General features: G+C 42.1%; 4 protein-coding genes, 1 long non-coding RNA gene and 1 other non-coding gene across 10 annotated transcripts; 4 read left to right on the top strand and 2 right to left on the bottom strand.

Annotated features, from left to right (window-relative positions):
* Positions 1-38851: 38851 nt before the first annotated feature.
* On the top strand, positions 38852-216708 carry COLEC12 (collectin subfamily member 12). The gene is made up of 10 exons (XM_040974023.1): positions 38852-39048; positions 59329-59379; positions 184935-185057; positions 192514-192612; positions 193334-194380; positions 201291-201779; positions 202572-202708; positions 203854-203963; positions 214128-214273; positions 215383-216708. The coding sequence occupies exons 1-10, from the start codon at positions 39042-39044 to the stop codon at positions 215400-215402; spliced, it is 2229 nt and encodes a 742-aa protein (XP_040829957.1). The 5' UTR covers positions 38852-39041; the 3' UTR covers positions 215403-216708.
* Positions 216709-332302: 115594 nt separating this feature from the next.
* LOC121152144 lies at positions 332303-332404 on the bottom strand. The gene has a single exon (XR_005883242.1). It is a non-coding gene; the product is annotated as a U6 spliceosomal RNA (small nuclear RNA).
* A 2209-nt stretch (positions 332405-334613) lies between these two features.
* ROCK1 (Rho associated coiled-coil containing protein kinase 1) lies at positions 334614-458087 on the top strand. The gene is made up of 33 exons (XM_040974022.1): positions 334614-335642; positions 368998-369079; positions 385110-385210; positions 385741-385878; positions 388470-388645; positions 389340-389424; positions 390649-390793; positions 391106-391244; positions 393351-393442; positions 402497-402656; positions 405642-405702; positions 409696-409784; positions 412468-412516; positions 415281-415416; positions 416624-416715; positions 416819-417065; positions 421383-421489; positions 423845-423995; positions 427281-427441; positions 430180-430364; positions 431696-431765; positions 433921-434015; positions 437259-437424; positions 440766-440859; positions 441092-441180; positions 441841-442029; positions 443232-443391; positions 449868-449938; positions 450113-450201; positions 453910-453988; positions 454148-454409; positions 454941-455148; positions 456571-458087. The coding sequence occupies exons 1-33, from the start codon at positions 335550-335552 to the stop codon at positions 456572-456574; spliced, it is 4065 nt and encodes a 1354-aa protein (XP_040829956.1). The 5' UTR covers positions 334614-335549; the 3' UTR covers positions 456575-458087.
* A 1291-nt stretch (positions 458088-459378) lies between these two features.
* On the top strand, positions 459379-511833 carry USP14 (ubiquitin specific peptidase 14). Of its 5 annotated transcripts, none has more exons than XM_040974018.1 (17): positions 469622-469793; positions 475178-475323; positions 480226-480258; positions 482759-482863; positions 485636-485739; positions 491623-491681; positions 495877-496007; positions 497614-497694; positions 498048-498133; positions 498806-498920; positions 500160-500225; positions 500372-500464; positions 502146-502274; positions 506941-506998; positions 507944-508051; positions 509051-509226; positions 510355-511833. In XM_040974018.1, exons 1-16 carry the CDS (start codon positions 469778-469780, stop codon positions 509200-509202), a joined length of 1482 nt encoding a protein of 493 aa, XP_040829952.1. In that variant the 5' UTR covers positions 469622-469777; the 3' UTR covers positions 509203-509226; positions 510355-511833. The 5 variants fall into 5 exon arrangements, with proteins under 5 accessions (XP_040829954.1, XP_040829952.1, XP_040829953.1 ...); XM_040974019.1 differs by having other exon boundaries at positions 510237-511833; XM_040974020.1 differs by lacking the exon at positions 469622-469793 and adding an exon at positions 459379-459677 and having other exon boundaries at positions 509051-511833.
* Positions 511720-560475, bottom strand: THOC1 (THO complex 1). Its single transcript, XM_040974016.1, has 21 exons — positions 560326-560475; positions 558089-558162; positions 557939-557999; positions 556016-556082; positions 552810-552928; positions 552353-552401; positions 551972-552067; positions 545579-545661; positions 543182-543255; positions 541546-541654; positions 539028-539159; positions 527005-527105; positions 524655-524721; positions 524406-524456; positions 524244-524314; positions 523814-523909; positions 522936-523001; positions 517551-517634; positions 514870-515017; positions 514105-514180; positions 511720-512130 (listed from the first exon to the last, which is right to left on the bottom strand). The coding sequence occupies exons 1-21, from the start codon at positions 560377-560379 to the stop codon at positions 511835-511837; spliced, it is 1974 nt and encodes a 657-aa protein (XP_040829950.1). The 5' UTR covers positions 560380-560475; the 3' UTR covers positions 511720-511834.
* Positions 560476-566593: 6118 nt separating this feature from the next.
* LOC121152127 lies at positions 566594-575819 on the top strand. The gene is made up of 4 exons (XR_005883241.1): positions 566594-566864; positions 567301-567421; positions 573772-573825; positions 575361-575819. It is a non-coding gene; the product is annotated as an uncharacterized LOC121152127 (long non-coding RNA).
* The last annotated feature ends 897 nt before the right edge of the window (positions 575820-576716 follow it).

Raw genomic sequence — 576716 nt, 5'->3', positions numbered from 1 at the left:
TTTCGTTGAATGGCTCATTTCACTGAATATAATGTCTTTAAGGTGCATTCATGTGTATTATGTTTAAGAATGTCCTTTGTTTTGAATTTAATTGTATGTTTGTACCACTTCTTATGTGTACATTCTTATCTCTGAATGATAACTGGATTGTTTCCACCTTTTGGCCAATATAAAAAAGCTGTTATGAATATAGGTGTACAGTATGCATTCAGGTCTCTATTTTAATTTCTTTTGAGTATAAATGGAAGTGAAACTATTAGAACACATAGTGGCTCAAAGTTTAATATTTAAGAGCCACCATATGATTTTCCATGGCAACTATACCATGTTATATTGTCATGAGCAATACACAAGAGTTCCAATTTCTCCACTCTCTTTGACAACACTTGTTATTTTCTGGTGTTATGTTTATAGTAGCCATCTTACTGGGTAGAAAGAATATCTCAGAGCACTTTTGATTTTTATTTCTCCAATGGTTAGTAATGTTGGACATCTTTTTGAAATGAGAATGGGATATATTAATTTCACTCCAGGCTCTTGTCTTGCAGTCAGGCAAAATGTTAAACGCCAACACATACAGGGAGCACACAGTGGCAGCATATTTCATTCCAAACGTGGGAACGTAGACATGTGTATGTCTAAGTATGATTCTCTCCACTCGGGGAAACAGCTCATGAGTGGGCAGGGGGGCCAGAAGATTGCCACAAAGGCAGAGTAAAGAGGGGTCAGAGTATACTTTCATGGCACCTCCACAAGTTTCATATGGAACTCAGTATCCATATTTTCATGATTTTCTCCTTAGGTCTTTGGTGAACCAGATGTATCCTGGGAAAGAGGCTATTCTGATTGAAAAGTAGGAGGACAGAGTTGGATGTGATGGTGCCAGAAGCTGTGGCTTGCAGGTATTTCCCGCTCAACAGACACATTATTACTGACATAATTTGTACATGTTTTAAACATGCTTAAACATGTTTAAACATGATAGCTGACTGAATATGTTATTTGAGAAATACCTATCACTTTCTTTGCCCATTTTTGCTTAGGTTATTTGTTTGTTGTTGTTGTTGTTGTTGTTGTTGAGCTGCAGGAATTTGTTGTGGAATCTGATTCCTTACAGACACACGATTTTATAAATGTTTTCTTCCATTCCATGACTTACCTTTTTACTCTGATAAAGTTCTTATGTGATAAAGTGTTGTTAACTTTAATGAGGTACCATTTATCTACTTTTTCTGATTGTTACCAAAATTTTGAAGTCATATTCACAAAGATTTATTGTTTTACTTGGAAAGTATTTATGGGGGAAAAGAACGAGAGGGAGGAAAAGGGAGGGGGAGAGAGAGAGCGAGGTAGGGAGGTTTTCCATCTGTTGGTTCATTCACCAAATGGCTGTAATTCCAGACCTGGACTAGGACAAGGCCAGGAGCGAGGAAGCTCATCTAGGTCTCCCCCTGGGCATAGGGGCTCAAGTACTTGGGCCATCTTTTGCTGCCTTCTCTCGGATGCATTAACATGGAGCTAGATCAGAAGTGGAGCAACTGGCACTCAAACTAGCACTCATATGGATATGGATATGCATGTAATGGCTTAATCTACTGTGCCACAAGACTGGCTCATCTTCTACTAGTTTCAGAGTATTACGTGCTACAGTTAGGTCTTTGATAGATTTTGAGTTAATTTTTCAATATGTTATTAGGTAAGGCTACAACTTGATTTTTTTAAAAAACAAAATGCACATTGGATAGCAAATTCCTTGTCATCACTATAAACTTGAATACATTTTGTAAAAGCAATGTACAACTCATGTTTACATTTGTTAGTTCTTTGAAATATTCTGTCCCAAGACAACCAAAGGTATAAAATATTTTCCCGATAATTACTTATCTCACCATATATACCTCAACAAGGACATTGTATAGCAGACATCTTTAAAAGCTTGAGATTCACTATAAGGCAACACAAAAATGAAGACACTGTTCTTTTCTCGGTAAAAAGAGTGGGTGAACCCAGAAAACTGTTGGGAAATGTGTATTCCAATGGCAGTGTACATCAACTATTAAGGAATCTTAATCTTTCCTTTTTAAAAAAGAATCTTAAGATGATCGGAAACCTCGCTGGCTTTCCTGCTCATCGTTCATGTGTGGCTGTAGCTGGCACAGGTGGGAGTCAGGATTGGAGGGTGGTCCTAAGTATTTGTTCGCCTGTTCTGCCTTCCAGCTTGCTAAGCTGTCAGTAGCTGCAATGGGAGGCGGTAAGTTGAATCTTAGAACTCCTTTCCCTGAGTGCCCTCTCCCTTGGCACCACCATCTGCTCCCATTAATCATTCAGATTCCATAAGCGTCTTCATAGCCGAGATCCTCAGCCCAAAACCACTTGCTTTGGGTTCATTTAATGCTATGGTTTGGATTTGTTTTCCCTCCCAAGGTTCCTGTGTTGGGAGCTCGGGACCCAGAGCGGTGATGTAAGGAGACAGAGGGTGCTCTTAAGTGTGGAAGGCAGTTAGGTCACCGAGAACCCTGCCTGGAACGGCTTTGCTGCTGTTTCAAGCAGTTCTTTGTGTCCCCTGCAAGGCTGCACCTTCTTTTCTTTTTTAAAAAGATTTATTTATTTTTATTACAAAGTCAGACATACAGAGAAGAGGAGAGACAGAGAGGAAAATCTTAGGTCCGATGATTCACTTGCCAAGTGAGCGCAATGGCCAGCACAGGAGCCGGGAACTTCCTCCAGACAGGACCCTCCACATGGGTGCAGGGTCCCAAGGTTTTGGGCTGTCCTCTATTGCTTTCCCAGGACACAATCAGGGTGCTGTGTGGGGAGTGGGGCTGCTGGGATTAGAACTGGAGACCATATGGGATCCCTGCGGATTCAAGGCAAGGACTTTAGGTGCTAGGCCACCACACTGGGCCCAAGACTGCACCTTCTAAGAGTAGCCATCACCCCTGGCTATCTCTGGCTTGCTCACTTCTGAGTTCTGTCACTGTAATGCCATCTGCCATCAGGCTCACCAGAGCTAGTGCCTTGCTGTTTGGATTTGCAAACTGTGAGCTGAAGGGACGTGTTTCCTTTACGAGTTAGCAAGCCTAGCACACCCCTGTCAGGAGTTACAATAGGAATTTGTTCAATGAAATTATGCCTGGGCTTCACGCCTTCTTCAGTGTTGAGAAACATTGCTTCTCAAATATTGCCAGAAGGTCTTGAGATTAATGGGTATAAGGTAGAAAAGCTTCTGTTGTTACCTAAATACAGGGCTTTGGCTGTCTATTCAAGTGGTGAAATAGTTACAAGCTGTTCTGACTGCCTTCTTATGGAACTCGTTAACAAACGCCTCGGAAGAAAACTGCACCGTCAGCAGGAAGCGCACTGCCCTGTGCACAGCCCTGGGTGTGCGTTCAACTGCAACTTCGTGTTATTCTGTTGTCATGCATCTAGGCCTACACTTGTTTCATTTGAAAAGACAACCAATTTTAGATCGTTGTATGCAAGCACAGTTACTTAAACTGTCACACAAACCATGTATTCATGCTGGATTTTCCTCGAACACTTGGTGTGTTTCTTGTGACAGAGTCTGGGGACACATATCAGCACCTTTTCCCCCCTAGATCAACGCTGACACTCTTCTGGCTGAAAAAGGAAAACAAAGAATTTTCTCATTTCAGCTTACTCATTTGGCAGAAACACCAAGTTTCCATGCCAGTTCAAACAGAAAAGAGAGAAGGGGGCACATGAAAAGGTGAGAGGGGGGAAGCTGTTTTCTAATTAATCAAGACATGCGTATCAGCACTTAATTTTTTTTACCCCTCAAATAGCACACAGTGCCCCATAAACTGACATTTGGGGCTGCAACTCTGAACAGAAGACTTTCAATATTATGAAAGAAAAGATGTTTAAGTGTAAGAAATTATAAAATAAGTTGGAATCTTAATTATTGTTCTCTGCTATGAATGTAACCCAGTGGATAACATGCTATACTGATTCCTAAAAAATACAAATCAAAACAGAAAAACAACTTTCTTGCCAAGAACGTTTCTCAATTATCAAGCAGAATCTTCAAAATTAGTATTTCCTATGTGGAGGTAATCTTCCCCCCTTTTCACCCATGATATTATACCCTAGGGGCCCAGTGCAATAGCCGAGTGGCTAAAGTCTTCATTTTACATCTGCCAGGATCCCATGTGTGTGCTGGTTCAGATCCCAATTGCTCTTCTTCCTTTCCTGCTTCCTGCTTGTGGCCTGGGAAAGCAGTCAAGGACGGCCCAAAGCTTTGGGACTCTGCACCCGTGTGAGAGACCTGGAGGAAGTTCCTGGTTCCTGGCTTCAGATTGGCTTAGCCCAGGCCATTACACCCACTAAGGGAGTGAATCAGTTGATGAAAGATCTTTTTCTCTGTTTCTCCTTCCCTCTGTATGTCTGCCTTTCCAATAATAATAATAATAAATACACTTCAGTGACACAGGGAGGCTACCACAAACATAAACCTACACTTAACATAGTTATACAACTCAGGCAAAGCACAATGGGACAGATCACATCGGGGATATACAGAATAGTTTGGGGAAGTAAAGGACACACGAGGTACAACATGAAAGAAAGCATGGTGATGGAGGGACATTCAAAGTGAAGAAATGGCTGGGCCATTGTATTGGGCAGCAGGTTGAGGAATGCTAAATACCAAGAGAACAAGACGTTCATGTCCAGTTGACCTGAATGTCGGACATGAGAAGGGCTGTTGAGACCACAGTCCCCTTAAGAGTAGGGCAGGTAATTTATGTTCCAACTGGTTGGTTGTACAGGCCCGTGGGGATTTTGAGAAGAGTGGATTTTCCTTTGTTTTTCTAGGAGATCCTTCTCTGATACTATGGCTCTTTTGAGCATTGAGGTGCAAGATCAGGCCAGTCCGACAGAAAGAACATGAGGACATTTTACATGAGTTTCACGGTGTCTAGTGGAGCAGAAGCAACATTCCAAGTTTAATTCTAGGGAGTGCATTTTTTCAGAGCACCCTATAGAATAGAGCCCCATCCTCAAATGGGACATTTTCAAGTCTCTTTATCTGTCTTCCTAGGAGTTGTGAAAGTCAGAAGGGCATTCTCAGAAGAGATAGGAGGAACAAGTCTGTCGGCAGGACCATTCTCCCAGAGGAAAGATGTTTGTCTGTGTGGGCATCAGCTAATAATGTTTAGTTCTTGGGCGCTTTTATTGTCTCACCCTATGAACACTACCGAGTCTAGTTTGGAACCAAGTATCTCCAACATCTTGACACCAAGACCACAGCTTGGGTCCACAGACATCTCACCCAAGTCCAGGCCAAGTAAGTCAGAACTCAACCAAAATCAGGTAAATCTGTCATACAAAAATAGAGAAATACTAAGGCAACAGCATTTCTAGGCAACATGAGATGTATTTCATCAACACGTGTCTGCCATTGCTAGTCCGGATACAGGCTAGGCTCTCAAAACCCATTTCCATTTTTGCTGCCATCTGAGTTTGAACTTAGATGTCAACTTCACCAAAATGCAGACGTTTACTCTTTAGGGAAAGGATCACATATTTGTATTGAGGAACTGGGTTTATGAGTCAGCGAGTCATGATCTCAGTTTCTGGCCACTATTCTTGTATAGGGACTATCACATGACCCTATTTTGAATATTGGGAAGTGAGGAAAAGTTTCCTGGGATCTTTAGAGAGTGCTTCTGGGAAAATTGACTTGTATTAACAAAAATGAGAAAACCAGGAGGAATCTGAATCTTGAAAAAAGGTAGTTTTGGATAAAATTACTGTTTACTGTTTTGTTTAATGAATGCTGTGTGTCTGCCATGTGTTGCTGAGTCCCATCTTCTTGTCCCCAGGAGAAAGCATAGGACACACTGAAATATGAATAGATAATAATAATGCAATGTGGTAAGGAAAATTTAGGATGATGTGCAATGCATATTGTGCAAGGATGCTAACAGAAAGACCAGGCAAGGTTCCTGTGTCATTTACTCCTAGGATGAATTTGAAAGCACATAGTACTCCATGGGCCCATGTTTAAGAAGTGCACTAGAGGGCCTGGCACAGTGGCCTAGCAAATAAAGTCCTCTCCTTGAATGCGCCGGGATCCTATATGGTCGCCGGTTCTAATCCCGGCAGCTCCACTTCCCATCCAGCTCCCTGCTTGTGGCCTGGGAAAGCAGTCAAGATGGCTCAAAACCTTAGGACCCTGCAGCCGCATAGGAGACCTGGAGGAGGTCCTTCTAGAGGAGGTTTCTGGCTCCTGGCTTCAGCACTGGCTGTTTCACTCACTTGGGGAGTGAACTATCAGACAGAAGATCTTCCTCTTCGTCTCTCCTCCTCTCTGTATATCTGACTTTGCAATTAAAAAAAAAAAGTCCATTGCAGCCAGGGGGAAGCTAAGCTAAGCCGTTTTTGTAAGTTCTTCCTTCATCTGCAAGCATCAAGTGACACAGGGTTAGCGGCCATCTTTGATAATGCCCAATGTGTCAGTGTTAGCAATTCAGAACTCCCTGCTCCTGAGAGGGAGGAATGCAGAGGTGAGGGAGAGGGATTGCCAGCATTTAATGGGTTCTTACTACAACATTATAGCACTATAATACTTCCTAAGAGTGTCAGGGATTGGTAGGTTGTCCATATTTTGTGGACATTTACTAATCATGACACTTCTCAGAAGAAAGGAGACACGTTTGAACTTGTGAATCTAGAATGCAGGCAGGCAGGCCACTCTACCCAGATCACTGTGGCTCCGAATCTCAGCGTTACACTTCATTTTGCTTATGTAGTGTTCAGCTTAGAACTTCAGTTGGAATGAAACCACTTGGTATTAATTAGAAGAAGGAGAAGTTGGCAAATGCTCCTTTAAATACTTTGAACCACTCTCTGGAGAGCACATTCAATACCCAAAAGCAAAGCAAAAATGTATATTCGTGAGATCACAGACATTGAAAAGGCAATTGTTTGCCATCAGTTCCAAAAAGAATGAAAGGAGGGGAGCTCAGTTTCCCTAATTTTTCCTGCCAAGTTCTCAGTCTCCAAGTTTCCTTCACTGCTCTTTCTTCACCTACTCTGCTTACACATTACACATTACAGCTTCATCCCGTAAGCGGTATTTATAGGAAATGCTGATCACTGCCAACAAGTGGTTACTCACATTAAACACGATTTAAACCAACCTTCCCTCCAGTTGTTTACAATAACCTCTTGGAAGTTTGAAATTAAAATCTGTATCCCATCCAGTCCTTTTTCCCGCCTTGTACATTGCACAAAGCCAAGAACTTGCCCTTGAATATACTTCAGCTCCCTGGCCCACCCCTCTGACATACTCTGCACCTAATTATCCCAATCCCTAAATATTAGTTCTTCCTCTTGCCGTCTTCGGTTTCCTGGACGTGATTCATCTTTCTCGAGCATTTCATTGTTTGTGCCAGTGAACCGACTCTTTGTCCAGACTCTTTCCTTACCGTATCTTCCCTCAACACCTTTTCGACCAAATGCACATGGAATGTCTCCTCCTTAACAGGAAGAGACCCCAGAGTGGAGATGGGCTGACCTGCTCTTGAAAAAGACAAAGGTGGCAGAGTCCCCCAGAGATTATACAGACCTAAACTGCACAGCTAGAAAGAAGCCAAGTCAAATGAAGAAAGGAAAATGCTTGGATCTAAACTCAGTGCCTTCTTCAACCGCCCTGAATCAACACCACTAACTGGGTATCAAATTTCATCTGCTTAAAGCAGGGGTATCCGCCACTCCCCCTCCCCCCCCAATTTTCCAAGTTATACTTGGTGATAAATCTGTCTTGTGGGGCTTTATCTTGTGACCTCATTGCACATGTCTTCATTATTCTACAGCAAGTTTTCTCTCCTTCCTTTCTCCCTTGGTTTCTTAATTTGAGAGGCAGAGAGTCCTGCCATTTACAAGCTCAGTCCCGTAATGCCCACAGCAATCAGGACTGAGCTGACCACAGCTGGGCAATGGAAGGTGGGAACCTGGTCCAGGTCTCCCACATGCATGGGAAGAACCCAAACTGGAGCTGCGGGCTAACTCAGGTACACCAGTGTGGGAGATGGCCATCCCACTAGGTCAAATACCAGAGCCTGCGATAAGGTTTCTAATTCAAAGTATTGTCCCCAAATCTTCTCTCCAAAGCTGTTCACTAATGTATGCATCTCGCCTCTGAGGATGTTTTCAAGGGAAAAAGTTTTAGCCTAAATATTTCAGAGAGAAAACTGTAAAGGCAAAGTGTGTGAGGGTGGGTGGGCTGGGTGGAACTTTTAATGCAGGGCTCAGAATTGCTAAACTATGCAAACATTTTGCTATGGATAATTTGAGAGGGATGTGACCAAAAGCATTTTGCTTTATTCCCATGGCCTTAAAGTTCTTTAAGACTATTGAAATCCAAATGAACACAGCAAGCCCCTTGGAGGAAGGAAGCACGAAAGCCAGACTTCTCTTCCTGCTGCTCCAGATCACTCATGTCCTGACACTTGCCTGCTATGGCCATAGTCCTCTATCGCCCTGCAGATGTCTGAAATCCTCGTTTGGAGGGAGAGGACAGTTGTCCACTATTGAGGCCTGGCTTCCTGGATAGGCAGCCTGTGCTGGGTTTACTGCTCCTGATGTCACTGTCTTAAAGTTCCAAATTTTTGAAAGTGGTCTCACGTGTCATTGCCCTAAGCTGCACAAATCTTGTAGCTTCTACCCTTCTCCCACTCCTTGAAGTTCCATATCTAATGCCTTCACCTAAGCTAAAGCAAAGGGACTATGGTTTCTTTGTTCTTGTTTCTCTTCTGTACTCAGCAGATTATGTATTGATCCATTGGACCAGAACTCCTTTTTATAAATATCTATTCACTTAAAAGGGGGGAGTTACAAAGACAGAGAGAGGCAGAGGCAAAGCAAGGGGGATATCTTGTATCTACTGTTTCATTCTTCAACTGGCTGCCACATCCAGAGCAGGGTCAGGCTGAAGCCAGGACCCAGGAGCTTCTTTTTGGTCTCCCACGTAGGTGTTGGGGTCCAAGTATTTGGACCATTTTCCATTGCTTTCCTAGGCAGGGAATTGTATTGGCAGTGGAACAGCCAGGATTCAAAAATCAGCACCCACATAGGATGCTGGTACTGCAGGCAGCAGCTTTACTTGCTATGCCACAGTGCGCACACCAGACCAAAATTTTTATTTTTTCCTTATCAGTACTCAGTTTTATTGGTACTCAAAAGTTATAAATAGGACCTGGAATGATAGCCTAGTGGATAAAGTCCTCATCTTGCATGTACCTGGGTCCCATATGTGCACCTGTTAGTATCCTGGCTACTCTGTTTCCCATCCAGCTCCCTGCTTGTGGTCTGGGAAAGCAGCAGAGGATGCCCCAAAGTCTTGGGACCCTGCAACTGCATGAGAGACCCAGAAGAAGCTCCTGGCTCCTGGCTTTGAATCTGCTCAGCTCTCACTTTTGTGACCACTTGGGGAATGAATCAGCAGATGGAAAATCTTTCTATTACTCCTCCTCTCTACATATCTAGTTTTCCAATAAAAATAAATAAATCTTTTTTAAAAAGTTATAAATACAAATGTCAAACATTGCAAATTATAAAAAAAAATTACAGACATAAGTCTATATGGGGGCTTGTATCTTATTTCTAAGTATATTCTAGCTCTAGGAATCTGATTATAATTTTCCTGTGGGGTAAATTTTAAAATAAAGTTAGTTTAATTTTAAAATAAGGTTATTTACAGAAACTTAGCAAAGTAATACACAGAGGGCTTAAAAGATTTCATTTTTTACTATAACTGAAAGTAAAAATGTCTTAAAAGATTTCTCCTGACTTTGTTTGAATAGGCTTTTGACACATACTCTCTCTCACTCTCTCTCTCTAACACACACACACACACACACACACACACACACACACACGTGCTGGTTCATTCCCCCAAATGCCCTTAGAGGAGCTAATAACTCAATCTAGACCCATTGCACATCTGGCTGGGACCAAACTACCTGAGCTGTCCCTGGTGTCTTCCAGTTGTACATTAGCAGGAGGCTAGAATTGGGAGCAGAGCTGAGATTTGAACCTGTGCATTTGGATATGGGATGTGGGTATCCTAACCCACTGTTGCAACCACTAGGTCAAACACTTGCTTCTAAGTACTTTTCCTGAAAGCTGACCAGGAAATCAGAGTCATTTATTTCAATTGTTCAATTATGGAAATTTTCTTCTGAGTGCATGGAAACTTTTAAAACTTTAGAAAAGGGGCTTAAAGAATAATGTACATTTTCCACGATCATTTTGAAGTTTTTAGGCAATCTTTACAAATCAAAGAAGGCTTTTGGAAGCAAGAATAAATAGGGCATCATATCTGATTACTACCTTAATTATTATTTATTATTCATTAAGCTTTTATTAGATATGATTTTAACAGTTGTTAGAAGAAACTGAGTAACTAGTAACTAATATCTAAGTTGATGAAACCTAAAACACAAATAATAAAAAGGTATAACATTGGGCAACATTGCAGCCCAGCAGGATAACCTGCCACCTGCAGTGTCAGTGTTCCATACTGAAGCACCAGCTCAAGTTCTGAGTACTCTTCCAATCCATCTTTCTGCTAATGTACCTGGGAAGACTGGATAACGGGGCCCAAGTGTTTGGATCCCTGCCATCCATGTAGGAGACTCATAAGAAGTTCTTGGTGCTCAGCTTTGGCCAAGACCTGATTGCTGTGGCCTTTTGGAAAGTGAACCAGCAGATAAAAGATCTCCGTGTCAGCCTCAGTGATACTCGACCTTTCAAATCAGCCTTAAAAAAACAAGCCAAGAAGTCAATAAGAAAGATGAAATGCTCTTGTATTATTCCCTGTAAGTCTGAAATTCGGTCTCTCTATAGCAGGAAGGAAACGAAGATCCATCACTCACATAACCCTGGGCCCCTTGCTCATTTTTCTAAAGTGCAGTAGTTCTAGTCGCTCACTTTAAGCTCTTGCCCTAACTATGGACTTCTGGCTGCCCCCAACTCTACACACAGAGCATTCAATTTAAGAGCAGGCTTTGAATGCGTGTGCTCAGATTGGTCGTGATGCTTAGGGCTGACTCTGAAAGCGTCAGCTGAGCAAATGGGCTCTTTTATGGCTCCAGTCTCTCACCAAAGAACTTACCACTGAAACCAGATCACTTCTGCAAATAAATCGAAGTTTGTGTGTGCATCTTTGACCCTGACACATAAGGAAGAAAGCGCAGAAGGCCGATGACCAAGGACTCTGAGAGTTGGAGCCCCACCTCTCAAGTGACCCAGTGAAACATGCTCACTTTTAAAAGTCTCATTGTTGTCTAAGTAATACGGACTATCAGCAGCCAGCTAGCCTCATCTGTGGGCTGAGTTTCATATGGACAAGTGCTTTGTGCTGGGCAGAACTTCATAGCTGGCGAAGGTGTCCCTGTCCGCACATGGTAGTTAAGAGTCTGGGAGTGGCGAGATGGTTTTTAATCCCTGCTCCTGTGGCAAACAGCTGGAGACCATCACTCCAGCCTCTCAGGTCAAAGGCAGAGGTTTGTCTAAGGGCTTTCCTGGGATACTTCTCACAGAGCCATTCTCTTCTATTAGAAAATAACCTTTGGTGTTTCGTTCTTGTCTTTTGGTTTTTCTCCTGTAATGAAAGACTGAGTTTTGAATTTGTCTTTTTGGGACTGTGTGTGAGAGGCAGTGTGCCCGAGAAGAGTTATGGGGGGGAGGGAAAGGACTGAGAAAAAGGAAAAGAGGAAATTGGAAAGGGGGAGAGGGATAAGATAACGTGGCAGGGCTGTTGGAAAAACAGCTCACCCCACATGGAGACCCTGATTACCTTTTGGAGAAAACAGGAACTCAGAGGGCTGGCGGATGTTGATGTTTGACAGCTCTGCTCTGATTGTGGGTAAATTCTCAGCCTGACCTCACTCCACACCCTGCCCTAACGGGAAGCTGCCCTGCCAGGCCAGGCGCTCCTTCAACGTGTTTTGGTGTGCTCTTTTGCTTTCTCAGTTCATTTCCCTGAGAAAAATGGCCTTCATCCATCTTGCAGACAATGACATAGGTGAGCAAAGAAGAATCCTATGGGAATAGCAACAGAGAGCTCCAAGTTGGCAATTCTCGACTGAAAAGGGGCTCTTTCTATTGTTCCCGGCTAAGAATTCTCCACTCTGGGACTTGGCTTCAAGGTTATTGTTTTCTCCTGTGGTTGTCAGAAATGCTGCGTCCTAACTACCTGGACACAAAAGGCCTGGCTACATCAGGCTAGGTCCTCACAGCCTCATGCCAGGGGACAATGGGCACTGTGCTGTGCCCTTCATAGAGACCCGACAGGGTGTTCAGGCAGAACCCAGAGAATAGTTTTTTTTTTTTTTTTTTTTTTTTAACAAGTCAGTCCTCTCTTTTAAAAACAGATTTATTTATATATTTAGTTGGAAGACAGAGAAAGAGAGATCTTCTATCTGTTGATTCACTCCAAAGAAATGGCCACAACAAGGAGGGTTGGGCCAGAGTTGGGCTGGGTGCTATGAACTGTATCCAGGTCTCCAATATAGGGGACTGGGACTCCAGTACGCAAACTATTGCCCACTGCCTCCCAGGCACTTTAGCAGGGCACCACAACATTGCCCCCTAGTTCTCTATTTCATCCTGCCTTCGTAACACATTACTGAGAAAGGACATAAAGTATCAAAGTTAAATTCACAAAAGGCGTTACTGAATTTAGGATGCAGAGCACTGAAGATCCTGGGAGGTGTTGGTGCTGGGGCCCAGCCTTCCTGCACAAACACCGATGGGGAAGCTCAGGGGGCTGAGTGAAATCCCAGTGGTGTCAGCTTGCTCTAGGCTTGCCAGTAATCTCCAGCATTTCTTATTCATTCTTTTGTTACTTGCCCTTTACTTTTTCTTATCTGGTAAAAGACACGTAAGGTAAAATTTATCTTCATCATTTTAAGTGTAGAACTGAGCAACATTGCATGAGTTCATAATGTTGTATAGCCATCGCTGCCAACCATTGCCTGAATTCCTCACCTTGTTAAACTGAAATTCTGGACCCGATGAAACACTAATGTGCCCTTCTCCCTCCCCTCAGCTCCTGGAAACCCTGCTTCTGCTCAGACTGCTCTTGGTGTCTCCTGCAGGCAGAACCACAACAGCATCTGTTCTGTGGCCAACTTATCTTGCTCAACGTTATTTCCTTCCTTTTCAAGATCGATACTATTCCATCACATATACAAAAGGTGTTTAAAAAGCTGATGGGAAAAGCGCATTATGAAAAAATTAAACAGATCCCAAATATTTGGGCAGTAAATAAACATCTTTTAATTTAGCTTTTTCAATGAGCTTTATGAAGTACCTCCTTACATTATATTTTGCTTATCCATTCACACAAAGAGGGGCAGTGAGGTTGTTTTTATGTTCTACCTTTCACGTAGTTCATTCATTCATTCATTCATTCTTTTTCTTGTCATCTAGAAATAACTAGATAGTGTAGACTCATACAAGCTAACCTAAAGTTAAGAGGAGATTACTATGAAACTACCAAGTGAGAGGTTTTTATTTTTATTTTCCCCAAAGGTAGAATGGTTGAGAGGAGGTTGAGAGAAGACATCTTCCACCCATTAGTTCACTCCTCAAATGCTTACAGTGGCTGGGGCCAAAGCCAGGAATCCAGAGCTCCACTCAGGTCTGCTACTTGGGCCATCTTCTGCTGCCCCAGGCGCATTGGCAGGGAACTGGATGGAAACAGAGCAGCTGGGGCTGGAACCAGCACTTGGATATGGGATGTGGGTATTCCAGGTGCTAATTTAATCCAATACACTACAACTTTTTAAAAAATATATACATGTCATCATTATATAGCTTTTGGATGTAAAAGCTAAGGAAATTAGCCTATTTTTCCTAGTTCTTTCCCATCTTAAGCGTTTGATAATTGTAATCTTTTGACACTCTCAGAGTTGTCCAGCCTCTCTTGGTATCATTTCACAATGCCTGTTGAGTTAAAATTGCTGAGGTTGAGGTCTGAAGACATTGGTGCAAAAAGAGATCTGAAGAATACCTGTGTCAGGACTAAGCCACTGGTTAAGACACCAGAATTCCATATTACAGTGTTCCACCCCTGATTTCAGCTTCCTGTTAACATACACCATGGGAGCTAGCTGTTGAGTCCTTGCCACACATAGGAGAGATATACATTGAGTTCTTGGCTCCCAGTTTCAGCCCGTCTCAGCCCTAGCCATTGCAAACTTCAGAGCAATAATCTAGTGGCATGGAGTTAGCTTTCTCTCTTCTCTCTCCAGGCTTCCTTTCCAGCCTCTCTCTGTCTTACAAATAAACAAATTTCAAAAATGCTCTATGAAAAGGGGCAAGAATTTTAAAAACAGAAATGAAATACCTGTTTCAAGAGAATCAAATCTCTAACAGCAGGCTTCTCAGGATGAGCATGAAAGGACATCTGCTGAAGAGACTGCAAGACTCAGTGGCAAAGAATGTGAGCCTGGGAATCAAACCAGTGGATTTCAATTCTTATCTGTCTTCCTGCCAGTGGGCAATTTACCTAATCCTTCAAGCCTCACTATCTATGTCAGAAGGTGACAAAAATGATAACATCCAGCTCAGCAGGCTGTTGTGGAAACTAAATATATGGGATGTGCTTAGTGCAGTGTTGACACCTTACAAATACTGAAGAGGCATTCACCATCCCTGTACTTCTAGTTACTGGTTTATATGGTGACAAAAATCATTCATTTTCATTAATAACTTTTGAATCTTTTAAACTTAAATTCTAAAGGTTTATTTATTTGTTTGAAAGAGTGACAGACAGAGGGAAAAATCATGGGATTTGTGGTCCAACCTCGTAATGCACGTATTGGGACTGGGCCTCCTCTATTGCTGATGCCTATGCAATGAACAGCATGCTCTGGTGCATAAGGGGGACATGACAGCCAGCTCAAATTGGGCCTGAAGAGGATGTTGAGTGCCTATGGCCTCTCAGGATCTGCATTAGCAGGAAGCTGGAGTGAGGAGCTGGAGCCTGATATCAAACTAGTGTTCTCTGACATGGAATGTGGACATCCCAGCTCTTGTTCTTAACCTCTAAACCAACGCCTGATGTGTTTCTATTTGTTGATTGATCTTCTGAGTCAAGAGTAAGCCACAAAAGAATAATTTGAAAAACCAAAGTCAGCAAGCATAAGAAGTGCAGACGATGGTTGAGTAACAGCGTGGTTCGTCCTTGGAAGTCCATGATAAGTGGGAAATAACCTGCATGTAAAACACATTGAATCCACGTAGCCTAAGGCGCATGCTCTCTGAGCTACGCAGTGCATGTGGAGTGCTGGCTGCTCCCTTCGTGTTGCAGAGCTGGTGGGAGCTGTGGATGACGCTTCAGTTGCCCAGTGCCATGAGAGAAGACTTTTCAACATATTGTGAGCCTGGGGCAAGATGTGAATTCAAAATCCCAAAGTATGGTTTACCGAGAGTCCATCAGCATGGTAAACCCAAAACATCTTCAAGTGGAGCCATCCTACGCTGGGGACGATTTGTGTTTATCCATATGAAAGAAAGGGAGGACCGGGAGAAGAGGAAAAGGCAGGCTTTTTTATTTTTTTAAAGATTTATTTTATTTTTATTGGAAAGGCGGATATACAGAGAGGAGAGACAGAGAGGAAGATCTTCCGTCTGATGATTCACTCCCCAAGTGAGCGCAATGGCCAATGCTATGCTGATCCGAAGCCAGGAGCCTCTTCCGGGTCTCCCACGTGGGTGCAGGGTCCCAAAGACTTGGGCCGTCCTCGACTGCTTTCCCAGGCCACAGGCGGGGAGCTGGATGGGAAGCAGGGCTGCTGGGATTAGAACCGGCACCCATATGGGATTCCAGGCGTGCAAGGCGAGGACCTTAACCACTGTGCCATCGCGCCGGGCCCAGGCTGTCTTTTGAAAGTGACATTTGGCTACAGAAACTGATTTCCTTTATTACAGGATCGTTTTTGGATCGTTGGTTCTTTTTGTTGCTGTTGTTACTTTGTGGGTTTTTTTTTTCTTTTTTTGTTTTGTTCTTGGATCTTTGGTTCTGTAAAGCTTTTTTCATAATTGGTAATCAGTTTCTTAAAGACAAGATCAAGAACTATATCAAGCTCTGGTTCTCATGGACTGTCTTCCCAAACCCTCAGGGCTCTGATGGAAGACAACCATAATTCACGTTCTGCCAAGAGGATGAACTTGCCTCTGAGTCATTATGGCCAAGTTCTGAAGTGTGGCTGTAACTCAGGTACATTCAAATGACCTGTGATCTGGAAGATAACATTTGATTAATTAAACACATGTCGCTGGAGAGCACAGGATGTGCTGGTGCTAGTTTTCCAGATATCACCAAGCCTTTGGTTCCAATGCCCCTGGAATGGAGAGTGCTAAAATTATTTACAGTCTAAACAGTTCTCTAAGCTTGGGAACTTTTGGGTGGCCCAGGAGAAGGAGTCTGCCTTTGGATAGAGAGAGAGATTTTGTGTTCTCTCCTTCCTCCACACCTCCCTGCTGCTGACAGGTCCCCCTTCCAGCTTGAATTGCCTTGAAACTATTAACAGCCTGTCTCTGACACTGAACTGTCCGATCTCATAGGTGCTCTGTAGCTCCTCTCAGTTTCCAGAACAATGTCTGCTTCACAGTGGATAGCCAAGAAAATGTGTTACTGTGTTGAATGAATGAATGACTCCAAACAGCTGTCCATTGTTGCTCCGTTGTGAGGTTTACCAGGCAGTTCTAATCCTATCTCCAACTTGATCCAACAGCAATAAATAAAATGATGACATCATTTGAGGCTTTGCTTAGGCATATTTTTTATCTGATATCCAAGATTTCAGACTGTCAGAATATAGCCAAATATTTAATAAAAATCATTGTGTATCATCTTTCTCCCTTATCCAACTCATATTGATGTGTCAAAATTTCTTTGACCCAGAAAGCCAGCATCAGTATTTCTAGTCTTGCATTCAGGAACTTCTTTTAACATGATTCACTTTTCTGGCTCTTCCATTTTAAGGTGAAGCCAACAGTGAGCATTTATACCACCAAGGTGCCCCCACTTCAACACTGGCAGTAGAACAGGGTGTTTTATGCCAGTTTGTGATAGTAAAGAACTCACACAAGAGTGTTGGGATATGATAAAATTTGGTCTGCATCTCTAAGCAGATTGGTGCAGAAGCAGTTAAGAGACTCTGATGGAGAAGCAGCCAGTCATATAAGTAGGTGGGGGATGGGCATCTGTCAGCCATTTAGACACCCATGTTCCACATCAGGGTGCTTGAGTTTGATAGCTATCTGAAGCTCTTGCTTACAGCCTCCTGCTAATGCAGGCCATGGGAAGCAGTGGAGATGGCTCCAGTGATTATGTTCTGGCCTCCCGTGCAGGAAACATGGGTTGAGTTCCTAGTTCCTGGCTTTGGCCTTAGCCCAGACCCAGATGTTCTGGGCACTGGATCACAGGGATTTGAGAAGTGAGCCAGCTGATGGGAACACACTCACTCTCTGTGTATATCTCTGTTTACCAAATACATCAAAATATAAAATATTTTTTTAAGTAGGTAGATCCCAGTTCTGAGTGCTGGAAGGGACTATAGCATCTACCCAATCATGCCCCCTCACTACCCTCCTAAGCTAGTGCCTGTGATGAGAGCTGGGAGTCCAAGTGGGAAGGACTGGTCCTTTACTAGGACCATGCTAGAAGCCCCAAGCATGCAGGTGGAGCTCTTAGCTTTGAAACAGACACTTGTCCCATCATTAGAATTGTTCACATACAGTAGAAACTAAGGACTTGGCCTGCCCTGGGCATTCAGGAATCAGGAAAGTGCCAGCCCCTGACTAAGATGTAAGTGTGGGTGGCAAAGAGCAGACCTGGCCAGTCTGCTATTCTCACATCCTCTGGGCTGGAGAGTGTGAGGACTTTGTTGAGAGAGACCAACACCATCGATAACCATAGCTCAGCTGGGACTGCAGAGTATTAGGGAGCCCACTCTGTTGGAAGAGAGCATACACCTTCAGCAAAGAGATTATTGAATTGGGCAGCATTAGACACAAGCAGTTCACAAAGATACAGGACTTTTAAAATCATCTGCAAGACTAATGATGGAGAACAATTGGCACTTACCTGCAGTCACTATGTTTTAAGCACTATCTAGAGAGCTTCTCATTTATCCCTTGCAGTTCTGTAAGGGATCTAACAATCACTGCCTGAGTGTTACACTTCGCAAATGTGAGATTCAGAGAGGTTGAAGACCTTGCCCAGTATCCTCAGCCAATAAATGGTATAAGTGAATTCAAATTCAGGGATGCGCGATCCCAACACCTACACCAGAGGATTCACAGGCTATGGGATAACTCATCCTAGAGTCCAAAAGTCCCTGGATCTGCACATTAGGGAAAAAAATCACATAAAGATTTCAAAATTCTAGAGCAAAACAAATTACATTCGAATTCACTTTTTCTCTGTAAACCTTTTAAAGTACTCTCATAGAAAAGAGTATATAAAGCCAGAGACATATTCTACTGTCAATTCAACATGAAAGAAAGACGTGTTTGAGAGTCACTTCCTGGAGCTACCGAAAGGCAGGGCAGCATAAGGAAAAGAAACAGATTTATTTAAATATGAACTTTGTTGGCAGACTGTTAGCATAATGGAGGAGCACACTGTAGTCAGTTCAAATCTGTATTTATCAGTGTGCAGCAAACACAAAAAGTTGAGGACCCCCCCCCCCCAGGCTGCGTGAACCAAAGAAACCAGGTCACTGTAACAGCTGTAGAAGTTGCACCCAGGGTTGCCAAGGGTGATTTCAACCAAATGAATTTCCATTCTTCAAAGGAGGCGAGGAAATAAGATTAGAAGTATCTACACATTCTTGAGATAATCCTGGCTTGGTGCATTTCTCTAAGATCCAGTGTAATTTTAATTTCTCAAAAAGCCTACATTTCTGTAGAAATACTGTTGGAGTGAGTGGGGAAAAATTTAAATGACTTTTAACAAATTTTACTAATTTGTTAAAATATGAACAGGGAAAGGAGACGAGAAGCGATTATTCTTGTGTTCAAAGAATTCAGACCAGGGGCAGCTGTTTGTGGCTGTAGCTAAAGTGCTGCTTGGGACATTCCTGTGTGGAGTGCCTGGGTTCAATTCCTAGCTCTGCTCCTGTCTCAGCTTTCTGAAAATGTGAACCCTGGAAGGCAGTGAATAGTGACCTAGTTGGTTATATGGAATACCTAGATGGAACTCTGAGCTACTTTTTTTAGGCCTGGTATAGCTTTGGCTGTTGTGGACTTTTGAGGAATGAATTGGCTAATAAGAGTTTCTCTCTGTGCGTGTATTTATACAATAAATAGGACTTTCTTAAAATTTGAAAAAATTAAATTTCACATTTATGAGCTAAAATTAGACATAATACATATTTAATTAGGGAAACTTATAGTAGCCTCCTTAAGCGTACAGTCTTATAAATGACATAGAACTAAAATTGCGTTCAGAGCGAATGATAAATACCATTTACATTTAAGTGTTTTTGTTAGAATCTGGTGCACATACACAGAGTCAAATAAAGTTCTCCTGGTGGACTCCGCAATAGTCACCATCATCCCCTTTTTCTTTTGAAAGAGAAAATCAGAGTCTTCGCCAAGAGGAATCCAGTGGGATCACAGCTACCTTTGAGAACAACAGAGAAAAACACTGAGCAGAGCAATGCGTCTTGGGGGACCACACCAGCATGCCCAAGCTCTCCGGTTCTCATCATGTCCTCTGCCACGCAAAGAAACCAGGACAGTCCTGTCTGTGGGCACTGCGCCTGCTGCGCACAGATCTACAAAGACCAACACTCTTGATGCCAGGCAGAGTAAGTTTGAATCCTGGTTCTGACCTAGATCACTTATGGGTTCTGGAACAAGTCACAGGACTCTCAGAGCCTTAGTTTCATCATGTGTGAGGTGGGGGTAGTAAGAGCAGCCTCCACAGTTAGCACGCAGCCAGCAAGTGGCTGTGGCGGTGTGCCGTCAGAACTGTCCTCTATGTTCCCAGGAGGTAAGTGCCTAGAAGGCTGCATGCTTGACACACCTTCTTCCTTTCTCAGGTTCCCAGAGAAGGAACCAATGAGGGTCTGCTCAAGGAACTCAGGTTCCGTCTTTAGCTTCCGGTGGTAACTATAGTCACAGTTTAGACTGGATCTGAAGACAGGAAGGAACGGGGTCTGGTGATGGCTGGTTTGTCCTCGTTTATGGACCCAGGTTTTTCCCATGGAAGACAGCTCATTGCTTCCATGAGATGGCCTTGCAGTTGCTCAGAAGTGTCTGACTGATGACTCATTCATCACAGACTCTAGGCACTGGAGCTTGTGTGTCCTTGGATCGAACCTCTCACCAGCTTTGATGGTCTACAAAGAATCAGCTGCGTAACTCCCCTCCTCTTTCCCTTTCAACTTCTGCTTGTCAAAGCATTTCTTATATCTCATTTCCTCAGTGAAATCCATATGATTTTGCCAAACATATAATTTCTATAACAACCAGAGTTCTAGTTTTGAGTAGAGAAGCAATATGGAGCTCAATGAACAGACATTTGAAAACAAAAATTAGCTCGTGTAAACTATTTTGAATTTTGCTTCCTTTTAAAAAGATATTTGTATATGAATAAGTTTATCAGATTGGGGGTAAGGGGTGGTACCCATACAGTGCAATGCCAAGGGGAGGTTGCCTGTACCAGAGTGACCAAGCAGCCAACCAGCACGCGTGAGAACCAGGAAGGGAGGGGCGGAGCCGGCAGGGGAATAAGGGGTGGTTCCTTTGCTGGATAGCTACTCCCACTGGAGAGCATGAGCTGGGATGGGGCAGACCAGACTAAGCAGGGCCACAACACCTATATGCCTCAGGTAGACTAGATCAGGGAAAAGCCAGGCTGGGCTGATTACTCCTACTGGTACAAACAAAATTAGACTGGGTGAGGGTTGTTTGGGCTTAGCCACAGCATCAGCTGGCAGAAACTGGCACTGGGGGCTAGTTCTGTCAAGTCAAACCACAGAATTACCTGGAGAGTGCACAATCCTGGAGTGGGAGAGGCCTGGGAGGGAAATAGTGGGCTCCTCCCTCTTGGATTACCACTTCCACAGGAGGGCATGAAAACCAGAACAGGAGCTGGGGTGGAATGGGGTGTGGGACAGACTGGACTACTGCTACACATACTGGCAAACCAGGATAGGGGGCGGGCCTGGTGGGGGTTAGTGTGGGTCGCTCCAACTAGGCTGCAGCTCCCACTGGTTTATGTGAGGGCCAAGAATGTGCTGGGCAGAACCAGGTTGGACTGCAACACCCATTGGTTCCAGTGGAAGTCGGGAATGAAAACAGAATCAACCCAGCAATTGCAACCACCAGCTGATCAGGGCCATGGACTGTGCTGGGCCCTGTACCTGCTAGTACATACAAGAATCTGGTCTGAGAACACCTCAGACAAAGTTTCTTTGGAGATTTCCCCAATCGAAATGCTGAACTCAGAACCCTAATCAAGAAAAGAGAGAAGACAGAACAGGTCAACCAACCATCTCAGCTATATGTTGGCAGTGAAATACGGGGCAAACGGAGACTCTATGATGGACTATGTCAATCAGTGGATTCTTCAAAGACCTCATTGTACTTGGAGTGGCAAGATTGGCAGCAATTTATAACTGGTGAACTATCAAAACCACTTGAGCAAGAACCTGGGAGCATACCCTACATCCGGGACCTGGGGAGGGGGGGAAATTGGGCGGGCCTTCTCCCTTATACCCTCCTTTAAACATGAAGGAAACAATCTGGAAAAAAATAATAATCGTACCCACTTTCCTATAGCCCTTAAACCTTTTTACCCCAATTAACTATGTAAAGATTGTCAAAAATGTAATAAAAAAAATTAAAAAAAAAAGAAACCTGCCCCAAGGAAAAGAATGTGCTAACCAGAAGTACAGTGATCAAGAGCAAAAGAAGAGACAAAGGCACAATGAATATTACTAAAGACTCCCCTGCAAAGGAACAAAAGCCTTTGTCAACCTCAGAGTTAACTTTGGAATACATTGAAAAAATGGGGGATATAGATTCAAAGTACTTGTTATAAAGCTTCTTATCAACAATGAGAAGCACGTAAAGTAGGCACTCAAGGAATTCAAGGAATATGTCACACTGGAAATGAATCAAATGAAACCTGATATATCAGAAATTAAGAATACAGTGGAGCAAGTTAAAAGTACAGTGGAGAGTCTCAAAAATAAAATGAAGGAGGCAGAAGAAAGAATCTCAGAATTAGAAGACATTTCCTGTCACTAGAGGGAAACAAACAAAAAGCTGGAAGCAGAGCTGGGTCAGGCCAAAAAAAGTATTCAGGAATTGAAAGACACTATTAAATGGCCAAATATAAGAGTTATGGGAGTCCCAGAAGGTACAGAAAGAGAATATGATATTAAAGGTGTATTTAATGGAATAATAAAGAAAATGTTCCCTGATCTAGAGAAAGAATTGGGAAACAACATCCAGGAGGGGCACAAACTTCCAACAGGCTTAACCAAAAGCAGTCTTCACCATGACACATGATCATCAAGCTCTCTTCAATCAAACATAAGGAAAAAGTCTAAATGTGCATGTGAAATAAAAATCAACTGACATATAAAGGAATGCCAATTAAGCTCACAGGAGTCCTCTCACAGGAAATTCTACTGTCCAGAAGAGAATGGAGCAACATATTCCAGATTCTAAAAGCAAACAAATTGTCATTCCAGAATAACACACCCAGCAAAGCTTTCCTTTGCATTTGAAAATGAAATAAAGTGCTTCCACAGTAAAGAAAAGTTGCAAGAATATGCCTCTTCCAAACCAGCCCTACAAATGATATGCAAAGATGTTCTTTTGATAGAGAAAAGAAATAGTACCCACCAAAACCAAAAAAAAAAAAAAAAAAAAGTGAGGACATCCTAGTAAAATAACAACAGAAGACTGAATCAATGAACAACCCATTGCTAAAATGACAGGACCAAATTACCACCTATTCATATTCACTCTGAATGTAAATGGCTTAAACTCATTGATCAAATGTCATAGATTAGTAGACTGAATTACAAAACAAAACCCATCTATTTGTTGCCTACAGGAGACACATCTCACCATCAAAGATCAGCAGAAACTGTATGTCATTCATTTAGATTTTTTTTGTTAGTTTCATCCCTTCAAAACACTTTCTTCTGATTAAATTCTTCAGTGACTCATAGATCATACAATAGCATCATTTTCTTCAAGAAGGTTCTTGATTTTCATTTCTTCAGCAACACATTAGTCATTCAATAGTGTGTCATTTAACTTCTTGGTGTTTTTGATTTTGTTTTTTTCTTCCTGTTGTTGACTTTCTTTTGTGACTTTTCATTTAAGAGGAAGTACAGTAACTGAGTAATGGAGATTATCATATCTAGCAGCATCTAATTTAACTTCATGGCATTGTAAATTTCTATTTTTTGTCCTGTTGTTGATTTTGTATTGTGACTTTTCATTTAAGGGGATATATAGTAACTGTGTAATGGAGACTATCAAATCCAGATGTGAGGATACAATGCAGTATGCATCTCTACTTCCAGACAAAGATGGACTCCCAATGAAACTGTGACTGTATCTTCACAATAGGGTGCTGGACTCTCTGTCATTGTCCATGCCTGCAATGCTGGACATATGATTGTGTTGAAGAACTATACTATAGTAATGATATAGGGGAACTCAGTGGTTGGGGGAGGGAATTGGGGAGAGGCGATAAGGAAAATCCCACAATCTATGGAACTGTATCATAAAGTGATAATAATAAAAGAAGTAAAAATTAAAAAAAAAGAATCACTGCTAGGAGCTCTACCTCTTTACCTCATATATAACATCAAATCTCAACCATACCTGGTGAGTAAGTTACTATTATTGTTTTAGAAATCTCAGTGCAAGGAAAGGTGGCATAACTTTCTTTTAAATAGATGCAAGAGGACTTCAGATTCCTTTGCTCTTCTGGTTTGCTCCCCAAATGGCCACATAGCCAGAGCTGAGCCAATCCAAAGTTAGGAACCAGGGACTTCTTCCAGGTATCCTACATTGGTGCAGGATTGCTAGGCATTGGGTCATCCTCCACTGCTCTCTTGGACCATAAGCAGGGAGCTGGATGGAAAGTGGAGTAGCCAGGAAATGAACTTGCATTGTAGATCTGGGCCTGTTTGAAGACAGAAGTAAAGAACTCTATCCATGTCTACCATGTGATGGCAGGAACTCAGGTCTGGAGTCATCATCTACTGCTTCCCAGCTGTGTCATCACACACCTGGATGGGAATGGAATAGCTGGGACTGGCACTCCAGTATGAGATGTGTATTTCTTAAGAGGCAGTTTAACACACTATACCAAAACGCCAACTCTAAATGGCAAATTGTAGATGGTAGTGAAGGACCTAAACCAAACTTTGGTTTTATTTAGATTTTATATCATTTACAAGTTGTTAAACTCTCCAACTTGAATTTGAAAAGTGTGGGGTAGGAAGAGCAGGCAAAAAGATTGAATTGAATCTGATTTCAGAAACATTTCAATTGTATTACATTAGGTAAAGTCTCCATTGAATAAGATTTTTAATCCTTAAAACAGCAATACCACAAAAACCAAAGAACTGCAAATAAGAGACTCCCGCTGGAATAAAACTGTAATGAAATACTTAAAACACAAATGTAAAGGCTATGTTAAATGTCAAAAGTAATTGTGTACAACGTAAGTGCAACAAAGTACCTTTAACCTGGAAGTATTCTTTTAGATTTTATTTTTAGCCTCAAACAACAAAAAACAAAACTCATCATACCCCAGAGCTGCTCATCAAAACAACCACCAATTGTACTGCCATAATATTTTGAGTCTTGAAACATCAAAGATGTGTTGATGTTCTCTATGAATACTAGTTTACAGAAATTAAAGTGAAATGTACATTCGAGGCATAACAGTGGCCGAATGGGAAGCCTGAAAAAACTCCTGTCTAAGCCCCTCATTTATTGAAAAGTCAACAGAAGGCCTTGTGGAAAAGACTTGCCAAGTTCCTCCAACCTAACAATGCAGCACTCATTCATTAGGTTTGTTCTTTGAGAGTACATCAAAATGTTGATATGGAAATGGAATTAAAAGGTGATTTTGTTTGGATTAACATAATTTTGAGGGGCCAGTGTTGGGGTGCATAGGTCAAGTTACTGTCCATGATGCCTGCATTCCAGATGAGTGGAGGTTTGAGTGCTGACTGCTCCACTTCCAATCCAGTTCCCTGCCAATGTGTAGCAGAAGATGGCCCAAGGGCAGGGGCCTCTAGCACTCTCATGGGAGACTGGCACGGAGTTGCAGACTCCTGAATTTAGCCTGGGCCAGAGTAACTCATAGGCTGGAAGAATTTCTCTCTTGTTACCTCTGTCAGTTTACCTTCCAAATAAATAATTAAACTTTTTAAAGTGAATGAATGAAAATTCTGGCTGAAACAAATGGATGAATGATGGTAATATAAACCAGAATAGATAATTCAGAGAATAGAAGCTGTTGAGGAAAGGGGTGGTTGAAACCTCATTTTTTTTTAAAGATTTATTTATTTTACTTGGAAAAGCAGAATTACAGAGAAAAGGAAAGTCAGAGAGAGGCACACACATGGAGAGATTTTCTATCCACTGGTTTACTCCACAAATGTCTGCAATGTCCAGAGCGGGGCCAGTCTGAACCTGGGAACCAGGAACTTCTTCCAGGTTTCCCACATGGAGCAGGGGACCAAGGACTTGGGCTATCCTCTGCTACTTCCCCAGCCTATAAATAGGGAGCTGGATTAGATGTGGAGCAACCAGGACATGAACCAGTGCCTGGATGGGATGCTAGTCCTAGCAGGCAGAGAATTGACTTAACATGCCACCATGCCAGCCTCCAGTATTGTTTTGAGTGTATGAAGTACAAGTGCTTGGTCAACATCTAAGTCAGAATCTCCATAATTCTGGTCATAACAATAATGGGTATCAAAACCCAGCGGCTTAAAACTGCCCCTAAGTTCTCAGGTACATGGGTCGCTAGCAGGTCGCTGCTGGGTGGGGCCGGTCAAGATTCCAAGTACCAGGTTCCAGGTTGGCTTCAATGTGGTCCTTCTGGGAGCAGATGTGACCTAAGGTACATGGTTGGCTTCATATCTCACATTGCAGGGCCAGGGCCAGAGGGACAGCAATGATCAGAGGGTGTATTCCTTTTTTTTTACATTTCTTTTTAACATTATCTACATAGTTGAGAAAATGCCCATGTGGGCATCTGATTAGGGTGGGGAGGGTCAGGTATGGAGGAAGGTGGGTGGGACAAATGTTTCAGTCCTTTTTTTTTCCTCCTGTGTCAGCAGGAGAGAAAAAGGAGAGGGCAGCTCCTTGCTATCAAATTACATTAGCACCGGGGGGGATGGGGGATGGGAGTGGGGGATGGTAATTTGATCATGCCTCAGAGACCCAATGTGGGGAAGAGTGTTCCGAGGGTGTTACTTAAGTAGTTTTAATAGTTCCAAGCCATTGTTGGTTTTGTTGAGAAAAATCTTTCCAAGCCAATGCAGGGTCAAGTTTGGTCTGTTACATGTACCAGCCAAAGCACATAGCGGTGGATGCAGTGCCTGGTCAGTTCTGCCTCTGCCCCATATCTCACATGAACCTCTGGTTGTTGAGGCCCAGATCAGTCAGCCTGCCGGACACAGAGCTGACTCTTAGGCATACCATCTGGTGCCATGGCCTAGTTGGGACAACCTCCAATAACCCCTACAAGGCCTACCCCAGCCCTGGTTTTCACATATACCAGCCTCTGCTGTGACTTAGCTCAGCATAACACAGTCCTCATCCTACCTGAAACTGGTACAGTGGCTTAGCTCAGCTGGACCTGTCCCCAGACCTGGTCCTTATAAATGCCAATAGGTATTACTTCCTTGTCCAGCCCGGCTCATCCCCAACCCTGGTTCTAGCACAAATGTATTTCAAGTGACTATTTTTAAATAGAGTCGCAATATAGAAGAAGTGCAAACTGTCCTCTACTTTCATACAATCACTCAACATTTCTGACAACAGATATGTGTGGGGTTATTTCCCATATACCAAAGTACAACAATTTCCAGTAGAGTCTCCAGTGGCCATTAGCAAGGTATTCTCTAACTTGATTGTTATTCTGGTAATATTTACCTATAGTGATCATCAGCTCCCAGAGGTTGAGGGATCAGACACAGGACTATCCCCAGCTTGAGCTGCCAATTGCAAGCCCTAGGTTATGACCTGACCTGTGTCTTTAATCAACAGACTATAAATCTGGGCGGCTTAATTTACTAGAGTGGTCAATGAAACTCATGGCAACACTTCACTTCCATTTGCCTGTTCATTGTAGTGAATATTACAGCAGATATGGATGAACAGCCAGATGGAGGGGATACATGAGGCCAAGCATCTGTGTCCTCCCTGGGTGTGTCACCTTCCAGGAACCTCCATGTGTTCAGCTATCTGGAAACTTAGGAACCCAATCTTTTTGGTTTTTTAATAGAAGCTCCATTATACAAAAGCATGGTTGATCCAATCCTTGACCACTGGTCATCAACTTCAATCCCACTTCCTTCCTCAGAGGTTAAGGGGTGGGGTTGACAGTCCCAACCCTCTAATCATGCTTTGGTCTCTTCTGGCAACCACAGCTGAATCTGAAGCTGCTACGCACACTTCCCTCCCCCCAGCCACTTCATTAACATATCGCAGACTAAAGGCACTCCTACTACTCCAGAAATTCCAAGGATTTGGGGAATTGTATGCAGGGGAAACAGTACAAAGACCAGAGATAGACTCCACAATATAAGAAAAGCAAGTGATAGAGCCATGCACAAAACCAAGAGGCAGAAAACTACTCCACCCATATGAGGCCAAGAGAAAGGTATAAACATGTAATTCTAGTACAAAAGAGTAAAGAATTTACACAGTTACCAGGAGTATCTTGGATAACAAGAACTCATTCCGATTGAAATTAAATCAACGGAGTGATCATCAGAAAATGATCTTAAGTAGCTTAGGATGCTCACCAAGATAAATGAAGGAATTATAAACTCATAAATATGAGCGATCATAAACAAAAACAGAGAAATGAAACAATGATAGGTGACTCCAGAAGAAATCTCAACAATGAACAAATATCCTCATTTACAAATATCTTCACTTTTTAAAAAGTTCAGTAGATGAGGTAAACTCTAGATGGGCTGAGTCAACTGAAGATAGCTGTGAGCAGTTCACCCGGAATGCGGTGAAATGAAAACATGAGCAATAGGGAAAAGTCCAGGAGGGCATGCACGCAGAGCAGACATCCCAACAGGAGTGTCAGAACTTTTGAGCAAGCAATATTCAAACAGTGAAAAGAGCATTTTCCAGAAGAAAAGTAAATTATAGCTTCTTATATTGAAAGTGTGTTCCTGGTACCAAGTAAGATAAATTTTAAAAAGCCAATACCTAAATATGTTCTAGTAGACACCACAAAGCCTCATAAGGAAAAAAAAAAACACATAAAATTACAGAGAACAAGCAGTAGTACGGATTCCAGTCTTCTCAGCAATAATCTACCACAAGGTCTCTTTGTTGACACTCAAAATCTATCTGGCTTAGGGGAGATGCTGGGTATTTGGTTTCAGTTCTTCTCCAATGGGAGGGAGTGTTTGATTCCTAGCAGGAATCATTTTTCCCCTTAGAGGGGGACTTAGATCCTGGGCACCCTAAAATACTAACAGGAATCTACCACAGTCCTTCATTCTATCAACTAAGAAAACTCTCTCAATTAAGAAAATGACAGATCAACTACCGTTTGAAAAGAAAGAAAAAGAAAAATAACAGAGTAAAACCAAAGAAAGGTAAAAGGAATAAAATAATAAATATTGGAGTGGATAAAATATAAATATAGACATGAACAATGCTAAGGCTACTTCTTTGAAATCACAAAGCTCTAGCAGATGATAAGATACTATGAGGATTGAGAAGGGATGGAAATAGAGAATATTTTTTATATTTTGTTTGAGAAGATTTTAAAAAAAATCATAAATGTCTCTATGAGAACTTTGTCTCAATAGATTTGAAAAACTAGATGAAAGGGGAAGCTTTGAAATTGTTATTAACCAATTAGATATCTGAGGGACTTAAGAAAGACCAGGTGGGAAAGAAGAAAGGGACATCTATTGAGTTTTAAGGGTGGAGCTGGTGGCAAGGATCCGTTGGAAGACCATTATTTTGATCAAGGGCAGCCAATAATGAAAACAAATGAAAAAATAGTCATAGGGGTGAGCATTTGAACTAGAGGTTGAGACTTCATTTGGAATACCTGTATCTCACACTGGCTGCCTGTGTTTGATCCCCAGTTCTGATCTCAGAGACTCCAACTTCTACCAATGCTCACCTTGATACGGGTGATGTCTCAAGTGGTTGGATTCCTGCCATGCACACAGAGATCTAGGTCGAGTTCTTGGTCCCTGACTTTGACCTGATATCCACTGCCCCAACTCTATATTGGGTATGACCCATATAAAAGAATGTTATCTGGTTTTGTCTTAAAGAAAAGGAAAAAAAAGAAAGAAAGAAGAAAAGAAAGAGAGAAAGAAAGAAGGAAAGGAAAGGAAAGGAAAGAAAAGAGGAGGGGAGGGGAGGAGAGGAGAGGAGAGGAGAGGAAAGGAAAGAAGGTTGGGCCCAGTGTGGTAGCCTAGTGGCTGAAGTCCTTGCCTTGCACGCTGCTCGCATCAGGATCCCGTACGGGCTCCAACTCTAATCCCAGTGGCCCTGCTTCCCATCAAGCTCCCTGTTTGCGGCCTGGGAAAGCAGTCAAGGGTGGCCCAAACTTTGGGACCCTGCACCCATGTGGGAAACCTGGAAGAAACTCCTGGCTCCTGGCTTTGGATTGGCTCAGCTCTGGCTGTTGCAGCCACTTGGGGAGGGAATGAACGAATAGAAGATCTTCCTCTCTGTCTCTTCTCCTCTCTGTATATCTGACTTTCCAATAAAAGTAAAATATATTTTTTAAATGGTCACAAGTTTAGAGGAAGGAGAGAAATGTGAAGACCCACTTAGGAGGAGAAGAGATGTTCAAGAAGTTGAGTGGGCAACAAGAAGGCAGTAAAAGACTCACGGGAGCTGTGAAAAGCACCGCTGGCTTACCTGTGACACACAACCTTGATAAGCAGGCAGTTCAGTGTCACCATGAGGCGGCAGCCATGTGGCTCAGGTGTGAAGTGCAGACTGCTTTCAGAGCTTGGCTCTGACTTTAGGAAAAAGGCTGCAGGAAGGCAAAGAGGAACCAACAGGGAGAAAGGATGAGAGGAAGACAGTATTAGATGGTGATGGATGGTGAGAGCAGAAGAACTGGGAGTTGGGGATACTACTGAGGGAGAGCCTTGAAGGGCAGATAAGCTGCTACTTCCTGCAAGTAAGCAAAGTAAGTGGGAATGGTAAGGTCAGGTGTTGAGAGAGCTGCTGATAGACAGAGGGGAGCAGGGCCAAAGTGCAGGAACTCAAGATCCCTGACAGGCAACTTCTGCTGTCTTATACAAAACACAGCATCACCTGTTGACAGCAGAAAGGTGAGGTCATACAGGGTCCTGAAAGGTCCTCGAGCATGCCCCAGGCAGTCCATTTTCCCAGCAACACCCCTGAACAGAAAGGCAGGGCTGTAGTTGACTCTTGAGGCTGCAGAACCAGCTCTGACCTGGGCTGGGCTGTCACCTCTAGGCACTTCCCTTACAATCCCAAATGCTAATGTTTTGTAAAGATTTTTTAGTAGCCAAACCCTTCTTCATCAGTGGCATTCAATAAAAAGATCAGCGGCACTAAATAAAAAGATCAAACGATTTTTCAGCCATCCATATTTCAATATTCTTATAACGTTGGAGATTCAGTTACAAAATTCATATTCTTTCTTTGTAGTCTCACGTTTTTTCATTCTGCTAAGCAGTGCAGAAAAGCTCAATTCTCAAAACATTATATCCATTTTGAAATGTGCATGTTTTAGGCACAGTCTTTAGGAATGTCGATGGAGCTGTATTCTCAGACTGCAGTGGGCTTCAGGAAGTTACGGGACCCTGCGAGCTTCCACTAGTGCTATGCGGAGTATGAAGTGGTCTTTATTGTGTGTGTGTCAGAAGTCCACAAGTGGGACCGCTCTAGTGCAAATGAGCCGAGTAGGCAATGTGAGAACTCCGCATAAGCATGATCACCAGTGAACACCTTTCAAGTGCGGCTAAAGGCCTCTGAAAATATTTTAGTCGATAAATTACCTGGTGGTCTTTATTTTTAGGCGACTATTTTAGAACATCTGTTCTTACACTCAAGGTAAAGAACAATTTAAGCTCAGAGTCTAATATATGATCTCAAGGAAAGATTAATAGCTGCTGCAGACATCGGATTTTGCCCTTGAATAAAAAAATGTCATGTAAGTTATTTATAGGTGTCAAAAACTCCAATGAAAACTGCTAGTTATTTATAAGAAGAAAGGAATAAAGTAAAATCCTGCCAGTCTTCAAAGACTGTAATATCAACAGACGATATGGCCTAGAAGGGAAACCACACCGAGGAACCTCACCAAGCCTGGTAGACTTATTTGGAATTTGTGACAATTTTGACAAAAGCTTAGCAAAAGTTTACCTTTTCACCATTATTAATCAAATTACAGGATAAACAATATTCATAAGGTTAATGTTTAAATAACGCTGGAGAACAGATTATGTTCAAATACCTTAACCATACCATACTTAGTAACAACATACATGTGAATTATAAACATTTTAATCTAGTCCTTAAAGTAGCTCTCTTCAGGGTCTCTACTATTTTTTACTTGTTTGGTCTTGAAATACAACTATTTTTAAAGAGATTCTCCATCATTCAGATTTTAAATTAATGAGGCTCTTCCAACCCAATAGTTATTTCATATAAAATCATTTTACCTTCATTTAAGGGTCTCCTATTGAATCTAGAAAAAGTGAAACAAAAGAAAAAAAAGTATGGTGGAAAAAAATAGTTGCCATCTGCAGAGCTTCCCTTAGTGACAGGCAATGTCTGGGGCACTTTAAAACAATTTTCCCCCAAATACTGCAGGGTAGATATGATCGCCCTTATTTCCCAGAAGAGAAAACTGATGCTCAAAGAAGTACTTTCCCTGATGTACCACGTAGTTTCCAAATCTGACAAATAAGGTAAATGGGTATAATCAGTAGTCTAGAGATTTGAGGTACATACATCCTCCATGTGCATATGTTATATGCAAACATCCTTGAACAGCCACAGATTTTGGCATTGGCAAGGGGTCCTGGAACCAATCCCTCTTGGATACTGAGCAATGATTTGTATGCATTTATATATACATACGCTATGTACATGTTCTCATGTATATATCTCCAAAATACATGTGGATTTCCAACTTCATATCTTCTGTATTTTTATACTTAAATGGTCATCATGTTTTTCATGTTAGAGGGTTTTAAAAAAGTGTTTACTTATTTGAGAGGCAGAGGGACAGCGAGAGAAAAACAGGCAGAACTTTCATCCACTGGGTTACTGCCCAAATAGCTGCAATACCTGAGCCTGAGCCAGGCCCAATCCAGGAGTCAGGAACTCCATCTGGGTCTCCCCCGTGTATGGGCGGGAACTCAACTTTTTGAGCCATCACATGCTGCCTCAGGAAGCTGGAATCAGGCATGGAGTTGGGACTTCAACGAGGCATTTTATATGGGATATGGGTGTCCCAAGAAGCCAAATGCTCTCCACATGTGAGACTTTCTGAGTGAACAAGGAGCCTGGAAATGGATCCCCAGCCTTGCATGATATAGATGAGAACACCGGTGTCTAGAGATGTGAGAGACATGCCCTATCTCAGGGAGGTGCTTCAGAACAGAACTGGACCCAGAGCCAAGTGCTACTGACCACCAGGCAGTAGCTGCATTCTCTTCAGCACCCTTCAGATCCATCAGGACAAAGGAAAGACAAAATCAGATGAAAGACAAAGCCAAGAGAAGTCCTTCTATGTTACTGCAAAAGACACACATTAAGAGCAGAAACAAACTCTGCAAATCTTGTTTATGTAATTCAGTACACTGAAATGTTCAAGCGTAATACTGCTGAAGCTCCATAGATAAACACTTCCTAAGCTTTTGGAATTCAAACAGACTTACTGGTCATCTCCCTGCACCGTCCTTGTCCTGGGAAGGACATTGTGGCCAAAGATGTTAAAGGATTAGTTCACTTTTAGGCGCTGAGACTTGGAACTTTCATTTCCATCGTCTGAGACACGTGCCTTTCTACCAACCCGAAAAGGGGCTCCTGTACCAACCCCAAGAATCATCACTGGGTTTGGTGGTCACAGGAACTACTTCAGACTCTTTCTCAGAACTGGGACACATAAATGGAACAAAATACAGTTGGCTCCCCACATCCACAAGGTATACATGCACGGATTTAGGCATGGTTAAGCAGTATTAAAACAACTTCAGAAAGTTTTCACAAAGCAAAGCCTGCACTAACTTTGCTTACAATACTATGCTGATCCACGCCAAGGTATTAGACAGTACAAGTAATTTACAGTTGATTTGAAGTTTATAGGGAGGTGGAGGCATTTGCCTGGCAGTTTAAATGTCAGTTAGGATGCCCTGTGTTCCGTATCGGGGTACTTGGGTTTGCTTCCTGGTTCCTGATACCAGTTTCCATTAGTGTAGGCCCTGGGAGGCAGCAGTGAGGGTTCAAGTCATCAGGTTCTTCCTGTGTTCGGGGGAGACCTGAATTGTGTACCTGTTCCCAGTTTCCACCAAGCTCAGGCCTGGCTGTTGCAGACAAATGGGAAATGAACACTGGATGATAACCCTGTCTCTTTCTTACTCTGTCTGTACACACACACACACACACACACACACACACACAAATGTACAAAAGAGGATTTGCAGGTCATGTGCAACTAAGAGGTCATTTTACTGAAAGGAATTTGGCACCTGTGGCATGCCCACAGGGGTCCTGGAACCCAGCCCTCAGCAATACCAGGGATCGTTGTTCCGACTTTGGGGACAAAAAGGGAAAGCAGCTCTCTATCAGATCCCTCTTTCAAAAATCTTAGCTTGTTTAGAAACCAAAGAAATAGAAACAATAACTGACAAAAATCCATAAGCTTTTAAAGACCTAAAAGCTACGTCTTGATCCAAAAAAATTTTTTTCACACAGTCCCCAAGCATAATCACATCTCGGAGGTTGGAGATACGGCACCTGGCGTCCATTATAACATCATTAGTCTCTTTACAGGATGTGTAACGTTTTAGTGAACTTGATTACACCATGGCTGCTCTGCCACACTGGCTTGTTTTGTCACGAATGGAAGAGAACGTGAAGAGACTCAGATGGCCAGACTCTAAAAGCCAGTATCTTTCGAAATAAAGCTCTCTCTCTCTTGCTATAATCAAGGTTTGATCTTCAGTGAGTGGTCTTTCCACCACTGGTGGCTAAAACAGTTAATAGAATTCCCGAAGGGGCTTTCCATACATTTTGCTTTTCTTGCGCTGCATTTTTTAGGCACTTCCCACCATTGTTAATGCCCTCCCCCATCTGTTCATTCTTTGGTTGAATGCTAATTGCTAGAAGCTGTTCTTACAAAGATGAAGACAGGGTCCTTCTCTTCTTTTTCTTTTTAAAGAAGTCTATTTGAAAGACAGAGTTACAAAGAGACACGGAGAAACAGAGATCCTCCATTCATTTGTTTCATTCTGGAGATAGCTGTGATTCAGAAGCTAGGGGTTTCTGCTGAGTCTCCCACATGGGAGCAGGGGCCCACCACTTGGACCATCTTCTGCTGCTTTCCCAGGCACATTAGCAGGGAGCTGGACTGGAAGGGAAACAGCCAGGTCTTGAGCACATATGAGACGTTGGTGTCTTAGGTAGTATTTTTTTTTTTTCCAATTTATATAGTTCATCAGGATGGGAAGGAGCAAGGGTTAGGGAAAAGTGGGTGTGATCGTTGTTTCCTAATTTTCTATTTCTGTTTCCTTTATCTAGGGGATTGGGGGACATAAGGGGAGAGGCCATACCACAGTCTCCAAACTGTCCCAATACCCAGTGATGGGGAATGGCCACCCAGTATCAATCCAGGGTCCCTGTAATGGCGCATACTCTGAGGGTTCTGCCCAAGTGGTTTCACTAGTATTGAAATGCTGTCAATATCGCCGATCCAAGGTGATGAACACTCTCCAATATTCATTGATTGGCACACCCCAGGGGTACAAGGATTTCCAGATCCTATTTCTCAACCCACTGGTTGGCAGGGGCAGCAAGCATTTCCCATCTTCATTTAGATCCAAACCATGCTTCAGGGCCCAGTCTCAAGGACACTTTGTAAGTCACCTCAGGTGAGCGTCATCATCTACATCTCTCTTGGGACATGCTGCCTGTCACTTTCCCTTTTCAAAATGTGTTTCAGTGCATATGTGTATGAGAGGGCGCCCACCTGTTGATTCACTCCCCAAATACCAACAGTAACAGCCTCCATCTGGGTTGAAGCCCAAGTCCAGCTGGGAACCCAGGAGGAATGCAGTCACTGAGCCATCACTGCTGCCTCTCATCGTCTGCATTAGCAGGAAGCTGGAATCAGAAATAAGCTGGGCATCAAGCCCAGGTACTCTGACCCAGCACACAGGCATCTCGACCCACGTGCCCAGTCTCCACTCCCTATTTTCTCCTATGGATCCTCTCTTGGAATGCCCTCCCCAAGCTAACTATACACTTCTATGTGGAAAAACTCTGCATTCTCTACATGAAACACAATGCCTACTAGGTGGTAATCGTATGTCACACTGACTGAGTGAAGGTGCGCTCTGAATGCGGTGCTGTGGATAATGGAGGAACGAGAGTGTTCTGGAGGTAGAAGATGAGACACGAAGCTGCACAGATGGGAGTGGGTCCTGGGTTTGCCTGGGTTTCTCTGTGGATCGAAATCTGTGCACTCTCAGGCAGGGAGCTGGGCAAAGTGCTGAGGGAGCTGATGTGTCTCCCATCTCACATCTGGTCTTTGTGGCTGCTGTGTGCTGAGGCTTGGGGTGGAGAAAGAGTCGCATTGGGCATAGGGAATTCACCTCGCAGACCGCCACCATGGTCTGGTTGGCCGAGGTGGTCCTGGCATGAGGGGTGGAGCTAAGACAGGTAGCAGTGGAAAATCTTGAGATGCATGTAGAAGGCAGAAGCAGTTGAGGATGTAAGGGTGAGGAAGCTTTCACATCAGTAAAAGGAGACACTGGCAGGAGGTTCGGGTGAGCAAACCTCCTGCAGCAGCTTTAAGTGCAGTGCCCATGAGCCTGAGCCTGCAGGGCTTGGCTGCTGATTCTGGGGCTGGGGGAAGCTTGCACACAACATGGAGCCCTGGAGTCCATCCTCTCAGCCACTCACAGCATCCTCAACTGGACCACTTAGTCCATCCCAAAGGCACCATGCTCCTAACCCTGCGTCCCTCCCTTTTTCCTCTTCCTCCCCTCTCTCAGTTCCAGCTCACTTCTTAACTCCTGTAGAGCTCTTGACTGGGGAAATCCTGCTCAGCTGGAATCCCCAGGGAACCACAAGCTTCAGCCTTCGCTCCATCCACCCCATCAGGATCATTTGTAGCCCGTTGTCTGCTCTGCAGGCCCGATGGATTTCATCACAAGCCACTCTGTATTCCTCCAGGCCATTGAATTCTACTCTGCATCATTTACTATTCCCCTAAAAACTGTCTAATCTTCTCATTCTCCCCCTCCCCTGGAGGAGAGGGGACATAGGCATTTCTGAATTATGTTGGACCAGTATGTGAGTTACACTTGTGTGACTGTCCCCGGGGCTGGGGTTGTTCCCTCCTGGTGTTAATAAATGTGGTTGCCTTTTTGCCATACTGAATCCACCTGTGCCCAGATTTATTCCAGTGACACTTCAAAGGGTGGAGAGGGATATTTTCCCTGCATTCCTATAAGGGACAAAGGGTTTGACTATGATAAAGTAGACCCATCTTTTTTGTTTTTCCCCTTGTGTTGACCATACTCCTGATGTCATTCATAATATAGATTTTAAACAATGACTTTTAAACATTCAAGTTCTGAAATCAGAACAAAGATTTGCATTGTAGAGTGGAGAAGCTACGGGACTCACACCATCCTAACAATGGTAACCAGAGGCTGGGCTGGGTCTGTTTCTTAGGTTCCTTCCAAGGCCTTCACTTACCCTACAAGATAAGGCTGGGATCCTGCAGTTTCACTAACACTTTACACAGCAACAACCACACACACACAAGTATCAGTTTCTTTTTCTTTGTTGGTCATGTCTAAATTTCCAGATTCCCCAAAGTTTATGGAATACTTGAGTAGGTATTCATTCATTTTGGGGCACTGCCTCTTTCTAGAGCAAAGAATCCCCTAGTTAAAATGAACGAATGAGGGAGGGAGGGGCAGCGTGATGGCTCAGTAGGCTAATCCTTTGCCTGCAGAATCTGGCATCCCATATGGCCATGTCTTAGCTGCTTGCGGTCTGGGAATGCAGCAGAGGATAACCTTGGAACCCTGCACCCATGTGGGAGACCCAGAGAAAGCTGGCGCCTGGCTTCGGATCGGCTCCAGATCCGTGCCAGTGTGGCCATTTGGGGAGTGAACGAGCAGATGGAATCTCTTTGTCTCTCCTTTTCTCTGTAAATCTGCCTTGCCAATAAAAGCAAGTAAATCTTGGTTTTTTTTTTAAATTTTTATTTTCCTGTAATACAATTCCTTAGGCTCAGAGATTTCCCCTTCCCCTCTGCCCTGCCTCCCCGCCCCCACCTTTTTCCTTATAACAATACTATAGTCCTTCAACAACAGTCACAACTTCACCATCCTTCTATATAAGTGTTTCATGACATTGCAGGTGTAGACAATGGTATAAAGTTCAGCACTCTATTGCCAAGGTATGAATGTTAAAAGAGTGAATGAATAGGTTGGCTACGTGCTACCAAGTGAGCAGCCGGAGCACACCAGGGGAGGTAATGTGCTGTGCGGCTACCCACCCAGGGCTCCACTCACCACTTTGTTTGAAAGCGACACAACCAACTAGAAAGGACAGACACAGGGCCGTCTTAATTAAGCAGACGGGTGGGCAGTTTGGACGACAATGAAAGGCATCTGACAAACTTCTCAACAGCCCAGCCTCCTTTGGTAATCACACAGGAGTTAATCTGACCTCGTGGAGGTCAGTGCAGACAGAAGGGTAATTCGTCCAGGCAAGGGAAAGTCGTGGGTGCCCCTGCCCTCCCTGCCAGCTCCCTCCTCGGTGGAATGTTCAAAAGTTGGAAAGTTGACCCTGATTGTTCATGGAGGTTGTGATTCGCTGGGTGACCCTGGCCAGGGTCTTTCGGGCGTCCCTAAACGCCTGCACCTGGCATTTCGGTACCCGAGGACGTTCAGGTTCTCTAATTTTCCCCACCTGGTGGGCTCTGGAAAGAGAGCAAACTTATTCGGCCGCCCCCTCCCCCCGCATGCCGCTGCTCCCCAACTCAAAACGTAATTTGGGGTCTAGGAACAACCCCAGTAGCGGTACCCTGAGTACAAATGGAAAGGACACCACGGATCGCCCTGTCCTCCGGAGTTGGGGCCGACGACGACGCTGTTCCAAGCGAAGAAAGAGAAAGAAAGGAGGAACGCGCCTGGGGAGCAGAGGCGAGGGAGGGCTGGGCAGGGGCGAGCGCCAGCCGAGGGCGGGGCGGGCGCGGGAGGGCGCACGAGGGGGCGTGGGCGCAGCCGCCCGCGCGCCCCGGCCGGGCCAGGGGGAGGGGCGCCGGCGGGCGCGGCGCCTCCCGCCCGACTCAACAGCCCGCGCGGCGGCCCCGCGGCGGCAGAGCGCGGAGCGCAGGGGAGCGCAGGGGAGCGCAGGCCGGGGAGTAGACGGGCAGCGCGTGGCGCGGCTGCCATGGACGTGCAGTGAGCCGCAGCTCAGGACGACTTCCTCGGCGGGCGGCGCGGCGCGCGGAGCTCCTTGGCTGGCGGTGCATTTCTTTGGTCACCATGAAAGGTGAGGACGGCGGCGGGGTTCGAGGGGCGGGCTGTGAGGACGCACGGGGCGAGGGGGGCGATGAGTTCCAGCCTGCACGAACGTTTCCTTGCCCTACTGTAGCCCGGTTTGGGAGCGCGGACTTAGGAGGCGCTCCCGGCTTTGCGCGCTGGGCACCGTTCGCTGGGCTCGGACAGGGTGCTGAAGCGCGCCAAGTATCCCCTCCCCGTCACGTCGTTGCAAAGTAGTTGGAAGCCCTAAATTGTTGTTTACGGAGTCCGGGGTCCAAGTTTTTAATTGAAAAAAGCTGTGGAGGAAGAGTCGGCGGCATCCTCACGCCTCGCCGTAGATTTTCCGCTCTGTGGGGTTCGCCAGCCTCGCCCTGATCCTCCTTTCTCCCACCTTGGCCGTGGCCCGGTCCAGCCGTCGCCGCGTGCGGCCGCCCGGCCGGCTGTTTTCTCCTGGACCGGGGATGGTCTGAGAGAGCCCTTCTCACATCTGGCAATGATTAGGTGCCCGCGAAGTTCAGCTGGCTCGGGAAGCGCGTTTGGCATCTTTCTCCATTCGATCTACAGACTGGAAAATAACTGCTCTGCGTTCCGCGTCCTCGCCGTGGCACACGCATGGTCCTGTTCCAGTCCCCCATCCCCCACCCCTAGGCGCGGCCGTCCTCCACGGGCGGGTTTATGGTGGGGGTGCGATGTTATCTACCTTGGAAAAGAAGTCCTGGGAGAGGGGTTTGGCTGGGTAGCCTCTGTTTTAGTGGAAGCACGAAGGTTTGTCGGCAGTCCTGATTTATATGGGAGATAAATAATGACAGCGGAGGCATCAAAGGGAGTTGTTTGGTGGGGGACTGGTGTGTGTTTACCCAAGACCCGGGTCCCCGGTTTGTGCTACAATAACGCCGCGTTTCTGGCCTTCCGCGGCCCTGAGGCTAGGGGCGAGATGCCGTCTGATCTGGCTGTGATTGCCTTGACTTGGCAGCCTCGTTGTTCCCCAGGGGAAGAGTCGGGGGGCACCTGGGAGACCCCCTGCACTGGGAAAGTCACTTTAGACTCTTCTCTGAAAGTAGGCAGGCGCTGAGCCCCCGTGGAGCGATCACGCCCTGAGTGTTCCATCGCCTTGGGAAGGGGGTCGGGAGACCCCTGGGAAGGAGGACGCTTGCTCGCAGGTGAAAACGGCCACGCAAGGCAACTGTGAGGCTTTCTGTCGAGAGAAATTTCCAGATGCGGTCTGCCCGCCTTCTTTCTCCTTCCTTTCTTTCCTGCCGCGTTTACCTGTTGGAAAACACGCGCATTCCTTAGCCATTCCTTAGCCTTAGCTCCCAGAATCGACAGTTTCACCGGGCTAAAGTTACTCCCGTGGCTCTCTGATCTCCATTCAGCCAGGCCGGGGACTTTGGAACTCCTGGATAAGATCATACACCTACTCTGCCAGCTCCCACGTGAGTTCCTAAAGCCTGAAACTTAAAAAAAAAAAGTTTTTCTTCTTGGGAGAATAGCAGAGGTTGAGAGGGTTGGCTGTTACTGCACTCCAAATTAACCTTTAGCGTTAATTCAAAATCTGCATCGGAAAACACACCCCCTGAAACGAATTTCTGGGGAGATGTTTGCTGCCTGGTCAACGCGGCAAATGGTTCTGGCTTCACCCTTGCGTCTGGTCACGGCGGGAAAGCCCCATCCACCTTCGGCGCTTTTTGGGGGGACTGGCGAGGGGGCAGGGAACACCCGCCTGCCCACCCCTTGACCAGGCACTTTGAAGGCCTTTTAAAAAAAATGTCAGATATTCACTAGGAGGTTTGCTTACCAACTGTTGGAATCCTTTTGGCTGGTGAGCCGCGGAAGGGAGGGGCGGTAATAATTATTTAGTACCCGCTAAGTGCCAGCCACCGTGCCTTTACAGATGCTGTAAAGTTAATCCTCTCTACCGCCTATGGCTGGATGTCTTAACCCTCACATTAAATAAAACTTATTCTTCATATTTTTTGTGAGATAGAGGAAAAGAATTCCCATTCTCAACTTCACTCCCCAAATGCCGGCCATGACTGGGAGACTCAAGTCAGGAACTCAGCCCGCGTCTCCCATGTGGGACCCAGGAACCCAGGTATTTGAGCCAGGATTGCGTCTCCCAGGAGACCCCTGCGTTGGCAGGCAGCTGGCGTCAGGAGCCGGAGCTGGGACTTAGCCCAGGTACTCAGATGAAGGACACGTCCTTACAGTGTACTGCCTGCTAAGCTGAATGCCAAGCCCCTTTCTCATGTTAAAGTTCAGCTTCTCAAAGAAACAGGAGCTGGCGAGCAGACAAGCCTGCTGCTTCCTTGCTTTGCAAGGAAGGCCCTAGGACTGCAGAGAGGGCGACCTCTAGTGTAGAGAAAAGTTAACTCTCAGACCATTAAGGCGGGCGGAGGGCGGAGCCAAGCCCTGGGACTGGAGCTGCCCGGCCCCATGGGGTGCATGGCTGGACAAGAGGAAAGCAGCCTTTGCCAAGTGGAGTTATTTTCACCTTTATGGTCGTAGGTAACCAACCCAAGATTCTTCTGGCTTCCTAATGATGTCACTTTATGCTTTGAAAAGTCAGTATTTCATGGGAATTTGATTTTCCTAAGCAATACAAGGTGGTGATCGGCATAATCATGCCTATTGGGTTACACGTGGTTCTCTGTGTCTGCAGATTCCGTGATGAAAAATAAAGAATTGCATTATACTCAATATATGTAGTCTGTTGTCATTTTTGCTTAAGCAATACAATATAACACGTATCTATATAGCATTTACATTGTATTAGATAGTTTAACTAAAGGGTATGAGAGAGGATTGGTATTTGAGACGCCTGTATCCCACACGTAAGTACCCTTTAGTCACGTAAGTACCCTTTCTGTCACTACGAATCCTGGGAGGCAAGAGTGATGGTTTAGTCATTGTGTCCCTGCCACGCACACTGAAGACCTGGACCTCGATCCTGGCTCCAGGCCCAGCTCACCCCCAGCTGGCCCCCAGCTGGCCCCCAGCTCACCCCCAGCCAGTGTGAGCGTTTGGTGAATGGACCGACTCACAAGAGCGCTCTTTCTTCCTTTAGTCTGTTTCTCTGTCTCTAAAATAAATGAATAAAATTAGAAAGTCTGGGAACATATGGGTAAGTAATCTGTACATACTCTGTGACTGATGACACTTGAGAATCTGCGGATTTGGGGATTCATGCCCGGAGAAGTGGAGTAAGGTCCTGGAACCAGTTCTCCTTGGCTGCCAGGGTTCAACTTCATTAACTCAGAAGATTGTTTGGCCAAAAAATGAAACCAATGGGTGCTACAGAGGTTAATTTTCCAAAACCCACTTAGCTCCTGTGCGAGTTAGATGCCTTTTCAAAACAACCGCTAGACTTTCTGCTTCCCATGTACACAGCTTCAATGCACTGGTATTTGAAGAACCCAGTGGGGAGTGTGGTCCTGGCTCTACCGAGAGCCACAGCGCCACCTATCGGTTGTGTTCCGCAACCATTGTCTCTGATCTAATCTGTGCATTCCTGGAGTCGTAGGTACCAAAATAATGACATCATTATATATATTGCCAGAAGAAAAAACTTGCCTCCTTGCTTCCATGCTTGAAATCTTCCAAGTTGGTTAAAACATGAAGCTTTGATTTACTTCCAATTTCATTTTCAATTAGCTGTGCCACACACACACACACACACACACCCACACCTCAGGGTTTTCTGACACATGTTCGCTTTCTTTAGGAAGGAGTCTGATGCCTCTAGACTTAGGTGTGCCATTTCTGAATCGCATTCTTGGGTCTGCAAGTCGGAGATGTGGCTGAGTTTCAGTGCAGCAGCCTTTGTTGCCTAAGAGACGACTGAAAACAACTACCACCGCTTGGGACCACAGAGATCCAAACCACTGTTCTAATTTAACACAGAGAGGAGGTTGGTGCCATCGAAACATGGTGTTCAACTGCTTATTTTTGTGCTTTTGTATATACACATTTCTGAAATACTGCTTGGCAATAACACTTGCAAAATGTGCTAGTCAGCAGCATGCATCGGCCACCCTTGCGTTTCTCGTGTTTTTGGGACTCTCAGTCTCCTGGCTTTGCCAGTGTCTTTTTTTTTTTAGATCCGTGTTGAGGATAAGCAAACAAGCATGTGTGTCTGGGGGACTGCATTTCACATTGCAAGAACCCTGCTTTTTAAAGGGAAATGAAAACAAAAGGAGACCTCGTTCCCTGTCCTGCTTGAGAATTGTCCTCCTTCCACAAGGCACATTTACGATGTAATTATACTTTTGAGTTGTCATTAGTTTGGGAGATGCTGGACATTCTGAATCTGAGGTTTGATTATTGCTAAGTATAGATCTTCTCTGTGGTCTCCTATACAAGTTCCCAATTGTTCCCATGCCGCCTCTGCTGCTTTGTCCTGTGGCTCTTCTGCTCCCAATGGTATGCCTAGGAAGAGCCAGCAGATGATAACTTCCAAGTTGTGTCATAACCGGGTGTCTGATTTCCCTCATAAATACTTATTCTCATTAAAATACTGTTTCAAAACAGCTGATGTGGCTGCTGCCAAAGTAAGTCAAATGGCCTTTGGAGTGTTAACTTTCAAAAGGGAAAACCGATATTTGAATGTGGTGATAGAGGAAGTGTGTTTTACCTTGGGTCAACTCAGCATGTGGATAGTCTGTTAGGGAGGCAGGTCTGCTACATGTATCCCTGGTGGGAAGAAGGCAGGGTTCCAGGAGAGGAGGGCCTCCCCGCCAGGCAGTAAGTGCATGTCCCTGAAGGTGTGGGCTGTCCTGGCTTCTAGAGATCTGTGACTATGAGATGGGGGCACCTGCTGCAGATAAATGCCAAGCCTGGAGTCTGCCTGCACTGTGATTTGAGCTTACAAACAACTTATTTGATATTATTGATGAACTGCTTAATACTTCAGTTATTATTTTAACATTTATTTGAAAGGCAGAATGACAGGGTGAGAAGGGCAGAGGGAAAGAGGAGAAAAGGAAGGGAGAGTAGGGAAGGGAGAGAAGGAGGGAGAGAGAGTGAGAGGGAGAGATGAAGGAGGGAGAGGCGTAGTGAGAGAGATTGATGAATCTTCCCTTTTTTTGGTTCATGTCCCTGATGCCTGTAAGAGACAGGGCTCTTGAAGTCAGGGACCAGGAGCTCCATCTGAGTTTCCCACATAGGTGTCAGGGGACCAACGCCTGCCTCTCCAGGCATATTAGCAAGGAGCTGGAATAAGAAGCAGAGCATCCAGGACTGCAACCAGCATTCTGGTAATGGGATGCTGGTGTTGCTAGTGGCAGCTTCATCCCAGTGTCACAATGCCCTTCCCCGTATCCATGTTTGTTAATGTTTCCCATAATAATAGTTAATATTATTTGGTTACCTGCAATGCAAGCATTCTTATTTTCTCTGTTTTACAGATAGCTTCAGAGAGTTGCTGGTGTTACCTGTTTACACCCACCTAGAGTGTGTGTGTGTGTGTGTGTGTGTGTGTGTGTGTGTGTGTGTGCATGCATGTGCATGCGTGCACAGGTGTGCATCTGTCGTGTTGTGTGTGGGGAGAATCAGTATCCAAACTCGGACTATGTGATTATTCCAGATTCCAGAACCCTCATGTTAAAATTTTAGCTTGGGCTTCCTTCTAGCCACCCCCTAACATCATTTGGTCATCAAGCAAACATCTCTTTGTTGGGTTCTACTGTGTGTTCTACTCTGTCAGACCCTGGAAAGAGCAAGGTAGACAAGACCCCACTCTCTGGTCTCAAAACGGTAACAACCTCGCATTGAAGGTCTGAGAAGTGGTGCCTGTTCAGGCAGCCACTGGAGGAGATGGTCCAGACACCAGCTCTTGCAAAGATAAAGCAGATTCCAGAGCTGCTGCCCTGTGCAGTTTATCTTCTGGGAGGTTTTGCTTCTGGCAGCTGAAAGAACACGGATGGTCCTCTGTCATTGCCCCTGAACGAGTATTGCTGACAGATCTGCCATGAGACAGTGAAACATGGTTCAAAATAGCATTTTCAAGAGTAGACTGTAAGCACTAGTAAGTAAAATTAGTAAAAATAATAGGATGTAAATACTTTAAACAATGAGTAAGGAGGTGTCAGTATTTTTTTTAAAGATTTATTCTATTTTTTATTGGAAAGGCGGATATACAGAGAGGAGGAGAGATGGAGAGGAAGATCTTCTATCCAGTGATTCACTCCCCAAGTGACCGCAACAGCCGGAGCTGAGCCAATCCAAAGCTAGGAGCCAGGAGGTCTTCTGGGTCTCCCACATGGGAGCAGGGTCCCAAGGCTTTGGGCTGTCCTCTACTGCTTTCCTAGGCTACAAGCAGGGAGCTGGATGGGAAGCGGAGCTGCTGGGATTAGAGCAGGCACCCATATGGGATCCTGGCGCATTTAAGATGAGAACTTCAGCTGTTAGGCCACCGTGCCAAGCCCGGTGTCAATATTCTTTATGGAAAATATTTTATTCTTTATTGTTGGCAATAGTAAAGATTAAAATATTACTGATTTAAGACGGAGTTAAAGTGCAAGAGAGATAGGTCTTGCATCAGCTCATTGAAACACTAAATGGATGCAATGGCCAGCGCTGATCCAGCAGGCAAGAGCTACTTTTGGGTCTGCCATGTGGGTTCAGGGGCACTTGCAAGGTGAGCATTTAGCCATTGAGTATCACACTGGGCCCCCCTCACTTTCTGAAAAGATTGATTTATTTTGAGAGAGAGATTGATGATTAATTGATGAATCAGTCTTGCATCCCCAGATGGCGGCTACACCTGGTGCGGGGGCTGTCAGAAGCTTGTCTGAATTTCCTATGTGGGGTGACAGATGCTAAATGCTTGGGTCATCTTCTAATGGTTTTCTTGGACTATTTTCAGGGAGATGGAGCGGAAGTGGAGCAGTTGGCCCATGAACCTGGGCCCATTTGGGATGCCATTGTCATAGGTGGTGGCCTTACCCACCACACCACAATACCAGCCCAACAGTTTCTCATCATACCACTACCCAAAGCTTGAGGGAGGCAACTGTTCAGTCATGCAGTGATTTCATTTCTGTTTAAATAAGTGACACTTGAAGAGCCCACATCAATATGTTACCTTGTCAAGGTCCTTTTGATTACTTAAGGACTTTCTGTAATTGTAAAACAGTGAAAGCCAGAGTAAACAGAATTTAGTAGATTCAAATTCCAAGGGGATCGTTGGAATGTGTCACTCTCGTTTTGAACATGAGAGGTAGAGAAAAACAGACAGGGCTCCCAACTTCTGGTTTATTTCCAAAATGCCCATGATATCTACAACTGGGCTGACCCAAAGCTGGAGCCAGGAATTCAGCTTAGAATGGGAGGAACCCAATCAGAAAACTGACATTGGGAACAGGAATAGGGACTCAAATCTGGGTGCTCTGATGTGGGACACTGGTGTCCTCACCAGTGACTTAAACTCTAGGGCCAACACCTCCTGAATTTATCATACATGGTCAATTAGTACTCTTAAAAATATAAAAGAAATGCAAAAGTGTGCTTTTGGCAGAGCGACCAAGGTGCTGCTTGTGATGCCAGCATTCAATATCAGGGTATCTGCACTGACTCCACTTTCAGTTCCAGCTTACGGCTTATTTGCATCCTTGGAGGCAGTAGGCGATGGCTGAGGAACAAGTCTGGCAGATGTGAGTTGAGGCCTTAGGCCCCTGGCTTTGGCCTGGCTCAGCTGCAGCTGTTGCAGGCATTTGAAGCAGTGGAAGAACGATTCCTGTTTCTAAACTCATCAATAGAAAGCTTAAAAGAAAAGTGTTTTTTTCAGTGTTGGGGAAGATTTATTGGAGTTGGATGTATTTAATCTGACTTCTCTGTAAGCTTGGCAATATAACAATATCAGGAGAGCTAGGTAGTGCTTACTATCCTGAGCAGTTGAGCGTTTGACATCTGTGTGAAAAATGAACTTGTTACCATCTCTGTGGAAGTAGCTGTACTCTTGGATCTTCAGTTGTTTCCTTAGGAGCTAGACAGGTTAGGGAACTAACTAGTGTTTATAAAACAATTTATTATCCCAAGGTAAAAGAGTCCAACTTCAAGGAGTAGACACTTTAAAGTGCCTCATAAAATGGAATTCTGCTTTGTGAACCCAGGGGTTGGATCTGATTGCTCTTGGGGGTGAGGAGTGTGGGCTGTGAAGCTGGAGAGCCTGGTGCTGGACAGGGGCCCTAGGTCATGATGGTCCGTGTGATGTGGGAAGCCCATGGCATCTTCCTGGTAAGAGTTGTTTTGAGTTATCTAGGTTATCCTACATCAGTTGCTTAGAATGATGGCCAACTCATAAGAGCTTAAGACATGTTAGTGACTTTGAGATACTCTAATGTGAATATACTTCAAAAAGTTTACCCAGAAATGAAATTGCAAGATAAAATGGATTTTGCTGCCAAGCAAAATTAAGAGATGAGCTTTTAGCCCAGTGGTTGAAAAGTTCCAGTCAGAATGCCTGGATTTCTTGGCCACACCCGGCTCCTGGCTCCAGGTTCCAGCTTTTTGTTGATGCGGATCCTGGAAGGTGGTGGTGATGACTCCATGGCTGAGTTTCTGCCACCCATGTGGGAGACTTGGATTGAGCTGCAGGTGCCTGCTTCTACTGTTTTCAACCTAGCTCTCCCAGGGATCAGGAGTGAGCCGAGGGTGGAAGCACTCCCTTGGCCTTGCAAACAAAACAATTTGAAACGAATAGCTTTTATATGATACATGTTTCTGTGAGCATTTGGAGACCCCCAGCGTGCATGAATTTCAGACTTTTATTTTTGCACTAACATATACCACTTATTCTTTACATTTTCCGTGAACTTCCATAGGTCCCCTTGCCCTCTGTGATTAGAACCCCTTGCTCCCTCCAGGCAATGAGTTAATTGCTATTTATGAACCATTTGTGTTCATTTGATTAAGATGCATAGTTAGCCCACGAAGGTAAGACTTCATCTTTGTAATGAAAGTCATCTTCAGATTATATCAATGTGTTAAAACTGGCCCCGGGAGTAGGAGTGAGTAGTGTTCTGATGGGAGCAGCATAAGCTTTGGCGGCTCTTCAGCTGGTTCACTCCTGTCACTGTCATCTTTGTGTGATTAGACAAAAACCAGTCCTATGCCAAATGCAGGCTCCATGTTTATAGTGGAGTTTATGGTTGTGTATAGGATTGTCCTATTTGTGATTATGCTAAAGCGTCAATAAATACATTGTTTAGATACCTCCTGATGATGATGTAATATTTTTAAAGGGCTTTGAAAAAAGATTTATTTATTTTTATTTGAAAGGGAGGTTTACAGAAAGGAGAGAGAGAGAGAGAGAGAGAGAGAGAGAGAGAGAGATATCGAGAGATCTTCCATTTGCTGGCTCACTCCCCTAATGGCTGCAACAGCCAGGGCCAGACCAGGCTGAAGCCAGGAGATAGGAACTCCCTTAGGGTATTCTATGAGGTGGTAGAGCCTTCCATTAACGGAATCTTATTGAAAGTAGAGTGTCCAGGACCTGAACAGGTTCTCTGATATGGGGTGCCAGGTTCTCTGATATGGGGTCCCCCATGCCACAGTTGCAGTCCATTAAAGTTCTATTGCTCAAATCTAATGTCCAGTTTTATCTAAGAATGGTATAACATCAAAGAATCACTACATGAAATAAACAACTTGTCTCTAAATAAGCCTTAGACAGATGTGTGGTGATATGTATATATACATATATATATAGTTAAGATTTAAGATTTATTAAATCTTAATATGAAACTATGAAACTGTCATATTTCTTAATAATTGGTCCACTCATCCCTAACTTTCTTGCATTTATTGTTTAAGCAAATATTTAGCATGTACTTTTTTTTTCTGCAAAACACCATAGAATCATCCAGTAAAGTACATGAAGTACTGCTTCTGTCCACAAAGAGTTTTGCGAGCTGTGGGCACGATGAGCCTTCGGCAGCAACGTGTGGCGCCCCAGGTAGAGGGCAGAAAGTATGCTGCTGCAGGGCCAGATGTCCTTGAGGAAGACAGGGACACTTTCATTCGAAAGATTTGAGCTGATTCATAATCTTGACTCATATTTCATGTTTCAATTGACATTACTCTGATGTGAAGGTAAATGTCATTAGAGAAAATGTCTCAGAAGCAAGCGGGGGCTTCATCAGAGCTTCCGTGAGACCTTTAGTGTAGTAACTCCTGTGGGGGAAAACCACATGCAGGGATTTCCAAACTTTGTCTCTTCAACTGCATTTTGCTTCATGGTTTGTGATTCGTGATTACAGAATGAATTGTACATAAGTATATTACTTGGACGTAATTGTTTAGATTATTTAAGCATAAAGTTAAGTGATTTTAAAATAAGCAGATACATTAAAAAAAAAAATAGAGACCACATTCTTGTGCTTGCAGAGAAGTGGATGACCTGGACTTTTCTTGCCTGACTGACCACCACCTGTTTGAAACTTCTCCAAGGCCCTTATACAATTTGAGGCAAGGATTCAAGTCTTTGTCCTGGGTCTCTCAGGATCGGCTTGTGTGCCGGCCCTAGATGCTCCAGGAAGGAGGATGCGGGTGCCAAGTTTTGAATATCATATTTGCTGCCCATTTTTTAGGTTGTTGAACTTGGTGATTGCTTCGGGGGAGATTCCCTGTGCCTAACAACATGGGGGTTGAAAGTAACTCAGTTTTAGTAGCTTAGAAAGTTTTAGGAACTTAAAAAGTAACTGGAACTGTAGGTTAAGAACAATTGCCTGCCACACCCAAATCCTATGGAAGTATGCTTACTTAAGTTCCTGCTCCTTTGCTTCCGATTCAGCTTCCTGCTAATGCAGCCTGGGAGGCATAGGATGAGGGTGTGGCACCTTTATGGGTAACACACATGGGGTTCCTAGCACCTAGCTCTGGTCTGGCCCACACCGGGCTCTTTTGACCACTTGAAGAGTGAATCAACAGATGGGAGCAGGTTTGCTTGTGTTCTGTTTCCCCCTAACTTACTAATAAATATTAAAAAAAAAAAAGGAGGGGTGGGGGGTTGGGGGGTAGGGTGGAAGAGAGTGCCCCTTTAAGTCCTGGCTGCCCTGCTTCTAGTTCATCTTGATGCTAAAGACCTGGGAAGGTAGCCTAAGTGCTTGCTTGCATCCCTGCACCTACATGGAGACCTAGAAGAAACTCCTGGCTCCTGGCTTTGGTCTGGCCCAACCCCAGCTGCCTTGGTCATTTGGGGAGTGAACCAGTGAATGGAAAAATCTATTTCTCTCTCCTCCTCTGCAAATCTACCTTTCAGATAAATCAAAGATAAACCTTTTAAAAATAAGTAATAAACTCCTTAATAAGGCTGGACTGTAAGGAAAGGAACAAGATGCCTTCTCTCTCTTCATCCTAAAATCAAATGTTTACTGTTTTTATATCCGAATTACAAGGTGTGTCAGAAATTAAAGTCGTTTTGTCTATAATTTTGACTTAGAAAATAACTGGGGACAGGCATTTAGCCTCCGAGGTAAGCCACAGGTCAGTGTAACTGCAATGGAGTGCCTGGGTCATCGCCCGCTTCTGGCTCCTGACCAGGGCTTCCTGCTGCTGTAGACAATGGGAGGCAGCACAAGGTTTCCTGCGAGTGTAGACACTGGGAGGCAGCAGTGATGGCTCCAAAAATTGGGTTCCCGTCTCTCCCAGCCTCTGATTGCCCTGCTGCTTTTGGCCATTTGGGGAAGTGAATGCTGATGGGATGTCAGTCTGTCTCCCTCCTCCTTTTGCTCCTCTCCTCTCTCTCTTCCTCCCCATCCTGTGTCTCTGTTAGCCTCTCAAAGGAGTCAAACAAAACGATTATACCATTGAATTATAAAGTGATCCTAATGTTACAAGACATGAAATTTACAAAGCGACTGGCTGATGGGCCTAAACTGCTGAATAGGGGCCTGATAAATGGCTCAACAGGCTAATCCTCTACCTATAAGTGCTAGCATCTCATATGGGCACCTGTTCATGTCCTTTCTACTCCACTTCCGATCCAGCTCCCTGCTTGTGGCCTGGGAAAGCAGCAGAGGATGGTTCAAGTCCTTGGGATCCTGCACCCACGTGGGAGACCTGGAAGAGGCTGCTGGCTTTGGATCTGCTCAGCTCTGATTTTTGTGGCCACATGGGGGATGGATCAGTGGGTGAAAGATATTTCTGTCTTTTCTGTATGGTAAATCTGCCATTCTAGTAAAAATAAATGAGTATTAAAAAACACTGTTGGGCAATCTATGCGTACTTAAGTTGCTGCAGATTCTTCAGCCTTTTTTAGTAGGGTGGATGGGAAGATCTGCAGCAACTGAACAGGAAGTAATCCTAATGACCTCAAAAATATCCCAAGCCTCAGATATTTATTTTATTAATTATGGCCCAGAATTGCCAATGGGCCAAAAAGGGGAAACTATTTAAGGAGTCCTGTAAAGTTTTTTTGCATTTGTAAACATATTAAATCATAACTAACGGAGTAATAATGCCCCCTTATCCTTGGGAGTTGGTTTCCAAGATCCTCAGTAGATGCTGGTAGTCACAGATAGTACTGATCCATTTTCAATATCATATTTTTCTCTCTCTATATATATATATACCGTTGGTCACAGAGATTGAAAATGAAAATTATTATAACGATATGCTATAATTGGTTTTGTACATGGTTTCTATCTCATGGGGCCCACTCATTGAAAAGCTTAGTGTAGAGGCTGTTTACCAGCTGGTTGGGTAGCAGCCATGTATTTCAGTAACTGACAGAATTACGCTGTTCTAATCCTGAAAGTAGTGACTGAAAAGCAAAGGCTGGGCACGTACTCAGGTATACGGAATGGGTTAACAAGTGCATGTGCGTGGATGGGAGATCCCTGTCCACAGCCTCTCCATCTGGCTCTTAAATGAAATCAAAACTGGCGATGTTGGTCAGGTAGGCCATTGTTGGAACCCACTTTGTGTTAGGAACTTAAGGCATCATGTGCAAACTTTTATTCAGTTGCTTTTCAAGTTGAACCCTTCCCCTCTGGCTCTTTGAGTACATTTTCTTCCAGCTAGCAGCATCTCCTGGACCTGGTGACTTCTCCTTTTGTCTCCTTGACTTTCATCTTCCATTCATATTCTCTTGCGTTGCTTGCTTTGCTTTATTTTAAATTTTGGTCTGAGTTAGAGATGCACATAGTCAATATCACCGATTCATTATGAAAAACAAGCTTTTTGTCCAGCCTGCCTTCGTCTCATCAGTTTCCATTCCTAAGGTAACCTCTTGGTGATTTTTTATAGCATTTTCTTTTGGCATTTCCTGCTATTTTTTCCCCCTGATGCTTAACAAGCCATTCCCAAATCCTGTAGCTTAAAACAGTAGCTGTTTGTTTGTTCTGCAGTGTAGACCAGGGAGGATGGGACAGCACAGCTCGGCTTCCTGGGTGGCCCAGCTGGAAGGGTGACTTCCCTGGAGTGTCTGACGAGTCCCCAGGGGTGCTTGAAATGGCTGAGAGCTGGTTGTCTGTCTCAGTTTCTTGTCCCCTCTGCAGAGTCCCTACTCCTCCAGGACTCACTCTTTGCTGCAACAGGGTGACTGCTGGCTGCAAAAGTTCGGAACACAGATACCGAAAGGCCTCTCAGGCTTGGGCCCCACAGTCACCCCCACCTGGTCTGACCAGATGTGAGGGAAGGAAGAAGATTTGCATACAGAGAGCAGGGAAGAATCTTGGTGACCCTTTATACTACCATCCATTCAAACCTCCAGGCCTCCATATTTCTAAGAGACGTCCTTATGATGCTCTTACATATATTTTTTCCTCGCTTTTGACCTTAGGTGTTGTGTACGAATCTGCCTTTACAGCAGACAGATGCAGTTCTCTCCCACCTTTGATCTCCATCTGACAACCCTTAAGGGCCGGTCTTGTTTCCTCTCCCTGTGAAATATTTCAGAATGTTCATGGAGAATGGAAGTAGAAAAGAAGTTTATTTTGGTACAACATTTCTGAAAAACATGCATTTAAGGACTCATCCAAAGACTGATTAAAAGCCTATTGTGGAAAATATATGAGTTACAAAAAAAAATTTATACATGCACCAAAATAAACTTATCTTTCCTTTCATCTTCTATGGACTGTTTGAAGTATGCTTGTTGTTTTAAAAGTATCTTGGTTCGACCCACAGTCATTGTTTCTGTTGTTATGTCAATGTCAGTGCTCTTCACAGCTGAATCATTTTTCTTTTCTTGAATAATTTTGGTTTCCCCGTTAGGTAATACTCTCATTTTCTCTCTCTCCCATATGCAAATATGTATATGTAATAACTCATCCTCAAGGTGTCTTCCACTCTCCCCAATCTCTCTGCAGTGTATTCAAGCATTGTAGTTTTTCCGTTTGTTTTACCTTGAGGAAATCTTTCGTGTAGCTTTGCTTTTTTTTGTTTGTTTGTTTAAAAATGTATTTCTTCCTTCCTTTCTTTCTCCCCCATCTTTTTCTTTCTTAACATTGATTATTTATTTGAAAATCAGAGGTTTGATAATCACACCCTCATTCATCTCCACTCTTCATGGAGTCCACTGGATATAAAACTTTCACATACTATGCAAGTGAATGATTTAAGGTATACAATTCAAAATGTTTTTGGTATATGCTCATGCATTTCACAAACATTGTTATGATCAATATCAGAGCATTTTGAACCGCCAGAAGAAGCCCATGTCCAGTAACTGTCACCCTTTGGTATTTCCCCTGCATTCCCTAGCCTTAGGAAAGTAGCCATCACTTTTCGACTGTAAAGATACCTAATGGAGACATTTCATGTAGATGAAGTTAACCAGTGTGTGGTTTGCTGTGACGAGCCTCTTTCACTTGCTTAATGTTTTCAAGGCTTCTCTATATTGTGGAACACTCCAGTATGTCATTTCCTTTCATTGCTGAGTAGCGTTCCATTGAATGGTTATGCCGCCTGTGGATATACCTATCCATTCATTACATGTTGAATATTTGAATTGCCCCCTTTGCTGTTATAAATAATATCACTATCAACATTCATGTACAAGTTTATTTGTAGACAGTCCTCTTGGATCTGTACCTGATAGTAGAATTTTTGGATCATACAGTAACTCTAAGTTTTGGGAGAACTGCTGGACTGTTTTCCATAGCAGTGTATAAAGGCTTTATTTTTGCATATCCCTGCCAACAAATATTACCTTTTTGATGATAGCTCCTTAATATTTGTTCAGCCAGTCCCCCTAGATTGGTCTCACCTTTATTCCTAGAGTTAGATGTGTCCCAAATTCTCAGTTCCTAGGATTCAGTGTAAACCATTGCATCTCAAACTTTCCTGCTGCAGGCACAGGGTTCAGTTCCTTGGATCAGGTACCATTTCCTTTGGTCAAATGAAGGTGGCTTTGCTGATTCTTGGTGTTTCCTTTGTCTAATAGATAAACACAACAGAATGTTAAGTACCTGGCATTCAGCTGGCATTGACTACAATGTATATATAGTTGAAGATGTATTTGAAGGAGAGAGGTATGAGCAGGGGGAGACCTTTCATTTGCTGGTTTACCCTCCAGATGGTCACAATGGCTAGAGTTGGGCCAGGCTGAAACCAGGATCCCAGAGCATCATCTAGGTCTCCCACGTAGGTAGCAGGGGTCCAAGCCCTGCTTTCCCAGTACATTAGCAGGGAGCTTGATTGGAGGTAGAGCAGTCAGGACTTGAACCAGCATTTCAATAGGGTATGCTGTGTTTTAGCAGGCAGCAGCTTAGGCTCCTGCACCACAACACCCCAATACTGAGTAATATTAATTCTTTTATTCCCCAAACCCAAAAGAAAGATTTAATCTCTTTCTTTAAGGAATTCATGAGCTTGAGGGAGAAGCAGGCATTCATGTAATTCTAGTTTGCTTCATTTTCTGAAACAGTTGAGTGCCTGTCACATGTCCTGAATGTCTAGCTGCAAAGGGTACAGTGTGACAAGTCTCAGGTTCCAAAGGGCTCTTCTTCTGGTGGAGTAGAAATTGAACTGAGGTTTCAGGCAGAGGGAGGTGAGTGCTGTCACACTGCTCCCAGGGGCTAGAGGGGAAAGAGAGGTAAATTCTAACTACAGTGCTGTTCCAAAAACTTGGCCCACAGATCGGCTGGAACATTTTAATGTGTATGACTTTCGACTCTCCAATCCAACTCTACTAAACTCAGCTTGAACTCACGGAGCTCTGAAATAGCCAGACTCAAAGAATAAATCAGCAACAGAATTCTGTTTTGCATTCTCAGTTGTGAAATCTCGGGCCCGTATGGCTCTGTGCCAGTTACCAAGGAAGGTTTTTTATTATTTTTTTTTAAATCACATTTCAAAATAGGCAGGCAAGCTCCAGTGTAGCCCATAGGTATTAAAATAAAAATGTTCAAGGATAGCTGTGGGAGCCAAGAAAATCTGTGCTCGCAGATGTAACTCTGGAGCATGTTTTGTTACTTGGTAGGCTAAGGTTGCTGTTAGAAACAGGGACGGAGGCCGGAGCAGAGTTTATATGGCTTCAGTCTTACCTAACTCCCTGCCTGGGGAGGAGTGTAGCAGTTCTGTGGCTTTGTCTGTCAAAGTCAGATTCTGTAAAGTGGCAAGTTGCTAAGCCAGATGGGTCTCAGAAGGGTATTTTTGAGGCCCTGATGTTGGAAGAGAACCTGAACACATTTAACTTGCCTCTACATAGTACGAGGAAAAGATTTGGTAACTGCGTCTAGTGTTGCCCGTAAGATGGGCAATTTGTCTTTTCCAAAGCTTGTTTGACGGCCATTGTGGGTCCTGTCGTGTCACCTGATGCTGTTTGGAATGTGCAGTCATTAGGAATACTGATTACCTATTCTCTCTGCTGCGCTGTGGCAGTTGATTTTAAGTTCTCTCCACAGTCATAAGCCCTGTCAGTTTTTTTCCTGTTCTTCACATTCCTCCACACCCAACCCTACCAGCCTACAGGGGAGGTTTTTCACCCAAGGAGCTGGGACGTTAGTGGGTTTTGGGGGACACCCACTCAAAGGCATTCCAAAGTTCATGAAAAATTGAGTTTAAAAATAACTATTTTGGTGCAGAATAATTTTTGAAATGCATTCATATCAGGATCTTCAAAAGGGTCATTAATATGCTTTTATGCAAAAACTATGCAGGAATTTAAAAACTGCAACAGAATCTTTTATTATTATTTTTTAATCTATTGATTTGAAAAGTACAGTACCAGAGAGGAAGAGACAGAGACCGAGACAGCGATCTTAGATGTGCTTGTTCACTCTGCAGTTGCCTGCGGCAGCCAGTGCCGAGCTGTGTAGGCAGGGCCCCGGACACCATCCATTTGCCCACATGGTGGCAGGGCCACTTAGTCCTTGGGCCCTCATTTGCTGCCTTCTGAGGTGCATGGGCTGGCAGCTGGATTGGAAATGGAGTAGCTAGGGCTTGAAGCAATGCTTCAGTATGAGATACACACATCCAAAGAAGTAACTTCACCAGCTTGGACACAAAACTTGGCCCAAAGTTACTTTTTGAAATTCCATTTTCCACAATCTTTTTGTGAATACCCTTGTTTACTAAGCTATATCTTCCCTCTACCCAACTTTGAAGAATTAAAAAAGGGAACTTAAGACTTAACTTTTGAAAAAAATCAAAACTAAAAAAAATTAAAAAAAATTTTATCTCCCTGAGTGCTTCCTGGAGTCTCTGATAGTTAAAACCATCATGAGAGACTAGCATTGTGGCATAGCAGGTGAAGTCGCTGCCTGTAAGGCCAGCAGCCTATGTGAATGTTTGTTTCTATCCTAGATGTTCCATGTCCTATCCAGCTTTCAGCTAATGGCCTGGGAAAGCGGTAGAGATGGCCCAAGTGCTTGGGCTCCTGTCACCCACATGGGAGGCCCAGATAAAGCTCCTAGCTCCTGGTATCAGCCTGGCCTAGCATGGCCACATGGCCATTCTGGGAGTGAACCAGGAATGGAAGCTCTGTCCATCAAATAAATATATTTTTAAACAAAAGCCCATTATGAATTTCCAAGCAAGGGATATAGGATGTGTTATTTCCTGATTGATCTTTTCCCTGATTTAAGATTCTTTTCTATGAGGACTTTCCTGGCCATCTCAATAGGAATTATTCTAGTGCTTTATTCCCTTCACATCTAATAAGAGTTTTTGTCCAGTTTTGAAGTTTGGTGAGATAGAAATCTTTTCATTTTTTCATAGTTTCATAAGCATTACTAAGCCTTTGGGATAAAGATTAAGATGAGGGCACACGTCCATCCCAGAGCCTCATTAGGAAGGTCAACTGGTAGGCCTTTGTTGTCTTGAACCCTTAATGAGTATGTTAATTTGGAGGTAGAAGCAGGGCCAGAATAGAATTGCTTTAGTAACAAAAATACAAGAAATTTAGAGTTCCCAGGAAATTTCAGGAAGGAAAGAGGAGTCAGTCAGACTAAATGGTGCATGGGAAAAAAGATCAGAGAGGAAAAAGAAAGCAAACAAACAAATGACTGCTGGCTTGCTGCAAAGAAGCTGTGCAGGAAAGCAGAGAGGTCCAATGGGGACTTTCACGCTGTTCCAGGCACATCATTCACACAGGCACACAGCAAGACCACGTGTGCAATGCCTGCAACAGAGTTGGCAGATGAGGCTGACATCTGGGTGGCACTGTGACTTATACTCATGTCTTGTCAGCTTTGTTAGGCTGTCCTCGCTATATGTATATGGATTCCACATGCTCAGATTCAGCCAAACTCAGATAAAAAATATTTGGGGGAAAAATTGCATCTGTACTAAACATGTAAAACTACTTTTTTTTTTCTTTTGCCCCAAACAATATGGTCTGTGTATGTAGCCTTTACTTCATATTAGATAAAGCATCTGCAAAGAAAGTCTACAGGAGAATGTACTATGTGCAAGTCCTGCACCATTTTACAGAAGGGGCTAGAGCATCCCAGCTGACTACATAGATACTGAGGGATAACTCTTCCCTGAGTAAGTGAATAAATACATCCATAAAGACACAAATGAATTTCTAAGCAGAAGCAGATTAGGGCAGCTAGTTACTGATGGATTACTAGGTGAAGTAGGCACAGGAGTTTGGTTTGTGTGTTTATCTGTCATGAGTCGACACCGAGAAATGTTCTGTCCTCGGTTCTAAGTGTGTTCTTCACACAGAAAGAACCTGAGCTTGAATCTCTGACCTATGTAGAAAGCCTGCATGGATTATAAATACCTTGACTTCTAAATTTCAAACCACTGTCCTTTCCCTGTTTGCAGAATTAGGAGACAATGACCAAATAAACAGTCTGAGCTCCCTGTGCCTCATGCATCCCTGGAGCCGTTGGCCCTGCACTCTGGCCCATCCTGAGTGCTCAGCACTTGCCTTTGAGAGGAACTGCACCACAAAAGAGAAAGCTGAGGGCTGGGGAAGCGACGCTCCCCAACTCTTAACTCCAGAATAACTTACAATGATTTGACTTAAGACTTGCCGACTTTGTGGTGATGCAAAACCAGTGTGTGTTCAGCGGATCTCAGACTTCTGGGGTGCAGTGTGATCGTCTCTTGGGGTGTTGGGGAGCGGCAGCCATAGCTGCCAGTCGGCCTTGACTGTGTAAGCTATGATGTGGCTGTGCTGAGACATTTGCAGGTAGGTATATTCGATGCCTTTTCAACCTGTCATCTTTAGAGATCATGATGGTTTTGTCAGGACGTAACTCCATCAGAACTCAGGAAGCATCCAAGGGACCCTTGGAAAGGGCTGGCCTTGCCATCTCTGTCTTCAAAGGTATCCTTGAACTGTATCATTAGTATGAAATTGCTTCTTCACCACGCTTGCACAAGTCATTTGTCAATGTGAGAAAGAATCATGTGACGTCTCTGTTAGGATGTTGCGTGTGCCCTGTGTGGCAGTGGGAGGTGGTGAGCCTCTTGTGTGGTCCTTAGGTGGTTGGGACACTTTGGAGAGCCTTATGCGGTTCTGATCTGCTGTCTGGCACCCTGCTTGGGGCATGTGGTCTCTCCCAGCCGCGTGTGCTCCAGTCTTTAAGCCCTCGCCAGAGTCCATGCCAGTGGTTCTGCCTCAGGTTGGGCTTTCAGCTTCCAAAGCTGTGAGCCCACCAGACCCTTTCTCTTTATAAAGTTAGCCTTCCTCAGGTATTTTGCTGCAGTTCGTTCTGAAGAATGAACTGATAGGCCTGGTGTCATTCAGGAACCGAAGACGAGCCTCCGGCGCAGGCTGGAGACCAGGGCCTGGTGGAGCAGCCTGCAGCTGGAACAGCTGCGTCCTGCAGCATCCCTGCACTGCTCTGTGCTTGCCGGGGTTAACCCTGTCTCTTTTCTTCTCCTGCAGACGACTTTGCAGAGGAGGAGGAGGTGCAGTCCTTCGGTTACAAGAGGTTTGGTAAGTCCCAGCAAAGCTCTGCCTTTTCTCCACCCTCATTCCGGCTCCACTCCCAGTCCTCAGAGGCTGTGATGACACTGTTGCCGCAGCCCTGACACACATGGATGTGGCTGGTGCCGGGTCTCGGTCTGGTTGGAAATTGAGTTTCTCTGTCTTGGGCCATGGATGGTGATTGCTAGTAATCCGAGAAGCCGTGGGCAGGAGCTGTGCTTACATGGAGGGGACGCGATGGGATGTTTCTGTGCCTGTTGTGTATGAAAGAGCTCCCTCACTAGGGAGCAAAATATGGCCAAAAAAGTAAATCTGAGATGAGACAAGATCAAAATTGGCACGATTTCTCTATTTTGGTATTTAGAGATCATCTTTCCCCCAGTGTTTCCTATAGCCTTTGGCTCATAACTTAGTCAACGAGAGGAAGCTGTTGTCGAGGGATCCAGCTAGCTACAACTTCTCTGTGGCAGGGTGGAGAGCAGCCCCAAAATATCAACATCTTGAGTCCCAGGATGTGAATGTCAAATCAAATGACAATAAATAAATAAATAAATAAATCAAGACTTGATAGTCATGATGAAGCTGAATCATTTGGGATGCAGAGAGCATTCTGGGTAACTCAGGTGTGGTTTGTGACAGAGCTGTGGCCACTGTCGTAGTAAGAGAGAAGCAAAGAGAAAGGAGACTTTAGGGATCTCAGGACCGATGGTGCCATGATGGAAGAATCTGACGTGGGACAGATGTGTTCTGAAGTAGAGGAAGGGCCCCAGGTTGAGAAAACAGATGGCCCTGAGAATAGAAAAGACAAGAAATCATATTCTTCCTCTGCAGCTTTCAGAGGAGAGCCCCTTTCAGTATCATTATTTCAGCCACCGGAAGCTGATATGGAGCCATCAGAACTGTAAAGGAAATCTGTGTGCTTTAAGCCACCCCATTGGGTGGAGCTTTGTTAGAGCAGCCACGGGGAGCGACCCTGAGCTCTCCGCTTCCTGGGCTGCTCACACGTGCCTGCTGTTGCCTTCACCGTGCCTCTCTCACTGTCTAATGTGGCTTTGAAACACTGGTGAGCCTTGTGGAGTTTCAGAGACAGTTCAAGGGAACTGAAAATTTTCCAACCGGCTTGTTTCCATGAGTCAGCCAGAAGAAGTGGGTAAGGAGGGAGAAGAAGCCTGTGCCTGCATGTATGCAAGGTGCAATGGGGTTGGGTGCAGGCGTAGAGTGGGTAAAAAAGAGAAAGAATATGAAAAAGAATTAATCTATTTCCTGTAGCTTAAAAAAAAAATCCTGGCTGGACTTTGATTAAAGTTAACAGCCCCCAGCTGGTCTGGCTCTTGTGTTGCTTTAGCATTTTTCCTTCTGGACATGCACTTCTGCATTTCTTGGAAAAACTAGAGCTTTAAATTGGGAATGCAGTGGCACCAGGCCCCTGGCTGCTGCTTCATGCCCTGGCAGAGAGGTCTGGTCCCAGGCATTTCTCTCGTGGTGTTCTCTGTCTGCATGGCTCCGTGGTTTGGATTCATATGCTCTGATTCCTCTGGGAATTCACTGCCAGTGGAAATGAAACTGGTTACAGAAGAATACAAACACACACACACACACACACACACATATGGAAAGGCAAGAACAAGGAGAAAAATCCATCAAAACAAGCAAAAGGGGGCCCCGGCGCGGTGGCGCAAGTGGTTAAGGTCCTTGCCTTGCACGCCCGGGATCCCATATGGGCGCCGGTTCTAATCCTGGCAGCCCCGCTTCCCTTCCAGCTCCCTGCCTGTGGCCTGGGAAAGCAGTCGAGGACGGCCCAAGTCTTTGGGACCCTGCTCCTGGCTTTGGATTGGCCATTGCGCTCACTTGGGGAGTGAATCATTGGACAGAAGATCTTCCTCTCTGTCTCTCCTCTCTGTATATCCGCCTTTCCAATAAAAATTAAAAAATCTTAAAAAACAAGCAAAAGAAATGTTCAATTTTTTTTTTAATTTATAAATCAGAGTTACAGAAGGAGAGAGTTTCTCATCCATTGGTGCACTTTCCAACTGCTCACAGCAGCTAGGGTTGGAACAGACCTAAGTCAGGGGTCTGGAACTCCATCTGGGTCTCCCACATGGGTGCTAGGGACCCAAGTACTTGTGCCATCTTTTGCTGCTTTTGCAGGTACATTTGAGAAGAGCTGGACTGGAAGCTGATCATCTGGGACTTGAATCAGTGCTCATATGGAATGCCAGTGATGCGGACAGCATCTTAATGTACTATACCACACCATCAGCTCCTAGAAGTGTGTGTATTTTGGAAATCAGTGCTCATATGACTAGCCAGGAGAAAAAGTCTCTATAAAAAGAGTGACCTTGGAGAATTAAAAAAATAATAATAAACTCCCCAGTCATTTAGCTGGCTAGATGGAAAGGGATTTGGTGAAGTCATGAAAAAGTTGTTTTGCTGCAGGGTTTGAGGTGAGCTCAACTTCCGAGTTCTGGAGGGTGACTCTGTGGTTCTAGAATGCTGAAGGGAGCTTAATGCCTGGTCCAGCTCCACAGGGAAGGCGTCACCCCCTTCCCAGGACCTAGGACTCTAGGCCTGGTTCTTTATAGAGTAAGGGGGGTTTTGCAAGGGCTGTTTGTAATCATTGAATCCAGCAAAACCTGAAAACCCTTTCCTGCAGGCATAGTTAAACTTTATCATTTAAGGAAAGCCAAATTCTCTCCCCGTGGCAGGTTGGTTAGTCAAGTAGTGGGTGGCAGGCATCCAGAGATGATGCAGCCTCTCCCAGGGGTGGGGAAACTTTTCACTGCCAAGGGACATTTGGATATTTATAACATCATTCGTGGGCCATACCAAATTATCAACATAAACATTAGCCTGCTGTAGATTTATTGAATGTTGAGCCCTGCCTGCAGTTGCCTTGGCAAGGTCAAACCAGATGATTTCACAGACTTTCTGCAGCCCTGCTCCCCACCCCGTGACCCTGCCCCTTGTTCTCCTTGCGACTTGAAACCAGTTACTTTAACTTGGAGACTGCAGAGGCTGTACCTGCGCAGCTAGCCGAATGACACCTGCTCCCACAGATGAGGCAACTCCATGGGGTTGTGGAGAGGGTAGGAGAGATACCAATGGACAGGTCCTTTGAGGGTATGCCCCTGTAGAAACCCAAGGCTGTATTGTCACTCTCTGGAGACTTGGTGCTGGACATTCTGGAACAGCTGCTGTAGCTGTAGGCTTTTAATTTTGCAAACACAGCCTGGATACCTTAGCTGTTGTCTAACTTTAAATGTGTCTTGTGTGTACAGATACCACAAACACAACCTGAATGTAGCCTCTAGCTGAACCAAGGAGTTGCTGTTTGCAGGACCAAGGAACTGTTTGATTTCACTAGACCACTACTGGGTGGGCTCGTTTCTGAAGTTACTCACATATTGTTACTAAACACACTTGCTACCTCCCAAGAATAAAGTTGTGTGTATAACACTGTAGTGTGCATTTTCAAATCAGCCGGGTATCATCTCCTGCAGCCATCCAGCATGGTTTTGTGTTCTTTTTAGCAGAGTTGTACTGTGATTATTCAAGGATTCATTCTTGAATCTTAGTCTCAACTAGGTCGTCTGTTTTCTTTCATCTTAAGTCAAACTTGTTAGCCCAGTCCCCAAGATTTTGGACCATTGTCTCAAGATGAGGTGAAGTTAAGTTTGATTTTTTTTTTTATTTGCTTCTCTGACAAAAGCATCAATGAGGACAAAGTTTGAAGGGTTAATTAAGTGAGCGTTTTCAAGCTTAATGGGGCTTTGCAGGTCAGCGTTTCTTGGCCTCAGTATGCAGAGCTAATTGGGACGTAACTATAGTTACAGTTTGGCAAAATTCTTTGCTGGGACAAGAGGTAATGATATGTTACAGGTTGAGTCTCCCCTGCCTGAAATGATTGGGATCAACAGTGTTTTGGATTTCAGATTTTTTTAATTTTTGGAATATTTGCCTATCTAGAGTGAGAGGTCTTGAGGTTGAGATCAAAGTCTAAATACAGAATTCTTTTGTGTATGTTTTATATATCTTGTGTTTGTAGCCTGCAGGTAAGTTTAAACAAAATTTTAACCTCCATGTGGGCTTAACCTGTCAAATGAAGTCAGGTGTGGAGTTTTCCACTCGTGGAGTCTGGCACTCAAAAGTTTCAGGTTTTGGAATGTTTCAGATTTAAATAAAAATAAAACAAGTTTTTTTTTTCTTCTAATTTAAAAGGTAAAGAGACAGAGTTCTTTTCAATGAGTACAATAGCTGGCACTGGGCTGGGCCAAAGCTAGGAACCCAGAGCTCAGTTGGAGTCTCGCACATGGATTGAGTCATCACCTCCTGCCACACTGGGTGCACAGCAGCAGAACCAGGACTCGAACCCAGCACTCCTGTGTGAGAGTCAAGCATCCCCCGTGATGTCTTTACCGCTTGCTGAATGCTCACCCCAGGTTGCAGGTTATGGATGTTCAACCTATGTTTTTTATTTTCTATTGGTAGAATATTGACATAGTACAGTCATGTCTTCCTACTACTTACTTCCTAATTATTGTTTTCTTCAAACATGCTGCACATGATTTAAGAATGCTTTGTTAGTATACCCAGCAAAAAAGGGGGCAGAAAATGAACACCACCTGCCCGTCCTTGGCTCTCCCTCTGCAGGCTGTGTTGCTCCCCCGTCCTTGCTGGGGCCACCAGACCAGCTTTGTTTCTTGGATTGTTAACAGTGGTTTTTTTTTTTTTTTTTTTGGTGTTATTTTTGGAATGTGATCTGGTAAAATAATAGATACCCAAAGTTGGGATAATGGAGGAGTGAGACAGCCTGGCTGTAAGGGTTACCGGAGCTACTGTGGGTGGTTGTATGTATTTACCAAACAAAACTTAGACAAAATTGCTTCCTGGAGGGTCAGAGATAGGGATCACTAATGGCTATGAGATTAAAAAGAACTACAAAATTGCCAATATGAGATAATAACCAAAAATACTAGGAGATATTCTCCTAGGGCAGGACTCAAATCTTTTGCAAAAATGAAGAGAAATAGTTGTAAAGGAACTACTGACAAATTATTCAGGCATTACAGTCATGGAATATATTCAAAGTGTGCCCTTGAATACCTTTGTTTATCCACAGTGTCACAGGCCAGTCAATAGGATGGTTTCAGACAAGCTGAACATTTTCCTTTCCTTGAAGATAATTCCAGATTGCCATGCATATTTCTAACAATTTAGTTCACACTGGGCTGGGTAGTGACTCCAAATAGCCTGAGGCAAACAAGGATATTTCAGAAGAGCTGTGGAAATGATAAGTTATCAGAGTGCTTGGGTTTGGGTTCTAGTTCTGTTCATTCCAGCTTCCTGGATGCATACTGGGAGGCAGGAAGTGATGGTCTCCCATAGGGGAGACTGAGCCTTTATTCTTTGGCTTCAGCCTGGCCCATTTTTGAAATTCTACTTTTCTAGTAATATACATTTTGCATGAAACCTTATTTTTGCAAATTAGAGCTCAGTTCTGTTCCTGAACGCCGCTACCACATAGCTTGCCTTTACGATCTCCTCAAGTACATGTCTTACAGGCCAGGGGGTGCTGGGGTTCACCCCCACCAGAACCCCTGGTGAGGTTTGGTCCTCACTTGGCAGTGTTAGAAAGTGGAGTCTGGTGGGCGGCATTCAGGTCCTAAGTGAATTCATGCCGTTCCCGTGGGAATGCATTAACCATCCCGGGAATCCTGGCCCCTTTCCTCTCCTCCATATGTGCCTGCTTTGTGCGTCTGCCTTTCAGCCACATGGGAGGCCGCAAGATGTCCTCACCGGATGCCAAGTAGAATCCAGGGCTGTGCCCTCGGGCTTTCCAGTCTCCTGAATTGTGAACCCAAATAAACCTCTTTCTTTTATAAACCACCCAGGCTCAGGTACTGTGTTACAGTCACAGAGGTCGGAGTAAGACATTTGCTCTGGTTAAATCCCTAAGCCATCTCTTGCGAAAGATCTCTTGAAAAGTCTACAGTCAGGGAGATCCTTCAAGTCTCTGAAAAAGCCCAGCTTGTACACTTAACCAGACAGCATATGAAGAGGTGCTTCCCGAGGCCAGTGGTGGTGTCAGCACAAAAGGCATTGGAGGACTTTGCCAGGAGGACACAGAAGTGCTCGAGGTGAACACACGCATACCTCCATTTGGGGTGGGTTGGGCTGCGAGCAGGCCAACTCTGTCTCCTCCTCTCCTGGAAGGTCTGTTTTTGAGAATGAGGGGAGCAGGCATGTTTGCAACCATCTCCCTGCCAACAAGGAGGGTGCAGCATTCCTTTCACCACAGCCTTTGGGAAGACTGACAGCAGCAGTTGCCTAGCCCTTGCAGAGAATGCCGGGAGTCTCCATCATTTCCTGGGAGGAATGTCCAAGGAAGCCTGGCATGGCAAGAGGCTTCTCTTCCAGCAGCACCTTTCCCCCAGGTAGAGGCCTGTGGAAGTGCAAGCGGAAGGGGTGCCACAGGAGGCCAGGAACTGAGTAGGGTGACAGAGCAGAGTGCTACTCGGTGCCCTTTGAGGGGTTCCTCTGAAATGTTCAATCCCATTTACATCATGTCATGGAACCCCTTTATTCGTGGCTTTAGCAAATCCTAACAGGGTTGGTGTTTCTGATGTTGTGAAAATTTGATGTTAAGCAGCAAGTGCAGAGTTCATTGCAAGGGCTTCCCAGGCAGAATGGACTAGAGAGAGGTTCACAGAATAGCCCAGCTGATCTCTGCCCCGTCACTTGAAGCAGGCAGCTGGGTTCCTGAAACTAGAAGAGGGAGTTTGCTCTGTCTCTTTTCAATAACCTGCGGAGACCTCCTCATTAACACTGTTGACCTAATGTTTGCAGCCTCCCTCGCCAGCAGTGAGCATCCAGGATTTCCTTCCTGTCCAGAGCTGTTAGGCCAGAGCTCCCTGTCTGGTTCTTCACACTCATTAATAAACACACACACACACAAACTGACATCATATGTTTTAAAGCTTTTTGTTGTTGTTGTTGTTATTTTCCTGCGAATGGGACCACTAAACATCCTTCCTTGAATACCTCCTGGGCTGTGCAGCTTCTCGCTCATTTGTTCATTTAACTCTCCCAGAAGGCCTTTGAGATGAGACTTGACTATGGTTTTAAATGTGCCATGGCATGGCCAACATTTGAGTTCAGTGGTTTTTTTCCATGCCTGTGTCTGTCCCCTTTGTGTCCAGACCCAAGAAGCACCCAGACATGTTCACCCTGAGAGCACCCTAAGGTTCAGATGAGAAAGTTTTATGCTCAAGGACAGATGGGGATGCAATAAGCACTGGCTCACCCATGCCGTTCTCTTGCACAGTTTCATATTATGCCTATTACTGAATATGTGAGCCCTGAATTTTGCAACTGTGTGAAGTCATGCTGCTAACCCCTTTCCCTGGTTTTCATTCACTCACGGATTGGGGTAAGGCAGCAGTGGGGAATGGAAGGGGGAGGGGCTGGAGAAGGGAGGAGAAGGGGAATAATTTGTTTTTCCAACAATTGGGTTGAAGCTAGATGCGGTTTGTTTTTTATTTTTGGAAAAATTAAAGAAAAAAAAGTCTGAATCATTATCCTGTGAAGAAAGCATGAAGACGTGGGTCTGTTTCCAGCGTTGGGTTGTTGGCGGTTGGGTGGGGGAAGAACTACTCCTTTTGGTAGCAGCTCTGAGCAACTTAAAACAGATGTGCTCTGAAATGTTCTTTAAAAGATCTAAATGGCTCTTTGGAGGCCCCAGGGTTGGGGAGGAAAGCTGCTGTGGGACTGTGCACTTGTGGGGAGACCATGGCCCTCTTTCTTCTGATGCTTGGCAGCCTGTCTGCAGGATGGTTGGTGGTCCTGCTGTCCATGCTGGCTTTGTTCCCTTCCTGGCAAGTCATCAGCTCTTCTTCAGCCTCGCTTTGCTCATCTGTGAAATGGGAATGGCAAGAATTTCTTCTTTTCAGGGTCCGTAGATGATAAAAGCCTGATCTTGGTATACTGGGCTCCAGGTGTTGGTCGGTCTGTGCTGCATTGTAAGCTACAGCTGAGGCGCTGACCACTGCAAACCTGTGGGCTCTTAGGGCCTTCCCTTTGCTTAGGCCCTGTATCCCTGCTTGGCATTGACATTCACCTGGGGAAGCCCGTTGATCTCGATGCAGTCTGGGGCTTCCAGTTTAGTGCCTTCTTCCTTGTATCAGGATTGGGGCTTATCCAGGGATTGTGTTGGACTGATGTGCAGATAGAATTGGGTAGAATGAATAGTGAGTAATTAAGCTGTCTGACCAGTTATTACTTACATTCTAATACTGTAGTACTAGATGCTTAGAGATAAACATTAACTTGTGCCTGGCGTGCTTGTCTAGTGGCTGAATCCTCATCCTGCACATACTGGGATCCAGTATGGGCACCAGTTCATGTCTCAGCTGCTCCACTTCTCATCCAGCTCCCTACTTGTGAAGAAAGCACTAGAGGACAGCCCAAAGCCTTGGGACCCTGCACCTGTGTGGGGGACCTAGAAGAAGCTCCTGGCTCCTGGCTTCAGATCAGCTCAGCTCTGCCATTGCAACCACGTGGGGAGTGGAAGATTTCTCTGTATCTCTCCTTCTCTCTTTAGATCTGCCTTTCCAATAAAAATAATAAATCGTAAAAAATTAAATATTAGCTTAATTATTAGATAACAGTATGTCATCACATTATTATTTATGATTTGTTTCCCTTATAAAAGTATATTTTATGTAACACTAAAAATTTAGTTGATTCATAGAATTTAAAATGTTCTTTAAAATTATTTGTAAATTTATTATAAATGGAATTGCATGATACTGATCATGCAACTTTTAACAGTTTATAAAAAGAGAAAACTTCAAAAGTAAGAGCAGTGAATTAATAAATGAATGGACGAAAATTCTCTAACTTTGCATCTCTGCAGTTTCTTCTGAAGCATTCTTGTTTTCCAAAGAGGAACTGAAAATAAAAAACAATGTCCCTCATTTCAGTGACTGTACCCCTTGCCACATGAAGTGTTGTGAAATTAGTCTCCTATTTTGAGTCAACTTTCTGCTGCTTCTGATATTTCATTTTTGTCCTGATAGTCCCACCCTCCACCCCCCCCCCTGTTTTAAAGCAGTATTTATTTTGTTTAGTTGAAAGGCAGAGTTAGAGAGGGCAGGAGAGAGAACTTCCTACACTGAGAGAACCTCCATCTGTTGGTTCACTCTTCAAAAGGACAAGGACAAAGGCAGGAGCCAGGAGGTTATTCTCAATCTCCCACGTGGGTGCAGCAGCCTAAGGACTTAGTCCATCCTCCACTGCTTTCCCAGGAGCATGAGCAGGGAGCTGGGTGGGAAGTGGAACAACCAGGGCTCAAACTGACCTCCGGATGGTGGCTTAACCCACATGCCACAATATTGATCCCCTTCCCCCATAGGTTTTTGAATACTGATATTTTGTCCTTAATTGACATCACTTCTCTTTTTCTACAGTCAGATAGCCTTGGTTTTGTTTTTTTCCTTGAGTGTGAATATTTCTATGCATGGATGAATTTCTCTCATGCTGCAGTAGATGAAGAAGTTCAGACCCACTAGGAAAGCAGAATTGAGCTCAGTCTACCGAGGGCCTGGCACACACCCAAGTTGTCTTCTTTGCTGTGCCTGAAGAGACTCTGCAGTCTGTAATATTTGAAGCAACCTTTCTAATCAGCTCTGCAAATTCGAATATTTGCAATAACCTCTTGTAATTCTTGACCAGTGTAACAGGGAAGTGTCTGAGTGATCCACTGCTGGTATTTCAGGGCATGGATCTTCCATGGAGGCTTACGAAGTCAGCAGTCATACACGAGAGAGAGATTCCTGTTCTTCCCCTCGTGCTTTACTTTACCCCGTGCCTGTAAGAGGAAGTCCTGGTAACATTTCTTATTTTGAACTTTGCTTGGGTCATCAGCTAAGAAGTATCAAGATGTAATTGTCTCCTATGCCACAAAGACATCTTCTTGTTAAGCTTGCCCTGACGGCCTTCCATGTGCTATGAATCAAGATGAAAAGATGAGAAAAGCAAAGTTCCCCCATCATTGACAGGTTTATTCACTGCCGCTACCATTAAGAATTCTTTCATTAGAGCCTTCCCTTTCTGAGGGACCCTCTGAAAGTTCATGGGAAATGCTTCTTATGAAGAAGCTATATGGGCCTGGTGCAGTGGCCTTGTGGCTAAAGTCCTCGCCGTGCACTTGCCAGGGTCCCATCTGGGTGCTGGTCCTAAGACCGGCAAACCTGGGTTTGGGTAAAAGCAAAATGCCAGCCAACCCTACACGTGGTTTTTTCTTCCCATCGAAATTCTAAAGGTGCAATAAGGACACCACGTGGCGGATGGAATGTGACTTTACCTCTGCAGTTGAGTTTTGACATTGACAAAGCCTTGATGGTTTCCTAAGAAGGTTGCAGTACTTCCTCGTTCCTGCCTTTCCCTGCGTTGCATGGGAAGTCCGTAGATAGGAGAACCTGTTGGAGGGAAAGCCATGAGGGAGTATTGAGCTGTATTTTCGGTCTTCCTGTGCTGTACATGCCAGCAGCAGCAGCAGCTGCTCACTTGCTGCCGTGGAAGCCTGCTGTGTGATTGGCAGCAGCTGTGTTCCTTGATGACACTGTTCACAAAGCAAGTGATGCACTCACTGGATTCTGTAGCCTTCCATATTGGGTTCGCATCTCATGGACCAAAATGTACCACCTATGAAAAGTGAAATGTGTGAACAAGGATCTCAGAGGGCCTGTATGACCTTAAACAAACAAACTTACACTGTTCAGGCTTAATTTTCTTATTATGGAATGAAGGGTAAGAGAACTACCTATGGCATAGGGGAGTTAAGAGGATTAATTAATGTCAACTAAAAAGGCATTCCAAAAATACTCACTACTAATCCCAAGAAAAAGGAGAAGGTAGCTTGATTAAAAAAAAAAAGTAGGGCTTCACTGCTATGTCTTTTCTCTGTCATATGTGATTCTGTGTATGCAGATGATATAGCACTGGATTTTTGAAAACTTGGGAATTAGAGGCATAGAGATCCTATTAATTCATGCTTATTTAAAAAAAATGATTATTTATTGGGTCCAGAGGGATGGTCCAGTGGTGAAATCCTCATTTTGCACATCCTGCATGTGCCAGGATCCCATGTGGGCGCTGGTTTGTGTCCTTGCTGCCCCACTTCCCATCCAGCTCCCTGCTTGTGGTCTGGGAAAGCAGTTGAGGATGGGCTAAAGCTTTGGGACACTGCATCTGCCTTGGACACCCTGAAAAAATTCCTGGCTTTGGATTGGCTCAGCTCTGGCTGCTGTGGTCACTTGGGGAGTGAACCAGCGGATGGAAGATCTTTCTATATCACATTCTAGCTCCTTCTCTCTATAAATCTGCCTATCCAATAAAAAATAAATCTTTAAAAAATGATACAAAGTTTATTTATTTATTTGAAAAGAGTTACAGAAAGGGAGAAAGATTGAGATGCTTTCCTTTGGCTGGTTCACTCCCCAGATGGCAACACAGCTAGGACTGGGCCAGGCTGAAGTCAGGGGCCTAGGATTCCAACTGGGGCCCAAGTACTTGGGCCAACTTCTGTTGTCTTCCCACGCCCACAGCTGAAGTAGAGCAACCAGGACGTGAAGCAATGTTCATATGCAATGCAGGCATTTACAGGGGCAGCTTTACACGATCTGCCACAATACTGATCCCCATTTTGTATGTATCTCCATTTGTATATAGCCCCAATTATGCATTTTACGCATTTTTATTTTTATGGATTTCACATTTTTTGTACCAAAATAGACTTATTTGTTAGACTTATCTGTTAATTCGATTTTGAGGGACTTAAGTTTTTTAAAATGTATTTCCATTTTATTTGTAAGGCAGAGAGAGAGAGGTATAGTTAGATCTTCCATCCACTGATTCACTCTCCAGTGCTCATGACTTCAAGCTGAGCCAAGCCAAAGTTGGGAGCACAGAGTCTGAGTCTCCTGGGCAGGTGTCAAGGACCCGAGTGCTTGAGCCATTGCTTATGCTGTCCCGGGAGGCGCATTAGCAGGAAACTGGGTCCAAAGCACAATATCCTGGCTCATCAAGCACTCGCAATGGAATGTAGGTATCACTGATGTACAATGCCTGCCCCTTTCACGAAGGCCTTTTAAAGTCTCCCTATCGTCTGTCTTTCCCGTTCCAGATTCATGTCAGTTAAATTGTACAAAATAAGGGTGCTGGGTATGATTTCAAAGGCTTCATTCGCTCACGCACATCTGGATTGTGATGCTAGGCTCAGTACTATTCCAACACTGCATTTGATTTTTAAAACATGAGTATTACTTTTTACCCTTGCATTTTCTTACTGTAGACTTCTAAATAATTATTTTGTACTCATATCTGACACATTCTCAGTTGTCTGATGTTAATTTGGCTGATAAAAATTTACAGTTAGGAAACTCCTGTTAGTAGTTTGGCTCAAAATCTTGGCGATCTCAATATTATTGGTTTCTCCATTTGTTTGTGTGGGCCTGCTTCAAAAAGTTTATGGAAAATTGAATTAGAGGACAAGTTTATTTTGGTGCAAAAAATGTATGCGCTTTTTCCCTAATCTATATTTTCCATGAACTACTTCAGAACCCCTCATCTATTCCTTTCATGTAACTTTAAGTGTTGAAGTGATTTCTAACCTTGAGTGTTCACACCAACTTTATTCTAGATTTCTGGACTCAAACTTGGCAGACTCTGTTCTCACCAAGCTGCATAAAATTGATAATTATTCAAACACAGGTGTCTGTAAATTTAATAGAAAGCACAACGTTTCCATTAGTACTCTCCAGAAACTTTGGCAACTTTCTCAATTCAGTAATTTGTTTATATTTATCATATTATGAAATGTTCTTTGTGTCCGTCATGTTAATATAAGACACATTGAATGTGTGTCTAGTACTTAGCAACAAAGGAGTGTCGCTCTGGGCATGCCCCAGCTTCCTGTCTCCCCTAAAAGTACAGAGTGCCAGGTGGTCCTCTGCTTTTGTATTATTTCCTTTCCTCTAAGATTGTAGTTCTGGAAAGTGGGAACACACATATTTGAAAAGCTTGTGAGCTAATGCTTTTCCCAGCTGTGTAATTATTAAGCCAGTTCTCTCCTCCTCTGCGTTTTTGTAAACAGTGAACCTCACTTTGAAAATTGAGTCAGCATTAGAGTGAAGGAAAGAAAATAGCAGGGAGAGAAGGAGGAAGGAAAGAAGGACAAGAATGAGGTTTTTCTTCTATCTGTCGCTGCCAACACCTACAAAGGGTGGATTCTGATACAGTTGTTCCCTGTATCTGCAGGGGATTTGACCCTGAACCCCTGCTGAATGTTTGAAACCACACACAGCACTGAACCATAATACAAGTTTTCTTCCATATATGTAGGCTTGTGATAAAATTTACTTCAAAAATTAGATGCCATCAGAGATTAATAACAATAACAAACAGCTCTGCAAATAATTTATATATTTTTTAGTCCAAACCTATTCCTGAGTCCGTAACCACTCTATTTGAAATAAATGGCTTGCAATTCTCGTTCCCAGGGAACTCTTGTTGCAGTCATCTTCTTGGACTCCCACAAGATAAGAGGGAGCCACTGTAGGTTGCAACTTTTTCTCCTCCCGTGCACCATCTTGGTGGGGACTTGGGCAGGTTTAGGAACACTCACGGTTGGGGAGAGGTGAAGGATTTGGAGTTCCTGAGGAACTAAAGGAGGGAAGGGGAAAGGAGAAAAGATAGGAAAGAGAAAGAAAAAGAGGAGCATGGCACCAGTTCCTGCCAGCTCCTTAGGGGTTGTGAGGCAATCTGGTGGAGTTGGACAGCACCAGCAAGCACCCTGGCATGCTTCCTGTAGCTTGCTTTCTGGAGTAGTGTGTTCTTCCTGCCAGCTCTTTGTTTCTCGCTGTACCTGGGACAGTTCCTCAGCGAGACATGTTGGTGAGGGGAAGTGTGTCTACAGCCTTGCACCAAACATCGTCCATCCTGTCGGCCTTCTCCTGCAAGGACCTGTCTCTGGGACAAGAATGTTTTCTGCAGATGAAGTCTGAGAACGAGGCAGCCTAGACTCAAAATGGAAGCCTGCTGCGGGGTAGAAGTCAGGAAGAAGAGTGTGAAATAAACATGTGGTCAGGTCTGATCCCGTCTCTTGTGGCTTCCCAGAACCAGGTGAAGACTGGGTCGTCGGGCCCGGCGCCATGGCCTAGCAGCTAAAGTCCTCTCCTTGAATGCACAGGGATTTCATATGGGCGCCAATTCTAATCCCGGCAGCTCCACTTCCCATCCAGCTCCCTGCTTGTGGCCTGGGAAAGCAGTCAAGGACGGCCCAAAGCCTTGGGACCCTGCGCCCCCGTTAGAGACTTAGAGGAAGTTCCTGGCTCCTGGTTTCGGATCGGCACAGCACCAGCTGTTGCGGCCACTTGGGAAGTGAATCATTTGATGGAGGATCTTCCTCTCTGTCTCTCCTCCTCTCTGTATATCTGACTTTACAATAGAAATAAATAAATCTTTTTAAAAAATTGGATCATCTTCAAAGAGTTGCAGAGAGAATATGAGCTTTGGAGATGCTCATATGAAACATTTTTGCACAAAAAAAGCTTAAGGGAAAACACCAAATCGTCAAATATTTGTATGCTTATTAGAGATTTAGTTAAAAATGATCCAGTTTTTTTAATGTACACAGAAAATTTTGTAAAATGTGCTCTCTGTTGTAACTTTTATCAGTAAAACTTTTTTTTTTTTTAATTTATTTTTAACTTAGTGGTTACATTGTATTATGGGATACAGTTCCATAGGTACTGGGATTCCCTCCCAATCCTCCCCCCATGGTGGAATCCTCCACCTTGTTGTGAGAGCTCAGTTCAAGATCAGTTGAGATACCTTTACCGCAAGCATATACCAAGCTTAGAGTCCAGCATCTTATTACCCAGATAAGTTCATCCACTTCTTGGGGAGACCTTCTCTGGTCGGGTTAGAAGCGGCCGGTCCCAGGGACCCCGGCCGCCACATGGCAGCCGTGGGACAAAGCCCCTGGTTATCAGTAAAACTTGATAATAGTTACTGTCAAAAAAATAAAGGAAGCAAAGGAGGGGCATGGCCAGTTCAGGGCGGGCCACTCAGGTCTCCAGGTTGTTGAGTGGGAGAAAGAGCCTCAGCAGAATAAAAATCAGACACTCCCTGATTTAGTGTGGATTGCATTGCAGTAAACTCACTGGCAACTGAAAACAGAGCAAGTGGCAAATGTTTTGAATGACCCCAACCTACCAAACATCCCAGCTGTGCAGTGCAGAATGTCTGGCATTTCCTCTGATGATGTTGTGGTGGCTGGGAGCCATGCTTACTGCCGCCGTACCACCACTGTCACACATCACTAGAATCCTATTGCACGAAGCCAGCTTGGAAAGACCCAGTTTTTGGATTGAAAACCCAGTTTCAAACATTGCCCTACAGTTTCTACTGATTGCATATGGCTTCCACCCCAGAAAAGCTTCAGTGAGACGGTTGTGATTTGGAGACTGTCTGTCCACAGCATCATGGCAAACCACCTGTCTTCAAGGGGGAAAATGGACTGGTGACTGAGGACAGCAAATGGATATCAGTCTGGGATTCCACATTAGATGCTGCATTTAGTAGGCACCCAATGTATGCTGACCGTGTGAAGAATTCAGACTAGTGAGTCATGATCCCTGTTCTCAATGGTGGTACAGCCAAGAGGATTAAAGTTGCTTACATGAAACAATAGCAAATCTCCCAAGTCAGTTTATCAGTGGAGATGTGTGGGTGTCGACAAGAATAAATAAGGAAAGGGAAGGAAGAGAATCATGGTAGCAGCCCTGGCTCTGGTTAAGTGCAGGTGGAGCGGCAGGATTGGCTTGGCTGCATGGGGTTGGGGAGAAGAGGCCTTAGATAGGCACCCTGGCCCGGCAGGGCTTGTGTAAGGCATTGGGCTGAGTCACGGAGTGGAACACAAAAGCAAATGACTGATCTGTGAAAGTGTCTGAAAGCGGCAGCCCGTCAGCAGCAGGCGTGTGCAGAGCTGCTGACGGGATGCTAACTCCACAGTGTGGTGCAGAATGAAGAGGAAGTGGGAGCTGGGGGTAGCAGAAGGGAGCTGAAGGCTGGCACTGGTGACTGGGCAGCGGGGATGAAGTGGGAGAGCAGAAAGCTGCAGAAGGCAGGCCAGTTTAAGCTGTGACTCCGAGGTGTGTGCCGACTCTCACTGTGTGACTGATAACCTCTGCCCTCGGAGGTCCTGAGGTCAGCCAGGGAGAGGGCAGTGCCTGAGCCCCTCCTTGGGGGACCCTGGAGCCCGCCGACTGTACATGTCACATACCACTGGCTTTCATGGCACTGAGCCAGTCGGGCAGCTCGTTATTTGAGCGCAAGTGGTTTTTTTCTTGATTTTACTAGATCTAGATCTTTTGACTTTATTTAGTATTGCCAAATGTCTTAAGGACAAACCCTTCTAAAGACTTCATTTATTGCAACATCAGAGACAAAGATACGCAGGAAGAGGTCTCCCAGAAGCCTTGGTATATGACACAGATGCCTGCCACAGCTAGAGCTGGGCCAGGCTGAAGCCATGGTTCTGAAGTCATGGTCTGCCACATGCATGGTAGGAACCCAGCTCTGTGTGCTGTCAGGGCTGCCCTTCGCATGAGACTGGAATTGGGAACAGCATTGGGACTCAAAACCAGGCACCCCATGTGTTATGGGATGTGGATGCCCCAATTGACAACTGCTTCACCAAACACCCAACCCCAAAGCAAAAGCCTATAGTCCAGGATGGATTAGAAATCATTTTTACTTAGCAGCTTCATTTATGATGTGCTGATGTAGTGTTAAAGATGTTTGTGATTGGAGGGTGCAGAGGCAAAATAACCACTACAAAGCAAGCCTAAAACAAAGCTTGACCAAAAACAAACAAACAAACAAAAGAAATGAAAAATTAGCAAGTTTGGTACTCTACCAAGGACAAGGAAATTGCTTTCTGGAAGCTAAAAGCCAGCTTTGAAGCTCGTTTTGGGGAGCAAGGAGGTGGGCGGTGGAAGCCAAGCTGACTGAGGCCAGAGGGCAGTGGAAACCACAGGGGTAAGTGGATCTTCTCAGTTGAGCCATGCTTGCTGTAGAATTTGTAGAACTTGCTTCTTCCCCTCCCCCACGGCACCCTGTCCCTCCAGGAGAACAGATATAAATCCTCCATTGTCATCGGAGAGCACATTAGATCTAAGACATTGCACTTTGCTTCTCCTCATCAACTCTGACCGGGGAGAAAGTAAACTGGGTGGCTCCACTTTATCTTTTTTCAAATAAAAGAATTGTATAAGCTTCCAAATTTCCACCATTGTTTGCTTTTGTTGGTAGAATGTTTATATAGCTGTATTCATGTGGTCCCGTGTTCAGCCTCCTGATAAAATGATGGAGCGGTTGAAATGCATGCAGTGTGGCGAGGCCTCAGATGTCAGGCAGCCGTCTTCCTCCACTATTTTTTTTTTTTTAGGGAAAGCTTGTTTATTTTGAGAGGTGGAGTGCTGAGGGGGAGAGGGAGAGAGAGAGGAAGGTGCGATAGTGTGCATAAGAGGGAGCATGCGCTTCCATTCACAGGCCCACTCTGCGAATGCTCACAGTGGATGGGATGGGGCTGAGCCAAAGCTAGGAACCAAAAACCCCCTCTGGATCTCCCACATGGATGACCGGGACCTGAGCCATCACCTGCGGTCTGCAGAGCGTTTAAGCAGGGACTGGATCCGAAGCAGGAGCAGTATTGGATCCCAGGCACTCTGATGGCGGATGGGCTTAATGTGCCTCAGCATTCACTTTCCCCACTGTAATGGTTTTCAAATAATAGCTGTATAGAGATGCAGTTTATCTACCCTATGACTCACTCCTAGAGAGTATCAATGGTTTTTAGTATATCCAAAGTTGTATAGTCACTACAGAAATTAATTTAGAATATTTTCATCACCCCGAGCAGGAAATTTGTACCCATTAGCAGTCATTCCCATTTCTTTTTAACTCTGTCTCACTTCTCAGACCTCTGCAACCACTAATCACTTTCTGATTCTATTTATTTGCCTGTTCTGGGCATTTCACATCATGGGGTCAAGCAATATTGTCTTTTGGGTCTGGTTTGTTTCACTTAATATCATCAACGTTTATCTGTGTTGTGGCATGTGTTGGCACTTCATTCCTTTAAAAAATTCATTGCATTTATTTGAAAAGCAGAGACAGGCAGATCTGCTGGTTTACTCCCCAAATACCTACAACATCCAGGGCTAGGCCAGGCCTAAACCAGGAGCCAGGAACTCGATTCCTGTTTGCCAAGTGGGTGGCAAGGACCCAAGTTTCTGAGCTATCACCTACTCCCTTCCAAGATACACAGTAATAGGAGGAAGAGAAAAAAGTATTTGAAATGTTCTTGAGGGTAAATTCAGATGCTTCTTGGTAAGTTTTTTTAATCACCAAAGAAAGATGAGGAATCCATTTGCTCTGTAAGTGGGAATGTGAGTCAGCTTTCAACAGGAAGGCCTTGAGTGACGCATCAACCAACCTTTGTTCAGAGCTAATTCACCTAGGACAGAGTTAACTAATACAAACGTGGCTACGAAGACAGTTAAGGAATATCCCATGATAACTGGTTCTACATATCATCTAACTATGGCTTTTGTGTAACCCAGGAGAGGAAGGCACATATGCTTGGATTTCATAGGCTCTGTGGCAAAAGGAGATTCATGTGACAAACTTGGGTAGAGCTGTGGAGGGCTAGTCACTGCAACATCTTTCAGTTAATGACTGAATGTCATTTAATCATAAATAGAGTTGGCTCTGGGCTTCTCACCTGCCTTTTGTTGTGAATCTAAACTCCAATTATCAGAAAAACTATGTGAAGGCTTAACATTGGCAACCATTGTTTATAAAAATGCACGTCATGAGCCAGTGTTTTTAATCTAAAATATCTGGACATGAGGTTACCACTAGAGGTTTCATGATTTGAAATAGAGAACAGACCTGGATCTTGGCAACATCCCCAGGTAACATAATTTAGCTTGACTCAAGTCCTTAAGACAGATACATTCCTGAATTCCACTCCTTTGGGAAGAAAACTTCTTCCCCTTGGCTGAGTTCTCACTGATGTGTAAATTGAAACTTGGGGTTGGGATGGAGGATTCAAAAGGTGAAGCAAACCTATAAAACCTTTGGCATTGGTAAATGAAGAATGCTGGCCTCTCTTGCGGCCCGTCCCAGGTGTCCATGTAGGAAAAAAGATTTTACTCCAGAGTTTACTCCTGGATGACAGCAGAGGCCTTATGTGTGTTTAAGTGACATCGCTTGTCAAAACCATCCTTCACTGTTTTACTGATGCTGTATACTTGACCTCTCACCTCAACCAAAATAGCCAAGTGTGTTTTCCTCTCCTTTCTCTTGATGAGTTCTTAAGTGAAGAATTTGGCAGCCTAATCAATCACCACTCATCACTTGCCCATCTTAAACGAAGAACCTCAGGGCAGTATACCCTTGGGAAGTCCTGAGAGGTCATTATAGTTTACTGAAAAACAGGATCATTAACACTGATAACCATCTTGATGAACTAGAAGGTGTTTTGAATGCCTGTGTTCTATTAGATTTCCAGATTGATTTCAGGGCCAAGCTGACATGCTCCTTTGTGAATCTCTTCTGCTTCCTTTCTCCCTACTCTGCTCCCTTACCTCATAGCTGAGAGGCATGGCGGAAGTCAGGATACCCTAAAGTGGCTCTGCCTGCATGGTGGAAGCTTCTGAAAGTGGAGAAGGGCCAGACAGGCATTCCAGCATAGAGAGGATACTTGATTCCCAGTGTGTGCAAAGGAACATGCTTGGGGTCTGCTAATGTGGACATGGACTTAGCCAAATTTTAAGGGAGAGAAAAATGGTCTGCAAGTCTCCAGGGTATCTCAACTTGAGGCACTTCACCCTTTGTGCCTCCCCCAGCATGTAGCCCTTTCACTCCTTTGGCTGATTAAGGATTTTATTTAGAAGTTCATTCCACACACATGTGTTAGCCACTGGTGTATGCCGGGCTTTCGTAGGCTTTGTGGTAGGCACTGCTGAACTCCAATGTATACACAACATGGGACTTTTCATTGACATTCTTCAAATGTGCAGAAGGGTGTTTCTCTGCCGATTCCTAGGAGCCATCCTGTTTCACATTGAGTCAAGCGTCTCGGTAGACACAGAGAGAGCAGGTAAAAATCACTGAGTGCTCACCGTGCAGGGTAAGCCCTCCAGCACCAGATGTGACGCTGAACTGCAGAGGAAGTGGAGACAAACCTCTTCACCTGGGAGAGGAACTCTGTGATCATAAATTCTTCAGGAATTTAGAGGGAAGAGGACCTTAAGTGGTCAGACAAGTTGTGCTGCACTGGAGGGTGTCAGGCTCCGGGGGGGGGGGGGCGGCAGGGGGGGAAGGGTCCTGAGCACTCATGGAAGTGGAGGCACACTCTAAAAAGACACTTCTGGCAGATGGAGAGGCCTGGGGTCAGAAATGAGGGCCAGCCTGGGTCCCCAGGGCATCTCTGGCTCCTCAGGCTATCCTCCTGTCCTCTTGTTGGTCGGAAAACTCAGCAGGCTCAGGTGGGGAAGAGAGAATGGCTCCATCATGACAGAAATCTGCGCCTTTATTCCATTGCAGGGACAATGAGCATTATTGCTTTAACACTGAAGCAGGAGACAGAAGCAGGTCTTCTATGAGATGGTGCAAGGGTAAGTTAAGAGAGGAGTGACCGAGCTTTTGGTCTGGTAAAGGTCTCTATGAGCATCCTCAAAAAGTATTCATGTTGCAGATAAAAACATAGGAGAGGGGAAAGAATGGTACAGGCGCAGGTCACAAGTGAGCTGAGTGTTTTTGTCTCTAGCTTCTGAGTCTGAGGATCATCTAAGGCTCCCGTTCCCCGCCCCCCCCTTCCTGAGCTCCTCTCTGGCAGGGTGCGGTGAGTTTCAGCGCCACAAAGCAAATGCGACGCCTCTGGCAAGCCACATCTTGACGCACTTCTAGACATGTTTATGTAATTCTGTCAGAAGAATTTAATATATAAATTTCTAGTTCTGCAAACTTACTGTAACTTTGGAAAAACTACCTCTATGCTGCCAGTAAGATATGCCATCCCCTTAATCCCAGACTGAACCTTCAACGATCCAGTTTGTGTTGGCAGTGGTACTTTAAAAAGACTGAATGAAGAAGGCTTACTCTCATCCACTCCACTTGGAAGTCAGGGCAGAAAGTGTCCAAAAGAAGGAAGCTGCCTCCCCCGCCTCCCGCCCCATGGAGCCCATAACGATGTCCAAGGGAGTGCCTAGTTAGCCTCATGACACCTTGTTATAAGTAAACAACTACCCGGTTTTCTGCACTGTGTGTGTTTCCCAACTGGTCAGCCAGCCCTAGCAGCATATTTTGTAGATTCTGAGCTTCCCCGAGTCCCTTGGTTTCGGAGATGGGGGAAGGCTCCCCCATGTGCTGACTGTGCGCCCTTGGCTGCACTGCCGTACTCGCCTCCACCAGCTCCAGCACGTGACTCAGCCGTTCTTCCAGGCAGGGTGAGCAGCAACTGCAGCCTGGAGATCGGCAGCACTCCCCGGGGAGGGTGCAAACCCAGAGTGTGCTGATCTGTTTCCTGTCTTTGTTATGATTTCTTCTCTGTAACTGAATATCCTTCGGCACTGCAGCGAGTGGGCACTCCCCTGCAGCTGTGTCAGCAGGCCAAGGACTGCAGGCTTGGGGGGGTGGGGGGCTCCTTGCCGTTTACATAGCTAACTTACATAATCCCAGGAAGGCCTATTCATGTGCAGGGTGAGCCAGCTGCACATTTGCAGGCCAGCAGGCCTCCCCATGTGGTACCTGTGGGTGTGGAGTCTACAGAAGACCAATGAAGAGGAAGAGAGGCTGCCTGGCACTACTGCTTGGCAACCAAACAGGAGGATGGGGTGGTACCGTGCAGCCACTGTGGGGCTGCATAGCAATTCCCTGCCACCTGTATTGTGTTTCAGTTCTTGGCATAGAAAGTGGACCTGGCCATCCCAAAAGAGTTTGATCCTCATGTGCGATCTCTGAACACTGGAAATCTGAGGGATTCCCGGTGCCCCCGTCCATGGCCTCGGCGGCACGTTCCGCTTGGCTGGAACAGAAAATACGCCTTTTGGAAATCTTGCAGATTATGTGGTTTATTCTCAAAACACAACTTCAGCCGCCAGTGAGTTTCCAGTAAGCTCCAAAGAGTATTTAATCCAAAGTGGGCTGTGACCTCTCAGTGTGGAGGTGTGAGAGGGCTCAGCTGCAGAGGGTGGAAAGCAGACCCTTGGTGATGCGGAAGTCGTCTCGCTGTTCCGGTGCTGGAGAGCCTGGCCAAGTGCATACTTATTTCTCCAGAGGTGTTTCTGGGCAGCTTTGCTGTGCTCCTGGGAAGCATTTTGTCTGTGTGGACCTTGCTTGTGAGCACAGGTTGCTGCCCGTGGATGACTGCTCCATGCTTCTCAGGGCTGGTGGGCGCTCCTAAGCCAGGCAGAGGTTTGACTTTAGCACGAAGGTCGTGGAACTCAGCAATGTGCAAGATGGCAACAACGATGTTTTATGTCACTTGGGCTTGCTGACAGCATCATGACTGCCAAAAACAGTTTGCAGTCTTCATGGAGAGTTCAAACTGTGTATAGCCACGGTGTGCCTGTTGCATTTGAAGACTGTCACGCCTACCGCTGTCAGGGTAAATGTGGAAGGCAGATGGTTTTTCTCAGCATGATACCTAAGTCTGGTGCAGAAAAGTAGTAACATACTCCATTGCCAGAGCCCTCTTAAACGAGCCAGGCTTCAGCCACGTGTTTTGCAACACCACCTGAGGGCTAGCATGTGGTGTCTTTCCACACCCTGCTTGAGCTGTGTCTGACATGCTTAAGTATTTTATTTCGAAATCCATTTTTTAATAGCACTATCCAACTGTGATAGCTTCCATTCCTATTCATCTACTGGTTTAACTAGACAGTGGCTATGGATTGGAACAGATTTTTTAACCTTGTTAACCTTTGGCTTAGGAGCCCCCCTATGAAAAATGACACGTGGTCTTTGATGACTAAAGGTGTCCCGGGAAGAGATGTGGTGAAATTGGAGCTTTGAGTCAGCTTCAACTATGAGTTCAGCCAACATGGGTCCTTTATCTCCTTGTAAATAAAGCTATAGGAAATCTTTTCTGTTCAACCCCATTGGCTCAGCCTTGATTATTCAGATGCTTTTTGAGGGTCTGTCACAGGCTCTGGGAATACAGGGGAGAATGAGATAGAAAGTTCCTGTTCTTGTGGCAGGTGAGAGACAGTTGATAAGCGAATAGGATGCAATTCAAATAGTGGCAGGTGCTATAGAGATAACCCAGGATGGTACCAGGGAGCAGTGCGGATTTGCTTATTTATCGCAATATTTTCTTTACTTGAGAGACAGATATTCTCTGGTTCATCCCTTGAATGTATGCAATAGCCAGGGCCGGCCTGGGGCTAGTGCCGGGAGTGTGGCATTCACCCCCATCAGGGGGGGTGATATGATCTTGAGCCATCACTTTTGCCTCCTAGAGGTTTTCGTGTCAGGAAACTGGAATTGGAAGCCAGAGTCAGGAGCTGAACCCCGTTTCCCTGATGTGGGACATGGGCATTTAACTGATAGGCTAAATGCCAACTCCAAGTGGCATTTATTTTATATAGGATGTTCAAGAAAGTCCTCTTAGAGGAGGTGACTTTCAAGCACATATAAGAATGTAGTAAGGAGTTCTGTGATTTGGAGGAAACAATTATGGACCCAAAGGGTGGTATCTAAAATGTCTGTGAGACTGAAATAGCCTGGATCAGTCTAAAAACGCAGTAAATCAAGATGCGGTTAGAAGAGAATGAGAAGGGAAAGATGAGATGGTGCTGTGGAGTAGGAGGGACTGGCGTAAGTTAAGATATAAGGGTCCCTGGGAAGGACTTGGGAGTCTGTGCAAGGCTTTTCTGGGTTCAGGCAGAGAAACACATTTTGTGATAGTAAGAAATCCTGGCCCCTCTGTGGCTAGTGATTATGGGATATGGAGAAGCAAGTATAGAAGCAGAGTCCTGTAGGAGATTGTATCCTAATGGTAGGTGAGGCTGTCTTTGCCTGGACCGGTAGTCCTGGAAATGATGAGAAAGAGTAGGGATTGAGTTGTATTTTAGAGGCTGGGCTGGCTGGGCTTGCGTGGTATTGGCATATAGGGGGAACTAAGGGTGCCTTTCAGGGTGCTTGACCCAAGTATCTTGGTAAACAGAGGTCCATTTGTTGACACTGGAAAGCCTAAGGGAAGAACAATTCTAGAATTTTTGTTTTAGGGGTAGGTGTTGTGGTATAGCAGGTAAAGCTGTTATTTGTGTGGTCACATCCTGTTATGGGAGTGCCAGTTTGAGTCTTGGCTACTCCACTTCCAATCTAATTTCCTACTAATGTACCTAGGAAGGCAGCAGAAGATGGGCGAAGTACTTGGGTTTCTGCCACCTGTGTGGGAGATCTGGATGGAGTTCCTGGCTGGGGGCTTGGGTTTGTCTCAGATCTGTCTATTGCAGACATGTAGAGAATGAACTAGTACATGGAAGATTGCGCATACCCCCTCTCTCTTTTTCTCCTTCTTCCTTTCAAATAAATAAAAATTCTGTTTTCAACATGTTCTGTTTGAGGTGCTTGTTATGCTTGCAATGGGATATAAAGGTGTGAGTCAAATTCCTGGGAGGAGAAACAGTACAATTGGGAATCCTGAGTGTAGCAGCTAGAGGGTGGATGAAACCCTGCAAGGACACAGTGAAGAGTGTGAAGATGAGTCAAAGTGCAAGACCATCACTTGAACTTTGAAAACAGGAGAGAGAAGTTCACATTCTTTTGTCCTGGAAGAGTCCCCACTGACAGACACTTCTGCCTGGGCCCTCACTGCCAACTAGCAGCTCCGTACTCTGCGTGTGTGTTGAATAGTGGAGAGATGGGGGCTGCTAATTCTTCATTTTCTCCTCAGCCTGCTTTCCCACTTCCTTTTCCTACTCCTTCATTCTCCCTCCTCTCCCCTTCCTCAGTGAATTCCAAAATTCCAGAGATTTGCAGCCTAAAGGAGAGTGACTGGTGACCTTATGTTTCCTTGCATGACCATTTCTTCCGTGATCTCCTGCAGAAGCGCAGTGACATTGACCGTGTGATGGCAACCCGCAATGCTTGCTTGCTGAATCCACTGTCACTTCTAAGTAGGGGAAGTTGGACTGGCAGGGGAGAAGGAGGAATAATAAACCGCTGAAGCCCCAGAGACCTCTCTTTGTTGTTCAGAAGTTCCCCTGTGAAGATGAATTTGGCAGAGTACAATAAAAAATGACTCCAGTTTCCTGCTGGTTTTTAGGATGATGTCGTCTGGTTACATTCTTTCAAATTGTAAACCATTAACTTCAAGTCCTTGTGGGCTAGGACTTGGCGTGTTGCTGCCCTGAGGGACGCTGTTGGATGGGGGCAAATTCAGGGCATCCTCATTGACCTGCCTGGCTGCTCCACAGTGCAGTGGGAAGTGCCTATTGCAGATTCTCTTAGATGCTTGTGTAGAGGGAAAAGCAGATGTGACAACCACAGGAAGAAAAACACAACACACACACACACACACACACGCACACATACACACACCCCATATTGGTGGACACAGTCAGAAAAATAAGTCCTTTGGGCCTGGCTTTAATTGGGAAGAGGTTAGTTATGTCAGGGGGAATTGCAGATGGTCCTCTGCACTCCCACAGACTCCCACCGGAGTCAATACCTGGAAGTGTAAAAACAAGGAGAGGGTTTCTGCCAGGGTTTTTGATTATTTTGATGGTGAGGAGGCAGAACATACTGCTGCTGCCAGACAGGAAGTTCCTAGAACCAGCAACTTGAGCCCTTTAAGGAATCAAAGATGATGATGATAGCCAGCCACCACTGACTACCATGTGCCAAGTACTGTGTTGTATGTTATGTGTCTTATCACAATTAATCTTTATTAAGAATTTTTTTTTGCTTAATGTAACTAAGAGCTTTGGCTTTAAAAATTAAATTATTTGAATGGCATGGTTTATTTGGATGAGGTGGGGAGAAAGGGCGGGAGGGAGGTGTGAAGAAAGGGGGTAGAGAGAGATAAAGAAATCTTTTATGAACTGATTCATTTTCTTCTCGTTTTTTTAATTTTAATAATCTTTGTTAGGGTACAAAGGGTCAAGGGCTACAGGGTGAAAGTGGGTAATATCATTGTTTCCACACTAATATAATCATTTGGCCCTGTATCTGGGGTTAGGGGAGTAACAAAGGGAAAAGCCCCACCCAGCCTCCCATGAACTGATTCATTTTTCAAATGACTGTAGTGACTAGGGTTGGGCCAGGAACCTGGAACTCCATTCAGATCTCCCACAAGGGCTGAGCCTGGGCCGCCTTCTGTTGCCTTTCTCAAGTCAGCAGCAGAGATCTGAAGTGGAAGTAGAATATTTGGGACTTGAATTAGCACCGATATGGGATGCCAGTATCACAGGCAGTGGTTTGACCTACGGGTACACCACAACACCAGGCCCTTAGTAACTTTTTAGGCTACTTGTATAGAGGAAGTACTAAATGAGAATATCCCATTTTATTAATGAGGGAAGCGAGGCTTAAACATCATATGAAATGTGCAAAGTTGTAGGCCAGCTAAGTGGTACAAATTGCAAACTAAATTTTTCTCCTTGTGTAACTCAAGTGCTTAATCACATAGTTTATGTTGAACAGGATAGCATACAAGACCAGTTTTACTTTTCTTAATTCTGTGTACATGAGTCATCATTGGTGCAGTGAAATGTATGCACTTGGAAATATCTGTGCTGCTTAACATGAGATCATGTGTAGTTGGGACAAAGGGAAGCAGCATCACTTTTTCTAAAATAATCTAGATGTGAGAACAGACATAAACAACTTGAGATAAATGTAAGGAAGTATGTATTGAAATGCCAAATTTTGGGGTATAGACAGATACTTGGGAAAGTAAGATAATTTGAGTTATTAGGGCTAAGGTCTCTTTAGTGGTATGTAAATACAGTACTATTTGAGGCATTCTTTCTTTCAGTATCAAACATTTGTTGCCAAAAATCTTATTCTGAGAAGTACAGCTACATTATTTGTTTCAAAAAGTGAGTCTATTTCTGGGTCCCAGAGATGACCCTAAATGGTATGTTTTTTTGCTTTTGTGTATTTAATGCAATGTGTTGAATGAGTTCAGCGAGCAACATTTTACTGATTTGAGATGGGGAGAGAGGAGAATGAAAATGGTTCCATCTGCTTGTTTGCTGTCCCAAATGCCCGCAACAACTAGGGTTGGGCGAGGCAGAGCTGGGAGCTGGCATTGTTATTCAGATCTGCCTTGTGTATAAGATCTGCTGGTGCATAAGAACCCAGTTGCATGAGTTGTTGTTGCCTCCCAGGGTGCCCATTAGCAGGAAGCCTGGATCAGGAGTCAAACCCAAGTATTCCAATCTGGGGAGGTATCCATTTTAGCTGGTATCTTAGCTGCTGGGTCAAATGCCTGTACCTGATCAATATTATCTGAGCATCTTCTATGCAGCCAGAACTACGTGAGCTGGGACACATAGTCCGTATTCTCAATAAGCTCAGGAGGTAGAGGGCAACTGTGAAGAAGTAAAGCTGGGCAGTAGGCCAACTAGTCCAGATTCCAGATGTTAAGGACCTCAATTCTTAACCTGTAGGTATTAGCTGGAAGAATGGAGAGGAGCTGAAAAAACAAGTAAATCTTTTTCTGGTTTTTAAGATTTAGTTATTTTCATTGGAAAGGCAGATTTATAGGGAGAAGAAGATACAAAGATCTTTTGTCCACTGGTTCACTCCCCAAGTGGCCACAATGGTAGGAGCTGAGCCCAAGTGAAATTAGGAGCCAGGAGCTTCTTCCACATCTCCCACAATGATGCATGGTCCCAAGAATTTGGGGCCACCTCTACTACTTTTTCAGGCCAAAGGTAGGGAACTGGATGGGAAGTAGAGCAGCTGGGATATGAACTAGTGCCCATATGGTATCCCGGTGCATAAAAGGTGAGGATTTAGCCAGGGAGCCATTATCCTGGGCCCCAAGCCAGTAAATCTTTAGGAGGTAAAATAAGTAAGATTGCATGTGTGTTTTGGAATAAAGCAAGGAGTCAAGGATAACTTGGAGAATCTTGTGTTGGTTGTTGGTGGTGTTGCTATCATTTCTCTGGTGGAATATAGCGAGAGAAACATGTTTAAAGGAAGCCAATTGTTCTATGCATACTGAATTGGAGATTAAGAGTTGAATTATGTCTCCCCAGAAGATGAAGTCATGACCTTCATTTGCAAATGGAATCTTTACAGATGGTCAGGTTAAGGTGAACCCGTTAGGATGGGCCCTGATCCACCATGACTGGGCATGTAAAGAAGGCAAATATGGACACAGAGGCTCTCACAGAAGAGATACCAGGAAAAGGTGAAGGCAGAACCTGCCCATGGAGTGGAAGCCAAGGAAGGCAGAGGCCCAGAGGAGCTGAAACAGTTGGGGAACAGACCCATCCTCCTCCTCTACCCCCAGCACTGTGTTCTTGGGCTTGATCCTCTAGAGCCATGAGAGACACAATTTCTGTTCAGGCACCTGGTTCATGGTATTTGGGGGTGCCATCTTGGGAAGTGACTCCAGTACTGGATCAGCTTCTCATGGCTCTTACTACAAATTGGTAAGGAAACAAAGGAAACAACAGTCTGAGAGTCCAAAAGTCAGTTTTGTTGGGCCAGCATGAAAGGGTTGGCTCCTCCCTGGGGTTCCGGGAAAGAATCCCTTCATTGCCTCTTGGAGCTCCTGGGGGCTGTTGGCACTCCCTGGCTCTGGCCATGTCACTCCTGTCTGTGCCTTTGTGGTCATTTGACATATTTCTCTGTGTCACATTCTCTCAACTCCAGTCTTCTAATGCATTTGTGATTGCATTCGAAAATCACCAAAATATTCTGGGATCATCTTCCCATGTTGGTGTCCTTTCCACCATCATCCATAGACTCCAACCAAGGTCATTTGTACCAGTGCCAGGGGTCAGGAGCCAGCCTTCTATAGGTACTGTGATGTTTGGATGGACGTGGTCAGTCATGAGTCAGAAATCCTCAGTAGGGAAAGATGGTTACAAAGCATGTAAGAGTGAAAAACCACAAAAAGTGACTACCTTGAGGGAGCAGGCAGGAAACCTGGGGCAGAGCCCTGGGGGGTGCCCACTTGAAAGAGGTGGGTAGGGGATGCAGGAAAGAGATGATCCTAGGGGTGAGAAACAAGCTGAGGGTTGTGATATCGTGAAAGCCGAGAGAGGAATTTATGAAGAGGAGGCTGTGCTGGGCTGTGCTGTGTTCTACTTTTTGGTGACTGTGCTGAATGCACAAGAGTCTTTTTATAAAAATAACCTTTCAGAAAGAAACTATAAAATTCCTCCTTACTTTACATTCAGAAGATTTAAGTACAGTGTAGGAATTTTTCAATCCCTGAACTCAGAGTGGTCTTGTTACCTATATAAGGGGAAAGAATCTGCTCCTAGAAATTTCTTTCCACAAATTCCTTTTGATCATCTTCATTTACTTAATTGCTCTAATTTATGCTTGTTTCTGTCTACTGACAACCTAATGGGCCTCACAGCCATTTCATTTGATTCAGAGTCCCCCAGTGTTTGGTTCTTCTGAATGCCCACTCCTTCCCCCTGCCACATACACTCCATTTGGATCTCTGCAGGAATTTAGGAGAGGAGTTGTGAAGTCTGTGGTTGGGGGGCAGGGGAAGAGGAATGGGAGTTGAGCTGTCCACATATTATGAAATGCATTAGAACAGAAAAAAAATGGCATTTCCATTAATTTTGGTTTTACTGAGTGGAGTCTGCGTCCAAGAATTTGTTCCCCACGCATCCGTAGAGGGCTTTGGGAGGTCAGGTCAGGGGTCCTGTTGTTGCCCAAGGTTTTCCAAACCCAGTTCCTTCACAGCAATGCTCCTGCCAACGCAAAGCTGGCAGCCTCAGGCCATGTTGGGACTGTTTAACCCAACCTCCCGGGTTCATTTTGAAAACTCTACTTTGTTTATCCCATGATGATGACAAAGTGGTTAGAAAAGATTACTACAAAGAGTGGTGTTTTTAAGAGAGACATGAAGAGACTAATACAGGACAAAGATTTCCAGAAACATAAACTTGGTAGCTACCATTTGGAGGCTGGAAAACACTAGAATTCTTATTTTTCAGTTGCAGGGGTGCTGCTCTTCCCATGAGATGTTTTGGAGATATGTTTTCTAGCACAGTATCTGATTTGCCCAAATTAGAATTTGCCTTCACCGCTGGCTGTTTTTGACCAATAGTTGTGAAAAATTCTACATTTGGAGAATCAAGCACGTGGTAATAATTAGGAAAGGGTATTGATACTTTACATTTGTATAGAGTTTTACCTAAACATTTTTCCATATTTTTGATGCACTGGGTTAGTCCAACACATGTTTCATTTATGCATCATAGATTTTATCAGCCCCATTATAGCTACATCTCAGATACCTGAGTTTTAGAAAGGTTAAGCTCTCATTGTTCCATATGACCCGGGAAGCACTGGCTTAGTTGAGCAAGACAGGTGACGATGCTATGCAGCTTGTGCAGTCAAGGACGGTTTTGCATTTTTATCTCCAAAGTTCATTTTCAGAGACTGTTTTCAAGAACACGCTTTGGAAAGCACTGGGCTTAAATCATTTAGTGTTCAATCATTTGGAATGGGCTCTTTATACTGCAGGGCACTGAGTATGTGTCAGCAAGCAAAGAAGCCACGGTCTTTCCTCTGTGCCTACATCAGATGAGATCATGGCAATGGATTACTGCCCCCTGCCCCGCCCCGCCTGCCACTAGTCCTCCTGACTCAGTTTTTCTTTCTTTTAAATTTATTTCTTGAGGCCAGCACCATGATTCAAGAGGCTAATCCTCTACCTTCAAGCACCAGCATTCCATGTGGGTGCCGGTTCTTGTGTCAGTTGCTCCACTTCCCAGCCAGTTGTTCACTTATGGTTGGAGAAAGCAGCAGAGGATGTCCCAAAGCCTTGGGATCCTGCACCCACGTGGGAGACCTGGAAGAAACTCCTGGCAGTTCTGGCCATTGCAGCCATTTGAGGGAATGAAACAGTAAATGGAAAATCTTTCTGTCTCTCCTTCTCTCTGTCAATCTGCTTTTCCAATAAAAATAAGTCTTTAAAAATGTATTTCTTACACACACACACACACACACACACACACACACACACACACACACACACACACACACACAGTGTGCAGTGGGAGTTTGTGGGGGAGCAACTCACTTATGTATGGGTTCACTTCCCAAATGTCCCCCAACAGTTGGGTCTGAGCCAGCAAGTTAGTAACTGAATCCAGCTCTCCCACGTAGATGGCAGCAAACCAAGTTTTTGAACAATCACCTGCTGCCTCCCAAGATATGTATTAGCAGAATGCTGGAATCAGAAGCAGGGCTGGGACCCAAACCCCAATACAGGATGCAGCTTCCTAACTAACACACTTCCTAACTGCTAAGCCAAACACCTCTCCCCAGTGTGCGCCTTTTTCACTTCATTTGATACACTGTAATTTAGAATGCTTCTAAAGCAGAACATGTACAGATTGAGTATCTATACACAACATGTTTAGGGCCAGAAGTGTTTCAGATTCTTTTTGCAATATTTCATATACAGTATGAGATATCTTAGGGTGTGCACCCCAGTGTAAACATGAAATTCATTTGTGTTTCACATACACCTGGAGAAATTGTATACATTTTTTGTGTGTCTACATTTTGACTATGACCTGTCAAATGTGGTCATGTGTGGGATTTTCCACTTGGCAGCATCATGATGGAACTCAAAAAGCTGTGGATTTTATGGAATTTGAGAATTTTTGGTTAGGTAGGTTCAACCTGGATTATGCCTTCCAGTTGGGGACAGGACCCAGACGTTCCAAACTCATTTTTCTCTTAACTTCTATAGCTCTACCAGGACAGAGTTCCTGGTAACATGGGTATGTGCATAAGCAGAAAGTCTCCAGGATCTGACAACCAAGACCTTGAACAAAACAACAACAACAACAACTGAACATGGCCAGGTAGAGTTGCTGGCAAGTTTCAGTCAGAAGGCCCATACCACGGATTAGCACCAACCCCATGCATGTAGCATGCATTTGGGGAATAAGCCAGAAAAGATTCATTCTCATTCATTCATTCATTCATTCATTCATTCATTCTCTCTCTCTCTCTCTCTTTCTCTCTTTCCCCCTTCTCTATTTTTTCTCTCCTTCTCTTTATTTCTCTCTCTCTCTCTGCCAGCCTGTTTTAAATAAACAAGCAAGTGTGTTGCAGTGCACTTTGGAGGCCTCATGAATAGTCTAGAATCCACAGCTGGAGCCTGGTCCAGCAACATGTTGTGGCCAGTGTAAAATGTTAAGAAACTGAAATCAAAACCAAACAGAATATACTAGTTCTGCCGTTAAAAAGTCATGCATATAAGAAAATATAAGGCTTGCTTACATTTCAGAGTAAAATCTGAGAAGCAGTTTTCATGAAGTTAACTTGAGCCATTATACTTCCATCAGTGGCTTCTAACATTGACATGTCACGCGTGCACGCGTGTGTGTGCGTGAGAGAGAGAGAATGTGTTTGTTTTGATGGATGGGTAAAATAAGGGGAGAGAAAGGTTTGGATTCAGGTATGAAAACAAAAAATGATCTGTTCAAAATGTGAAACTTTTATTTAGAGAGAGACAGAATCGTTTGATCTTTTTGGATTGCCTTACCATAGTTTAAAGTTATCAGAACTCTCAAATCCATGGCAGTTAACGTTTCTAAGAGGCGGGTGGGGCTGGCTAAAGTGTCCACACATGCCATGGTTTCTAAGCTCGCTACTTCCAGTTTGATTCCTTATGAACTTTGTTTTACCAGCTATATGTATCTTTGGGCATGGAGATACGCCTTTTCTATGTGTCCTTTTAATGGGGATAAGTCGGTTCTAATCACTATTGATTTGTTCCAGTTGAAAATGTCTTTCCCACATGACGTTTGATACTCTAGGTCGAACATATAATAATAACATATAATAAAGCACTAAAACTTGACCAGGGCCATGATTTTCATGGGAAGAGGAGTGTGAAATAAGTGCCAGAGAGTGCAGTAACATGTACATGTATTTCCAAAATGACACACAGCATGCAGCAGATCCCGCTTAGTTTAGGTCTCAGAGGCCCATGGAGAAAAAAATCAATCTCTCCCAGGATAGAGCTAGCATTTCTCAACCTTGCTCCCTGTCACTAGCAAATGTTACCTATTCAACCTAGGATCTCATGCATGTGTACTCCAACTATCCAGAATTATGAAATTCTGATGCAGGGAATCTGACATCCTTTTTTTTTAACATGACAGTTTTAATGAGGTATAATTCACATACCATACAACTCATTGATCTGAAGTGTAAATTTCAGTGGCATTTAATATAATTAGGCTATAGTAACTGTATTTAGTTAATATTAGTGCCATATCACCACAGGGAGAAATCCCACACAGATGAGTAGTTCCCCAACTCCCAGGTAATCACTAATCTTTCAGTCTCTACCGATACACCGAGTCTAAATACTTCCTGGAAATACAAGGACTCCATTTGTAGCCTTCTCCATCTGACTTCATTTGCTCAGCTTAATGCCTTTGAGATTCATGTTGCAACCTGTACTAGGACTTCCTCTTTATTCCAAGATACGCGGATGGACTGCATTTCACTTGCCATTCATCAGTTGATAGACATTTGGGTTGCTATCATTTTTCTGGTGATGATGAATAATCCTGCCGTGAACATCCATGTAGAGGTTTTCATGTGACTGTCTTTTCATGTCTCTTTTGTAAACATCTAGGAGTAGAATTCCTGGATCAGATAAAAACTCCATGTTCAATTTTGGGGAGGTACTAGACCATTCTGACATCTTTTCATATTTTCTATGTAAACTACTCTGAGAACAAACTCATGAAGTAAACAAAAACTCAAAGAGAAAGTTTGCTTTTTTTCTAAAGGAATTTCCAACATTCCAAAGGTTTAGCAACATTTGCATAAAATATTGACTTTACCAATTGCAAATTATTCTTTTTTACTAAGATAAGGTTCATTGAGTCTTAAGGTAGGCTGCACTATTTTGTCAGTCATCTATTTGTATAATTAAGACCCCTACAAACATCAAAAAGAGACTTTATTTACCTTTTTCAGTTGACGTCCCTGTAACCATCCTGATTTATTCCTCCCATTTTCCTTGGAACTCAAGGGTTCTGAGTTTTGAGCAATTATGCTTTCATCTCTTGAGAATTAACGTTGACAAATTAATACCATTTTAATAGTTATTTTTGGTCATTTGATTTTCATTTATCTACCTATTGAGACTGAGAGAGAAGGAAAGGGAGGCGAGGGGAGGGGTGGGGAAGGGAGGGAAGAGAAGGGAGAAGGTTCCCATGTTCTGTTTCACTTTCCAAATGCCCTTTGTGGCTGGAGTTGAGCCAGGACAAACCCAGGAGCTGGAAGCTCAATCAGGCCTCCCTCATGAATGGGACAGACCCAACTACTTGCATCATTATTACTTTGCAGAGTCTGCAGTGGCTGGAAGCTGGAACTGGGAGTTAAGCCAGACATTAGACTCTGACACTCTGATAAAGGATGCAGTCATTCTCCTTGTTACTTTACCCAGCAAACTAAACCAACTCTCTGGTCATTTTTGCTGCTTTATCGTTCTATGTTCAAAATGTTGTTTATGGGCTCATGACGCTGGAGGGAGCAGCTTCATTCTGGAATTGTCTTTCAATCAGGCCATCACATGTTACATCTCTTCCTATGTAGACTCTGCAACTGTGCAGATGACACATGCTCTCAGGAGCCCCTAGGTTTATAGGCTCTGGTAGAGCACAAACATGGTGAGGCCAGCAACCTAGCTGAGGCTCCGTCTGTAGTGCTAGCGTCCATATGGTACCAGTTCATGCCCTGATGTCTGTACTTCTGACTCAGCTACCAGCTTATAGCCTAGGAAAGCAGCAAAAAAGGGTTCAAGTCTTTGAGCCCCTATACCCACACAAGAGATCTGGAAGAGGATCCTGGATCCTGGCTTCAGATTGGACCAGCTCTGGTCAGTGCAGGAATTTGGGAAGTGAACCTTTGGGTAAAAGATTTTCTCTCTGTCTTTCATAGAAAAATAAATAATTAAAAAAAAAACCCAAAATAAGCATGTTACTTTCTAGTAACATGTTACTTTTCTAGTTTTTCTACCTGTAACTGGGAGCCAACGGGAGTGTAATCATCAAAGAGAAGTTGGTGTCAGTGGCAATGTCCCACCTCGCTCCTCAAAGCAGAACCGACTTCTTCAGAGGCAGTCAGACATCCCTTCTGGATCACTGGGCCAGCAGGGACCTGTTCTGCTTCTTTGCTTGCTGATACATACTTCATACTGGAGCATGAAGAACCCATTTCAAAGAAACACTGAAAGATTTAAGCTGAATGCTTTCCAAAGCGTGTTCTTGAAAACAGTCTCTGAAGATGAACTTCAGGGATAAAAACACAAAACCACCCTTGGTTGTATAAGCTGCATAGCATCGTCACCTGCCTTGCTCAGTTGAGCCAGTGGTTCTTATTCCAAAAACATGAATGCTATAGGGTGTGAGTTATAAGTAAATGAGTGAACTAAGAAAATGGAAAAAAAAAAATTCTATGCTCCTGGAGACTATGAAGGCTAGGAACTCTCTATTATTGTGGCTATTTAGTTGAGATATGATTGTAGTATAACATTCCTGACTTTCTGTTCATTCCTGGCCTAGATAGCTCCTTTCATTCATTTGCTTATTTATTTGTTCAACAAATAATAAGCATTGAAGAGGATGCACTGTGTTTGTTGGAATAGGTGTGTGGACTTTCACTATTCATAAAAGAGAATCTCTGAAGGAGATCATGGTCTTAGGAAAAAAGCAGACATGTAAATGTGTAATTTAAATAGAGGGGAATAGGCCATGGTGGAAGTTTGTACTACAAAGATGGGGATACAGTTAGCATCTCAGAGCAAGTGTGCAATTAGAGGAAAGCAGAGGGAGAAGTTTGTTTTAAAAACATTCCCCAGCTAGACAAAGCATGTTAAAGGAAGCCAGCTCCTATCCAAAATTTCTCCCTGATTGCTAATCTACAATGTCTGTTTCCTAGTTTTTGTTCATTTCCCCACTATCAGAGTCTTATTCCCCCAACTTCAGTGTTAATCTTTTTTCTGTGGCTGTTAGAGATCCAATGAACATTTATCTTTGTGGGATAATTGGGACTTGGTAGAATCAGAGTTTCTGATTTTTCATTGCATGTCTAATGTGACTTCTGTGTTCATAAAGAATAGCTAAGCTTGATGTGTAATTCTTCAGTAAAAGTAGAATTCAGATGTCCACTGAAGATTTTAATGTTAACAATAATAGTTGACAAAAGTGTAATGTAAATATTTAAATTAATTTTACCTCCATGATATAGTACCACTTTGTATTTGAACAAAGCTATTGTCTTGGAAGACCAAAATTGAGAAAAGTAATATTAATATATCTATCACCCAAGGTTTTAACAGTATAAAGTTTATGCTGGTTCTGACTCTACAGCATCTGAAATCATTCATCTCTGCTTTTATGCCTAATACTATCTATGTGACCAATTTTTTCTCTCTTCCCATATTATTTTATATTACAATAAAGCACACTTTTCATGGTACCCCATTTATATTTTTGAAAGGCTAAATTCAAAAATATATCCAAAAGTTTAGAACTGAATTTTACTTGATTATATACATATAAACATGTAGATGTAGAGTGTATATTTCTAAAAATATATTTTTAAAAGATGGTTTATTTGAAAGGCAGAATTACAGAAAGAGGAAGACAAAGAGATTTTCGATGGCTCTTCAAGTGGCCACAGTGACTGGGGCTGGGCCAGAGCACAGCCAGAAGCCTAGAACTCCATCTGGGGTTTCCATTTGGGTGCAGGGCCTGAACACTGAGCCATCTGCTACTGATTTCCTAGAAATATTAGCATGGAGCTAGGTCAGAAGTGGAGCAGTTGGGACCAAATTGGCACCCATATGGAATGCTGGCGTTGTAAGACAGTGGTTTAATCCAAGGCACCACAATGTTTGTGCTAGCAGAGATAAAAACATTAAGTTCTACTTTACTTAATCTGTTTTATTCATTGAGAACCATTAGGAAATTTTAACACTTCAATTTGTAGTCCCAGTATTAAATGAACTCATAGATGCAAAAGAGCTTCAAAAAATGGCTGTCCCTGATAAGTCCTCGATAAATCCAGACTGCTCTCATTATTATTCTATTGCCAAAGACTTTTCTGTTGATTCATCTACTGTCACTTGAAGTGTTACCATCTGGGTTGACACAAGCCCCTTACCCAAATTAGAATAAAAATTTTTGGTCCTGGAATTGTTTTCTGTCCTCAGTTGTGCTTAGGAATATACCTAAGAGAGAACTCAGCCAGGCATCATCTGATCAAATGACTGCAAGTTCCTCATTCCACGTGAGTGAGTATACCACCATCACACAAAAACCAGCTTCAGAGTTATGAGAGCAAAGAGACTATGGAAACAGACTTGGGGGGAAAAACATGTTGCGATTAAGTGGAGAGTCATGGGACAGGTCAAAGTGGGCAGGGGAAGGAATTTTAGAGAAATAAAAATGCTGTGCAGGTGGCCGCCCTGAAGCTAATTTAACTTGGGTCATCTGAGATCTCTTCCAGCTGTGGATATGTGTGTTGTGGCCCAAAGGCCCAGATGTTTCCCCCTGTCTTTATGTTACATGACCCATAAAATAAAAATAGGATTGGAATTGATTCTATGCCTTGATGGTCCTATCATCAATATTTAATGGAAGTATTCTCTGAAAATAAAGGGCCGTGCTAGGAGAAACCTTCCTAGGACCAAGATGGCCCACTATTCCCTGTAATTTCTCCACGGTGACCACTGGCTCCATCTTTATACTATCTTCATTACTCTCATCCCTGTTTATTTTTTTCCCTCTCCTCTGAGAATTGCTTATAGCCTCATGTAATTAATAAGCTCCAAGTTTATGTCATTATTTAGCTGTTTCTAGTTAGAGGCCAGAAACCTCTGAAAAACAGGAGTGTTGTCCTTTTATGACAAAATCAGTTATTTCTAGAACATGTGTTAAGTATTTCAGTGTTGGTGAGTCTGCCAGCCACATGGGGGACACAAATAAAATGTGAAAGATGGACCTAGGCCTCAAGAAGCTCATTGCCTGCTTGTGAGGAAGGTGACACTTGTCATCTGAGAGCAAATTGTCATTCATCTATAGCTACTTCAGGGAGAACTACAAATCTCTTTGGGATACACTTCTGGTTATGACTTTCGGTCCAGGTGACCCCCACATAGGCTGGAGGAAGCCCATAAGTCCCAGTTGAACACTGAGTGTTCTATGGAATGTCCAGACCAAATCTAGAGTACAACTCCAAATCTAAATTGCAGAAGGTCCTCTCTTTTTTCCTTTATTACTTACAAAATGAACGGTTCTCTAACTGAAAAAGAGAGAATTTTTCCCCTCCAGATAGTCACCCATCAGAGCAAGGCCTTGCTGAAGAGAATTTTAATCAGTAAAGAAGGGCTCTTTCATGGAGCCCAGTAACATCACCAAAACTTGATGTTATGACAAAGAGTTGATGGCTAACTAGAGGTCCCTTGTTTTGTAGCAATGATCTGGCTGACATACTATGCACATTAGTCATGGATTCTGACTTAAATTCTCTCCAGAGATAACACAGACACACAGAAGACAAGAGGGGAGAGGTGAACAGTTATTAAGAATATCTGACTGCCAGAAACACAATCACAGTCTTTTACAGACATTTGTCATGAGTAGGAAATAAAGAGTCTAGATTTTGATCCAAATTTCTGTTGTGTGTTTTCAGAAACAAGAGTGGGAAGTTCCAGGAAATTCTTCAGGCTGACCCATCAAAATAATAGGCATTATCTTTCAACGCCTTTCATATTCTGAAAGTAAATGAATGTTTCCAACTTATGCATAAGGCTACTTTCCTTAACATTCATATCCGTGTTCCGAACACTTAGGATGTTTTAGAAGTAGGGAAAATTCAGACACTTTATCTAACTCTGATACTCAGGGAAAGCCAGTGTATAAAGAGAGAGTTTGGACATGCATATGTATGCATAGATCTGTTTCAAAGAATTTAACTTTTCATTCTTGGTCTAATTTGAAGTTCAACTCAGTTACATTTTCATGAACATTAATAGGTATTCATTATGTGCAGCAGAGTGTGTTAGATGGTGCAATCTGCAAGGTAATCCTATCTAGAGAAGTGTAAGTGAATAAAATGATAATTTTGAGAGTACAGGCTAAATAAGCACCAAGAAGGTACCTTCAGAATTGGGGAAATTGTTGCAACAGTATTTAAGAATGAGAGCTGGATAGCCAGGATGAAAAAAAAAATGAGTCAGGGAAAAAATGGTTTAGGTTGAGGCTAAATTGTTGGGGATACAGTAGAATGATGTTTACTTTGATAGTCCATGTGGTGGAACCTATAAGATAGTCACTGTGTTTAGTTGGGGAGATTGAGCTTGAAATATATCCTTTGGGGAGATCATCTGGATTGCAGTATGCTCAGGGAAGCATCACTGGGGTAGAGAATGGCGATCAACGGTTCATTGCATCACATCAGACACCTGTCACCAGAAACAACAGCCCAGAGGGAGAAGAGACCCCCCACTGATTGCTCACAGTGTAGGGGTGAGGGAGATGTGGACTCCAGGACAGTTCACTGTTGACTATGGGAGAAAAATGTTAGTTCCAGTTCCAAAGAATTGTCTTGAAAATACTGTCAATTTCATGTATCTTTCTCGATAATCATCAGTCGGTATTGGTGTATATTTTTTTTTTAAAGATTTATTTTTATTATTTTTTTATTGGAAAGGCGGATATACAGAGAGGAGAGACAGAGAGGAAGATCTTCCGTCCGATGATTCACTCCCCAAGTGAGCCGCAACGGGCCGATACTATGCCGATCCGAAGCCAGGAGCCTCTTCCGGGTCTCCCACGCGGGTGCAGGGTCCCAAAGCTTTGGGCCGTCCTCGTCTGCTTTCCCAGGCCACAGGCAGGGAGCTGGAAGGGAAGTGGGGCTGCCGGGATTAGAACCGGCGCCCATATGGGATCCCGGGCGTGCAAGGCGAGGACTTAACCACTTGCGCCACCGCGCCGGGCCCGGTGTATATTTTTTAAAAGGAATAGCTGTTAGCTATAATGTAGGCTTCTTGCCATTTCAAATGATTCTTTGGGTCACTTTTGAATCATTGGCATATTCTTTCACTGTGTTATGCTATCAATATAAAGCATATATTCTAACAATTTCCTTTTATTTTTCCTAGCCAATGAGAATAACGTAATGATTTGTGGGTAGTATTTTAGATGTGTTATATTATTAATAATAACAATGGCCTCATATATTTGTGGAATGACTCGATCTTTTTAAGAAAAGTATGCTTTTTATTTTACAATTTTAGACATTTTGTGATATGCAAGCTTTTTTTTCTTGAAAATGATGATATAAAGGTCACAAAGTGAGGGATTGGTGACAATGATGATAATGTGGAGAAAGAAGAGTGTATGGTCCTTGACATGGTATGATTCAGGGAAGAAAAATTCATAGCCTTACAATTAAATAGTCAGTGATACCGCATTAACATTATTTTTGTACTCTCCATATTAACCTCCACAAAGAAAAGAAAATGTAATGTTTGTCTCTCTGGGTCTGGCTTATTTTGTGTTGCATATTGATCTCTAGTTACATTGATTTTGTTGCGTGTGTCAGGATTCCATTTTTGTGGCTGAGTAATATTTCATTGTGTATTTATATACTACATTTTCCTTAAAGAAGATTACACAATTTTGATATGAGTTCTATTTTTTTTTGTAAACTTTGTGCCAGGTGCTTTTCACTCCTCTCAATTATATTTAGAATATGCAAAATCGATAGGAAGAGCATGACCATTTTTAAGCTCATTTGTTCTTAGTCATGTTCTGCCTCCTACGTTAACAAAAGAAACAAGAATATAGTAAAAATATGGCCATAGTTTAACGCATGATAAAAGGTGAGGAAATACGAAAACATTAGACAATAAATTTGGCAGTTTACCTTGACGTATTTACTTGAGGCTGTGATCACTAGCAGAATTACAACTTGTGTGATTTTGTAAGGAGTGGAAGGAAGATTTCCTGCACTAATCAGCAAGTCACCAGATGTTGCTGGCTGTGAGTCACAATCTATGGTGAACTGAGGTGGATGGTACGTGCTTCAGGCAGTGTACACGTACGTAAACACACATTTTGTGTATTTTGTTGTGGCTCGGTTTAACCAGGTGAAGTTGCATATAATCACCTTGTGAATCTGGAAGAAATAAAACTAGCAGAAATGCGAAATTGTGCGGATGCTCACATTCATGTTAATTGGCTTGGAATTAATGCATATTTTTAATATTAAATGTTGTAGCAGAATTGGCTGCAGGGGCCAATGTTAGTACTACATCTGGTTATGCTGTTTGGGATGCTAACATCCCTGATCAGAGCAGTAGTTTGAGTCCTATCTGGGTTTTTTCCACTTTTTTTTTTACGTTTTTTTATTATTCATTTTATGATACCGTTCCATATTCCCTTATCAACGCCTCAATTCCCTCCCCCCCCTACTTCCTCTATATCATAACTAACGTATGGTTCTTCATACTCAGTCATGTGTTCATCATTGCAGGCATGGACAATGGCAGAGAGTCCAGAATCCTATGGTCAAGATATAGTAGACAGTTTCATTGTAAGTCCATCTTTGCCTGGAAGCAGAAATGCATACTACACTGCATCCTCACATCTGGATGTTAGTCTCCATTTCACAGCTACTGTACATCCCCTCAAACGATAAATCATGATACAAAATCAACAATAGAAAGAAAAATAGAAATTTACAATGCTATGAAGTTATATGACATGTTACTAGATACAACAGTCTCCATTACACAGCTACTGTACATCCCCTTAAATGAAGAGCCACAAAACAAAATCCACATCTGGGAGAAAAAAGAAATTAACAACACCAAGAAGTTAAATAACATGTTATTAAATGACTAACGTGTAGCTGAAGAAATGAAAATCAAGAACCTTCTTGAAGAAAATGATGCCACTGCATGATCTACGAGTCATTGAATGATTTAATCAGAAGAAAGTGTTTTGAAGAGATGAAACAGAAAACAACAAAACCCATGTGATGTAGTTTCCACTGATCTTTGTTGGAGTGTGTCTCCTCCCGACAATAAACAGATGGGTTTTGTTTTTTAATCCAGTCTACTAATCTATGACGTTTGATTGAGCTTAAACCATTTACATTCAGAGTTAAACATACATGGGTGGTACTTTGGTCATGTCATTTTAGGAATGGGTTGTTCATTGGTTTAGTCTTCTGTTGTCATTTTAGTGGGATGTTCTTCCCGTTTGCCTTTGATTTTGGCAGGTACTATTCCTCTTCTCTGTCAAGAGAACATTTTGAAGTATCATTTGTAGGGCAGGTTTGGAAGAGGCAAATTCTTTTAACTTTTCTTTACTGTGGAAGAATTTTATTTCATTTTCAAAAACAAAGGAAATCTTTGCTGTGTGCGTTATCCTGAGCAGACAATTTTTTGCTTTTAGAATCTGGAATGTGTCCTCCACTCCATTCTCTTCTTGCCTGTAGAGTTTCCTGTGAGAGATCTCCTGTGAGTTTAATTAGCGTTCCTTTATATGTCTATTGATTTTTTTCATGTGCACACCTAAGGATCTTTTCCTTATGTTCGATTGAAGAGAGCTTGATCATCATGTGTCTTGGTGAAGATCGCTTTGATCAAGCCTGTTGGGAGTTCTGTGCCCCTCCTGGATCTTGTTTCCCAATTCTTTCTCCAGATTAGGGAAATTTTCCTTGATTATTTCATTAAATACATTTGCAAACTCAGCTTCTCTTTCTGTACCTTCTGGGACTCCCATAACTCTTATATTTGGCCTCTTAATAGTGTCTTTCAATTCTTGAATACTTTTTTTTTGGCCTGATCCAGCTCTGCTTCCGGCTTTTTGTTTGCTTCCCCCTGGTGACAGGAAATATCTTCCAATTCTGAGATTCTTTCTTCTGCTTGCTTCATTCTATTTTGGAGACTCTCTACTGGACTTTTAATTTGCTCTTCTGTGTTTTTAATTTCTGATATATCAGCCTTGATTTCCTTTATTGCTTCCTTAAATTCTTTGAACTCTTGCATGAGCTTCTCATTTTTGGTTAGAAGCTTTAAGATGAGTTTTATGGATTCTGTGTGCCCCATTTTCTAGATGTCTTCCTCAGATAACTCTAAGGTTGGCATAGGGTTTTGTTCCTTTGCAGGGGAGTTTTCAGTAATATTCATTGTGCCTTTGTCTCTTCTTTTGCTCTTGATCATTGTACTTCTGGTTAGCAGAGTCTTCTCTTTGGGGCAGGTTTCTAAGTTGTGTCACCCACAGGTCTACAATGTGATTTTACTTAGTGCAGTTGGTACACAACTTTTTGCTTGCAGCCACTTGTGCCACAACCTCCAATGAGTTCCAGGTTTGAGTTCTTCTGTCAGATTTCCGCCATGGTCTCCACAGCCCCAGCTCTTGGCTCAGCACTTTCCTTCTCCTGTGATACCGTGCTGAGTCTGCACCGTTGTCTCTGCAATCTTTCTCCAATTTCCGATTGGAACAGCTCCCAGGATTAGAGAGACACCAGATGTCCTATCTAGTTAGGTTGTTGGTGGCGCTGATCTTGTCAGAACCTGTTGGATATTAGGTCTGGGTGCCACACGGACCTATTTGACTGGTACGATGCCACACTCGGTATTATTTTATTGTGGGACAAGTGCAGTCCAGTGATCTCAGCGAGTTGTCATGAGCTCAGCACATGCACAGTTCACTGTTGTCTCCTGCCATCCTAAAGCTATTGCCACAGTGTGCAAAATGGCACCTGATGTACCACCACTACTGTTCTTGATCTACTGGCTGTCAGATCCGAGGGCTATCCAGATCTGCCGTGGGTGGAACCTGTACAATACCACATTGATGCAGTTCACTGAGTCAGAAATGAGTTCACTCCCAGCTCAGCGCATGTTCCATCCTTTCCCTTGCTTTTGCCTCCTTACACAAAATGGCACCCAATTTAGCTGTAGGGGGCTGACTGGGCTATGAAATCCACCCATCTGAGATCTGCTGCTCTGTTTCTGCTCCTGGTCAGATCAAACAGACCAGCAGGATAGACAGTTCTTTGGGTTCACCTCCCAAGCTCCCAGTGAAAGTCCCTTCCCACCTGGTTGCTGGTGGAGTTCAGATTGCCTTTAGCTGAATGCTGCTGGAGTATCAGTCACTGCAACACCGCACCGTTGTATCTGCTGCTTTCCTGTGTCTGTCAGTCTTGAAGTACTCTTCTGCTGTCGTTCTGTCCTTTCCTTTTTCCTGAAATATGTCCTCTCTGCTTCATCCTGATTAAATGTTTTTCCATCTGTTTAAACGTGTCCTTATCCTATTTCGCCATCTTGATTCTCCGAGTCCCATCTGTTTTGCTTAAGTCTAATTTCCTGCTAACATCCCTAGGAGGGTAGCAAAAGGTGGCCCAGGTACTAGAGTTCCCTGTCACCTGTGTTGGAGACTCATGAAATTCCTTGTTCCTGGCCTCAACCTGTCCCAACCCTGGTTGTTGGAGACATTTGAAGAGTGATCCAATGGGTGCACAACTATCTCTGCCTCTTTCTCTGCTACTCTGTCAAATAAATAAATAACCCTTTAATAACAACAAAGAATCTATGGTAATCTTACCCCTTAATTTTAAACAAGGAGTTTGCAGAGCCAGCCAGACTCAAGGAGAGTTTGTAGACAAGGTAGCCAAGTTGAGTGTGGGTTCCTGGACCGCAGGCTCCTTTCGTAGTAGGAGAAATGACTGTATTTTATAAATCCATGGCGTTATTATAGGTATGGCTGCTGATAATTTTTTAAAGTACTTAATTGCTTAATGTAGATATCAGAAATAGGTCTGTATTGTGGATATGAGCATTTAATATTGTATCTTGAGTTCAGTATTTGTTAGTTAATGGTTGAAGTCAGTGAATGGACATCATAAAGTCCAGGTTCACCATAGACGCAGTTCCAGGTGACTAACAGTGTAGATAGAAATGTAGAGAATATGGATTAGCGACCTTCATGTCTTAGAATCCAGAACCCCTGAGCATATCCAGACTCAGATACTGAAGTTCCTTATGTGAACCAGTGTTCACCATATCCTCCTGTATGCTTTAAATCAAGTCTTATAACACCTAATGCAATATAAATGTCATGTAAGTAGTTGTTGTACTGAATTGTTTATGAGAATAATGACAAGAAAACATAGACTGTACAAAATCAATACAGGTCTAACTGTCCCACACACTCTCAAGACTTTCTGTTCATGGTTGGTGGAATCCCTGGTGCAGTACCCACAGATGAAGAGAGTTCATTGTGTTTAATTAAGGACGTCAGTACTCTTCCATAAGCTATACAGGTCCCCTTGGATTGGTTTGTACTTTAGTGAAATGGTCAAGCATATGTAATGGGCATTGTGATGGATGCAACAAGTTATTTCATGTCTCTCTGCCTTGGATGGATCTTGCAAAGAGAGGTGAGAGTATATGGGAGAGGGGAAGTTCTCCTAATAGTTCATGAAGAAGGCATAATATTTAAAAAAAATGCATGGATTTCAACATTGTTTGTCAAAATAAACCTACATTTTGATATGGTTTTTCTATGAACCTCTCATACTAGTATGCTGCATAGTGCTCGACAGATGGCAAGGATTCAAGAAATGTTGGTATTTATGACTCTGCTGGTGCCACCACTACTCTTGCTGCTTTTCCAATATGCTCCCCTGTGTGTGGAAGGGCCCCAAGGATTGGCACATAAGGAGGCAGATGCGCTGGCTCTTCTCTGTGTCTGGCCCATTTTTCCCAATGGGACATGTTCAGCCATCTGGGCAATAGGACTCTGCATGTGACATGTCCAAAACTGAGCTCATCGCTTTGGCCAATGTGACTCCTCCCCATGGATTCCTACTGTCACTTCATGTTCTACACATAAAGTTGATAGTACATACGATCATGGAGCATTCTATGTGTTTAAAATTTTGGCTGCTTGGATATGAGGAGTTAATCCAAGTTTTCATGTCTTTTGGATATATTCCTAGGAGTGGGATAGCTGGGTCATATGACAGGTTTGTTTGGAGTTCTCTAAGCACTCTCCATACTGATTTCCATAGTGGTTGTACTTGCCTACACTCCCACCAGCAGAGAAGGAGGGTACCTTTCTCCCCACATCCGTGCTAGCAGGTGTTGTTAGTAGAGTTCTGAATGTAGGCCAGCCTCACTGTAGTTAGGTGTAATCTCAGTATGGTTTTCATTTGTATCTCCCTGACTGTAAAGGAGCCTGAGCATCTTGTCATATATCTGTTGGCTACTTGAATTTGTTCTTTTGAAAAATCTCTGTTCATTTTTTTTGCCCATTTCTTTTTCTTTTTTATTGGAAAGGCAGATATACAGACAGGAGGAGAGACAGGAAAATCTTCTGTCCGATGATTCATTCCCCAAGTGAGCCTCAACGGCTGGAGCTGATCCAATCTGAAGCCAGGAGCCAGGAACTTCCTCCAGGTCTCCCATGTGGGTGTAGGGTCCCAAGACTTTAGGCTATCCTCGACTATATTCCTAGGCCACAAGCAGGGAGCTGGATGGGAAGTGAGGCTCTCAGGATTATAACTGGTGCCCATACGGGATCCCACCACATTCAAGGCGAGGACTTTAACCTGTACGGTATTGTGCCGGGCCCCCTTTGCCCATTTCTTTACAGGGTTATTGTATGTATGTATGTACTGTCACTGGGTTTATGAAGCTCTTTGTAAATCCTGGATATTAGTCCCCTATCAATTGTGTAGTGTACAATAACTTTCTCAAATTCTGTTGGTTCTTCACTTTATTGATCATCTCCTTTGCTATACAGAAACTTTTTAGTTTGATGTAGTCCTAGTTGTTTATTTTGGCTTTGACTACCTATGCTTTTTGGTGTCTTTTTCAAGAAGTCTTTCCCCATTCCTATATTTTGGAGAGTGCCTCTTATGTTTCCCTCTAATAATTTGGTGGCTTCTGGGTGAAGATTTAGGTCCTTGATCCATTTAGAACTGATTTTTGTATAAAGTGCTTCTTACCTCTGCAGGCTGCTATCCAGTTGTCCCAACAGCATGTGTTGAAGAGACCTGGATTTTTCCCTGGATTGTTTTCAGTTTTCTTTTCTTTTCTTTTTTCTTTTTTTTTTATTATTTTTTATTGGAAAGGCAGATATACAGAGAGGAGAGACAGGAAGATCTTCCGTCCGATGATTCACCCCCCAAGTGAGCGCAACAGCCCGATGCTATGCCGATCCGAAGCCAGGAGCCTCTTCCGGGTCTCCCACGCGGGTGCAGGGTCCCAAAGCCTTGGGCCGTCCTCGACTACTTTCCCAGGCCACAGGCAGGGAGCTGGAAGAGAAGCGGGGCTGCCGGGATTAGAACCGGCGCCCATATGGGATCCCGGGTGTGCTAGGCGGGGACCTTAACCACTGCGCCATCGCGCCGGGCCCTCAGTTTTCTTTTCAATGATTAGTTGGCTATACATGTTTGGCTTCCCTGCTGGAGTTTCTATTCTATTCTGTTGATCTTCTCTGTTTCTGTACTAGTACCAGACTGTTTTGATGACCACTGCTCTGTAATATGTTTTGAGGTCTGGAATTGTGACTCTCCCAGGTTGATTTTTTTATTCTTCAGGATAGTTTTGGCTGTTTGTGGTCTCTTTGTGTTTCCAGGTGAACTTTTGTATCTTTACTATTTCTGAGAAGAATGTTGTTGGGAGTTTGATTGGGATTGCATTGCGTCTGTGTATTAGTTTTGGTAATATGGACATTTTGATGTTGATCCTGCTGATCCAAGAACAAGATACGTTTCTTCAATTTTAATGTCTTCTTCTATTTCTTTCTTAATGTTTTATAGTTTTCATCATAGAGGTCTTGCACATATTTTGTTAGCTTAGTTCCTAGGCATTTAAGATTACTCTCCACTACTTTAAAGGGAGATTGCACTTACAATTTCTTTCTCAGCCATGGAGTTATTTGTGTATACTAACGCCATTGATTTGTATTCATTAATGTTATTTCCTGCTACCCTGCCAAAGTCCCTTATGAGTTCCGATAGTCTCTTGACTGAGTCTTTTGGTTCTCCTAATTAGGGATTAGGGATTGTTTGTTGCGTTGTCTGTGTGTGCATTCTGTTCTCTGTTCTTGCGGTGGGTGTTGAGTAAGCAACTTGTGTCCCCCAGCTCTGTGCTGGGAGCAGGGGATGTGGAGGTCAGTACAGATGGTACCCAGCTCCAGGGCAGCTTTCATTCTGTTTTGAGAGACAGAAGGAAAGGAATCAGCAATTAACCTGCCATGTCAGAAAATACTAAGAGCAATGAAAGAAAATAAGGGCCATAGAACAAGAGAGAGTAGATGTGCCAGTTTATTTGGGCAAGGTACCCAACTCTCTCTTGGGTTATAGCACCTTCACTGGTGTTGTGCTAATCCACACATCCTGGAAATAGACACTGAAATCCATGTATGTCACGTCTTTCTATCCTTGCACGCTGGTGCTCACAGTTGGCCAGCTTGTGCTGGTAATGAATTGCATGAGGAAATAGCTTGTATTGTTTACTATCAAGTCAGCCAAGTATAAAGATTGTCTAATGTTGTACACATTGTTCTGACAATAGTTTAAATACTTTGAAATCTGCATCACTGCCATGGGGGAACACAATGCTTTCCTTAAAAAAAAAATTACATAAACACAAGGCAGATGATTCACTGTATCTTGAAGTAAATTTCTGGTTTCAGGTTTTCAGTCTCGGCAAGATTTTCCTCCTTACTGGTCAGGAAAAAATCACTCCCCACTGCATTGTAAAGAATTAAAATCTCACTTGTATGTTAAGAATACGCACTTTGGCTATTAAAATTTATGATTACCAAAAAAGGGGAGTTTTTTTTTATGACCTTTTACATTTTAAAATAAAACCTTCCATCTGGTTAAAAAATACCTTTTTGAAAAGCTCCTTTACTGTGTGTGTGTTTCCTGTAAATGTTATATTCGTTCCTTAGAGCATTTGCTCTAGGGTCAGTTCATTTTGGTTTGATGTAATTTAATATAAAGGGAAAGGAACATTAAGTCAATAAAAATCTTAATGGAAAGGCATTTTATTTATGTATAGTTTGGTGTTAATTATTAGTCTCCAAAATTAGACTTACGTGTTTTTTCATTTAAGTAAACAGAACAATTTTTTGATGACCAGTAAATGCAGTATTGCCTCACTTGAGGCATAATACCTTATTTAAAATAATTTTATGATATTGGGCTTGTATGTGCCTGTGTGTCAATCGGATATAATTTCTAATTGGTTCCTTTTTTAAATTTTTTGGCCGAATAGTAACAGGTTGCCGAGCAGTATGTAGAGTGTGTTTTGGGTCATGGGATTCGGTTGCCAATGCCAGTGAGCAACTTGAAACAATTTAACAGCATTTTTAAGAAAAAGATCTTATTTTTTTCTGTTCTCTGAAGGTGAGAGAAAGAATCCTATATATATGAAGCAAACTTCTTTCTTGCCATTTAGCTTGGAATGTTCTAGTAAGATGTGGGTTTTTATTGCCAAGCTTATTTTAAATTTTTTTGTTTGCTTTTTAAATTTGAGACATGAGTTTTTATAATTTGAAAGTCTTATAATGTAAAATTTTAAAAAGACTGTTTATTTATTTGAAAAAGTTATACAGAGAGAGAGAGAGAGCGAGAGAAAGAGATCTTCCATTCACTGACTGGGTCACTCTCCAAATGACTGCAACCACTGGAGCTGTGTGAGGCTGAAGCCAGGAGCCCACGGGTTTCTGTAGGTCTTGCCTGTGGGTGCAGGGACCCAAGCACTCCAGCCGTCCTCCACTGTTTTCCCAGCCCATTAGCAGGGAGTTGGATGGGAAGTCAGCAGGCAGTACATGAACTGTTGTCCATATGGGAAGCTGGTGCTGCCGGAGGTAACTTAATGTGTTAAGCCACAACATTGGTCCCACGGCGTAAAGTTTTTAAAAATTTGTCTATGAAGGGATCTTGAAAATATTCATGGATGCGTGAATTTCTGCTGGTTCATTCCCCAGATGCACACAACAGCTGGAGCTGCATGAGGCTGAAGCTGGGAGCCAGGAACTCCGTTTGGGTGATAGGAACCCAGCTACTGAACTGTCGCTGTTCCTGCCTCTCGGGCTCTGCATCAGCATGCAGCTGGAGTCAGGAGTGGAGCCAGGATTGAATCTAAATACCCTGATTCTGGATGTTCCTGCTCCCCAGACTTCAAAAGAATTCTGCACCAAATTAAAGATCTTTTAATTCCATTTTACATGAACTTTTTGCATTACCTTCATAATTTCATTTTCTTCCACCACCACTAATACTCTTTCTCACCCCAAACTAAATAAAGTCTGAGTATTGCTAGATTCTTAGTGCATAGATAAAAATGGCTTTTATAAGAGCAGATAACAATGTGTGTAGAATTGCCTGTTACGGAATTTATATGTATTTGTTTTCATCTGCTTGGAGTGATGGAGAGAGAGAGCTGCTGGTTCATTTCTTAGGTGCTCACAACAACCAGGGTTGAGCCATGCCAAAGCCAGGAGCCTGGAACTTCATTCATGCTTCTCAGTTGGGTGGCAGTACCCCAAGTATTTGCTTTGTGGGATATATTAGGTGGTGTATCAAAAGCACAGTAGCTGGGACTCAAATCTAGGCACTCCAATATGCAGTGTGGGGATGCCACAAGACCCATGCAAGAATTGCCTGTTTTTGAAAGATAATAGTTAAACACCAGAGGCAACTTTGAAAGAGCATGAGAATAACCCCTCCCAATGTTGCCAAGAAGGAAGGTGAAATCGGTGACTGGTGAGCACCATGGCAGGGGCTCAGTGTCCCTTCCTCCTGCGTGATGCTGGGCCCGTCAGGTGTCCAGTAAATGCCGTCCGTGGACTTGTCTTTGTCCATGTGCATTTGAGGGCCAGTTATGTATTGCATAAGTCACTAGGGCAAGACAAAAAAGAGTAATCCAAGATTTTTCCCCTCAGGAGACTAAATAAAAAGATAATCCTCTTATCTTTTGGGTTCCAGCCAAAACTTCCCTTTTCTTCCCAGAGGGTTGCATTTCTGTGCCACTGCCCAGGGTGCAGGAGAACCCTCCAAATGACTGAGCCTGGAGCTGACACTCTGGCACAGTGGTTTAAGCCATCGCTTGTGACTCCAGCAGATCACATTGGAGCACTGGCTCGAATCCTAGCTGTTCTGCTTCCTATTCAGCTTCCCTGCTAATGCACATGAGAAAGTGATACAGGATGGCCCAAGTGCTTGGGCTGCTGCCACCTGAGCGAGAGCCTAGGCCGGAAGAATTCCTGGCTCCTGGCCCAGCCCTGCCTGAAGCAGACATTTGGAGAGTAAAACAGCAGATGGAAGATATTTATTCTTTTTTTCTCTCTCTCTCTAACCCACCTCTGCCTCCCTCCACCCCCGAGTGTGTGTGTGTGTGTGTGTGTGTGTGTGTGTGTGTGTGTGAGAGAGAGAGAGAGAGAGAGAGAGAGAGAGACTGACTCTGCCTTTTACATAAATAAAAATGTCTTAAAATGGAAGGGAGGCAGTTACACCTGAGATGTTGCCCAGAGCTGCACTGTGTACCAGAGGCGAGATAGGGACACTTCTCCTTTTACTCCAGTTTGCTCCTCTGCCAGCCTTCCTGGGAGGATTTTGCCCCTGAGGTCTAGGTTTAATAACTGAAGGGGGAGAGCCCCACATAGAATGTTCCCAGGTTCAGTAGCAGTCATCTTTATTTGCAATATGAACTTCTGCTTCAATGGATCTAGCTCGTATCACAGATGAAAACCAGAAGGATTAAGAGACTTTTCTGGGATCACACTGCTTGTCAGGGGAGCCTGGCTGAGCTGGGAGGTCTTCTGACCCTGAGGCCAGCACTGCTCCTGGACACAAGCTTCCTTCTCACTCTGCCACACCCAAGAGGCTGCCAGTGGCATTCTGGTCACCGAGAGACGTGAGGAAGACTGCACTCAGGGTTAGAACTGCAGGCTGCCCCCCATGACTGCTCAAGCAGGGTGCACATGTCTGCGTCCTGCAGGGAACTTTCTGCCCCAGGAAGCTTTTAATTCCAGATACCACAGCCAACAGAAATATTAACACTGATGGTCTCCGCAAGAAGGAAAGTGGGTGACCCCCTCCCTGGTCATGACTCATGCAGATACCAAAGACACATGTTTCAAGGATTATTTCAGCTCATTAATTAATAAAGAGTTGGTAAGATGTTACAGATCAGAAGAGAATCTGAGGGGCTGGTACAATAATGTCTCAATTGACCATTCTATCCACACGCACCAGCATCCCAAATGGGCGCCAGTTTGTGTCCTGGCTGCTCTACTTCCCTTCCCTTTCAGCTCTCTGGTTATGGCATGGGAAAGCCTTGGAACTCTGAACCCACATGGGAGACCCGGAAGAAGCTTTTAGCTCCCTTGTTTTGGACTGGCCCAGCCTTGGCTGTTGCAGCCACCTGAGGAGTGAAGCAGCAGATGGAAGATCTTTCTGTCTCCCCTCTCTGTAAATCTGCCTTTCCAATAAAAATAAGTGTATGAGAGAGAGAGAGAAAAAGAGAGAGAGAGAGAGAGAGAGAGAGAGAGAGAGAGAATCTGAGCAACAGGCACCTGTGGAGCAAGCAGGAATGGTGAGGTTGGTTTGCCCAAGAGGTGTAGCTTTTCCCACAGAGCAGAAGGGCGGGGGGGTGGTGGTGGTGAGCTACACTTCCATTGGACCAAAGGCACATGTTTGTGGGCAAGCATCACATGCACTGTGGGAATGACAGAGCTGTGACACCTCTCAAAGGTGACAAACATGGTGGGACCTCACAGAGTCAGAAAACCTGCAGGGGTGCCCAGGGCAATAGCCAGTTCGCCTCTAACAGCTTCCATTGCTCAGTCTAGTCCATTTCAGATTTTAAAAAAATTCTTAGGAAGTTTTGTTCTTGTTGGTTCCTTCTTTACATTCTATGAATGTTTGAGTGCTGTAGAACCTATGAAGTGTCTTGCAGATAATAATAGTGATGGTATAAAAGAAGGCGGTGATATAGACCAACCGGGTTTCTGTCTCTGATGCTTTCTTTAGGACCCTGAGCAGGTTGCTCTGTGCCTCTGACGTCTTAGCTGTGCAGCCAAGTGTAGCATACTTAAGATTTGTCGCTAAGGCCGCTGGGAGGATCAGATGAGGGAATATATGGGAAAGTGCTTCAGAAAATAAAAATTACCAAATCAAGATGAGATGTGATTGTGTTACCACTCTTGACTGAGGTTCGGTTCATTTTTCTTTCTGAAGAGGAGACTCTGCCATGAGAGATGGGGTGCTGAGTGCTTAAACTGACAAGGTCATTATTCCTGAGAGTTGTAAATCATATGGAGAAGTCTTTAACTCAGTAACAGTGATTTATGGTACCACTGTTAGCCCAACAGTACTTCTCCAGGATTCACCCCCATGGCCCCTGCTAGCCCCTAAGAGGTTAGCGATGCCAGGAATGGTCATGTTGAATGCCATCGGAGCCATGTGTGCCCTAATTAAACCTGTGAGCACAGTCCTATACTTTCCTCCACTGCTCCCCCAAGTGCTGCTTTCATTGTAGCATCTCTCCTGGTTATTATATAAAAGGAAGCTGCATATGAAGACTCTGAGGAGTTTGTAGGAACCAGAAAGGAAAAACCATGGTCCGACACACTCCTTTCCTGCTCTGAGTTTTGTTAGAGAAGGGACAAGGTGGATTGGGAATGAGCCTGGGTTTCTCTCCCCTACCCCCCGCCCCCAACCCCCAAACACTGAAAGGAAGTAAAGGAGGAGTCCCTAGGTGGAAGAGGCTGGTTACTAAGCTTGGCAAAGAGTAGGCTGAGCCATGGCTCAGGGTACCGAAAGAAAGGGTTCAGCCTTCCCTCTTGGTGGCACATCATCTCCCCCGCCCCCAGCCTGGGGCTTGAGCATAAAAATAGTTGATAAATTCTCTGGGCATGTTTCAGAAGGGGGCACTACAGTCTTCCTTGCAGATGTTCAAGAATAATAGGGCCCATTGAACCTGAAAGATTCCAGATCATGCTTTTCTTCCGTTTTCTCTCTCGCTCGCTCTCTTTTTTTAGATTTATTTATTTTTATTGGAAAGTCAGATATACAGAGAGGAGACACAGAGAGGAAGATCTTTTGTCCGATGATCCACTCCCCAAGTGACTGTAACGGCCAGAGCTGAATAAATCCAAAGCCAGGAGCCAGGAGCTTCTTCTGGGTCTCCCACGTGGGTGCAGGGTCCCAAGGCTTTGGGCCGTCCTCGACTGCCTTCCAAGCCAGAAGCAGGGAGCTGGATGGGAAGTGGAGCTGCCAGGATTAGAACTGGAGGCCATATGGGATCCTGGCACATTCAAGGTGAGGACTTTAGCTACTAGGCCACCATGCCAGGCCCCAGATTATGCTTTTCTTGAAGGAGGAAGAAGAAATGGAATGTAGGCAGCTATACCTCGACTTCCCACACCCCTCTTGTTTATTATAAGTAAAGTGGGAATAGGAGAACTGAGGCTTTAATTTAACTCTGGGCTGGAGAGCCAACCAGTCTGTTTAGCTGAGTCTTACTGCATTCTGACACATCCCACTAGTTTGTGACATAACATCGCCCACACTGCCTTCTGGTTCTTGGTTGGCTTACTGCCTCTGCTTACACTGTCATGGTCTGCACGCCCCCAGACCCTGGCACAGACCTGACACATAGCAGAACTTGACATGCTTGTGTTTGTTGAAAGAACATGGCGATGAATGAGTCCTTGACCAGTGGAGATCAGGTGAACAGAAACCTCAGTGCCTGAGACAGCAACAGCAATCCCATTGAAAAGCTGGTTTCGTGAGCCAACCTTGGGCTTGAGTTCTGTTGGACTCACTGTTCACCATAAAATAGTAAGGGAAGCCTGAGTCCAAATTTCCACGTTCGTAGGGAGACTATTTTCAGCTTTCTCAGAGACAGCATCTGTAAATAATCAGGCAGAAGCCTTTTATAAAACAACATAGGAAAAACCTCAAAGACTATTCTAAGGCTGCAACATTTAAACAAGATTTTTAACCCATGGGGATGCCAAGATCAACATGGAGCTTCCTGCACATAAAAGCCTGGAATTTCATAGCAGTGTGGGGGCAAAAGCTATGATTGCATTTCCCCCTTTCTAAATTATATACTGCATAGTGTTAATGTGAGCAGAGGGCTGTGTGGAGACGGGCCTGGGGCTTACGTAAGTTGCACTACAATCTTCATTCCTTCTGTAATACAGCATCCTGGTGAAGGGGGCTGTGGAAGTCACTAGGCGGGCTGGACTGATGTAAGGCGAAAAGGTCACTTCTAGGTCATGCCATGATTTCAGTCTCTGGTGTAATTTATATCTGGGCTTTCACATGATCAGGAACATTGGTTGTATAATGCATTTTCTCTTACTAGAAAATGCTGCTCTGATAACCAGGCTTAGTGGCAGCCATAAATGCTCCTCTCTAGTACATTCCAAACTCATTTTCTTTTTCTTCTTAACTGTAAGAAGGAGCGAAAGACCCCCTTGAGCTAAGATAAGTTACAGGTGGGATCAAGGCCAGATAATCAAATGAGCTTTTCAGCCTTCTCTTTCATCCTGGGGGAAAGGGGGATTGCCTCTGGAGGACAAGGATTTGACCCCTAGAGCACTTCTGCTCTCACCCTGGAGCAGGACCCACACATCCGCCTGGTTTTCCTGCATCAGTTGGGTGTCAGGACTATGAAAGACTGGAAAAGCAGAGCGCTCCAAAACTCTCCTTACCATCAGGCTCTTCCTGGGCATGTGGAAGCTATTCAGAGTCCAATGAGTGTCTTGCAAGCTTTCGCTTGCTGAGTCTTCAAGTTGTCTGAAATTTCCTTTAGGAAGAAGTATTTTTCACTGCTCTTCTGGGAAGACCCAGGTACTAATAAGAGAGCTAATAGTTCAAGTGCACCTGCTGGTTTGTACAATATGAAGAAATTATTTATGACCAAAGGAATTTTTAGCTTATTTTTGTTAAGTTTTTGAAAGTTTTCATTTTGTTATTTTTACTTATGTGAAAGGCACTGAGAGTCTTTCTCCAAATGCCTGAAACAACCAAGGATGGGGTTGGTAGAAGCCAGAAGCCGGGAACTCCATCCGAGTCTTGGACATGGGTGGGAGGAACCATAAGCTGTCACCTGCTGCCTCCCGAGGTCAATGTTAACAAGAAGCTGGACTCAGAAGTGGAGGCAGGATTTTAACCTAGATATTCTGATCTGGGATGTGGGCATCCTAAGCAACATCTCAACTGCTATTGTAAATGCCTACTACCTTCATTTGGGAAAATAGCACATGCTCATTTTAATCTGTGTTCTGAATTTAAGGAAAAGAGGATCTCCTGGTTAGCACAGTAGCTGGCATGTGAACTGGACCCAATGAAATACATGTATGCTCTGTGGAAAATGGGATTCAACAGTCATGCAAGCATTTCATGAACCTTCTAAAGCCTCCTCATTGTTTTGACTGAATATGTGGAAGGAGCATTACGAGGCCAGGAGACCAGAAGCCTTTAGCTGGCTACCTGTGGAGAGAGCGATGTCTTCTTATTGCAAGTTCTGAGAAGTTGATAGACACAAATATAAGAGCATTTAGTGTGATTTCCAACAATTTACATTCCATATGAATCCTAAATCTACAGTTATTCCTGATTACCAGTATCTCCCCACCATAATTCCATGTGTTCATGCCGAAAATGTCATATGTAGACTGTGGTTTGTAAAGCCATGGAAAACAATGATTGTTACCAGTAGTCTTCTCTGGGAGGCAAATACAATCAGAAAAGATAAAGGAACTTGTACTTTTCTACCTGACATCGTTTTGATTGTTTGAATTCTTCTAAAGAGTATGGAATAATATTTCTCTTATTCTGAGCATACAGCCTGAATTTAATGAATTTAATAAATTTTATTTTTTAAAAAGATTTATTTTATTATTTTTATTGGAAAGGCGGATATACAGAGAGGAGAGACAGAGAGGAAGATCTTCCGTCCAATGATTCACCCCCCAAGTGATACAACGGCCGATGCTATGCCAATCCAAAGCCAGGAGCTTCTTCCGGGTCTCCCACGTGGGTGCAGGGTCCCAAGGCTTTGGGCCGTCCTCGACTGCTTTCCCAGGCCACAAGCAGGGAGCTGGATGGGAAGCGGGGCTGCCGGGATTAGAACTGGCACCCATATGGGATCCTGGGCGTGCAAGGCGAGGACTTTAACCACTTTGCCACCGCGCCAGGCCCATGAACTTTATTTTTTAAAGGTTTGTTTATCTTTATTGAAAAGTCAAATATACACAGAGGAGGAGAAACAGAGGAAGATCTTCCGTTCTCTGATTCACTCCCCATTGGCCGCAATGGCTGGAGCTGAGCTTGAGCTGATCAGGAGCCAGGAGCTTCTTCCAGGTCTCCCATATGGGTACCAGGGTCTCAAGGCTTTGGGCCATTTTTGACTGCTTTCCCAGGCCACAGATGTTGCGCCCACGTGTCTTACCGCCCAGCAATAAGACGCAGACGCGAGTGAAGTCTTCTGCGGTAAAATTTATTGTGCACAGCAAGATGAGGAGGAAAAGGGCTCCAACCCCGGCAGGCTTTCTGCTCTTATGTGCTGTCTGGCCCCGCCTCCGCCGATGATAGGTCGGCGTCATGATTACGCAGGGTTCTGGGCGACTGGATTCGTCAGTCCCAGTGTTTACGTGCCTGCCGCGCCGCAGCTCACTGCGCATGTGCTAGGCGCCTACGCAGTACTGCGAAAGCTACGTGACTCTCCACCAAACACCAAGATGTGGCTTCTCTGGCCGGCGCCATTTTAGGTACGGCATGTGGCCAGTGCATACAGATGCGGCTGGCAACACACAGACAGGGAGCTGCGTGGGAAGCAGGGCCACTGGGATTAGAACCGGTGCCCATATGGGATCCCAGTGCATGCAAGGTGAGGATTTTAGCTGCTAGGCTATTGCGCTGGGCTCATTTAATAAACTTTCATCCCATGTAAAGGAAACAAGTAGGTCAACACAGTGGCATGAACGATACGTTCCAACATTTGACTCTAAAATGATTAATAAACTGAAGTGAGAATTTCAGAAAGGTTGGAATATTGGTCTATTACTACAAGAGGCCATCAGAGTCAAGGAAGGTATTTGAGTTGCCTTCACTAAATTAGGTAATTTCCACTCTTGAAATGGTTCAACTTGCCACCTAATTGCTGTTTACTTAATCTAGTCATAGGTTTATTTTTGAACAAAAGCCAGGAGCCTGGCAAGTAGGCCGCTTGCTAACCTAGATGCCGTGCTTGCTATAGGGCTGGCCAGGCACGGTGGTCAGAAAGCCCTTGTGCTCACACTGAGTGTAGGCTTTACCCGCTGGCTGGGCAACATGAAGTGCTCCTCAGGAGCTGCCCTGGAGTGGGACAATGATCCTGTGGTCCCGTCACCAGTAATTTGCCTCGGTCCCTAAAAAGGGCATTCCCTGTAAATGAATGTCCAAACGTCGATAGACTGAGTAAGAATGTTTAGCGCCCATCCAGCTGGCATGACTCAGATGCAGTGAAACCCTTTATTGGGCAGTGGATTAGAGACATTTAAATTTGCTTCAGTGGCAGCTTGGGGTGTTTGAAGATACGGGTGCCAGGATGCCCACAGCAGGCATGTCTCCGTGAGACTTCTGCTGGTGCTTGGTCTGGGATCATGGGGGCATTCTGTCTGAGTGAGATAAGTGCCACTTGGCTTCGGTCTGGGTGGCAAAGTCCTGTTGAGTTCAGTACAGACTTTCTGTGCGTTACTCATGCTGTGAAGTTGGTGATTGAAGCCATTGACTCTCCAAATTAAAGGCACACAAAGGCAGCCATGCAATTCTGATAATTACACGTTCAGGCCTCTCCTCTGTGTCTTGGACTCAGTCATGTTTACCTCCTGCTTTATCAGCCCACAGGCAGAAACCAGGCTTTGGTGAATGTGGTGGATCTGTGAGGAGTAAAAGACCTCAACTGCTTTGTTTTTACTGTAGCTTTCTCAGAAAAAATATAGCATCATGTTGGGAAATTTAGAAAAGCTGATGTCTGTTGGTCATAGAGAATGGTAAAGTGTTTCAAGATATCAGTGAGTCATACTGTTGTGTGTCATCTGCTCTCTACCAACATGAGCTATTAATGAAACGTATTTGGTTTCTATCACCATGCAGGAAGATTTCCTTTTGTCTTGTTTTTCTATTAAAGTATATACAGCGGAGCTGCTGTTGTGACAGTGGGTTAAGTCACTGCCTGGGGACAAGGGCATCATCTATTAGAGTGCTGGTTTGAGTGTTGGCTACCCTCCTGCTGATCTTGCTTCCTGCTGGCATGTCTGGGAAGGCAGGAGGCCGCTGCCACTCATTACTGGAGATGAGGATGGAGTTGCTGGCTGAGGCTTTGGCCTGGTCCAGGTCTGGCTGATGCAGTCATTTGGAGAAAGGCCTGCGTCTCTCTCCCTTTCTCCTTCCCTTCCCTACTCCCCTCTATTACTCTGCTTTTCAAAAGACTGGATGAATGAATAAATATTATACACACACACACATATACTTATAACCTTAATCTAGTTTTCATAACCCAGTAATAGAGACAGACTTATTTTTCAGAAGATGTGCAGTCCTAAACAATTTAAAACTGTGTGGTATAGACCAGCCCCTTAGTGGAGTTTCTATGGGAAAGGCAAGCAAGCCACAGTAAACCATTGAGGGTCAGCTTGTTTGAGGGACTTCAGTGAGCTGCAAACAGAGGATGCGGCCCCTTGCTGCCCGGGGCTGGAATGATTAGAGCAGCCCTGGCTGCTGCCAGGGCTCAGGGTTGCAGAAGGAAGGTTTTGCCACTGGCTAGGACTTTTGCTCTAAAGAAGATGGACTGGTCCTAGGAGGGAGAGATAACATCTCTACAGCTAGGAAGGCTTTTTAAGATGTCAGAACCTCTTAAAACTGAAAACTAGGAATATGCAAGATACATGTTTTTGAAATTAGTACCCCCCGCCCAACTTTTTTGGGAAAAAAAGGTTTGTTTGATTTTTATTTGGAAGACTTATGGGAGCAAGGGAGACAGATCTTCCATGCTCTGATTGAACTTACCAAACCATTTGTTCATGTTTGGGTGATTCTCTACTTGTCCATTGCTACCAAATGCTCAACTAGACCAGTCATAAGTTGGGAGCCAGGTATCAAAATAGGTTCAGAGGACCAAGCACTTGAGCAATCTGTTGATTTTGTCGGTGTGTTAGTGGGGAGGTAGATCTGAAGTGGAACAGCCACGACTTGAACCTGCTTTCATATGGGATGCTGGCACCACAGGACATGAAATCCACCATGCCACAGCATCAGGCTTTTTGCATCTTTTCTAAGTCATTTCTAATCTCATTGAGTGGCACAACCATTTACTAAATACTTGAGTACTTGAGGAGGTTTGTGGAAAATGTAATTAAGGCATAAATTTAGTTTGGTGCAAAACTATTTAGAAATTGACATGCAGATATTTTTTCATAATATATGCATTTTCTATGCATTTTCAAAGTTATCATAAAGAAGTCAAAACTAACTTATGAAGAGAAGAAATCCAGTATCTCCTTACTCTTATGCAAATATTTTTAAAATTATTTTTTATTATTAATATCATTTTATGATACAGTTCCATATGCCCTGGGATTTCCCTTATCCACTCCCCAACTCCCATTCCCGTCCTCCCGAGTTTCACTGTATTATTACTGTAGTATAGTTATTCATACACAGTCATTTGTTCATCATTGAAGGTATGGACAATGGCAGACAGTCCAGCATCCTATTGTCAAGATATGGTTGAAAGTTTCATTGTGTGTCCATCTTTGATATGGAAGTTGAGATGCATTCTGCATTGTATCCTCATATCCTCCATTACACAGTTACTATACATCCCCTAAAATGGAGGACCACAATAGAAAATCACCAACAGGAAGAAGAATAGAGATTTACAACACTATGAAGTTAAATAATAAGCATCTGGATATGATAGTCTCCATTACACAGTTACTATATATCCCCTTAAATGAAAAGTCAGAAAACAAAATCAACAGGAAGAAAAATAGAAACTTATAACACTATGACATTAAATAACATGGTTCTGGATGACTAATGTGTCATTGAAGAAAAAGAAAATCCAGAACCTTCTTGAAGAAAATGATGCTACTGCATGATCTATGAGTCATTGAAGAATTTAATCAGAAGAAAGTGTTTTGAAGAGATGAAACTAAAAAAAAAAATCAGAATCAATGAGATATAGTTTCCACTGTTCTTTGTTGGTGAGATATGTCTCCTGTAGGCAACAAATACATGGGTGTTGTGTTTTTAATCCAGTCTACTAATCTATGACATTTGATTGATGAGTTTAAACCATTTATATTCAGGGTTAATATGAATGGGTGCTAATTTGGTCCTATCATTTTAGTAAAGGGGTTATTCTTTGATTTAGCCTTCTGTTGTTTTTTACTGGGATGTTCTTTGCATTTACCTTTGGTTTTGGTGGGTGCTATTCCTCTTCTCTGTCAAGAGAACATCTTTAAGTATCATTTGTAGGGCAGGTTTGGAAGAGGCAAATTCTTTTAAATTTTCTTGACTGTGGAAGAATTTTATTTCATTTTTAAAAACAAAGGAAATCTTTGCTGTGTGAGTTATCCTGAGCAGACAATTTTTTGCTTTTAGAATCTGGAATATGTCCTCCACGCTCTTCTGTTTTACAGAGTTTCCTGTGAGAAGTCTCCTTTGAATTTAATTTTCATTCCTTTATGTATCAATTGATTTTTTTCATGTGCACACCTAAGTATCTTTTCCTCATGTTCGACTGAAGAGAGCTTGATGGTCATGTGTTCTGGTGAAGATCACTTTTGATCAACACTATTGAAAGTTCTGTGCCCCTCCTAGATCTTGTTTCCCAATTCTTTCTCTAGATTAGGGAAATTTTCCCTTATTATTTCATTGAATACATTTTTAAACCCAGCTTCTCTTTCTGAATCTCCAGGAACTCCCATAACTCTTATATTTGGCCTTTTAATAGTGTCTTTCAATTCTTGAATACTTTTTTTTTTTGGCCTGACCCAGCTCTGCTTCCAGGTTTTGTTTGTTTCCTCAGGTGACAGGAAATATCTTCAAAATCTGAGATTCTCTCTTCTGCTTCATTCATTCTACTTTGGAGACTCTCCACTGTACTTTTAGTTTGCTCTACTGTATTCTATTCTTCATTTCTAATGCATCAGCTTTCATTCGATTCATTTCCAGTGTGACATATTCCTTGAATTCCTTGAATGCCTGCTTATGTGCTTCCTGTTGTTGGTAAGAAGTTTTATAACAAGTGTTTTGAATTCTGTATCCCCCATTTTCTCGATGTCTTCTTCAGGGTTTTGCTCCTTTGCAGGGGAGTCATCAGTAATATCCATTGTGCCTTTGTCTCTTGTTCTTCATCATTGTACTTCTGGTTAGCAGATTATTCTCCTTGGGCAGGTTTCTAAGCTGTGCCACTCACAGGTCGACAATTCAGTTTTACTTTTTGTGGTTGATACATGGCTCTTTGTTTGCAGTCACTTGTGCCACTCCCTCCAGCGAGTTCCATTCCTGGGTTCTTATCTTAGACTTTGACCATGATCTCCATAGCCCCTGCTCCTGGCTCATGAATCTCTACCTCCTGTGATACCATGCTAAGGCTGCCCCATTGTCTGTACAACCTCTCTCCCATTGCTGGTTGGAGTAATTCCAAGGATTAGGGTGATACCAGAAGTTCTAAATAGCTAGGCTGTTGGTGGTGGTGGTCTTGCTGGAACCTGTTGGCCATTAGGTCTGAGAGCCCCGTGGACCTATTTTGACCCACATGATGCTGTATTTGGTATAATTTTCCCTGTAGGATCAGTGCAATGCACTGAGCTCAGTGAGTTTTCTCCCAGCTCAGCACATTACCAGCTCACTGTTGTCCTTGTGGTCTTAAAACTTTTTTCACACTGTACAAAGTAATGCCTGACGTGCCCCTACTGGAGTTCTTGATCTATTTGTCATCAGGTATGAGTGTTACCTAGACCTATCTTGGGTGGAACCTGCAGGATACCTCGCTGTTGTAGTTTACTGAGCCAGAAGTGAATTTACTCCCAGTTCAGTGCATGCACAGTCCTGTCCCATAGCCTTTATCTCCCTGCACAAAATGGCGCCCGATTCAGCTCTAGAGGCCAAACTGGGCTGTGAAATCCACCCTGTTGCTGCACTGCCTCTCTGGGACCTGCCACTCGCTTCTGACTCAGTTCAAATCAAACAGACCATTAGGAAGGGCAGTTCTTTTGCTTCACCTCCTGAGCTCCCATTGAACTCCCCTTCCTACATTGTTGCTGCTGGTACAAATCAGATCGCTGCTTGCTGAGTTTTGCTCGGTTGTTGGTTGCTGCATCACCACACCATTGCGTCTGCTGCTTTCCTGTGTCTGTCAGTCTCCAGGTGCCCCTCTGATGTTATTCTGTCCTCTCTACTTCACACTGGCTAATGTTTCTGTGTCTGTTTAAATGTGTCCTTACCCTTTTGCACCCTCTTGCTTTTCCCCCAAAATTGTTTTAGGGATCTTTTTTTAGAACTTGAGGTTTTTCTATCTCCTATTATATTTGTATGAAAAAAAATTAGCTTGTGTATATTTTGTTGCCTTTTAAAAACCAAATGATTCTTTTCTGCTTTTCAGAGTAGTGGACCATGCTGTAGTTTGTAGTCATCCCTCAAACACCAACTGGTAGGGGGCCACAGCATGTTTCTTATTCTAAGACTAAAGCAACTTGGGGCTGAAATTTCATTTGAGTGACACATTTGCTGACTGCCAGCAAACTTTTTATTATTTTATATTTGGATGATTTTCTCCTTGTCTGTTAATGTGAAACTCGGTGTTCAAGCTGCTGATTGGTATGATAGCACTACAGCAGCCCCACCCCTTCAATGCCAGCATGCCTCTCCACACCACCACCCTGGATAGCAGGTGGCATGGCAAGAATGGCTGAGAGTTGTAGTTGTTATGTGTTCCAGCAGTTCCCTCTGCTCATTTGCTGCCTCTAACTGACCAGTTTGGGGGTTCCTTGCTGAATAGCAGCCTGGCACATACCCTACAGGGCTCTAAGAACAAGTATACAGATGCCCACAATGGCTCAGCCAGGGTCAACGGCAGGGGCCTGGAACTCCACCCAGATTTCTACAGAGACTCAGCTATTTGAGCCGTTTGTGTTGACTCCCACTGTATACGCTGGCAGTATATTGGTGTCAGTGACACAAAATGACAATGGAATTTCAGTTTTCCAGTGTGAGATACAAGTGTCTCCACTGCCAAGCTGAACAACCATCTCATATATATTTTTAAAAATATTGATTTATTTTTATTGGAAAGACATATATACAGAGAGAAAAAGAGTTGGAGAAAGGTCTTAAATCTGCTAGTTCACTCCCCAAATGGCCACAATAGCCAAAGCTGAGCCCATCTGAAGCCAGGAACTTCTTCTGGGTCTCCCATGCAGGTGCAGGGGCCCAAGGCTTTGGGCTGTCCTTGTCTGCTTCCTCAGGACATAAACAGGGAGCTGGATGGGAAGTGGGGCAACCAGGATATGAAACAGCACCCATATGGGATCCTGGCATATGCAAGTTGAGGACTTTTGTCACTAGGCTACTGTGCTGGGCCCATCTCATTTTTATAGCAGATGTTTAAAATGTGGTATTATAGAGTACATATAAATATTACAGTGACTATACTTAGAATGCTAGTGGAACAACTCAACATTCTTCATGTAGTTGCTTTTTTTGTGAAAAGAGCATCTAATGTATACTTGTTTAATAAAAATAATAGTACATTTCTACTGTCATCCCTATGTTTTCAAAGACAAGAGGGAGCAAATGATGGTGTGGCTGTGCAAAAATGAAACCCCAGGATCCCATTGGTGGGAATGTACTTTGGCACTTTCATGGAAAACATTATGGAGGATCCTAAAGAAATTCTTAGAAATTAAATGCCATATGACTCAGCAATCCCTTTCAAGGGTATATACCCCAAAGGCGTTGAAATCAGCACTTTATAAAGGTATCTACACTCCCATGTTGACTGCAGCATCATTCGTCATAACCGAGATGAGCACAACCCACGTGTCTGTTAATGACTGAATCACACACACACACACACACACACACACACACACACACACACACGACTGTTACTCGACTTAGAAACAAAGACTAGACTTCACCTCACTGGGGGAGAACAGCAAAGAGTTTGCACTAACTCTCGGACCACCATTCATGAGAAACCAAGGATCCTTGGCATTTATGACTTCCTTATAAAAAGATTTGTTTTCTTATGCTCTGTACCTGCCTTCAAGAGGTAGATATCAGCTGCGATTTCTCTCAGAATTCTTTCTAGACTCAGATTATTAAGAGCAAACATTTGGTGGAAACTCAAATTCCAATACTGTTATTATGCAAAGAATGTGCACATATGGAGAAAGCTTGTTTGGATATTTTTTAGAGAAGTTTAAGATATGGTCTCTGTCACCCAACTCCCACCCCAGCTCTTGACAATTATTATCTTCATTTGTAGGTGAAGGAGTTGGAGGTTCTGAGTGGCTCATTCAGATCACATGACTGATTGCCATAGTGGCAGTGACAGGCTAGTGAAAGGCAGAGTGACGGCCTGGTGTGATGGCTCAGTGGTTAAATCTTTGCCTTGCACACGCCAAGGTCTGTGGTTCATGTCCTGGCTGCTCCACTGCCCTGCTTGAGGCCTAGGAAAGCAATAGAAGATGACCCAAAGCCTTGGGACCCTGCACTTTTGTGAGAGACCCGGAAGAAGCTTCTAGCTCCAGGCCAACAGATTCAGCTCCAGTCATTGCAACCGTTTGTGGAGTAAACTAGCAGATGGAAGATCTTTCTCTCTGTCCCTTTCTCTCCCTCTTTATATTTGCCTTTCCAATACAAAGAAAAATTAAAAAAAATTCAAAGGCACAGTGATAGAGAGGGACAGGCAGACAGAAAGAGTTTTTTGGTCTGCTGGTTCACTTGCCAGATCCTCACAAGACCAGGGGCTGGGCCAGGCTGAAGCCAGGAATCAGGGAACTGCATCCTGGTCTCCCACAGGAGTGTCAGGAATCCAAGTACTGGAAACACCATGTGTTCTCCAGCCACATTAGCAAGAAGCTGAGTTGCAAGTGGAGCTGCCAAAACAGGAATCAGGCACTTTGATATGGAAGTGCCCTAAGTGGCAGCTTCACCCATTGCCCACATAAGCCTCCCACCCTCCTCTAGATTCGTTAATGTAGGTTGCAGTGTGCTGAAGACCATGTTGTAGACTTTTTAGATATATCATCCTTTTGGGGGATGTATCTGCTGGCATGCAGCGAAGATGCCTGCCCTCAGGCAGATGCTCATTGGTGAGAGGACCTGTTCTGTCCACCTGCAGCTGCTAGTCCCACGATGGAGATATTGTTATCAACCCTATTTCTCAGATGAGGAAACAGGTTGGGCGGTCTGCTTGTGGGCCACACAGCTGACTGTCAGAGCTGGGACCCAAGCCCAGAACTTGAAATTCTGAGTCCTCCCTCCCTCTTCCTGGTGTCTTGGCCTCTGAGGGCTTAGAGCAGAGCACATATGGTCTATTGTGTGGGGTGGGACCACCCTCTCCAGGGACACAAGTGGCTGGCCTCAGCCAGTGTAGCTAGAGAGAGGCACTCCCAGCAGTATTAGAAGAGGAAATGGCAACATTGTTTATTACAGTAAATCCCAAGTGAGAACTATTGTCGTTAGGATTTCTCCTGATGCCTATGCAATGAGTTGCTACAGCAGTGACCACTATTGCTTGAAACTTGCTGACAGCAACTAGCCTTGAGAATGAGATGTTTCCTCTGTGAATCGTGTTTCTGATCTGGCTTCATCCTTACAGCTCTGTCCTGTGCCCACTTGCCAGCAGGGCCACTTCTTGGCCAGCGGAGGGCCTGGCAGGTCTCTGCTCCTCTCAGTGGATGGATATCTTAATGATAGCCATGGGAACTTGACCTGGCTGTGGTCACAGCAGGCAGGGTCTTTGTCAGTGTTGTTCACCAAAGTAGCTCTGAGAACCATTCTAGGCTCTTGTGCTTCACATGCTGACACCCGTGGATGGATGCATAGCTAGTCGTTGCAGTCCTTTAAGCTTGCAGATTTTTCTACACTGCCACCTGCATAGGTGGGAGCCTTTGCCCAGAATGCCCTTCCCTTCTTTTTCCGGTTCAGCTTCCCCCATAGTTCAGTTTATCAAACTTCATCTAGTACTGCCCAGAATGTAGGGCAAGGCAAGTTTTCTAACTTTAGTGGCTGTGTATGTATCTATATATTTCTTAAATGTGAAGTACAGTTACTATCAGTTCTTTATCTTCCCTAGAGTTGGTGCCTTCCCCCAATATCCCCAAAGAGGATCTGAGCAGTGTATGTGCTGTGATGGGAAGGTGTCCCAGAGTTTAGTAATAGGAATGGGAACCTGAAGCTATGTCCCTGCTCATTGAGGCTATGTCCCTACCTAACAGGAGGCGTGGAGGCCATTTCAGGGAGTCATGGGGTTCCTCAAGGACTAGGATATTGTAAGATGTATAAGCAACCTGTCGAAAAAGCAGCTGGCGACTCACACCTGGCAGACAGCATTGTGGTGACATTCCCATTATGTCTATTGTCCACCGTCTTTTTTCCTTCCTTTCCTCTATATCAGATATTCTCATAAAACCCAACTCTGATATTAGAGTCACCTACAGCAACCAGCCTGTGGTAAGTACTTCACTAGGCATTCCTTTGGCTAAGATTCACTGCTTTACTTTCACTTTTTTTTTTTGATAAGACAACCCCAAATTGTGTTTTCGGGGGATTCATCATGTGACAGTGTCAAATTTGCATTTTCACCTGTTAGCTGTTTGGGTTTCTCTAAGAAAGGAAGAGTATCAGAATCAGAGAATTCAAGAAGATTTGGAAGTCATCTTCTCATCTCAAATATTTTACCCGAACCTGCTAGCGTGATAACACATTTACGGGGAGTGAAAATCAGAAGCCTGACGAGAAGTTTGGGCTATTGACGATCATCTCTCAGTTTCTTTCTAGTCCAACTTCTTTAAAGCCCACATTCATCCCTGGGGTATTGAGTAGTTGAAGAAAGATAGATGCGAGTTACACTATAACTGAGTCCATATGTCACTGTGACAGGCAGTGGAATAAACCTCTACGTCATTTCACATTCATCCAGAAAAGCTAGGAAGCTATTTATTCCACTTGTCTTTGTTCCCAAAGGGCCAGTTCCTCTTCTTTGGCAACGCGTATCTGCTTGCCAATGCCTAATAGGAATTTTAAGCCTAAATGTGAAACTTTTTAAATTTTAATGATTTATTTATTTTTATTGGAAAGGTAGATCAGATTGATGGAGAGAAGATGAGACAGAGAGAAAGATCTTCCATCCACTGGGTCACTCCCCAAACAGCTGCAACAGCCAGAACTGAGCTGACCTGAAGCCAGGAACCAGGAACGTCTTCCAGGTCCTCCACGTGAGTGCAGGGTCACAAGGTTTTGGACCATTCTCTACTGTTTTTCCCAGGCCACAAATAGGGAGCTGGATAGGAAGTGGAGCAGCCAGTACACAAACTGGTACTGATTTGGGATCCTAGTGCATGCAAGGTGAGGATTTAGCCATTGAGTCTGTCAGACCCCGAACTTGTTAAGTTTTAGAGAAGTTACCAATTAAGGAGAGTTCAATGGAGGTAGGTGACAAGCGAGGCAAATTTTACAAAGAAATCAACTCAGTATTTTTTAAGATGATACAAAGATTAGTATACACAATGATTAGGTAATCACAATTTAGTAAATGGCAAAAATAAGAGCATCTCATGTGGTGGTAGTGAGGAGGTCTGGAATAGAGTGGTGGTAAGGAGCTGGTCCTACTTCTAAGTCCAGAGATTGAAATTCTTTGTAAAGACTTAATTGCTACCTCACCTTTAAGTCTAAGAGAAAAGATTGTCAAAGCAGTAGGAGGAAGGGGCAGCAATAGCTAAAAATAGAAGATCTAAGGAGGAGCCCTAGCTCTGCACCTTGCCCTTCTCTTGACCTAGGCTTGGTCATCAAGCCTCAGCTGCCTCATCTGTAAAAGGAAGAATACATTCATTGTTATGTCACACACAACTGTTTCTTATGATCAAATGAAATGTTAATAAGCTGTAACGCCTACTGCAGATACTTGACATAATCATGATACTACGAAATTCTAGATAATGGCATCAAAAAGAGATGGAGTAAGTTTGCACAAATAGAATTTGAATTCATCTTTTGAAAATCAGAGAGGCCCGGCACAGTAGCCTAGTGACTAAAGTCCTCCTCTTGCACATGCAGGGATCCCATATGAGTGGGATCCTGGCAGCCCCACTTCCCATCCAGCTCCCTGCTTGTGGCCTGGAAAGCAGTCAAGGACAGCCCAAATCCTTGGGACCCTGCACCCACATGGAAGACCCAGAAGAAGCTCTTGGCTTCAGATGGGCTCAGCACCAGCCATTGCAGCCACTTTGCGGGCGAATCAATGGACAGAAGATCTTCCCCTCTGTCTTTCCTCCTCTGTATATCTGCTTTTCAATAAAAGTAAAGAAATTTTTTTTTAAAAAAATTAGGCTACTCTTTTGCCTTTGGGAGAGTAGTTTTATTAGGTACAAAGAAGAGTGAGGTGTTCCGTGTGAAATATTCTGTATTCAGATAGGAAAAAGCTGTCATTACCCTGTCAAGCTATAGGGGTGATGTGTGCTTTAAAATAATACATGACATCTCTTGGTCATTTTGTTTTGTTTTTGTTTTATTCTTAATGTTTACATTTTGAGAAGGCTATATGCCCACATGGGCTACTGATTAGGGTGGGGAGAGTAGAAGCACAGAGAAAGGAGGGTGGGATAAATGTTTACAAGATGCAATGAAGCCAATGAGAATATCTTTCCAAGGTCTGTTGGCTGACCAAGTTCACCTTAGTGCATCCACAGATCCAGGAACAGGTTGCAAAGCTTGGCCAGGAGAATTGCCCATCCTGTTCTGCTTTTCATTCTCTGACAAGGCATTCAACAGTCTCTACTGGGCTAGATGAGTTGGCTGTTATATGCTTCATGTGCATCTGGACATACTGTCCACTGCACAGGTATCAGCAATTGAGGCGGCCCAGTCCTGACACATGCACTCCAAGATCGGACCACATATATTGTGATTTTCATCCATGACCAGAGATTGAGTACAGCGGACTAGTTGGGTTGTCCCCCAAGAAAACTCGCCTTGGGTGACCTCAGACTTGACTTCTGAGTGTGCCAGCCAGTGCAGGGTCAGGTTCAGTCTGTCACTCACCTGCACCAGCCAGTCCACATTACTGGTGGCTATAGGTACCCAGTAAGTTCTGCCTTAGTCCTATCTCTCACACGAACCCATGGGTATGCTGGCCCAGCCCAGCTTGTCCCAGGCCCTGTCTTCATTCACTCCAGGGTGCACCACTAGCTACTGCAGTCTGTACATTCATTCTGGCTCTTGCGAGTGCTGAAACCTAACCCAGTCTTACTCTTCCTCAAACCCAGCCCACACCATGCCAACAGATCTTGCCTAGCCCAACCTGCCCTCATCCCTGGCACTCATACACCAGTGGGAGCTGCAGCCTAGCATGGGAGTCTCCAAAGTTTCCCCCGCAAGACCTGTTCCCAGTCCTGGATCTTGCACATGTTATGATAGACCACCTGCATGTAGTCTCACTAGTAGGTGTTGTAGCCTAGCCCAGTAGGGCCCAGCCCACACCCTGTCATGCCAGCAAGTGCTGTGGTCTAACCCAGCCCAGTCTGCCCTGAGACCTACCTATACCAATGCTACAGCCCAGTCTGGCTTGGCCTACCCCTAGCCTTGGCTTTTGTGCTCCCCAGCTGAAGGTGTAGCCTAGCAAGGGAGTTCTCCAAGTTCCCTTACCTGGCCCCCTCCCAGTCCTGGATATCATGCATGCTGGTGGGTGTCGCAGGCCTGTTTGATATGGTCTGTCATCAGTCCTGGCCTTTGCACATGCTGGAGATGCTGCATCTTGATCCAGCCTGGCCCTCTCTAAGCCCCAGCTCCCACAGTGTCAGGCGAGTTCCAAGGTCCATCCTGGCTCAGTCCATCACCAACCCCCTAACTCCCTGCACAAACCAGCAGGTGCTGTAATCCCTCAGAGGCAAGGCCATAAGTCCTCTGAAGAAACTGCCTCCACATCCAGTTCTTTTGCAGTCTGCTGAGTTCTGTGCCCTAGCCTGACTTGGCCCATCCCGGCTCTGACACTCGTGGATGGTTACTGTGGCCTAACACAGCCAGGCATACCACCCCAGCCCTAGCTTTTGCAAGCGCCCTGCGAGCAGGGTGGACTGGGGATGAGAGGGGGCACTACTATTTAAGCCAGCCCAGATCTCCCACACGGGCAGGTGCCTTGGCCTGACCTAGACATGTATTTCAGTTTTCCCCTCCTAAACCACTCTGTCTCAGCTCCCTTTCCTATCTGCGAGTGCAGTGGCTTTGTCTGTTGAAGGTCCCAGAAATCATTCTTTCCCTGTCAAACATGCCCTCAGCACTCCCGTTTCCAGTATATTCCCAGATCTCCTGCCTTGGGCCAGGGTGACGTGTCCCTGCCTGGTGTTTCCCATCTTCCCCACATATCTTGAAAAAAAAAAGGAATAGGCAACTATACTGGCACACTAGTAAACACAAATTGGCATCAATTAGGCCCAGAATGCTGTTTTTCTCCCAACAATGTTACTCTTGTCTAGGTACAAGGCAACCTAGGCAGTTGCCTACAACTGGTGAACACTTTATCTTTTTTTTTTTTTTTAAGATTTGTTTATTTTTATTGGAAAGTTAGAGATATACAGAGAGGAGGAGAGATAGAGGAAGATCTTCCGCCATATGATTCACTCCCCAAGTGGCCGCAACAGCCGATGCTGTGCCAATCCGAAGCCAAGAGCCAGGAACCTCCTTTAGGTCTCCCACGTGGGTGCAGGGTCCCAAGCTTTGGGCCGTCCTCGACTGCCTTCCTGGGCTACAAGCAGGGAGCCGGATGGGAAGTGGAGGTGCCGGAATTAGAACCAGTGCCCATTGGGATCCCCGCGCATTCAAGGAGAGGACTTTAGCCACTAGGCCACCACGCCAGGCTCACACTTTATCTTTTTTTTTTTTTTTTAAGATTTATTTATTTTATTACAAAGTCAGATATACAGAGAGGAGGAGAGACAAAGAGGAAGAGCCTCCATCAATGATTCACTCCCCAAGTGGCCGCAACAGCCAATGCTGTGCTGATCCAAAGCAGGATCCAGGAACCTCTTCCAGGTCTCCCACGTGGGTGCAGGGTCCCAAAGCTTTGGGCCGTCCTTGACTGCTTTCTCAGGACACAAGCAGGGAACTGGATGGGAAGTGGAGCTGCCGGAATTAGAACCGGCATCCATATAGGATCCCGGTGCGTTCAAGGCAAGGACTTTAGCCACTAGGCCACACCGCCAGGCCTCCACACTTTATCTTTAAATTGATTTATTTAAACTGTTTTTATTTAATGGAATTATTATATGAGGACTTTTTGTTGTCTCTGCTTTTTGTATCTTTTTCTTGCCTTACCTGTACGTTGTTTTAGAATTTCATTTTGATTATCCCAGTGGTTTTTACTATATTCTTTTCCATATGTTTAGTAGTTATTTTAGGCACTGAATTATGTACTTATATAAATTATCAATGCCTGCTATTGTCACTTCTCTACTTGAAGTGAAATATATAAAACCCTACCTCCTCTTACCTTTCTTTATTTGACATATGATTGTCCTAAATATTTCATCTGTATACATTTGGAGCTAGATGAAGCAGTTTTGTAATTTTGTTTTCAACATCAAGCATAATTCAGAAAACTCAAGTAGCAGAGAAAAGCCTATTTGATTTATCTGTGCTTTTGCTGCGTCCTTCCTTCCTTCCTGATTTTCCAAGGTTTCTTCATTTTTTGAGAGGATTTCCTTTAAATTTTCAGTGCCAGGGACTGCTTAGTTTTCCTTCCTCTGAGAATGTTTTTCATTCTTGCTGGACGTGTTTTGCTGGATATAGCGTTCTGGGTTATCAATTCTAAGTCAGCAGTAAAGAGTGTGTTTCTGGTATCTTCTGGTTTCCACATTTCCAGGTGAGAGCCGCTGCTGTGTGAACTGTATTTGCCCTATAGATACGGTGTTATTTCTACCTTGCTGATTTCAAAGTGGGTTTTTTTTGGTCCTTTTTTAATTTGATTTTGTTATGTCTCAACATGGATTTCTTTGGCCATTCTGCTTAGGATTCGCTCATCTTATGAGGCTGTAGGCATATGGCTCTTGCCACATGTGGGAAGTTTTCATCCACCTTTTTCCTGTGAGTTCTTCCCTAGCCCCGCTCTCTCCTCTCCCTCCTCCAGGACTGCAATGACACGTATGATTGTTGTTGTAGTAGCTGTTCTTGTGACAGTTCCACAGGTCCTGGAGGCCTCATGTTTTAAATGTTTTCTCTCTGTTGCTCAGATTGATCATTCATACTCCCATGTTCCAATGTACCGGTTCTTTCCTTTCCTCTCCTTCCTGCTAATTCTTCCAGCAAGCTTTAAAAAGTTTTTTTTTGGTACTGTACTTTTTCATTTTAAATTTACATTGGAGTTTTCTTTAGGATATCTATTTCTTAAACTAATTTTCTTAAAAGTTATTTATTTGAGAGGGAGGGAGGGAGAGAAAGAGATTGTCTGTTCCAACTACTGGCCCACCTGCCAGATGCCAGCAAGAGCTGGGACTGCGCCAGAGCTGGGCACTCAGTCTCGGTCTTTCACATGGAAGAGGAACCCAGCAATGTGAGCCTTCACTGCTGGCTCCCAGGAACTGCGTTGGTAGTAGCTATAGTCAGGTGTCAAAGTCATGAAAGGGGTGAACATTTCAACCAGTGTTTCAATACTAGACCAAATGTTTCTTTCCTCTTTTCTGAGTTTTTTTTTTCTTTTCTGGGACTATTTTTTTAAAATTTGTTTTAAATATGTTCATAATTGCTCATGGAAGCATTTTATCGTGGCTGCTTTAAAATCTTGGTCGGATAATCCTAAAATCTCTGTCATCATGGTGTTGTTGTCTGTTGATTGTCATTTTTCATCAAGTTTGAGGTCTTCCTGTTTCTTGCTGTGACAAGTATTTTAATTGAAAACAGAATATTTTTGTATTACACTGTGAGACTGGAGACGGCATAGAAACCTGTTTCAGCTGGCTTCCTCTGATGTGGCCTCAGTAAGGGACCTTACTGCTCAGGTGGAGACGGAAGTCCAGGTGTCAATATCCCCCACTCCCATTATTGCTCACTGTTGAACATGATTTGTGAGCAGCAGTGGAAGTGTCAGCTTTCCTGGTCTCCTTTGACAGGGCAATGGGAGTGGCCTCATTCTCACTAGCAGTAGTCCAAGTCTTACCTCTCCCTGGGCATTCCCTCCTCCCTCCATCCCAGCCTCATGAAGGTGGAATCCTAGGCTCCTTCTTTGAAGCTTTGTTGGAAGCAAATCTTACTCTATAGAGTTGGGCTGGAAGCGAGTATTTATTTGAAAGTTGTATCTTGCTGGGTTACCCCTTTCCTAAAGAGAAGAGGCTTTTGTGGAGTTTTGGGTTTTGTTTTTGTTTTGTCCAGGCGCTTTGGTGTTTTCAAGTTGCTGGATTCTTCAGCTGTAGGTCTGAGGGCAGATGATGTAAAAACCACCACCACCAACAAAATCCACCCAGCAGTGTGTTGTTCTATGGCTGCTAAGATCCCAAGCCACCTGCCTTCCTCTGCCTCTGGTTCTTCATGTGCTTGCTTGTTTTCGAGCTAATGTCTAGAATTTGAGTTATTTTACTTAGTAGAAAAAAATGAGAGAGACAGTGTCCTTTCATTTTCCAGAAGTGGCTTTTTATAGCTTTCATTTTAATTGGCTTGGGGTTTTTGAAGCTCAGTGTTTTATGAACATGGTGCACTTCTTAACAGACTAGAAGCCTGCAAAACCACCTGCATGAAGCATTCATGTCTAAGGTTTATGTAAGAGGAATAGTGTCTGCCACATTCTTAGCATTGGCACTTCATGCGTAATTTCACTTAATCCTCAGTAGAATGCTACGGGGAAGATGTTATTAACCTTGGAGTACAAAGGTGAGAACTGGGGTTCAGAGAAATGAAGTAACTTGTTCCAGATCACACAGCTCATTGGTAGCAGAGCCAGGACTTGAAGCCAGTTTTGCCTACATTTTTCCCCACGCCACATGCCTCATCAGCTTGTTAGCTCACCAAGACCGAGGAATTCTCTTGTTTCTTCAGTATACTTACCTAGGAAATACAGGCAATTTCAGGCCAGCATTCTCATGGGTGAAACATATTCATATATGTTTGGTTATATGAATGAGGTTAGGTGTAATTACATAGTTACTATGGTGTTCATACAAAATAATACTGAGAGCAGAGTAAATACAGACTCTTGTAATACTTACATGTTCCAGTTGTGCTCATAATAGACTCTGTAAGAGAATAAATACCTGTAAAGTCACAAATGAAGAATTCACCGTTGTACTTAGTAAGAATGCTTGCTTTTGGCGGAAGAGAGATAAAGACATTAGCATCCTTAGAGGCCCAAACTATTTCACACAGAATAGCTAGATAATTTTCATTAGGGTGACTGCATTTAAGGTAAATAAGCTGTTAAGGATTGCAGTACACAACCATTTATTTCTGTGTCTGGCATTTCAACCTCTGCTTAAGTGTGAAATATGTTCTTGTGGTCAAATCATTTTCTAAGGAACCCTGTAGGCTATAATGAGTTTAGACCCTTTTTTGTCTCTGGAATTTGACTTGAATAATCAGAATTCTTGTTTCTGCTTGTATTTTTAAATTTTTCTCAATATCTAGAAATACTTGAGCTCCTTGGAGGGTTTCAATTTTGAAATAACTATGAATAATTCAAGTTCCAACTTATGTTCATCTGACTTTGGAAAAGTCAAACTCGAATGTCTCTTTCTTTAGGGGTTTAAATTTTTTTATTGCAAGATAGTGATTGAAAATAAACACTGTTTAAGATGATATAGCATGTGCTATTACTATTACAAACACACACACATTACGTTACATGTATGATGGCAACTGTTTCTATTTTGCAAATTTGAGGGATACTCCATGGCTGCTGAGTCTAGAAGAACAAAGTGACACTTAGAGGTTTCCTCTCAGAGGTCAGGTATTCTGTTGGCCTCTTAGGATGTTATCTGTGATGTCATCATAAGGATGAGTTTCCCTTATCTGAAATGCTTGGGAGCATAAGTGTTACAAATTTAGGTGTGTTTTAGACTCTGGAATATTTGCCTATAACTCTACTGGTGACACACATGCCTAATCTGAAATTGAAAGTGCTGCAAAGATCAGGTGTTAGCCTGGCAGTTCAGATGCTAGTTAGGACAGCCATTTCCTGCGTTTGGAATTTTCGTATGGAATATGCAGCTCCAGCTCTTGAATCCAGCTTTTGGCTTAACATAGGCCCTCAGCAGCAGATTTTTGCTCTTTGTTTTGTTTTTAAGATTTACTTATTTTTATTGGAAAGGCAGATTTATAGAGAGAAGGAGAGACAAAGATCTTTCATCTGCTGGTTTACCCCTTAAATGGCCATAATGGCTGGAGCTGATCCGAAGCCAGGAGCTTCTTCTGGGTCTAACACGGGTGCAATTTCCCAGGGCTTTGGCCCATCCTCTGCTGCTTTCCCAGACCACAAGCAGGGAGCTGAAAGGGAAATAAAGTAGCTGGGACACTATACACTGCTCATATGGTATCCTAGTGCTTGCAAGATGAGGATTTAGCCACTAAGCCATCATACCAGGCCCATAGTAGCAGTTGTAATGGCTTAAGTATTTGGATAACACCACTCACCTAAGGCGGAAAAGAAGCAAAAATCACATAATCAGGCCCCTCCTGGTCCTGTCATGTATCCATCTCCCAGAAAAACATGTATCCGTCTCCAGCTATTGGTTGTTCCATCCAGCTCTAAACCTGTCAGGTGCACCGGGTTTACACTTGATCCTAAAGACTCTGCTGCCCCCTGAGGGACTTCCCAACCCACATGCATGGCCAGAAACAACATGACTGATATGTGGCCTGATATAAAAAGTAGTAAGCACCACCAAGATTTTAATCATGTTGTGTGCCAAAGATGAAATCCTGCCAGCATAGAACTGGGTGCACACTGAAGCACCATCTGCCAAGGGGAGATGACCTCTCCTCCCCACCTGATAAAGATCCCTGACCTGCTCTCCTCATGGAGTCCATTGGTGCTCCAGTAAGCCTTGTGTGGGCTGCTTGTTGGACAACTTCTATGATAAGAGTTAGTATACCTTGAGTTGGTATCACTTGGGTCCCTTGGTTATTGTGAGCATTCGAGGAACAAAGTAAAGGATAGAATCTCGCTCACAAAAAAAGAAATCAATAAAAATTTTAAAAAGAAAAGAATTAAAATACAAGGCCAATGAATCTCATGACTTTCCAAGAACTTTAGGTTTTGGTGTTAAGAGTGCTCAACCTGTGCCACTCTTCCAAATAGGAAGTTAGGGTTCAGAGAAATAAAATAATGGTGTGAGAGAACTAGAGTTGAACATAAAGTTCTTGCTATTTCCCAGGCAATGTCCTCCACACCATGCCACAATCCAACGAAAGCTTAACTTCTTGCATTTTAAAAAGATGTATGGAAAATTTGTTTTCTAGCTTGGTACCAACTAAATTCCTTCTGTTCATTCATCCAGCTGAGATTTTGCAATTCTGACAATGTGTTAGAATCACCTTTTGGGCTTTTAAAAATATAAATGTCAGTACCACCACTTGCCAGTTCATGGAGTTGGGATGGGCCACAGGGTCTCTGCTGTACAGCACTGATCCCTGGCAGTCTCATTGTTTCCTGTAATTTATGTGTCTCTCTCAGGGTGGTTTACTTATATGTCAGTTGTATTGTGTCATGAGGTGCCCAGACACTTGGTCAAATATGATTGTGGATGTGGCCGTGAGAGTTTCTAGACAGGATTAGCACTTGCATCTGTAAATGAAGTAAAACAGCATGAATGAATCTCATTCTGTCTGTTGAAGACCCGAGTGGAGGGAAAGGAACTTCTCTTGCCAGACTGTCTTCAGTTGGGACATTGGTTATTTTCTTGCCTTTGGCTTCAGACTGAATCACTGCTTCTTTCTGGGTGCTGAGCCTGCTGGCAGACCAGAACTCACAGCACCAGATCTCCTCATCTTGCAGCATGTCCCATGTAAATTCTTGAGATTGCCAGTCTCTGTAATCCTTTCCAGTAAATCTCTTCATAGCTATATACTGCCTGTGGGTTCACTTCCTATTTTGGTAAGATTTCTAGGCATCTTTGCTGTCTCTGAGGTTTTTCTTTTAAGATTTATTTATTATTATTAAAAGGCAGATTTGCAGAAAGAGAGACAAAGTGAGAAAGATATTCTGCCCATTGGTTCATTTCCCAAATGGCTCCAAGGGCTAGAACTGAGCTGATCTGAAACCAGGAGTCAGGAGCTTCTTCTCGGTCTTCCACATGCTACAAAGTCACAAGGCTTTGGGCCATCCTCTACTGCTTTCCGAGGCCATAAACAGAGAGCTGGATGGGAAGTGGAGTAGCCAGTATGCAAATCAGCAACCATTTAGGGTGCTGGTGCTTGCAGGGGGAAGGGCTAGCCAGTTGAGCCATCACATGGGCCCCTAAAGTTTTCCTACTTTAAACTCTTAGAGACTTACTCGAGAAAACTCTTTAACAATGGGATTTGGATGGATGTCTCTCTCAGGTTCCAACTCAACAAACAGGGCTGGTGTAACCTAGCCTCAAGATACTCAGAACCTTGCCCAGTGTTTCCCTCAACTGACTTGGGCTGGGCGCTATCTCTGCCTGTGAGGTCAGGGAACACATGACCTTACTTCAAGCCACAGTCTTGCTGATATGGTGAAGCCACAAGAGCAGAGACACCCACTGCTGTCTCACACCATCCACGTGTCCCTCACGGTGTTGAGGCTCCATCGGCTAAAGGGTAATGCTGAACTTGGGGTCTAGAAGCCAGTGCTCAGGGAGGCGGTGATTCTCCAAAGAGATAAGATGAACCAAAGTAGGGTGCAGGAGAATCATAGCTGGGCCCGTGCCTGTTGCCCTGCAAGGGGCAAGCAGAGAGCCGGAGAAAGGCATTAAGGCCAAAGGCTCAGAAAGCAGGTAGATAAAATGGAAGAATAAGTCGTAATGTTCTGCAGCACACAGAATAAGGGTGAATAAAGTTTATGACAACTTACCATTGTCTCAAAATAGCTAGAAGAAGTGATGCCTAATGTTTCCAACACAAATAATTGAGGTGTTGGATTGAATTATCATAGTGTAGCCCAAAAATAAGTACAATATTATATGACAATTAAACATTAAAAACCTTAAAAATCGGGATCAGAGTCCAATAAAATTGGGTGAGGTGGAGCAGGACTGAGACGGGGAGACAGGTCACAGATGGTCACTCTCTGGGACTCATTTGTACTGACCATTAACTGTTGGCTGTGAGCAATGAGCCTTGGTCAAAGATTTGTGCTGGGTGGCTAATTTTTCACTTAATTTATTCATGCCTATTCTTAGTCTCACTTTATATTCATGTATGGCTCCATTCTATCTTCTGATTACTGTGTTTTATTTAGTAACACAATTTTACAATACCCTATGCTGTGCGGTACCATAAATTGCTATTGCACTGATATCTTCAAATATATGAATGAGCACTTTGGGATTTAATATTGCTCAACCAAATTGTAATTCATTTTGGTGTCTTTTCTGTAAATAACATGTTGGGGAATGGAGTGATATTTTTGCTTTATCATTTGCTTTTCTTAGGGCTACATTTTTTCCCCCAAATTTGTAAAACAATCGCTCATAAACAAACAAAGCCACAGGAATTATTTCAGTTGCAGAGAAAAACACAGATTTCAAGGGATCAAAAAGTCACCCATGTCCACTTGGCACTGTTTCCATCACTGTGTTTCACTGGCCCATTCACTCACAACATGTGTGAGAATAAAAGCTTCAGAGTTTCCATTTTGTGATTGCTTTTCTGCTAGTTTTTCTCATCTTCATTTTACCTATATAGATAAATAAGCAGAAAATCCAGGAATACATTTGGGAAAAAATGGAAAGTCCCCTTTCAAAGGGGAACTTGAAAAAGTTCATGGAAATGTGTATTAAGAAAACAACTATAATGGATTTCAGAAGTTTTTTTTGCCTCAAAAGAAACTTTGAGCCCCATTTTCTTACTGACTTTTATTTTTAATTTGAGAGCTAGAGAAAGCGAGAGCAAACACTGCTATGACTGGTTTATTCCCCAAACACCTCTGGTGGCCAAGGTTGGGCCAGCTGAAACCTGGAGCTGGGACTTGGAGCTATCACAGCTAGTGTCTGCATATCAAGAAGCTGGAATCAGGAGCTGGAACTGGGTATTGAAGCCATGAGCTTCCTAAGCAATATTTTAACCACTAGGGGCTAAATACCTGCTCCTTTTCATGAACTGGATGAACACATATGTTGGAGCGTTCTTCCAATTCCAGAACAACTTAAGAGAACCTCCCCAACCCTGTTCTGTTGTACCATCAGCACACGAGAACAAACGGAGGCATTCCCTTAGCCAGAGGTCCTTCTGTCATGATCTGGTATAACTTGATATGGTTTCTGTCTTCCTTCACAATGTCTAATAAACTGGTCATTCATGATCACTCATGTTACCATCTAGTCCCTAAGAGCTAAATACTGTAAAGGCCTCTCTGTGGGCTTGGCATCCTGTTGAGGACTGAGATCATGACTGGAGGGTTGGAAACCCCTGCTGAGGAACAGAGTGGCTGCTCATGGTCAGGGGCATGGACACAGTGACCCTTACTATGATCACCTGAGACCCACTCCCACAAGGATACCTCAAACTGTGACTATTGAAGTTCACTGGGACCATCTATATGAAGTCTCTGTGTATGTATGTGTGTGTGTGTATGCCTAACCCCACAAGATGCTCCCCCACACACATCTGAAGGCAAGGAGCTGCTGGGTTGAGATCACTGGACCAGCCATGGAGGGGACCCTAAATCAGCTACTTCTAAGACCCTTTCTTATGTGTAGGTTGAATACTTCACAAGACTTCTCCTGGTCTTTTGGATCTCAGCCAAATTGCCTAACCTTAACACAAGGGGAAAGGAAGTTACCCCCTGACCACACATCAGGCCATGTTAGAAGTTCTATCAGTAGTGCAAAGTTGTTCTACCATGATATATGGCATCATTCTGAGTAGAACAGTTACAGAATCACACAAATCAGACCTGGAAGAAATTTTGAAGGACACTGAATGTTCCCAGACGGACCTCTGATTTTTTAAAATGTTCTATTTGTTTATTTGAAAGGCAAAGCGACACAAAAATAGGGAGAGACCTTTAAAGAGTGGTCTTTCATCTTTGGTTCACTATCCAAGTGCCCACAACAGCCAAGACTGGATCAAGCCAAAGACATAAGTGAAGAATTCCATTCAAGTCTCCCACCAGGGTGTTAGGGACCCATGCACTTGAGCCAACTCCTGCTGCCTTTCAGGAGCCTTAGCAGAAAGCTGGTTGGGAAGCAGAGTAGCTAGAACTTGAACCAGACCCTCTGATGTGGTAGGTGGACATCTAAGGCATTGTCTTAATCTGCCGTACCACCATGTCGATCCCCCCATATTCTCATTTTACAAGTGAGAAAGCCGTAAACCATGCTAGTGCCACAGCTGGGTTCAGGTCCCATAAATGATGCCTTCTGGTGTGTTGTACATTTTTCTGCCATAGGATGGAAGCCATAGTTGGAGCCAAGTGCTAACTCCTCTGGAAGCCACATGGACATTTACGGTCCTCTTGAGATCTAGGTCACTAATAGTACAGCTGGTCCTCAGCTGTTCTGTCCTGCTGTCCTAGAAAAGAGCACTTGAAGCCTCGTGTAATACAAAGTGGCCAAACCTAGGCTCCCAAGAACTCCTTTTAAAAAATGATTTTGTACATGTTCCCTTGAGACCGACCTTCCTTCCTTCCTTCTTTTCTCCCTGCCTTCCTCCATCACTTCCTCCCTGCTCTCTTATTCCCTCCTTTTGTCTACCCCTACCTTTCTTCTTTCCTTCCTTTATGAAAAAGGATTTTTTTTCTAAGATTTATTATTATTACTTGAAGGGCAGAGTGACAAGGAGAGAGGGAGAGCTTCCATTCACTGGTTCACTTTCCAGATGGTTGCAGAAGCCAGGAGCCAGGAACTTCATCTGGGTCTCTCACATGGGTGGCAGTAGACCAAACCCTTGAACCATCTCCTACTGTTTTCTTAGATGCATTAGCAGGACGCTGGTTTGGAAGCGGAACAGCTAGAGCTCAAACTGATCTAGGATGGGATGCTGGCTTCTAAAGCCCTGGGCTTCACCCACTGTACCACAGTGCCATTCCCTAAGGTATTTGTTCAAGTTTGTAAGATGATAGCCTAATGTGGTTAAGAACTGTGATGGTGAGGTGCCAGGAGGCTGTGTTGTGAATCTCACCACTGGTGTAACGCCTGTCCATTAAACATCTAGACTTTTGATCCAAAGCAATCAGTGAACACAGGAGAGTTCCTTGGTTGCAGTTAAGAAGTTGCCAAGGACTAAGATAATACATGGACTTTCCTAAACACCTAAAGAGCCACAGAACATCTGGCCTTTTGAAAACTTGAACTGTTTTTCTTGGACTAAGAGTTGAATCCCTGTGAAGAAGCCAAAGGTAACCACATCACGTTGAGTGGCAGCTGCTGGAGATTTTACAGAGGAATAATTTAAAAGACCAGCCAGTGTGAGTGGTTGCAGATCCAAAGGACCAGAATGCAAATAGAAATATTTGGTTTCACTCATGAATAACTGATTTAGATTCCTAACCACTAAGAAGGTGGTAGCCAGCCTACACATGCAGATGGTATGGGGCAGGCTAATGCCATTCCTAGGTCGGCCTGAGGCTTGGTCTGGAGACAGGCACAGGGAAGGCCAAGTCTACCTTTCTTCAGCTCTTGCTTTCTGATGTTCTCATGATAATGCTGTTCCCATGGCAAAGAGTCACAAGGAAAACAAAAATGTCCATTTTTAATCTCATCGTGGTTTCACAAGGGATAAAGAATGCATCTTAACAAAATAAGGAAAGAAAGTTTATTTTTCAGGGGGTAGAGCATATGTTCCCAGATGCTGTGTTGCTTCAAAACTGGGGGAAAGAAGGTTTAGGCCTTGTCTTACACACACACACACACACACACTCTCTCTCTCTCTCTCTCTCTCTCTCTCACTCAAATTGTTCATTCTTGAAACAGAACAACAAATCCTCCAAAATAGTAAATGTTTCCAGGACAGTAATGAGTAATAGCATACATACCCATCTTCAAAAACACATTCAGTCACGTCCCAACATCAGACAACCCCCAAGCATGTGTTGGGGCCCTTCTGTGGTGATTGAAGACACCCATCACAGATGCGAGTGTGCGTGTCAGGATGCCAGAGCTACAGGCTGCTGTATAGACCATCAGGGACACACACAGCATGACTGAGCTCCCTGGGCTTGTACAATGCAGCTGAAAGACTGACTGCTCAAGGGGGAGCAAGTACCTGGGGGGAAATAAACCTTCTAGAAGCCTAATAAAGAAGGAAGGAAATGTGCTATTTAAAGGTCGAATTGCTTTATTGGAGCATCATCAAGTCTTACATGAAATACAACGACCTTTGCATACCAGAGGAGTAATTGCTCATTTCCCCCTGTATGCCACGGGCCTTCTCTTAGATTTTATTACATGTTTAAGTACATGATGTTGCTCATTCCAAGTGCATGAACTTCTGACAGCCTGGAAGGACCTATGTATCTTGTAAACTGTTGACCACACCATTGGCATGAATTGGACTAGATGCTGCTCCATGTCCTGGGTACTCAGAAGTCATTTAGAATAGCATTTGTCTTATTGCTTCCTTGTCTCTACTGTCATCTTGCAGATTCATTCCTCCCTACCAATACTGGCACATTTGTTCCAGTAATTCAAATGGAGATTAAGGGGTTAACCATTTATTCTAAGACAAAGCTGAAAATCATTGCTGAGACTATATCATGTGATTTCTTGTACAATAGAGCCTCTCCAATCTTCCTTCCCAACTTCTACCCTTTAAAAGGGGTTGCCTGAAGATTCAGCCAAGAACCAGGGTCTGTATTAGGTTGGGCCAGTCCCAAACCAACTGTGGAGCAGATGAAAATAAATTTCCCAAGTGCTCTACCACAGTCCTCACCGCAGCTGTCCCTAGTCTCGTTTCTCTGATGGTGGTCATTTGGGGGAGGGGGAGTGGGAAGCTCTTTCTTCCAAGCTCCCAGTGTCAATTCCAGATGCAACAACTGTGCTGAGCTAACACCTAACTGCTGTGCTAAGTCATTGTTCCCAAGAGCGCTTGCGTTTTAGCTGAGACAAAAAGACAAGCAGCAACCTGCCAGGGAGATGTGTGAGAATGCTTCAAGTGAAGAGTAGAGACCATGTGTGTGTTCCGTTCTTCAGCATGTTCCCTGCAGCCAATTCTTAGGAAGGAAGACAACAGATTCCCAATCAGGGAAGAACCAGACCCACCAGAGCAGAGCAATGCAGGCTGGTGTGGCTGGTCTGGCAAGCACAAATTCCAGCTCGCGGGAACAGGATGTGCAGGAACCCGGAGCTGCCCCTTGGAGAATACCAAGAGGCATTCTTTTGAGATCTTCGCTCTTCTGCTCTGTTTAGGTTCCCTTTCTGCCACATATCCAAGATCTCAGCCACCGCTGCCTTCTAAAGTTCAGTCTGTCAGTCACATTTTCCTCTTAGCCTGAGACTCATGTGATAGTCTCCTTAACTTCAGACACTGTTGTGCATTTTCTGGATAGTATTTCAAGATTGGTTGTTTTTTTTTTTAATTTCTTTCACTCTGGAAATAGTACCTTAATCTGCTGACAGAGTAGCCCAGATTACATGGGTGGCCCTGCAATGCCTTGCATTATTTGGCCCTTTTCTGCCATATTATCCTGGTAATAAGATCAGAGGAATCTGAATGTGTTTAGATTAGGATTTAGGTCCAAATGCGACACATAGACCAGCCTTTAATTCCCCCTTTCCGTCTCATATCAGCTAAGTCCATGGATACTTGGAATCTGTTTATAAACATCTCTAAGTAGCAGAAAAAGCAACAGCCTGTGGCATATGAGGTAAGAACCATGGGCTCCTGTATCTGTGTCTCCCTCTATTCCACTCCAGTAAAGCCTGCAGGTGCCAGAGGAATCCATGTGCATCTTTGGTCATGACTGGCTTCTTTGAACTTCTTTGTGGGTGTCCAAGCATCAGATAGTTCGTGGTGTGAGCTAAGTCTTCGGACTTGGCACAGTGTGGGTCTTCTTTTCCCATCTGGTAGATGTACCTGTGATTGACCCTTTCTGTAGCCAGGACCCACGCACAGGGAGGCTCAAGCAAAGAGAAGGCACGGGGTCTGAGGGCTGAGTGTTCCCAGCCAATGATGGGACAGCCCCAGGACAGTCTTCACTAGTGAGGCTAGAGAACATGTGTTTTTACTACAGAAATGAGTGGAAAGGGGAATTTTTCTGCTAGTACCTTTCATCTTGTAGGTGTTGCTTTTCTTGGGTGGAATTTCAGAATTCCTCTTAAACTAAAACTTGAGACCCTTGGATGTTGGAAAAGGTATGTAACAGGTCTTAAGTTTTTCAAACGCAGAATAAAGTGACATGATCAATTTGCTGGAGGCGTTAAGACTAGGTGTTACTGCTGGGGAAGAAGCAACATGGGCGAAGTGCACGAAGGATGAGGTAGCTCTTTCTAGTGCCTTGTGGTTGGTCCTGATGCGCTCATTGAGGTGCTTGTGGGATAGAGACGTGTGCAATAGGCACACATCTTTGTAAATTACTCCTTTTCTCTTTAGGAAGAATTTAACCCATCTGGTACCTGTAAACCTCTCTCTCTCTCCCTCTCTCTCCTTTTACTTCTTAGCACTCAAATCCAGAAATAAATCTGTTTCCTGGCAGCCTGCAAGCATTGTGTCTTTGCTCCTGGGCTGAATGACATGGATTAGCCCTAACTGAATGGACCAATCTTTAGTCTCCAATTTAAAGATAGATCATGTAGTGGTTAAATGAATTGACTGGTTGTCTTAGCTAGTTTTACTCTTCACAGAATGGACACATGGATTAGAAAGATTCCTGTGAAAGAATCATGGATTAAAAGTGGCATCAGTAATACTAACCCTCAGGAAACCAAAGATAGAAATAACAGCACTTTTGTTAGCTGTCCCCCAGACTTTTTGTCAACCACAGTTTTAAGATATAAATGGCCCTGGTTTGGTTTGATTTACAAAACAGCTGGCCCAAAATTCACTCATAATTATTAAAATTTAACCAGGAACTAGAGAGAAAAATTCATGATTCAGTTGCAATAAATCTCACTCAAAGTGTATTTTGTGCCTTGAGTTACTAAGTAATGATAGCAGCCTGATTGTCAAACAAAGAATAAGAATTTGAGGAATATGAAAGTATTACAGAAAATTCATGTTATTGGGGCAGACATTTGTTGCAGTGGTTAATGGAACCAGTTGAGATTCTCACATGCCTGTATTTAAGTCCTGGATCCACTTCTGATTACAGTTTCCTGATAATGTGTCATCAGGTGGTGGCTCAAGTAGTCGGGTCCTTGCTACCCACATGGGAGACCCAGATTGAGTTCAAGGCTCCTGACTTTGGCCTAACCCTGCCCCAGCTATTGCAGGCTTCTGGGAGAGAAAATGGTAGATCCTGTAGCAAATAGTAAATCCTCTCACCATGCAAACAAAGTTTTAAAATAATATTTCTCAACAAACACAGTAAATGTGTATTATGAAAATACCATGCATGGATTTAAAAAATTTTTTTTGTACCAAGTAACTTTGTAATGACTTCTTATTGCATGTTTGAACAAGATCTAGTTTGACACTAGAAAGGGTAGAAGAGGAGAATCCCTATCAAAGCAACATGCTTTTGCCAGCATTAAGGCAAGGACATGAAATTTATGGTGAAATTTAAATGGGAGAATTGTGAATTGATGCTTTCAGACAAATTTATGGGGAAGGTCCCCAAAGATATCAACATGTTCAAAATGGACAGCTCATTTTAGGAAGGGAGAAGATGAGGTTGAAGATGGAGCCTGAGTGGCAGAACATCCACATCAGTTTGTGAGCAAATATTCATCTTGATTCTGCTCTACAATGAAAAGCGAAAATGACAAATGGCAGAGACAGACATCCACACCCGGGACACAGCACTAGATTCTGCCGGTTCAGACTGTAACATCCAAGCAGAACAAACTCTGTTTGCTGGTCAGTTGCGATCAGAGAAGAACTTGCTATGGATGTTCTGGTGGAAGAGTTGTAATGGGAGATGAAGCATGGCTTTGCCATAACTATCCCAGAGATAAAGCACGCTCAGAGCATTGGCTATCAAGAGATGGACATGAGCTAGTCAAAGCAAAAGCAGACCAGTCAAGAGAAAAGATGATGGTAGTGGCTTTTTGGAATGCTAACACATTTTCCTGTGGATATTCTGGAAAGCCAAAGAACAATAATTTCTGCTTATAATGACAGTATTTTCAGAAAATTAAAATTTCAGCAGAAAAACCACCAGAAAACCGCCATCACTGTGCTCCTGTTTATTCCTTTATCAAACAAATATACTTTCTGTGTGTTTCGATGAGAAATCATTAGGCATTCATTAATAGTCCTCATTTGCTCCTTCTAATTTCTTTTGGTTTCCTAAGCTTCTTTTTAAAATATTTATTTTTTTATTTGAAAGGTAGATTTGCAGAGAAGGAGAGGCAGAATGAGAAAGATTTTCCGTCTGTTGGTTCATTCTTTAAGTGGCCATAACAGCCAGAGCTGAGCCAATATGAAGCCAGGAATTCCTTCCGGATCTCTTATGTGGGTGCAAGGACCAAAGACTTGGGACATGCTCAACTATCTTCCTTGGCCATAAGCAAGTAGCTGGATTTGAAGTGGAGCATCCAGGACCTGAACTGGTGCCCCTATGAAATGCTGACACTTGCAGGGAAAGAATTCACCTGTTAAGCTACCATGTCGGTCCGTGGTTTCCTAAACTTAAAAAACAAAAATATGGCAAGGGCAATTCATTATGTAAAAAGATGGCCTTGATGTGGTTAGATTTCAAGAGCTCCTAGTTCTTTAGGATTGGACCAAATGACTGTCACTTTTTTAAATTAATGATTCTGTTGAGAAACAAAGTTTCTGTTCTTAAGCCTTTCATTTGATTTCCTACAATTTTTTGAAACCTTGCTATAGGTTCAAAATACTTGAAACCCAGTGCTGTAAGAGTAGCGTTCATTAGAGTGGCTTCTCCAAGCCAGGGATCTGGCCTCCGGGAACAGATCTGCATTTCTGCAAACCAAGTCTGAAGGGATGGAGTGAGGCCACCGACGAGAAGTGAAGTCATAACAGGCATTCTGGATGGGAAATCTTCCCTTCTTTTCCAGAGATGCACAGAACTAAAGATGGACTCTAAGGAACTGAGCATAAACTCCTCAAGGCAACAAGTTTTATATCCCAATACATAAGTAAGTCCCCCCTTTACCAGTAGGGAATATATTTTCAGATCCCTGGTAGATACCTGAAACCAGAGATAATAGCAAACCCTATATATCAGGGTGTTTTTTTTCTTCTATATTGACATACTTATTATAAAGGTTCACCTTTTCCCATAAATGAGAAATTTTATGGCTTTTCTTGGGCATATCCAAATTGCCAACAGCACTGCTCCTCTGCTTCGGTGCTACTATTAAACACAGTAAGGCCTAATTGAACACAAGCCCTCCAGAACCACAACAGTCAATCTAATAAACTGAGACAGCGGCAAAGTGACTAATGGGCAGGTAGCATATACAACAGGAAGATGTGAAACGAAGGGATGAGGAACTATGCCAAGGAGACTGAGTAGGATGGTGTCAGATTTCATCACACTGTTCAGCATAGTGTCTGGAATTCAGCTCATATTTTCTGACTATGATTAATCACATGTATCTGGAAATGTATAAAAAGAACACACATATAAGAGAAGACAACTACTTTATTAAAAGGCCATTGGGCCAGATGGTAGTCAGTGGGTGGGGCCTGTGTGATGTAGATCACTCGGGGTAACCTACTCTCTGGGTCATTCTACACTCACAGAACACAAAGATGCAGAGTTGATTGTGTTTGGAATCTTTGCCTCTTGCACTTCATCATGCACTTATGGCCTCTCCGGTTAAGGTAAACAGACCTTATAGTTTCTATCACTTTTAAAGATTTCTGGAAAGAAAAGGTGTAAGAGCACCTGCCAGAGCAGATGCAGGTTTGCATCCACAAAAAAGGATGCAGCCGGAGTTCATCTGGCTAAAAGGAGGGCAGCTTTCACTAACCCACATAAAGACACCCATGGTGACTGGATATGGCCTTGCCGTGATTTTTGGCAGAGGTGATCCAAAAACCAGAGAAAAAACATCTGATAAGGTGTTAAGTCTGATGAATTTTAACTTTCTGCCCCGGAATATGGTTTTGTGTGATGTGTCCACCCTGGTAAAATAAGTTAACATTACTAGAGAAGCCTTTTAGTGGATGATAGGCCCAGGTTAGTAGGTTCAGTATTGTTAGAGAAGAAGAAGTCACCCTCGTGGGGATGCACAGGCCTGGTATGCAAAGTGTCTTGTGACTGACAAGTTCCATTAAGAGTGAGCATATTGATCTTGTTTGGTGATTGAGACTTTCTGTGTTGTTGTCTATGTGCTGTTTGTTCCCAGATATCAAAAAATGTGTGTGCATTTTTAAAAACTCATTACCAGCTGCCACTGCATCCTAGATCCCCTGTTCTGTGTTGGGGTCATTTGCCCTCCCTGGCTAGCTGAGAAGGAGAGGGTTAGTTGAGACCTGGGGTGGGAAGCGACAGGAATGCTCATGGGAGGCTGTGGAGGATGCTGACCCCATTTATGAGCCTGCAGCAAAGTCATCAAATCGAGCAGCATTGGCAGCCTAGGCCAGCTCCTCTGCTGCTGCCTCCATGGTCCATGTGCTCTGGGTTGCAAGGGGCCGGTAAATTGCACCATAATGGCTGGTTCCTCAACAGGGACAAACATGTGCTTTGCGTTTTCCAAGTGAGTCAGATGCATGCTGCGAGATAAATGCTGATAGCAAGCAGATGTGACATGCGCTTTTCAAGAGCCACAGATGGGGTGGGGGGCATCGGGGACTGGCATCTTCCACACTCCTTTGGCTGACGGGCTGACACTTAATGGGGCCTGATCCCTTAACAAGAAACATTGGGTGGTGGGTGATTGCCTCACCCCTCTCTCTAAGAGGAATACATTTTAAGCCCTAAATGTAAACGTGTTCTGGCTCCAATTTGTCGGCTGACTCTAATCGCTTTGGAACTTATATAAACTCTAGGTGAGTAATTTCCCCAAGTACAGTACCCTCTTGGAATGAGTGTGCAGTGAACTCAGATTAAACTTTTAACCTCACATTTTTCTGGGAAGGATTATTATCCATGTTTTTATTGTTTAAAAAGGCAATCAGAAACTCAAGAATGTTTAGTGCTCTCAGTGGTTGAGTTGATCCACCCTCTCCTAAGTGAGCCTTTCATGTGTGCTGTGCATGCTTGAAGATCAGGGGCCCATCTGGATCCCCAGACGTGAACAGGAAGGCCTGTTGTACCAGCATGTGCTTTGGGCCTCCCTGATGCCACTCCAGACAGAATTGTGAACTGCTTGAAGGGGCCTGTGCCCTCCCAGATAACCACAAAATCCTGGTATCTTTGTTGATGCACACACTCTGTGCAAGTTGCCAAGTGGCATGCAGAAAGCATTGATCAGCAGAGGGCGAGATCTGAGATTTAGATTCTGTCACATTCTTCCATGCCTGAGTTTTGTTTACCTTGACTCTGCCCTCCAGCTCCTGAATCAACACATGTTCTGGTCTCCAAGCCTGTTTGGCAGAACCAGTCCTATTGCCAACTTTGAAGATAATAGCATTTCTTCATAGCCTTCACTCTTATCCCTCTACGCATCCACCATGGGCTCAGAGCTTTAATAGTCGGGCCCTCAACAGCAGGTCTGCTTGTTTGCCCACTCACTTAGCATTGATGTAGAATTGAGCAAACTGGCTTATTCTCCCATGGATGGCATGCAGGTTTGATCTGATGACTACCAAGAGGGAGCTGGCATGGTATTAGGGAAAGAACATTAGGCTGGAAGGCTAGGATTGGTTCTGCTGCTAACTTGCAAGGTAGCAGATGCAAGTCAGTGTGTTTGACAGGGCCCCGATTGTAGAATGAAAGTGAGGGACTCGCTGGTCTTCCTGTGGCAACAGTAATGATACTACTGGTTTCAAAGAAAAGTAAACACTAAACAGGAAGCAAATCCAAGAAATCATCAAGGCAGAAAGCTTTTGCTGAGTGTGTTGCGCGTTACTCTGTGGTACCTTTTCCTTAGACTTTGATGTACATTCGGCTATCAGTACATCTACTGATGCCATTTTCTATTGCCTCATCCAATATGTATTTTGGATTTTTGGGCAAATGAAAACACACTATTCTGGCACTAGAAGAGCAAGGGGGTCTATGTTAGCCTTGTTTCTACTCCAGGGCTTGGGAAGTTGATTAATTGATTGCAGGCACTCTTTTCAGAACTCAAGTGTCTTTATACCCTCCATGCCCCCTGTACCAGGGTACCTCTCATCAACTTTTCTGTCAGAATCTCAGAACAAAATCAGGCACATTTTGTCATATCTTTGACTTCATTTGACTGCTGTTTTGGTATCGGTACTATTAGTGAGCAAACAGCTAGAATTTGACAGACTATTAGGGACTATAAAATCCCTCACAGTATTGTTTGTTGTCTCTTCATTTTGTGGATTTGGATCTGCTCTCAGGAGGGACTGGTCAGTCACACCTGTATCTCCAGACATCATTACCACTAAGCCATGTGAATGTTGAAATGTGTTTTGTTCTCAGTCTTGGTAACATCCTGAGAGTCCCGCACATTGGTGCTAGAATAGGAGTGTCCATTTACTGACTAACTTCACAAACATTAGTGGAGTACTTCCTATCTATTGGGAACTTAGGATATACAGAAAAAGGTAAGTGGTGTTCTCTAATGAGTGGTATGAATTGGCAGAGTAAAGAGATGTCTCCTGGGATAGTGCTGCTGGGGTAGCTTATTGAGATGCAGTAAGTGCTCCTACACAGCTGGTATGGATAGAAATTTGTACAGGAACAAAGAAGCACTGTGAATTCTGTCATAATCTTGCTTGGTTAAGAGACAGATAATGGAGCCCAGTGCAGTAACCTAGTGATTAAATTCCTCACTTAGCATGAACTGGGATCCCATGGGGGTGCCAGTTCATGTCCTGGCAGCCCCACTTCCCATCCAGCTCCCTGCTTGCAGCCTGGGAAAGCAGTCGAGGACAGCCCAAAGCCTTGGAACTCTGCACCCACGTGGGAGACCTGAAAGATGAGCCTGGCTCCTGGCTTTGGATTGGTGCAGCTCCGGCTGTTGCAGCCGCTTGGGGAGTGAATCATCAGATGGAAGATCTTCCTCTCTGTCTCTCCTGCTCTCTGTATCTCTGACTTTCAAATAAAAATAAATAAATCTTAAAAAGAGAGGTAAAGAATATTCTAGGTAGAGAAAGCTGCACTGGCAAGTGCAGAAAAACTTAAAAGTTCATGCTATATTCAAGAAATTATGAAGATCAGTATGATCAAATGACAGATTTAAGGTAGAAAATAGAAAGGAAAAAAATGAGCTAGAAGAAGTAAAGAGGTTGGTGTGACCCTGAGGCGCCTTATGTGGAGCTGATGAGTTAGATGCACATTTGTTATCGGAACATTCAGGGGGATTGATGGATACACATCCTACATGAAGAAATTTGCAACAAAAAGAAGTCATTTGCAATATAGAATTCATTACATTTATAAACAAAATTTTAAATTTCTCAGAGTAAAAAAATAGAAGAGATAAAAGAATATAAAATCACAAATACTTCATATGAAACCATGAGCAGTTGTGAGAGGTAGGAAAATAAATTTTATGCTGGATTGTTCGCTGTCCTGCAGCAATGGACTTGGTGCGTGGAGCTAATAATAACACATGTGGACTACTGACCGATGGTCAACAGCCAAAGTTTATTAACAGCACCAGACTTTTCAAAGAAGGTTGTCACATAAACTTCCAGGAAGGAGGGGCTTGAGCCATTTACATTTCAACAGCAAGGGACAGTCTCCCAATATACAACTTCTTTCTCTACCAGGTTCTTTATCTAAACCTGTGACCCAGGCACCTTTCAGAGGAGACCCAGCTGGCTGGATCTGAATGTCCTTCTATATTGGATCTGTATGAAAATAGCCATTGAGTCAAGAAACAGGCTCTCCTTGAGCCCAGAGTTTCTCCATTGATTCTCATCAAAAGTTGAGTGTGGGAAACTGGAAATATCTTTACCTGAATCCCCATCTTAGTGATTTTTTTAAAGGACTGTTTCTTATAATGTCCCTTCATGCAAGCCAATGGCATGGTACCAAAGTGTAATTCAGTAAAAGTCAGTCTACTCAGGGCCAAAATGGTTCAGTCAGCAGAGGCTGCTACTTTTTGATGATTTGGCTCAATATATGGACACAGTTGAAGGGATCTAGAGGAATAGGTGGTCTTCATATCTTATAGGCAATAATGCATTGGTTTTAGTTATAATAGTAAGGTTCTTAAAATGTGTCAGACAACAGGCAATGAATTTGAGCTGCTCTTCATTAGAAAAGACTTCAAAAACAGAGGAGTTTGAATCTTGAGTTATGTAACAACAAAATCTTTTCCAAAGACATTTAATCATGGAAAGGGAGTCAGTGGTCATTCTAGACTAATAGTACAATCCCATGGCTCAGTTCAAACTGATAAGGCATTTGGGCTGGGGCGTTAGCAAGATTTTCTAACCTGACAGTGTCTTGCAGTGAACTCTAACCCAAAGATGGGTATATAAAGAGCTCCTGGGCTATAAGAAGCAAAGCTTTAAGCTGAGCATCTCTTGAGATCTGGGCCTTTTCCTGCATAGATGATGCAATGTGTGAAGCATTAATGGAGGTACAAAACACTTGTATGAATGTACTTGTGTGTATGGTTTTGCTTTGGTCTCAGAAAGCCATGGCATTCACCTACGAATATAGAAATAAAAGGGGTATAAATTTTTGCCAAATAAAACATTCACTTACTTATAGTTCAGGTGTTGTGTGTGTGTGATTTATTTATTTGTATATTTGGAAGGCAGAGAGAAGGAGACTTTTTTTCCATCTGCTGCTTCATTCTTCAAATGCCTACAACAGCCATGAATGGGTAACACCAAAACCAGGAGCCTGGAGCTCATTCTGAGTCTCTTTATGGAATGCAGGGACCCAAGTACTTGAGTCATCACCTGCTACGTCCCCCCTTTTTGTTTTTCCATTTGTAAACTTGGTCTTTTTATGGTACAATTCCATAGGGTCTGGGATTTCTGCACCGCCCCCCTGACTGATTTTCCCCATGTTGTTATAATAGTATAGTTCTTCATAAGGAGTTATAATTCCATCAGTTTGTTATTGTCCCAACATTGCTGGTACAGACAATGTCAGACAGCGCAGCATCCCATTATCTAGGAATGTCCAACAGTTTGAGAGTCCATCTTTGGAAGTAGGGATGCATATTGCAATGTATCTTCACATCTAGATCTGGTAGTCTCTATTACTCCATCACTATACATTCCTTAAATGAGAAGCCATGAAATAAGGTCAACAACAGGTATAAAGTTAAAACAACAGTAACAACCAAAAATTATGGCACCATGGAGTCGAAAAAATGTGCCACTAAATAACAAAAAGGGTCCCTAGTTGGGACCATTTGGTTACAAATGGTAGCAGTTCATTGTTTTTTAATGACTGAGTAATATTCCATGGAGTAGAAGTACCATAGTTTCTTTAACCACTCTTTGGAAGGGCATCTGGGTTGTTTCCATGTCTTTGCTGTTATAGATTGTGCTGCTATAAACATAAGATTACAGATCCCCTCTCGTATGCAGTTTTCGTGTCTTGGATATATTCCTAGGAGTGGGATAACTGGGTTATATGACAGGTTTATTTGGAGTTCTCAAAGCACTCTCCATACTGATTTCCATAGTGGTTGTACTCGCCTATACTCCCACCAGCAGTGGAGGGGACCTTTCTCCCCACATCCATGCTAGCAGGAATGGCTTACATTCAGAACTCTGCTAACAACACCTGCTACCTCCCATGTTAATGGCTTGGGAAAAGCAGCACAAGATGCCCAAGTGTTTGTAATCTTGTGACCCACATGGGAGACTGATGAAGCTCCTGGCTTTAGCCTGGCCCAGCCTTGGCTGCTGTAACCATCTAGGGAGTGAACCTGCAGACAGAAAATTCAATCTTCCTCCTTTCCTTCCTTTCTCCCTCTTTCCTTTTTCCTTTCTCTCCCCCTCCTCATCTCCCTCTCTGTGCAACTTTCACCTTTAAATAAACAAATCTTAAGGAAGGAAGGAAAGAAAAGAAAAAAGAACAAAAAAAGAAGAGAGGAGAGAAAGAAAGAGAGCCACGGGCAGTCAGGGTGACGCCATAATGTTCTCCAGTTTATAGCCAGGGAGGAGATCACAGATCTTGGTCCCAGTAACAGCCCAGGCTCTGTGTGCACTGAGAAACTGAGACACTGTGTGCACACTTTCCTGACAGAGGTTCCCTGAAGCAACCTAGCCCCAAATCAATCAGGGGAAAATGTTTCTGAGTGTTCTTTCCTATTTCCTCTGGGAACACACAGTTCCACTCACTCTGTTTCAGTTGGCACCTGCGCATGCTCCTAAAATAAGAGGATGTGTCATTTAAATCTCCATCAGGTCACGGCAAGAGGAGGAATTAGCAAAGTACAAGTGGCTCCCAACCAAGGAGCCATTTTCACTTTAAGCCTACATATTGTTAGAGACTGAGTTCATGTCATGACAAAAGGAACGAGTCCCCTCTGACAGCCAAACCTGAGACTTTGAGACTTGATTGTTTGGTTTGGAAAACCAAAAGAAATGATTTAGCAATAAAAATGGAAATTCAGGTTAAAAAAAAAAGGAACTGTTCCCTGTGGATGCTCAGCTGCCCACAACCACTGCATGATTGCTTTTCATAGACATGGCTGTTGCCATAGAAACACTTTCTGCAGTAAGCCAGGAGTGTCCCACACCCATGGGACTTGTTGTGGACAGCAACAAGGGCATTGGGAAAACGTGGCTTGCTTTCTTTGGGGGATTTTAATGTTTGCACCAAAGTAGTCATTTCCTTGGTTATGACTCCTGTAGCACAGAAAAGGATCATTTACTGAATGATCCTTAATGCTTTGAAATGGTCCATGGAACATATTTTTAAAAACACACACTTTTTTTTAATCTCAGAGAGTACTTTCTGCTCTGAAACAGCCTGATTCAAGTTTGCCTTTGCGCCTGTTTCTGAAATGGCTTGTGGGAGGAGACGGGTATGATCAGCCCTGCTGCCACAATCCCTCCATGTTTGGGCAGCACTGCAGCTTCCCTACCCAGGTGTTTGAGTAGTACTGAGTGAGTCTGAAAGACGAGGGATTCGTTCCAGTTAGTATAGAAACATCATGGATGACTTGACTTGTAACCTCTTGGTTAGTTTTCAGAAGCCCAAGAATTTGATGTTGTGCTTTGTTGGAGAGATCCATTTTAATATACAGGAGTATAGCATGTGTTCTCTTTTCCTCTTTTAAATTACTTCAGGGCCTTTTATAGATACCAAATTCATGGGTGTTTAAGTCCTTTCTATAGGGAATAAAATGTGATGCCCTTTTTACATAACAGATACATATCATTCCACATGCTTTAACTCATCTGTAGATTTTCATAGTGGCTAACACTGTGTAAGTGCTACGTAAGTGCTTGCTTTGATGAACTGGTTATGGAATGATGACAAGGAAAGTGCAGGGTTTTATGTTGAAAAAATTTTCAATCCAAGGTTGATTGATTTCTCATGAGCAACCAGTGAATGCAGGAGGACTGCCTGTATGTGTGTGCTGCACATTCTTTTCTAATACTGCCTGAAATAACTTCTACAAAGTCACATTGCCTGAACTCATGTTAACATGAACTCCGCTGCATCAATAGGCTCTTTTTTTCAGTTGTCACTAGGCTTGGGGGAATTGTGGTAAGTGCTTCCACCTTCACACTAAATGATGTGTAATGCAACCAGCTTGCTTTCCCTCTAGCATCTGGCTTAGACATGCTGCAGGAGAGAAAGGGTTAAAAGAGCAAGAGATACTTTGGACCAACGAGGAGTGGACAGGAGAGCAGCACAGAGGGAACTGTGGCTTGCTGTCAGGCAGGTGAGCACATCTGAGGACAGGGACAGGATGTCCATGAAGAAAAGCAGTGCATCAATGAAGGCAGGAAGACTCCAAAGAAAAACTTACTCGTGTGTTGAAATGTAACCAAACTGACCCTGTTGGGGCTGTAGGGCAGGTGTGTGCTCTCCCAAGGTTCCTTGTTTCTGAAAGCGAGGAGCAGCGATAGGGGAGAGTTTCATAAGCACGATCATTGGTTCAGTTCCTGATGTGCTCCACTGTGGTTAGCACTTAGGGAGATCCAAGCAGATATGGAACCTTTGCGATGACTCATCATTAGGTGGTCATAACAAGCTCGTATGACCAGGCACAGTAGTGGTAGCACTGTGTTAGTTAAGACTAATGGCCAAAGAGCCATGAAAGATGATCCTATTATGCACTTAGTTCAAGAAAACACTGGCAACAACATCATCCAAGTCCAAGTGCACAAGCCTCTATTTATGGCTAAGTGGCACTTGATTGTAAAAAGTTTTGTAATAAGTAGTTTGCTGCATCTTGCCATTTTAAGACTCCTAACAGCCTTAAAAATTCTATTTAATTTTTGTCAGCAACAATTATGTACATGGCCTTTTCACAAATTCCATTTATGCCTTATTCCGGCTGTTCAGTTGAGACTGTTTTTACAGATCATTGGTTCCTTGACTGGAAGGAAGAAAAAGAAAGGTGAAATTTATATCTGTGTGCCTACCAATCAGTCTAGTCAACTGTTCTGTGGATAAGGTGCTAGAAGTATTGACTGAAGTAGACCATGGCAGGGCCGACATCTCATATGGGCACCAGTTCAAATCCCAGCCACTTCACTTTCAATCCAGCTCCCTGCTCATGCAACTGGGAAATCAACGGAAAATGGTACAAGCGCAGATCCCTGCATCTTTAGAGGAGACTGAGATGAAGTGCCTGGCCCGGCCCTGGCTGATCTATACACCAATGTGTGTGTGTGTGTGTGTGTGTAGGGATTAAATTTCTCATGGGCTTCTCTAGATTTCCCAATGTTGGCAAAAGCTAAAAATTGGTTGACCTGAATAGTTATTGGTAGTGTAAAAAATAAAATCAACAGAATTCTGTTTCATGTAACATTTATCACACACTAGGAAAAACAGTGATAAATCCAACAGGGTAAGAGAAAGTTTCAAATATTGTGCCCTAGATTAGATAATGATGGGCTTAACTAAGTCTCATCAGCAAAGGTTTTGAGTTTGCCTAAAGCATTATTTTTAAGAGCTATGAAACTGTACTACTGTGTACGGTTGTGTCTGAATCAATGGCGCTGTGAGAGGTTGAGCAATTTTCCAATATCCCACAGGAAGACACCCTCCATGCCTTGACCCTACAGCACCACAACTTCCCAGCATTCTCAAGTGGGATGGTGAAATCAGTATTTTACTGGAGGAAATTTTATCATGAGGCCTAGGCTAGAGGCATATCACTCTCTGCCTTAAAAAGAAATGGAAATCTAGGCCATTCAGCTTAGGAACATGGTTTGTTTAGAGGGTGATGGTGCCAGGGAGCCTGTGTGGGTCCAAGACTCGTATCCAGATACTGCAGTCTCCACTCCTTTGTTCCCTAAGGCACTGCTAGTCACTGCCACATGATAAATTCCTTTGTGAATTCTTCAGTTTCTTGCCCTAATGGGAGAAACACTTTTTTTTCAAAATGCAGGACATAATTTCTCCCCCTGGACAAAGAAATAACCAATAATTAGGACCATAGCTCTTAGGGCCCAAGTTTATTGGTAGTAAAAGGCAGCTGTGCTGACAACTCTGCCAATTAATTAGCCTGCCAGAGTGAGCATGTCCCTGTATTAGAGGACAGGACTGGAAACGTCAGGGAACTATATAAAACATGGTAGTCTTAGAGAATGTGGCATAGCAAGCTGACATCCCACCCTTTAAAGCATGTGATAGTCTTCCGCCTTCTTTACCCAGCAACTCCATGGTAAACCCCAGACCCAAGTCTGGTGTACAGTTGGCCTCTACCAAATTCTGCCCTCTGTGATTCCCATGTGGAGTCCTTTCCAAGTTCTTCCAGATGAAGCATTAAATGTTAGTTCTAGACCTGGCTGCCGTGAAATCCTTGAGTGGTTCTGAATGTGTCACATAATGTCCCTGAAAAGTGAGAGGTGGGCACTCTAAAATCTGACCTCACAGAGCTTCTGCAGCTCTGATGGCCGTAGCAATCATGTACATTCTTGCTAAAGTGCCAACTAAGATTATGCACATCTGGTTGTTTCAGTCATCACCATGTGCCTGTTTGGTGAGGTGCCTTGCACATTGGCTACTCAATAATGTTAGATGCATCAGATCTAGTTTGTACAGACTAAATGGCTCACGGGGACACAGTCTAAGAGAAATTTGTCACTCCATACACTACACTCAGTGATTCTACAGTTTTCAGAAGGTTCCATCCCTCAAGGGCCAAACCTGAGCCCTGTCTTCTCCCATAGCAGGTACTACGATCATCCTAATTTTCTCTGTGATGAATTTATCCACCCCAACTCCAACCCAAGCCTCAGATTGCCCTAACTTGATTGAAAATGAGGTTGAAAAATGTTTGGTAAATGCCATGAGAAAGCCTTTTGTAGATTCAATCACACTCCTTCCAGATGCACTATACACAATGCTTCCTTTCTTTTCTGACACTCTGAGTTGGCAGCAGTGTCAGCAGTTGACTTCTGTGGTGGGTACCGCTGTGATTTTTTCCACGTGCAGTGGTGGCCACCATTCCTAAGAATGGATACACAGGTCAGATTTCCATCATCTCCATCATCTCTGTGAGGAAACAGTCTATAAGTTCAAGACAAAATAACACTGATTCAAGAAATGGAAACAATCGACACTAGAATTTCTTTTTGTTTCCTTCCTCCCTCCCTCCCTTTCTCTCTCTCTCTCTCTGTCTGTCTCTCTGTCACTCTCTCTCTCTGTCTCTTTCTTTCTATCCTGCTTTAAAGCACTTGTTTATAGCTGGGCCTAATTAGAGTACTTTAGAAGTAAAGGATTACTATGTTGTGCCTATAGAGAAGTAGATGCTATTTTTTTAAAAAACCATAATCTTTTCTTATAATGCCCCAAAGAGCAACACTATGTATTTTCATATGATTATCAGGGGAATGAGTCAGCTCCAAATATTTGACCTAGATAAACAGTACCATTTGCTCCATCTGAAAGTAGAGGGATAATTAACTTGGACAACCATATAAACAGCAGGAGCCTCCTCCAGAGTGTCTGCCTTCTTAGATCAGCAGATACCCTCCCAGAGAGCTGGCATAGCAAGTCCACCAACTGGGACCACTGCCTTTTATCACTGTCCTAATGAATAGTACAGTGTAGGAAAGAACTTTCAGGCATTTTAGTTTTCTTGGGCATATGTCCGTGTCCTAGCTCCCCCTGTTTATCCATTCAGTAAGGTTTACAATGGATTTGTTCTCTTTAGCTAAACAAAATCGCTCTCTGCATTCCTCAGTGTTAGTAATTAGGCCCTGACTAGCCATTGAGCCCCTGGAACCAAAGCCTGCTGGAACGACAGCATTACACACGACCTTAAAGGTCAGCACGCCTGTGTTCAGACTTGAAGTCCTACTACAGAATTTCTGTCCAGTGGGGTTTCCCTCTTGCTTTTGCTTTCACATATTCTTTCCATTGCACTTTTTAGTCCCTGTCAAGTTCTCCTTTCAAGAAAGTTCTTTCTTGGATGGACCTGAATTACAGAACCTCTCAGCCCATTCTCTGCTACCAACACAGAAAGAATAAACCAACTTCCTACTACGCATGAGAGTCCTTTGGGAATTGCTGGTACAACAGCACTCACCTGAATGACAGACTCTGAAGTCCTCACTTACTCTGTTCACATTCCTTTGAACAGGCTCCAGTGTCTATTCAACCTTCCTCAGATTGGTGACCAAACATGGTCACCATCCTCCAGGCAGAAGTGGGACCAGGATACTCAACATTGACTTTAACTTGAATTACATGGATATGTGCATGTTTTGCCCCTCATACCCCACCCCAATTCCCTGAGATCTTGGTTTAACTAACCTGATGTATGGTCTAAATTTTAAAATTGGTCAAAGCTTTTTGAATATATCACATGTAGCACAGGTTGAAACCCAAATCTGGTATATTTTCTAATATTTTTATTTTAAAGGCAGATTTACAGAGAGGAAGAGAGGCAGAGAAAAATCTTCCACCCACTGATTCACTCCTCAGATGACAGCAATATTTGGAACTGAGCCTATATAAAACCAGGAGCCTGGAACTTCCTCTGGGTCTCCTATGTGGGTGCAGGGGCCCAAGGACATGAGCCATCATCCACTGCTTTCTCAGGCCAAAATCAGGGATCTGGACTGGAAGGAGGACAGTCAGGACATGAACTGGCACCCTTGTAGGATGTCTGAGCTACATGTGGAAAATTAGCTTGCTAAGCCGCTGCAGCAGCCACGTGAACCAATTTTCTGGCTTCTTTACTAATCAAAGGCATTGATGGCTACACACATGAGATGTGGAGAAGGATTGATAGGGTTGAAAGGAGAACCAACATTCTGTTGTTGGATTAGATATCCCTGTCATCTGGAACTTGCATTTATTTCTTGGTCTTTTTTTTTTTTTCACATTTGTTGTTTTGTGAATGCTGAACCATCCCTGCATGCCTGGGATGAATCCCACCTGGTCTGGGTGAATGATCTGCCTGATATTTCTTGGTCTTTAGTTTTAATCTTGGCTTTCTTTTTATGTTCCTACAAAACTAGCAGTTCCACTGCTAAGATAGCTGAGCTCATGTTTTATCATGTTTCTAGCTAATGTTATATTATTTCCACAACCCCCCAGGATGCCAGGATGCTAGGATGAGACATTTGGAGGTTTGAGATGTGGGGAGATGGCTATCTCCTTGAGACATCCCTTCCTTCTTGCCTTCACCACGTTGCATGTTAACCACACACCATCACTCACTCATGCTGAATTCGGTACTCAGACTCCGAAGTCTGACTCACTTATGCTGCTTTCAAGCCATTATCCTGATGTTATATTTTGGCAGTTCCTTTAATAATTTTAAAAATTGGTCATTAAAGCTATCTTCTAGCTTTAATGATGCTTAGAGATGCTGCAACATTGAGTTTCCCAAGGTCAGACTCCAAAATTGAAGTAGAGGCTACCAGTGCCATCATAGGCGGTGCTGGGAAACCAAAGGCTCCTCATATAAGGACTGCTCTGATAAAATAGCACAGAGATACAGATCAAAACGCCTGGTCTCTGTTTACAGATACGTACTCCCTGAAACAGACTGCATTTGAAAAGGATGGAGAAAGAGAGAATGACTACACAGGAACCCAATCTGTGCCACATTAATAGTATTCATTGTAAGTGCATAATTCCATTGAGTGTAGACTGTGATCTCATGATATGGCTGTCATAATGCACATATTACAAATGGAGAAACTCAGGCTAGAAGGACTGAGGCACTAGCAAATGGGATATCAGGAAAGAAACTTGAACCACACACTCTTTCTACTGTGCCAAGCTGGCAAGGCAAGGGAGAACTCTACTCTTTGAGTTTTAGTATGTTGAATTTGCTTCACAGTTCAAGCCTTTCTAAGTTTTTCACAATCCTACTCCTGCATGCTATGCATTTTCTAGATCAGCACAAACTGTGGTAAGTAAAAAAACACAAGACACTTCCTACTGTTGAACAATTTTGTACGTCAAGTAATCATTCAATTCACACACTTGTGAAACTAATTGATCCTGGATTCTTGACTATGCATGAATAGAAGAGCTAAAAGGGGGCTGTTTTCCATCAGTGTATCTGAGTGATTTATTTAGATAGTCCCAATTTAGAACTGCAAAGGTGATTTACAAGACAGATTTTGATCATTTGAAGACACTTTTCCCCCTAGAAATAGTATTTTTACATGGTTATCAAATCATTTGGCCATCTGCAACACCAGCTTAACCCTCAAGGTATGTCGTAAAGGAAGCAACATTCCGACTCTGTCATGAGCTTGTTAGATAACTTCTGCAGTGTGTTCCTGGTTCTGAGAGTGGTGTCTGTCTCCTCCATGGTGTGCCTTTCTAGATCCCAAGATCTCAGAACTGTGTGCTTCTTTAACAGGCTCTGTGAGTTCTTGGCGTTGGTAAATTCAGAGATTATTTTTCCAATGAGAGGTTAACAATCTTAATGGAACCCAAAGTATAGCAAATTTCAGGACCCTGGAATACGTGAACTTTGGAAATTCCCTCTCTTTCTTCTACTTTTATGCCAGACTTATTGAAAACTGGAAGAGAGTTATGGAGGAGAATTATGTTTCAGTGCAACTGACAGATTAAAAAAATTGCTTCCTCTATAAATAACCAAATGTGCACTTCTCTGCTTTACCTTGCAAAGCAAGAGGCCCCTCTGCCTTACCTGGCTTTCTCTAAATTAGTGCTGATTTTTTTATATTTGCAAAAGTTTCAGATTCTTATCCCAGCACCTTTGGCATTCTGTGGCTATTTGAGAAAGAGTAAGTTTTTAAAAAACATGAAATTAACAATGATGGATATAGTGTATGACTCTTTAGATGGAATCCTGGACAGGACCAGTTGCCCAGAAAACTGGAAGAGAACCAGGTAGAATTCTCTGCTCTCACTCACTTTTATCTACTCTGCTCTGTCATGCACACAGATATACCCAGCCTGAGTTGAAAGTTGAGCCTGTGCACATGAGGTCTGTGAACACTCGGAGCCATTTCCAAATTTCAAACTTGATTTATGATCTGCGGCTCCCTTTGTTCCATTGTTTCCATCCTCTAGCAGCTCACTAGAACACACACCTTCTGAGACAAAGAAGTCAACGTTGTATGTGTGCATGTGTAATTACACATGTAAAATTCAAATGAATGATGCATGCATAGTCAACACAGGTTTGGGATACGAACTGTGTGTTAGGGGGTGGTGAGAAAAATGTGAAAAGATGCATATCTATTATCTGTTATGATGAGGAATAAGGAGCACAGTAAGCTGGCATTCAAGGACAGTGGGCATCTGAGAGAAGAAACATCTAAGAAATCAGGCTTTTCAGAGGAGCTCTGGTTTTAAGATGGGTTACAGATTAAGAGTTCCTTAGGCCAGACAAGCAAGCTGGGGAGGGTTTTGGTGCAGAAGGAATAGTAGACGCAAGGGAAGCAGGAGACATAGGGGCATGCTGTGGAAGCTGCAGACAATCTCAAGGCTGAGTTGGAAGGGCGCGGAAGGATGAAGGTGAGAGGTTAGCAAGGCGTCTCCTGGGGCAGGCTTTACCGGCCATACAGTGGAGTCTGGGTTGTGTGCTCTGTGCCATGGAAAGCTGCTAAAGATCTCAGGTTTGGAAAAGACACAGCCAAATACATTGGGCACCAATGCTGAGGCTTGGATGCTAAAAATAATCCAAATCAGAGGGAAGTAGAATTCTTTCTTCATCATGGGGTGGGGAGGGGAGAAAATAAAGCTCTTACCTCAGCTTTGGGTCAAAATCTTGGCTTTTTACTCCGGAAATCCAGCTTGGTCTTCTCCTTTGTGGTTTGGATGCGGATGCTTTCTGAATCTGGTCTTGCAAGCGAAGCTGCCAGATGGCTCCCATCCTGTGTGCCTCCCAGGGTGCTCCCAAGTCAGATTGATGAATGAGCTCCTCCCTTGCACATCTGACCCCTGCATCACTGCCTTCCTCACCGGTCGGCTGTGGCCACAGGGCCTGGAGGTGCACGATCCCCCAAGGGAGCAGACTACTGGGCACTGAGAGGTGCCACTTAGTGGAGCTTTAGACATGGTTCTGGTGTTTTGAGCTTTGACCTGAATAAACTGTGATCACTTTGAAGTTAGATCTTGCTCTTCTGCTGTTTGTTCCTGTAATTTCTTCTTTTTTCCTTTGTTTTATTTCCCCCTATTTCCTTCACTTTTCTGAAATGTGTAGGTTGTATGGAATTGGGTTGGTCCAGGTAAAATTTCATGTTTGTTAGAATTTTTCCCCCCAGGGAAGGTCAAGTGCTATGATAAATAGGTCAACCAATCCATCTAGCCTTAGTTTACCAAATAGTGAACTTGCTGTTTGGGAAGCTGTAGTTGTTGGAAGCCATTCTGTTCACTCTTTTAAGGACTATTTCTGGCAGTTTTGATGTAAACCCTTAAAGTTTTTTCATTTTTATTTACTTGTAAGGCAGAATCAGAGACATAGAGAAATTTTCCATCCCCTGATTTACTCCCCACATGACTGCCAAGAGCCCAAAATGTACTCAGCCTCTTCCAGGTTGGTGGCAGAGGCCCAAGCACTAAGTACTTGTGCCACCATCCACTACCCCCACGGTGGGATGCATTTGTAGGAATCTGGATTGGAAGCAGAGCAGCTGGGACTGACACTCTCTGGGAATCCTAACCAGCAGCTTAACCCACTACACCACGGCACTCATATCTGATGTTTTATTCTTGAGGGCATTGGTGGGAAGGAAGAACCAAGAGGAAGAAGAAGAGCCACTGAGAATGGATGTGTGGGTGGGGAGGATAGCAAGGGAGGAAATGGAAAAAGACAGGTGAGAACTGGAGCCTAACACTGAGAGGGAAAGGAGAAAAGGGAGAAGAAAATGGGTCCAGGTACTCTGCATGAGAAAGAAAGGTCTTGAGAGGACACGGCAAAATGCGGTTTCCTTGGAAAACCCTCTGGCACTTGCCCATGGAGAGAGGCAGACTGTGCTGATGACGTTGTGTGGTAACTTTCAGAACATCAATGGCAAAGGGCTCAAGGGCAGGGACACAGTGCTATGAACCTCATCCTCTGCTCCGCACACTAGTGACCCTGCAGGGCTCCGTGTCATTGGCCGATGGGCCCATGGACCTGTGACGACTGCGTCTGACCATGCTGGTTCACCAAGCCATACACTTGGAGTTTTTGCACAGATGCACAGGACGGGGAGGGTGTTCCCCAAGCCCTGGCGCCTGTCCTAACAGCTACTTTCCCCAAACAGTGGAACAACTTAAAATAGCTTTTCGTCTGTCTACTTCCATTTCTGATGGTTTTTGTTTTGAATTTACGACTTGGGTGTGGAATCTGTCTTCTGTGGGACCCCCAGCCCTGTGCAGTGTGGTTGACACCATGAAGGGCCCTCCAGGAAATGCGCCAGGCAGTGAAAGCTCCGTGTCAACAATGGAAAGTGTGCTGGCTCTTCTGGGACATTCCATCTACCAGTCATTGCTACAGTGTTTTGTAAATATCTGTTGGGCTACAGGCAGAACTGAGAGTGGGGGAGTTTCTGTTGAGGGTCCCCCTTTTAATTTCAGTGGCCTGGGCCACAGCAGTTGTTACAGATTTGGGACTTCAGCCCTGGATGCAAAGGGAAGCCTCAAGTTGTGTGCTGTTGGGACATTCTCCTTTGGGTTGAGTTGGTATTCGGGTTATGGAGTGTTTTGGCATCTGAGTTCAGCCTCAGCTCTCCCACTGGGAGAGGAAAAGAGGCACAGACCTCCCCCACTCCCCTATTTTTTCTCAACCCAACTCCTCACCCAGGCATGTGTGCTCAAAAAACTTCATGGAAAAAAATAATAGAGTTTAAAAAGTAAGATGGTGTGAATGCAACAGAATTTTTGAAATCTATGTGTAGTTGTTTCACAATACATACTTTCCATGAGGCATAGCTCAGCCAAGATTTCAAAAAGTTTTTTTTAAAACAAAAATTATTATCTTTTAAATCAGTGTGTGTGTGTGTAAGAGAGAGAGAGAGAGAATTTTTTGATGTTCCCTGGGATGCTCTGGGATGCTCAGCTGTACCCAGCTGGCAATGCCCATCTGAATCCAAGCCCTGGCCTTCTTGGGCTGCTCCTCAGCTTCCCTTTCTCTTTGGAAGGCAAACACTGCAAGCTCCAGTTCTCAGTAGACAGAGGATTTTAAAGCTTTGGAAATTAGAAATAGGTCTTTAAGGCTGCAAGTGATGGCCAAGAATTCCCTTCACCACTGAAGGTCCAAGACCAGCCCAAGCACACTGCTCCCTCCTAATGTCTTTGATACACTCCCATGCTTTAAGCATCCAGACCTGTGCTGTCTGAATGGGGAGCTCAGATTCAGCTGAGTACAAGCAGGCAAGGCAACTACTGGGCTGCCTGGGACAGGATCTGCTGGTGAAGAGTACCCACTGCTGGGTCCAGCCAGGGCACCTGAGTTTGCTGGAGGAACACCATGTGAGTTTTGTAGGAATGTGGGTCAGCAGCCAGGCTGCTGGACGTCAGGGCCCTCAGGCTCCCACGTGCAGATGCATCCTGTGCGGCTTGCTCCTCTGCCATCTGGAAGCCATTAGCCTTGGAATGGTTTTAGCCACTTGCTGAGCTCTAGGTTTTGCAGGGGGCACAGCTCAGTCCCAATTCAGGAGCCAAGAACCTTCACTTCCTGTAGGATTTCCTATGTAGAGCCCAGTGAAGCCCTGCCCTCCAGGCACAACTAGGTCTCCTCCTCCCCCTGGCCTTTCCACCCTGCGTGGCCCCCTAGAACACTAATATGGGCAAGGGGACCCTGGCGCCTTGCCCTGTTCTGTCATTGCCCTCTTTGGAGGTCTGAAGGAAAAGGGTAAATCACTATTTTCCAAAGCCCTTCAGGAAGGGGATTGTACTTTGCAGGCACTGATGTGTGCATTTGATAAAATAAAATGTCCTGGAAGAGCATCAGAAGGAGTCAGGATCCATACCTCTGACATTCAGATGTGTGGTGACAACCACCTTGGCCACCTGGTATGTGCTTAATTCAAATCCATGTGTCTTGGAATCATGAGCAGCGATTAAAGGAAGCACCGGATTCTAACAGTGCTCTCTGCCATTCATTGCAAAGCTCATGCCCCCAGTGAGGCCCAGGCAGAGCAGAACCGCAGGACAGAGAGGCCAGGGAGGAACAGACATCTGCAGTGCACACACGTGTATTCGCCCAGTCGTGGGCTCCTGGAGGAAGCAGAATGATCTTTTGAAAGGAAACTCATGCAGCCTGTCCACTTCTTGCCAGCTCCACTACGGTGTGACCTGCCAAAAACAGCCCAGCCTTGTTTGGGGTATGAAGGCAGCTGTTATAATAAACTCCTCTGCTCTCCCTCCTTTCCTGTTATGGTGGAAGAACTGTTTAAAGTAAATGTCTCCCCTTCACAGATTTTCTGGGGTCATGAAAACATTTTTTAATTGGCAGGCTTGATTTTATTTTTGGAGAAATCAGGAAGTAAATAGAATGCCACCCACCCTTGCAGATCCATGCAGTGCAAGCATTTCTTAGTCAATGCTCTCTGGATTCTGCAGGCTTTGTTCCCCTCCCACACTCCTTGGGCTGGACCAGCCTTCGCAGGATTTGAGCCTTCTGTCCCAAGACTTGCAAAGTGGAGCTAGAGGAATGAGTGCATAGACGTGCCATCAGATCTGGGCTTGAGTCTTGACTGTGTCAGCTGTGATTATAAAACCTCAAGTAAATTCAGTGTCCTATTCTGAGACTGTACATAATTAGGTATCTCACCAAGCTTAAAATGATACCAGTAACCATTTGTATGGTATATGTCATGTGCTGTTCAGGTGTTTCGCCTGTATTTATTTAATCATCTTTATAACCCTGTGAGATAGCTACCATTCTAACTCTTTACCCGTTGGAGAACACAAGCAACAAAAATCTCTACCTGCAAGAAGCCTACATTGTTGGTGAGGGGAGGGAAAATGTAAAGGTAGAGAATACATTAATGATGATAAGTGCTGTGGAGAAAAATTTAAAGGGAGATGTAAAAAAGAGAGAAGGTTTGCATTTTTCTCAAGAATGATCTGAGAAGGTGACTTTTGAGTAAACCTCTAGACACAATGCAGGAGGGAGCCATGAGAGTCTGCAGGGGAGACCCAGGCTAGGACGGCAGTGAGTGCAAAAGGTAGGGATCAGCATGTCTGGTGTGAGTGGGGCACAGTGGGAGGATGGGCATGGCTGGAGTAGAAAGGTCACATCAGGGTTGTGAGGGGCAGGCCATGGACCCTATGGACCTCAGCCCTTTCAGTGAGAGCAAACCCTCTCAGAAGTGCTCAGGCACAAGAAGGCCATGATCAGGGTGAAGCCTGCTAGGAGAAAGGACACTTTGGAGTTGCTCACTCCAGCTGCAGCTGCTGCTGCTGGTTCCCACAAGGACACTTGCCAGCTTTCTGAGACTGTTTAAGTAGGCCACTTCCTAATGGGACATCTGGGCCTCCACGGTCGACATTGGACTTGTTGATTTTAGCAACAGATAACTTCCCCCAGCTTGCCCTGTATTTGTGGCCAGCCTTCTCCCTTTCTCTGGATGCTTCTATCCATTGCTGCCACTCTGCACTGGATCTGTCTCGCCATCACAATCCGCATGCTCCAGCTTCCAAACTGTCTCCTGGAGGTATGGTGTGTGGGCTGGGTTGTTAAACTGGTTCCTGAGCCCAGGTGGCCAAGGTAGTGAAGGGCAGGGGGAGCTGTCTGTCAGTGGACTCACCCTGCCATGGAACAGTCAGAACTTCCCTGCACCTATAAATCCTGGTGGACAAGGGCCAGGAGGTGCTCGCACAGCCCAGAAAGGGCCAGCATCACATGTTCTGAGCTTCAAGTTACTGGTAACTTCTAGCAACAAGGAGCTCCTGAGAGCATATCCAGATGTATTCAGTGGGCATTTTGGTGAGACAAGGTCACAGCCTCTCTATGGCTTGTTGCACGAATGGCTTTATCACAGTTACAGGCCACACTTGCAAACTTGGTTATGCTAGGGCATGAGCCTGTGTGTACCTGGATAGCAAATGGGCACACTTAAAAAAAAAAGAGTTTAAGGGCTATTTAATCCCTGAATAACAAGACTCCATGATAGCTGTATTTGACAAATATTATTGATGGCATTCCCCCCTTAGAAATTCAGGGAGGTACGTTTGAGGACATTCAGGCACGCTGGCACTGAGTCTATTTTGCAGACTCCTCGAGCAGTGTATCAATCATCAGAAATTCACCCTCCGGATTAGATCATGGATTCTCACAGGTTCATTGTGTCACTGACACACCTGCAATTCTTACAATGCTCACTGGACATGCATGTGAGCCAAGGGGTTGAAAACAACCACCTAGGCCCTCGGTATGTGGATGACCCCTGTCCTCCTGGGTCCTGCATGAAACAGGGTCCATGTGTGAGAGGAGGGGAACAAAAAGAAATTTTTTTTAAAAAAGATATCCACATCCCATCTCAGAGTAACTGGACTTCAGCCCCAACTTTGCTACCAATTCCAGTTTTCTGCTGATTTAGACCCTACAAGGCAGTGGATAATGGCTCATAGTTGGGCCAAGAGCATTTGGGGAATGAATCAACAGATGGTAGAGCACACATGCTCTCCCATTCCTTCTCCCTCTAAAACAAATTTTTTAATTTTATATTTTTCCCATACCTCTTAGATTCTATTTTTCTTTGTTCCTTAAACTTTAAAAGTGTCTTTGTCTCCAGCTTAATTGGTGCTGGACACTGGGTATGCCCAATGTTTGCCTTAGTTGGTGCTCACCTGCAGACATCCCATGAAGCATGTCAGGCAGAATTCTGTGGGGACTACTGCTCACCGGAGCCTTGGAGCTCTGTTAGAATAGACAGTGATATCCAGGATCTGAGAAACCCACAGGGGCCCTTAGCTGGAGCTGGCAAAAATCAACAGAAGGATTTGTTCAGAATGACTGATCCCATGCCCAAGAGTGCAAACCATGCACAGTTTATGGCACACAGTTATATACAACAAACTGTAAAGGACATATAGTGGGTTTTGATATCAGGCTCCAGCTCCTCCTTGCCAAGGAACTGGTAAAAACCCCTTCATCCGTGTGGCTGAGGCCCTGTCTGAATTGACTTCCCTGTGTTCATGCCATGCTTCCCCTCTCTGTGTTCACACTAGAAATGGCTGCTCTTCATGTCAGGGTCACAAGCATCATGGGTGATGCTCACAACCACCCACCTACAGCCCGCCACTATGAAGGAGGAAAAGAATGACATCAGAAACATTGTTACACACGGTGAGCTTATGTTGAGTGGATATGATCAGCTATCAAGTTAGGACAGAGTGTACTTGGTGTAGCAGCTTAGATGCCTCTTGGGATGGCCACATCCTATAACAGAGTGCTGGGTTTTGTGTCCCAGCTCCATTTCCACTTCCGGCTTCCTCTAATGCATATCCTTGGACAATACTTTTCAAATGTTCCAATCTGAGGTTGGTTAACACTGTGGTTTCAGATTCATGGATATAAAAGGCGAACTGAACATGGCTAATTGATCCTAGAAGTGCAGGGACTTTTTCCTGAATGTTGTGATGTTGCCAGTTGCACAGCTGAGGTGGCATCATCACTTGCTAGAGCCTGTCCTTTATTACTAATAGGTAGTCTGTGTCATCTCTAGGTTCCAGTAAGCAAGGTGCAGGTCCTCCAACTCAAGATCTTCCAGTTTGTTCGGTCACAAATTATCCAAATGATGTGGACATTCCTGTAGTCTGTTCCAGTCTGAGGGTACTTGCATCAATTTCCCCATTGCTGTCACTCTTTGTCGTCTCCTTCTGACCAGATCATCACAAGTCTTGAGTCATTTCTTCCATAAAACCCAACAGCTTATAGTACTGACTCTAGACCCTTTCCATCCTCTTCTAGACTTGAGCAGCACACGTTTGAAAGAAGGAGCCCTCCCTGAATACAGGAGCTTCCTGGAGCATGGGCTTTTCCAAATCCACTTGGATAAACATTTCTCATATATGATTTGTTCCCAGTGGTGTGTGTCTGGGAAGGAGTGGGAACCGATGGAACTTCCCCTAAACTCAAAGCCATGAATGTTGCCTTGTAGGAATCCTATGGATAAAATTTAACACCTGAACAATCACTCAAATACTTGGTCTGGTGTATCCTAGGAAATTGGTGCTTCTGATTTTATAAGCACTTATAACTATCACTGTAGTTATAAGTGGGGTTTTCCCCCTTTGACTCTAGCATGTACTTTTTGCTTTACTGGGTGTTAATTATTAGGTGTTGCTTCCAGTAAGAGTCATAGAAAGTAGGGAGTTGTGTCATGGTAACTAGTTGCTTTAACTAATGTTACAGCTGGGACACAACTGCTTTCTGGCAGGAAGGGGCATTGCATGGTAGGGAAAGCTGTGAAATCCAGACATAATTTTAGTCCTAATTTAGAAATGCATTTTTTGTGAATCACTGAGTCCTCCTTTTTCAGTTCCTCTTTATAGCCATGCACAATGTGAAGAGAATGAAATATGTATGTGAGGAGGACCCCGCCAGTGCATCCTCAGTCAGACCTAAGCTTCTGGTTTGTTTTCCAGTAGTAGGGTTGAGTGACCTTGTTTTCTTAATGGGTCAAGCTGAGTCCAGCACTGCTCTCACAGACACTTGTGCATCTCAGCAACACCAGGCCATCTTACCCTCCTTTGCTTCCTTTTTTCTGAGATGGAGTTTTACTTCTTGCATGACTTTAGGAGGCATGTTTATCTTCCAAAATGAGGGTTCTCATTCACAATCCCTTCCTTGGAGAGGGTGTTTAGCCTAGAGGCTGAGATCCTCACAGCAGAGTGCCTGGATTGGATTCCAAGCTCTGATTTCTGATGCCAGCATCCAAATTACATGAACGCTAGAAGGAAGCAATGGTGGCTCAAACAGTTGATTCCCTGCCACCCTCTTGGGAACTTGGGATAGTTGATTCCCTGGCTCTTGTGTGGTCAGCCTGGAATGATCCTGGTTGTTGTGGGCACTGGAGAATAAACCAGAACATAAGAGCTCTCTGTGTCTCTCCAATTAATTAATTAACTAACTTTTTTAAAATGAAATCGCTTTCCCTATGGAACTTCCTCCATCTGAACCCAAATGTTTCTTCCATAACTGCCTATCCATAGGGTGACCTGTTTGCCAATCTCCACCTCTTAACTGCCAATGCATTTGACGTGGGTGGCAGCTCAGGTCAGTCATTGTCTAATGTCTCCACATGAGAAGGAAAAAGCACTTTTGGAGTGCCAAAGCTATGTCCGTGAGAACTGAACCTTAACCATTATCAGCTACACTAGGAACCTAAAATTATCTTACTTACCTCACAGAGGTGATGCATTTGGAATTTGCTGCACTTATTTCAGAATATCTCATGTGCACCAATGCCACAAACAGGAATGCATATAAAATCTCTATAACCTACATTAGAACAAAAAAAGGACAGTGTCCCAGTATCCTAGGAGACTTGACTGTATCTGTGGCTCTGGATTTCTCAAGTGATAACTGCCATGGACAAAGGGGATGCTTGTTTACGTGCAGATGTGTCAGGTGCACTGCAAGAGAGGCTAGATGGTGTGTAACAACCAGATTTCCAGGGACAGAGTCCCATTCGTATGCTCATTTCTGTAGTGTAACCAGTTTCAATCTACCAGTATCTGAAGCAAGTCACTGTGTGTATGTGTACAAATGTGTGTTTGTATCCAGTTATTTCAGCTTGAAATTTTTCTAAATTTAACTCCAGTTTACGAACACTTCATCCTGGAAAATTTAATGAGCATGCATTTTCCCATTTGCTTTACATTTCTTACAATCCACTGCATGTCTTCTAACTTTTCTGTGAAATAATCTTTTTGTCTTTATTTAAAACTAATAGTCCGTCCTGTGAAAACAGTGCTTCCTCTCTCTGGCCTTTCTCCTATTTTCTGCCTGTGTGTGTCACTGGTAAATGGATTATTCCTGGCGCCTCATTTCTCTCACAGCCTTCTGGGGCAGCGGTAGCAGAATGAGGCCCTCAGGATCCCTCATTATTTATCTGCTCAAGTTGGTTGATTCATTTCTCATTAAACTTCAGAAATGAGGTTATATTCAAAGCTGAATACCAATGGTAAAAGCTTGTCACTCTGTCTTGGCTTCTGCTCCCCTTAATTCTGCAAGTTAACTGGCATCTTTTCTTGCAGAAACCAAAAATCAAACATTTACAGAGGAATGAAAAAATGCCTGTCAGGCTGATTAATGTTTTCATTTGCATTGAATTCTCACCCATCCCCCTTTCCCATCAAAACACTGGTTGTGTTGGCAAAGAAATTCCACTAGCACTGTGTGAGAGAGATTCAGACTATTCCGCCTGCACCTGCTCTGGAGCCTAATTTTGCATGCCTCGGCACTGTTCCTGGTTAGAACAGCAGCTCCCTGTTATTAACAGATTTGTCTTGCATGGCACTGTGCCCGATCAGTTCTCCAGCTGCCCTCAGAATGACACTTTCTAAAGCAATGATAGTCAAGCTAGGCATTGGGTTGTGGCTTAGACGTTGCATCTTTGCCCTATCAGAGGTAGCAATGGGAGTACCTTGAGACACCAAAACATAGGAGTAAGCTGTGCTGTGCTGCTTTAGCATTGGGGTCCATTGCACTCTGGGCAGCAGTCCAAGGGTGCCTCCTGTCTTCCTTCCGTTGGTAGCAGATGCCACATCAGCGCCATTCCGGATGTTGGTGGGTGTCAGTGGCCCAGCTTTGGTTGTGTGAAAGGAAGGGTGGTCTCATGGGTGTCTGCATTCTGACTGTCCAGGCCCTGAGCAGCCTGCATCTGTCTTCTTGGGTGGCTACAGCCCAGCCCACAAGACAGTGAGGTCAATGTGTCCATCATCACCTAGGAGGCTGGGCACAAAGGCAGGAGAGGAGGCTGTGAAATCCCCTGCAGCTGGGATGTGATTCCAACGTAAGCAGCATTGATGGAAGGAGCTATGAAAGCCTCTTCCCCTGCTGCCGGGACCCACATTCTGGTCAACCAGCAAAGTACTTGAGAACATTTATGAAAAAGGAAATTCAAAGATAAGTGTTATGTGTGCCCAAATGTTGAAATGCATGCATAGAGTTCACATTAGAAAGTTCATGGAAGATGTATCCTTTTCATATTTTTATTTGAAAGGCAGATTTACAGAGGGACAAAGCGACAGAAAAATCATCCATCTGCTGGTTCACTCCTCAAATGACCTCAATGGCCAGACCTGAGCTGATCCGAAGCTAGGAGCCAGGACCTTCATCTGTGTCTCCTACAGGGGTGCAGAGACCCAAGGACTTAGGTATTCTCTGCTGCTTTCTCAGGCCACAAACAGAAAGCTGAATAGGAAATGGAGCAGCTGGAATTAGAACCGATGCCCATATGGGATGCCAGTGCCTACAGGTGGAGGATTAGCCTCTATTGAACCATGGAATGCTACCTGCATGGAAGATGTGTCTTAGGAAAGAACTATGCTTGGATTTCAAAACTTTCTTGCACCAAAACAAGCCTACCTTTGAATTTTATTTTCCACAAACTTCTTGAAATACTCTTCAGTACTCTTAAGTTTGTTCTGTCACATGATATGCATAGTACTGGAGAGTTATAAGTTTCCCTAGGGGTGTGTAAAAAGTAGTATTTTGGGAAAAATACTGTCCTCACAGCAATAGGAGGAGGTGAACATAGGAAACGGCATTGTAGTGATTTGAGAAACACCTCAAGGAGCATGAATGTTGTGCAGTATGACGAATCAGGTCCAACTGGGTATGTGTGCAAGGCTGATTGGGAAAGCATTCATAGATTAGAAAATCTGTAATTTGGTAGAGTGTATTGAGGAGAAGAAGGAAAAATCTGAAGACTCAAAGCAGATTTTGGAGAACACAAGTTCAGGTACCCCCAAATCTGAGAGTTCTGAGATGTTGCTGGCTTGGTTGCTTCAGAGCTAAGAAGATTTTTCCAAAGTCTTTTGGTTGACAAAGTCCACCTTAGTATGTGTGCTGCCTAAGCTTAGTCAGGAGAGTTGTCCAACCTGTTTTGCTTTCTCTGACATGGCACTCCCATTTCCTCTGGTTGACATATCCCCCGAGTACCTCTGGGTATGGTGTCCACAGCACAGGGATCAGCAGCTGAAAAAGCCCAGTACTGACACATGTACTCCAAGATCAGAACACATATCCTGTAATTTTCCCTGTGGTTGGGTTTTGAGCCCAGCTGTCTAACTGGTGAGTCCTGCAAGAAACTTCACCTAGAGTGACCCTGAGCTGACTCTTAGGTGTGCCAGCTGGTACAGGGCTTGGTTTAGTCTATCACCTGTATCAGCCTACATACATACCAGTGAATGCAATTGCCTATTCAGTTCCACCCCTAGCTCCATCTCCTGTGCAAAGTAGTGGGTGCCACAGCCTAACCCAATACACCGCACCATAAACCCAGCCGTTAGCATGCCAGTGGGCACTTGCACCTAGTCGGTATGTTCCCCAGTAATTCCCAACAGGCCTGCCCCAAGTCCTAGTTCCTTGCTCATGCCAGCATTTGCAACAGTCTCATCCAGCCCATCCTGTATCCCATCTGACTCATACACATCCATGGGTGCTGAACTTAGCTCAGCCTAATTCTACCCACCCATATATTGATAGGCCTGGCCTGGCTGTACCCTGCCACCACCGTGGCTCTCATGCTCACCAGCAGGAGCTATAGCCCAGCAGAGGAGTTATCACAGATCCCCTACTAGTCCCACTTCAAGTCCTATATCTTGTGTTTGTCAGGGGGTACTCAGTTCAGCCTCCAGCCTGATATATCTTGCACACAGTCCTGGCATTTACCAATGGATGCTGAGGCAAACGTTGGCTAGCCTGCACTTATTCTGGCTCTTGCATATGCCAGTGGAAGTTGTAGGCTTGCCTAGCCCAGCCCCAGCCATTTCCCAAACCCAGCTCATATGTGGGTGTTTCAGTCTTGCCCAGTCCAGTCCACCCCCAGTCCCAGCTCTCATAGTCAGAGTGGGGATAGTAGCCTAGCAAGGGGATCCCTGAAGTTCCTCTACAGGGCTCAACCCCTGCCCCAGGTCTTGTGTGTGCCATTGGGTGATGCAGCCCAGTCTGGTATGGCCTGCCTCACCTCAGTATTCGCCTGCAGGTGCTACAGCCTGACTCCACCTGGCTTCCTCTCAGTCCCAGCTTATGCTGGCAGGTGCTACAGTATAGCCCAACTCAGCCAGCCCCCAGTACCAGACCTCATGTGAACTGGCTGGTGTTGTGGTCCAACCCAGCATGGCCTGCACCCCATCCTGGCTCTCACACCTGCCAGTGAGTGCTGTGGCCTAGCCTAGCACAGCCAGCCCTCAGAACTGGCCCACATGTATGTTGACAAGTACTGTAGCCCAGCCCAGCCTGGGCTGCCCCCAGCCTCAGCTCTCATACTCACCAGCTGGAGCTGTATTCTAATGAGGGAATTCACTAAGTTTCCCTATCAGACTAGCTCCCAGCTCTGGATCTAACATGCCAGTGGGTGCTCAGCTCAGCCTGACATGACCCACCTCTAGTCCTGTCATTTACCAGCAGGTAGTGCTGTCCTACCTGACAGTCTACATCCATTCACTGGTGGGTGCTACGATCCAGCACTGCCTGGCCCACTCCCAGACCTGGCTCTCTCATGTGGACCTGCAGGTGCTGTCACCTAGCCCAGCCCAGGTCTCCCATGTAGGTGGTACACTGGTCTGTTCCTGCCTTTCCTACATATCTTAACAGCAACAACAAAGGCAATTATGCTGGCATACTAGTATAGTTAAACATAAATTTGGCATTAACCAGGCCCAGAATGCCTGCCAGCTATTGGCTGCTTTTCTCCCAGCAGTGTAACACCTGTCTGGGTACAAGGCAACCTACGCAGTTGCCTACAATTTTTTTTTTTTTTAATCATTGTCTGATATGCCTTCCTTTCATCATTTTCTATACTGCCTTACTTCACCCAGCTCCTGCAAGTGTGAATCCTCCACCAATTGTCTGGGTCCATAGAGCAATGAGTCATCGGAGTCTGGCTTCTGAGGCTCCCATTTCAGTAATCAGCTGCAGGAGAACACCTAGTAGGAGCAACCAACTTGTTCTGATTTCCAGCTTAAACTGATCAAGGTCCTTGAGCTATAGTGTACCTTGAAGTTATAAAGCTACCTTCTTCTTGGCCACCCTACTCAGAAAAATCTCATTGCCTTTGGGATGATTTCCCTGGAGGGTTCACAAGCCTCCAAGCCAATCCTAACCTCTCACAGAGATAACGAACCTTTCTTTATAGTGGAATTACCTTGCTGCTTCCATAAATCCCCATAGTACAGTCAGGGAAATTACAGGCTATAGCAGCCTGGGGGCTGTAATAGTTAACCCAGTGAAGGAAATTTACTGAGCATTTCTGAGAAAGGCTGGTCTGTGAACATGCGAATGGATGCTTCTGCACCCTATTATTTTGACAGAACACTTCTCCAAGTCCAAGCCGTTAACTCTGCAGTTCATCAGTTTAGACGTCCTTCATCTTGCTTTGTCTTGTTTTCCACTTCTGGAGCTCAGTGAGCTTGGAGAAGCAATGTGTGAGATCTGCATTCAGCTCCCAGCTTCAGCCACTCGCTGGCTTGACTCTTTGAACCTCCCCCTTTGCTAAGTCTGTAAAACTTGGGCCAGAATTCCCATTCTGCAGGGCTGTTAAAGGGATTAAGTCACATGAGGGGGTATTAGACTTGTGCCAGGTCCTTAGGATTAGCAGATATCCTTAGCCATTCCCTGGCTTCTCTACCATGGTGAACTTACCCACTAAAGAAATACCCAGGGGCTCCCTCTGATCACCTGTGCCTGGCTTGGGTGACCTGTGCTGGGGCCACACTTTTTGTGAACCCATTTAACTATAAGAGCCAATGCTTACTCACAGAAGGACAGGACATCCGTGCCAGCTAGCGAGGTAGTAAAGCTTGCTGAATTGTGCCATCAGGGTTGATGAATGAAATGAACAGGAATGGATGGGGCAGCAGTGAAGGCAAATGTAAAAGAAATGTGATGGGGGGGAACTCCCTGGAGAGGGAGAATGCCTGCCCTTGGAACTGAAGGCATTTGCAGACGGTACATACAGTGAGGGATTTCTTCCTATAAAAACCGCAGAAAGAAAACAACAGTGCTGTTCGGAAACACTGTCACTAATCTGGCAGACAACATATATTCTGAGTAGGGGACTGTTAGGTCTGGTTTTTGCCTGCAATGATTCTTTTCTTAGCAGGCCAGGTATATAATATAAATTTTAAACAAATAAGACACTCTTTTTTAAGCACTAAAGCCAAGCTGGAACTGACCACTGGAAAAAAATTTAATACATGTGAGAACATTTTCTTTTTATAGGCATGAAGACATTTTAAATTAAAAAAAACTGTGATGTTAATTTTAGTTCACAATGGATGAGGAAGAAGACATACTCTCCTATATCATTTTGCTGGCTTGAATGTATCTTTGTCACCATGGAGTTGCTGTGAAGCTTCACTTACTTTACATAGAACACGGTTTCATTTCCAACTCCTGTCCTGCTTTCATGGCCATAACTCTTCATGTCATTTAGGAAACCTGGCATCATAAGGTGTTCGGGGCTGGGATTTGTATTCAGGGAACTGAGTTACTCACCAATGAAAAATAAGAAGAAAATCTTTTTTTCTTCCCCATCCTAACTATAACCATAGCCCATCATTGAGAAAAATGTACTTCGTGATAAGGAGAGTCTAATTGTCTGTGGGATGAAGTGTTTCATATATTTAACTTTTATTCTCCTGATATTGTAAAATCTTCACATAACTAACCAGAATCTTAGCTCTTACTGTTTTGTTGCTTTTGAGGGGATTTTGAATTTATTTGAATCATCTGTTTTACTGCTAGAGCCAAATAACTCTCCTGGGTTTATTGGAACATATGCCACCAAGCGGTAGATTAATAACTATCAAAAAAAACCACATGAAAAAGTCACTTCCAATCTCGGATCAAAATTCTGGCTTTCTGGGTTTTGTAACCTCCCAGCTTATGGAAGCTTTCCTTTGCTAATGTGATCTTTACAGCAGCACTACTGGGTGGTAGACCCTCGTGGGATAGCCCAGAAGTGGGCCTAGTCTGCCCACAGAGCCAGCCTCCACTTACCCACCACAGGCATCCCTCGCTAGAGACCCATTTTTAATAGATGTCCAGTGGGGCATCCATGACAAAAAAAAAAAAAAATAGGGTACTGAAAGTCTTTTTTTTTTTTTCTCTCCAAAAAGATTAGAAAAACAGACTGGATGAGAGCCTTAACCACAGCACTTGGGAGGGCCCTTTATGGAGAACCGCAGGAGAAAGGAATTCTCATTGCTGGCCCCTTGCACTTGGGTCATTGTCTGCAACCAGCTTACCGCCCCTGGTTTGCAGCCTTGCTGTCCCCACACTCCTTGCTTGAGATGTGTTCCTGGAAGCCAAGCAATCCGGGTAATACTTGGAGTGTGGGCACTAGGGACCCAATTGTCAGCCTATCCTGAACTTCTGAAGGATAGTCAAGGAGTTAGCCAGAGCGATTCTGGCTTCACTGGGCCCCCAAATGTTTTTGTATCACAAAGACCTGGATACTGGAAAAGACATTCAGAAACTGAGCCAAGAACAGAGTTCAGCGGGAGAAGGTCTGACAGGGGTTACCAATGGCAAGGCGGGGGCCCTGCCTGTGGCCTGCTGAATTACACATGTGCTGTCTGGGGCCAGGTTTTCTGAGAAGCTTGGGCCCTTGCTGCTAGGAGTAGCACTGCCCACGCCTCCTGCGCTGGTATCTCTTATCCACAGCGCCCTGCAGATGGGTCCCTTGCCCTCCCTCCCCTCCCCTGCCCCTGGGAACAAAATCCCCAATCTCTGGAAAGTAATGCTAAGAAAACATACACTACAAAGGCTGGCAACAGGGGGGTATCTCTGCTGAATGTTTTTTGTAACCATCTAGGTTCCAGGAGGAGGGGTCCCTAGCTCGGGGAAGCCAGCAGGGTCCCTTTGTAGTAGGCATCTTTATGTTTGGCCAGATGTCCTCCCAGGGGCAGGCAGAGAAGGAAAGATAAAACAGAATTCTTATTCAAAATAAGCCTCTGGAAGAGGGAGAAAAACAAGCCAGAGAAAGTGTGTCCAGTGGAAAGGCAGGCGGGTCTTGCCATCTGAAGTTGATTAGAAGCTGATACAGTCCCTTCACAGGAGGAAGGGCCTCCCCACACCCCACTCTTGGGAATGTGAGCTGGTGACAACTGTCTAGGGGTGGATCTGCATGGATGCCACACGCACAGGATGCTGGTGCTAGCACGCAGGGAGGGACGCCTGTGGTGGAGTCCGTCCCCTGGGGCTGCTACTCCTGCTTCCCTTTGCTGAGTCTCTGCCTTCCCATCAATAACAGAGTACTGCTTGTCCTTGTGGCCTCTCTGCAACCCTCTGGTCCCCATGGTCTCCTCACTGTCATCTACATCATGAGCAACTCTTCCAGTGGATGGCAGCAGCCACTCTAGAGAGGCACAAAGAGCTCTCCCAGTGAGGGGCGTAAACACTGGAAGGCAGGAAGCCCTCAGCAGCGATCCAGCATCTCGGTCTGTGGTCCTTGTACCTTCCACCGGCCACCAAGGCAAGGTTACAGTTTCCTCAAAATGGCAATGAGTGTGTGTGTGTGTGTGCACACATACACACATTCTTTAAGGATAAGCCATTGAGTTGTTTTTTCCTTTGTGTTTTTCCATCTTGGCAAATGTCATGAGGATAGCAGGATTTCAGTACAGGGTGAGGCTGGATTCCAGCTGAAACGGAAAAGGAAGTTCCATAGAGATGAGCAGATCCCACACTAGATTGGTGGTGGCGACAGAGAAGGCAGAAGGAGCAGAGCCTGGAGCTGTAGCCTAAGGAGTGGGGAGAGAGTGGCATCTGGTGTCTGACACATGTTGGAATTCCTGCTGCAGCAGGGGGAGGAGGAAGTCTCAGCCCTCACTGCCTTGCCAGCTTCCAGGTTCATCTGACAGGTGAAGGGGGCTATGTGTAAAGTGCTTAGCTCAGAACCTGGCACAGGGTAGGCAGTAAATGAACAGCAGTAAACTGAGAGTGAAGATGATCATGATAAACACATGTGATATGAACGTGGCAAAATGTTCAAAATTTTAACTTTTAATTTTAAAAATATAAATTTATGTTAAAAATGTTTCCCACAAGAAGATGAACAGTGCCTGGTGCCTGGCTGAACTGGGGAATGAGAACTCCAGAAGAATTCACGGAGCTCCTTTTCATTTAGTTTAACCCCCTGAAGGGTTTGGATAGTATGATCATGTAATGAGTGGAAATAAGAGTTGGGCGGAAGTTGAGATCTGGCTTGGCAGGGTGAGAACTGAGATCAGTTTTGGACTTGCAAGTTGGCACTGAGATGTACAAGTGGCCGTTTTTTAAAAGTCATATGGAAAGAGTACAGACACGGGAAACTTGCAACACAGGAAGCTGATTGACTGCACCTCTGATCAACAAGGCTGATTTTCTAGCTCTGTCTTCAAGGAGTTAACTCACCAGTATGAATGATCTTCACAGCCAAACCCCTGCTTCCCAGTGTGTGGCCCGGGCATCATGAGATCTTGATAGAAATGCAGAATCGCAGTGCCTACCTCACACTTGTGCATTACAACCACATGATGCTTTGTTAACTCTTGGAGAGTTTGAGATGCACCACTCTGCGGTGTTCTGCCAGCATTAGCACCACCGGGGAGGTTTAATTCAGACCTGCTGAATTAGACAGGAGAATATGAGGCACCCTAAAGTTTTCAAGGTAGCACTTTTTAAGTTAGGAAACTGGCAAACCTTGTATGTATACCTCAGACAGCAGAGGAACTGGTTGAATCCTGAAAGCTGAATCCTAGGTCTTCATTACCTGTTGTTTGCATCATCATTTTGTAGACACAGGTGAAGCACTCTTTTCACTAAGAAGGGCACTATGCATAAAATTACAAACCAAGAACAGAAAACTATCAAATATCACTTAATCCTTATGGCTCCCCCCGAGAAAGTTATGGAGCGCAATTCATAGAAGGTCAGTCCTTGACATGATGTCACTCCTGGGCAAAACTGTTAGGAGACACACACAGGGGAACAGGGCAGGAAAACACAAGGTCGTCTGTATCCTCCCAATGTAAGTTTTCCCATGAAAGTGTCCACAGCCTTTGTTTTCTGTCTTTCTAATCAATCAAGATGGAAAGTTCTCTTGTAACAAGGTAGTTTCTGGAGTCACTTGCAGTAGTGATTCTGGTTTATCATTTAGACTAACATGTTTTTCAAAAAGGTAAGCTGTAAAAATATACCTCCAGCCATCAGAGGTGTCTGTTTTTTCTATTATCTAATTTTCATTCAAGTCACTGGGATGATTTCAATAAGGATCAGTACCCATTTTCTGTATTCCTGTGGTGTGTAAGATTCCCTGTGTCTTGTGTAATAGATTCTGGTCCATCCCAACCCATGGCCCACTGGTAAACTGTTGTGCTGTGAGTAATCCTAACTTGCTGTGTCTGCCAAGTTCCATAATGTAAAATCTCCCTCCAGGGCTGATTCCAAGCTACCAACAGCTTAACAAACCAGTTCCCAGTAATTCTACAAAGTGAACAACTGGCTCTCATAAGCCACTTGGAACCAGTTCCGACACATTACTATTAAGGGATAGGTCACAGGTCTTAGGAGTTGACTGTGGTTTGCTGTTGGACCAATAATATCTAATTCTAAGTCTATTTCAGTTTTTTTTTTAAATTTGCTATATACAGATGTTTACTGAAACATGTTTGTTGCCTACAGGAGACATATCTCACCAATAAATATCAACACAAACTATAGCTCATGGATTTTGATATTTTTTTTTGTTTCATCTCTTCAATACTTTCTCAAATTCTTCACTGAATCATAGATCATACAGCAGCATCATTTTCTTCAAGAAGGTTCTGGATTTTCTTTTTCATTTCTTCAGTGACACATTAGTCATTGAATAGCATGTTATTTAACTTCATGGTATTTTTACTTTCTATTTTAATCCCTTTTATTGATTTTGTTTTGTAGCTTTTCATTTAAGGAGATGTGTAATAACTGTATAATAGAGACTTTCATATCCAGATGTGAGGATACAATGCAGTATGCATCTCTACTTCCAGATCAAAGATGGACTCCCCATGAAACTGTTATAACTATATCCTGACAATAAGATGCTGGACTCTCTGCCATTGTTCATGCCCACAATGACAGACATATGACTCTTTATGAAGAACTATACACTAGTTATAATCTGGGGAACTCAGTGGAGGGGAAGGGATTTGGGGAAGATATAAGGGAAATCCCAGGGCCTATAGAACTGTATCATAAATTGGTGATGGTGATAATAATAATATAGTAGAATAAAAACAAAATGGTTAATTTATTTATAAAATGAAATTTGATTTAAAACTGTTCATCTAGAGGAACTGTATAAGGGAGACTAGCATACCAAGAAGATATAATGCAATATGCATCTCTACTTCTGAATAAAAGATAGACTCCCAATGAAACTGTTAAATATATCCTGACAATAGGATGCTGGACTGTCTACCATTGTCCATACCTACATTGTCAGGATACCTTTAAATAGCAGAGTGATGGACTTGTGACTGTTGTTGAACGACTAAACTATTTAATAATATAGAGAACAGGGAGTGGGATAAATGGGGAAGGCAGAAAAGGAAATCTCTGAGCTTATGGGACTGTATCATGAAAAGTAAAAATATAAACATTCTGATAGCTATGAGCAGTGTTTATATCCTGTTAAATTCAATCATAAAGTAATAGGATTTAAAGTATTTATGCTGATAAACTGGTATTTTAGCTTTAAAATACCTCTACACAAGAATTAATCTTTTTATAGTATTAGAACACAAATTTGCAAAGATACTTTTGTTTCTGCTTGCTATTGCTAAAATCTGACTTCTCTTACAGGTATCCAGGAAGGAACACAATGCACCAAATGTAAAAATAACTGGGCACTCAAGTTTTCTATCATATTGTTGTACATTCTGTGCGCCTTGCTAACAATCACAGTGGCCATTTTGGGATATAAAGGTGAGTACTGCTTCTGTTTTCCTCCCGAGTACTGAGTTTTGCTTCATTAACTTAAACATGAAAATAAAATCATCTCTGCAAGTTGAAAGTACAGTCTTCTCTCAAGGTCTGAGGGATATTGGTTCCAAGACATCATAGGCTACCAAAATCCATGGATATTCAAATGTCATAAATAAAATGGTGTGGTATTCATATCCCCACCCATATACTTTAAATCAACTCTAGATTAACTATAATATCTAACACATTATAAATGCCATGTAAATCATTGTTATATTGTACTTATTACAATAACGAATGACAAAGTATAAAAGACTAGACATGTCTGAATACAAATTGTTCCCCAATATTTTCTATTTTTAAAGATGTATTTATTGAAATGAAGAATGACAGAACGAGAGGAACAGACACTGAGAGTGATCTCCAATCTACTGGTCTAGTCTCCAAATGATTGTAGCAGCCAGGGCTGGACTAGGCCTAAGCCAGCAGCCTGGAAGTGTGCCTAAGTCTCCCACATGAAAGGCGGAGGCCCAAGCACTTGGACCATCATCTGTTTCTTTTCAAGGTTCATTAGCAGGGACCCAAACTAGCACTTGGATGTGGGATGCTGGCATCAAAAGCAGAAGCTTAGCCCATTGTGCCCTTCCCAGATATTTTCCATCTGCAGTTGTTTTTGCATGCAGAACTGTATCTTATTGATGCAACTCAGGTGTAAACTTAGCCACATCCTGAGCTCCTATCTGTTTCCTGAGCTGCTTGTAACTGTGCCATAGGAAAGGAAGAAACAGTCATTCCTTTCGACTCATTTCAACAATAACAATGGTTCTCTGTGAGTTATGAAGATCTTTTTTCCCCCTCTGTGTTTCTTTTTCCTGCCTGTTTCCAGCTACTCCCTCTTCCTCTATCCTCCCCACCTCCAACAGCTTATCACCGAGAGACTCTCTGGAAGCCTGGAGTCGGCACACAGGGAAACTACTGACACAGGATAAGCAACACATAAGCTGTCTGGAGATACGACCAACTTCCCCCAGGGACTGGTCACCCCATTCCTTTCTTTCCTCTTCAGCACATTTCCTGAGGTTACTATTGTTGGCTCAGCTCAGTGACACTGTGCCCGTAGAAAGGCATAGAGCAAGCCTCACCACTTCAGCTCCTCTTTATACCCTGTTGTGCTACCTATGTCTGGCTCAGAAGAGAGGGAAGTTTCTGTGGGAATCATGGGACTCACAGATGACAGATTCCTCTGTCCTTTCACCCCTCCCAGAGCACACAGGTGGAAGGGGTTATGATTGTGAATCACAAACTCCATAAGCCAGCTTTTCTAGAAAACAGTCCTGGAGCCCTCCTGTCAACATCCTATGTGCAGATGTGGCATCTGCAGATCTTCATTGCTCCCCTCAGTAGCCTTCCCTGAGAACAGACATCACCAGAGGGGAATTCCCACAGGCTCACTCCTCTGTTCCCTAACCCAGGCCCCTGGCCCAGGAGGAGGCTCGGACCCTCCAACCTGTGATGCCTTCCACCTCTTTCCCAGTGGGTTTGCATGAGAGGGGCTTCAGAACCAGATAATTCAATTCTATTCATTGTGTATATATTTGTTTGTATACACACACATAAATACACACCTATGTCTTGATCCTTCTACCATTCATAATTACAGATGTTTAGGCAGTGCTTGCTAGAGAGTGGGCATCATGCAAAGTTCTTGGTGTAGCTCTGGCCCCTTGGTAAGAACTTTTTTTTGGAGGTTCTGATCTGTGACATGACATTCACATTTGCTGCTTTTCAAGGTGGTTGGGATGAGGAGAGAGGATAAAATAGAAGCCTTCCCATACTATGGCTATGAAGTCCCTAACCACAGCTCTAACCATTAGAATGGTAAAACATGTATAGCTGTATAAACATGTATGCAATATAGCTGAGGCTTTTTAGTCTCATTCCTCAGTTATGTCTATGGAAAATCAGGTGCATCATAGATGATGCTGATGGATTTGGGCAATGGAAACCTGGCAAATTATCAGGTCATTTTATCCCTTTGTTATGAGTGAATGTAACCTGGAGTGCCTTGGGTTTTTAGCAGCAGCAGCAGTGAACAAAGTGAATGATGATGAGTATGGAGTCCCAGGGAGGGTGGGCGGAGAGGTGGGTGGGCACCAAGTGAGAGATGAGAGAAAAGAGAGTCTCTGTGCTCCAGGCAAATCACATAGGCTCTTTTCCTTTACTAGATAATTCTATAATTACTCCTCAGAGTTCCTGGCAAACTGAGATGAAAGAGAAGTTTGAAATCAAGCAGATATTTAGTAAGTTCCCTTAGGGACACATGTGTTACTGAGAGGTGGTAGTGGTACTTTTTAACCCTCTACTAAGAAATAAGGCCTAAAATTTTATGCTCTCAGAAGAAAACCAAGGGAGGTGGTTTTGTTTGGTTGGTTTGTTTGCTTGGAGAACAGGTAATTTTTCCATTTCTGCCCATTAGGAAATCCTTTCCACTGTGACCTCACATGTGCTGATCCATTTCCAGGCGTCTGTTCCCTGCTCTGCACTGAAACGGCTCCTTAGGCCCTTGAGGTTTCGCTTAGATACCATGTCCTGCGTGGAACCCCTGAAAGTTGACTTTGAACTCCCCACTGTGTGTTTACATAGAGTTCTCTCTTGACTCTTAGCCTTATCATGCTGTAATGTCATGGAAGCCAGTAACTTCATTTCTCACCACCCAAATGAGAAGTTTCTGTAAAGACTATTTTTCATTCATTATACCTCCTACTGGTACCTAACCTCATGCAGCTCAGGCAGGTGCCAGGAAAGTTTACTGGATGACTGAATGGGATGGATACATGGGTCATGGATGGGACAGAATGATTGGGGCTGATTCCTATACAAAGGTTAACAATAGATGCTAAGGGGGTGCATAAGCCCATGCAAGCAGCGAACTGCTCCCTCTCAAAGCCCTCCCTAAAATCCTAAAGTCCTAGAAATCACTTGGCTTGTTCAGGGGGCATCATCTCCTGAGTTAAGGGTGACAACACAGTGGCGCCTCTTTTCCTTCCTTTGTGCCCTCATCCCTCAGGCCTCTGCTGACAGAGGGAGGATAATGCAACAAGCACTTTGGGTTTCCAACAAGAACTTAATGAGCTAAAATGCTGACATTTTCCAGATGTCCTTTCTCTTTATGTGTGCCCTGGTTCCCATTTCTTACTGATAAGATTCTGGTGACCCAGTATTGTAAGAGGCAAAAAGATAAGACCCAGTTCTGCTTTCGCACATCCTCCTTTGATGTCTGAAGAAACCCTCTCCTACTAAAAGGGTGGGAGGGATGAAGAATACTCGATGAAAGATACACAATAAGGTATTTCTCTGAAGTTGAAAGAAAATAAAATCAAAATCCATCATTGATCAGAATTAGCAAAGGCAACTCTATCCTGTTTTCCTCAAAAATGTTCTTGACTTCTTTTCTCTCATGGCCACAGATGCAAAGTTAGCACATCGTGAAGTTCCTTCTAGAGAATTTGCTGAACAGGCCAGAGACTCACTGAGTCACTCACTCAGGGTCTGGGAGGGGAAGGTGGCTGGGACCGGGAGGATTTGAAGCAGAAAGCATGCTCTTAGCTACAGCCAGGTACCTCCTCTGCCCTGGCATTTGATGGAGCATCCTCTTCCCCTTCTCTTTCCTCCCATCCAGCCCTCTTCCCTCCCCAACTTTGCTCTCCCCTCCCCTCCCTTTTCTTCCTCTCTCCCTCTCATGTCTTCTCACCCCTTCCCTTCACCTTCCCTCTTCTCACCCCACCATCCTCCTCCCCTTCACTCCCTTTCTCTTCTCTCCCCTTTTCCCTCTCCTCCCCTCTCTTCTCCTCTTTAGTAAACATCTGGTGATAAAAAGTTTTAAAGAAGACAGAATCCTTCCCCTCTGGGCTTTTTAAATTTTAAAGGGACATTTGATTTAGACAGGGGAAATGCTAAATGAAAGGCAACATGGAGTTAAATCTCCCTGCTGATGCAGCACTGAAATGGTTTACCAGCCATGTGACCAAGTTAGTGGACATCTCTGAGCCCAGTTTCTTCACATGCATAATAGGAGTTGTGAAGATGAGTTGAGGTACAGCAAAGCATATATGTTCTTACTGTGATTGTCCATCATAGACACAGTAGGTGCTGCCACTATTTCAGTAAAGGTGCAGCTGTTGTGCTCTGGAATCAAATCACAGGGCTAGCTTCATACAATCAGATGGCAAGGATTGCCGCGTATCTTAAAGACCGAGAGAATCAAGACCAGTGAAAAGGAGGGTATTGAGCCGGGCTACAGGAGGACATCAGGCCACTTTCATAGAAGAGCTTATTGTCAGGGAATTGTGCTTTGAGTATTGGAAAGGAGCAGCTCCAGGGACAATACCTAAAACAACTGTGTGCTGAGAAAAATGTATGTGAAGAAGCAATTCCCTGTTGGGGGCAGGAAGGGTGAGCATGTGAAACCAGACTGCTAGTAACCCTTTTGTTCCTCCTGTTTGTTTTCCTCATATAAGAATGATGTATAAACAAGTCCGTCCTTAAACTGGGCCTTTGTGGCATCAGACAGGACAGCTCTACATTCCTGAGAGTTTGTGCTAAAAAATCCAAAATACTCAACAACACAAATGCTGTATACTCTTGCAGAAAGTGTTAGCCCTGAATCTCATTCAAGTATTTTTATGCACCAGTAAGCTGCCAGCATTGCAGTTCTAAGGTTTGTGGCTTTATATCAGCATCCTGTTTTTTAAGCCCCAATGCATGTGAACAAGTTCATTAGCACTTGTGGCTTGGACAAATAGTTTCCTGGTTGCACAGAAAAGTTTACAGGTCTTAAAATTTTTTGTGTATGGTGTGTTTGTATTCCTCTTACTCTAAACCAGTCTGAATTAACTGTCCACAGTGGTTCTGTGCTTTTCAAAACTAAAATGGAAGAAAAATTAGAGAGCATAGAAAATGATCGTCAGCATATTTAGAGGATTCTTTGGCTTCCAGGAAAGAAGGGCAGGACTTCAGATCCTTCGTGTGGTTTGAGGACAGACCAAGGCATGTGTTTTGATTTGAGGATCAAAACTGAACTCAAACTTGTAAACATTCCATATTTTATATTTAAAAAGTGTAGCGTTGCTAAAACGCATATGAAACATTTTGTTCTTGAGAGTATCCAGGGCTTTAGGAGAGTGCGTGCCCATCAGACAGCTCTAAGGTATAGATTACTGTAACTATACTTCTGTGTCTGTGTAATAATTGTGAAAAAACAACAATTACCCCCCCCCCCATGAAATGTCATACTTGGTGCCAGTGCGAAGGCCTCCCTGGGTGAGATGAGCTGTCAGTTTGTGAATGAGACCCATAACTCAGCCAGATCTTTGCACACCCCGGGAACCCCTGCACAAACTCTCGCTTGTTTAAATAGATGGCACAATTTCATATTCATTGAGCACCTACCAAACACTACACACTGCTCTGCAAGCTGAAGATAAAACCGAACGCAGATGATTCCTAATGTAACCTCTCAGCCTCTTGGTGGTACAAAGCAGTGCGCATTCAGTAAAGACCATGCCTCACATTTTCAACTGTGTTCTTTTGCCTGGACTAATAAGATATGATCCAGTTCTCTCCCATGATGCTAGGCTGTGGTCAACATGACGGTCACAAGGGGCCAACTTAGTACGAATATTGCATGCATTTTGACTCAAGGGGTTGTCAGTTTGTGATGAGTGTGGACAGTCAACCAGTAAGTACGCCAAAGAGCACCTGTTCCAATCCCAGAAACAAGCCAGGACAGCAGAGTGCAGTGAGTCCTGGAGGAGGAAGAGCTTCATGCCAGGTGCCCTTCAGCAAAGGCTTTCCCAAGCTGGGACAAGCTGAGTCTTGAAGGGCAAGTAGGACTTGGCTGGGTGAGGAGGCCAGGGAAGAGCATCTCTATGGAGAAGAGAGCTCGTAGAGCTTGGAGAGGCTTGGGTGAAAGAGAGACTATGATAGAGACGGGGGCAGTGTCTCGTTACAGAGGGCAGACTGAGCTCTGCCCGGGGCAGTGCCAGAGTCTACAGAGCAGCTCACTTTGGGTTACAGACACATGGGAACCTGCTTCTTTTTCTGGACAAGAGAATCTTGAGGAGAATCTTGTATAACCATGTGTAGGTAGAACATTTAATGAATTTGTATAAATGGAACCTATTAGCTCACAGTTAATATACAAAGCATATTGATGCTAAAAAAGATTTTTTTTTAGTTCTTTTCAAAATCTTACTGATATGAAGAAGACAGAACAAATGATCTCCAGAGGGTAGCAGTTTGATCTCATATAGTCACTTTATGGGAAATATCTTTGGCTTAGATATTTTACAAGTGTAAATTTGGGGGGGGCGGCGGGACAGTGCTGTGGCAGCGTGGGTTAAGCTGCTGCCTGCAATAGTGGCATCCCATATGGCTGCTAGTTCAAGTCCTGGCTACTCCACCTCTGATCTAGCTCCCTGCTAATTCACCAGGGAAAGCAGCAGAAAATGGTTCAGGTCTCTGGGCCACAGCACCCACATGGCAGAACTGAAAAGAGGTTCCTGGCTCCTTGGTTCCAAATTTACTCAACCTCAGCCATTGTGACCATTTGGAGAGTGAACCAGTGGATGGAAGACATCTCCCTTGCTTTCTGACTTTCTTTGTGTAACTCTGCCTTCCAAATAAAACAAATGTATATTCTTTAAAAATCAGAATATGAGCTCACAAAACAAACAATCACACCTATAGACCTGAATTCACTATCATAAGGAATTACTGGCTACTCAGAACAACAAAAAACCAAAGCTTTATTGAGCATAGCATCACTCACTTTCTGTCATACACAATCAAGAAAAATGTTTTTTTAAAAACGATCTTCATAAATCATTCTTTAGAAATGCCATTTAGGCAGCTGCCTGGGAATTGATAAACTACACATTCACTTGACACTAAAGTAAAAGCACATGTTTAGGTGCCCGTGTGGAATGCTGTCCAACAGTAGCAAGCACCTTTTCTTGCCTTTCATTTCTTCTGCAAGGTATAGATTCGAGTCAGACCTTCTTTGCCAGTGGAATCCCTGGGAGTCTCTTGTGCTAGGGATGTTAGTGGGATGATGAATGGCGATACTTTGTAAATGTCCTCTGGTTCCATCTATGGAAACTAAGATTGGAAATTATGCAGATTGAGGGAAACTTTAGCTCAATAAAAAGAAAATCAGTTCCAACTTCTGAAACATCCAAGAAGTGACAGCATCATAAGAACAACAACAAAAAAAATCACAACCAAAAAAATGATACCATTGGGTTTTGTAACAGGTAACAAATCACTTTTTCCTCATCTTCCAATTATACTATTTTTAAATTGTTGCCTTTATTTAGTAATAATCTCTTGCCTAGATATTGAAAAAAAACAAACCTGAACAAGCAAGTGCATTAACGTATTGTTTTTCAAACCTTAGTGGTAGAGAAAATGGACAATGTCACAGGAGGCATGGAGACATCTCGCCAGACCTATGATGACAAGCTCACAGCAGTGGAAAGCGACCTGAAAAAATTAGGTAACCCTAAGCATGGGGGTCCATCAGGTGGAGGGGACCACCAGCTCCACTTTGTACCAGAGACTGCAGTCTCTTGGAATGATGCGAACTCCCACTCACCCAGAAAGACTGCTTTGTGCTGTTTTGAGTCTTCCCTAATGATTTAAAGAGTTGTGGACCAATTGGAAGTGTTTCAAAGTTAAGGACCAATTGGAAGTGTTACTGTGTGCTAAATAACATCTGACAGACAATCTGGACAGGAACCAAATACCTTTTATTAAAAGACGTGTTGTATAAAATGTTTGTTAAATTCCTCATTGAACTATTTTAAAATGTACAGAAGAACTATAGGAACTAATTTATGAAATCAAGGATTCTTGCTGATTCTATTCCTTGACTTTTGTTTTCATCTTTTTTTTTTTTAAATGAATTTTGGTGAATTTAAAAGGTATTTTCTTCTAAGAATGCCCTAGGTGGTATTTTAGAATTCAGAATTCCCCCATCCTCTTTGAGAGAAGTTCACACCCAAGTGGATTAGTCCCAGGACCTAGCACTTTTTCTGATTCCCCAGGACCTAGCTTTACTAGCTAGATTTCTGTATCTAATGCAGAAAAGTCTGTATCTGCCTCAGTGCCATATCCAGATGACAGCATGTGCCAACTAACAACTCTCGGGCTCCTTTGGCCTTACCTAAACACATCTCCTTACCACCATTCTAAATACAAACCATTTCCTATTCTAGGGGACCAAACTGGGCAGAAAGCTATCAGCACCAACTCTGAACTGTCCACCTTTAGATCAGACATTCTGGATCTTCGTCAGCAGCTTCGAGAGATTACAGAAAAAACCAGCAAGAACAAAGACACATTAGAGAAGTTACAGGCAAGTGGGGATGCGCTGGTAGACAGGCAGAGTCTACTAAAAGAAACTTTGGAGAATAATTCTTTCCTCATCACCACTGTGAACAAAACCCTCCAGGCATATAATGGTTATGTCACCAATCTGCAGCAAGATACCAGTGTGCTCCAGGGCAACCTGCAGAACCAAATGTATTCTCATAATGTAGTCATCATGAACCTCAACAACTTGAACCTGACCCAGGTGCAGCAGAGGAACCTCATCACCAACCTGCAGCGCTCTGTGGATGACACGAGCCAGGCCATCCAGAGAATCAAGAACGACTTCCAAAATCTGCAGCAGGTTTTCCTGCAGGCCAAGAAAGACACTGATTGGCTAAAGGAGAAAGTACAGAGTTTGCAGACTCTGGCTGCTAACAACTCCGCCTTGGCCAAAGCCAATAATGACACCCTGGAGGATATGAACAGCCAGCTCAACTCCTTCACAGGTCAGATGGACAACATCACGACCATCTCCCAAGCCAATGAGCAGAACCTGAAAGATCTTCAGGACTTACACAAGGATGCAGAGAACAGAACATCCCTGAAGTTCAGCCAGCTGGAGGAACGCTTCCAGCTCTTTGAGACAGATATCGTGAACATCATTAGCAACATCAGTTACACAGCCCACCACCTGCGGACACTGACCAGCAACCTCAATGAAGTCAGGACCACTTGCACGGATACCCTAACCAAACACACGGACGACCTGACCTCCCTGAATAACACACTGGCCAACATTCGTTTGGATTCCGTTTCTCTCAGGATGCAGCAAGATATGATGAGGTCGAGGTTAGACACGGAAGTGGCCAACTTATCAGTGATTATGGAAGAAATGAAGCTAGTAGACTCCAAGCATGGGCAGCTGATCAAGAATTTCACAATATTACAAGGTATGTGAGAATTCTGGTTTATGTCTTAGTTATCTAACGCTATATAGCAAATGGGCCTCATAGTTGGAAATGTAAAACAGTCCATCATCTCTATCTCACAGTTTCTGAGGAATCCAAGAGTAGCTCAGCCAAGTTGTGTTGACTCAGTATTTCACTTACGGTTGTGGTCAAAAGGTTATCCAGGGCTGCAGACTGAAGTCTTGATGGGAGCTAAAAAGTGTCTGTTTCTGACATGACTTACCCACCTGGCTTGTGCTCACCATATGAAGTTCCTGAGTCTTCTCACACGTGGCAGTTGACTACCTCTGGAACAACTGATCCAAGAATGAAAGCAAGATGAAGGAAGGCCACAGTGCCTTTTAGGGCCTGGCTTCTAAAGTTACAGTATCACCCCCTCTACCACAGCCCTGTTCTTTAGAAATAGATTGCTAGATTCAGCACACAGACATGGGGAGTAGGGGAGGGGGTGGAGTGGGATTAAGCTCCAAGTCTTAAAAAGAGGTATAACTAAGTACTTGTGGACTGTGCTCAGGATGTTCTGTTAATAATTTGTTGACTGAAAGATGGATTAATTTGGATTTTCTCCAATACCTGAGCTATTTCAGTGCCAATATAAACTGAACTCCTAGTGGCTAACATGCTCTTTCCATAGTAGAGTATGTGGATTCTATTCATAGCTCTGGTTCGACTCCAGCTCCCTGCTAATGCAGGTTCTGGGAGGCAACAGTTACAGTGCAAGTAACTGAGCTGTTCCAGATACCCACAGGGGTGACACAGGTTGCATTTATGGTTCCTGGCTTTGACCCTGACTCAGCTACAGCCCTTTAGGCATTTTGGGTGTGAACCAGCAGAGGGAGATACGCTATCTCACTGTGCCTTTCAAATACGTAAATAGATGAGTTTCTTTGAAAGTAAGATTAATTCATTAGATCACAAACCTAAGACTCATGGATTCCTGTCTCCAAGTGTCATGAGCAAAAAATGTCTTGAGTTTTACCCGCATAAATTCCAAGCCCTTAACTCAGATTAAGATTTATTTTGAAGACTCAAAACAGCTAGACATTAATGGTGTTTCTGTTACAAATTGTTCTCACAGGTTTTGGGTTGAAATTTCTATGTGGAAAATGCTCTGTTTACACAGAGAATATCAATGTTTTCTCCCTGCCTTCCTCCCTCCTAGCACCTCCCCTTTTTCTGTGCCTGCACATCTCATTCCTGAGGAAGGCAAGATGACTAGTGTAGAACGGAGCAGGAGGGACTGTTGAGAGCTTAGCGGGGTAGCCTCTGCAAGATTCAGAATGCTCTGCTGCTTTCCGGGAAATTCTTGTTGATTTACGCGTAATGAGCCCCACTGGTTGCAGTTTGGCCATAGAAGTAGAAGCTAGAGCTGACCAACCGTACTGAAGCTACTTGATAACATGGTCATTCATGTTCAGTCATGTGTGGAATTCTCACAATAGTCGTGTCTGCATCCATCTATCAAAAAAATCCTTGTAAGGAGCCTTACTATATTTGGTTACAAACTGTGTAAGGAACTTTTTTAAAAAGATCGATTTATTTATTTATTTATTTATGTATTTATTTATTTGAAACAGTAACAGAGGAAGGGAAGGACAGAGGGAGATCAAGATCTTCCATCCTCTGATTCACTCTCCAAATGGCTGTAACATCCAGGAGAGGGCCAGCCCAAAGTAAATGCCTAATAATTTCCCCTTGAAACTCTCAAAACACTGGCCCTGTTTGAGAGATGAGCAGGATCGTTGTCTGGGTAGATGGAGAAGGGCTTTTTGGTAAAGGTTTTCTGAGTTTTTTCTGCTCACATTCTAGGTATCTTTCCTCAAAACATCCCATTAATGAGCATAATTCATTGTGCTTTGGCCCTGTAGAAAGTCAGCTAGCTAGCAAAATGACTTTCCATCCCCAAAGCATGCTGCTCTGTCCTTTGCTCTTGACCAGTTCCTTTTGGTGTGACCGGGCCACTTGGGCTCCTGGGTAGCCCCTGATCATACTTTCTTCAAGATCCTACTGGTAAAGCAGTATGTCATTTCCTGCCACAGTTCTTCCCATAAGTGCTTCCAAGTCTTGATCTCACTTGTTAAAAATGCCCATTGAATGTTCAGCTGACCTGAGAGCAGCAGTTTTCGCATCCATTGAATGGAATATTTGCTCCATGTTTATTTTTCAGAGCTGAAGCAGTTGAAACATGTGGCGTTGGCAGTTGTCTCTGCTGTGGATCACTGATCTTTGATTAGGGCATGACCAAGATTAATTTTTCCCCTTGCAAACTGGTGTCAAAGATCTGTCACTACAGGCTTCATCTTCAACATTATCAACACTGTCTTGCTCTCTGTTAATAGTCACCCATTTGTAAAACTGCAGGTTTCTTTTGAGGCATTTTCCCTGTAAACTTTTCATAGAGCATCAGTGGCTTTACTTTTCCTTCACTCAAGCTTCTCCATAAATCTGACATTTGTTCATGTTCCCATTACAGCACAATTTATGGTGCTCTGATAAGAGAGCATTTCAAACAGAATAAGACTGTCTTATCCTTCTTAGTGGCAGGAACCAAATTAGTTAAGTCATCAGCAGTGTCACTCAGCATCTGCACCAGCAAGAAGCTGCAGTCAGCAGTCAGAGGTGATATCAAACCCAGGGACCCTGATCTGGGATACAGCTACCTTAACTGGCATTCTTACTATGGGCCAACTGCTCTCTCGAGGGCTCTTTCCACATTGGCATTATATTCTTTCTAGGGCCTCAAACTAGTGATAAAAAGTTAACACAAGTTTATCTTGTTGCAAAAACAATTTTGAAATCCATGCAGCTTCTGCACAATACCCTTTTGAAGACTCCTTATATTTAGTGTGGTGCCATAACTGCCAAGTGTGATGAAGTACTGTTCCAATCAACTCAAACAAAACAGTAGAAAACAGCTTCATGTGCACATGGAGTAACACCAATATTGAGTTATGGTTAGGATTGGTTTGGAACCAAAAATCTTACTGCTGGCTTCCTGATGTCCAAACCCTGGATACTCAATGCTAGCTAGCCTTCACTCATCTTCTCAGTCCACATTTATGGAGGGTCTGAAATGTGGCAGTCATGCTGCCGAGTACTTGGGTAAATTATGCTCATTATTGCATCTCTTTAAGGCATGAGTTGTTGCCATTCCCTGTTTACTTGGAAGCCAACTGAGGCACAGAGGGCCTGAGCAACCCATCCAAGTTCAAGCTGCTGGTATTTGGTGCACAGTGCTAACCTCAGGTCTGGCTGGTCACCAAACCCCTGGCTTCACCATGGCAACCCAGTGCCTTTGATGACTGAAGAGAACAGATAACATGTTTGGTGAGGCTGAGATGATGTTGATTTTCAGAAGAGCAATTGGTATTAAGGCTTCTGTAAGGGATTAGCACTTGAGCCTTGACAGACACACAGGAAGACTGATGGACAGAGAACAATTCAAAGCAAATCTGGCACAGGAGGCCTCAGTTCTCCCTAAGGCCTACCTGCTCTTCCGGCTGTCCTTCTGCATGCAAGCTGTGTTGATCTGTGGCAGCAGCAGCATTTGAAGGCATAGAAGCAGATGTGGACAGCTGGCAAGAAACACATTGTGCGTAACTTCCCAAAAACTCAAGGTCAATAATCAGATTATTCTTCTAAAGGATTAATTACTGAGTAATAGCTATTCAATTTCCCTTTAATTTTTTGCATTCCTTTTCACCCCACTGGAGAATGACTTTCTCACATTATAGATATTTAATAAATATTTGCTGGATCTGGTTACATTCAAAAACACAGAATTAAACAGGGCTAATTCTGTGATACCGTGAGTTAAGCCTCCATTAGAAATACTTGCATCCCATATTGGAGTACCAGTTGAGTCCTGGCTTCTCAGCTTTTTAGGAAATCAACAAATGATGGCCCAAATAATGGGGCCCTTCCCACCTGTGTGGGAGACCGGGATGAAGTTCCTGGCTCCTGGCTTCAGATCAGCTCAGCTCTGGCCATTGCATACGTCTGGGAGTGAACCAGCAAATGGAAGGTCTTTCTCTCTGTCTCTCTCTCCATAAACCTGTCTTTCCAAAAAAAAAAAAATACATATTTTTGAAAAAATTAAAAATATCACATTTGTTTTACTGAACAAGACACATTATATGAATCCCCTGAGCCAAAATGCATAAAATGAGCAAACTTTGAAAAGTTCATAGCAAACAGAGCTAAAAGATAAACTTATTTTAATGGGAAAATGTTTGAAATTGATGCATTCAAGAACTCATCGAAATGTTTATGGGAATACATATGAAAAATTGTGTACACTTTAAAAATGTTTTGCACAAATAATAAAGTATCTTTTAATTCCATTTCCCATGAACTTTTTGAATATGAAGTAGCCTCATATTCATGTAGCCCAGTGCCTGAGGGCAAAGTTCCCACCTCCTGGTGGGTTTTTCAAAGCTAAGGTAGCCATGAATGAAGCTGTTGATAGTACTGAGTTTGCCAAGTTTCATCCAAAGCCATGAATGTTACACTTCATCTTTTTAAAAGGCAGCCTATCTGAGATGGAGGTAGAGGCCTGTATGGACAAATTTGATTTTTATAATCCATCTGAGAAATTTATTAAAGTCAAGATTGAACATTTTTATCAAAGGCAAAAAACTTGTACCTTTTCCCAGTATCTACTTCTTTCATTCACAAGCTCTGGAGATGAACATCTGTTGATGTTCTGTGTTGACTGTGGGATTCATATTTGATGCCATTCTCCAAAGATGCCACAACGAACATGGAGAGTAGGTGGTGGTTCTAGCAACCACTTCTAGTTTAGAGGAAAATCACAACAGCATAAACTGTCCCTACATGTAAGAGCGGGTAGGTGGTCTTGCATTCAGGTCAGAGCAGGAAGAGAGAGAGAGCTGAGTCTTAGAACTCTGTGGGAAGCCAGAGCAAGGTGTTATGGAAAAAATACAACTGGTCACCACATCAATCTGTCAAAAGCAGTGAGTATCCCATGGCTGCATGCAAATTAATTTGTAGCAATTTACAAGTATTGAATCAGCCCAGATATGAGTGAAGAAACATTGATTGCTGGCAAGATTTTTAAAGATTTACTATTTGAAAGAATTACAGAGAGAGCTTCCATCTGCTGATTTACTCCCCAGATGGCTACAATGGCCAGAGCTGAGAGGATCTGAAGCAGGAGCCAGGAGTCTTCTGGGTCTGCCTCACAGGTATAGGGGCCCTAGCACTTGGGTCATTTCTCACTGATTTACCAGGCCATTGCCAGGAAGCTGGACTGAAAATGCGGCAGCCAGGACTTTAATCAGTGTCCATATGGAATGCTGATGCCACAAGCAGAGTAGATTAGCCTACTGCACCATGGCCTGGCAATATTTTTAAAGGGAATCTGAAAAAGAATTTCTGAAGCAACTGAATTCACCAGCAGACCTTCTCATTTGGAGTTCCTAACTTAAACCGAGAACCCCAAGGGTAGGAATTGGCCTACCAATTAAGGTACCTATATCCCATATGGAAACACCTTGATTTGATTGCAGTTCAGACACCTGGATCCACCTTCTACCTACAGACAGCAGTGGTGACTCAAATGGTCAGGCCCTATTACCCACCTGGGAAACCAGGATCCCATATGGCTGCTGGTTCATGTCTTAGCTATTTCACTTCCCATCCAGCTCCCTGCTTGTGTCATGGGAAAGCAGTAGAAAATGGCCTTGGGACCCTACACTCATGTGGGAGACCCAGAAAAGGTTCCTGGCTCCTGAGTTAAGATTGGCTTAGCTCTGGCCATTGCAGCCATTTGGAGAGTGACTAGCATATGAAAGATCTTTCTCTCTGTGTCTCTCCTTCTCTCAGTAAAACTGCCTTTCCAATAATAAATAAATAAATCATAAAAAAGGAAGAAGAAAGAGTTAGAGATCTTCAAAACATGGGTTCACTCCCCAGACAGCTGCAACAGCCAGGGCTGGGCTAGGCCAAAGGCAGGAACATCATCTGGGTCTCCCATGTGGGTGACAGAGGCCCAAACACTTGGGCCATTAGCTACTGCCTTACCAGGGAGCTTCTTCCAAAGTGGAAATCTGGGACACAAACCAGCACCCAATGGGATGCCAGTGTCGCATGTGGCAGTTTCACCCATTGTGCCAAAACACAGGCCCCTGGTTGTGTATTTTTGTTCTAAATCAACTGTGTATCTCCCAGTATTCTGTTCATTGTTCATCATATAACTGATCATCCACAAGCATTTGGTCAAATCAATGAAGAGGAAGAAATCCCAGTCCCAGGTTGTACCCCTTTTTGGCTGGGCCAAAAACCCCTTCGGCATGCACACTTGATTGTTGCAGTTGAAAGTTGGACACTGTTAAGGTCCATGCTCAATGCTTGCGGCCAAGGCAACCCCACCATGACTGTATGCAGTTAATCAGCCTGTGGTAACAGTACCACAAACTCAGGGCTTACGCCACAGAAACTGATGTCCTGCCAGCTCTGAAGGCAACAAGTGTGGAATCAAGGTTGATGGGCAGGGTCATTTGTCCCAAGGTCTTCTGGGATTGGAGATGGTGTCTTTTCCCCACTTCCTTACATGGTCTTCATTGTGTCTGTGTGCCAAACTCCTCTTTCTAGAGGACCACCAGTCACATTGGCTCACATCACCAGACTCACCTATTTAAAGACTTATATCACATTTGCAGCTCCTGGGTGGTAGGACCTGAACAGGCAACTAAGCACGTAACAATAGCCAACAGCTCTCTGGCCATCAGCCCTTCTTGTGTATATGCTGGACTGTGTTCCTAGTTGGAGATTTCACAAGAAGCAAGGTGGTTTTTTGTTTTGTTTTGCTTTGCTTCCTACTGTTACCATTGGATTTCTCATATGTCATTTGCTTTGTTTTGCATTTTAGGTCCTCCTGGCCCTAGGGGTCCGAAAGGCGACAGAGGATCCCAGGGACCTCCAGGTCCAACAGGCAACAAAGGACAGAAAGGAGAGAAGGGGGAGCCTGGCCCACCAGGTCCTGCTGGGGAAAGAGGCCCTGTGGGGCCCGCCGGTCCCCCTGGAGAGCGCGGCAGCAAGGGTTCCAAAGGCTCCCAGGGCCCCAAAGGCTCCCGTGGCTCCCCAGGCAAGCCTGGCCCCCAGGGTGCCAGTGGAGACCCAGGCCCCCCAGGTCCACCAGGCAAAGATGGACTTCCCGGCCCCCAGGGCCCCCCTGGCTTCCAAGGCCTTCAGGGTACTGTGGGCGAACCTGGGGTGCCTGGACCCCGTGGGCTGCCAGGCTTGCCAGGAGTGCCAGGAATGCCTGGCCCCAAGGGGCCCCCTGGTCCCCCAGGCCCGTCAGGGGCAGTGGCACCCCTGGCCTTGCAGAATGAACCAACTTCAACACCAGAGATCAATGGTAAGTCTGAACCCTCTCTCAAACAGGGCCCTGGCCTACATGAGTGTTCATGGCTGGCCCAGCCTCCAGCATTTGATTTAGCAATGAGAATATCATGGGGGCAGTGCGGGGGTGGGGGTTGTACGGGCGTAGCTTGCAGCTCCCTACTGCTCTAACAGGCCTCCACCTCTGGCAGGGAGAGGGGTAAGGCATACTCCAAACTACTCCTTGTTGTCACTCTATGGCTCCCACCTCTGACCCATCTGGTCCTCATTTTATGTTCTTCATCCTGGAGCCAGCGTATTCATCAGTGCCTCTTTGTTCCTGACACCCAGATGTAAGATCTTTTCCAGACAGTGTGGTGCCTTGTAGTCCTTGACCAACCCCAATTCTATGTGATTTCCTTCTCTGAAAACCTGGTTATCTTTATGGTTCCATCAACCCAGTAGCCCCATCAAGCTCATTGTTCCCTAGGATACCAGGCTAGCCTGGACCATCTGTGCCCATCCTGTGTCCCACTGCTAATTCTATTACTGTGAAGACTCATCCAGGTGCAAGGAAGCAATAGACCAGTCACAGGAAGCTTTTCTAGACTGTGTGGTTGTCAGTACTGTGTACTCCATGGTCACATCTAGACTGGTTTACTCCAAGCATGCCCATGAATACCAGCTAGGGGCTCTTTGTGGGCTGCTCTTGACCTGGAGCAGTTCAGGACCCTAGCACTTGACTCTGCAGCATAGCTGAAGAAAGGTAGAATGAGTTCTCTGTGGGTTTTGTTTTCAATCTGTGTTTTATAAACCTTTGCATTCCTAGGCTGTCCACCCCACTGGAAGAACTTCACAGACAAATGCTACTATTTTTCGGTAGAGAAGGAGATTTTTGAGGATGCAAAAGTTTTCTGTGAAGACAAGTCTTCACATCTCATTTTCATCAACACAAGAGAGGAACAGGTATGTTTGTAACGGAGTTGGTAGGGGAGAGCTATAATTTAAGGATAGTTTTACATCTGCAAATTGTATACTTGCCAGGGTTTCACAGATGCCAAGAATTCATAGTCGCATCCTCAGGGAAGACTGCATTGTGGAGATCTGGGCTTTCTCTCCACTGTCTAGAAGCATCCTGGCTTTAGAATCGAGGCCTCCTACTGCCCCCACTGGTGGCTGTCCACCAGGCACCTGCGGAGAGAAGCCATCAAGAGGGTGCAAGGGACAAAAGCATGTGATCCCCAGACAGATCAAAAAGAGTGGAGAAGGTCAAGAGGGCACAGCCCTCATGCACTAATGACAGTGATTCCCTCATAGTCCCCTACTGGCAGGCCAGACAGCATAACTCTCATAGCAGTTCTGGAACATAGGTATTTGCCCCATTGTACACATCAGAAAACTGGGACCCAGCAAGTCTTAAAAGTGAATGCAGAGGTGAGAGTGACACTGAGGTCCCATTGGCAATAATGTCAGTGTTCTTCCTTGAGTGTCACCCAGTCCCAGTGGCTTCCTTCTGTCTCATCTCCAGAACAAATATTTCCCATATGAGCTGACAAAATAAGAAAATAAAGCCAAGTGACCAGATGCCTGGGCTTTGGAATCTACAGCCCTGGGCCCCAACCCCACCTGCACCCTAGGCATCTTTGGTGCTTAGGCAGTGGTAGGAGGCCAGAGACATACTGCATGCCTTATGCTGTATAGGAGAGCTGGCCTGGAAGATGACTCAGCCCCATGGCTACTCCTTGCTTTAAGACACAGGAGAGATGTTGAAGGAAAGTACTGCCCAGAGGAATTACTGGGTTGTCTGGGTAATTCAGAGGAACAGCATCACTTTACAATTGCTTATAAACTTGCAAGAGGGGAGAACCCTTCTAAAACAGTTCCAAACAAAAGAACTGCAGTAACAAAGATGATAGTAGCAGCTGTATATAGGCTCTGACAAACATCCTCTTTCCAGTCATTCTTCTGCCCAAATGTTAAAAAGTTCCTCAAGGGTGGATGGATCTGTCTCTCTGCCTTTCAGATAAATAAAAAGGACATTTTAAAGTACCTCAGACATCCATCCCCCCCCCCAAAAAAAGTAATGTTCTATCACTGATTTCTTTTTACAGCGATGGATAAATAAGCAAATAGTGGGAAGAGATAGCCACTGGATTGGTCTCACGGACTCAGAGCATGAGAACGAATGGAAATGGCTCGATGGGACAAGTCCAGACTACACGTAAGTACTCAGAACATGGAAATGGTTCTGCTCACTACTTCTACCTCTTGGCTGATTCCCTGCAGCTATTCCCTTCATGGCATTCCATCCCAGACACTTCATCTGATGCAATGATAATGATAATCATAATCATAATGCAATGGGAAACTGTGACTGACAACTGATATGTTTGGCGTCTTAACCAGTAGTCCAAAGCCTGCCCTCAGGGCCCACGTGGCTTTGTACATTTAAGTCATTTGTGTGCAGAATGTGAATAAAAGATGCAGGTAGACAAGCTGGCAAGGGGGGCATATCAGGCTAATCCTCCATCTGGAGACTGACAGATACAGGAAAGCAGCAGACACAACAGTGTGGTGTTGCAGTGACTGATACCCCAGCAGCATTCAGCTAGCAGTGATCTGAGCTGCACCCACAGTCAGAACTCCACGAGAAAAAAAGGTGGGAAGGGGCATTCACTGGGAGTTCACTGGGAGGTGAAGCAAAAGAACTGCCCTTCCTAATGGTCTGTTTGATTTGACCAGGAGAAGAGAAAGGGTGGCAGATTCCAGACAGGCAGTGCAGCAACAGGGTGGATTTCACAGCCCAGTCTGGCCTCTAGAGCCGAATCGGGCGCCATTTTGTGCAGGGAGATAAAGGCTATGGGACAGGACTGTGCATGCACTGAACTGGGAGTAAATTCATTTCTGGCTCAGTAAACTACAACAGCAAAGCATCCTACAGGTTCCATCCAAGATAGGTCTAGGTAACACTCATACCTGATGACAAATAGATCAAGAACTCCAGTAGGGGCACGTCAGGCATTACTTTGTACAGTGTGGCAAAAATTTTAAGACCACAGGGACAACAGTGCTGAACTGGGAGAAAACTCACTGAGCTCAGAGCATTGCACTGATCCTACAGGGAAAATTATACCAAGTACAGCATCATGTGGGTCAAAATAGGTCCACGGGGCTCTCAGACCTAATGGCCAACAGGTTCCAGCAAAACCACCACCAACAACAGCCTAGCTATTTAGAACTTCTGGTATCACCCTAATCCTTGGAATTACTCCAACCAGCAATGGGAGAGAGGTTGTACAGACAATGGAGCAGCCTTAGCATGGTATCACAGGAGGTAGAGATTCATGAGCCAGGAGCAGGGGCTATGGGAGATCATGGTCAAAGTCTAAGATAAGAACCCAGGACTGGAACTCGCTGGAGGGAGTGGCACAAGTGACTGCAAACAAAGAGCCATGTATCAACCACAAAAAGTAAAACTGAATTGTCGACCTGTGAGTGGCACAGCTTAGAAACCTGCCCAAGGAGAATAATCTGCTAACCAGAAGTACAATGATGAAGAACAAGAGACAAAGGCACAATGGATATTACTGAAGACTCCCCTGCAAAGGAGCAAAACCCTGAAGAAGACATCGAGAAAATGGGGGATACAGAATTCAAAACACTTGTTATAAAACTTCTTACCAACAACAGGAAGCACATAAGCAGGCATTCAAGGAATTCAAGGAATATGTCACACTGGAAATGAATCGAATGAAAGCTGATGCATTAGAAATGAAGAATAGAATACAGTAGAGCAAACTAAAAGTACAGTGGAGAGTCTCCAAAGTAGAATGAATGAAGCAGAAGAGAGAATCTCAGATTTTGAAGATATTTCCTGTCACCTGAGGAAACAAAACCTGGAAGCAGAGCTGGGTCAGGCCAAAAAAAAAAAGTATTCAAGAATTGAAAGACACTATTAAAAGGCCAAATATAAGAGTTATGGAAGTTCCTGGAGATTCAGAAAGAGAAGCTGGGTTTAAAAATGTATTCAATGAAATAATAAGGGAAAATTTCCCCAATCTAGAGAAAGAATTGGGAAACAACATCTAGGAGGGGCACAGAACTTTCAATAGTGTTGATCAAAAGCGATCTTCACCAGAACACATGACCATCAAGCTCTCTTCAATCGAACATAAGGAAAAGATCCTCAAGTGTGCACATGAAAAAAAATCAACTGATATATAAAAGAATGCCAATTAAATTCAAAGGAATCCTCTCACAGGAAACTCTACAGGTCAGAAGAAAATGGAGTGACATATTCTAGCTTATAAAAGAAAAAAATTGTCCAGAATAACTTACCCAGCAAAGCTTTCCTGTGTTTTTAAAAATGAAATAAAATTCTTCCACAGTAAAGAAAATTTAAAAGAATATGCCTCTTCAAAACCTGCCCTACAAATGATACTGAAAGATGTTCTCTTGACAGAGAGGAGGAATAGCGCCCACCAAAACCAAAGGTAAATGTGAACATCCCGGTAAAATAACAGAAGACGGAATCAGTTAACAACCCATTACTAAAATGACAGGACCAAATTACTACCCATTCATATTATCCCTGAATGTAAATGGTTTAAACTCATCAATCAAACATCATAGATAAGTATACTTGATTTAAAAAAACAAAACCCACATATTTGTTACCTACAGGAGACATATTGCACCAACAAAGATCAGCAGAAACTATATCTCATGGATTTTTTTGTTTTTTGTTTTTTGTTTCATCTCTTCAAAACACTTTCTTCTGATTAAATTCTTCACTGACTTAGATCATACAGTAGCGTCATTTTCTTCAAGAAGGTTCTGGATTTTCTTTTTCATTTCTTCAGTGACACATTAGCCATTCAGTAGCATGTTATTTAACTTCATGGTATTTTTACTATTTTTCTCTTTTGTTGATTTTGTTTTGTGGCTTTTCATTTAAGGAGATGTATAATAACTGCATAATAGAGACTTTCATATCCAGATGTGAGGATACAATACAGTATACATCTCTACTTCCAAAGATGGACTTCCTATGAAACTGTTAACTATCCTGACAATAAGATGCTGGGCTCTCTGCCATTGTCCATGCCCACAATGACAGACATATGAGTCCTTATGAAGAACTATACACTAGTAATAACATAGGTGAACTCAGTGGGGCTGGTATAAGGGAAGGTATAAGGGAAATCCCACGACTATGAAGCTATATCATAAAATATTAATAATGAAGAAGTAAAATATTAAAATTTTTAAAGAGAGAGAGAGAGATTTAGTGAGACAGGTGGCCACACAGTAAGGTGGAACACTGGAGGAGTGCAGGTCTGCTTGTAGATGAGCCTCACACAGCCTTAAAGACAAGCAGACACCTGCCTGCTGCCCCGCCGGGTGCACTGTCTCTTCAGCACCTGCCTCTGGGGAGAGGAAAGTGCACCCTGGCTCTCAGGCATGTACCTGATACTCAGTAAAGATGCACTCTAGAGGCTTCAGCCCTCGTAGGAATTGGAGCAGGAGCAGGTTAAGTCTGGAGGCAGAGACCTGTTTGACCACTGAGAGCACCAGCATCTTTCTTCCAGGTAGTTTAGCTTGGGGGTATAGCTGAGAAAAATTCATCTCCTCTGCTTTTACCACTGCCATAAATGCAGAAAAGGTCTGGGTTAAACTCACTGAGAAATTCCATCCAAAGCTTTCCTCCAAGAAAACTCTTGATAGGCCCATGTGGAATGGACTGAGCAGAAACATTAACGCCCACACCAGCTCTCCCAGGCTGAAATTTCTCTCGTCACCAGCTCCTGCAAGAATTATGTGACTTAGAAGGACAGTGCCAACTGGGTCCCTCAGCCCCTGGGAAGGATCCCATCCTCAGACCCCTCAGTGGAGATGGTCCCCTCACACAGCCACCCTCAAAGGCTCCTGAAAATCCCAGCTGCTACAGCCCACATTCCCCACACAGGTTCAGGGTGCTTCTCAGTTTCCACCCACAGGGACACATATTCAAGGAAAGATCCCAGGATCGGGTTTTAAAAGCATGAATAAATAAGGCAGACCTCATATGAGGTCTGAGTAACTGAATGCTAACTTACTTTGACATGTCATAATAAACACTGCACAGTGCAGAGTGAGGCAGCACAGTGAAAGAGAGGAGCACAGCCTACAGGACCAGTGCAATCCACATTCCCACCCCTCACCCGATGCTCAGAGCTGCCATACTGTGCAGATGGCCTTGGCCTCAAGTGGACACTGAGTGCTGCACAAGTGCAAATGTTCATGAACTTAAACCATATACATGAGAGTCTTTGGAAAGTTCATGGAAAATATGTATGATAAAAACATTATGCATGATCTCCTAAACTTTTTTTGCACCATTATGAATTTATCATTCAATTGCATTTTCCACTACCTTCTTGAAATACCCTCATATATAAACCATTTGATACAGGAGTTGGCACATGGGAAGCACTTGAGAAATATTACCTGCTAGTATTGGTATTTTGAATGTTTTCATAATTCTAATTGCTAGTAACGACAGAATAAGGCTAACTAGAAATTCTGTGCTTTTACAGTATCCTGACAGATTCTACACTCAGAATCAGCCAGGTTTCAGCAAGTTTGTGGTGATGACAAAGCATTTCTCTGCCACAGCCTGGGAGGGGAGATTGGGCTGTAAAGCATGGGGGATCTCACCTAAACTCACCGTCACCCTCCCCATCTTGGTTTGGTGGCCCTACACACTGCTATCCCTTTCCTTTGCCGCCAATAATGCTTTTTAGCTCTGAAGACCATGAGAGATTGTCATGAAAAATTATGACAGCAACATATCAGATACTCTAAAAGTCCTGGAAATAGAAACTACAAGGTCTGAATCAAAAATAAAGCCCAAGGGATGATGTTGTGATATAGTAGATCAAACCTCCACTTACAGCAATGACATCCTATGTGGGTGCTGGTTCAATCCCAGCTGCTATATTTCCAATTCAGCTCCCTGTTAATGACCTGGGAAAGCAGAGGACGATGGCCCAAGTCCCTGGACCCTTGCATCCATGTGGGAGATCCGGAAGAAGCTCCTGGTCTCAGATAGGCTCAGGTCTGGCCATTTGGGAAGTTAACCAATAGATAGAAGATTCTCTCCCTCACATTGAACACTAGTAATTTTTCTAACAGCCAACTTGGCATTTATGGGTCACTTCAGCCAACAAATGACAAGTATGCATGCTTTTCAAGTCCCACTGGTACACTCACCAAGATATGTTCATTGTATGCCATAAAACATGTCTCAATACATTTGAGAGAACTAGAATTATATGTTAGGTTATGCTCTTTGAACAAATTAGAAACCAGTAACGGAAACCAAATATTCTAAAATGTTTGGAAATTAAAGGAAATGCTTTTAAATAACCCATGGATCAAAAAGAAATCATAAAGGAAATATGAAAGTACCTGGGAGAAACAAACACATCAGATTTTGTGAGATAAAGCCAAATATACAGTGTTTAGAGAGACACTAATAGCTTTAAAATTGGATATTAAAAATATTTCTATTGATTTGTGTTTTTACAGACAGAGAGGGAAAGGAAGAGAGGGGAGGAGAAGGGGACAGCACTAGCTCACTCCCTGGAGGGACGCAGTGGTCAGCACTAAAGCAGGTTGCAGCCAGGAGCAAGAAGACTTACCCTCACCTCCCCCTTGGTGGCAGAGGCCCAAACACTTGGACCATTTTCTATCACTTTTCCAAAGCCATTAGCAGGGAGTTGGATCAGAATTGCAGCAGCCAGGACATCAATCAGTACCAATATAGGATGCTGGCATTACAGACAACAGCCTCACACACTACACCACAATGGCAGAAACTAGTGATATTTTTTAAAGGCTGAAAAAAAATCAATGATCTAAGCTCCCATATTGCAAGGGTAGATAAAGTAACCAATAAATTAATACCTAAGCAAAATGGAAGGAAAGACAGAACAAAGAGCAGGAAGCCATGAGATTTAAAAAAAAAAAAAGTTATGATTGAAAAAACCGAGGTTATGTGGTAGAGGGCAGTTGTCAATCAAGGACATGTCAGAGCTGCCCAAGTGCCCTGGTTGGCAGTGCAGGTATGTTACTCAGCAGCTTGTCACTGTTGAAAGAAGCTACCTGCTAGGGCACAGCTCTGCGCACCTGCTCCAGGCAGCACTCTAAAACAGCTGTAAAAAAAAAAAAATCAGAAGAATGCATACCTGTTGCTATGCATTAGTTCACTCCCTGAACACCCACAGCAGCCTCTACCGGGTCAGGCTGAAGCTGTGAGCCAGGAACATCATTCAGATCTCCCCAACTACTTGAGAACCACCACTTCATTACCTGCCGTATCTGGACCAGCAAAAGCAAGAATCATGAGCTGGGACTGGGACTTGAACCCAGGCATTCTGACACGAGATGTGGACATCTTCAATGCTGGATCAAATATCCACTCCTAAGGTGGCTGCGTTAAGATCGTTCTCGACCTCAGATGATTGAAGACGTGACTTCAAACACACACCCGGATCTTCTCCAATCCTCTTGGCCACAGGACTTCATTTGGTGGAAATATACTGCTGGGTTACAAGTCCCAGCTTTCAGCTTTACACTGTGAGGGAAAATCCAGGTCGCAAATCTATCATGCAGATTGCTCCTAAAGCATCCTCTCATCCAGTAGTCACCTACTAGAGGTTTCATGGGGGATGGAGGTGAAGCACTGACTCAGGCCTCAAGAGAGGAATCTTCTGCAGTACAGACCCTCGTAGGAGGGGAAAAAAATTCTGCTACAATGAAATGCTTCCCACCACCCAGATTTTCCCATTTTGAGGCCATGCAGCCTCAGTCCGTTTTTCTTTTTTTTTTTTTATAAGATTGATTGACTGATGATTTATTGGAAAGTCAGATCTAAAGAGAGGAGGAGGGACAGAGAGGAAGATCTCCCATCTGCTGATCTACTCCCCAAGTGGCTGCAATGGCCTGCAATTGAGCTGATCCAAAGCCAGGAGCCTGGAGCCTCTTCCAGGTCTCCCACACAGGTGCAGGGTCCCAAGGCTTTGGACCGTCCTTGACTGCTTCCCCAGGCCACAAGCAGGGAGCTGGATGGGAAGTGGGGCCACTGGATTAGAACCAGCACCTATATAGAATCCTGGCACATGCAAAGCAAGGACTTTAGCCACTAGGCTACCATGCCAGGCCCAGCCTCAGTCTGTTTTTGTGGTCTATGAGAAAACATACCAAGTGAGGTTGAAAGGCTGTGTTCCAAGATTTCGAGTATCCACTCCTTTTCCCTTAAAGTTTTTGAGTCTTGCAGGGGCGCTACAGTGGTACAGGCGGCTGGAGTGCTTCTAAAGTTCCTGGCGTAGAGTATGATGCCCAAATACATGTATGTCATGCCCAGTCACCTCTTTGTGGTGAGAATCATAAGACACAGGGATTTTCCATCTTCACTTCAGTCACACTTCTCTCTGAAGTCTGCCTATGAATGAGATTAAAGTGCTGTTTAAGCTGACAATCTTCCAAATATACACCTATAGGGGAGGTTGAAAAAAGTTCATGGGAAATGTATATTGTGGACAAACCATGCATGAATTTCAAAAATTCTTGTACCATACTTTTCAATTTTTCATTTGTTTTCACTTTGTAAGGGAGACAACAATCTTCCGCTAACTGGTTCTCTCTGAATACCCTGGGGCTGGGCCAGAATGAAGCCAGGACCTGAAAACTCAATCTGGATCTGCAGCATGGTCGGCAGGGACACAGTATTTACTGCTTCCTAGAGTGTGCGTTAGGAGGCAGTGAGAAAAGCAGAGGCTCCAAGTAGACATTGCAGTATCCTTTATCCCAAACAGCATCCTAGCCACTCCACCAGACACTCGCTCCAACCTCGTTTCTATCCATTAACTCTTTGAAGTACCCTCAAACATCCTTTTATTTTCCCTGACATGCCCTGTCCTATTCTATCACACACAATGAGTAGTTTTGCCACAAGTCACTCTATGTGATTTTTAGCTTTCTGAAAGGTACACTTTGAGACTCCAGGCTTAGCCCCAAATTGCCCCTTTGGGCTATCCCACTGTCCTTCTGTGCTGGGCCCCCTCGGTCAGCTCCCACTCAATGCCCTGGAATGGCTTTTTCTGCTTTTGGTCCTATGGGGATCCTTGAGCCCTATGTGAGGAATCACAGTCACCTGTGGAAGGGTGGTAAAGCTTTCCTCCTTGTTCTTCCCTGGACTGTTACTCTGGACAATGAATCCTTTTTATCTACTTTCGAATCCATGGTGCTATCATTTTGTTGTTCTAATTCATATCAGTTGTTGACCTTATTTTGTGGTTTCTCATTTATGGGAATGTATAGTGATGCAGTAAGAGAGACTACAATATCCAGATGTGGGGATACAATGCAATATGCATCCATACTTCCAAATCAAAGATGGACTTCCAATGAAACTGTTACAAATGTGTTGACAGTGGGATGCTGGACCATCTGACATTGTCTGTACCAGCAATGTTGGGGCACACTTAAATAACAAACTGATGGAATCATTACTCCTTATAAAGGACTATACTATTGTAGCAACGTGCAGAAAATCAGTCAGGGTGCAGTGGGATCTTAGGGGGTTGAGGGAATCCCAGTCTATGAAATTGTACCATAAAATTTAAAAATTCAAAATAAAAATTTAACAAAATAAAAAATCACTTAAAAGAAGGGGGAAACACTAAGCATGTCTTCTAGCCCAAAAGAAGTCATGTTTATTAATTTCTCAATTAACTGAGAAATCAAGAACAGCAGATGTCCTATTATTATATATCCAGGAATCACAGACCCTACAAACAGATGTAGATTCCAACCCCCACCACTGACTGGCCGAAATGAAAGAAATGTGCATTCACCAAACTAGCCCAGACACCACTGACATCTCCAGAGTAGTTCTGCCAGGTAGACAGAAATATACACAAAAAGTTGGCTTCCTCTAACTTATCTTTGCATCACTGAGTTTCTGTGAGGTCACTGTTCATTTTCGCCCAATCTGATAAACTTGAACACAAGCTATTTTTCCTTCCAACTTCATCTCTGTCTGACCTCACCGTGACCGCCTGAGATTCCGAGTCCATCTGTGTCTTGTCTGTGCTGTGAGTGCTCTGAGAGCAGGCACTTACTTGGTCAGCTCCCTGCCTATTGCCCTTGTGGTCTAGATTGTAGTACATAGTACATACTCTGGGGGTGTCTGGGGCAAATGAGTATTTTCTAATTCTCCCCAGAACCATTTTTACTCCATTTCCTCTAGCTTATTTTTTCATCACTGGATTTCTTTGAGGTCACTATTCATTTCTCTAAATATCCTGAAGTACACATATGATGCGGGGTAGTTCAACTTTGCTTTTTTTTTTTTTTTTCCTGCAGCCCTGGAGTATAAACTTCAAGTGTTCTTTCCCACCACCCTCTGGTCTTAGGGTCCAAAGATGTGGGACTCCATGGGCTGTCTCCTCGAGTGACCCCAGGACAAACACCCTCGTGCTGATGGGCAAATGGGTCATAGTTGATAGGAAGCAGCTCTGGCTACAGCTGCTCTTTCCCAGCCTCCGTGGGAGGCAGGCTCCTCTCAGGTTCTAACCTTGTTGGTACATAAACCTGCACCTTCAGCATGATGGGGCCTACGAGAATTGAGTCTGGGAACACATCTGAGTTACTGCACAGAAACAGATTCAAGAACTGTTAGCCCTGGCCATGTGCCATGCTGAACAGCCACATCCAAGTGAACAAGCAAGCCTCGAATGAACTCATCCTAAAGAAAACTTGTTTTTAAGAATCTCTCCAAAAAAAAAAAAAGTAGTGACATGTATGAGTCATTTTCAGGAGGATTAAATTACTATTTCTTTCTAAAGCCATCAACCATGTACAGCTTAGCCAGAGAACTGTAACCAGTTGTCTGTAATTGTAGGTTCTTGCAAATGTTTTCCAAGGGTCTCCTGCTTCTTCTTCCTGACACGTTGCCTTGGAGATACTGAAATCGAACTCCTGCACATATACATGTCCATGCAGAAGTCAGCATTCAGTACACGTTAGAGAGTCATTCATCTGTGCCAGAGAAGGATTCATTCCCTCAGCACTGTGATGGTGAAAGTCAACAAGTAGATTTCACTGTGGAAAACAAAAACAATAAACCCAGGCTGCACACAACCCAGCCAAACAGCTACTGCTTTTGCTGAAGAACGAACATGCACTGCTTTTTAAACAATGCATTTTCATCCTAGGACCAAAGATACACACATCAGTTTTGTTTTTCACATTTCTCTGCTGTTATTGAGTAAAGAAAATCTCTGCATTACTGAGCAAATAACATCCCCCCCCCCTTTTTTTTCTCTCTTTATAAAAGAAATTGGAAAGCTGGGCAGCCAGACAACTGGGATCGTGGCCAAGGGCCAGGAGAAGACTGTGCGGGATTGATTTATGCTGGACAGTGGAATGATTTCCAATGTGATGATATCAACAACTTCATTTGCGAAAAAGACAGGGAGACAGGTGAGTGGGCTCTCAAGGGAATCTGAGGGCAGCTGTGGAGTTTAGTTCCTGTTGCAGAAGGAGAGGCTGTCAAGTGGAAGGGAGCCAGCTAAAGATTCTGCAATTAGGTTCTAGGCCTGGTTTTGTCACCTAGTAGCTGGGCAGTTTATTAACCTCAGGAGAAATGATAGTGTTTTCCTTATGGAGTTTTTACATGATTTCATTTACTACACCCCTCTGTGAAATGGGCACGTTGATTTCCTTCATCAGAACCAGATTTCCAGGTTGGAGTGAGCCATGAAACAAATGGTGGGTGATGTTCCTTTGGAAGGTGTAGAAGATGTTCTAAAACCTGGTAGCTCTAAATTATATGACTTTGTGAAGAAGTGAATTCTGTGAATTTGGTGAATATTAGGGGAATGACATGATTTATAAATTTTATTTCAATAAAGTCACTGTTTTTAAAAAAAACCCTCAAAAATATGAAGAGATCTCAAAAATTTGTGGAAATATAATGAAAAGATAAATTTTGGGTGTCAGAATGTCTTTGGAATCCATGCGCCTGAAGGAACTTCAAAAGGCTTGTGAAAAAAAGTATCACAAAAAAGCCATGCATGGATTTTTCACCAAAATACACTTATCTTTTAATTCCATTTCCATAAACTTTTTGGGGCACATTCATATTTTGGCTCATTATTTTCAAAACAGCATGGCATACCAGTTCTCCATAAATCCAGTCAGTAGTCTGTTATTGATCACCTTTGTTGGGTCAGGCATTGCTCCATGTATTAGACACGTTACCAACCAAAGGAACACACAGCCTGTTTGACTGACAGGAAGAAACACAGAGAGCTAAGTAAGAGGTTATAATAGATGTTGACAAGTCACCGAGATATTCCATCTGTTCCTTTGCTTGCCTACTTCAGATAAGAATTAGAGTGCAACTGCCCCAGAATGGGCTCTTCCAAAATGAAAGTTGGCTTTTATTTAACCTAACAGCTTCTAGACATTCCTATGAAAAAAAAACTAACACTGTTGGATGATACAGTTTAGATGCATTCCTATAAAAATGAATGTTTTGAGAATTATACATTAACTTACTCATTTCACTTCTTATTCCTCTCTTTTAGTACTGTCATCCGCAGTGTAATGGACTCAGCTGTAATCATGTGAGCAGACACTCAGATGGCTTGCCAAGGCAAAGAACACTCGTTTCTGATGACATCACCTCCTCATCACACTGGGAGGAAAAAAACACTGAAAATCAATTCCTGGAAAAAAAGCAATGCTTGTTTTACTGCCATCCACCGTTACTCAAGAACTTAGGAATTCAAAGTCACTCCTAGATGATGCGTTGATTTTCAGTGTGCAAATGGACTGCATCACATAGATTTTTCTTGGCTGATAACCACACCATTATGCAAATTACATCTTCCAAAGTATAAAATGCTCCAGTCAGGAAAAAAAAAACACCATTGGTTGATGAGCTATAGGAAGAATTTAAAACACACTGTGTAAACATTACCTTAACATGTCTAAAACACAAAATGTAGGAAAGATGCAGATATGCAAATATATAGGCCAACTTTTAGAAATATACTTAAAGAGCTTTTAAAACTTTGTATTTTTGTACAAAATATTTACCTTTTACAATTATTTTTTTCATAATTTTTACCAATATAATACATGGAGCCAAAGAAAACAATGATGGTACTAATAAAAACTCACAGGGCTACTTGTCAGCTTTAATTCTACCCAGCGGCAGAGACTTTTTTTCAGTTCTGGTTTTTAAAATGTTAAATGTACGCATGTAGACACAAATGTATGTGCTAGTGTAACATCAATTGGGAGACACCTGCAGATTTGACCAGTTACAAGCACATGCATGGCTCCATCAAGAGGCGCTAAGCCCTGATCCCATCAACAACCCACATTCACGGTGTGCCCCTGGCTAGCCCGGGGAAGCAGGCACCTTGTGACATGGTTTTATTTCATTTGGGTGGAGTTGAGGGTGGCGAGAGGGACAGAATGCTTGGATCTTACTATCCAGAAGACCCTGTTTCATGGCTGAGGTAAAGACAGACATGCTAGCAGGCCCACACCAGAGCTGGCATTAATGATCAGGAAAGTATTTCATCATATTGGCCAAAGACAGAGATGCTAGAAAGATGGGGACCAGCTAGCTGTGTGCCACCTGGAAAAGTCCTTTTCTTGAAGTCCCCAAAACCTACCTCCAAGGCCCATGCATGATGAAACATAAGAATAAACTGAAGCCACTGTGCTGGACTTGTCTATAAAAGAGCCTTTTCTTGGAGCCCATCTCTCCTTATCACTGAAAAAGTCTAACATGAAAAGTCCTGAGATTAAGTCATGAAGTACAAGTAGACTTTAACTACTTCATGGAAAAGCTTCATTAGAAATTTGATTTGGTGGTCCCAGCACAGTAGCCTAGCTGCTAAAGTCCTCGCCTTGAACATGCCTGGATCACATATGGGCACCAGTTCTAATCCAAGCAGTCCTGCTTCCCATCCAGCTCCCTGCTTGTGGCCTTGGAAAGCAGTCGAAGACAACCCAAAGCCTTGGGACCTTGCACCCATGTGGGAGACCCAGAAGAGGCTCCAGGTTCCTGGCTTCAGATCGGCACAGCTCTGGCCATTGTGGCGGCTTGGGGAGTGAATCATCGGATGGACAATCTTCCTCTCTGTCTTTCCTCCTATCTGTATATCTGACTTTTAAATAAAAATAAAATTTTTAAAAATCTTAAGAAAGAAATTTGATTTGGTACAAAACAGCTAAAACCCACACATCATTTTCTCATAATACACATTTTCCATGAGCTTTATAAAGAACCTTTATATGCATGAATTTTAAAAACTTTCTGCACCAAAATATTAATTCCATTTTTGAAAAACTGAGCCTCAAAGGTAAGACCTGCAGTCATTAAGTTCCGCCTCCTCTCCTGCCTAGGGTCTTCCCAGGTCCACATGTCCCAAGTGAAACAGGAGACAAGCACAGAGGCTTCCTGTCAGACCTGCAGCGGGGTGGCATGCTGGGCTCTGCCCATGACCACAATTCATGCCATTTTGTAACCCAGGAACAGTGACCCCCATCAGCACCTCCAGGCCCTGATCTCCCATCTGTGTGCCCTGCTCAGGCTGCCACTGGACTCCCATACCTCTCCCAGCTCAAGGACTTGTACAAGTCAACTTGGTCCTCTTTTTCCCAAGTCTCAGTTGGGAGTCTATCTTCAAAGGAAACTTGAACTATTGAATGCCATCATCAGAATGTAGTAATACTGGTTTCCACTGCTCAGATCATTCTCTCCCAGCCCTAATTACTATGAGGACTTCTTAGCAGGGACTGTACAACATGCTACAGTCAGACCATTTCAAACAATTCCCCCACAGCCCAATGAAGTAGGCCTAAGGACAGTCCCCATTTTACGAGGACTGGGGTTACCCTTGCTGAGTAGTGAGATAGGATTCAGATCCAAGCTCTGAAAATGCTTTTCCCTTCTTTAGCAAATCTGGATCCCTCTTTATGATACAGCAAATAAAGTCAGGTGATTAATGTACCATCTAACCTGTCCCAGTGCATCTCTGTATTTAGATGACTCTACACCTGGTTTCTGTTCATCTCCTGCTGCTCTTATGCACAGCAGAGTTTTAGACACCTGACTTGCTGTGTCCTATGAGAAGACAGAACAAAACAGAAACAATTCCTCTTCTAGCATCCATGTTTATCTCCTCTCCCTAAGCCATCCCTCCAAAAGTAGAGCAGCTGGAATCTGAGCTACACACACAACAAACAGTAAGAAATGCTCCCATTTGAAAGCAAACACACACATACACGAAACAGCCGTGTAAGGATGCAGACAGCCATTATAGACCAGGTAACAATATCAGCATGTGTGTCTTGAGTCGGGTGACAAAGAAATCCTTCCCTGAGAGCAAGCATGGTAACCCATTTATGACTCAAGATCATATTCAGTACTTTCAACATATGCACCTCTCCAAACACATCTCTCTGGATGCACCTCCTGTTCCTGCTTTAGAAATAAGCAAACAGAAGCTCGGATTCAACACTTGCCTGTTGCTCACATTTTTCTAACAGTCACCTTGGGAAAAACAAAGCTGACCAGATTTTGCATACTTATGTCTCTAAATGCAAATCCACTAGCCCCTAACCTCTGCTTAAAATTACCAAAGAGGCTGGTGTGGTAGTGTATCAGACTAATTCTGCATCCACCTTTGACAGAATCTCATTGGGGTGCTGGTTCATGTTCTGGCCGCTCTACTGCCCATCCAGCTCCCTGCTTATGGCCCAGGAAAGCAGAAGAGGATGGCCCAAAGCCATCATACAGGTTACTCTGCACCTGTATGAGAGACCCAGAAGAAGCTCCTGGCTCCTGGCTTCAGTCCAGCTCAGCTCAGCTCAGCTCAGCTCATTGTGGCCATTTGGAGAGTGATGCAGCATATACGAGACACCTCTGTCTCTCTTCCTCTATATATAAAAATCTGCCTTTCAAATAAAAATCAAAAATGAATTAAAAATCCACCAAAGGATCCCACTTGTCTTCAGGACACACGTGGAAGGGCAATGAAGCCCTCCCTCCCTGGCTTCCAACTCTGTCTCTACCTTCCCTCCTTTGCTCACTCATTAAAATAGCCACACCAAACTACCTACTCCTTCTCCACCCATCACCTGGATTTTGTTTCCCTACCTTTGGTATCTAAAAAGCATTTCTGTTAACACTCAGCTCAATCATCACTTCTTGTGTGAATCCTTTCTGAACAAACCTGCTCTGAGGAACAACAGATTCCTCCCTCCCAGGTCAGTACTGGGCAGCGGGTATCTGAGAAGAAAGCTTCCACTGGCTCATTGAAAAGCTTGACAATGAACAGATTAAGAAATCAGAAAGGTGAATGGCCAGTGATGGAATCTGAAAAAGATCTAGGGGTGAGGGAAGCTAAGCAGGAGAAACAAAGGAATGCATATTGCTAATAGTTGGTTACACACAGAGACATCTTCAAAAAGCACATGGAAATGAGCAATAGGAAAATTGCATGGATTTCTCTCTTTTTGCACCAAAATAAACATCTTTTCATTTCATTTTCTGTGGACTTTAAATTATCCTATAGATGAGTATAAGAATAAATGGAAGTCTGAGTGAAAAGAGTCCAACAGCAAGCCAGGTTTGTTTTTACCAAAACATGGGCCCGAGACAAGATAAGCTCTAGAATCTTTTTCTAAGCAGCAGTGTGATGGTTTGTTTCACTTCCTGCTGTCCTGTTCTAGTTACAAGGACAGGTGGCCCTCTCAGTCTAAGAAGAGATTTGCACGATTGCTCCATTCTCCTGGAATGAATCCCTTTGTGGCATGCCACTGTATTTGTTTTGTGAATTGCAAGGCAGAAGGCAACAACAGTTTTCTGCACTCCAACTTTCCTCCATCCCCTCATTCAGATAAGTTGTAGTGGGCCAGTGTTACACTCGATGGGCTAAAGGCCAGAAGAACTCAGCCTTCCAAAGCCCAACTTTTAATTTCTCAATGGATTCCCTCTAATGATAGCAGGTCTCCATGAATGAATATATGAATGAGCTCTCCCAATCTCAGTCCAGCCCTGCCTGCCATAGCTAAGGCTGTGTGTCCCAGCTTCTTGCCTCCTCCAGGAACTTATTAGCTTTGAGTTTGCAACAGCAGGGATCACTATGAAACCCAGGTGGGAGTCAACTGCCATAACTGGACTTCTTCCAACAATTCATCCAGATCATTAAATGGACTTAACCAAAGGGTCTCCATTTAGTCCTCTTGACCAGGAATGAAGAATTGTCCCTTGGCCAGTCTTCCAACATCTGCTGCCAGAACTTGCTGTGTTTTTTAATCATCACTCATTGCCCATACCCCCCTTGATATTATGCCTAAAAGCTACAGAAATTTGGAAGAGTCTTAAAATCAATTCCTATGCAGTGGCGCAAAGGAGCTGGGCCAGTCATGGCTTAAGTGCAAAGTGCTGGCTCTTTAGCTATAACAGCACCCACCATGGGTTAGGAGTTTGACATATTTTCTCCTTGGTTTTTGTTACTGAATTACAGGGAAAAAAATATTTTTTGCAATAGTATTTAAGAGGCAGTGAGAAAAATAAAAACACAGAGAGCTCAGCTTTCTGGTTTATTTCCCAAGTATTTTCAACTGCTGAATCTGGCCCATGGCCCAAACTAGAAGCTCAGTCTAGATCTCCTAAGTGGGTGGCCATGTGAGCCATCATCACTGCCACCTAGAGCCCAGATGCTAGAATCAAAAGTTAGAGCCAGATATCAAACCTAGATACTCCAGTATGGGACATGGACAAATTGCTAGGCTCAAAACATGCCCCAAGAATTAGTTCCAGCATCTATACAAGAAATTTGAAGATAGGACAGTTCCAGAGATTTTCCCAAGAATTGAAATTAGAATTATGGCTAATCTCACTTCTAGTCCTGTTCTCTAAGAGTGACCTTATGGACAGCCTGCCCTGTTGCATTCCAATTTGTTCTGCTTGGCTCTAAAAAATGAGGTAAATGACCAAGAATATCCTCTTTCTAACCAAACCTGGAAGATATTGTAGGAATCCTGATTTGACACTTTGGATGAAAGTATTAACCAATCCCTTCACTGCCAATGAACAAATAAGAGTCCATTTGGCTTCTGCTGCCCTAGCCATCAAGGGATGGCAAACTGAGTGATGCCACCCTCAATTCTGGAGTAGCTGGACCTCTCCTAAAATTCCCTGGTCTCACTGACCTTGAATAAATCCATCAGGGGCTTTGGAGCCCAATGGGCTCAGGTTAGAACCCTGTTCTCTTCTTACTGTGGATATATTCCAGGAAGTGGTAAAAGGTTCCAGGTCTTCTCCAGGCCACAGAATGAACAAGCACATCCTGCTGCAGTTGGAAGACCAACAACACTTCCTTTCCAAATATTGATCAAGGGTGACAGGAGAAAAAAAAAAAACTAAAAATTACACAGTCTCTGTTCTCTTCATCCTGTAAATGCTACAAACAATGAATTTGTACCCCTTTCTCTGTTACTCCATTCCTGAAGTATCAGAGTAGAGGCTTCCAACAACTTCTATCGATTCCAGATATGGTCGCTGAAACACAGACCCGACCTGGATTAATAGCCTGAATTAGATGAAGGCCTCTTTCTCTCCCACTGAACGTTAAAGTGCTCTTCAGAAAGTTTGTGGAAAAATCCTTTTATTTAGACCAGGAAAAGCTGAAATCCATGTACCACCAATTTTATTAAATTCAATTAATTATTTATTTCTTAAGGGTGAAATGAGCACAAGAGATAGAGATAGAGCTATCTTCCATCCATTGTTCCCTCCACAAAGGACCAGGTAAAAGCCAGTATCCAAGAAGGCCATGAGTCTCCCACAAGGGTGACAGGGATACAAGTATGTGGGTCATCTTCCACTGCCTTCCCAGAAACATCAACAGAGAGCTAAATCCGAAGCAGAGACGCTGAGATTCAAACTGTTACTCTAAAGTGGGAAATCAGGGTTGGAAAGACTGCTTAACCCACTACACCACAATGCCTGTAGTTTTTGCATAAGTTTTCTTTCTGAAAGTTCTAAGTATACATAGACTTCTAATTTCTTTGCACCAAAATAAACATATTTAAAATTCTCATTGTCCAAGAACTTTTGTTAGTACTCTCATATGCACATATTCAGTCCAGAAACCATACTCCTATTGTTGTTCCACCAACCACAGGCTAACACCTTTATTCGCCTTCACCACAAAGGCTCAACAGCACAGCCACATCCCAGGCAGCAGGCTGAAGGGAGAAGTGGGAAGTGAGAGTTGTCACTAAGGGCAGAAATTGCATACCTCCTGTCCATCAAACAGCCTTACCTAATTGCAAGGGAGGCTGAAAAATAGTCTTTTATGTGGGAAACATGGTCATTGACTGAGCTAAAAAAAAAAAACAACGTTTTGCCATGAAACGAGGAGGGAATAGGTATGAATGGAGGAAGAACATAAGTGGTAACTACACTACCCAAAGCCACCCATGCTAAACCACCCCACCAATAACTTATTTTCTATCTGCCCCCACCATGTTTCCTTGGTGAGTTAAGTTCCTGACTCTAACCCCTACACCTCCTTGGTCCTGCCCACTCTAGCATGTAACCTGGCTGCTGCCTCTATGGGAAGAGTATACTTTGCTGCCCCTTGATTTGTCTCACCCATGTGACCTGTTTTGTCCACTACTGGCTCGTGTGAAATAGCCAATACCTTGAAAGGAACTAACACAACCACTTTGTCCTCACATACAGCTGCCATCACTATAATTAGAGCCACCTCCACATAGCTGCTGCCCTTGTGGCCTGGGCCCTAGAGAGTAGACAAATACAGAACAAAGCTGCCCCAGCCTAAACTGACGTTGGATGAGAAGCACAGCCAGCCCAGCTCCAGTGCCAGTAGCAAAGGCATCCCGCCAACCCACAGGCCTGGGAGAATACATATTCAATGCTATACACAGGTCACATCCCTAATCTAAAAATCTAAGTTATGGAATATTCCAAAATAAAAAACCTTTTGCAGACTAGCATGATACCACAAATGGAAACTGTCACTCCTCATCTGATGGGTCACGGTCAAAACACAGGCGTACAAAAAAAAAAAAACCTCAGACCTCTATTTCCCAGCTATCACTTCATGTATGTGTGAATATTCCAAAATCTGTAAAGAGTCCAAAAGTCAGTAGCACTTCTGACCCTAAATGTTTCAAGCTAGGTATATCTGGCTTGTAATACTCCATCACGATTTTAGGGGTTGTTCATTACACAGCACTCATGAGTCAACAGCTAACTACCACAAATGCCTGAACCCTCACCCATGGGCATTCTGGGTCATTATTTTCCTTTTCTCACTCCAGATCCTTACCCCACTCTTTTGCACTTTTCTTGCCTCAGGAAGTGGAGTGTTACAGGCTCTCTTGATGTCTGGCTTCCCAAACTGGGTCTAGATAAGGACAGGCAAAGGGAAAGAGAGAGAATGAATATGAATTATTTCCCTAGCTTCCTCCGTGAAGGTCCCCAGAGATAGGTTACACCCATCCTACCAGAGGCCACATCTCCTGTCAGTTGATCCAGCGATTCTCTCTCTCTCATATATTAAGAAACAGAGTTCTAAATGAGTCTATAGGTAATGTGAGTTTTTACTAATGTTTATTCCTTAAAAGAAATAAATAGTAAATGAAACCACTGAGGGCATGTCACAGTGGACAAGCCAGCCACTGCCTGTCCTTGGTGGTGCTACTCTTTGTGAGCCTCTGTGAAACTGCCTACACAGCTGAACTTGGGTTGCCACTGCCTGTCTCGCAGCAGTCCCCTCCGCCCTGTCCCCTTCCTTCCCAGCTCCCCACATACCTAACAGGAGACCCTAACACCAATGGAGGCACAGGTGAGTCCAGAGTGGCAAAAGGCTCTACAGGGAGACAACTGAGCCAACAGAGCACTTTGAGGCCTTTTGTAAAACAAAACAAAATGAAAAACTTGGCTATCATAGGGCCTTTAGGAAAAGGTTCCAGGAAAAATAAATAAAATCTGCCTGCAGCATAAGGACATCATGGCCAGGCCCACCCCAGGATGAGATAACAGACTGCATGCTTAGCACCATTTACACAGCTCAGCAAAGCCTGCACACTGACGCTGCTTAGGAAGGTTTATAAAAAGTCCTAAAAGATACACTTCTTTCACCGATGTTAGCCTGTCCCAGAACCAACAGCCCTTTTCACTGTGATTCCTCTTCCAAGAGCATTCCTCGCTAAAGGCACTTTAGGGCACTCTCACAAACAAACCCCTTTATCTACTCACAGCACCACTTCGTTGGCTGTTTCTTCAAATTAGCAACTTCAACTGCTCAAGGGTTTCATGTGATAGTCAGAGATCTCCTAGTCTTTGGAGCTCCCACTTGCTGGGTTCATTCCCTAAGTATCCACCATGGTCAGAACTGGGCCAGGCTGAACCAGCAGCTGAGCCTGCAACCCAGGTCTCCCACATGAGTGGCAGGGATCCAAATGCTTGAGCCGTCCCTGCTGCCTCCCAGAGTCAGCACTAGCTGGATCCAGGAGCCAGAGCTCAGATACACTGATGCGGGAGGCAGATGTCTTCCCCTCTAGGCTAATTACCCATCCAGAGCCGTAGTCTCTAGAATCTTCTACTACTGATCATTTTACTCCGTTTTCTATTGCTATAACCAAACAGTATAAAACAAGTCATTATAAAGAGCAGAGGCTGGTGGGACACACAGTTCTGGAGATTGGTGAGGGCTTTTCTTGCTATTTCATAACATGACTGAGGGCATCATACAGAGCAGGTCGTCTCCTCTTATAAAGGATTATTGTCCAACCCCTGAGACCTCATTAAATCCTACTCACCTCCCACGTGCCCTATCTTCAAATATCATTCATGTGTGAATTCGGGAATCACACTTCCATAACATGAGCTTTAATGGGCACACACATTCAAAGTGTAGCAACTAGGTACCCAGAATGAAATGAAAACCCAGAATGTTATCAGGACACTCTACTCCTTGGGAGCTCTTGAAATCAGCCATACCACCAGAGGTGCATCTGACCTCAGAAGCAAGATTTCTGGGTGGGAGAAGTCCCACATGGCACACAGCACACAGAAAACCACGGCAAAGGTCTCCAAGGACCCAAAACCAAAAAAATCAGTCCTCGTGCTCATTTTTCTGGAACTCTCCACAGCATGGAAAACTGAACAGGCTTTCCTGTGAGCCCCACACACACTGTTTGTTTTTGCAGAGCTGGCAGGAGGCTCAAGTCCTCTTGGCGGGGCCCTGCGCTGTGTTCTTAATCAGCTCCTCCTCGGCTTCTTCTCCCAGGTGCTACTTACAGCTGTTATCCAGGGTTTCTCCTGAAGCCCTTTCCCTTTCCTTCATCGGCTGGATGAAGAAAACAAATGGAATGCCAAACCAATCTGTGTTTAATTTGATCTGGAGTGTTTCATGTTTAGTTTCTACAAAAATGCAAACAAACAAAATGCAAGCAGTTTTCCTTACATACTATTCTTGGTTTGATATCAAATCAGAGAAATCATAGTTTACCTGTAAACTCAAAATCACAACTCATGTATAAGTTCAAAATCAAACTTTCTAGAGCCTGGAGTGGAGACAATGTCTGTTAAACAAAGCTTTGTGGCCACTGTGGGCAGGGCATTGAGAAAGAAAGTGCTGAGCTCCCAAGAGAGACAGGAACTCAAAGACTCAGCAGAGCTGACACCATGGACTAAGAAACGGGAAAAATCACAGGATGATGAAAAAAACGTTTCTCCACTTTAGAAAGAAAGAAAAGGGGTAGGAGGAAGAGGAGGAGGGTGGAAAAGAAGAGGAAAGGAATGAGGAGGGGGAAGGGGGAAAAGAGGAGGCAGAGCGTAAGAAAGAGGGGAAAGAAGAAAGGAGGGGAACAGAGGAAGGGGAAAAGAGAAAGGAGGAAGAGAGAGAAGGGAGAAAGAGAAAGGGGAAGAGGATGAAGGAGAATGAGGATGGGGAAAAAGGAGGGGGAAGGAGGAGAGAGAGAGAAGAGCAGGTAATAGAGAAAAGGGGGAGAAAAGGCAGGGGAAGAGAGAAAACGGGAGGAAGAAAAAGGAAGGGAGGAGAAAAAAGGGGGAGAGAGAGGAGAGGGAAGAGAGAAAAAGGGAAGAGAGGGAAATGAAGCTAGAGAAAAGGGGGGAAGAGAGACGGGGGGAGAAGGAGGAGAGGATGGGGGAGAGAGAAGGGGAGGAAAGAGAGATGAAGTAGGAAGAGAAAGGGAGAGAGGAGACTGAAGACAAAGAAGAGGGGGGAAGAGAGAGGAGAAGAGAGGACGGGGGGAAGAGCTCAGTGACTGTGGGAAGCAAGGTCAGTCTGGGCAGCAGCCGCAGTTTAGATCTGTAGCAAATGTACAGTGGCTCCCTCCTGGGGAGAGGGAAGAGAAACCCCAAATATGATTAAAGGTAGTCCAGGGCCAAAAAGATCATGGCCTGCCTTCCCAAGATGGAGCCTAGGAGACTAAAAAGTCTTCAAGAAAGTCTTGCATCCAATACAGACACAGCCTAGCACCACGGCCTGAATTCCCTCAGATTCACAGGTTGAAATTTTAGACCTCAAGATGATAGTATGGGAAGCTTTTATGCATGGATCCCTCCTGAATGGGATTAGTGTCCTCATATTTCCATGACAGTGGAGTATGAAGGCCCTTTCTCTAATTCTCCCCTTCTCCCATGCCTGGGAGGTGTCATCTAAGAACCAGGAAATTGATCCTCGTCAGAAACGAAATCTCTGAGTGAGTTGACTGCGGACTTCCTAGCCTTCAGAACTGTGAGAAATAAAGTCCTTTTATAAACTCCTGGTTTATCATATTTTCTTACAGTGGCCTGTGAAGAGACCAGAAACCTGTCTATAGCTAAAAGAATGCCTTGTCAGAGGAACCTCAAAGCAGTCTCAGAATTCTAAGCAGAAGGTTTCTGTGAGTCTAGGAGGAACAAGAAGATGACAGAGCATGAGCCACAGTCACAAAGAGCCAAGGTCAAGGACAACAAGGGTGACAGTGCGGGATCCTCAGACACATGATAGGAAATCAAGAGTCATGAATACCAGGAAAGAGGAACTAGGTGGAATGCAGCAAAGGCAGAGCCAAAGTTTGGGCTGAAAACCTGTGCCAGGATGGTCTACAAGACAACTTTACATTCCCAGAAACCCAGTACACCCCAGGACAAGAAGTGAGAAGGAGGGGAGACTATACATTAATTGAGCTTGAAAATATAATTTTTTTTCATTGTCAAAAATGTGTTTCTCTGAGATACAGAGAAAGAAAAAGTACTCTTGCACTGGCTCACCCCCCAAATGGTTGCAATGGTTGGGACTGGTGCAAGGTGATGCCAGGAATGGGGGACTCAATCCAGGTCTCCCATGTATTTGCAATGAGTCAACCTCCCCAAGCCATGTGTGCAGCACACACCCACCTCCCCCTCCCAGAGCCACACGTGTAGCATGGACTCACCTCCCTGAGCCATCAGCTGCTGATTCTCATGGTCTGCACTGGCAGTAAAATTCGAGTCAGGAACTGGAGGTGCACATTGAATTCAGGTACCTTATATTTAAACTTGGGTGGCTTCATCAGGCTAAATGCCTATGCCTGTACTAACTATATTTAAATCCAGAAATAGCTAAATTACCTTAAGTTGACAAAATTAAATTTTCTTCTTTCAATGTAGAGTGGATATTATGACTCAGGAAGAAACATAGGAATAAAGAAAACAAAAACAAAGAAACAAGCAAACATAGGGGGTGTGGGGCGGCATTATGGCTCAACAGGCTAATCCTCTACCGGCAAGTGCTAGCATCCCATATGGGTGTCAGTTTGTGTCCCAGTTGCTCTGCTTTCCATCCAGCCTCCTACTCATGGCCTACAAAAGCAGTGGAGGATGGTTCAAGTCCTTGGGCCTCTGCACCAACACGGGAGACCTGGAAGAAGCTCCTGGCTTTGGACTGTCCCAGTTCTGGCCTTGCAGCCATTTGGAAATGAACCAGCAGATGGAAGATCTTTATCCCTCTATTTCTCCTTCTGAGTATCTGCTTTTCAAATAAAAATAAATTAATTTAAAAAAAAAAGGAAGAGAGAGGAGGAGGAGAAAAACCTTGTGGAAAGTGGAACATGCCTACTATAAATTTTTAACCTACCAAATATAAAAAGGACTGGCTGCTACCTGTGTCATGGCATTCTTACAAACTCTCAGGAGTTAGTACAGGCAAAGTAACCAGCACAGTGTCTGGTCCATAAGATGCAGATCATGATCTTAGTTCCTTACCCTCCCCTTTCTCCTTCAAGACCCTTGTTTGGCTAAGGAAATGACAGGTGTTTAGTCACCCCAGACACCTAATGATATGGCCTGCTCATGTGGGGAGCAGTTTTTTTGGACAGATCAAAGAATGGTAATAACCTGTAGGAATAGTCTGAGCTCCTTCCACAGAGAAGATGGGTCTCTAGGTGAATAACTGCTTTGACAAGTAATCCATTAACTTTATCTAGGGACTTCTCAGTCTGTGAATCCAAATCCTGAGGAAACCATTAAATGTCCTCCCTCGCACTGTGGAAGATTTTTTAGAGAATGGATATGGGTGGTGCATATTTCTCCATGAGCATACCAGAAACGGGGCAAATATGGCTCACAATATAGTTTCACAAACAAAACCTGATTGCAACCATCTCATTGATTTGTGCACCATGTCTGCTTTTGCATGACAACAGCAAGACTGAATAGCTTTGTTAGAAGACTGTAATGACCTGCAAAGCTGAAAATACTCATTAATTTGTGCCCTTACAGAAATATCTTGCTAAATAAATGCATACTCTACCACAGTTTTATATTTCTAATGCTTAGAAAGTACCTGGGGCTAGCACTATGGAACAACTGGCCTCCCATATGGGCATCAGTTGGAGTCTTGGCTGAACTTCTGATCCAACCTCCTGCTACTATGCCTGGGAAATAACCAGAAGATGCCCAAGTCTATGGTCCTTTGCCACCAATGTGGGAAACCCAAAAGCTCCTGGCTCCTAGCAAAAGCGATGTCATAGTGACATGTAAAATGGGTGGTTGGCACCATGGTGCACCTGTTAAGCCATTACTTGTGATGCTGGTACCAGTCCCAACCGCTAACATGCTTAGGAAAGCCAATGGCACAAGTGCCTGGGTCCCTGTCACCCACAGCTCCAGGCCCCTGCCTCTGGCCTGTGCCTGCTCTGGCTGTTGTACCCACTTGGAGAATGAACCAGAAGATGCTTGATAGTTGTCTTTCCCTCTTTTGCTGTCCATCAAACAAATAACTCTGCCTTTCCAACAAATAAATCTTTTTTTAAAAAATGCTACATAACTGGCAGAAAGAGAACTCTGTCATAACTAAGGAAATCTGAATGAAGTAGGGACTCATGCCAATTAAGACTTATCTGTATTGGTTCACTAATTATAACAAATGTACCAAACTAACATAGGACAACAATAGAGGAAATCAGGGAGACAGCATATTGAAGACTTTTTCGTTATCTCCTTGGTCTCAGAAAATCTAAAACAATGCTAGGAAATAAAGCCTTTTTTATGATTTATTTATTTTTATTGAAAAGCCAGATATACAGACAAGAGGAAAAACAGACAAAAAAATCTTCCATCTAGTGATTCACCCCACCCACAAGTCACCACAACAGCCAGCAGAGCTGAGTTGATCTGAAGCCAAGAGCCAGGGCTTCCTCCAGGTCCCCTATGCAGGGTCCCAAGGTTTTGGGCCATCTTCGACTGCTTTCGCAGGCCACAAGCAGGGAACCAGTTGGGCAACAGGGCCAGCGGGATTAGAACCAGTGGCCATATGGGATCCTGGTGCGTGCAAGGTGCAGACCTTAGCTGCCAGGCTACTGTACCAGTCCCCAGCCTTTCTTTTTTTTAAAAAAATTCACATACAGGCTGCTAGAATAGGCTGCTAAATCAGATACATGATCATTCTACACAATGACAGAACCATAACCCTTAAAGTTACCTTTACAGCCAAGCAGAAGTCAACGGTCTCTGCTAGACAAACAGTTGCAGGTTACCAATTATCTTCATTAACATCTAACTTTACAAAGTTTGAACCATAATCGACATAGTTGTCACAGTAACATTGCCCTCAAGAGCCAAACACCCTTTAGATGGGTTTGTTAGTCACCACTGCAGGATGACATTTGTATGGATTCATAATCAACCTTTTGCTTACGTTCTAAACTGAATGCTAACCAGTGTAAGTCACATCCTTCATACTTCTTTCTTGATGGCAATCACCTCAACTGGCTAGAATCTGTGGCTCTTAACTGACAGTTCAAGTACAGTAGACTGCTCTCCTACAAACTCATCACTAATGGGTAGCCAAACATTGATTGAGACAGAAATTTCATTGTGTGAACAACTAGGTCCAAAAGATGAAACAACAGAGGTGAGAAGGCTGAGAAATATAATCCAGAACTTTCTGTGACCAAATATGTGCATTTTTATTGGGCCAGGATCAAAGGTAAATTCTATGCATGTTTAAACACATGAAAGAAAGGTCAGAGCTATGAAAAGTTCTTCCTAAACCACACAGACCTGAGAGACTACCAGCTGAATGAGGCAGTAACTGTGGATAGAGACGCCAAGAAAAAGTATCAAAGCCTAGAAGTGATGGCATGGTAAAGTACTGATAATTCATTTAGTGTGGTTCTGAAATTTCAAGCTCTAAGTATGCATTTGAGAATGGGATGATAACATAGGAGTTGAGCATCATTTAGCCAGATGGTTAAAGATGGAGGCTGATTATTTGGCACAGCAAGTTAAGCCACAGCATATGATGCCAACATCTCATACTAAAGTTCCAGTTTAAGTTTCACTTGCTCTACTTCCAATCCAGCTTCCTGATAATGCACCTAGAAAGGCAGAAAATTATAGCAAGCACTTGGGTTTCCACCACTTATGTAAGAGTCCAGGATGCAGTTCCTGGCTCTTGGCTTCAGCCTGACCCACCCTATCTGTTGCAGCCATTTGGGAACTAAATCTACAGATCTAAGATTTCTACGGCTGTATCTCTGTTTTAAATCTTTCCCCAAAAAGTTATGTGGAAAGCAGTTTATCTATGGGACCAGCACCATAGGCTATGCATTTGCTTGTGGTGCCAGCGTCCCATATGCATGCCCGTTCCAAGTCCTGGATGTGCCACTTCCAATCCAGCTTCCTGCTATGGCTTGGAGAAGCAGAGGAGGGTGGCTCAAGTCCTCAGGTCCCTGCACACAAGTGGGAGACCTGGAAGAAGCTCATGGCTCCCAACTCCAGATTGGCCCAGTTCCAGACAGTTTAGCCATTTGCAGAATGAACCAACAGATGGAAGATCTCTTGGTCTCTCCCTTTTTCTCTGTAACTCAATCAAGTAAAATAAATACAAACTAGATTTTCATTTGAAAGGCACAGAAGGAGAATAAGACACAGAAACAGTGGTCCTCCATCCACCAGTTTATTTCCCAAGTGGCCATAACAGCCAAAATTGGGCTGGTCCAAAGCCAGGAGCCTGTTCTGAGTCTCCCATGTGGGTAGTTAGGGCCAAAGCACTGGGGACAACCTCCACTGCTTTCCCATACACATTAGTAGGGATGTCAACTTGAAGTGGAGGAGCTGGGACTCAAATGGGCACCCATATGGGATGCCGTCAACACAGGCAGAGGCAACTTATTACATCACAGTACCATCACCCACATATACTCTTTTTTAAAATGCTAAGCTAAAGAGGAAGCCAAAGGGATGCAAACAAAGAGGATGGCTGATATACTTTCTGACTCTATCTTCAACATCTCTGATGTCATGACTCAGTACTAGACAGAAACACCTCTGGGCCCACGCAGGCCTCTGATCACATTTCAACAAGATGCTCATACGTTGGGAATTCATCTCCAACCAACCAGTCTCAGAACAGAGAAATGAAGGGGTAGAGAAAAAGCAAGTTTTAATCTAGTTGAACCTTAGGCTACTGTTAACACCGTAATTATATTACACTTGCTGGTTATTTTGGTAATTTATCTGAATAAGGTACATGGGCTATTTTGGAAACTAAATTCAGCCACTTCAGAAAAATATTCAGCTGGCTTATGCATTGAGCAATAGAGTGTGAAAGTGACACTGCTTCTAAATTGTAGCCATGTGTGACTGGGCTTTTTCATTTGGGGGAAAGAAAATGGTTAAGGCTTATGGATTAGATTTCTCTCTGTCACTCTGACTTGAGGAAATAATGAGTTCCTGCTGGTGACACGGTGGCTTGCGGAGGCAAGCAGGGAGGTGGTCTGGTGCCCTTCCAAAGCTTTGTGTGAGTCTTCGCCACAAGAACCCAGGTCCTGCAGAAAGACACGTGTGGAGCTTCGCTGGAACAGGCTGGGAAGGCCACGTGTCAGCAGATTCCCTCAACATCCCTATAAACCTCTCATGCATGCATTAATGAACACCTTTACATGGAGCACAGTACACCTTGGTACATTCATATCATCTTCCAAGACTCCTACAGTCAACAACACAGAGCGTCCCGATTTTTTAAAGGTGAATTTATTTGTTTAATTGAAAGCAGAGGGACAAGGAAGAAAGGGGAAAGAGATCTTTCATCTACTGGTTTATTCCACAAATGGCTGTGATGGTCAGTGGGCCCAAGCCAAAGTTGGGAACCAGGAATTCCATCCAGGACTCCCATATTGAATGTGGCAGGAGCCCAAGCACTTTGATGATCATTTGCTGCTTTTAGCAGGAAGTCAGACTGAAAGAAGAGCATCTAGGACTCCAATATTCAAATATGATATACCAGTATCACAAACAGCCACTGTACCCCAATGCCAGTCCCAGCCTTTCAGATTCTGCACCTGGTGCTAGCAGCCATCATTAAGTTCTCTGAAAAAGTTTATAAAACAAAGGGAACCATTCTTGACCTCACTTGGACATCAGTAGAAGATAAGTCAAGATGCCTGCCCAAGGGGCAGACTCCCTTGGTTCCATTCATACTCCACTATGTAGGAACAGTCCTAGCTGTACTTAGTAATTATATCAGTATGCCATTAATTCAGTGCCATTTCAGTTAGTCCACATTTGACACCCACAGCCTCAAATGACCTAACAGCAGTTATAGCTCCAAGCTCAGTGATTCCCTGATTTCCCTTATGAAAAAAGGACCTAAGGTTGCAAGTTTCAAAAGTAGTGACTGTGATTAGGTCTAAAGAAACCTTTACTTCTTGAATGCTGTAACTTTTGTATACATTCTAATTATAACATCACAGCTAACAATTCAATGCAGACACAGTACCCCCACAATACAGGTAACTGTCCCAATGCTACCCCTCAGCTCCCTTTTATGGATGGTCTTTCCATTCTCCTATCAGACTAGCTTTTTATGGCTGCTCAGATAATAAAGATCAGCAGATCTCATAATCATGTGGCCACTGCCACAGCATTGTACAGGACACCACGCCATTCCATCAGGTATTCTAGGAGCCTTTGAATAGTTCTGCTAACACGACCCACAGTAGTATAAGCATCCACTCTGGAAAAGACAACAGAAACCTGAAATCTGTCTGCCACCAAGTGGCTGTCATATGAAAGGCTCAGCACTGGCAATGGCTGGTGTACCTGGCATGCTGATATCAACGTATCTGGGTTCAAAATCTAACCTTATTTCTAATTCTAGCGTCATTCTAGCATATACCCTGGGTAGTAGCAAGTGATAGCCTGGGTACCTGGATCCTTGTCACACACATAAGCTCCTGGCTTCAGCATGACCTAGTTCCAGCTGTTGTGGGTATTTGAGAAGCAAATCAATGAATGAAAGTGTGTGTGTGTGTGTGTGTGTGTGTGTGTGTGTGTGTGTGTGTGTGTGTACGCCTTTCTAATTAATTACAAAATAAAGTTCAGCATTAGTTGTCCACATTCACCAAAGGAAACATCCTTTCAGTTCATACTTGGGAGCTTCCTCTACAGAGTGGGTTCTCTGATGGGCACTAACTTGTAAAGACTTTCACATGTTGTAACCACAACCATAGCTTTGTCCTCACAGTTACCCCTCCAGTGTCTCCCAATTTCCTTCCAGGCCCTAACCACAACCCAAGTCATTCACCCTTGTCCCAGGGCCATGCAATCTGGATTTCAAGTTGTTTCTTTTTATAAAGTGAATGGCCAGGTGTGCAGCTTGTACTTCTGCCTGCTGGCAGAATTATCCCTCACCAATTTGTCTGAGGATTACTCAAAGAGGAGCTAGTGAGTGATGGCAATCCATTCACAACTAATATCGAGACTGTGGGATCTTTTTGTCCCACTCTGCTAGCCAACAGTGGTGGTGGCTTGTTAACTCTCCTGCTGGGCTCAGGGCAGAGTTGTGACATGAGTTAGGCTTGAATGTCTACCTTTCCTGGGGCCCCTTGGAGAGTAGGGCTCAGCTGGGGAATACAGAATTTCACCTAGAAGTTCCTTGCCTAACAGGTGGCCACTAAAAGTCCAGCAACTGGCTAAAACAAGACACCCTCCAGAGAGCAGATCACAAAAACGCCGATGGTGCCAGACCACACTGAATCCAGTTTTAAGGGAACACACTTTCAGCTGCAGCTGTTAGTGCCCATTTAAAAGCCATTTCTACAGGGCCCGGCGCGGTGGCGCAAGTGGTTAAGGTCTTCGCCTTGTACACCCGGGATCCCATATGGGTGCCGGTTCTATCCCAGCAGCCCCGCTTCCCTTCCAGCTCCCTGCCTGTGGCCCGGGAGAGCAGTCGAGCACAGCCCAAAGCTTTGGGACCCTGCACCCGCGTGGGAGACCCGGAAGAGTCTCCTGGCTTCGGATCGGCATAGCATCGACTGTTGCGCACACTTGGGGAGTGAATCATCGGACGGAAGATCTTCCTCTCTGTCTCTCCTCCTCTCTGTATATCCGCCTTTCCAATAAAAAAATAATAAAAATAAATCTTTAAAAAAAAGCCATTTCTACAGAAGGATGAAAAGCCACAATAAGGTTGGGGCCCAATTCTTACCCCAGTCAACGGAGTGCCTGGCATGCCTAGGAGAATAGCACAGTTAGGAAATCTGCAAGAGGCGTGCCCTGCTTTGATTTTTCAAGGGATTTAAACGTGGCTGGAAGCTTCAAAATATCGAGTGACTAATTTCCCTTCCTTTTTTCTGAAGTCTCACATGGCAAGCATTTATTTCCTGAAAACCTGCCAAAAGAGTAAATATTTTCAGTTAGGATATTATTTTAAATATAAAATAAAACCCTGATAGCATACATTATCATCCTAAGCACCTGAGTATGCAAATAGCAACTTAAGAAGTACCACCTTCCTTGACTTCAGGGATTTGAGAGGAAAGAGATGGAGCAGGAGAATAAGACCAACCAATGTTCCCAAAGTGCTTATTTTCCTCTGAGATCTGGTCAACCCAGGACAGTTGGCAGCTCCAAGTAAAAATATGCCCACAATTTGTTTTCAGTTGCGTTAATGCACTTCTGCAGCCAAGGTTGCAGGCTGGCAGTGCCCTGTGGAAAGGAGAAACCTGTGCACCACCTACACGTTCCTTAAGGGAGGCCTCCAGACAGTGCCTGGTACAAAACCATGTGGGAACAGAGCCAGGTCCCCAAATTTGGGGAGAGCACCCTCTGAATCTGACCTTACCAGAGCTACTTGGCCTAGGATAGAGTACACAGGCAGATTTGCTAAATGGGGGCTTGTGTTTGTCATAAGAAGTGTCTCCTACCAAACCCACAATTTAGCCTGGAGGCTGATGACAAAACAGACTGGGAACCATTACCTTAATGCCAGTTCAGACCTTGCATACCAGAAAAGTGCAGATTAAATGTAAGGTATTTGGTCCCAAGAGGTAGATGTGCAGTGAACTTGGAATTCAAAAAATATTTCCAACAATAACAATAAATCTGATTCTCAAAGCAGTTGATGTGCCTTGTGTGTTATAAAATTCCTCTGAATAATCAGTCACGTTATTTATGTGCTGCTGGAGGACCAATATTTTACTGTACAAACTGCCAACTGACCGTTTGGGAAAGGGTCAGGAAGGGGTCTTCAGGAGACTAATGCAGAAAGACAGACAAACCATGACCCAGATACCAAAAAGAGGTCAGCACTTTTTATCCTACACCATTCATGGTTGAATTTGGGACACTGCTGCCTGAGAACTTCAGAAACAAAGAAAATGATGGAGGAGAAGTTTGAGGGGTAGGGACACTGCCTAGGGAGAGACAATGGTGAGATAAGATACATCAGAGGCCTGGCTTCTGTAAAAATGTAAGATGCAAAAGGACTCCTGCTCCTGCAGGTGTCTTCACCATCTTCAGCCTCCTGCCAATCTGAATCCAACTAAGTAGCATATTTAATTGGAAAGTATTTACCCTTTCCATGTGTTCTATCATGGTTATAGTCATAAGGGGGATCTATCAATTAGAGCAACACTGAATGCTACAACAAACCAATCCTTAAAAGTATGCACTGGTGCAAAGAGATTTTATTTCTTGTATATAATTCAGCATAAGGAAGATTTTTTGGTTTGGGGTTTTTTTTTCTTTTTAGAAATATTTAATTTTATTTGAAAGGCAGAGTCACAGAAAGAGGAGAGAGATCTTCCACCCACTGGTTCACTCCTCAAATGACCACAACAGCCAGAGTTGGCCCAGTTCAAAGGCAGGAGCTTTCTCTGAGTCTCCTAGGTAGGTGCAAAGGTGCAAACACTTGCTCTGCTTTCCGCGGCACATTAGCAGGGAGCTAGATGGGAAGTGGAGCAGCCAGGACTTGAACCTGTATGGGGTGCAGACAGAAATTTAACCTGTTACAGGTTTCCTACGAGGTGCTCTTCTACATGGTAGCTGAGGAACTGAGGCTCCATCCATTTGTAACTGTGCAGTTTCCAAGAGCCTGGTCATCTTCTAGAATGGAATCAAGTAAAACAGCGATCTGCCTCTTAAATCCCCAACTCTGAAACTAGCTTTGTGGGTAAGTGAATTGGCCACTACCTAGAACTGATGCAATCCTATCAGAATGTTAATTCACCTATCTGTTGTTCTGCTTACAATGCAGCTTCCTGCTAATGTGTCTAGGGAGTAGCTGATAATGGCCCAACTACTTGGGACCCTGACACCCAAACAATAGACCCAGACAGAGTTCCTGGTCCTGGTTTTGCTCTAGCCCAGCATTAACTGGCAGCAGGCATTTGAGGGAGCCAGTGGACAATCTGTCTCCCACCCCGTGATTTCCTCTTTAGTCCTCCCCCCCCCTTTTTTTTTACTACTACATCCGTTCAAGCAGGTGCATGAGTTTTGTGCCTACAACTGTGTCTTTCAAACAAAAACTAAATCTTTAGAAAAAAAAGAAACGCAATTAAGTGTAACAAATTAGTTAATACACATATATGATCAGTTGTAGACTGAGACTCATAGCCGCCATGGTATTTTTAAAGATTACCTTTGCAATGAAAATTCAAAACTTTGAAACTATCACAGTAAATTCAACGCCTACAGTAGGAATCCAGTCTGAGATACACCACAGTGAATTATGCTAACCATGGGATTATTTCTTTAACATTGGATTTTTCAAAGTAGTTCACAGACAACCATAATGCAAAAATAATAATTACTACACAGTAGGTACAAATATCAAATTAAGAAAATGTACCCTAAAAGGCAATAAGGTATGTAAATAGTAAGCTTCCATTTTGTTTCACCAAAACGACATTAACTGCTCATTATTGTTATTTAAATTTTATTAATTTTCAGCTTTTGTTTCTATTTGCATTTGTTAGCTCTGCTGGTCACATAAAAGCCATGAGCATAAGATATCTATACCTACGTTTGTGCATGTTCACTCAGAAAACATGTATTAGGGACTGGCTGTGTGGTACAGCAAATTAAGCCTCCATCTACAGCACCAGCAATCTACACAGGCATCTGAGTCCAGACTGCTCAACTTCCAAACTAGCTCTCTGCTAACGTGTCTGGGAAAGAAACAAAAAATGACCCCAAGAGCTTGGAGCCCTGCTACCCACATAGGAGATCCAGAAGAAGCCCCTTGTTCCTGGCTTTGACCTGGCTCAGCCCTGGCCATTGTGACCATTTGGGGAGTGAACCAGTTGATGGAAAAGTTTACAATCAACAGGACACTAATTAGGTAGTATAATTTCTTTTCAAGGTAATGTTTATACCTCTTGCAAACTTGAAAAGTCCTTATAGTGCTGGTTCAAGTCCCAGCTGCTCCCCTTCTAATTCAGCCTCCTTCTAATACCCTTGGGAAGATAGCAAAAGATGGTCCAAGTTATTGGGCTGCCATCATGCACTTGAGAGACTCAGAGGGAATTCCTGTTTCACGGATTCAGTCTGTCCCAGACTTAGCGAGCAAGTAAACTGGTGGATGAAACATCTCTTTTTGCCTCCTATCTTTCTGTCTCCCTCTTTTTTATTTGCTCTGCCTTTAAAATAAATCTTTCAAATTCAGGAATCTCTGGAGTAGTAGTGGATTTGATGATACTCAGCGTCCTTGCTGAATACCAGGTTACTTAATTCCTATTAGTCTCCATTTTCTACTGGACAAAATGAGGGAAAATTAACACATCACAGGGATTGTGTTTGGGATTGAATGAAATAATTTCCTATGAAGGAACTGTCTGGTGGTCAGCATATCCTCAGTAAAAGCTGGTTCCCATTCCCTCCCTGAAAACACTTTCAAAATAATAAGAAAACACATCATAAAAATGGGAAACTACTAAGATAATATCTTTAGAGCAGTTTTTTTGTTAGAAAAATGGAACCACAATTTAGCCTAGAAACTCCCACTTTCAGTAGTTGCAAAACTGATCAACACACAAACAAAAAGGAGGAAGAAGTTATAGCTACTTAAGAACTGCAATACTTCTGCAACAAATCTAAGTGAAAGTTTAGTTTCAATCTAAGAACTGAAAATGAACATTGGAGATTCGATCCAGCAGAATTTTTACATGTTTTAAGAAGAGATAAGCTAGGGCCTGGTACAATGGTTCAATGGCTAAAGCCTCACCCTGTACACACCAGGATCCCATACATGTACTGGTTTGTGTCCCTGCTGCTCCACTTCCTATCCAGCTCCCTGTTTGTGCCCTGGGAAAGCAGTAGAGGACGGCTCAAAGCCCTGGCATCCCGTGCCCTTGTAGGAGACCTGGCTCTTAGCTTTGGATTGGTTCAGCTCTGGCCATTGTGGCCACTTAGGGAATGAACCAGTGCTTAGAAGATCTTTCTCTGTCTCTCCTCTCTGTAAATCTGCCTTTCCAATAAAATTAAGTAAATCTTTCAAAACAAGAGATAAGCTACTTTAAGAAGAGAGTTTTAGAGTCTGACATTGTAGCATAACACTTTAAGTCACTGACTGCAGTGTCTTATCTATTTGGGCACTAGTTTGAGATCTGGCTGTTCCATTTCCAATCCAGCCACCTGCTGGTGTACCAGAGAAAGCAGCACAGGATGGTCCAAGCACCTGCACTCCTGAACCCACAAGGGAGACAAGCAGCAAGCACCTAGCTTTGATCTGATCCAACATAAAACATAATAATTACAACCATTGGGGAATGGACTGGCAGGTGAAAGACATCTCTGTCTCTCTCTCTCTCTTCCTCCCTCCCTTCCTCTCTTCCTCCCTCCCTCCCTCCCTTTCAAATAAAATAAAAAATTCAAAGAAAATGTGATTGCTTCCCTGGTTTCACCCATTCTGGCTCCCTGAATCCTCCTCATACCAGCAGCCTGAGTAGGGATTGCAGTCCCTACCACTGTCTTCACATATGCAAAGGCTTAAAGCCCAACTTCAAGTCCAGCCTTCACATTAAGATTCCTATGTGACTTGCTATGCCAGGTAATGGCTTTGTTCTCTTGGCCCTAAACCTGGAGTAATAACTCAAGCTTCATGGCAGCTCCTACTAATGCTCTCTCTCCCAGCAACTCCCCATGAGGTCAAAGAAGACAGGACTCGCCTAGCTCCTTAGGCAAGCACGTCAGTCCTCATTGAGGTCCACACTTAAATGCTGCCTTGCACAGAATGGTCCTTCCAGCAATTACCTCTTCCATCATCTTGTCGCATACCCACACACAGGAGCATGACTAACTCAGAGAAGGGCAACAGCCACAACTGAATGGATCCAGGAGGGATAACTACAGCAGGTGGAGACTAAGCTCAGTCTCAAACACAAGCAGAATCTGACCAGCCAGAGGAGAAGGCCAAAGAGAAGCAAAATTACATGCAAAAATTACTAGGCATAAAAGGAACTGAAAGTAGCAGGTACAGGCTGAAGATGTAGTTGTGAGCAGAGGCAGGTTAAGATGGAATATAAAAGTACGACTTTGGAGTCACAAACTCCAGAGGTTCAAATCCCAATTGTGTAAAGATTTTGTTTTAAAGTGAGAGCTCTATTTTATTTTCCTCATTTGAAAACAACATTTTAGAGGAAAAAGTAAGGATAATGTATGTAAAGTATGAAATATTCTAGTATGTTATGCATCCTTAGTATATGATTAATCATGCATATATGAGGTTGAAAGGTTGAGCAGGGCCAGATCATGAACAATTTTAAGTACAAAGTTCATTCATCAAGGTCTTGAAAGCTATTAGGACTTTCATCTTGGAAATGCATTGATCAAATTTATTGTGATTAAAGATAACACCCAAGTACCTGGCAATCCCAGATACCCGCAAGGAAGATGACTGAGTCAAAACACTACCTGTAAGCGTTGCCACCCAAATAGACAATTTACTACATGCATGGTGCTAACTTCAAAACAGAAAACGCTTCACAACCTTTTTTTAAAACACACACATACGCGAAGTGGATGGGCAGCAGCTGGAATTGGGTCAAGAAATGAGACAGTGAAAAGACAAACCAAGAAGTAAGTGGGAATAATCTCTTCCTACCCTGAGAGCCAAGTGTTTTGTTTTTTTTCTTAAAAGTATTAATAAGATACATGCCACAAAAAAAAAACTCACAAAATAACAACTTAGTAATTCAGCCTGACAAACAAGTGTCACTTACTAAACTGACAACAGTCACTGCAGAACTCTTGGAGAGAAGAACCGCTCCCTAGTCTAGGTGAGCCTTCCTGACACCTGTTGCACAGGGCTCCCAGAGTCGCCCAGGTCTAAAGAGGATGAAATATTCTAGCACAACACTACAACTTGCTGCAACAACTTAGAATCCACTTCTACTAAGAAAGCTGACAGTCAGTACCACAATCTAGCTCACATATGGATACAATACCGATGCCTTTGAACACAAAAAGTTCATTTTTTGCTTGGTGGCTTTTTATTTTTCAATTGTTATCATTATTTTATTTATTGTGCACACATTTTTTTCCCACTATACTCCTTTGGAGAAGATATTTCTATCCCAATGCTGTCCTCTTGTGGTAAGAAGTGGTTACTTCAAAGAAAGTTATTTTAGCAGAATTTAAGATAAACTGCATTACAGATAGACAAAGTTGAACAATCCTACCTTGATGGCTTTTTAAATACCTTCAAACCACAAACTGGGGTTTTTTCCCATAGAAATGCCCAGGATTTTCTCTTCCCTTCATGGAATTTTCATTAAAATGAACTTTGTTGTTGAAGTGAAATATGAACATTTTACCCAAAGAAATGTACTAAGGAAATGGGCAGATAACACTGAATTCTAAGTTGAGAGTTGAACCCAAGCACCCTAACATTAACTGCAAGGCCAGACACCTTCTCATGGGGTAGACTGGCAGTGCTTTAGATTGATTTATTTAGGTACATAAAAGATAGAATAAATAAACAATAACAGTTCAAATTGTTTTTAAAAACTGAATTCTAGTTTTAAGATTTATTCATCTATCCATTTATTTTAAACAGTTACACAGAGAGGGAAAGATCTTATATCTGCTGGTTCACTTTGCAAATGGCATTAATGGCCAGGGCTGGACCAGGAACTTCATCTGAGTCTCCCAAATGGATGCAGGGGCACAAACACTTGGGCCATCATCCATGGCCTTCCCAAGCACATTAGCAGAGCTGGACTGTACATAGAGCAACTGGGACAAGAAATGCTGCCCATATGGGACACTGTGCTGTGGATGAAGACTTTAGATATACCCTACATGTACCAACTACACCTCCACCATATGACTATACCAGCTCCAATTCACAAGCATTCATCAAGATGTCTAAATTGTGCCAACCTGGATCCTGAATAGGCTATAGCCAGCCACACCAATTCAAGCTGCTTAGAAATACAAAATGAATAAAGGAAGGGCTATGTTCCCTGAAGTCTGAATGACAGAAACTACTCATGAAGAAGCAAACAAAAACAATCAAGCAAAAAACAAACAAAAAACAAAAACAAAAACCAGCAAAGGCCCCATGGAGCAAGAGGTCAAGGATGCCAACCACTGCTGCATTCTTGAGCATCCGCCTTGCAGCTGAGAGGGAAGTCCGGTCAGACACTGGCTTTCACTCCAACCTGGAAAAATGACTGGAGTCTGAGCGCAGCCAACAGGGGAGCAGGGAAGGCATGCTGCTTTCCTCCCCTACCCCAGGCCTGTGCAGAGCGCCATCCTCAGCAGCACAGTACGTCTCTGTTCTGTCCCACCAGCTTTGCCATCAGTCAGGGCAACCTGTAGTGCAAAAGACAGATCCCTGCAAACCACAGCTGTGAGGGCTTGGGGGACATTAGCCCCAGAGCTACACACACACATACAACATGAGCCGGGGATTCACCTTAGCTTCTGAAAGGCAGCACCAGAAGCAGCCTGGAAGAAACACTCCCATCACAAGAGTAACAATCCATTTTAAATTTAGCAGTGCCACTAGATTACACCTGGTGGACACAGGAAAGAATGTACCTGCATTCCACCTCTGGACTTAAACCCTCCAGTGTGAAATCTCATGAAACACTGCAATCACTCTGTAGGACCAGAGCAGGGTCCAATTCATGTCCCCTAGGAATACAGGTGATGTATTATAAGCCTTATTACCAGTTGAATTGTTCTAGCATTATCTAATGAAGGGTCTGTCTCACACAGTCCGAGAGCCACAGATTGGGACCCCAAGCCCCAGCATCACTCAGACTTGCCAGTAGGACAAGGCAACATCCACTGTTGTCTCCCTCAGCACCAAGATAAAGTCCTTTCCAGGGAGACTGATCTGGAACTCTTTGTGGACTAAACAAATGCAATGAAGGAAACTTTTATTCACCTTGAAGTCACAGTTCTACCTACTTGTTACAATAGACCAGACCACTGGGTCAAAAAAATATATATAGACCAGACACTGGGTCACTTACACACACAGCTGACACTAATTAAGACAGTAGAAACTACTCAGAGATTACACAGAGAACCAAAGCCAAGAGACTCTGCAGTCCAGCTAAACTATAAGCTTACTCTGCAGAGCCCAGCACGGTAGCCTAGTGGCTAAAATCCTCACCTTGCACACAACAGGATCCCATACAGGTGCCATTTTGTGTCCTGACTACTCCACTTCCCATTTGGCTCCCTGCTTGTGGCATGGGACAGCAGCAGAGGATAACCCAAAGCTTTGGAGACCCTGCACCCATACAGGAGACCAAGAAGAGGCTCCTGGCTTCAGATTGGCTCAGCTCTGGCCATTGGAGCTACTTGGAGAGTGAATCATTCGTGGAAGATCTATCATTCTGTCTCTTCTCTCTGGAAATCTGCCTTTCCAATACATAAATCTTAAAAAAAAAAAAAACAAATAAAAATTACTTTGTAAAGAAAAAAAGACAGGCAGCTCAGATGGGCAGAGGTCAATGAAGGGACACAAGAACCATGAAGAAGCAAGGTAGCATAATGCTTTCAAAGAACACAAGATCACCCCAGGATTAGATCCCAACTGAATGAAATCTATGAAATGATAGAATTCAAAATAATGACCATAAGAAAACTCAATGAGACACAAGAGAATACAAATAAACAAATTGAAGAAATGAGGAAATCAATAAGTGACCTAAATGAAAATATTACTAAGGACACAGAACTCGATAAAAATCAAATAGAAATTTTAGAGATGACATCTTTAATCAGCGAAATAAAAAAATATAATTAGGAGCTTTAACAGCAGAATAGACCAAGCAGAGAAAGAATTTCTGATTTTTTTTTTAAGATTTGCTTATTTTTTATTTGAAAGTCAGATATACAAAGAGGAGGAGAGAGAGAGAGAGGAAAATCTTCTGTCCAATGATTCACTCCTCAAGCGGCCACAATGGCTGGAGCTGCATCGATCCAAAGGCAGGAGCCAGGCTCTTCTGGGTCTCCCATGCTGGTGCAGGGTCCCAAGGCTTTGGGTCATCCTTGAATGCTTTCTCAAGCCACAACCAGGGAGCTAGATAGGAAGTGGGGCTACTGGAATTCAAACCAGCACCCATAAGGAATCCCAGTACACACAAGGCAAAGACTTAAGCCACTAGTCTATGGCGCCAGGCCCTGAATTTCTGATCTTAAGGACAATAATTTTGGAACAGAGATGATAACACCAGCAAAACACCAGAAGAGAATGAAGACCTACAGGGCTGTGCACATCAGTGACAGGAGCTGCCTAGTAGCATGGGCTCACCACGTGAATCCCAAACAGAGAGCAACATAACATCCACAGAAACTTTAGCAGAGACACAATTTACAAAACTTCTGCCCTGCCTCATACACAACTCCACAGGTTGTGGCTGAGAGAGGGGCTCCACCCAAGTGTCAAAGGAAATCAGCCACGACAGCACTATCTGCAGAGACAGAGGCTAAAGCCTCCCTACCCACAAATTCAGAAACAACAAGCACAATTTAAACATAAAATTTGCTTGAAGAAAAATCCCACAGATCTGAAAGGCCATGGGGAAGGGCCACAGAAATACAGGAAACAACATAAATGAGGGAAGCATTTGTGTTCAACAATGAACAAAAGGCCATATCAATCATAGGACTATAGGATGAAGACATTGATATCTCCCACAAAAGGAATACAAAAAAAAAACCTCTTCAGAGACAGTGAGAAACAAAGGCAATTCAAGGAATTTAAGGAATAGATCACAACAGAGATACAAACTATAAAACAGATCCTAACTGAAATACTGAAACAAAAGAAAACAATAGAGCAAAATAAAAAGGTGACAGAAACCCTCACCAATCGAATGAATGAGGCAGAAGAAAGAATATCAGAATTGGAAAATAACTTATTTGAGAACATGTAATTAATGAGACATGCAAGAGAATCTGAATAAAGCAAAAAAAAAAAAAAAAAAAAAACCACCACCACCACCACAACAACAAAACTATCCAAGAGCTGAATGATACCATCAAACCAAATATCAGAATCACAGGAATTCCTGAAAGTATGGAAGGAGAGGCAAGATTGCAGGAAGTATTCAATTAAATTATAAAATAGAACTTCCCAAACATTGGGAACATAAGGGGAAGCCAAATACAGGAAGGACAGAGAACTCCAAACAGATTTGATCCAAAAAGTACATCACCCAGACAGATCATTGTCAAGCGCCTCTCAACTGAACATAAAGAAAGAATACTGAAACAAGCTCATTAAAAGGTTCAGACAACCTATAGGGAAAAACCAATAATATTCACTGTTGACTTCACAGAAGAGATCTTTCAAGCAAGAGGAGAATGGAGTGACATTTTCCAGATCCTAAAACAGATAAGCTGTCAACCCAGAATAACACATCCAGCAAAGCTCTCATTTGTGTTGAAAATGGAATAAACTATTTCTGCAATAAAAAGAAGCTAAAGACTTCATCAACACTAAGCCAGCCCTAGAAAAGCTAGCCATGCCTAATGATGGCAAGGGGGAAGATCTTCCCACTAAAGCCTACAAAAAAAACCAAAGTTAAACACTGATCCCAAATGCAAAAATGAAAGGGCCCAACTGCAACCTATCAGTATTAACTCTGAACATGAATGGCTTAAACTCATCAATCAAAAGGCATAGATTAACAAATGGGTCAAAAAGCATGACACATCTATCTGCTGACTACAAGACACACATCTACTCAACAAAGATACATGGAGGCTGAAAATGAAAGGATGGTAAAGAACATTTCACAACAGTCAATAAGAAAAAGAGCCAGTGTAGCTATTCTATTACCAGATGACATAGACTTCACCATTAAAAAACATTAAAAGAGATAAACAGGGACATTACATAATGACAAAGAGAATAATAATAATAAATGTATACACACCAAATACAAAGGCACTAGCTACATGAAACAATTATTGATGGACCTAAGAGGAGACATAGACATCAATTCAATAACAGCGGGGGGCCTTTACACCCCATTAACATCAATGGACAAATCAACAAAACAGAAACTCAACAAGGAAGCAGCAGGCCTTACACAGACAATGGAACAAATGGACTTAATTGATATTTACAGAACCTTTCATCCTGCACTAATATACCTTTTTCTCAGCTGTACATGGACCTGCTCCATGTCACAAAACAAGCCTCAGCAATTAAAAAAAAACCTGAAATCAACCCATGCATCTTCTCAGACCACCATGGAGTGAAACTACAGAGCAATAAATCAAAATACTCCACAAAGCTTGTAAATTCTTGGAAGCTGAAAAACATGCTACTAAACAAATAATGGGATAGGAAGAAATCAAAGAAGAAATTTTATAATCCCTTGAAAACAATGAAGACTCAAACACAACATACCAAAACCTGTGTGATGCTGCATGGAAATGTTAAGAGGCAAATCTGTCACAGTTAGTGCCTGTATCAGGAAACAAGTTAAGCCACAAGGTAAATGAGCTACGTATACACATGAAGAAGCTAGAAAAACAACAGCAAAATAATCCCAAGATCAAAAGAAAAAAATAATCAAAATAAGAGAAAAAAATAGACCAAATGGAGGCCAAAAGAATAAAACACAAAGTCAATGAAACAAAGAGTTGGTTCTTCAAGAAAATAAACAGAATAAACACCCCACTGGCCCAACCAATTTTTAAAAAGGTGGGAGAAGACAAAAATTAATAGTATCAAAGATGAAAAAGGGAACAACAGATACCATGATCATGCAGAGAATAATCAGAAATTACTACAAGCAACAATATGACAACAAATCAGAAGACATTCAAAGAAAAGGATAGATTCCTGTACACATACCACCTACCAAGACTGAGTCATAAGGCAACAGAAAATCTAAATAAACCTATAAGTGAGATGGGGATCAAATCAGTAATTAAATCCTTCCCAACAAAGAAAAACCCGGGCCCAGATAGTTTTACTGCTGAATTCTACAAAGCATTCCAAGTAGAACTGACCCCAATCCTTCATAAACTATTCAAAAAAACAGAAATGGAGGTAACCCTTCCAAACTCTTGCTATGAGGCCAACATCACCTTAATATCCAAACCAGACAGGAACACAACAGAGAAAGAAAGTTATAGATTGATAGCCCTGATGAAGATTGACACTAAAATGTTCAAAAAAATTCTAGCCAACAGAATGCAACAATAGATCATATAGATCATTCACCAAGGTGAGATTTATCCCTGCCATACAAGGATGGTTTAACATACACAAATCTATAACTGTGATATATCATAACAAAAAACTGAAGAACAAAAAAAAAAACATGATAGCCTCAACAGATGCAGAGAAAGCACTTGATAAAAATCCAATACCATTTTATACTAAAAACTAAACAAGACAGGCATAGAAGGAACATTCTACAACACAAAGCAATTTATGAAAAACCCAGTGCCAGCATCATATTGAATGGGGAAAGATTGGAAGCTTTCCTATTAAGATTTGGAACTAGACAAGGACGTCCATTATCACCACTGCTAATTTTTTTTAACATTTATTTTATTTTTATTGGAAAGGCGGATATACAGAGAGGAGAGACAGAGAGGAAGATCTTCCGTCCGATGATCACTCCCCAAGTGAGCTTCAACGGCCTATGCTATGCCGATCCAAAGCCAGGAGCCTCTTACGGGTCTCCCACGTGGGTGCAGGGTCCCAAAGCTTTGGGCCGTCCTCGACTGCTTTCCTGGGTCACAGGCAGGGAGCTGGATGGCAAGTGGGGCTGCTGGGATTAGAACTGGCGCCTATATGGGATCCCGGGCGTACAAGGCAGGGAGTTTACCTACTGCGCCACCACGCTGGGCCCACCACTATTTAACATAGTATTGGAAGTCCTCTCAAGAGCTATTAGGCAAGAAAGAAATCAAAGGAATTCAAATTGGAAAAGAGGAAATCAAACTATCTCTGTTTGAACACAAAATGATTCTATACATAGGAGAACCAAAAGACTCAATAAGGAGGCTGCTAAAACTTCTAAGAGAGTTTGGTAAGGTGAGGATACAAAATAAACAAATGCAAATCAATGGCTCTAGCATATTCAAACAACTCCAGGGCTAAAAAGAACTAGTCAGTGTGAGGGAGGGGGAAGGGAGAGCCCAGTGCCAACTAAATTGTATCAAAAATAATTAATTAAAACAAAGAAAAAAGGGGGGAGGGAGGGAGGCGTTGTGATGATTGCAAATCTCTCAAATGTAAATATGTTAAAATGCATCAAATACATTAATGTAAAAATCAAAAATAAATAAATGAGTTCTAAAAGTAATAAATAACAGAGAAGACATTTAAATACTTTGGAATAATTTTAATTAAAGACATGGAAGATCTTATGAGGAAAATCACAAAACACTGAAATAAGAAATAGAAGAAGGCCTTAAAAAGTAGAGAAATATACCATGTTCCTCAATGGGCAGAGTCAACATTACCAAAATGTCCATATTCTTGAAAGTAATATTCAGATCAACATGATTCCAACAAAAATTTCAAGAACACTCTTCACAGAGCTGGAAAAAAATGATACAAATTTTCATCTGGAAATGCAAGAAACCTTGAATAGCCAAAACTATATTTAAGAATAAGAATCCGGGCCCGGCGCGGTGGCGCAAGTGGTTAAAGGTCCTCGCCTTGCATGCCCGGGATCCCATATGGGCGCCGGTTCTAATCCCGGCAGCCCCGCTTCCCTTCCAGCTCCCTGCCTGTGGCCTGGGAAAGCAGCAGAGGATGGCCCAAGGCTTTGGGAACCTGCACCCACGTGGGAGACCCGTAAGAGGCTCCTGGCTTCGGATCGGCATAGTATCGGCCCGTTGAGCTCACTTGGGGAGTGAATCATCGGATGGAAGATCTTCCTCTCTGTCTCTCCTCTCTGTATATCTGCCTTTCCAATTAAAAAATAATAATAATAAAAATAAATCTTTAAAAAAAAAAAAGAATAAGAATCCACCTAGAGGGATCACAATCCCAGAACTTAGAACATATTATGGTGTAGTAGTAATCAAAACAGCTTGGTACTAGTACAGAAAAAGAGAAAAAGATCAGTGGAACAGAATAAAAATACCAAAAGAGAGCCCACACATGTGCATCACCAATCTTCAACAGAACAGAAAATAACCCAGGGGAAAAAAAGGTGGTCTCTTCAACAAATGCTGTCAGGACAACTGGATAGCAGCCTGCAGAAGTAAGAAACAAGACCCTCACCTTTCACCATATGAAAAGACCAAATCGAAATGGATAAAGGATCTAAACCCAGAAACCATTAAGCTATTAGAAGAAAATGTAGAAAATACTCTATAAGATACAGGTATAGGCAAAGGCTTCCTAGAAAACTCACCAAAAGCACAGGAAGTCAAGACCAAAATAAACAAATGAGACTACATCAAATTAGGAAGCTTCTGTACAACAAAGGAAACAATCAACAAAGTAAAAAAGCAACCAACAGAGTGGGAGAAAATCTTTGCACACTATCCAATAGTATGTATCCAGAACATACAAAGAACTCCAGAAATACAATAACAATCAAACAAACCAGTTAAAAATGGGAAAAGGAAATGAGCAAACAACCAATACGTGCTGGCAAGGATGTAGGGGAAAAGGTACCCTACTCCACTGCTGGTGGGACTATGGGTTGGTACAGCCAGTATGGAAGCCAGTATGAAGAATATTCAGGTAACTGAAAATTTATCTACCATGTGACCCAGCAATTCCACTCCTGAGAATATATCTGAAAGGTCTGACACATACATATGAGAAAGCACCCTGCACCCCTGTATTCACTGCAGCACAATCAACAGTTGCTAAAACACAGAAGCAACCCAGAAGAAAATGTAGGAAATACTCTATAAGATACAGGCACAGGCAAAGACTTCCTAGAAAACTCATCAAAAGCACAGGAAGTCAAGACCAAAATAAACAAATGAGACTACATCAAATTAGGAAGCTTCTGTACAACAAAGGAAACAATCAGAAGATGCCCACTGAAGAAGGACTGGATAAAAAAAACTGTGGTGGGCCCGGCGCGGTGGCGCAAGTGGTTAAAGGTCCTCGCCTTGCACACCCGGGATCCCATATGGGCGCCGGTTCTAATCCCGGCAGCCCCGCTTCCCTTCCAGCTCCCTGCTTGTGGCCTGGGAAAGCAGTCGAGGACGGCCCAAAGCTTTGGGAACCTGCACCCACGTGGGACACCCGGAAGAGGCTCCTGGCTTCGGATCGGCATAGTATCGGCCCGTTGAGCTCACTTGGGGAGTGAATCATCGGATGGAAGATCTTCCTCTCTGTCTCTCCTCTCTCTGTATATCCGCCTTTCCAATGAAAAAATAATAAAAATAAATCTTTAAAAAAAAAAAACTGTGGTACATCTACTCTATGGAATACTACTCATCTATTTAAAAGAATGAAATATTACCTTTTGCAATCAAATGGGCCCAACTGGAAACCATTATGCCAAGTGAAATGAGCCAACCTAAAATGACAAATATATGTTCACTCTAATATGACAACCTCCATAGAAAATATCAAAATAAAATAAAATAAAATAAAATAAAGGTAAATAAACACACATGCCTAACCAAACAAAGGATATAATGGAGACCAGAATACCAGGAATCCAAGAAAATCGACACAATAAAAGTAGACTCATAAAAAGCAGACCCCCAAGTAATCTTCTAAATAAACCTAGACAACAAAATATGAGACTTTCTACCATTGCTTATATCAACAGTGCCAAAACCCACGTAAAGAGCAGAAAGTTGGGGTCATTTCTTTTACATCCCTAATTTTAACTGGTTTTTCCTACATGCTTCTATTTGTTAATGTGGCTACAAATCTGTTTTGCTCATCTTCTTAAAAATGACTCTTTCTTGCTGCAACTAATAGTTTTGTTTTAATTCCATTTATTTTTGGCTGTGAATTTTATCATTTCTTGCTTCCTGCTCATTTTTTCTGTTTTAATAAGTCCTTGACAAAGCAGGAGGGGACCCCACAATGGAACAAGTAGACAGGAGGTGGCTCGTATCCTAACCCTGGAGACTTCCAGTATCTCACCAAGGACTATCAGTATGGGTACCAAGGACAATATCCCAACTGCCAAGGAGATCACTGGGAATTGGAATGCCCTCGTAGGCCGAGAACTCTGAGGTCAACCATTCCCTATTGGATCTCCCACACGTGATGGAAGATGCCCAGATCTTTCTTCACAGGATCTAATGTCATTGGAACAACAGCCAGGAGCCCTGAGCAGTCCTCAGCAACAGAACAGTAAACTTCCTTCGGGACTTGGGAGAGGAGCTTTTTCTGGTCCTTACTTAGTTCCAACTTTAGCTCCCCACTCTCTTTTGCAACGACCATCAGGGTCACTCTAGAGCCCCCAAAATTAGATCAGATAGACAGAGACCAATAAGGAAAGCTTAGAACAGACAGCAAAAAGTCAGCTTGGACTACCATATACCTTACTAGGTAGGACACAAAGATCAGTTATGCCTCACTAAGGTATTGAAGATTTCTCTGCACACCCCTCCTAAAATTGTTCTGCTTCTCAATTGTTAACATACGGCTTGATAGAATTATAAGCCTATTTGGACTATCCTAAAATTCACAAAGTTCAGTAAAAACCACGCTTCAATACTATAAGCAGCTAAATAAAAAAAAAAATGAAAATAGATACAAGACAGCTGAATAGTACCCTATGACCATTTTAATGTTTATAGCAGCCAGTTGTGTATACACTAAAATAAAGATATCAATGAAGTAGTTACAGGATGTGGTTAAGAACTTGCATTTTCTAACATATTGATCACTCAATAAAATGTCAATTAACTTCATGATGTTTTTAATTTCTATGTTTCTTCCTGTTGTTCAAGTTGTGTAGTGGCTTTTCATTGGAGGGGATGATATTCTGCCAGCTCTATTTTCAGACCAAAAATGTTGTCCCAATGAAACTGTTGAATTTATCTGGACAATAAGATGCTGGAATCTCTCCATGGTCCATGCCGGCAATGAAGAAATCATGACTGGTTAAGAACTATACTACTGTAACAATATGGAGGAAATCAACATGGGGAAGGGTTTGGGGAGGGGCTGGGGGAATCCCAGAGTCTATGAAATCTGTGTCATAAAATGAAATTAAAAAAAAAGAATTAGCTTAAATAAACTGTTAGACAAGATGGAAATTACAAGTAATTGAAGACATAACTGATTCATCAAGCTTGTACATAATTGATATTATGTAATCATTAAACATGATTACATAGACATGGAAAAAATAAGTCATTGAAATGCATTGTTAGATCATTTATATCAGACATTTTGATTACTTGTAAGCAACTGATGTTATAAATATCCCTTTCAATACCGTTTTTGCTATATCTCATGAGTTTTGATACTTTTGCTTTTATTGTCATTTCTTCAATAAAGGTCTTTTTCTCTTATTAATTTCTTCAGTGACACATAGGTCATACAGTAGCACTGTTTTCCTCAAGAAGGTTTTTTATTTTCTTTTTTACTTTTTTAGTTACACACAGGTCATTCTGTAGCATGCTATTCAAGTTCCTGTTGCAAATTTTCTGTTTTTCATCCTGTTGTCAACTTTGTTTTATGGCTTTTTAATTAAAGAGATGTATAGTAATTGCATAATAGAGATTGTCATATCCAGATGTGAGGATACAATGCCAATATGCAACTCTACTACCAAACCAAAGATGGGCACACAATGAAACTGTGAAATATATCTTGACCAAAAAAAAAAAAAAATACAACATATACACACACACACACAATACAATGCTGGAATCTCTGCTGTTGTCTATGCCTACCGTGTGAGAATACATTTAAATGGCAAAATGATGGACTTACAACTGTTCATGAATGACTATGCATTGAAATAACAGAGGGGAAGTCAGGGGTGGTGGGGAGAAATATCACAGCCTATCGAACTGTCACAAAATAAAAATAAGTAAAAATAATTTTTAAAAATCGAAACCCAGGCAAAAATAAATAAGAATTTAAAATAATGAAGAAAGTCTACACAAATTCTATACATGGAATATCATCAACTGACAAACTGTTCTTATTACAGGTATTCCTGGAGAAGAAAAGGGAAAATAAAGAACTTCATAAATACAGCCATTTATTTCCCCACGGATATTTAAATACAAGAAATTTAAAGAACCCCAGGCAGACTCAATCAAAAAATTCTCCAAGGCATAGTGTCACCAAATTACCAAAAGTTAAAGATAAGTAGAGACTCCTAAAGACAATTAGAGAAAAATATCCAATTTTATATAAAGGAAAACCAAGTAGATTAACATCAGACTTCTCAGTGGAAATTCCACTGAGACTGGAATAATATTTTTAAGGTTTTAAAATAAACTTTAAACCAAGCATGTGATAACCAGCAAAGCTATCTTTTAAAAATGAAGGAGAAATAAACTACTTCCCAGATCAGCAAAACAGAGACCTCACCACCACCAGACCAGCCTTAGAAGAAATTCCTAAGGGTATGCTGCATCAGAAGCAAACATAAAACACATGTTGTCACAAAATTCACCAACAGATCAGGTAAAATAATTATCCAAACAACAAAATACAAGCCTGAGTTCTTATCAATACTAACCTTGGGGCCCGGCGGCATGGCCTAGCTGCTGAAGTCCTCACCTTGAACATCCCGGGATCCCATATGGGTGCCGGTTCTAATCCCGGCAGCTCCACTTCCCATCCAGCTCCCTGCCTGTGGCCTGGGAAAGCAGTCGAGGACGGCACAAAGCTTTGGGACACTGCACCCATGTGGGAGACCTGGAAGAAGTTCCTGGCTCCTGGCAACGGCGTTGGCTGTTGCGCTCACTTGGGGAGTGAATCATCGGACGGAAGATCTTCCTGTCTCTCCTCCTCTCTGTATATCTGACTTTCCAATAAATAAATAAAATCTTTAAAAGAAAAAAAAAACTAACCTTGAATTTAATGGATTAAACTCCCCAACCAAAACAGTTAGGTTGGCTGACTGGATAAATAAATAAAGCCAGCCCAGGGCTTGTGCAGCGGCACAGCAAGCTCATCTTCTGACCTGTGGTGCCAGCATACCATATGGACATCAATTCATGTCTTGAATGTTGCACTTCTGATCAAGGACTCCATCTACAGCCTGAGAAAGCAGCAGAGAATCATTCAAATCCTTGGGACCCTGCACTCACATGGAAGTACCAGAAAAAGCTCCACCTCTGTTTTTCTCTCTCTCTGCTGCTGTTGCTGTTGATACTGTTGTTGCCAGTGCTCTATCCTTCAAGTAGATGGGGAAAAATACCTTTGAAAGTACAAAGCTAGTGAAGAAGGATCCATAAGTATCAAGAAACTGGAATGTCACATTATCCAGAGGGTAAACGTTAAGTAAGTATTCTAATATAAATATTTTGGATTTGACAATTAATGACATTTTTTTTTACTCTGGGAAATTTAATCCTCAAATATTTATTTGTACAATAAAACACTTGTCAGGAAAATTAGAGAAACTTGGAACTACCTGGAGATATGATTACCTCATAGGACTGTACAAGAAGCATTCTAATGTAACTAGTAGATTATTTTAATACTCATTAACTTTAAATTTCCAAAAGTCTAGGCTTAACTTCCTATAATAACACATTATTATTAGCATTAAGGCTGTCTGAATTTTACTGTGTGTGTGTGTGTGTGTAACAACTGGCAGTCAAATTATTAAAACGGTTTGCAGGTTTAGGTACCTGCAATGGTGAGACTTAACTTGTCCTGACTTGGGCTGATGGAAGCGATCTGCTAACAACTTCAGACGCTCTGAGCAAGTCCATGAGCTGCTGGGGGATCCTCACCTGGAGCTGAGCTCAGATCTCGGGCCCTTCCTCACCAGGTGGTTCTCTCACAGTGATTCACATTTTTCTACATTATAATCTATTGTGACCATTTCCTTTGCTAATTCCATAGCTGGTGTTATAAATTGCTGCAGGATTAGTATTCTGATTGCAAAAATGTTAAGAACACTTAACACTGGAACATTTCATACTCAAAACTGCAGGTTCTCTGTACCAAAAGGAACCAGAAGTTCAGCTAAGGAAAAGCATGTTAAGAGCTTAACATAAATGTTCCATGTTTACTGCTGAGCTTTATGCTTTGAGGTGCATGGTATTACAGCCTTTGCATCCCTACAGTCAAGAAACTTAAAAGCCTTCATTACTTTAAAAAAAAAAAAAAGCATAGCTATATTCATTCTAACAGGCCTCATGGAACTTTTGCCCTGTTTAATCAGCAATCCTGGAGCTCTGCAGGAGGATTTCTAACACCATATCCTTCAGCTAATTACCCAGATGCAACTCATTCAACAGAACAGTCTGCTGACTATTCACTATTTCAGATGAACATTTGAATCCAAAACATTTGTTATCCAGAGGCCAGCACTGTGGTACAGAGTTAAGCAGATGCTGCAAACTCCTACATTCATATCGGAGCGACAATTCAAGTCCCAGCTACTCTGCTTCTAACCCAGCTCCCTGCTAATGCGCTTGGAACACAACACATGATGATTTAAGTACTGGCTTTGGCTGTTGTGGCCAGGTGGGGAATGAAGCACAGAATGGAAGACCTCTCTCTGTCTCCATCTCTCTCTGTCTCTCCAAATACACATAATTGCCCTCACTTTCAAATGAATAAATCTGAAAAATAATAAAAATTAAGTTTCATCCATTCTTGCTTTCACGGAAATATCAAGCAAATCCAATGTACTAGACACTAAAGGTAGAGATCAAACACGTGCTCCCTGTCCTCAAGAACCTCTAGGATTTGGCACAGGAGCCTGAAGAAAAGCCAAGCTTCATGAAGGTGTAAGAGTCATTAGCACAGAAATCATGAGACCGGGAAGGGTTTATAAATAGAAAGCAAAGGTGATGAAGGACAGAATTCTATGGAACAGATGAAAAAAGGAGTATGCAAAGCATTTAAAGAAGGAAAAAGGATCAGAACAGTATCAGCAAGAAAAGGAAGCAAGTTTTCAGGATGTGGTAACAGCCGACTGTACCACACAAATGAATCCAACTAAGGGCTGAAGGCGCACACACAGGTGGGGCAACTTGGCCGATCTGCACTGAGCCCAACATCCCCCATGGGCACAGGTTCATGAGCTGGCAGCTACACTGCGTATGGCTTGGAAGAGTGAGAGAGAAAGGCTAAAGAGCCTGGGTTCCTGTGCGCACGTGGGAGACCCAGACCGAAGTTCCTGGCTACAGATCCACTCAGCTCAGCGCCCTGAGCTAGTGTTAGGTCCAAAAGATCTCCAGACTGCGGACAAACGACTTCCACACACAACAATGCAAAAGAAAAGAAACTTTATTGCTAGCGCAAACTAGGGTCCAAGTATCATTCAACGCAGTGGACTCTTGACAATGATTGGCCCAATTCCCTAACGCAGTTCCTCACTGCCTACTCCATCGCTCTGGGGAAAGGAAACTTTGGAGTGAGATGAAACTTAGGCCTACTCTCCCAAGTAAGACTTATCATGGCATCGGTCTTGCTCTTTGTGCAGCAAAGCCAAGCAATGATTACAGAAGCCAAATATAGCAGTTATGCTAACAGGTGAAAAGCTGCCCTAACACTATTCAACACACCTGTACTCCTACTACTACTATATGCTTGACCCTTCTCACCTGTAGACACTAATTTACCATTTATCCTTGACAACCTTCTAACACTTCCGTTAAGGGTAAACCCCGCCAACCAGCCTCGCACCCCAACTCCACACTAGCACCGGCGCCCGCCCTCGCCTCACAAACGTCCTCTGGCTCACACCCCCGCTCCGCCTCCCGGTGCCTCCCGAAAAAGTCCGCGCAGCGCTTCCCGGCGCAGGCAGGGTGTCCAGCCCGCCAAGGGGCCGCTCCTGCAGGGCACCGGCGTGCGCCCGGGTCCGGCTCGCGACCTCTCACCTCGGGCGCCCGCAGTCTCCGCCGCCGCTCACCTGGCCCCGCCGGGGCGCGAGGGCAGAGCACCAGGGTCGGGGGTGGCCCCTCGCCTCCGCTGGGCTGCTCTCCCCACCCCCGGGCCCGCTCCCGGGGTTGCGCTCGCTCGCTCGCTCGCTCGCTCTCTCTCGCGCTCGGCCGCCCTCCTCCGAGGTGCTAGCGCCGCCGCCGGCTGGCGTCTCTGTGGCAGGCGCGCCGGCCGCGCGCTCAGTTTCCCGGGGCGGAGCGAGGCGGCGGCCGTCGCGGCCGGAGGCGGATTCCTCAGGTGCGGCCCCTCCCGCTCGCCCAGAACCTCGGCGGCGAGGACCCCGGCGCCCTCTCCCCCGCCCCCTCGGGCCGGGCGCACCCTCGGCTCCCGCGAGGGGCTCTGGGCCCGTGGACGCACGCCCCGCCACACTGCGCAGCCTTCAGGGCACCGTCCCTAGGCTCCCATTTCCAAACTGCCACGCAGCAGCTGTGGAGATGGAGATGGGAGCGCGCAGGGGGTAATTCTGGAAAGGAGGTTTGCCCTGTGGAAGAAAAGAGATTCAATATTTATGTGTTGAAAGATTTGAAGTAGAAATAGAAGACATAGGGCCTGGCGCAATGGCTCAGTTGGCTGATCCACCCCTTGCAAGCGCCAGGATAAACAATGGGTAAGGTTTGTGTCCAGGCTGCTCCATTTCCCATTGTGCTCCTTGATTGCAGCAAGGGAAAGCAGGGGAGGATGACCACGTGCCTTGGGACCATAAACCTGTGTAGGAAAAAGGCTGGAAAAACCTGGAAATAATGCTTCCGGCTCCTGGCTTCAAATCGGCTCACCTTTGGCCCTTGCAGCTATTTGGGGAGTGAACCAGCACATGGAAGATCTCTGGTCTGTGTCAATGTACCTTTCCAATAAAAATATATAAAATTTTTTTTTTTTTAAATAGAGGAGATAGAGGAGGTGTTATATAAAGTGAAACATAAGATGGAATTAAACCATGTAAAGTGGAAGTTCTTTGGATTTGAAGAATTAATGTTAAGATAGCAATACTCTCCAAGTTGCTGTACAGAGTCAAAATTTCAGATTTTTTTTTATAGAAATTGATGAGAAAAAAAAAGAAGTTGATGAGCTAATCCTGCAATCTTTATGAAAATGCAAGGAACCCGGAATAAATGAAATAACTTTGGGGGGGAAAGAAGCTGGAGAACTATATTTCCTGATTTCAAATCTCATTACACAGCAGCAGTCACCAAGATAGCATAGTACTGGCATAGGACAGACATATAGATAAATGGAATAAAGAGTGCAGAAATAAGCCCATGCATCTATGAGCTTCCCTTTTAATGTATTTATTTGTTTGAAAAGTGGAGTGACAAAAACAAAGGGAGGGGGCCTGGCACAATAGCATAGTGGTTTAAGTCCTTGCCTTGCACATGCCAGGATCCCATATGGGTACCGATCCTAAACCCGGCAGCTCTGCTTCCCATCCAGCTCCCTGCTTGTGGCCTCAGAAAGCAGTTGAGGACGGCCCAAAGCCTTGGGACCCTGCACCTGCGGAAGAGCTCCTGGCTCCTGGCTTCAGATTGGCTCAGCTCCAGCCATTGCATTGACTTGGGGAGTGAACCATCAGATGGAAGATCTTCCTCTCTGTCTCTCCTCCTCTCTGTATAGCTGCCTTTCCAATAAAAATAAATAAATCTTTGGGAAAAAGAAAAGAAAAGGAGGAATAAAGAATTTTTTATCCACTGGTTTATTCCCAAATGGCCTCAATGGGCAAGGTTGGGCCAGGTTGAGCCAGCAGCCTTAAATCCATATAGGTCCCCCTGTGTATCATGGTTTCCTACATGGGTGGCAGGGGACCAACCATCAAGCCATCTTCTGTGCTTTTCCAAGCATACTTCCAGGAAGCTGGATTGGAAATGGAGCAGCCAGGACTCGAATTGGCACTCAAATTGCATGACAATATCACAGGTGGCAGTTTAACCTACAGTGTAGCAGCACCCACTCCTCTAGTGAATTCTAAGCACCTTCTTTCTTTTGGCCTCCAGTTTTAACATTTTGTATCTGATGGGGTGGTTATGAGTCAATGTGCCTAGTTATTTAACAAACACTAATCTAAGGGTAGCTATGAAGGGATTTCCAAGGTGTAGTAAATATCTACAAGTAAAGATTATCCTGGATCATGAAGGTGGACCCCATGTAATCAGCTGAAAGACTCTGGGAACTAAACTGAGTTTGCCTAGAGAAGAAATTCTGTCTCAGAACAGCAGTCTCAGCTCGGGAGAGTTTCCAGCCAGCTGCTCCACACTTCCAGCTTGCCAGTCCCCACAGTCATGCACATCAGCTCCTTTCGCCATCTCTCTCCTATCTTTCACTCTATGGTGTCTTTGATGAGCATAAATTCTTAATTTGAAGTTGTAGTTATCAATCTTAAGTTAATCTCCCAGGGTTTATATTAGATTTTTAAAAACTGCCTTGTAAACAAATTCTGAATCCTGCCAACACTCCAGTGAAGAACATCATCAGATCAGCAGGACAAGTACATGTCGTGCTCAAGATCTGTTTGCAGATAAATGGGCTTAACCCAATAACAATCTGAAGTCTGATTTTATTTCTACCCATGCCCCAAAGTACAAAGCAGGTTTTTGTTTTATTTTATTTGTTTTTAGACATTTGCTTAAACAGCTTTCCCAAAAAAGAAGCTGACCCCAAAGTAGGGATAGTCCTAACTAATTTTTTACCTTGTTGAAGAAAAGAAACTCCTCCAGCACTCTGTTGCTCCAACACTGCGTTGCTCACAGTCGATGCAGTCTTTGGTTAGAGGACAAGCTCTGTACAGAGAAAATTTAAACAAACCCAACAGTCATAACGTGGGATGCACTGTTGCTAGGAATTAAATCTTTTATTACACACATATCTTGGGAGATACGGACAGATATTGTCAGATTAACTATGTTGATTTTGCTGACAAACAAACCAGTGAGTGTTGATTGTGTAAATACTATGTGCTGGGCACTGCTTTAGGCTTCTGGGGTTACAGGAAAGCATAAATCTGCAGTATTTCTCTTTGACAATTTTACAATCTAACACCGTGAGATAAGACTAACCCTGAAAACAACTGGAAATAATGCGAGGAGGAATATGTGATCCAGTGATGACTTAAAAGCCTTGGACTTTAAATGCAATAGAAATTCTATCAAGTCATTGGAAATTTTAGTCATAAAAGAAGACCTTGTGAAGAGAACATAAGGGTTGAACACTGAAGGAGGGGCAGCATCTGAGACAAACAAAGTAGATAATTCAACTACTTGGGTTAATTTTTTCACATGTCCAATTATATACATTTGTTTATTTATACTTAAATTTATATTTGATTTTTATTTTTGATGATGTTGACATAATTGATTAAGGTGGGAAAGATCAAGAGTCAGGGAAAATGGGCGTGATCATTGTTTCCAAATTTTCTATATCTTCTTCCTGTATCTGGGGGAAGTGGGGAGACAAGGAGAGAAGCCACACCCAGCCTCCCAACCATCCCAGTACCCGGGGATAGGGAATGACCACCCGATATCAACCCTGGGTACCCAATGTGGCACATGCTCCAAGGGTTCTGCCCAAGTGGTTTTGGTAGTTCTGAAATGCTGTCAATCTCACTGATCAAAGAATGGGGAAACACTTCCAATGTCCATTGGCTGACATAGTCAACCTTAGAGTCTCTATTTGCCCAGATATTTGCTGTCATCTTTTGGCTGGGGTAGTTGTCTAATTTTTTTGTCCTCTTTCCTCTACTGTGGTACCAGACGTTCTCCGCATGCCCCAGTGGACTGCCAAAACCTCCATGTGCATCTGGACTTGCCATGCACTTCTCCAACTTTTCCACTGAGGAGGCCCAGTTCTGACAAATGCATTGCACAGTCAGACCACCAATCCTGGACATGAGACCCCTACCTGTATCATCCTACAGGCCACACACCAAGTTCCAAGTGTGCCACTAGGCATCCAGTGGGCTTCTACTGATATCATTGATGCCCTGGGCCACCCAACTCAGGCCCTGCTGGACCCCCTCCCCATACCCAGGGCTCACGGACCCAGCACCCACCACACAGGTGGGCCCTTTCAACCACAGGCATGTAGGTTGTACAAAATCAAATGTAAAATATGAAATTTTTATTGGTAATGTGGAGGATACAAAATGACAAGATCTAGGATCTTCAAATGGGCTATTGTCAATTTGTGCATGAAGGCAAAATGACATATGCATTAAGTTGAAATAGAAAAACACTGATGGAAGAGGTTATAGGCTTTGGTGGTGAAAATATTTATCTTGGGTTGGGTGTCTGGCCTAGCCACAAAGACGTTGTTTGGGATACCTGCATCCCCCACTGGAGTGTCTGGTTTAAGTCTTGAGTCTGTTCTCAATTCCATTTTCCTACTAATGTGTACCCTAAGGGATATCAGGTGATGGTTGAAGTGCCTGAATCCTTGCTACCCACATGGCAGCTCTGGCTTGAGGGAATCTGACTAGTGAACCTGCAGATGGGAGTTCTGTCTTCCTCCTTTTGATGCCTTATGAACAGACAGACAGACACGCAGAGAGTCATGCTGACAGATCTTGTGTAGGTAGGTAAGTACTGTCTGATTTGATGGAGTGTGTAGTGCAAACAGGATGTACTGAGAAGTAAGTCTGTGTAGTGAATTTACACAGACTCTATTTGAAAGTCAGTGTTAAATAAAGAGAAGCCAAGATATATAGAGACCTCCCTTTCACTGGTTCACTCCCCAAATGGCCACAATGGCCAAAGCTGGGCAGGTCCAAACCCAGGAGCATCCTGTTGGTCTCCCATGTCGGTACCTACACACTTCTATCTAGATTTTTAAACTAGACACTTATAAAACATCATCACAAGTCAATCTTTTTCCATCATTTACTGTCTTCTAAAAGACTATGCGTAGGTGGATTCATTTCAGACCTCAAAAACTTTACCAGGAAAATGTAGTATCAAAACACTGTGCACAGATTTCAATTTTTTGTACAAAAACAAACTTATTTTTAATTCCATCTCTCATTTGCCAGTAGCAACTCAGAATTTAAATCTAAATACTTTAATAAATTCAACATATTTCTCCATGATTCTAGAAAACAGCCCAAAGCTGCTTTTGCTGGCCTAAATATGCTTTCCTGAGCTTTGATATTATATTTATTTAATTATTTACTTTTAAGCACTTTGCTAAATACATAGGTGGGAAAAATGTGACACGTAAAAGAGACAAAAATTATCTTTTTATTCTGCTGTGTGAAAGTTGGAAGTTACGTCGAGCATAAACTACAGTAAAAAAATATTGCTAACTTAATCCTCCTCAATCTTTAAGACTGATTTGCAGAAAATTGATTTGTGTAGCAATTGAGCATCTTAACCAAATCAAGCATTTTAAAAATTCTTTATTTTTCTACTTATTTAAGTGGCAAACAGAGGGAGAAAGAGAGAGGGAAATCACTTCTCTCCACTAATTGATTCCTCAAATGCATGCAATAGGCATAGTGGGTCAGGCCTAAGATGGGAGCGTTGGGAACTCAATCCAGGTCGGCTACATGGGTAGCAGGACCTCCAGGTCCACCTGCTACCTCCCAGGGTGTGCATTAGCAGGAAGCTGGAGGCAGGTATTGAACCCATGCCCTCCTCTATGAGATGCAGGTCTCCTTTCCACTAAGCTAAATGTCTGCCCCAACACAAGCATTTGGCTTTTGCAGAAAAATGAACGTAATGTCTCTCAGGAATATATTAAAAGTCATGATTAAACAATTTTTATTTTAATCTATCCAATGGGAAAACTGTGTTCATTCTAATTAAGTCAAACTAAAGATGATAGACAGGGAAACAGTGGGCATATCCCTCTTGGGTTACCACTCCAACTGGTGACCATGAGAACCAGGATTGGGCCAGGAATGGCTAGACAGAGTGACACACGCTGGCACATGTGTGTGCTGAATAGTGGGATTGGTATTGGTTGGGTTGAACTAGACTTCAGTGCTCATTGACATGTATGAGAGCTAAACAGGATGTGGGACAGATTGGACCAGTCTGCTGTACATACTGGCAAGCACAGGAACCAGAACAGGGAGCAGGACTGGTGGGGGGTTATTGTGGGTTGCTCCGAGTAGGCTGCAGCTCTTATGGGTTTGCTTCAGTGCCATGTGTGGGGTGGGCTCCAACACCCATTGGTTTGTGTAGAAGATAGGGCTGGAGGCAGAACTAACCCAACAACTGCAACCACCAGAATATGCATAGGCTGATTGGGCGATGGTCTGTGCTGGATCCTGCGCTGGTAAGCACACACAAGAATCAGGTTGGGATCACCTCAGACAAAGTTTCTTTGAGGATTCCCCCAACTGAACTGCTGGACTTAGAAGCCCAAGCACGAAGAGAATTGCAGCTTCCATGGTCTGACCGTGGAGTGCATGTGTCAAAGCTGAGCCTCCCCAGTGGCTCAGACAGAGCAGTGGACAGCATATCCAGGTGCCCATGGAAGATATGGTAGTACATTGGAACCTTCAGAGGACACTTGGTACCATGACTGAGGACAGAACAAATTGGTTAACTAACCCAGTCAAGTGTTGACAGTGAAAATCTGGGCAAGCAGAGACTCTAAGGTGGACTCTGTCAGGCAGTGGATTCTGAAGAAATTTTATCACGCTTGGAATGGTGAGATTGGCAGCAATTCAGAACTGTTGAACTATCAAAACCATTTGAGCAATGCCCCCAGAGTTTGCCCCACACTGGGGACCCTGGGAGGGTTGGGAGACAGCATGTGGCTTCTCCCCTTAACTCCTCCCTTCCCCAAGATACAGGAAGGAAAAAAGAATGTGCAAACAATGGTCTTACCCATTTCCTATAGCCCTTGACCCTTTGTACTCTAACCAACTATGTAAAGAACTTCAAAAAAAAGGCTTATAATGGTAAAACCTTCCTCTGTCCTTCAAGATTGATTTTTATTTTATCTCCTACAAGCTAGGTGTGCCTTTTGCAAGGAGTGAAAAGCCATTTTGTTGAAATGTCACCATCAGAAAGGTCAGGCCTCACAGTCTCTGAGCAAGGATGGAATCCTAACGTCAGTCATCGTCAGCTAGCAAACCCAGATGGTCTCATCATACTTACCTTGGCCAACACCCTGACCTTCCTGTCATAATTTTTCACTTTCTAGACTCTGCTTGAGCCCCTCCTGAGTCCCCTTCTCTTCCCCCATACTCTTTTATTTAAAAGGCCCACTTCCCTCTGCACAAATCCAGAGCTCAGCTCTTTGCCTGCTATCGATAACTATTGCATAAAGCCTTTTTCACTACTTTCCACTCTAATGCCTGACTGTGGTCATCTTTAACAGAGTATGTAGGATCAGATTGACACATGTTCAAAGTAATTCACTAGAACATTGTTTTTGGTGATCAAAGCTTTGATTGGTAAGAGTCCATCAATAGGGAACTGCTTGAATAGTGTATACTATTTGATGTATACAAATAGCCGTATTCAACCAAGAAGAATAAGGTCCTTAGAGCAAACAGGTGGCCAAGACATTAAAACACTGATTAGGATGCCTGTGTCCTGGTGCTTAATGTTGATACCCACAATTTCTTTGGCCTCCGGTTTCATACTAACATATATCCTGGGATGGGGTAATATATAACCTGGGATTCAAATAATTTAGTTTTGACCACCCATATAGAAACCTGGATTAATTGCCCTGCTCCTGGCTTTGGCCTGACTCAGCACTAGCAGTTGAAGGTAACTGGGGAGTAAATCAGATAATATACATTCTCTCTCTCTCATCAAGGAGGGGGAAAAGAAACAAACAAAAGGCCCTTTGTGAAGTAAACATTGCCTAGAAATAAAGTTCAATGAAGCAAGGTACGGAACAATATTTATAGCAACTATTATTTATTTAGGAACAGAAAAGGGAAATTATAGCTAGATGCCATACATTGTACATATACTACAAGGCCACCAAAGCATGGAGAAACAGTGACAGCTTGATGTGTGGATACACAGAAAGTGAAAAAAGGAAGCACCTGAAATCCACAGGTGAACAGAGACAGAAGCTTCTCATGATTGGTGGGCATCTGAGTCTCCAATACCAGGAAGTTGTGGGCAGTGACATGCGGGTAGCACCATGAACAGAACTCAAGAAACAGGAAGCTTCTGCAGCAAGGCTATTATGCCATGACCTAAGGTAACCACAGACAAACAGATAACAGCTCTAATAAGATTTTAAAATTCCTTGCTCCAAATTTCTACAGAGAAACAAGAAAGGGAAGAGCCCTAGCAAGAGAGAGGTGTTTCTCAGCTCCAAATAGTCAGGATAAACTAGTGTATCTATTGGTACATATTTACATGGATTCAGTCAGGAGCACATGAATGCACCACCTGGATTCCCTACGCAAAGAGGATGAATGATAGGAAGTTCCAGCTGCTTGTCCTCATTCCCCTTCCAAGTTGCACCAGCACCACACTCCTCAGGCTGCTCCCTGCCAAGGACTGACCATTTGTCCGGTAATTGGTTTAACTCAATTCTGCATGACACTACCCTAATGAGTTCTCCATTGGTCTGGCTGGAACTTTCTCACAAGCTAAGCTTCCTTCTTCTTTCTCCTTTTTGTCCCCCTTTCACCTGCTTTTTTTCTTTCCATGTTTTATTTTCTTAATATTATTTACATACTTAACAGGAATACATGCCCATGTGGGCCTTTGATTAAGGCGGGGAGCTCAGGTACAAAGAAAAGTGGGTGGGAAGGGTTTTTTTTTCCCCTTTCCTGCGTCCACAGGAGAGGGGGTGAAAGCATTTGCTAACACTCTAGAGACCACTGTGTGGGGAAGAGTTTTCCAAGGCTGTTACTAGCATGGTTTTCATTGTTCTGACAAGTAGCTGGTTACATTGTTCTAGGATTGACAAAATCTTTCCAAGCTCTATTGGTTGACCAAGTGTACCTGAATGCATGAACAAATTCAGGAACATGCTACAAAGCTTGGCCAGGAGAACTGTCCAAGCTGTTCTACTTTCCATCCTCTGATGAGGCAGTTAATGTCCACTACTAGCTTAGATGACTGGCCATTGTGTCCTTCATATATGTCTGGGCCTGTTGTCCACTGCACAGGCATCAGCAAGTGTGTATGCCTAGTCCTGATACATACACCCCAAGGTCAGACCATATATCTTGTGATTGTCCCTGTGACTGGGGTCTAAGTGGTCCTACTGGGGAGTCATCTCACCGGTAGTGAATCCAGACTTGACTTGTGTGCACCACTCACTGCAGGGCCAGTTGCAGTTTATCATCTACACATCAAATGCACATACCAGCGGATGTGGCTGTCTGGTCAGTTCAGCCTAACCTTCATATCACCTGAACTGAGGAGTGCTGAAGCCTAGCCCAGCCAGCCTTCCACAGGCCTGGTCATCACACATACCTGTGGGTGCTACGGCCTAACCAGGGCAACTTCCACTAACTCCACAATAAGCCCATCTCCAGCCATAGTTTATGTATGCCAGCCTCTGCTACAGCCTAGCCTGACCAAGCCCATATGCCATTCAGTTCTTGTGCTGCGAGGTGCTGTGGCTTAGCTAAGCCGAACTCACCCCAAGACCCAGTCCTTATATATGCTGACAAGAGCCACTCCCTTGTTCTATCAGGTCTGTCCCCGTGCCTCATTCTTAATTCACCAGCAACAAGTACAGCCTGACAGAGGAATGCACACAGTTTCTCTGCCAGTTATGTTCCCAGTCCCAGACTCTGCACCTACCAGGGGGTACTGTGATCCAACCTGACATGACTTGCAACCAATTCCACTTGCCAGTTGGTACTGTGGCCTAACTTGGCTGGCCTGCACCCAGCCTTGCTCTCACATGTGCCAGCTGCGTTATGGATTACCCTTGCCCAGCCTGCCCCAGACCCAGCTCACATGTATGCCAGCAGGTCTAGCCTATTCCCACTGCCCAGCTGTTGTGCCATGGGAGATATGGCCCATTAGGGGGTTCCCCAAGCTCCCCTACCAGGCCCACTCCAAGCAACGGATTTTGCATCTTCCAGCAGGGGTTACTGCTCAGAATGACATGGCTAGCCCCCAGTCCTGTTAGTCACTGTCAGGTACTACCGCCTAGGTTGACTGGTTGGCACTCATTCCTGCTTTCATCAATGGGGGCTACAGCCTAGACTGGCCTGATTCATCGCTAGACCTGCCTCTCATGTGAACCAGCAGGTGATGCAGCCTAGCCCAGCATGTCCCACACCCATCCTGGTTCTCAAGATTGCCCGCAGGTGCTGGAAACTAGCCCAGTTTTGCCTGCCCTCAGACCCAGTCCACATGCATGCCAATGGGTGCTGCAGCCTTACCCACACTGGTCTACCCATAGCCCCAGCTCTTGCATTCGCTGGTTAGGGGTGGGGTTCCTGCCCAGCAGGGGAGTCCCCACAGTTCCCCTACCAAGCCTCTTCCCATCCCTGGGTCTTGCACATGCTGGTAGGTGCTTTGACCCAGCCTGACATGGCCTACCTATAGTCTCAGCTCTTGCTGGTGGGCATTGCAACAAGGCTTTCTTTTTCTTTTCCTCCTACAAATTAGGACGTGAGCAGCAGAGTCTTAAAGCACTTCTTGCCTTCACTTGTGTCCTTCATTCTTCACAGACATTTCTCCCAGGCAATACTCTGTTATGAGTCTACATAGCAAACCACCTAAACCTATGCAGACTCCTTATTTTAATTATCTTTATTTTTAAGAGGTGGTTCCTTTATCTCTAGCACAAAGGCTCTCAGTGACTCAAGAATAGCCTTCTACTGCACTTGGTTAAACTGATCCTAAACACTCAGATTAACAATGTGCCCATCCACAACACTTCTATGGTCACGATGATTTCTCTAGGGCCTTTCACTTATTCCTGTCACATTCCGCCCCTCACTCATCATTGCTCCCAACACCTGAGTTCATCAGACATGCCCAGTTGTGGACAGTCTTCACTTCCTTTTCCACAGAACTCTTATGGCCTAGAGTTGCAACTCTTGTGGAAATAGACCTAGACCCTTATTTCACAGTCCCCAAACATTTCACTGAAAGCAAACATAAAGTTCTTAGGGCAGGTGTTTCCTAACCTCTCTGGCTCAATCTCAACTCTCTTCAGTTGAGATAACTTTATTACATAATACACTTTATTATTTCTTGGAGATCTTATTTCATACCTCTAGTCTCTGAAACTTTGCAGGCATTTTAATTTGTTTATACACAATTAGGTTTTGAATTTTTTTCAGGGAACACTTTACCACCTATTTCAATGAAAAAAAAAAGAAATACTTAAAGAAAATCATCAAATTAACACTGAGGTATGGAAACAATAAATTTGTCATGCTTTCTCTGTAAAGCAGGTATTATCACACTTCTAAAAACCATGAACCTATTAACTCTCTCAAAATACAGAACTTTGACATTTGTTATGCCCAGAACAGACAATTTACTGCCGGAGTGACATTGCTTATATATGTTTCTTTTTAAAGATTTGTTTTATTTTATTTACTTGAAAGGCAGAGCCACCATAAAGGAGGAGAGACACAGAGAGAAAGAAAATCTTCTCCTTGCTGGTTCACTCCTCAAATGATCACAATGGCCAGGGCTGGGCCAGCCTGAAACCAGGAGCTTCTTCTGGGTTTCCCCTGTGGGTGCAGGTGCTCAAGAACTTGGTGCCTCCTCTACTGTTTTCCCAGACACATGAGCAGGAAGCTGGATCAGAAGTGAAACACGCAGGACTCTAACCAGTGTCCGTATGGGATTCCAGCATCATAGGTGGAGGTTTAGCATGATGTGCCACAATGCTGGCTCAAGATTTATTTTATTTATTGAAAGGAAGAATGATAGGGAGGGAGAGACAGAGATCTTCCATCCTCTTGTACATATCCCAAATGGCTGCAATGGTGGAGTCGGTGGGGAAGCCAGGAGCCAGGAACTCCATCTGAGTCTCCCATGTCAGTGTAGGGGCACAACCACTTGACTTGGGGCATGTTCCAATGCTTTACCACTTGCATTAGCAGGGAGTGGGACTGGAAGCAGAACAGCTAAGATTTGAGCCAGTGCTCTGAGATGCCAGTGTCTCAGGCAGCCCCCTAGTCTACTGTGCCACACGTTAGATTCATAGAGTTATTTTACAAGAGAATGTATTTGTTTCTCTGTTTCAGAGAGAACACTGGAGGGCTCACAGCTGCTGGTTCATTTCTCACATATCCACAAGGGCTAAGATTGTGCAAGGGCAGAAGCCAGAATCCGGGGATTTAGTCCAATATCTCCCATGTAGGTGACAGGAATCAATTACTTAAACCATCACTGCTGACTCCCAGGGTTCCCCTTGACAGAAAGCTGGAACCAGGAGCTGGGACTGAGAAATAGTGCCAACGGGCATGGGAAGGGTGGAATGGGAAATCCCTGTGCCTACGGAACCATATAATGAAATATAAGTGTACAAAACAAATTCAGGCACTCCAAAATGGGATGTGGGCACCTTAATTGCTAAGTTAAATACCCACTCCCGTTAGTGTTGCTTGTACATTTACATAAACACTCAAGCTAAAATTCAATTACTGTTAAAGATAAAAAGAGAAGAGACAATGATAAGCAGCTAGAACCTAAAAGAAACAATAATCCTCACTTTGATTTTGCACCCAAGGTTCCTTTTCTTACTTTTCCCAGCACACTTTACACCAACGCTAGGAGGCAGCACAGTGCCATTCTAGTGGTCTGAAAAGTGACAACATATTAGCTTGAGGAGAACTGAGATCTAACATGCCTTCATGGGCCGATCCATCCATCCATCCATACATACATACATACATACATACATCATTAATTTGTCTAATAAATAGTCATTGCTCAAAAAAAAAAAAAGAACTTGCAGAGATGATACAGCTGACTGTAAAGCAATATGATCAGAACCATGTTTAAAGAGGACTGAGGGAGACTAAATGGTAAAGGAACAGTTCACCCTTCTACACAATCAGTATGAACAGAGAGGGGTAAAGCAGGTGCTAGGATGTTTTCAAGTTCCAGGATGAAGCTTGAGATTTGATCTCAAATTAGGAAGGTGGTGAGGGGCTAGCAGATGACTCAGTGAGGACCAAAAGCCCAAACCAATGTGAAATTAAAGTTGTGGAACCAGAAGCAGCACGTAGTCATCACATAGCTGCCAAAAGAGGTTTTTATTTTTTGGTTTTGGTTTTTGGTAGCCAGTTTACCAATTACCAATTTCTTCCTTTTAGAAGATTTATTTACTTTTATTGGAAAGGCAGATTTAGAGAGAAGGAGAGACAAAAAGAAAGCTCTTTCATCTGCTGGTTCACAAGTGACTGTAATGGCTGGAGCTGATCTGACCTGAAGCTGGGATCCAGGATCTTCTGGGAGTCCCACTTGGGTGCAGGGTCCCAAGGCTCTGTGCCATACTCCACTGCTTCCCCAGGCCACATGCAGGGAGCTGGATGGGAAGTGGAGCAGCCAGGACAAGAACCAGAGTTCATTTGGGATCCCAGTGCTTGAAGAGAGAGGATTAGCATTCCACTGGCCCTTATTATCAAACTCTATCTGAGTTGGGCCACAACACACACCATATGAGGGTTGGGACAGTTGGTGGGCCTGGCTGGTAGGCTGGGCTAGGCTGTTGTAGCTGCCAATGAGAGCTGGGACTAGGGATGGGTAGAAACCAGCCTGCAGAACCTGCTGGCAAATGCCAAGACTGGGGCCTGGCCATGCCAGACTGGGTCACAATATCTGCCAGTGCCTGCAAGATGCAGATCTGGAAGTGAGCCTAGTAGAGGAACTTCAGTTAGTACCTTACTGGGCTGCCACTTCCACCAGTGAACATGAGAGTTCGTTCTGGGGCCGGGCTGCTCTCGACAGGATTACAGCACTTGCTAGCCATCAAGTGGGCTAGGTCTGGAATCAGATCGGGCTGGGCTAGGCTGCCACAACTACTTGTGCGTAGGAGACCATAATGGATGAGTGCCAGCTGGGCTAGGCCTCTGTCCTGCTGGCAAGTGCCAGTACTGAGTACAGGAAATATCTGGCTGGACCACAGTACTCCCTGGAAAGCACAAGATCCAGGGCTGGGATCTGCTTGGTAAGAAAACTCTGGGCACTCCTTTGCTAGGCTGCCACTCCCTCTGGTGATCATATGGGCCATGGCTGGGGGTGGGTTAGGTTGGACAAGTTGACAACACCTACCAGCAGTTATGCAGGTCAGGTCTAGAGGTAGGTCATGCCAAGCAAAGCCAAGGCACTCATGGGGTACACAACAATCGGACAGAATTCGAGCTGGGTCAGTCCGCAGTACATGCAGGCATGTACAAAAATCAGTCCTGGGGTAGGCCTGCTGGAGATGCCTGGGTGTCACCCTGACAAGTAGGCTACAGCATCCACTGATGTGTTTGAGGACTTGGCCTGTGGCAGCCTCAGATGGCCCAGGCCCCAGCACCCACTGGCTTGCCTGAGAGATAGGGTTGGAAACAGAAATGATCAGGTAGCAGCTGCCACCAGTATGTGCCTTGACTGCTGCAGACCATCTCTGACCCTGCACTGGCTGATGCACACAAGAGTCAAGTCTCAAGCCACCTGAGACAGGTTTCTTGGGTACCTCCCTAAACAGACTGTTAGACTCAAACCCTGGCCACAGGGAAATTCACAAGATATGCAGTCCAACCTGGGAGTACATGTATTACGACAGGAACTCGTCATTGCTGATGCCTGTGCAGTAGATAGTATGCCCCGTTGCATGTGGGAGACATGATGGCCAGCTCATCTAGGTCAGCAAAGGATGCCAGATGTCTCCTCAGAGGATGCAAAGCAGAACAGACTGGACAACTTTCCTGGCTGAGCCTTGCAGCAAGTGTCTGGGTCTGTGGTTGCACTAAGGTGCACTTGGTCAACCAATACCTTGGAAAGATTTTCTCAACCCTATGCAACAAAGCTAACAGTGTATTAAAATTTTCAAAACCACTCAGGTAATACCCTTGGAACACTCTTTCCCACATCATCAGGTTTTCTAAGGTATCGTCAAAAGACTGTCCCCCATTCCCAGGGGTCTGATGTGGTTTGAGAGGAAGGAGCAGCCCCCTCCCCTGCCCCCTCAGAGTGCATAGATAAAAATTTAAAAAGAACACAAACATTTGTGCTACCTATATTTGTCCTGAAGATGCAGGGGGACATAGTCCTTAACACTGAGAGGAAGTTCTCCAACTCATGAAAGGGATCCATTCAGAAAAGAGAGTTTCAAAGAATGGATAGGCAAGCCTTACAACTCAATCAACAGGAAGTGAGTACAGAAGAAGTGATGAAATCTGTACCCTTCATCAACCTTTGGATTTAGAGTCCAGTTGGGGAGAGGGCATCCTGTGGCATAGTGGAGTAAGTCTAGCCTGCTGCACTGGCATCCCATTTGAATGCCGGTTGTTGTCCCAGCTGCTGCACTTGCAATCTAGGTCTCTCCTGATGTCCCGGGGAAGAGGTAGATGATGGCTCAAGGCCTTTGGCTCTCATCCCGGCATGGGACACGTGAAGGAGGCCCTGGCTCTGTTTTTGGATTGGCTCAGCCGACCACTGCAGCCATTTAGGGAGTGAACCAGAGCATGAAAAATGCTACTCTGTCTCTCCTTCCTTCTCTGTCACTTTGCACTTCAAATTAAAACCAATTAGTGATGGAAAAAAGGTTACTACTTTCCTCCCTTGAGGAGCCTAGACATTGAGTCATAACTGTTGATGCCTTGTCCTGTGTTTTGCATGTAAATGTTTATTAAAGATATTTGGGACCAGTGCTGTGGAGCATGCCCTGCAGCACCAGCATTCCCATGTGGGAGCCAATTTGAGTCATAGCAGCTCCAGTTCCCATCAGCTCCCTGCTGATGTGCCTGATAAAGCAACAGAGAGCGATTCAAGTCCTTGGGCCCTTGCATCCATGGGGTGAGACTAAGAGGAAGTTCCGGGATCCTGGCTTCAGACTCCTCCAGGTCTGGCTGTTGTAGCCATTTGGGGAGTGAACCAGAAGACAGATGATTTAAATCTCTCCTACTATTTCTGAAAAGTTGCCTCTCAAATTATAAAATATATAGATCTTGGTGGGGGAGGTATTTATTTGAAAGGCAGAATTACAGAGAGAGGAGACACACAGATATTCATCTGCTGGTTCGCTCCTGAAATGGTGGCAAGGGCCTTGGCTGGTCCAGTGTGAAGCCAGCGGTCAAGAGCTTCATCCGTATCTCCCACGTGCTGAACATAGGCCCAAGCACCTAGTTCACCCTCTCCTGCTTGTTCATGCACATGAGCAGGGAGCTGGGTTGCAAGGGCAGAAGCTGGGACTAGATTCAGTGCTCAGATGGGATGCTGGTATCCCAAAAGATGGCTGCTTGACCAGCTGTGTCACAGTGCTTGCCCCCCCCCAAAATACCTACTTTCTTTCAACACCTTTCCTCCTCCCATTCCAAACCCACCATCAGGCAGAATATTGTCTGCTGTGTGTCCAGTGATTGGACCATCTAGGGGTTCTATAGATAGGCCTGCAACCAGTTGTGAGAAGTTTAAAGACTTTGTTAGGATTTTGTTCACCTGTTCATGTAGACACTTTACAGTTTCATCAGTCTCTAGAAAGTGCAAAGCACTTCCCATTGGATCTTGTTTTGAAAGCTGTTAGTGCAGTTTCCTCTTGCTTACTGAAATCTTCTGTTCACAGTTTGTGTTTTCTGATTCCATCAGTCACAGAATACACTGTGTGTCTTTGATGACAGAGAGTAGTGCATTTGTCTCTCCAGTTTTCATGATCTCAAACTGAACATCCTTGTGTAAAACTCATGTGCCTAAAGCATGTCATAACAGTCTTGGTTTAGTTGCCAAAGAATAATCAGACCTATGTTGTTTTTTCTGGGTTGCATGTCAGATTACTTGGTTATTGGGTGAGTAAAGGGGACAGCAGTGACGATAGGAAGCAGGACTCCCTTACACTGTTTGGGGAGCAGGTGGATTGTCAGCAGCATGCTGGGTAGCCCTGGTCTGTGTGCCATCTTGGTGTTTAGAACTATGTGCCCTGCTGCATGGGGAGCACCTTCGAGGCAGCTGGTGGCCTTGGGTGTCTTCTCCCTGGTGTTGCGTGTGCACTTGGGGCTTGCTTGCCATGGCCATGGGCACCATCCACCTGTTCACCCCACACCAGAGTGTGGGGCTCCTGCCTTCTGTACCAGTTGGGTCTCCGCAGGTAGCATCGTGGTAGCCTTGGGGCCAGTGAGGTTGGGCCTGGCCATCCCAAGTGCTGTCAGAGCCCTCAGTGTCACTGGTGAGGTGACCCTGTGGGAGATGGCAACGAGGAGCCCTATGCTGTGGATAGCACTGGGAATGGCTCCACTCGGCCACATATCTGTTTCTCCGCACTGCAGCTCCTCCAGGGCCTGTGACGTTGGTAGCCTGCACACCCTCCTGGCCCTTCACCATGTCAAACTCCACAACCTCGCCACTCCTAGGCTGGGCAGGTGCTTCCTGGGGTTGTGGTTCTGAATGGCGGGGTGATGGACAAATATGCCATCCTTGGTGTCTTGTTGGCTGATAAAGCCATATCTGGTCTTGATGTTGAACCATTTAACAATTTCTCGAACCTTGGTCGTGATCAGCTTTATGTCCCCCATTGTAAAGGGCTCGGGCTTGGTGGGCAGCTGCTGCTGGGTCTCGGCATCGGCTTTGCTCTTGCTTCTCACGGTGACACTACGGGTGGCCAGGGCCGGCTGTGTTATCTGCAGATCCCCACAGGGTGTCAGTGTTCCCTGGCCAGCATCATTGGCGATGCTACACAGGGGTCTTAGGGGTCTGCTCTCTGCTCCCACTCCTGCTTGAACTGCAGCCAGTCCATCTGCTTTGGGCAGGGCTTCAGGCAGGTGAGAATCTTGGGACTGTGGAAAACGGTTGTGGTCCCCATCCTGCCCCTAGCTGAACATGTCTTGTAAGCTCTGCAGTGTGCTCTGCAGGACCTGTTCCTGCAGGCGTTTCTGTCTCATGGCCAGCAGCATTGCGTCTCTCTCTTGCTGGAACAGCAGGATTTGCTTGAGGATGGCCTCTGTGGCACTGAAGAGCTGCTGGGATCTGACTTCTGTTTCTTTCAGCAACTACTTCCGAGTGTGGAGCTCCTCTCTCAGTGCACAGGCAGCCACCTCCTTCTCTTGCAAGGACATGAGCATCTTGGTGTTGGAGTCTCGGAGTGCCTTCATGTTTTCCTGAGCTGTGTGGAGTCTTTTCCCACACTCTTGTTTCAGTTTCCGAATCTCCGTCTGCAGTGTTGACACTGCCTCTTCTAATGTGGTCACAGACTGTTTCAAAATGGTGTTCTCCTCCTCTTTCTGGACAAGAGTGTCCTCCATGGTGTGTAACTGTTGAGTTTTGGCTCTCACAGCAAGCCTTTTCCCTTTCACTAGTTTCTCTAACACGTGTTGTTTCTCCTCCAGATCCCTGATCTCTGAAGGTTTCTGGTCGTCTTCTGTCTCCAGGGTCGTGGTGTCCGTCATGGAGTGAGAGTTTTCTCACGGTTTGCGGTAAAGTGTTACTTTCCTTCTCTTTCTCTGCAAGAGTCTTGTTGAGAGAGCGCAGATGCCTGTTTTCGGCATTCATCAAAATATCTTTGCTTTTTAGTAGCTTCTGTAAATACTCCAGTTTCTCCTTTAGTTTCTTGTTTTCTAAAGACAGTTGCTGCTGTTGTGTGTCTACTTTTGTGGTGTGAGCCTTCAGAGAAGCCATCGTGTGCAGTTCTTCCTGGAGGATCTGGATTGTGGCTTCGTTTGCTTTGAGTGATTTTAGCTTTGGTTTTTGTGTTGCTCCTGTGAGGAATTGATGTGAGGTAGCAGGTTCTGTGAATTCCGGAGACTCTTCTGAGAATGCTTTCCTGTTGGAGGCCTCTAGCAAGGCTTTGAGGTGTCTGAGCAGGTCTTCTTTGGTCAAAGAAAGCTTGCCAAGCATTTTGAGGACATGGAAGAATTCATCGTTGAACTTTCTCGGTCTGATGTTAGTGTCTTGGGCATTTTGTGTCAAGTCGGTGTCATCTGTGTCTTGCTCAACTTGGTCTGTGTCAAGGAAGAGCTGTGTGTAAAACCTTCCAAATTCCTTTTGAAGCCTCCCCGACTCATTTAACTTTGACAGAGATTGTTTCAGCATCTTATTTTCCTCCTGACTCTCTGCTGGCTGGTTCTGCAGAGAGCACACCTCCTTCTTTTTGGCTGTCAGAAGGAGCTCTTTGCCTTTCACTAGGTTGTGTAAGATCTGTTGTTTCTTCTTAAGTTTTATTATTTCAATTGATTTTGTCTCCGGTTGTGTGGTCTGTCGCGGCCTGAGACAGTGTCTGGATCCTTTCCTGGAGGAGCCTGATTGTTTCTTCTTTGGTGGCTAGGGAGGCTTTTAGGGTTTCATTCTCTTGTAGGAGCAACCGAGGAGGCTCACTGCGGGCCACAGGTTTTCTTTCATCAGGAAAGGTCAGGTTGTTGGTGGCCTCGGGTACCACTTTGGGTTCTCTGAGGAGTTGTTCTTTGGTGGAAAGCTGCCCAAGGGATTCCAGGTGTGGGGCCACTTTGTTTCTGAACAGTCCGGTTTTTGTTTTGTCGTCTCCACAACTATGTGTGGAGTTAGTACAGATTTCACATTCTATTTTGATTTTGTCCATCTTGGGGGGGGGGTAAAGTGTGTTGACTGGCAGTCTGTTGGATGTTGCATAGCTCCCATGCCTGATAGCGTGCTTCCATGTCAAGGCAAATATGTGTCAACATGTCATCTTCAAATCCTTGGAGGTGCTTCCTCTGCATGCCTTTTAAATGTATAGATGTTAAATAGCTACCAATGTCCTTTGCTTGTCCCAGGTAGTGGGTTAGGTCGGTGCCTAGGCCACGCACCACTGATGACATGGCTGTAGGTTGCTTAACTGGTTTGGAGTGTTCAGAGAGCATCCAGTTCAGTCAGACAGTCCCACAAAGTGTCACCAGACCAGTGCATGCTGGGCCTTATATAGGCAGCTCACAATGGGTGTTGGTTAGCAACAAGCTGTAGCCAGGGAGTGCTTAGAACTCGGGCAATGGCTTCCACCCTGCTCCTCCAAAGGCCTATGGGCCTCTTGGCCCCTCTTCCCCAGTACCAGGCACAGGTCCCATCAAACCCAGAATGTGTGAGCGTGTGTTAGTATAAAAAACACAGAAGGTCAGTATAAAAAGACTGATCTTCTGGTGCTCCTTCCCACAGCCTCATGCTGTGGTTCTACCCAATGTCAGGGCTGAGTCTCAGATCCCTGCCAGAATCCAACTTCCCATTCCTATGTGCTCTGGGAGGCAGCCGGAGATGGTTCAAGTGTCTGAAACTCTGGCCACGTTGATGGTAGCACAGGTTGGAGTTCCTGGTTCCTGGCTTTTGCCCTTTGTGGGCTATGGCAGGCTTTGGGAGAGTGGGCCCTTAGCAGATGCCAGCTGGTGCTCTCTCTCTCTATCTGCTGTGTCTTTCATATTAGTAAAGCATATATTTGTAACATACAGTAAAGCAAAACTGAAGCCTGAATATATCTACTCTTGACAAACCTGCTCAGATAAAATTGATTGAGCTAATTGCAAATATGGTCATTCTAGGATGTAAATTATGTATGCCTAACTCTAAAAGCCATCCTTACTGAGTCTGAACTGGTTTTACACAGTGTAACCTGTTTTGTTCCATTTCTAGTCCACGTGCTGTCGTCTACGGCCATACTACCCTGAACACGCCTGATCTAGTCCATGTGCTTCCAAAATTTTTCTGTAGACATCTTGAGACTTCTAAATATTTGTTTGAATCAATAATGTTTAAGTTTTTATGATTTGTTCCCCCCTCTCTGAGTGGGCTTGTTTTTAAAATTTATTTCAAAGACATTCTTACAAAGAAAGGAAGGGAGAAAGAAAATGAACTTCCGTGTGCTGATTTAATCTCCAGAGACTGGAGCTGACTAAAGCCAATGGCCAGGATTGGACCAGCCTGAAGCCAAGAGCCTGTTACTCCATCTGGTTCTCCCAGTGGGTACTGGGGTGCAAGCACTTGGGCTGTCTTTGGCTGCTCTGCCAGGTGCATTAGCAAAGAGCTGGATCAGAAGTAGAGTTGGGCCAGTGCTGTATTCTAACCAGCAATGCCACCACTTGCAGCACTGGCATCCCAGATGGCCACCAATTCCAAGTCCTGGCTGGTCCAGATCCCATCCACCTGCCTGCTAATGTGCCTGCTAAAGCAACACACGATGGCCCAAGTGCTTGGGCCCTGAGAGACCACAGGAAGCTCCTGGCTTCAGCCTGGCCAACTCTGACTGCTGTGACCATTTGGGGAGTGAACCGACAGATAAAACACTGGTCTCTCTCTGAATTTCAAGTAAATCAACTTTCTTTAAAAGGAAATTAGATGCCAGCTGTAGGCAACTGCTTTGATTGCCTTGCACTTAGGCAAGTGTTACACTACTGGGAGAGAAGCAGCCGATAGTTGGCAGGAATTCGGGCCTGCTTAATGCCATGCGTTAACTATACCAGTATGCCAGGTTTGTTTTCCTTTTTTTTTCTCTTAAAGTTGAATGGGTGGCCCAGCATGGTGGCACAGTGGTTAAGGTCCTCGCCTTGCATGCCTGCGATCCCATATGGGTGCCGGTTCTAATCCCGGCAGCCCCACTTCCCTTCCAGCTCCCTGCTTGTGGCCCAGGAAGGCAGTCAAGGACAGCCCAAAGCTTTGGGACCCTGCACCTGGGAGACCCGGAAAAAGGCTCCTGGCTTCAGATCGGCATAGCATTGGCCACTGCACTCACTTGGGTAGTGAATCATTGGACGGAAGATCTTCCTCTCTGTCTCTCCTCTTCTCTGTATATCCGCCTTTCAATAAAGATAATAATAAAATCTTAAAAAAAAAAAGTTGAATGGGCGTGATCCCTGGGCCTAGATACGGCACTCCAGCCCTGTGTGGGGTAGGGGGCTGCAGATTGCCCAGGGTGGACATCCAGGGATGTATTGGAGTGGGAGCAGCTGAGGGCATGTTTGACAGGGAAGGGATGATTTCTGGAGTCTTCCCTGACCAGCACACTGTGCTTGGCAGGTAGGCGGAGGAACTGAGTCTGAATACCAGAGACTGAGACATTGGGAGTGAGAATCCTGACACATGTGAGTCCCAGCTGACAGCATGACTACTAATTAGTGTACAAGAGTCAATTCTAATAAATTGGATGTTGCACATTTCTTTTATCAACTTCTCTTGAGGGTCTTTTAGCGAGATTTGTAAAAGAATAGATATTCTTAAAGTTTTGCAATGATTTTAAAAACTTAAGTTTATATTTGGATAAAGGAAATGATAAAAGGAAGACTAGAGAAAATGATATGTCACAAGTTTTCCCAAGTTAACGCAAAAGATAAGGTTGACTGCCATAGAATCTGTGGTTAGGGTATCAAGGCAGGTGATGAGGATTCTATATAACTATCAGAAAGTGTTAGCATATGTGACTCATCCATTTACTAATCCAGGACAAAATGTGTTTCCTTTTGTTGCAGAACTAATCCCATCTGTTTCTAAGGACTCTTGCCCACAATTATGCCCTATTTTTATTTAGTTTACATGGAACAGTCATTTTGTTGGTTTTATTTTTCCTGAAGAATTCTTGGTCAGAGTAAAACTATATTTGAAGTGGCTTTTATGAGTTTCTCTATATTTGTTTTGATATTCCATTGGAACAAGGTATGTGTCCTTTTATATCCTTTTATAAGTTTTCTGGTCTTTGGAAAGAATTGTTTTCATTTCCATATAATAAATCACATGTTTTAAAAGTTCTCTTACATTTTTATCCTTTTGCGATCAAAGTATCCTATGAAACAGGCAGAAACATTGTTTGAGTAAACACAGCACATTTTAAATGTACCATCCCAAGGAAGTGCTGTGGTGCTGTGGATGAAGCTGCTTGGAATGCCTGAAGCACATGACTGGAATCCCCGGTTTTGGGATCCAAACCCAGTTGTGCTTCCAATCCAGCTCTCTAATCATGCATCCCTGAGAGGCAGCAAGGTATAACTTGAGCTGCCTGGCATCCATGTAGGAGACCTGGATGAAATTTTTGATTCCTAGCTTTGGTCTGACCCAGTCCTGACTATTTCGGGCATTTAGAGAGCAGATGAGAGCACAGAAAAGCTCTCTCTGTTTCCCTCTTGTTTTTTATCACCCTTTCAAGTGCATGAAAAATAAATAAAAAGAACCCTTTTATAAATAAATGACACTAACCTCTTCTCTCCTGCCCCTTTTCTTTTTTTCACTGCATGCCTGCCTTTGATGTCCTAGGAAGTACACACTGGTCCTTGTCTCTTGCTAAATTTATTTATCTCTTCAGATTCTGCTGTCTCCTGTCTAATGACCTCTAACAGGCCTTTACACGAAAGCAATGTAAAAAATGTATTCATTGGCAAAGAATGTTCTTTGTATTTCTATATTTGTGCTGGTAGATGATGAGTTACAACAAAGTTTGGCTAGCAACAGGCCAAAGTTAAAAATCCAGAAAGCAAGACATATGTCATTAAACACTCAACAAATATTTCTTGTGCATTTTGTACTGATCACTGGGAAAGTTACAAAGGTGTATAAAGTGCAGTCCTTATTTTTTCGTGAACTTTCCAGTCAAATGGAAAAGAGTCACATAACCAAATCACATCACCAAGTATAAAAGATGTTTGGAAAGTACTCTCATAAAATTGTGCAACCATCACACCACAATCCAGTTTTAGAACATTTCCATTACTACAGAAAATTCCCTTGTGTGCCAATTTGCAGTAAATCCCCTGCTCCTTCCCCTTAGTCCTCAGAAACCATCAATCTGTTTCGATAGAACAGCCTTGAGTCTAGGGTTAGTTTGACCTCACCTCTGAGGTGTAGCACCCTACTAAGGATTCCACCAGAGATGGGTGGGGACATGAAGTATTCCTAGTTATGTAGGAACAACCCTCCAGAGATTTTTTTTCTGCTCCTTGCCTCAGTTTCCTCATACTCAGTCTAAAACCCAAAAAGGACCTTTCAGCAAATTTCCTAGTGATTTTCTGTGTACCTCTCTCTTCTCTGATACTTTCCCCCTTACATGTTTATTTACCAAAGATTCATTTATCTATTTGAAAGGTGGAACAACAGAAAGGGAGAGTGACAAAGAGAGATCTTCCACTGCTGGTTCACTCCCCAAGTGGATACAACAGTAAGTCTAGTTAGGCTGAGCCAGGAGCCAAGAACTCGATCTGGGTTTTTCACATGGGTGGTAGGGGACCAAGTACTTGAGACATCTTCTGCCATCCCAGGTGTATTGGCTGGGAGCTGGCCTGGAAACAGAGCAGTCAGGACTAGCACTCTAACGTAGAGTGCTGGCATCACAAACAGCAGCTTAACCTGCTTCCATACGTCCTAGGTACTTTTACTTTCCCAGTCTCCCAACTCTGCCTCTTACATACAGAAGGCTCAGGCTTTGTTTGTGCCCCCTCTGCTTACCATATAGCCTGGGAACTGCGGTCCTCATGGGGCTCTCCCTTTACCTGCTTCCTCATTCCAGGGATCACTGTCCTGTCCTGCCTGTTGTTCAATATCTGGAAATCATTGGTTCATACATTTAATTCAGTTTCCAAGATGTTTGATATGGGAAAGTAAAGCCAGTCTATTATTCTATTACAACCAGAAGTAGGAGATGTGATCTGGATATGCATTAAGCTAGTTTTACAATCAAGCCTAGTTAACATAAATATGTATATATATATATATATATATATGTTCATATTTTAAAAACGTGAAAATTAGGGAGACTCAATGAAAATCTCTACATATTGCTAAGCCCTGAAATACTTGGCCATAGTTGCATTTTTAAAATCTAATTATAACCTAGTCCTATCCTTTTGAATGCAGATGTGTTATCTCAAATTCCACCTGAAATGAAGAGATGTATCAACTGATTCATTAGTTTAACATTCTAAGAAGAAATGAGCTTATTTCTAACTTCTTTTATACCATTCCAAGTTAGTACAGGAGGGGGAAGAGAATGACAGAAATGAAGTATTGAGTCACACAGCCTACATTCTACAAGATGCATTTTTGGTGCATTTATCCAGACTTGTCACATTTTTGTCATACTATTGAATGGCATCAATAATGATAAATATATTATTTAATCAGAATTTTATAACTCTGAATGACAAAAATCCACATTTACTAAGGAAGCAAAAAATACAACCAAAAGGATAATCTAAAAAATCCATACTGATTAGGCCTGTTCCAGATATGGATATATGAAGGGACATACAATATTATTACATTTCTATTTTTCTCTCCTCAACATGGCTCTACATCCTTTCTTTTGCTTAACTTACTCAGAAAAGTTCTACCTAGATAGGAAGATGTTTACCTAGGAGGACATATTTTGACTTCATATTTCAAATTATTCCAAGCAGAGGTACCCATATTCTCTGGATTAGCAATGGGTATATGCCTACTTCTGACTACTTTGCTAAGAGAAATGTAATGGATCAACTGGCTTAGGCCAAGGTCATATGCTTAACCTTAGATCTTGTGGCATGAGAATGAAAATGGAACCCATGCACGTGTGTGGGTTGGATGGTGCGGCTGGTTGAACAAGGCTTCGATGCCCAATGCCACATACGAGAGATGAATGGGATATAGGACAGACTGGACCAGTCCACGGTATATAATTGCAAGCATGAGAACCAGGGAAGGGCTGATGGGGGATACATCATGGGTTGCTAAGACTAGGCGGCAGCTCCACCTGGTTTTCGTAAGGGCCATGTGTGGGGTGGGCAGGAATGGACTGGGCTGCCAGAGCCATTGGTTTGTGTAGACCAATGATGGAATATGTCGGTGTTCCTTCCATGTCTTTTCTGTGTGAATGACAGAAATGTAAAACAGAAACTTGAGTAAACAAAAATGGTGATTATCAAACCTAAAGACTATAAATCCCAAAGCTGGCCCTTTATAGTAAGACTAGGAATTCAAATAAAGCCAACAATGCATGGTTCTGTCTTACCGTTGTGCAGCTGCTTTGTATCTAGTACTAAGCATATTGTAGGCTGTCTACATTACAATCTCAGAAAATTCCTCTGATAACACCAACTTTGGTCCCAATCAAAGCATAACAGACTTAGGGGGAGGTACAGTAGCTGGAAAATTCAACCCACTGAGTGAGAGTGACAGGTATCCCGAGGAAATGACAGCCCCTGGAACACGCAATCATTTCATATTAAGTGAATAAATGAATGTTAAGATGAGTCAATCAATCAACGAAGCTATTTTTAGGATAGTAAAATATGTTGAAAGGTCAAATGCATCCTTTCTCCATTCCATTTTTGAAATTTAGTTTTCTATTATTAAAGATTTATTTGTTTTTATTGGAAACAAATTGTTTTTAAAGGAAACCAAGAACTTACTAGCTCAGTCTCTTGATGGGCTCAGCTGCTTGCGATGCAGACACTTGGGGAGTGAGCCAGCAGATGGAAGCTCTTTCTCTCTGTCTCTCCTCTGTAAAAATATGACTGATCAATCAAAATAAAGAATTCTTAAAAAAGAAAAAAGACTGAGATCTTTAAAAGTAAATAAATTAGCAGAGAAAGTTCATTTTTCTCTTTGTCTCTCTCTGTCTCAGTAACTCAAACACATTAGTAAATTTGTAAAATCAAAGGATTGGGATAAAATAGCTAACAAAAACCCAAATATTACATGAATCTTTTTAGTCTAAATACCTTTACAAGTAATACTTAGAGGCCCTTTGACTAGAAATGGAGCACAACATTTTGCACTGTGTTGAATTATCTCAGCCTAGGCAGCGTGAGCATTTTTGAGTTGACAACAAATTTATAGCCTGGGATGGAATCACTTTTAGTATGGAAAGATTCTGCAGAAATACATAATTTCATTCTTTTTCATTTTGTTTAGTACTTTTAACTATGTGAAAGCATTAGCAAAGAGAACACGAGCAGGCATCTGCTAAGGGCTCACTCTCCCCTAAAACCACTGAGTGGTACAGGCAGAGGCCAAGAGTCAGAACTCCAACCTGCCCACACACAAGAGAGGAGAAGTCCAGACAGTTGAGCCTTCACTGGACACATGTCAGAGCACACATGAGTGGGACGATGGACTCTGGAAGGGATCCAGGACTCAGACCTCTCACTGGTTTCACCAAAATAGAGACGTCGTGGGTGTGGATCAAGAATGGCCGTCCCTGTGTTTTTCATACTGATACTTGTTCATACATTGTAGGGGAAGGACACTGTATTGGGGAAATGTTCAGGGCATGGTGGGAGTCAGTGTGGCAATGGGGAAGAGAAGAATAGAGGGTCACGGGGCTAGTGGGCATCAGAGGGCCGTGCCTGACTTCCAGAATCTCTAGGCAACAGCTGTTGCTAACCAACGGCCATTGTTAGCTGCCTATATAAGTCCCAGCATGCCTTGCTCTGGCGACACTTTGTGGGACTGTCCGACTGAACTGGATGCTCTCTGAGCACTGCAGCGCAGTTAAGTGACCCACAGCCATGTCCTCAGGGATTCCTGGCCTAGGCTCTAGGCTAGGCCATTACCCAGGACTGGCAAAGGACATTGGTGGCTATTACAAATATATACCAGAAGGCGTACCGAAGAACAACATTCAAAGAGGTCAAGGTGACCTGCTGACCAGTCTCACCAGAGACCTGGAAGCATGGTGTCAGGCATGGGAGCGGCACAACAACCAGCACACTGCCATTCAACCTACGGTACCAAAAACACTGGATGAAATCAGGAATGAATCTGGATTGCTCATCACTGATGGAGACAACAAAGCCAAAGCTGGAAGGTATGTAAAGGGAGCTGACCACATCCTGGAAACCACGGGGGAGATTTCCAACAAAGAAGATCTACTCAGAGAGCTCAAGGGAGTGTTGGAGGCCTCTCGCAATCTTGCCTTTCTTGATCAAAGAAAACCTGAGTCCTGGAGAGAGACACTTCAGCATCTCCGACAAGAGAATCAAGTGCTCAAATCATCACTGGCGACAAAAGAAGAAACCATCCGGCTCCTCCAGGCCAGAATCGAGACACTATCTCATGCTATGATGCAGAAAACCAAAGTGGAGAGAAAATATCAAGACATGTCCCTAGAACTCAAGCAAATAAAGAAGAAGGAAGATCGTCTAGAGAAGCTCATGGAAGGCAAAGAGCTCTTTCTCACAGTGAAAATTCATCAGGTACGTTCCCTGCAGAGTCATCTGACAGAGATCCAGCAGCAGAACAAGACGTTGAAGCAAACCATAAAGAGGCTTCGAGAGTCAGTGTGTCTTGAACATGTGTTTAGAAAGATTGGTACACAGCCCAACATGGAAGGAAACCACGTTGGCCTAGAGTCAGAAGATATCGACTTGGCACAAAATGTCCAAGAGACTGACATCAGATCCACAATGTTCAAACAGGAGTTTGCCCAAGTCATTGAAAATCTTGGACAATTCTCAACCAAGGAAGATCTTCCAAAACACCTGAAAGATTTCCTAGAGGCCTCCAATCAGGGAGGATTCACAAAAGAGTCAGCAGAGCTGACAAAGTCTGTTCCCTTGGGGGAGCCTGCCCAAGGCCTTGAAGAAGCCACGGAAACACTGGAACCATCTCTAGTAACCAAGGAAAGCACAGTCAGGCTCCTCAAGGAAGAAATAACCAGAATGCCTTCTTCAAAGCCTGACACCACCACACTGGAGGCACAAAACCAGCAGATGTCTTTGTCTTCACAAATCAGACAACTGAAGAAGGACCAGGCACATCTGCAAAAATTAATAAAAGGTAAAGACATTTTCATCAATGCCAAAAATAGGCAACTATGTTCTCTGAACAAGCAGCTTGCAGAGAAAGAGAAAGAGAATAACACTTGGAAGAAAATAATGAGGAAACTCTGTCACTCCGCCACTGAGAACATCCCCCTGGAGACAGAGGAGGACCAAAAGTCTGCAGAACTCAGAAAACTGAAGAAGCAGCAACATGCACTAGAGAAAGTCATGAAAGCAAAAGGGCTTGTTGTGAAAGCCAAAACTCACCAGGTCCACACACTGGAAGACACCCTTCTCAAGAAAGAGGAGGAGAACAGCCTTTTAAAGCAATCCGTGAGAAAATTACAAGAAGCAGTGTCCACACTGCAGATGGATATAGCCAGACTGCAACAAGAACAGCAGAAAAGCCTTGAAAGAGCTCAAGAAGAGAAGAAAGCATTCGAAGACACCAACATGATGATGCCGAAGTCCTTCCCAGAGAAGGAGGTGGCTGCCTGTGAACGAAGGGAGGAAGTCCCCTCTGGGACACAGCTGCTGATAGAAAAAGAAGACACATCCCAGCAGCTCTTGAGTGCCACAGAGTCCATGCTGAAGAAGAGTCCTGAGTTCGAGCAGGAGAGAGAGCAAATGCTGCTGGCCGTGCAACAAGATCACCTGAAGGAAGTGGCCCTGCAGAGTGCAGTGAAGCATTCACAAGACAAATTAAGCCAGGAGCCGCAGAGGGACCACCAGCATCTTGCACAGTCCCAAGAGTCTCACGTGCCTGAAGCCCTGCAGGAGGAAGATGGACAGGCTGCCGTTCAATCAGAAGCAGGAGCAGACAGCAGCTCCCTGAGAGCCCTGAGCAGCACCCCCAGTGCTGCTGGCCCTGTGATCGAGTCACCCTGTGGGGAAGCACAGATGCCATTGCCTACTCTAGCCACCTGCACTGCCAGCCTGAGTGGCCAGGCTGAGGCCAAGGTGGAACCCAAGCTGCTGCCTGCTGAGCCCAGTCTCTCCACCACAGGGCACAAGAAGCTGCTTGCCACCAAGGTTCTGGGAACCGTGGTGTGGTTCAATGTCAAGGCCAGATATGGCTTCATCAGGCGCCATGATATCCAACAAGACATCTTTGTTCATCACACCGCTATTAAAAGTTACACTGGCAGGTATTACCTGCCGAGCCTAGCAGACGGTGAAATCGTGGAGTTTGATGTGGAGGAGGGCCAGAAGGGTGTACAGGCGGCCTACGTCACCGGCCCCAGGGGAGCTGCAGTGAGGGGCAGCAGATACGTGGCCCAGTGGTGCCGTTCCCGCTGCTTGCCACGATGCAGGCCTCCTCAGCGCCAAATCATGCAGAGCCACATTGAGAACCCCAGCTGCATGTATGACAACCAGGCCCAACCTTGCTGGCCCCAACGCTGCCCAAGGCTCCTGCCCTGCTACCAACCAAGAGCCTACCAGCAGGATTCCAACAAACCACTGTTGGGTGAAGGGATGAAAGCGACCCAGGGCCCAGCTGCAGGAAAACATCAAGTGCACAGCCAAGATCAGGGTGAAAACATCCAAGGCCAGCAGCCACCTCTCAGCTCTTCCCCATGCAGCCGGCCACACAGCCTTGGACACTAAATGGCACAGAGGCCATGGCCACCCAGGGTGCTGCTGACAATACACCTGCTCCCAAAGCACTGTAGGGAAGCCCGGCTTAACATCAGCACTGCTCTCCCCTTCACTCACCAAACAACCAAGCACCCTGAAAGGCAACTCAGAGAACAAAGGTTTTCAGATGGAGACTGTCAGCACTTATGTGATTGTTTTGTCACTTAACAAGCCTGATAGAATTGTCTACATTTGTGGCAGCTGAGTTTTATATAAGGCTCTCTGCTTTTTGCTCATTGAAATTTGTTCCCTCAGAACATTTATCAAGCTTTGTTACATTATTTTCAATGTAGCACAATTTAGGAATTTTGCAAATTGAAAATGACAACTGATGTACAATTTGTGTTTAAGAAAAGAAACAAGAAAGAAAAAGTGGAGTGGTCAACTAAAACAATTTTTCAATTGAAGACATACTAGTTAAATGTGTTAGTGAAGTTGAAAATATGGAAATAATTGTTCCCTCATAAAATTTAGTGTAAGAGGAGCACTTGAAGAGGATTTCGAAGATGATGAGTAAAAGCACATTTAGAGTTCTCTGCCTTCAAAGAAACAGAGACATCACCATGTTGCTTACTGACCGACTAAGGGGAAATGTTTGCAATTTAGCAAAGACTGTCTACAGAACTTCTTAAAGAAAATACAGGCAAAGAGTACACCATAATACTAACAGTTGGACAAGATCTCTCAGGAGGAGGGACACACTTTCCAGAGACTCAAAAGTCCAATTTGTATTGAAGTTTATGTGCACAAAGTTCTAATAAAAATTTTAAACTTTCCATAGCAGTTTGGAGGTTATTTATTGAGGCTGCCAATGGTCCACTCAGAAGACGCACAAGGAGCTAATTCGTGCCTGAGGGTGGGTGTGGAATGGTAGATGGAGAGGGAGTCACAGACAGTAGGAATTTATGGGGACCAACCTTGTGCCATGACAGGTCAAGCAACCACATGGGCACTGTGTCTAGTCCCGCTTCCCTGCATGCAGTCCAGCTCCCTGCTCATGTGCATGGCAAGCAGTAAGGATGAAGTAGGAGTTTGGACCCCTGCCACCCACGTGGGGGAGCCAGACAAACTTGTGTTTCCTGGCTTCAGTCTGGCAGAGTTTGGTCCTTGCTGCCAGGTCAGAGTGAACCAGCAGATGAAAGATCATTCTCTCTCTCTCCTCTCCTTGTAATCTGCCATCAAATCGATTTCTTTTTTAAAAGATCAATGTAACTTTTTCTTATAAATAAAAATTCAGATTTATATAGAAAATAGGGAGAGAGAGAGAGAGATCTTTCTGTGTGCTGGTTCACACACCAGTGGTCACAACACTAGAGCTGAACCAGGTGGAAGCCAGGAGCCTGGAGCTTCCTCCAAGTTGTTCACATGGCTGCATGGGCTCAATGACTTGCACCTACTCCTGATGCTTTCCCAGGCACACCAGCATGGATCTTGTCATAAGTGGAACTACTGCAATTTGACCTGGCTGCCTTTGGGAATGTGGCGCTTCTAGAGAGGCTTAGCTTACCAAGCCAAGCTGCTTCATTCTCAAAAAATTATCTTTTAAAACATCTATGTGTGTGTAACATTCAGAGCAAGGAGTCCATAATTATGGCTCAATTGTTTGGATTTCCAAGGGTGAAAATAGAGTCAATTTTGAAGAAATTTACTATTTTGGTGTGTAAAGTTACATTAGAGAGGGAATGGGAGTGCAAACTTTCCATCTTCTGGTCCACAGCCCAACAGGCTGCTATGGTTGGAGCTATGCCAACCTGAAGCCAGGAGCCAGAAGCTTCTTCTGCATCTCCCACGTGGGTGCTGGAGCCCAAGGCCTTGAGACATCCTGTACAGCTGTTCCAGGCCATAAGCAGAGAGCTACATCAGCTATGGAGCACCTCAGGCACAAATTGGCATGCATATGGGATGCCAATGCAACAGGATTCACCTCGATGTATTATCCTCTCTTTTCAACTGGACTCTTGATCTGAGGATTGCTGAAGGGTGCAGATCCATCACGTCATCTGTATTAATTCCGAGGGTAAGAGGCAAAGGGTTGTCCTATGTGGAGTTTGGACCTCTGCCTCTTCACATGGATCCCTCTCGGGAACTGGAGTACTTCCACTCAGTGCTAATGACTATGTCCCTTCATCTTCATCATTGCTGGGACATAGTGCTGGCTCCTTTGCACAGGAGTCAGCAATGTTGGTGGCCTAATCAGGCTATGTATGTGCATAGACCAAAGCACACCCTTGGGTTCTAGTCCCTGAGACTGGAGAATCCTAATGTGTCTAATATTACATGAGATGAAAGGATGGACTGCCTGCCAACAGCAAAGATCTTTGATGGGCCTGTCCCCACAGGCAGTGCAGTGCAGTGGCCTAGCCAGGAGGTACTTCAGGACCACTGCCACACCTGCCACTGGCTCCAGCACTCACACAAAACAGGTGCTATCACTTAGACCACAAAAGCCACGGTGTTACTTCTGTTGGGCTCCCTGGCCTATCAATTCCCAGCTTTGACACTGTGTGCTTCTTCCTGGTCTTGTATATCAGTGCAGGGTCCCAAAGCTTTGAGCCGTTCTCAACTGCTTTCCCGGGTTACAGCAGGGAGATGGATGGGAAGTGGAGCTGCCAGGATTAGAACTGGCGCCCTTATGGGATCCCAGTGCATTCAAGGCGAGGACTCTAGCCACTAGGCCACGTCACCAGGTCTGGGCTAATGAAATCTGAATGCTACTCTTTTCCATTTTTCCAACGATTCTATATTGTATTTACAACCTGCCTTTTAGTCACTTGGTACTGTCTCAGTTATTTGGTCAAGTATTATACTATTAGAGAGTTTAATTTCAAGTTTATTTTTTTTAATAATGGTCAAGCCAAAGAGTAGAGATGTTAGCAATCATATATGAACAAAAAAAAAAAGCATTAGATGCTTCCTTTAATTAAAAAACCAAAACTACAGTCAGATATTTTGGGAGTAAGCAAGCTAGGAAGATTCTATATTCGCATAACTTCTACTGCTGCATATTGTTGTACAATGCCCAATTTGTTATTGTTGTTAAAGCCTTACTATGCCTAACTGATAAATTTAAACTTCATCACATCTATATATGCAAAGCAAAATACACTGTATATATACGGCTCAGTACTATTTGTGGTTTCAGTAGTACTCACTGGGAGTCTTTGAACATTTCCCCTGCAAATACGAGAGGACTACTACACAGTACAGGTAAAAGAGAAAGTGGATCTAAACCTAATGTGAAGGTTCAATGGCCATGATCAAGAAAGCAGTAAAGTGAAGCAAATCAGAATCCTGAAGGGTACGTGTTCAGCACAATGGTGAACACACTGCTCGGGATGCCCACATCCCACACAGGGTGCCTGGGTTTGAGTGCCTGCTCTGCTTCGAAACCAGCTTCCTGCTAATGCACATGCTGAGAGGCAGCAAGTGATGGTTCAGGTCCTTGGGTCTCTGGCAACTCTGCTCCAGTTCCATACTCCTAGCTTCAGCCTAGCCCTGTGCTGGCCAATTTGGGGCACTTGGAGAAGGAAACAACAAATGGGGGAATGGAATTCTCTTTCAAAGAAACCAAGAACACTTAAGAGAATCTTGAGGCAAGGCAACACATTTAGATGGAGCCACCCTGTCACAAGGAGAGGGCTTTCTCCATCCTCTACACTCCCAACATGTGAACACTGTCCTTTGTGTTGGGTGAGCGGCCAAAAGGCCTCAGGCAAGTTTTCATCCTGACTGAAACAGGATGAGAAGAGCTGAGAGATCACCCAGAACAAAACATTTCAAAGATGAGCTGACTAGGCAAAAGAACATGCCTAGGGCCCGGCGTGATGGCGCAGTGGTTAAGGTCCTTGCCTTGCATGCCTTGGACACCACATGGGCGCTGGTTCTAATCTCAGCAGCCCAGCTTCCCATCCAGCTCCCTGCCTGTGGCCCGGAAAGGCAGTTGAAGATGGCCCAAAGCTTTGGGACCCTGCACCCATGTGGGAGACCCGGAAGAGGCTCCTGGCTTTGGATCAGCATAGCATCGGCCGTGGCCTTACTTGGGGAGTGAAGCATCGGATGGAAGATCTTCCTCTCTGTCTTTCCTCCTCTCTGTATATCTGACTGTCCAATAAATAAATAAATAAATCTTAAAAAAAAAAAACATCCCTGAGGCTCTCTGAGCTCTGCTTGCAGACATTGCAGAGACCATGTGCAAAGAACAGTCTCTTTCCTCTCTGAAGCTAGAGCTCTGGCTCCTCTGAGCCACCACATCTTCGTGATCCAGTCTCCTTGGTTATGGAGTCTTCATCTGAGTCAAATTCTCAGGTGTCTAATACTCAGCCTAAGAAGTTTATAATGTCACAGAAGGGCAACATTATAAGGTTGCAACTTGTTTTTTTCAGAACTTGGGAACTGTATGTGCTGCTCAAGTTCCCTCTTTAAACTGAACCACATTCATCTTAAAGTCCCACGTGAATTTGCGGAGACACCTTAAGGAACAGTGTCTCTAGACCACAGGCATTTGCTGGAGGACAAGGGGCCATGCTTAGACAATCAGTAGGAAGAGAAGCAGGATGGCTCTCAATAGGGCAGTATCTGTCAGGTCAATAGTCCTTCATACCAGCTCCCACACATTTATGCTCGTCTTAGAACATTAGGGAAACATTAGAAGTAAAGCTGAGTTCACAGAGTAAGAACCCTAGGAACCAGTGGTTTCAGCAATAGCAGGAACTGTTGCTCACACAGACTGTGGCCCTTGGGACTGCCTTTGGGTGCTTGGGGGCAGCAGTGCATTTTCACGGCCCTGGAAGTGAGGGCCTCCTTACAGTTTGTGCTGTCACTCAAGTCTTGCTCCTGGCTAGCAGTTATACTCAGTCGCAGCAGTGACTGTGGTGACAACTGGATACTAGTAAGAGGAAGAGATGGGGAATTATCATTTCTTCTTTACCAGGAAGCCATCATATGTAATCTTAGAAAAACCATTCAGAGAATACCTCACTCAGGAGGCTAGCGTGGTGGTCTATCAGGCTTAGCCTTCACCTGCAGTGCCAGCATACCATACGGATGACCATTCAAGCCCAGGTTAGTCCATTTCTGACCCAGCTCCCTGCCTGTGGCCTGAGAAAGCAGTGAAGACTGGCACAAGTTCCTAGATCCTGCATCCACGTGTGAGACCTGGAAGAAGCCCCTGGCTCCTGACTTCAGACTGGCCAGCTCTGGCCATTGCCACCATTTAGAAGGTAAACCAGCAGGTGGAAGCCCCACCTCTCTCTCTCTCTCTCTCTCTCTCTTTCTCTCTCTCTCCATCTAACTCTGCCATGCCATTCCCACAAAGCCAAATCCAATTTACAAAGTGAAAAAATAGAAAGATCTTCCATCTGCTAGTTCACTCCCCAAACGGCTGTAATGGCTGTAATAACTGGAGCTCAGTCAATCTGAAGCCAGGAGCCAGAAGCTTCTTCTGAGTCTCCCATTGGTGTAGGGTCTAAGGCTGTGGTGCAGGCTCCCAAAGCTTTGAGCCATCCTCTACTACCTTCCCAGGCCATAAACAGAGAGTTTAATGGGAATTGGAGCAGCCAGGACACAAAGGAGTGCCCCATGGAGATCACAGCAGTTGCAAGAAGAGAATTTAGCACCTGAGCCATAACATCCAGCCCTAATAGCAACAAAGACAACAATAAAAACCCACAAATTCACTCAGGGCTGGCATTAAGCCATCACTTGCCACATTAGTATCCTATATATTGGAACGCCAATTCAAGTCTCAGCCATTCTGCTTCCAATCCAGAAACATGCATGGTGCTCCAGTCTCCTGGCTTTGGCCTGGGCCAGCCCCAGCCTTTATAGTCATTTGGGGAGTAAACTTGTAGCCTGAAGATTTCTCTCACTCAGGCTTTCCTTATTTCTTTCTTTGTTCCCTTGCCTTTCAAATAAATAAACAAACAAATACTCACCTCATGAGTACCATGTGCAGCAGATGGGAGGGTGGTTTCAGAAATCTTTTGTTGATTCCAATCCTTTGTGGCATATGATGGCTAGAAACAGCACAATTGAAAAGTCAAACATATAAATATTTCATTACATACGAAGATTTGCTATGACAGACATGCAGTCGTATTTGATGTTATTCCTCCTGAAATCTACAGAGAATTTGCCACCATGCAGCTGTGTCATTTCCTAATCAGTATTTGCTTCATAGTGATGGAAAACAAGCATATTTCTTAAGGAACAGGTGTATGCACTTGTCAAGAGAGTAACAAACAGCAGTGGCCTGCTGCCATGGAAACAGCCTGGTGTCCCAGCAACATGCACACTGATATGCCCAGCCTGCCCTGTGTAGCTCTGTCAACACAGGTAAAGGAACTTGAGTGACAACCTTTTAGTGAGAGCAGGGCTGTGGCCATACATGTATCTAAGCCTGGACACAGAGCAGCAAGTGACTCATTCTGCCAGGCAGCCAGTGGTGTGGGAGCCAAAGGACAGCAACACGGGAGCCAAATTTACTCATATCTTCTTGTCATCTAGATAAGCTAGAAGTAGACCCCTTTCCATATTTTTTGACTCTCCTAAAGAAAGGGTAAAAATGCAGTAGCTAATACCTTGACCTATGACTCTGTTCTTTCCCGCCTTGGTTTAACAAGTACTTTTTTTGGTTCAACAGTATTTTCCAAAACTTCATATGACAACTGTGGGGAAGAAAACAGGAAGCATTCTAGTAGCTAAGTGAGGATTGTACTTTCCTTTCCACTAAGCTGAACTGAACTTAAAAAAAAAAAAAAAACTCATTTCTTTTCATTTTACCTGCAAGCCAGAGTGGCAGACCAATGGAGAGAAACACGCCATCTGCTGCTTCACTCCCCACAGCACTCAGAGTGCAACAAGGATGAAACCAGGAGCCTGGAACTCAGTCTGCATCTTCCATGTAGGTGAAAGGCACCCAGACACATAAGCCCACCAGCTAGTGCCCCTAGAGTGTACATTAGCAGAGAGCTGAAATCAGAAATGCAGCCAGACATGAGTATACCAACCAAGTGGTATTTTTGCCAACCAGATCTTTTCTGCCCATATAATTTAATTGCAACACCTACATTCTGTGACAATGATTTGAGAAGATTTCTGATCTAGAAATGTTTAAAATATCACCTGAAACTTATAGGAAATCTCAAATTATTTGAACACAGTTCGGAATAGCAAGTATTCTGTATGACAGCATAAAGGAAAAACTTCCTGGGATCAACATGAGGGCTCAAAGAGCTAATTCTCTCTCTGCCAGCAGCAGCAGCCCACATTGGCACTAGTTCGTGTGCCAGCTCCTCTGCTTCCAATTCCATTCTGTATTTATGGCCTGGGAGAGCAGAGGTGGATTGCCCAGGTCCTTGAGGCCCTGCACCCACGTGGGAGACACCAAGGCAGCTCCTTGTTCCTGATTGGCCTGGCTCTGACCATTGTGGCCATTTGTGAACCAGTAAACGGAAGATCTTTCTCTCTGCCTCTCCTTCTCTCTGAAAATGTGCCTTTCCAATAAGAATAAATAAAATCCTTTTTTTAAAAAAAAAAAAAAGGAAGGGAAGAGAATATTCTGAGTTCACAACAAAGAAACTTAATAGGATTCATACATTACTTTCTTCTTGTGTTTTTGTTGGTTTGTTTGAAGGAACTTCCCAGCACAACATAGATGAAGAGATTTTTAGATTAATTAATTAGTTAATGAATTAACTGGAGCCAGTCTTGAGGTGTAATAAGTTAAGCTGCCAAATGCAATGTTGGCATCCCATATGGGAACCAGTTCAATTCCCAGCTGCCTTACTTCCAATCCAGCTCTTTGATAATACTCCAAGGAAAGCAGCAGATATTGGTCCAAATTCCTGGACATCCAGACGAATTATCTGGCTCCTGGATTCAACCTGGTCTAGCCTTGGCTACTGTAGTCATTTGCAGAGTGAGCCAGCAGATGGAAGATTTCTATCTCTCCCTCTGCATTTGCTATTGAAATAAATAATTCTTAAAAATAATTGTTCAATTGTCTTGAAATTATGAGAGAGAGAAATAGAAAGAGAATTCCATCTGCTGATTCATTCCCCAGATTCTCACCAAAGCTGGGGCAGGGTGACAAAAACATAACTGATTTTGAGCTATCACCATTTGACTCCCAAGGTGTGCATCAGCAGAAACTGTATCAAAGGCAGAGCTGGGAGACAACCCTTGGCATTCTGATATACAATGCAGCCATCCTAAGTGGCAACTTAATCAGTAAATCAAATGTCTGCCTGCATTGCTCACTTAAAAAAGTCCTTTCAGGGCTGCCACAGTGGTTCAACAGGTTAATCCTCCACCAGCTAGTGCTGGCATTCCATACGAACACAGGTTCATGTTCCAGCTCCTGCATGTCATATCAGCTCCCTGCTTTTGGTTTAGAAAAGCATTGAAGGATAACCCAAATGCTTTGGGACCCTGCAACCACGTGGTAGACCTGTAAGAAGTTCCTGACTCCCATCAGCCCAGCTCTGGTCATTGCAGACATTTGGGGAGTGAACCAGTAGATGGAAGATCTCTCTGTGTGTCTCTCCTTCTCTCTGCAAATCTGCCTTTCAAATAAAATATATGAATCTCTTTAAAAACATCCTTTCCTTCTTCTCTTTCTCTTATTTTTTCCAAATGTGTTTAAATAAGTGCTAGGAATTATTTTGGCATATGAATAACTATTTTTTTCTACAATTCTAGAGATGTCCAAAAAGTAGTATATAAAAAGGCTGAATTTCAACTCAGGTACCACAGCTCCATAATAGACCATATATGTCCTCAGAGTGGTAGATGAATTTCAGTGTTCCTATTTAGGGGACTCTGACTTTCCAACACCTTTCAACAAAATTTGTTCTAAGGGAGATTTCTCACAAAAGAGAATCCATTTTCAAAATAGGAAATAAAATAGATTGAGAATATTTTTCCCTTTCTCTGTATGTCTGTATGTAAACATACTATAAACATTGTAGTGTTTAAATTAAAAAAAAAAAACCACTTAACCAAAAATTGTACTGCGTAAGAACAGTGTATTCCTTCTGTTAGCTGATGTCACCTAAACACATCCCCAAATTCTTGAAAGTTTTTCATTAGTAAATCACCAGAGGATGAAAAAATTTTTTTCTTGAATGATGAATCTCAACTCTTAGTGTAGGGTAAAAGGAAAGTCAGGCTTTCGCTTTGATTCAAAAAGATTATACACAAAATTCAAATGAATCATCATGTGAAAACTAACAAGGAATGTTATGAAGCAAACTATAAAACATATTTTTAAAACTCAATTGGGTGCTTGAAAAGTATTTTTGGTAATTCAGGAGATAATTATTTATAACAAAGGAGATGATGAGTAATTATACTGTCACTATTCTCATACATTTAGAATGAAGTTTCATGGAAGAAACTTATTTCTACTTCCAAGTTGGTAACTTAATTTAGAGATTAAGATTGTAAGTATATTATATTTTGGCTGATCACTTTCCTTTTAAAGATTTATTTATTTTTATTAGAAAGGCAGATATACAGAGGAGGAGAGACAGAGAGGAAGATCCTCCATCCGATGGTTTACTCCCCAAGCGGCCACAACGGCTAGAGCTGAGCCAACCCAAAACCAGGAGCCAGGAGCTCTTCCAGGTCACCCGCACAGGCGCAGAGTCCCCGTGGCCATCCTCCATTGCATTCCCAGGCCACAGGAAGGGAACTGGATGGGAAGCAGGGCTACCTGGTTTAGAACCAGTGCCCACATGGGAATCTAAGTGCCCACAGCATTCAAGGAGAGGACCTTAACCGCTAGGCTATCACACCAGGCCCTTGGTTGATTACTTTTAGTCCATTTGTAAAGGGAAAATACACAAAAAGGAGGTGTTCTTTCAGAGTAAGGTTAACAAGAAAAGAGTAGGTAATGTTTATGGAGTATAGAATCTGTATTTCTGCAGAGCACAAAGAGATACTAGGAAACAATCAGTCAATCAGCATAGGGACTGATACCAGCAGAAGATAGCAGAACAAAGATGCTGGAGGGGCTAGCACTTGGCACAGCAGATACAGTGCCAACTTTTGGCTCCAGTATCCCATTTGGGTACAGGTTCAAGTCCAGGCTGTTCTACTTCCTAGCTGTCAGCTTCCTGCTGATGTACCTGGAAGAGCAGTGGAAGATGGCCCAAGTACTTGGGGCCCCTGTACCCACGTGAGAGACTGAAAAGAAGCTCCTGACTTTAGACCAGCTCAGCTCTGGCCATTTTGGCCATTTGGGGAATGAACTAGTGGATGAAAGATCTCCCTCCATCTCTGTCTCTCAATAACTCTTTCAAATAAATAAATAAATCTTCAAAAACAACTGAATATGGAGAAAGTTACACATGTGTATGTTGTATAGCTTAACATTTAAATGTATTTTTTAAAATATATTTTATCTTAAGCAATGTCTTTGGTTAAATATAAACAACAAACTTGGAAGTTATGTCAACTTTAATTTCAAGAGCCTGTTCAAAGCAGATTACAAATCTAGTAACAATGTAGCCACAGTCCTTAGAAACATGGTTTTTCTTCAATTGGTTCTCAAAAACAAGATATTCCTGGAAACAAAACTTGCTACCAAAGAAGTATTATTTTGTAGGCGAATATGTGAACTTTGACTTGTGGTATGTTTACTTGGATTTCCAAAGGACAGCACCCTAAAAGGTTACACACACACACACACACACACACACACACACAAAACCTAACAAACGTTTCAAAGTCCTGCTGAAGATTTCCTAAGAGCTCTCATCTCCCTTCAGTTTTACTTCTGCTTCTTTGTGGGCACTGAGATTGCACAGGAAGCAATTTTTGCAAGCTTTTATACGGCTGTGAGCTATGCATGAGTCAATAAGATTGCCTATTTTTTAAATGTCTCTAACAGTTTATAGAACACAGTAACTCCTGCTCTCATTCTGCTTCAGGCTTGGATTCTGCCCTTTTGAGGAAGAATATATTAGACCAAAAAAAAAAAAAAAAGCTACATCTCAATGTGAGATCAGAGAGGAATGTCAGTATCCAACTTTTCTCTGTTCTCCTTTTAAAAGCGCTATAAAAACTTCTCTTGAAATTTGTTTGAAACAGTTCAATGCTTAGATAACAGCAATTATTTAGTAACAGAGTCCAACAAATTCCCCATTCCCTCTTCTACATCTGCTTGCTTTAGATTAATTTGACCGTGTTGCTTATCAAAACTGTAGGTAGATTTCCAAGAGAAACCCCCTTTCCATGAATATAGGTCTCTGTAGGCAGAAGAGAAAGTAAGTCATATAAATACAGAAACAAAGCAAGTTGAGTATAAGTGGAGACCAGCATTTAATTAGGTAAAACAGAATGGAGTACTAAGAAGAGTAGATGGATAAGACAGGAAGCAGAACAAAAATATCTTTGATTACCTTTGGGGGTGGTAGTTTTGCTTCCTTCCTCTCTTTCCTCCTTCCTTGTGCTCTTCATTCCAATGTGTTGATGAAGCTAATATTAGCACTAGTTTGCATTCCCTGAGCACAGAAAAGATGCAGAGGTGACTAGTAAGGAGCAGTATGCTAGCATTATGCTATTTTTTTAGCATAAAAGTTCCTTCTGGGATTTCTGTTTCATAAAGCTGCATCACAGGAACTTTTTGGCTTACCTTGATAAGAGATTTAGATGGTGTTTTATTCTACTAGTCTACAGTAGGCCTTCAGGAGTTGATTTTGCCCATTAGCTTAGGAGCAAAGATAGGACGTTGTTTTATTGATCATTGTAGACCAAGAATACAACAGATCATGTCACATAGTGAGCACTCAAAATACAGTGAGGGATAAAGAGGCCTTAATTTACTTTTTCTGAACATTTTCAAGTGCAAATGAATAACAAAGAGTATTGAGACACATGATTAAGCTGACACCATGTTCTGCATATATCTCCCTGGATTCCTACCTAATGTTACTTAAGTGAAATGTGTTGTATCTAGATTTCTATCTTAGATTCCCACTTAGCACTCAAATATTATCACATACTCCTGTGATGCTTTCACAAATTCCATATTCTAGAGGAGAGAGAGAGAGAGAAACACTACCCATTAGTTCACTCCCCAAACACCTGCAACAATCCCAAGATCCTAAGGGAATAAAGAGCTGGGAGCTACAACTCGATCCAGATCTCCCAAATGAGTAGTAGGAACCAAATTACTTGAGTTATCATTGCTGCCTCCCAGGGCCTGCATTTGCAGGAAGTTGGAGCTGGAACTGGAGCTGGCTTTCAAACCCGGGAATTCTGATACAGGATGCAGGCATCTTAAATGATGTTTAACCTATTGGGCAAAAACCTCTCAATTGTATTGTGTTTATTCACATACATACTGCACAGGAGCTTGTACTTGTTTATTGCACTCTGATTGCTTGTTAGCCTGAAAGTATGTCTCTTCTTCAGCCAGGTAGGAATTTCTAAAGGTAGTTACTTGTGTGTGCCAACCTGACTATGCCACAGGATGACAAGATGGCTGGTTAAACATTGTTGCTAGGTGTGTCAGTGTAAGCATTTCTACAAGAGATTAGCATTTGAATAGATGGACTGAATAAACTCTATGGCCCTTCCCATTGTGGTAGGCATCATCCAATCCATCCAAGGCCTAGACAGGACAGAAGGCAAAAGAAGGCTGAATTCTCTTTCTGACTGCTGAAGTGAAAACAGTGATTTCCCCTGCCTTCAGGGCTCTGAGCTCTCAAGTGTTCTAATTTTCATGAGCCTCTGTGATTAATCCTTTGGCTCTCAGGATCTTTAACCTTCACTAACAAATTTTCTGAGTCTCCAGTTGGCAGACAGCAGATTATGAGACCTCTGAGCCTTCATGTTAATGTGAGTCAATATCTTATATTACAGATACAAAAATTACACATATTATCATGTATATATGTATCTCATTGCCTCTGCTTCTTTGAAGAGCCTTACAGTAAATATCATAATCAAATATTTATTTATTTAAAAGGCAGAGTTACAGAGAGGAGAAACAAAGACAGGGAGACGCTCTTCTCTCCACTGGTTTACTTTCCAGTTTGCCACAATGACCAGAGCTGGACCAGGCTGAAGCCAGAAGTCTAGAACTCCATCAAAGTCTTCTATATGGTTGGCAGAAACCCAAATGCTTGGGCCATTTCCATTGTCTTCCAAGGCACATTGGTAGGGAGCTGGACTGGAAGTGGAGTAGCTAGAACTTGAACGGTACTTCTATGGGATGCCAGTATTCCAAGCAGAGGCTTAACTTGCTATGCTACTTTGCCAACCCCAGTGAATTATCTTTTCACGATTGTAGCCCCTAATACTATTATAGGTTTGTTTGATTTGTTGGAATACATGCAAAGCCAATTTCTTTTCACATTCCAATGGAAAGTCAGACACATAATCAAGCAATTGAAGTAAAATGTGATGCATACTGGAGCCAATGTGATGGCTCAACAGGATAAACCTCTACCTGTAAGCACCAGCATCTCACATAGACCCCGGTTTGTGTTTTGGTTGCTACCACTTCCCATATAGCTCCCTGATTGTGGCCTGGGAAAGCAGCAAAGAATGTCTCAAAACCTTGGGACCCTGCACCTGCACAGGAGACCCAGAGGAGTTTCCTGACTCCTGGCTTCAGATCAGCTCAGTTCCAGCCATGATGGCCTTTTGGGGAGTGAACCTGCAGATGAAAGATTTTCTTTTTCTGTCTCTCCTTCTCTCCATAAAACTGCCTTTCCAAACAATATACAGTGGAAATATTTAATAAAATTGTATTAAAATAGCGGAGGCTAAGGGCCTAACATGGTAACCTAGTTGCTAAATTCCTCATCTTGTATGCACTGCAGGATCTCATATGAGTGCTGGTTCATGTCCCAGCTGCTTCTCATCCATCCAGCTCCCTGCCTGTGGTCTGAGAAACCAGTAGAAGTCAACACAAAGCCTTGGGAACATACACCCATGTGGAAGACCCAGAAGAGGCTCTGGGCTCCTGGGTTCAGATTAGCACACCTCCAGCTGTTGCAGCCTGTGGGGGAGTGAACCAGCAGATGGAAGATCTTTCTTTGTCTCTCCTCTCTACGAATAAAACTTTCTGATAAAAATAAATAAATCTTTAAAAAAGAGTAGGCGAGGCTAAAGGAATATAAATGAAAGCATGATTTATATACTTTATTTGAACTAGTCAATTATCAACACCAATAAAGTTTGATAAGTTGTATTTAACTAAATAACTAATCCATAAAAAGATATTTCTAGATATAAATTAATATATAAATCTGCCACAGATAAATAAAAATCAAATTGGGGGAAAAAGTTCAAGAACCCCACAGGAGAGCAGGAAAAAGAAAACAGAGAACCAAAAGTCTGAGAAAAGAAACACAAACAAATAAAATTAAGTCCTAAAATAACAATTACACTAAATATGAATGACCTAAAACACCAATCAGCATACACTGCAAAGCTACTGGAAGCAGGACTGCTTGGTATTGGTAAAAGAATAAACAAACAGGTTAACAGGACAGAATAGAGAACCCAGAAAATACTGGCTGATCTCCGGTAAATGAGCAAAGGTAATTCAAGCAAGGGTAAGCACAATGGCTAAACTGACGATTGGGACATCTTCATCCCATATCAGAGTGCACGAGAACAGGCCTAGCTCTGCTTCCAACTTGACTTGTTCATATACCCGGATAGCAGCGGATCATGGCCTAAGTCATTGAGCACCTGCCGCTGTAGAGAAAAGTTGAAAGAATTTCAGTCTCCTGAGTTTGGCCTGATCCAGCCCTGAAGGTTGTGGGCATTTGAGGAATGATCCAAAAGACAGAACTCTAACCATAATAAGCATTTTCACACAAATGCTTATAACAGCTGTATTCATAAAGATCAAAAACTGGCAATTATCAAAACCAAATAAGAGGTCATTTGGTAGTAAATAAATGAGCTGCAACACATTCAGGCTATGGGATATCCAGTGATAAATGAAATGAATTATTAACCCAAGAAAAGATATGGAGGAACCTTGAGGGCATATGCCAATCAAAGGAACATGCTGTATGATTCCTACTTTCTGGAAAAGGCAAACCATATAGACATTCAAAAACACCAGAGGTTACCAAGGGTTTAGGGGACAGAGGGGTGACAAGCCAGAACATTGACATTTTTAGAACAGTGAAACAACTATTTCACATATTCCTATACTGATGGGTTACATTTTGCATTTGTCATATACCATTGAACCTCTAGAACATAAACAGTGAATCCTAACCTAAACAGGTGACAAGAATGTGTCAATGTGAGTTCACTGATTATAACAAACATACCAATTCTGGTGTACAGTGTTGATACTGTGGTATCATGTATGGTAATTCTGTAATTTTTGCCTACAAGGATGCCAGCCCCACTTTGGCTATTTTTAAGCATGCCTAAACGTAACATGTTGGGGTTTTTTTTTCATATTTTATTTTATTTGAAAAATAGAGAAACACAGAGAGGAAGAGGGAGAGAGAGGGCATGAGAGAGAGATCTTCAATCCACTAATTCACTCTAAATGCTCACAATAATCAGGACTGGGCCAGGTAGAAGCCAGGATCTGAACTCAATTCAGGTTCCCACAGGAGTGCAGATACAGTTACCCACATATTTGAGCCATCATTTGCTATCCCTCATGGTACGAATGACCAAAATATCAGCTAAAAGTAATTAATTATCTGGGAATCAAATCAGACACTCTGATATGACATGCAGACACCCCAATTGGTTCTCAACTAACAGCACTAAACGGTTCCTTAGCAAGTCAGAGATGCTTTGGATTTTCAATTTTTTTTATCTTTGAAAGAATAAAAATAGAATACAACCATATTCCACTAAGAATAAAAAAACAAAATCCAGATATTCAATGTGAATATATGCACTATGATGTTTTTTAGTTCTATTTTTTTATTTCTTTTTATTGGAAAGGCAGGTATACAGAGAGAAGGAGAGCCAGAGAGAAAGATATTCCATCCATTGATTCACTCCCTAAGTAGCTGCAATGACTGGAAATGAGCTGATCTGAAGCCAGGAGCCAAGAGCTTCTTTTGGTTCTCTCATGCAGGTGCAGCCTCCCAATGTTTTCAACCACGCTCTCTTGTTCCCCAGGCCATAAACAGCAAGCTGGAAGGAAGGTGAAACAGCCAGGACATGACCCAGTAGCCATACGATATGCTGGCATATGGAAGGTCAAGAACTTTAGCCACTAGGCTACTGTGTCAGGCCCCACTATTATATATACATATTCCTTAAACTATATAAATCATTGGTCCCTTATGCTAGATACTATGAAAAGGAACTTTTTCCTAGTTTACTTGAAAAAAGAAGTGAGAATAGTACAATCTTTTACTTGAATATTAGTACACATACTCATACCAACACATGTAAACACAAACATATTCACAGATTATGAGATCTGAGACCTTGGTCAAAATTCTAAAACACAAACATATTCACAGATTATGAGATCTGAGACCTTGGTCAAAATTCTATTGTGTATTAGCCTGTTGACTGCATAAGTTAACTCACATTCTGAGATTCAATATATTTTTTAAAAGATTTATTCATTGATTTATTTGAAAGGCAGAACTGGAGAGAGAGAGAAAGAGAGAGAGAGAGAATAAGAGAAAGTTCTTCCATTCTGTGGCCCAAATGCCCACAACAACCAGGGCTAGACAGGTGAAGCTCAGAGCAACATCAAGGGCTCACACATGAGTGCAGGGAGCTGGATCACAAGTGGAGCAGGTAGGAATTGAACTGCCACCCATTGCAGGCATTAGCTTTACCTGCTACTCAACAATGCCAGCCCCAGAGACTGAATGTCTCTACATAATGAAGACATGACAATGAGTTGTTATGAGTAAAATTACATATTTAAATAAAAACCTAGAATAGCACATGGCACATTGGGTTAAATATTAACAAATACAATAAAGTTAATTTAAAATTATAAATATTAACTTAGAATTATATTACCTAACCTTAGCCTAATATTATATAACTTTAAGCTATACCATTTATTTACCTGTGTGTATATATATGTATAGATAGATAGACATATTTTTTTGAGAAACAGAAAGATAAGAAGTGAGAGAAAGAGAGATAAATCCATAGTTCCTGGTTCGCTTCCCAAATGCCTCCAAAAGCCGGAACTAGGTTGGGGCTATCCTGGATCAGAGCAGGAATGGGGCATGCCATCCTGCTCTCCCCCATGTGTGCTGGGAACTCAGTGACTTGAGCCATAGCCACTGCCTCCCATGGTCAGCATGGATGGGGGTTGGGGTGAAGCTAGAGTCGGAGACAAAGCCAGGAACCACACTCAGATTCTTTGCACATCTCAATCACTGGGTTAAATCTAAGCCTGTTCCCAGTTGTAAAGTTTTAAACTAGTAACAGAAAAAGTACTTTTAATTTAAAATGTTAACCGTTTACAAGGCATCAACTTCAACACCTGGTTATTAGATTTTTTTTATAAGATTTACTTTTATTGGGAAGGCAGATCAAATTTATGAAGAGAAGGAGAGACAGAGAGAAGGATCTTTCCTCCAATGCTTCACTTTCCAAATGGCCACAACAATTGGAGTTCAGCCAGTCGGAAACCAGGAGCCATGAGCTTCTTCTGGGTATACCACGCGGCTGTAGGATTCTAAGCCTTTGGGCTCTCTACTGCTTTCCCAGGACATAAAAAGGGAGCTTGGGGCCCAGCACGGTGGCGCAAGTGGTTAAGGTCCTCGCTTTGCATGCCGGGGATCCCATATGGGCGCTGGTTCTATCCAGGCAGCTGTGCTTCCCTTCCAGCTCCCTGCCTGTGGCCCGGGAAAGCAGTCGAGGATGGCCCAAAGCTTTGGGACCTGCCGTTGCGCTCACTTGGGAGTGAATCATTGGATGGAAGATCTTCCTCTCTGTCTCTCCTCTCTGTATATCTGCCTTTCCAATAAAAACATAATAAAAATAAATCTTTTCTTAAAAAATGGGGGAGCTGCATGCGAAATGGATGTGAACCAGTGCCCATATGGGATCCTGGCACTTCCAGGTGGACGATGTAGCCACTGAGCCATCATACCAGGCCCTGGTCATTAGATTCTAACAATGAGAAACTGAATGGTGAATATCAATAGTCATTTAGAAACAAATAATCATAAAAACACATATTTGTAAATATGTATAATACATCAACTTATCAGTGTTTATTTATGTTTTTACCTTTCACAAATGCCAATCCTTAGTCATGTTAAATATATTTCTAGTAGCCAGTACCATTGTGCTATAATACCTTAAGCCTCTACGTGAAGTACCAGAATGCCACATGGGCGATACTTTGCATGCCAGTCTCTTCAATTTGCATCTAATACCTGATTATGTGTTGGGAAAACAGCAGAGGATGGCACACGTGCTTGTAGACTGGGAAGCAGCTCTTAGTCCCTGGCTTCAGAATGGCCCAGCTCCAGCCATGTGAGTCAATCATCATTATCTTCATATTCCAGAAGAGAAAGCTAAGCTCAGGAAGGAGATTTCCTATTTGCATCATTTAACATTTCTGCCAAATATCACTCCTAGCTTCAGTGGACTGAGTTCTCTCATTGCAACCATTTGGAAGATCAGCAGGTAGACAAAGCATGTCTCTCTTTTTCTCCTCTCTCCCTCTTGTAAATAAATCTTAAAAACAAGCATTAAAAAAAAAATTATACTTTTGCAAAAGCTAAATAAAGGAAGAAGTAGAGGAAAGAAAGGAACTATGATTTATCTCAATAAAATGGTACATCTGAAATACATGAGCTCTCTTGTCTTCACACTTGTACAAATGCTTTTAAAATGCCAGTTCAGAGGCCCAGCTCAGTAGCCAAGCAGGTGAAGACCTTGCTTGCATATGAAAAGAATCCCAGATGGCCACCAGTTCAAGTCCCAGCTGCTCCACTTTCCATCCAGCTCATTGTTTTGGAAGCCTGGGAAATCAGTCAAGGAGAGCCAATAGTCTTAGGACCCTAATCAACTTGGGAGACCCAGAAGAATCTCTTAGCTCCTGCCTTTGGATCTGCTCAGCTCCGGCCATTGCGGCTACTTGGGGAGTGAGTCACAGGTGGAAGATCTTTCTCTCTATCTCTCCTGCTCTCTGTACATCAGACTTTACAATAAATATAAAGAAATCTTGAGGGGAATCAACATGGCAGGAGAGGGTAAGGACATGTTTAAACAGATGGAGTAAAATGAGCCAGTGTGAAGCAGACAGGGCACATTACAGGAAATAGGAGAGGACAGAATGAGCAGCAGATGGGCACCTGGAGACTGACAGACATAGGAAAGCAGTGGACTCAATGATGTGCTGTTGCAGTGACTAATACCCCAGCGGTATTCAGCAAATGGTGATCTGAATTGGAGTGGCAGCTGGAACTCCTCCAGTAACAAGGTGGGAAGGAACATTCCCTGGGTTCGATCTCAGGAGGTGAACCTAAAGAACTGCTTGTCCTGCTGGTCTGTTGGATTTGACCAGGAGCAGAGACAGAGCAGCATGTCCCAGATGGGTGGTGCAAAAACAGGGTGGATTTCATAGCCCAGTCTGCATTGTAGAGCCAAATTGGGCACCATTTTATATAAGGAGGCAAAGGCTATGGGACAAGAGTGCAATGCACTGAGCTGGGATTGAACTAACTCATTTCTGGCTCAGTGGACTGCAACAATATGGCAACCTACAGATTCCACCAAAGATCGGTCTGGGTAACCCTCAGACCTGATGGCCAGCATATTAAGTACTCTAGTAGTGGCACATCTGGCACAATTTTGTATGGTGTGGCAAAGGCTTTAAGACTGCAGGATAACAGTGAGCTGGCATGCACTGAGCTGGGAGTGAACTCACTGAGCTCAGTGCATTGCACTAATCTTACGGGAACATAATACTGACTTTGGCATCAAAAAACTCAAAATAGGTTTGTGTGGCACCCAGACCTAATGTCCAACAGATTCTGGCAAGATGAGCAACAACAAAAACAACCTTGCTATATAGGACACCTGATGTCTCCCTAATCCTGGGATCTGCTCCAACCAGAAGTGGAAGTAGCAGAAAGGTTGTACAGACAAAGGTGCCACCTCAGCACAGTATATCAGGAGCTGGAGAGTGGTGAGCCAGGAGCTGGGGCTGTGAAGACTGTTTGAGTGATCTGAGTTAAGAACCCAGACCTGGAACTCGGTGGAGGGAGTGGCGCAACTGAGTGCAAGCAAAGAGCCATGTACCAACTGCAATAAGTAAAATTAATCTGTAGACCTATGAGTGACACAGCTTAGAAATCTGCCCCAAGGAGAAGAATCTGCTAACCAGAGTACAACGACCAAGATTAAAAGAAGAGACAAAGGCACAATGAATATTACTGAAGACTCCCCAGCAAAGGAGCAAATACTTTTGCCAACCTCAGAGTTCACTGAGGAAGACATCGAGCAAGTGGGGGACACAGAATTCAAAACATTTGTTATAAGGCTTTTTATCAACAATGAGAAGCCTGTAATACAGGATTTCAAGAAATGTAAGGAACATGTTACAAGGAAGAGAATCAACTGAAAGCTGATATATCTGAAGTGAAGAACACAGTGGAGCAAATTAAAAAGTACAGTGGAGCGTCTCCAAAATAGAATGAAGGAGGCAGTAGAAAGAATCTCCGAATTGGAAGATGTTTCCCGTCACCAAGGGGAAACAAACAAAAAAAGCTGGAAATAGAGCTGGGTCAAGCTAAAAAAAAAAATTTTCAAGAATTAAAGGACACTGTTAAAAGGCCAAATATAAGAGCTATGGGAGTTCCAGAAGGTGCAAAATGAGAAGCTGGGATTAAAGGTGTATTCATGAAATAATAAGGAAACATTTCCCTGACCTGGAGAAAGAATTGGGAAACAACATCCAAGAGGGGCACAAAACTCCCAACAGGTTTAACCAAAAGCAATATTCACCACGACACATGATCATCAAAGCTCTCTTCAATTGAACATAAGGAAAAGATCCTTAAATGTGCATGTGAAAACAATGAATTGACATATAAAGGAATGCCAATTAGATTTACAGGAGACCTCTCACAGGAAACTCTACAGGCCAGAATAGAATGGAGTGACATATTCCAGATTCAAAAAACAAAAATACTGTTGGCCCAAAATAACATACCCAGAAAAGTTTTCCCTTGTCTTTGAAAATAAAATAAAATTCTTTCACAGTAAAGGAAAGCTCAAAGGATACACCTCCTCCAAACCTGCCCTACAAAAGATACCTAAAGATATTCTATTGACAGAGAAAAGGAAGTGCCCACCAAAACAAAAGGCAAATATGAAAAATATCCCAGTAAAATAACAACAGAAGACAAAAACAATGAACAATCATTACTAAAATGACAGGACCAAATTACCACCCATTCATATGAACCCTGAATGTAAATGGCTTAAACCCATCAACCAAATGTTGTAGATTAGTAGACTGGATTAAAAACAAAACCCTTCTCTTTGTTGCCTTCTGGAGACATATCTCACCAACAAAGATCAGCGGAAACTATAGCTCATGGATTTTGTTTCTGTCAGTTAGCTTCATCTCTTCAAAACACTTTCTTTCTCATTGAATTCTTTATTAACTCGTGGATCATACAGTGGCAACATTTTCTTCAAGAATGTTCCTGATTTTCATTTCTTCAGTGACACATCAGTCATTCAGTAGCATTTTATTTAACTTCATGGTGTTGTTAATTTCTCTCTTCTTGTTAATTTTTATTGTTGCTTTTCATTTAAGGGGCTGTACAGGAACTGTGTAATGCAGACCATCATATCCAATAGCATATTATTTAATTGCATGTAATTTTAAGTTTCTATTTTTCTTCCTGTTGTAGATTTTGTATTATTGCTTTTTATTTAACGGGGTGTATAGCAACTGTGTAGTGGAGACAATCATGTCCAGATGTTTGGGTACAATGCAATACGCGTCTCTAGTTCCAGGTCAAAGATGGAATCCCAATGAAACTGTTAACTATATATTGACAATAGAATGCTGGTGTCGTTGCCATCATCCATGCTGCAATGATCGACATGTGACTGTTTATGAAGAATTATAGTATATTATACTATAGTAATAATATAGGGGAACTTGGTGGTGGGGGAGGGAAGTTGTGGAAGGGGGCAAGGGAAAGCCCTTGGCCTATGCAACTATGTCATAAAATGATAATAATAATAATGATAATAATAATAATTAAAAATAAAATAAATGTTTAAAAAATAGAAAGTAAATAACTTACAGGTAAATTTAGGGATGTTCTTTGTGTGTTTTTAAATGAACAAACCTTAAATGAAATTCACATAAGCTTGTAAGTTAATCATGAATGTGAAATATTTCATCAAAAGAAAGGCAAAAAGAAGATACAAAGGGTACAAAAGAGGTGAAATAAGTTTATGTGTGGCTTTGAAACAAAAGGTGAAGCTCATTTGGGACCAAGATTTTAGAGCGAGAGCAGGGCTGACTGGGGCTTTTAGACTAGCAGGTTTCAGGCCTATGAAACTGACAAGGAATAAGGTGGTAACACAGCACGTGAGGGCTGAAAGGTAGTTTTGTATTTGTTTGTGTTTCAAGATTTATTTATTTTTACTGGAAACACAGAGAGGAGGTGAGACAGAGTGGAAGATCTTCAATCTGTTGATTCACTCCCCCAAACAGCTGCATTAGCTGGAGCTGAGCCGATCTGAAGCCAGGAGACAGGAGTCAGGAACTTCTTCCAGGTCTCCCGTGCAGGTATAGGGTTCCAAGGCCTTGGATAGTGATCTATGGCTTTCCCAGGCCATAAGCAGGATGCTGGATGGGAGGTGGCGCTGCCGGGACACTAATAGGCGCCCATATAGGATCCTGGAACTTGCAAGGTGAGGACCTCAACCAACAGGCTAACACGCTAGACCCAGTTTTGTAGTTTCTGTATTTAGCCACCTTTGCCTTGATATCCTTATGATATTCGAAATCCACTGGTATTAACCCCACTTACTATATTTTGTATTCTTAATTTCATCTCTGTGTAATGGAGAATAAAATAGGCCCAATTGTATTTTAGGAGTTCTCTACTACGTGTTTTTGAAATATAAAAGGATCACGATACACCTAGAAGTCAGACCAATGATGGAATATGTTAGTGTTCCTTCCATGTCTTTTCTGTGTGAATGACAGAAATGTAAAACAGAAACTTGAGTAAACAAAAATGGTGATTATCAAACCTAAAGACTATAAATCCCAAAGCTGGCCCTTTATAATAACACTAGGAATTCAAATAACACCAACAATGCATGGTTCTGTCTTACCGTTGTGCAGCTGCTTTGTATCTAGTACTAAGCACATTGTAGGCTGTCTACATTACAATCTCAGAAAATTCCTCTGATAACAACAACTTTGGTCCCAATCAAAGCATAACAGACTTAGGGGGAGGTACAGTAGCTGGGAAATTCATCCCACTGAGTGAGAGTGACAGGTATCCCAAGGAAATGACAGCCCCTGGAACACGCAATCATTTCATATTAAGTGAATAAATGAATGTTAAGATGAGTCAATCAATCAATGAAGCTATTTTTAGGATAGTAAAATATGTTGAAAGGTCAAATGCTTCCTTTCTCCATTCCATTTTTGAAATTTAGTTTTCTATTATTAAAGATTTATTTGTTTTTATTGGAAACAAATTGTTTTTAAAGGAAACCAAGAACTTACTAGCTCAGTCTCTTGATGGGCTCAGCTGCTTGCGATGCAGACACTTGGGGAGTGAACCAGCAGATGGAAGCTCTTTTTCTCTGTCTCTCCTCTGTAAAAATATGACTGATCAATCAAAATAAAGAATTCTTAAAAAAGAAAAAAGACTGAGATCTTTAAAAGTAAATAAATTACCACAGAAAGTTCATTTTCCTCTTTGTCTCTCTTTGTCTCAGTAACTCTTTCAAACACATTAGTAAATTTGTAAAATCAAAGGATTGGGATAAAATAGCTAACAAAAACCCAAATATTACATGAATCTTTTTAGTCTAAATACTTCTACAAGTAATACTTTGAGGTCCGTGGACTAGAAATGAAGCACAACATTTTGCACTGTGTTGAATTATCTCAGCCTAGGCAATGTGAGCATCTATGAGTTGACAACAAATTTATAACCTGGGATGCAATCACTTTTAGTATGAAAAGATTCTGCAGAAATACATGATTTCATTCTTTTTCATTTTGTTTACTACTTTTAACTATACGAAAGCATTAGCAAAGAGAACACGAGCTGGCATCTGCTAAGGGCTCACTCTCCACTAAAACCACTGAGTGGAAACAGGCAGAGGCCAAGAGTCAGAACTCCAACCTGCCCACACACAAGTGAGGAGAAGTCCAGACAGTTGAGCCTTCACTGGACACCTCTCAGAGCACACATGAATGGGACGACGGACTCTGGAAGGGATCCAGGACTCAGACCTCTCACTGGTTTCACCAAAATAGAGACGTCGTGGGTGTGGATCAAGAATGGCCGTCCCTGTGTTTTTCATACTGATACTTGTTCATACATTGCAGGGGAAGGACACTGTATTGGGGAAATGTTCAGGTCATGCTGGGAGTCAGTGTGGCAATGGGGAAGAGAAGCCTAGAGGGTCAAGGGGCTAGTGGGCATCAGAGGGCCGTGCCTGACTTCCAGAATCTCTAGGCAACAGCTGTTGCTAACCAACGGCCATTGTTAGCTGCCTATATAAGTCCCAGCATGCCTTGCTCTGGCGACACTTTGTGGGACTGTCCGGCTGAACTGGATGCTCTCTGAGCACTCCAGCGCAGTTAAGTGACCCACAGCCATGTCCTCGGGGATTCCTGGCCTAGGCTCTAGGCTAGGCCATTACCTAGGACTGGCAAAGGACATTGGTGGCTATTACAAATATATACCAGAAGGCGTACCGAAGAACAACATTCAAAGAGGTCAAGGTGACCTGCTGACCAGTCTCACCAGAGACCTGGAAGCATGGTGTCAGGCATGGGAGCGGCACAACAACCAGCACACTGCCATTCAACCTACGGTACCAAAAACACTGGATGAAATCAGGAATGAATCTGGATTGCTCAACACAGACTTGGCTGATGGAGACAACAAAGCCAAAGCTGGAAGGTATGTAAAGGGAGCTGACCACATCCTGGAAACCACTGGGGAGATTTCCAACAAAGGAGATCTACTCAGAGAGCTCAAGGGAGTGTTGGAGGCCTCTCGCAATCTTGCCTTTCTTGATCAAAGAAAACCTGAGTCCTGGAGAGAGACACTTCAGCGTCTCCGACAAGAGAATCAAGTGCTCAAATCATCACTGGCGACAAAAGAAGAAACCATCCGGCTCCTCCAGGCCAGAATCGAGACACTATCTCATGCTATGATGCAGAAAACCAAAGTGGAGAGAAAATATCAAGACATGTTCCTAGAACTCAAGCAAATAAAGAAGAAGGAAGATCGTCTAGAGAAGCTCATGGAAGGCAAAGAGCTCTTTCTCACAGTGAAAATTCATCAGGTACGTTCCCTGCAGAGTCATCTGACAGAGATCCAGCAGCAGAACAAGACGTTGAAGCAAACCATAAAGAGGCTTCGAGAGTCAGTGTGTCTTGAACATGTGTTTAGAAAGATTGGTACACAGCCCAACATGGAAGGAAACCACGTTGGCCTAGAGTCAGAAGACATCGACTTGGCACAAAATGTCCAAGAGACTGACATCACATCCACAATGTTCAAACAGGAGTTTGCCCAAGTCATTGAAAATCTTGGACAATTCTCAACCAAGGAAGATCTTCCAGAACACCTGAAAGATTTCCTAGAGGCCTCCAATCAGGGAGGATTCACAAAAGAGTCAGCAGAGCTGACAAAGTCTGTTCCCTTGGGGGAGCCTGCCCAAGGCCTTGAAGAAGCCACGGAAACACTGGAACCATCTCTAGTAACCAAGGAAAGCACACTCAGGCTCCTCAAGGAAGAAATAACCAGAATGCCTTCTTCAAAGCCTGACACCACCACACTGGAGGCACAAAACCAGCAGATGTCTTTGTCTTCACAAATCAGACAACTGAAGAAGGACCAGGCACATCGGCAAAAATTAATAAAAGGTAAAGACATTTTCATCAATGCCAAAAATAGGCAACTATGTTCTCTGAACAAGCAGCTTGCAGAGAAAGAGAAAGAGAATAACACTTGGAAGAAAATCATGAGGAAACTCTGTCACTCCGCCACTGAGAACATCCCCCTGGAGACAGAGGAGGACCAAAAGTCTGCAGAACTCAGAAAACTGAAGAAGCAGCAACATGCACTAGAGAAAGTTGTGAAAGCAAAAGGGCTGGTTGTGAAAGCCAAAACTCACCAGGTCCACACACTGGAAGACACCCTTCTCAAGAAAGAGGAGGAGAACAGCCTTTTAAAGCAATCCGTGAGAAAATTAGAAGAAGCAGTGTCCACACTGCAGATGGATATAGCCAGACTGCAACAAGAACAGCAGAAAAGCCTTGAAAGAGCTCAAGAAGAGAAGAACGCATTCGAAGACTCCAACATGATGATGCCCAAGTCCTTCCCAGAGAAGGAGGTGGCTGCCTGTGAACTAAGGGAGGAAGTCCCCTCTGGGGCACAGCTGCTGATAGAAAAAGAAGACACATGCCAGCAGCTCTTGAGTGCCACAGAGTCCATGCTGAAGAAGAGTCCAGAGTTCAACCAGGAGAGAGAGCAAATGCTGCTGGCCGTGCAACAAGATCACCTGAAGGAAGTGGCCCTGCAGAGTGCAGTGAAGCATTCACAAGACAAATTAAGCCAGGAGCCACAGAGGGACCACCAGCATCTTGCACAGTCCCAAGAGTCTCACGTGCCTGAAGCCCTGCAGGAGGAAGATGGACAGGCTGACGTTCAATCAGAAGCAGGAGCAGACAGCAGCTCCCTGAGAGCCCTGAGCAGCACCCCCAGTGCTGCTGGCCCTGTGATCGAGTCACCCTGTGGGGAAGCACAGATGCCATTGCCTACTCTAGCCACCTGCACTGCCAGCCTGAGTGGCCAGGCTGAGGCCAAGGTGGAACCCAAGCTGCTGCCTGCTGAGCCCAGTCTCTCCACCACAGGGCACAAGAAGCTGCTCGCCACCAAGGTTCTGGGAACCGTGGTGTGGTTCAATGTCAAGGCCAGATATGGCTTCATCAGGCGCCATGATATCCAACAAGACATCTTTGTTCATCACACCGCTATTAAAAGTTACACTGGCAGGTATTACCTGCCGAGCCTAGCAGACGGTGAAATCGTGGAGTTTGATGTGGAGGAGGGCCAGAAGGGTGTACAGGCGGCCAACGTCACTGGCCCCAGGGGAGCTGCAGTGAGGGGCAGCAGATACGTGGCCCAGTGGTGCCGTTCCCGCTGCTTGCCACGATGCAGGCCTCCTCAGCGCCAAACCATGCAGAGCCACACTGAGTACCCCAGCAGCATGTATGACAACCAGGCCCAACCTTGCTGGCCCCAACGCTGCCCAAGGCTCTTGTCCTGCTACCAACCAAGACCCTACCAGCAGGATTCCAACAAACCACTGTTGGGTGAAGGGATGAAAGCGACCCAGGGCCCAGCTGCAGAAAAGCATCAAGTGCACAGCCAAGATCAGGGTGAAAACATCCAAGGCCAGCAGCCACCTCTCAGCTCTTCCCCATGCAGCCGGCCACACAGCCTTGGACACTAAATGGCACAGAGGCCATGGCCACCCAGGGTGCTGCTGACAATACACCTGCTCCCAAAGCACTGTAGGGAAGCCCGGCTTAACATCAGCACTGCTCTCCCCTTCACTCACCAAACAACCAAGCACCCTGAAAGGCAACTCAGAGAACAAAGGTTTTCAGATGGAGACTGTCAGCACTTATGTGATTGTTTTGTCACTTAACAAGCCTGATAGAATTGTCTACATTTGTGGCAGCTGAGTTTTATATAAGGCTCTCTGCTTTTTGCTCATTGAAATTTGTTCCCTCAGAACATCTATCAAGCTTTGTTACATTATTTTCAATGTAGCACAATTTGGGGAGTTTTGCAAATTGAAAATGACAAATGATGTGCAATTTGTTTTTAAGAAAAGAAACAAGTAAAGAAAGAAAAAGTGGAGTGGTCAACTAAAACAATTTTTCAATTGAAGACATACTAGTTAAATGTGATAGTGAAGTTGAAGATATGGAAATAATTGTTCCCTCATAAAATTTAGTGTAAGAGGAGCACTTGAAGAGGATTTCGAAGATGATGAGTAAAAGCACATTTAGAGTTCTCTGCCTTCAAAGAAACAGAGACATCACCATGTTGCTTAGTGACTGACTAAGGGGAAATGTTTGTAATTTAGCAAAGACTGTCTACAGAACTTCTTAAAGAAAATGCAGGCAAAGAGTACACCATAATACTAACAGTTGGACAAGATCTCTCAGGAGGAGGGACACACTTTCCAGAGACTCAAGAAATTCCCATTTGTATTGAAGTTTATGTGCACAAAGTTCTAATAAAAATTTTAAACTTTCTATAGCAGTTTGGAGGTTATTTATTGAGGCTGCCAATGGTCCACTCAGTAGACGCACCAGGAGCTAATTCGTGCTAGAGGGTGGGTGTGGAATGGTAGATGGAGAGGGAGTCACAGACAGTAGGAATTTATGGGGACCAACCTTGTGCCATGACAGGTCAAGCAACCACATGGGCACTGTGTCTAGTCCCGCTTCCCCGCATTGCAGTCCAGCTCCCTGCTCACGTGCATGGCAAGCAGTAAGGATGAAGTAGGAGTTTGGACCCCTGCCACCCACGTGGGGGAGCCAGACAAACTTGTGTTTCCTGGCTTCAGTCTGGCAGAGTTTGGTCCTTGCTGCCAGGTCAGAGTGAACCAGCAGATGAAAGATCATTCTCTCTCTCTCCTCTCTTTGTAATCTGCTATCAAAAGGATTTCTTTTTTAAAAGATCAATGTAACTTTTTCGTATAAATAAAAATTCAGATTTATATAGAAAATAGGGAGAGAGAGAGAGAGATCTTTCTGTCTGCTGGTTCACACAGCAGTGGTCACAACACTAGAGCTGAACCAGGTGGAAGCCAGGAGCCTGGAGCTTCCTCCAAGTTTTTCACATGGCTGCATGTGTTCAATGACCTGCACCTACTCCTGATGCTATCTACTCCTATAGAGTCCTGACATTTAAATGTGTATCTTTTTTTTAAAAAAAAAAAGTCCTTTATTTTTCTTGGAAAGGTAGATATACAGAAGAGGAGAGACAGAGAGGAAGGTTTTTCATCTTAAGGTTCACTTCCCAAGGGCCCACACCAGCTGGAACTGAACCAATCTGAAGCCTGGAGCCTCCTCTTGGTCTTGTATATGAGTGCAGGGTCCCAATGCTTGCAGCCGTTCTCAACTGCTTTCCCAGGCCACAAGCAGAGAGCAGGATGGGAATCGAAGACATCAGGATTAGAACTGGTGCCCATATGGGATCACGGCATGTTCGAGGCTAGGAATTTAACCTCTATGCGAACATGCTGGGCACAAATGTGCATCTTAATACATTTTTTTGTCTATATGAATGCAGAAATATAAGATGGATCATCAAAAAGTCCATGAACAATACCTAAGTGTGTGTTTTTTTAATTTAAATTTGGGATACAAGAAAGGATTTTTAAAAATTTAAATATGGGATAGAGAATTTGCCCTGCATTAAAATGTTATTTGGAATGTCCACAAGGCATGGCAGGATACTGGTGTCAACCTCTGTCTTGGTTAGTGATCCCAGCTTCTTCCCAAGGCACACTGTGGAAGATGGAGTGATGGATCAATGTTCCAGGTGAAGGTCCTCTCTCCTGGCTGTGGTCTGTCCCTGCCACGGTCATTATGGGAATTTGGGAAACTAAACCAGCTGATGGACTCTCTGCCTGCCTCTGCATTCCCTGACTCAGGATGAGTTCTTTAAACGTTTTTTGCATTGTAGGAAACCTCATTTAGTTCAATTTTCTTTTTCTTTTTCAAGATTTACTTATTTTTATTACAAAGTCAGGTATACAGAGAGGAGGAGAGAGAGATAGGAAGATCTTCAGTCCAATGATTCACTCCCCAAGTGACCGCAACGGCCGATGCTATGCCGATCCGAAGCCAGGAGCCAGGAACTTCTTCCGGGTATCCCACAAGGGTGCAGGGTCCCAAAGGTTTGGGCCATCCTCGACTGCTTTCCCAGGCCACAAGCAGGGAGCTGGATGGGAAGTGGAGCTGCCAGGATTAGAACTGGCGCCCTTATGGGATCCCGGTGCATTCAAGGCAAGGACTTTAGCCACTAGGCCAACTCGCCTCTCCTGGGCTGATGAAACATTAACGCTACATTGTTCCATTCTTCCAACCAATCTATATTGTGTTTACAACCTGCCTGTTAGTCACTACTTGGTACTCTCTCAGTTATCAGGTCAGGTCACCTATTATACTATCAGAGAGTTTAATTTCAAGTTTATTTTATTTAATAATGCTCGAGCCAAAGAGTAGAGATGTTAGCAATCATATATGAACAAAAAAAAAAAAAAAGCATTAGATGCTTCCTTTAATTAAAAAACCAAAACTACAGTCAGATATTTTGGGAGTAAGCAAGCTAGGAAGATTCTATATTCACATAACTTCTACTGCAGTATATTGTTGTAAAATGCTCTATTTTGTTATTGTTGTTAAAGCCTTACTATGCCTAACTGATAAATTTAAACTTCATCACATCTATATATGCAAAGCAAAATACATTTCATATCTAGGGTTCAGTACTACTTGTGGTTTCAGTAGTACTCACTGGGAGTCTTTGAACATTTCCCCTGCAAATACGAGAGGACTACCATACAGTACAGGTAAAAGAGAAAGTGGATCTAAACCTAATGTGAAGGTTCAATGGCCATGATCAAGAAAGCAGTAAAGTGAAGCAAATCAGAATCCTGAAGGGTACGTGTTCAGCACAATGGTGAACACACTGCTCGGGATGCCCACATCCCACACAGGGTGCCTGGGTTTGAGTGCCTGCTCTGCTTCAAAACCAGCTTCCTGCTAATGCACATGCTGAGAGGCAGCAAGTGATGGTTCAGGTCCTTGGGTCTCTGGCAACTCTGCTCCAGTTCCATACTCCTAGCTTCAGCCTAGCCCTGTGCTGGCCAATTTGGGGCACTTGGAGAAGGAAACAACAAATGGGGGAATGGAATTCTCTTTCAAAGAAACCAAGAACACTTAAGAGAATCTTGAGGCAAGGCAACACATTTAGATGGAGCCACCCTGTCACAAGGAGAGGGCTTTCTCCATCCTCCACACTCCCAACAGGTGAACACTGTCCTTTGTGTTGGGTGAGCGGCCAAAAGGCCTCAGGCAAGTGTTCCTCCTAACTGAAGCAGGATGAGAAAAGCTGACAGATCACCCAAAACAAAACATTTCAAAGATGAACTGACTAGGCAAAAGAACATGCCTAGGGCCCAGCGTGATGGCGCAGTGGTTAAGGTCCTCGCCTTGCATGCCTTGGACCCCATATGGGCGCTGGTTCTATTCTCAGCAGCCCGGCTTCCCATCCAGCTTCCTGCCTGTGAACCCGGGAAGGCAGTTGAAGATGGCCCAAAGCTTTGGGACCCTGCACCCATGTGGGAGACCCGGAAGAGGCTCCTGGCTTTGGATCAGCATAGCATCGGCCGTGGCGCTTACTTGGGGAGTGAATCATCGGATGGAAGATGATCTTCTCTGTCTTTCCTCCTCTCTGTATATCTGACTGTCCAATAAATAAATAAATAAATCTTAAAAAAAAAAACATCCCTGAGGCTCTCTGAGCTCTGCTTGCAGACATTGCAGAGACCATGTGCAAAGAACAGTCTCTTTCCTCTCTGAAGCTAGAGCTCTGGCTCCTCTGAGCCACCACATCTTCGTGATCCAGTCTCCTTGGTTATGGAGTCTTCATCTGAGTCAAATTCTCAGGTGTCTAATACTCAGCCTAAGAAGTTTATAATGTCACAGAAGGGAAACATTATGAGGAGTGCAACTTTTATTTTCAAAACTTGGGAACTGTATGTGCTGCTGAAGTTCCCTCTTTAAACTGAACCACATTCATCTTAAAGTCCCAGGTGAATTTGCGGAGACACCTTAAGGAACAGTGTCTCTAGACCACAGGCATTTGCTGGAAGACAAGGGGCCATGCTTCGACAATCAGTAGGAAGAGAAGCAGGATGGCTCTCAATAGGGCAGTATCTGTCAGGTCAATAGTTCTTCATACCAGTTCCCACACATTTATGCTCATCTTAGAACATTAGGGAAACAAGAGAAGTAAAGCTGAGTTCACAGAGTAAGAACCCTAGGAACCAGTGGTTTCAGCAATAGCAGGAACTGTTGCTCACACAGACTGTGGCCCTTGGGACTGCCTTTGGGTGCTTGGGGGCAGCAGTGCATTTTCACGGCCCTGGAAGTGAGGGCCTCCTTACAGTTTGTGCTGTCACTCAAGTCTTGCTCCTGGCTAGCAGTTATACTCAGTCGCAGCAGTGACTGTGGTGACAACTGGATACTAGTAAGAGGAAGAGATGGGGAATTATCATTTCTTCTTTACCAGGAAGCCATCATATGTAATCTTTGAAAGACCACTCACAGAAAGCCTCACTCAGGAGGCTAGCAGGGTGGTGCATCAGGCTTAGCCTTCACCTGCAGTGCCAGCATGCCATACGGATGACCATTCAAGCCCAGGTTAGTCCATTTCTGACCCAGCTCCCTGCCTGTGGCCTGAGAAAGCAGTGAAGACTGGCACAAGTTCCTGGATCCTGCATCCACGTGTGAGACCTGGAAGAAGCCCCGGGCTCCTGACTTCAGACTGGCCAGCTCTGGCCATTGCAGCCATTTGGGAGGTAAACCAGCAGGTGGAAGCGCTCTCTCTCTGTCTCTCTCTCTCTCTCTCTCTCTCTCTCTCTCTCTCTCTCCTTCTAACTCTGCCATTCCCACAAAGCCAAATTCAATTTACAAAGTGAAAACCTAGAAAGATCTTCCATCTGCTAGTTCACTCCCCAAACGGCTGTAATGGCTGTAATAACTGGAGCTCAGTCAATCTGAAGCCAAGAGCCAGAAGCTTCTTCTGAGTCTCCCATTGGTGTAGGGTCTAAAGGCTGTGGGTGCAGGCTCCCAAAGCTTTGAGCCATCCTCTACTACCTTCCCAGGCCATAAACAGAGAGTCTTATGGGAAGTGGAGCAGCCAGGACACAAAGGAGCGCCCATAGGGAACCATAGCACTTGCAAGAAGAGAATTTAGCACCTGAGCCATAACATCCAGCCCTAATAGCAACAAAGACAACAATAAAAACCCACAAATTCACTCAGGGCTGGCATTAAGCCATCACTTGCCACATTAGTATCCTATATATTGGAATGCCAATTCAAGTCTCAGCCATTCTGCCTCCAATCCAGAAACATGCATGGTGCTCCAGTCTCCTGGCTTTGGCCTGAGACAGCCCCAGCCTTTATAGTCATTTGGGGAGTAAACTTGTAGCCTGAAGATTTCTCTCACTCAGGCTCTCCTTATTTATTTCTTTGTTCCTTTGCCTTTCAAATAAATAAATAAACAAACAAATACTCACCTCATGAGTACCATGTGCAGCAGATGGGAGGGTGGTTTCAGAAATCTTTTGTTGATTCCAATCCTTTGTGGCATATGATGGGCTAGAAACAGCACAATAGAAAGTCAAACATATAAATATTTCATTACATAGGAAGATTTGCTATGACAGACATGCAGTTGTATTTGATGTTATTCCTCCTGAAATCTACAGAGAATTTGCCACCATGCAGCTGTGTCATTTCCTAATCAGTATTTGCTTCATAGTGATGGAAAACAAGCATATTTCTTAAGGAACAGGTGTATGCACTTGTCAAGAGAGTAACAAACAGCAGTGGCCTGCTGCCATGGAAACAGCCTGGTGTCCCAGCAACATGCACACTGATATGCCCAGCCTGCCCTGTGTAGCTCTGTCAACACAGGTAAAGGAACTTGAGTGACAACCTTTTAGTGAGAGCAGGGCTGTGGCCATACATGTATCTAAGCCTGGACACAGAGCAGCAAGTGACTCATTCTGCCAGGCAGCCAGTGGTGTGGGAGCCAAAGGACAGCAACACGGGAGCTAAATTTACTCATGTCTTCTTGTCATCTAGATAAGCTAGAAGTAGACCATTTTCCATATTTTTTGACTCTCCTAAAGAAAGGGTAAAAATGCAGTGGTAGTTGCTAATACCTTGACCTATGACTCTGTTCCTCCCTGTCTTCTGTGGTTTAACAAGTACAGTATTTTCCAAAACTTCACAGGACAATTATGGGGGAGAAAACTGGAAGCATTCTAGTAGCTAAGTGAGGATTGTACTTTTCTTTCCACTCAGCTAAACTAAAAAAACTCATTTCTTTTCATTTTACTCGCAAGTCAGAGTGGCCGACCAATGGAGAGAAACACGCCATCTGCTGCTTCACTCCCCACAGCACTCAGAGTGCAACAAGGATGAAACCAGGAGCCTGGAACTCAGTCTGCATCTTCCATGTAGGTGAAAGGCACCCAGACACATAAGCCCACCAGCTAGTGCCCCCAGGGTGTACATTAGCAGAGAGCTGAAATCAGAAATGCAGCCAGACATGAGCATACCAACCAAGTGGTATCTTTGCCAAACACCAGATCCTTTCTGCCCATATAATTTAACTGTAACACCTACATTCTGTGTAATTGATTTCAAAAGATTTCTGATCTGGAAAAATGTTCCAAATGTCAAGTGAAACTCATGGGAAACCTCAAAACCATTTGAATGCAGTTTGGAATAGCAAGTATCCTGTAGGACAGCATAAAGGAAAACTTTCTAGGACCAACATGAGGGCTCAAAGAGCTAATTTTCTCTCTCTGCCAGCAGCAGCAGCCCATATGGGCACTAACTCGTGTGCCAGCTCCTCTGCTTCCAATCCCATTCTGTATTTATGGCCTGGGAGAGCAGAGGCGGATTGCCCAGGTCCTTGAGGCCCTGTACCCACGTGGGAGACACCAAGGAAGTTCCTGGCTTCTGATTGACTCAGCTTTGGCCATTGTGACCATCCGTGCAGTAAACCAGTGGATGGGAGATCTCTCTGTCTCTCCTTCCCTCTGTAAATACCCTTTCCAATAAAAATAAATAAAATCTGTTTTTTTAAAAAAAAAATGAAAGGAAAAAAATATTCTGAGTTCAAGACAAAGAAACTTAATAGGATTCACACATTACTTTCTTCTTGTGTTTTTGTTGGTTTGTTTGAAGGAACTTCCCAGCACAACATAGGTGAAGAGATATTTTGGATTAATTAATTATTTAATGAATTAACTGGAGCCAGTCTTGAGGTGTAATAAGTTAAGCTGCCTAATGCAATGTTGGCATCCCGTATGGGAACCAATTTGATTCCCAGCTGCCTCACTTCCAATCCAGCTCTCTGCTAATACTCCGGGGAAAGCAGAAGAGGTAGGCCCAAGTCTTGCAGACTGGGAAGAAGCACTTTTTTTTAGTATTTATTCATTTTTATTGGAAAAGTAGATATACAGAGAGGAGGAAACAGGAAGATCTTCTGTCTGATGGTTCACTCCCCAAGCAGCTACAATGGCTGGAACAGAGCCGATCCAAAGCCAGGAGCCAGGAGCCTCTTCTAAGTCTCCCACAAGCATGCAGGGTCCCAAGACTTTGGCCTTTCTTGACTGCTTTCACAAGCCACAAGCAGGGAGCAAGATGGGAAGCAGGGCCGCCAGGATTAGAACCGATGCCCATGTGAGATCCAGGCGCGCTCAAGGCAAGGATGTTAGCTGTCAGGCTATCTTGTTGGGCCCATAAATAAGCTCTTAGTTCCTGCCTTCAGAATGGCCCAGCTCCAGCCATCTGAGGCAATCATCATCTTCATATTTCAGAAGAGAACGCTGAGCTCAGGAAGCAGATTCCCTGTTTTCATCATTTAATATTTCTGCCAACTACCACCAAAGACAGCGTTCCTATACTTTAGCAGTAAGAGCTGTTTCCTAGTTTGTACCACGTTTTTGGGGAAAGCCCATGCCACGAAAATAACACTCATGAATAGTGAGCAAGAGGAGACCATTTTTCTCCACCAATGACACAACAAGATATGCTATCTCATGCAGCCTGGCCAGGATCAAAACAACCTAACCAAACTCTCCACTCCTCAGAGCTCCAGGAATAAACAGCAAGTCAATCCTGGCATCTGGGAACTAGGAATGTGTGTGCTATGCCACTAGGGCCAGTCTGGTGCTTGGTCCCACTGATGTTTACCGGAAGAACATTACTTCTCAGAAGAACAGTAGTTTCTTGTAAGACAAGAAAACAGCGTAGAGTTCTCAAAACATAACGAAATCCAGAACAAAAAGTTCCATATAGGATTTCAAACTTCATTTACTGTACTAAGCAAGCTAGAATGTGTTCTAAATTTTCTCTTTTGCCTAAATTTTCTTTTTATGAGATTGCCTTGTATTTGGAGATTATATGTGTCAGTCACTACACACCTCTCACCGTGTTATGTTAAGCCCAAAAATGCTGTTTTTAGAAACATGTAAACTACAGAAGTTTCTAACTAAGCTAGATTTAGATATATCACTGGGGAATGTGAAATGGAATACTGCCAGTTCGTGAATCTGGAATGCTTACATTAAAGGAGATTTGGAAAAGTATTTTCAGGGATAAAGTGAATCATTGCATAATTACAAATGGGTAACTCATCAAAAGAAAACAGGTATCAGCACTGGCCTACTGAGGAAGATGCCACTGAGAACCCACACCCACATCAGAGCACCTGGCTCTGATGCCTGGCCACAGCTCCTCCTCCAGTCTCCTGCTCCTGTGTACTCCGGGACACACGGTCATTACTCTGTAACTGTGTTCCTGCCATCCCCTGAGGAGAGCCAGACTGAGTTCTCGATTCTTGGATTTGGCCACAGCCCAGTCTCGGCTCTTTCAGGTAACTGGGGAGTGAATTAGGAGCTGGGAGTGCCCTTTCTCTCTGCCTCACACATAAAAAAAGAAGACATAATAACCCTAAACGTATTGTACCTAACAAAAGGCACCAAAATATATGAAATAAAAACTAACAGAGGGCCTGGCACGATGGCGCAGTGGTTAAGGCCCTCGCCTTGCATGCCCGGGATCCCATATGGGCACCAGTTTTAATCCCGGCCTCCCCGCTTCCCATCCAGCTCCCTGCCTGTGGCCCGGGAAAGCAGGCGAAGACAGCCCAAAGCTTTGGGATCCTGCACCTGCGTGGGAGACCCAGAAGAGGCTCCTGGCTTCAGATCGGCATAGCATCGGCCGTTGCGCTCACTTGGGGGAGTGAATCATTGGACAGAAGATTTTCCTCTCTGTCTCTCCTCTCTGTATATCCACTTTTCCAATAAAAATAAAATAAATCTTTAAAAAAAACCCTAACAGAATCAAAGGAAAATTAGAGAAATCCACATTTATCCATGTAGACTCCAACACTTGTTTTCTCAGAAAACCAACAAAAATTTAATTTAAAACAATCAGTAATGTATAAAAGAACAATCCTATCAACAAACTTGACCTTATTTTTTTTCTTTTTTTTTTTAGTATTCTACCTAACATCAGCAGAATATACAATCTTTTCAAATGCACATGGGACACTTACCACGATGGATAGGGTCTGGAGAACCACAGGGAATGCTTAGAACCAGACAGGAAATGGACAGTGGGGACGCATACACACCTTACTAGTTAGGACACAAGAATAAGTTACTCCTACGTAGTGTATTGAAGATTTCTCTGCACACCCCTCCTAAAACTGTTCTGCGCCTCAACTGTTGACATATGCCTTGTTAAAGTTATAAGCCAGTTTCGACTATCCTAAAGTCTGCCAAGTTCAGTAAAAATTATGCTTCAATACAATAAACTGCTAAATACAAAAATGAAAATAGACACGAGACAACTGAATAGTATCCTATAGCCATTCTAAGGTGGATAGAAGCTGGATGCATATAAACTAAAATTGAAATGCTAATGAAGTAGTCACAGGATGTGGTTAAGAACCTGCATTTTCTTTTTTTATTATTTTTTTATTATATTTTTGACAATTTTTACATAGTTAATTGGGGTAAAAAGGTTCAAGAGCTATAGGAAAGTGGGTAAGATTATTATTTCCATATTGTTTCCTTCATGTTTATAAGGGGGTTTTAAGGGAGAAAGCCCACCCAATTTCCCATCCTCCCCAGGTCCCGGATGTAGGGTATGCTCCCAGGTTCTTGCTCAAGTGGTTTTGATAGTTCACCAGTTATAAATTGCTGCCAATCTTGCCACTCCAAGCAGTGAGGTCTATGAAGAATCTACTGATTGACATAGTCCATCATAGAGTCTCTGTTTGCCCTGTATTTCGCTGCCAACATATAGCTGAGATGGTTGGTTGACATGTTCTGTCTTCTCTCTTTTCTTGGTTAGGGTTCTGAGTACAGCATTTCGTTTGGGGAGATCTCCAAAGAAACTTTATCTGAGGTGTTCTCAGACCAGATTCTTGTATGTACTAGCAGGTACAGGGCCCAGCATAGTCCATGGCCCTGATCAGCTGGTGGTTGCAATCGCTGGGTTGATTCTGTTTTCAGCCCCAACTTGCACTGGAAACAATGGGTGTTACAGTCCAGCCTGGTTCTGCCCAGCACATTCTCGGCCCTCACATAAACCAGTGGGAGCTGCAGCCTAGTTGGAGCAACCCACACTAACCCCCACCAGGCCTGCCCCCTACCATGGTTTGCCAGTATGTATAGCAGTAGTCCAGTCTGTCCCACACCACATTCCACTCCAGCCCCTGTCCTGGTTTTCGTGCCCTCCCGTAGAAGTGAACCTGCATTTTCTAACATATCAGTCACTCAATACCATGTCAATTAACCCCATAATGTTGTAAACAGTTGTTGATGTTATGTAATGGCTTTTAATTGGTCAGTACGATATTCTGCCAGCTCTGCCTTTAGACCAAAGATGGTCTCCCCAATAAACTGTTGAATTTATCTGGACAATAAGATGCTGGACTCTATGCATGGTACATACTTGCAATGAAAAAAACAAGACTGGATTTGAACTGTAATACTGCAATAAGGTGGAATAATCCACCATGGGGGGAAGTCATGGGGAGGGGATGGGGGAACCTCAGAGCCTATGGAATGATGTCATAAAATGAAATGCAATAAACAAAAATATTGACCAAAACAGGGGGAAAAAAAAAGAGAAGACACCTTGTGTTTTGACAGAGGACCAGGGCTATGTAAAACTGACTAAGATAATAAATTTTTTAACACTTTTTTAAGATTTATTATTATTAGAAAGTCAGATAAACAGAGAGGAAGATCTTCCATACATTGATTCATTCTCCAAGTGACTGCCATGACTGGAACTGAGCCAATCTGAAGCCAGGAGCCAGGAGCTTCTTCCAGGTCTCCAATGTGGGTGCCAGGTCCTAAGGCTTTGGACCTTCCATGATTACTGTCCCAGGCCACAAGCACAGAGCTCGATGGGAAGCAAGGCTACTTGGATTAGAACCAGCGTCCATATGGGATCCTGGCACATGCAAGTGAGGACTTTAGCCATTAGGCTGCCATGCCAGGCCCTATGATACTGAATTTTATATTGAGTGTATTTTATCACAAAATACACATAAAAAGATATAGAGAAGGATATTGTAGATTGTGCTGCTGCAAATATAGGATTACAGATCCTCTTCTCATGTTCAGATTTCATTTCTATTCGGTATATTCCTAGCAGCAGGACAGCTGGGTCATATGGCAGATTTACCTTTTGGGTAGTATTCATACATATGTATACCTATGTAAAACCCATTAAATTGTATGCTTAAAATTTGTACATACTACTAAATTTGTTACATTTTTTAAAACATCTGTGCCTATGAAATATTGACAGGGAATTAAAACAAAAGGGTTTTTATCTTGTGATGTAAAGAAAAACAAAAATTTCTCCAAGTAAATCAAAATTTTAAATCAATCAATCCAATTAAATCCATTTTGGAGGTCATTTACAAGCAGACATTACAATGTAGAAAATCAAATTACTGTTTCAGAAACCAAACTTGAAAAGCTTTATAACAATACAGAAGACAGAATTAAAGGGAGAGAAGGAGGAATGAGCTGGGGCTCTAAAGTTTTTATTTTTTCACATTTTATCTGCATACACACACAGAGTTCTATCCATTGGTTCATTCCCGAGATGGCTACCAAGGCCCAGCCTGGGTCCGGTTAAAGCCAAGAGCCAAGAGCTACTTCTGGGTTTCCCATGTAGGTATTAGGAGACCAAACACTTGGGTAATCTGCTTCTATTTGTGCTGGCACATCAGTGTGGGTTGGATAGGAATAAAACAGCCAGGAAATGAACCCCTACCCATATGAGATGCCAGTGTAAAAGAATTTTAATTCTTTGCTTTATATACTCTTTTACTTAATTTTATGATCATCTTCTGCTCATGAAAAGTGAGTTCATTTTTCTATCATCCATAATGATAAAAAGCTTTCACACTAAATTTAAAATCTAAATAAATGACACCAATGAGGGAAAATGTTATGCAAATAAAAGCATACAGTGTAGTAGATAATATTTGATGGATTTGCTACATCAGTGAATAGTCATGATCAAGACATGATCAAGAATATCAATTTTACTTTACTTTAAATTTCTTTGAGAAGAAAGGGAAAGACAGAGACAGAGAACATATTTCTATCTGCTGGTTTACCCCCCACATTCCAATAATGATCATGTTGGGCCCAGACAAAGAGGGGGCTAGTTCACTCATTCCAGGATTTCCACGGGGTGGAAAGATACAATTACTTGAGCCATCACTGCTGCATCTCAGGGCCTGCTTTGGCAGGGAGCTGGATTCAGCAGCCAGAGCTGGGTACTGAACCCAGGCACTCCAACATAGAACATGGTCATCTTAAATTCTACGCCAAATGCCTGCTCTAATTCCTACGTTTCAAATTCTGTACCACTCAGGATACAATAATAACATCTCATAGTATGCTGCTCTATGCAGCTGCAATATGAATCATCTGTGCATGCTACTCAACCGTTAGATACTTGGCAGTCATCTTGGTTATCAAGTTTTGATATTGACAGTCTCAGTATTGTAGTGTTTGTAATCAAGGCACCATTACTTAATGTAACAATGGGTCCAGGGCATAAGAGTAGTGATGCTGGAAATTCATAAATGCCAGACAGAAACCCTAATGTGCTTTCTTTAAGTGAAAAGGTGATAGTTCTTGACTCAAAAATAACAACAAGGTATGCTGAAGTTGTTAAGATCTATGGTAAGGACAACTCTAATCATAAATGTGCTAGTTTGTTGCATCTCAAACTGCAAAAGTTACAGTTGAACTGCAGTGTTCAGCTGAGATGAGAAAGACATTAAATTCGTGGATGGAAGGCATAAAAAATTAGTTTCAATACTCAGGTAATAGATTACATCAAAAAGCATTGAGGCCTATGGGAAGACTTCAGCAAGGTTTCCCTTGAAACAAACACCTCCAAAACACAGATCAAGAACAGGTATATATCATTGTCTGGCACTTGATATTCTCCACAGTTTCAGACACCCCTTGGAGTTCTTGCAAAGTATCTATCTGTGGATAAGATGGGGTTACTGTAATTCTAAACTGGGGAAAATTTATGTGTACAAGTTTATGTTAGCACTATTTATAGATGAACAGAGTAAGGATTAAATAAACTACAGTGTCTTTTTGGAGTGGAACAAAATGCAAGTACTAGAAGTTACAGTAGGCAGACAACGAATGCTAAAAAAAACAGTATAGAACAGATACAGTATGCAAAAAAAAACAGAGGTTTGTGGAAGGTAAACACAAGATTAAAGGAAAAAATACAAAAATATTAGCAGTGATTATAACTGAGTGTTGGGAATATGAGTGCTTTTAATCTCTCTGCATACTTTTTCATGTCTTCCAAAAATTTCAAAATAAGCATGAACTGTTTTTATAATAAAAAAGTAAAACACAATTATTGCTTTTAAAGTCCTAGCCTATGCGCTAGGGAATGTAAGAAGCAGCAATAAAAAGAATGTGAAAATAAACAAGAAAAAAAGAACAAGTACATACAGCATTGTTACTGAAAAAATACATAGAGTATATATATATATGCATGTACATATACCATTTATTAATCAGTCAGTATTACCTACTGTCTCTCCTCTAGTAATAGAGAATTTTAGGCAGCAGGTTTGATTTCAGTATGTCTTTGTTTGATGGAAAGAAAAAGATAATGATGAAATACCATTTTTAAATACCAGAAAAAAATTGTGTGTTCAGATATTTGGTACAGACATCCTTTAGCTGTGACTGAGGTGAGCGACAGGAGCTGTGATGAGTATGAATGGGAAGGACGTATTGAGTGGAGAGCCTGTCACTGACCAAAAAAAGGTAATTTACCCACTTCAGGGCCTTAAAAAGGAATGTGTAAATCAGAAAACATACTTGGGCTTGGAACTCCAGTGGACTGTTGCTGAGTAGGAGGGAGAAATTTGGATAGCTAGGTGATGCAAAGATGAGAAAGGGTTTGTAACAATCAAATGCATTTGTTATTATATCCCTGATATGGGATTATCTCTCTTATTATGATAACACACTCAACATCTCAGGGTTCCACAAACACAACGGCATCCACTCTTGGAATAAGTTTTACTATCAACCATTTGCATACTTGCATTGAGGGTGTGGTAACAGCAGAATCTTCAAGATGGCAAAGGCATCAAGTAGGGAAGTCATTGCTTTACAGAAATCTGTGTCCCTCTTCTTCTTCATTCTGTTTCTGGGGTCAATACAAGTATTTTTGCAGTTGAATGGAATAGCAGCTCCTAAGAAACAAGAACCAGATGTCAGAGGACAGCATTCCAGGGTGAGTCACAGCCTTAAGGACTTGAAGCTCCAAGCTTGCTCCACACTTTCCTTTGCGGGCACCTCGACAGATGCCCAGAGCCCCAACTTTACCCAGGCAGCACCTAGTCCACAGGGTCCTCAAAAAGTCAAAATACACTTACTCCCAAGGCTGACCAACCTGTGGAGAGAAAATCTTGGCTGATTTTAGAAAGAGTACATGGAGATAAAGGGGCGCAGTTTTCCTGATTCACGTCTCAGATCTGGAAAAATATGTGCATGTAACCTCCTTGTGGGTAAATATTAATCATTTAAATCCAATTTCCTGAAAGGATGAACACTAAATTTCACAGCCTTCTGTTTACTAAAGTTGTTCAGAATCAAGTGAAGTTGTTTTACATTAGAACAATTCTAATGCCCACTGGAAAGTTTTATTAAACATAGTAAGTATCATATTTTCTGGGCAATGTTAGCTAGAGTTTCTAAAGGAACTTAGCTATATCGCATTCCGGACACACTTGTGGTATGCATTTTTGAAATAACATGCAATTTATTAAAATTATTGAAATAACATGGCACCAAATCACAATTGATGTGCAATTTGTGGTATGTACCTGTGTTTTTGAGACAGACTAGACATGATAAACACCAAGTTGAGGAAATATAAAAATATAGACAAAATATATTTCTATATAACCTTACAATTTAAAAAACTTAAGAGTATTCCTTAACTTTTCTGAAAAGCTTTTATAGTTCTATTGTACAGAGCTTCTGTTTTAAGAAAAGACATTAATATGAGCTAATACATCATTGCTTTACAATGCTCCATTGTGGAGAGCTTCCTTTTACTGTAGGTCATATAAAAAGTATCAAAGGTGTATATATCCTACTGTGTATTTACCTAAGAATAATTATTTTCTGAAATGCCACTGTTTTGTTACCTATTGCTAAGAAACTACTGGAAACTTAGTGACTCAAAGCAGCAGCCACTTTCTTCTGTTGTGTGGGCAGCCTCTGGAGGAATCTACTGGTCTCTTTCATTTTATTTATTTATTTATTTATTTATTTATTTATTTATTTATTTATTTATCTATTTTGACTGTAGCACCAAGTTTATGCTCCATCATCAGTGATGAGCTGCTGGAATAGGCCATACTTCTAGGGTCTCTATGCTCAAGGTCAGGAAAGTTAGCAGTTGTTCACTTGATCTCCTCACCTGGTTGGTTTGGGTTTCCTCACGCTGTTGAGTTGGGCTTCCCAGAGTAAAGATCTGCTGGTTGCCAAGTACTTTCACAGAACAGGCCAGAAACCGGCACAGTGCCACATTAGCTGCATTCTATTGGTTACAGCAGGTCACAGGGCCACAGCCCAGATGTAGTGTGGGAGGAACTCGCCAAGGAAGGGAATACGACAACACAATTCACTGGGGACCGTCTTTGGAGACTAAGACTCATTGATATTAGAGAAACAAACTTCATAAACATTAAACTGAATCTATTTCTTACCAAAGAACCAAACGTTAATATACACTGGCTTGTCAGTCCCTATACATATAGAAGTCTACATTCAAATATTTCTGATTATTAAGGTTCCTTGTCCAAATTCAAATTATTTTGGCACTGCAATCTCTCCATGAGGGTCTAGCATGAGTCTCAAAATGTTTCCAGGTGTTTGAGATCCAAAATATAGAAAAGTTTAGAACTAGTTTATATTTGCTTAGTAGCCAATTTTGTAATTTTTTATCAACAAAGAATATGATAAAAAGTATTATTTTTGCTCCCGAAAGTATTAATTTTTAGAAAAAGTATCATTTCAGATTAAAGCACACTTTTTAAATAGATCTGCTTATTTTATAAAAACTATATTTTTGGTCAGTCGATCTTTCAAATTACACAAAATATGGCACATTTCACAAATTTGCGTGTCATCCTTTGCAGAGGCCATGGTCACCTCTGTGTCTTCTCAGTTTTAGTGGTACACATGTGCCAAAACAAGCACTACAGGGCTTTATTTTCATTTTGCTGCAACTCATGAAAACTCCACCAATGGCTGCCACTGCTTCTTGACCAGCGGCTAGGAATCCCCTGTCAGTGCAGTACTAACTGAACTTTGTCAAGGCCCTTTTTACTCTGAATTTTCTCACATCACTTCACATCTTTCCCTAGGGACTGCAATCACACTGATCACAATGCAAATTTTAAATTCTTTCACACAACATGGATTCATTTCAGTCTGTGCCAGTGCAAACAATAGAGCTGTTAACATGTCATGCTAGCACAGTTAGGACTTACAAAGCAGCTTCTGCAGTCAGACTCTCTCTTCCAATCTGGATCTGTTATGACCGGGCAAGTCTACCTAGCCCCTTCACACCTCAGTTTTCCATTTGTGATGCATATACAGCCACAGCAAATCTCTTTTGAAGTTTGAATGAAATAATAGTTATAATGTATATAGGGTACTGCCCGGTGCATATTAAATAATATCATGTTATTTTACTTAAACAAGTATTGGTATTTCACAGTTGTACTTAGGCTCTTCATATAATTCAAGAGTGATCTCAAATAGCCACAGTGCCTTTGAAGATATCATTTTTCAAGGAGATAACCGCATTGTAAATTTGGAAGGGAATCTAACTATTGGCTAATTCCTTCCTATTACACGGGGAAACATTTTAATCAACAAGATGAATATAAAATTCTTCTATGCTTTAGTAAAGCCAAGCAGCTTTTAGGTGAGTAAAGTCTCAATGCATGTTTCCAGCTTTGCTGGGTGCCTTGTCATTACCACTGACACTCATGCGTTGTCTCACCATCCACATTTTTTATTTGTATCTAAGTGGAAAGCAACATAAAGTTCAGTTCTCAGAAAAACAACAAAATTCCTAAGACTACCTAAAAATGGGAATAAAATAAAGGACAAGCTGGGCTTTAAAAAAAATTATTTTGGGGCAAATGCCAGATTTATTTTAAGCTCTATGTTTAAAAATAAATTTAATTCACATGACTGACTGAAAATACTGAAGCCAAGAAAAGTCACTGCAAAAGCATTTAATGAAATACCTGAAGTTCAGTGGTCATCTTTGTTATGATTTTTGTGAAGACTTACTTCCTATCTTGATTTATGCACAGGATCTCATATGTAAATGTTTCTTGCACTAATAAAATATTTTTCAAACACCATATTCCTGGTCTCTGACTCACGTTATAGGGTTGCTGGATGAGCCTGACGCAGTGCCAACAGCTTTCACACAGAAAGACCAACGGTCCACGGGCAGCATTTTCCAGGCGGAGGGACAACATCCACACTGCCTTCCCAGTGACCTCTAGGCAAAAGTAAAAACTGGTGAAACTCCTTCTGAAATCAGTGAAGAACATCATTCTATCCCCAGGTTGAGTGCTAAGTCTTTCACCCACTCACACCAAGTCCATGAAACAATTCAAGTAGGAATAAAATGCCCATGATTTGCATGTCTGACAATGGATCTGGTCAAGTCACAGTCTCACATTCCGCTCAATGTTTGCAAGTTGAACCTGCGGCGCTCCACACCCAGGAGAGAACTGTGGGCAGCCGGGCGACCTGAGCGATTAGGGACGACTTCACACTGATTTTTTTCTTTTGTCCTCTGACGTTATTTTCTTTTTTATCCCATAAAATTAAACGACGTTTGACTTGTACTGATTATTCTCTTAAGGCGTTAATACTATAACTCTCCCTGACAGACGCGCTGGGCTTGGAAGGGCTGAGTGCTTGGGACTCACGTGGGCTTGGCGAGAAGCACTGCGACCAAGGTGGACCTGCCGAGGAGGGACCACCGAAGTCCGACCTGCACAGAAGTGCTGAGAACTCCCACGAAAAACCATCCTGCATCCAACAGAACCTATGTGAGCTACAAAACAGGAGTAAGAAGCACCTTTCCCTTCTCGTCAGTTCTCTGGACGCGCGGCAGCCTCGAGGAGGGCGAGCCCCGGCAGCTGCCCCGACAGAGCCCGGGAGCAGCGACAGCTCCGCCTCCGCTCCGACAGGACCGCTCCGGGACCCCGAGCGACTCCCCAGAGCCGGCCCGCCGAGCCTCCGGCTCCTCCCCGCCCTCGGCGCTCTCCGCCGGCGCGCCAGGCCCCGGCCGCGCCCCGCTGCCCGCCTCGCCCGGGGACGGCTCAGGCCCCGCCCCGCGGAGGCGCCCCAGTGCGCGCGCGCGCCGAGCCGGGCCGGTTCCCTTTCCGAGCGTCCGCGCCCCGCATGCGCAGTCTGCGTCGGCGGTCTCCGTTTGTTTGAACAGGAAGGCGGACATATTAGTCCCTCTCGGCCCCCCTCGTCCCACCCCCGCCAGGCATTCGCCGTCGCGACTCGCCCTTTTCCCGGCCGGGACTGCAGTCCCTCCCAGAAGCTGCCCCATCAGCAGCCGCTGTGACCCGGGTATCGTCCGTCTTGCTGCCCGCTCTACCACCCGTTCCTACTCTCCATCGGGCAGCGACCTCGCCCTGCTCCGCCGGACACAGAGGCAGCAACTCCAGCTGAAGCGACGGGGCAAAATGGGAGAGTGAAGGTGTCTTTGGAGGACTAACTCTGGGCTGAGACGGATCGGTGCGTCGGGCCGTGTTGAAGAGCCGGAGATGCGGGGCTAGACCGCCTCGAGCGCCTCAGAGCTGAGCGGGCCCGTGCCGGGGCCCAAACGGAGGCTGCAGCTGGCACCACTGCCCACCCGCCCTTCGCTCTCGCCTTTCCTCTTCTCCCTCCCGGGCTGCCCCGCGGGAGTCCCCACCCTGCTTCCCTTTCTCTCCCTTCTCCTGCCCACCCCGGGCCGGGAGCCCCTGCCGGGCGAAGGTGGCCGAGGCCCGCTAGGCTGAAGCAGCTCGCGGGAGCGGCGAGGCTGGTGGCGACGGCGCTGGGGGCTGTCGTGAGGGGCTGCCGGGTGGGATGCGACTTTGGGCGTGCGAGCGGCTGTGGGTCGCCGTCGTCCCCGGCCCGGGGTCTGGAGAGCCGAGGTGCCCTCAGTGAGGGGCAGGAGGGGGAACTGGACGCTCCTGGTGACCCTGAGGTTCCGGCTCCTCTGCCCGGCGGCTGGGAACCCACCGCGGAGGAAGTTGGGTGAAATCGTTTTCCGCTGCTGGTGCTGGTACGAGGGTATTGTCACAGCAGCAACATGTCGACTGGGGACAGTTTCGAGACTCGGTTTGAAAAAATCGACAACCTGCTGCGGGATCCCAAATCGGAAGTGAACTCGGATTGCTTGCTGGTGAGTGGTGAGGGCCCCTCTCCCGGGCTGGCACGGGGTTCCGCGTGGATTGCCCTCCTCTGGCTTGCAGTCTAGTGAGCGACCGAGCGGAGGGAGTCAGGTGTGCAGAATTACTCTGCAGCAGTGTGGGAGGTCCGCAGAGAGCTGGCGTGGCCCTGCTGACCGTTTGACCGGTTTGGTGCCAGCGACTCTCTGAACTTTCAGTTCAAACTCAGCTCATCCGTATACAAAAGATAGTGCTGTTGGCAAGCGTCATACAAAAACTCAGCACGCATCCGAGTTGCTGCCTGTAGTTTTTTGTTTTTGTTTTGTTTTTTTGATTAGCCATCTTACTGATCTTCATCGGTTTGACAGTAACCTCGGGGAGATGACCTTCCGGTTTACAGAGATTTGGCTCCTAAGGGGTTTACTCCTTAGCCGCGAAAGTGACCGGAGAATTGATATTAAGGAATTGATTTTCGAGCAAAAATGTCATAGGTGCCTTGAGTCAGAAGGAACTTTTTGCCGGTCTTTTAAGTGTCAAAATTTCAGATAACTGGTCATAGATCAACATCATGGTAACTTCTTTTACAATGTCATTGGTTGCAAAAGTACCACACGGATGTTACAGCTGCCTTTTTTGGTAGTGTTGTACTTGATCCTGTCATTTGAAAAGCATTTTGAGGAGGTTTTCATGTTACGAAAATCACCAAAATAGTGTCGTAAACAACAAGAAAAAAAAAAATTCGCTGGTTGACAGCATATGCAATTATGTGTAAATGATTGGGGTTAAGTTTGGTCTACTAGCTGTTGCACACTTTGTTTAGTTTCTCCTTTTATTTTATGCAACAATTACTACTTTCTTTGTAAAACTGAAATTCTGAGGAGTTTGTGTAGGATTGTTCAACCTCTTTAGAGAATTAACTCTAAATGTGTACAGTTCATGGGATTAAGATAAGGAGAACAAAATAATATTGGCCAGAAATATCACCATTTAAAATTTCCATCTTTTTTTGTGTGGAAAATTATGTAGATTCTTTAAAATCAACAAGCATTTCAGTTACTCTGAATACCTGCGTATATTTTTTTCCACGTGTATGGCTTTACAAGAAAGTTTCACCCCCAAGCTTTTAAAATTACTCTGAGCATCCCTGACTCTGAAGTGAGACTCTTGTGGATTATAGGTTTGAAAGATCTCATCCACATTCGTGATGCTGCTTACTGCAATTTAGATCTTTTTATTGAGTGAGAGAAATGGAAGGAATTAGAATGCATCGCATTCTAGTAATAATTCTATAACTTATCAGAAGTTGTCTTTCATATTTATCTGATTTCCCTGTGTTTTTTATATTGCTTTTTCTTTTTCATTTCACAAATCTTTTACGTGGAGGGTTTAGTGGGGTTTTTTTGTCTTTAGTTGCCTTCCATCCTGTTGCTATAGCCTCATTTGGTTCAGACTTCTACAGATACTTGTTTATTTTTATTGAGAAAAAAGAACCCACCCTTTAGTTCACTCCCTAAATGCCCACAGTGGCTGGCGCTGGATAGCTGACTTCTCCCATTCCCCAAGTGTTATCCAGGTGCCCCCTGTGAGTGGCAGATGCCCAACTACTTGAACCATCACTGTTACCTCCATGGATCTGTGTTAGCAGGAAACGAATCAGGAGCCGGAGCTGGGAATCTTAACCCCTCTTACCTGCTACGTTAAATGGTTGCTTCGTGAGAATATATTGAGATGTGGAGGATTCAAGGAGGTGTAAATCATGAACTCTTTTCTTGAAGAGTTCAGTCTGTTTAGGAAGGCTAGACCTAATCCCACATGCAAATACAGAAACAAGCAAACACTTTCACAGGTTAAGACTTTGAGATAAAGTCCAAGTAACTATTTAGGCAATGCATGCTGTATTGTAAGGAAATCATTCTGGGTTTCAGAGAGCCACTGTATGCATGGGTAATGGGTAGATGGGAGTAAGATAGGGGTTTCTGGCCAGTGGGGTGGAGAGTAACACATAGGGTGGCTATAACAGGTTTAGGAAGATGGAAGATGATGGAAGTTGGAAGTCAAGATTAGGGATTAGCTTGTGAAGGATTTGATTATTAGGCTCAAAAATTTACATTGTCTTTATGCATGACTATTAAATGTTTGTAAACAAGACTGTATCAGATGATGATATGGCAGATTAGGTTAGTGTGGACAAAGATTGGAACTAGTTTGAGATTGCAGAGTGTTGTGGTAAAGCTGTTAACCGTTGACAGTTCTGGAGTGATTTAGGTCCAAAATTGGGGCATGAAAATGAGGAAGTTTGAAGAACTGGTAGAGTTAGGAAGAAAGGGAACCAAAGAGAAAGCAGTGGTCAGATGACTCTGAAAGTGTTGAGCCTGGATTACAGAGAGAATGGTGAAAATAGCAAAGTCAGGTGTGGAAAGCCCTTGGGAAGAGTAAGCCTGCACATACATTCAGTTGCAGATTTGGTGTGAGTATGGGGGGTAGTAAGACAGCTATGAAGAAGTGACCTCTACACTAACAGAGATAGGGAACTTAACCCATAATTACAAGTAACGTTTTGCAAATCTTGCACAAGGTGTAAGTTGAAATTAATATAATGATATAGGAAGACACCTGCAGAGAAAACAGAAGGTGAAAGACAAAGTTTGAACACAGAGGAAGAGTCAAGGAAGTAAGCACTTAGGGCCTTCAGGACATAGACAGATATCATGGAGCCCAAGGCTTGTGCAAGAGCATTCTGATAAACAGAGGTTAGTCAACAGATTAATGTTCCCGCTAGCAATCTTACAGTTGACCAAACCACCCACCTTATTTAACCTATAGTTTCACAACCATTTATTGATAGCTTGTATTGAAATGTTATTACCTTATCAAGCTGAACTCGGAAGATTGATTTTTGTTTGGAGACAAAAAAATTCATTTTTTGCTCTTGTAGAATGTAGCATGAATTTTCTTTGCATATTTAATGTTTATCATTGAGTAGTTGCTGATTCGCTTATTCTATGATACAGAATGACTTGTTTTTCACTTTTTTCTTATGAACCTCTTCTCTATCTGAACTTTGAGCCTCATGTATTGTGAGAACAATAATCTTTTTCACTGGTTTCCTTTCTCTTATTTTGACCTTTGTTGATTTATTTAACAACTATTTTTGAATAAACATCGTGTGCCACGGAGGGTTTTTTTTTTTTTTGTAATTTCAAATTAAGCTGTCAAATTATATTTATTCTTCATTTTTAGTAGGTTCACTCTTTGGAAATAGATGCTCCCAAACCTTTTGGTTTTAGAACATTTTGCTCGCGAATGTCTTTTTAAAAATTTCCTTAACCATAGAATAACTTTTTAGTTGAGTCACTACTACCTAGTACTATATTAGTTGTTACGAAAAATAGTGTAGCTGGAAGAACCTGATAAGTGACTATCCAGCTTTTTGAATACCTACTTTCAAAAATTAACTAAGCCTGTTTTTATATTATAAATGCTACAGGAGTCTGCATGTACTAATATAATGTCCATTCACTTGTTTCACAGGCCATTCAGATTTCCCAACCTTGGTGTTCTATAGGTCAGGTTCTTTTATGTGTCCTAATGTTTGCTTTTTTTTTTTTTTTAACTGTCCATATTGTAGTTTCTATTTACAGAGGATGGAGAAGTTTTTTTCTCCTAAGGGCTATTGTGTATTTATAATGTTATTTGTGGATCGTACAAAATTACCAATTTAAAAATTAGCCTGCTATAAATGTATTGAATTTTGAGTCCTGTCGGGTTGCTGTAACAGGATGAGACCAAATGGCTTTGCTTTTTAAATGGCTCATGGCAGGGTGTTCCTCACCTCAGTTTATGATTACTACCAATGCTGCTTTTCATTCTCTAGCTTTAGTACATTAGAAGTATTTCATCTGGGTATTTTAACAATTTTTTCAGTAATTTTGAATACCTCTGAAATCAGAGTAAGGGATAGGGCTTGTCTGTGTAATCTTTCTGGAGGAAAAGATGCATGTGGCTTATAAATTAAAAAGGAAAAACAAATGTGAATGTGTGGTTGCTGTTTATTTCATGAAAATGCAGCTTGTAGCACCTTAGCAGGTGGTTTAGTCTGTTCTACAATGCTGGCCTCAGTTTGTCCATTTTTAAAGCATTAGCTGTTATACCTGTCCATAATACCTGGATCCCTATTTTCAAAACTTTAACTTGTTTCAGATCCTAAACCTGTCTCCTAGGTGTCTCTCCTCTGTTGCCATGTGTTAATTCAAATTTCTCATATTCTAAAGTCTGCTTTCTCCCTATAAAGCTATAATTAAGTTATGGTTATATAAACCTGTATGCTTTGCCAGTTGAATTGATCATGCTTAAGCTAACATGAATTGTTCATGTTACTATTGTTGTTTAATTGATCACATTTAATAGATTTAACCGTTTGATTTAATTGATTGGTTTTGTTTGTTGATTATATTTGATTGGTCATGTTACTGTTGTTGGAATGAAGAATCCCTAAAGCATCACATCTTTGCATCTTAAACTAATGCCTGCCAGTGTTCCACAATCTGTTAATTAAGGGAAGTTACCAGTATCAATTGTATATATCTAATTATTTTGGACAAGTAATTTTGATGTTTAATATGCTGCAGGAATTTTTTTTTTCAGATTTACTTATTTTCTTGGAAAGGCAGATTTATAGAGAGGAGAGACAGATCTTCCATCGACTGGTTCACTACCCAAATGACTGTCATGGCTGGAGCTGAGCTAATCTGAAGCCAGTTGTCAGGAGCTTAGGCCTGGTTTCCAGCACAGGTGCAGGGTCTCAAGGCTTTGGATCATCCTCTACTGCTTTCCCAGGTTATAAGCATGGAACCAGATAGGAAGTAGAACAGCCAGGACTCAAACCAAGCCCCAATATGGGATGCTGATACCACAGGGGAAGCTTAACCTACTATGCCACAGTACAGGCTCTTCAGTATTTTTTTGTCTTTAATATCTATTTATTTATTTGAAAGGCAGAGTTATGGAGAGAAAGAGAGATTCTGTCTGCTAGTTCACATCCCCAAATGGCTTCAACAGCCAGACTAGGGTCTGTCCGATCTTTCTTTAAGGTCTCCCAGTTGGGTGCGGGGACCCAAGTACTTGGGCCAATCTCTGTTACTTCTTTCCCAGACACATGAGTAGGAAGCTGGATGAGAAGTAGGGCTGCTGAGGTTGGAATCAGCATTCATCTGGGATGCAGTTGATGCAGGCATCATCCTTATCTGCTAATCCACAGCATTGGCCCCTCAGTTTTGGATTAGACTTTGCATAACTTATTTCATCATTATAAGTTTTGGTCTTATAGATATATAGTTGAAACTATAGATTTTGTTATGATAAATGACAAAAAAGTCCACATATCAGGTAATATTACATATAGAGTACTATGTCTAAGGTGTTCCTGGGGCTGTAAATCTCTATTCTAATCCCCATTAATCTTTTAGTTTAGGTTCAGAACATACATGTGTGCTGAATTCTGTACACATGTATGTATAAGATGATGAGTAGATAGTATTACCATTCACAATGGAAAGGAATAGGTATACAGGCTGTTAGCATGGTATAGTGAACAACACTGGATTTGAAATTCACAGAATTAGTATAGTCTTGTTTTGCTGTTAACTCTTTATGGTTAATTCTTTTTTTTTTTCTTTTCTGAGTTTTTAGTTTGATCATTTGTAGATTGATGAGTTGGATCAAATAGTAGCTGATGTTCTTTGTGTCTCTAAAAAATGAGACTGTTATACTTTATTATGCTTCGATAAAATCTTGAAAATTGATTTTTTAAAGTACATACACATATACATATATATTATTTTTTATTGGAAAGACAGATATACAAAGAGAAGCAAAGACAAAGAGGAAGATCCTCTATCCACTGGTTCACTCCCCAGGTTACCACCATGGCTGGAGCTGAGGTCATCCCAAGCCAGGAGCCAGGAACTTCTTCCAGGTTGCCCACATGGGTGCAGGGTCCCAAGGCTTTGGGCCGTTCTCCACTGCTTTCCCAGGCCACAAGCAGGGAGCTGGATGGGAAGCAGAGCTTCCGAGACAAACCGGCGCCCATATGGAATCCCGGCGGATGCAAGGAGGATTTAGTCACTAGGTTATCGTGCTGGGCCTGTCATAGATTTTTTTTTAAGAAATAAAATATAGAAAGCTAAATGGTGTTTATAGAAATGTAGCAGGAAAAAGATTTAAAAAAAAAAGAAAATGTAGTAGGCAATCATTTTTGGTTAGTGCTGTTTTTAGAATTGGTACTTAAACTAATTTTAATTGTTGTATTTGGTAACTTACTATTTTTTGAATTTGTAACTTTTGTTTGTAACTACAGGGATTTGAATGCTTTGAGCAGAGCAAATGAGTAGAGTAATAATTTGTGAATCTGTTAAAATATATGCAAGTTGGAAGCGGCATGTGGTGTAGCAGGCTGTCTCCACCTAAAACACTGGCAGCCCACACAGCATTCCATATTGGTGTTGGCTTGGGTGCTGGCCGCTCCATTCTCATCCAGGTCCCTGCAATCACGTAGGAGACCTGGAAGAGGCTCCTGGCTCCTGACTTCATTCAGTCTGGCCCACCCCTGGTGGTTGTGACCCCCTGGGAAGTAAACCAGCGGATGGAAGATTCTCTCCTTCTAATTCTTTCACATAAATAAAAGATAAATCTTTAAAAAAATATAAATATATGTGCAAATAGTTTATCTTCCTAGTTAAATACCCTCCTTGTTTGACATTGTGAAATATGCAGTACATTTTTAGTATAGTTTCCTAACAATTACTGAAAAGATAAATACAAATTAATGTCCAAAGTCTGATATGTTCGAGAGGCAAGAGCGTGTTGTATGGGTGCATTGCATTTTAAATGATATTCTAACTCTTCCTAGCTCTTTAAGTACTTACGTATACTACACCAAATTTCTCATGGCTATTTAGAACTAAAATTTTAAGATTTATTTATTTTAGTTTAAAAAGTCACAGTGAGAGAGAACTAGCAAGCTTCCATCTGCTGGCCCACTCCTCAGATGGTTGCAGTGTCCAGAGCTGGGCTGGTCCGAAGCTAGGAGTTTGGAGCCTCCCCAGACCTTCTATGAATGTGCGGGGTTGGGCCATCCTTTTCTGCTTTCCCAGGCCACAAGCAGGGAGCTGGAGTCTTCAGGACCTGAACTGGCACCCACATGGGTTGCTGATGCCACAGGCAGAGAATTAGTATGCTACACCACCGTGCTGCCTCTGGAGCTAATTTTGAATCAGTGCATTATGTTAACTGTGCTTTTTTCCTCTCTGCTATTACTCATTCAGTAAGTGTTCTCTTAGTGTGTACTTTGTTAGCTCTGATAGACAATAGTTCATCTGTGGAAAACAAACATGGGTCCTGCTTTCATGGAATTTATGATCTCAGGAAAAAAATTAATTGTTTAGCACAGTAACTTAGGTAAGTAAGGCTTTGAAGAAAGGTGAAAGATATGATCACACCTCTCCTTTAAGGGATAACATTTAATGATTTGTGATGAATGTAATCTAATTGTTATTTTCAGATGCATCCTTTAACTTGTCTGGATCAGATTTACTTGAAGAAGTTGTTGAAGATGGAATTTGGGCCCATGCCCAAACAAACAGATTCAGAATATTTTTGGGATGAGTCCTAGAATTTTGCTTGAGATATGGATTCTTAGACATGATCAAGTTTGAAAACTGTAGTTAAAACGGGGGAGAGGGAAGCAAGAGAAGCATTTTTTTTCTTCAAAACATGTTTCTTCTCATTAAATTCTTTTAATGACTCAGATCATAGAGTAGCATCATTTTCTTCAAAAAAGGCTCTTGATTTCCTTTTTCATTTCTTTAGCGACTCATTAGTCATCCAGTAGCATGTTACTTAACTTCATGGCGTTGTAAGTTTCTATTTTTTCTCCCTGTTGTTGATTTTGTTTTGTAGCTTTCCATTTAAGGGGATATATAGTAGCTATATAATGGAGACTATCATATCCAGTGGCATGTTTAACTTCATGGCATTGTAAATTTCTGTTTTTCTTCCTGTTGTTGGTTTTGTTTTATGGCTTTTCACTTGGAGGGATGTAGAATGACTGTGTAGTGGAGACTGACGTGTCCAGATATGAGGATACTGTGTCATATGCATCTCTACTTCCAGATCAAGGATGGACTCCCAGTAAAACTGTTGGACGTGTCTTGACAATAGGATGCTGGGCTGTATGCCATTGTCCGTGCCCACAACGATGTACTTAGAACAGCTTATGAGGAACTGTGCTGTTGTATTGATATGGAAGAACTCAGTGTGGAAAAGAGAGGGAGGGGGGAAGGGGGAGGGGAAATCCCAGGGTCTGTGGAACTGTGTTTAATACTATTAATTATTTTTTAAAATGCTTCTTTTCATGTTCGTTTGAAAGTGAAAAATGCCTCTTCTTTTCATTTGAAAGGCAAAAATGGGTTTTTTTTTTTTCAATTTTTAATGTTTATTGTAGAAACACCGAGTGATGAGAGTACAAGTTGCCTCCTCCATTTATCATTTGACTCCCCAGATACCTGCAGAGTGACTGGAGCTGGACTTGGTCAATTCCAGGATTTTCCTGTGAGTGGTAGAAACTCAGTTACTGAGCAGTTGCTGCCACCTCTCAGGGTCTGCATTGGCAGGTGTGGGAGCTGGAATCAGCCATCGAAAATGGAATCCTAACCTCCAGGCTTAGCACATGCCCTCAGGGTTAGATGTTAATGTGTATGTGCGTGTTTTGGCTTGGGCTGGAAGGAGATACAGTCCATTATACCTCATTTTAAAAACAATAGTCTTGATCTTGACCAGATAAAGAATGAAAGTCAGATTTTACAGTGAAATTACACTATATTCCAGAGTTGAAGTAGCTGAATATTAAAACCTGTTTGTTGGGAGAAATTGTGGTTTGTCTATTCTGTGGAATACTACTCAGCTATTAAAAAAGTGAAATACAGTTGTTTATGGCCAAATGGGTCAAGCTGGAGACCATTATGCTAAGGGAAATGAGCTAGTCCCAAAAGGTCAGAACTCATATGTTTGCCCTAATATAATATGATGTCAAATCTAAGGATTTTACCTGTGAATTCTACCTTATTGCACTTCCAAATTATTTGTACCTTTTGTAATAAAACCTTGTGATATAATCCATTGATTAATCATCCATAAGAGACTGATTGCTTATAATCACCAGAGATTGTCAATGTCCCTTTTTTCACTGTTATTGCTACTGCCCATAAGTAACTGTGATGTAGTCCTATTGTATTCTCATCAGTGCCTCACGGAACACACACTGGTATTTATTCCTACGTGAAAATGCTGAGCACTCCTTTTCACCATCCTAGTATCGCACTGATACCTATGCTATTTGTTCGTCCACTTCATGTGGATAAAGGTTCACTTTCTCTTTTTTTTTTTTTTTTTGTTCTTTTTTCTCCCCATGGTGCACTGTGCTCCAGGGGATGCATACTGGAAGTGTAGTGGAAATTAATGTTCATAGATAGAAACAGAATATGTGCTCATACATGCAGTACAATGATGGAGTCACAGGAGATTGGCTCATAATCTTCTACATGGTTGGGAGACACCTCAGTGGAAACATGATGGACTTGTGAAAAGTCATGAAAGACACCCATTGTAAGACAGGAGGGGAGAACACAAGGACGGAAGGGAACATGGAGAAGGGGAAGGGAGACCCCAGTGCCTATTAAACAGTGTCATTAAACATTTTTAAATTAAATTAAATAAAACATGTCTGTTGGATTTGACATGTCTAGAAAGTGGTGGTGTTAGACAGTAAAAGCTAAGAATCATGTTTCTGAAGTACACTAATAGTGAATAGCCATGCTGGTGATAATTAATGGCACCATCATGCACATCTTTAAATAGTAGACAATAGTAAATGGAATGACTTCAAGAAGATGTTAAAATAATATTCTTTCTCTTAAATACATTTTTTTTTTTTTTTTTGGAGAGGCAGATTTTATATAACAGAGAAACAGAGAAAGAAAGTCTTTCATCTGCAAACTCACTCCCTAAATGGTGAAAGCTGGGAGCCAGGAGATTCATCTTAGTCTCCCACATGGGTACAGGGTTTGAAGGGCTTGGTCCATCTTTCTCTCTCTTCCCAGACTGTAAGCAGAGAGCAGATTGGAAGTGGAACAGCTAGGACATGAACTAGCACCTATACAGGATTCTGGAAAATTAGTTAGCTAGAGTTTGCTTTCTAATAACAGGACAAAACATTTAACTGGGGCTAGAGATGGAAGTGGGAATAGACCTATTAGAGAACTTTTTGGGATAATAAACATGTAAGGGAAAAGCTAGCTATTTCAAGAAGAAATTTTTCCAGTCATAAAGCTGAGCATATATTTCTTAAATAATATGGCCTTTGAATATGAAGGATATGCTTCCATGTATATTTGTGTGAGTTCTTCACTTGGGAAAGAATTGCATTGATTACATTTTGAAATATGATGATAGGAGAACAACTGATGGTGTTTGTATAAAACTAAAGCTTTTGGGTGAGAAATTTGAGTTTTGGAAGCTGCTTTGTGAGCTTGACAGTTTCCTGATTTAAAAGGCATTTTCATGTGAGGCTAAAGGTAATGTTAATAAATAGTTTCTTATACTGTATGATGAAATATGCAAATATTTGGAAAAGCTGCACAATTCGCTGAGCCAGTATTCTCTAAAGGACATTTAAATGATGTTAAAAAAAAAAAAGACATCACTCAAAGGAGTCAGCATGGTGGAACAGTGGATAAATCCACCTCATGCAATGCCAGTATTCCATAAAGGTGCTAGTTCATAGTCCTAGATGCTGCACTTCCAGTCCAGCTCCCTGCTAGTACACTGGAAAAGTAGCAGAAGATGACTCAGCTGCTGGATTCTTGCGCTCCTGTGGTTGACCTTGAATATTCTCTGGGCTTCTGCCTTTGGCTTGGCCTGTCCTCAGCCATGGCCATTTGGGAAGTGAGCTAGAAATAGAAATAGACCACTATTTTTCTGTCTCTCATTTTCTCTTCATATCTGTCTTTCAAGCAAATAAATACATTAAAAAAAAATTTTTTTTTTCAAATTCATCTCTAAGTAAAAAAATCCACTGAAGTGCAAGATAGGGTTTAATGTTGCAAACTGAGTTTCGAAAGTTTTTTGGTAGGACTCAGCACCATACCTTAGTAGTTAAAGTCCTCACCTTGCATATTCTAGGATCTCATATGAGCTCTGGTTCATATCCCAGCTGCTCTGCTTCCTGTCCGGCTCCCTACTTGTGGCCTGGAAAATCAGTCAAGCATGATCCACAGCCTTGGGACCCTGTACCCATGTGGGAGACTGGAAGAAACTCTTGGCTTCTGGCTTCAAATCAGCTCAACTCTGGTTGTTGTGGCCACTTGGAGAGTGAATCAGCAGATGGAAGCGCTTCCTCTGTGTATCTCCTCCTCTGTAAAATCTGCCTTTCCAATAAAAGTAGATAAGTTTTTTAAGAAAAAAAACTTGGAGTCAAGGCACTCAAGTACCTGTTCTCCTTTCTAAGCACATTAGCAGAGAACTGGACTGGAAGCAGATTAGCCTGGACTTAAACTGCACTCTACTTATGGAGTATAGGTACCTCAAGCAGCAGTTTAACCCACGTGACACAATGCCTGCTGGTACACATAATTCTGGGGAACACATTCCAAATCATGTCAAATCCATTTTCATGATTTCTGTGTATTAATTGGTTTGTTAAAATAAGTTTTCACAGTTGCTGTAATTTAAACCTGATTTGGACCCTGAACTCAGAATTAAAATCTAAGAACACAGGTTGATGGTTGATAGAAGGGTAGAAACTAATCCACTTGTGTGTTTTGGGAGAGATGCCTACTGGGAAGCTCTTGGGACTAGGAACATGCTCTCAGAAGATAGTTCTTACAAGAGGGTTGGTTATAAAGCCAGGCTGGGCCTTGTACTTTGTGTGCTTGCTGCCTCGTATCGTGTGATCCTTCCTTCCACGTGCAGTGCAAGTACCATCCTTAAATGGCTGAGGCCGTGGGACCTGATTGCCTGCGTCCTTTTGGACTGTGAATCTCTTAAAATAGTGATCCAAAAGAAACTGTCTCCCTTCCTGAAAGTAACTTTTTTTAGTTATCTGTTCGTAATGATGACAGTTTGGTCATGAAGGAAAATCAGTACTTAACGAGTGGGGTTATTACTAATAAGTGTACTTCAAGATGTTGAGGGACCTTTGGAATTGGACTACTGGAAAGGGTTGGAAACGTTTGGATTAGGAGGCTGGAAAAAGCCCAGAATGCTGTAAGCAGATCTTTATAGGTAATTCTGGAGAGGGCTTGCAACACCAGAAAGTTTTAGAAATAGGAATGATAGGAAGCATGCTGATAAGATTTCAGATGGAGATGAGAATTCTGTTGGGAACTGAATTGTTACATCATGGCAAAAGACAAGCAGCAGCAAGAACAGAACATTGGCTTTCCTGTGCTGATGTCTGGATACTTTGTGGGAGGCTGAACTTCCAGATGTTTTTATGGAGATTTCAAGGCAGCGAAGTTCAGGCTGCAGCATGGATGTTAATAGCTGCTGCTCTTTCTTACAGTGAGATCAGGAGCAAAATGGAAAAAAAAAAAAAAGGTGTACTTGGGACAGGAAAATATAGTAGACATACCAGTTGTTAAAGAGAGTGGCACAGGTAAAAGGGAGCCATGGTCATAGACAAGTTGTAAAACAAAGATCCCAGAGACATCTTCAAGATCTTTGAGGGTATACATTTATCACAGAGCCTGATGCCTTGAAAGAACAGGACTGTTTTATGAAACCCCAGAGAGTTTTAAACACCCTTGCCCAAGACAGCCTCAAAATTTGTTTCTCTGCATTCAACTGACAGCCTTTTGTGGTTGTGTTTGTGGTTGAAGTGGGCTCAGATGTGATGCTGGCAACAGACCTTGGTGTCATTCAAGTGATTCTGATTTTTCAGGTATACAGAATGCCAAAATGAAAGGATGCAGTGATTTCCACAAGATTTCCAAGGAGAGCCTGGGCGGCCAAGCAAAATCTTACTATAAGTCTACATGGAACTATTTGAGGAGTGATGGTTAATGAAGCTGTCGGAGTAGAGCTATGGAATCCAGAAAGATCATGGGTTAACAAGCAAAGTGAAAAGGCCAGTGTGCAGTTTTGAGCAGTGTGGCACCAATCAAGGCGATGCCTAGTAAAGCCGCAGAGATAAGACTCCAAATGGGTCTGGTGCCATGGTGTAGTGGGCTAAGCCTCCAGGCCTGTGGCATTAGTCTCATATGGGCACCAGTTCGTGTCCTGACTGCTCCACTTTTGATCCAGCTCCCTGCTTGTGATTTGGGAAAGTGGCAGAGGATGGCTCAACTGCTTGGTTCTCTGCATCCACATGGGAGACCAGGAAGAAGCTCCTAGCTTCAGATTGGCTCAAGTCTGGCCATTGTGGGGAATGAACCAGCAGATGAAAAACCTCTTTGTGTTGCTCTTTCTTTTGGTATCTCGCCTTTCAAATAAAAATAACAAACATTTCAAAAAATAAAAGACTAATCTATGAGAACTGAAGCATGGGCTGTGGCCAGTAACCTATATAGACGGGGCTGCGCTCACCACACTGCCCAGGTTGACATGTAAAGCTTTAGAGTTTAATGCTTACTCATCATAGTTTGGTCCAGGTAATCCTTATGTTGATGTGTCTGACCCTTTGGAAATGTAAGTGTATACCCTGTGCCTGCTCCATTATTATATCTTGGAAGTATGTAACGTATATGTGTTTTCAAGCATGTTTATTGATTTACTAGAAAAGCAGAGTGACAGAGGGAGAGACACAGAGAGAAGGGTAGGAGAGAGATCTTCCACCCACTGGTTCACTCCCCAAATGTCCACAGTATTCCAGACTGGGCCAGGCCAAAGCCAGGAACTGGAAACTTCATCCTGTTCTTCCAAGTACTTGGGCCATCGTGTGCTGCCCATCTTCCTGTTAGCAGGAAGCTAGAATAGGAGCAGGGTGGTCAGGACTAACACTCTGATATGGGCTATAGGTGTTCCAAGTGGCACCTTAACATGCTGCACCACAACACCTGCCTCTAGTTTGGATATCTGTTTATAGACTCCTAGTTGAAGTTTGTCCCATTTCAGATGAGACTTTGATGTTGGATTGAGCTAAGACTTTGCACTGTTGCAGATGTAATGTTTGTGAGAACATGTTTCAGGGATCCAGGGGTAGAGTGTTATGGATTGAATAGGATTTGACCACCAAAAGTATGCAAATCCTAAAGTTACAGCTTGGTGGAGCTGGGAGGGTGAACAGTTCATCTGATTATGATAATTAGAGGGTGGGCCTTGTAGGAGGTCCTTAGGTCATCAGTGGCTTGTCCCTGAGGGTAGTTCTTGGAAGGTGATTGCATAATAAAAGCTGAGTTGGTCCTGTCACTCTTCAGCGGCCCCTTGTGTCCCTTCATCCCTATGTGTTTTGCTGTCCTCCTGCTTAACGGGGATCACCTGACCTTGGCCTATGAACTGTTCTGTGAGCCAAATTAACTACCCCTCTTCCTTTGTAAGTGGCTTCTGTTGAAAAACCTAGCAGAAAATGTTGCAGTTTTTATAACCAGTGGTCAAACTGATTTTAAGTAACTCAGGGGGAACAGATACTTGGTATTTCTGTTGCCTTCTTGCCTTGTGTTCCGGGTTTCTGTCATTTCCCTGCTGTCTGCAGGATTTCCTTTAAGGATACTTTTACAGCAGAGAGGCTAGATACAAAGCATAGTTTCTCTCTTTATCTTGAATTGTTTTTATTTCATTTTTGTTTCAGCAGGAAATTTTCAGTTTACAACAATTCTGGATTCACACATTTTTTTTTTAATATTTATACATCTTTTAGAAGGTTCACATAGTCTCTGATGAAAAATTTGCAGCTGCTAGTTCAGTCTTTCTTCCCTAACCCACTCCCGCAACACACACCTAATACATTGTCTCTTCTGATTGTCCTCAAATTGTTTTCTTTGTTTTTAGTTCAGCAGTTATATTATGATGTGGGTGAGAATGCATTTTTTTAACAAAGTAGAATATTTACATTGAAAAGTCAGAGAGACATAGAGGGAAGATCTTCTGTCTGCTGATTCATTCCCCAGTGGGCTAAAGAGCCAGAGCTGAACCTATCCGAAGCCAGAAGCCTGGAACCTCTTTCAGGTCTCCCATGAGGTGCAGGGTCCCAAGAGTGCTTTCCCAGACCACAAGCAGGGAGCTATAGTGGAAGAGGGCCTCCTGCTTAGAACCACTGCCAGATGGAATCCTGGTACAAGGTGAGGACTTTTGTCCTAGGCTACTGCTCTGGGCCCATGAGAATGCATTTCTTTGGGTTTATCCTGTTTGGGTTTGTAGTTGCTTGAATCAGATTTGTGTTTTTCAGCAGAAATGTAAAGATTTTATTTCTTTAGGTTTTTTTTTTGCAACATACTCTTCTGAAACTTGTGATTTCCTTTTTGTATCTTCCCGTAAATCTCTGGAGCTCTGTTTATTAGGGGAAAAATCCTTTCATTTTCTTTGTTGTTAAAATTGCGTAATTCCTACTGATGTATCTTGAAATATACTGCTTCCTTTCTGATCTTCATGCTGATACTGAACTTCTTACTAAGTATGTGTTTTCAATTTGGTTACTGTGTCTTTCCAATCTAATTTTCTGCTTGGATTTTCTGTTGTCTAGATTGTCTTATATGTCATTTATCTCAAGCATGTTTGCTTTTATTTTTCTGAATATTTTAGTAATAGCTTCTTTAAAATCTTTGTCAGATAATCTGAATGCATGAGTCATTTTGACATGGACATTTATTTTTTGTCTTTAAAACATTTTTTAAGGAAATAATTGTAGATTCACATGAAGGTCTAAATAAAGTAAAGCAAGATGCAGTGTAGTTTTTGTCTTGTTTCTCCCTATGATTACATCTTTTGTAATTTGAACAGCGTCAGAATCAGGAAATTGTAATTGATCCAAATTGTGTGTAGTTATTTGATTTATTCATAGTTTCCTGTAGAGTCAAGAAGTTAATCCCCACAACCATAGATGCTGGCAACCATTTATGTTCTTCATTTCTATAATGAAATCATACTGTGTGAGACTTTTGGGGCTTTTTTCCCCATTCATCATAAGACCCCTGAGTTTTGTCCAAGTTGTTTCATATAGCAATAGTTTGTTCCTTTTCATTTCATGTTAGTGCGTGCTGTTGCATTCATACTCAATGGTATAGATGTAGCACAGTTCAGTAATTCACTTATTAAAGTCATTTTTGAGGCCCAGCACGATGGCCTAGCAGCTGAAGTCCTTGCCTTGAACACACCTGGTTCTAATCCTGGTGGCCCCGCTTCCCATCTAATTCCCTGCTTGTGTCCTGGAAAGCAGTCGGGGATGGCCCAAAGCTTTGGGACCCTGCACCCACGTGGGAGACCCAGAAGAGCTCCTGGCTCCTGGCTCCTGGTTTTGGATTGGCTCAGCTCCGGCCATTGGCAGTCACTTGGGGAGTGAATCATCAGATGGAAGATCTTCTCTGTCTCTCCACCTCTATATCTATTTGACTTTGCAATGAAAATAAATAAGTCTTTAAAAAAACAGTCATTTTGATGTTTTCCAATTTTGGTCATAAAGATAAAGCTACTATTAATGCTATTAATGCTCACACAATGGTTTTATACGTACAGTGTTTTCATTGCTTGAGATAATTACCCATGTTATAAATGCGGGATTGTGTGGTATTTGCTACAGAATGGTTTGGCAGGGTGGCCCAACCATTTCAAATGCCTACCTGCAGTGAATGGATGTTGAATTTCTCTGAATCACCATTGGTATTATAACCATTTTATGATTAAATTATTTTAATGGGTGTATAATGTCTCATAATGACTTTCATTTGCATTTACTGAATGCAACTGGTGTTGAATAGCTTTTCATGTGCTTATTTGTCATCAGTATTTCTTTGGTGAAATATCTTCCTGTTTTTGCTTGTTTTATAATCTGGTTTTCTTTATTTTTCTATGTTTTTTAAAGATTTGTCTATTTATTTGAAAGCGTTACATAGGGACGGAGGAAGAGAGAGAAATCTTCCATCTACTGGTTCAAATTCCCACAACAGCTGGGATTGGGTCATGATGAAGTCAGGCACTTTGAGCTCCATTCAGGTCTTCTGTGTGGATGGCAGGAAGTCAAGTCTATCTGTTGCCTCCAGGTGTAGTAGCAGGAAGCTAGATCAGGAGCTGAGGTGGAACTTGATCTCAGGGTCTCTGATAAGCTATGTTGATATCCAGAGCAGTAGTTTAACCTTTTGTGTCCTAACACCCGCCTCTCAATATGTATTTTTAGTTGCTGTCAGACTTCCTCTTTTACCCATAGATTGCTCAGAAATCTGTTTAGTTTCTAAGTGTTGCAGTTTTTGTTGCTTGACTACATTGTGGTCAGACAATACATTATGTGATGTTTAATTCTTTTAAGTGCCCATGATATACTGTATATTGGTTCCATTAACAGTTCACAAAGGATGTGTGTTAAGCGCAAAGTTTTATAAACGTAAGACCCTATTGATTCATGTTGTTAAGTTCTCCCTGCTGATTTTCTGTCCAGTTATGTCTGTTGTTGAGAACAGTGCTCAAGTCATAACCTAAAACTGTAAATTTGTCTATTATTCCTTTTATATATTTCAAATTTTCACTCGTTTTGCAGTTCTGTTATTTGAAGTGTAGACATTCAAGATTGCCGTTCTCTCTAAGAGAATTGACTGTTTTATTATTATGAAATTTTCCACTTGGTTCCTGGTAATCTCCCTTACTGTGTTTGTCTGGTGCTCTCAGAGCCACTCCACTTTTCTTTTGGTTAATATTTCCATAATATATATTTTCTTTTTACCTTTAACCTACTTACATTACATTTGAAGTCAGCTTCTTGTCTGTGACAGGGTCATGTTTGTCCATTCTTCAAATCTCTCTTAATTTGAGTTGTTGTTTCAGACCTATTTTTTTTTTAATTTCTATTTTATTTTTTTATTGGAAAGGCAGATGATATACAGAGAGGAAGAGGTATGTAGAGAAAGGTCCCCTGTCTGCTGGTCTGCTCCCCAAGTGGCCACAATGGCTGGAGCTGTACCAGTCCGAAGCCAGGAGCCACATCCTCCACATCTACCATGCAGGTGCTGGGTCCCAAGGCTTTGGGCCGTCCTCAACTGCTTTCCCAGGACACAAGCAGGGAACTGGATGGGAAGCAGGGCCACCGAGACTAGAACTGGTGCGCATATGGGATCCTGACTTGTTCAAGGCTAGGATTTTAGCTGTTAGGCTACCACACCAGGCCCAACATATTTAATCAGCTTCTTTATGTCTTTTGCCCAATTTGGAAATATTTTAGCCATTATTTATTTAAATTTGATTTAGTCCCCATTTTTATTGTTCTTGTTTTACTGTGATCATTGTCTGATCATATGTATATTTGTGTAAGAATTTTAAGAAGTATTTTATAGAAAGCATTTTATATTGCTGTCTAAAGAACTTATTAACATTTGTTTTTTCCTAATGGAACAAAACAGACCCTTGAAAGAATCCTTTAAGAAAAGCAAGTTTTCCTTCAGAGAGCATCTTAATCATACAGACTACTCAGTTCTTTGTGCCAGGAAAAAGCCTCAGTTGTTGGTCACCCATACTTACAACTTTTATGTAATAGCAGGTAAATTCTCTTTGAAATTGCCCATGAATATGTTTTTATGTCTCAGAACATATTGCTTATACAGCTGGCTTACATGATCATTTATTCTATTTTTTTTAATTTATTTTTTTATTTTGACAATCTTTACATAGTTAATTAGGGTAAAAAGGTTCAAGGGCTACAGGAAAGTGGATAAGACTAGTATTTTTTCCATGTTGTTTCCTTCATGTTTTACGGGGGGTATTAAGGGAGAAGGCCCACCCAATTTCCCACCCTCCCCAGGCCCCGGATGTAGGGTATGCTCCGAGGTTCTTGCTCAAGTGGTTTTGATAGTTCAACAGTTATGAATCACTGCCAATCTTGCCACTCCAAGCACTATGAGGTCTTTGAAGAATCCACTGGTTGACATAGTCCATCATAGCTGAGATGGTTGGTTGACCTGTTCTGTCTTCTCTCTTTTCTTGGTAAGGGTTCTGAGTCCAGCATTTAGATTAGGAAGATCTCCAAAGAAACTTCTTGTATGTGCTAGCAAGTACAGGGCCTGGCACAGTCCATCGCCCTGCTCAGCTGGTGGTTGTAATGGCTGGGTTGGTTCTGTTTTCACTTCCGACTTGCACTGGAACCAATGGGTGTTGCAGTCCAGCCTGGTTTTGCCCTGCACATACTTTGTCCTCACATAAACCAGTGGGAGCTGCAGCCTAGTTGGAGCGACCCACAATAACCCCCTCCAGGCCCGCCCCTACCCTGGTTTGCCAGTATGTGTATCAGTAATCCAGTCTGTCCCACACCCCATTCCACCCCAGCTGCAGTCTTAGTTTTATGTCCTCTCTGGAAGTGGTAACCCAAGAGGGATGAGCCTACTCTTTCCCTCCCAGGTCTCTCCCACTCCCAGATTCCAGCTGATGCTGTGGCTAAGCCCAAACAACCCTCACCCACTCTAATTTTGTTTGCACCGCCCAGCCTGGCTTTTCCCTGATCTAGTCCACATGAGGCGCACAGGTGTGGTAGCCCTGCCCAGTCTGGTCTGCCCCTATCCCAGCTCATGCTCTCCTGCAGGAGTAGCTGTCCAGCAAGCGAACCCTCCCTTATTCCCCTGCTGGCTCTGCCCCCTCCCTTCCTTGCTCTCACGCTGGGCACTGAGGTTCCTTCCGGTACAGGCAACCTCACCTTGGCATTCCATAATGTGCACTAGTTTTTGTTGTGACTGACCCTGGGTCGACCCACACTGGTGCTTGGATTTGCCAGTGGATGACGTGGACAGATTCAACCTGGTCTTCCCCCGACCCATGCCAAATGTATGCCAGTGGGTAACTTTCCATGGCCTCTTCTGGGCTGTTTCCTATCATGTTTCTTGCACTGACCTGCCAGGTCTGTGTCCTGCCAGAGGAGTTGCCCAGGCTCCTCTATCAGAACCTCTCCCAATGCCAGGTTTCACGCTTACTCAGTCCGCCTCCTGTCATAGCAGGAACTGTGGCTTTTCCTGACTGGCCTTCCACCCAATCTGGTTCTTGCTGTTGGATGTTTCAGCCCAGCCATGGTTTGTCCATACCCACATAAGGCTCACACATGGCTCAGTAGGGGTTTGAGACCTTGCCTAGTCCATTGCACATCTGCCCTGGTCCTCCAGAACACCAGGGGGCGTTTGGGGTCTGGCCCGGTTCGGTGCATCCAATCCCAGTCCACACTTGTGCCAAAGGAGACTACAACCGTTTCCAGATCAGAATGCAGCCCCCATTCCAGGTCACACGCCTCTTGGTGGGAACCTCAACCCAGCTAGGGTTGTCCCCTTTGCTCCCCAACCATGCTTGTTCCCAGCCATAGATCACTCGCATGCCAGTGGTTGCTCTGACTCAGCTTGGCACAGCCCCTCACCTGTCCCGACCTCTGCCTTAGACACTGTGGCTTAGCGTTCCTGGCTCATGTGGACCAGTAGGTACAGGAGCCTAGCTCGGCATGACCTGTGCTCCCTCCTGGTTTCTAGTTTTGCTTGTGGGCTAAGGTTTGCTCAGTTGTGCCTGATCTACTCTGTTCCATTACCAGTTGACACATTAGCCAGCTGTTGGAGCTACTTTTGCAGGACAAGCCCCAAGCCATAGCTTCTGCATGGACTGGTATTTGGTGATCAGCATTGTTAAGTGATTACAAGTTTTACAAAAGAAGAGTTACTGCCAGTGGGAATCTTTACTAATGCTTCAGGTCCTAGAAGCACAGTGGGTTCAACCTGGAGCTAATTAAGCAGCAACTCAAAGAACCAAAACCCCAGAGCTCCCTGGCCAGGCGGCCAGCAGGCGGAGCCTGGCACCAAATGGCACACTGTCCGCTCAAGAACAGCTCACCACTTGCACATGGTGGCTGTCTGGGATCCAGGCGTGAGATGCCCTGTCCTGAGACCCCCAGCAGCCGGAAGTTTAAATTCCCAGGCCCAAGGTCGCGCCCCTCCCAAATACCATTCACCATTTATTCTATTTGAAAAAGAAAGGGAGAGACAGAGATATCTTCCATCCACTGGTTCACTCTCCCAAACACTGACAGCATCTTGGGCTTGGGCAGGCTGAAGTCCCTGGGTGGCAGGAATCTAGGTACTTAGGCTACCTCAGTTAGCAGACCTGTTAGCAGGAGGCTAGATCCGAAGCATGTAGTAGCTGGAACTTGAGCCAAGCATTCGATGTAGGAAGCAGGATTACTATACCAGACACCCACCTCTTGATTTTTTTTAGTAGTGGCTTTCCTAATATTATGTGCAGTGTTGTTTTATTCTTGATTTTATCTTTGATTTCTGTATCCTTAATGGTTTTTGGTTTTCATGTGCCTGTTGACGATTTCTCTGTCTTCCTTGGAGAAATTTAGTTTTTGCTAATTTAAACAGTTACGGTTACTTTCAATTTATTTAGGAAACAGAGCTCCCATCTCAAATGTCTGCAATGGCAGGGACTGAATCAAGGGGCTGAAGCAAGGTGCTGGGAACTCAGTGCAGTCCTCCCAGATAAATAGCAAGGACCCACCTACTTGAGACGTTCCTTTTGCCTCCAAATGTATGTTAGCAGGAAGCAGATGTGGGCGTCCCTGTTGATGTCTTTGTATCTGTGTCTATAGCGATATATAGATTTATATGTAAGATGTATTTGATTATTTCAAACAGAAAGAGTGATATAGAAAGTCAGACATCTTTTATCTGCTAGTCCACTCCAAAATGACAGCAGTGGCTGAGTTGGGCTGGGCCTGACGAGGCCAGAGTCGGAAGCCTGGAACCTCTAGTCAGGTGTGCCGCACATGTACAGGGACCCAGGCACCTCTTCCTTTCCGCTCCCAGAAACTTGAGCAGCATAGTTAACTACCAAGGAAAACAACTTAACATTTGTCTGTTGGGTTGATTGTTGATTTGTTGAGTTGTCAGAGCTCTTGACTTATTCTGGGTAATTGTCCCTTATCAAATACATATGTACAAATGTCTTCTGCTATTTCCTGATTTCCCTTTTCATACTTTCAACCATGTTCTTTGTTATAGGAAAGTTCAATTTTGGTGACATTAGTGTGCCTGTTTGTTTGTTTCAAGATGTCTTTATTTTATCTGAAAGGCAGATTTACACAGAGAGGGAGAGACACAGAAAAAGATCCGTTCACTGTTTCACTTCCCAAGTGGCTGCAATAGCCAGAGCTGAGCCAATATGAAGCCAGGAGCCAGGAACTTCCTCCAGGTATCCCACACGCGTGCAGGGTCCCAAGGCTTTGGGCCATTCTCGACTGCTTTCTCAGGTCAGAAGCGGGGAGCTGGATAGAAAGTGGAGCAGCCTTTAAAAAATGATGCCTACACAGGATCCCAGTGCATGCAAAGCAAAGATTTAGCCACTAGAGTATTGCACCCAGTCCGTTTACCTATGTCTTCATCTGTTGCCTGTGGTTTGAATATCACATGGGAGAGATTGTTGCCAAACTCAGTGTTGTGAAGCTTTCTGTTATGTTTTCCTTTGTTTTATAGGTCAAGATTTTACAATTAAGTCTTTGATCAATTCAAATTCGCTTTTGTATGTAGTGTCCATAGGGTCCAGCTTTTTTTTTAAAGATGTATTTATTTTTATCAAAAAGGCATGTTTACAGAGGGACGGGAAGACACAGAGAAAGATCTTCTCTCCATTAATTCACTCCCCCAGTGGCTACAGCAGCCAGAGCTGAGGTGATCTCTGAAGCCAGAAGCCGCAGAGTCAGGAGCTTGTTCCAGGTCTCCCACATGGGTCCAGAGTCCCAAGGACTTGGGCCGTCCTCCGCTGCTTTCCCTGGCCACAAGCAGGGAGCTGGATGGGAAATGGAACAGCTGGTACGCTAACCAGCCTTCATAAGGATCCCAGAGCTTCAAGTAGGGAGAATTAGCCAGTTGAGTCATTGCCTCAGGTCCAGGGTCCAACATCTCTAACAGTGTTTTTTAGCTTTCAGTGTGTAAGTCTTTGGCCTAAGTTAAACTTATTCCTCAGTATTTTGTTCTCTGATGTTATAAAGGGAATTATTACTATATTTGATTGCTGGATTTTTCATTGTTAATTAACAGTCTGGAAATACAAGTGATTTTTTGCTGTTGACTCTTCAGCCTGCAACTTTGTTATTTTCTCTGATAGTTTTGCGCTTGATGTTTATTTTACTATATATGGAATTTTCTGGATTTGTATTATTGACTTTTTCTACATTAAACCAATCCTGACTTCCTGTTGTAACCTCATTTGATTCTGCTGTATAAGCTTTTTGTGTGGGAGGCCGAGAGGAAGCTCAGCTCAGTTCCGGCCCGTTGTAGCCACTTGGGGAGTGAATCACTGCATGGAAGATCAATCTCTCTCTCTCTCTCTCTCTCTCTCTCCTTCTGTGAATCTACCTTTCCAAGAAGAATGAAGGGATCTTAAAAAATCAACAGTGAAGTTAAATTATCTAAGAATTGTCTTTTTTCATGCATTTATCCCTTTGCTAGCTATTTATATATATTTTCAATCTTTCTATTTAGTCTTGGCAAAATGTGTGATTCTGTGACTTATTAAATTTCAGTCCAAGTTATCCAGTCTTTGGGAGGATGTACACATTTAAAGTATTCTTTTGTAATCCTTTTTTATTTCTGAAGAATTAATAATAACATCTTTAGTTTCATTTTTGAATTTAGTAATTTTAATTGCCTTTTTCCTATCATATTAATTATATCAATTTAGTTGACCTCAGAGTATCAACTCTTGATTTCATTGATTTTCTGTTTTCTCTATTCCCTAATCTTTCTTTGTGCTAGATTTTTTAGTTTGTTGTTCTTCTAAATCCTTATAAGATAAAGATATGTCATTAATTTAAAATCTGTTTCTTTTTCAATGCAAACTTGTGTGGCTATACATTTCCTTCGTAGCATTGACTTCACTTTTTCTGCAATTATGTGTTCTTAGTTGTTTCAACATTATCTTCCAGATTTCTATGTGATTTTTGTAACTCATAGATTCAAGAATACATTTATTGGGCGGGGGTGGAGGGGATGGTGGCTCCAGTGGGCTAATCCTCTACCTGCAAGTGTCAGCATCCTATGTGTGTGCCACTTTGTGTCCCTACTGCGCTATTTCCAATCTAGTTCCCCGTTTATGGCCTAAGAAGGCAGAGGAGGATGGCTCAAGTCCTTGGGCCTCTACATAACATGCAAAACCCAGAAGAAGCTTTTGGCTTTTTGCTTTGAATAGGCTCAGCTCTGGTCAGCCAGCCATTTGGGGATTGGACCAGCAGATGGAAGATCTTTCTCTGTCTCTCCTTCTCTCTGTAAATTTGCCTTTCAAATAAATAAATTTATGTTCCTAAATCCCAGGTTTCTTGTAGACAGCATTTAGTGGATCAAGGTGAACTTTCTCTTTAAAGCCATTCTGTTCATCTCTGTCATTTGATTGAAGTATTTGATCTATTTATTTTTGAAGTAGTTTTTGCCAGTATATGTAATTTCTGCTTGGTTCATTTTACATTTTCCCTGTTAGTATTGTCATTTTGCTTATATATACTAGTTTTATATCCTTTTCCTTATTTTTCTGTAGCCTTGGAATATGCTTTAAGATAATTTTTAAAATAACATTCATGTATATATGAATTCATTTATTTGGGTGTCTTGTAAGTCCAGTATATTGGCTTCTGTGGAATTGTTTCCGTTCATTTATTTTAATTTCTCTGAGTGAGCTGTGTTTTTATGTTTATTCATATATCTTGTGGATTTTTTAATTTGAAAAGTATCATTGCTATGATATGGGAACTTTGAAAGTCAGATTTTCTGTGTGTTCCAGAGTTTGCTTGTGGCGGCCTTGTTGTCCTTCCCTCTCACCTGCCAGTGATTCTGAGGCTTCTGTGTTTCCCTTGCTTCCTGTCCTTTCTGTTAGTGGATGATCGCTACTCTTCTCAGGCATGACATGTGTTCTCATGACTTCCAAATCCATGTCACACTGTCTCTGTGTCTAACTCATCTTCTGCTGCCATCTAATGATCCACTCAATGACATCCCTTCAGAACATCAGATTGTGTCCATTTTCTCTCTCCAAATTATATTATCAGTCTTAGTTAATGATATCACTTGCCTATTTACATAAACGGAGAAGACAATATACTTGCTATTGTATATATCATGTATATTAAGAGAGAGAGAGAGTATTCTTAATCCTTCCTGTCCCTTTCAGTTATTTACTCATCTTTTGCTTCTCTCTTCATTTAATATTTACTTATTTGGGGCTTGGTACAGTAGCCTAGCAGCTGAAATCCTCACCTTGCACACACCAGGGTCCCAAATGGGTGCCAGTTCTAATCCCTGCAGCCCCACTTCCCGTCCAGCTCCCTGCTTGTGGCCTGGGATAGCAGTCAAGGATGGCCCAAAGCCTTGGGTTCCTACACCTAGGCAGGAGACCCAGAGGAAGCTCCTGGGTTTTGGATCAGTGCAGCTCTGGCTATTGTAGCCACTGTGGGAGTGAATCAATGGACACAAGATCTCCCTTTCTGTATATCTGATTTTCCAATAAAAATAAATAAAATCTTAAAAATTTGCTTATTTGAAAAAATGAAGTTACATCAAGAGATCTTTTATCTGCTGGTTCGCTCCCCAAATAGCCAAAATAGCTGGGCCTGGGCCAGACTGAAGTCAGGAGTCAGGATCTCCATCTCAGTCTTGAACATGATCAATACTTGAGCCATCATCCACGTCCCACATGGCCACAACCACCAGAGCTGAGCTGATTTGAAGCCAGGAAACAAGAACTTTCCAGGTCTCCTATTTGATACAGGGACCCGAGGCTTTGTGCCATCCTCCACTGCATTCCCAGGCCACAAGCAAGGAGCTGGATGGGAAGTGGAGCGGCTGGGACACAGACCAGAGGCCAAATGGGATGCCGTTGAAGGTGGCGGATTAGGCTATTGAGACATCAGAACCCCCCCCCCCCCTTTTTCCAATGCTCCATTCCTATTTTCTCAGTTTGTCTTATCCTTTTTTGCATGATATCCTCTTAGTAGCTCTCTTTCTTTATCTTCTTCCACTTCATCCTATTTATTACAGAGTTTATAAAAATAAAAACCAGTCATGTCATTCCACCCATTCCCCCCTTTATATTCTTGTATTTCAAAATATACAGAAGATAAATACCACAGTTCTTTACTGCTTTGTTAGACCTGTAACATTCCCTAACCCATCTCTACATCTTTGTTTCCTGCCTGCCCTTCTTACCCTTCCCATTCTAGACCATTCTGTTCTCTAAAATTTCCTTGCTTTGCCTTTCTCCAATTTGCCTTGCCCCACCTCTATTTTATTCCCTCTGGATTCTGTTCTTTAAGGTTCAGCTCGAATTTCATCTCCAAGAAACCCAGAAGAATCTTTTCTGTGTTATATACTAAAAACAATAGCTATCCTATATTCATTTTTTCCTGCCTGCTAACTTTGGAACTCCCAGAGACAGCAAATATTTATTGTGATTTTTCCTACAAATGAGACCATTTGTAAATAAATTATTATAATATAGAAATTAAATATAATAATCCCTTTAATAAAAGAGGATAAAGGAAGTCATTACTGCATTGCTTCAGGGTGTTGAGGCAAGCAGCCCGTAGTTCAGAATCCCTGAGCAGTTGGAAGCAGTGTTCCCATGCCAGCTGTGAATGGAGCATGTTCAAAGGCAGTCAGTAGACTGGTGTAGTTCATTTGGGAAATGGCTGTTGCGGTGTGGCCCAAGGCTTGCTGTACTGCTGCTAGAAAAAAGAGACAGGAGTGTTATATCTGGAGACTGATTGGGAAGAACCATTTTTGATGTAAATATTGACACAGCACTTAATTTCCTGAAGAAATTTTCACATCAGTGCTTCATTTTGAGAAATCTGTTATTTCTTTACATATTGAAGGAATAAATAAGTAAATAAATAAATAAATAAGTAAATCTTTTAAAACCTTGCATTTTATAATTTGAAACCATGTAGAATAATGAAATTTGCAGTAGTATGCAGTTGAATGATTTTCTTCTGCTTCTCTTTTTATCTAAAATCTGTTGCAAGATAACACAACTGGGGCTCCCCACCTCGTTTTTAATGTTAGTGCCACTCAGGAAATGTCAATAGTTCATATATTTGAGGTTCTTATAAATGATTATACTTGGAATTTATGGCCTTTGAGTGTATTTGTGAAAACTCTTCTACATTACTGGCTTTTATTTATTTACTAAATGTTCATTTATTTTCATCTACTTGAAAGGAGACATATGTCTTTGTGTGTGTGTGTGTATATATGTATATATATATATAGAGAGAGAGAGAGACAGACAGACAGACCAGCCAGGTCTGGGTCAGGCTGAGGCCAGATCCATCACCTCTGTTTGAGTCTCCCATGAGGATGAGGGTTGGGGGGTTAGCTTTTGAGCCATCATTTACCAAACAGAATGCATTAGGATGCTTTAGCAGACAGCTAGGTTGAAAGTCTAGGTGTTGGACTCAAACTGGCACTCTGTTATGGGATGCAGGCAGCATCCTGTCGTGACTTTACGTGTTACACCACAATATCTGCCCTAGCTTTTGAAATAGTTATATCTGATCAAGTAGCACTGCTTAATTATTAATAGCAAAATGTTGTTGTTAATCTTTGAATTTGACCTCTCTTCTACATCTTCTTTGCATTGTTACATTGATAATTACCCTGTGTGACATGCTGTGAAAGTAGAGAATAGGTTAATGGGTAAATCCTGCATTTTAAAGAAGTATTCATTTGAATGGCAGAGTGATGAGAGAGAGAGAGAGAGAGAGAGAGAGAGAGAGAAGTGTTCATTCTCTGGTTTACTCCCCAGATGACTTTGATAGCTAGATCTGGGCCAAAGTACAAGTAGGAGGCAGGAACCGTATCCTGGTCTCCCCTGTGGGTGGCAGGGACCCAAGTTGTTGGGCCATTTTGCACTGCCTTCCCAGTTGCATTATCAAGAAGCTGGATTACAAGCGCAGCAGCTGGGGCACACAGCGCCCTTGCAGGATACTCTTCCGTCTGTAGGACCAGCATCCCGTATGGATGCCTGTTTGTTTGTTGGCTACTCCACTTGCTATCCAGCTTTCTGCTTATGGCCTGGAAAAGCAGCAGACCATGATCCAAGTCCTCAGGCCCCTGCACCCATGCCAGAGATCTGGAAAAAAATCCTGACTTTGCATCTGTTCAGCTTTGGCCATTCTGGCCATTTGGGGAATGAACCAGTAGATGGAAAACTTCTCTCTCCTCTCTGCAAAATCTGCTTCAAACTTTAAATAAATAAATATTTTTTAAAGCAAAAGTATAGCATCCTTCTCGGCGTTTTGGCTAAGATCAAGTGTAAAAAAAAGTATACCAGCCTCGGCTTCAATTGGTATGATATGGGGTGAGAGTTACAGGTGGTGACTTAATATGCTGTGCCATGACATCAGCTCCTAACTCAAAAAATTAAGTGAAGGGAACAGTAGGGCTATGTGCTTTGACTGTCATTCCTTGTCAGTTGTTTTTGCACTTGGAAGAATGTTAATTTCTGGGTACATGTGAATTTCAGAAAGTGTGGCATTTTTGTTTTCCTTTTTTACAGAATGTTGAGTGCTGAATAAATAATTTTTTTTTTACCTCAATTTGTGATTAGACAGACACATTGCTTGTGTCTTAGCTTCTCCATGGCCTAAAATGGAAGCCTCTTCCTTACCTCTTTGTCTTGATTCCCCTTGGTGGCAGTTGGTGTATGCTGTAGATTAGGCTTGAATAATACATTCTTGCTATTTTTTTTTAAATTTCTGATACAAGGTATATAATTTGCACTTATGAAAGGCACTGAAATGTAGTAGCCCACTTCCTGGTACTTTAAGATTAAAATGCAGGGTGACAGTTGCAAGGTTTAGGAGCCATGTGATTCATGAAGGCAGCTAGCTTTTCATTGATAATACCCAGGTGAGATGCCTGTTTTGAGAAAAGGTTTATTAGCATTGTGACTTGAGATTTACTCATAAGCTTTTTTTTTTTTCCAACTCTGTGGTTTTCTGACCACATGGCCAGTGGTTTGTTTCCTGTGTATCTTATTTTCATTGATAGAGAAACTAACTTGCAGAACTCTCAGATGTTAATCACTGATGAAAAGAAAAGGAGGTAGGACTATTAAAGGCCAAACATTTTGCACCCTTCACTCACTTACTTCTCATAAAAACAGCGTGAGTTATAGTAGGTAGTTAATGCCCGCGTTACAATAGAGAATACTGAAGCTCAAAAATGCTGTGACTTGTACTTTCAAGAATAACCTTAATGTACTATTTTTTTTTCTGTAAAATACACTTGATTGATTCTCCCCCATCATGGTTGAATCTTATGAGCCAACTGGAATTCTTTACATTATTAAACATAGCTCTAAGATCATTCTGTATAGTACTGTGCAGTAATATAAACAACATTTCCCAAACATTGAATTAAAAAGGGTCATTCTTTATAATGCAAATTGTTAAGGACTACCCTTGCTCCTAGTTTACCACTGGCTATAGTTTCAGTAAAATCTTTCCATTTCTTTTGTTGTTTGTGAGTCTGCTATTTCAGTACTGATTGATATACCTTCACATTACCCTGCATTTATTATTTTTTAAATTATTTATTTTTATTAGAAATTAAGATTTACCGAGAGAAGAAAAGACAGAGAGAAAGGTCGTCCATCTGCAGATTCACTCCCCAAGTGGCTGCAGTTGCTGCAGCTGAGCTGATCCAAAGACGGGAGTCAGGCACTTGTTACACGTCTGTCACTTGGGTACAGGGTCCCAAGGCCTAGGGCAGTCCTTGACTGCTTTTCCCAGGCCACAAGCAGGGAGCTGGATGGGAAGTGGAGCAATTGGGACACAAATTGGCACCCAGATGGGATCCCAGCATATGCAAGGCGAGGTTTAGCCACTGGACTACTGCACCAGGCCCATAACCCGGCATATATTTAGGCAGTCCTTAAATAGCCTTTTAAAGGCAAAGCCCACATTGTAGACCTATTTTAATCTTTATGTGGTTAAATTGACAACTTATGATTTGATTATTGTTTATAGCCCTTACTTGGGTTCTTGCTGAAGAGTAGTCTTTCTACTTTTAACTTATTAAACCCTTTATTTAGTAAAGCACATTATATCTATGACTATAGAGGTATCAGAAAAGTAAAGGGCCCAGCACTATACTGTAGCTGTTAAAGTCCTCGCCTTCAACAAACTGGGATCCAATATGAGCGCCGGTTCTAAACCCAGCAGCCCCACTTCCCATCCAGCTCCCTGCCTGTGTCCTGGGAAAGCAGTCGAGGACGACCCAAAGCTTTGGGACCCTGCACCCATGTGGGATACCCGGAAGAGGCTCCTGCCTTCAGATTGGCGCAGCTCCAGCCATTGCGGCTGCTTGGGGAGTGAACCATCGGATGGAAGATCTTCCTCTCTGTTTCTTTTCCTCCCTGTATATCTGCCTTTTTAATAAAAATAAATAAATCTTTAAAAAAAAAAAGGTATCACAAAAGTTAAGAAGAGAAGATAGGCAGGCAGGAGGGAAGGAAATATCACCGAACGAATATACACATGAGTACATAAATAAATACATAACTCTTACAATTGTCTTACTACTAGTTGCCCTAGAAAGTACTTCAGAGTAAGACACACTTTTGAAAATTGAATAGTTGTATATTTTTAGAATTTAAAAGTTATACACATTTAAAAAAAAGGTATATAACTTGGACTTGTAATTATTCTGAATGCTTTGTACAAAGAAACTTCAAAAAGTGGGAAATGGAAAAGACTGTTAAAAAAATGAAAACCATGCTTTTTTATTTTTCAATTTTTGATAATGTTTTCATAGTTTATGAGGGTGGGAATAGTCTAGGATTAGGGGAAAGTGAATGAGACAGTTGTTTCCAAATTTTTTTCTTTCTTTATGGGGAGGAGTAATGGGAGATAAGGGGAGAAGCTGCACCCAGTCACCAGCTTAGCCAGTCCCACCCCCAGCCCTGGTTCTCATGCTCACCAGTTGGAATTGCAGCGCATTGGAGAAGTGTCCACCATTTCCCTACTGGGCCCTTTCCTGTCTTGCTCTCTTCAGGCTAGCTCGACAGGCTTTGCCCTCAGTCCCAGCACTTGCCAGCTGATGTTACAGCAAAGCCCAACTAGCCTGCAGTTACTCTAGCCTATGCGTGTACCAGTGCATACAGCTGGTTAGCACATCCTGGATCTGCCCCTAATGCCGCTTACATGCAGGACATCAGGTGTTGTAGCCCTGCCTGGCCTGGTCTACCCGCATCCCCATTCTTATGCTCTCCAGTAGGAGCAGTGGACCTGCAGGGGAGCCCCTCACAGCAAACCTACAACCGTGCAACCCCTCTCCCCCCACCTATTTAGGTCTCACATGTGCTGGCTTGTAGTCCAGTCTGGCATGGCTTGCATCACCTCCATAGTTGCCAGCAGGTACAATAGTCTGGCCTTGTCCAATCTATCCCCAGTTTCCAGCTCATGATGATGGGTGCTGCATCCTAGCCCAGCCCACCTAGCCCCCAGTCCTAGCCCTAATGTGAACTGACTGTTGTGTTGTGGCCTGACCCAACCTGCCCTGCACCTCATTGTGGTTCTCAGATCTACCAGTGGGTGTTGTGAACTAGCCCAGCCTGTTCCACCCCCAGACCTGACCCACACTGGGCTGCTCCCAAAAACCATGCTTTTTATATACATTTTCCAAGACCTTTGTTGTTGGTTTTTAAATTTATTTTATTGTTATTGGAAATTCAGATATACAGAGAGGAGGAGAGATAGAGAGGAAGATCTTCTGTCCGCTGATTCACTCCCCAAATGGCTGCAGCAGCAAGAGCTCTGCCAATCCAAAGCCAGGACCTGGAGCCTCTTCCAATGTGGGTGCAGGGTCCCATGTGGGTCGGTCTCCCATGCTGGTTCAGGGTCCCAAGGCTTTGGGCTGTCCACGACTTCTTTCCTAGGCCACAAGCAGGGAACTGGATGGGAAGTGGGGCCGTCAGGATTAAAACCATGCCCATATGGGATTCTGGTGCTTACAAGGTGAGAACTTTAGTCACTAGGCTATTGTGCTGGGCCCCATCTAAGAACTTTTTAAAGGAAACATCTTTTTTTTTTTTAAGATTTATTTATTTTTATTGGAAAGTCAGATATACAGAGAGGAGGAGAGACAGAGAGGAAGATCTTCCGTCCGATGATTCACTCCGCAAGTGAGTGCAACGGCTAGTGCTGCACTGATCCGAAGCCAGGAACCAGGAACCTCTTCCAGGTTTCCCACGTGGGTGCAGGGTCTCAAAGATTTAGGCCATCCTCGGCTGCTTTCCCAGGTACAGGCAGGGAGCTGGATGGAAAGTAGAGCGGCCGGAATTAGAACTGGCGCCCATATGGGATCCCGGCATGTTCAAGTCGAGGACTTTAACAGCTGCTAGGCCATGCTGCCAGGCCCAGGAAACATCTTCTAAGCCTCACAGTTTACCAAGTATTTAGCTGTTGCCTTGTAAAAATGTTTGTAGTCACAAATGTCAGTATTTATGTGTATCTGTGAAATAGAGATAAATGTTGAAGTAAGAATAGGTGAAAAGTTAAATGTCATGCCCTTACAAGGGGAGAAATTGCAAGGATTGTAAGCAATTGCAGCCAGTCTGTGATGATTTCCTACTCCTTTTGCAATTTTACAGGATAAAAAAATCTATGTATGAAATAAAAAGTTTTATTCCTTGCAGAGGTGTTAAATAGACACACAGAAAAGTATAAAAAAGGAATATTACATTCTACTTATTTATATTTATATTTATATTTATATTTATATTTATATTTATATTTATATGGAAGGGAAAGACGGGGAGCAGAGATGTCCCATCCACTGGTTCACTCCTCAGATGTCTGAAAGCCCTGGGCCTGGACCAAGCTGAAGCCAGAGCTTACTCTTACAACACAGAACTTACTCTGAATCTCCCAGTGAGTGGGTGGGGTCCGAGCACTTGAGCCATCGCCTCTGCCTCGTGGGCTGTGCACTAGTGGGAAGCTGTCATCGGAAAAGAGCTGAGAGTCAGAGACAGATGCAGGCATCCCAGTGGCATCTCAGCCCTGTGCCACTCACTCCTAGAGAGCGGGGATATTTAAATGTTCTATTAGTAAGGAAGGTAATATAATGTGATCCAAAAAACTAATTATTTGTTTGTTTGTTTGCTTAGGATGGATTGGATGCTTTGGTGTATGATTTGGATTTTCCTGCTTTAAGAAAAAACAAAAATATTGACAACTTTCTAAGCAGATGTAAGTAATTTTTGTGAAAATTAATGATAGTTTGCAAATAACTACATCTTAGATCATTGAAGTCCTTTTTAACCTTCTGTCTAGTTTCTGGTCTTCATTTATAATTGTAAAACAGTAGGAATATGAAAAAAAATTATTAACTAGCTTGGGTCTCCATAGGGACTCCAGATATTTTACAGAGAAGTGGATGAAAAATAAATGGTTAAAAAAAGTATGTTAAAAATTTTGCCTATGTCATATACATGCACATTGAGTTTAATAACATGCTGCATTTGCCCTAGTTTTTTTTTTTGTACCTTTTTTGATTTCACTGTTATTTAAGTTGTGCTGTGATTGTATAATGGTTAACTGTGTCTAAAAACACACAGGAAGAAATACATGCCATCTGAGAAGAAGGCATTACATTGCTGCAAAGAAGAGAATTGTTCTCCATGAAAGCTGTTTTATATTTAAATTTTACAGCAGTTCACTTCTGAAACTGCTGTTTTAGATTTATGTTATTTTAAGTAACAATAATTTATTATTATTTATAATTTATGAAATATTTTCAGACTTTTAATCTTAATTTATAATACAGTTTAGTTTATAAAACTTTCCTTAATTCATCTCGTAATTTCTGTTTCTAAACCATACCTACTAATATGTTCTGGTTGGTTTTGGCTTTGGTGTTTCAATTTTGGCTACATATGTTTTACTGATAAATGTTTAGTTTTCCAGTCATATTGTTTTGTCACGATTTCTTATATCATTTTTACAGTTTGAAATCTTTCTGTAGAATATTTACTTCTCAGTACTATCTTCTTTCAGTTCTTTTTTCTTTAAGACACTTTTTAGTCTTACTGATTCCTCTTCCTACTGAAAAAGCAGAATTTTATTAGTGTTTGCGTTTGCTCAACATTCCTCCTTGATAATGTAAAGAATGGATATTTTTCTTTTGATGATAGAGTACGTAAATGTTCATTATTACGAAGGCAGAGGATGAGGTGTGATCTTGTAAAATAGAGTAGCAGGAATCCTAACCCATGTTTGTAAGGTTTTTTGTTTAGCTATGCTACTTCATTACTTTCATAATATTAAATATGCCTATTGATTACATTTTATAAATAGAAACCTTACTGGCTGGCTAGAAAAAAGATTAAATGAAGGCAAGTTAATAAAATTTAGAGAAAGTTAAATGCAAGTAAGTTCAAATTAAACAATCTTTAACTGGTAAGCTTGTTAAGTCTCATTTGGAGAAAAATGCAGAGAATAAAATGTGAAGCTTTTTTTAAGAAAAGGATGACTTTTTTCACTTTGGATATACAGTACCAGAATTAAGGAAAGCATCACAGGGTTCTGAAATATTGCTAGCTTATGATTTGTCACGACAGGATCAGTGCACTTCCTACAAAGCAGCCAGCAGCAGTTCAGATTTGGTCTTTGTTTTTGTGGCTCATCCTAAGCTTTTACTGTAAAATGCCCAGTAGCATTTGAATAATGTATCCCAGTAGACATGAACTGATTTTCAATATTTCATCTTTGGAACAATTTATGCTTATTTACATGTTAAGAACAGGTGTTTCTTTCTACTTAACCTACGGTGAATGTTCATGACTGAGTTTTAGCTTACAGAGGGTTTCCCTAGCTATTACTTTAGAGTTTCTAAAAGCAACAACTCTTAATTAATGTTTATAAAAGATAATGTTGAAAAGAGCTGATACTAAAATAAAGACACTTTTAGAAGTATTTAAGGACAAACACAACAATGAAGTATTACAGCAGTGATTCGCTGAATTGTCTTAAAATAGTGGTAATTCTACTACCTTACATAGAGTTCTAATCTCTAAACCTCATAATTACAATTTGAATGCACAATCTTACCGTGAGAACTATGCACAGCTTCTGAAGTATGTTGTGCAGGTTTGCTTTTGCATGTAAATTAAAGTTGAAGTTGGTCCTTTAATTGAGTAACTATCTGGAAGCATTGGATTTTAGTCACACTGTTGATGGCCAACAAAAACTTGACCGAGTGAAAAGCATCAATAGTACCATGTTTGGCAAAGCACCTGCTGCCCCCATGCTAACAGTTCAAAGCCCTCGTTTTAAGGATCGTCACAGTGTGGAAAGTCCCCTGGACTGGGCTGCACCCTCTTGTCCGTTTTGGTCTCTGCATACCTCTGAAAATGTAAAGTGTTCAGACAGGCAGTGTAACAGTGGGTAGCAATCAGTGCAATTTATCATTTTAACTTATTAAAGAAAAACTGTATCTCAGTAGCTGGAAAACATGCTGCAAATTGAAGGAAACTTCCTTGACCAGATAAAGGGAATCTAAGAAACCTATACTTCAGACTGTATATGTATGTGTGTGTGTGTGTGTGTAGATATATATATATATATATATATATATTTTTTTTTTTTTTTTTTTTTAAAGTCAGATATACAGAGAGGAGGGGAGACAGAGAAGGTCTTCTATCTGTGGAGTCATTCCCCAAGTGGCCGCAATGACTAGAGCTGTGATCTGAAGCCAGGACCCAGGAGCATCTTCTAGGTCTCCCACACACATGCAGGGTCCCAAGGCTTTGGACCATCCTCTACTGCTTTCCCAGGCCACAAGCCGGGAGAAGGATGGGAAGTGAGGCCACTGGGACACAAGCTGGTGCCCAATGGGATCCTGGCACATGCAAGGCAAGGGCTTTAGCCACTAGACAACTGTGTTGGGCCCTCAGGCTGTATTTAATAGTGCAAGACTGAATACTAGATTAGAAAAGGGGAGTGTTTTTTCTCTCAATACCTTCATAGCCAACATTTTTTCTGAAACTTCTGGGCAGGTCATAAAGATTAAGATTATATACCTTGAAAAGGAAAAATTTAACTTTAAAGCATGACTTTCTTGTAGAAAGCCTCAAAATTCTACAAATGTTGTGTAAGAACTAATAAATGAACTAGATGGAGATTAGAAAGTTAATAAACAGAAGCAGAAGCAATTGTATTTCTGTTTATTAGCAACAAGCCATTAGGTTGAAATTGTTTTTTAAAAAAAAAGCGATGCTATTTACAGTAGAAATAAAAAAATATGTAGGTAAATCTGACAAAACATATGAGACCTGTCTGCTGAAAAGTTTTATGGACATGCAAAGGACTTAGAGCAACCAAAATAATTTTGTAAAGAGCGAAAGTGGAGGATTAAGATTGAGATCAAAATAGTAATCTTTGACAATAAGCATATAGATCAATGGAAAAGAAATTATTTCGGAAAGAAACCTATATGGTCAATCGATTTCCAGTCAAGGGTAACAAGTTAGTTCAATATTCAAACCTTACTTTTTGAACCATATATAAAGTCACATCAAAAGGGATTATAGACCTAAATGTAATTAGTGAACTTAATTCTAAAAAGAAAAAGCTTGTTCTTGCGCATAAGATAACTGCTTAGGTTAAAGATAAGTCGTAGCTGGGAGAAAATAGTTACAAAGCATGTGAAAAAGAAAATTGTCCTCTGCAAGTGATGTTTGTTAAGGAAAACAACATGTAAGGCTATTATGAAATCAACATAGAATAAAACACGAATGAAACAGGGTAGAAAACATGTTATAAATAAATTTGAATTTTTTTTGCGATATTATAGCATTCTCTATCAACTCCTAATGTATTTACACAATGTTTCTTACATAATTGTTTTTGTGGGACAGTATTTTACATATTGCTGAAAAATTATTTTGTTGCTTTTCATTAATTTCATTAATGAAATATTTGTTAGATATCTTGAATTGGTATTTGTTGACAGATAGCAGGTATAGTACTTTGAGGACCCGGCACTATGGTTCAGTTGCTAAATCCTCGTTTTTCACACCCAGGATCCCATGTGGGCACTGGTTCATGTCCCAGCTGCTCCTGTTTCCATCCAGCTCCCTGCTTGTGGCCTGGGAAAGCAGTAGAGGACGGCCCAAAGCCTTGGGACCCTGCACGTGTGTGGGAGACCTGGAGGAAGCTCCTGGGTCCTGGCTTCAGAACAGCTCTGCTCTGGCAGTTTCAGCCACGTGGGCAGTGAACCCAGGACTTGCAAGGAAGTAGCTACAGAAGATGAGACAAATCTATACTCTTTAGCAACTCTTAACAAGGGTCAGACATCTCTTAGTGGGGAATGGAATGGTCCCAGCAGGTAGCCAGGTTAGAGTCACAAATGGGAAGCCATATGTCCTCTGCCCTGTATAAGTCTTGCCTATTTGTCCATCAAATGACCCCTTCCCCAAGGTGTATTCCTCTCTTCACCTGGGACTTGGCGGTGGTATCATGTAACCACTCCCCTTTCCAGGATCAAGAGAATCCAAGCAACAGGGAAAGGCACTCTTCCCCCATGGATGCAAGAGGAAAGTGGAAACATCTCTCTACCACCTTTACCTCCCTGCCCAATCTATCCCTGAACGTGCATCTGTGATTTCCTTAACTTTTAAATAAACTGTACTTAAAATATGTATTGAGTTTATTTAAAAAGTCAATATATTAGGATTTATTAAAATTGAAAACTTTTGCCATATGAAAGACTATTAAAAGAACAAAAATTAATAGTAGCAAATGCTGGTGAGGCATTTGGTGGGGCAGAACAGGAATTCTCACCCATTGCTGGTGAGAAAGCAAAATATTATAGGTACTTCAGAAGAAAATTCATCAGTTTCTTATTAAAACTCACTTCCAGGTAATCCAAGTAATCTGACAACCATGCTCATTCAAAAACAAAACAAAACAAAACAAAACAAAAAAACCCTGTAAAAAAGCACCAATTCAAATTCAGACCGAACAAGTGCAAATGATAAATGCATATTTTCAAAGCAAAAAAAGTTTTAAAAGGTTACATTCTGAGGGCAGGCATAGTGGTGCAACAGTTAAGACACTTTCAGTGTGTCTGCTCCCATACTGGAGTGCCCGAGTTCAAACCAGCTACCTGCTGATGTTCCTTATACAAAAATTGCAGATGAATGCTCAAAAATTTTGGACCCTATCACACATATGGGAGACCTGGATGGAATCCCTGGATTCTGATTCCAGCTTGGCTCAGCACTGGATGATCCAGTCATTTTTAGAAGTGAATCAACAGTAGGTAGACATTTCTCCCATTTTCATTCTTTCTGTCACTCTTACTTTCAAATAAATAAAAAATAAACTTTTCAAAAAGAGCTACATGTTACACAATTCTATCTTACAACATTTTGAGAAAAGACAAAATCTAGGGGCAGAAAAATACATTAATGTTTTCCAGGCATGGAAAGTGACAGAACTGTTAGATACAGCACTAGGATGCTGGATTTTACGATCATGCATTTGGGGCTAGTAGTAATAGCAGGTAAAGCCATGGCCTGCAGGGCCAGAACCCCATATGGGCACCGGTATTAGAGATGGCTGCTTCACCCCTTATCCAGCCTCCTCTTAATGTGTATGGCAAAGCAGCAAAGGGTCCAGTTAGTAGGACTCCTGCATCCATACAGAAGCTCTTAGCTCCTGGTTTGGGCCTGGTCAGGCTCTGACTATTGTGGTCATCTGGAAACAAAACCAGCAGATGGAAGAGCTGATTCTCCTCACTATTTCTATAATTCTGCATTTCAAATAAATACAAAGAATTTTTTTTAAGCATGCATTTGTTAAGACCCATGGAACCATATATACTTCAGTGTGTGTAAGACTTAGTCCATGCACCAGAGAGCTATCCGTGAATGTAGTGTCTATCATAAAAAATTTTTGGGTCTCTGTATGATAAATGAGTCAGTAAGAATTTAATAAGAAAGTGTTTTGAAGAGAAAACAAAAAGTCAAAATCCATGAGACATAGTTTCCGTTAATATTTGTCTCCTGTAGACAACAAATAGATGGGTGTTGTGTTTTTAATCCAGTCTACCAATTATGACATTTGATTCATGAGTTTAAGCCATTTACATTCGGGGTATTATGGATGGGTAGTAATTTGGTCCTGTCATTTTAGCAATGGGTTGTTCATTGATTTAGTCTTCTGTTTTCTTTTTACTGGGATGTTCTTCCCATTTGTCTTTTATTTTGGTGGGTGCTGTTCCTTTTCTCTGTCAAGAGAACATCTATAAGTATCATTTGTAGATCTGGTTTGAAAGAGGCTTTTTTTTTTTTTTAAATTTCTTTACTGTGGAAGAGTTTTATTTCATTTTCAAAAAGAAAGGAGAACTTTGCTGGGTACGTTATCCTGGGCTGACAATTTCTGCTTTTAGAATCTGGAATATGTCATTCCATTCTCTTCTGTCCTGTAGATCCTGTCAGAGGTCCCCTGTGAGTTTAATTGGCATTCGTTTATGTATCAGTTGAATTTTAATCTAAGGATCTTTTCTTTATGTTTGATTGAAGAGAGCTTGATTATCATGTGTTGTGCTGAAGACTGCTTTTGGTGAAACCTGCTGGGAGTTCTTTGGCCCTCCTGGATGTTGTTTCCCAATTCTTTCTCTAGATTAGAGAAATACTGTCTTATTTCATTGAACACACCTTTAATCCCAGCTTCTCTTTCTGAACCTTCTGGGACTCCTGTCATTCTTTTAAAAGTCTTTCAATTCTTGAATGCTTTTTTAGCTTGACCCAGCTCTACTTCCAACTTTTGTTTCCCCTTGGTGACAGAAAATATCTTCCAATTCTGAGATTCTTTCTTCTGCCTCCTTCATTCTATTTTGGAGACTCTCCATGGTACTTTTAATTTGCTCCACTGTATTCTTCATTTCTGATACACCAGCTTTCATTTGATTCATTTCCACTGTGACATAATCCTTAAATTCCTTGAATGCTGATTTACGTGCTTCTCATTGTTGATAAGAAGTTTTATAACAAGTGTTTTGAATTCTGTATCCCCAGTTTTCTCCATGTCTTCATCAGTGAATTCTGAGGTTGGCAGAAGGTTTTACTCCTTTGCAGGAAGTCTTAGTAATATTCATTGTGCCTTTGTCTCTTCTTTTGTTCTTGGTCATTGTACATTCTTCTCCTTTGGGTAGGTTTCTGTTCTGTGTCACCCACAGGTCTACAGTTTTGTGGTTGGTACACAGCTCCTTGTTTGCAGTCACTTGTGCTACTCCCTCCAACAAGTTCCAGGTCTGGGTTCTTATGTTACATTTCCACTGTGGTCTCCATAGCCCCAGCTCCTGGCTCACCAGTCTCCACCTCCTGTGATACTTGCTGAGTCTGCACAACCTTTCTCCCACTTCCTATTAAAGCAGTTCCCAGGATTTGGGAGACACCTGGTGTCCTATTTAACTAGCATCATTTTCTTCACGAAGGTTCTTGCTTTTCTTTTTCATTTCTTCCGTGACATATCATTCATTCAGTAGCATGTTGTTTAACTTCATGGCATTGTAAATTTCTCTTTTTCTTCCTGATGTTGGTTTTGTATAGTGGCTTTTCATTTAAAAGGATATGTAATGTAGCTGTAATGGCTGTGTAAAGGATGTGTAGTAGCTGTGTAATGGAGACTGTCATCCAGATGTGAGGATACAATGCAGTATGCATCTCTACTTCCAGATCAAAGATGGATTCACAAAGAAACTGTTTACTATACCTTGACAATAGGATGTTGGACTCTGCTATTGTCCATGCCTGCAATGATGGACATATGACTGTGTATGAAGAACTATACTATAGTAATGATATAGAGGAACTCAGTGAGGGGAGTGGACTTAGAGACGGGGTAGGGGAAATCCCAGGACCTATGGAACTATATTATAAAATGATAACAATAAAAAGAGGTAAACATAAATAAATAAAATATCTTAAAAGGAGTTGTGGGAGCATACACTCTAAAAAAGAAAAGGTGACCAACTTATGTAAAATGATTCCAGTCTGAATTGATAGAGGGCAATGCAGTCCCTCTGTTGAAAGGGTAACAAATGGCTAAGAAGGAGATACAGGGAGATACACATAAGGTAATGGGAGAATCATATTAGGCTTCTGATGAGCTACTACAAAGACATGAAAGTATAAAGCAGAATGACTAAATAGGGAAATTGTTAATAAGTAGACTTTTGCTAAAGCATTGTTAAGTGTAGTATCTGGAAATATAAGCACTAGAGAATCACAGAAAAGGTCAGTGTATCCCTTGTATTATGTTGAATTTGGATTTATGGGTCTGAATCTTCACCTCCCACACCCTTGCAATTTTTTCCCTTAAAGTGCATCACTTTGTGTATACATGCATACATTCATGCACTATCAAACATGATTCATCTTGAATTACATAAAGTTTAGATATAATGATTTAGGTATTAAATATTTTTGCATTTAAACAATAAGACTTTTATGGAATTAAGTACAGCATCCTTGTAAATTTTTCTGTTAATTTTTATATCATTTAGAGCTGTTTAAGGCTGCTTCTAATATTCTAAAAGTATGCAAGATATTTTGGGCTTTTGGCAGAGAGTAGCAATACTTGTGTTTTGGTCCAACAGTATATTATTATGCATAACTTTATTCTGACATTTAAGAATCTGTTTTTAACCTTTCTAAAATCAAAATATGTCTTATAATATGTTATACAAAAAATAATGTTGACCTTTATAATTTGGGATTATAAACTAGGCAAAATGTCTCATTAGAAAAACAACTCAATTATTATAGGTGTACAGTATATAGAAAAGTAACAGAATAATCTATAATCCCACTACCCAGAGATGACTGCAGTTATTCTCTTGGCATAATTAATTTTTCTATTATGTTTTCGATCATATTTATATAACAATATTTTTTTTTAGAAAATCAAATTCAGATGCTAATGTGGCTTGTTTTTGCTCAGCATTGTTTGATGAAAGTCTGTGCAATTAAATGTTCTTCATAAAAATTTTAGTTAAAAAGAATTGTGAGTAGCAGTCAGGCATACAGAGTTGTTACCCACTGGCTCACCCTCTAAATGCTCACGACGGCTTGGGCTAGAGGCATGAGCCAGGGATTCAATCTAACTTTTGTTCAAGAGTTGTAAGAACCCAACTACTGGAGCATCGCTCCTACCTCCCTGGGTGTACCTTAGCAGGAAGCTGGGTGCAGAAGCTGGGTATGAAACCTGTGTGTTCTGATAGGGGATGCAAGTGCCTTTAGCAGCATCTTAACTATTAGATCAAGTAAATATTCTACCCTATCATGTAATTTTTTCCGAAATGTTGCTCAATATTCTGCTGTAAGTATAAGGACACTTCAGAATCTTCTGGAAAATGAAACTTTAAAAATAGGTTGTTTTGGTGCAAAGAAATTGAAAGCCATGCTTTTATGGGGTATTTCAAAACATTAACAGAAAATGCAGCTCAGGAAAAAACTATGTCAATTAAAAAAAATTCTAATAGTACCAAAGTTATAAATCTTAAGTGTTTTTCAGTACAATCTGAAATTGGTAAAAGGGCATAGATGGTTATACGTTCCTATTTAGAAATCTCAGAGTCAATAAAGGAGTGTGTGTGTGTGTTTGTGTGTGTGTAACAGCAGGTTGTCAACAGCAGAGATATTGATACCTATTTTGGGAAAAAAATAAGCACTTTCCAAAGATTTAGAAGTCTGCATGGTTTCCAATTTTAGATGAGTTGAGTAGGATATGTCTTGGAATAAGATAACATTTGAAGGAAAATTTGAAGTTGAGCAGTTAGCTATAGGGATATCTAAGGAGAAAAAATGGTATACAAAGGAACAACCAGTGCAAAGGCCCTGCAGTAGGAGCATACCTGGCCTATTATTAGTAGTATTATTACTATTAGAAAGTGAGAAATGCAGAGAGGAGGCAAGACAGAGAGAAAGATCTTTCGTCCACTGATTCACACCCCAAGTGTCCACAATGACTGAAGCTGCGCCGATCCGAAGCCAGGAGCCCAGAGCTTCTTCCTGGTCTCCCACGTAGGTACAGGGTGCCAAGGCTTTGGGCCGTCCTCAGCTGCTTTCCCAGGCCACAAACAGGGAGCTGGATGGGAAGTGGGGCCACCAGGATTAGAACCAGTGCCCACATGGTATCCTGGCACGTTCGAGGCAAAGATTCTAGCTGCTAGGGTTTTGTGCCAGGCCTCATACCTGACCTTTTTAAGAAGCAGCAAGAAAGTGTAGCTGGAAAAGATAAACCCAGGGAGAGAATAGTAGAATGACGTCAGGGAGATATGGAAGTGAAGAGAGCAGATCATGAGGAGGCGTGTAAGCCTTAGTAAAATCTTGTGCTTTTTGCTTTCCCTGAGCAAAAACATTCAGAGTTGTGAGCAGAGGAGTGATGTGATCCGACTTGTTTCTTAGTATCAACTTTTGGGCCTGGCGAAGTGGCCTAGCAGCCAAAGTCCTCACCGTTAACGTGCCAGGATCCCTATGGGCACCGGTTCTAATCCCGGCAGCTCCACTTCCCATCCAGCTCCATGCTTGGGACCCTGCACCTGCATGAGGGGAAGATTTTAAAATATTTTTTAAAAAGCCAGTAACTCTCCCTGCCTGTGGCCCGGGAAAGCAGTCAAGGACGGCCCAAAGCTTTGGGACCCTGCACCCGTGTGGGAGACCGGGAAGAGGCTCCTAGCTTCGGATCGGCATAGCATCGGCCGCTGCGCTCACTTGGGGAGTGAATCATCAGACGGAAGATCTTCCTCTCTGTCTCTCCTCTCTGTATATCTGACTGTCCAATGAAAAAATAATAAAAATAAATCTTAAAAAAAGACAAGCCAGTAACTCAGTATTATTGGAACAATGTATTATTCTGAAAGTCATGTAAAAAAAAGGTATACCTGCAAAGAGTGACCAAATAATTTCAAAGAAACTTATGTATGAAGGTACTTCAAAAAGTTCATAGAAATTATAGTTAGAAGATAAATTTATGTTGTTTGAGGGCAGGGTATTGTGACACAACTAGTTAAGTCTCCTCCAGCCGTAGCGCTGGCATGTCATATAAACATTGGTTTGAGTTCTGGCTGTCGCACTTCAGATACAGCTCCCTGCTAATGTGCCTGCCTGGGAAAGCAAAAGGAAGTGGCTCAAGATATCTGGGCTCTTTCCACTCACATAGGAAACCTGGATGGAGTTCCAGGCTCCTGGTTTGAGATCTAGCTATTGCAATAATTTCAGCAATGTATGGAAAATATCTCTATCTCTCTCTGTAACTCTGTCTTTCAAATAAATAAATACATCTTTAAAAAAAGATACACTTGTTTTGACAGTAAAAGCATTTTTAATTTGTAGTTTTTTCATAATACACATTTTTTCCTCTGACTTTTAATAGATCCCACATGTCAAGATTAGAACTGATTATAATTCATTGGATTTAGCAACATGGTTCTTATTTGTGACTTTGACAAGCATTTTGGTAGAAAGGTAAGGGCCAGTGTCCATCTGAAATCAATTTAAGAGCAAATGACAGAAAAGATACCAGACTAGACGATAGATATTTTTGAGGGATTTTCTACATTTGGGTTGTAAGTAATGGGGCAATATGTAATGAAAGAAATGGGATTAAAAGATTTTTATTTGCTTAAAGGGAGAAAACAGCATGATAGAACCCAATTATTAAGAAAGAAGGAGAAAGGGAGAAATGACTGGAGCAGTGTCCTTAAACTAGTAAAAAAAAAAAGTTGACATCTTGTGCACAAGTGGAGAGACTGACTTCTAGCGAAAGGTGAAAATAGCAAATTATGAATACATTTGTATGCATGTATGCATGTGGTATGCCCATAGTGGTTTTCTTGTGATTGTTTCTTTTATTTCTGAGTAGTAACATGATCGCTGTGAGTGAGGATCAGTAGAAGGTCTATGGAAGGTGTAAAAAGAGTGTGTGGAATACGGTTTTTAAGATATTGTGTCGGGGTTTGGGGAGGGGGGGAACCCCAGTGTTTATAAAACTGTGTCACATAATGCAATGTAATCAATTTTTAAAAAGAGAAAAAAAAAAGATATTGTGAGAGAGAATGGACTAGAGAAATAAATGTATGTTTGCCAAGCAGAATTAAGGAGTAGCTTGAGGCTTGTAATTGTAGCTATAAAACAGAATCAGGTATGATTTTATGTATTCAGGCATATTTCAGTGATACAGTTGCTGATAAAGTAATTGAAAATTTGAATCTCATTGGAATTATACTTTTTGCCACAATATGTGATGCAAAAAAAAAAAAAAGCTAAAGGGATAGGAAGAAATGGAAAGGAGTGATTATAGTAATTACTATAATTTAAGCTGATTAGGTAGGGAAAACAGCTACCAATGCAAAGAGAGGAATGAAAATGAAGTAGCAAGGAAGTCACTGGGGAAGCACAGTGAGTAAGTCAGCACCTGCAATGTCAACATACCGTATGGGCATCAGTTTGGGTCCCTGGTATTCCACTTAGATCTAGCTCCCTACTAATGCATCTAGGAAACCATTGGAAGATTACCCACGTGTCTGACCCCTGCCACGCATGTGGAAGACCAATTGAATCACTGGTGTGGCCAAGTCCCAGCCATTGGAGCCATTTGGGGAGTGAACCAGAAGATAGAAGATACCTATTTGTTGTTCTTTGTAACCCTGCCTTCCAAATAAATAAAATTAATCCTTTTTTTATTATTTTTTTTAAGAATAGAGTAAGAGCAGTTATTATAGAGCCTTGAGTGGTTCTCTCACAAATTGTCGCTCAACAAGTTTGTCTTTTTCTCTTAAAGAAATCGTTATTTATCATTATTTACTTGAAAGACATAGATCATCCATCCACTAATTCATTCCCTAGATGCTCTGGATCCCTTGGTTTCAGGGACCCAGAATTCAATACAGGCTTGCTATATGGTAACAGACTCAGATACAAGAGCTACCATCTGCTGCTTTCCTGGGTTCCCATTAGCAGAAAGCTAGAATCAGAAATGGGGACAGGATTTGAACCCAGGAAATCTGCTAATACAGGGTATAGACATCACAATTAGTGTCTTAACCATTGCACCAAACAGTTATCTGTTTTCCAAACCCATCCTCTCCATTTTCTAAACACTACTATGAAATGGTATTGAGAAAAATCTGTCACTGATCTTCCTTTTTGTAATGTTCTTCCTTGCTTATATTATTTATGGCATAAATAATATTTTGTGATTTTGATATTAACTATGAGATATTTTGAGATGCAATTTTATAAGCATGTGTCAGTTATGAAAACTGAAATATATCACATGAGCAACTGTGATATACTGCCTTAAAATACCCTATGTTGGACTAATATGTTCATAGAGATCATAAATATTGTTTAGTTAAGTAGAAAGAATGGGAAATTTCTGATAAAAGAGGAATTGGCTAATCCAGAATTGTCACCAGTCAGTTGTATTATGAAATACAGCATCTAAGTTAGGCCAGCTACCAAATAAAGAGAAGCTGTTAAAGATATTTGTTGATTTTCTAAAATTCTGATTAAGGGATCAAACGCAATGGCTTGGTGGCTAAATCCCCGCCTTGGATGTGCGAGGATCCCACATGGGCTCTGGTTCATGTTCCAGCTGCTCCCCTTCCCATGCCCTGCTTGTATCCAGGGATAGATGTTAATAGGTAGTTGTGAATATTTGAGAAACTGAAGTCTACTGGTTAGACTTTTCAATCAAATCCTTGGTAATTCCAGATTGAACTATTCAATGAGATGAAATAGAAGAATTAGAATTCTTGACTGAAATTCTTTAACCAACAGACACTTAAACTTGTCAGCATGTAAACCTGTATTACTAGGTCAAGCTAAATCCAAGACAGTAGACAAAGATGTTGCTTTCAACTAGCTTGCTTGCAATCTTTTCAAGATTTTTTGGCTTATGTCTCTAAATCTCATATCTAAATCCAAGAATTCTATCTCATCCCCACAGGCTGTTATTTAAAGCATCATCCTGATTCATGAATTTATTTCCTATCTAGTATTACAGTACTCTAAAAACTGTCCCCACTGCCAGTCTTATTAAAGTATTAAGTAATCATTTGCATGTTCTCCATAGAGGTTAAGCTAAAAAATAAATTTGTATTATTTTATCTGCCTTAATTTCTTTTTATCATTTCCGACTCAAAGTAGTGGTTGTCAAATTGTGTGTTGCAGTTCCCGTTACATCCCCCAGATGATCTCAAGGAATGTAGTATGAAAGAGCGTGTCAAACAGATACGGCTCCACCATCCTCAAAGTTCTCTTACCCCTTTTCAGAGTTAGCAGTTTCTGTGACCTGTTTTGTGTATTGAACTCCTTTCAACTTTAATGTGAGAATATTTTGATGATTAAGTAATGATCTTGAAATTGGCCTGCAGGCAAAATACAAATTCCTTCAACAAATTTGGAGCCGTCAGTCTCTTCTGCCAGTCTTTACTATAAACTTGACATTCCAGCCATGTAAGGTTTATAGAGTTCCACTTTGCCTTTGTTCATTTTTCCACCTCCCCGTAGTGTTCTTTCTTTCTTTCTCTCTTGCATAGCTAACTACTGCGCTTCAATTTCTATTTGTTTCAGATGTTACCATCTCCAGAAAGTCTTTCTAGCCGTCTCCTTCCCGAGCAGGCTTGGCTTAGGTGATCTCCTTATTAGTACTCTAGGAAAAGTCAACATATGTACCATATTATATCCCCCCTCCCGTGCCTATTGTTTCTGTTTCATTTGGTAGTTTGAGCTTTTTAAATTTTTTTTATTTCATAACAAAATCATTGACTTATAAATGCTCATTAAAGATGAGTTTGAGCTTCTAAAAGTGAAACTTTTTAAAAAAGTTTTTATTTTTTTCAAAGCCGTAGTTAGAGAGGGAAAACTTGTGATCCCTTATCTTCTAGTGGACTCCCCTGGTGGCTGCAAAGAAAGCAACAAACTAGGAGCTTCGTCCAGGTGTTCTACTTGGATGGCAGGTCCCTCAGCAACTGGGCCATTTGCTGATTTTGCCAAGCCATTGCCAGGAGCTAGATCAGAAGTGCAGTCAGGACAGGAACTGGCTCCCACGTGGGATGCTGGTGTTGTAGACAGCGACTTTACCTGCTGTATCACAGTGCCCACCCCAGGAACTGTGATTATAGTTGTATTTACCTGTCTACAGTGAGGACTGCAGAGCCTTATACAGGTTAGACCTAAATGTATGTGCAGTGCATGAGTTTCTTGGTTGTATTTCTCAGGGGCATATTTCAGGGGAATTTGTAAGCTAAATGTACTGAAGGCTCTTTTTGTGTGGAAATTTGTTCTCCCTTGCATGACTTTATTAGTCATAATGTATAGAACCACTTGAGTCCAAATGCACATTTAAAAATATTAATATAGCATTGTATTGTGAACTAGAACTTCTATGTATTTGCTCTCCTTTATTTTGTGCAAATCTGAAAAGTGAAGCTTTTCCATGTAATCTCAGGCTAGTGTTGACCCATGTGGATTAAAATAGCCCTATTTTAATCTATGACCAAATTAGGAATTAGAATATCTATCCAGTAGGGATTTGTAAATTATTGTAGTTTGTAGCATGACAGATTCATATAAATAATTGCAACATTTCCCCTCTGTTTTAAGTTAAAATCTAGATTCAAGTAAAGAAATGAAATGATGGAAGTAACTAAAAACCGCCAGTTTGGAAATTATTATTTTTAGCATATTTGTCTTGATATTATATGAACATCTTTTTAAAGGATTACCAAAACTGATTTCATAAAAATAAAATTGTATCTCATGAATCCAAAATATCCATTCATGTTCTCTGATTTAACTGGATATATAGTTAAAATACCAAGTGCTAATTAGCTCATTTATTCTCCAGACTTTTTTTGTGTGTGTGTGATGCTTGTTTTTACACTTGATCTTAGCCAAAAGACCGAGAAGTGATAATGCTTGTTTTAAAAATATTCTATTAAATCAGATTTTAATGCACTCAATATATTAATGTATTATTAATATATTAATATGTATTAATATATTATATGACTCAAGTCATTTCAGAGTTTATTTTTAGAAATTCTTAGCACGTTGAACATGTTTATAACTTAAGTGTCACTTTTATTCCCGCTGATTCCACTGTTTAAGTTACTTCTCTTTTATGGCTTCTGAAAAACTGTAATGTAAATTACATGGTGAAATGCTTTAGTCATTTAAAATAATAGGTTTTTCTTTTCATACAGATAAAGACACAATAAATAAAATTAGAGATTTACGAATGAAAGCTGAAGATTATGAAGTAGTGAAGGTGATTGGTAGAGGTGCATTTGGAGAAGTTCAATTGGTAGGTTACTTTATGAAATTTAAGACAAAGGGCTTTTAAAATTAAAATAACTTATGTATTTAATGTATATGATTGGGGAAATAATGTTTATTGTTATGTTTTGATAGCATTTTTGCTTTAAATTGTTCTAGATATTTCTGCCTACTGGCATAAAAGCCTAGAGTCAAATTCAGCATTCGTGGGAATTGTTTTTCACTTTAGAAAAAGGGTCTCAAACATCTGAAGAGAATTTTGCTCTAGTGTTAGCCTATCTAATATGCTATGGGGAAAAAAGCCTAAATAAGAAGAAACAACATCCCAAGTAACATAGCTGGGAATAGTGTGCTGTTGTCTGTGGGATTAAGATTGTGTTTTCTAACATTACTTCTGATAATTAAAGCCTTGATATTAGCTAATTGGGATAATTCAGCAGGAGAAAGAAAAATAAATAACATTGCCAAATTAAGTAACAAGTGTTTATAATCATTTAATAACTTGTTCTGTGAAACACAGAGTAAAAGATTCATTAATTTCCATTTTCAATTTTAAAGGTAAGGCATAAATCCACCAGGAAGGTGTATGCTATGAAACTTCTCAGCAAGTTTGAAATGATTAAGAGATCTGATTCTGCTTTTTTCTGGGAAGAAAGAGACATCATGGCATTTGCTAACAGTCCTTGGGTTGTTCAGGTATGATTTTGTACCTATTTTCATTGCTGTTGTCTTAGCTTGTGGCTAAGCATGAGAAGCCTAGTTTGTTTTTAAAGCAGTAATAGTAATTTTAAAGCATCTAATCTTGTTTAAAAACAATAAAACTTTGTTGAGTCATATTAGAAGGAAAATAAGGCCAAAGCAAAAATAATTATGTAGAAAATTCAAATGATCTTTTTTGATTTGGGAAACTCATTTAACAATATGCTCTAACTTTCAATAATTTATTTTAATACCTAAATTTACTTTTCTACTTCAGATGTGAATTTCCCTTATTTAACTGTCTGTCCATCTATTAGTCTTTTAATTTGGGGAAGGGAAGGGGAGGTATTGGAGGAAAATGGGACAGAACTTAGTTAAATTAGGCCTCCAAATAATGCTGTATATGTTTCAGTTTTCACTACAGATTTATGAGGCAGCTCCATATTGTGTCAGTCTTATACATTGAAGTCTTTAATTTTTTTTTGTATAGACAAAGTAAACTGGACTAGATTATTTCTTAATTCTCTAGCATATATTTGCTTATACTTTATAATGAAGATGGTCTTATGTAGCATATTAGTATTTTGAATAAAAAGGATATAGGAAATATTGAAGACACACAGTAACATTTTAATAAAGAAGTGTTTTTTTTTTAAAGATTTATTTATTTTTATTGGAAAGGCAGATATACAGAGGAAGATATTCCATCCATTGATTCACCCCCCAAGCAGCTGAAACAGCCAGAGCTGACTCAATCTGAAGCCAGGAGCCAGGAGCCTCCTCCGGCTCTCGCACTCTCCCTCTTCTGGGTCCCAAGGCTTTGGGATGTCCTTGACTGCTTTCCCAGGCCACAAGTAGGACACTGGATGGGAAGCGGGGAAACTGGGACATGAGCTGGTACCCATATGCACCAGACCCTACAGTAACACTTTAAATTTGAAAAGTTTATTCCATTTTTTTCAACCATGTCAGTCAGTATTTTTCCAGGATTTGGTGTTTGGGGCCAGGCAGTTCTTTGTTGTCAGGACTTTCCTGTGCTTCCGTTTTCCAGGATGCTTTTTTATTACGTTTAACAGTGTCCTTGGCCTCTACCTGGGAGATGGCAATAGCAGCCTGCCTCACCCATACACCTGCCAGTTGTGAGAAACAGACACGCATGGTTTCAGGTTTTATTGAGTAAGCATTCGTGGGGAGGGGTGGGCAGGACAGTATTACCTCCAGTTGAGGAATACTGGTACATGAGTGTTCAGTGTTCTTTTAAAGAGTTAAAACAGTAAATGATGTAATTGTTACTTTCAGGGCTACATTTACAATTTAGACATGCAGAGCTTCATTTATCTTCCTCCTCAATTAGAAGAAGTTCTTTATGTATAAGTAGAATAAACTACTGCCACATTAACAATATTTCTCATTATGGAGCCCATATTAAAAATTGTAAACTTTTACTTGACATGATCATGAAATACCACTTGGTTTTCTTATCTTTCCTCTTTCCCCTAGATTTTTAAACTAAAAAGTCTGCAACTAAAAAATTATTAAACACTGTTGAAAAAAATCATTTAACAGTGTTAGAAAAAATAAGATAAATATTTTAAAGACATTTGAAAAGTGTATCTAGGTGAATTGGGTATTATTTTTCCCAGAGCTTGTTTTGTTTTAATTTAACTCTCAGCTTACGTGTACTTAAAATATTCTTCCGTAAATTTGTTCTGTTTGCTTTAGCCTGTTATTATAATAGATATATGCCTTATGGTATAGCAAATTCTGCACCGATGAGTTTCTGTTGCCCTCTTCCCTGTTAGTTGCTTCTGCTCTTTCTTGAAAGTTAGTTAATTCCCATTAGATATGAGCCCAGAATTTTATAGATTAATTCATTATGTTGTTCATTAAGCATTTGTTAAGCAACTCTGAACTGCCCTGTATTCAGATGCTGACTGAACAACGCATGGGAAAGGCAAATTAGATTCGGCCTAGCACTTGTTTGAGTCTTCCCTGCTCCACTTATAATCCAACTTCTTGCTAATGTGCCTGGAAGTCAGTGGAAAATGACCCTAATGCTTAGGCCCCTGTCTTCCACATGGGAGATCCAAATAGAGTTCTGGCTCCTAGCATTATGCCCATAGCTAGCCACTGCAGCCATTGCAGCCATTTGAAGAATGAGGCAGCAGATGGAAGATCTGGTAGTCCCTTATGCTTTTCTAGGAAGATTATAGTCCCAGCTCTAAGGATCCCCCTGAACATGTTGTTATACCTAAGGACTTCTTCAGAATTGTGGTATTGATGCTAATTTAACAGTAAACCTCAAAAATGTGTAAGTTAAATCAAGTATTTCTTTGCAGTTCATAGATTCTTTAAATTCTCTTTAAACTTTAAATACTGTAAATGATTATGAAGAAAATAGGGTCTCCATGAGATCCTATATCTCTTCAGGATAACCGGTTTATATATATATGAGTCTTTATGGTATTTATCTTTCTTTTAAAATTAAAGTTACAACTACTAGTCAATAATTTGATTATTTTAGTTAATTACCACATTAGTATTTTTTCTCAAACAAGTTTTTCTGAGTTTGCTTGTTGTTTTTACAGCTTTTTTATGCATTTCAAGATGATCGTTATTTGTACATGGTCATGGAATACATGCCTGGTGGAGATCTTGTAAACTTAATGAGCAACTATGATGTGCCTGAAAAATGGGCACGCTTCTACACTGCAGAAGTGGTTCTTGCATTGGATGCAATCCATTCCATGGGTTTTATTCATAGGTAAATATTAAAGTGCTTGAAATTTTCTCATTTGTTTAAAGGAATGCTGAAAAAGAATATTAACATTTTCCAGGCTATATCCACCTATTTTCCTCCTTTCTAATGTGAGTGGCATTTCAGAATTTAAAACTGTGAAGTTTTAGCTTTAGCATTTCAGGTTAATATTAATATAAATATATTTTTAATATTAATCTTACATAACTTTTTGGTATTCTGAAAAATCCAAATCATTGGTTTTCTGAGATATACATACAGGTCTTAAATACTTTAATTTTTGTAGCACACAAATCCGATTGCTTTTGTTTAGTGAACAGGTCACATATGTTTATTCATTAAAGGAAAATTTTTATTTGTTCTACAAACAGTGCTTGAATCCTATTAGCAGTTGGTGTGTTACATGTTCAGTATAAGCCATGAAAGCGACTTAGACCCTGTCTGGAGGTTGCTCACAACTTCCCTATCTTACCTATTCCAATTACCTTTTATGTTTATGTATTACCTTTTTTTAATGTTAATCTCTCTCTTTCAAATGGTTTCCTTGATAAATTTCAATTTGTACATGTAGACAGAGAATGCACGTGGGTCAAGGGTAGCCTTGTCTAGATTAAATAAAGATACTTAACCTAAATTACTACTTTATATAGTTTTTACTAGTATCTGATCTGCTTATAAATCCTTTGTTTTTCTCCTTCAGAGATGTGAAGCCTGATAACATGCTGCTGGATAAGTCTGGACATTTGAAATTAGCAGATTTTGGTACTTGTATGAAGATGAATAAGGTTAACTAATTAGATTCTTAATTGTTTTTGCTAACTCAAGATAGGTGCCTCTTTAGAAAATACTGTAAGGATTTGCTAACCATATCTACACTTGTTCAAGATTGTTGTGACCTTATTTGTTGGGCCATATACCGTGGCTTCAGTGTGCTACAACTGCTTCTTCCTGATTATTTTTTCCTCTCTATTTGGGGTAAATGTGGATTGCCAAACATATTAAATCTTATGTAACAATTTTCTAATATATACCCTCAGTAACTACAATGGTAGATAGCTGAAATATGACTAAATTATTTGTGTCAATGTTAAAATTAGACTTTCATAAAAATTGTATTTCAGTAAAGTTATTTTACCATTTTATTTTCCTTCTATTAACATATGAAAGATTTTGTTGCTTACTTGAGACAGTCCTAAGATGTAGCCATTCTCACTTTTATCATAAATGACTTTGTACACTCCAGAAGAAGCAAGCATACCAGTCTATCTTCAGTTGAACCAGTTTATCTTTGAAAATTTAACAGTAGTCAGAGTGCCATGTTTATTATTTTAAAAGGAAATTTATTGGCTAAAAGGAAGCACTATATGGGAACTTTCTATGTGAACACTTAATTATAATTCTGGATTAACAGCAACTAAAATAAATAAGTGCATAAATAGCTTTTAGAAGGAGAAGGCATTAAAAAATGCATGTCAGGTATTCATTGCGCCTGATAGTGTCATGCCATTTTCCCATATATATGCTTTCTCATTTTATATTTATACAGGCAACTTTTTCAGGTTTGCTTTGCTATTTCCAGCACAGCTAAACCAGACAACAGTTTTTGGAAACAATTTTGAAATCAGTATTTGTATTTATATTTGTTAATGTTATGAAATGTTTTGCTCTGTTAGCCCCTTGGTCTATTTGTATTGGCTTATATACCTACTCTCCACAATGAGAATGGATATATTAGTTGGGGGGATAATAAATTGTGGCAATGTGTCTTTCTGTTGAGTATTTTTACAAAAAAAAAAAAACACCAATGTACATATTTGTATAGACATAGTAGTGTATATTATATATCATGTAGACAGTATGTATTTGTGATTAAGCTGGTTATGGTTTGCTTTTAAGCTTTGATATTTTATAGCAACAATTTGAGGTTCTAAAGGTTATGTTAAAAACGAAGTAATTTTTAGGAGTTTATTTGTCTCCTAATTTAAAATTTGACCTACTTCTTCTTTTAGGAAGGTATGGTACGATGCGATACGGCAGTTGGAACACCTGATTATATTTCTCCTGAAGTACTAAAATCCCAAGGTGGCGATGGTTATTATGGACGGGAATGTGACTGGTGGTCAGTTGGAGTATTTTTATATGAAATGCTTGTGGGTAAGTAAAGGAAGATTTTTTTTCTATCTCTGATACAGTTCATCCCATTTGGTTCCTTGTAATATAATGCTTACTACATTGAGCGTGTTGATTTTGTTTTAGGGAAATAAATATGATTCAAACCTGCTTTTTCTATGTGTTTTAAAAACTTAGAGGTTAGAGCAACATTTTGATCTCATTATAAGTGTTTTAGCTTAGCACATCCTTAAGCATCTTTTTGAACAAATAGCTTTAATTTTATTTTTCCTTTGAAATTCATTATTTTTCAATTTTTTTTTAATTCTACTTTTGTTTTCCCTATCAACTTTTCAGGTGATACACCTTTTTATGCTGATTCTCTGGTTGGGACTTACAGTAAAATTATGAACCATAAAAACTCACTTACCTTCCCTGATGATAATGACATATCAAAAGAAGCAAAAAATCTAATTTGTGCATTCCTTACTGATAGGTAAGTAATCTTAGCATTCAAGTTCTGCTCATTCCAAGGAATTCTAATATTGCCGTTGAGCTTTTAAGATCCATATCTGAGCTACATATTGAGTCCAAGTAACTGTTTTTGTTTTTGTTTTGAGATTTGTTTATTTAAAAGGCATAGCTACAGAGAGAGAGTGTGAAATCTGCTGGTTCACCCTCCAAATGGTTGCAAAGGCCGGGGCTGAATCAGGCCAAAGCAGAAGCCAGAAGCTTTTCTGGGTCTGTCCGTGGGTGGTATGGACCCAAGCACTTGGACCAACTTACACTGCTTTCCCAGGTTAGCAGGGAGCTAGATGAAGTGGAGCAGTCAGGGCAGAAGCTGGCACCAATATGGGATGCCAATATTGCAGGCAGAAACTTAACATTCTATGCAAGGACAACCTCCAAAGTAATTTTATAGGTATTAATGTCTCTTATTAGAATAAATTTCACAATCCAGGATATGTATTAATTTGAAGCTTTTTCCTCTAATGCTAGCCAAAAATATGTCTTATAAGTTATATCATTTTAGATTTATGATATTCTTGTTTTGCTTATTGAAATAAAATAAGTGGTATAAAACTATAAAAATAATATCTTTCCTACCTGCTTTCTTGTAAATAGCATGATTAAATAAATGTATATGCATGTATGTAATTTTTTTAAAGTTATGTATATGTTGTATATATTCTTAAGACTTTTTAAATTTAAGAGTAAACTTGGTATATGACTTAGTAAGATTACATTGAATGTTTGTATGTTGCTAGATAAATTAGTAGGGAAGCCTAGTACTTTTAAATATATTTCCATTTGAGATCTGCCTTAGTTCAGATCAATTTCTGTTTCTTCATTACTTTATTTATAAGAATTTGAGGGCCCGACACGATGGCGCAAGTGGTTAAAGGTCCTCGCCTTGCACGCCCGGGATCCCATATGGGCGCCGGTTCTAATCCCGGCCTCCCCACTTCCCATCCAGCTCCCTGCCTGTGGCCTGGGAAAGCAGTCGAGGACGGCCCAAAGCTTTGGGACCCTGCACCTGCGTGGGAGACCCAGAAGAGGCTCCTGGCTTCGAATTGGCATAGCATCGGCTGTTTCAGCTCACTTGGGGAGTGAATCATCGGACGGAAGATCTTCCTCTCTGTCTCTCCTCTCTATAAATCTGCCTTTCCAATAAAAATAAAACATATCAAAAAAAAAAAAAAGAATTTGAAAAAAGTTGTAATGTTAAAACTTATATTTTAATTTAATGAACTGTGCTATGGCAGGAGGCTGATTTGGTGGCTCAACAGACTAATCCTCTGCCTGCCACATTAGCATCCCATATGGACACTGGTTCTAGGTCCAGCTGCTCCACTTCTGATTCTGCTCCCTGCTTATGGACTAGAAAAGCAGCAGAGGGTGGCTCAAATCCTTGAACTCCTGCTCTCACATCAAAGGCTCAGGAAAAATCTGGCATCAGCTCAGCTTGGCTACAGCCATGTCACCATTTAGCGAATGAACAAGTAGATAGAAGATCTCTTTCTTCCCCTCCTCTCTAAATTTTCCTCATGTGTGTTAGGTGCTATGGATATAGAAATAAGAAAAATATGCAATCACTTTTCTCAGATTGCTTTCAATCCTTTGGAGGATATATACAAGCACATTTACAGTGCAGAAAAAATATTTACCGTGGAATAGGTACTATTTGCTGGGGGGAGAGGTTCTCCAATCTAGTCAGGGAAGTCAGAGAAATCTATTTAGAGAAAGTTTAATATATCTAAAGCAGTTTTGTCTTTTACCTGTAAAAAAGGTTGGGCTATATTTTCTTTGTGCATAAGTGCTTAACCGGAGTGCAGGTGATGCTGATTTCTCTAATACAGCTTAAGGCATCAAAAAATTTTGTGTATTTTTTTTCTGTACTGTTTTTTCAAATGATTCTTTCATGTTCTTTCAGTATTCAAGTTATTTTGTATTTGAGCTGATTGTTACGGTAACAATCTGTGTTTTTTCAGGTAACATAGCACTACTTTAGTCATCCTGCTGTAATATGGCATTCTGCCCACAAACAAACCTGGACATATCTCAAGTGACTAATTACTTTTCTCCTTCAATCTCTTTTCAGAGAAGTGAGATTAGGGCGAAATGGCGTAGAAGAAATCAAACGACATCTTTTCTTCAAAAATGACCAATGGGCTTGGGAAACACTCCGAGACAGTAAGTTATTTTTTTCTGTCACATTACAGTGCACAGTTGAAATTAGTTGCACTGAATAACCTGTTGAAATTGCCTTGCTAAACATTTATGTATATTTGATGAAACTAAGAGCTACACAGATACTGCATGGAGATTGTTCTGCTCTAGTTAAAGTAAGCGTTTTTGTTTGTTTGTTTTGTTTTTTATTAGCAATTTTTTTATTTATTTGGGAGATAGAAAAACAGATATAAAGGACTCCCATCTGCAGCAGGCAGGATTGGGTCAGATGTAAGCCAGGAGCAAGTCTCCCCTGTGGGTATCAGAGACTTCTGCACTTGAATCAGACTTGCTACCCCCAAGGAGGAAGCTGGAACGGGGAAGTAGAGCTGAAACTGAAACCCAGGCGCTCTGATGCTGGATATGGGTATCCCAGGCTGTGTCATAACTGTAGCACCAACACCCACCCCAAGAATATCTGACATCATTGAGGAAATTGTGGTGCTGCTAATTTAATATGCCACTCGGGATACCCAGATGAAATATGTAGATGTAATAGAACAGGTTCAGCAGTCTTAATTGAGCATGTGAGTTTTGGTGGATTGCTTTTATTTTAGTTTCGCCATTATATAGGAAACCACAAAATAGGAAAGTGAAATAAAAATGTATGTTCTTGAGAAAATGTTATTTTATTGTTTTTGTTAAGATCTAAAATTTAAGGAGCTATCAATATTGAAATGCCAGAATTTGATCTTAGTCTGCTTATCAGGATATGCAAAATTAATTATATGTGATCCTGTTAGATATAGCAACTTTTTTTCAAAAATAAAAATATGTTGCATATAAGAAGCTAATTTTTAGTTTAAAATATTATCTTACTTTTAAAGTTGAAACTGTGAAAAGATTCACCAGAATCTTTGTACAACATGGTTCAATACATATATAATGACATCAGAGGTTTGTATCCTCTGTGGAGTTGGGAGGCCAAACTATCTGACCTGTTGAAGTCTCAAACCCTTTTCCCTTTCCATTTATCTGTCCTTCCCCCTGACTTCCTACTACCAGTTGTAATAATCATTAATCATGTAAATAAACTTAACTTAGGCACAGTTACAAATTAAATGTTTATCCTGAGGACTATATGTAATTGATAAGCAACATGGCAGCTCTTTGTAAGAAAAAAGTCTTGGTAATTTTGTTTGACTAGGTGATGCAGGTTTGCCAGTACTAGTGAAGTATTCTTTTTAAAATTTAATTTATTTTTAATATTGTTTACATAATTGAGAAGGATGCACACCCGTGTAGGTCTTCAGTTAGGGTGGAGAGGGTCAAAGAATGGAAGAAGGCAGGTGGGACAAATGTTTCAATTTTTTTTTCTCCTGTGTCTGCAGTGGGGAAGTGGAGGTATAGTCAAACTGCTTATTTACTGTCAAACTACATCAGCACCCAGGGATAGGGGACCGTCCCTCGATGACACCTTAAAGACCTTGATATAGGGAAGATAGTTCCAAGACATTGTCAGCTTTGTTGTACTGAGGTTGAGGAAATCTTTCCAAGGTCTGTTGGTTGACAAAGGCCAAATTAGTGCATCCCAGGCCCAGAAACATGTTGCAAAGCTTGGCTAGAAGAGCAGTTCTACCTGTTCTGATTTTTATCCTCTGATAAGGCAGTCAGCATCCTCTGCTGCCTACGTGAGCCGGCTATCATGTCCCTCGTGTGCATCTGGACATGCTGTTCGCTGCACAGGCATCAGCACCTGAGGACGCCCAGTGCTGATGCATGCACTCATATTGTGATTTTCCCTGTGGCTGGGGTTTGAGTCCAGCAGACTAATCGGGGAATCCTCCAAGAAACCTTGCCTGGGGTGACGTCAGACTTGATGACTCTTGTGTGCACCAGCCAGTGCAGCAGCCTGGTCAGTTTTGCCCCCAGCCTCATCTCTTAGTCAGCTGATGGGTACTGTGGCTAGCACAATCCAGCACACAAGAAGATGCTATGGGCTTCTTGAGGTGATCCCCAATAACTCCCACTAGTACCACCCCCAGCCCTGGTTTTTGCATGTGCCGGTCTGCTGTAGCCTAACCTAGCCTACCTCCCACCTACCTCTAATGCACATCCTTGTGTGCTGTAGCCCAGCTTGCCCCATACACTTATGCCAACAGGTGCTACTATGATCAATCTGGTCGTCCCTAGCCCTGGTTCAGATGCTCACCAGTGGGAGCTTCAGTCCAGCAGGAGAGTGCTCAAAATTCCCCTACCAAACCTACTCCAGCAGTAGATATTGCACCTGCCAGGCCTACTGCTATCCAGGATCACATGACTTGGAGTCATTTCCAGCACTTGCCAGCAGGTACTTGGCCTATTCTGGTTTGCCTACACCCATTTTGCTTTTGTACACACCAGCTCTTATACACTAGCCCAGCCTGGCCAGCCCCCATTCTCCTCTCCCATGATCACAAGTGGAGGCACCAACCCAATAAGGGAGTCACTGAGGTTACCCCTACCAGGCCCGTTCCCAGCCCTTGGTCTTAGTGTGCCAGTGGGTGCTGCAGCCCAGTCTGAGATGGCCAGCCTCTAGTCTCAGCATTCACCAGCAGGTGCTACAGCCTGGCTCAGCCTGGCCCACCTCAAGACCCAGCTTTCACTGGTTGTTACAGCAACTTAACCCAGCCTGGCCTACATTGTCCCTCTTGTTAACTGGCAGGTATTGTGGTCCAGCCCAGCCTGGCCTGCGCTGAATTCTGGTTCTCAGTCATGGCTGTGTGTGCTGTGAATTGGACCATTATAGCCCACCCCCAGGCCCAGCTCACACACATGCCAATGGGTGCTGCAGTCCAGCCTTCCCTGGGCTGCTCCCAGACCCGGCTTTCACACTCACCAGTGGCAGCTTCAGTGGAGTAGGGAAATTCCCTAAGTTATCCTACTAGGCCTGCTCCCAGCCCTGCATCTTGTGGATGCTGCAACCCAGCTTGACATGGCTGGCCCCCAGTCCTCACACTCACTCTCAGATACCATGGCCTAGCCCACTGGTCAGCATCCATTCCTCTCTTACCAGTGGATACTAAACCTGGCCCACTGAAAAACCCAGCTCTCCTGTGAACTGGTAAGTGCTGCAGCCTAACTCAGTCTATCCACACCTATTCTGGCTCTCAGGAGCACCATCAGATGCTAGGACCTGGCCCAGTCTGGCCTGTCCCCAAACCCAGCCAGCATATACAGCGGCCTTAGCCATCCTGATATGCCCCCAGCTCTGACTCTCACACTCACCAGTGGGAGCTCTAGCCTGACAGGGTGGGGTCCCCAGAATTCCCATAGCAGGCTGGTTCCCAGCCCTGAATCTTGTGCTTGCTGGCAGGTGCTTCAACCCAGTCTTGCCTGGCCCACCCACAGTCTCAGCTTTGGTTGGTCAGTGTTGAAGCCTAGTCCATCCATGCATGACCCACATTCTGTCCTGACTCACTCATGCCAGTGGATGCTGTATCCTGACCCACCTTCTCTCAAACCTGCCCACATAAATGCCAACAACTACTACAGCCTTGCCTGTCCTGTCCTACCCTCATCCCCACTCCTGTGCTCCCCAGTGGAAGGTTCAACATAGCCGGGAAGTTCCCCAGATTCCCTACCAGGTGCATTCCCAGCCCTGGAACTCAAGGCTAACAGCTGCTTGGCATTATCTACCTTTATCAAGTCATGGCCTGTTCGCTATCCTGCAGCGATGGACTTGGTGCTCCGAGCCTATAATAACGCACATGGACCACTGTGTTGGTGAGGTAGCCGAAGTTTATTAGTGACACCAGGCTTTTATAGACTGAGGCTCACATAGGATAAGTGAGGAGGTATTGAGGAGCTTACTAGTTCCGATAAACTTTTCTACAGAACCCATCAATTGTTTCCACACCCTTCTTTGAAACTATCTGTTTGTTTTGTATATCCAATCAGTTCTTATACAAATGATATCCTATCAGTTGTCATCCTATGTTTGCTCTTCTTCTACAAATCACAATGTCCTTCTACACTGACCTTTGCATATGCCCAGTGAGTGCTATATCCTGGCCCAGCCCAGCCCCAGCCCCAGCCCAGCCCCAGCCCAGCCCTAGCTCCCCGCAAGTATCAGGTGAGTTCTGTGGTCCAGCCTGGCTCAGCCTGTCACCATCCCTAGATCTCTGAACAAATTGGCAGGTGCTACAGTCTCAGAGGTCAGCACACAAGTCCCCTACAGAATCTGCCTCCAGATCTGGTTCTCTCGCGTTCTAGTAGATGATGCAGCCCAGCCTGATGTGGCCCACCCTGTGCCTGAACATTCCACAGTCAGGTACTACAGCTTAGTCCAGCCAAGTATCCCTTCACCCCCACCCTAGCCCCAGTTTTTGCATGTGCAAGTAGGCAGTAAAGCCATGCTATTTAGCCCAGCCCAGGTCTCCCACATGGGCAAAGGCCTTGGCCTGACCAGACATGCCCTCCAGTTTGCCTCTCTATGCCATATCATTTCAACTTCCTTGTGCACCTGCAAGTGTTGTGGCCTGGTCCACGGAAGATCCCAGAAGTTGTTTGTTGGGGTCTTAAAACATGCTGCCAGCCACTGCCCCTCCAAATATTTCCCCAGATCCTTTTCCCTGGGCAGTCTGCAGCGTAACCCCTCCCCCCGGGGGGGCCGGAGTGGTGTGTCCCAGTCAGACATTCCCCACATATCTTTTAAAAAAATAGACAACTGTACTGGCACACTGGTATAGTTAAAACAAGTTTGGCATTAACCAGGCCCAGAATGCTCACCAGCTGTTGGCTGTTTTTCTCCCAGCAGTGTTAAGACTTGCCCAAGTACAAGGCAACCCAGGCAGTTACTTACAGCTGGAGCTAGTGAAACGTTCTAATTATCAAATGTTTTTAAAGAAGTGAATACAGCTTCAAATACAGTACACTCATTGTACTAGGCTATAAAATTGTCTTAGAAAGGAAAAAGGGAAATAAATTCCTTTGGAAATTAAGAAATTACACCACAACAAAGATTGTCATTTACTAACTGGCTGTCTGGATAAGCTACAAAAGCAGTTTGACCTTGGGAGAATTTAGTAATAGTTATAGGCTGGAAAATAAAGAACTTCCTACTCTTCCTAAGTAAATAGGACAGCGTGGCTATCTTCAGGCTACAGTATAAATTGCTGCAAGAGAAAGAAATGAACAAGTAGTAAAAAATGCTTAAATTGGAAAACTTTGTTTTTATTGAAGTTACGTTGTTGGTTACATTTAAGAAGGCTGAAAATGTACAAATATCTTCATAAGTTTGAAAATTACTTAAAATGGAACAGAAGAAGATACAAAGAATTTTGGATTGCTGAAAAATGGTTTTCAAAGTAATCACATATAAATAGCTAAAAAGATCAGTGAAGCACTCTGAAAAATAGGGAAGATATATATTTATTTTCAAAAATTAACATTAATTAGGAGAGAAGTTAGCAAGTTGATATTGTGTGCCTGTTTCATGCTGAGCATTATTCTTTTTCAAGCACTGGCAAAACACAGTGAACAAGCCAGCCAAACTTACCTTGAGATTCATAGTGTCATGCTATTGAGCAGTTCAGAATTTGATGGCACTTTATTATCTTATATAGCTGTACCTTTAAAATATAACTGCTTTTATACATGAAGAAGATAGAGTGAATCACTTAATTGATTTATAGCAAATGAATTTTATATGCTGTTATTCCCAACGTTACTAATATTGATTACTATAATTTTTTATCTTCTTAAATTTTATTTTGCTATCTACTGTTTTATTATAGGATAGTTTGACTTAGTATTCTTAGGAAAATTCTGATAGCTTTTTCTAGTCCTAATGGGTCTTCCTTAGTTGTTATTGAAAAACATGAAAAATTGAAGTCTGTGCAACTTATTGTTCTGGTCTTGCCTTTCCCTCTTCCTACCCTTTCTTCACTTCCCACCCTTAAAATACCAAGAATATTTTAATCCTGAACTGACCACTCTGACCTCCTAAATATTTAAAAATTATGTAACAGAATTTCTTCTGAAAAAAATTTTTTTTAATCTCCAGTTTTCTTTGGCAAAGTTAAACTTTTTACAGGTAACAGTTCTTTTGTTGGTTTTGCCACTTAGATGACTCCAGATTGCAATAACAAGTTAACCTTCAGCTTGTACTGTTTGGTAATGTTTGGGAGCAGGGTCAAAATAGCCTGAATATTGGCAGGATTACCATGGGATTCCTTATCTTTTTCATCCTTCACTTACATGTAAAGAGTAATGATTGTAAAATTATTTTTCACTCATTTGAGATAGAATTAAAGAAGCGACAAAGTAAGGTTTAAAGACCCAACATAAAGGAAATGAAAAGATCCAAATAACTTCTTGCAATTCTCTTTGAGAATAAATGACCATGTCAGGATTCCAGTGGTAAACTTTAAAGACCTCCATCTTTTAGTGTTATACGTGCCAAAATAGAAGGACTAACAGTTGATAAAAGTTGCTCCCTTGGGAAAAGAAAATGATGAAACATATTACATAATCTAAAACATGATTAATAATATGTTGAGCAAAATGCAATAACTTACAAGTCCTTGTAGAGGCCCTACTGCCCACCTGGGAGTTCCTAACTTCACTCTAGCCCAGGTCCAGCTGCTGTAGATATTTGTGCAGAGTGAACTGTTGCTTTTTCTGCCTGTATCTTCATTTCTGTCTTTGTGCTACTAAGAAAAATAACTTAAAGCATTTAAATAACTACTCAGAGAAATAAATTACAGCATTTAAGTTTATATTTCCTTGGAAGTAATGGTCAGTATGCACTGAATAAAGTCTTCAGATTTTATTCTATGCATCTTAATATGAGACATAAGACTTTCACAGCATTATAATGGATTCCTTTTCATGTAAGCTTTAAAACATAGAGTAGTGAGGACCCAGTGCAGTAGCCTAGTGACTAATCTCTTCTTCGGCTGTCATGCACTGGAATCCCATATGGGCACCCAAGTTTGTGTCCTAGCTGTTCCATTTCCTTCCAGCTCCCTACTTGTGACCTGGGATAGCAGTAGAGGGCATCCCACAGTGTAGGACCCTGCATCCACATGGGAGACACAGAGGAGACCCCTGGCTTCAGATCAGCTACAGCTGTTTTGGCCACTTGGGGCGTGAATCAGTGGACAGAAGATCTTTCTGTGTCTCTGTCTCTCCTCCTCACTGTAAATCTTTTTCAGATTTATAGAGAAAGGGAGAAAAGTTGAGAAAGATCTTCCCTCAGTGGATTCATTATCCAAGTGGCCAAAACAGCAGGAGCTAACCTGATCCAGAGTCAGGAGCTTCTTCCAGGACTCTCACACGGGTGCAGGGTCCCAAGGCTTTGGACCAGCCTTAACTGCTTTCCCAGGCCACAAGCAGGGAGCTGAATGGGAAGCGGGGCCACTGGGATATGAATCAACACCCATATGGGATCCCAGTGTGTACAAGGCAAGGGCTTTAGCTATTAGGCTACAACAAAAAGGGCCCCAAAATAAATAAAGCTTAAAAAAATGATGTGGTGGATAAAGCCACAACCTTCAGTGTCTGCATCCCAAATGCCCAAGAAAACTGTATAGTTTCATGATTTGGGGGGTGTAGGGGGCACCAAAATTGCCTCGTTTTTTTAAGTTGTATTGCTCTATAAGCCTTTTTTCTTTCTTTTTGTTTTTGTTTTTAATTTATTTACATTTGAGAGACAGAGAGGTAGAAAGAGCTCCCATCTGCTGGTTCACTACCCACACAAGGCTGAGAACAAGCCAGGAGCCAGAAACTCAATCTAGGGCTTCCATGTGAGTGGCAGGATTCCACCTGCTTGAGCCATCACCTGTCACCTTCCAGGGTGTTATTATCAAGAAGCTCCAATCAAGAGTGGAACCAAACCTTGATCTCAGGGATTGCAGTATCAGATGTGGGTGGGTGTCTGAAGGAACTTCCTAAACACTGAATAAAATGCCCTCTCGTTGGCTTGGTTTGGTTTCTAATTTATGTAGGTTTTATCATATTAGCAAGATTTTGGCCATTATTCCTTCAAAGATTTTTTTTTTCTGCCACTTTCTCTGCTTTCTACAATTCATGTAATTATGTTGGTTTGATAGATAGGGTCCCACAATTTTTTTAAACTATGTTCACTTTTTTTGTTCCCTTTGCTCTCTCTCCTTCCTCCATCATCAATCATTCTTCCTTAAAGTTTTATCTTTTCCAATTGGAAAGCCGACATTAGGGAGAAGCAGATAGAGAGCTCCTCTATGTCCTGGTTCTCTCCAAGTGGGCTGCAGTGGACAGTGTTGGGCTACTCCAAAACCAGCGAAGTCATTCAGAATTTAAGCGAAATTTTTCTCATTTTAATACCACTCTAAATTGTCTTATAAAAACATTGGGTCCAGGCCCAGCGCAGTAGCCTAGCTGCTAAAGTCCTCGCCTTGTGTGGACCAGAATCCCATATGGATGCCGGTTCTTGTCCCGGTGGCCCCACTTCCCATCAAACTCCCCGCTTGTGGCCTGGGAAAGCAAGCAAGGACAGCCCAAGGCCTTGGGATCCTGCACCTTCATGGGAGACCCAGAAGAAGCTCCTGGCTCCTGGCTTCAGATCAGGTTAGCTCCAGCCATTGCAGCCTCTTGCGTGGTGAATCAACGGATGGAGAACCTTTCTCTTTGTCTCTCCTTCTCTCTGTATATCTGAATTTCCAATAAAAAAAATTAATAATAAAGTAAGTCTTCAAAAAAAAAAAAAGATTGAGTCCATCAGAGAAGATATCACACATTTGCTCTGAATCTCTTTAGAAGTCTCCCTGATGTATGCACATTTCTTTTTGGAGCTTCCATTGTCTGGTTCACTCCTCAAATTCCTGGAATGGCCAAGGTTGTGCCAAGTAAAAGCAAGGAACCAAAAAATCAATGCATGTTATATATAATGATTAATACTAACCTTTTTAATCTAAGTAAAGCATAGTACAAAAGATTCAACTATTTGGAATTTGTGATTCACAGGCTACTTGTAAAAGAGAAACATTAACAGTTGATTTGAAATCTTTATGTGTTAAATTTGCAATGAATAACTAATATTGTTTCTGTTTTTAGCTGTAGCACCAGTTGTGCCTGATTTAAGTAGTGATATTGATACGAGTAATTTTGATGACTTGGAAGAAGATAAAGGAGATGAAGAAACATTCCCTATTCCTAAAGCTTTTGTTGGCAATCAGCTACCTTTTGTCGGATTTACATACTATAGCAATCGTAGGTAAGTATGCTAATAAGTGATTTTAGGAGTAACTATTAAGAGAAAGTTGAGATCACACACAAAGATTATGTCCTATCATTTTCAGTGATGTGACATTTCAAATATTTCATGTTTAATCTTGTTAAGCTTCATTTGTATTCAGGATACTTTTAAAAAAGTTTTTGAGTGATAGACTATACTGAGGATAGTCTGACAAAAGATGTTAATACTAACATTTTAGTTAATATATTAAATCCCAGGCTTAGAGTTCTGCAATATTTCAATGACATAATATTTCAGAGTTAACAAAAGTGATAAACTTATTACTCAAGTAAAGTCATTATACGCATCCTGTATGAGGGGATGTAATGAGTCTCTAAGGAGTTAGGATTTATAAATATTTGGGATAATAAGCAGAATTTTCTAACATTATCATTACTGTATTAGAGCTACCAAGGCCCATAATTTTCAGCTCTGCAAAGATTTTTTTCTCCCAGAGCCATTTAGTGAATTCACTGTTAAGCAATTTATGCTATTGCCTATATTAGCTTATACAAAGACTTTAATCTACTATGCCTCCGTTTTCTCAAAAGTATGGATATAGGTAGCAGTAATATTTGTTTCATGGTGTTATTATAAGAGTTAAATGAATCAAAGCATAGTAAAGCAGTTGGAACAGTGCTTTGCATAAAATAAATTGTTAGGATTACCATTACTCCAAGTTTTATTTCAGACTTGTTTTTATTTTCTTAAAGATTTTATTTTATTTTTATGGAGCTGGCATGATAGCCTAGCAGCTGTCCTCACCTTGAATGCACTGGGATCCCATATGAGTGCCAGTTCTAATCCCGGCAGCCCCGCTTCCCATCCAGCTCACTGCTTGTGGCCTGGGAAAGCAGTCAAGGATAGCCCAAAGCCTTGGGTCCCTGTACCTGCTTGGGAGACCTGGAAGAAGATCCTCACTCCTGGCTTCAGATTGGCTCGGCTCCAGCTGTTGCAGCTACTTGGGGAGTGAACCGTTGGACAAAAGATTTTCCTGTCTCTCCTCCTCTTTGTGCATCTGCCTTTCCAAAGTTTTTATTTTTATGGGAAAGGTAAATTTACAGAGAGCAGAGACAAAGAAAAATCTGTCCACTGGTTCACTCCCCAAGTAGCCACAACGGCTGTAGCTGAGCTGATCCAAAGCCAGGAGCCAGAAGGTTCTTCCAGGTCTCCCATGTGGTTGCAGGGTCTCAAGGCTTTAGGCCACCTTCTAATGCTTCCCAAGGCCAGTAAGGAGCTGGAAGGAAGTGGAGCAGCCAAGACATGAATTAGCACCCAGAAAAAATACCATCACACACAAGGTGAGGATTTAGACACAACTATATCGTGAGACCCAGATTTCTTGTTATTTTAAAGGCAGATTTTTACAGAGAGAAAGGAGAGACAGAGAAGTCTTCTATCCATTGATGCACTCTGGAAATGACTGCATCAGCTAGGTGATCCGAAGCTGGGAGACAGGAGCTTCTTCCCCGTGGGTGCAGGGGCCCTAAGACTGCAGCCATCCTCTGTTGCTTCCCCAGGCCATAGTCAGGGAGTTGTATCACAAGTGGGGCAGCCAGGCCTGGTGCCCACATGAGATGCCAGCATTTGCGGTCAGAATTAGATGTGCTGTGCCACCACACCCACCCCTCCATTAGTCTAAGTTAGTGTTAGCTTTAAACATTTCACATGTACTTGAGATATAAGATAAACATTTAACATTATTCCAGTGTGCTGATTCATTCATTCATCAAATAGATTTGTTAAGTTACTCTTTGTTGAGTGTATATTAAGCATCAAGGGGCAGGGAGAATGAATGAATCATAACACATTCTCTTGAAATATATCCTGGGAAAAGATGAATTATACAACAGGTTGGTAAGTACCACATAATGGAATTCTAAACAAGGTGTTATACCACTAAATACAGTGAACCATATGGCAACACTTACTGGATTAAATCTGTCTACTATTATTTTCTGCTTACTTCAAAAAGATATGCTTCTAACCAAATTACATCCTAGTGAAATGATATTAGGTATCTTATTAGATTGGAGTAATTGCTAAATTTGATGTTATTGCAGTTAACATTATTTTATAGTTAACCTTGTTTTACAGTGAAGGGTAAAAGTAGAAACTGTACTGAGTTTTTTTTAAGTGTCATTACTGATCTAAGTGCTATTAATAAAGTGTTGGCAAAATAACATGCAATTTTGGCTATACTGGCAAAATATGACATTGTTATTCCTCAAAAAAATATACTTCCCTTTACCCGAGCAAGTGTTCCTCATTGTGCAGGTGTAACTGAGTTAAACATTGTCTTTAAAATAGCCTTAGGTTAAACTACTTGCTAATATACTAAGTCCTTTTTGTAAACACTCAGAGAACCTTAAGTGAACTAATTTGGTGGAAGTGTAAACATTACAGCAGTTATATTGCATGTAAGATTTACAGGTATTTTAAAGATATATACTCAAACTTTGATTCTGTTGTCAGCCTTTTCGGCAAAGAAAACTCTTTAGTTTCTTTTTAAACCCAGAAAGGTGATGTCATGCTTTGCTGAAGGATAGAAAATACCTGTAAAAGCTTCATCCTCATTCTTAAGATCCAAAAAGCTCTGAAAAATTAAGTGATTTTCACTTGTTTGGTGGTAAAAATTATATGTAATCTGTTCTCCTGGCTGAAATATCTTGTCTGAGTTAATTTGAGGTTATTTATCATTTGTGTACTACTATGCATGATATTCATATGTTTTGCTGGAGAAATATTAAATCATATGATTAAAAAGTAGTGCTTTAGTCTTAACTGGGGATGTAATTTAATGTATCTATGAAGTTTCTAAAATAAAAAAAATTATTATAAGTCTTGTTATTTTTAAAAAAAAAACCACAACAAATATTGGACATAAAATAGGCATGTAGTATTGCTTATGATTGGAAATAAAGAGTTTTCATCCTGTTTTCTTTTTGAAACCTGCTGCCCCAGGTATTTATCTTCAGCAAATCCTAATGATAACAGAACTAGCTCCAGTGTGGATAAAAGTTTGGTAGGTATTTTCTTATCAGTTTTTTATAAAGCATTTTGTGGATAATGTATTTTTTTGTGTATGTATTGCAGTTTTTAACGTGTTGTCTCCTCTCCTCTCTAGTCTGATTTCTTGCCTGCATTATCAAATGGGATAATATAAGTGGAGTCAGTAAGCTCTGAATTACCGCTTAGATAAATTAGAATTACAAATACATAGTAATCAGTATGTCATTAAGAGTCTTGACAAGGAAATAGATGATACATTTAAGTGATTTCAATAAAGATAGTTTGTGTATGTATGTGTGTATGTATATATTGTAGTAATTGAAGGCTATTGCCCTGATGCCAAAGGGGCAAGGAGAAGTATTCTTGTTCCTGTAACTCAGAGGAAGTCTGGCATTCTTGGGCTGTATGAATGCTTCATTTCTTTGCTTCCTCATTTTTGTTAAGTATATTAACTGCAAAGTCATAGAGTGTGGCCCATCCCATGCTGTCTGTAGATTTTAAGGCATGAAGGACATGGGGAATGAAGAGTAGTCGGTGTAGTCACCAGCATCCCATTTGTTCACTGAGAAGTAAGTAGGAAATAAACTTCTAGTTATCACTTGTATTGTTCAGGTGGTTCATATTTATGAGATAGAGTGTTTTCCCTGAGAAACAAACAAACAATTACTTCCTTACATTTGAAAAAATCTTTGATTTAACAAGGACTTTTCTGGGAATTATCAGTAATCCTTACTAGCTGGCTATCCTTAGGAGCATTCTTTTACTTTTTTGTGTTATAGCATACATAATTTTGATAGAGCAGGAAAGAAGACAACCATTTTTTAAAATCCCTTATAATTTTTCTCTCATTATTTTTACTGTTAAATATAAGGGAACATGATAAAATGGGAACGTAAGGAAAAAAGAACTATCTGTACCTGTTAGCTGTTAGTTTTTCTCCTTCAAATATTCATCCCAAGAGAGCTACTTGCTGTATTATATAGCTAACCAGAACTTAAAAATTTTTTTAAAGATTTATTTCTTTTTATTACAAAGTCAGATATACAGAGAGGAGGAGAGACAGAGAGGAAGATCTTCTGTCCGATGATTCACTCCCCAAATGACTGCAACGGCCAGTGCTGTGCCAATCTGAAGCAGGAACCAGGAACTTCTTCCAGGTCTCCCACACAGGTGCAGGATCCCAATGCCTTGGGCAGTCCCTGACTGCTTTCCCAGGCCTCAAGCAGGGAGCTGTACGGAAGTGGAGCTGCTGGGATCAGAACCAGCACCCATATGGGATCCTGGGGCGTTCAAGGCGAGGACATTAGCCACTAGGCTACTCCACCGGGCCCATGAACTTAAAAATTTTCTAATGTAATTCAGGAAGTGCTTTGCTTTTCATTTGAAAGATTCATTTATTTTTATCTGAGAGGCAAATTTACAAAGAAGGAAGAGACAGCTCTTCCATCTGCTGGCTCATTCCCCAATAGGCCATAGCACAGAGCTAAGCCAAAACCAACAGCCAGAGGCTTCCTCCAGAGCTCCCATGTGGATGCAAGGGCCCTTGGATCTGAGCCAGGGCATTGGTAGGGAATTGAATCAGAAGTGGAGCAGCCAGAACTTGAATTGGCACCCATATGTGATGCTGGCACTGCTGGCAAAGAAATAGCCTTCTAAGCCACTGTGCCAGCCACAAGAACTTGGAGATCTTTAAGATGAAAACACTTTTGATCCAGGCGTGGTAACAGTAGGGAGTTGCCTTGTCCCTGGAGTTGGCTTGTCCCTGCTGTCACTATGTTACCATCTCAAGATCGTAAACACGTGTTAGGACTTCGAAGATACTCGTTTTTTCTTTGGGTTGTTCTTATCCAGTGGTGATTGCCCTTAGTTTTTGTTAGTGGCTGCTATCTTTTACATTTTGCTAAGGGGAAGAGTATTATTTATATTAGCTTAGAACTAAGCGCAAAAGTCAGCTAGCTTAGTTTTCAACTGTTCCTTGAAAATCTAGCAAAAATCATGAACAGCTTTTCAAGTACCACATACAGTACATAATTTTCTATCCTCATCCTATATTTCTACTGTGCTGCACTTGACAGAATATTTGCTATTCCTTGACACTTTTATAACATTTTTGTGTGCAATTATTTCCTTATTGTTTTTTTCTTACTGCGTCTTTGAATTTTATGTTTTTGTCCTCTTTTGGATTTTCTTTCTTATTTCACCAAATTGTGTTTCCTCATGTTTTGATCTTTGCTCTAATTATTTTCTGTAGAGAATCTCATCGACATCCAGCTTCGCCTCTTAACTGTACCCTGAATTCTTCCCCCTCCCTCTGCTGCCACTCTTCCTGGATAAGTCTTAAACATAGCCAAAGCTATTTACTCTTTTTTTTAAAATTTATTTACTTATTTGTTTTAAGGGTAGTCAGAGAGAGAGAGAACCGTGTTTGCTCCCCAAATAGCCACAGTGATTAGGGGAAAGCCAAGCTAAAGCCTACAGCCTCCATTTGGGTGGCCAGAGCCCCAATACTTGGGCCATCCTCCTCTGCTTCTCTCAGGTGCATTCTCAGAGAGATAGATCAGAAATGAAGCAGCCAGAACTTGAACCAGCACTCAGATGTGATGCTGGCATTGCAGGTAAGGGCTTAATCTACTCTGTGCAATGCCAAGCACAAAGTCTCACCTCCGTAGGCTTTCTACTTATTCTTTTTTGTGTTGTTTGTCTTTCACAACAATACTATGTACTTTATTAGATATAGTTCCTACAGCTTCTACCTCACATTCTTTTATTTTCAAGATTTATTTATTTTATTGGAAAGTCAGATTTACAGAGAAGGAGAGACAGAAAGATCTTCCATCTGCTGGTTCACTCCCCAAGTAGCCACATCGGCCAGAATTGAGCCAATTCAAAGACAGGAGCCAGGAGCTTTTTCTGGTACTTCCACATGAGTATAGAGTCCGAAAACGTTGGGCTGTCCTCCACTGTTCTCCCACGCCACAAACAGGGAACTGGATGGAAAGTGGAGCAGCCAGGACCCAAACCGGCGCCCATATTGCCTCCTGCCACATCAAGACAAGAATTTAGCCACTAAGCCATCGTACCAGGCCCAAGGTCATATTTTTTTGCATGAACTGATTCAAAAGTCTGTTACTCTTCCTAGAATTGCATTACTATGTAATCTGTTTATTTGGATCATTATTTGCTGTCTTCTGAAAGTTTTAACAAGAAACTAGGTTAGAAATGGTAGAAGCAAAGACTTAAATCAATCCCAGTACTGGCCTCCTGCCTCCCTCCTGTGGACTTTTGGATGCAGTTGTTGATTATGGCTAAATAAATGATACCTTCTACCGCTTTCTCCTCTAGATGAATTTTTCTCATATTTTAAATCTTCTCTCGAATATTACATAATCCTTAAAGAACTACAGTGACTACATGCCTTCAAAATACCATTATGTAAATTTATTATGTGTGTTAAATTACATATTTATGCCATTGGTTATCATTGTGGATTGTTTTTGCCACTTTATATTACTGTTGCATAGCAAAATGACTGACTTATGAATCAATGATGAGAGAGTGCTTGTTAACAAAAATTTTTAGATAGGAGAGAAGTAAAATTTAATAGTGATTTTCTAAATTGATTTAAGAGATCATGTGAACTTAGTATTTTGATGTCAGGCATTTGGCAGAGTGTATAAATTGCACTTTGGAATTCCCTCCTCCCATATGAAAGTGCTTGGATTTGAATCATGGAGTCTTGAACTTCCAGCTTTTTGCTAATCCACAATGCATGTGCTGGGATGTGGAGTTAGTGGCTAAAATGTTTGTGGGAGACCTGTCTCCTGGCTTTGTCCTGGCTCAGCCCCAGCTCTTACATTCAGGTAGTAACTCAGAGGATGGGAAAGCTCTCTCTGTCTCTGCCTTTACTTGCCTTCCAAATAAATATAAATTAATAATTTATACTTACTATTGTTGGCTTTTCTATAAATATTCTTAGTAAAATGAATTTTTGTTTTTTAAATTTAAGCAAGAAAATTTGCAGAAAACTATCTACAAGCTGGAAGAACAGCTGCATAATGAAATGCAGTTAAAAGATGAAATGGAGCAGAAGTGCAGGTGAGAATATTCTTTCATCATATTCGTTACTTAAAGTTTTATATCACAATAGTTTAAAACTTGTATTCTGTAAACACTTGAAAGTAGATGGAATTAAGGTGGGGAAATAAAAGTTACAGCTGATAAACATTCATGAAGAACATCTTCATTAGACATGAACTGTAATTGTGTTATAATTAGGTACACATGTGTTTTCCACAATTTCAAGTACATTTGCTCTTGGCATTCTTCATTCTTGTAAGTTTGTCTACATTGCTCATTCACTGAACTTGCCCAACCCACTGCTCTCATTTTCATTTTTAGTTTGATAACTAAAATACTAACTAGTGTACATTAAATAAGGTGCTCTCTGAACTACAAAATCTTGTTAAGATTCACAGATTTTCTTGCCATTCTGTTTTCTATTGTGATTCTCTAGTAACTCAAAATTTTTTTTTCCTTTGGGTCAAATTCTAACTACAGCATGTAAGATAATCAAGATTTTTTTAAGAAACGTAATAATACTTAGCATTTTAGGTAACCTAATAATGCTGAGTTATATATAGAGAATAATAGCTTTGAATAAATGAAATAGAGAGGTAACAGAGATTGTCAGTAAATGGAATTAGGAAAATGGTAATTTTGTGACACAGTAGGCAAGGAAACCAGTAGGAAAAAAATCTCATTTCATAACTCATTCCTGGTAGATTAACAAGTTAAATATATAACACAATAAAGCATTTGACTATAAGCAAGTAATTCACTGATCTCAGGATTTTAAAGAACTATAAAATATGAAAATAAATCTAGGAAATTGATTAGTTCTGTTACATGAATGTTGAGATATTTCTGTATCCAAAAAACTCAGTATTTTAAATAAAGTTAAAAGGCTAATGACATATTGGTTGTAGTTTTGGTGATAGGGATCAGTTTGAGGAAGAACTAAGAATGGTCGAAAATGTCCCATAGTCATATGAAAATGTATAACTTCAAGGAAATTTAATTAAAATTTTGATGAATAATTTTCTAAATAAATACTTTAAAGATCAAACTGCTAATTACTTTCATTTATTTTTTTATGAGAGATCAAATGTTTGACCTTCACTGAGAAGTATGAAGGGTCTTCAAAAAGTTAGTGAGAATTTGCATCATGTAAAAACTGCATATTTTGCTCCAAAATAAACATCTTTTAATTCCATTTTCCAGGAACTCCTTTGAAGTAAACTCATATCTCATGTATTCACTAGAGTTTTATTTGGATCATTGATTATACAAAAAGTTTAGCATTTTGTTATTTTTTTGTTGTTGTTTGGTTTGATTGTGTTTTTGTTTTTTAAGATTTTCTTTCCCTGTCCTGCTTCTGGCCTCTTCCTAATATAGAAACTGGGAGATTAGGAAATGTGGGCAGACTAGAAATGGATTTTAGTCAGAATTCTTCACCATAGATATATTAAGTCAGGACTGATTGTAATCTAGTATTGTCAGCTGATGTGTCAGAAAATATGTCTCAGTAATATAGTACTGAACAAAACAGATACAGCCTCTGTTCATTTGGAGCTTGTAATTTAGCAAGGATGGTAAGTAAGTAAGTGGTAATGTTTTAAGGTAGACAGAATAACATGATGCTGGGATTGATGTGTGTGTGTATGATGAATACCTCAGGAGATGCCTGTACTCTTTTGCCAGGTAGCTGAAAAAGGTAAAATTAACAAGGAAAGAGTTAGAATGTTAGAACCCACGGATTAGGTGTCTGGAAGGCTTTTGAGATAAGAGAACTAAACTGGCAAGTGAGATAAGAGGAAAGAGGCTGTTAAGGCCATCAGTAGCATCTAGATCTTGGAGAATTTATTTTTACAAGCTAAGAATTTGTAATTTATCCTAAATGTGATGGAAAAATGAATACATGTGCAAGTGCAATTTACTTTTTTAAAAAAAGATTTCTCTGGTTATTTGGCAACAATTACATTATTCAACTAAATGTCAGTGAAGGAAGAAGACAAATCAAGAATGTTTCCTATGTAGAGTCATTTATTCAAGGATTTAGAAGAGGAATAGTTTGTTGTTGGGGTAGGAATGTGGAACCAAGGTAATAATTTAGTTTTAGGCATGCTGAATGAGATACTTGATGGAACATCCACATGAAATCTAAAACAGTGGTATTTACTTATGTATTAAGCCAAAGAAAACAAAACAAATGGTGATTGAGATAGTATGCTTTTATTTTATCTCAAATTTTTATCCAAGTTGCCAAATTGGGCATTAACTTAGTGTATGCCACTTTTGCCTTCATTTACCTTATCTTATATTGAAGGTTAAATGGCTAATTTTTGTGTACTATGTTTTGGATAGAGGAATTTTAGAAATCGTTAACTTGATGTCATTGGACATCTCCCTAAAAGAATCCGGAGGTAGAATTCAGGGTCCTTAAACGTGGATGAGAAAAAGTGAATACTTTCTCTAACTTGTTTAGCATTTGTTTCAATTCTGAACATAGGCAACAATCTACAATTCTTAGCAGTAGCCATAAATTTCTCTTACATAGAAATCAAAGATTTTGTATGTTAATGTCAAAGAGTATGAGATGTGGAAGAAAAAGAGATTTTTTTAAAAATCCAAATAAAATGGTAAAGTTAAGATTGTAAATATTTAACCCTAGGCAGTGAAAAAAATGTATTTCTAATCTATGTTGCTTTTGTTATTACAGAACTTCAAACATAAAACTAGACAAGATAATGAAAGAATTGGATGAAGAGGTACTTTTGTTTTAAAATATTCCCCCTTTCAGATTGTTTTATTTCCCGAGAAAAGTGTTTTTGAACTCTATAAGTTAAAACTTAAAATAGAACCAAAATGTGAAAGCCTCACTTGATGGCTTTATCTGTGTTTGGTACAGAGTGTATTATACTTTCTTTTTGCCTTTGTGCAATTTTATTCTACAGCCATTTTGAGAACTTAGCTCATACATTTGAACTCAGTGATACGTGTGTATTTTTGTTTTTCCAGTTTTATTTGAAAGACAAGAGGGAAATAAGACAAACAAGGAGCTAGAGAGGTTGTGCCCACCTGCTTGCTCTTTACATTCCCTTCAACAGCTGAGGCAGAGCCAGAAACTCAATCCAGATCTCCCATGTGGGTGCAGGGACTCGGGTAGTTGAGCCATCACCTGCTCCCTCTCATGGTTTGTATGAACAGGAAGTTGGAATCATAACTGGAGCCAAGAACTTAATCTAGAACTCCAGCTGAGGATGTGGACATCTCAAAATTTTGTCTCTTTTTTAAATTATTTATTTCAAGAATTTGAGAGAATTCTTCCATCTGCTTATTCATCCCCCCTTTAATGAGGTTGGGCCAAGAGCCAGGATCTTCATCCATGTTTGGTGTAAAAATATTTTTAAAACTTGGGAAAATAGAGCCTGGTGGCGTGGCCTAGCGGCTAAAGTCCTCACCTTGAATGCACCAGGATCCCATATGGGTGCCGGTTCTAACCCGGCAGCTCCTCTTCCCATCCAGCTCCCTGCTTGTGGCCCAGGAAAGCAGTTGAGGACGAAACAATGCTTTGGGATCCTGCACCCTTGTGGGAGACCTGGAAGAAGTTCCTGGTTCCCGGCTTCGAATCGGAACAGCACCTGCTGTGGCAGTCACTTGGAGAGTGAATCATTGAATGGAAGATCTTCCTCTTTTTTTCTCCTCCTCTCTGTATATCTGACTTTGTAATAAAAATAAATAAATCTTAAAAAAAAAAAACTTGGGAAAATACTACAAACAATTGTAGACACAAGTGTGAAATTTATCTGAAATGGGCTTACTGCTTGAAAACCAGGCTACCACAAGTCATACTATAATGAGGTGATTATTTCACTACTCCTATGTAACTGCTAAAGTGGACTATGATTTTAAAGCTGAAAAATGTGTATTCTCTATATTCAGATATTTCAGAATCATATGGAACAGAATAAAAAACATAGTTTTCATGCTATTCCATCCAACTTACTGATGGATAGAGAGATGAATGGGTGGATGGATGGATAGATTGAGAAGCGGAGAGACAAAGAGGAATCAGCATGTCTGCTGATTCACCTCCCAAATGCCAGTACTAGAATGAGTCCAGAAGTGGGAACTCAATCTAGATATCTCATGTGAGTGATGTAGGTCCCACCATTTGAGTCAATTACCTAATGCCTCCCAGAATGTACATCAAAAGGAAACTGGAAGAGGGAACAGAAACAGAACTCAAACAGTGGATACAACCCAAAGGTATCTTAATCTGTTGGCCAAATACTTAACCCAGTATTGATCAATGAGTGGCAACATAGAGCTGATAAATACATGTTAGTGGGTAGAACCATAGGCTATCAGGGTTGTCGCTTTGGCTCCACTGGTTAATCTTCCATCTGCAAGTACCAGCATCCCATATAGGCGCCAGTTCATGTATTGACTACTTCACTTCCCATCCATTCCCTCACTTGAGGGCTAGGAGAGCGGTGGAGGATGGCCAAAAGCCTTGGGACACTGCACCCACATGGGAAACGCTAAAGAAGCTCCTGGCTGCTGGCTCTTGGCTTTGAATCACCTCTGCTCAGACCATAGTAGCCACCTGGGGACTGAACCAGTGGATGGAAGATCTTTCTATCACTTCTTTGTAGAGCTGCCTTTCCAAGAAAAACAAATCTTAAAAAAAAAAAAAAAAAAGAAGAAGAAGATGAGAAAAAGAAAAATTGGGCCAGGCGTGGTAGCCTAGCGGCTAAAGTCCACACCTTGCACATGCCAGGATCCCATGTGGGCCCCAGTTTGTATCCCGGCAGCGCCATTTTCCTTCCAGCTCCCAGCTTGTGGCCTGGGAAAGCAGTGGAGGACAGCCCAAAGCCTTGGGACCCTGCACCTACGTGGCAGATCCGGAAGAGACTCCTGACTCCTGGCTTTGAATCAGCTTAGCTCTGGCCATTGCAGCCGCTTGAAGGGTGAATCAATGGATGGAATATCTTCCTCTCTGTATCTTCTTCTCTCTGTATATTTGCCTTTCCAATTAAAAAAAAAATTTTTAAATAAATAAAAACATACAACATCTCAAAAAAGATATAAGGTTGTTGATATAGAGGATTAAGAGAGATCTAGAGAGATTAGTGAAATAATTGCTGCTTTTGGTATGCTTTTAAACTAAACATTTGTAATTCCCAAATATGCAGTTATTGCTCTGTTCTTTCGTATTTCCTGTCTTAAAAGAACTGCAAATCAAAAATCATTTGGAATACATTGTCATTGCCCTAAACTGATGTGGTGGCTTATGATCTAAAAAGATCATATTCATCAGACTAGATTTCAAAATCAAAAATTATAAAACTGAAAATTTGTAAATATAATTCAAACAAAAAAAATTATTGCCTTTTTAAACAGGGGACCGCTATTAAAAATTTCTCATTGTTAGGAATTACTATCTGACTTTTTTTTCCTAAGAAAAAAGTATGTTCTCAAATGACAAGGCATAATTGCTGTTGTTTACTTTTTTGTTAATAATTCCAGGGAAATCAGAGAAGAAATCTGGAATCTACAGTGTCTCAAATTGAGAAGGAGAAAATGTTACTACAGCACAGGATTAATGAGTACCAAAGAAAAGCCGAACAGGAAAATGAGAAAAGGAGAAATGTGGAAAATGAAGGTAAATTGGTTACTCTTTTGGAAAATGCTGAAATTTAAATACTATCCTTGAGATGTTTGTCTTACATTTAGTGCTCATGATATATTTATGAAATCACATTCTAAGAAACTTGATAAACTAGTAGCCCAGATGCTTAGTTAAGTTGATAGTCTGTTGATGTCAGCAGTGGGTTGGATTTATGCAGAGTAGTGATTTTAACCCTTGTAAGTATGTGCAGGAACCTACTGGGAAGTTTTAGAACCACTGAAGCCAAAATCCTAGAGATGCAGTTTTAGTTTATCTAAATAACAGACTCCAACAGGTGGCCCCATTTGAGAATTAGTAAGCTGCAATTTCATGTATTTAATTGCTGTTCTAGAAATGCATTTGAAATAGCTTTCTGTGTTCTTTGATTTGTTTTTGTTTAACATGTGAGGGCACCTTAACAAGTGCATGTAAAGTAGATATAATTTTAAAAATGCATATTTCAGAGTATTTGAAGCCAAAGCAAACTAATCTTCTATTTTCCACAAACTTTTTGCAGATTCCCTATGTATATGAGTGTATATGTAAATTGTTATATACAGAAGGCTGTTAATTATAGCATTGCTTTATAGGGGACCCATATAAGCAATGCAGATGTAAAAATGATTTAATAAGTTTTGTCTATTTCTGTGTTTGGGTACTCTATAGGCTTTAAAGAATAAAGGATTTTCTTATGTATTATTACAGAAGAGAATTTAAGTTGTGTGTTTGAAAAAGCAAAATATAAATTGTGTTTGAAAGTGCTTTTATTTGCTTAAGTTACAGGTGCGTAGATGGGCATGTGGAAAAAATCATTTTGCACTACCGTTTGGCACCTTTCAACTTTCATGCAATTTTATAATTGATAATTGTACTATATTTTACTAGCTTTATAGCATTGAACTAATGAATTGATCTTATTAGAACAATAGTAGGATTTAAGATATTATAGCAGTGAAACAGATCTTTGTGTTTCATATTATTTCATGTTGCTTTTTGAAGAATTTAAAATGTGGTAAGCAGTTCCAAGATGAAAGGCCTTGGACAGGGGCATGAAATGAACATAGTGTCACTCACAGCTATGACTGGAGACCACATGTCATTCCTTAATGGGATTTGTATGTTTCCTTTAATAAAACTTCACAATTCCCACTTGTTTTTTTTGTGTTCTTTTTGTGTGTGTTTTTTTTTTTTTTCTTTTCAGTTTCTACTTTAAAGGACCAGTTGGAAGACTTAAAAAAAGTCAGCCAAAATTCACAGCTCGCTAATGAAAAGCTGGCACAATTACAAAAGCAGGTGAGTTTTTCAAAGAAGGTTCTTTTTTAAAAATATACAGTTTATTAAAGTAAATTTGATTATACTTGGTTAAAATCTTCTGTTTGCACTTTTTTAAAAATAGCTAGAAGAAGCCAATGACTTACTTAGGACAGAGTCAGACACTGCTGTAAGATTAAGGAAGAGTCATACAGAAATGAGCAAATCCATCAGTCAACTGGAGTCCCTGAACAGAGAATTGCAAGAGAGAAATAGAATTTTAGAGAATTCAAAGTCGCAAACAGATAAGGATTATTACCAGCTGCAAGCTGTGTTAGAAGCTGAACGAAGAGACAGAGGTCATGATTCTGAAATGATTGGAGACCTTCAAGGTAATGTTTTTCTTACTGGGGTAAAATATGTGTAAAATGTATTGTTTTAAGCATTAATTTTTTTTTAATTTTATATTTATTTATTTGAAAGGCATACATACACACACAGTTCTTTGATCTGCTGGTTCACTGCCTTAATGCCCACCCACGACACAGCCAGAACTGGACCAGGCAGAAACTAGGGAGCTGGAGCTGTTTCCAGGTCTCGGGTGGGTGGCAGGGTCGTAGGTGGTAGAACCTTTACCTGCTGCCTCTCAGGGTGCACATTAATGTGAAGCTGGAATTTGGAGTCGAGGTAGGATTTGGGCTGACATTCCAGTGTGGAATGCAGATGTCCCAAGAGGTGTCTTACACTACCCTGATTTTAGCCATTTTTACATTAATAGTTCATTGGTGTTTTAATATATTCATTGTGTTGTGCAATCATCACCACTGTATATCATCTAGATTTTCTGTACTTAATACTAAGTTTTCATTCTCCTCCCAGGTTGCCATCATTCTTTTTGTATGAATTCAACTAGTCTAGGTTCCTCATATAAGGGTTGTGCACATTTGTTTCTGGCTTAATGTATTCAAGGTTCATTTGTGTTATAGCATGTGTAAGAATTACTTTAAGGCCAAATAATATTCAATTGTTTATATGTACCACATTTTGTTTATGCATCCATCTGTCAATAAAAAAGTAATATATTTTACTTATAAATTTTGATAATTAAAATGACATAAAATCTACCATCTTAATCATTTTTGTTTTTTTAATTATTTCTTGAAGATTTACTTATTTGAAAAATGACATTACTGAGAGAGGGAGATGCAGACAGCAAATGAAAGCAGGTGCATGCTCTTCCATCCCCTGTTTTGCTCCCCAGTGGCTACAGCAGCCAAGTCTGGACCAGGCAAAAGGTAGAGACTCAAGCACTTGAGGCTTCTGCTCCTGCTTTCTTGGCTGTGTTAGTAGGGAGCTCGACTGGAGGAGTTGGGACTTGAACCAGTGCTCATATGGCAGTAGCTTAACTTGTTATGCTGCAATGCCGATCTATTTTTAAATATAGGAAAATTTTTAAAATTATATTGCCTTCATAAAGAAAATAACTTTGCTGGAACCATAAATAGTTCACATTCTTTTTCTTTCAGACCAAAGCATGCATTTGTTTCCCATTGTAATTGCTTTCTTCCCGTAGGCACTTCTATGAAGTAGATAAAGCAAGTGTTTTCCAACTTACCAGTCTGATTAACTGAAGTTCATTTAAAAACTTAGGCTTTTTTTAAAAGGCTTAGTTAAAGTGCAGCTAATCCAGATAAGGAGGATTATAACTGGAAACTTGAGAATTCTTTGTGCGTTATTGATAGAAAATGAAACTCACTTGCAGAAATGGAATTCTAATACAAATAGTTACTTGGGAAGATTGGTGCTGAAGTTATTGGCAATCTTTGTAAATCTCAACCATCTAAAAATAGCAATAATGTTCATTTGCTTTCAAAATGATGAGTGTCTTTACCTGATTCTCATTTATTTTTCTATTTTTCATTCCTTTTGGCAACATCTATACTGTCTAATCAAATCAAGCAAAGAAGTTGCTATGTCTCCCAGGAAAATATTGGGGAGCTGAGGAGTCCATTTTAACCTTAATCGCAGATGGGAACATAGTTTGAGTCTCTTGGGGCTTGATGATTAGCTACAATTCTGTGGAGCGAGGTCAGGGTCAGTTTTTGTGGCTATGGAAACAGGAATTTGAAGCTCTGATTGGTTTTCAGCTGAAGAGTGTTGTGTAATCATATTTCTCAGGGACCTGGCTTAAAATAGATCCGACTATAACCAAGAAAAGACCCTCCTTATATGTAGTAAGAAAGCCTCATACTTAACCACGTTGTTTTCTAGGTCCTTTTATTCAGCCTTTTAGCTGTTTGAAAGTCTCTTTATCGTTCTTTTTGTTTGTAAAGCAGGAAGATTAGGAGAGGTTCTATAAGTCCTTCTAATTTAAAATTCCTTCAGAATCTTCTGTGTCTGAATGTGCTTTGGCTTGTTTGCTTCCAAGACAGAGGCTGTTATCTATGTGTTCGTCATCAGTGACATTTAACAATTCTTTTTTTAGATATTGATGAAATTTAAGGAATATTTCAGAGCATTGCTTATTATTACTCAGTTTATCATTTTTCAGTGCTTATTTTTTTATAGTTTGGAATCAAATGTGAATGAAAGCTCACTAAACAACATGTTGGACCTATGTGAGCTTCAGCTTACTGATAAAGTGTGTTGTGGGAACAGATTTGATGGCAAATGAGTTAAACCACCACTGCCTGCATCACATATTAGAGTGTTGATTGGTGTTCTGGATGGTTTGCTTCCAATTCAAATCTTTGCTGATGTGCCTGGCAAGCCAGGGATGATGGCTTAAATGCTTGAGCCCCTCCCACTTGCATGGGAAACCAGGGAGGAGTTTCTGGCTCCTGGACCAGCCCAGCTTTTGTGGTCCTGAAGGGAACGACTCAGCACATGGCAGAGCTCTGTCACTCTTCCATTCAAATAAATTTCTTTAAAAATGTATCATGGCTTTAAAAAAATTGTAATTTTTATATTATATGTACGTTAAGTTGTACTACATAAGGACAACAATCTTGTTGTTCTTTTCAGCAAAGGACTTGAAGAGTTTATTATAAAAATGGGAGTGGTTCACTTGTTCTTGCTGGCCACTTTATTCTTATTAGCCTGCACCATTTGTTGAAGAGATTATTATTTTCTCTTTAAATGTTTTTGGCATTCCTTTGAAAAGCCAGTGATCAGAGCCAGTGTTGTGGTGCAGCCTTTTGGCACTGGTTTATTTCATGCTGTTCCCTGATTTAGCTCCCTGTCATGTGCCCTGTAGATTGTAACTTGTATTTCCTTTCTTTTCTTACAGTTGCACATAAAAATAAATGTTTCTTCATTTTCTTTTCAGAGTCTTTATTGAGTATATTAGCTGTGTGTATTGTATAAATATTTTGCCTTTTTTAATGCAGTGTTTTTTGATGTGCTAGATTGTATGACTTAGATATTCTTGGTAGATTAGAATTTTTGTGAGTGATTTTTTTAATATTCATTTTCTAATTTTGTCTTGCCCATTCATTTACCTTGAATTTTTATATGCTGTTGTTGGGCTCAGATTTTTGCCTTTTTGTGAATTTTGGATTTCTTTGGGGGAAATTTTAATATACTTAGATTTAAGAGGATTTTTTTTTCTGGCTGACCCTTAATCTATGTTAGTTTATTAAAATGTAATATATGAAAGCTAAATATATAAAGAATTTTCACAACATGAACATTCCTATATAACATGAGTTCCAACCATTAAACTGAATATTATCAAGCAACTCCAAAGTCCCCTGGAATTCCTGTCAGTCACTAACTTCTGGCATCCTCCCTCAGAGAATCCCTGTTCTGACATTTAATACTATAGATTAGTTTTTTGTTGTTGTTGTTGTTTTAGTTTGATATAAATGGAATCATGCAATAAACACTGCTTGGATCCGTCTTTTTGCACTCATATGTTTATGAGCTTCTTAGGAGTTTGAAATAAGCTTCTTCTACACTAAAAACTCAGAGTTTAATCTAAATTTACTGTCTCTATAGAGTTTTGAAAACTTACTATATGGGCTGGCATTGTGGCATTGCAGATCAAGGTACCTCTTGCAATGCTGGCATCTTGCATCAGCATGTTGGTTTGACCCTGGGTTCTTTACTTCTTTTTTCTTTCTTTCTTTTTAAATTTTCATTTTTTTTTTTTATGATATGTTTCTTAGGCTCAGAGATTTTAGTACTTATGATCCAACCTTCTGGTAACACACCTTAGAAGGCAGCATCAGTTGACCTAGGAAATTGGGTCCCTATATCCCTTCCAAGGGTAAAGTTTCTAGCTACTGGTTTTGACTTGGCCTAGTCCTGGGTGTTGAATGCATTTTGGGAGTAAATCAGCAGGTGGAGAATCAATCATTATGTCTGGCTGACTGGCTTTACATCCTGTGCCACAATACCAATCCGGGGGTATCCTCATTGATGGGGTACTAAATAGCATACAGTAAGGACTTGGGTCTGATTTTTAGCCCATGCTCACTTCATTTCTTTGAATGCTTGTAAGATAAGGAGTATGCATCAGATGCATCAACATTTTTATTAACCCAGTTAGCATTAACATTTTTATTGACTGGGCCAGCATATATTGCAGCAGGTTTTGAAGATTTTATCTGATCAAGACATTTAATTCATTTTTACATTTTAATATATTTTGAACAATATATTTTGTATCAATAACCATAGATTTGAACTTTTTTCTCAATTGATAGCTCGAATTTCATCTTTACAAGAGGAGGTGAAGCTTCTCAAACATAATCTTGAAAGAATGGAAGTAGAAAGGAAAGAGGCTCAAGACATGCTTAATCATTCAGAGAAGGTAAATAATTTAATATGACCAATTATAAGATAGTAAATAAATTATTAAAGATTATAAGGTGGTTTTACAAAATAATAGTTATTCCTAATGTTTGTATGGCTATTGGCTGTTTGGTGTGTGAAGATGAACATGGTTTTAGTGTTATTTCCATTTTCTTTTCCTATTCAAGTTGTTTGCTATTTGGTATTAATAGATGATCATAATTGCTCTGGTTTGGAAATACCTTTTCTTAAATATCCGTCTCTTTTTTTGTCCATGAGTAAGATGAAGGTGCTGTGGATATTGTAGGATGGAACAAGGGATGGTATTTGGCAAGGTGGTTAAGATGCCAGATGCGATACCTGCATTCCATATTTGAATGCCTGCTTTGACCCTGGATACACTTCCCATCCAGCTTCCTGCTAAGGCTTGTCCTGAGAGGCATTAGGTGATGGTCCAAGTATTTGACCCCCAATCTCTCCATGTGGGGAATCTAGATGGAATCTGACACTTCTGACCTTGACATAACCTAGCCCTTGCTGTTTTAAGCACTGAGAGATTGAACCTGTGATGGAAAATCTGTCTATCAGAGATTAAAATGAAGACAAATTAATAAAACAAAAAAGGAAGGGAATGAAGCATCAATATTTAGAAGACCTTGCTTTGCTTATTCTACTTTATTGATATATGTTAGCAAGGTAGGAAATACGTAGTTGGACCTAGCATAGTAGCCTAGTGGCTAAAGTCCTTGCCTTACATACACTGGGATCCCATATGGACACCAGTTCATATCCCTGCTGCTCCAGTTCCCATTTAGCTCCCTGATTGTGGCCTGGGAAAGCAATAGAAGATGGCTCAAAGCCTTGGGACCCTGCACCTGCTTGGAATACCTGGAAATAGTTTCTGGCTTCCATGGGCTCAGCTCTGGCCATTGCAGCCACTTAGGGAGTGAACCAGTGGACAGATCTTTGTCTTTCCTCTCTGTAAATCTGACTTTCCAATAAAATATATAAAATTAAAAATAAATATATCTTTAAAAAAAGTAAGCATGTAGTTGTTGACATTTACATTTAGAATTTGCTTTGTTACTGATTTGAAAGGCAAAGATTTTCTATTCAGTGGCTCACTCTCCAAATGCCTACCTAGAGGAGCCAGAGCTGGGCAAGGCCAAAGCCAGGAACCTGGAACTCAGTGTCAGTGTGCCAGGTGAGCAGCAGGAACTCAGTTATTGAAGCCATCATCTGCTATTTCCTAGGTTATATGTTGGCAAAGAGCCTGCAGAAGCAGAACTAGGATTTGAACAAGGTATTCTTATGTGGGATATGGGTATCGCAAACAGTATCTTAAATGCCAGACAAAGCACCCATTCCTAGAATTTTCTTAACAATCAGAAATATCAGTGATTTCCTTCGTTAGCATACCTTGCTAAGAAAGCAATTAAGTATTTAATGAACAGATCTAGCTCTCACATTTTCACTGTTCCCCTAAATTGTTGGAGATCAATTAGAACCTCAGGTAAATTACCAGAAAAGCTACTCCTGCATCTCATATTGGAAAAATTGTATCTTGACTCCACTTCTAATTAAGCTTCCTGCTAATGTGCACCCTGGGAGGCAGCTGGTAATTGGGTCCGGGTCATGCCAGTGGAGACAGAGGTTGAGTTAATCACTTCTGGTTCTGATCTGTTCTAGTCCTGGTTATTGTAGACATTTGGAAACTAAACAAGTGGATAAGAGATTTCTCTGTCTGTCTGTCTCTCTCTCTCGTGTGTGTGTGTATGTGTGAACATATGTGTACGCCTGTCCCCTACTCCCTCCCTCCCAAATCAGTAAAATAAGTAAGCTTTTAAAAAAGGAAGGCAGCTACTTGCCTTTGGATGTGTTTTGTGAGAACTGGAATAGTTATTTGATGGCAAAGCTGATGTAAGTAAAGAAATAGGATAAAAGAAAAGAACCAGTGCATGTATCCAGAGAATTAGGATAGATAGATTTTTACTCGTTTTTCCTATTTCAATGACTTGCCATGAAATGCTTGTAATTTCATCAAAGAAATGGCCGTTTATAAATTCAGATGTAGAAAAGGTAATTTAATCTTTCTAAAGTGATAGCAAAATATTTTAAAGCAAAGAATTTGTTTACTCATTTCTGTTCTTAGCAAGGAATCATCCTTATCCACAAACACAACATTGTTCTGTAGTCACCATGATTAATATTTCAAATGGGAATATAGTTGAAGTGATATTTTATTTTTGGTTCCATGTGTTTATTGTGGTTTTGAAAATAGGGTTTTTATCACTTGTGGAATTCTAAATAATTTAAGATTTACTAATATTCTTTTTAAACAATTTGTTCCACGAATCTCATTCCCTTTTAACAGGAAAAAAATAATTTGGAGATTGATCTAAACTACAAACTTAAGTCATTACAACAGCGACTAGAACAAGAGATGAATGAACACAAAGTAACAAAAGCTCGTTTAACTGACAAACATCAATCTATTGAAGAGGCAAAATCTGTTGCAATGTGTGGTAAGTGTCTTTTTTATATATAAATATATTAAGTTTTTTTTTTTAATTGGAAACACAGAAATACAGAGAGAAAGATCTTTCGTCCGATGATTCACTCCCCAAGTGGCGTAGTAACTGGAGCTGAGCCAATCTAAAGTCAGGAGCCAGCATCCTCCTCTGGATCTCCTACATGGGTGCAGGGTGCCAAGGCTTTGGGCCATCCTTGACTGCCTGCCCAGGCCACAAGCAGGGAGGTGGGTGAGAAGTGGAGCAACCAGGATATGAACAGGTGTCCATATGGGATCCCAGTGCGTGCAAGGTGAGGATTTAGCCAGTAGGCTGCTGTGCCAAGCGCAATTCATTTTTTTATCCATCTTTATTATCTTCCCTCTCAGAGAAGGAGAAACTTCTTTCTTTTCTGGCCTTATGCAAAGCTCATCTCTGCTTACCTCATCCTAATTTATCTCCTTATTGTTTCTCTGTACTCTGTTTTTCCTCCATTTTCTTCTTTGTTCTTGTAAATATGTATAAACCATTCACATCTTAAAACAGGCAGTGCTTGCAGCAACCTATGATCCTTACTCATTACCATTGTTTCATTCTGTCCCTTCATAATAGCCAAATATCTGGGGTGAGAATTTGGCCTAATAGCCCATGTCATACATCAGAATATCTGTGTTTGGTGCCCTGCTGTAGCTTCAGATCCTAGCTTCTTTACAATATATCCCTTATAGGCATGTAATCATTAATGTAATAGAAATATACACAAATGCCATTATTTCAGTGTGGCAGTACCTAAGATCGAGTTCTGAACAAAGGCTTCTTTGAGTTAGTGATATTTGAATTAAGAGACGGAAGCCAGAATGCACTAGTTGTTAAAAAAGGAATGTAGGCATAGTAAGTGGTAATATAATAGCCTAATCCTCCCTCTGCCTGTAGGCAGCAGCATTCCATAAGAGTGCTGGTGTGTGTCTCAGCTGCTCCACTTCTGATCTGGCCCTCTTATGACCTGGGTACATACATTCCTAGGCCCCTATATCCACGTGGGAGGCCAGGAAGAAGCTCTTGGCGCTCAGCTTCAGATCAGCTCAGCTCTAGCTGTTGTGGCCAGGTAGAGGGGGAACTAGTGAATGTAGAACCTCTTGCTTTGTCTCTTATTCTTTCTCATTAGAAATCTACCTTTCAAATAAAAATAAATAAATCTGTGGGGGCGGGGAGAAGTATGTTTTTGGAGAAATAATTGAACAAGTGGAGTTCATTTGGGAGAGTATACACTATGAGCACTGGTGATAGCAGAGAGGAAAAGAATGGGGGTACAAAATACAAGGGTTGGTAATGATGTGGTTGGACAAAAGAAGGAATCAAGAAAAACTTAGACCTTCATTGTAGATAGCTGAACCACAGAATCTTCAAAAAAATTTCACAGAAGGGCAAGTGCGTGGCCCAGCCACTTAGACACATTATATCAGAATGGCTTGATTTGATTCCTTCCTCTAGCTGCTGACTAGCTTTCTGATAACTGCAGCCCTAGGAGATAGTCATGATGGCTCAAGTAGCTGGCCCCATACCTTCGAAATGGAAACGCTGAATTGAGCTTCCAGCTCCTGACTCCCACCAGTCCTGATGTGCTGGGCTCTTGGTAAATAAATAAAATGTGTTTGGAAGTTCATGGAAAATATACATTATAAAAATAATAAGCCTGAATTTCAAAGCCTTTTGAGTCAAAATAAATGTCTTTTAATTTTTTCTTTTTCTTTCTTGCTTCCTTTTTCCCCTTTCCTTCCTTCCTTTTTTCCTTCCTTCCTTATTTCTCTCCCTCCCTGCTTCACTCCCTCTCTTTCTTTCTCCCTGCTTCCTTTCTTCTTTCTTTTTTGTAAAGCAGTTACAGAAAAAAGAGGGAATAGACAAATCTTTCATCTGCTGGTTCATTCCCCAAATGGCCACAATGGCAGGGACTGGGCCCATGTGGGACACTGGTGCCGTAGACAGTGGTTTAACGAGCTATGACATGACTCCAACCCCAAACATGTTTTAATTTTGTTTTTCCATGAACTTTTTAAAATACTCATATTGAAATTGAGATGTAATGGAGAGAAGAGAGGCTTGGGGATGGGAGAGTAATAAAGGCTTAGATGTATACTTTAGCAAGCTTATTAGGTATTTATGTGGAGCTATGAAGTCAGTTAGTAATAAGCCTGGAAGACAAAGGAGAGGGATCCAGGATCAGAACATAAGTGGATGGATTTTTGTTTGTGGTTAAAGTTCATGCCTTGCACGTGCTGGGATCCAAATAGGTGCCGGTTCCAATCCCAGTAGTTCCACTTCCCATCCAGCTCCCTGCTTGTGGCCTGGGAAAGTAGTAGAGGACAGCCCAGAGCCTTGGGACCCTGCAACCATGTGGGAGACCCGGTAAAGCTCCAGGCATCCTAGCATCGGATTGGCTCAGCTCCAGCCGTTGTGCTCACTTGGAGAGTGAACCATCAGACAAAAGATCTTCCTCTCTGTGTTTCCTCTCTGTATATCTGCCTTTCCAATTAAAAATAAATAAATAAATAACAGATATCAGCCACTATTTAAAAAAAGAAGAAGAAGAGAATTAAGAAATGACAAATGTATTGGTGCAGCTGTGTTTGAAATTTTGTGGTGGGAAAGATAAGAAGCTTAGATTCTAACTGTTTTATCTTGTTACCTAAAGGACAATCTTAGTGACTGTGAAAGTGGATTTATAAAGTTTGAATCCTGATGATACTACTTACTAGCTGGATTACCATAAGAAAAAAATTTGTTTCTCAAAATCTAAGCTACCATATTCTGATAAAGATCCTAATTGTAAATTCATTGTCTTTAAAGTGGCTAGTTGTACTACCTTAGAATCTCATTTGTCTGTTGCATAAATTAGAGTTCCTGTCATAGGCTTAAGCTTCTTAAAGTTTTTGGAACACCGCAAAGCATAAATTAATAGTCATAAATTTTGTCTGCTTTTACTTCAACTACAGCCATTTTTCTGTTTCATTACTTTCTTTCCAACTAATCATGTTCTGCCTTGAAAATGGGACTAAATCATCTCATACTGTTAGGAAGAGGCTGGATTGAAAGAGTTTTATTTTAACACTTTTTATGCTCCCATTTTTTTTTTAAGATTCCCTGATAAAAACAATTCAGATGACATTAGAACTGTAATTGTTCCATTAGAAGCACAGGATAGAAACAGTAAATATTTGAAACACATTTGCAGCTCAGGTAAAGTGAGAAGTATTAAGGTAGCCTTTCTTTCAATATTGTCCTTGTAACTTTTTGCTTTTGCAGAAATGGAAAAAAAGCTGAAAGAAGAGAGAGAAGCTCGGGAGAAGGCTGAAGATAGGGTTGTTCAGATCGAGAAGCAGTGTTCCATGCTGGATGTGGATCTCAAGCAATCTCAGCAGAAACTGGAGCATTTGACTGAAAATAAAGAAAGGATGGAGGATGAAGTAAGAAAACTGTTATTGATTTTAGTCATCTTCTAAAAAGTTATCATGAGAGTTGTCCATATATATATATTTTTTTTTAATTTTTTTTTATTTTAGACACAGAGAACCAGAATTCTCGTTACTGGTTTACTTTCCAAATGCCCAAAAGACTGGGACAATTCCCAAAGCCAGGAACCAGAATGGAATCTAGGCCTCCCATGTGGATTACAAGAACATAATTACTTAAGACATCGCCAATGCTACATAAGAGTACAGAGACAGGAAGCTAGAGACAGGAGCTGCAGCTGAGTATTAACCCCAGGTCTTGCAATGTAAGACATAGCATCTTAACTGGCATCTTCACCCTCAGGTTGAATGGCCACCGTTATTATCTATCATTTAAATACCATGTAAGAGGTTTGAATGAAATAGACAACATGTATGTGTGTTCACTGCTGTGTGGTCATCCTAATACTTAGAACGTTCATCTTCACTCTGTAGGTTCTATACCTTATTGAAAAAGGTAAACAAACCACTTCATTATAGGGCACCCTATAACCCCACAGAGGAGCATTACTCTTACGTTTCAAAGGGAAGTGCTAAACTGCAGCTTTACTTGGCATAGGTTAATAGAAAGCACAGGGTACACATTTGCAAAGCTTTTAATCAAAAGGGAAAATTGTACACCAGTGGTTATTATGTATGTGTGTGTAAACACACATATATGAAATTATTTTTAAGCTGAAAGTCATACACCCTCCACAAGGAAGGGGATTAAATGTTATCTAGATTTTAAAAATTGATTCAGGCATGGGCCCACGCGATAGCGTAATGGTTAAAGTCCTTGTCTTGAACACACCGGAATCCCATATGGGCACTGGTTCTAATCCCGGCAGCCCCATTTCCCATCCAGCTCCCTGCCTGTGGCCTGGGAAAGCAGTCGAGGACGGCCCAAAACATTGGGACCCTGTACCCACATGGGAGACCTGGAAGAAGCTCTGGGCTCCTGGCTTCAAATTGGCTTAGCTCCAGCTGTTGCGGCCGCTTGGGGAGTGAATCATCAGACGGAAGATCTTCCTCTGTCTCTCCTCCTTCTCTGTATATCTGCCTCTCCAATAAAAATAAATCTTTAAAAAGAAAAATTGATTCAGGTGCAAAAAATGATCATCGAAGAGACCTGGCTCTTGGTTTCAGATCAGCTCAGCTCCAGCCGTTGTAGCCATTTGGAGAGTAAACCAGTGGGTAGAGGATCTTTCTCTTTTCTGTAGATCTAACTTTCTAATAAAAATATATGGTTTTTTTTTTTAAGTTAAATTCTAAGTAGGTAATAAGTAAGGACAAAAAAAAGGAACATAACCAGAGATTAACAGGCATATTATATAGTCATGGGAGAAACTTGAGTGCCCAAATTTTGATTCGTCTTAAAATTTGGCAGAAGCTTTAGCTGAAAGCATCCTTTTAGGAAAATTATCTGGTAAAGGTATATAGAACTGATTAGAAAGAAGAGATTAGAGATACTGTTAGAGCCAGCATGAAGGAGGAATATATGTTGAAATTTTGAAAATTTATACATAGCTGTTCTAAAACATACTTTTTTACTTCCTTTTAGTTTTCCTTGCTCTGTGCTACAGGTTAAGATTACTGAAGCCAATGTGGCAGGAATGGTCTTGACTGCTTTGGTGCCTACAGCCCTGTGGGAGAGACATGTTAAAATTGACATTACAAACTCAACAAATAAATAAATAAAAAGTAGATATATACAGTGTTATAGGAGTTTGTGACAAATGCAGTTTGGAAGTTTAGGAAGTGCTCATTAAGGATGTGGCATTTATATTGAAAGCAGAAAAAAATGAAAAAATAAAGGGTCTGGCATTGTGGTTAAGCCTCTGGTAGCAGGGATGGCATTCCATTCCGTATGGGTACTGGTTTACTTTCCAGCTGCTCCGTTTCCAATCCAGCTCTCTGCTAATGCATCTAAGAAAACAGAGCAAGTTGTCCCAGCTGATTGGGTCTCTGCACCTGCATTGGAGACCCGGAGGAAGCATCGGCTCCTGACTTCATGGAGCCACTTGGGTAGAGAACCAGTGGATGCAAGATCTTTCTCCCACTCTGTATCTCTGCTTTTCAATTAAACAAATAAATAAGTCAATAATTCTTTATGGAAAGCAATTTTTAAAATGAAGAAGGAAAGAGAGAAGAAATTCAGTGTGTATAAACTAAGAACCATGAAGTGAGGGAATTTTGTATTTTGAGGATTTGAATATAATCAGATTGTAGAGAAGAGTGAGTGATGAGTGGACAGTAGGAAGAGCAGACCATAAAGAGCATTGTAAAAATTTTTAGTCTCTTGGAACCAATATCTGGTGGTAAGTACTTTGACAATATTTGTGATATTGAATTAAATATATGTTTAGTTTGTTTTGTAAGTTTTGGGGGATTTTTAGATTTGAACAAATAACTTTATGAATGAACAAAATTTAAATAACTTTTGAAGGGTTCTCCCCAAAATGGCTTTTATGATCACTTTGTATTAGAAAATTTCCTTGATAATTGGAGAAGAAAGCAGCTGGATTCTCTTCACTGAATTGGATGTCTGAAATTTGGGGACGGATTTAATAATTTGCAAATAATAAACATGTAAAATACCAATATTCCTTATTAGTATAGGTGTTATAATGTACTTAATTTGTTATTTATATTCTTTCGAAAAGGTCTAACTACTTAAGAGATTTAACTTACCAATTATGTTTCTCTCATAGGTTAAAAATCTGACTCTACAGCTAGAGCAGGAATCAAATAAGCGACTGTTGTTACAGAATGAATTGAAGTCTCAAGCATTTGAAGCAGATAATTTAAAAGGTTTAGAAAAGCAGATGAAACAGGAAATAAATACTTTATTGGAAGCGAAGAGATTATTAGAATTTGAGTTAGCTCAGCTTACCAAGTAAGTCCTGATAATACTGTGTTGTAATTTATTTCGCTTATGTGTTCCACTGTGTGTGTGTGTGTGTGTGTGTGTGTGTGTGTGTGTGTGTGTGTGTGTGTTGCTTAGATTCTACAGCAGAGCAAAAGAAAAGGAAAACAGAAAGACTGTAGGAATAACTTTTTTCTTGCAGAGAAGGTTCGCAAGTTTAGGCTTTGTCAGAACAGGTCACTAAATTTAAAGTACAGTTATTTATAGGGAGAGAAAAGGAGATTATCAAGATTGCTCATTTTGCAATTTGTCTATGAAGGACAAATCACAATTTGCTCATTATTTTTATGTTTACATTTCTTTAGGCAAGAGTTATAAGAATCAGAGATAAATTTCTTTCTGTTAAAATTACAGTATCTGAATAGTGAATGTTCAGAGTTTTTTAGAGATTCCTATCAACTAATTCCTTGTTATACACTGAAAATTAAAATGCTGCCACCAATATGAAAACTTAGCTGTAGATAAAATTGTTAGTGTTTGAAAAAGTCATGCTTTTCATTTGCATTACCTGTCTTTTCTGTGTGAGTTGTATTTATGTGCATATTATGTAGTTGTAGCTGTCTTTTTAAATTTTTATTGATTTATTTACTTGAAAATTGGAGTTGCAGTGGGTGGGCAGAGAAAGGGCTTCCATCCATTGATCTCTTCCCAAGTAGCTGCAAAAGTCAGGACTGTGCCAGGCCAAACCCAAGAACAAGGACCTTTGCTCTGATCTCCCATGTGGATGACAAGGAGCCAGACACTAGGGCCATCCTCCGCTACTTTTCCCAGGCCATTAGCAGGGAGTTGAATCAGTAGTACAGTAGCTAGGACTCAAGCTGATGCCCAAATGGGATGCCAAATTTGCAGGCAGTGGTTTAACCTGTTGTGCTACAGCAGTGCCCCCACCCCCAGAGCCCCATTCCTTTCTTGTCAGTTTATTCTTTCTGCTTTCCTTTTCATATTCCGTAGTTACTCATTACTACCATCATCCCTCTCTTGTGCTTAATTTACCATAATATATAATTATGAATTAATACTTCATTTTATATAACTGGTGCATACTTAATTGTATAACCCTAACATGACTCTTCTCTATAAAAAAGTTACAAAAAAAACTAATTCAATTTTATTTTGTAATATGGATTAATTATTCTGAAATTGACCTTCTTTACCAATTAAATGCTCTCTGTACTTTGCATGGCGTCATTATCAGGAATTAAAGTAACACTATATGAAGAAGTATATTCACTTTAAAAGTCTAAGAATAATATAAAAGTAGTAAAAAAGTATTGTTTACTGTTTCTTTCTTGTATTTAAAGACAATACAGAGGAAATGAAGGACAAATGCGGGAGCTACAAGACCAGCTTGAAGCTGAGCAATACTTTTCGGTAAGAATCTTTTTTTTTTTAAAATACCAACTCTTGAAATTTGACATAAAAATTGGTTTATTTTATGTGACCTATTAGTTTTTAAATTACCATAAAGAAGTTTTTCTCCCTTTTTGTCCCTATCTTTAAATTTTAATTTTGAATCTGAGTTCATGGCCTACTTAAAAAGAAATGACCATTTTTGTACAAATATTTCCTGAATTGCTGTGAAGCTAGAGATAAAAATGAGAGTCTGATTACCTGAGTTTTCAGCATGGGGGGACCTAAAGTCATGTGAAGCCCAGATTATGGTGAGCAGGAAATTGGGTTGCATAGCCCATACTCCGTGTTTGACGTCTTGACACACAGAGAAGTGGTGCACTTTCTTTCCTCTTTGTTGATGTATTTGATGACCACAAGCTTGGTTACTCCTTCATTTTGTTGGTTGTCTCCTTTGCTGTACAAGTTTCTCAGCTTGAGGTGGTCCATTTGTTTGTTTTGGCTTTGACTGCCTATGCTTTTGGTGACTTTTCAAGAAGTCTTTCCCAATCCCTATATCTTGGAGAGTTCTTCCTATGTATTCATCTAACGGGTATTTGAAATACAGATTTTCACAGAGAAAAGGAGAGAAAGAGCAAGAAAGATCTTCCATCCGTTGATTTAGTGCCCAAATGGCTGCAATGGCCAGAGCTAGGCCAGTCCGAAACCAGGAGCGCAAAGACTTGAGCCATCTTTTCTGCTTTCCTGGACACATGAACAGGGAGCTGGATTGGAAGTACAACAGCCAAGACTCAAACCAACACCCATATGGGATGCTGGTTCATCAAGGGAAGCTTAGCTTGCTAAGTCATAGCACTGGCCCCTGTTATGTAATTTATTGTAGTTTATATATAATAAATTATGTTTTCTTTAAGAGTTTTAGATCAGTAAGTTTTGACGAATGTATATAATCATGACTATCACCATAGTTGACATGTAAAACATTTTCTTCTCCACAGAATATTACCTGATCACCTTTGCGGTACTCTTCCTTACTCCCTCCACAAGCAAGCATTTACTCAGTTTCTGTCACTATTGATTATTTTTACCTTTTTCTAGAATTACACATACATGTAATCATATACTAGTTTTAGTACCTGCCTGGTTTTCTTTCCTCCATCCTTCCTTCCCTGCCTTCTTCCTACTTTCCTTCCTTCCTCTCTCACTCTCTTTCTCCCTCCTCCCCTCTCTTTGACACTAAGAAATGAAAGAGACAAATACTTAAACAGAGGTCTCCTTTATTGGTTCATTCCCTTAATGCCTGCAGTGGCCAGAGATGATGGAGACCACAGCAGGAGGAGCTAAGGGATCAATCATGTGAGGGGCAAGAAACCAGCCTCTTTGGAGTCTTCACTCAGGCCTCTCCGAGTCTATGTCAGGGGGACATAGACTAGAGCCAGGAATGGAATCCTTGTACTGTGTCGTGGAACACAGGCACCTTAACTTGTGCACTCAACACCTGTCCCAACACTGCTTTCTTCTGTGCAGCATAAATTTCTGATTTATTACGTTGTAGAAGTTAATAATTGATTCCTTTTTGTTGCTAAGTAGTATGGACACACTACAATTTTCTTTTCTTTTTTTTTTTAAGATTTATTTATTTTATAGGAAAGTCAGATATTGAGAGAGGAGGAGAGACAGAGAGGAAGATCTTTCATCTGATGATTCACTCCCCAAGTGACTGCAATGGCTGGAGCTGAGCCAATCCGAAACCAGGAGCCAGGAACCTCCTCCTGGTCTCCCACACTGGTGCAGGGTCCCAAGGTTTTGGGCATCCTCGATTGCTTTTCCTGGGCCACAAACAGGGAGCCGGATGGGAAGTGGAGCTGCCGGGATTAGAACCGGCGCCCATATGGGATCCCGGCACTTTCAAGGCGAGGACTTTTGCCACTAGGCCACTGCGCCAGGCCCACTATAATTTTCTTAAGACATGCTGATGGATGTACATACTATTTCCAGTTTCAAGCTGCTATAAGTAACATTGTAATGAAACCTCATCTGTAATATTGTGTGCAGGAATGGACACACCTGTATTTATCATCGGTAAAATAGCTGGCAGTGGAATTGTTGTGTCATGTTAATTGTCTAATAAGAACCTGCCGGGCTGTTTTATATCTTCTTATCACTTGTTTTCCAGACACTTTATAAAACTCAGGTAAAGGAACTTAAGGAAGAGATTGAAGAAAAAAACAGAGAAAATTTAAAGAAGATACAAGAACTACAAAATGAAAAGTATGTATATTTAACTTTACAGGAATCAATTCAAGCCATTCTTTTTAAGTTGAAAGTGTCATTCTCATGGAAGTAGAACATTTTTAAAACTTTTCACTTATTTATGTATTTGAAAGGCACCAAGACAGAGAAACATTTAAGTGGACAGGCTTTCTGTCAGCTGATTCTCCATTTCCAAATGACCACAAATTTGGTGACTCAGGCAGGAGCCAGGAGTCAGGAACTCAGTCCAGATCTCCCAGTTGGGTGATTGGGACCCAACTACTCGAGCCCTGACCTGCTGCCTTTTGGTGTACAATAGCAATGCGATGGAATTAGAAGTGGACGTTTGGATGTGGAATGCCAGCATTTCAGGCAAATACCTGCCACGCTATCCACATTTTATTTGGTTGATTTACTTGATCTTATTTAAAAGGGCAAGAAGCAGTCTGTTGGCAGAATTCGGAACAAAATAGACCATATTTAAATTCATCTTTGGGGTAAAGAAGCTCTAATACATTAACATTGTAGCAGTTAAAAAGTCACTGGACTGTCATAAATTCTTTGATGATAAATTATTTTCAAAGACCTCTTAATTTTTCACCGTTTATCTATATATAAATTGTTCTTTCTGTATTCACAAATCATTCTAAGGTAGGCAAAGGTATTTAAGAGCTTTCTCTTAGTCATGCATGATAGGCTTATTTCCATTAGATGTGTAATTAGGGTCTTAGAATGAGAAAACCTCAAAGATATACAACCTAATTTTACAATGAAGCTATCATGCCCCAAAAGATGGTGACTCATTCAGCTGGGATCCTTATAGCAAGAAGGTGTCAGAACAGACACTGAAACTAGCATTATTTTGTTTTTGTTTTTAAGATTTATTTGTTTAAAGAAGCGAAGTTAGAAGCTGATTAGGGGAGAGACATAAAGGAAATGATCTTCTATCTGTTGAAGTGCTTACAGATTTATTTATTTTATTGGAAAGGAAGATATACAGAGAGGAGGAGAGACAGATAGGAAGATCTTTTGTCGATGATTCACTCCCCAAGTGGCTATAACGGCCAGTGCTGCACCAATCAGGAGCCAGGAACTTTTTTCGGGTCTCCCCCGTGGGTACAGGATTCCACGGCAGGGAGCTGGATGAGAAGTGGAGCTGCTGGAATTAGAACCAGCACCCATATGGGATCCTGGCGCATTCAAGGCGAGGACCTTAACCATTATGCTATCGTGCCGGGCCCACCAAGCCAATACTTACTGCTTATTTAAATTCAGGGAAATGGCTTAGACTGCAAGTTGATTTTGATTATCATTGTACACTGAAGCCACCAAGATAGTTGAGGTTTCTGTATCTCAGAGTTCCTTATTCATAACCCTATGAGGCCATAAGTTTAAATGGGTTGTGATTTATGGGAATGTTTTTTTAAAAGATTTGTTTATTTTTGTTGCAAAGTCAGATATACAGAGAGGAAGATCTTCTTTGCGATGATTTCACTCCCCAGGTGGCCGCAACGGCTGGTGCTGTGCCAATCCAAAGCCAGGAGCCCAGCGCTTCTTTCAGTTCTCTCACATGGGTGCTGGATCCCAGGGCTTTGGGCCGTCCTCAACTGCTTTCCCAAGCCACAAACAGGGAGCTGAATGGGAAATGGGGCCATTGGGATTAGAACCAACTCCCGTTTGGAATCCTGGCATATTCAAGGCAAGGACTTTAGCTCATAGGTCACTGCACCAGGCCCAGTTTATGGGAATTTTAGCAATCTGTAGATTTCCTGTCTTCAATTCGATACACTTACCACACATGATAAACACTGAGCCAGTACTCACATTTCAAAACTTTCTGAATTTTTGTACAATAACAATCTAAAGCTACTGGGTAAGAGAGTGGGAGTAGGAGATAAGGAAGGGGACACTCAGAGATTCAGTTCACTCTCCTGGGCAGTAAATTGTAACTCCAAGAGTAGGATCAGAAGATAAAAGGCAAAGGAAAGACTACTGGCTCCTATGCTTTTAAGGAATGGGCAGAGTAAGAAATAAGAAGTCAGCAGTAATAAAAAAGAAAACTACAGTAACAGAAAAATAAGGAAACTAGAATATTTCAAGAAAAAGTATCAGCTAGCAAGTTATGGCCACCCCACTTCTAATCCTACTTCCTGCTAATGCATCTGAAAGGCAGCGGATTGTGGCCCAAATTCTTGGGTCCATGCTACCCATGTGGGACTCCAGGATGTAGCCATTTAGGGCGTGAGCCAGTGAAAGGAAGATCTTTCTCCCTGCATTTCACTTAAAAATCAAATAACTTTTAAAAATAATAATAACATTGTGGCATCTCAGATTAAACCACTCCCTGCAGTGATTAAGTCCAGACTGTTCCACTTCCAGTCTAGTCCCTGCTCCTGAACCTGGGGCAGCAGTATAAGATGGCCCAGGTGCTTGGGCCCCTTCACCCACATGGACGCTTAAAAGAATCTCCTGGCTTTGTTCTGTCACAGCCCTTCATTCTGACCATTTGCAGCCATCTGAAGAGTGAACCACTAGAAATTTTTAAGAAGTGTTTTGTGTATAAACATTTCTTGTGTTTGTAATACCTGCATGTAAAACTTGATAATTTTATTTAATTTCACAGCATGAAGACACTTCACAAATGATTTACTTTAATCTAATTTTACTGATTTGGTTAAATGAGCTCAGGAAATATAGAAAATTGCCTAATGCCTAAAGTAATAGAATTAATGTCATAAGGACCCAGGTTTATCCTCCTAATTTACTGATTATCTTCCATTCCAAGTTTACAATAAATTCCTTTTTAAAAGTAGACTGCCAGAAATGTGAGATATTAAATTCATTGCATTCCAGAATTTGCAGTGAACTCGAAGTTTGTTTTAAGCAGTAAAATCCTTCATTATTTTTAATCATTTAAAGATAATTGTGTTTTAAAGCGTTTGGTTAATTTGTAAGAATGAACTGAATTGTTTTTTGAAAGGTTTGTTCTATTATTTGCTGGTTCACACCCCAAATGGCCACAACGGAGTAAATTCAAAGCCAGGAACAGCAGCTTCTTCTGGTCTCCCACGTGGATGCTGGGGTCCAGGAACGTGGGAGATCCTCCGCTGCCTTCCTACGCCATAAGCAGGGAGCTGGATTAGAATTGGAGCACCTGGGACTTGAAGAGGCACTCCATATTAGATGCCAGTGCCACAGGGAGAAACAGGCACCATAAACTGAACCTTTAAATATTCATCTCATTTCAAATTTTTTTTGCAGGGAAACTCTTGCTACTCAGTTGGATCTAGCAGAAACAAAAGCTGAGTCAGAGCAGTTGGCTCGGGGACTTCTAGAAGAACAGTATTTTGAATTGACCCAAGAAAGTAAGAAAGCTGCTTCAAGAAATAGACAGGAGATTACAGATAAAGATCACGCTGTTAATCGGGTAAGTGTGATAGATAAATTATATGACTAAACTTGAGTTTAGTCAGTATAGCTCACACCTTAAAGTATTAGAGTGAGTATGTGTGCATGTGAATTTATTTATTTATACTTTATATATGTAATCATTTTTCTTTCTATATTTACATGTAAAATAAGTTATATAATCTAAAACAGTTGTTTATGATTGAAATTCCTAATTTTTAGCTATTTTCCTTTGTGGCTCTAGGTCCTAGGGTCCTGGTTAGTTTATGTGCAATACTAGTCTAAATTTACTTTTTTTTTTTTTGTATGAGAAATTTGTGGGTGATCTATAAACCCATTGTAAGAACACCAATACTGTGTATAATTTACTCTTGAGGTTTGTATTTTTAGCTGTATAAAAGAAATGAAAGTTTATATTGGGGCCAGCATTGGAGTGTAATCTCTAAGACTGAAGCCTCCACTGCCAGCATCCAATAAGAGCACTTGTTTGTGTCCCAGATGTTCCACTTCCACTCTAGCTCCCTGCTGCTGGATTGGGAGGGACAGGGGGAAGGTGGCCCACGTGTTTAGGCCCCTGCTACCCACATGGGGAACCTGGAGGAAGTTCCTGGCTCCTTGCTTTGTCTTAGCCCAGCCCCAGGAGCCATCTGGGAAATGAACCATCAGATGGAAGTCCCCCTACCCAATCTCTGTAGTCTTCCAGACAAAATAAATCTCCAAAAAGGAAAGTTTATTTTAATGCAAAAAATATTTTTTTAATCCATGTATACAAGGGGTCTTCAGAAGATTTATGGAAAATCTGCATTATGAAAAACCAATGTATAGATTTCAAAACTTTTACATCAAAATAAATTTGTCATCTTAAAATGTGTTTCATTTATTGTGCTTAATTGAAAAGTAGACCTAGTGAGAGATAGGTGGACAGAGAAAGCTTCCCACTTGCTACTTCACTCCCCAATTGCATGTAGCTGTTAGGGCTGGACCAGTCCACAGACGAGGAGCTGGAAACTCAATTCAGACCTCACACGTGGATGGTGGACATCCCACTACTTGTTTCATTATCTATGGTCTTCCAGGGTGCACATTAGCAGGAAGCTGGAGCTGCAACAATAATTGAATCACACTTGGGCACCCAAATGTCTTAACTGCCACACCAAATCCCTGTTGCAGAATCTGTCTTTTAATTCTGTGCGTACTTAAATTTTTTAAAGTACTTTCGTAGACTCAAAGAACCATCAAGGGAATTAAGTCATCAAATGCTATGATGTATATACAATTACTGGGTTCAAATATCAGCTTATGTGATCTTGACAAGTTGCTTTGACCTCTCTAAGCCTCAGGTTGCTCATGTATAAAATAGAAACGGGTCAGAGTTGTGAAGAGTGCCATGGAGAATGCTGGGTCAAGTGCTATTTTGCTTCTGATCCAGCTTCCTGCTAATGTACCTGACAAGGCAGCCAAAGGTGGCCCACGTACATGGGGGCCTGCTGTCTATGTAGTAGACCCAAATGGAGTTCTAGAGTCTGGCTTTATCCTGGCCCAGCTCTAGCTATTTGAGGAATAAACCTGCAGATAGGAGATCTGTTTCCCTTTCTCTGAAGCTTTGCCTTGCAAACAAATAAATAAATATACATATTGCATATGTAATAGAAATAATAATACCTATTCCACATGAGTGCTGTGAAGATTTAATAAAGTCATGTAAATAGAATGTTCAGTAAATACATCACTAAAGGTAACGGACAAGTGTTTTTATTGACATCATCATTACTATGGGTATGAGGCTCAGAGATGCATTTTTGTTTAAGATTTATTTATTTATTTTGAAAGACATAGTTACAGAGAGGGAGAGACACACAGAGAGAGAAATCATCCATTCATTGGTCCACTCCCCAATTGGCTGCAACAAGAGCCAAAAGCTAGGCACCCCCTTTGGATCTCCCAGGTGATTGCAGAGGCCTAAGCACTTAGGCTGTCCTCTAATACTTTCCTAGGTGTGTTAGCAGGGAGGTGGATCAACAGTGGAACACCTGGGACTCAAAACAGGAGCCCATATGGTATACCAGCACTGTAGGCAGCAATTTTGTGTGCTATGCCACAGCACTGGTCTGTCTCCCTGCCAGCTTTAACTTGCCTGGAATCACATAGTGGGTGAGTGGCAGAGGTAGAACTAAATGCAGACTTTTTAATTTCTAGTCTGGTTCTTTTTCCATTATGTTTTACTCCCTTTTGTTCATATCTATAGCTATATAGAGTGTGTGTGTGTGTGTGTGTGTGTGTGTGTTTTAACTAAAGTAATTTTGAACATTAGTAATTGTTCTGAAGTGTTTCGGATTTACATCCACATTTTTTTTTTCTAATTACGTTGCATTATGTGACAGTTTCATAGGCTCTGGGATTCCCCAACCCCTCCCCGTGCCCTTCCCCCATGGTGGATTCTTCCACCTTTTTGGGTATTACAGTTCAAATTAAGTCAAGATTCTTACTTTGCAAACATATACCAGCCATAGAGTTCAGCATCTTATTGTCCAGATCAATTCAACAGTTTCTTGCGGAGATCATCTCTGGTTTAAAGACAGAGCTGACAGAGTATCATCCCAATCAATTGAAAGCCCCAGCACAACATCAATAACAGTTTACAACATTGTGGAAATAATTGACATGGTATTGTAATCAATGTGTTAAAACAGTGCAAGTTCTTAACCACATCCTATGACTGCTTTATTGACATTTCAATTTTTGTTTATACACAGAACCGGCTTCTATACACCTTAAAGTGGCTATAGGGTACTATTCAGCTGTCTCGTGTCTATTTTCATTTTAGTATTTAGCAGTTTATAGTGTTGAAGCATAATTTTGCTGAACTTGGCAGATTTTAGGATAGTCTAAACTGGCTTATAAATCTAACAAGACATTTGTTAACAGTTGAGGTGCAGACCAGTTTTAGGAGGGGTGTGCAGAGAAATCTTCAGTACCCTAGTGAGGAGTAGCTAATCTTTGTGTCCTACCTAGTAAGGTATATGTGGATCCACACTGTTTCCTGTCTGGTACTAAGCTTTCGTTGTATTTCTGTCTATTCTAAATTTTTTTTGGGAGGGTGGGGCTTCAGAACGACCCTGATGGTCATTACAAGAGAGGGTGGGGATCCAAAGTTAGAACTAAGTAAGGACCAGAAAAAGCTCCTCTCCCTAATCCCAAAGGAACATCCACATATTTTTAAACTGGAAACCAGGCAATGTCTGTTATTAAGCTAAATCTGACATATCTGACCTGTAGAAAATGTGAAGGATTATATTAAACTTTATTGTTTTACATGACTAATAGCAAAGCAACTGCAATAGATATTTGTGTTTTGTTCAGCTTGAAGAAACAAACAGCATGCTAACCAAAGATATTGAATTATTAAGAAAAGAAAATGAAGAGCTAAGTGATAAAATGAGGAAAGCAGAAGAAGGTATGTAGATTTCTTAAAATCATATTGTCAAATTAAGTTCAGTAATTAATCTTTAGCTGATGATGCTATGCATTAGATTTTTGTGATATGTGCTTTTATATTGAAGTAACTTCTATAGCCTTAAAGCTTATATTAATCACTTTAAGTTACTATGTAGTATATACTGATTGGAATAATTAAAAACATTATTGGTTCAGAATGCAAATAATAATACTGTGTAATTTATTGACAGAATATAAGCTACAGAAAGAAGAAGAAATCAGTAATCTTAAGGCTGCCTATGAGAAGAATATCAATACAGAGCGAACCCTTAAAACACAGGTATGTATGACGTCAGCCTTTGCTGTGTGTATCTGAGTAACATATTTAGAAAGATAGTTGTTCATCCTTCAGTTAAAATTGAGGTTATAATTTTTTAATGTCTTCATTTTATCTCAAAAACATAAAATACTTTCAGTTAAGAAAGTTGCTTTGTTTAATAATCTGTCAGAAAAAGTATGTAATAAAATGAATAGAGAATTTCTTATTTATATGAGGGAAACCTTACTGAAAAAGAAAACACTGTAAGGCCTGGTGCAGTGGCCTAGTGGCTAAAGTCCTCACCTTGAATGCACCAGGATCCCATTTGGGCTTCTAGAGCTGAACTGGCTCGCTGTATCATAAGCTTTCCTGTTCACTGCACCAGACCAGGATGCCTCTGAGGCATGTGTGCGTGTTCTTTATTTATGTCTAGCATCTGTCAGAGTGGTGAGTAGTTGTTGAGTAGTTTTTTTGTGAGCCTGTTTGGTTCTTAGATTTGAGTGGTGAAATAAGTCATTAGTATTTACTTGTGCAGCCTGCGACCAACTAACATCCCAGTCTTCAGTAGGTTGTCCTGGTCCTTCATCCTGATTCTGAAGGAGGAAAAAAGTTCTTTAGCAGAGATTTAAATGAGATGGTGTAATGTAGGTCCCTAATAAAATCTCTTTCATATTTTAATAGGCTGTTAACAAGTTGGCAGAAATAATGAATCGCAAAGATTTTAAAATTGATAGAAAAAAAGCTAATGCGCAGGATTTGAGAAAAAAAGAAAAGGAAAATCGAAAGCTGCAATTGGAACTCAACCAAGAAAGAGAAAAATTCAACCAGATGGTAGTAAAACATCAGAAGGAACTGAATGACATGCAGGCGGTAAGTGTGTGTGTGTGTGTGTGTACATGAGTACATAAAGGATTATTTTCTTTCGTTATTGTTACCATGTATACCTGTTACCTGTTCATGTTGTTTAGGTTGGCTTGCTTATATGAAATATATATTTTAGTTTATACAGTTTAATAGCTAGATCATTACGCTAGTATGAACCATCTTGAAAAAATGAGGATATGCCATTGTAGTTTGAGTAGCTTTTTACAAATCACTTGATTAAATGCCCTATTTAAGAACACAACTAAGTGTGTTTGCTTTCATCGTTTACAATTTTACTGTCTTAACACATTTTTTGTACCTATTAAACTATTTCATTTGAAGCCGGAAGAGCATTTTCCCTTTTTTTTTTTCTTTATTTTCTTTGTATGTGTTTAGTTTAGTTTTGTTTTTTAATAGTTTTTTAATCTTCTGTTACCTTGTATTTTATTTTTTTTTAAGAGAAGGTTTTTTTTTTTAAGATTTATTTATTTTTATTACAAAGTCAGATATACAGAGAGGAGGAGAGACAGAGAGGAAGATCTTCTGTCCGATGATTCACTCCCCAAGTGAGTACAACAGCCGGTACTGCACCAGTCCGAAGCCAGCAGCCAGGAACCTCTTAGCCACTAGGTCATGCCGCCGGGCCCGAGAGGTTTGGTTTTATTTTAGATTTATTTAGTTATTGGAATGGCAGATTTACAGAGAGAAGCAGAGACAAAGATCTTCCATCCACTGGTTCACTCCCCAGTTGTCCACAACAGCTGGAGCAGAGCTGATCCAAAGGCGGGAGACCGGAGCATTTTCTGGGTCTCCCACTTGGGTGTAGGGACCCAAGGATCTGGATCATCCTCCACTGGTTTCCCAGACTGCAGGCAGGGAACTGGAAGGGAAGTGGAGCAGCGAGGATTTACCCACTAGGCTACCATGTTGAAATTATTGTCATTTGCAGTGGGATGCTGGACTGTATTACATTGTCTGTACCAGCAATGTCGGGGTACACTTAAATAAGAAACTGATAGAATAAGTATTCCTTATGAAGGACTACACTATTGTGACAAAATGGGAAAAATCTGATGGGGGTGGGAGTTTGCGGGCGAATCCCAAACTATACAAAATTGTACCATAATTCAAAATTCAAAATAAAAATGTATTTTAAAAATTTTTAAAGAAATTATTGTCATTTGATCATTTATCTTTTTTAATAATAGCAATTGGTGGAAGAATGCACACATAAGAATGAACTTCAGATGCAGTTAGCTAGCAAAGAGAGTGATATTGAACAACTACGTGCTAAACTTTTGGACCTTTCGGATTCTACAAGTGTTGCCAGTTTTCCTAGTGCTGATGAAGCTGATGGAAATCTTCCAGGTAAGAGTAATCCCAGTATGTCATTCAAGTTTGCTTGAATGGCATTTGGTTTTCTGCCTCTACGATTTTGTCTGTGGCTTCTTAAACTCTTGGTTTTGATAGTCAAGACCTACTAATAATATAAATTGAGTGCAATGAAGTATATTGCATAATCAGAACCACAGCTAGCATAAGTATTGTATATACATATATATATAGAGAGAGAGAAAATGAATGTAAAAAGCCAACTTAATATAATAGTGATAAATTTTAGTCAGACTTTGATAGGTTTTTGAGTTTGAAGAAACAGATAAAAAGAGTTGGGCACTGAATTAAGGGGGAAGGGAGTGGACAGCAGTGGCTAGGACTTTAGACTTTTTTCTGTGTTTGGTTTTTCCCCAATAGATAATCGATTTAAAAAATAAACACAGCCTTATTCTTTGCTCTTAGTGTATCCTGTGTCTTTTTTAAAGAGATGAGAAAGCATATATTACAGTTTAATTTCAAAATGAAGTGAAATATACAAAAGACTGTATGTATATGTATATACAAATATGCTTAATGTATTACACATTCTCAGTATATTTCATAAATAATAGATTCATTTAAAGTTAATATCTTAAGAAAGATATTTATGAAGCAATATGCTTGATATTAAAGGGTTTCTGTTTTAATAGATATGGCTAGTTTTGGGGGAATCTGATGTAATAAAACTTGATAAACTGCTTAGAAAATTGCTGTCTTCTTGGCCCTCAAATGGGAAGTACATCCAATTCCTGTTTTTGTACCATATATTTCATGCCTTTATTCTTTGTGGCTTTGCCAAAAATCAGTTTGAGGGAGGGGTCATTTGGCCAGTTAAGCTGCCACTTGGGATGCTCATGTCCCGTATCAGAATACCTAGATTCAAGTGCCAATTCTACTCCCAAAGTGCTTCCCCCGGGAGGCAGCAGATGGTGCCTCGTGTGCCCGTGTTCCTGTAGAAATCCAGGTTGAGTTCCAGGTCTCTGGGTATGGTCTGGCACAGCCCTGGCTGGCTGGCTGGCTGGTTGTGTGTGCATGTGTGTGTGTGTGTTTCTCTACGTCTCTCTGTCTCTGTGTGCCCATCCCTTCCTTCCTCCCTCTTTCTGCCTTTCATAGAAAACATTTAAATCAGGTGTCTGGGAAGGGAGGGAATATTTCTACTGTGGTGAAATATTGTTGCATCTTTAAAACCACCTGCTGGTGAGAAACTTGTAAGTGCACATTGTTGTCAGAGGATCACTGGTTTTAACCACCAGCTTCAGCTGTTAATTAAACATTTTTTCAAAGTCAGGCCTAATCTTCAATAAGAATATGACTTACAGACATTGGGCTACATGCTTCTTTCAGTTGCTAAACTTAACTTGCGGTTTGAGTTCCCTCTTCAGTGAGTTTCAGGTATTTGTGGAAATAAAGGAATTCTGATTGTATTTAGTATTAGTTATAAATTTGAGCACATTTTCCCTTTATTTCTCCTGTTTAACTTTATGTTGACTTTTGTGTGCATTGATGTTCTTTGTGTTTAGTTAGACATTTCAGAGACTGATAAATTACTAGTGAATGTTATTTAGAACAGGTGAATTTTTGGGACCTTTAGGGAAGAACATAGTGAGTTTCTTGCTACATTCTGGTTTATTTAAGAGGATTAAACTCAAAGGACTACTAGATAGTTTTATTGGAAGAGTTAGGAATTCATTTAGTCATCAGAGTGATTACCTAATAAATTGATTTAGGAGTCATTTATTAAAGAGATTTTTAAATGTTTCTACTGGCTTCATTCTGTTACTTAAAATATTGGTATGTTTTCAAGGGGTTTTATTTTTCAAGATGCTCAAAGTCCAAATCAAGTGAAAAGGGAAAGAAGAAAAGTACAATGGCCATTCTTCATGTTGTTTGTTTGATTGACAAGGATGCAATCGTGTGAGGATCATTGATTAGGGTGTGGAGGGTCAGGGCTGGGGTACAGTGACTGAGACAAAGGCTTCCAATTTGCCTTTTCTTCCCTTTTCTCCTATGTCTTAGGGAAGGGAGGGTGGGAAGGCGGGTGTCCACTTGATATCATCCCTGATGAAACCCTGATGTGGAGATATTCCCAGGGTATTACTTGAATAGTTTTGATCGTGCTGAGAGACTATTTTGTTACTCCAAACTTGAGAAAATCCTTCCAAGGTCCATTGGCTGAGAGAATCCACCCAGTGCATCCTCTCAGCCAAACGCTTAGTGCCAAAGCTCAGCCAAGAGTTGTCCAACCCGTTCTGTTCTCCATCTTTTGACATGGCACATGCCATCCTCTGCAGGCCTAAATGAGCTGGCCCATTTTTTCCCCCATATGTTATCCACTGAACAAATATCAGCAATCAAGGAGGCCTAGTCCCAATACATGCATTCCAAGGTCAGACCACAAATCCTATGGTCCTCCCTGTGGCTGGAGTTTTGAGTCCAGTGTCTAGTAGGGGAGTCCCCCAAGAAACTTCACCTGGGGACCCCAGACCTGACTCTTGCATGTGCCAGCAAGTGCTGGGTCCAGTTCAGTCCATCACCTGCATCAGAGTATACACACATAGGTAATTTTAGTTGCCAGGTCAGTTATGTCCCCAGCCCCATGTCCTTTGCAAGCCGATGAGTGCTGTGGTCCAGCCCAACCTAGCCTGTGGCTGCATTCGATTGTGTGAGGATTTCTGACTTTACCCAGATCATTTAAGCAAAGATATAATGATAATCAGTCCATCTGAATTATTGGTCAGTGATTGATTTTATTTTTAAATCACCTTAAAATATCTTGGAATGATTTTCTACCTCTGTTTCTTAAGCAGTGTATCGTTGATGAAAGTAAACTTTGGTAGTCTTCAGAGTTTAAATTGGATATTGGTGTTTCATATAACTAGACTGTCAGTCTCTTATGTGACTAAAGGAATCATTTCCTGATACTGTAGTAAAGTAATACACATGTAATTTCTTTTGTGAGTTAAAATTTCTCTACAATAACATGTATAAAATTTGCAGCTGAATGTTTGTAGTTGCATAGTGCTATTTTACTGACTGTAATCTAAACTTAGAAATTCTCAGCCCGAGTTTGTTTTACTTATGTGGAACAACTGATTTCTCTATTATAATGTGAAAGAGTTCATAAAATTATACATTCAGATTTTCTTGTAGGTTACAAGTAGTCCTGTTTTTAGAGGTCTTATAAACTACTGGTAAGTTTAGGGAGAGTAAGGAAAGGCAGTACGTAAGAAACTAGCTGGTGTGTGTGTTCAGATCATCATTTAGTTTAATTCAGCTGCTTCTCAGAGGGAATTCACCAGAAGGGAAAATTCAAATTTTGTCCCATAAAATGGTTTAAATTGCCAAAAGTCTATAAATTGTCAGCATTTTCATTTGAGTTTTCTATTTCTTTTAGCTGCAATGTAAACAAATATGAAAGTTTGAATTGATTTCTTAAAATTCCCCTGAGTTATAATTCTTATAATCGTATGTTTCTATAGGACCATATTATTGACAGATAAAGCGATGAAATAGAACAACTCTTTGAAAATATATTAAAGAAAATACTGGCAGATTAGCTCAAGTCCAGTGCCCAAATACAAAGGTTTTTTGCGTTCATTCTCAGAAATAACTGTAGGGAGTAGATATTTTGGCCCGCATTGGCACAAGTCTAAGAGTTCAGAGACTTTCATTTATTTATTTTCATTCAGGAATTACCCATATCAAACAACCCTAGTTGTATCTTTTTTTTTTTTTAAGATTTATTTATTTTTATTAGAAAGGCAGATATATAGAGAGAGAAGGAGAGACGGAAAGGAAGATCTTCCATCCGATGGTTCACTCCCCAGGCAGCTGCAACAGCTGGAACTGAGCCAGTCGGAGCCAGGAGCTCTTCCAGGCCTCCCCCGTGGGTGCAGGGTCCCAAGGCTTTGGACTGTCCTTGACTGCTTTCCCAGGCGACGAGCAGGGAAGTGGATGGGAAGCAGGGCCGCTGGGATTGGAACCAGCAACCATATGGGATCCCGGTGCATGCAAGATGAGGACTTTAACCACTACACTATCGCACCGGGCCCAAGCCTAGTTGTACCTTTAAAAAAAAAAAAGATTTATGTATTTTTATTGGAAAGGCAGATATACATGGAAGAGGAAAGATAGGAAGATCTCCCATCTGTAGGCTAACTCCCCAAGCGACCACAACAGCTGGAACTGTGCCAATCCAAATCCAGGAGCCCGGTACCTCTTCCATGCAGGTGCAGGGTCCCAAGGACTTGGGCCATCCTCAACTGCTTTCGCAGACCACAAGCAGGGAGCTGGATGGGAAATGGAATCGCTCAGATTAGAACTGGCTCCCATATGCGTTGTAAGGCAAGGACTTTAGCTGCTAGGCTATCACACCAGGCCCCCTAGTTGTATCTTTAGATATTAAGACTACTTTTCACTCAACTACTGTTCATTATAGTATTTTAAGACCACACATTATGACAAGACATAATTGTCATCTTACCAAGGGATAAGAAGTCTTCTATGATAACTTTTTTACTTTTGTAAAATAAATATTTGTGAATGTTCAAGGCATAATACCATCCTTCTGCATGTTATTTAATAAATACCTTCTCTGTCAGATGTCACAGATAAGTAGAACAAGTGTTAGGATAAAGTTTGTGGTGTCACAAAACTAAGGAAATAATCAGACCTAAATAGCAACAATTTATAGAAAGATTGGGAGAAATAAGAGATAGCTTTGAACTGAAGCCATCTCATTTTACTGCTTTAACAACTGTGAAGTGGGCATTGTCGCACAGAAGATTAAGCCAGATCTGTGATAACCTGCATCCCATCCCAGAGTGCTGGTTGAGTCCTGGCTACACTGCTTCTAATCCACCTGCCTCCCAGTGCCTCTGGGGAGGCAAAAGGTGATGGCTCAAGTGATGGAGGCCACTCTCCTTGGAGACGCAGAAGTTCCAGACTTCTGTGTCCATCTAGCCTATAGCTCTCGCGGTTGCAGGGCATTTGGGGAGTGAACCAGTAAGTGGAAGATGTGCCATCACTCGCTTGCTCTCATTATTCTCTTCTATCTCTCTCTCTGTATCACTCTGCCTTTGAAGTAAATAAAAATAAATAAAAACAACTACTATACTACATGAAGACAAATAACACAAGCTAAAATGCAGCGACATTAGCTACACAATGGAAATGGCAACAAGAGAAGCTTTGTTCAATTTACGTAACTGCAACTTATGACAAAATGATGTTCTGCCCTAGAAACAAACTCAGAAATTGGACTATCTGGTTTGGTACCAAAGCTTTTGCCGATATTGACAAAGTAGCTTATAGCAAAGTAGTTCTACCTTGCTACATTTTAAGGTCTTCACTTGTAAGTGTATGTATAGTCTCATAAATATTCATGGAACCAATTAGCCTATATTCATGATGTTATGTATAAAAGGTTAGTTATATCATTAAATATTACTTACTGACTGTTACTCTAAGACTGACATTTACAGCTTTTAAATTATGTAGTCAGACAGCGCTTTCTGTAATATGAGCGTTTGAGCTGATCCGTTGCATTATAGACGCCTACTCCTAAGCTGATTACCTCTCTTTTGTGTTTCAGTATGATAGGTTTAGAAAACACTTAAATGTTTATCTCCAACTTGATAGGAAATAATCATTTCCAGTAGGTTCACTTTATCCTTAGATATTTATGAATTCATTGCATTTGAACAACAGAGGTGATCATTATCTGGTGTGTGCAACTGAGTTGAAACATTAGCAGTTGACCAACTAAATTCTACATTCTTTTACTTTATTAAGTTGTGGTATAATAGACTTAGACTACCTGTCTTTAGTTGAGAAAGAATTGTAATTGGACTTAGGATAATTAAACACTCTCCCAATCAAATTTGAACAGTTTTATTGTAATCATTACGGGTGTGTCATATCAGAATGTTGTGCTAAGAAAACAAATAAAATGCTTGTCTCTTATTCTTTATACCTAGTTGATTCTGCTGCATTCCTTATTTCCTTATCTTCTATTCTTGTCTTCTGTGAGTAATAGGCTACTTCTGTACTTTTGCTTGCTCCTCCTTGTTGTAAATCATGGCTCTGAACTGTTGTACTTGCTGCCTAATTTTTTTTGGCTAAGTATTTTTATATGAATGTTAAATTATTGAATTTAAAGTCTTCTGTTTCATGTACCATTTAAGCTGCAATCCATTCCAGTCTTGCCTGGCTATTGAGAATATTGTTACTTCATACTTTTTAAATTGAGTACTAAATTTTCATTTTATTAAAAAGTGGCTTGGCATTTTTTGTGCAATATCTGTATGGCCATTAAAGTTTATTTGTGTGATTGAAGCATGGAAGACCGTATTACAGCATTTATTCATTTAGTTGTGTTCAGTTGCCTGTTGCTGCATGCTATCAACTTGTAATAATTTTTCTTTGTGTTACAAAGGAAAACTCAGTACTGTGTATCCTTTTTCTCCTAGAGTCAAGAATTGAAGGTTGGCTTTCTGTACCAAATAGGGGAAATATTAAGCGATATGGCTGGAAAAAACAGGTACTGTATGCCTAATCTTTTTCTGATACTTTGATGTATATGATTGTATTAACTGTTCTGTTATCATTGATTTTAGACTATATAATATAGATATAAATGATAAATATTATGCATGTTACTTTAACTCAATGTTTCTCTTGGTAACTCTTCCCTTTTTTTTCTTTTTCATTTCAGTATGTTGTGGTAAGCAGCAAAAAAATTTTGTTCTATAATGATGAACAGGATAAGGAGCAATCTAATCCGTCCATGGTACTGGACATAGAGTAAGTTGTCTTTGAATTTTAATGTCTATTGAGTGTTAACTTGTGATGAACAATTATTTTTAAAGTAGCAATTCAAATTCTTTTAATTTGAACAGTGTTATTTAATTTTCTGATTTCTTAGCAAACTTAAATATTTCTTAACTTATGTTAAATCTTAAGATGTCAGATGGAAGCTTTGTGTACCTAATCCATGTATTGAAAGGACAGATATTTAAAGTGTTTAAGGGTCTTGGATTCAGAAGTCATCTAAAGATTTTAGAATTCATGGGCCTGGTACCATGGCCTAGCAGCTAAGGTCCTCACCTTGAACGTGCCAGGATCCCATATGGGTGCCGGTTCTAATCCCGGCAGCTCCACTTCCCATCCAGCTCCTTGCTCGTCACCTGGGAAAGCAGTTGAGGACAGCCCAAAGCCTTGGGATCCTGCACCCACGTGGGAGACCTGGAGGAGATTCCTGGCTGCTGGCTTCGGATCGGCACAGCACCGGCCATTGTGCTCACTTGGGGAGTAAATCATCGGACAAAAGATCTTCCTCTCTGTCTCTCCTCTTCTCTGTATATCTGACTTTGTAATAAAAATAAGTAAATCTTTAAAAAAAAGATTTTAGAATTCTTTAGTTGCTGTTAAGAGACATAAATAAAAATATCTGCCCTTTGTTAGTAATATAGATTTTTCAGAATATAGTTTGCTTTCCTTATTCATTCTGAAACCCTGCCTTTATTACCTTTGATGCTGTAATATGTATAAAGATGGTAAGCTCCATATTTAAGGAGCTTACAGACTACCAGTAGAAAAGGTAAAACATATGCAACATAATAGAAATTACAAGTGAGCTGTAGTTAAGTGTTATTCAAGAGAAATGTAAACATCGCCTAAAGTGAAATATTGTCATTCCTTTGTGACTAAATACTTGTGGAACTTACTACAGTTAGAGTGCACTTTTTGGATTGACTTATTTAAACCAAATGGTCTCTAGGTGAAACCATTTTGTTGCAAGTGCTAGAATTCCATTCTTTTAAATGACTGAGTAGTATTTGATGGAGTAGGTGTACCACAGTTTCTTTATCCACTCTTTGGATGAGCATCTGAGTTGTTTCCATGTTTTTGCTATTGTAGGTTTTGCTGTTGTAAATATATGATTACATATTACTTTCTCATATGCAGATTTCATTTTGTTTGGATATATTCTCAGAAGTCGAATAGCTGTGTCATATGACAGATCAATTTTCAGTTCTCTTAGCACTCTCCACACTGACTTACATAGTGACTGTATGTTCTTTCTGATGTAAGCCAACCTTCATAGAAAATACAAGATCAACATGCATGGACAATAGTCATCTAGAGGAACTGTATAAAGACTCAATATCAGGACACAATTAAATATCAGAATGATGGACTTAGGAATTTTTTTTTTTTTTAAGATTTATTTATTTATTGGAAAGATATACAGAGAGGAGGAGAGACAGAGAGGAAGATCTTCTGTCCGATGATTCACTCCCCAAGTGAGCGCAACGGCCGTTGCTATGCCGATCTGAAGCCAGCAGCCCAGGAACTTCTTCTGGGTCTCCCACAGGGGTGCAGGGTCCCAAAGCCTTGGGCCTTCCTCGACTGCTTTCCCAGGCCACAAGCAGGGAGCTGGATGGGAAATGGAGCCGCCGGGATTAGAACCAGCGCCCATATGGGATCCCTGCGCGTTCAAGGCAATGACTTTAGCTGCTAGGCCACGCCGCCGGGCCCTACTTAGGACTGTTTTTGAAGGACTATACTATTGTAATAATGTAGGGGGAGGGTGGAACTGTATTTAAATAAATACATAAATAAATAAGAATCCAGAGCCTATGAAGCTGTTTTTAGATAGATAGATAGATAGATAGATAGATAGATAGATAGATAGATAGATAGATAATGCAAAATGAATTGAGCCAGGTGCTATAGTATGTTTACTTGATGCTTTTTGGAGAGCCCCCCTTTTATATTATTACTTTTTATTAAAGAGCTCAGAGATGCTGGCTTACTCCTGAGTGCCCATAGCAGCTATACTGCTGAGCTGAAGCCAGAATCTCAATCCAGGTCTCCTGCATTGGTGGCAGCAACAGTCACATGAGCCATCAATGCTGCCTCCCAGGGTTTATAGCACATGAAGCTGAATTCAGAGGCAGAGCCAGGACTCAAACCCAGGTCTTCCACCTGTTTCACTAATTTTTTTTTTTTTTTTAAAGAAAATCATTGGTTTTGACAACTTAAGCAATCGGCTTAAATGGAATAATCACCTTTAATATGAGGAGTCAATGTGATGGGTCAGCTGGCTGATCTTCCCCTTGCAAGCACTTTGTGTGCTGGCTGCTTCACTTCCCATCCAGCTCCTGCTTATGGCCTGGGAAAGCAGTGGAGGGCAGCCACTTGCATGGGAGACCAGAGTGAAGCCTGAGTTCCTGGCATCTATGTCAGCCCAGTTCAGGCTGTTGGCGAGCGTTTGGAGAATAAACAAGCAGATGGGAACTGGTGCTGTCTCTCTCTGCCTCTGTGCCCCTCAAATTTAAAAAAGAAAAAAGTAAATGTAATGCAAGTATTTCACAGTCTGTGGCAAACCTTACCTTAGTCATTTGGTTAATGATACTTTAAGAAAAGATCAGTGCATCGGATTTTTAAAGTGACTGCTGTTTTTATTCCAAAATATGTTTGCCTGCCTACAGTTTCTTAAGGTATTCTTTAAGCTTTGCACAATTTCAAATCACTTTTTTTATTTAATAAGAGGCAGTGGTTAAGCCTTTTTTTTTTCTCTACATGGGGGTCTGTTCTTTGTTAATTTTTTTTTACTGTCATTGACTTCAAACCCTCTAATCTTGTTGTGTACCTGCTACTAGTGTCAAGTTTTTTTAATTAGCCTCATGGGATGTTCTACATTAATACAATCATGTCTTCAGATAATTATAGCTTCGTTTTTGTTATGGTTCGGTCTTCATGCCTTCATCACATGTGTAGATTCATATGACCACCGCAACAGTCAAAATACAGAACATGTCCAGAGCAGGACCCCTGCGCTGCCCTTGACAGTAGCAGGCAGCTGCAGGGCCCCACCCAGCATGGCTGACCCCTGGCAGCACTAATCTGTTCTCTCTCTTTACATAAATTAAATAAAAGTAGTCTAATCTTTTGTGATCAGCTCTTTTTACTTACATTAGTTTCCTTGAGCTCAAAGTTGCAATTTATTTGTTGTTAATGGTGAGTAGTTTCATGCTTTGAACTTGATTAACCATTCATTTGGTTGTTTTTAGCTTTTGTCTAGTGTAAGTAAACCTGCTGTAAACATTCCAGTACAGGGTTTTATATAGACATAAATTTTCATTTCCTAGAATAAAGACCCAAGAGTACAATTTCGGGGTCCTAAGATAAGTATGCACTTAATTTAGATTTGTAATAAATTTGAATCTGCAAATTTAAATTTTCTGTAGCTGTGTGTGAGTGATCTAGCTGCTCTGTATCTTCACTAGCATTTGATGTGAATATTATTTTTATCTTTAAAATTCTGATAGTACAGTGATGCTCCTTGTGGTTAAAAATATGCATTGTTAAAATTTGTGCTGTTGATCCATGTGCTTTCATCTGCTTACTTGCCACATGTATGTTCACTTCAGAAAAATGTCTTTTACAATGAACGAGTATAATGAGTTTGTATAATGGTCTCTATTGTGTTTGTTTTCACTTTAGTAAATTGTTTCATGTTCGACCTGTAACTCAAGGAGATGTATACAGAGCTGAGACAGAAGAAATTCCTAAAATATTTCAGGTAAAAAAATTGAATTTGTAATTTAAAAGCTTTTACCTAATGCTGAATATGTTTGTGAAGTAAATTAAAAATACCCAATCCTTTTATACATTGGAACTTTAATGTGTATGTATACGCTAGGATCTTTTGAAGACATCTTTTTATCATTCCTGATTATAGATACTATATGCAAATGAAGGTGAATGTAGAAAAGATGCTGAGGTGGAACCAGTACAACAAGCTGAAAAAACCAATTTCCAGAATCACAAAGGCCATGAGTTCATTCCTACGCTCTACCACTTCCCCGCCAACTGTGAGGCCTGTGCCAAGCCTCTGTGGCATGTCTTCAAGCCACCTCCTGCCCTAGAGTGTCGCAGGTGCCACTTCAAGTGCCACAGAGACCACCTGGATAAGAAAGAGGACTTAATCTCTCCATGTAAAGGTAAGGTATCATAATTACTTCAAAAAATCTATAGCAGGTTTTGTTTTGAGTGTAGCGATTTCTATTAGTATAAAGATGAAAAGAGGCAGATTACAAGAAGTGATATTTTGGCACTGGTGGAACAAGATGTAGTGCTCATTTCACAGTGTTGAACATTGTCGCAGAAACTCACTCCCTTGTTAAGTTCATGTCATGAAGAAATTAACTTTGAAAAAAGTTCTATGAGTGAATTTCACTGTATTTCACTGTATTCTTTGTGTTTGTTTGGTAGACAAAAATATCTTCTAAAGTAGCAGTGATAGCTCAGTGTAAAAACTGCAGGGTATAGCTATTTTAAGATCAGAGGTGTAAGTTCTATAAATATGTTTATTTGTTTCACTTCTCCATTTTTCCCTATTTCTAATTTTTCATTGAAGAACAGTATTTTTCAAGCTAAGTAGGCATGCCAAAATTTTTAAAACTTGAGAACTTATGCATCTTTTTTTTCTTTAGTATTAAGGGGTTTTAATTGTGCTTTCATTTCCCGGACAGTGAGTTACGATGTAACGTCAGCCAGAGATATGCTGCTCCTAGCCTGCTCTCAGGATGAACAAAAAAAATGGGTAACTCACTTAGTGAAGAAGATCCCTAAGAATCCACCGTCTGGTTTCGTCCGTGCCTCCCCTCGAACGCTTTCTACCAGATCCACTGCAAATCAGTCTTTCCGGAAAGTGGTCAAAAATACATCTGGAAAAGCTAGGTAAAAATCAAGATGTTAACCTTTTTTTTTTTAACAAAGGTGGAAGTGATTAGATAACACCTACTAAAATCTCAGTAATTGGCTATTTTTCACCACAGATGGCATCCATTTCTTACTGGATATTTATGTATAACTTACAGTTTCAGTACTTTATAAATTATACATTAATGTGATATCCATGTAGTGCCATGTCAAATTTTATTCTCATAGATCTGTATATATGATGCATATGTGATGTTACATGTTTTAATTTACTTGTATTTATATCTTTATATCTTTAAGGAAAATAGATTGATCTAAACTTTTTTTTAAAAAAAAGGTTTTTAAATTATGTTCGCATAGATGTTTTTGAAATATCAAAAGTATTTGATATAATCAGTGACTGTAGTGTTGCCAGAAAACTTCCCGATTAAGTAGTACTGCTTTTGATGGAATTTTTTTCCAAAAATTGTTGCTATCGATATATAAAGCTTAAAGGACATAAGCTTTTCTTGAAGTTTTATTTCATTAGCTTTTTACTTTTCATATGAATATGTGAAGCCAGAGAAGTTAAACACCTTAACTTACACAAAATCACACCATCAGTTGGACCTATTTTTGTCTAATTCTAAAATCTAATTTTTGCTCCTAATAAATACCAACATTATCTTAAACCTAATCTCTAAATTTAGAGGGCCATTTGAGTCTGTAAGCCAAGACGTAACACTGATTTGACTCTGTTAACATTACTGCTGTCTTCCGGGCAGGCTTACAACTGTCTAACTTATCCTTTTTCTTGCCTCCCACTGCCAGTAACCATTTCTAATTCTTTGAAATGTTTTACCGCCTCTCCTTCCTCTGTATTCTCCAGCTGCCACACCATTCAGTTACATTATTTCCCTCCTGACTGGATTCTGTACAGTGTTAGTTCAACCTTTACCTATTTTGATTACGTAATATGTTTGAAAATAGTAGGTACAGGACCTGGTACAGTAGCCTACTAGCTAAATCTACACCTTGCATCCTCCAATTTTCCATATGGGTAATGGTTTCTGTCCCGGCTAACCTGCTTCCCATCCTGCACCCACGTGGGAGACCTGGAAGAAGCTTCTGGCTCTGGATCAGCTCAGCTCCAGCTTTTGCAACCAATTAGGGAGTGAACCAGCGGATGGAAGATCTTTCTGTCTCTCCTTCTCTCTGTAGTTCTGCCTTTCTGATAAAAACAAATAAATCTTTTTTAAAAATGAAAATAGTAAGAACAAAAAGAAATAAACTTGAGTATATCTTTCTTTTGTCTATGTTCTAAATCTTATGTAATTGCTAATTATTTCAAGTGAAAGTACATGTATTTTCCTTTGCCTCCAGTATTTGTCTCTTGCAATTTTGAAGTGAGTACATTTCTTAATTAAGTTTTTTGTGTGTGTCTCTGCTTCTCCCCAACAGTTAACCGTGTGACCTACTGCTTCATGGAATCATGTGGACTGGTACCTGATAAACCAGGCTTCTTTAACCAAGCAGAGCAGACAGGCTGTTTCTTTCACACAGTATCACAGGCTTCAGGGTTATGATTGCTGTTATTCTGTCCTTGCTTTGGCACAAAAGCACACTGAGGGAAAAAAAAAAATTTTTTTTTTGCGGGTTTGCCTACAGGTAGATTAGATTAATTATTACTATGTAATGCAAATACAATTGGGGGAAGCTTAGCTAGATTTTTTTTTTTTAAAAAAAAAAAGGTGCTGCCTTTTTGAATTTTTAGAAAACGCCTGTCAATTGTGATAGAACAGTTTTCCTCATCTGCGTGAGAAGGGACTTTCACTTTCAAGTGGAACGGCCATCACTATCAAGATCAGCTCATGGAAGGAGTAAAGAAAATATCTCAAAATGAGACAGACTGAAAATTTTTTTATGACTTAAGTTTTTGTGCTCTTGCAAGACTATACTAAACTATTTTCAGAAGGCAGTGGTATCACTTGAACTTCAGTGCCCACACTGTAGAATTTAAAAAGCCTTACTGTTGATTTCCCTGGTGGACTTAATGGAGAAATTTAATAGCTTACATTTTGCTTTACAGAATACTGTATATGTCTCAGCAAGTTTGTAGAATGGGGAATGGGAAAGACAAGAAAATTACATTTAATCTATGCATTTTGCCAAGCCATATTGAGTTCTTTTACTACTAGAGACATTAGGAACTAACTGTACAAAAGAACCAAGTTTCAAAGCGTTTTGTGGACTACATCATGCCTGTAATTGTATAATGTATTTCCTTGTGGTTTTAAGTGATAAAGACATTAAGTTAACAAACATAAAAATGTATGCACTGTTTGGAATGTAAATTATTCTTAGAACACTTTCAATGGGAGTTGAATTGCCCTTTTAGTGCCTTAATTTGAGAGAATTATTTTACTGCCATGAGTAAACATAGGAATTTCAGAAAACATTTTCAAAAGGTTACGTATGACAGTAGGTTTTTCATTGATAATTGGTTTAATTATTTAGAGGTTTGTTGGCCTTTGATAAATTAAGTACAATCTTTGCATCAGACTACCTGCTACAATGTTAAATGTCTTAATAAAACTGTCTGCAAAATGTAGAAGGCTGCACCAGTATAAAAAAATTATGGTAACACTTTATGATGTTTTCCAGTTAACATAGGAATTACAAGATAAATACTGTTAAACTCTTACCCAGTTACAAGAGTTGACTCATAAGGGCAGTATGATTTATTGTTTATTTTTTTAACCAAATACCTCCTCAGTAATTTATAATGGCTTTGCAGTAATGTGTATCAAATAAGAAGCACTGGAAAACTGATCGTCTCTAGGATGATATGCATGTTTCAAGTGGTATTAAAAGCCGCACTGATGGATATGTAATAATAAACATATCTGTTATTAATATGCTAATGACTCTGCTCATTTAATGAGAAATAAAAGTAATTTATGGATGGATACCTATAATTATGACTAGTATGGTGTTTTCTAATGGCCGTACAGCAAATACAAAGCATAATACCAGTTAGTAAATGTAGCTAAATTCCGTGACTAGATTTAAATATATTTTTAAAAGATGAACCCTCATCTGAGTTTAGAGCTACAAGAGTGGCTATAATTTGGCCCTGGCGCAGTAGCCTAGCAGCTAAGGTCCAAACCTTGCACACACAGGGATCCCATATGGATGCTGATTCTAATCCCAGCAGCCTCGCTTCCCATCTAGCTCTCTGCTTGTGACCTGAGAAAGCAGTCTAGGATGGCCCAAAGCTTTGAGACCCTGCACCTGCATAGGAGACCCAGAAGAAACTCTGGGTTCTTGGCTTCAGATCAGCTCAGCTCAGGCTATTGTGGCCGGCCACTTGGGGAGTGAACCAGCCAACAGATCTTCCTCACTGTGTCTCTGCTCCTCTCTGTAAATCTGACTTTCCAATAAAAATAAATAAGTCTTTTTTAAAAAGTGGCAATAATTCAAACTAAAAGAATCTCTTCTTGTCAGAAAAAGTTTATATAGATCTCTTGAATTTCTATACACCCTTTATCCTGGGTGATTATTTGTACAGTAAGCAAGCTTGGTACATTCGCTGTCTAGTAAAGACAGCGTCTCTCACAGTGAAAGGCAGACAGATTTGCCTTGGTTCATTATAGAGAACCCAATATCCTTCAGCTTGGTTGGCTTGGGCCATCTTCGATTGCTTTTCCTGGCCATTCCCAGGGAGCTGAATCAGAGGTGAGTAGTAGATGGGACAGGACCCAGCACCCTTATGCGCTGCTGGTATCACGGGTGGTCATTCTACCCACTGCACAATACCGATCTTAAACTCTTAACTCTATGAGATATTAGCATTCCTAGATATTCTGTAGTTTGTAAAAAAGGAAACAATTTGAACTGGTTAATATAGTGTTCTAGAGCACGCAGCTGCACATCTCAGGTTTCTCAATGGAATGTGAAAGCAGTTTTTGAAAGAAAACAATGATGAGGATCCAGCATGGAAGCCTAGCAGCTAAAATCCTTACCTTGCACATGCCAGGATCCCATATGGCACTGGTTCTAATCCCAGCAGCCTCCTTTCCCTTCCAGCTCCCTGCTTGTGGCCTTGGTAAGCAGTCGAGGATGGCCCAAAGCCTTGGGACCCTGCACCCACGTGGGAGACCCAGAAGAAGCTCCCGGTTCCTGCCTTTGGATCGGCTCAGTTCTAGCCACCGCAGCAGCGTGGGGAGTGTCTCTCCTCCTCTGTATATTTGACTTTCTAATAAAAATAAAATAAATCTTAAAGAAGAACAATCATGAGTTTCAATCCTCTTAGGTTTAGTATATTTCATAAATTGTTCCCTATTGTTTAGGAGGGAAATCTGTCTTGGTTTTGCTAAGCTTTATGGCATGAACTCATCACTCGTTCATGGTAGGCTGGAATGTGCATCTTTAAAGGAACATTTTATCAAATGTAAAGTAATGTAACAATCAGTTTCATTTTTTTCCTCTACTAAAGGTCCTTGGTTATTGGTTACAACCTGTTAAGAAGCTAAAAGGAAATGATCAGTATCATCGACACTACCGAGGGTTTTTTTTTTTTTTTTATGAAACGCTCTCTGACATCTCTAATAAGAATTCCTAGGTCTGCCATGTATACCCCTGTTTTTTTAAAAAGTTATTTATTTGAATATTGTTAGCAGAGAGAGATTTTCTAACGGCCGATTTGCTCTCTAAAGGGTCAGGGCTGGACCAGGCCAAAGGGAGGAGCTGGCAGCTTCGTTTACGTGTCCCATGTGGGTACGGGGGGGCCCAGGCTTTTTGACCAAGTTCCACTGGATCAGATGTAGAGCAGCCTCCATTGGGATGCCAGCACTGCAGACCAGAGCTTGCCCCACCCCAGGGTGGTTTCCCACATTGCCATTCTGCTGATGCATGTAGTCATTGTAGTAAACACTGCCACCTATAGGTCTATTGATTCATCTCCCTCATGCAACTGATATTTTTTTAAATTTATTTTTGCCTACTTCGGCAGAGTCAAAGGACAGAAAGAGAACTCTTCTTCTGTTCTATCCACAAGTGACCACAGTGGCCCCCAAGTGGGGCCAAAGCCAAGAGGTGGGAACTCAATCCAGGTCCCCCCGTGGTGTGGCAGGAACCGAATCACATGAGTCATCACCATGCCTCCCAGGATCTGCTTTAACAGGACACTGGGGTCAGAATGGAAACCAGCCACTCTTAATATGGGGCCCTCTCATGGGATACCAGCCTGATGGCATTCTAGGCCCTCGCCCTGACTGCTACAAGCATTTGTGAATTAAATCAATGAATGAATTATCTTTCCCTGTTTGTCTCTATGCCATTCAAATTGAAGAAAAAAAATTATATTACTGACTGGCAACTCCATAAAAAGAATGAATTTTCTAGGCCCCAGTGCAATAGCCTAGTGGCTAAATCTTTGCCTTGCATGTATCAGGATCCTGTATGGGTGCCATTTTATGTTCCAGTTGCTGCACTTCCAGCTCTCTGCTTGTGGCCTAGGAAAGCAGCAGGGGACGACCTGATGAAGCCCCTGTGACCCTGTAGCTATGTAGGAGACCCAGAAGCTCCTGCCTCCTGGCTTCAGATAGGCTCAGCTCCAGCCATTGCAGCCACTTGTGGAGTGAAGCAATGGTTGGATGAAAGATCTTTGTCTCTCCTCTGTATATCTGCCTTTCCAAGAAAAATAGTCTTTAAAAAGAGTGAATTTCCCTGCCACATCACCTGAATTGTGATAGCCTCAATTAATTGCTTTGACCGTATGTATGCTTTCAGTTCACCCAGTTCTCACCTAAATAGTTCATATGTATTATCTGGTATTTAAAATTTGATGTTTTTTTCCTTAAAGATTTAATTATTTGGAAATCAGAGAGATTAAGTGAAAGAGCAAGGGACATTCCATCTACTGGTTCACTCCCCATCTAGCAGTAATGGCCAGTACCAGAAATTATTTTGTTCTAAATAATCTGTTCTGTAGCATTCACATGGAACCAAAAAAGAGACAGTCTTTTAAATCTGATTCTTGTATACATAGGGTGTAGGCATAAAACCCTCCAACCCTGGGCCCAGGCCAAAGAACATATGAGGGACAAAAACCTGTTTAACCTCTTTGGTGTTGTCCTCCACTCTCACCTTTCCTCCCCCAGACCAAGGGCGCATCACCTGCCCCTGGCCTCCCAGGACCCCCTCAAGTTGTATATTTTTAACAAACTATCACCGGGGTCGGCATTATGCAGGTTAAGCCACGAACTGCAACAAGTGGTGGGTTAATTCCCTGTGCCTAAATACTGGCCTGGTGGACAGACTATGCCCAAGCCATAGCAGGCATAGCTATAGAATGGGAAACGATGTATGGGAGTGACTAGGGTAAGAATTTTTAGTGTAAACGTGATGAGCTTTTCTGTAGAATCAAAGAAATCTGAATGTGAGAATCAAGTGATTTGGAAATGACAGATGTGCTTAAAGAACATTCCGTGTTGACTAGGGAGGCGTCTACATATTTCCGCGCTGTTTTCTGCTCCCACACACTAGCTACCACAAGTCTTGGTACAAGTGTGTATAGTTTCTGGAAGGAAGGCAGTGACTAATCTTGTTGCCATGGCTCCAGGTGAATTGCCAGTCTGGAAACCAGAATGCTATTTTTTTTTTTAACAGAGCCTGCGTGCTTGCTCAGAAAGTACTGGCGAGCACAGGAATGAATTTAACACAGTTGCTTCTATTGCTGCCTCTCTGTTCCCATCTTATTTTCTGCTACCAGATTCCAAAAGTCTTGCCCCAAAGTATAGAATATTCAAACAATTGTGTACCTAAACTGTAAATGAACGTGTTGAAGAGAGGCACTACTCAAGAAATTTAAATTTCAGAGCCTGGGTGGATATTCAGAACAAAATAAAAATAGAACTATCTGACATCTTTGCTTTCAAGATGCTGGCTTTGTGGAGGTCTACAAGAATCTCAGATCTCTCATTTCAAACTAGTCAGGAAGAAGCGTGCCTGCTTCCGTATTGGAGAAATAAAATTTTTGTTCCAGAATCACTTGAATTATTTTCCAGAACTGAACAGATGTGGTCTCTATCCCCATATAAGAACTGTGAAAACAAATGCCAATTTCAAGTGATTTAGTAGATAAACTTCTCACATTTAAGTTATAGCACATATATAAATTATATTAGACAACCTAAAATTTAAATGTGTTAATGCAAGTGAATATTAATGGGCATCACCTTTAAGTAACTTAAGGAGGCGCCAGCCCAATGACTCAATTCACTAATTCTCTGCCTGCAAGCTCTGGCCCCCCACATGGGTGCCGGTTCGTGTCCTGGCTGCTCCACTTTTCATCCAGCTCCCTGCTTTGGCCTGGGAAAGCAGCAGAGGATGGCCCAAAGTCTTGGGACCCTGTATCCATCTAGAAGACTCCAAAGTAACACCTCGCTTCACCTCAGCTCAAGTCACTGTGGCCACGTCAGGAGTGAACCAGTGGGTGGAAGATCTTTCTCTCCTTCTCTGTAAATTTGACTTTCCATCAAAAATAAACAAGTCTTTTTTTAAAAAAAAAAAAGTAGGCAGATATCAGGATACCTGTTCTGGAGTTAACTTATTAAGATAGTTGCTTATTTCCATAGTGCCAGAAATAGCATATCTTCGTTGCATAATTAAAAGAGAATCACAAAGCAAAAAGAGCTAGGAAACTTATGGAATAACTATTTGCTCAGATAAATGTACAAAGGCACTTCAAAAAGTTTGCAGAAAAGCTAAACTGAAAGATCACTTTATGAGGGCCAGTGCTGCAGTGCATAGCAGGTACAGTTGTTGCCTCAAGGAAATCCATATTGGCACCTGATCAAATCCTGGCTGTTCCAGTTCTGATCCAGCTCTCTGTTAACCTGCTTGGGAAGGTGACAGACGGTGGTCCCAGTGTTTGAGCTCCTGCACGCACAAGGAGGATCTGGAAGAAGCTCCTAGCTCCGGGCTTTGGTTCAGCTCAGCACTGAACCAGAATGAACCAGAGAATGCAAAGTTCTCTCTTTTCTCTATAACTCTGCCTTTCAAATAAACACATCTTTTTTTTTTTTTTCAAGTTCCTGTTTGGTGCAAAACATTTTTGAAATCCATACATTGCTTTTTCACAATATGCATTTTTCCATGAATATTTTGTAGGTCCTTCATACTGTGAGACTTGGCTTATATAAATACCCATGAATTTAACATTATATTGATTTTTGGAGATAATGTTTTGTTTTACAGTAAAGAATAAAATAGATATCCCTGAGTTCATTCTGAAATACACATCTACCGAAGTTTGGCTAACAAATACAGAAGGAATAGAGGAGAACCAAAATGCCTTTGCAACACCACAGCAAGAATTGCTGCAGGCCAGGCTCACAGATGAATGCCAAAATCAACTGGAAAGCCTGAAATGCAAGATATTTGCATAGCCTCAGGGAATCACCCCCAAGAAGCTTATAACTGCTTATAAATTGGTGTCACACATTCTTTGGTATTTTTCCTCCTGGGAAAGGAAACTCAATCCCTCTCTCTTTGCAAGGATTCACAGCTAAAGAACACGGCCTGGGGCCCGGCGCGGTGGCGCAAGTGGTTAAAGGTCCTCGCCTTGCACGCCCGGGATCCCATATGGGCGCCGGTTCTAATCCCGGCAGCCCCGCTTCCCTTCCAGCTCCCTGCCTGTGGCCTGGGAAAGCAGTCCGGCCCAAAGCTTTGGGACCCTGCACCCGCGTGGGAGACCCGGAAGAGGCTCCTGGCTTCGGATCGGCATAGTATCGACCCGTTGCGCTCACTTGGGGATGGAAGATCTTCCTCTCTGTCTCTCCTCTCTGTATATCCGCCTTTCCAATGAAAAAATAATAAAAATAAATCTTTAAAAAAAAAAAAAAGAACACAGCCTGGAAAGGGACAATAGTAACTGCACAGTAGAGAAACCTGGCAGAAACCACCCCCCCCAAGGAATCAATACTTAGCCATGTTGACGTCACATTCTCTCAGATCTGAGGCAGTCTGAGGGACACATCCCACTGTACTCTTCTCCCTCCTACTCACAAGAGTCCAAACTGGGGAAAATCTTCAAAAGCACCAAGAAAAACCCAAGAAACTGACTGGTTGGCAGAAGCTAGGAAAACAGGAGGAGTAAATGTGATGTGGTTTCCTAGATTGGATCTTTTTTTTTTCCACTATGTCATTTCCTGGTTATGGATCCACTCAGCTCTGGCCCTTGTGGTCATTGGGAGTGAATCAGGAGATGCAGTGGGGGCAGGCAGAAGGTTCTCTCTTTCTGTCTCTCCTTCTCTCTGTAGATTGGCTTTTCAAATAAAAATAAACCAACCTTTAAAACTGAGCTTTATCCTGTAATTTACATTGGGGTTTAAAATGATCAGCTTTGATGAATTAAAGAAATAGGATGATAAGCATGTTCTTTAGCATTTTGGATCTCAATACCAGGTAAGAAAGTCAGACAGGGGGACAGTCGATTGCCTGTGAAAAGGGGGTTCTGAGGACAGAGGAAATTGAAATTTGTCTTTAGATATTTTCCTGCAACTGAATTGCAAGCCCTTGCATAGATTGGGCTTTTATTTATATTTTTAAAAATTTATTTTGTTTTCATTACAAAGTCAGATATACAGAGAGAAGGAGAGACAGAGAGGAAGATCTTCTGTCCAATGATTCACTTCCCAAATGACCACAACAGCCAGTGCTGAACCAATCTGAAGCCAGGAGCCAGGAGCTCTTCTGGGTCTCTCAGGCAGGTGCAGGATCCCAAGGCTTTGGACCGTCCTCTACTGCTTTCCCAGGCCACAAGCAGGGAGCTGGATGGGAAGTGGGGCAGCTGGGATTAGAACCTGTGCCCATATGGGATCCTGGCGCATTCAAGGCGAGGACTTTAACTGCTAGGTCACGGTTCCGGGCCCAGTTTGGGCTTTTTAAAAAGATCTCTCTCTCTCTCTCTCTCTCTCTCTCTCTCTCTCTCTCTCTCTCTCTATTTTAAAGGCAGAGTGACAGTGAGAGCCAGGAGACCAATTTTCCATTCACTAGTTTGCTCCTCAAATGGCTGCGATAGCCAGGACTGGGTCAGGCTGAAGTCAGGAACCATGACTTTCTTTGGCTCTTCCATGTGGCTGCAGGGGCTTGAATACTTGAGCCCTCTTTTGTTGCTTTCCTAGGACATTATCAGGGAGCTGGACAGGAAATGGAGTAGCTGGGACTTGAACCACCAATTATAAGTTATGAGGGTATCCCATATCCAGTGGGCCACAGTGCTGGTTTTTCATTTGTTCTACCACATAGTAATGTCAACACTGCTTTTCTTGTTTATGTTGGGTGATGGCTTTGAGAAGACAGACTCCCCTCCCCAGTTAAGCCTGAATTTGTTATCCTTGCACTCAGACTTTCTATAATCACACTCCTCGTGTCCCTCCCTGCCTTATCTGCAGACATGGCCCCACACATGTGTCCTCAGCTCTATTTTCTGCTCCAGATGCAAGGTAGCTATGCAGTTTATAATTTTCTTCTCATTTTTTGATGGAATATGAGTTCTTCAGGATCCATGAGGATAGAACCAACAAATATCGATTGAATAAATGTTTGGATGGCTTTTTATTTCTTTTTCTAGAATATTCCAATTGTCTTCACCAGCCTTACAGGAGATACAGAAAGATCTTCTATTGGCAGATTCTCTACCCAGATGGCTGCAACAGCTGGAGCTGAGCTGATGTGAAGCCTGGAGCCAGGAGCCTCTTCCAGGTCTCCCATGTGGATGCAGGGTCCCAAGGACGTTGGCTGTCCTTGACTGCTTTCCAAGGCCACAAGCAGGGAGCTGGATGGGAAGCAGAACTGCCAGGATTATAACTGGCATCCATATGGGTTCATGGTGCATTCAAGGTGAGGGTTTTAGCTGCTATGATATGGTGCCAGGCCCCACATAAAATTTTTTTTATTTGAAAGTCAGATTTTACAAAGAGGAGAGACAAACAGATCTTCCATGGAAAGTGGAGCTGCCGGAACATGAACTGATGTCCATATGGGATCCCAGTGCGTGAGAGGCCACTATTGAGCCACTAACCCACTGTGCTGGGCCCTGTCATCAATATTCTGTTGCTAATTAAATATTTACTTATTTGCTTAAAGGCATAATTACAGAGAGAGAGAGACACACATAGGGTGAGAGAATCTTCCATCAACCAGTTCATTTCCCAAATGTCTGCAATGGCCAGAGCTATGCTGGTCCTAAGGCAGGAGCCAGGAGCTTCTGGGTTTTTTTCCTTGGTGCATTGGCCCAAGGACTTGGGACATTTCCTCTAATTCCCCAGACACATTAGCAGGGAACTCAGTGGGAAATGAAACAATCCGGGCACTCAGTGCTTATATGGCATGCCAGCAGCCAAGGTGGCCCCATCACCAATATTCTTAATCCTTATTCTTAATCATTCAGCAAATATATAGAATTCCTATTTGCTGCTGGGTCTGTGCTGGACTTAGGAAACACAGAGATGAACAAGATAGATGCAGCTGCTGTCCAAAATGGAACAGAAATACACAGCTAGCAGTGGCTATTGAAATATTGAGTATGATAAATTCCTGAGCTATCTAATGAAATGATTTTCGGACATTTCTGAAGGCAGTGCTAAGAAGTACTTGGCTGTTTGGGTGGGAAATATAAAACATAACTGCTATAGAAACATAAAAACTTACAAATAGTAAGTGATAAATAGAATATTAAATGCTAGAAGATAGTGAACACTGGAATGGGGTAAGCATTTAAACTCTGAGTAATGCAAAAAGCAATTGCTTAAAGAGGTAGAGAAGGCCTCCCACCCCTCAACGTGTCTTGGTGGGAGGCATAGTTAGACACTCCTTTCCGCATCCTAAAGGACAGGACATGGGCATGCTGGCCAGCTACATATTTATGCTCAGGATGCTGGATCTTAAGGGAACAAGTTAGACACAGGATTGGGACTTATGAAGACAATGCCAGGTGTGGCTGCACTGGTTATGATGAGGCCTTGCTTTTGTTCCTTGCTGCCCATATCCCATGGTCCATATCCATTTTCTGTGCCTGGTTCACTGTTTTTCATATTGATTCTGTTGGCTATTTTTTCTCCCTACCACTCAGTTCTCATGTTGCTTACAGTCAAGAGCTGTAATTCAGCGATGCACTGATTCAGTCTGTACACAGTTTAATATTTCTATTCCATATTGGGTCTTTTTAGGCCATAACACTGCTTTACATTGAATGCCTTGGATTGAAAACCAGTGTGTACTAATTGAATGAAAGGAGAAAACAGCTGTACTATAACACTGCTTGATAGAAAGGCGTAGTGGGCTTTTAGCATATGAAAATATGGAGACTTCACACTTGTTTAGGATTTCTGCTGACCACATAAGGAGAGGAATAGTCTAAGCTATGAGCTGTGTTGTTCAGCATCCAAAAGGCCTAGATTAACTTTAGAAATTACATATTTATTTGGAAGGGAGAGTGACAGAATGTACAAGAGAGGTATCTCCCATCTGCTGTCTCACTCCCCAAGCACCCGGGACAACCTGGCTTGGGCCAGGATGGAACTGAGCACCGCAAACTCAATCCAGGGTTTTCATGCGTGGCTGGGACCAAGCTACTGGAACAGTCACCATCGCCTGCCAGTGTTCACATCAGCAGGAAGTTGGAGTTGCGACTGGGGGACGGAACTCGAACCCCGGGCACTCAGAGATGATAGAGGCATCCCAAGCAGTGTCTGAGTGTCTGAACTGCCACTCCACACACCAGTGCCAACACTAATTTTTGAGGCAATGCTAGCCTCTAAGTTAATTCTTTGAGGACTGTGTATACATGAATTTCATTTTTTTTTTTTTGCACCAAAACAAGCGTTTAATTTCATTTGCCATGGTCTTTTAGATGTTCCCCTGTACAGTATGATGAGAATCACTTGACAGAAAACACAAAGTTTGGGGGCAGCACAATATAGAGGAAAATTTGTATTTGCATCCTTCAACGTTTAGGCCTTTTTTACTTTCTCCCTCAAAGACTTGTTCCACAGGCGAGCTTGCTTCGTATTCTATTTTTCAGGACATCTGTGATACAAATGACACTAAACAATGGGAAAGTGGATAATAAGGCTACCAATAGCCTGTTAACTGCACTCCACAAAGCTCATTATGGTTTTTTTTTAAGATTTATTTTATTTTTATTGTAAAGTCAGATATACAGAGAAGAGGAAAGACAGGAAGACCTTCTCTTCGATGATTCACTCCTCAAGTGACTGCCACGGCCGGCAGCTGCACCGATCCGAAGCTAGGAGCCAGGAATGTCCTCCAGGTCTCCCATGTGGGTGCAGGGTCCCAAAGGTTTGGGATGTCCTTCACTTCTTTCCCAGGCCAAGGGCAGGGAGCTGGATGGGAAGTGGAGCTGCCAGGATTAGAACCAGTGCCCACATGGGATCCCGGTGTATTCAAAGTGAGGACTTTAGCTGCTAGGCCACTGTACCGGGCCCTCAGTGACGCATTTACGGTTAAATTTATAAAAGGTCTCATTGTATGCTAAGTACAGCTACTGTACTAAATCTATACATACTATGATGAACATACTATTTATTTTATGAAGAAAGTGAGGCTCACAAGTAGCCTACAGCTTCATGTCCTTTCAATAAATGTTAATTCCATATACTTAAAATCCACAATGCTCACTATATTTTAGGCTCTATAATACATTTCTTAACTCCAATTTCTTGCACTGGGTACACCAACAAGGAAACAAGTCACCCATTAAGAAAATAAAAATACTGTTTTAAAGAATTGAATCATGAAGGGACAAAAGATGGAACAAGTTAATCAACCACCTCAGCAACAAAATACTGGGCAAATAAAGACACTATGATGGACAATGTCAATTAATGGATTTTTCAACAACCTCATCGTGTTTGGAGAGGCAAGATTGGCAGCAATTTCAAAACTGGTGACCTATTGAAACCACTTCAATGAGTATCTCGGAGCATGTCCCACATGCGGGACTTGGGGTGGGTGGGAAATCAGGTGGGGCTTCTCCCTCAATATCCCCCTCTACCTCAGATATATGAAGGAAACAATATGGAAATAACAGTCTTACCCACTTTCCTGTAGCCCTTGACCCTTTATGCACACATTAACCATGTAAAGATTGTTAAAATAAAAAAAAAAAAAGAATTGAATCATTTCCTCTCAAAGGTTAGTCCTCCTTTGCCACGTTCCCACACACCTGCTGGGGAGGTGTGGGCGGAGCCAACACCACGCGCGCCGAGCATGCGCGTGGCGGGCAGGGCGGGCGCCCAGGGCGCAGGCGCGCACCGGTTGCCAGAGGCCGCGGGCCCCGCCCCTCGCTCGGTCTTTCCCGCTCTCGCCCCGCTCCGGCCCCGCCCTTCCTGTCTCCACCCTCCAGGCTCCGCCTCCGCCCCGCCCCCCGCGTCGCCCCCTAAGTCCCCGGAGGTCTGCGCGTTGCTGCGTCATCGCCAGTGGCCGGTTTGAATGAGAGCTCTCGTCGCAGCCGAGCCGCCGTTGCCGCTGCCACCACCGCTCCTCCGTGTCGGCCTCCGCCACGGTTTGTTCGACCGCTCCCTTCGCTGCCCTCGCCAGGCCCGGCTGTCCGACAGCTTCGCCTTGCGTGCCCTCCGCCATGCCGCTGTACTCCGGTGAGCTCTTAGCCTCGCGGTCAGACGCGAGGCCTCGGCGTAGGCCTGGCCTGCGGAGGCGGGCGCGGGGCGTGGGTCAGGGTGCGGTGCGCGGGGTGGCCGCGGCGCGGAGATGACCCCTGGCCCCTTCGCGGTCCTTCTCCGTGGGCCTTCCGCGCGTGGTAGCTCCTTTCCCCGGGCCGGAGCGGACGTGGAGATGGAGCAGCATCTCCCGAGTCGTGACTCTGCAGAATAGTTTGTGTCACTGTGCTGGTGTGCTGGGAACCCTGAGGGTGTGCGTGCCCAGGGAGGACGGGGGCCGGGCTGCAGGTGTGGGGCGCCTCGTGGGGCTGCCCTGTGGGCACCCGGGATGCCAGGCTTCTCTGGCACCGGGCTGCAGGTGCAGGGCGCTTCGTGGGGGCTGCCTTGTGGGGACCCGGGATGCCAGGCTTCTCTGGCACAGGGTTACAGGTGCGGGGTGCTTCGTGGGGGCTGCCCTGTGGGAACCCAGGGTGCCAGGCTTCCCTGTGTCTCTCTCAGGATGGCCCTTTGGCCTTGGCTTACTCCTGGCTACCTGCCTTCGGCTTTTCGATTCTGTCCCTGCGTACACACTGCCCTTGGAGCTTGCTTTTGTTGTTGTTCACTGTGTCATTGGGCTCCTGTAGCAGAAGCTCATTTGTTAGCATTGGGAGTTGGAGTAGTGTGGGTATCTTCGCGGGCGTCATGGCTTCTTGGTTGGCTATTGACAGGAATCGTTTGCTTGATGGTCACCCAGGATGTTGGCCGGGGTCACCTTTTTACTTAGTTATTGGACCTTGCCTTTCGCAGCCGTGCTCAGAGGGGCGCCGGAAACCTGTGGTTACCCGAGGGGGCCATGGACTGCCCCCTACCCTCACTCCATCTCATTTCCTTTCCTGACGATTCTACGCTTTCCAGGGATGATAGAAATCGATAGTTCTGTTTAATCTCAGGGTGGATTCTTCACCACACTTGATCTGAGCCAAAAGGCCGAGAAGCAATAGAATTCTTGGTGGGCTTAGAATCTTGAATATAAGAATGATTACCGGGCCCGGCGCGGTGGCGCAAATGGTTAAAGATCCTCGCCTTGCACGCCCGGGATCCCATATGGGCGCCGGTTCTAATCCCGGCGGCCCCGCTTCCCTTCCAGCTCCCTGCTTGTGGCCTGGGAAAGCAGTCGAGGACGGCCCAAAGCTTTGGGAACCTGCACCCGCGTGGGAGACCTGGAAGAGGCTCCTGGCTTCGGATCGGCATAGTATCGACCCGTTGCGCTCACTTGGGGAGTGAATCATCGGACGGAAGATCTTCCTCTCTGTCTCTCCTCTCTGTATATCCGCCTTTCCAATGAAAAAATAATAAAAATAAATCTTTAAAAAAAAAAAAAAAGAATGATTACCTAGTTGAGGATGCCCGTGAGCACCCAAACACACTGGTAGGTTTGCACAGAAACAACAAACCAACCCATCTTGGTTACCTCATGACATCCCACCACTCACCAAAGCTCTGTCTTGAAAATTGAGTTGTTTTATTATTAATTTTTTACTTGAAAAAGAGGGGACGAAGAGGGAGAACCTTCCATTCATTGGTTCACTCTGCAGGTGGCTGGGTCAGCGACAGGAATTCTCAGTGTCTCCCACATGGGCAGTGTGGACCCAGCTGCTTGAACCATCACTTGCTGCCTCTCAAGGAGTGAGTGGGCAGAAAGCTAAAATCCAGAGCCAGCCTGGGGCCTGCCTGCCTTCTGTTTTAATTAAATAGTTACCAGATCTTTTCCTCATCGCCAGACTTAAGAGGTTGAAGTAGCTTTAACATCTCCATGTTGAGAATTTGTATTTGGGAAGAAAAAAAACCTACGTTCACCTGAACATTTAAGTTTTAGTAAAAGATTAAATATCTGGATGCTTTAGTGGTTAAAGATAAAGTACAATAAAGTGATTGGATACTTCTGTGTTGCGCATACAGCTAGGGTTTGTAGTCTTCAAGGTAAATGTGAGATAGCTGATAGAATTCCTCTTGTAAGCAGAAAGTTGAAGCAGTTTGCCCTTTATGACTTAGCTAAATACTTTCTGCTGTATGGATTAGTCCTCTCATCTTGAGCATGATCAGTTGTGCCCCATTTAAATCCATTTTGCCTGCTGTGGCCAGAGTGACCCAGTAGGTGAGACCACTGTGGGCTTCCTGAACACCTCTCAGGGCTTGCATTGGGCCCGCAGTGTAACCCTTGTATGCACGATGGCACTTCAGAAGTCTGTGGGAAAATGGAATTAGAAGAGAAGTTCATTGCAAGAAGTATTTTTTGAATGTTTCTGTGTAACTTTTTCTTGATATAGTTTGTTATGAACTTTCTTTTTTAAAAAAATTTCCTTTATTTTATTAATTACATTGCATTATGTGACACAGTGTTATAGGCATTAGGATTTCCCCCACCCCTCCCTAAACCTTCCCCCCATGGTGGATTCCTCCACCTTGTTGCATTGCCACAGTTCAAATTCAGTTGAAATTCTTTCATTAGAAGTATTAACCAAGTATTAAGTCCAGCATCTTATTGTCCTGGTAAGTTCAACGGTTTCTTGGAGAGACCATCTCTGGTCTGAAGGTAGAGCCGGCAGAATATCATCCCGATCAATTAAAAGCCCCAACATTACATTAGCTTGTTATGAAGTTTCTAAAAATCTCATGTATAGATTTTAGAATTTTTTGGTATTAGTAGAAATGTAAATGAAGAGAAATAGAAATTTTAAAAAATACTTATTTTTGGGCTCAGGGTGGTGGTCTAGTGGCTAAAGTCCTCACCTTGAAAACACACCGGGATCTTATATGGGCTCCAGTTCTAATTGTGGCAACCCCACTTCCCATCCAGCTCCCTGCTTGTGGCCTGGGAAAGCAGTCAAGGATGGCCCAAAGCTTTGAGACCCTGCACCCGCATGGGAGACCTGGAAGAGCTCCTGGCTCCTGGCTTCAGATTGGCTCAGCCCTGGCCATTGTGGTCATTTGGAGAGTGAATCATCGGACGGAAGATCTTCCACTCTGTCTCTCCTCCTCTGTATATCTGACTTTGTAATAAAAATAAATAAATCTTTTAAGAAGAGATTTATTTTTAATTGAAAGTTGGATTTTACAGAGAGCAGAAGAGACAGCGAGGTCGTTCATCCTAATTTGCTCCCCAAATGGCTGCAGTGGTTAAGGCCTAGCTAATACGGAGCCAGGAGCTTCTTGTGGGTCTCCCATCTAGGTGTCCCAAGGCTTTGGGCCGTCCTCAACTGCTTTCCCAGGCCACAAGCAGGGAACTGGATGGGAAGTGGAGCAGCTGGGACATGAACTGGTGCCCATCTGGGATGCCAACAGTAGCAGATGGAGGATTAGCACACTATGTCACTGTTTGACCTCAAGGATTTTACAAATTTTTTTGTACCAAAAACTCCATTTTCCACATTTTGAGGTCTCCTGTTGTGTTTTCATGTAACCTGTCTTCTTTGACTTGATCCTTAGCTAGCGACCTGTGTTCATGTACTACTCTCTGTCACTTTGGCAGTTGCTTTATCTCAGAACACACCAACCGGTTCTGCACCATTGGATGTTTCTCTCTCTTTTTTTTCCTAAGATTTATTTATTTTTATTGCAAAGTCAGACATATATATAGAGAGAGAGAGGAAGAGAGACAGAGAAATATCTTCCATCCGATGATTCACTCCCCAACTGAGTGCAACGGCCAATGCCATGCCAATCCGAAGCCAGGAACCAGGGACTCTTCCAGATCTGCCATGCGGATGCAGGGTCCCAAGGCTTTGGGCCGTCCTCCCAGGCCACAAGCAGGGAGCTGGATGGGAAATGGGGCTGCTGGGATTAGGACCAAAGCCCATATGGGATCTTGGTGTGTTCATAGTGAGGACTTCAGTTGCTAGGCCACGGCTCTGGGCCTGGATGTTTTTCTTTTCTCTCGTGTTTCTTCTTCATTGTTCTCTAGTTTACTCGTTCCTTCAAGATGCAACTCTAGGTTGGTAGTGATAATTCAAAAGTTAACGCTTCTCCAGGAAATCTTTGATTACTTGTGAAGTGTTTAATCTTCTGTGTCCCGGAAGCCTGAAAAATGCATACATTGTGTTTCTAGCTTCTCTTTCCCATTTCTTACTTGTTTGACTGCAAGTTTACCAAGCATCCCTGATGCTGGGTACAGTGTCATTAAATAAATGCTAAGCTCATTCATTGAACTGGTATAAAATTGGGATTTATTTTATAAATCCCAGGGTCATTTTTTTCAAACTGTGACTTTAGAAGTTGGAAATAAGGCAATTAATTATTATCAAGATTCTTACTTTTAAAATGGTCTAACCTGGGTGCTCCAGTGGTGCAGTAGGTTAGCATGGCAGTACTTAGCAGATGGTCTGACTTTTTCAGCAGAAACTATATTCTTTAATTTATTATTATTGTTGTTGTTGTTGTTTAATAAATTCCAAAGTGAGTTAAGAGGTTAACTGAAAAAATTTTTTTTTAATTAGAAACCATGCAATAAAATCGCCATTTTTAAAGTGTACAGTTTGTGGTATTAGGTTTATTCACATGGTTGTATAACCGTCATTGCCATCAACTTGCAGGACTCTTCATGCTCAATGTTGTACATTTATCCTTCAGGTCTTCATTTGAGGTCTTCTAGTTTCAGACTGACTTTCTTTGTTCCCCAATACCATTCCTATAATTCAGAAACCTCTATTTCTTAACTTGTTTCGTGTTTTATCTTCCCAGTAAATTTTTCTTATTTTTGACTATCTATTGCTGCTTCCTTTTCACCCTTTTCTTACATATATTTATTTTTTTCAATGTTTTTTCTTATAAGGTGAATACTTCTTGTGTCTTTCATATTTACAGATTTAGGAGTGTAGTGACCCTTCCAGCCTATCCTCTGTCCTTCCTTCTCTCCTTCCTTCTTGTTTTCTCTTAATTTTTGCAGAGACATAACTTTCGATTTATTTTATGTTCAAAAACTCACTTCTCTGCTAGGTAAAGAATTCAACAGTCCCTTTCCATCCTTCTCTCCTTTAAGTGATCTTTAGCTGCATAGTGATGGTTCTGCGCCTCGGAATTTTGAAGTAATTGAGTGTGCTCATCAATATGCAGAGGTTGCACAGGAGTCCACAAGACTCAGATTTTTATTAACTGTTTTTGTGACATGGTAACTCTGACCTGTTTATCAAAGAAGTTTGATTAAAACTAGTAAAATTTTATTCAAGACATATCATGCAGGTCACTTTTGTTGGTGTTGTAGGTATGGAAACATGAAGGAATCAATTTGACTCAAGAACTAATTAAATAGGTGATCCTCTCAGAATCTTTAAAATGTCAAGTCTTTATTATAATATTATAAATTTTTATAAATGTGATTTTGTTTGCAGTTACCGTAAAATGGGGAAAGGAGAAATTTGAAGGTGTGGAATTGAATACTGATGAACCTCCAATGGTGTTTAAAGCTCAGCTCTTTGCCCTGACTGGAGTCCAGCCAGCCAGACAGAAAGTTATGGTGAAAGGAGGAACGTTGAAGGTAAGATTAGTCCATATTTTCATTAAATACTGTTATTTGTATAGTTAGTAAAAATATTTTATACCAGAAATTGTGTTTATGTAGCATTTGAAGTATTTTCTAGATGCTGAGAATAAATTTTTGAATAGTCTAGAGTTAAAACTTTTATTCATATTAGTGTAAGGAAAGAATGTTATTAGACATCTCAAAACACTGGTTTTTTTTTCTTTTTTTGAAGATTTATGTTATTTTTATTGGAAAGTCAGATATACAGAGAGGAAGAGAGACAGAGAGGAAAATCTTCCATCCACTGGTTCATTCCCCAAGTGGCCACAACGGCTAGTGCTGAGCCAATATGAAGCCAGAAGTCAGGAGCTTCTCCCGGGTCTCTAACATAGGCGCAAAGTCTCAAGGCTTTGTTTCATCCTCTACTGCTTTCCCAGGCCACAAGCAGGGAGCTGGATAGGAAGTAGAGTAGCCAGGACATGAACCAGCACCCATATGGGATCCTGGCACACGCAGAACTAGGACTTAGCCACTTAGCCATTGCACCAGGCCCTCAAAACCTATGAGGAAGGCATTATTTATTTATTTATTTATTTGACTGTAATCTTAGTTGATTAGGGTACAAAGGGTCAAGGGCTATAGGGTGAAAGTGGGTATTATCATTGTTTCTACACTAATACAATCATTTTTCCCTCTATCTGGGGTTAGGGGAGTAGCAAAGGGAAAAGCCACACCCTACCTCCCACCCATCCCCCATCCCCAACATGAGGCGCGCTCCAAGGGTCCTGCTCAAACAGTTTTGATAGTTCATCAGTGCTGGATTGCTGCCAATCTCACCGTCCCAACCGCAATGAAACCTATTCAGAGTCCACTTGCTGATAGTCTCTTGATGGTTGGGGTTCCAAGATCAGCAGTTCAGTTGGAGAGATATCCAAAGAAACTTCATCTGAGTTGATCCCAGATCTGATTCTTGAGTGAGTTTGCTAGTACAGACTCCAACACTGTTCGTCACACCAATCAGCTTATGCACATGCTGGTCGTTGGGATTGCTGGGTCCGTTCGGTTTCCAGCCCTGTCTTCCTCGTGAACCAACGGGTGTTGTAGTCCAGCTCGATCCTACCCACTTCATACTCGGTCTTCATGCAAACCAGTTGGAGCTGCAGCCTAGTTGGGGCAACTCCCCAGAACCCCTACCAGATCTGCCCCCTACCCTGGTTCCCATGCTTGCCAGTATGTACCGCAGGCTTGTCCAGTCTGTCCCACATCCCATTTAGCTCTCGCACACGTCAATAGACATTGAAGCCTAGTTCAACCCAACCAACCTATTATCCAGCCCATACACCCACTGGCAGGTGCCTTTCTGTCTAGCCACCCCTGCTCCTAGCCTGTTTTCGTGCTGTCCAGTGGGGGTGGTAACCCTGAGGGAGGTGCCCACTATTTCCCTACTAGGCCACACCCACTCCCAGAGTATGCAGTCTCCAGGTGGTTTTGGCATTTGACTTGACAGAATTAGCTCCCAGTACCAGCCTCTGCCAGCTAATGCTGTGGCTAAGCCCAGACACCCGTCAACCCACTCTAATTTTACTTGCACAAGTCAGAACAGTCAGCTCACTGTGAGGCCCACAGGTGCTATAGCCCTGCCTAGTCTGAACTCCCATCCCTATTCATGCTTTCCAATGGAAGTAGTTATCCAGCAGGGGTGCCCACGTTCCCCTGTCGGCTTTGAGGAAGGCATCATTTAAAATTTTATTTAGAAAAGTCTAAAAATTGAAAGATGTGGAAACACAGAGACAGACAGATCATCTGCTGGCTTAATCCCTAAGTGTCTACAACTAATGGGCTGGGCCAGGCAGAAACTCAGAAGCTGGATCTCATTTTGGGTCCCCCCCATGTAGGTGTCCATTACTGAAAAAGCCTTCACCTGCTACTTTTCAAGGTGTACACCAACAGGAAGATGGAATGAGAAGTAGAGTCAAGATCAAAGCCAGCACTCTGGCACGTGCTGTGGATGTCTTAACCACTATGCCCTATGTGAATATCTTTGGGGATTCAGGAATGGACTGTTTTACAATAATCTGCATTTTTTCCCTCCAATTAGGATGCAAAAGGCTAATATAAAATCTGTTTTATTTCCTTTACAATTTCCTAGAGAGACAGTCAGGCAAATCTTCCATCCACTGATTTGATCCCCAGGTGGCTGTGTTGGCCAGCACTGGGCCAAGTCAAAGCCAAGAGCCTCATCTGGATCTCCCATGTGGGTGTCAGAGGTCCAGGTATCCACCTTCCACTGCTTTTTCCAGACAATTGGCGGGGAACTGGTTTGGAAGTAAAGCAGTCAGGGCAAACCAGTGCCCATGTGCTGCTGTGCTACAATGCCAGCTCTTACCTCTTAAAAATATGGAACTATGTGGGTAAATCATCATCTTCCTTTTTTTTTTTTTAATAAAAGCAAAAGAAGCAAAAACTCAGACTGACATGTGGCATAGTAAGTTAAACTGCTGCCTGGGACACTGGCATCCCACCGGTTCAAGTCCTGGCTACTCAACTTCTGATATAATTTCCTGCTAATGTGCCTGGGAAAGCCATGGAAGAGTTCTTGGGCCTTTGCCACCATATGGGAGACCTGGATTGGGTTCCAGGTTTCCTGCTTTGGTTCTAGCCAAGCCACTGTCCCAGCCGTTGCTACCAGGGGGGTAAGCTAGCTGATGAAATACCTCTGTATTCCCCCCCCCCATGAGATTTAAAAAAACAACAAGTAAAAAAGCTTTTAAACTGCAGAGTGCAATTTTGTATGTGCATTTCAATCTTGAAATTCAAAGCAGTTTGATAACTTGGTTCTGGAATTCTGGAAAGCTTAATCTTTCTTTTCGTGTTTCTTGCAACAATTACCCATTAAGCATGAGCCCCATTCTCTTGCAAGTAGTTGCTTTCTAACATAACCAGAGATGGGGGAAAATTGTTTTGCTTAAAAAAGAGGGAAGGGAATTTTTCCTTCAGTTTCAAATGATCATACTGACTGTAGTTAAGTGTTTCAGCTGATCAGCATCATTGAGACACGCCACAGATATTTTGTTTATTACTATTTGTAATGTGCAGGTCCAAGTTAAAGAAAAATACTTTCTTCAAGGGATAGATATGAAATGCTAGAGAGCCGTGGTTAACTGTGTAGATGAGGATTGACCAGCCTTGTCTGCTGTACGGTGAAGCACATGTTCGCGAAAAATTGTCCTGCGTATTGAAGTCTGAGTCTTTGGCCGTTAGTGAACTTTATCATAAGATTCTGCAGAAACATACATTAGGGGCCTAACTATGGAGAATTAAGAAAAAATTGTAATTGAATTGTATATGACTGCGACTTGTCATTTATAATTGTCAACTGTGTGTTGCTCATGTTTTTAACAATAGATTTTTTTTTAATTTGAAGGAGTTACATAGAGATGTTTCATCTGCTAGTTCACTCTGCAGGTAATTGCAGTGGCCAGAGCTTTACCAGACTGAGAAGCCAGGAGCTTAATCAGGGTCACCCATGTGGGTGGAAGGATGTGGCCATTTTCCACTGCTTTCCCAGGCTATTAGCAGGGAACCAGATTGGAAGAAGAGCAGCACATCAAAACATTGACGGCCATTTAAAAAAGTGTATTCATCTATTAAAAAAGCAGCCTGACAAGAGAGAGAGGCATCTTCTTCCTCTGATTTACTTGCCAAGTTCCTGAAACAGCTGGGACTGAGCCACACTGAACCCAGGGGCCCAGAACCGGGCCAAGCACTTGGGCCATCATCTGCTCCCTTAACAGGCACATTGACAGTACGCTGTATCAGGAGTAGCGTAGCTGGGATTTGAACTGGCACTCAGGTACTTGTATATCAATGTCCCAAGCAGTGACTTAAACCATTGTCCTACAGCACTACCCCTGTATTATCCGTATTTTATAAATGAGGAAGTTTTTTTTTTCAGTGAGGAAATTTGTTGTCAGAGGTTTGAGTGACATATAGTGAGGCCCAAAAGAGCACGGAACTTAAGCGTCAAGAAGATTTAAACCCCATTCCCAGCTTTATGTGGCCTTTTATGGGAAAGTCATCTGAGGGAACACTTATATTTATCTTCCTTATGACTAGCAGTAGTATCAGTCCCAAGATTAGCTAGTCCCTAAACCAAGAAGGCTTTCAGGAAGTTATGTTCTACTTTAAAGCAAGGTGTCTGAATAGATAACTAGTACACCAAGGAAATGAGATTGAGCAGCAGTACATTCTGTGAAAAGAAAGGAGTCCTGTGGATCTGACTTTGTGCTGTGAGAGGGAAGGCTTAGCTACTGGAGTGCTGTTAGCTGCCATCTGATCAGGACATTAAAGGTGTTTTTGATTGTTTTATTGAACATTGGAGTGAAAGTATTCACTTTGCTTTGGTGTACTGGACTTGACAAACGTGTGCAGATGCAGATATTAGAGTTTGCCTTGGGTAAGATGGTTTACTCTCCTGGTATAATTTATAAAGCACTTGGATTCTCAGGAGTTTCCTTTGGGATTGTAAGTGAGGTAGTTATTCTAATTAAGTAGACCTTATTTCACAAGTTACTTCTTAAAATTAGAACATAAGCTAGTTATCAATTAGCTCTGCTAGTGCCAAACGTACAGAGCATTAGTATATGTCGTTTGTCATTAAGTACTTGCTAAAGGTATTTTTGATAAAGTATAATATAGTGCTGATGCTACCAGATTTACTGTCTTCAATTGTGTTATTTTCAGCAGTTTAAGCAATTGTTAGATTTCTTGATTTTAGATCTACATGTGCTAAAAAGACATTTTTGATTATAGTAATTTGAAATTAATTCATACAGAGTATCTCTTCTGATACTTAGCTTAATTATTAGATTTTGTTGAATTCTTTAAAAATGTATTATTTCTTTGTCTTTGAAACAGGATGATGATTGGGGAAACATCAAAATAAAAAATGTAAGTATTAAGGACAATTGTAAAGCAGTAACCTAATAACTGTACCAAAGCAAATGGGGTTTTGTTGGAGATTGTGTTGAATCTGTAGCTCAGGTTGAGGAGAATGAGCGTCATGACACTAATGAATACTCAAGCCCTTGAATGTGATGTACTACTTCATTGATTGAGCTGTTGGTTCTCTTAGCAGGATTGCACTTTGCAGTATAGTTTTTTTGTGTTAGATTAAAATTTTTTGCTAAGGTTTATGGCTAGAGTATAAAATGCAGCTGGGACTTGTGGAAGGCAGCTGTGTTCAGCACTACCAATGCACCCCAGCAGGTGGTGCTTTTGTTTAAGCCAGGAGCTTCGTCTGCGTCTCCCATGTGGGTGCCGGGCCCAGGACTTGGGCCGTCTTCCATTGCTGTTCTCAGGTATGTTCCCCAGCATTGGGGAGCTGGGTGGCAAGTGGAACAGCTAGGACACAAACTACTGCCCATATGGAATGATTGTATAGCAGGTATCAGCTTAACTCGCAGCATTGGCTCCTGGAATAAGATTCTTTTGTAATGGTTAAGTACTACTTGTCATTATTTTATAAAAAGGCAGAATTATGAGAAATAGGAAGAAACAGCTATATTCCATTAGCTGATTCACTGCCCAAGTGGTCATAGCAGCTGGGGCTGGGCCAGACCAAAGCCAGAATCCTGGTACTCTGTCCATTTAGTTCTCCCACATGGGTGTCCGGGACCTAAGTACTTGGGGTATCTATCCTTGCTTTCCCAGGCATGTTAGGCATCTGGACTGGAAGTGGAACAGTTGGGACACAAAACAGTGCTCATATGGCATGGGATATTGGCATTGCTAGTGGTGCCCTCACCTCGTATACCAATACTGGCCCTGGAGGTATTCTTAAGACTGTTTATTATGCACATTTCCCAACTATAATCATCATTTGAATTTTCTTTATCTTCTCTTTATATCTTTTTTTATTTCCTTGTTTTTAGAATTTGAAAGATGTGCTTATTGGGGCTATTACATGGTATACCAGGCTAAACCTTTGAGTTCCAGCGGTTGTGTTTCTTATCCAGCTCCCTGCTTGTCCTCCTGGGAAAATAATGAAGAATGGCCCAAGGCCTTGGGCTCCTGTGTGGGAGACCCAGAGGAGGCTCCTGTTTCATGGCTTTGGATCATCTCGCCTGCTGATGTGGCGATTTGAGGAGTGAACCAGCGCATAGAGGATCTCTGAATCTTTGTCTCTCCTTCCCTCTCTGTAGTTCTACCTTTTTGATAAACATAAATCCATCTTCTTAAAAAATGTATTTATTTGAAAGAATGACGGGAAGAAAAACAGATCTTCTATCCTCAGATTCACTCCCTAAATGGGTTGGAGCTGGGTAAGGTTGAAGCCAGAAGTCAGAAACTTCATCTGGGTTTCCCATGTCGGTGACAGAGATTCAGTGCAGTTGGGCATCATCCACTTCCAAGGGGCATTAGCAGAGAGCTGGATTGGAAGTGTAGCAACTAGGACATGAACCAGCACTGCAGTTTAAGATGTGAGTGTCCCAGGAAATGGCCTAGCCTACCCTCCTTTTTAAAAAATTTTTTTTTTTTTAAATTTGAAAGACAAGGTGACAGAGGGCTAAGTGTTCTAAATTTCCACTTCTGACCTTCTCTTTGTCTCTTGTGTTCATTTTCCCATTAAAATGCTATGGGGGGAAGTTAGTGTTGTGCTACTGTAGGTTAAACTTACTCCTGTGATGCCAGTATCTCATAAGCACAGTTTAAACCCTAACGGTTCCACTTCTGATCCGACTCCCTCCTAGTGTGCCTGGGAAGGCAATGGGAGATGATCTAGATACTTGGGCCTCTGCATCCGTGTGGGATATTCCAGCGAAATTCCTGGTTCCTGACTTTGGCCTGGTGCAGTTCTGGCTGTTGGGGCCATTTGGAGGAATGAACCTGCTCCTGGAAGCTGCTTCTCTCTCTGTCTCCCTGAGTACGTGTGTAATTGTCTTTCAAGTAAGATAAAGATTAAAAAAAAAAGACAGTAAGAAAGTAAGGTAATATTTATACAGTATTGAATATCCAAGTATTAATGTACGTGATGTTAGGATTGGGTATTTTGAACTGATTTTTCTGTTTGACATGTTTTCCAAAAATGGAGATTTCAGTGCTTTGAAAAGCATTTGTGCAATTGTAAGCATTTGTTGCAGCTAACCAGTAAGCATTCACAGGAAAAATGTTATCACTGATTGGTTTATTAGTGAAGAGGTGATGCTGCTAAATGCTGAAGTGATTGATTCGGCTTCTCCACAGTTTGATTTTAAAGCACTGCTGTTGCTTTAGAAAAAAAGCCATTTAAAAATTACTTCTTTCCAACTCCAGCCCTCTTTCTGTAGATTTCTTTCTCTCCTTTTTAAAAAAAAATAGAATCATGCAGCGTGTGTTCTTTTGCGTCTTTATTTAGACATAAATATAGTCAATTCTAAGGATTTTCATGAGATTACTTTTTTTAAAACAGGGACTGACACTGTTGATGATGGGGTCAGCTGATGCTCTTCCTGAAGAACCCTCCGCCAAAACTGTCTTTGTTGAGGACATGACAGAAGAACAGTTAGCATCTGCCGTAAGACATAGCACGTTTTACATTTGAAACTTATGTTTTGGAAAGTAGCAACTAATGTTTTAAAAGATTCAGTCATTAACCTGTGTAGTTTTTAGTTGTTGTTTAGTTTGAGTGAAATCTTCCACCATCAAATATTTAATTCATAAAATTAGTTGTTATTGGGAATTTTTTGTATCATACCCGTGGATTACTTTTGCTTTCTTAACTTCCAGGTGAAGTTACTTTTTATTTTTATAAAGAGTCTTATTTTACTTGTCAGTCCAAGTTACAGGGTGTTTCAGTGAAGGTGGCTAACAAACAGAGATCCTCTGTCTGTTGGTTCACTCCCCAAATAAGCAAAACGGTCAGAACTGAGCTGACTTGAAGCTGGAAGCCAGGAACTTCCTCCTGGTCTCCATGTGTGGAGCCTTGGTCCACTCTCTCCTGCTTTCCCAAGCCATAAGCTGGGACTGGATCAGAAGTGGAGTAGCCAGGACTAGAACTGGCACAGCAAGAGATGCTGGTACAATAGGTGAAGGATAGCTTATGCTGCCAGGTCACCCCCTGAGATTATTGTTAAGACTGTAATCCTGGGCTTGCACTTTGTGTGTGTGTGTGTTTTAAAGCTTTATTTTTATTGCAAAGTCAGATATACAGAGAGGAGGAAAGACAAAGAGACTTAAGAGGCTCTGGGCTTCTGGCTTCAGATTGGCTTAGCTCTAGCCATTGCAGCTGCTTGGGCAGTGAATCAACGGATGGAAGATCTTTCTCTCTGTCTTTCCTTTTCCATGTACATCTGACTTTCCAATAAAAATAACATATCTTTAAAAATAAGTAAAAGCCCCAAATTAAACTCAACAAAGAAAAACCTCCAGGATTCACTAAAACCTAACCACCAGCCAGGTTAGGACTTGCCTTTAAAGCCATGTGGAGGCATAGGGGATATAGTCTTGGGTGGAGCCCAAGTGACTGTTCAAAGGGAGTAGCGTTGGGAGTTATTTCCTTGCCACATTTTGAAATATTCAAAGTATATGGTAAAGATGGGTCCCTCCTCCCCATGGTGATTTTGTTAAAATGATGTTAGAGTGAATTTGGTCATGTGAAGGCAGAATACATCCTGCACACATATAGGTCATTTTCAAATAGTGCTGGCTTTGCATTTCCAGAGTTTTGCCCCTTATAGTTTCTGCCACATGGAAAAGAGGTGGGAGGCATAGCGGTGCACAGGTATGGGGTTTGGAAGGTGGAAAGAGAGGGAAGTTTGGGTTGTACACAGAAGTGGAAGGGAGTTTGGATAGTGCATAGAAGGGTGCATACTGAGTCTGATTGTTGAATGGGCCTGCAGGGTTCATAGGGAGCGGCCCAGCAGCAGTTTGGCTGGGGCTGTCAGACCTCAGTTCCTTTCCATGGCTACCTACGTTCCCACAACACTAAGATGCACACACTTAGAGAAAATAAAGTCGATACCTGAAATATGTGTCTGGCAGGTGGCACCTTTTCAGTATTTACTATTTTATGAGAAAGCAGCTTAAAAGAATAGTTTAAATGTTCAGATATTTTGATTCTTAAACCCTGTGGAAAATGCATATAGTTTATCTGAATTTAAATGGAAAATCAGGGCCCGGCGCGGTGGCGCAAGTGGTTAAAGGTCCTCGCCTTGCACGCCCGGGATCCCATATGGGCGCCGGTTCTATCCCGGCGGCCCCGCTTCCCTTCCAGCTCCCTGCCTGTGGCCTGGGAAAGCAGTCGAGGACAGCCCAAAGCTTTGGGACCCTGCACCCGCGTGGGAGACCCGGAAGAGGCTCCTGGCTTTGGATCGGCATAGCATCGGCCATTGTGCTCACTTGGGGAGTGAATCATCGGACGGAAGATCTTCCTCTCTGTCTCTCCTCTCTGTATATCCGCCTTTCCAATGAAAAAATAATAAAAATAAATCTTTAAAAAAAAAATGGAAAATCAGTTTAGGAACTGTACAACACATGCGTGTCAAAAATTAACTACTTTTTTTTTTAACCTGACATTTACATGGATGCCATTCATTTTCTAGACTTTTTTCATGTGTTTCCTGAATGTTTTGCTTTCCTCATAGTACACCTCCAAGTAAGGTAGAACTTGAGATGATTGTTCTTTCAATATTTTTAGTAATTTTAAACACAAAATGATTGCCAACTTGATACTTGTCTAGTTTTTCAGGTTTACTGTTTTTGAGAGCAGAGATGGAGAGAAGGGGAGATGGCAAGCACTTGGAGAACTCCTATGTGCTGGCTAACTCGGAGGGGAAGGCAGGACGGCATCTGCTAGTAAAAATTTATGATGGAAAATTGAAACTTTGTTATTCAGGGTAAGGGGAGACTTTAAATTGGTTGGTGCTGGTAAATGCTACTTGATTTTTTTTTTAAAGATTTATTTATTTTTATTGCAAAGTCAGAAATATACAGAGAGGAGGAAAGACAGAGAAGAAGATCCTCCATCCTATGATTCACTTCCTAAGTGAGTGCAACAGCCGGTGCTGTGCCGATCCTGAGCCAGGAGCCAGGATCCCACACGGGTGCAGGATCTGGGCTGTCCTCAACTGCTTTCCCAGGCCAGAAGCAGGGAGCTGCACGGGAAATGGAGCTGCCGGGATTAAAACTGGTGCCCATATGGGATCCCGGCGCGTTCAAGGAAATGGCTTTAGCTGCTAGGCCATGCTGCTGGGCCCACTTCTTGATTCTAAGTGTAAAGATCAGTAATTCATACAAATATATGCTCTGTCATTGCATTAAAATTATTTAATCTGTTCTTTTTTTTCAGATGGAATTACCATGTGGATTGACAAACCTTGGTAACACTTGTTACATGAATGCTACAGTTCAGTGTATTCGTTCTGTACCTGAACTCAAAGATGCTCTTAAAAGGTAAGACTGAAGAGGGGTATTTGAAGATTTTCTTTTACGTAAGGGAGGTTCACATTTGCTTCAGTAAGTATTGGCTCATTTTGTTTTTGATATCTTTATTGGAATGTGATTTTGTAATAATTGGTTTCAGTCTCTGAATATGTTCCAAGATATTTTTCCCAAGGCTGTGCACCTATTACCACAATTTCATTTTAGAATCTTTTTCTCCCTCACTAAAGGAAACACTCATTGGTAATCATATTTTATACCCTTCCATCCATCTCTTGCTGTAGGAAACTACTGATCTGCTTTCATAGAGTTTAACAGTAGACAAGAAAGAGAAATATTATGCAATAGATTTCTCTGAAGTGAATAGTGGATGAAAAATTGCATAGATTCCGGATAATACATGAACCATAGGACCTCTCTTTAAGGCATGCGTATATTGCAGTAAAGATTATCAAGAAAACTGGTACTGTTTAGGACTGGTTTGATGGAGAATTTTGGATTCTGTGTGAATGATCTAAGATGGTAGCTAAGACAGGAGTGTCTCAGGAGACTGGTGAGAACCACATGGAGGAATTGGTGTTTCAGTTGGGAAGGCATTAAGCTGGTTTGGGTGGGAGGTAGGGGGCATGTGAGAATGACTGGAGGAGGAGTTTCATGCCTGATGCTGGAGGTATGGTATCATATCCCACTGAGTGTGTATCTCGTGGAGAAGAAAGGAAGGAAAAGTGTGATCGATGGGCGGAATGAACAGGGGCCAGACAAAAAACACTGGGCGCTTTTAAAGAATGTGGACTTTGTTTTGAAGGTGGAGAAGGAGCCATTCAAAGATACTTAGCAAAGTTCAATTTTTCAGATTATCTTCTGAGTTCCGGATAGCTAATTTTACTCTTTATACTTCGCTTCTTGGTTTTTTTTTTTAATACTTCTCTTGTTTTTAATCTGGTAGAATTTTACTGGAATGTTTTCTGTTCCAAAATATTGCTGAATTTTACCTTTTCTCTTATACTTAGATGATAATATTGTTTGGTATAGAAGATCAGCTCACAAGCATGCAGGGAGTCAGGATCAAGTTCCTGGCTCCTGGTTTCAGTCTGGCTAAACTCTAAACGTTATAGCCAGTTGGTAGAGAGAACTAACTTGTGAAATCTGTTTTTGATTCAGTGTTCACGTGCGTGCGTGTGAGTGTGTGTATCTGTAAATCTGCCGTTCAAATAAAAATTAATCTTTTTTTTTGTAATTTTATTTTAAATTTTCAAATTATGTGGTAAAATTTTGTGTAGACTGGGATTCCTCCCTCCCCCAAACTCCCACCCCCGATAGATTTTCCCCATTTTGCTACAGTGGTTTAGTCCTTTGTAAGGAATTATAATTACATCAGTCTCTTATTTAAGTGTACCCTGACATTGCTGGTACAGACAATGTCAGGAGTCCAGCATCCCTATGTCAACACATGTCCAACAGTTTCATTGGGAATCCATCTCTCGTCTGGAAGCAGGGGTGCATGTTACATTATACCCCCACGTCTGGATATGATAGATCCCAGTACTCAATCACTATACATTTCCATAAATGAGAAGCCATGAAACAAGGTCAACCTCTGGTATGAGTTAGAACAACAGCCAATAAAAATAAGTCTTTAAAAAAAAAAAGATAATTAGATCAAAGATTTTTATCCTTGGTGGTTAGTATTTACTTTTTTTTTTTTTTGCAGGTAGGCAGACAGAGTGACAGTTCCCCCATTGACTGAGTTCCTAAATACCCACAGATGACCAGTGCTGCGCTGGGCCAAAACCAGGAGCAGGAGCTAGGAATTCAGCAGGGCCTCCTGTGATGTAGGGTCCGTAGTATTTCATCCGTTACCTGCTGCCTCCCAGTTTGTGCATTAACAGGAAGCTAGAATTGGAAGCTGAGCTGGGACTCAAGTTCAGGGCTCTCTGATAGAGTGTGTGGGTGTTCCAAGTTGCTGTGTCTTCACTTCTGGACCAAAGGCCTGCCATATATATAAAATTTTGTGTGTATGTGTATATATATATAAAAAGAGATTTTTGATCTGCTGGTTCCCTCCACAATGACCACAATATCCAAGGTTGGGTCAAGCTGAAGTCAGAAACTTGAAATTTCATCTGGGTCTCCCGTGAGGGTAGCAGGAATCCAAATGCCTGGGCCATCATCCACTGCTCTGCAGGATGCATTAGCAAGAAACTGGATCAGAAATGGAACAGTTGATGCTTATGTGGGTTGCTGGCCTAGCCGGCAATAACTTAACTCATGGCACAGCATTGATAGGATACCTGGCTACTTGTATTTTACATGTTACAGCTTGTAGATCTTCTATCCGGGTCTCTCATATAGCTGGCGGGGGCCCAAGCACTTCAGCTGTCCTCAGCTCTTTTCCTAGGCTTATTAGAAGGGAGTTTGGGTTTTTTTTTTAAACATCAGTTATTTGTTTATTTATTTATATTACGTTGCATTATGTGACACAGTTTCATAGGCTCTGGGATTCCCCAACCTCTCCCCGTGCCCTTCCCCCATGGTGGATTCTTCCACCTTGTTGTAGTATTACAGATCAAATTAAGTCCAGATTCTTCCTTTGCAAACATATACCAAGCATCGAGTCCAGCATCTTATTGTCCAGATAAATTCAACAGTTTCTTGTGGAGACCATCTCTGGTCTAAAGGTAGAGCTGGCAGAATATCATCCCAATCAATTGAAAGCCCCAGCACAACATCAACAACAATTTACAACATTATGGAATTAATTGACATGGTATTGAATAATCAATATGTTAAAAAATACAAGTTCTTAACCACCACCTGTGACTACTTCATTGACATTTCATTTTTTGTTTATACACAGTACCGGTTGCTATACACCTTAAAGTATTGTAATATTTCAACCTCAAACAGCCTGTATCTAATGCAATAAGATAATGTCATGTAATCAGTAAATCAATCAATGTGAGTCAGACTGCTTATGATCAAAGAATTGTAAAACCTAATATACTTTTAAGACCCTAAACTACTCGGAAACGGGGACGGGAGAGCAGAGAAATCTTTCATCTCCTTAGAAGGTGTGAGGAACACGTGAAGTATTATCTATTGGGAACGTAACAAGTAACTCACAGACAACAAACTCGAAGCAGAGTTAGACAATAGTAAAACTACAGAGACATAGGGGGAACCAAGAGCGATCCTGACAACCTCTTAACAGGAGGTAATATACACAGAGTAGGGAGCACCTCAGAGTGGAACAGGTAGACAGGAGGTTTGTATCCCAGCCCTGAAGACTCTCGGATCCTCACTAAGGACTATCAGTACGGGCACCAAGGACTACATCCCAACTGCCAAGGAGACCACGGGGGAATCGGAGTGCCTTCAGAGGCCCAGAACTCCAAAGTCACCCAGCCCCATTTGGATCTACCACATGGGATGGAAGAAACCCAAATCTTTCCTTGCATGATCCAAGGTCATCAGAACAACAGCCAGGAGCCCTGAGTGGTCTGCAGAAACAGAAGAACAGTAAACTTCCTTTGGGACTAAGGAGAGGAGCCTTTTCTGGTCCTTAGTTCCAACTTTTACAGGATCCCCACCCTCTCTTGCAATGACCATCAGGGTCTCTCCAGAGCCCTCCCCTGCCCCCCAAAAATTTAGAATAGATAGAAAGAGAAATACAAGGAAAGCGTAGAACCAGACAGGAAACAGCGTAGAAGGGAGTTTAAAGGGAAGTAGAGGAGCCAGGACTCAACCTGACGTAGATAGAGGATGCTAGTGTCACAGGTGGCTGTTCTTCTGTCTCACCACAGTGCCAATTGTAATATGGCGTTATATGCAGGATTCCAAAATCAGTCTCTGGGAGTGAAGCTGTTGGGTTATTATAAGTTAGAGTGAACAGTTTTACTCTTTTAGATACTGCCAATTACAACAAAAGGTAAGAGAAATACAAGTACCACATAATACACATATGCCTCAAAATTAATATGGTACTGGTAAGATAGAATTTTGATTTTCGTTGAGTTTAATCATGATTTGTATTTTTCATGTTAGGAGATCTTTCCATTTATTATATTGTCAATATACATTAAGTTAAATTGTGTTGTTATCATAAGCTTTCTTAAATAGTTTTGAGATATGATCCCAAATTCCTAGACTTATTTATTGAATCCTAATTTTTTTATTTTCAAACATAACGTTTTAAACTATTTCTTTGAGAGGTAGAGTTCTCAGCTTCTGGCTCCAACCAGGTGACTTCAGACTTGGCTGCTATAGGTATTTGGGGAGTTAACCAATGGGAGAGGCTTGCTCTGTCTCTTTGTCCCTTTCTCCTTATCTGTGTCTGTCTCTGCATGTCTCAATGTCCGTCTTTCTCTCCATCTCTGCCTGACAGTGCCAACTGTGACTCTGTCGTCTTGTCTGCCTGTGTGTTTGCCTCTCAGAACAAAAACAATTCCCAAGAGGTTGATCTAAGGTTCAGTGTTTAGCCTTGCTATTCATATGCCCTTGACCCTTGTCAGAGGAGTTGGGTGCCAATGCTGACTCTGCTTCCAATTACAGCTTGCTAATGTCTACCTTGGGGACAATGCAGGTGATGGTGCAGGTACTTTGGTCCCTCAGGGAGACTTGGATTCAGTTCTGAGCCCGACACTGGCTGTTGGGGTGTCATTTGGATATTGAGTTACGGGATGTCTGCATAAACAAATGTAATAGAATAATAGATTTTCTGTGTTAAAATTTTTGAGATATATGCCTATTTTTCATGAACTTTTTGAGGGACCCACAGTTGCATGACAGTAATTGCCCCACTGGGTCAGCTTTGATAGATGCCAGTCACATGTCCTGCATTTTTCTAGCAAAGTATAGACTATTTCTGTGATCCCCAAAAGTTTTTGTGTCTGTAGTTCATGCTTGCCTTCTTTACCCTTGTTCTTTTTTTAAAAATTTATTTATTTTTATTACAAAGTCAGATATACAGAGAGGAGGAGAGATAGAGAAGAAGATCTTCTGTCCCCAAGTGAGCTAACGGCCAGTGCTGTGCCGAACTGGAGCCAGGAGCCAGGAACCTCCAGGTCTCCCACACAGGTGCAGGGTCCCAAGGCTTTGGGCCATCCTCGACTGCTTTCCCAGGCCACAAGCAGGGAGCTGGATGGGAAGTGGAGCTGCTGGGATTAGAACCGGCGCCCATATGGGATCCCTGGTGCGTTCAAGGCCACTTTAGCCACTAGGCCACACTGCTGGACCCTTCTTTACCCTTCTGATTTCATGTTGGTTTGTACATTCTGGAACTGGAAATAAATGTAACTGTATAGGTCATGTTACTTACATCTTTTAATTGTCTAACTTGTTTCTCTGATCATAAGGTTTTTTAGACAATTCTGAGATTGTGTTGTTTTCTATGTAATTAATGTAACATTTTAGTTTCATATGGGATCCATATGGCGTCCCTATGGGATCCCCGTGCGTTCAGGGCGAGGACTTTAGCCGGGCCCCAGATTACTTTTCTTTAGCAAATTTTTTCTTTAAATTCTGTTTAGTTTTATTTGAAGGGCAGAAAAAGAGACAGAGGTGTTTCATTTCCTGGTTTACTGTCCGAATACCTGCAATGCAGGAGTTGGCCCAGGCTAAAATGAGGAGCTGGGAAGTCAGTGTGACAGGGACCTTTAACCCAGACACTCTTGTGCGGGATGTGGGCATCCCTCAGCAGTGTCCTGTTACCGGCTTGCCACCTCTAAAACAAATTCACAGGATAAAGAAGGAGTGAGACCAGAAGAGAAAATGGATAGATGAGAATACTTCTGAGAAATTTGTGGTTCAGAATGTTGTAAGTCCTTTTAGCTGTTTTTCCCCATCTGAGTTTCAGAATGAATTGAACCCTGTTTAATTCTGCCTTAATGTTCCCAGGTATGCAGGTGCCTTGAGAGCTTCAGGGGAGATGGCTTCAGCACAGTATATTACTGCAGGTCAGTATGGTAAATATATTACTTTTGAAGAAGGAGATAGAATGTTCTACATCGTAGTTTTTTACTTACAGTCTATAATGCCTTTTTCAATATAGAAATTGTGTTATGAAACTTATTAAGATCAGAGTACAATTATAGTCTTCTACAACTTGGAATTTATTTTAGTATTCAAATTATACAGTGGTGATGGCTGTTCTTTTTGAAAAATAATCTTTTTTTTTTTAATTAAAGCTTCAGATTCTGGTACATAAAAATATCTTTGAGGATGATTTTAAAGATAACCAGAGATAGTGTGATCATTTTAAGAGTTTTAGTATTAATATAAAAAAAGTTACAAATGAGGGGAACTATAAATTTTTAAAAAGATTATATTTGTTAAAAAGGCAGATTTAGGGAGAGAAGGAGAGACAGCAAAGTCTTCCATCTGCTGTTTCACTCCCCAAATGACTGCAATGGCCAGAGCTGAGCCAGTTCAAAGCTAGGAGTCAGGATCTTCTTTCGGATATCCTATGCAGAGGCAGGGGCCAAAGGTCTGGAACCATCCTCTCCTAAACAGAGTGCTGTGTTGGGGATGGAGCAGCCAGGACAGGAGCTGTTTCCCGTATTTGGGACTGGCACTTGAAGGTGGAGGAGTAGCCTGTTGAGCCACAGCAATGGTCCCAAAGAAAGAGATAACTTTTTAAAAAAATATTTATTTATAGTTTATTGATAAGTCAGATATACAGAGAGGAAGAGAGAGAGGAATGTCTTCCATCTACTGATTCACTGCCCAAGTGGCCACAATAGCCAGAGCAGAGCTGATCCTAAGCCCGGATCCAGGAACTTCTGGATCTTTGCACAGGTATAGGGTCCTAACTAATCGGGCCATTCTCAGCTGCTTTCCTAGGCGACAAGCAGGATGGGAAGCGGGACTATCGGGGACATGAACCAGCACCCACATGGGGTCCCGGGCATTCTAGGTGAGGAATTCAACCACTAGGATACTGAGCCTGACCCAGAGAAATAGAAATTCTTAAGGGTAGAAATAACGTATTTTATTATTATTATTACATGAGATCTGTATTTTCCCCCCAGCTTTTACAAATGAATACTTCTAAATCATTGCTTATAGTTTTTTGTTTGTTTGGTCTAACTGCTTTGTTGAAATGTATTTGTCATATTATACCACACAGTTCAGTTATTTGAAACATGGGTTAATTGTATTTTTTAAAATTTATTCCTTTATTTTTATTGCAAAGGCAGATTTACGGAGAGAAAGAGAGGTGCAGAGAAAGGTCTTTTATCTGCTGGTTCGCTCCCCAAATGGTCTCCATGGCTGGAGCTGAGCTGATCTGAAGGCAGGAGCCAGGAGCTTCATCCGGGTCTCCCACGGGGGAGCAGAGTCTCGAGGCATTGGATCATCCTAGTTTCCCTGGGCCACAAGCAGGGAACTGGAAGGGAAGTAGAGCAGCTGGGATTTTAACCAGTGCACATATGTTATCCTGGTACTTGAAGGTAGAGGATTAGCCAGTTGAGCCATTGCATGGTGCTTGGTTAATTGGTGTTTAACACAAGTATTGAGATTTGGCTATGTCACTGCAGTCAGTTTTCAAGTATTTTCATCATTCTTCTCCCCTTCCTGCTAACCTGCTTCTTCCCTTCCTAGATCTTGGATTAAAATTGAGTTAGACAGTATATGAAATTGTGGCTTCTTTGACTTAGCATGATATTTTTAAGGTCCGTTCCCATCCCTTTGTTTTGTTGCTAAATGAGCTCCTGTTATGTGGACGTATCACATTACATTTATCCACTTATCAGTGATGGAACATTTGAGTGTTTCAATGTTTGGCTTCTAAAATCTAGCACGATTTACAAACCCATGTTTGACTTACATTTTCCTTTCTCTTGGGGAGTATATCTAGGAGTGGAATTGCTGGTAATTTTATATTTCATCTTTTGAGAGGCTGTCAAGCCTGTTTTGCAAAGGGGCTTGCGCCGTTTTCTATCTCCTCCAGCAGTCTGAAGATTCTAGTTGCTCCTCAGCCTTACTAAAAATACCGTGTGTGTTTGATTAAAATCACCCTAGGGTTGTGAAGTGTTGTCTCATTGTGGTCGGTGATTGAGTTTTAGTTCTTTAAGTACTAACTTATTTGTATTAATTAAAGTTAACTCTTTTATTCCTGGAAGTACATTGATTTCATTGGTTTAAGTTGCTAAGGTGCAACTGTATCTAGGTTATTTGCTTGTGTTTCTGTGGCGATCCAGCATTGTGTCAATTTCTCCAGCGTCACAGAGCAGGGAGTAATGATGTTGGTGGGCTGAAAAATACTGTTTTACACAGTCACATTTTTTTTTAAGGTTTATTTTTACTTGAAGGGTTACAGGAAGAAGAGACAGAGGTCTTTCATCTGCAGGTGCAGGCTTAGCCTACCACACGGCTTGGCCGGTCCCTTGACTTGCAATTTGAGATACATTTAAAACACAGGATAGTCGCAAGGAGTCGCCAAGTTCACTTTCGTTTACCTTTGTTTCTCACTTTCCTTATTGCATGTAATTTTTTTCTGAATCATTTTCAAATAAGGTACCAGATATCATTTGTTTTATTCGGTACATACTTTGTAAGAATAAAGACATCTATCTACAATCACAGGACTACCAGTTTGCAAAATTTGCTAGTTTAACATTGTTGAGTACTCTGACATAAATGCACTTTTTTTAGTATTTATTTGAAAGATAGAACACAGAGAATCATCGTGCTGATTTACACGCTTAAGCAGCTGGTGTGGTCAGCTAGGGCTGGGCTAGGCTCAAGCCAAGAGCCAGGAGCTTCCTGAGGGTCTCCATGTGGGTGATGGGCCCCGTACTGCCATTGCTTTTCCCTGGCCATTAGCAGGGGGTTGGGTTAAGTTAGCAGCTAGGATCGTGCTTACGTGAGATGCTGCTCACCTCACCTGCTACGTCCAGTGCAGGCTACCGACATACAGACTTTATTCACGTATTGCCAGCCATCTCAGTATATCGCATTACAGTTTTGTCTTTTTTTTTTTTTTCTCCTGGCTTCAAGGTCCAGCTTAGGATCGCACGTTGTATTTACTTGTGGCTCATTTATCTCAATCTAGATTGTTTCTTCACCTTTTCATTTGGATGAATGAAACATTATGAAGATGCTCTATTGGTGGTTTATGCTAAATGTTAAATTTCCTTTCTTTCTTTTTTTAGAAAGTTTAATTTATTTGAAGGGCAGAGTTACAGAGAGGTAGAAAGAGAGAATGATCTTTTATCTGCTGATTCAAATCCCCCAAAAGGACCGATGGCCAAAGCTAGCCAGAAGCTTCATCCAGATTACCCTAGTGGATACAGCTTCCAGTGCCTTCCAGGAATATTAGCGGGAGGCTGGATCAGAAGTGGAACAGTTAAGACTCAGACTGGCACCCATATGGGATGCTGGTGTCACAGATGGTGGCTTTACTGGCTGTGCTGCAGTGCTGGCTGTCTCCTTCAGGAACGTTTCATTGAGCTCTTGCTTTGTGCTTAGATGCTGTTACATTTGCTGATCTGACAGATGACAATCCACATTTTATGTATTGAGTTAGATTAGCACTTTGTGAAGTAAGGCACACTGTGGTAGCTCAGAAGTCAGCAGAAGCAGCCCTTCTGAGCTCTGAGAGCACAGCTGAGCCCAGGACGATGTGCTCGTGGGAGAGGATGTAAAGGAAGGATTTTGAAGAAGGCGAATTAGATTGGGTTCCTTGCTGTCTGGTGTGATGGTCAGGAAGTATGTTTAAGGAACCAGATTTCAGTATCCAAGTTGATGTTAGTTGATGATACTGTAGGCTTGAAGAGAGAAGTTGGGAATTATGACTTGACATGAATGTGTCAAGCTGGTAGAGCAGGGATGTCTTACCTGTTTGATTCCTAGAAAGCAGTTAGCTGTTCTGTGAATTAATACAACCTGCTTCATTTGGGATGATGAGAACAAAGAGGCAGGTTTACATTGCTGCTAACTGTGTTACAGTGTCTTCTGGTGAATTCTTTAAAATTCGAACATCAAGGTTTTTTTTTTTTTTTTTGCTGGTTATTTTTGTGGGCCAACATAATGCAAAGATAATTATCTTTAAAATAGTTAAGCAAGAAGTTTGTTTTGGTATTAGGGAGTCTCAGTAACATTTATAAAATATCACTGTTATACTAATGCGATGTTTGCTTTGTGTTTAAGCCCTTAGAGATTTGTTTGATTCCATGGATAGAACTTCTTCTAGTATTCCACCGATTATCCTACTGCAGTTTTTGCACATGGCTTTCCCACAGTTTGCAGAGAAGGGTGAACAAGGACAGTATCTTCAACAGGTAATCATTCTGTAAACCTAAACTTAGATTTATTACACTTAACACTTACTGGGTCAGTCTGTTTTGGTTCATACTGCTGTTACTTCTTGGTCTATTAAGTGATCATCTTGTTTCTGGTGCTTTTGCAGTGTTTATCCTCATTACCCTCAGTGTCTTTAAAAAAATGTTAATAAGATTAATTGTGCTTATTTATAATATGTAAATTTGTAAAAATAGAAATCAGATCATGCCTTATTTATATTTCCATGACCATGATCATTTCTACCCTTGTCCTAAATCCTCCAACTCCTGGACGCTTCTCTGAGCTTGTCACAGAGCTATCCTCTTGCTCGCCTGACTTTCTTTTTCTCATTTGAAAGGCAGATTTTACAGAGAGACGGAGTTGCACAGAGAGAGATCCTCCATCCACTGGTTCCCTCCGCAAATGGCTGCGGTGGCCAGAGCTGAGCCGATCCAAAGCCAACAGCCAGGAGCTTATTCTGGGTTTCCCGCATTGATGCAGGCCCCAACGACTCAGTCATTCTCCTGCTGCTTTCCCAGGCCACAAGCAGAGAGCTGAATGGAAAATGGAGCAGCCGGCACTTGAATTAGCACCCATATGTGATACTGGTGCTGCAAGCAAAAGCTTAGCCTACTAGCCACAATAGCAGCCCTGCTTAGTCACCTTTCTCTAGCCACCTAATTTCCTTGCTTTTTCTTTTATTATTACTTTCTAAATTTGTTTTTATTGGAAAGTCAGATATACAGAGAGGAGCAGAGACAGAAAGATCTTCTGTTCGATGACTGACACCCCACGTGACTGCCGCTACAGGAGCCAGGTGCTTGGAGACTCTTGTGGGTGTCCCGTGTGGGTGCAGGGTTCCAAGGCTTTGGGCTGTCCTCAACTGCTTTCCCAGGCCACAGGCAGAGAGCTGGATGGGAAGCGGGGCCACGGGAACATGAACTGGCACTCATGGGATCCCGGTGCATTCAAGGCGAGAATTTCACCTGCTAGGCTACTGCACAGGACCCCTTTTTCTTTTATTTTTAAGATTCATTTTACTTAATTGAAAGGTAGAGTTACAGAGAGAAGGTGCAGATTGCTGCACTGGCTGGCCCATTGGCGCAGCTGATGCTGTGATGCCTCTGTGCTGGCCTGTCCTTTTTTCTCTCGGGACCTTTGCTCTCGTTCCGTTGGCTGTCTGCTGAATGTGTGGCTGACTCCCTTAACTCCTTTGGTCTCATGACTCCGTGTCTTGCCCTGAGTGCTTTACTGAAGCAGCGCACTCTGTCTGGCTTTTTTTTCTTCATTCTCTTAATTACTGGGTAAATTTGTGTTTTCGTTTAGCTGTGTCCCTCACCAGAATTTTTCCTGTTTCTCACTGTTGTCTAGGACTACCTAGAACAGGGTTGTATTTTTGCTGTTGTTCTTTTTTGGTCTTACTGTGTTGGAACAGTGTAACAAATAGGAGCTCTGTTAGTAACTGTTCAGTAAATGAATAAACTGTCCTAGAATTGCTTATTTTTATTTGAAGATTGTGTTTTTAAAAAGAAAACTTTACCCTCCCAAGGAAGAAATAATTTTGGAAGGATTTTATAGATTGCTGTGTCATTTTTTAAATTGTAGGATGCTAATGAATGTTGGATTCAAATGATGCGAGTATTACAACAGAAATTGGAAGCCATAGAGGATGATTCTGTTAAAGAGGTAATGGAAGTAAATTTGTAATAATGGACTTTAATTGTACCTCTTGTTTTTATTTATTTCCCTAAAGGCTTGAGATAATTTCACCTTAATAGGTATCTTTGAATACTTTGATTACTTAATTTGTAGTTAGAATTTGAATGATTGCACTTGACATTTCAATCTAATGTATTATTTATTAAACTTAATCTGTAATTGTTCTTGGGCATCTCATCTTTTGATGGTATTTTTTGAATTGCAGAAAGGTTATACACATGGATTGTGTTACAAAAACTTGTATGTATTATTAGATTGTGGAGAAGGAGATAGACATTTATATAAAGTGAAATTGGAATTCTTCATTTTATTTTTTACAGACGGATTCATCTGCAGCAGCAGCGGCGGCACCTTCTAAAAAGAAAAGTTTAATTGATCAATTTTTTGGTGTTGAGTTTGAAACTACGTATCCTTATGAACCAGGATTTGTGTGGACAGTCTTCATAACTCGCTAGCAGTGAATTTGCATAGGGTGCTTGGATGTTTCATGATTACAGTGAGAGAGGCAGAATAAAATTACTGCAGAGGTTTCTATGTCAGTGAAAGTTTAATAATGGAAATAATATAATGGAGTCTACGCGTTGGAGTAATCTTGATGTTTACTTATATGTACGCTTTGAGGACATTCATTATTCCTGAGAACATCCTTATAAGAATCTACTTCATTCATTTCCTAGAGAATTAATGTTTGGTTTTATGAAAAATGTATTAAACATCTTACATGTAAGATTAAACCAGTTCATCATATATCGTCATGCTATTTTTATGTCATGGTTAGATACTTAGAAAATAATTCTGTTTTTCTTTGGGTAATTGAGATCTTGTACAGGGCAATCTAAATAACAGCTTACATTTGTTTAGGGTTTATTCCAAGTTATCGTTGGTGTACATTTATTAGTTGTAATTTATAGAGTTGGCAGGCAATGAGCATTCTTAAGTATGTTGAGATGAATCTTTGTTTTTCCAAAGTGTTTGAAATATCAGCGAATGTTAATTTCTAACGCCACTAGGGTAATTCGTTATATTCAAGATTGCTTGACAAATTAAACTTGGCATGTTCCTTATCTTATTTGTCAAGCATGAAATGTACTGAATCTGAAGAAGAGGAAGTCACCAAAGGAAAGGAGAACCAGCTTCAGCTCAGCTGCTTCATCAATCAGGAAGTCAAGTATCTTTTTACAGGGCTTAAGTTGGTAAGAGCTCTTAGCTCATTTTCATTGTGTCTGTGTGAATACCCTTTCTTGCTAAAACATATTAGGGTCCTCAGAGTTAATACTGGTGCTTTAGTGGTCGTTTTCAGAGGCACACAGAGTGGTGCAAGTTTTGATTGGCCCAACAGGCCATTCCAGCCTGAATCAGACAAGGAAGGCAGGTGGTACCCTGCCTTTTTGTCTCAGTTCTGATAGTTCTTGCAGTGAGTTCAGTACCCTTTTGTTTTTCCTCCTTAATTGTTGTGCCTTTGGGTGATAATGTTGTTGTTTAAACTGAGTGGGAAGCAGAGCGCTAGAGTGTCTCCCATTGTTTCTAAGCGCAGGAAGGCTTTAATGAGTCTTACCAAGAAAACCCACAAGTTAGTAAAGCTTCACTTGGGCAGGAGTAAAGTTGCATTGTCTATGAGATGAATGTTGATGAATCAACACTGTTAATGACACAAAGTATCTTTAGGCAGAAACACGTTGAGGGATCAGGGTTTAACCTACTTGTTAAACCAGCAGTTAGGAGGACCTTGTCAGAGTGCCCAACTTCAGTATCCTCCGTGATCCCAGTTTGAACTTACTGACAGTGCAGACCCTGGGAGGAACCAGTGATGGCCTAAGCACTTGGGTTCTTGCTACCTGTGTCAGGAACCTGGATTGAGTTGCCTGTTCTGGCTTCACTCCTTTGCCCCACCTTGTCGCCCTTTGAAGAATCACCAGTAACTAGGGGAATGCTTGTTTCCTCTCGGGAATTGAAAAGAAAGGCAAAATGAAAACAAAACACACTCCAGGAAAGCACACGTGGAACAGGGTTATGTATTGATTTGTCAGTGAACATATTGTGAGCAGAGACTCATAGGAACCTAACCTCTGTTTCCACTAGGAGCAGTAGTTGGGTATTCACAAATGCAGCAATCATGGTGACTTGAGTGATGTGACTACTATGTGTCAGATTGTGTAAGAACAGTTTCCTGCATTCTTTTAACTTGCCTCTAGTACAAGTATATTGGATAATCCATAGAGAAATTACAGAACACTGTATTATATGATGCCTGATAATAATGGAACAGTATCTGAAAACCTTTCCATATTGTTTTCATCGCAAATTCTTGGTGGTGTAAGTTCATCAACATATTGCATATTGTCTACTAAGTGCCCTGTGTTTTAAAAGAATTAGGGTATGATTCTATATTACAGGAACATTGTTTAAAGCTAGCTTTGGGGTTTTTTTTTTAGAGACTTCAGGAAGAGATCACTAAGCAGTCTCCAACATTACAAAGAAATGCTTTGTACATCAAATCTGTAAGTTGTGCCATTCCATTTGTAATTAAATTGAATTTTGTTGAGAGTTTCAGTTAATTCATCTCATGTAGTAGTTGTTTTAATCTCTCAGAAATTAAAAATGTTTTTGATATTTTGATGTTAGTAATTTTTTTTCTTCTTCCTAGTCCAAGATCAGCCGGCTACCTGCTTACTTGACTATTCAGATGGTTCGATTTTTTTATAAAGAGAAGGAATCTGTAAATGCCAAAGTTCTTAAGGTTAGTAACCTTAATTTATCTGCAAAATGTAATTTTTGAAGGTAGTTGCTTACAGTAGTCTTCTTTAACATTTTTGGGGATACTTAGGCTTTCTTTGAAATGCTTAGTGGAGTTCCTAACATTAGGAAAGTGTCATAAACAAAAATAAGCATTGAAATTATTTGGTATTTATTTGTTTGAGAGGAAGAGAAAATTTAAAATGCCTCATCTCCTGATTTGGACCCCAGAAGCCTGAAGTATTTGCTGTTGAGCCAAGCAGAGGCCTGGAGCCAGGTGCTCATCCAGGTCTTCTGTGCAAAGGCAGGAAGCTAGGAGACATTGCTGTTGCTTCCCAGGCTGGACATGTAACTTAGGCATTCTAACTTGTGATAGGATTTTTTCCTACCAGGGTCTGCAAGCACATTTTTATGTAATGGTTTAAAAAAGAGAGAGAGATTTATTTATTTCAAAGGCCAGGTTAGGGAGAAAGAGATTTTTGTATTTGCTGGTTTACTCCCCAAATAGCTGCAGCGGCTGGATTAGGGCCAGTCTAAAGCCAGGAGCCAGGAGCTTCTGGGTCTGCTATGTGGGTGCAGTGACCCACATACGTAGGCCATCCTCCAGTGCTTTCCCAGGCATATTAGTACAGAACTTGGATCACAAGTGGAGTACCTGGGACTTAACCTGGCTCCCATATTTGGTACTGGTGCCACAGCTGGTGCCTTTACTTGATAAAGCACAGTGCTGGCTTCTCTAATTTTTGTCTTAGATTCATTCATTTAGATTAATTTATTTTAGAGGCAGTGTTAGAGAGAGGAAGAGAATGAAAGGGATTTTTTTTCCTTACCTGATTTACTTCCTAAATAACTGCAGTGGCCAGGGATGGGCCATGATAGGAGTGTGCTGGATCAGAAGTGGAGTTAGGACTTGAACAGATACCAGTATAGGTGCTGATAGTGCAGGCGGTAGCTCAACCTGCTGTGCCACTACATAGTATCTCACTTTTTTTTTTTTAAACAAGAGTTATTTATTTGAAAAGGGGGTGAGACATATACTTCATGTATGAGTTCATTGCTGAAATGACCACTATGGTCAAAACAGGGCTCTATCAAACCCAGGTACCCAGAACTCCATCTTGGTCTCCTGTGTGGATGGCAGGTGCCCAAGTGCTTCAACTGTCTTGTTCTGTTTTCCCAAGCGCAGTGATAGGGACACATTTAGTGGGTGACTGGACTGGAAACAGCCTTCCAAGTGGGATGCTGGCATCTCAACAGGTGGTTTTAACTGTTGTGCTGTAGGGTCAGCCCTCACAAAATGTTATGTCAAATATTATAAAATTTTAAGTTGACTCCAGTTGTGTTGGATACATGTTATTTTCACAGAAGCTAGTCTAATATTTCTGAAACACTTTTGTCATGCATATTTTGATAACCCCTCTAGGGTCAGCTTTTTGTGGGTTGTAGTAATCAATGGAAAAAATATTTGTATTTTTTTTAACTTTGAAAAGGCTGGTGCTTATGTTTAAGAGTGTCCTATTTTTAAGAGATTTTCAACTGTAGAAATTTTCAAATGACTTTCAGAGATTTTATTTTCAATTTTATTTGGATTATGAATGCATTATATTAATACTACATTAGATATTTAAAATAATTGCCTATGAATTCTTCTTACGTATTTTTTTGTCATTTTGAACTACTTATAGGATGTCAAATTTCCTCTTATGTTGGATGTATATGAATTATGTACACCAGAACTTCAAGAGAAAATGGTTTCTTTTCGATCAAAATTCAAGGATATAGAAGATAAAAAAGTGAATCAGCAGCCAAGTACAGTAGGTTTTTATTGCTGTTTTCCTGTTTTAAAATTTGAATCTTTTGATCAATACTTAGCGGTTACACTGTACTAATTACATTGTATTAATCCTTTAAAAATGGATCAACTTGAAGTGAAGTGTGCAGACGTACACATCTACATATAAAGATGTAGTTTAGCATAAGAAACAGGAAACAAATCCCTTCTGGTTGAATCAATCCCAGAGTCTTCTTTCCTTCCATAATCTGCTATCTATAACCCTTTTGTTTTTGTTTGCTAAAACACTTCACATAACATCTTACCTATGTTTTCAGCATGCTCTTTATTTATTTATAAATGATTTATTTCAGTTTTTAAAAGATTATTTTTATTTGAAAGGTGTATGTTATTGTAAAGAGGAGAGACAGAGATCCTCCTTCTGCAGGTTTATTTCCCCAAGTGAGTGCAGCAGCTATCACTGAGCCACTCTGAAGCCAGCTGCTTTCCAGGCCAGGAGCATGGAGCTGGATGGGAAATGGAGCAGTCAGGAAACGAACCAGTGCCCAGATAGGATGCTGGTGCCACACGTGGAGAATTAGCATGCTACGCTACCCCAGTACCATTTTCCCCCTTTTTGGAAAGCCAGGGTTACAGAGAGAAGGAGAGATAGAAAAGGATTCATCTTCCATCCGCTGGTTTATTCTTCAAATGGCTGCAACAGCTGGAGCTAAGCTGATATGAAGCTGGGAACCAGGAACAGCTTCTGGATCTCCCATGTGGGTGCAGGGGCCCCAGGACTTAGACCATCCTCTGCTGCTTTTCCAATCCATGAACAGGGTGCTGGATTAGAAGTGAAACAGCTTGGACACAAATTGTTATCCTTGTGGAATGCCAGCACTTGCAGGTGGTGCCTTAGCCTGTTATGCCATAGCAATGGCCCCATTTGTTTTTATTTGCTTTACAAGGCATGAAATTCATTCCATTTTTAGGTGTAATTGGTGATGTACAGTATTGATGTGTTTATGCCCATTGTACAGCTAAGTCAAATCTTTTTATAGGTTCTGGTGTGCATTTAACTGCTAAAAGTATTGCCACAACAATTTTGTATTTAATAAATTGTATTATTTTAAATTCAGATAAGATGTAGCTGATTTATATATTGAAATCTTTGTTCAGAATGAAAAAGATTTCCTGTTAACTAGAAATGTTTTGAATTTCAAATTTGAGGATCACTATTTACATGCGTTAGAATAATATAAAGATTATTTTGAGGTAGTAAGGGATTGCATATGGTTATAAGCAATACCAGCCATCCTGGGCACGTTTTATCCAGTTTCCCCTTAGAGAACATCTTGTAAGAGTGTTGTAATCAGCATGTTATTTTAAGTTGTTCTAGCATGATTTAAAAAAAAATCTTTTTTTGCCCCTTGACTGACCGTGGCATCTTTGTAGAAAATCAGTGGACTGAACCCATGTTTGAGTGTGTTTTTGATGTCTAGGTTTTATTTCATTAGTCCTTGTGTATCTGACGCGGTGCCATAGTATTATGTTGTGGTCACTGTTGTTAAACTATGCAGTGAAGATCCTGACTTTGTTCTTTTTGAAGGCTTTTTTGTTTTGTTTTGTTTTTTTTAACCTAACCTGAACCCCTTGCCTTTCCTTGTGTTTTGTAGAATCAGTTTGTCCATGTCTTCAAGCATGGAGTTAAAAATTTTTATAGGGATTATATTCACTTTGTGCCTGTATTTGAAAATATTATCATCTAAAAGTATTACATCTTAAAAATCTGTAAGTTTGGTGTTGATGTGTCTTTTTATTTATTTGGTATTCTTTAATTATTTTAACTTTAATTATTTTCACCATATGTATAAGTTTTATACTTTAGCTCACCTTATTTCTGAGTGTTTTTAATTTAATCAAGAGAATTCTTTCCATTGCTGCAGTGTTTGCTGGTGCTTGTACTGCTTGCACAGGTGCAGGCTGTGTTAGGAGCCCGCACAGGCTGGGCCGCCACAGGCGTGGCAGGGATCTCATGATTGAGCCATCCCTGCGTCTCCCGTTGTCGGCCTTTGTGGAAAGTTGGGATGCAGAGCTAAGCCTGGATGTGCGGGAGCTGCTGTGGCCTAGATGCATAAATCTTTTTTGGAAAAGGTTGAGTCTCTGTTAATATTTTCTTAACACATTTACATATTTACATATGTGCATATTCACAGCTAGTGTGTATAAATGCAGTTAATTTTTGTATGTTACATCCTCAGCTTTGCTGATTTATTACCTCTACTTTTGCCTATTTTTTAGAGATTATAAAATTGGCTTTCTTTTTTTTTTTAAGATTTATTTTTTATAGGAAAGTCAGATACAAAGAGAGGAGAGACAGAGAGGAAGATCTTCCGTCCGATGATTCACTCCCTAGATGGCCGCAACTGTTGGAGCTGAGCCAATCCTAAACCAGGAACCAGGAGCTTCTTCTGGGTCTCCCACGTGGGTGCAGGGTCCCAAGACTTTGGGCCATCCTTGACTGCTTTCCCAGGCCACAGACAGGGAGCCAGATGGGAAGTGGAACAGCCAGGACATGAGCCTGGTGCCCATACGGGATCACAGCATATGTAAGGCAAGGATTTTAGCCAATAGGCTATTGTGCCAGGCCCAGGACATACTGCTTTAATGTAAATTTTTTATCAGTAGAGGTAGAACACTTAAAAATATTGATAAAAAGCATAATAAATATATAAACCAGTAACAGTTGTTGTAATGTATCCTATAGTATACATATTTGTGTTATACTTTTGTACCACTGGCAACCCCAGCATCACCATTAGCATTAATGCATTGTGCCATTACCTGATAGCATCTGTGATATCAATGGTCCATAGGAAATTTTTGTCTCCATTGTAATGTTATATACGTGGTCCATCATTTACTAAAATATCATTAGCTGAGACTTCACTGTATTCTTTATGTTATTTGGACATCTATAGGTGACATAGTGGGATCTGTACTGTTTCATTTCTGATTATTATTTTTTTGGTGGCTGTTGCTATATTTTTTTAATCTTTCCAAAGAGCTGGCTGTGTTTCATTGATGCTTTTACTCTTGTTTTCTATTTTTGATTTTACTGGTTTTTGAGCTTAATTCCTTTCTTTTGTTTGCTTTCAGTTTGAGACTTAGGTTAACAATTTCACAGTTTCTTGTGTGGTTTTAATTCTATCAATATCCCTTCCAGCAGTGGTTTTGTTGTGTCTCACAGTTTTGATATATTGTGTTCTCACTTTTATTCTGTTCCTAGTATTTTATTATTATTCTTTTGAAAGGCTCAGTGACAGGGAAGAATCTGGAAAGAGGCAGAGCCAGACCTTCCATGTGCCAGTGCCCTCGCAAGGTGTCTGCAGTCAGCACAGTGCCAGGCTCAAGTCAGCAACCTGGAGCACCATCTGGGTGTGCCGCATGAGTAGCAGGACCCCACGTGCTTCCTCCCAGGGTTCCTCTCACAGGAAGCTGGATCCGAGGGAAGTGATTGGAGCTGGAAGTGACACTCTGATGTCAGCTGCAGGCGTACCACACACAGTGGCTTACCTTGCTTTGTCACAAATACCAGCCCCTCCTTGTAGTTAGTTAGTTAGTTATTTTATCATGTGAAACTTCCTTTTTGACCGTGGATTATTTTAAAAAAATTTTCCAAACACTGGATAAAGGTCTGTCTTTCCAGTAAATAGTGCTGGGGAAATTGCATAAATCCATATGTGAAAAAACTAGACCTCTCATACTCAAAAATTGACTCATAGACCTAAAATGATGAAGCCACAGAAGGAAACATTAGGGAGGCACTTCAAGATACTGACACAGGCAGTGACTTTAGAGGAAAAACCCCAAGCAAAAGCAGTTAATGCAGATGTGGACGAATGGGATAATAATGAACCAAAGAGCTTGTGTACAAGAAAGGAAACAGTGGAGTGAAGACAACCTGCAGAGTAGAAATAATATGTGGGAATTATTCCTTTGATGGGAACTAGTATCTAGAACATCCTTGTAAAAGGCTATTAAAAGAAAAGCAGCAAAGTGACAGATAACTTAATTAAAAAACAGATGATCTGAAGAGATATTTATTAAAAGATATAAAATGGCCAACAGCTATGAAAAATTACTTACCATCATTCATCAAAGGAATGTTCAGTAAAATCCCAACAGGAAAGATTACAATGCTGATGAGGATGCATAGGTGCAGAGCTCTAATACACTGTTGATAGGAGTGTAAGTTAGTATGTCCATTACGGAAAGCATGGTGGGGCTTCCCATGTTTATCACAGCGCTGTTCACAGCAGCCCAGATGTGGAGTGGAGTGAATATGTTTTGTTAAACTTACGGAACTGTTTTTTCCTTTTGTGTCCTGGAATCCTGTGTTACCTATAGTGTATGTCACAGTATTTTTTTTGGTTGCCCAAAGGAGGTTTATTGCCCTCCCAGACCATGTTACAAGATCATCTTAAGCTGTTACAGCGCGAAGCCTTTAGTTTGCGTTTTTACATAAAACTAGTGGGAAGTTAGAACAGTGCTACAGTGAAAACATGCTGGCAGTCTGTGAGGTAAACATCTTATCTCATTGCTTTTGCATTGTAGACCTAAATAGTTGTAAACTTGAAAACTCATTAAGAATACAAGTTTTACTTCCAGTAACGTATTTTAAAATTTAAAAATGTTTTTCCTCTTAGAATGACAAGAAGAGTCCTCAGAAAGAAGTTAGGTATGAGCCCTTTTCATTTGCTGATGGTGAGTGGGAGTTTGCTTCCCTTTGGATTATTCTATGTGCATGTGTTTATTGAGGTGGAATTGTTGCATATCTGGATCTCATGCTTGTTTTTTTAGTCAGATTTCTTGAATAAATGACCTTAATGTGGCTTATAGAAAGATTACTTTTTCTGAGTCATATACTTTAAGTTTTAAAATTTTCATTTCAAGAGAAAAAAATAAAGAGATATCTTTCATCTGCAGTCGAATTCTCAATTGCCAACAACTAACATAGCTGGACCAGGCCAAACCCAGGAGTCAGAACTCCATCTTGGTCTTCCATATTGGTGACTGGGATCTAATTCAGCCATCATTGGCTGCCTTCCAGGCTGCACATTAGCAGTAAGCTGGAGTACGAAGCACATGTTGAACTCAAATTAGGCACTCTACTTTGGGATGTGGGTGTCGTAAGCAATGCCTTAACCGCTGTCAAATGTCTGTCCCCACACGCAGTTTTTTTTGTTATTATTTTCCAGTTTTGTAGGCATAGGGTTTCTTCCCTTGCCCCCTCGTTTTCCTCTCTACCATCTCCTCTCCCGCTGCCCCCGTATAATTAGTCAGTGCCCAGGATTGGAGGCAGTCATTTGGTGTCACCCTAGAGACCCCAATGTGGGGAGGAATGTTGTGTTAAGTGGTCCTGAGAGCTAGCAGACGCTGTCACCTTTGTTGCACTAGGGCTGAGCAAGTCTTTCTAAGGTCTCTTGGCTGACCAGGTCTACTTCAGTGTAGCCCTCTCAGCCAGAGTCAGGCTCTGTGGATGCACCAAGAAACTTAACACAAAGCATTAGCTCAGGTAAGAAGTGATGAATAACTACATTCTAATAAAATAGTACTTTTCTAATCTAAACTTGTTATTGATTGTTAACTTAGAGAAAGGATGTATCTGTGAATATTATTCATTATTAATAGATTTACATCTTTCTTTAGATATTGGCTCAAATAACTGTGGATACTATGATTTACAAGCAGTGCTGACACACCAGGGAAGATCAAGTTCTTCAGGTCATTATGTATCATGGGTGAAAAGGAAACATGGTAAATAATCTGTTTTTTTTTCCTACCATTAAAGACTCACATTTATCATAAATTATATAGCTCTGCATTTATATGCATGTGTAGTTTCATGTCTCTCTCTTTTTTTTTAAGATTTATTTATTTTTATTGGAAAGGCAGACATAGAGGAGAGACAGAGAGGAAGATCTTGCCTCTAATGATTCACTCCCCAAGTGGTCGCAACGGCTGGAGCTGAGCCAATCCCAAGCCAGGAGCCAGGAACTTCTTCCAGGTCTCCCACGCAGGTGCAGGGTCCCAAAGCTTTGGGCGTCTTCCACTGCTTTCCCAGGCCACAAGAGGGAGCTGGAAGGGAAGTGGAGCTGCCGGGTTTAGAACCGGCACCCATATGATCTCGGTGTGTTCACTACACTATACTATCATGCTGGTCCCAGTCTCTTGCTTTATATCTTGAATTATTGAAGTCCTGATGAACTTTTGTTTAAATTGAATGTTAGAAATTAAAACTAAGAAATTTTAAAAATTCTTTTGAAAATGACAAATGAGCACATTTATATTAACCTAAGCAATGTTTTATAAATGTTACTTTAGGATGCTGGACTTTCTACCATTGTCTGTGCCTTCAGTGTATGATACACTTAGAATGGCGGACTTGTGACTGTGTTTGAAGGACTGTACAATTGTTATAGGGGAAAACAGTGAGGGGAGAGGGGATGGGAAGGGCTGAAGGAGGAAATCCTGCACCTAAGGAAAAATAAAAATTTAAGAAGTCACGTTCAAAAACAGGTAGAAATGATATTTATAGTTTTGATTTATTGTCTGGGTTCTGACCTTGTGTATTTTACAAAGAGTATTGAAGTACTTGTGACTGCTGGGACCCTTCTAGTGGCCTGGACTGTTTGTTCTCTGAACCATGATTTAGGTGGTGTTCTGTACTCTGGGCTCTGGTGCTTGTCTTGAAATGGAACTCTGAGAGGATTGTGGTGTAACAATAACTTGCTTTTGTCCCCTCTGGTTACTTAGATGAGTGGATCAAGTTTGATGATGACAAGGTCAGCATCGTCACGCCGGAAGACATCTTGCGGCTTTCTGGCGGTGGAGACTGGCACATCGCTTATGTTTTACTCTACGGGCCTCGCAGAGTTGAAATAATGGAAGAAGAGAATGAACAGTAATCTTCATTAGCTATTCATGCTTAGGTGTGAAATGTTATTTGATCATTTCTATAATCCAGAGCTTTAGAGAAAGACATTTGGGTGGTTTTCTGTTTCCCCTCATGTGGAACAAGAGAGCAGAAGCAGACTTCCAATTTCAAATTTAAAAATTACTGAAGAGAAAATTCCTTTTGGATTGTGCTGCCATGTATAAAAGTGGATGGAAGACATTTTTAAGAAATTAATTTCTTGCTTTAATTCAAAAATATTCTGAGTTAAAATGCTTTTCAATAATTACATTGTGGTCATTTTTCTCCCTGCTTTTTCCCAAGTCCAAGGTTCAGCAATCAGATGTTTATCGCACACCTGTTATCATTTGTTGTTGCATGGTTCAAACCACCACTCAGTAGGTGCCCGTCCTTTGCCTTATCTAACATTTTTCCAGGAAGATGGAAAAATTATTGTTCTCCTTGTGTAACTCAGTGCTGCTTTCCACATCCCATGGAAACATGGGTACAATCAAGTATTTGTCCAGCCTGACTCATGCTGGCTTTTCATGACTTTAAATTGTGATAATAGTACATTTGATTATACATTGTTTCTCTCTCCAACATACTATGGCTTGTACATTTAACTTTGCAATGGTTTTGTAGCAATCAACCTCAAATGCTGACAGGCTCTGGTGGCTTATTTTTAGAAAATGATGATATTTAATAAAAAAAAAAAGAGGTATAAACAGCTTTTGACCTCTTTTGTCTTCTGAGTGTTGGAGCTTAGCTAAAGATGACTGTTTTAATATTGTGTAATTTCTGCAGATGGTTAATATAACTACTGTTAGTGCATCCATTTAAAAAATTTATCATCTTTGCCTCCTTGTGCAGTTGTAATGGCTATCTTTGGATGCTGAACGTAGTGGTTTTACTCGGCTCAGTTATTTATTGTTAATTCCCATAATCTTATGTTTTAAAGTAATGATGGAAAACACCAAGTGTTTGAGGTATAAGTTTCTGACTTTTAATGCTTTCCAGTTGGTCGGTTTTTCATCTTTATTTCAGGAGCCTTGGTTGACTGCTATGGAGATAAAGGACTGACTAGTAGCTGTCTCGAATTTTGAGTTAAGTGTGTAAAGTAAAGTTTGGGGACTATCATGACATCTCCTGCCTTGCTCTGCAGAGCATGACACTGGTAACTGTTACTCTACAAAATGATGGCTGTTCTCGCACATCTGAGCAACGTAATGGAATCAGAACATTAGGGGGTAAGACATACACCTTTCACAGAAATTACTTTGTAAACAGCTTCTTTGTCTCAGTATTTACTTTTTTTTGGCAGTCAATATTCCTTTTGGCATGGGGCAGACTAGAGAGGATGGAGACACTAAAACTTTAATGATTTATGTTTGTATGATGACTGTAACTTTGTAGTCTTTTTCTATCACATTTGGAAATAATTTTGTTAATAAATTTAGCAATTGGAATGCAGATTTTCTCACTTGCTAGATGTTGTAGCTCCAAGGCCAGGTGAGATAGGTTTAAAATCAAGTACGTAAGTCTTGCATGGAATGTATTTGAATTATAAAAATTAAGTCCTTTCATCATTAGAAAAAAACTTGAATTAAAAAAAAAGCATTATCCCAAAGATCTCATTAAACAATTGGATTTACACCAGTCAGTGGTATTTTAAATAAGGTGTTTTAGAATTCAGCCTTGCATGTAGGGTCTTTAAGAGAAAAGTAGGCAAAACGAGTCTTGATTCCTGAATGTGCCTTATATGCTGTGTGCCATGAACACTGAGGCCATTGCCACATTAAAGCTGTGCTGGTTCTCTGCTGACACAGTGACATTAGTCCTGAGCCAAGAGCATTCACAGGTCATGCCTGCAGCAGGCTTTCTTCAGATGACCAGCAGTGGTCTAATCCTGGAGGGATTGTTTATGGGAGAACAGGAAGAACAGAAGAGCCATGGGTACTGTCCTAGCCATTAACCTCCTACTGCTTTCACATACATCTCATTTGAATCTTGTGATCCCCGAGGCCGAGTTAAGATGCCAAACCTATTTTTTAACCTATTTATTTTGAAGTTGGGAGTTGGCAAACATTTTCTGCAGTGGAGCAGATAATAAATATTTGAGGCTGTACACACCATAGGTGTCGTAATTTGTGTTGTGCAACAGAGGTCATGGTCAACAGGAGTTGGGCACAATTGGGTGCCAATAAAATCTTAATTATAAAAACATGAGATCATTTGCTGTCCGCTGTAAAGCATGAATAAATTGAATAGAGTGGTTTTGGTTTCAGAAAGTGTTATATGGGGATTTTAGGATACATTTTCTAATAGCACACAGGAAACTAATAAAAAAACAACATACCCTTACTTATTTTATGTCATTATAAGTACATTTTATTTAATAAAAATATATTTTGTATTCCTGAGGTCACTTCATTTAGGTCATTTTTCCCACCCCACTGCCCACCAGCCCTGAGGTTTGAGCCAATGTGTGTTCTGTGGTTCTTGGAGCACCAGCCAACTGTACAACAACTGTTATAAAAATGTTTATTGTTTACCAAAACCAGTGGACCTCTTATCAAATGCTGCTTGGTAACAAAATCTTATCAGTTTTAATAATAATAATAAAAAAGAAACAAACAAAGAAGCTAACTATTTGTCTCATTGTCATTAGTTAGACTTTCTGCAAGGTCACTTAATCCAGATTTGTTGAGAGCGTTAATCAGGTTCTCGGGCGTTGCATGCACTCCCTCTTGATCTTGCCAGGCAACGAGGAGCTGTCTAGCTCTCATCTTCATGTCTTCGCTATCACACTCAATCTGCCTAATTTCTGAGTCTTTCATTTCCAGGTAGGGAGCTAGAATCTTCCACTGTTCACCCAACTTGCTGGCATACATCTCTATTTGTTCCCCGGTGACAGGCTTGTCCCGCCGAACATCAGGACCTGGAAAACAGATTGTAAAACAGCTGTGAAGTCCAAGCCTATAGCAGAAATGGACAGCTGGAGGGCCTGACTCATCACCTTACTAGGATTACACTTTCAGTTGAAAGGCAGTTGCAGGGCCCGGCGGCGTGGACTAGCGGCTAAAGTCCTTGCCTTGAACGCCCCAGGATCCCATATGGGCGCTGGTTCTAATCCCGGCAGCTCCACTTCCCATCCAGCTCCCTGCCTGTGGCCTGGGAAAGCAGACGAGGACGGCCCAAAGCCTTGGGACCCTGTATCCGTGTGGGAGACTTGGAAGAGGTTCCTGGTTCCCAGCTTTGGATCGGCACAGCTCTGGCCGTTGCGCTCACTTGGGGAGTGAATCATAGGACGGAAGATCTTCCTCTCTGTCTCTCCTCCTCTCTAGAGAGTATATCTGACTTTGCAATAAAAGTGAATAAATCTGGGCCCGGCGCAGTGGCGCAAGTGGTTAAGGTCCTCGCCTTGCACGCCCGGGATCCCATGTGGGCGCCGGTTCTAATCCCGGCAGCCCCGCTTCCCTTCCAGCTCCCCTGCCTATGGCCTGGGAAAGCAGTCGAGGACGGCCCAAAGCTTTGGGACCCTGCACCGGCGTGGGAGACCCGGAAGAGGCTCCTGGCTTCGGATCGGCATAGCATCGGCCCGTTGCGCTCACTTGGGGAGTGAATCATCGGACGGAAGATCTTCCTCTCTGTATATCCGCCTTTCCAATAAAACATAATAAAAATAAATCTTTAAATAAAAAAATTTAAAAAATGAATCTTAAAAAAAATGAATAAATCTAAAAAAAAAAAAAGAAAGGCAGTTGCAACAGAGCAGAGAGAGGGATCTGGTTCACTCCTCAGACGCCTGCAATGACAGTCCAGAGCCCGGAGCTTCTGGGTATTCAAGTGGGTGCAGGACTTGAGCCATCCTCTGCTGCCTTCCCAGGCACAGTAGCATAGAGCTGCACGGAAAGCCCGGATTCAAGCTGGCACACATAAGGGAAGCCAAGCCTAGAGGTGGAGACACCTAGTAAATTCTTTTAATATTTATTTTTATTGGAAAGATAAACAGAGAGGAACAACTTTTGTCCACTGATTCACTCCCTAAGTGGCCACAATGGCCAAAGCTGAGTTGATCTGAGCCATTAGCCAGTAGCTAGTACCCAATAGCCTCTTTTGGGTGTCCCACACAGGTACAAGGTCCCAAGGCTTTGGGCCGTCCTCAAGTGCTTTCCCAGGGCACAAAGCAGGGAGCTGGATGAGAAATGGGACCACTGGGATGTGAACCAGCATCCATACAGGATCCTGGTGCATGCAAGGCAAGGACTTTAGCTGCTAGGGTTCAACTGGACCCCCTAGTAAGCTTTAGAAGTAAATACATTCACATTTTCCATCAGTTGAAATCCATTCTTGAAAGCATTATGGAAAGTTGTCCCCCTCATATAGAAGTAGGGTATCACCCACAAATCAACTTCTTTCCATTAAAAATATCATTGGGCCTGGTATGATAGCCTAGTGGCTGAATCCTTGCCTTCTATGTGCTGGGATCCTATATAGGTGCTGGTTTGTGTCCTGGCTGTTGGTTCCACTTCCCATCTAGCTCCCTGCCTGTGACCTGGGAAAGCAGTCGAGGACGGCCCAAAGCCTTGGGACCCTGCACCCGTGTGGGAGACCCAGAAGAGCTCCTGGCTCCTGGCTTAGGATTGGGTCAACTTCAGCCGTTGCAGTCACTTGGGGAGTGAACCATCAGATGGAAGATCTTCCTATGTCTTCTCTAAATATCTGACTTTCCAATAAAAATGCCATCACTTCCAAATTTTATTGCATAATTACAGTATTTTTTGTTATTAAGCAATGTTTTTAATTCCTCATTGTCACAGAGTGAGATCAAGTGGCAGATACTGAGAAGCGGTTGAGATGAAAGAACCCAACCCTTTTCTAATTTTGTAACCTGAGAAAATTTAACTCTTACTTTCATTTTCCTTCAGTAAAGCATCATTATCTTCCTCGTCTTCATCTTCACCCGTTTTTATTTCTTCAGAAGGAGGCTAGAAATGAGAAAGAATGTGTTAAAGGAATACTGCTTTCTGAAAGTGAGATAATAGAAGATGCTTTTTAAATGCAGGGGTTTGAGATGCCAAGGCAGGGCCCAGAACTTTCTTCTCAGGCCCATTACAGAGGCTCACAGGTGCAGATTCCCAGCCCCACCCATCACGGACAGGAGGCAGCACGAAGCACGTGCAGCTGGCCTGCAGAGAGCCAGGCCCTGGTGGTTCAGCCTAACAGAAGTCTGAGGAGCAAATGTCCTTACCGTTTTTTTCTGAAGAATTTTATTAGACACCACATAATAGTATAATTACCATGGTGTAATATTACAGTTAGAAAGTAGGCCAAATTTTCTACTAGTCCTCAGCCCCTGGTTTTGATGAAAGACAATAATGGTAAGCAAGAAAAACCTGAGATTAAGGGCAGGAGGGCGGGGTGGCAGCTGACGATGAAAAGTATTGTGGACTTGCATTAAGTATATGTTACAGAGAAATGCTAGTTACTTTGTCATCAATTTACCAGTCTTCAAACATTTTGTTCCTCATTGCAAAAAAAAAAAAAAAAATGCAAGTAAACTTCCAACAGGATAAACACTTAGATTTGCTCATGTCTTTGCTAACAGTGATTACATATTTTAGAACGATGATGATGCCAGCTGAAGAGTATGAGAAAACTGTCCCGCATTACTTACTGGCAACTCCTTGGCTAGCTTTATCACCATGTTTTCCAGGTACTCAGGCAAACTTTTAAACTGCTGGTTGGTTGGCTGGAAGAAGTGAGGGCTTCTCCGTGCTAACAGTCTCAGGGCTCTCCAACCGTAGTTTGAATTGTTCACGGCCCTACGAAGAGATGTCCACTGTGTAATTCAGCATTTGGTTTCTATATTCCCTTCTGCTTAATTCTGTCACATGATGTGGTGTAAACACCTCAAACCCCATCCTCTTCATCCTGTCCTGGGCCCGAGGCCCGTCTCCGTTTCAGTACACACTTGTCAGAGACCACCAGTGTGAAGAGCAGCGTCAGATGCAAGCACATTTAAAAACTTTATGCACATTTTAATTTTGTTGGTTTTCTGTTTACAACACATGAATTTTACTTCACATAATGCCTCCCTTAATGAATAAAAATGGTTCAAACAGTAAGAGATAGCTAGCAGCCAACTGTGATGGCAAGAAGAGGATGTACCAATGTCTCCAGTGAAGCATGGTAGCAACATGTGGACCACAGGAAGTTGAGAGACCTCTGCCAAACCAGAGTAGCGTCTCTACCCACACCCCTAAATTCACTGAGTAGAGATCTGGCTTATTTCATTATCTCTAATAGTAATAACATATAAACAATATAATAAATGCCCTGATAACACTGGAAACTTTTTTCTAAGTTAACACCTGCTGTGAAATTTAGCCTCATCAGTTTAGTACCTTGCTCTTTGACACTTGTGTCCATAGTCCTTACCAACTATGCATGTAAATTTTCTTATTCATGACAGATCCATATCATTCAAGTTCTTGAGAGCATTCTAGAATTAGTACCTTAAGGATGAATCCACCTTTACTGCTACACATACTGGCAAACCAGGGCAGGGGGCGGGCCTGGAGGGGGTTATTGCAGGTCGCTCCAACTAGGCTGCAGCTCCCACTGGTTTATGTGAGGGCCAAGTATGTGCTGGGCAGAACTAGGCTGGACTGCAACACCCATTGGTTCCAGTGCAAGTCGGAAGTGAAAACAGAACCAACCCAGCCATTACAACCACCAGCTGAGCAGGGCGATGGACTGTGCCAGGCCCTGTACTTGCTAGCACATACAAGAAGTTTCTTTGGAGATCTTCCTAATCTAAATGTTGGACTCAGAACCCTTACCAAGAAAAGAGAGAAGACAGAACAGGTCAACCAACCATCTCAGCTATGATGGACTATGTCAACCAGTGGATTTTTCAAAGACCTCATAGTGCTTGGAGTGGCAACATTGGCAGCGGTTCATAACTGTTGAAATATCAAAACCACATGAGCAAGAACCTCAGAGCATTCCGTACATTCGGGACCTGGAGAGGGTGGGAAATTGGGTGGGCCTTCTCCCGTAATTCCCCCCTTTAAACATGAAGGAAACAATATGGTAAAAAATACTAGTCTTATCCACTTTCCTGTAGCCCTTGACCCTTTTTACCCTAATTACCTATGATTGTCAAAAAAAAAAAAAAAAAAAAAAAAAAAAAGAAGAATGAATCCACTTGCCCCTTTAAAACTGAGCACTCAGAGCCAGGCCCTAATCTACACTATAGCCTTACTCTGCCCTGCCACTACTTCTAATTTGCAATAGCATGAAACAAGTACTAAGAGCACCTTACACAGAAGTTGGTTGTTCCCGGGTGGGGGAGGGGTGGGAGGCAGGGACAGCAAGCCCTGAGGGCCAAGGGGAGAGACCGGAGAGAAACAAGACTGGTCTGACAGCTAGAGGAAGTAGACCAAGCAGATGTGGCAGGAGTGAGCAAGTCTGCAACAGACATTTAAAACTGGAAGCAGTAAGCACCATGCACTTTTAGGAACACTGGGTGACACATGGAAAACTGAGAAAGGTTAGACTGCTTGAGTGGTCACAGCAACGACTCCGCCTTACCAGTCATGAATACTGAGTGCTAACCACAAGGTTCAGAGTTAATCACCCCAATCAATTCTCAATATTCTTGTGAAATGGGTACCATGGCTATTCAACAGAAGAGGAAAGCAATTTGGGAATTAAATCATCAAATTAGCTACAGTCCCCTAGTGAGAGAGGGGATTGAAATCTGCATACTGATGGATTATTCTTAACCCGCTACTATATGGTTTGCTTAAAACCATGAGACTATGGTGTCACCTCTAAGAATCTGGATAAATAGGTTGGATCCTGGAGTTACTCTAAAATGAGAGGCACCAGCAATGGAGACTTGAGACGAGGTACTCAGGGAGATAAAACTGCAGAGGGCAGCAGAGGCTGCTTTCATGGATGCAAAGAAAACATGACTTACAGAAGGAGCAAGCAGTAGATGCTGCCGAGGTCAGGAACACAGCGAGGAGACCTTTGTAGGAGTGGTCGAGGGGGAGGGACATGGAAAACTGCCTGCTTGGAGTGGGCAGGTGGCGAGCAGGAAATAAGGACATCAAGAGAAGCAGCAGTTATGGGGAGAGTCCGAGCTTTGAAGGAAAATTGGGAAAGGGGAGGTGGCTAGAGGAAGGTGTGGGATCGTCCCTGAAATGAGGATGTATCACGGTGTGAACTCTGCACCTGAAGTCACCTCCAAGGAGAGAGAGCTCCTCCCACGGCCTCTCTCGATCAGCTTTCTATTCTACACCATTCTTTAAAGAAACAAAATTATGTCAGGAGAATATTACTTACTTGTACTCATTTTCAACCATATTTTCAGGGTCTGCCTGCTCAATGGCTTCTTCAAAGAATTCCTCGAGCGATGGCATGTATTCCCTGGACATCAGAAGGAATAAGTGAGGTTCATCTGTACTCTTGATACACTCATAAAATGGTGGCAGTAAGAGAGCCTATTGGTACTGAACTCAAGTTACTGTTCCAATACTTGGTAACACAGAATTTTAACAAAGCAGAAGACGATAAACTAGCTTTTAGGGATAATAAAAGGGAAGTTAGTCCAAATGCACAATACAGATCTAGGATATGTATTACACCATCCATAATAATCATGATTATGCCATTTCAGAGGGTAGATGAAATTAAATGCGTATGAATTTCACCAACAAATATAACATGTTTACATTTTATTCCTACCCATGGAAACCTTTCTCTTTACACAATTAATTAAAACAAAAGAAATAGCCAAACCTTTATATTTTAAGCAATTTCTAGCTCTATTTAGCATGACAGGTTTCCCTTCCCCTTATTTTTATTGTCTCCAGCTTCATTCCCCAAATGCTTGCAATACCTCGGGCATGGAACTCAATCTGGGTCTCCTATGTGAGTAACAGGGCCCAAGTACATCAGCTCCCCCAGGATATGCATCAGCAGGAAGCTGGGACTGGGAGTAGAGCTATGACCTCAAATCCAGGCAGTCTGATAGGAATGTGGGCTTCCCAAGAAGTGTCGTAACTGCTTTGCCACATGCTGCTCCAGGAGATTGGTTTTGTTGTTGTTTTATTTCCATTTTTAATTAGTTTTATTTTTTTGAAAGGCAGAAAAGAGTTAAAAGATTTTCTCATTTTTATTGGAAAGACAACTTTACAGAAAGAAGAACAAACAGAAAGATCTTCCATCAGTTGGCTCACTCCTCAAATGGCTAAAATGACTGGAGCTGAACCGATCCAAAGCCAGGAACTTCCTCCAGGTCTCCCACACGGATACAGGGTCCCAAGGCTTTGGGCCGTCCTCCACTGCTTTCCCGGGCCACAAGCAGGGAGCTGGAAGGAAAGTGGAACAGCTGGGACTCAAACCAGTGCCCACATGGGATCTTGGTGCTTGCAGGGGGAGGATTGAGCCATTGTGCCAGGCCCATTTTTTTTTTTTTTTTTAAGAAACTAAGTTTGGTAGAGTCAAGCAAAGGAATGAGATCCAAAAATCAGAAGACATCTTTACCTAAAACAAGAAAAATGGGCTCACTAAAGAAAATTCAAGGTGTTGACATAGCAAGCTAATTCTCCATTTGCAAGCAATAGCATCCCAATCGGGTGCTGGTTATATCCTTGGTGCTCCAATTCTGATCCAGCTTCCTGCTATGGCTTGGGAAAGCAGAGAATGGTCCAAGGCCTTGGGCTCCTGGACCCACACAGAGGCTGGCTCCCAGCTTCAATCAGCTGCGCTCTGACCATTATGGTTAATTATTCTTTTTCTTTATAAAAATTTTTAAAAGTTATTATTTTCCATTTCTACAGGTATAGGCACTCCTTCCCCTCCCCCTTCACCCTTCCAACCATTTCCTCCTGTATTATTATGCACAAACAGTCGCTGGAAGGGGAAGATTTTAGCCACTAGGCGACAGCACCCGCCTTGTCTTCGCTTACATATTGTAGTTATTCCTATGACTTCCTCTAATTGTTGGATGGTTTCTGGGTGCTGATGTATGTCTTTTCTAACACTGTATTTTTGTATGTGTTGTCTTCTGCCTCTTTCATTCAATTACTGAGCCTTTCCATTGTATTTTAAACTTGCTCTATTGTATTTATTTCTAGTATTTCAGATTGATTCTGTTTCAATGCCGCTAACTCCTACCATAACATATTCCTTGAATTTCTATTTCTGTTTCTCATTGTTTTTAGGAGCCTTATAATGATTTTTAAAAATTCTTTATTTGGCACTTCCTTAATGTCTTCATCAGCTAATCCTGAGACTGAAATGTTTTTTCGATTTTTGTAGAAGATGCCAGTAACTTCATTCACAGTGTCTGTGCCTCTTCTTTAATCCTGTGCTGCGTTCCTGCAGGGGCCTCCAAAGCCAGCACCACCCAAGTCGCCGTTCTCTGTCTCTGTGACTGTTATAGATGCACCATTGTCTGTTGAGCTTTTCTCCTGTTCATGCTTTCAGTGGCCGGGGATTAGACTGACAGCAGCTGTGTCTTTAAACTGGATCACAGGCTGTCAGTGGTGCATAATTCCCTGTTGGTGCTCTATGGCTTGAATCACCTTCCGCATTCCTGCTGATTCCTGGTGGAGCTCTGTTGTTGGGGTTACCTGTTTGCTGCAGTGCCACTCTGTTGTATCTGCTGCTTGCCCATGTTACAGGTCCCTGGGTGTCTCTTTGCCACCGGCCTGCCCATTCCAATTACCCGGGATTATGCCCTCGCTGCCTCTCCTCTGCTAACCCTTCTGCATCTACTTTAACATGTCCTCACCCTATTCCACCATCTTGCTTCCATTCAACAGGTTTCATTTTTTTAACAGCATAAGGATAAACACTGAAGGCTATACATCTCTTGCGTACCAATGAGTTAGATGTCCATGAAGTTTTAAAAAAAGTATTTTTAGCTCAAGCTTTCTAATTCCCACCATGATTTCTTCTTTAATTCAGCGGTTATCTAGAGGTGTGCTAAACCAAAATGAATATTTGAATAACAGAAACGACAGAGGAAAGGTCAGAGATCCTTTTATTTGTTGGCATTGACCAGGTCTGAGCCAAGAAGCCAGAGTCGGACCTCCTTCTGGACATCCCACATGGGGAGTAGTCCTCAATTTTCCACTTGCACCCAGAAGCTGAATGAAGAGCAGAGGTTATGACTTAAGCTGGCACTCCACTACGGAATGGCAGCTCCACTGCGTCACAACAGTGCCCCTAAAATTCTTAACAGCACTTAAAAAAGCTTTTGTTTCTCATGGATGTTTTAAATAAATTTCTGATTTTTGTTAGACTTATCATAAATATATTATACCAAGTTTTTTTTTCCTAGCAGATTTATTAAATACTGGAAGGTCTATCAAGATTTCTCTACCAGGTGGTAGACTGGCCAATTCCTCACCCAGATTTTTGAGACTACAATCTATTTATTAGCAAATAAGGTTTACGTCTGCATATTTCCAACTTTTGCCTTTTATATTAGTGCACTAGGACTGTCTTTATATTTAATCCAGCTTCATTTTTGGATAATGCTTTTAAGACTTCTTTCTGATAACTATGCCTATTACATCTTTCATTCAACCTTTTCCTATCATTTTAACATTTATTTATCTACTTGGAAGGCAGTTATAGAAAGAGAGTGAGAGGATATGAAGAGAAAAAGGGAGAGGCATTTCCCATCTGCCGGCTTACTTCCCAAACTGCCACAGAGGCCAGGACTGGACAGCTAGTAGAGCAGAGCACCCTCAGGTTCTCCCATGCAGCCTTCAGAGGTCCAAATACTTGAACTATCTTCTGGTACCTCCCCAGGGCTATCAGTAGGGAGCTGCATTGAAAGTGGAATAGCAGGGATTCAACCAAACTCCAATGGGATGCCAGGGTGCCACAGGCAGCAGCTTTAACCCATTGTATTGTTAAGGTGTCTATCTTATAAAGAACATCTAGATGAATTTTGAATATATATTGCCACTTTCTGACTTGAACCAGAAAGTTCATGTATATTTACTGCATTAGGATCTGTTTTCACTTTACTGCTTTGTGCTTTACACTACTTGTTTCTTGCATTTTATCTTTCTTCGAAAATTTTCTATTTACCTTTTTAACTCTCAACTAATTTAAAGATTATAATCTATTTCTTTTACATACCTAACAAGCATTCTTGACTATTCAGTCTTTGTCTTCTTTCTCTTAATATTCTTCATTTATGATCAAGCCTTGTCTTACAAGTCACTTTTAGCAAGGACATTAGTTCGACCTTATTAAATAAACTCTAATTAGTAATTGTTATAATTTATACAGTGAATTCCTAATAATATCTATTCATATTTACCACTAACTTTGCCAAACTATCCTTTTTGCAACTTCTTGTTATTTTGGGTTTCAGTAGGTACTGCTGATAAATTTTCACAGTATTAGTCTGAATATTTCCTAGCCAGTAAATCAACCATGACTCTGTTACAGAATATGGATTTATATTTTTCTCTTAATAGTTTGGATTACTTCTACTTTAACTTCTTTTGTTCATTCCAAACTCATATTTTTCTGACTCTTGTTTCTTCTGCTTTCTTAACCATTAATTCATTATTTTTACGTTGGTATGTCTAATTTGCCACTTAACCTAATTTTTGCAATTTCAATAACTATAGTTTTTCAGTTCTAGAAGACTTTGTTTTTCAAGTTTTCTCATTCCTTTTTGATAGGACTTTTTTTCTTCCCCTTATTTCATCTTTAGCCACCTGGAATATATGTATTTTATAGCTTTATGTGGTATTATTGTTACTTAAGTGCCTGTTGCTTGACTGATCTGCTGATACTTAGTCATGGTCATGGTAAAATGAACTGTTTCCCTGAATTATTTCTCGGTTTGGATGGTGAACTTATCTTAGGACTTCATCCTTGGGAACACTGTGTGGCAAGGGTTGAAGCAGCAGCCTTCAAGTGGAACAGCCCATGAGCATCTAGGGCAGGGCTCCTTATACTGTTCCTAGTAGAAACGCAAACTCTATCAGTGGCCTGGCATGGTAGCCTAGCAGCTGGAGTCCTTGCCTTGCATGCACCAGGATCCTGTGTGGGCACTGGTTCATGTCCTGGCTGCCCCATTTTCCATCCAGCTCCCTGGTTGTGGCCTGAGAAAGCAGTTGAAGACAGCTCAGGGCTTTCAGACCCTGCACCTGCGTGGGACACCTGGAGGAAGCTCCTGGCTTTGTATCGCCTCAGCTCCGACTGGTGCAGCCATGTGAGGAGTCAATCAGTTGGATGCAAGATCTTTCTCTCTCTCTGTAAATCTACCTTTCCAATAAAGGTAAGATAAATCGTAAAAAAAAACAAAAACAAAAACAAAAAACCCTGGCAACTCTATCAGGGTTGATTTGTAATCTCTCAGGGACTTCTTTCCCTTCGCACCAGATCACCTGGTTTCCAAAACTCAGATTTCCTCTGTACTGCTCCCTAGCTAGATGCAATCATATCAGCTTCCTCATCTGGTTTTCAGTTCAGATTATCTTACGGGTCTTTATTTCTTTGTGATTTCTAATATTATTTTATTAGCATCTTTACTTTTTTGGTACGAAGTCATATTCTTCAGTGCCAGAAGTCAACTACCATAAGCTTTTCCACTTCTTCTGTGCTACGATCAAAGGTGAAAAACGCTCCATTCTACTTTATGTAATATTTAAGAAAAGGAACATGTCATGTGAAAACCTTTAAACTTGCCTTGTCTCAGATTTACAGGCTTCCATATTATCAGGACAGAGATTCCAAAGCCTTGTTAATTCTTCACTACAAAACAGATACAGAAGTAAATAAATATTTCATGCACATCTTCCACAACAGGCCATTATACCAAAAAGAACAACTTAATAAAAGAGTTTTAGTGATGGCATAAGTTTTACTTTTTGTTAGTTTTGGCATTAACAAATTTGCTAACATGAGCATATAATATTTAATGATAAGGACATAATGCTTTTTCCTAAGAATATTCACACACAGTATAAAGTTAATACTGGATACCGGAAGGCAAAAGGACTCAAGCATTAATAGTACCTTTTAGCATAATTAAAATTTTCTGTATTTACCTTTTTGCCTTTCCTCTAGTATTCCTCTGTATTTACCTTTTTATCTTTCTTCTCACTTTTCTTTTACATTTATATAATTTTAAGTTTCTTTTAAATAATTTATTGGCATGCTTGGCTTAAAAGTCTAGTTATTTGATGTTTTTTAACACTTCAATTCTGATCACTCCTTCCTGTTTAATGTGTCTCTTTTAGCAAAACCAGTGGCCTTCCCCTATTTAAAAAACTCATTAATTGACAACTTTTGCTGCATCAACCTAAAAATTCCACTTTCTATGACATGGGGAACATGGCATAGCCAAGAGCCATGGATTCTGAAAGCTGACGACCAGCTCAGAGTCTAGCTGCTTCATGCACTCACAGGACGGGCACTCTGGATCAACAGAGTGTGGTTGACCTCCTTCTCTAGATTGCAACCAAATGTAATTCTTTACTATATTGGCATGGGAACAAGTGTCTTCAATAAGCAAAATATAAAAGGAAGAGCATCCCACACACCAAGACAACTTAATAACCTACTTTCCCATAAGAATTTTCTTGCTGGGTCCCTTCCCTAGGAAGTCCTCTGGGGCTGCTCTCTTCCGCACTACTCTTGTGGGCTTTGTATCCGATGCTCTGTGGAGAACAAAAGACATGCTATGTTTGGAACTACAAATTAACCCCAGGAAAGATGCATATTTAGTTACTGTTTTCTTTCTAAAGGAAATAAAAGCTTCATATTATGACAGAACACTCATGAGGCACAAGGGCAAATACCAGTAATTTTACATTTTTTTTTCAACAGTTAATACATATCAAATTATTCTGAGAAGTTGAAATCTGAGGTAAATAACACAAAAAGGAATAAAAAGTCTTACATTTTACATGAACTATGCATGTGCGTCTGATAAGAACAACTGCACTCTGGAATGCCTTTATCTTATTTCATAAAATATGAGTATATATTTACCTTTCTTTCACAAAACTTGGGCAGCCTTCATTTTTCCATGAGTTCCAGTTTTCTTCAGTGTTTAATATATGCTGAAAAAGATGAAGAGATTACATTTGCATAGTATAATCCTGTGAAATCCTGTGTGGCACTAAGATGACCGAGTAAATACAGATCACATACCTCTACCATCTTTGAAAATCTTTCTCCATCAGGGGGGTTTTCAGATAGTAGCTGTGATTAGAAAGAATATACTAAGCTTTCAACAACTTTCTGCATCATAGAAGTGGTTTGTAGGCAGAGAACCAAGAGGTCTTTGTGGTCTTGTACCTGAGCTTAACTTTATCCTTATTTTCCTATTTGGGGCTGAAACAAAGAAAATTCTAAATTTCCATTTTTTTCAATCATGGGTTTGTTGCACGTTGGACTTACTTGGTAGACCGATTTTGTAGTATCTTCAATCCACAGTGATTGCTCATCGGTTAAAACATAGTTTGAACTAGAGAACAAAACAGTAAGAGCACCGAGTTACACCAATGTCTAGTTAGTACTAGATTTATTTATGGCCTCTACAAATCCACATCACAAAGTATGTAACACAGGTTAGCTATACTGTAAACAAACATTGAAATTGATGGGGATTTTTATTTTAATTGGAAAGTCAGATACACAGACAGGAGGAGAAACAGAGAGGAAGATCTTCGATCCAATGATTTGCTCCCTAAGTAACTGCAACCGCCACAGCTGCACCAATCCTAAGCCAGGAGCCAGGAGCTTCTTCTGGGTCTCCCACATGGGTGCAGGGTCCCAAGGTTTTGGGCTGTCCTTGACTGCTTTCCCAGACCACAAGCAGAGAGCTGGATGGGAAGCAGTGCCACTGGGATTAGAATGCGAGCCCATATGGGATCCTGGTGTGTGCAAGGCAAGGATTTTAGCCACTAGGCTACCATGCCAGGCCCAAAATTGAAGGGGATTCTAAGTGCTAAGCTTTACCTTCAAGAGGGTTACAACTGAGGAAATATGGCATAAAAGGGATACTAAGACACTTAATCAATCAATCTGATAATGACCAAGGCAACAAATATTTCCTAAAATAAGTTTAAGACTAATTCCTCTCAGACAATACTAACATTTTTATGCAAGATACACATTGGGACAGGTATGCTCCACTCTCAAAACTCATTCAAAATTTGGTAAGTTTAAAAAAAACAAAAAGCTATGAGCCAACTCATTAGTCACTACCTGCCACTCACTGAGCTCTCACTGTGCCCTCACTGCTGCGCAGATTTACATATGAATAGTCAACACAGACAGACTACCATGTGCCAGGACTGGATTCTTTATTACATTATTATTGAGTTTTCAGAACTACCTAGGCACACAGTAAGCAGAGCCTACAGTGCTTCAACCCTCCCAGGCTCCCTGGCTGCTGTGACCATTTAGGAAATGAACCAGCACATGGAAAATCTATTTCTCTTAATAAATTTACCTTCCAAATACATACATACATATGTCTTCAGGAAAAGAAAAAACATTGTTAAATGTTTACTACCATGTGCTACCTTGGTAAGTCTGGGAGTACAGTGGGATAAGCCACTACCCGTGGCACTGGCATTGCATAAGGAAGCACCATCTTGAGGCATAGCTGCTTTGTTTCTCATCTAACCCCAGCTAATGTGGAGGAGAGAGGCCCAAGAACTTGAGCCCTTGCCACAGCACATGGGAGACGGGGATGGAGTTGCAGGCTCCTGGCTTCAGCCTGGCCCAGACCTGGCTATTGGAGGCACTTGGAGAGTGAACCTGTGGATGGAATATCTCTCCCTCGCCCTCTTTCTGCAACTGCCTCTTGAACAAACAAAACAAAATAACAAGTCTAAAAGTGATGTGCTGAAGCCAGTGAGTGAGGACATGAGAATGAAACCCAGCAGGTAGTAAAATGAGGTTTTATTATATAACAAATGCTGCACTGGTTTACCTACTAAGCAGAAATACAATCAGTAACAGAAGGCTCCAGTTCAAGAGACAGGACGAGAGGTAATGTCTGCTCTGGACAGATGGATTCAGATAGAGATCCTTATGAGGTTTGGGATATTCCAAAGAAATTAGACCTGCTGGGCCTAGTGCAGTAGCCTAGTGTCTAAAGTCCTCGCTTTGCATGTGCCAGGATCCTATTTGGGTGCCGGTTTGTGTTCTGGTTGCTTCATTTCCCATCCAGCTCCTTGCACCCACATGGGAGACCCAGAAGAAGCTCCTGGCTTTGGAATGGCTCAGCTCTGGTCATTGTGGCCACTCGGGGAGTGAGCCAGCAGATGGAAGATTTTCCTCTCTGTTTCTCCTTTTCTCTGAGTTTGGCCAATAAAAAATAAACATCTTTGAAAAAACAAAGAAATTAGAACTGCTCTTGGCTTCTGGAATGTTGTCCACTTCTTCCAGCTATAATGTTCTAGGTGACTTCACACTTCAAGACAAAGTGTTACTGGCTTAGTTTGCCAGTTAGCTCAGGAGGAGGTCTGAGTGGGGTGAGAAGAGAGAAGGGGAGTTTGCCATCAGAGACCTTCCCCCAGTCAGGAGAAAGAACCCCTGAGAAGCACAAAGTTCAGCAGAACAGTCACAAGATCACAAGTCACAGCAGATCTGTGTTAACATTTGCTCCTTAAAACAAGTGTCTACTATCTAAAAGCCCCCAGTCAGCTGCACATCTGCTGCAATCAAAGCATCAGAGGGATGGAGCCCATATATACATCTTGGGCCCAATGCTTAAGAAAATTACATTTTAACTTACCTTTTGAATTTGACCTGCCCTTTGAGATATTGGAATAAAATGAGATATTGCAACAGGATGTGTCGACGAAAGTTACTGTCGCTCAGCTGTAAATCCATCAACTACTCAAAAAACAAGCACACACATACACACAAAGAAAAGCACATTAAAATAAATTTTGCCAAATATACATATTATCTTACTACATAGAAAAGGAAAATTGCAATTCAACCAAAAAAATTTGAGAGTGCCGCTGTATGTGAGATCTTACTGCATAAACCCAAGGCAGAGAAGCAAAAGCTTCATTCTGATTCCTTGGCTATTTTATGCTATGATATATATCCATGTTAGTAGATAACAGGTTCTGTCTGTGGTCTCAGCAAAAAGACAAAACAAGACGGAAATATAACAGATCAAATTATGGCCATCACGGTCTCACACTTAAATAATGGCTAAACAGGAGGTCCAACGGATAAACAAGCATTAACATCAAGGGTGATCAACCTATAAAGTAGTGCTCTTAATAAACAAGGAATCAGAGGTGGAGAATTATCTGTGAATTAAACGGTCCTTGTCAGATTTTAGCGAAAGTTGCATCATACTGTATTGTCAGACTGTGGTTCAGAAAGGACTTGGAGGATGTTCATGAGGAAACTTCTTCAAGAACTCTGCCATTTGGCTTGCTCTACTATGACAATGACTGCCCCTGATTGAAGGAAAGTTATTCTGATTATCTCCATTGAGCAGGGAAGGAAGCCTGAAGTTTCTATTGGCCAACTCATGATGGTTCTGCCTTCCAGACCTAGAGCACCAGCTGGAGGTCACCTTCGTCTATATGAATTGTAACAGCTGGAGTCCTGGCAAGAGTTTCAGTTTCAAATTTTCCAAGTTCCATTTGCTCTGCCTCAAGCAGCATGTTTCTATCTGGTCATACAGCCTAATAGGCAGTATCTATTTTATTCACTGGTAACCCCTTCTGCAATGCTGGTTCTTTCAACCGTATCTTATGAAAGGTCAGAACAATTTCTGGCCAAATTTCCATCACCTTTAGAAGTTGAGTATTTGATTCTGTTATTTCCCATATTAATTCTTCCAATCCAAACTGGCATATGTGAATGATGTGTCATGAGTCTTGCTTTCCTCCAATTCTTGCATGACTTTACAATTCAATCCAGGCTCTGAGTTTCCTAAGGTTAACCCCACTGAATTACACACCCTTTACTTTGGCCGTCCACTATGTCCACAGCTAGTCCTAGTGATAACCTAGCCATCCTGCCTCTCAAGTTTTAACTCACAGTCCTATCTCACAACCTTATCATTCTCGGGTATCTCTCAGTAGCTCCCCAAACACCTAACATTTAATTATTACTGACACCTGATATCTGCTGAACTCTACTCTCTGCCTGTTAGTCCTATCTCTTCATTACAATCCTATTTTAGCATAAATAGAGGCCAGTAACATTTACTAAAGAGCCAAATAAACAGCAAATGTATTTAGGCTTTGATGGCTAAGAAGTACATTACGGATAGTATGCTGGCACTTATGTAAACATTTAAAATGTTTTTTTTTAATTTCTTTTTATTGGAAAGGCACTTATACAGAGAGAAGGAGATACAGAAAGATTTGCTGTCTGTTGGTTTACTAAGTGGTCGCCAACAGCTGGAACTGAGCTGTTTCAAATCCAGGAGCCAGGAGCCCCTTCCGTGTCTCCCAAGCAGGTGCAGGGTCCCAAGGCTTTGGGCCATCCTCGACTGCTCTTCCAGGGCACAAGCAGGGAGACGGAAAGAAATGGAGCAAGTAGGACACAAACCCATTTGGGATCCCAGCACATGCATCGCAACGACTTCAACGACTAGGCTACTGTTTGGGCTCTTAACATTTAAAACATTGTGATTTTGTGGATGAAGCTGCTATCGTCCTGCCAGTACCCTGCATGGAAGCCATTTTGAGTCCAGGCTGCTCCACTTCAGATCTACCTCCATGCTAATACACCTGGGGAAGGCAATGGAAGATGGTCTAAGTGCTTGAGCCCTGTGACCCTATAAGAAACTTGGAGGAAGCTCCTCAAGATTTATGCTTTTTAGGGTCAAGAAATCTTTCCCTACCCCAAATTTACAGATTTCATATACATCTTTTTCTGAATGCTTAAACCTTCTGCTTGTCTCACTTGGACTTCCAATTACCTTAAAATTATCTTTGTTCAAGGTCTCAGACACAGACTATTAATCTTTTTTCCATATTAATTTTTCCATATAAATTGGGCAAATTAAGAATAATTTCATCCTTTCATTAATTTGTGATGCAACCTTTCATATACCAAGCCTTCCTATGACTTGGGTTTCCTAGTTTATATTCTAGTTTTTTTCTCCCTTACATCTGAACTAGTAACCTTATTTTCTTAGTATAGTTTTTGGGTCTTATTATCCTATCTTCAAATTTTTCTTATTCTTGATTCTCTACTTTTCCATTAAAACTTTAAAACTTCTTGAGTTCCTTCACAGTCATCTGAGTATTCATTAAAATACAGTGAATTTATAGTTAAACTGTGGCAGATGTGGCACTGGGCCTTCTTAACCTATATGTGTAGTAATAATTTTCCACTTGTATATTTTTCTCTATGAAGATTACCCTTAGGTATTAGAGCTGCCACTACTACTTTGAATCATTTTTTATAACTATCAACTCAAAGGAACATTAGTGATGTTTCTTGTAACCCTGCTGAAGCATCATTAGCTCTAATGGTTGGTTCTCCTGGAATTTCTCTACACACCATGAATTTGGTCTTTTTTTCCCAATACTTTCCAAGTCTTATTTCTTAGTTCTTTCATCACATTGCTGAAAAAAACATATATAGTATACATCCATGTGTTGTTCCTGAATTTATTGTGAACACTGCTTTTCATGTTTGATCATGACGTTTGATGTATGCCATATAATTTATAATCAGTCTGCTATGTCAATTCATAGAACATTTCCTTCTATTTCTGATTTATGTAACATGTGGCTTTATTAAATTCTTGGATTCTAAAACAACTTGCAGTTTCAAGTTTTTGGATGTGCTAAATTTTTAAAAATTTTTACTTTTTATTATTATTATTATATGATGCAGTTTCTTAGACCCTAGGATATATCCCCTCCCCCTCACTGGGTTCCCCTATATTATTAGTCTGGTGGTAGAAATGCATACTGCATTGTATCCTCACATCTGGATATGACAGTCTCCATTACACAGTTACCATACATTCCCTTACATGAAAAGCCACAATACAAAATCAACAACAGGAAAAAGAAATTAACAACACCATGAAGTTAATTAATGCGCTGCTGAATGACTAGTGTCACTGAAGAAATGAAAAAAGAAATCAAGAACCTTCTTGAAGAAAATGATACTACTGTATCATCTATGAGTCAGCGAAGAATTTAATCAGAACAAAGTTGGAGAGATGAAACTAACAAAAAAAATCAAAATTCATGAGATACACTTTCTGCTGATCATTGCTGGAGATATGTCTTCTGGAGGCAACAAATAGATGGGTTTTGTTTTTTTACCAGTGTACTAATCTATGATGTTTGATTGATGAGCTTAAGTCATTTACATTCAGGGTTAATATGCATGGGTTGGTCCTGTCATTTTGGAATGGATTGTTTATTGATTGAATCTTCTGTTGTTATTTTACCATGAAGTTCTTCACATTTGCCTATGGTTTTGGTGGGCGAAGTTCCTCTCTGTCAAGAGAACATCTTTAAGTATCATTTATAGGGCAGGTTTGGAAGAGGCATATTCTTTTAAATTTTCTTGACTGTGGAAGAATTTTATTTCATTTCAAAGACAAAGGAAAGCTTTGTTGGGTACGTTATCCTGGACCCACAATTTTATACTTCTAGAATTTGGAAAATGGGGCCCGGTGCGATGGTGTAGCAGTTAAGGTCCTCGCCTTGAAAACGCCAGGATCCCATACAGGCACTGGTTCTAATCCCGGCCAGTGACCCCACTTCCCATCCAGCTCCCTGCTTCTGGCCTGGGAAAGCAGTCAAGGATGGCCCAAAACTTTGGGACCCTGCACCCACGTGGAGACACGAAGAGCTCCTGGCTCCTAGCTTAGGATTGGCTCAACTCCAGCCGTTGCGGCCGCTTGGAGAGTGAACCATCAGAGGGAAGATCTTCCTCTCTGTCTCTCCTCCTCTGTATATCCGCCTTTCCAATAAAAATAAATAAATCTTTGAAAAAAAAAAAGAATTTGGAATATGTTACCCCATTCTCTTCTGTCTTGTAGTTTCTTGTGAGAGGTCAGCTGTGAGTTTGATTGGGGTTCCTCTATATGTCACTTGATTTTTTCACATGCACATCTAAGACTCTTTACCTAATTTTTGACTGAAGAGAGCTTGATTATCATGTGTCATGGTAAAGACCACTTTTGGTCAAGCCTGGTGAGAGTTCTGTTGCCCTCCTGCATCTTGTTTCCCATTTCTTTCTCTAGATTAGGGAAATTTCCCTTATTATTTCATTAAATACACCTTTGATCCCAGTTTCTCTTTCTGCATCTTCTGGTACTCCCATTACTCTTATATTTGGTCTTTTAATTCTTGAGTACTTTTTTTTTGCTTGATCCAGCTCTGCTTCCAGCTTCTTGTTTGTTTCCCCTGGTGACAGGAAATTATCTTCTAATTTTGAGATTCTTTCTTCTGCCTCCTTCATTCTATTTTGGACACTCTCCACTGAACTTCTAATTTGCTCCACTTTATTCTTAATTTCTAATATATCAGCTTAATTTGATTCATTTCCTGTGTGACATATTCCTTAAATTCATTAAATGTCTGCTTTACATGCTTCTCATTGTTAAGAAGCTTTAAAACAAGTGTTCTGAATTCTGTATCCTCCATTTTCTTGATATATTCTTCAGTTAACTCTTAGGTTAGAACAGGCTTTTGTTCCTTTGCAGGGGAGTCTTCAGTAATATTCATTGTGCCTCTGTCTCTTCTTTTGCTCTTTGTCATTGTACGTCTGGTTAGTAGATTCTTCTCTCTTAGGGCAGGTTTCTAAGCTGTGTCATCCACAGGTCTACAGTTCAATTTTACTTACTGCAGTTGGTACATGGCTCTTTGGTTGGTCACTTGTGCCACTTGCTCCAGTAAGTTCCAGGTCTGGGTTCTTATGTTAGATTTCCACGATGGTCTCCATAGCCCCAGCTCACCAGTCTCAACCTCCTGTGATATCATGCTGAGGTTGCACTATTGTCTGTACAACCAACGTTTCTCCCACTTCCAGTTGGAGCAGGTCCCAGGATTACGGAGACACCAGGTCCTATATAGCTAGGTTGTTGGTGCTGATAATCTTACCAGGACCTGTTGACTGTTAGGTCTGAGAGCCACAGGGCCCTATTTTGACCCATACAATGCCATAGTCAGTATTATCCTGTAGGACCAATGCAATCCACTGAATTCAGCGAGTTCTCACCGAGCTCAGCAAATGTGCAGCTCACTGTTGTCCCTGTAGTTTTATAGAATGGTGCATGATGTGCCACTACTAGAGTTCTTGATCTGCTGGCTGTCAGGTTTGAGGGCTACCTGGACCTATCTTGGGTGAAACCTGTAGGATGCCATGTTGTTGCAGTTCACTCAGCCAGACATGAGTTCACTCTCAGCTCAGAGCATTCACAGTCCTTTCCCTAGGCTTTGCCTCCTTAAACAAAATGCTACATGATTTGGTTCTAGGGGGCTGACCGGGCTGTGAAATCCACCCTGTTCCCACACTGCCCGTCTGGGATCTGTTGCCCTGTCTGTGCTTCTGGTCAAATCAAACAGACCAGCAGGACAGGCAGTTCTTTGTCTGGGTTTACCTCTGGAGCTTCTGGTGAATGTCCCTTCTCATTTTGTTGCTGGTGGAGTTCCAGCTGCCACTGCATTTCAGATCACTATTTGCTGAATGCTGCTGGGGTATCAGTCACCACAGCACCACACGGTGTTTTCGCTGCTTTCCTGTGTCTGTCCTTCTCCAGGTGCCCCCTCTGCTGTTGTTCTGTCCTCTCCTGTTTCCTGGAATGTGCCCTCTCTGCTTCACACTGGCTAATGTTTCTCTAATGTGCTAATTTAATACTACATTAATCTTTTTCAGTGCTGAACCACATTTCCTAGAATCCTTTACTTAAGATTAATTTGTATTAAAACTTTTTTATTTGCTGTTTTTAAGCGACATACACATAATCTTCTCCTTGCTTATCTCTGTTGGAATTTTACTTAAATGTTGGGAATTTCTGGAGCAGGCACAGTAGCTTATCAAGCTAATCCTCTGCCTGCAGTGCTGGCATCCCATATAGGCACCCACTAGAGTCCTGGCTGCTCCACTGCTCAACCAGCTTCTTGTTATTGCTGGGAAAGCAGTGGTGGATGGCCCAAAATCTTGGGACCTTGCACTCGCATGGGAGATGCTGAAGAAACTCCTGGCTTCAGATCAGATCAGCTATGGCTATTGTGGCCATCTCAGGAGTGTACCAGTGGATGGAACATTCTTCTCTGTAAAATTTGCCTTTCTAATAAAAATAAATAACTATAACTATAGATGTGCCAAAGTATCATAATTATACAAGTTTTGCTTAATGTATTTTGAGGATCTATTACTAAGCATATCCAAGTTCATGGCATCCTCTTGGTGGTTTGTTCTTTTGCCTATTAACCTATTCATACTTTATCTTAAATTGTAGATTATTTGACATTATGTAGTTTCTTTCTGCTGGAGTAAGCCTGGCATGTCTCTTTTCATCCTGATATTTCTATCATCTTAAATAGTTTTGTTAAATATTTATTGTGGGTATAAATCATCACATGCTCCATTCTTTTCTTTCCCATATTAGTTTAATCTTCCCAGGTTAGCTTTTTTTTTATTCTTAATTCAAATCAATAGGATTACAGATCAACTGAGATCTATGGATCAACACATCCTAGGTGAAATAGGAAAGGAAAAGATTCTCAGAAACAGAAGTCATTAAAGAAACTGCTGCCTGCTGGAAGGCAAATACTTGATGAAAATCAGATGCCTGGAAACTCAGGATAATTTGGGAAGATGAAGACAGGTGTTTTAGTGAGGTAGGTAAGCAAAAGGAATATGTCTACCTCTACTTTCTTATCTAAGCTGGGTGAGAATGTCTTGTTTCCTAAACTATTTCTGTACAATCTCCAGTCTGCCTAATAATTTAAGAATTTTCTCTGGTAATTGTGTGCTAGGCTCACTTTTTTTTCTTTGTGTGAAAGCTCATGTACATTGTGTTAAGGTGTAGGGAACTGGGCATAACTTTTTCTGATGTGAAGGCTGTGAGACTGCAGGGCTGCGTTTCTCTCTCTGTGTCTCTCTCTCACACACACACACACCCAACAAAACAGCCATAGAAATAATCTGATTATACAGTTTCTATTGTTTATAACTTTGATCCTCTGCTCATACTGTGGCTTGAGAAATTTCTAGAAGAGTATAAAGGCTCTTAGGTATATTGATTTTCCCTTTTAAATTAGTTAAAGGTACTACTAAATTATTATAACTTTAAGTGAGGTGCTAAAAACCTCTCCAGACAATTCAAGCCTGAATTCTAAGCATTTTGAATGCACCCATTTTTTCTTAGACCGGTGGAAAACATATAGGTTCAATAGGCATGTATACAAACAAAAGCCACGAATTAAATTTTTAAATTTTCACAAATGATTCAGCACCTATATTAGGGTTAGAAGACTACGTATAAAATGATTTTTCAGCAGGTATAGGTACTTTCCATACAGCTTAATCAATTCAAGTAAAGTTAGTTCTAAGAAGAAAAAAAATGTATAGTTATATAAACACAAATATATTAATTTACACATTTCCCAATAATTCCTTATAAAAACTTAAAAACAAAAAAGTCACTAAGAATATGAAAAGTGACTTTAATCGTGAGATAGAGATGTCTGTATAGGCAGGGGCTGTTCTGAACTCTATTCTGTAACGAAAAAGTATTTTAGAGTAACAAACTAAAAGATTTCAAAAAAATCGCTGCACTAATATTTTTTTTAGATTTTTTTTTTTATTGCAAAGTCAGATATACAGAGAGGCGGAGAGAAGAGAGAAATATCTTCCACCCATCCGATGATTCACTCCCCAAGTGGCCGCAGCGGCTGGAGCTGAGCCAATCCTAAGTCAGGAGCCAAGAATCTCCTCTAGGTCTCCCATGCAAGTGCAGGGTCCCAAAGCTTTGGGCCGTCCTCAACTGCTTTCCCAGGCCACAGGCAGGGAGTTGGATAGGAAGTAGAGCTGCCGGGATTAGAACCAGTGCCTGTATGGGATCCTGGCGTTTTCAAGGCGAGGACTTTAACCACTACACTATCGTGCCGGGCCCTGCACTAATATTTGTAAGGAGACTAAAGAGAAATATAATATCTCTCAGTAAGTTAAATAACAAAAGTATTTATTTTGACCCAAATTCTAATAATACTGATCAGTATTAAGTAATCTGTGCAATCTGCTATTCCTAAATTTTGAATTTAAAAGCAACTTTGTGCTTTCAAAAAATTTAAGAATAAAAAAACACAAATATGGAATTCTAATATAAGATTTCTGCCTTCAAAAGGCCACATTAGGGCTCAGCACGGTGGCCTGGCAGCTGAAGTCCTCGCCTTGAGTAAACCAGGATCCCATATGGATGCCGGTTCTAATCCCCGCCCATGGCAGCTCCATTTCCCATCCAGCTCCCTGCCTGTGGCCTGGGAAAGCCTTGGGCCCCTGCACCTGCATGGGAGACCTGCATGAAATTCCTGGCTCCTGGGTTCGATCTGCTCAACTCCAGCTGTTGCGGTCACTTGGGAAGTGAATCAGCAGACAGAAGATCTTCCTCTCTCTCTTCCTCTCTGTACATCTGACTTTCCAATAAAAATAAATAAATCTTAAAACAAAAAGGCCACATTAAAGACTTAATTAAATGGAACTTTCCAAATAATCTAGGCCCCAAATTCAGAGTCAATTTGGCAGGTTATCTACTGTGCCCTGGTTATTTTCAATCTTCCCTAAATGGGGTAACATCAAAGAAGTTACTTTCTTATATTCCTTGTACAACCCTGGCTGACTGATACATAAAATGGGAATTCTAAAAAGAAAATTAAGCAGGATGGTGTGTGTGCTACAGATTTTCCTATTGCACGAATTAGGTAGGATGGCCTTTTTGGGAGTCCTGAGATTTATAACCCCACACAAGGTACTTCATGTATAGAAATGCTTCCTGGTTGCTTTTGGTGCAGCAGCAAAGTCAATTAAAAGGTAGCATATTTTCAATACTGCAGGTACTGCATACATTTACAAATATGAAAAATACAAAAGACTCTAAACCAAGTTGTTGGTTAAGAGGCAATAAAAATGATACTGAATATGTAGAACACTTTGTTTTACAACTTTCTGGTAAAATTTTCAGCCATTTCTTTTTTCATCTTTCTCCAAGCTGTTTTAATCTCCCTGTTGTCATTAATTAATGAAAATTCAGGGTTAAACTCAAAGTAAGCTCACAGGATTCAGACAAGGACAGGTCTGATAAAATGGATTAAGAATGAGATGACATCACATCAATCTCACATTGAAATGTGGAGATTTCTCTTGAAATTGTTGTTAACACTTGTTGTACACTGTTAAATATCCTTAAGAAATGTTCTTTGTTCAAAAAAAATTTTAACCTTTTAAAATGCTCAGGGTTTTGAGCAGTTGTTATGTCCTGAGAAATGCAACATTACGACGTGTTAGTATTACTCACTGCTTCGTTTTATAACTCTTTCCCTGATGATAATATCTAATTTGACACTTGAGATTTGAGCTTCTCTTCCTCTGTTCTACACAAGTAAGTTTTGGATTTTTTTTCTTTAATCAAAATAATAAATGCAGTTGAACTTTTAAAGATCTAATCTAAAAACTTCTCCCCTAGGTTAATTAAATCAGTCTTAGGTTTTAATTGCTGGCAAATTTGCAATCAATTCTGCCTTGCTTTATATTCCTTTTCTCTCCTCTTTCTGTTAGATTTTGAAAGCAGTTTTTCCTCACTGTGCATCATCCCCGACCTAATCTCTGAAAATTACAGATTGGTTTTGTTTTGGTGGTTACCCATTTAACAGACATACGTAAAGTCTAAAGTTATTCAGTATGCCTTTCTTCCTCCTGAAGATTACAAAGGAGTTTAAGTTTCTCCGTAATTATCTGTTTTCCCTTCTCATACTGTCATTTAGTTATTTCACATTGTTTTTAAAACTTTGCTTTTATAGCCAATAGTAAATTTATTATCATACTTTTCAATTTTTGTGCTCACCATTGCTTGTGTATCCCATTCCTTTCTTATGGATTCAATTTCCTTCTTCCTGAAGAACATCCACTAGTAGTTTTTTCAAAATGAGGGTCTTTGAATGGTAGGTTTTCCCAGTCTTTGAATATATATGTCCTTTGTTCATTAATAGTCTTAAATGCATTTATCTGGGTCAAAAATTCTATACTGACATCTATTTCCTCAGCATTTCGCTTCTCTGCAGTTTTCTTGTAGCAATGGCTTATCTGTGAGGAATCTGCTGACAGTCAAATCTCTGCTTCTTCCCAGCGTATTTTTCTGTTTCCTTTGATGACTTCTAAAGGCTTTTCTTTTAACTCTGTATCCCTGAAGCTACAGCATGAAGTACTGCAGTGTAGGTTTAACTTTATTCTACGAAGTACACTTTCAATCTGAGGGAGTGGTATTTTCTTAAATTACTTCTAGAGCAGTTTCTATATTATCCCTCAATTTTACTTAGAAAACCTACTAGAAAGATGTTAGAAATTCTCAACCTATGCACCATGGTTTTTAACTGCTTTATCACAAAGAAAAACTATCCTCTTCATGCTATCCCGGATGATGCTCCTATCACTATCTTGAATTCAGCAGCTTTCTTCATCTATGTCCAATCTACAGCTTAATTCTGGGTGTGTGCACTGGTTTCAATGGCCACATTTTTTCATTTTCACAACTCCCAAATAAAAGGCTGTATCAACTGTTATTTCACTGTTGCCTGTTTGCTTTATGATTTCTTAACTCTTGAGTACCCAAAATACAAAGTCTTGGTGGGGCTGCATATTTCATCAGACATACATATATCCCAGTAGCCAATTTTGCTGAAGATCTTTCACTGGAATTCTTTAGAGATTTTGGAATTTCCATGCATCAGAGAGTTCTGAATTGGAGGTTTTTCTTTTATATGTATACTTTCCTCCTCTCCTTCTGTATGTACACCCCTCCCTGGCCTAGCAGTTTTTGCATTTGCTTTCACCAGGGCTTATGATGACTTTCTGGAGTGCTCTTTTGTCAGCACACAGGGGAGACCATATATCCAGTCACTGAGCAAGCAGATAAACACCAAACTGGTCTTCTCACAAACTACTGCCCCTGGTAGAGGATTCGCAATATGCTTTTCTTAAGTGGGTAAAGTTCCACCACATTCCTGGTTTCAAGCAGTGAATCTGGCTCTGTCTCCTTCTTCCACAAGGAGCAGATTTGGTTTCCACTATTTGTAAACCAACTCTTGTTGCCTCCACCCGGCTCTGAATACAGTTCAGCAGGCCAAGACTTTGGTCTCACTTACTACTTGACATCTCTGGTCCTGGAAGACACTATCTTGTTCCCGGAGGCCCAGCTTTGCCTTTTTGCTTTTCTCTTTTTATATTTTATCTGTCATGGCTATGTGTTTGGAGAAAAGGGAGTTGAAACACAAACTCCATGTGCCATCTTGACTAGAAATTTAAACAATCCTTTAAATTTGAAAATGGCTTATTAAAATGTTTAAAAATATAAACACATTTGAAAACAATTTAAATGTTTATTCTAAAATATGTCTACAAAATATTTATAGTAAAACGACTTCTTTCACTTTTGAAATCATATTGACCCTACCTGTGCAGGGAACAAACAGAATTATCAAACTAAAATTTATCAGCCGTAATTAAAGAAGCATTTCTATTGTCCTTAACTTGAAGACTATTAATTAAATATTAAAAAGGAAATTGTTTAGTAGAGAAGAAAATTCATACCTTTTCACTTGTTAAAAATTTTGCAAAATATACATGTTCTCCTCCTGTTTTCAATTCCTCCATCTTTTTCCTTGAAGCCTGAGTATCATCTAATTTATAACTCTTAAAAACTGCTAAAACTTCTTCAGAATACTGCAAAGTAAAAATATTAGTTTTAGTTAGCATTGGTGAAAAAATTTGCTTACTGCTTTTCTATATCAAAATGTCTAGAATTTACTCAATGAATGAAAACTGATATTGTAAAGCATAAGTAAAAACTATCAGAGCAAAAACAAAATTAAAACTATTTTCTATCAGAATTCATTGTACTATAAAAGTAGAAATAAACTGTCTATTCCAGCAGAAATAGAATTTTTTATCCAGTCTGTGAAAGAGATAGAGAAAGGAATGTTTTGAGAGGAAAAACTATACCTTGGTACGTGTGGGGACTGGTTCCAGGATACAGCCACAGAGGTAGCAAATCTGAGTGCTTATCAATCTTATGTAAAAGACATCATTTTCACATATAACCTAAACACATGCTCCTATACACTTTAATTTTTTGATACTTATGTAGTATCAAATACAATGTATCTTCAAGGAATAACAAGGAAAAAAAGTCTATACATATTCAGTACAGTTGCAATTTTTCATGGCCCTCAATATTTTCTAGTACAGTTGGTAGAATCTACAGAAACAGCCTGCATGGACAAAGAGGCCCAACTGCAGTTTAACCAATGAAATTGCTTCACCAGCTGTGGAAATTTTCAAAAATTTCTTATGTGAACAAACATGTCAAGTTCTGGCTAGTCAGAAAACTGTGAGGACCTATCACTACACTTAATGTGGATGGATGCCTGCCCAGCCCCAACAGCATATTTAGAAAGAGCTATGAAAAAACCAGAGTGAGACATTTGGCTTAATGGTTCAGGTACCGACATTCCATGCTGGCGCTCCCAGGTTTGTCTCCTGGTTACAGCTTCCTGCTCACAAGTACCCTGGGAGCAACCATGGTCCCAGTGGTTGGGTTTGTGATATTCACCACTGCAGGCACTTAGGGACTACACCAGTGAATGGGAGCTTTCCCTCCCTGTGTCTCTGCCCCTCAAGTAAGTAAAATAAAATAATAGGTGAATATTCATTTTCATGGTTAAGGCCTAGGTTCCATACTCGAGTCTGGATTTGATATTTAGTTCCTGAGTTTAGCTTCCTAAGGCCAACATATATGGTATAAGGAACTCTGCTCCAGTCACATGTGAGAGACCTACCTTAAGTTCCAGCTCCTGGCCCTGTTGCAGCCACTGAAGGTAACTGGGGAGCAAACCTGTCTCTCTCCTCAATAAGAATTATTGGTTCACTCCCAAAATGGCCACAACAATCAGAACTGAGCTGATTTGAAACCCAGGGCTTTAGCGAAGTCTCCCATGCGTGTGCAGAGGACAAAGCACTTGGATTATCTTTTGCTGGTGTGCCCGGTCACCAACAGGGAGTTGTATCGGAAGTAGAGCATCTGGGACTCAAACTGGCACCCACATGGAATGCTGGCAGCATTGACAGAAGTTTAGCCTACCACACCACAACAAACTAAGTAACTAACTAAATAAATAAATATTTTGAAAAATTAAAAAACCTGATAATAAACATTAAGCTTTTACTTAAAACTATTTCCCCCTAAAAGGCAAGTTATAGAGAAGGGAAAAGAAACAGAAGAGACAGAGATCCATCTATCTTGGGTTCACTTCCCAGTAGTCTCACTAGTTGGGGCTAAACTAGGCTGAAGCCAGAAGCTTGGAACTCCATTCAGGTCCCCAAAAGAGTGGCAGGGGTCCAAATACTTAGGACATCCTCAGCTGATTTTCTGGAACAGCCAGAATTTGAACTGGTGCTCATCTGGGATGTCAGTGACGTGGGTGGTAGCTCAACGCGCTGCTCTACAAGAACAGCCCCACACTATGCTAGTTTGGGAGTCAGTCACCTACTTTCTTGGATTTTGATAACGACAATGGATAAGTAACGATTACTTCTAAAAATAAGCATAGAGAATTCTTCCAAAAGTAAGATGGCAAACTTATTTTGTCAAAGATTGCCAAAGATTTAGACTCTTTAGTCCAAATAATCTTAATTCTAACTTTTCAACTAGGTCTTCTTGGCAGAACACGTGTTAAGTATTAAATGCATGGCTGAGATCCCAATAAATCTCTGGTTTATAAAGTTTACAAAGCAGCAGGTTTAATCTGGCAAGGCCATAGTTTCCAGGCCCTGTCTTAAAATAAGAGTTAAAATAACTATGCAAAAATACAATGTTTTTTGGGAAAAATAATTATCAATTTATGTTGAAAAAAACCAGAGCTGTAACTAATAACTTCCAAATCCCCAAATTACTTAGAAAATACTGCATAAAATTAGTGCTTTAAATATCAATTTACAATTTAGCCTCCTGTATATGACAAAACAGATGTAAAAACCTAAGGAGAATGAAAATTTAGTTTTGCCAGTAGCTATCTATATTGGCTTTCTGATAGTCGAAATGGCAACTCACCTTAAGAAAAGTTTTCCATGAAACCTTCTCATAGCATTGCACAGGGTTCCTGAAGTAATCCTGAAGTGACCAGAATTTTCGATACAGGTTGTAATCGATTGGGATGGAGCTAATAAAATAAAAGTCACATTAAATATATCATTCAAATTCTTTAACAAACATACTAATGTTCTTTCCTGTCTCTTGGTCACAAACCCATCTTAAGGAACTCTGGAGAGTAACGGCATCTGGGCACAGCATGGTAGCCCGTTAGTTAAATCCTCGCCTTGCACACACCGGGATCTCATGTGGGTGCCAATTTACGTCCTGGCTGCTCTGCTTCCCAACCAGCTCCCTGCTTATGGCTTGGGAAAGTGGTAGAGAATGGCCCAAAGCCTCATGACCCTGTACCCACTTGGGAGACCCCGAAGAAGCTCCTGGCTCAGCTCTGGCCGCCATAGTCATTTGGGGAGTAAACCAGAGGATTGAAGATCCTTTTCTCTGCATCTCCTTATCTGTAAATCTGCCTTTCCAAGAAAAATAAATAAATCTTTAAAAAATTATAATAAGGCATCTTTCCCAGAAAAGTGCACATTCACAAAGGATTATATAAATTTTTAGGCGATTAATACATCTCAATAGATACTTTGACTATACTCACAGAGTGTCTGTATTTTGGCTGGACATACAATTGCAAGAATCGAAGACTGTCTCTCTCTTGCTGCCTGGTATGACCATGTGGTTAAATTCTGATCACTCAGCTGGGAGTGGAAGCCAATGTCTACCTTTTGGGGCACAGTTCAACTTGCCCTTTATTTTTCTGCTGACCAAAATGAAGACATTAGAGTCCTCTTGCAGTACAGGAAAATGGCAAACAATAAGGGATGATAAAACAAAAATTAGGAGGGGCTAGTGTTGTGTTGCAGCATATCAATGACCACCTGAGATGTTGGCATGCCAGAGTGCTGGTTTGCATTCTGGCTGTTCTACTTTTCCAGCTTCTCTGTTTTTATGCCTGGCAAAGCAGCAAAATGTGGCTGTAGTGCTTAGGCTCCTGCCACCCACAGGGAGGTGTGAACGAGTTGCAGGCTCCTGGCTTTGATCTGGCCCAGCCCCAGATGCTACAGCTCTTTGGCAAGTGAGTCAACAAATGGAAGCACTTCCGGTCTCTTTGTTGCACTTTCTTTCTGTTGCCCTGTTGCCCTGCCTTTCTCTTACTGCTTTTAACCAGCACAGGGGAAATTATTCAGAAAGAAAGTGTAAGGCTAACAAAGATGAAATCAGAAACAGTGTTAAGACCAAGAACGGGAGATGGAAAGGATTTTTATTATCTTACTCATTGTAAGTCAGCCCGATATCCAGAGGTGCAGAATCCACAGCTTTAATGAAAGAAAGCAGGGCAAGAGCTCATAAAACTATCTGTAGCTGGCTTTTCCAATTCTGGGATTCTACATAAGTTAAACTACGTAAAAATGAAAGTTAAACAATTCATTATTGATTTAGGATTTATTATTTACTATGCATGAAAGTCACAAATGAAAGAAAGACATAATCACGATTCCTTTCTTCCTTTTCAGTAACTTTTCACTTAAGAATCTGACTGGTCATTAAGGGTTTATTTTAGTAAATCAACAAATCTTAAGCTCTGAAGACTTACCAAGTTGTTGGAGCTTCATCATCTCCCATTTCACCTTCTTCTACATCCATTCCTTCTTCTCTATCCTCAGTGTGCTAAATTGAAAAAAATACATGTAGCCTGTTGGGAAGTAATCATCAAGCAGAAGACAAACACTAGAATAATAGGGGATCTGCATACTAAACAACCAATCTCAGAGAAGTCTAGTCATAATAAATTCCTAGACCTACAGTTTTCTGTTAATATAAAGAGAATTTCATTGCAAAAGTCCAAGAACTCGTGAGGCATATGTAAATGAAATCATACATGTCACAAAGACACAGTGGAAAATTCCCAACAAATACTTCTCATAACACGGCCAACAGATTCTCTCTGGTCTGACACAAGGACAAAAAACCAATTTAACAGTAAAAAAGGCAAGCTACATAAATAGACAATTTACCAAAGAAAGATAAATTCCAATCACCAAAAATTTCTTCAGCTCCATTAATAATCAAGGAAATGTAAATTCAGACTGACTTTTCAAGTATTTTGTCAATTAAGCCAAAATTAAAACAAAAAGACATCCAGTGGTTATTCCTGGTGCTGGTATGAGGGTGCAGGAAGACTGGGGCATTCTCTATTTGCCAATGGTGGTAACATTAACAAGTATAATCTTTTTGAGAAGCAACCAAGAAACAGCTATTAAAATCTCATATTGCACACACACCTAGCAACTTTACTAATTGGAATTATCCAAAGGGACACAAGCATATTCTAGTAATGACTTATATAATACTATCTCATTGAAATGTTGTTGACAATATTTAATTATTAGAATTAGAGGTAATCCAGATGTTCCATTGACAGATAATGAAATGTTCATTCAAAGACCTAGAAGACAGTAAAAAACTGAGATCTAAAGGAACAATTGTAAAAATACAACAGTTAAAAGAAGAAATGCATTTAGAGCAGTATTTATGGTATGTTCTCACTTAGAAAAATTAACCTATGTTTGTACACAGATACAAAAAGTCCAACAGCATCAAATAATACTATGAATGGCTATAAAAATAAATGCACATAAACATGTATTCCATATGAAAACATTGATGTTTAAAACAAAAAAGGTGTCTACTTCATAATTTTCAATATGATTATTACAATGAAATCTTATTTAATTTACTTATTAAAAAAAAAGCATAGTAAGAGAGAAGGATGGACAGACAGAAGAGAGCTCATATCTGACTAATGCCCCAATTGCCAGCCAGGGCCAGGTGGGCAAAGCCAAAGGCACAAGTTAGAATTTCTCTCTTTTTTTTTTTTTAAAGATTTATTTATTTATTTTTTAAGATTTATTTTTATTATTTTTTTATTGGAAAGGCGGATATACAGAGAGGAAGATCTTCCGTCCGATGATTCACTCCCCAAGTGAGCACAATTGCCGGTGCTTTGCCCTAGCCGAAGCCAAGAGCCAGGAATCTCCTCCAGGTCTCCCACACACGTGCAGGGTCCCAAGACTTTGGGCAATCCTTGACTGCTTTCCCAGGCCACAAGCAGGGAGCTGGATGGGAAGTGGGGTCACTGGTAGGGATTAGAACTGGCACCCATATGGGATCCTGGCATATTCAAGGCTTTAGCCATAAGGCCACCATGCTGGGCCCACAAGTTAGAATTTTATCCAAGTCTTTATGTGGATAGCAGGAGCCCAAGCACTGGGGACATAACTTGTTTCCTTCCCAGGTGACACAGTGGGAAGCTGGATTGAAAGTGCAGAACCTGGGACTTGAATCAGCACTCCAGTATGTGAATGTATCACAAGTAGCTACTGCACCACAACATCAGTCCCACAGATACTCTACTAACCCCTGTAATAAAAAGCATAGTGGGCCCAGCACAGTTGTCTAGTGGCTAAATCCTCACCTTGCATGTGCTAATATCGCCTAAGATCACTGGGTTTTATCCCGGCTGCTCCACTTCTCTTCCAGCTTCCTGCTTTTGGCCTGGGAAAGCAGCTGAGAATGGCTCAAGGTCTTGGGACCCTGCAGCCTACATGTGAGACCCAGAAGAAACTCCTAGCTCCTAGCTTCAGATTTGCATAGCTCCAGCTGTTGCAGCCACTTGGGGAGTGAACCAATGGATGGAAAATCTTTATGTCTCTCTTTCTCTCTGTAATTCTGACTTCCCAATAAAAGGAACATAAATCTTTTAAAAATAAGATACAATAGAAAAAAAACAAGTATAGCTACTCCAAAATCTACCATAATTAACCTTGAATAATAATAATAAAGTATGCTCATAAAGAATACATATTATGTCTATAAGTTAGAAACTTCAAAATTTTAAAAATTTTTGATGACCTAGTGGTCCATTTGCATGAATTACCTCAGTAACAAAAGTATAAATACATTTTGTGGAAAGATTTCATATCAGTCTCACCTTCTGACCCAGGGTGCTTTCCTGCTCATTGGTATTAAAAACAGTGACATTTTCCAGGTTAAATTGACTCTGCAGGTTAAGACCTATTTAAAAAGAAAAAAAGGAAAAACCTTCAATGCAAATTTTCTGGCAGTTAAATGTGTAGGAATATAATTTGTGCTGTGCACCCTAAAAATATAAATCCATAATTCAGTAAAAACCAAGGCAGAAATCACTAACACTTGATTTTCAAATCCATTTATTCTTTTAAAGACTCCTTTAGGAGTGCATAGAATTCAACTTATACTATGTGGCAAATAGTTGATCCTGGCAATTCATAATTATGTAAAAACACTTCCATTATTATTATTACTCTCACAGTGGAGAGTAACTTTTAAAATTTGGTGAAGCACAAGTATAAATTATATCAACAAAACAAGAGTTTTATAAAATATGGAAATATAGTTAATGATAAACCAGGGTTGTTTTATTGTCCCTGAAAGATGTTACAAACAAGCAGGTCTGGGTAAGGCTTGGAGAGATCAGTATGCTTTCATGGTCTTTGCTGCTGTTTATTTATAAAATATATGCAGAAATACAGATATGTACATGTGTTAGTATTGACACATATCTTCCTTAGCTGTATGAGGGAGTTCAGAAGCAGTGATATCCCTGAAGCAATACAGGGCCTAGATCTTGGCTTGAACTTCCATTCTAAAACCAAACAAGGCTCTTTAGAAAATCGGGTGATTTGAATAGTAGGGAAAATACAAAATTGCTTGGAGAGTCCTCTACCACTAAGAAAACTAAAGAGCTCTGCTATGCTTTGTTATATTTTTTTCACATTATTTGAAAAGCAGGCAGACAGTGTGACAGGAGAAATGGAAATACTCCATCTGCTGACTCATTCTCCAGACGTCTGCAACCCTAAACCAGGTGCTAGGAACTTAATCTAGGTCTTTCAAATAGGTGGCAAAGACGCAAGTGATGCAGCCATTTCACTGCCTCCTAGAATGTACTAGCAGGAAGCTGGAATCAGAAACAGAGCTGGGTCCAGTTCAGCAGCCTAGCAGCTAAAGTCCTCGCCTTGCACAAGCCAGATCCCATATGGGCACCAGTTCTAATCCTGGTGACCCTGTTTCCTATCCAGCTCCCTGCTTGAGGCCTGGGAAAGCAGTAGAGGACAGCACAAAGCTTTGGGGCCCTGGCACCTCCATGCGCAACCTGGAAGAGGCTTCTGGCTCCTGGCTTCAGGTCGGCTCAGCTCCAGCTGTTGCAGCCACTTGGGGAGTAAATCATCGGATGAAAGATCTTCCTCTCTGTCTTGCCTCCTCTATCTCTCTATATCTGACTTTGCAATTAAAAAAAAAAGTCTTTAGAAACAGAGCTGGGACGCAAACCCAGTCCTTCTGATATGCTCTATGAATGTCCCAAGCAACACTCATAGTGCTTGACAGAAGCCTGCCTCTTCTGCTATGACTTAAATGTTCAAGATCCCTTAAAGGCCCCAGCTGTAAATAAAGGCCCCAATGTCGGGTCCTCAGAAGGTCCTTAGAGAATTGGAAATGGAACCTCTGAAGGCAAGTCTCAGGACAGGATTGTTGTAAAAGCCTGAACCTGGGTGCAGCCACTCTGCTTGCTGGCTCATGTGTGATCTTCCATCTACCATGGTCCCTATCTGGACTCTAAACTTAAGAACTGTAAGTCAAAATAAACCTGTTTCCTCATTAGGCTGGTGTTCCTAAGGTAGTTTGTCATTGTGATAAAAAGCTGACTGAACAAAGTTTCTAGCAATTAAAACAAATAGATGATTAAACTAACAAGTAACTGAGGGAGAAATTAATACAGAATAGTAAGAGGAGCAGAAAATCACCACTACAACACCCTTGCAATAATTACATGCAAGATCCATTGATGAAAACTGAAATTACTGATCAGAGACTGGCAGGAAGGGTGGACAACACTTGTATAGCCCTATTTATTAATTACAAAGAGGAAAAAACAGGATACATCAACTAAACTGCATACATGATCCAAGATATTGCCAAAATGATGACCTCAAAGCCAGCACGGAAGACTGAGGAACTATCACTCACTATGAGGGACACAACAACTAAATCTAAAAAAGTCTGGAACAGAACAATGGAAGACAGTGATATGACTGGTCAAATCCAAATAATGACTATAATTAAAGCAAATGTGGTACCAATGCTGACTTCCCAGTTTTGGTATGTGTACCACAGTTACACAGAATTTTAACTTAATATGAAGGGTATGTGGGTCCCCTCTAAACCACCTTCACATTCTTAAGTCTGCAACTATTTTTTTCTTTTTTTCTAAAGTCAGGATGCTAGATCAAGACACTAACAGTAAATGAGCTTACTCAGCTGGCCATTCAGTGTGGGCTACTCTCACTATGGAACATGCATAATTTTCATTTAGACTTCAACATTTTAATCACAATGTACTACACACTTAGTGGCTAAATTACATACTAAAAATGTCTCTTTATTGACTCACTGCATACTAAAAATGGCTTTTAGTTGATCATAGAGTATATTGCAGTCAATGTTAAAGATCTGCTAAGTAAAAAAAAAAAAATCTACCAAGTATTAAGGGAGACAAAAGGGAAGCATTAACGGGATAATGAAAGGAAAAGTTAAAACTATGGTAGTGCTTACAATTGAAAAATAACTTTCTGAACGGTAGAGTTAAAACTATGGTAGCGCTTACAATTGAAAAATAACTTTCTGAACGGTAGAGTGACAAAAAGAGAAGACTGAAGAGAGTTTATCTTCCACTTGCTGCTTCACTCCCTAATGTCTCCAGTAGGTAGGGCTGGGTGAGGTCAAAACTGAGAGCCCAGAAATCAGTCTGGGTCTCCCAACTAGGTGACAGGGATCTAAGCAATCACAGCATTATCTGCCTCCTTCTGTGGTTTACACCATCAGGAAGCTAAATAGGGAGCAAAGCAGCAAAGCCCCAAACCCAGGACTCCAATATGGAGTGCAGGCACCCCAAGCAGGAACTTAAGACGTTGTACCAAATATTCACCCCTATAAAGAAGCTTTGAAAACACAACTTATTAAAATATATACAGCTATCTGTAGTGACAGACTGTTAGTCTTTCAAGCAGCAATGAGGGAATGAAAAATGTGTTTTCATTGTATCTTGCAAATTAAAAATACAGTGCATTGGGCCTGGTGGCGTGGAGACCCAGCAGCTAAAGTCCTCATCTTGAGTGCGCCAGGATCCCATATGGACGCCAGTTCTAATCCGGCAGCTCCACTTCCCAGCCAGCTCCCTGCTTGTGGTCTGGGAAAGCAGTCAAGGACAGCCCAAAGCCTTGGGACCCTGCACCCACGTGGGAGACCTGGAAGAGGTTCCTGGTTCCTGGCTTCGGATTGGCACAGCACCGGCCATTGCGACTCCCCTCTGTCTCTCCTCCTTTCTGTATGTCTGACTTTGTAATAAAAAAATAAATAAATCTTTAAAAAAAATACAGTGCATGAACAAGAACTATAAAATGTTCCAGAAACAAAGAAAGTTGGGGTTGGAGACAAGTAGACAAAAGAATGCCCAGGAGTTAGAACCTAGCAACTTTTAGGAACAAAACCATCATTAGCAATGTTATATCACCTCCTTCATTTCACCTTTCTACCTTGTCATCACATACTCTTTATTGATATAACTAAGAAGCAGGCAGAGGGCGAGACAGAGCAAGCAAGAGCAACTGTTCACCTACTGGTTCACTCCCTCAATGCCTGCGGTGACCAGGTGCCAAAGCTGGGAGCTGGGAACTTCATTAGGACCCTCATGTACATGACAAGAACCCTGCTACATCACTGCCACAGATACACACTAGGAGAAAGTTGCAATCAGAAACTAGAGACAGGAATTGAACTCAGCTACTCCAAATGACAGATACAGATATCCTAACTGGTATCTAAATTGCTAGGCCAAACACCAGCCCCTTGTAACATGCTTAAATGTAAGTAGATGCCTTTCAATGTTTTGGTACACAGACTGAACATCAGAGCAAAATGTTAAGAGATTTAAAATTAGATAATGATAATAAGTTCACATCATGATATAGGAGGATGGCATTTCTGAGGAAGAAATTGAGATCGAACAATGGCAAGTTAGTAATGTGACAATTTTTTTAATTAAAAAAAAAAAGGTTTACAAAGGGAAGAAATAACACTAAGGTCCTAAGATGACCATGATCTTGAAATATTAAAGGAATTACAGGTTAAAATACCAATTGAACAGAGGAAAGAATAACAACAAATGGTGCAGGGACAACTGGGTATCTACATGCAAGGAATAAACTGAATTTCAATCTTACACCGTACACAAAATTTACTCAAAATACAGTATTGAAGTCGGGAGAATCAAGATGGCAGAAGAGGGCAAGAACACGTTTAAACAGATACAGAAACATTACCCAGGGTGAAGCACAGAGGGCACATTCCAGGAAATAGGAAAAGACAGACCAACAGCAGAGGGGCACCTGGAGACTGATGGACAAGGGAAAGCAGCAGAGACAATGGTGTGGTGTTGCAGCGATCAGATACCTCAGGACCTATCAGTGAGCGGCAATCTGAACACCAGCAGCTGAACACCAGGACCCAGGAGCTCAGGAGGAAAATCAAATAACTGTCTGTCCTGCTGTTGGTTTGTATGATTTGACCACGAGCAGAGACAGAGCAGGAGATCCCAAACTCATGGTGCGGGACCAGGGTGGATTTCACAGCCCAGAATCCCTGACCAGAGGTACAATGACAAAGAGCAAAAGAAGATACAGTGGCACATTGAATATTACTGAAGACTCCCCTGCAAAGGAATAAAAGCTTTTCCAACCTAAGAGTTAAATGAAGAATATAACAAGAAAATGAGTGATAGAGAATTCAGAAAACTCAATATAAAGTTTCTTAACAACAATGAGAAGCACATACAGGAGTTCAAGAAATTTAAGGAATAAGTCACACAGGAAATAGCAACACTGAAATAAGATCAAGCTGAATTATTGGAAATGAAGGATGCAATAGAGTAAATTGAAAATTCCATGGAAAATTTCAATAAAATGGGAGGCAGAAGACAGAATCTCAGAATTGGAAGATCTTTCTTGCCACAACTGGGAAACAAAAAGCTGAAAGTAGAGCTGGATCAAGTTAAAAAAAAAAGTATCTAAGAATTAAGAGACACTATTAAAAGGCCAAATGCAAGAGTTATGGGAGTTTCAGAAGGTACAGAAATAGAAGCTGGGCTTAGACATATATTTAATGAAATAAAAGGAAAATTTCCTTAATCTGGAGAAAGAATTGGAAAAACAGCATTCAGGAGGGACACAGAACTCCCAACAGGGTTGACCAAAAGCAATCTCCACCACAACACATGATAATCAAGCTCTCATCCATCAAATGTAAGGAAAAGATCCTTAAATGTGCATGTGAAAAAAATCAATAGATATATGGAGGAATGTCAATCAGATTCACAGCTAATTTCTCAAAGGAAACTCTACTGCACAAAAGAGAATGGAGCAACATATTCCAGATTCTAAAAGCAAAAAATTGTTGGCCCAGAATAATGTACCCAGCAAAGCTTTGTCTTTGAAAATGAAATAAAATTCTTCCACAGTAAAGTTAAAAGAATACGCCTCTTTCAGACTTGCCCTACAAATGATACTTTAAGATGTTCTCTTGACAGGGCCCGGCGGCATGGCCTAGTGGCTAAAGTCATCACCTTGAACGTACCAGGATCCCATATGGATGCCAGTTCTAATCCCGGCAGCTCCACTTCCCATCCAGCTCCCTGCTTGTGGCCTGGGAAAGCAGTTGAGGACAGCCCAAAGCTTTGGGACCCTGCACCCTTGTGGGATACCCGGAAGAAGTTCCCGGATACTGGCTTCAGATCAGCAAAGTATCGGCCGTTGCAGTGGCCACTTGGGGACTGAATCATCGGCCAGAAGAACTTCCTCTCTGTCTCTCCTTCTCTCTGTATATCTGACTTTCCAATAAATAAATAAATTAAAAAAAAAATGTTCCCTTGACAGAGAAAAAAAATAGCACCAACAAAAACCAAAGGCAAATGTGAAAACCATCCCAGTAAAATAACAACAGAAGACTAAACCAAAGAATCAAAAAAACCATTGCTAAAATTACAGGACCAAATTAACAACTATTCATATTATCTCTGGACGTAAATGGATTAAACCCATCAATCAAATGTCACAGATTATTACACTGAATTAAAAACCAAAACCCATGTTTCGTTGCCTATAGGAGACACATCTCATGAACAAAGATCACTTTTTAGGACCATTTTCTTCATTTTCATTATGACAGACTTTAATACATTGAAGTGCTAGAAAGAACTTTATGTGAAGAATTTATTTAGAGTATAAAAACTTACCTGACTTTTCAGAGAGAGGAAATAGTCTGGCCAAAAAGAGTTGAATTCGTCCACAGAAGACTGTATTCTGTGATTTAGATAATCTTCTTAGGAGATCTAAAAACATTTGGAAGTAAGCATTACAAAGGAAATATCCTCCAATCTTTATTCGATGTTTCTTTTTAAGTTTTATCTGGAGTGTCTGTCACACACTTAAGCCCTTTCTGCTGCTCTTCCAGGCACATTAGCAGGAATCTGATTTAAAAGCAGAATGGCCTAGATTGAAGCTGGCACTCTGATATGGATGCTGGCTTTGCAATCAGTGGCATAAGCCACTGTGCCACATTGCTGGTCTTCATATTTACATTTTCAAAAACAATTATTTATCATAGAATTACTTACCATTGCACATACGCAGTAGATAGTTCTTCCCAGCAGAATAAAATGTATTCTGAAATCAGGACAGAAATTATCACTATTCTTTAGAAACTGCTGTTACCCCTTTAATACTAAATCACAGAAATAAATATTAATGTATATTAACTTACATTGGGAATCTATTATGCCATTTTTGCTTCAGCAAGGTAATGTTTTAATATTTCCAGATTTTTAAGAAATCATGAAATAACTAGAATAAATGTGTGACACTGTATTTATTTTTACTATTCAGTCAAAATGTCTACATGAAGTTGTTTTCTACACATGGCTCTTATTAGCTCTATCCAGAAACCACAGCATACAATTCTGTCATGGGAACTTTCTGGCAATTTACAATATTAGAAGCATAAGCAAAAGATCTTCTTTCAGAACTATGAATCTACAGAAAAATATCAATGAGAAAAGAAAGCAAGGCACTTACTGATTTCCAAGTAGCAACATTTTTTTCCACAAAAGTGAATATTGTGTCACATTGATCCAAAGGAAGACAATCCAAAACATCTCCCAACAATACAAAAGGTGTAGATGCAGTGCAAATACCTTCAAGTGGAACACAAGCCAATTTAAAAGTTTAAAAACTGTAGAGTAAAATAGCCTATTAAAAAATTCTGAAAATAATCTTAAATGGGACACTTTATTATTTATTACAAGGCTTTAAAAGCAACCAGAAAGTTCCAAAATGGAACATACTTAAGTATTTTTCAATATGCACACTAAGTAAAAATGACATAACTTTTGATAGCATCTAGAACAATTATTGATGTTAGTACTTTTTTCCTGTGACATCATCATTTTACATTTAATTAATTTAATCCTTATAACCCTATGAATTAGATGCTATTACTATCTTCATTTTGTAGAACAAGAAAGAGTTGAGTGACTTGCCTGTATTCATGCAGCCACAGAGCCACTCCAGTAATAAAGCTGGGACACAAGCCCAAGCAGTCTGGCTCATAGTCTGTTTTTTCCATCATTGAATTATTCAAAAGAATATAATGCATCCAATTAAAAGAATGATTATGATACTGATAGTAACTTGGAAATTCATTATGATACATTAGGCGAAATTATAGCAGGCAGGCAGATGAGGTGAGATGAGACTTGGCCAAATGACCTGGAAAGCCCCTTACAACATTCAGATTCTGTGATATCACTTGTCCTTTGCATTCAAAAGATTTGAGGGCACATGCCTAACCCTTAGCCACAGTTTAGTTTAGCATTTAACCCACATTTACTAGCTGCAGAACTTAAGAAAACTATCTATACACCACTACAAAACATTTTGAGTTGGCAGTATTAAGTGATGGCATGGGAATCTCCCTTCTGTGAGCGACAGCAAAATAACCAGAACTTGCACAAGCTGCATCCCAGCTATACACTATACACACCCCAGGATATAACATGCTATATTTGCATTTCCTTATTTTCTTTACAGTGTTTTCTTCTGCCTAACGTATCCTCTTCCTCATCACACACTACACTCTGAATCCACATTTCAAAGCACAGTCAATGTTAGCTCATCTGGTATCTCTGAGTGAAGCGCCTCTGTAATCACAACCTAATGCACATTTACTATAAACATTTAGCATATCCCAATTATCTCTGCAACACAGACTAAGATTTTCAAGGGTGGATCTTATTTGCATATTTTAACTAGTGAGTGACACCAAACAGCAGCATAATAAACATCTGTTGAATTGAACTTTAAAACATGAATAATTTGAGAACATTTTACCATTTTTCTCTCAAGAAGCAACTTGTCTCAAAAATTCATTTACATCTTTATTTACAGTTTAAATTCACAAACTCTCATCTTTCTCAACTAAGAGTTCTAATGGTACACTTTGCGACAACTTCAAGGGTTAAAACACCCTAGTTATGGGTGGGACTTCTCCCTCAATATCCCCCTTTATCTCAGATACACGAAGGAAACAATATGGAAATAATAGTCTTACCCACTTTCCTATGGCCCTTGAACCTTTTTACCCTAATTAACTATGTAAAGATTGTCAAAAATATAACAAAAAATGAAAAAAAAAAATACCACCCCAGTTTAACAACAGCAATCTGAAGGCACTCACTGGCCCATGCACACACTGTAAACTAGGCAAGGAATGCTGCACTGTGGAAATCACTTACATACATTCATGAATGAATGATTATGTAGCTTACATAAAAATTAAAAATGTAAAGTCAGAAGTTAGGAACTTAAGCTCACTTCATTGGGACACCATTTTTACATTATGTGTTAAAGCTTTAACAGAAATTAAATATTAAAATAATATAGTATGTGAAAAGCATTTTACAGATTAAAAGGTACTTTTCACATACATAATTTGAATTAATCAAACTAGTATCTTAACCAGATTGGTTAAACAATGCTGGTAATTTTCTCATTTGTTTCTGAAAATTTTGAATGAACTTCTTACATTGTTGGGCACTATGTACTTACTATGTCGCTTAAAACTATCCCATAAGGCACTGCCCCATTTAAAAGCCCTCTGCCTAGTTTTCGTGCCAGTCCTTTTATAGCTGTTCCTTCTCCTAATCCAATTCTCCCACAGCTGCTCCTTAGCAGATACAAACATTTTACAGGACTTTACTCCACGCTCCTACTTTTTCCTCACCATTCTTTTTCCTTTTAAAACTAAGGGTTAATTGGAGAAGCTTAGAAAAAGAAATTCCAAAACACATGGTAACTTGGAGGTTGTTTGTACAGATAATAACCAAAGAAACTCCAAAAATTTTAGAAGCCTAATTACTTGTCTGATAAATAACTTATGGAAAGATTGTTTGAAAAAAATAGAAGCTGTAAAAGTAGATATATCAACAATCAGATGACCCACACACCAGGTGTTTCCAAAGCCACACTATGGATTCCTTGCCCACCATATAAAATTCAACATTTTTCACATTCAGGACCTCAAGTCTCAGCCTGAATCGGGAGCTTGGCTCTTTGGCCATCTCTACTCTTTCAGGTCTACTTTCTTCTCTTGTAATAAATGGTTGCTGTTACTTACTGTGTAAACCTGATTCAATTTATTGTGTCAGGTTCAAAAGAACCTGGTCCCAATTTTCCACTCTTGACTCCAACACTCCTGTTCCCCACAATTCTCTAGCTATGCTGAACTTGGTCCTTGCATAGTGAGCCCCTTCCCTGTTCCTATCTGACAAACCCACCATCCCTCATAGCCCAACCATCCTATTACAGCTTCCTCGCTAAAACCTTTCCTGATTCTTGATTCTGATCACTTGGAAAGTCATTTTTACCCTAATGTCAACAACTTCAACTACAGTAATTACAACAGTTAAGACAGTTACATATTTGTTTCCTCCATTAGACACTAGCCCTCTATAGGCAAGACTGATCACCAAATCTCCAAGTCTGAGCTCAGAAGGCACAAAGGAGATACACTATACTTGTGGAATCAATGAAATCAGAGAACAAAAGAGTGCCAAAATGTGCCCAGTGTAACAGGGATGAGAAATAAGTATGACCTAATTTCATTAGGGCAATTCATAGCGTGAAGAATGAGTAAAATCAGACAGGTAAAGAGATAAGGGAGAGAAAAAAAATTTAAATAAAACATGTCCAAAATTACTTAAAACACACACATATGCACTTACCTTCAGTTACGCCCGCAATAGCAAGAGAAATAATAGCTAAAACGTTTTCACACGAGGAATGATTTATCTACAGAGGAGAAATAATTCAGGGGAAAAAGTTCATGCTAATCTGATACCAATAAAAGCATATTCTGACATCAAATTTTTACAAATACAAGAAAAAGTATTTCCTATAGAATATAACATTTTTAAAGATAAACTATAAAAAATGGAGAGTAACACAATCAGTAACTGCAAAAGTATGGCTAGTAAATAAAAATTGGGCAACAAACTCAAAATCCAATGGTCTCAGAAGACTGTATACCAGCACTAATAAGGCTTTAAGATAATCAAGCACAGAAGTGCTGAGACCTTAATTAATAGCAGGGGGCAAAGGCAAGACTGGTGAAATTAGTGCACTTGTGAGAAAAAACAGAAAGCTCAGAAAAATAATTTGCCCAATGCCTCACCACAGGAAAGTACACCTGAAAAAGAGGCAGGGACCACTTCCATCCAAGCCTTTCTAATAAGAAAGGACATTGCACTGTGGCAATTACAAAAAATGCACCTTTTTAGACACCAAGGATAAACTGCTGACATTTTTACCTTTCATTTAGGAGTTCTACTACTATTTATATTTATTTTTTATAATATTTATATGTTTTTAAAATATTTTATTTTTATTGGAAAGGCAGATATACAGAGAGAAAGACTGTCTATCCATTGGTTCACTCCTATAGCTGCAATGGCCAGAGCTGAGCTGATCTGAAGCCAGGAGCCTTCTCCAGGTCTCCCACATGAGTGGAGAGTCCCCAGGTTTTGTGCCGTCCTCGACTGCTTTCCCAGGCCACGGGCAGGGAACTGGATGGGAAGTGGAGCAGCCAGAATTAGAACCAGTGCCCACATGTGATCCTGGGTGTGCAAGGTAAGGACTTTAGCTATTAGACGACCATGCTGAGCGGCAAATCATATTTTTTCATGATTAAATTTCTTCACTGATGTTGGGCAGGCCTTAAATTTTTTTTAAAGATTTATCTTATTTTAGTTACAAAGTCAGATATACAGAGAGGAGGAAAGACAGAGAGGAAGATCTTCCATCTGATGATTAACTCCCCAAGTGACCACAACATCCGGTGCTGTGCCAACCCAAAGCCAGGAGCCAGGAATTTCTTCCAGGTCTCCCTTATGGGTGCAGGGTCCCAAGGCTTTGGGGCCATCCTCCGCTGCCTTCCCTGGCCACAAGCAGGGAGCTGGGTGGGAAGTGGGGCCGCCGGGATTAGAACTGGAGCCCATATGGGATCCTGGTGGATCCAAGGTGAGGACTTTAGCTGCTAGGGCACCACGCCGGGCCCCAGGCCTTAATTTTTTTAAAGGTTTATTTTTATTGGAAAATCAGATATACAGAGAGGAGAGACAGAGAAAGATTTTCCATCTACTGGTTCACTCCCCACGTGGCCACAACAAGTAGAGCTGAGGCTAGGTAAAGCCAGGAGCCTCCTCTGGGTATCCCACATGGGTGCAGGGTCCCAAGGCTTTGTACTTTCCTCAACCTCTTTCCCAGGCCACAAGCAGGGAACTGGATAGGAAATGGAGCCACCAAGATTAGAACCAGTGCCCATATGGGATCCCAGCACATGCAAGGCAAGGATTTTGCTGCTAGACTACTGCGCCAGGCCCAGGTCTTAGTTATTTACCCATGTTTTCTCATGAGGGCTTGGTATCTCATTTGCATTCTTGGATGAGATATTCCTGCTAGGACTGCAGCTCACCCTCGCATATCTCACTAGGAAAGGATTTTCTTATTAAACCAAACAAACTACACTACGAAAGAGCCTTTTTTTTTTTAAGATTTACTTATTTTTTTATTTGAAAGGCAGAGACAGAGACAGATTTCTGCCTGGCTTATTAGCTTGCTATCAGTGAATAAAGGAAAGACATACTCACAATTTCTTCTTCAAGAACACCTCTGAAAGCCTGGTCAAGAGTACATTTTTTTTCATTTTCACTATTTTAAAAAAAAAAAGAGTCATTTAAAATTTGGCTCTGCATAAGTATAAAAAAGTAGGAAATTATTTTTCACAGGGAAATGCTTACCTGCCAGGTAACTGGCCAAATGTACTCAACAGCGGCTTGATATTTTTGTTGTTCAGGGCCTCTCTGGTAGATTTCTAGGCAAAAATGGCAAATAATTGGAATAATTCTATTACCAAAAAAACAGCATTTCTGGCCCCATGTGAAGCAAGATCCTGTCCTGTCCTGTCCCAAGAGTTTGGCTCTCACTGTCCTCAAAGGTTTTCAACCCACTCACCATTTCAAGTCCCTCAACAGAATGGTTTATTTAAAAGAGAAAAACATATCAGTTATCAACACTAGGTCTTTCTCCGCATACAAAATTTATACCTAAACAAGTACCAATTTTTCTTTCATAATTCCTTTTCTAAATGACACTTATTAATACATATCCACATGCCTTTAAATCTTGCAAGCGCTTCCTAGACTTTTCATCTTAGGATTTCCTTCCTACCATCTCCCACCTCTTAAATTCCATCTCATGAGAGTATTCTACTTAAAAACAAACTAACAAAAAAAAACAGTGGTTCCTTATTTACATGTTTCAGCTTTGAAATGTCATAGCTTTCTCAAAGACCCTGTTCATGTCAATCCATTCTTCCTTATTTACAACTTCTTTCTGTACCTTCAACTGAAGTCTAGCCACCTGCTTTTCTTTAAGCTGACTCCAATATAGTCACAAACTATGCCACCCTTCCCACCTGCTCACCCAAATGCTACCTTCCTCAAACCCATCTCGAGTCCTATCTCCTGTCAGCTCCACGCTCAGCAGTCCCCGACACACAAAAAGCATTGATCATAATTTAAAGACAACACCTCAAAGTCATTCATTCCATAAAAATACACACATGCTTGGGAAATAATCTTATTACCACAGGACTTAGATCTACAGTAGAAAGTCCAATTCCTGCTTTTATGGGCTGAGTAAATTGGAGCCTGTCTCTTTATCCCCTTGTCTCATCAGTGAAATGTGGGGGATGGCTGTGGATCCTTATTACTAGCTGCAGCAGCACCACATGGGAATTTGTTAAGTAGAGAATGTTGGGCCCCATTCCTGATCCACTAAACCAAAACTGTCAGTTCAGGAGATTTCTAAGTGATCCCAAAATAGAGACGACCAAGAGGCACTGGATGCAGTGGTCTTTAACTACATGGCCCCTTCAAGGATCCTCATAGTTGTAGCAGAATTTCAAAGTAGTGGGACCGCAGCACAGCACACACAGAGATTCTGAGGATGTGCACGGGTTATTGTCCATTAAAAAAACAACCGGAGGCAGACACTGGCCCCAGTGGTCCACACACTGCGTGGGGCACTGGCCGTGTTCCTGTTCCAGTCTCCTGCTGATGCACCGTGCGGGAGGGTTCACCCGGCTGGGCCCCTGTCACCGACACGGGACACCAGCCCACGGGTCCCTGGCTCCCTGCGGTTGCTGGCATTTAGTGAACACAGTCTCTCAGAGAAAAGAAAAAAAGACTTCTTAAAAACCAGCAACAAAGGAATTTAACATTAGGGAGGAGAAAAAAAAAAACTCGCAAACAAGAAAACCACTCAGTATCCCAAGAATGCGTTTTCTTTCACAGGATTTTCGTTTTGGCATTTACTAACGAAGCAGTTCAAACATCTGAGTAGTTGAGTCATGTCGTAGAAATACTGGTACGAACTCTCGAGACGAATACAGCCCACTTAAGAGCAGCAACGTCTTCATACAAACTGCTCTCCCATGGGCAACATAAACGCGAGTTTCCGACATCAACAATAAAACTCAGTTTAGTATTGTGAGGGGCGGTGTCTCCGTCTCTACCTCACAGGGACAATAAAATCCAGCCTACTCCGCAGTGTTGTTTCTCATCGTGTTTCCCTTCTCGCTCCGAGGGGATGTGTTGGCCTCTCCCCGCCTTCAGCCGAACAAGAGCCTCACCCTTGGGAAACGGGGAAGCTTGAAGGCGTGAGGAAGAGGCGGCGTTGACACCACCTGGCGGGAGCCCGTCCGGCCCCTCAGTGGACGCCTGCCCGGCTCCCACACAAGGCTGCGGGGCCGTCCAGCACGCGGGGTCCCCGGCGTCCCGGCCAGCGGAGTCCGGCGGGCGCCTTTGCCTCCCTCCCAGCCCCCCGGCAGGGCCAGGAGCGGAGGCTGCGGCGGACACGCCTCCGTCTTGCTTTATGGGCGGGAGGCGGAGGGGGGCAAACCTGCAGAAATGTCCTAGAGGAAAGAGAAAGATTAGCCCTGGGTCAGGCCAGCGCACACCCGCCAGGGGCTCACCGTAAACCGAGTACGCGCTTCGGGCAAACTGAAGAGCGGCGGAGTCGGAGACATCTTCCTGGCTGCGCGTGCCCGCCACCGCGCCGCGGCGCCCTCCGATGACGTCAAGCCGGGAGCAGCGAGATTGGCTGTGAGGACGGCTAGAGTGGCCTGCGGGCGGAGGGGCTGGCAAGCCCGGCTGTCGGGAATGAACGAGGTGGCTGAGTCTCCCGCTCTAGGCTTAGTCCTGGTTGTTGGGTAACCTTTGGGGCTAAGGAGACTTGCACTTTGGCTCCTGGGTAAAGGCCTGTCGCGCACGAGCGCTCATGCGGTCTTCCTAATCGGAGGGAAAGGGAGGGAAGATGCAGAGGGTGGAATGAATGCTCATTGCGGCAGGTGACCGCTGCCCGGGCATCCTAGGCAGGTGCCTAATCTAGGGACAGCTTCAAGCTGAGGCTGTTTTGGCAGGGCCCTGGATAGCCCGCCTTCAGGCATCCCCGGAGCTTGAGGTCAGAGTGAAGGCTGGTTCAGACGGTGGGTGTGGGCAGTGGAGCTTGTTCTTGGACATCAGAATGACACTTGTCTCCTAGGGTTGTTGAAAAACCTCAAGTGAGATAATGTCTTGTAGGTGAGGATTGTCAAGCAACAGTACTCCTTCTATATACCTTTACCCTTAGAATGACTTTTATTTCCAAAGAACCAGGAGCAGTGCTGTACTTGCTTCTGACTGTGAAATGGGCAGCATCGAGTTCCGAAGAAACACCGTTTGCAGACCCCTCATCCCCTTTCCCAGAGGAAGCTTGGCCTGCGAGAGGCCATGTGGCAGGAAACTTGATTTAGGCTGTGGGACCACTACCATGAGCTTCCTGGGAGCTCATGAAGTCTTACCTCAAAATTTGCTTCTGGAGATCCTGCTTGTACTAATGTGGGTCTACAAAGAAACAGGCATCAAATGAGATTAGATGTGCATGATATTTATTGCGGAGAAAGCAAGAGAAAGATGGAGAGCTTGCAGACATCAGTGAAGCCATGCGGGGTGGGAGTGGGAAATAGGATTAGGTAAGAAGTTTCTGGGTGCACTGTAGTTGCAGGAAGGGGTTGGCTTTCTTACTGGAGAAGCTACCTTGTGGGTTTCATGTAATTAGGTTGCTCTGGTGTGTCTGCTGTCTCATTATTGATTGGAGCCAGCCTTAGAAGGCATGACCCAGGGTGAAGGCCACTGTTCCTGCTAGGACAGGAGGTAGACTAAGTAGAGGTGGCCCATTGACCCACCAAATGGCGCAAGATCTGGCATTGGGAGAGTTTCTAACGGAGGAGCTAAGGAAACTCCTCTGTCGGGAGAAGATCCCTGTAGGTGAGCACAAGAACCACAAAGGGAGCAGTTCAGACCAGGCCAGGGAATGGTAGGTACCGGGTAGCATTCACAGGTCAGGGGTGAACCAGGCTGGGTCAGTTCATATCACCCGATGACAAATCCTAGCACCAGAAAGAAGGATGGGTCCGGCTGAGTTGGGCCGCAACCATTTTATATGAGGGCAGGACAAGGTGCTGGCTGGGTGGGCCTAGGCTCTATAGCCCAAACCAGCAAGAACTGGAACTGGGGGTGGGCCAGTCCCAGCCAGATTACAACACTCACTGGTAAATGCCGAGGTGGGGCAGGATGCCAGAGTGGGCTGCAGCACCCAACCAGCACACGTGAGACCCTATAGGGGAGGGAGAGGGGGTGAACCGGATAGGGGAACTGCATGGGTCTCCCCTGCTGGACCTCCACTCCCACGGGTGAATGTGAGTTAGAATGGTGGCAGACCAGACTGCAAGACTACATACCTGTTGGCCTCATGTGAGTTGGATCAGGGGAAAGCCAGGCTGGGTTAACTTTTGTCATATGGTTTTGACTTTCATTTTATTAATGGCTAAGGATGTTGAACATATTTTCAGGTGCTTATTAGCCATTTGTGTCTTTTATGGAGAAACATTTGTTCACATAGGCCGATTTTTTATTAGGTTGTCTTTTGATTGTCACATTATAAGAACATGCCATGTGTTAGATACAAGGCCTTTACCACATTTTCTCCCATTCTGTGGGTTTTCTGTTTTGTTTTGTTTCTGTGTATCATTCAAAGAACAAGTTTTTAGTTTGGTGGATGCCTTGTTTATTTGATTTCTGTTTACCACGTGTTTGGGGGTGGGGGGAGATCTTAAGACCCAACTGCTAATCTAAGGTCACAGAACTGTTACATCCATTGTTATAAGATTTGTATAGTTTTAATGCCTACGTTCAGTTCCCTGAGCCATTTTGTGTTCATTTTCATGCATAGTATAAGGCAGAGGGTCTAATTCCATTCTTCACACATGGATGTCTAGTTATTTTAGCATTATTTGTTCAAGACATTAATCTTTTTCAATGTTATTATCTTTGATTTTCTTACAGAAAACCAAATGGCCATATTGGTGATGTTTTTCATTTGCATTCTGTTGATCTAAATTTGATCTGCTATTTTCAGTAGCACACAGGCTGATTACTGTAGCTTTGAAATACATTTTGAAATTTGAAGAGGGAATCCTTAAACTTTTGTCCTTGTTGAAGATTGTTTTGACTAATTTTGGTTCCTTGTATTTCTGTGTGACTTTTAAGGTAAGTGTGACAATTTCTGCTTAAAAAACCAGCTGGGATTTTGAGAGGGATTTAATCGAGTTTGGAGATCAACCTGCTCCTGTTTTGAAGGATTGCTTTGGTCACCAAAATGCTATTTTATACTCTACTTTCTCTTTCTTCTAAAACAAAGTGTTATCATTGCTCCTGATGCAGAAAGAAAGGAAGAAAACCTTTTCATCTAAATGTGATCTTGTTTTTATCTGCATCAGTTTTCTGATACATAAATGGGTTAGTAGGTGAAACAAATTTTTTAAATCTTAAGGAAATTCATTTCCTCATCTTTGTTGCTTTTCTGGCTGGGGTGTTGATGACTTAAAGTAGTTTGGATCCAACACATACAAAAGAACCTGAGAATTCTGCCAAAATAAAGTATCAACTAAAGGAGATTATGCATGTAGGTTTTTGGTATACATGTTCAAATTGGATTTATTTATTCATAAGGCAAAATGAGTGAGAGGCAGAGAAAGAGAGAAATGATCCATCCACTGAGGTCACTTCTGGTGAGGTTTATTTGGGGATGCCACAACTGGGCCATTGGCCTCAGAACTCCAAACACAGTGAAAATCACAGGATCTGTGGTCTGATCGTGGACTGCACTAGGTCGTCTCCTTGATTTTTTTTTTTTAAGATTTATGTATTTATTGCAAAGTCATATATACAGAGAGGAGGACAGACAGAGAGGAAGATCTTCCGTCCAATGATTCATGGCCGAATCTATGCCGATCCTAAGCCAGGATCCAGGAACTTCTTCCGGGTATCCCACACGGGTGTAGGGTCCCAAAGCTTTGGGCCCTCCTTGACTGCTTTCCCAGGCCACAAGCAGGGAGCTGGATGGGAAGTGGAGCTGCCGGGATTAGAACTGGCGCCCATATGGGATCCCGGCGCATTCAAGGCGAAGACTTTAGCCACTAGGCCACGACGCCGGGCCCAGTCTCCTTGATTGTTAAAGGCTGTGCAGTGAACTGCATGCCTAGATGCACATGGCAGACATGACAACCAGTTTATTGAGACCTGCAGAGGGGATCTAGTACCGTGGAGGGCACAACAAATTTGACAGCTCTCCCAGCCAAGCTTTGACAATGAATACTGGGTGAGTAGAGAGTTTAAGATGGACTATGTCAGGCATCTCAGAACTACTGAAACTACTTAAGTGGTATCCTTGGAGCACGATTCACTTTGGGAATCTAGGATGACAAGGGGTGGCTATCTCCCAGCCTTGGGTACTGGTATAGCTGGGTTCATGGGATTGGCCCTCCCAACTTTCCCTAGATGCGGGAAGAAAAGAGATTGAAAACAGTTGTCTCATTTGCTTTCCTGCTATTCCTTGAACTTCCCCACCCTAATTGTTGGTCCACATGAGCATGCATCCTTTTTAAAAATTTGTTTAAATCTTTATTTCTATTGCAAAGTCAGATATACAGAGAGAAGAGACAGAGAAGATCTTCCATGTACTGGCTCACAGCAGTGACCACAAACAGCCAGAATTGAGTTGATCCAAAGGCAGGAGCCAGGAGTTTCTTCCAGGTTTCCCACGTGGATTTAGGGTCCTAAGGTCTTGGGCCATCCTCGACTACTTTCCTTGGACAAAAGCAAGGAGCTGGGTGGGAAGCATGGTTGCTGGAACACAAGCCAGCATCCAGATGAGATCTCAGCGTGTGCAAGGCCAGGACTGTAGCCACTGGGCTATCATGGTGGACCCACATATGCATCCCTCTTAACTCTGTAAACATCATCACAAATAAAATACATGTATTATTAAAGAAACAGTTACTGGAAAAATCATTACAATCCCCAAATGAAATACTCCTAAGGTACTAAAGCTAAAAAAAGGGAAGTAATGCTGGCAATCGTTATAAACTGGGATGGGGAATACCTGGCCCATGAGCCATTTAAAACCAGCTAAGTCATTTGGTCTCATCCTCCTTGGCAACCATACATAGAAATCAAAATTCAACAAATTTATGGCAGGCTATTTTTTAAATTGATAATGTCATATGGTCCACAGTAATGTTATTTATACCCAATGGCCCTTAGGAGGAAAAAAATGTTTCCTACCCTCTGTAAATAGAAACTACAGTATGGATAGTAAAACAAGAAAGAAAACCATTAGGACACTCAAAAGAATCTGACCTAGAAAAATCCAATGTTGAAAAATCGGGAAGGCTTTTGAAAGAAATAAAGACATCCTAGTAGTGTGACTGCTCAATGATAAACATTAAATATGCAAAGAAAATTCATGCTACATTCTACAAGAGCAAAAAATGAATTTGTCTCCAAACAAAAATCAATCTTCCAAGTTCAGCTTGATAAGGTAATAACATTTCAATACAAGGTATCAATAAATGGTTGTGAAACTATAGGTTAAAAAAGGTGGGTGGGGCCCGGCGCGGTGGCGCAGTGGTTGAGGTCCTTGCCTTGCACGCCCGGGATCCCATATGGGCGCTGGTTCTAATCCCGGCAGCCCTGCTTCCCTTCCAGCTCCCTGCCTGTGGCCCGGGAAAGCAGTTGAGGACGGCCCAAGGCTTTGGGACCCTACACCCGCGTGGGAGACCCGGAGGAGTCTCCTGGCTTCGGATCGGCATAGTATCGGCCGTTGCGCTCACTTGGGGGGTGAGTCATGGAACGGAAGATCTTCCTCTCTTTCTCTCCTCTCTGTATATCCGCCTCTCCAATAAAAAAAAAAAAGTGGGTGGTTTGGTCAACTGTAAGATTGCTAGCGGGAACATTAATCTGTTGACTAACCTCTGTTTATCAGAATGCTCTTGCACAAGCCTTGGGCTCCATGATATCTGTCTATGTCCTGAAGGCCCTAAGTGCTTACTTCCTTGACTCTTCCTCTGTGTTCAAACTTTGTCTTTCACCTTCTGTTTTCTCTGCAGGTGTCTTCCTATATCATTATATTAATTTCAACTTACACCTTGTGCAAGATTTGCAAAACGTTACTTGTAATTATGGGTTAAGTTCCCTATCTCTGTTAGTGTAGAGGTCACTTCTTCATAGCTGTCTCACTACCCCCCATACTCACACCAAATCTGCAACTGAATGTATGTGCAGGCTTACTCTTCCCAAGGGCTTTCCACACCTGAATTTGCTATTTCCACCATTCCCTCTGTAATCCAGGCTCAACACTTTCAGAGTCACTGACCACTGCTTTCTCTTTGGTTCCTATTCTCCTTGCCAACCACATTTTTTTTTTTTTTTGCAACAATATTTTGGTGATTCCGGCGCCCACAAGGCGAGGATTTTGCCACTGCACCACCGCACCGGACCCCACTCTCCCATTTTGGCCCGTCGCTCAAGCTGGGGTGGCTGCAGCGACGTCCGGCGGGGCAGAGCCAGGCCGGTGCCCAACAGACAACAGCAACGGCCAGAAGAGCGGGCGGCGAGACGGACGGCGAGCGGATCCTGCAGGCGCCGACTGCGCATGCGGAGCGCGGACGCTTGGAAAGGGAACCGGCCCGGCTCGGCGCGCGCGCGCACTGGGGCGCCTCCGCAGGGCGGGGCCTGAGCCGTCCCCGGGCGAGGCGGGCAGCGGGGCGCGGCCGGGGCCTGGCGCGCCGGCGGAGAGCGCCGAGGGCGGGGAGGAGCCGGAGGCTCGGCGGGCCGGCTCTGGGGAGTCGCTCAGGGTCCCGGAGCGGTCCTGTCGGAGCGGAGGCGGAGCTGTCGCTGCTCCCGGGCTCTGTCGGGGCAGCTGCCGGGGCTCGCCCTCCTCGAGGCTGCCGCGCGTCCAGAGAACTGACGAGAAGGGAAAGGTGCTTCTTACTCCTGTTTTGTAGCTCACATAGGTTCTGTTGGATGCAGGATGGTTTTTCGTGGGAGTTCTCAGCACTTCTGTGCAGGTCGGACTTCGGTGGTCCCTCCTCGGCAGGTCCACCTTGGTCGCAGTGCTTCTCGCCCGGCCCACGTGAGTCCCAAGCACTCAGCCCTTCCAAGCCCAGCGCGTCTGTCAGGGAGAGTTATAGTATTAACGCCTTAAGAGAATAATCAGTACGAGTCAAACGTCGTTTAATTTTATGGGATAAAAAAGAAAATAACGTCAGAGGGCAAAAGAAAAAAATCAGTGTGAAGTCGTCCCTAATCGCTCAGGTCGCCCGGCTGCCCACAGTTCTCTCCTGGGTGTGGAGCGCCGCAGGTTCAACTTGCAAACATTGAGCGGAATGTGAGACTGTGACTTGACCAGATCCATTGTCAGACATGCAAATCATGGGCATTTTATTCCTACTTGAATTGTTTCATGGACTTGGTGTGAGTGGGTGAAAGACTTAGCACTCAACCTGGGGATAGAATGATGTTCTTCACTGATTTCAGAAGGAGTTTCATCAGTTTTTACTTTTGCCTAGAGGTCACTGGGAAGGCAGTGTGGATGTTGTCCCTCCGCCTGGAAAATGCTGCCCGTGGACCGTTGGTCTTTCTGTGTGAAAGCTGTGGCACTGCGTCAGGCTCATCCAGCAACCCTATAACGTGAGTCAGAGGCCAGGAATATGGTGTTTGAAAAATATTTTATTAGATGCAAGAAACATTTACATATGAGATCCTGTGCATAAATCAAGATAGGAAGTAAGTCTTCACAAAAATCATAACAAAGATGACCACTGAACTTCAGGTATTTCATTAAATGCTTTTGCAGTGACTTTTCTTGGCTTCAGTATTTTCAGTCAGTCATGTGAATTAAATTTATTTTTAAACATAGAGCTTAAAAATGAATCTGGCATTTGTCCCAAAATAAATGTTTAAGCCCAGCTTGTCCTTTCTTTATTTTATTCCTATTTTTAGGTAGTCTAAGAAATTTTACTGTTTACTCATTCCTTTTTAAGGCCCTGAAGTGGGTAAATTACCTTTTTTTGTTAGTGACAGGCTCTCCACTCATTATGTCCTTCCCGTTCATACTCATCACAGCTCCTATCGCTCACCTCAGTCACAGTTTAAGGATGTCCGTAATAAATATCTGAAAACACAATTTTTTTCTGTTATTTAAAAATGATATTTCATCATTTTCTTTTCCTTTCGATCAAGCAAAGACATACTGAAATCAAACCTCCTGCCTAAAATTCTCTATGACTAGAAGAGTGACAGTAGTTAATACTGACCGATTAATAAATAGCATCCATCTATACTCCATGTGTGCCTATCTGAAGCCTGGGGCCAGGAGCTCTTCCTCCAGATCTCCCACATGAGTGCAGGGTCCCAAGGCTTTGGGTTATCCTTGACTGCTTTCCCAGGCCACAAGCAGGGAGCTTGATGAGAAGTAGGGCTGCTGAGATTAGAACGGGCAACCATATTGGATACCAGAGCATTCAAGGCTAGTCACGACGCCAGGCCCAGGCCTCTATTTTTATAAGGTTCTTGATTTTCTTTTTCATCACTGTAGCAACCCATTGGTATTTTTGTTGCATGTTCATTAACTTCATGTTGATGAAAGTTTACTGTTTTTCTCTGTTTGTGGACCTTGTTCTCTGGCTCTGTATTTAAGGGGATGCATAATGGAAATGTAGAGCAAACTGGTATATTCAAATGTGCAGACAGAGTGCAGTATGTCTCTGTGCATATAGACCAAAAATGAGCTGCTGGTGAATCAGTCGCAGATGTCTTGGTAGTAGGATGTAGGACTGTCCAACCGTGTCCATGCCTACATTGTCAGGAGACACTTCAATAACAGTATGGTGGACTTAACACTGTTCACGAAGGACACCCACTATAAAACTAGAGGGGACATCAATGTGGAGAGGGACAGGAAATCCAAGAGCCTATCAAACTTTATCATAGAACCAAAACTTTAAAGAACTTTTACACCAATATTCCATTCCCTGGCTAATTATTAATTAAACAATTAAGATGCAGAGTGTTGGGGATGGAATAGCTCAAAACCAAGAGACAGAGAATCCTCATCTACTGGTTCCCTTCCCAAATCCCTGCAGCAGTGGAGCCATTCCTTGACACATTCTCAACTTGTCATGAAATTTTATTTTTATAAACTGCTATACTCAATTAGTTTTACCTTCATTTTTTTTTTTAGTGTATGTGCATTGTCTCTCAATCTCTCCTCTCTTTTCCTTCCTTTTTCTTTTCTCTTTCATCATAGACATAATGCTACCTTCAGTAAATTGTGAAGTGGTTCTATCCTTGCTATTTACTGCAGGAGTTTGTGTTTAATTTTTGCAATATCTTTAAGTGCTTAATATAACTTACTAGTGAAATCTGGTTGAGTTTTTGGTTGAAATGTTTCTAAATCTTGAGTTCATTTTCTTCAATAAGTACAGGGTTCTTCTAGTTACCCATTTCTCCTTGAAGGATCTCTGCTTATGTTTTTTAAGCTGTTAACCTGTTTCATTTAAATTACTGCGTTTGGGGGGAAGAACTTTTCAGTCAAATACTCCCACTGACCTTGTGATTGGAGCATCTCTAGTGATGACTGCTCTTTGATTCCTAATATTGGTCATTTGTATCTTCCTTTTTTGGGAGGGGGGTCACTTTGGCTGGAAGCTTTGCTGAATTTTGGCTTCATTGTTTATCACTATTCTGTTTTCAATTTCATAGATTTTCATTCCTCTTTTTGAAGATTTGTTTGTTTCATTTGAAAGGCAGATGCACAGACAGGAGAGACAGAGGGAACCTTCCTCTGGTTCACCCCCCAAATGGTCGCAACAGCTGGAGATGAGCTAATCTAAGCCAGGAACCAAGTTTCTCTGAATCTCCCATGTGGATACAGGGGCCCAAGAACCTGGACCAAAACCTGCTGTTTTCCAGGCTGATTTAGAAGTGGAGCAGGCTGATTTAGAAGTTAAAGCAGTGTCCAGATGGGATGTTGGCACATCAGGCAGAGGCTTACCCTATTACCTATGGTGCCAGTCCTAGATTCATTCAGCTGAAATATTTTCGAAGTTCCCTTTATACTTTTTCTCTTCTGCTGGTGCTGGCACTATGGCTTAGTGGGTTAAGTCATCACCAAATGCTTTCTGGTATGAGCCCTGAACCTTGGCTGCTTTGCTTATAACAGAGCTCCTTGCTAATGCACCTGGGAAAGTGTTTGGGCTCATATACACACATGGGAGACCAAAACCATGTGCTGGCTTCTTCCCAGTCCAGCCCCGGCCATTGTTGCCACATAGGGAGTGAACCAGTAGACCTCTGAACCAGTGAATGGAAGACTTTCTCTCTCCAAAATCTGCCTTTCAAATAGAAATAAATAAATCTTTAGGAATAAATAAATACATAATATCTTTGTTAAAAATAAAAAGTAACTTGTTTTTGTTATATGCTTACTTAGAAGAATATAGTTTACTATCCCAATGTTTGAGAAGTTTCATAACTTCTGCAGTTGCCTTGTTTGATTCTGTTCAGTCTATATATGTATATATCAAATGTATATATGGATATTTGCCCTAATTTTGTTAATTGTGATACCATATTCACAATATAAATATATTATATTAACCATTTAGAGCATCTATTTGTTTGGTGGACACAGAAAAAGATTAGACAGAGAAACAGAGAGAAGAACTAAGTTCCATCAATTGGTTTATTCTCCAGAAACAGGTGATGGCAGGCCCTGGGCTGCAGGTGGGCAGGGGCGGAGCCAGAAGCCAACAGCCAGGAAGGCAATATAGATTTCCCATGTGGATGGCAGGAACCCAACTACTTGAACTGCACTGTGCCTCCTAGAACCTGCTTTGTTGGGAAACTGCATTCAAGAGCCAGAGCCAGGACTTGAACTCAGGCACTCTAATGTGGGATTCAGAAGTCTCCACCTTGGAGCTGAACACCTGCCCTAAGTCTTACCCTTTCCAAGTGCACAGTTCAGTGGCTTTAAGCACATTCACAGTGTTGGGTAATCATCACCACTGTTTCTGCAACTTTCTCATCATCCCAAAGTGAAACTCTGTACTCATGAAACAAACACACTCCATTCCCTCCAGCTCCTTGCAGCCTCCACTTTAATGTCTGTCAGTATGAAATGGCCTGTTCAGTGCATGTTGTTGTTTCAACTTGTGCTTTATATTCCAGATCCTATCTATGTTGGTAAGTGTCCCATGTGCATTTGAAAAGATTGTATATTCTGCTTTTAGGTCAAGTTGATTGATAGGATTGTTCTTTTATACCTTACTGATTGTTTTAAATGACATTTTAAATTGATTTTCTGAAAAACAAGTGTTGAAGTCTACATGGATAAATGTGGATTTCTCTAATTTTCCTTTGATTCTGTTAGTTTTTGTTTCATATATTTTGGTGTCTTTTGTTAGGTACAATACATTTAGGGTTATTATGTCTTCTTTTTTTATGTGTGAGGCAGAGAGAAAGGGCGCTCCCAGCTGCTAGTTCACTCCCCAGTTACCTGAAAGAGCCGAGACTGGGCTGTGGCCAAATCCAAGAATTGAGAACTCACTCTGGCTCTCCTCAGGGGATGGCAGGAACACAGTTACAGAGTAATGACCTGTGCGTCCCGGAGTACACAGGAGCAGGAGACTGGAGGAGGAGCTGTGGCCAAGCATCAGAGCCAGGTGCTCTGATGTGGGTGTGGGTTCTCAGTGGCATCTTCCTCAGTAGGCCAGTGCTGATACCTGTTTTCTTTTGATGAGTTACCCATTTGTAATTATGCAATGATTCACTTTATCCCTGAAAATACTTTTCCAAATCTCCTTTAATGTAAGCCTTCCAGATTCATGAACTGGCAGTATTCCATCTCACATTCCCCAGTGATATCTCTTAATCTAGCTTAGTTAGAAACTTCTGTAGTTTACATGTTTCTAAATACAACACTGTTGAGCTTAACAGAACACAGTGAGAGGTGTGTAGTGACTGACACATATAATCTCCAAATTCAAGGCAATCTCACATTAGCAAAAGAGAAAATTTAGAACACATTCTAGGGTGTTTATAAGAGTAATGAAGTTTGAAATCCTACATGGAACTCTTTGTTCTGGATTTCGTTATGTTTTGAGAACTCTACGCTGTTTTCTTGTCTTACAAGAAACTACTGTTCTTCTGAGAAGTAATGTTCTTCCGGTAAACATCAGTGGGACCAAGCACCAGAGTGGCCCTAGTGGCATAGCACACACATTCCTAGTTCCCAGATGCCAGGATTGACTTGCTGTTTATTCCTGGAGCTCTGAGGAGTGGAGAGTTTGGTTAGGTTGCTTTTACTCCTGGCCAGGCAGCATGAGATAGCATATCTTGTTGTGTCATTGGTGGAGAAAAATGGTCTCCTCTTGCTCACTATTCATGAGCGTTATTTTCGTGGCATGGGCTTTCCCCAAAAACGTGGTACAAACTAGGAAACAGCTCTTACTGCTAAAGTTTAGGAACGCTGTCTTTGGTGATATTTGGCAGAAATATTAAATGATGAAAACAGGGAATCTGCTTCCTGAGCCCAGTTTTCTCTTCTGAAATATAAAGATGATGATTACCTCAGATGGCTGGAGCTGGGCCATTCTGAAGGCAGGAACTAAGAGCTTATTTCTGGGCCCATCAAGATAGCCTGGCAGTACAGCATCAGCTGGCAGAAGCTGGCACTGGGGGCTAGTTCTGTCAAGTCAAACCACAGAACGATGTGGAGAGTGCATAATCTGGGAGTGGGAGAGGCCTGGGAGGGAAATAGTGGGTTCATCCCTCTTGGGTTACCACTTCCACGGGAGGACATAAAACTAAGACAGTGGCTGGGGTGGAAAGGGGTGTGGGACAGACTGGATTACTGCTACACATACTGGCAAACCAGGGTAGGGGGCGGGCCTGGAGGGGGTTATTGTGGGTCGCTCCAACTAGGCTGCAGCTCCCACTGGTTTATGTGAGGGCCAAGTATGTGCTGGGCAGCGCCAGGCTGGACTGCAACACCCATTGTTTCCAGTGCAAGTTGGGAATGAAAACAGAACCAACCCAGCCATTACAACCACCAGCTGATCAGGGCAATGGACTGTGCCAGGCCCTGTACTTGCTAGCACATACAAGAATCTGGTTTGAGAACACCTCAGACAACGTTTCTTTGGAAATCTTCCTAATCTAAATGTTGGACTCAGAACCCTTACCAAGAAAAGAGAGAAGACAGAACAGGTCAACCAACCATCTCAGCTATGATGGACTATGTCAACCAGTGGATTTTTCAAAGACCTCATAGTGCTTGGAGTGGCAACATTGGCAGTGGTTCACAACTGTTGAAATATCAAAACCACATGAGCAAGATCCTCAGAGCATGCCCTACATTCGGGACCTGGGGAGGGTGGGAAATTGGGTGGGCCTTCTCCCGTAATTCCCCCCTTTAAACATGAAGGAAACAACATGGAAAAAAAAAGATAGCCTGGCAGCTAACGTCCTTGCCTTGAGCACACCTGGATCCCACATGGGCATCGGTTCTAATCCTGGTGGCCCTGCTTCCCATCTTGCTCTCTGCTTGTGGCCTGTGAAAGCAGTCAAGAAAGGCCAAAGTCTTGGGACCCTGCACGCTTGTGGGAGACAGAAGAGGCTCCTGGCTCCTGAGTTTGGATCGGCTCTGTTCCAGCCATTGCAGCTGCTTGGGGAGTGAACCATCAGACAGAAGATCTTCCTGTTTCCTCCTCTCTGTATATCTACCTTTCCAATAAAAATGAATAAATATTTTTTTTAAAAAAAGTGCTTCTTCCCAGTCTGCAAGACTTGGGCCTACCTCTTCTGCTTTCCCCGGAGTATTAGCAGAGAGCTGGATTGGAAATGAGGCAGCTGGGAATCAAATTGGTTCCCATACGGGATGTCAACATTGCATTAGGCAGCTTAACTTATTACACCTCAAGACTGGCTCCAGTTAATTAATTAACTAATTAATTAATCCAAAAAATCTCTTCACCTAGGTCGTGCTGGGAAGTTCCTTGAAACAAACCAACAAAAGCACAAGAAGAAGGAAGGTATGAATCCTATCAAGTTTCTTTGTCTTGAACTCAGAATATTTTTTTTCCTTGCATTATTTTAAAAAAAGATTTTTTTATTGGAAAGGGTATTTACAGAGAGAAGTAGAGGCAGAGAGATCTCCCATCCACTGGTTTACTGCACGGATGGCCACAATGGCCAAAGCTGAGGTAATCAGAAGCCAGGAACTTCCTTGGTGTCTCCCATGTGGGTTCAGGGCCTCAAGGACCTGGGCAATCTGCCTCTGCTCTCCCAGGCCATAAATACAGAATGGGATTGGAAGCAGAGGAGCTGGCACACGAGTTAGTGCCCATATGGGCTGCTCCTGCTGGCAGAGAGAGAAAATTAGCTCTTTGAGCCCTCATGTTGGTCCTAGAAAGTTTTCCTTTATGCTGTCCTACAGGATACTTGCTATTCCAAACTGCATTCAAATAGTTTTGAGGTTTCCCATGAGTTTCACTTGACATTTGGAACATTTTTCCAGATCAGAAATCTTCTCAAATCATTTACACAGAATGTAGGTGTTACAATTACACTATATGGGCAGAAAGGATCTGGTGTTTGGCAAAGATACCACTTGGTTGGTATGCTCATGTCTGGCTGCATTTCTGATTTCAGCTCTCTGCTAATGTACACCCTGGGGGCACTAGCTGGTGGGCTTATGTGTCTGGGTGCCTTTCACCTACATGGAAGATCCAGATTGAGTTCCAGGCTCCTGGTTTCATCCTTGCTCCACTCTGAGTGCTGTGGGGAGTGAAGCAGCAGATGGCGTGTTTCTCTCCATTGGTCTGCCGCTCTAGCTTGCAAGTAAAATGAAAAGAAATGAAGTGTTTTTAGTTTACCTGAGTGGAAAGAAAAGTACACCCTTCAGTTTGGTACTAGGATGCTTCCTGTTTTCTCCCCCATAATTGTCCTGTGAAGTTTTGGAAAATACTGTACTTGTTAAGCCAAAGAAGAGATCAAGGTAGTAGCTACTGCCACTGCATTTTTATCCTTTCTTTAGGAGAGCTGAAAAATATGGAAAGGGGTCTACTTCTAGCTTATCTAGATGACAAGAAGATATGAGTAAATTTGGCTCTCGTGTTGCTGTCCTTTGGCTCCCACACCACTGGCTGCCTGGCAGAATGAGTCACTTGCTGCTCTGTGTCCAGGCTTAGATACATGTATGGCCACAGCCCTGCTCTCACTAAAAGGTTGTCACTCAAGTTCCTTTACCTGTGTTGACAGAGCTACACAGGGCAGGCTGGGCACATCAATATGCTTGTTGCTGGGACACCAGGCTGTTTCCATGGCAGCAGGCCACTGCTGTTTGTTACTCTCTTGACAAGTGCATACACCTGTTCCTTAAGAAATATGCTTGTTTTCCATCACTATGAAGCAAATACTGATTAGGAAATGACACAGCTGCATGGTGGCAAATTCTCTGTAGATTTCAGGAGGAGTAACATCAAATACAACTGCATGTCTGTCATAGCAAATCTTCGTATGTAATGAAATATTTATATGTTTGACTTTTCAATTGTGCTGTTTCTAGCCCATCATATGCCACAAAGGATTGGAATCAACAAAAGATTTCTGAAACCACCCTCCCATCTGCTGCACATGGTACTCATGAGGTGAGTAATTGTTTGTTTATTTATTTGAAAGGCAAGGGAACAAAGAAAGAAATAAGGAGAGCCTGAGTGAGAGAAATCTTCAGGCTACAAGTTTACTCCCCAAATGACTGTAAAGGCTGGGGCTGGCTCAGGCCAAAGCCAGGAGACTGGAGCACCATGCATGTTTCTGGATTGGAAGCAGAATGGCTGAGACTTGAATTGGCGTTCCAATATAGGATACTAATGTGGCAAGTGATGGCTTAATGCCAGCCCTGAGTGAATTTGTGGGTTTTTATTGTTGTCTTTGTTGCTGTTAGGGCTGAGTGTGATAGCTCAGTTGCTAAATTCTCATCTTGCAAGTGCTGTGGTTCCCTATGGGCGCTCCTTTGTGTCCTGGCTGCTCCACTTCCCATAAAACTCTCTGTTTATGGCCTGGGAAGGCAGTAGAGGATGGCTCAAGCTTTGGGACCCTGCACCCACAGCCTTTAGACCCTACACCAATGGGAGACCCAGAAGAAGCTTCTGGCTCCTGGCTTCAGATTGACTGAGCTCCAGTTATTACAGCCATTACAGCCGTTTGGGGAGTGAACTAGCAGATGGAAGATCTTTCTATTTTTTCACTTTGTAAATTGGATTTGGCTTTGTGGGAATGGCAGAGTTAGAAGGACAGAGAGAGAGAGAGAGAGAGAGAGAGAGAGAGGTGGGGCTTCCACCTGCTGGTTTACCTCCCAAATGGCTGCAATGGCCAGAGCTGGCCAGTCTGAAGTCAGGAAGCAGGGGCTTCTTCCAGGTCTCACACGTAGATGCAGGATCCAGGAACTTGCGCCAGCCTTCACTGCTTTCTCAGGCCACAGGCAGGGAGCTGGGTCAGAAATGGACTAACCTGGGCTTGAATGGTCATCCGTATGGTATGCTGGCACTGCAGGTGAAGGCTAAGCCTGATAGACCACCACGCTAGCCTCCTGAGTGAGGTATTCTCTGAATGGTTTTTCAAAGATTACATATGATGGCTTCCTGGTAAAGAAGAAATGATAATTCCCCATCTCTTCCTCTTACTAGTATCCAGTTGTCACCACAGTCACTGCTGCTACTGAGTATAACTGCTAGCCAGGAGCAAGACTTGAGTGACAGCACAAATTGTAAGGAGGCCCTCACTTCCAGGGCCATGAAAATGCACTGCTGCCCCCAAGCACCCAAAGGCAGTCCCAAGGGCCTCAGTCTGTGTGAGCAACAATTCCTGCTATTGCTGAAACCACTGGTTCCTAGGGTTCTTACTCCGTGAACTCAGCTTTACT

Source organism: Ochotona curzoniae, unplaced genomic scaffold, assembly GCF_017591425.1.
Source record: "Ochotona curzoniae isolate NIBS_2020 unplaced genomic scaffold, NIBS_Ocur_1.0 contig_2364, whole genome shotgun sequence".
NCBI classification, from domain to species: Eukaryota; Metazoa; Chordata; class Mammalia; order Lagomorpha; family Ochotonidae; genus Ochotona; species Ochotona curzoniae.
The sequence above is the reverse complement of the archived record's forward strand: the minus strand, read 5'-3'. Positions and strand labels throughout refer to the sequence as shown.

Excerpts from the sequence above, each read along its gene's own strand:
- COLEC12 (XM_040974023.1), top strand. Across the intron at positions 201,780-202,571 it reads TTCAACACCAGAGATCAATG|GCTGTCCACCCCACTGGAAG; the intron begins GTAAGTCTGAAC and ends TTGCATTCCTAG. Across the intron at positions 214,274-215,382 it reads CGAAAAAGACAGGGAGACAG|TACTGTCATCCGCAGTGTAA; the intron begins GTGAGTGGGCTC and ends CCTCTCTTTTAG.
- ROCK1 (XM_040974022.1), top strand. The coding sequence starts at position 335,550 with ATGTCGACTGGGGACAGTTTCGAGACTCGGTTTGAAAAAATCGACAAC. Across the intron at positions 335,643-368,997 it reads TGAACTCGGATTGCTTGCTG|GATGGATTGGATGCTTTGGT; the intron begins GTGAGTGGTGAG and ends TTGTTTGCTTAG. Across the intron at positions 440,860-441,091 it reads AATGAGGAAAGCAGAAGAAG|AATATAAGCTACAGAAAGAA; the intron begins GTATGTAGATTT and ends ATTTATTGACAG.
- USP14 (XM_040974018.1), top strand. Across the intron at positions 496,008-497,613 it reads AAGGACAGTATCTTCAACAG|GATGCTAATGAATGTTGGAT; the intron begins GTAATCATTCTG and ends TTTAAATTGTAG. Across the intron at positions 508,052-509,050 it reads ATGGGTGAAAAGGAAACATG|ATGAGTGGATCAAGTTTGAT; the intron begins GTAAATAATCTG and ends CTGGTTACTTAG.
- THOC1 (XM_040974016.1), bottom strand. The coding sequence starts at position 560,379 with ATGTCTCCGACTCCGCCGCTCTTCAGTTTGCCCGAAGCGCGTACTCGG. Across the intron at positions 556,083-557,938 it reads GTGTTCTTGAAGAAGAAATT|ATAAATCATTCCTCGTGTGA; the intron begins GTGAGTATGTCT and ends TCTCCTCTGTAG. Across the intron at positions 545,662-551,971 it reads TCCTCTCTCTGAAAAGTCAG|GTCTTAACCTGCAGAGTCAA; the intron begins GTAAGTTTTTAT and ends CTTTTTAAATAG.